Source organism: Athene noctua, chromosome 2 (genome assembly GCF_965140245.1).
Source record: "Athene noctua chromosome 2, bAthNoc1.hap1.1, whole genome shotgun sequence".
In the NCBI taxonomy this organism is placed as follows: Eukaryota; Metazoa; Chordata; class Aves; order Strigiformes; family Strigidae; genus Athene; species Athene noctua.
In genome coordinates, this window is record NC_134038.1 from 145,373,202 (window position 1) to 145,875,748 (window position 502,547).

Consider the following 502,547-nt stretch of genomic DNA (forward strand, 5'->3'; position numbering starts at 1 on the left):
GTGACAGTGCACTTAGGACTGCATACAGCCGAACCAAATGCCCGAAGGACCGTAAGATGACAAGCAGGTGCTGACCATCTGCATCTCATGTCTTTGGTGGATATTGTAAGTGTTGACAAGGGACTCTAAGCTGAAAAGGAAACTATTCATACACTTGTTAGTTATATTGTTATAATACCTATTTTTTACAAAGTTTGACTGCTTTCTAATCATTTATTCTTACAAACAGGAAGCAAAAGACTAATAGCTGTATTAATAAATGGGACACCGAGATTTGATTTATTCAAAGGAACGAGAGACCTAAGGTTTAAACCCAGCTCCCCACAGCTGTAGTAGGTTCAGCCCAGTTTTCTTTTTTAGCTGAGATCTACTCATTCTTGTTCCCTCCCCTGCACTATATCCTCCCCTTCCAATCCTGCCCCTTTTCCACACTCCCTTTCATCTGCTTGCCCAGGATTGTTGTTGTTGCTGTGTTGTAACTCACCTCTAGCACTGATGTGTAGGGAACTTGTCTTCATTTATTAATTTATCATTATCAATCATTGATAATTATAATGATATTTTAAATTAATTATATTTTGAATTATTGATTTATAATTATAAACTATAATTAATGATCATTCATTAACAAGTGGTATATCCAATGAATTTACTGACCTTCTCCTTGTCTAGGGTACATAGATCTTTCTAAACACTAGGGTCATGACAACATTTCTTATCTTAATGGATTAACAGAGGTAAGCTTTTTGGAAGACTTGACACCGAAGGAGGGATTTGAATGACCAGAGGATCAGAACTGGAAGGAAATTCCACACTTAAATGTATCAGCAGGGGAAATAAAGTATTCTTATGGATACTGGAAAAGAGTGCAAAAGTTGTATTTAGGCAAGATATCTGTGAAATATAAAGGTAGGAAGACCATATTCATTCTCTGCTGGCAATGAATGAAGGACACAGTAGAACAAATAATACGTTAATGTAATAAATAACTTTGTCACAGGCTCAGATGCACAGTTGAATTATCCCAGCTGGTTGAGATATTCTTTCTCAGCTGAGCCACAGTAACTGACTATCTGCATACTTCTCACTCATGAGAAGCATGAAGTAAAATTTGCCAGCTTAAACCTCTGCTAAAGATTTTCAGCAGGCTAAGGAGATGCATATGGTCATATAGTCAGCAGTTCTTTAAGTCATCTTAACTCAGTTGTTTGTCCAGGTCCTAAAATACACAGGTATGGGCACACCTAATTCTGCTCTTTGCTATCTTCAGAATATGGAGTTTTGCAGATTCACTGTTCTTCTGCATAACCACTTAGAAAAAAACATATTTGATCAATGCTTTATAAAATAACCAACATACTTCAGACATCCTAAGCAAATATGTGGAGTGGAAGCAAATGTAATGAGTACTAAACAAAGAGCTCCCTGATGTGTTAGGCTTGTAACTGCCCTGGAGAGGCAAAATGCCTCAGAGCTCTTCTGTTCAGTTGTCTGTGATGGTTTCACACCATCAGACTAATCCAGGGAGGAGCAAGCCCCAACATTTTCATTGGCACTAGTACATTCCACATGCTTATTTACTCTGACTGTCATCAAACTAAAGATAAATCCAGCATCAATATTTCTTTTTTGAAAGGCCTACCAGACAAGATAAATTAAATACAAGCTGCAGCATTCTTTCTGAATTCACATAATGTGGGAAATTCAAAAACTGTAATGCTGCCTCTCTTACCAAGGATTTGTAACCCATAATTACATTGATACATGTGCCATGTCAGCAACAGCAGTGAAATTCACAGTATTTTTTATGTGAAATGTACTGTTTTATTGCATTAATTCACATTTAATGTGTACACAGTAATAACCATAAAGTATGATAGCCAAAGTTATATATTTTCTTCAGAACCTTCATTTAGAGAGCTTTCAGAACAGTCCAAGGAAATTAAAATATCAGTCAGTTTACCTGCAGGATATAAAGCCAAAGCACTAAGCACTATAATTTCTTTTATAAGCAGCCCCATCCTCACATAATGTCCTACCTCTGATAAAATACAATAGTCATAATACTTGTACATATTGTTAAAACTGCTGTGCACAAACCCAAGATTTTGGAACTAGAGAAGAATGCATCACTAGAGAGAAACTGTGTTACTCATAGCAGGCTAAGGAGAGTTGTAATGAAGGTACGAAATTCAATAATTTCTTCTCAATAGCACCCATAAAGCAGTGATGTCGCACTCAGTTAGTTAACATAGCTCTTCTTGATAAAGAGTATAAGCAAATGAATAGGCACTAAATGGAGCCAAAGTCTTGAAGTCCCCTCTCTGGAAAAGAGAAATAGCAATACTAAGAGGTATGGAAGATTAAAAAGAAGCAATATGATATGTTTATCTTTCTTTTGTCTAATTCTGCTAGCTGCCAGGGCTACATTAAGCTAGCACTGATCTAACCTGAATTCAAACCCCTTTTTCGTTATTAAAAGGAAGGGGGGAAAAAAGAAGAAATGGGACCCAAGACAGTCCAAGAAATGTACCCTCATTAGAAAAAGAAGCAAAAATAGTTAGAGCTTGTCCTAACACTGGACAAAACTTTTGGTAGAGATAACAAAGTAACTCTTCCTTACAGACATAAAATGAAATTTCAGGAACATTTTTATTTGTTAGTCCTTTAAATTTAATCGCATATGTAAAAACCAAGTGAGCACTTGAATAGTTAAGTAATAACTGCACATAAGACTGATTCTAGGTGTAAGAGCAGGAAGCAGAGGTACAGAACAAATATCACTGGAATCTGAAAGATAAAAGCAACCTCTGATAGATTATGATTCATGAGTTGGATGGGTTTACTTAGCATGACAGAAGCATGACTTGATGGCAAGAAACAGGCATAATCAGAACTGGCTTTTATCAGCTTTGGCTTGCCAGAACTTAGTGCCAGTAGCTGTCACAGATCAGAAATAAGAGTTTAGACTGCAACAAAATATTCAGAAAGAAAAGTGCCTTCTTGCCTTCCAACTCCTGAACATTTAAGACTGGTGTAAAGAGAAGCTGACTTGGCAGAAGCATGAGTTGCCCCCCTGACTCTGAACAAGACCAATTCTGGTACAAGAAGAAGGTTCCACAGCAACTTCCTTTGAAGTTTTTAGATATAACTAAATATACTTAGCTGGATAAGAAAGTCACTTTCACATCACACAAGTGTTCAAATGACAGAAACTGTACCAGAATTAAGTATGCATTTAATTTGGACAAAGTTCCATGATCTGTTACTGCCATTCTCACCTTTTCACTCTATAGATTTAATATTATTATTATTATAACCAGTACTTAAAACTGCTCTAACTTGAAAGTTCTCAACAAGGTTTAAAACATTTGCTGTGCAGAAATCCATGGTACTGTGATGCCTGTGACTGAATAGGATTCCTGGCAAAATATGTAGGTGGAGATTCATGTCCACTGGTGCAAAACATTGGAAGAAAGCACTTAGTACAAGACTACAGGGCAATGACACAGATAAACTCCTGAGCAAAGCACTGAGATCTCTTCTGCTGCCAGAGAAGACTCTTGATTCTCTCCGGAGTTTGTTAGTCACCCTTGTGTTAGGCTGAGTAAATTTGTCTGTAGATGTCCTCAAGATTATATTGACAGCTATTCCTGCTTACATCTTAAGTGGCAAGAAGTTGAAGAGTATGAGTTGACATGATATGACAAATGGAAAAATCAAACACACCGCTGTGTAGTACTTATACTCATCTCCTGCTCACCCCTTGGCATTTGGGCTGTGTGAGACCAGAAGTCGGATGAATGGACAACATTTGGTTTTGCTAACATAGCTGTGTTCTTGGTGATTTATGGCTGAATTCCTTCATAAGTACACAAATTAGCAGGGAAGGTGAAAGTTATCTAGTCAGAAGATTTGTAGAGTTCTTGATTCTCAGTGGTAATTTCATTGAAAAATAAATCATGTAAGCCATAAATTTAAAACCGCTATGAAGAAGGAAAGCAGGTGGAATAAAAGACTGTTTGAAAATGACCACACAGTGCATATCTCTGCAACTACAACAAAACATAGTATCTCTTTTAGGTATATATGCAGATTTAGGACCTGATTCTGAGCTTACTTCTACTTCAGTATAAATCAGAAAAGCAGATCCATTGAACATGTCAAAGTTACACTGGGCTAAGAAAAAAAAATAATTTCCAGAGTAAAATCAATCTTAGAATTTAAATGTTGATACTTAGATAATAGATAGTACTGCCAATGTCATATAAATATTTTGTAATGTTAGAACAAATTTGTAAGTAGAACAAATAAAAATCCAGGTAGCTGCTTCCCCCCCCCCCCCAGTTTTTTTATATTGCAAATTAAATATATTTTTGGTCACATTCTTTTCTGTGAGAACTTTTTTAGATATTCAAAATTATTGTTTTGTGGAGCAGTTACCGAGGGAACAAATATATACCCATACAGAGTACCTTAATAGCCACCACATTTATGATCCTTATAGGAAGGGAAAAGGACCCAGATTTGCCACAATAACAAAATCTTTATAAATAGGAACAACATAAAATGATGAACTAGTGAAACAAAAGTTAAGGGGAGCAATCAGTGGGGTAAAGTACTTGCAGGGAGACCATTTAGAGAGTTTCTATATTAGAGATATAGAGAAAATATATGCTACCATTAAAAATATAAGTTAGGGGGAAAAAAGCACCTGACCTATGTGAAATACTCGACCAGAGAAAGCTATCAAAAGTGAAGATTGGGAGCTACATCCAGACAAACAGAATAGAAAGGAGCATAAATGATAGCAAGCTAAATGTAGAGATGCCATATGACAGGCCAGAAGGGATTTGAAGGAGTGACAGTAAGGAGAGGTAGCCTATTAATAAAACTTTTTTCAAACATACCATTACCAGAAACCCTGACAGGGAGTCAGATGGGACCAATAGGCAATCAAGGTATGAAAGGAACATTCAAGGAAGATGAGGCTATTGCAGGAAAGCTAAATTAATTTATTGCATCAGTGTTCATTACAGAAGAGAATGAGGTCCTGCTATCAGCCATTCCTTATGGGAGATAAGGCCGAGGAACTGGCTCAAATTCAAGTGTCAATAGAAAAGGCTTTAGAGCAAATTGACACACTGAACAGTAAGAAATCTCCAGGAACAGATGGTATTCACTGAAGATTTATAGCAGAACCCAAATATAAAATCGCTAAACTACTAACAGTGGTGTCTAACCTATTGCCAGAGGAACAGAAGGTGGGAAATGTGACACCAATCTTTATGAAGGACTCTGGAGAGATCTTGGATCTATAGACTGCAAGTATGGTTTCTTGTACAGGCAAAATGGTAAAACCGTAATACAGGATGAGATTAATAGACATCTGGACAAACACAATATATCGCATAATACACAGTTTCTACTGAGGGATGATATTCCTTACAAATGTATCTGAGTTTTTTAAAACTGTCAACAAGCATGTAGATTACAGTGATCCTAATGCTTCGTGTACCTGGATTTTTAAATGGCTTTTGACATGTTCCCTCATTAAAGTCTTCTACAAAATAAATTACCATGGGATTAATGGGAAGCTGTTACCATAGATTAGTAATGATTTACAGGCAGATGACAAAGAATAGCTGTAGTGGACAACTTTCTCAACCAACAGGGTCCTTAAATACCAGTAGCTGGATCTGTACTGTTCATTGTTCTCCTGTTCATCATTGCCTCTCCCTGGCAGAAGGGCTTCCTGGGATCTAAGACAGCAGAGACTTCTGGAGCTCACTGGAAAGGACAGTGAAATAAAATGGCAAATGAGTTTTAGTATCAGTAAGTGCAGGGTAATGCATTTAGAGTAAATTGGTCCTGACTGATTATAAAAAGAATGGACTCTGAATGAACTATATCCATCCTGGACAGAGATTTGAGGGTTACTGGGGTTCATTCTACAAGATCATCCTATGCCATCACTGATGGCAACTAGAGTGTTAGGACTTAGGAAAGGAACTGAGAACAAATGATAAAACACCTCAGGAAAACTTGGATGTGTAACAGGTTTAATCCTGCATGCAGCTCTGGTGACCCTGTTTTAAAAACCTTTCAGTATAACTAAACAAAGGCAATAATCTTGGCAAAAAAAAACTACAGAGGACGCTGGGTTCAAAACATGGCAGAGATCTATAAAACAAACAATTATGCCAAGAGGGTAGGTAGTGAATTGTTATTCACTCTTTTTCACAGTATTAAGAAATAGAGAACATTCAGATGGCAGCAGTTTTAAAACAAACAAAAGAAAATGCCTTTATATACCACATAATTGTGGAACTCGTTGCTTTAGAATGGAGACCAAAATTAAAATGAATCAAGAAAAGGATTAGATGAGTCCCTGGAGGAGAGGTTCATTAATGAATTTTAAACACAATTCTACATGTGCTGCCTCTGTTTCAGGAAATCCAAACAACTGACAAAAGCTGGGGTAGTATAGAAGGGAAGAAGATGCCTTCGCATGCTTTGTTCTTTAAGCACCTGTCGCTGCCTTCTGTTGGAAACCTCCATGTCACCTCGAAGGGAAGGTCTCGTATAGTTAAGAACTAATTGGCAGTAACGCACACTGTAAAGCTTTTTTGTCCTATGCTGTCAGCAGGGTGACATTAACAGTGAACTGAGATGTAACTTTAAGTCTTGGAAGTGAAACTATACTCATAGTTTTTCTCTGCAGCTTTCAAAATACAAATTTAGTATGTTCCTATCTGAAGAAAAATTTTAATTTTGTGGTTTTACTTTTACTAATTGCTCTTACTTCTGCAAAAGTGTTGAGTGAAAAGAACTCTTCTGCTCTTAAGACTGGATTTAGCAGATACAGTCTTTATTTCTACAGCTCACAAAAATGTTTAAAAGAAGTGAAAATGTTGAAGAGCATGTCACATATGTTTAAAAATGCCTAAAATAGGTTACAAGGGTAAACACACGGCAGAAGCTGTATCTGTGAGTCATATTTGCAAATTCAGATTTGATAAATGAGAAAAACTGATTAAATTTCTACCATTTGACTCAGGTATGCAGTTTTCCCTTCAGCCCAAAGTTCCTCTCTTAATTTGGCTGCTAGGAAGCTTTCTCTGCAGCACCTCCTTTGTTGAGGGCTCCTACAAAAGTTCTGCCTCTGTAAGAGAACAGAAGACATGCTCCAGCTTTTCATCTATTTGGGGTGGGGATAAGAGAATATAAAGAGAAACTTTTAATTTCTGTCAAAAACCTGAGATGTTTTGGCATAATACAGACACAAAGGCAGAACTGCAAAGACAGCAAATTCCTCTAAGTACATATCGTAGATGCAAGCAACTGGTAGAAAGCCTGTTTAAGCAGCATCTTCCTCAGACAGTTCCAGATCTTGTAGGGTTATTCTGAAAACAAAAGTTGCCTGCCACTTCAGGTAACTCATACGAAAGCTATTTACCCACTCAAGGATCAAGCTCTTAATTTCAGGTGGACACAACAGACCAGGTAAAGTAGGCTGCTTTCCCGAACTACATCTGATTTGCACAGCTGGGGTAAATTCTACCATGTGCACACAAAACCGATGGGCTCTGTAGTTAAGGGCAGCTGTGGCAGGGGGTGTGTACTGCACAGAGGAAAGAGGGGCCCGGCTGGCTGCTCTCATCTCACTTCACAATACCCTACAGAAAGTATGCTTCTACTCTAAGAAAGCCTTTTAAGTTGCCTCTGGAATCTATAGAGGGGGATAGAACCCTCCACAGGGAAGTTCATCCAATTTTCTTGGATACTGTTTAGGATGGGGTTAATTGGACTCTTAATTAATTGGTCTGTTTCTCTCTGTTGGGTATTACAGGAAGACAAGCTAAGGGGTTTACATTTGGTGTGTTTTACATGATTAGGTGAGAGAAATCCTATCCATGGTTTAAAAAAACCTCAGCATAACCTGTGTCATGGAAATTACCATGTGAGTGAAGTAGATATGGTTTGTACTTCAGACTTTGTCTTTCTCAGAAGATCCTAAATAAAGGTTAAATAGTGGTGCTTCCTGAACAATACCTGTAACTGTAATGTGAATGTTAAATATAAACTGCATGGTCTGAGTAAAACAGAGGTGAGGATGCTACAACGAGCAATTCAATTCAGCAAAGAGCCCAAAGGTAGTAATCACAGTGCACTTCAATTCTTCAGTCCAGCTGCTACGTGACAGCAACAATACTGGGTTGCATTCAGCATGTGAAGGATGCCCTTCTCTCCTTATCTCTTCCTCCTGAAAACTCGCTGGGACATGAACTATGGTATCTGGTATCTGGCTCTGCAGAAGTTATAAAGAAGCATCTGAAAGGATAGTAGAACCCTCTTATTCTGTATTCTGGCTCACGAGGAATTTTCTGAAAGCTGAAACGTGTATACCAGATAGGAAATAAACTATGACATAATCTAGGGAATTAGTAGAATTCTAACAGCTGAAAGAAATAGAGGAATTGCAGCTTGCTTTAGCTTAAGGGAGAACAAACCCAATCCCTCATGCCCCATCTTCACTAAGTTTTAGTTTTCAGTGCCAACAAACTGAAAATTAGTGTAACGAAGTCCAATTCAAAAATAAACAGTATGCAAAATATGCATAGTGGTGTCCCGTAAATATAGCATCTACTATGAGATTTACACATTGGAACTATGTACTTTGAGAAACACTTTTCATTCTTACTTGCAATTGATACCCAAGTATGTTTTCTGAATGTATTTTGGTCTCACAGAAGCATAGTGCCACGTCCTATTATGTTCCACATACAAGTAGTTAGAAGATTACATGCCAGCCACAAGCATTATACAAGTCAAAAGTGATTTACCACGAATACATGTGCCTCTTGATGAATATTTCTAAGATTATACAGCTGTTGTTTATCAAGTATCATTTATAAAGCATTACATGACAGTAAGCTATAAAGAATGCATGTGCAAGCTTGTAAAATGAAACATAATGCTTGGTAATTTAAAAAATATATTCATTGTAGATTTAATTGTTGAATAGTTATGTTGATTTATACCACACAAATGGGGACTTTATGATTCACAGTGACTTAACAGACAGTGAACTTCATTGCATCACTAAAATTGGTTTATGGGATTGAGTTGCAAAAAATGTTAAGTGTGTTCATAAGGATGAGTCCTGCATGCTCTGCACTGTTGAAACTTTGCACTACTCTTGAAACCGCTTGTTCAAAAAAGGAACAGCACTGGATTCAGTCCCACCAGCCTGACTGAGTCTAAAAGTTTATGAGATGATGAGTTACAGACTCTCTTGATAAATCAGTAACACCAGTCATGTTTCTAATATGTTGGTAATGAGACTTCAGAATATTATTTTGTAGTTAAAAGTAAAATGGATTGGTAACCAAACTTTCTTCATAAACTTTCATTTTTAGTTAAAAGAGAAATAATTGATAAGCAAAAAGTTCAATACATAGAGAGGATTAATGAAATAAGAAATTTAAATAATTTAGAAATTTAGTTAATGTGATACATTTGTGCCTTGCCTCTATTTCTGACTATGAGCTGGACTCCCCAGAGAGACACTAACTCCCATAACTCCCATGCTACATCAAAGCAAGACACTGCTAATATCAAACCTGTGTACCATGAGAGAAGTAGTCCAGTGAGCTGACAGATGTTACTCAAGCTTAATGTTCATAAAGCCCTTGAGACAATATGGCAGTATTTCTAATCCTCTTTTTTTTTTTTCAGATGGAATATTTTTATTTTTTATTATTTATAATAAGCTGTCTAAATTTATGAAGGAGTTACGGTGAAATTTTACTTCTTGACCATCTCTGACACCTCTGTGGGCAGTCCTAGCTGAGAAGCCTACGGTTATATGGGAATGGAGAATGCCTTTCCTACCTATTCTGCAAAAAACTTATTTAGTAGCTTGCCTATTTCAATGCACAGAGAACTTCAATATCAAAATTCTGTATTCTTCATAAATGCTAAACTCAGTAAATGAAAAGCAAACGTTGTTTCCTTAAAAATTTAAAGAGTGGGTCTGACAAGTGTACTGAGCCAAGAATAATCCAATAATGTTGGATCCCAGGTGAATGTATAATTGAATGCAGTTCATCAGGGTGCCTGTGTACTTTTTTTCTCATAAGGAAGCGGTAAAAGAAAACCTCTTAGTTTTCTGAATGAGTGAGCAGTAGCCTTATAAAATCTGTGTAACTGCTTGCATACACAGAGGACTAAATATACACAGCGTTCATGCATACGCTTTTGTCATGTGTTTGCACACCTGTGACTGTAGAAAGAAAATAAAGCTGTGTTATTCCAAGCTCAAAATTAATGCACAGTGTTTTCTTACTGAATACTTTATCATACAATATGAATCTAAAATACCACCAAGAGTGAAATTCTTGCAGAATACACGGGTAATTAGATCTTTCCTGCTTTGTCAGTTGGTAACCTATCTGCTTCTGACTGTTTCTTTAAGTTATAAGGAATTCTCAGTATAGAATTTATGTACATGTAGCATGTATTTTGCTCTTTCTTTTGCCTGTTTATTTTGGAAGATTGGATGTGTATTTGTGCTCAGACATTTGGAAAATGCCAATGCCCTACATTAACCCACAAACCAAATGCAACAGGAATTTCCTACAAATGTGTTAGATGATGAATACTTGGCTCTGATCTCACAGGAACACTTCAAATAGAAAAATCAGAAGTACTGGAATTCAATTATTATGATAGTTCAATTAACCTCTATTGAACAGATGTAGAAATTATACCTAATTATACATGTAGCTGACTTCAGACATGGACCTCTGCCCACTGAGGACTAATCTAAGATCACCAAATTCATTTCACTTCAGACCTTTGCTCTCAGAAATGAGTACTACAGTAAGTGATTTTGCCATTAAATATCCCTCTAGCACCATAATCTTTCTAAAAGTCTGTTCAGTGCTCAGTTTTATACTAAGAAACTTAATGTGATATCCCCAAGTGTTATCACAGAAATTCTAAAGGAAAGGTCACTGATAAAAAGGGTTTTTTAACATGGGCTTTGCTGAAGATTGCTGTAAGCCTACCTTGCTTTGGCTCCACAGACATACACCAAAATGCATTAATTTGTACCTCCAATTTTAACACATCCTTATCGTGGTGACTAGAAAATGTTTTGAATTCATTCCTTTGCACAAGGCCCAGCACAAGGCTGTATTCTGAGAACCAAAGTGGTATATATAGTATGAGATGTCTTACCTCTACAAGATGGTATTTTCTGTCTAACCATAAAGTGTATTTCTTTATGATCCAGCAAGTTCCATAACTTAAAACAGCCTTTTCTTAAAATAGAGAAAACAAAGCTTTGTAATCAGTTATGCAGCTATGAACACAAATTCAACAATTCAACATTAATGTATTCTAGAAAAAGATTACCTACATTGAATGTGCAATGTCATTTTTATTGCTCTCATATTAAGACTACAGAAGAAAAAATGAGCACAGGGTTTAAAGGCAGTGGCTCTTTCTCCCAAATATGTTTGGTTTTACCACAGTCTTCCATATATTATTTGTTCACTTACTTTTCTCATGCTAGCACTGTTGCACAGGGAGGAAAAGAATGTTTTCCATTCCTCCATGACATTTATTTCTGTTTCTATCTGTTGTTGAGATTGACTGCCCTGATCTTCCTGCTCTCTTCTTACTTATTTTCATGAATACCCTCATTTTCTTACAGCGGCTGGTTTCCAGAGGCAGTCTGTGGGCTGGTGTCCAGTGAGAATATCCCTAAATATTCACCACTGTCTTCTGAGTAAGAAAGAGATTAACTGCTTTGTGTAACTTCTTGGCTCCCTGTTGATGTGGAAAACTTTCTGTCATATACCTAGACTCCTTGTCAAGTGCTCACTCATCTAACTTTTCTTCCTAACATTCTGGTAAATCACCAACACCGGCCGGAGCATATTTCCATGGAAATTACACTGGAGATGGAAATTCTCCATTTTATTCTGGACCTGTGTATCTTGGATTTCCAGTGGTTGTAACATTTAGTTGCTGTTGACCATAGCTTTCCTATCTTGGAGGTTACTCTATTCTCTTAGATTCCTTTGGCAAATATGATGTTACTTAGATAAGCAAACCAACAAGCAAGATTGGGTGGAGAGAATGGAGAATCAGGTATTCTTCTGTGACAGTACTGGATCTACAGAGGCCTCATAGATCTGAACATAGTGTCTTCTTCCTTAGAGGTGCCAGTGTTTTACTGGTAAAGGAATCTAGTCCCATTGGTAAAATCAGTCACTTTTCATGAGACAAAGTGTTTATCCTGAGCTAGAGAAAGGAAAATCTAGCTGCAATGCCTAAATTTATACCGTTGGTGTAGAGTTATGGGTAAATTAATATTCTTCAATAGTTAATACAAAAATGAAATGTTTTTTGGTGTTTTCTGCTGTGCAGTTATCATTTTAATGAGATAGTGTTGACTAGGCCATTTGCTTTTTTATTTGTGATTACACTGAACACCTCACCCATGTTTACTGCAGGATAATAACCTAGAGGAAAGCCAAGCAATTCCTGTTTTTGAACTCTGGGAAGTATTTAATGTAATTATAGCTTCTTTTAAAACAACTAACAGCTTGGAAATATGGGAAAACTGCAGAGTGGATAACTACTTGAATACTGCTGCTATGGTTGTTTTTCCCATAATGTATCTCTTTTAAATAACAAAACTTCGTTATTGGCATGATAATCTAGTAAGACATTAAACTTCAAGCCTGTTATCAGGGAGGATATTGTCTCATATTATATATAAACTACAGTTTATGCATTACATTTTGTAATTTACAATTATTGTCTTCTATTGTCTACAAGCAATTACATTTACAGTAAGCAGGTTGTAACAACAGTACTAAGGCAGCCTTGCTTCCTATAAACTTGTGTCCTACATCTTCTCTAAAATCACCCCTGCTAGCCAGGCTTCCTCTTACACAAATCCCTCTCTTGTTGTACCTGTAGTTGCCTCTCCTTGATCTTACTGTCTCCCACCATAATATCCTCTTACTCTTTTCAGATTATTAGCTCATCTCCCGCAAAACCTCTCTGATGTATCCACCAGACCATCAGCTCCCTCCTGTGCCCCCCATCTATACTTTATGTATGCTGCCAGGTGAAGAAAAGTCTGCCAGGACTGGCTGGCAGTTGGTGGCTGGTTAGCCAAGCAGTGGGCATGTGTATTACCAAACACCAGATCCCACATGGGCTGACTTTCCTTCCCCTAAGTGGCAGCACCAGCAAGTCTCTGTCCTTCACATAGGCATGAGGTTCATAATATTTGTAATAATTTGACTTCTGACAAATGTAATTGAAGATGGTCACTGGATTAAAAAATGAGTGTGGAAGGAGGACTGGCAAAAAAGACAGAAAACTGAGCTACAAGTGACTTTCACAGTTGTAAATTAAGATGTGAAACATGAAAAGGAGAAAAGGAGGAGGAGGAGTTCTTTTTAGTTTTTGTTTGTTTGTTTGGGTTTTTTGGTTTTTTGGGGTTTTTTTTAGATGCAATGAAACCTTCAATATCCAGTGTGGTCAAGATTTGTTCCCTGAAAGACTCATATTCCCTGCCTTCCTCCCTGGAAATTTAGGATATAAACTTCTGAAATCTTCCATTTTTTTACTTTTTCTCGGCACACTGCCAATAAGAAATTCCAAAGTAATTTTCTCTGGTGTAGAATAAATCCAAATGGAGAAGACAATACTACTAAATGAAAAAGATAGCATTTCTCATTATTTTGGAGATGTAAAAATACAAGACAGTGGAGCTGCCTTAAGCTCCTACAGTCTTGAAGTGATTTAGTTGGCTGAGTGTTCAGGCAATTTTGTGGCTGCTTAGACTAAAAACACTGTGGGAAGGCAGAGAATTTGCTGGTTGCACAGTCCAGAATTTTCAAATGCAAAGGGACAAATATTCAAATAACTTGTCTCTCCTCATTATTTTGTTTAAATCGCCCTGAAAATACATACACACTCTCTCTCTCACACACAGATATGCTTTATGCAGACACATCAGTTACTATTGCAGCTGGACTTTTTGAGGACAAATGCATATCATAAAGCCATTTTTATATGTGGCACTTTTACTAGCACAGTCTCAGCAGAGGCCCAGGATTGAATAAGGATTGAATAAGCGTGAAAATTGAAGTGCCTTCGTATTCAAAATGGTGCTCACTCATCCTTGGTCAGAGTTGAACGAAGGCAAACTCAGAGAAGCATGCACTGCTGGTAGTACTGTAACTGCCTACAGACAAATACAGGATTTTTGTTCCAGATTTTTGCTGCCCAGCGGAGTCCAAACAAAAGGAAAATGTCATCATGGTGTGTCACTTTTGCTGCCACTGCAAGACTTCAAAATGTTACACTATTTCCTCATGTCTTACTGCCACACAACCATTATTCTATGTAATCTATATCATGATTGTATTGCAGAAGCTGCCATACAGTAAACCTAGCACTCTGAGGGCAACTAAAACATATTTAGGTGGGATAAAAAATAACCTTTGATAAAACAGGAGAGCAATGGAAATCTTTAATGATATATTACACACAAGAATAATAAGTAACAAATTCCTTTAAAATATTCTAAGGCCAAAGACCAGTCAGGTCAGGACCCTTCCGTGCTGTGGGCTGTAAAAGCATTTAGCAAATGACTGTTCTTTCCCCAAAGACTTAAGCAGACGAACCAGTCAGTTGGGGAAAAGAAGAAAGACATAATGCCACAAAAGGAGGCAGATTAATGGGAAATAGTAACACAACTTCCAACATAAATATTTCTTATTGAAATTACTCTTTATTATATTTGAAAGCCAGTTGTTACAATTTCATGCTTGTGTTTGGACCTTGTCACATAAACAAGTTTCAGACACGAGCATATTGAAATAAAAGAAGTAAATAAATTCTTTAACTAAAAAATAGTCTCATGTGCATAAATCATTCCAAGAAGTATTTTTCATGTTTACAAAAACCGATGACATTTTAAACAAAACTTCACTCAGATCATAAATGCCAATGACACCACCTTACAGCTGGCTATAAAGAGAGAAGGCTGGTCTTAGTATGTTTTGCATTCCTGGTGGGTTTTTTTCAGTTTAATTTAGATAGTGCCTTGATGACTATTATTTGCATTCAGCTTGTTCAGATTTGTTTTCCTGTAGAAGTGGTATTAATTTTTGTGTTAGTCAGTGGAAAGCCCAAGCAATGCCACGGTACAAAACAATACCGAGCAGTAAAAGAACACAACGGAATAATGTTCATTTAAAATGGAAATGTGAGTTGAGACAAAATCTAGCAGGGAACAAGCTGCTTGGGTTAAACCGCGAATATGCCCGGTGATGAAAGCTATCTGCAACGGAAGAGGGAGCTCTCACTGCACCGGCCCCCGCCAGCCAGGAGCGGTGGGTCGCCTCTTCCAGCTGAGGCTGTGCAGGTGGTGGGGCCCACTCCCTCCCCCTTTATTTTCGCTTCTGAATATGATGCAATGCAATTTTCATATTACTCCTTACAGAAAGCTATAGCAGAACGCTCCACAGAAATTACAGTCAGACATGAGCAATGGATGAAACTCGGTAATGCTTACCAAGTCTAGCTCTCAGAGGGATATTTTCCTGAGTTAGGAAGGTACGTTTTATCCCCATAGCAATAAGTCTGTTTCTTCCTGTATCTGCACAAAACCCAAACACACTCAGAAAATTACTACAGCATAAATAATAACAAATATCAACTGTGTTTATGACAACCAAGAATGCAGACTGAAAGCTCGATGTAAAACTCACTGAATTTAATTAGCAGACTCTGACCTCATTGGGTTGAATGAAACAGTGGCAGCGTGATTTTGCAAACCTCTTCAGAGTAGCTGTTACCCCTATACATCACCCTTTCTTTTTTAATAAGCTGTTCCATGTGACTAAGAAAGTAGTCAAAGGCTAACATAGATAAATAGTTATGTTTTATCCTCCATAGATAAACAGTTATGCCTAAGGTCTCAATTACAGACACCCTAGCGGTATTCTTGTTTGTTTGCTTACTTGTTTGTATTGTTTTGGAGATAATTATTTCCAAATAAGCATAAAAGACTGAAATACTTAAGATTCAATGCGATCTTCTGAAAAGATGGCCAGAAAGCATCTAGGTGTAAAATTGACTCCAAGTTAGGGACATTAAAGGCTTGCTGTGATGTAGGTGTTGAGTGCCATTATGAGATGCCCTAGGGTATCATTCCTAATCACTGTGTTCCTCTCCAGGAGGAGACTAGAAACCATGTGTCAGCCCATGAAACATGCTGTCACTCAGCAGTGTCCTCAGGACTACTTACAAAGCTGGAGCAGATCTTATGATGGAAGAACAACTTGCAGCAGCAATGGATCTACAGTATGTTTACCAGTCGAGCATCTGCTCAATCTTTCTTCAACCAATGTCACCGACTTACAGCACATCCAAGGGTATGTTGGAGGACAACAGAATATAGGTTCAACTGCCACTCTTGATTCTCTATTACATGAAATATTTGTTGTTAACCTGTAAGGTCCCAGGGAAGGTAGGTAAGTGCACTACGTGCATTCATACAGCAATCAACTTGTAAAAGACCGTAAAAAGTACCTGTTAAAATAAGTCACCTAAAATACCTTTATATACTGTACTCCACACCATTCACTTAGGGAGGTAGGTTATAGGAATGTCACTTCAAAAGCAATTGCAGGACTGAACATCTGCTCTAGAGGCTGAATTCAGGAAGTAGAGCCAAGGAGAAGAATGTTGAGACACTGCAAATAAGAACTTCTGTATGTGCTGGTAGGACTTAACTGTTATGCATTTTTTACATATATATATATATATATATATAAAATGTATGTATGGTAAAAAACGACACATTTATGAAAACACATTTATAAAGACACATATAACCCTATGGCTGCTTGCACTGATTATTTAATCTTTTTCTCTGGTTAGTTTTACAAGAATTCTAAAGAGCAACACAAGTTTCAGTATCATAGAAACTCCTAAAAAACAAGGGAATCCACCATCTACAAAGACTTTGAATGCTGTAGTCATTCCCGGGGCTCTGCTTTTAGATGGAGGAATACAGAGTCTGTAACTTATGGTCCAAGCCCATTGGGCACATACTATGCTGAAAACTTCAGATTTTTTAAGTCCTCCTCTGAATTCAGTCTTCCACTGTTTAGTTGCATAGTTGCACCTTTCTGTTTTTTTCTTAGTTGGACAGATTATTCTCTTTCTTTTTTTAATTATCTTGTGTTTGGCATGCTTGCATCTGACTCATATATTGGTCCATCTTTTGAAATATTGTCCCAGGTCACTGACATAAAAGTCTTTTGCATCTGGCACCTGTGCAGGTGCAAAGGTCCTTGTCAGTTTTTGATAAATGTCAAAGTTTCTCAGGAAGCATGAATCCAAAAATAATTTTACCAGAACAGGACTGGATTGGTGAGGGCCGAGTGGTATTACATGAAAAGATGACACAGGGACCTTTGTAACACAGATTTGTTGTTCTTCCCTGATCAGAACTCTAGGCATGGATTACCAATGTGATTTACACAGTACATCCTTCCATTACTTGCAGGATAGACACTAGTTCATACTTGTCTGAAGATGTCTAAAGCTTTGACTTATAACAGCCATTCAGAGTCCTCTGCCAGAACACGCGGCTTGCGGGGCCAAACTGCAACGCTATGTTTCATCAGTCTTTGTGCAGCTGCCCCCAGTATTTTAATCCCTCAGTGGCTGGGCTACCAAACCCTTTTGAGAAGCATACTTTGCTCCTGCATACTATCAGCAAAACTTATTTCTACTCATTAATTCTGGTAACATCTTTTTGGTGGTGCTTTGTAAAGCAGCAGGCAGTGTAATCCGTGTACTCTCTGAATTCCATACCTACCATCTTCAGCCTTAAGGACCTCTACAAGAATGAAATACTCCCCTTTATAATCAAATACTTGGGTTCCCTGTTGTTTCATTTGTGAACCCCCAGATAACACTGTTCTATGACTACTAGCTGTATCAATTCCTTCAAGGGAAGATCTAGCAGAAATCTTGGAGGAATTACATGTTATCATAAGTGCATGGGACAAATCCAGAAGTACAAACACGGCTTGATTTAGACATCTGTCTTTCTATAACTTACATTTTTTTTCCTTCTCTATCCAAATCGGGTTTCTCCTTATTAGCTAAGTCCACAGTACTTTAACTGGGTCTCTTTATTTATTTACCTTCATATTTGTAACAATTTTTCTGCCCTATACATTTTTTTTCTGTAATTAAGGTTCCATTTAATTGTCACTGATTATATGTCAAGGTGATATGTTTTCTTACAAACTGGCATTGCTTTCTGCAGTTTTGCATCCTAACTCCTTAGAGTCCCTTACAACCTTTTTTGCTCCCATCAAATGGTCCTACCATGTTATTCGTATTGTCCTATCAGTACACTTGCTACCTGATACTCCCTACCAATCCATGCTAGGGACTAACTCGAGGAGGAATAGTTCTTTAAATACAATGCACCTAATTATCTCTCCCAATCTTCTCATTACCACTGAAGAAAACTCTCAGGCAACAAATGGCTTAGTTGTTCTAACGCCTTCCTTCGTTGTCTTTATTGCATGCCCATGTTAAGTCATTACCAAGCTCAGTAGATGAGGTTTTACAGTATCACTTATACTGGTTGGATTTTTCATTAGCTTTATTTTTTACTTCCTTTATCAAGCATTCAGAAGTCATGGCACCCATGTGTTGCTTAGTTCAATTCCCAAGGAGATAATAGGAGACCAGCTGATACACAGAAGCCTAAAGGAGTCCCAGCTGAGTATTTGTAGCTGCAGATGCTCCTATAATCTCAGCTGACACCATCAGTTATTATTGCATGATGGTCTGATTGCACCACAGCTTTATTTTTAATCTGTAAAGGTAAAATATCATCTCTCTTACCTAGTAAGCATGGCAGAGACAAAATTCCTGCTCTAAACTCTGTTCACAGACTCTATGTTCCTTTTTACCAGTATCTTGTAGGAAAAAAAAAAATTACTAGGGATTGAGTTGTTATTATTAATACCTTGGGATTTTTATCATGTCCTTTGGTGAGTGCTGGCTGTTGCAAAAAATGGTCATTTAAGTGTGCAGAAATTCCCCCAAACTCAGTGGGATTCTGGATTTCTCTTATCTGCTGGCTGATGTTTCAAATCCTGCAGGATGTTTTTTCTTCCTTTCAGCACATGATGCTTTTCATTAAGGAAAGTAATTTTAGATTCTAAGTCTCAAGCATTTTGCAGTTTCATATGAGCTGATGTCTCCAGACCATACAATAACAGATAACTGGGAGGCTCTTTATATCAGTTTGTTTTAATAGCTGCTGATGCTGGCCCTTGTGGATCCGCACATCCTATTTTCCCTGGTACAGCTTCCTTCTGCATAGGCAATTCTTTTTCAGATTAATATCATTGCCTCCATACAGTCGACAAATGTTATCCAGCTTGGGATCTACCTGGGAGTCAGTCTCTCACCTGACCTCTTAGGTCTATGGCAAGTAACTCGTAGCTGAAACTCCTCTAGTTTTTCATTCAGTTAATTAGCAGTCTCTCCAAGTGTGTGTCTGTACATGAGGCTGGCAATTAACAGCTGCTCCTTTTAAGAAGACCCTAATTTCTGCCTTCACATTTGTAAATATATAAATACATCTGTTGTAGTCTTATCCATCATGTTATTGACCTTCACCAGCAGATTGTGAAATTCTCTGTGTCAAGTTGCTCTTCAACCTTCTCTTTATAAAGGATGATTTTCTCGGTTTTTGCAGTTTTCTCTTTACTGCTGAATTCATATTTGGTAGAGAAGTTGTCAAGGGATCTCCTGAGCAAAAGTAGGGAAATTGATTACAGACTCCCTAATGTACACAAGTACAAATTCTCCTTCCTACAATACAAACTCCACTTGCCACAGCAAGAGACTATGCAAAAGTTTTCAAACCTGCATCTAGTCACAGGACTCAGCATAGTCTTTGCTGCTGCCTCTGAAACATTACTTTAGTGCAGAGCATTTTCAAATGTTTTGAGGTTCTTGTTTTGGTGTTTTTTTTTTTTTTTTTTTTTTAAATGCCAGGTGACTTTTCTAAAAATAAATCTGAGCCGTATGCATGGAAATCGGCTAATGGTAGAAAAAATGATAAATAGAATTTGATCAGAAAATCCACTTTCAACACTCTCCCCTTGCTCTATTTTCTTTCTTCTTTACAGTATAAAGGAAGAATCTGACTGATCTTTCATGAACTGTAGGGAAAACAGGAGAATCTTGAATAGAATTTATATAAAGTATTCAATCCCCTCCTATGAAGACTTAAGAGGCATAGTCATTTCACTTGAAGATGGGAGACAGGTATGAAAGGATTATCCAGAGTTCTTTCGATGATTTCAGAAAGGCTGCCCTACTTAACAGGATAGTTAGCCTTTCTGCTGCTTGAACTGGAGGATATAAAAGCAAAAGTACCCAGTGAGCCTTAGGAAGCCAGGAATTATGAGGAGTTCCAGTGGAGAGCAGCTAAGAAATCAATAAAATGTTCCAGAAGTTCCTTCAGGCTACGAGAGGAGGGAAACTTCTGAGGGAAAAAAAAAAAGGATGTAATGTCAAACCTCTGACAAGAGCCCAATGACAGCAACATTGACTTCAGACTCGTCTGATCTCGGCACCTAACTTCTTAATGGGAGAGAGAACTAATGGAATGGGAAAACCAGGAGTGCTTTCTCTGGGAGCACTAAGGGAAAGAGTCACACATGGAGGTACTGAGCTAGGCACTGCTGCCACACACGCCCAAGTCGTACTTACCACCATAGTTGCCGCACATCCTATCAGACACAGCACAGGAGAGACCAAAGAGCCGTGCAGTGCAGAACGCCGTTCGTGGGCGATGGGGGTCACCCCGCAGCATTCCTGGTACCATCTCACTGCGGTTTGGGCTTGCAGGACCTCTGCTTCCAGATCTCCATTTCCCTTCTTAGCTCCAAGTGACCACCAGCAGAAAAGGTCTTCCAGGATTCTGTAGGACTAGTGTGCAGGGTCAGCGCCGAAGTCCAGCTGCCATGTGATTAATGGAAGGGCTGACCTCCTGACCTGCAGAAAGGCGTTTAGGGGAGTGTGACCCATGGAAGGCAGCATAGATGGTCCAGCTTTGTCAAAAGCTCTGCACCCTGGCAGCGCAATAAGCAATGTGGGAAAGGTGGCTTTAGGCACTTTAAATGAGAAAAGAGAACAGTGCTGGAGCTTTGAAAACTGATTAAGCAAGTAGAACGCAGAGCTGAGTCACTCTGTATTTGTCGCTCTGTGTGCATGTGTGCATATATAGATACATATTTTTGTAAGCGTGTGCGTGTATTTGAGTGAGGATATGAAAAAAAGAGGCATACAGTTCCAAAAGCCACTGCAATAACTACTTGCGAGCTGAAGCTGTCACATCATATGAAACAGACCCAGAAAACACGTGAAGACGCAGTCATAGATATTTTAAAACTTCTCTTCAGTGTTTCACTCACATTTGGTAGCATTTAAATCGTATATCCTTTATGATTTTTTTTTTTTTCCTGAAACCACCATTACCCTTCTGAAGCACTGTTTGATGAAAATGCAAAAATTCTTGGCTAGCAAAAGATTTAATTTTTTTATCTCCCAAAGTCATATCATTCAGCTTCATGCAGTGAAAAAACGGCTGATGTTCTTCTGAATAAAAGAAGGATTAGGAAGATTAAAACACACACCACCGGACTTGATGAAAAAAGGCTCAAGTATGATATAGCCTTCTGCACAGCTCTGCCTTGAGGATCACAGCTGAAACTGTTCTCATCTTTACTTTTGGGTAGTTCAGAGAGATGCCGGGTCCAGATCCCCCATATTGAGTTTTTCATAAAAGTTGCAGTAAAAAGGACATTGCAAATAGAATGCTGCTGAGTGAATGATCAAATTCTATTTTATTTATTTATTTTTGTTATTACAGCCAGATGTTGCCTCAGGAAGTTGAAACAAGGAGTCAGGAACTGACAGCTTAATAATTAAATTGGGAAAGTTGGCAGGCCTCCTGCTACTTCCTCTAATACGTAGCATCTATGAATGAAAGTGTGCAGTATCCCAGTGGCTCTCCTTCCAAACTGGCTCATCTATTACTGGGTAATGATTTTCCGTCGAGGCAACAGCAAAACACAGGGCCTATTACACCAGCTACATAAAGTTAAAAAGACATTATGAATAAAGCGTCCGCCATGGCTTTTACCAACATTTCCACACAAGACTGCCTAATGCTGACATGTGTTTATTACACTTAATAATGTTTACATAATTCTTCCTCGAGCTCATTACAGCTGTCAAAAATCTGAATAGAGTGTATTTTTGCCCATGTTTATCTCTGAAAGACTTCGCAGTCACTACGCCGAGATGAACGGCAGCTGAGAGGTGGCTGAAGGCCCACCAGCCGCCAGGCTGCCGGGATGGAAGGCGTGCAGCCCATCGCCCATCCCGACCTGAGCATCGTCACACCTTTCCTCCCTCTTTCAGGACTTCTCTAGCAGGAAATTTAACCTTTCAGATTGCGTGCTGCCGGGGCTGCCCGTCGGGCCCGAAGGCCTGTGAAGGCACCTGACCATCACTCCAGCCCTGGCATCGCGGCAGGAGGAGGCACGCTGGCCGCGACGGTGCGCCGAGCGGGGGCCAGCCTGCGAGTCTGCCGAGAGAAAAACTTTATCCCGCGGCTGCAGGCAGAGCGGTTACAATAAAGAGCACTTCCGTGGCGGCGGCTCCGGACTGCAGGGTGAGGGGGCGAAACCCGTCCCGCGCCCTTGCGCCCGGGCGTCAGGCAGTGAGGGACGGGGACAACGACTCCCCTGACCCGGCGGGTCCGTGCTCCTGCTCGACTTGGGAGGCGGCTGACACCCTCCAGGGAGCGTGGGGCGAGCCCAGGGAGCTGCTGTGCCCCGCTCCCTGCCCCGCCGCCCTTCAGAGGGGGGAAAAATAGCGGAGGGGACCCCTCGCCCCGCTCCCCTCGCCCCGCGCGGGCGGGAAAGTCCCCGCGCCCCCCCACCCCGCGCGCGGCAAGGGGGCGCGCGAGCCGCCGGCGGCCCCGCCAGGGGGCGGGGCGGGGCGGGGCGGGGCGGGGGTCCGGGGCTGCCGCCGCCGCTGCCGGCTGCACTGGCGGGGCGGCGGCGGCGGGAGCGGGCGGCTGCGGAGGTAAAGCGGGGCCGGGGGAGGGCTCCTCTCCTGCCGCGCCGCGCTCGCGTCCGGCGGTGGGGAGGCGGGGAGGGCAGCGGGGCGCTCTGCCGGCTGTGTCCCCCTCACAGCCCCGGCTGGCGCGGCGCCTCCCCCCGCCGCCCCCTCCGCGCGTGTCCGTGTCCGTGTCCGAGCAGGGGGGCCGCGCTGCCCTGGCTCAGCGGCGAGTGGGCTGTCAGCGCGGGGTGCCCGGTCGCCGCGGCGGGGCGCGTCCTCCCGCGGCTCCGCGGGACTCGGGCCGGCGGCGCGGTGGTGATTTTCGTATTTACCCCATTAGCGGCTGTAATTTCGTCCGGGTGCTTTATTCCTTCGCAGACAAAAGCGCACTCGAGACGTCGTCAGGGAGTGATCGGGGGACATAAAGTCCTCGCGTAGGAAGCGCTAAACTGTGCTCGGGACCCTGACAGCCGCCAGCCGGGCGAGATAACCCCCTCGGCCGCTGCCGAGCTGCCGTCTGCCGGCCCGTCTGCCGCCGCTTGCATAAACGAGGGGCTATTTTGGCGGAAAGCAAAAAAAAAATTACGTTTACAGATTTGCTTAAAACAAGCTAATGGGGCTTGGCGGCGCTTGCTGTAAAAAGTGATTCAGAGTGTAGAAGCAGAATCCCGGCGATGGTGCACTTGGCTGAATGAAATGCCTGTGCAGGGACAGCCCCGGTGTGCATTAGATTTCTTTTAGTGGGCTAGTTAGTTCATCTGCGTGCGTGTGGAATAGTTATTTACTTCGGTAGTCGGCCAGTGGCCGGGAAGGCGTGCAGGGGCGGCTCTGCTGCTCTTTTCGGAAGTGAACGCAGCCTGGCAGCTACCGCACCTTCTTGCCTGGCCGAAGGACATTGTTCGGGCTCGGTGGCAGTGAGCTCTGTGGCTGGAGCGGGGATTACTTCTGGGTGAGTGAGGCTGGCTGTGTGAGGGTCTACAGGATCCTTTCTGCTGTCTGCGAGCAGATGATACGTGTTTAACAAGTACAATGTGAAGAAGACGCAGCAGCGTGTGTGTGTTGCAGGCTCTGATGCAGGGAGGTGATATGAACGCAGTTTATGCAATTCTGATACTTTCCAGTGGTACATTGTTTGTATGTAGAGTGACAGTTTGGTCGTTTGGATCTGTGGCAGGATTCTGCTGGTTTTGATAGTTGATATTTTGCCTTCGGCTGTGATTTGCTTAATAGCGTTTTAGCAAGCTATGCATAACAAAACAGAAAGGGCTAAATCATTTGCAATAAATGCAGTCACACTTTGAAGAGAGGCAGGAAATAATAGCATGGATTTTGAAAACAAAGTATTTAATGGAGCAACCCAAAGTGTTATTGCCCAAGGTCTATGCTGGATCCAGAGGATGCCCACCAGGACAGTATAGCAACAGCCCAAAGAGAGGAAATTCACTGAGACTGCTCTTTAGCTCTTACTCTTTCGAGACCTCTCATGAGAAAGTTTAGCAAGCGTAGGTTAATTATATATGACATTGTGGTTAACTGAAGGAATTGAATACCTTGTGCAAGAGCCTGTGCCTGTGGGAGAAGCTGATTTAAGGTAAAGTGGTGTCAAGTAAATTTAGACCAATTGTGGCATTGTGGTAGAAGTTGCTATGTGGACATCACTTGTTTGCAGTTCTGGTTATGCAGTTCTGGGAAGGGCTGGAAGCAAAACTGAAAAAAACATTGCTCTTAAAATAAGAGCATCAAGAGTTGGTGTGTGTTTTGTTTTTAACCAAGAAAGGTGGTTTTGATTTAAAATATTAATTAAATTTTTCTTTATGAACCAAGCCCTGGTTAAGAGCTTGGTGTGTCAGCATCTGTCTGTGTCTGACTTAAGGATCAGAGAAGGTTGATCCTCAGCTTTTTATGTGGGTAAACTTCCAGTGAAATACTTTTTTCTAGATGAAGGGTTGCAGGATTTGTCCTTGTATAGTAGTGTAAATAAGAGTGGTTACCAGTATAGGATCTGCCTCAACCCGAGTTGTCATTATTCTGTGACTAAGCATGCTTGAGACGAGTGCAAAGGCTGGCTCCGAAGCAGAAGGTCGCACTTTGGGGTACCTAGCGTCTTTTCTGTACCTTTTTTCAGAGCTGAGGAGTCTTGCAGTCCACTTGCATTTTCAGGCTAATGCACCCCAATAGCAGTATAGTAAAACATCCCTGTTATGCTTGAAAATCAAGTTCTCTCCAGGCAGAAGGGGTGACACCACCAAGGACTGCTTCACTATCATACCTTTTGGCTTGCTGCTGAAGTAATTTTGTGTGTATCTGTAGTAAAAATGATTTATTGATACTAGTTCACTTCAGGGGTGATGGGTCTCTAGTGTTGGCAAGGTGTAGAAGGCTCAGTATTCTCATATATCCATGTTTCTGTACAACTAAATGAGTTATTCTAGAAAATTCCCAATTATGAGGTGCCCACAGGTGTGTACAGTAGGAGTTCGAGCCAGATGTGCATGAAAGGGATCATCCATTTTCACACTTCTGTCTGTATGGATATGGTGGGAGAGGTATGTAGTATCAACGAAGTCCCTGTTGACTTCTGTGGATTTACACGTGTAAAATCAGAGTTGTAAGCAGGTTCAACCAGATCTGTGTTAATAGCTGTATTTCTTGTGTGAAACACCAGTATTTTGAAGACAAAAATCTAATTTTTCACTACTTTGCACCCCAGGGTGTGATTCCCCTACAATGTGTTATCAGCAACGATTTAAATAGCGGCCACTTCTCAGTGGGATGCAATACAAAGTTTGGACAATATCATCCAACTATTGTGAGCAGTTACGGTGTGCTTTTTGTCACGGTGGAAATTTCTTCTAACTCTTCTCAGCTAACAGCTAGTTTACGCATGAAGTTTTAATATGTTCTTTCTTATTTAATAACCTGTTGTTTAGGTAGTATCTTGTAGCATTGAGCTCTTAAGTTTTCTGCGTCAGATCTGTTGTCTTTCAATATTGTCGATTCCCTCCTTGTTTATACATTAGGAGGAGACACTAGTTATTGAAATTCACTAATATAGTTTAGCTGATCTTAATTATAATAATGGAGTCTATTAGAGTGTATATGTGCAAACTATTGTTAAAGCTTAGGCAAGTCATTGGGGAAAAAAATTAATTCAGATTTTGCTTCTTTGTAGGTTGTGTTCTAATTAAATATTCAATATTATAGGAGACAATCTTTGAGTCCCAAGATACTGATGAAGTGTCAGTTAAATCATATTTCCCTCCTTCAAAGCAATGCGCAGTACTCCGTTTGCTGCAATGCTGGGAAATCTTTAAGAGTTGAAGAGTCATTTAACTTTTTATTCTCTGTAATCTATAGTTTAGTTCATATTCAAAGTGGATGTATTGGAAAACGCTGAACATGTAGAAAGTACAGACATAAAAACCCCAGAATTAGGCCCACAGGGAAAAAGCCAAACAAAATACAGGAAAGTGTAGGGAATTTGTAGAATAGACATTTACCTATAAAGAACACTTTTTTTTTTTTTTAGGAGCTACTCATGTTAGTGAAGGCACCCCCCCCCCTTCATTTTATTATTTATTTATTTACTTTGTTGAAGTAATACTTTGGAGGTTTTGGATTTATTTTCTATACCAGTCTAACTTTTCTGTACTGTTCACTTCTTTCTTACATCCTGATACAGGGAGCTTATTATTATCAGCTTTGATTACAGCCATATATTTTTTTGTAGCACTTTTTAACAAGTCTGGAGGGCAATAGAACTTACCATATCACACTTCTAATATGACTTTATTTTTCAGCAATTATGGCAAGTCTGCTGCTGAGAATTAAAGTTATTTGGATATAATTAAAATATGCCAATATTAATGAAATGATGAAATGCACATGAGCTCATTCGGTTTCCCTTTTCACTAGATTTTTTTTGGGGGGGGCTATTTTTGTTTTTAATATAGAGTGCAAGCTGTTGCTAATTAGCATGGTACTCTGGAGGTGGTCTCTATGTAAGCTAAATGGAGAGGATAGGATGAGGGGGCGCAAAAAACCCCAAACCTGGAGAAGTAGAAGTGCCAGTCTTGGAGGTGTTAAAAGGCTTTGCACATAGACTGGGTTTTGTCCTTCTTATTAGATGAGTGATGGCAAAACCTTTCCAGGTCATGTGTAAAACTTCAGACCGGAGTTGAATCCTGTGGTGATGTGTGTGTTCATGGTGGGTACAGGCAGAGGGGCCTCTCTTTCCAGAGGCACTAATTTCTCTTTTACTTTTTGTGCAGTGCTACAGCTTGTCTCCTGTTCAGTAAGCTGGCATGGGGTGTTGATAGACGGCAGTGTGGGGCTGGGAGTACATGCATTTCCAGAATTGCAGCAGGTTCACTGAAGAGGTGCCATAAACACTACCACCATGTAACAGCTCTGGTGCATTTGCCATGGCTTTTCTCTCATGGATGTGGAATATTAGACACCTGTGTCTATTACTGTTATTAAATTACTGAAGGCTTATTTACTTTGGGTATGTCTGTGATATGCAGAATTCTAATTATGGTATATAAAAATGAATATGTGTATGCATAAATATTTACATGTCTGTTTCTTAATGTTAAAACATATTTTGTGCTCTTGGGTAGGACTTCTGCAGCTGCTAAGGGGACAGGTTTTGAACTTGCACAGCATAATCTTAAGGTCCAGGGCTGCTGATTGTTTTTGGCATATTTGGTAGTCATGCTCCTGGATGTTTTAGCTCTTATCTAGGCAGATATGAAAAAGCTGTTCCCTGCGGCAGCAATATGTAGACAAGCTTTAAATAAATGATAAATAGAATCTTTATTAAACCCATTCTTGCATATGGGAAGCATCCCACAAAGTTGTGTAGAAAGCTGCCTTTCTTAAGTTTCTGAATGAAACTTGATTCACCCCTGCGAGGGCGTGCTTTGCACTGCCAGGCAAGGAAGATTGCTCTCAATAGCTCAGAACAGGTAACACATCTTCCCTTTCTCACATCTCTTTCCTGTTGTATCTGTTTTGACCCATGTCTGGATTCTCTGCAAGTGCTTTGGAATTGATGCTGCCAAGGGTATGACACGTACTGCTTATTTCATCAAAGTAATGTAATACACTCTGACTCAAAATAACAATTAGAAATTCTTTTTCTTTAAGAGAGGGTGTTTCAGCCCATGGTATTGGTACATGCAAATATTTTAGCATTAGATACTATTTGGAAATTTAATTTAGCCAAAATCTTAGAAGCAACTAATAGGAAAATCCTGGTCTTTAAAGTTTTCCATCTAGAGTTCAAAGAGAAGTCAAAGGAAGTTACAGATCATATGTCTTTTATTTTTTTCTAGGGTCAACTGCAGGAAGTTGTATAGCTCCATTCTAAACCACATTCAATTTTCTTTAAGTGTAGATATTTCTTTGTTTGATCGCTGTTCTGGAGTGATCTGTGTTTAGGTGATCTGGGATGCCGCTCACAAAAGCAGGCATTCTCCTGTCCAATCCTTTGTGCTACTCCTCCATGGTCGTCCTCAGAAGAACTTGCTTTGAGGTAAGAAAGGTAGCCGATGCTGCTCTGTATGTCAGGGGACCTCCATAGCAATGCTATATGATCAAGGTGAAGTATGTGAAAGGCTTTGTTGCATTTTCATAAATAGCTTAGAGTTTTAGCTCAGAACAACCACCTTGTTTCAGCCGTCAGTAGATGTTAATATTTTAGCTAAAATATTTCCCTTAAAATAATTTGTCAGAAAAAGAAACGGGGTACTTCTCAGATTTACTGTACTGATTTTCAAGTTTACTGCTTAAGATATGGGGTATCGCCATACTTTCTCATGCAAAGTATGGGTTGGCTGCCATGGCTCTAAAATCGAGCCTCACTTTTATTTTTAAGTTTTTTCACCAGGAATATTAGCCGCATTAGCTTCTTGTATATAGTATAGTATTGCCCAAGGGATATTTGATGTCCACCCACATCACTTGCTTTCTTCTAACCCCTTATTCTTAGGACAGAGGAATTGTAGGAGTGAAAGTATTGAGTTGCGATATTGAATCAGTCAGCAGTGTGCTCTTGCAGGGATGGAGACTAATGGCATGCAGAGCTGTGACCACCAGATTGAGGGTGGTGATTGTTGCTCTTCACAAGGCTGTTCCTGGAATGTTCCTGGCTGTTCCTGTGTCCAGTCTTTGGCCCCCAGTGCAAGAAAAGTCGGGGCGAACTAGAGAGAGCCCAGAGAAGGGCTGTTTGGGTGGGGGGGGGCTGAAGCACATGGCATACAAGGAGATGCCGAGGGTTGTGGGTTTGCCTGGCCTGGAGAATAGAAAATGAAGGTGAACTGTTGCCTTCCATTTCCTGATGGGCTGTTATGGAACAGAGAGATGCTCCTCTGGGGTGTACAGAGCAAGGACGAGATGCGGTCATCACACATTGAAATGGGGTAGTTCTGACTGGGCATAAGGAAAAAAACCCAACCAGCCAACCAATAAGCTCTGACCTGGAGTCTGTGGGGATTGTGGGATTTGCCCTTGGAGATTGAAAAACTTAAATGGACAACCTGATCTAACTTTGAAATCAGCACTGCTTTGACTGGGAATTAGAGGACATGGCCTCTAGAGGTCCTTTCCAGCCTAAATGACTCTGATTCTATAAGAAGATTTCCCACAGAGAAAATAAGTATCATAAGAGTTATATTAAATAGTCTTTTTCATTACATTCTTAGAGGGGAAGAGCTATTTGTATGTGGGATCAGAGGAGTCCTTTGTATAGTACTCATGGCCAACATAATTTAGAATAAAAATGATCTTGTAAAGAGCATGTGCAAAAGGAACAATTTTAAACTGTCTGGGCAAAGTAGTTTTGCAGCGTGCTGCTGCCATGACTTGCTGTCATGTGTTGAGAGAGCGCTGACAGTCAAGTGGTAGTCTTTGCTGGACTTGACTGTGGTTAGTGCAGGTAAGTTCTTCACAATTCCAGCAAGGTGTGTAATGCATACTAAATTTGAAATGGCTGCTATAGTTTAGTGTAATAAAAAAGTGCTGCTTTTTTTTTTTAATAGAGTAATTAATAAAGCTCTCTAAGATTGATTGTTGACATGTCCTTTGGGCCTGATATGATGAGAGTACTCTTTGCTGATGGAGTGGTTTGCTTTTGTGGCATCATGTTTGCCGATTTGTGTGTTGTAATATACAGCTTGAATATAAGATGTGGTGTTTTTCTCAAAGAGTCTTTTCATATTTTTCAGAACTAACTTTGTGCTAAGGCAAACAAAATATCAGGATTTCTTGTCTTGGGCATCTGTGTGAGGCTGTAATGACATCACCAGAAATCCCTGTAGATTTGGCCTTCAGTTTTTCCTTGAGGTAGTGATGACCAAAGAATCTGTTATGTGGATTGTAATTCTGCCAGCATTATTCAGTCAAGCAGTATCTCACTGAAATAACATGAACTTTGTATACTGATGCCTGTATGTTCAAATTGGGAAATTTGGTAGTGGAGAATAAGTTTGTGCTGTCTGTATGTCTGTGTGCATACATTCTTGCCTGTGGGAGAAGGAGAGGAATGTATCCACAGTACCCCACCTGCCCACCCCCTCAACCTAATTATGGTTTTGGGGTTTTTTGCAAATGACGTTAAATGCCTCTTACCAGTACTTGAGTTAAATGTGCTAGATGTGATTCAGGCTTAAAAGTTAAGACTCTTATTCAGCTTTCCAGAAAGACTGTTGGAGACAGAATATATATAATCAGCAGCAGTGTAAGTAGATACCATCAATCTAGGCTGCTGTATTTTATCTGTGGGCCAGATTGAGTGTGGTCTTTCTGCAGAGGTACAATGGGCTTGTATAAAAGCTTGAATGATTGCTGCCAGCGCTTTGTAGGATGCATAGACTTCAGTGACTTCTCTTTCCAGGGGCTGCCTACCTGTACAGGTCATGGGATGAGAATTGAGGAGACACGTTAAGGAGAGCAGGCTGTCAGGCAGGAGATATGTAATCTTGTACACCCAACAGGGAAGCTGCAGTTTTTGCTTTGGCCCTTACCTTCCTTGAGTTATGCTTTTGTTTTTAATAGTGTTAACAGTATATATTTAAGGTTTTTTTAGCACTGAGATACAAGCTTCTAAACTGTAAGGCTTCCAAAAGGATCTGAGAGTGACTTAGTAATCAGAAGATATTAGCAATTTTGAATGCTTTTTAGCTGCTCTGTGTGTTTAAATCATACTCAGGTTGTGTTTTCCAGCATTGTACATATAAAAAAGGGAAAGATGATTAATTTTTAAATGAAAGCTGAAATGCATGCTTTGTTATTGAGGAAGTGTAAGAAAAAGGCCAGCTATCACTAGATTCACATCAGAAATGTGGGAGCAGCTCTGCTGGTTCTAACAAGATTGTGATGCAGGAATAGCTTTGCTGATAGATCTGCTGTTTTATACAAAATCGGTCTGGGTTTTTTGGTTGGATTTTACAACCAATTTTAACAATGTTAAGTGTGTATCTTTGATTTAGAGTATTCCCTGATTTGGGAAGCCAGTAGAGAAGTGTTTTTGAAGTAATATTAGGAGTACTAAGGGCTGGACAGGCAGAGCACTTTGTTAGTTTAACTCTCATTGTTTTATAGTGCTGCTGATGTGAGAGAGAAATACGAATTGTCTTTTGTGGCTGCAGTTTCTGCACTCTGGTAGAGTCTGTCTGAGACCAGACAATTCTCTGCGGAACATGAAAAAGAGCAGTACAGAGCAATTCTTGGTTTTTTTTTTTTTTTTCTTTTTTCTCTTGGCTTCTTTCTTTCTTGTCCTGCTTTTCTTGTTGGGCAGGAGTGGTTTGACAGAAACTGTGTCTAGTTGGATCAAAAGGATTGGTAGAGGTCATGAAATCATATTATCCTTTTTTAAAAAGAGGGTAGACTTTTCTTGTGTTGATGGTTCAGCTGGAAAGGTATTTCAGCTTTTTCTTTCCCTCCAAAGTTAAGTTGAGTATACTGGGGGAAGTTAATTGTGTGTGCTCAGTGTTAGTGCGAACACAGTTGACCAGCCCTGGAATTCCATTGGGTGCTCAAAGGAAACTTTGGCATGGACACCAATTTCTTCCTTGTGCTGGAACTGAGGAGAGGGCCAGTGTTGCAACTGATAGGGGTATTCAGTGGGAAGAAGAAGAAACAAAGCGTGTCGCAAACCTGAGACGTGCATTCTGTGGCTTTAGTGAAGCAATGCTCTGATTTTGATTTCTTGTTTGTGGGTATTGGAGATGGCATTAAGGTCTTCTCTGATTTTGCTTGGAGTATCGTTGTTCTGAGCAGTATGTTTGCTTTCAAAATTTCACTCTAACTGCTCTTTCCCCTTTTTCTTCCAGGATGTCAAACTGGCTTAGGTCCATGAAGACTGCCCTGGTGTCAAGCTCCCTCTGACTTGCCTCCAGCTCTCAGGAGCAAAGGTACAGTTACGGGGGTAAGTTAAAATCCACTCACAGAATTCCCTGAAGGAAACAAAGACTTTAATTGGAGCCCTCTTCTTTGCATGGCAGTCTCTGGTACATTTGTTCCTTCAGAGTTGCTTGGTCCATGACAGCAGGCTATCGGTGATGGAGAAAGGGAAATCCAAAAGAGTGGAGTCACTTTGAAAATGTAGTGAAAAGTTAATGAATAGAGCACTTAGAGGGAATATACCGATGCAGGCTATATCAGGTAAGCACTTTAAAAGTGAAACGTGCCCCTCTGTTGGTTTGTTCTGCTTTTAAGTGATCTCTTTGAAAATCTAATTGGAATCACAGTTGAACTACCGTGATAAAATATGTTTTTGATAGATAAAGTTGAAATAATACACATTTAGCAATTGGGAGTGTTGCTGGAAATAGTAGGTGCATGTAGAAATGAACACAAATTCCCATTTCTTGTTTCATCCTAAGGGCAAAGTACCCTTGGTGCAAAGCCCAGGGGACCTATATAGTCATTAGCAGATGGAGGGGGACATTAATCTTCTACCCACAAATCTGCCCAAGCATATAAAGCAGGGAGCATCTCTGTTGTGAGGATTGCTAGAGGTTGTATTAAACATGATAGTGTAGTTTATAATCGCTGTGCCAGCCACTCTTGCTGTTCATTGCTATGTTTTCTTGGTACTGTGTCTCTGGATTTCACTTTTTCTCTTTGTGTATAATGGAATAGTGACAGTGTTTCTGCTCCTTGAGATGTTGGCAGAAGCTTCTTCCAACACTCTTAAAATCTCTCTCTTGCTGTAAGCACTAGAGTATGTTAGGATATACATTAAGTACTTTTTTGTGCATAGGGAAAATGTATGATTTTTCTGTGTCATTCAGTCTTTCTCATTTGGCAGTAAACTAGGAGACAGGCATGGTTAATGAGGTATCTCAGCAGTGCATTTTTATGGAGCATAGTTTAAGGTTAGGAGTATGTCCAGTCTCCAAACTGCCTAGTGAGCATTCTGTATTTGGAAACAAATGCCAGCTGGCAGTGGTTAAGGAGTGCATGCTTATTCTGCTCATGATAGCCAAAACATGCTCCCTGCTGTGTGCTTTTGGCAGCTTTGCACTGGCAATATGTCTCAAATGCCAGTTGCATGTCCTCCTTTCTTCCTCTTAAGTGTATCCCATAAGGCATAATTTAGCCTAAATAAAAATGTGCCTCCGTTAGACTTGGTAAGTTATGGAAAGAAAGAGGCTGCTTGTTTTAATAACGTCAAAGTCTTTCTGGAACACCTGAAGTACGTTATTTCCACTGTGGAAATAAAAAGATGATTATCCTATACTGAGTAGCAAATTGGCCTTAAATTCCTGAAGATATGATGATATTTGTGACACCAGTTCTTAGGCATACTACACTGAAAAGAGTGTGTAATTTATTCTCAGTGAGAACTCTGGGTAGAATTTCAGTCCTAAAGCAGCTACATATTAGGTTTATTTGAAGCTCTAACACTACATATCCGGTCAATGTGTTAGTTACATTGGTGGTCAAATTAATCATATTAATTTGTGGTCTGGACATATAATCATCACCTTTTATATTTCTTCCTGTTCGTTGAATTGTTTCAAGTCAATAAACATCTAAAATAAGTGTTACATTTTATTGAAAAGATACCTTATGTGTAGGCAGCCTGACTTTTACAATGAAATGTTGCAAATGTGCTTAACTGAGTTATTTGAAGCAGTTTATGCAGTATGATAGACTGGATACAAATTCTTAAGAATCTGAAGGCATGTAAATCCAAAATTTCTAAATTTCTAAATCTAAATTTCTTTGTAATTTTTATCTTTGGTAACAGTATAACAGGTTAAAAAAGCGCACTTTTTTTTTTAAAAAAAAAGCTAAATAAAACACTGAAGCTTTTTCAGTTCAGTAACTGAAACAACTGCATTTAAGGATAAATCAACCATAGGGTAAGTAACCTGTGCTTAGAACTTGACTTTAGAAATACTTACGTATTTAAGCTCTGTATTGCTTTTTCTTTGGAACAATCTGACACCTCCTTTGTTTGCAGAAGATCTTGATATTTGGCAAGATGGTAATTCTCAAACCATCTCAATGCTTTTTCTTTTCTAAACAATGGAATTCTGTTGAGATCTGATAAGTTATACAAGTTTAAAAATCAGTTTCTCTTCTCTAACCTGTGTTCATTAGGAAAAAGTTATCACCTTGCTAAAATCATGAGCTTTTCCAAAGTTGGGGTCACACAACTACTAAAGAAGGGGAGGAACAGTGCCTGTTGGAAAATGCTAGGTTTTTGGTTACTGAGCTTCTGTGTATCTGTTGAAGCCAGCCTGCAGTAGCTGATTTAAAGCTTCTGTTGCTCACTCTGCTTTCACAATAAGTAAGAACAATCTGCATTTCCCAGGCAAGAGGTGAAAAGAGGGCCTTACTGTGACCCTTTCCTCAAACCCGTAAGTTTACCGCAGCAGCCTCATACCTGTATCAAATAACTTTCTCTCTGGCAAGAAGTACTCACTTCAGTTGCTTTCAACAGCTGATCTAAAATGGTGTGAATTTCCTTCTAAGTTCTTTGTCATACTGATCATCCAGCTTATATCCTGGATATCCAAGGGCATGGGCACCTATGTTCAAGTACCTGAATACTTTCATGGTTGTCTGTGCTATAGTGAAGTTAAGAATCAAATCTTGCTGTGATCTGTGTTGAAGGATCACTGCTGTGCATTGGTTAACTTACTCATGCTCTAAAAAAACCCCCTTTAGTATGACGTGCAAAAAAGGTATTTTAGAAAGCAGGTTGCAAAATCAAACCCTCAGAACTTGTGAAACATCAGGTTTATGTTATTTTCTTCTGTGTCTGTAACTGCTGCAGGAATATCGAACTTGCAACGGTAATTTCATCATATCTAATTCAGGTGCCCAATAGTTAGAATAACTGTTACATTTAAAAAAAAAATCTGTGTGTAGCATGGTCATGTGATTTAGTGAAGGGCATGGTAGCATTTGTGTATGAGCAAAACCAGTGTTCAGAGAAGAATGATCATACAATTCGATGCTGAGTTACTATATACATATAGAAATAAACAGAACTGGCTCAACAGAATTGAAATTCCATGTCAGCTAAATATATTTGCATTTTATAAACTTAATGTGGATTCAGATCTGCAGTAAGTAAGCATGGGTAACATGATTGATTTCAGTGAAGTTTCTGCCATTTATGCTGGTGTTGAATTCTGCCTTTAGTCAAAAAAGTTTTCTAAAAGTTCTGCCAATGCAGTTTTGTCTCAGAACAGCTTCGAGTCTTGCCAGCAGTGTTATTTCTTTTGCGTTGTAGGAGCAGCTCTAGTTACATGCCAAAATATGGTCTTATTTTTAAACTGAAAAATAAATGAAGCCTATGTAGAAATGGAAACTTTGTTGAATGCCAGATCCTGACCACGTTACTCCCATTGGAACCACTAGGACCACTTTTGCAATCTGCTCTGCCTTTATAGAATTAAGAGGTATTTCACAATGTAGGAAATACTGGAAAAAATTAGTGCAAGAAAGGCAGGAAATCTGCCAATGTCCATGTCTTTTTTAAAAAAGTTATTATGACCTACTTGCCGAGATGTGTTTTATGCAGCTATCGAATTTAACCAGACTTTGGTTATGGCCAGCCAGCCTCCATTTCAAAAGTGTCACTCTACAGAGAAGAGGTAGATTGACAAATTTGTGTAACTAAATATTTTCAACATAATCATAATGTCATGATTTTGGCCTGTTTTCCTATGACAGTAAGACTGAAGAGCCTGGAGGCTCTGTCAGGCTTCTCTTCTCGTTTTCCTCAAGTTTTAAACTTTGTGCAATGTAAGCAAATTTTTTAAAGTTAGTTCCAGTAAGATAGTGGTTAAAACAGATGGAGGAGTTTGGGAAGGAGGAATACAGTGCTCAAGAAGAGATTGGTTTGCTCTAAGTGTATCTTCCTTGACACTAACCCTAGTAAAAAAGGCTCAGATGTTTTGCCTCCAGCAGTGTGCAAGCAGTCACATCTACTGAGGGCTTTGAGAAGAAGTTCTGGTGATTTTGGGCATTTGTTGACTTTCAGCTTGGTGAAAAGGGTGGAACAGGTATTTCATCTCATCTCACCGTAAAAGAAAGGCAGAAATTTGTGTTACTAATCCGGAAGACTTTCTGAGTGTATTGCATGTGGAGTTTCAACTTGGTCTTGAGCTGAAGTCTTCAAAGCAGTTACAGAGGTTAAGTATAATCAAGCTGAGCCCTGCAAGTATGATGAATGCTAAAGGAGATGGCAGTTGCCATTACAACATTTTGAAAGCATATTCAGTCACGTAGTACAGATTAGCAAGAAGTCTAATAAGACCTGAAATATTCACTAATTTTGATAGCTGAATGATTGTTACTGATGGACTAGATGGCTGTGGTCCTTCTAACCCGTGGGCTAAGGATAGCATATTGCTTAGCACAACTCTTTGTTGTGTTTGACAGTGAGTTGTTTGTAGACCAGTGCAGCTGGATGGTGTTACACTGTTGACACTCAAGATTTTTGTCACCACTTATCAATGATGATTCACTAAGAGCATTATTAGCAGTGTATCTGCTAGGGAATGCATAGGGAAAACATGTTTGAGGCTGAAGTTGATAATTCATAGGATTACAACACAGATGCTGGTCTGGTGGACTGCCCTTCCAAATCTGTTCTTTCTTGGTACTGAACTTTGGATCAGGTAGTCTGCAGAACAAAAGCTCTTATATGAGGAACTGAATTCACTTTGGACAATGCATAATCCTTTTTAGGATTATGAGCATGGTGGATTTATGTTCTGAGTGGATAGCCCCTTAGCTCAGATGGCAGATTCTGTACATAGGCCTCCTGCTTTGTACGCTTACACTGATTTTGGGATGGAGTTGTAGTACTACCTCTACTTGCAATTGCCTAATATTTGCTACTTTTTTCTCAATTTGTAAGATGGATCTTCACTTTGTACCTAAAGGGAATTAATAATTGTCTTCTGTAGGCTTTTTGGCAGGGCTCAGACAGCTCTAAGGGTCTTCGACTGTAGTAATCTCATTGGCAAAAGATGTAACTTGCCATAATTGGATTTCCTTTTTCTGAAGCCTAAAATAACCTGTATCTTTGAGTTTTAGAAAGAAGATGAAGATTAAGGGCTTTAAAAGGCAGTTGGTCACTAAGCTCCCGCTGGCTGGATTTGGTGCATAACTATTTGTATCTTTGCAAATCTGAATTTTTACTTGGTGTATATGGTGGGCGTTTAAGGAGGTGGCAAAGAAGCTACTTTCTACTACTTGGTTTTTTAATTATAAATACACTGACTTTGGTATGAGGAACATCAGACAATAAGTCTTGGTGATGGTTAAGTTAATTTGCTTTTAGAAGTTCAATAATTCATCTAAGAAGTGTCAGCAGCTGGGTCTTGTTAATGGTAAGCCTTTCATTCCTGTTAAATCAATTGTGAATAATAGGATCCTTCAGAGAAAAATGATGAAGTAAGCATTGATTTCCAAATTGGGTGTCTGATATTGGAGCATTAATAAAATCTAGAGCAAGCAGGCAGCTAGGACCTCATACACTCTGATCACCTAAGTAGTAATCAGAGAAAATCAATGATTTTTGTGTATAGTGCTAGATCTGTTAACATTTCATCTGTCACCATTCATCATTGTGTCTATAATTTCATTTTTATAATTGTTTAGATTTTGGGGGGCTTAATAGTATGCATTGAATCAAGTGTTTACTGTCAGGCTTTTGTGAAACAGAAGTGGTGTTGCCATATTGTCTACTGTTTACTAGCCGTCTGTCTTACTATTTTAGATCTTTCTATGGTGATGGTCAAAGAAACGTGTATTCAGATGAGGTTAAATCTTAGAGGAGTTCCAAGCAGACTTTCTGGAGTCCTCTGTTATTATCTGTTTCTAAGATGTGAGAAGCTGTGTTGCTCACTTGTATGTAGTCACATTCAGTCTCACAGGGGTATTACAGACATCTCCAGTAACGATGGTAAAACTGTCAAAGAGAAGCAGTTGTATTAGAGAACACTTTCAGACCAGACAGGCTTGGCTTGGCTTCCTCTGCAACATCTTCCTTGGACTGTTCCCTTATTCTGAACCTTCTGGCTCTGTGCACTTCGTTCCAGGCTGTCTTGTGTTGTTGTGGAGGGCCACGACTGTCTGGATGTGTCAGAGGAGATCGATGCTGCAATGGCCAGATTCTGGCCTTTGGTGGCTTTGATACAGAGGACAAAGACTTGGTGACAGGAGCATCAGTGAGTGATCTGAGAGGGAGCAATTGATGGTAGAATATCCCACCAAGGCATGGAGGACAAAGGCTTTTTCAGATGGGATACCTGTATGCCTTGTACTTCCAGCCTCAGACAGTGAGGTTTTGTAATGCAGCATGAAGGTTACAGATTTGCGGTTGTGGAGTTTATTTTTTTATTATTATTTTTAATTATCTTTGAAGGCTGAATTCAGTGGTTTTGTTTAGAGCAGCCAGGCACTGGCTTTTTCTGTTCAATATTGTGCTTACCAGTGATCCCATTTTGTTTAAAGCTATACTGAATTTGTATGGAAACCCAATCAAATCTGCTTCCTGTTGAAGTCAATGGGAGTTTAGGCTAAAACTGGACCAGGATTTGGCCCATAAAGCATAGCAAGAAAATTTAACAGTTGTAATAAAACTCTTAAGGCAAATAAAATGTTCTAGCAGGTGTTCATAAATGTGCTTTATGCTCATAGACTCTGTTAAATGTTAATACTAAGGTCCTGCAGAAGCTGCACATAAGGACTGTGTGAAGGAAGCAAATGTCTGTTAAATGTGCTGTGCAATATTGTAGCAAAGGTGGGTGGCAGTGCAATGCCACGCTACCTATTAGACTGAAATATGAAAGCTATTAGAGATTCTGCTGAATTTTCATTTTGTGAGGGAGTAGTTTTCAAGAGCGAACATATCATATAAAAAACCCATGTGTTGTGCAAAACTAGAAGCATCTTTGTCAGTGTATGCAGTTTTCTTGGATGTATGCAGGGCTTATTAGGGACAACTGCTAACATAATGTATTAACAAATTTAAAATAAGACAATACTTGTGAGGAAAATAAGAGCTGAAAAGCAGTTTTATTTTTCTGTATATTTCATTTTACTTGAATTAGGTTTTTTTTATGCCTTAGATGACCCCACAGGCAGAAATCCTAAAATGACCTTAAACACACCTAGAGGGTAATAGGTGTTGGCAGGGTTTTATATTTAGGTCTCTGTCTTATGCTAAGTCTTAATATTTTTTTTTTTAATCCATCACTTCACCATCAAAACACAGTAAGGTCCATTTTAGATTTCCAAGAGCTTTCTGGCTTCTAGAGGAAGCATTTGTTGGCTTTTTCAGCAGGTTTTGCAGCATGCCCTGAAAGCTGGTAGCTTGTACTGGCTTAGTTTCTTCTAGCAGTTAATTTCATTAGGATTCAGGTCAAACCCACAGGACAAAAAAATATCTGTGTGTACTGAAGTCAGTTCCTAAAATGACACCATGAATGCGACGGTCATTGTTAGAATGTGTTTTGTTGGTGTTTGATTAATTGACCGAGTTATCATCTCATCAATGCTCAGTCATTGTGTTGCAGGATAAAAGCAACTACATATTACAAAGATACTCTCTTTCCCAGTTAACTTCTTGATTTTCTGCACTAAAAGAGAATGCATTAGCTTGGAAAACACTAAGATGGCTGAGTGAAGGGAGGTCTTTCACACGACATTTAGATCTATCGAGTTACAAGCATCACAGCTGCCCTTGTAGTACCTGATGCTGTCAGAATGCCCACATAATGTCAGAAAGACTCTTCCACTATTGCCTTGGTCTTGTCCTCAAGTGTTTGTTCTCTGCAGTGGCAGTGCTGGTATTTTTATTTTTTTTTTAGCTGATGAGGGTGTCCCAGAAAAGTTGCTTCATTCTACTTTGTTATAAGAAGGATTGAAGCATGCACTTACACAGTGAATTCTCATCACTTGCTTCCTGAACAGAATCGCAAGGCTACCAGGGTAGTGGGACCTCTTAGCTTTGTCCTCTGTAGTAGTGCTGTGCTAGTGTTCTTATGAATTTTCAAGGCAAGACTGAGGATCATCATCAGGTAGCAGACTGGGAGCTCCTACATGTAGTAATCCTCTAATTCTTCGAGGACAAGGAAGCCTAGTAGAGAAGCAGGGCAGGGGAAGACTAGGAACTGTTGTTAATCAAGTGGAAAATATGTCGGTACTTCTCTTATAAGTTGTGGCACTTCTAGAATAGTGATATTCATGCAGAACTTTTAATCCCTGCAGTACATTACAAATGCATTGTGTGAAAATTAAATGTTAATTGAGACCATTATTTTATGAGTGGACTATTTATATAGTAAAGTTATTTGAAGTAATGGGCCATGAATGCATTTTGTTTATTAACTTCCTCAGTGCTCATTCTTCTATATCTTATTTTATCACAGAGCAGTAGTTTTGAAATGGAAAGCTCTCCAGTGACATTAAGACCTGCAACATACTAAGCATGTTACTTATAAATAGTGTGTTTTGTTGATTTCAAAATACACAACAGCATACGGTCCAAGCCTTTGGAAGATTGAGCTTTTGAATGACTTTCTACCTGAGGAAAAAATAAGAATACAGAAGAAAAAGGTATTTTTTTTCCCCCCCTTTGTTTAAACCTTGCTTGATTCAAGTACCTAAATGATCTTCTCCATTCTAAAGATGAGAAACTAGAGTAAGGAAAATTATTTACTTTGTCTGGAATTATGAAGGGAAGTCTGGCAGACAAGAAAATTAAATTGAGAACCCCTAAATATCAGAAGGAATATCCTTCCTTTCTTTTCTAAAATGTCTATCAGAAATGGATAGTAAAGTTTAAATTTTGTAGGATTTCCATAGGACAACGGCTCTGTGGCCCTGAGGGTGCGAATACCCACAATTTGTATAAATTCATCACCCTTTGAAGTTGATAGTACTGTATCTGTTATTAAATCTGGAAGAAAGACAGTGTCAAGCCAGCATACTTGTAATAATATTTTGGATTTCCTTTTCTAATTGTTTAATGGAATTAATATGAACATTTTAGCTATAAAGTTGGACAGCTGCAGCAGGATGTGATTTAACTGGCTCTTCTTTCAACACATTCTGACAAACTTTACAATATGCAATGTTATAAAATCCCCATTTATCTGTCATGTAGCTTCCCTGAACTTCCTTCATTTCCAGTTATTTATCCGTTGGTTTTTAACAGGCTAAGTTCAAATTGCTCCTTGGTTCTTGGTTATGGTAAAATGCAGTGCAAGGCAAAAATCCTGCATGTCGCCTTTACTCTCATCAAAGATGTTGAGACTTGTGTATGAGAGGTTGTCACCTGACAAACTGCAGCACTAAGTGATGCAGTGTGTAACTATATAAGTAACTGTTCATCTCATCATGTTTTCTTCTATGTGCTGAGAGATGGTTTTTGCAGTTCAATTTCTTGCTTGTTGTGTCCAAACTCCATTTCAAATAACTTTTATCCAAGTAAGGAAAACAAGAGGAAGTTGCTTACAGATACATGTTTTCTAGTTGGAAACGGTTTCTGTGGGTTTTTTTCTGGCCTAATATATGCTTATGAAATTTTGTAAGCATTTATTGTTCTTTGGTGTGTTATGGTACGTTTAGGTTCTGGACTTCTGAGCATTGCCAAATGAACGCAGCAGAAAGAGCCAGCTGTTTATAAGGGTAGAGCAGTGTATTTATATAGTGATTGTATGCTAATAATATAGAGAGAGTATATGACAGTTTAATGAGGTTTAAATACCATTGTGTTGACCTGGCAGTCTGTAGTGCTCATCGCAGCACGACCACTACCTTGCATGCATTGTTTTGTGCAGTTCTGGAGGCAGCAGCTAGGAGAGCTGTCACCGCTGCGAGCTCCTGGGAAAGTTGGCTGCTGTATGTGCCAGCACCACTGTGCCAAGCATTAAATTCTGCCTTTACAACTGGGACAGGTTTGTGCACTCTCATCAGTTATGAAATGGAGTATTGCCCATTTTCTTATAAGGTGCTGCTTTCTACCCTTTGGTGATTGTGTGGTGTCCAGAGTTGCTTAGCAGGCCACCAGGTTCAGAGTCTGGAGACAGGTGGCTATAGCAAGCAAAGAACTGTGATAAATGATAACTTGAAAAAAACCATGTGTGAGAGTCTTGAATGAAGTCAAGATTAAAGTAGTTTATTCTGGATGATTTTAACTAAAAGGCAGCTCATAATTTTAAAAGAGTACCTTGTAAACTCATCTTCTAAATATCAAAGCTATCAAGCACAAAACCATGATATTACACCCGGTACCAATTACTGTGGTTTCTTGATGTGCTTGTGTTTTTTGGTTTTGCATTTATTAAATATTTAGAAGTTCAACTGTAGATATTTTTAATCAAAATCAGAATTTTCTCACAAAATGGGTGATTACATCATTTGCACATTTATATTGTAGGACATTTTAACGATATAAGCATTTTTTCATTTAGACAGCAACCATAATAAATTGAAATAAAATTCAGCTTTGATTGATGTTCTATGTGTCATGTACAGGGCAAGTCCCATCTATTAAATGTGGTTTGCCAAGGCAGCAATATTAGTAGCATTTGAATGTTTTTCTTATTAAGGAGAAAAATGGTCAGCAACATCAATACCGTCTGCTCCAAAGACCATGGTAAATGGAAACTGCCTGCAGCACATTTGAATTCCTCACTGTATTTGGGATGAAGGTACGATGCAGGCAGTGAGAATTTTTTTTTTTTTTTCCTTTAAAATTAGGATAGACTATTACAGTTCTTAGGATGAAAGAGGGAGGCTGATTACAACATAATGGAGTGTACCATATTCATCTCTTTGAAATATGACCTCACTCGGCCTTTTCCATTTTACAATCGATTCTCTCATTCTCTTAATGAACCTGTGCGTTCATGAGTCTTCCTTGGAAGTATGCACATGAAGTATTGCGGTAGCAGAGAGTCATCGTCTGACAAGCAAGTGCAAGTGAAGTGTCTCCCTTGTAGTCCTGTTCAATAACATTATGGACTGTTAATGCCTTGCATCAGGTTCCATACTGTTTTGTTAAAAATTATGCAACCGTATTTTTCTCAGTTGTTCATAGTTTTTCTCAAATGGTAGCTTCATAAAACTGGTTTAACATGATCTGGCTTTATTTCTTTGCTGAACGGTGCATATGTGTAAAGAGGTGAGCTATCAGAAAAGTACTCTTAAGTCAGTGCTCTGTTATCAGGTACTGAAATGGAATAAACTGTAATATTACATTAAAGGAAGAGAAGAAGGGCTCTGAGAAGAAGAAAAATGTGTAAAGTTATGCAGAGAATTAGTGGAAGTACCATTATTTGGAAATGTGATTTTTAAAGGATCAAATACCTAGTATGTGACTTTTGTATTTATTGGCTTCTTTTGGCTATCAATGTGATTAGATATAATAAGAGAATACTCTAAATTATTATATTGTTTTATGTATACTGCAGGTCTGAAATTTTGGATGTATTTTTAATATTAATATAAAAGGTTTATATGACTATAAACTAATATGTATTTTATATAACCATAACTAATATAGAAACTATTTATAGATGGTTTAAATGCATTTATGTGTGTATGTGTGTAGTTTTATTATCAACCCATAGCTGCTAAATGCCTGTTGACTTTTTCAACTTGCTACAAAGTCACCCACTGGCTGTTACTCACAAATACAAAACAGCCTGGATGGTACCCATGATCAGACTACAAGCATATTGCTGGCTGCGTTCACCACTGGGAAATCAGGAGAGCAGCGAATGTGGGACAGACTCCCCCATACCCCAGCCTGGTTGTAGTTAGAGCTGCCAAGAAGGCTGAGCCTTACTGGTTGCGACCCAGGAGAGTCGGCAAAATCTTACTGAGAAACATTGAAACTAAACCACAAGCAGAAGAAACCAGAGAAAATTTGCAGGAGCCCGAAAACCTTTGTAATGACAGTTTCATTGAAATTCTAAGCATTTGATGTATCGCCACCAGCAATGATTTGATTAAAAAAACCCATGAAATAAAGATTGAGCTTGGAGAGAAGCAACAGTCCTGTCTGTTATGTCAAAAAGATAATTCATCATGTCAGAAAGAAGCGTTTTCCTTTCGATTAGGCCAAAGTCAGTGTCCTAAAATGTGAAAATTGCCTTGAACATCAGACCTGTTCTAGTCATGAACTGTTGCTCAGCACCAGAGAAAAGTAAAAGTAAGGTTAATTTTACAAAACATAAGATAGAAAAAAACCCTCCAGTTCTGGATCACATTAGGCCTATTTTTATTACTTTGGAAGAAAAAGCACCTTTGTAGATGTAACACACACTCTTCTTTTTAAATCATATCTTTCATTTTTGATGATTGTTTCCAAGCAATATGATCCAAGCTGTATTTGTTGCAGACACATTAGTGGTTGTTTTTTCACTTTGTCCTTCTCTCTTAACCTGCTCTGTAGGACTATGGATCTTGTTAGTTTTTAGCAGTTTCTGTAGCTTGAATTAGTGTAGCTGACTCCATGGAGGTGGAATATACTTTTTCCCTTTTTTAATGGAAAACTTACTTGGAAATGCTATATCTTTTTTTGTTTGTTTTTGTTGGTTTGTTTCATTAAAGGAACCTGTGGTGTGCTGTCAGGATGTTTCATTGTGGTTGGGAGTTCATCTGTAATATTGGGGTTTAGCTGAAAACTGACAACTGGGGGATTTGGGAGTGGGTTTTTTTTAAAAGTTAGAAAGAAAAATCATGCTAACATTGCTATTTTTGTTATCTGGGAAGTTGTGGCCAGGATGGTTGAAAATTGGATCAGTTTAATCCATCCGTTTTATTGCCAGTTCTTTTTTCTATGGTTGATGTTGCTTGCACAGGAGTGAGACTTCTACCAAGCAAAGATCTTGGTCATACAGAGTGTGGTTTTACGTGGAGGTGTCCCAAGAAGCCTGACTTGCTCACTGCGTGTAAGAGAACCTGTGGTGGTACACTGACCATTGCCTGCTTCAGCATATATACTCTGCTTGTGGTATTTCCGTAATGTTTCAGTATCTTCGTTATCTCACCATTCATGTAGCATACATACTCTTCTGTTTTGATCAAGGGCTGTGCATCTCCCATGTACGAAGTGACTGAAGCCCCATTCAGGAAGCATATGTTCAGTGTGGTGCTTAAGGGTGTGCTTCATGGTTAGCCCAAAGCCTCAGCTGATGTTGGTGGGATTGAATGCATGTTTAGTTGAGGCTTTCTGTGAAGAGGAATGGGTTCATGCTGAAATGCCTTTGAGTAATGAAAATTGAAATGGTCTTCTCAATTGTACACTCTTCAGAGGACTTGAGGTTAATTTTTTAACCTGTGTTAGTTATGAAGAAAAGTGAACTGCTTGCTTGTCTCCATCTCATGAGAACCGTATTACAATCAGTCCTCACAAAACAGGCTGTAAAGAATTGGTATCTCTGTCCTGAACAACTTCAGACCTGTGAAGTGGACAGCTTGCTGGGAGGGCAGCTGGAAAGGCTGATCCACATCCTGGTGAGCGATTTGTTATCCAGTGTTATTAAGCAGACTTACAGAGGCTTTTAGTTAAGGTTCATCTTTCAGAAGATTCATGTGTGCTTCGATAATTCACATTTTGTATTGAGTAGAAATAGGAGGAAAAAGGAACTATTGTTTTTCCTGTAGAAATATTAATGATGTTCAAGAGTCAAATGCATGAAGAATTCCTTATTCTCGATTATTTATTAATCCTATTTTTACTCACCAGTCAATTAAAAATACAGTTCTTCTGGTCTCCCGAAATGTTTAATTTGAGATTAAAAGGCTATCTTTGTTTTATTTGTTTTCTGATTTTTGAGCTCGTAAGGATCATGTATTTTCAAGTTTTTTACTTTGCAGTCACAGGGCTGAGAAACTTGCTTTATTTTTAAGTAAAGGATGTGATGGTTAAGTTGTAGCAGTACAACAAAAGCTGCAGACTATGAAATTGGCAGAGAGTTGGCAATTCACTAAATGAAGTCTGAAGAAACAATCTACAGTTGAGATGGTAGTCCAGTGAAGAAAGGAAGCTACATGCCTGCAGTCCATCTCACTTTTACATCCAGCATTTACTGTATTGATCCGCTCTAGAAAAGAAATAATGTACCATTCTTTTTCTAAAATATTCAACTCAGACTTGCTTCTTTTAAGCGTTTTATGATCTTATGGTCTACATCTTAAGTTATTGAACTGCTTTGCTTCCCAGTTTCAGTAATGCTTGTGGTTTGTTACCTACTCTGTTCTGATACTTTAAAGCTTTTGCTGATAATAAGTACTAGGAAGGTGAAATATATTGCCTCTTTGGATGTATTCAGATGCTATATTTATAGATACAGAGATCAATGCTATTTTTGCTGTAGAAAGCTGTTTCTTAAGATAGAAATGACCATCTGATACTGTGCTTCAGAAAAAAAGATTCTTATAGGAGTATTTCTGAGTCAGTGGTTCTGATGATTTTAGATGGAGACACAATAGCTGAAATAAACAAGGACAAACTGTTTTTAAATAAAGAAATTCCCCCCTCAAAAAGAGACAAAAACAAGCAGTGAGAATGGAGTCTAAATGTAGCACTTGCTGCTTTAAAATCGTGTGTGACCCATTGGAGCAATTTCTTACTGAAGGCTGACTGCAACCTAGTATACCAAAGAACTTTCTAAAATCCCAGAAATGGAAGTGCTTTCTTTATACATCTTAGGTACATTTGTGAGCTGACATTTAAATGGATACAGGTTTTGTGTGGGATGCATGTGAGCTCTTTAAAGTATTGCTGTTTGCAAGCTTCTGAGGTTAGAAGAGTGCCTTTTGGGACAAATGCTTTTTCAACAATAGGAATGAATTTCACAGGTATGTAGTATTTCAAGCTGATTGTTGTCCCTTTCTTGGATTGCCCAACTAAGGACTGAGAGGAAAGAAAATATATCAGTCAGTGGTGGTAGCAGCAGCCGGCAGACAGACTTAGTGAAATATTGTGAGAATTTGATGCTTCATATCAAAGCGTAACCTCTTACTTTCTTGGTTATATTGCTGCCTATTGAAAGGGTATGTTGGATCACAAATGTCCCTGGCCCTTTCCTTCATTCAGAGAAGAATTCTTCTAGGAAGAGGAGGTAAAGAAAAGTACACAAGATGATAGACTATAATAGATCTGTCTTGTTATGTGTGTTTCTACAGCTGGGTCCAATGAAGAAGGTACAGGTGTAACTAAAGGATGATGAACAGGTACAACTAAAACTAAACCAGACTGATATTTTGTGTTAGAAGACATTAATGGGTATAACTTTTTTTCCTAGACTTTCAAAAAGTTCTCATCCCAAACTGCTATCCTATGAGAAACATTTAAGAATATTGAATGGAGAAGCATGAGACAGACTTACTAGAACTGTTCCTTCTTCAGGAGTTGTGGTGAAGCGTAACTCAGGATTATAGTGTCTTCTAGGGTGCGTGTTGTGCTTAGAACTGCTTGGATGCTTGGCAACTTGAATGTCCTAGAAGATTAATGAGAAGATGTAGGAATGTGAGTAGTAGACTGAGTGTTATTAATGTTACTGTTCTATAGCAATCCCAAAAGATGAGTAAAGAAGTGGTAGAATTTGTGCGTGATACAAAATGAATTGAAGGAAGTCTGAGGAACTTTAGGGGGTATCTAGCAAAGCTTAGGGAATAGGCACTGTGATAGCAGACGAAATTTTGCATCTGACAAATCCAAGTAAAATCTTCTGAATACATAATTTAACCTAGTTGCATGTTGCTGAATATTAAATTAACTACATTTACTGTAGGAGAAAAGGTAGCAAGTTAGGCTTTTGTCTGGCTCTTAAAAAAAAAAAAAAAGGACAAAATTAAGAATTTATAAAACAGGATAGCAGTAATTCCTTGTTAGTAGTTACTGCTGGTTTACATCATGATGCTTCATAATAGGAATTCTTCATTTAGTTCTGCATTACTCATAAGAAAATACAGTAAAAATAGCAAGGGACTGCAGGATGGGCAGAAGCAATTTGTGACATTGGAAAAAATTCCTTGTGATGAGGTACTGAAAGACATAGAACCAGTTTAGATTACAGGATGAGCAGTCAATGTGGGGTGTGTGTATAAATAAATCACACGCTTTAACTTATAACAGGAACAAAGAACTACATTGAAAGGCAATAAATGGAAATAACCAGTTGAAACAGGTTTGGCTTTTTATTTTATACAGTACATAACTAACTTTGAGATCTTGTGGCAAACTAAATATCTCAGTCTAAATTCATAAATTCAAAAAGAAAACCTGACATTTACATGGCTGATTAGAACATACAGGTTAACAGAAGTTAGCATAAACACCCTCTCCCACCCCAATGTTTTAAGGCATAGTTATAGGAAGAAAAACCCAGCAGTTTACTATGGGTAGGTTATTCTGTACTTGTGCATTACCGTGTACCTTCCTTCTCTGCGGTACGACTTGCTGTTAGGGCTGAAGGTTACTACATTAAACAGACCACTGATCTCTTTAGTCTGACTGTCCATTTTGATTTTTTTTTTTCAAGATTCTTACATTTTTATGCATCTCCAGTGCAGCAGAAGGTATGTAATTCTTCTGTGACTACTGAAGTCTCTAGCTTCTGGTAATTTAAAAAGGAAGAAATGGCCAAAAAAAAGATGATTTTTTTTTTTTGAGTGCTTATTCATAGAAGAGGAATTATTTTGAATAAGTGTAGTCTCTGATAAGTATCTAGTAATTGAGAGTGTATTCATGGAAACGCCCCCAGGAAAAGCAGATTTTGAGTCATACTGAATAGTATGTTCAATCAAGGATTCATTACACAGTTGTCAAAAGTGTGTTCCAGGATGGAGCATGTACATGGATATATTTGTGTATTAGCTGACTATGGATTATTTTTTTCCTTCCCATGAAAACTGACACTGATTTGGATGAGCCTTAAATCCTGGACTGTGATGTAGCTTGTGTATTCTGAAACAAAGTAAACGTGTGGAAGTTTATTCAAGTCCACTAGGTGTTATGAATATATATGCTTCTCCCAGGGCAATGAGCACAAGCAGCTACTGCCCATTCATAAATATCTCATTCTTCCTATATGTAATGGGACTCTAAAGACATTCTTGTTGTTGTGGCCAGGGCTGCATTTGCAGTGAAACTGCATATATTGTGTAGTGTATAGTTATATTTATGACATTTGCTTTTGTTAGGGTTTCTTCTGGGTAATCAGCATTTCAGCCACAACTCCCTTTATTTGGAAAATGTACTGAAGAATGTGGTTTTTTTCATGAGGAAAAAGCAGTGGAGTCACAAACAAATGATTGCAGTAAAAGTCGTTTGGAAATTTGTGCAGGGTGGAAGTGGAGGTGTATGTCCTCCCTGAACATAATGTTCCCCAATATTCCTTCATAGCTTTTCACCAGGGTAGCAGTGTTGTAGTTGTTTGCATGTTGGGAGGACCTCACATTTATACAAGGTGAAACTAATTAAGGCAGGCTGGCTGTGCAGCAAACACATGTACCACTTTCATTCTGAAAATAAGTAGAAATTAGCTGATCCCTAGTTCTTCTGCTTATTCAGTGCAAGGGCTGGGTTTTCAATTCGTGTATGAAATCCAAGTCCGACTCCAGTTGTAAACTTCTGTTTCCTGTCCATGTGTTCCTGAATAAATACAGAATGTGACTTACTGTGGAGAGGATTTGACTGGACACAGACCCTGGGGCTGATGAGCTTTAGCAGCGTGCTTTGTGAACTTCCATTCTTTAGATACACTGGCTGCCTTTAACTTTTCAACATGTCGGGTGATTTTCTCTTCAGAATGTGACCATAGGTGGAGAGCTGTGGAAACTAAAGGATGCTATCGCAAGAGATTATGGTGAAAATTCTCCCGTGTGCGTGCATAACTTTTTTTAGCATTAAGGGAAACTATGTGCTCACACTGAGGATAGAATAGAGCCTTTTGTTAATATCAAAGAGCCAATCAAGGAAGATTTTTTTATAGAGAAAGCCTCCTGCTGTTTCCAAAGAAGTTGCCTTTGCAAAGCACAATGATAAATAATCTTACTTCTTCGGTCATTGTATTACCAAGGGATATTGTTTTCTACTGTTGCATTCAGTGAGACTTGTGAAATTCAGCTCTGTTTGATTAGATGGGCCAGTAACGCAGCAAAAGGCAGTGTGCTCGGCTGTTTTTTTACAGGCTCAAGCGTCAGATGCTCTAGCAGGGTAGTTTTCCAGCGTATGGTGCTCTGACCTGCATCTCCAGCTGCCAAGCAGGAAGAGTAGTGAGGGCTGAGCTTCAAGGGAGGTTACATACAGTGGGGAGGGGGGTGGTGGTGCGTATTTGACAGATCTTCCTGGTAAGTACAATAATTCCTACCTCATCTTACTGTAGGTAAAGATTAAAATTTCTTTTGCTTACTGGGCATTTACTGAAAGTGCTGTAGCAGATCTGTGAGATAGTGTTTTGTCTTTGAATTGTAGCAAGTTTTTTTTTTTTTCCCCCCCAACAAAATTATTAAAAAAGCGCTCTGGATATTTGATGCCAATAACTTTTTTATTGGCATGTATTTTAATTTTAAAGAAACTCAGGCATATTGCTGGGAATTTCTACTTTGACAACTTAATTTTTTCTCAACGATAAAAATAATGGGGGGGTAGGCATTTTGTGAGGGTGCTTTTTCCCTTTTTTTATTTTTTGAGGCAATTCAGTGAAAGACACTGACTACTTAAGATGTTTGGTGAAAGAATTGGGATATTATGTCAGAAACAAGAACTGCCTGATGAACTGGAAAGAAATAAAATTGTAGAGGTGATGCCACTGTAGGAATGTAGAGCCTGTTCCAGAGCATTTACATATGAAATTAATTTTCAGCTCATGCAGTACTCATTGGTTTTAAAAGAACTAATAAAGAACCTAGCTAAGTCTGTGTTTAAGTGCTTTACTGGTTGTGCTGTAATAAAGTGATTTTTCCTGTTAGAGTACTACAAGCCTAAAAAGTCAATCTCCTGAATACACATTCTTTGACTAGAGCACAGTGCATGTGGGAAGAAGGGGAGGAAAGTGCTTACCTGAACTTGAAATGCTAGTTGTGCCAGCTGAGCACGTTGGTGCTGGGTGAAGGTTGCAGTCCCGCCTTGCACTGTGGTACCCCTGTGCAGTCACAGGGCAATGTCTTCAGCCCATGGCTTCCAACAGAGAGAGGTAAGACAAAATGCAGTGTGGCTTTTTTAGCAGGCTGAAATGTAACAGGACCTTCTGAGGATGGGAGTCTTGCTTGGGAAAGCTTTAGAAACTCACGGAGGGGGCAGGTGAGGTCTCAGACTCACCAAAAGAGGGGAAAGTGAAAAGGGAGTAAAGAAGTTGATACTCCCCAAGCAGTTCTTGTTTTCTCTTCAAATCCATTGGCTCAGTGTAGTTTAAATCCCTTCAAGAAGGATAGCATCAGTTGTGATGGTAAAACATCATTTCACATAAGAGCATCGTTTTTATGCTGTGTGCTCTTGGGTGGTGGTTGTGAGATCTGGGAAAGGACCGAATTGCTTTAGAATCAAACGGTGACCTGAGGATGGTCTGAAAGATCATGCCTGCACACCCTGTGCTGCCTTGCTGTGGCTCCTGGATCGCGTTGCCACTGTGAAGGGCTGCTTATGCTCTCCTTGCTTTTTGCATGTGCTGTTAGGGCAGGTGATGAGAAAGTGGAAGGTGATTTGAGGCTATGGCTGACATCTGAGAAGCCCATTGATATTTTTGTGTTGCTTCTTGTTTTACTGCCATTTGGAGATGTGCTTTCACTCAGTGGAAACTTCGTGTTGCATAAAATGTACATAAAATTTTCTTTTTTGTGTTATTAATAACTTACTGAGAATGGAAAATGTTACAAAAAGTAATTTGATTTTGGCCATTTTGTTTATTTTGATGCATATTTTCAGTTGGCTTTACTTTCTTGTCCAGATAGCTGAAGCCATCAGGGTAAAATCAGGTTTGTAGGTCTTAGTAGCATGGTGGCAGTAAAATACATTTTTGTACATGAGGATTCAAAATTATTTTTAGTAACAAAGAATGCCCCAAGTTTCCTGAGAATATTAATGTTTGACACTGAAAAATCCCTTTTTTGTTGTTGCTGTTGTGAATACTAAAATTACTTATGTTACACTAACTGGGGACTTTGAATTATCATAATCTCACTACAGTTATCTGTAGTAGTTCTTTATAACTATTAACAGAAAATAATTTTTGTAATTTTCAATGGATTTTAATTAAAATTTAAGATTTCTTGAGATGGCTTGTGCTTTTCTAAATGGAAGGAATTTGTTTAATGATTTATATGATCAGAGGAGTGACTTCACGCTTTCTGAAATAAGCAGTAACACAGATAATTAAATAATACTTGTCGTGTAGGCCGGGCCATGCCAAAACACCCTGACATTTGCATGTCAATATGTGAATGCTCTTTAACTGGGAAATAATGATGAATAAAAGAAATTGAAAGGCTGTTAATATTGGAAGAAGCAAGAAAACTGAACTGAACAAGCTCCTTTAGCTTTTAGTGTTATATTTTGAAGACATAAGAATTTAATTTCATGTGTTTATGTTAAAGTAATTAAGACATCAACATCCACGGCTACTGATAGCTCTGATCCTCTTCGGATTTCAGAGTAAAATCAGAAAGAAGTATTGTTTCCTCATCCCACTTTAGGAGGAACTAAGAGACTACTCATTAGCTATACACATCCTGAATACCCTGCTCCTAAATAAAATATATATAACATTGTATAATATGGTAATAGATAATATTATATAATATATAAAAGATATTTTCCCTAGATTTGAATCTTGCTAGATCTGATTCATTTATATTAAAGGTGCTTCGTTCTACTCTTGATTTCTTGACAGTGTAAAGGTTTTAATGCGCTTTTACTGCAGTGATGTAAAGTAACCTTATTAATATGAGTTAAAAATTTGGCTTAAGGTTTTTAGGTTGTGATCTCCCTTGTGTTTAAAAGTCTTTGCATCCTGTCTTATGCTCTGTCTCTATTAAAGAACAGTTTAGCTGTGGGAAGGATGCACATCATTCATTTGCTCTGAGGCTGATATCACCGTTTCCCCTGCAAAAATGTAATCTGTGTCACTGCATATTGTGCTATTAAACGGTATTTAATTCTGTGACCTCGGTTCCCCATGCCTTCCCAATTGTCCACTAACTCATCTTCAAGCAGAGGCAATCTTTGCTGCATGGGTACTAGGAAGAATACCTGATAAAATTGAAATAGGTTTCAAAAATATGATACCGTGTATGTTTGGCTCTGCTTGTAATGCTTCTTTCAATAATTCTAATTAATGTCATGAAACTTGAGAGGTGAAAGTCAAGAATTGAAAATGAGGGAAGGAAGGGGCTGAGAAAGAAGGAAGAACAAACTTTTCTGGCGTGCACACAGTAGGAAAATGCAAGGTTGAAAATAACTCTGTTAAGTTATATCACCTTACCACACAATTGATCCCATTTATTCAGTAATTAAGTGCAAGTATGAATACCTCAGGTCTGTTTCATTTCTTGTCATAGCAAACCAACTTCCATCTTTTGTTGTTGTATAGCACTTAGATAAAAGTGGTAGTCATTTTAGAAAAATTTGAGTTATCTGGACAAGTTAAGACATCATCTTAACACATTTTTCCTTCCACCTTTGAAACTTGTGAGAGACAGATGAGACAGAGCTTTCAACAGCTAGCAAGCTGCAAGGAGGATTTGAATAAAATTAGTTACTTGAATATAGTTAAAAGAATAAGGAAAGGCCCATATACTGGATTGCTGTAAGGAAGAAAACTCTTTGCATCACATGAATCTTTTTTTGTCATCTCTAGATGGCTTGATTCTGTTTCGAGTTTTTTTCCCATTCACTGGAAATGCCTGTTATGAAACTCACTGATGATGGCACTGCAAACTTGTCTCTCTGCAGCTACTAGCTCAGTCCAAGTGGTTCCTCCCTCTTGTAATCTTTCTTCCCGCCTGCTTCTTTTGACATAAATGGAGTGCAATGGTTAAGTTTTTCTTCCATAAACCTGTTAACACTTCTAATTCCTTTTCACAACTGCCAGTTTTCCAGCTTTGTGAAGCTCTTACTGTAGGCAAATGTTGCACGTTTGGGGCTGAAACTAAGATTCAAAATAAATTTTATGTCAACATACTGCTGTTCACACATTTAGAGCACATTTTAGGCTGCAGTGTTGTTAAGGGTGAATCTACCTAACAATAAAAGGTGCAGAACAGTCTGAGGGATGGGTTTAAAGCTAATCTGACCAGTGTTGTTCACTGAAATCAGTTTTAACCTGTTTATTCCAGCTCAACATTTGGTCCTTATCTCTGGATTTCTTCATGCCTTTATACCTTTTACAGCACACTTATTAGTTAGGTTCTGACTGAGATCATTAGTAACTTGTCACAGCTCACCCTTAAGAGACATGACAAATGGCAACACTACTTATTTAGTTTATTTGGCTTGCTTGGCAGATTCTTAACCACAGGGTGTGGGATTTTATTCAGACAAATTAGTGTGCTTTGATATTGTTGTAGCTGACTTTAAGAAAGGGCTTTACTGAACAGATTTGACTTGATTAGCAACTGTTTTGAGAAATGAATATCTGGTTCCATATTTCAGTGGTTATTCTGGAACCTAATGATGATCAAACAATTCTTGAACATATTATTTCCTTAATGTGGGATCATCAGTGGCTTCAATTTTTTCTTTTTGCCCACCAAATAATCTTGTATCGAAAAGATAATAGCTGTACATACAGGCTCTCTACTTTACAAATAATTTTTGCTGCTACACACATGCCAGTCTGTTCTAGTTCTTTTAATCTGTGGGAAAGCCAGTTAGACTTCCCAGGGAAATTTTGAACACTTGGATGCCGTGGAAACTCTCCTGGTGTTCAGTTCACTGTTGTCACTGGGAGATTTTCTGTGCGTTTCTGATAGCGTTCTGTCTAGATCTGTACAACTGATTAATTAACAATTCATTAATAAGTAACAGGCACTACTGTTGATCCTGAAGGCTTATCTCAGGGGAGCGAGATAATCTATTGCTAAGACGTGGATGCTGACTCTGATCCTCTCCTTGTTTTATTCTACTGTCTTCTAGAGTTGGTCATTACTCATGGTGGGAGAGGGGATGCCTGCTGCCGGTGGTTGTGGTGGTGCCATGCTTGAATCAGATACAGCTTTCCTAGTCGGAAAACAGTGAAGAAGAATGAAAACCTAGCCCAGAGACTTTTAGGGAATTTGGGCATTTATCTCTGAACAAAGGCTTGGAGTGAGCTTGCATAAAAGTGGTCCCTGCTAGCACATGGTGTGTTGCTTGCTGGAGATGTTAGAGGTGTCCCTGTCCAGGGGACAGCTGAAGTTCTGAAAAGAATAGGAATCAATATAGTCTGAAATGAATTTGCATTCAGACTGGTGTGTTAACTATAGCTGGAATTTTCACAGTGGGTTTTGATTTACCTACTGTATATTTTCCACAGCACTGCTAAAATTCAGTCAAAGTGGTGGCTGCAGAGTTTCTCTGGGTGTCACTGTATATTCTGATTTGTACTGGCACTGACAGGTACAGAGCAGAACAACCCCACATTTGATACAATTGGCAAGCACGCCTTTTGGGCTAAATTTCCGTTTCCTTGCTATCCCTATTGTAAGCAGGGTTTGCATGTTTAATTCTTTTCACTTATTGAAAAATATATCCCTTTAGGTTTGACAGCTTCTCAAAGGATGTTTTAGATTTCCCACACTGATTGTGGGCCATATGTTAGTACTAATTATATAAATGAGACATCATAGAATTGTGACATGCTTAAATGTTCAGTGCTTTAAAGACTTACACAAGTGCATGCTAGCTTGTGTAAGTGCTGGAAGAAAAAAGAGGAACTGCAGGTTTTGAGCAGATGTTAGTGGCATGTTAGGGCTATCCATTGTCTTTATCTCTCTATAAGAAGTTGCTGACGCTTTGAAGGGTTTGTCAGACTATGTTAAGCTGCCATAGTGCAGGAAAAAAAGATTTTCCATTTTACACCTGTGGATGTGCCAGAGATTCATTATATATTTAAATCATATGAAATGTTGGATGTTGATAGCCTCATTTCACTGTTGGAAATAAACATTAAATGTGTGGCTGTAGCTGAGTGTTAACGGCACTTTTTTTGTGCACCGAGACTGTTGCTTTGAGGTGCAGTGGCTCACAGACATTTTATTATGAATTTGTATCATTATGAATTATATTATTAGAAATTAACTAAGATAGGAAAAAGTAAAGGAAAAAAGAAATAGTTGAAAGGTCAGAGCTGTAAACTGAAGGCTTAAGCACCAAGGAAGGGATTTTATAAGATACTTTTAATGTTAATGGGACAGGCATTATCTATAAAGTCAATTATATTTTGAACAAGTTTCTAGTTAAAAAAAGTCTAGTTTCTGCTAATGCTGTCATATTATTTTTTATTGTTCCAAGACTCAGTGATGCATACAACGGTAAAGATAGTGTCACAGAAAGTATATTGCACAAAAGTTTTTGTCTTCATAGTTAAAAATGAAATATGTATGCAGGCTATGCATGCAGAGCTGGTAAGCCAAAATTATGTCTGTAAGCTATTTCTGTACATTTAGCTTTAATGCTGATGCATATTTAATTGCTTGGCCTGTTTTCCCCACAGCAAGATTTCTTCCACTGAAGTCAGTGCCTGAAACCTGCAGCAGCCTGGTTTGATGTTTATACTTTGCCTGTGAAGTGCAGCATCTGCATCTGCAAGTAGCAGGTTGATGTAGTCTGAGGGAACACCAAAAAATCCACTCTGCTTTTGGAGGCATGTTTCTGTGGGGAGGGGTTCTCTGTGGGACTGTAAATGGATGAATTTACAGTTTTAGTGGCTCTGGCTGTAATTTCTATGCTGGAAACAGGGTTATACTGTATTTTTCTTTTGTGCTGACACCTTCTTCAACAAAAACTGCATTGTTTAATGTTACTTGTCTACTCAAACAAATATAGAAAGGTATTTCTTATTTAATGTATTGAATTGTTTCTTAATTGTAATTGTACTTTTGGATTTCAGTTCTAAGACCTGACCTACACCACTTTCTGTATTTCTTGTCAGAACACGTTTGGAAAATGGAATCACAAGAAGCAATTAGTAATGATCATGCTGAAGGATTACTCTGTGTAGTTAAATTTCAGATGCTTTGTCTGTGAAAGATGAGTATCATTTAATTTCAGATGGAAAAGTGCCCATGATTTGTAAGTGGAGTTTGAGTAGCTGTTTCATAGGAGATCTTTTTTTGGTTTTACATTAATTCAATGTAACAGTTTAAATGATTAGTACCAGTAAGACAGGAGAAAGCAATAGAAAAAAAGCTTTGGACTCAGGTATCAGCAGAAGGGTATGTGTGACCAGAGAAGGAATTTAGCTTCATGATACTGGCTATTCTATTAGCTTGTATTTTCTAGTCAACTAAATAAACTTTTTAATGCTGGAGATACCAAATAAGTTTTTCTTTTTTCTATGGGACTTGTGTCCTGTTGTGCTGTTTTCTGTAATTTGTGTAATACTCTAAGTTTGTACTGTTTTGTCAAAGGATTGTTTCCTTTTAAATGAAGAAATCCCTTCAGATTATACATTTTCTGCTCAGATGCAGATTAACAGTTTTATCCAGTCACAATTGTAGGGTATATTGCCAGAAGATAATTTCTTCCCTCTGTGTCTCAGTCATGCTTATTACCTTCATTTTATTATATACTTCGAGCCTGTGAAATGATTTCTTAACTGCACTTAAAGATAGTTTGTGTAGACAGCAAAATTACTGTTCCCGCCCTCAGGATCAATTTGTAACACGCTTTTATATAAATATTATGTGCTACACTTCAGTATTGTTCATAGTCCAGAAGATAACTGCTGTGATGAGTCTTACTTAAGAAGCATGGTGAAAACAGAGCCCATATGGAATTTGAAGGAAAAGGTACTTAATTAGCTGTGCTGTAATACTGCCATCCTGTCTCCAGCACGACTGCCGGTGCCCCCAAAGTCTCTTTTTGCACTAGGGAAATACTGGGTTTAGTACACCCAATTATTAAATGTGTTCTGGTTGTTTTTGTTTTTTTTTTTTTGTAGGGGTAGAGAGCAGTCATGAAACGAGGATACAATTTTAAAAAACAAAATAAGAACTTAGAAAGATTCACAAAGGAAGGAATAGGAGAAAAACCTAAGTGGAGAAGTAAAAGAGGTACTGGTGGATAGTCAGGCAGAGGAATTGAGAAAGAAGGGAGAAAAAAAATAATTCACGTTTTAAGATTGAAGGAAAGAAAAAATGAAAGGGAGAATTGTCAGAATACAGGATAAAATGAGTTGCAAACTGTCAAATCAGGCACTCAAAGCATATTGCTCTGTTAACACTGGCCTGCCCATCTTTACTTTCTTTCTCTTTTTCCACTCTTCTCCTGTCACCTATACTGGAAAAACAGTTTGCTAGAAAGACCATGAGAGGACTGAGCATTGCAGCTCAGAGGTGTCTTAACATCCTTATGCTGACTGCCTTATGTACATTTACTTAGGTTACCAAGGAGATATGCTCACATGCGTTTAGTGATTTCATTACCATCTTTCAACTTTATGCTGAGTAAAAGCATCATCGGAGCCTCAACAGAGTACTTCTTTTTTTTTTTTTTTTTTTTTACCTGCATGAAATATCTGGGTGGGAAAATAAGCTATGTCTAGAGAAACCTGATGCATGATAGCCCCATAATTGGGTTGCCACACACTGTTCTTACTTTACTTTTTTTAAAACCTTTTCACCATTCCTGCCGAATGCATGTCAGGTTCTGAAACATTAGCATGTGGAAGCTTCAGCCTTTGCCACCTGAGCTAAACTGAATTTTCTAGGCACAGGAGCCAGACTCCAGGGGGATAAATACAGTGCATCACACTGTTAAATTATGACTCAAAATAAGATAAAATAATATATTGTCAGTATTCACACGTTTGTTTATCACATCTTTGCTATAAATAAAAACATAATTTCCCAGTGCTTCATTGGAGATGTGAGCAAGATCTCCAAGGTCTCATTTGTTAATTTAAAAACTGGGGTTAGTTTTTCTTTTTATCCACATGACTTTCCCTCCAGTTACTCTGGATACAATACTGTGGATTTCAAGATACTCACACTGTATAATTCTCTATCAGATATAAGGGAGCCTAAAAGTGATCAAAAATTCACACTCCTAACTGACTTTGGAATGATAGGAAACCTGTGATACACTGGCACTGTTAAGTCCTGCTAGCCTTATAAATATCTGTGGCTTTGATTCCTATTTAATGTACAGACTCTTTATACTTCTTGGCGGTATAAATGAACCTTTAAATAGGAGCAATTGTAACCTGAACCATAGGTCTGTGTGTGAGAGGCACTCACATAGGTGGCATCTGCCAGTGCAGAGGGCTGAGCTAGGCTATGTTTTGCAGCAACCTGGAGCAAGATGCCCTGCCTGACCTGCACTGCCATCAGCGATGGCAAGTGTTGCTATGGTGTGCCTCTGCTCTCCCAATTATAATTGATTTAATTATTGCAGTTAGAGGTACTGTCTTATCCGGTTGATTCCACTTACGTTTTGCGAAGCTTGGTGTGACTTTTTTTGACTAAAATTCCCTTTTTGTTAATAGGTATTTATATATTGCTGTATTACTCAGTCAGCACATGTTCTACATTATGAAGAATAATTTGTTCAATTACATTGACTTGTTTCGGATTGGATCTGTGTATCATTCCTCCTTTTGTCTTCAGTCTGAAGACAAAATTCAATGTGATTCACTCTGTTGAATGAAATCCTTTATTTCCTTCTGTATCTGTGCATGTATGTGTGTGTGTCGGCTTTCCCCAGCCTTTACCCTAAGTGCCTGTTGGGAAACTCATTGAAGTTGATCCTGGTCCCTGTGGTTTAATGCTCTCACTGCAGCTCTGTGGGGTTACCACAAATTATGCCTTCCTCCAGGTTCCCCAGTGCCCAAGGCTAATGTGCACTCTTTTGACATCTACTGCTTAAACACAGTGAAATTTTAATACAGTAACAATTTAATATTGCTAATAAATCATTCATTCTTTAGCATTTTGGGGCTTTGGGTAGTCTGTGGTTTGCAGGGTCAGATTTTGCCACCTGTACTGACTGGGAAGAACATTGTGCTCCTTTAAAAGTCATCTTGAAGCTAATGCAGTTGCATGAGGAGCATGAGTTTACTGAAGAACAAGTCCTAGGGTTGTCATATAATACAGATTTGGCATGTTGCTCTCAGTTTCCTGAGAAGCTTGCTTTTGCTGGAGTATGGTTTGAATACTGTACAGTTGCTTTGTAATATATTTAGGACAAAGACACGTGGCAATTAAAAATAACTTCCACCCTTTGTAACTGTCCAGCAAAGAGCTTGGCTCGCCACTGTTCAGTCTTCTCCAGGCTTAAAAATGTACATTTTTGTTCTTGTAATGGTGGTTTTAATGTAAGTGGAAACATCAGTCTTGCCTTAAATCTTCAAAATTGAGTATAAACTTTATCTGTGAGTGTTCATAGAGCTTGAATCTTTGAGATGGTGCTTTGCTTTTATAAGCATGTACAAGACATAAGTAATATGTCCAGGAAGTACTTTGTCAGAACTGTCAAATGATGAGCTATGTTAAGACTTCTAAGTATTAACATGTTGTAATTGCAATCACAGTTTTAAGCTCCTTTGTTAGCTGTGTATTCTTGAGAGAATATAACATCATGCAAGTTAGTTTCCACAGGATGTGATCTGTCATATGATTACTTTTTTTTTTTTCCCCCCCCTTCAAAAAAGGTGTTTTAAAAGAATGTCTTTTTACAGACTGGCTGAGAATGCCTTTTTCTGTAAAACTGCATTCTGTGTGCTTGTGATCCTTTTTACTCCCATTTCCTTCTCTAGAAGATGGAGGACAGTAGCACCCAAAGGGATCAGTGCAAAGGAGAAGCATGAAGCTTGGACTGAATAGACAGGAAGAGTTTGTGTCCACTGGAGCAAATTCCTGCCTGGATCTTAGGCTGGCACCAATAACTTTTGCTTCTGTCCTGTGAGGAGATGCATATACACAGCCTCCTTGGGAGGTGCCTCCTTCTTGTCTGGTTATAGTCAGGAGGACAGCAACATTGTAGTTACTCCCTGTGATCACACAACAGAAGGTCGCCTGTTGAGTCTGAAGAATCAGTCATCCTATTTACCTAAGTAATCAGTGTGACATAATTTAATAGAAATTCTGTTTATAATTTAAAAAAAATCTAGAAACTCACTCAGGAAACACATCAGGAGGGCATTGTCACCTGGGGTTATGAAGTTAGATGCTAAGAAACAAGAAAGTAACAGATTTAAGGTATCAACAACTTGAATTCAGTGAGCATGAATTAGGCTATTGGTTGCTGCTGTAATAATTTGTTAAAAAGAGTGATGGACTGGGAGTCTCATCATAGCTCATTCAGATCTTCAGAACAGATTACTCTAGCAGAACCCTGTCATGTTTATGTTCAGGTTCTTCTTCCATGGAAGAGGCTTCAGCTGCTAGCTAAACTCAAATACATGGGCAAATTTTGATACCTGTGAACCTGGATTTTTTGAGCTGGATAGATAAACATTTGGGCTTCCTGACTGGTAGTAGATAATTGTAGTTTCTAGACTGACACACAAAATATACGTTGGCAGTCAAGCAGTGACTTCTGGTACTGACCAGATGCTTGGGGTTACACATGTACAGAAGTGGTGTGCTCTGCCATGCTGGTCACTCCCTTCTTTGACAGAAGGATTAATCTGTGATTAAATTATAATGGCATCAGATTAATTTTTAAGGATCCTACCATACTGAATTTTAAAATCATTTTTAGGGATATCTTAATAGCAGGATTTTCTTTTGGTAGACTTGCAGTATTGCATTGACTTATTGCTTGGTTGTTTGTATAGATTTAGAAATACGCTGCTTCCACCACACAGCAGAATTCCCATATGTAGGACTGTACCTGATTGGATGTCTTTTATTTATATATTTTCATTGATTTCTTTTTTCTGGATGGATTTAAAGATGCCAGGCATAAACGCATTGAGCTGCAAAACTGTGGACTAAGAGCTTTAGACTAAGGTGTGTGAAGACGATACTTTTTTTTTTCAGAGTTTTGCTATATCCCAGATGTGGAATTTGCAGTGAAAATGATATGGATGCAGGATCAACCTTTACTGTTGTTGCATGAGTAAAGCACTAGACTGTAAAGTCTGATTCTTGACTAAAGTCCCCTGGCATCTCAGTAATAACAATAAATAAATAATAACAGCTGTAGGATGGCGGGGAGACCAGGAATCATGTGTTGTGTGTATTTGTGTGCATGATAAAATCTGTGTATCCAAAGATTGACTTGTCTATAGAGACTCTTTTTATGGCTGGAACAAGCCTTTGATTTCTTGCAGAAGTCCATAATTAATTATTTCTTTTGAACTTGAGGGGTGGGTCTAAAAAGATGGTTACTTATCTGTGTCTTGCAGGAAAATAAGTCCACTTACAGGTACCAAAAATACAATTAACCAGTCTCAATACCACCGCTACCAAGTCTGCTTAATCAAAGCCAAAAATAGATTTGATTCACTTTAAAGATCAATATTCTAGTTTCATGGGAAGATGACGTAATGCATTGTTTTATGCTTGAACATAATTTTGGAAACCTAAATACAATTCACATGTCTAATAACAATACTAGATATTAAAAACTTTGAAAAGTTTAATGCATTGAAATATTAAATAACTGTACTGGAGAACAAATTGCTGGGTTGAGTATTTATTTTATCTATTATTGAGTACAGTAACATGGTTTATTTGAGTGGTTCTTGTAATTCTTGTGTGAACAATGAAAGGGGTGTCGAGTGAGTATGTGAGGTCAGGAATGTTTAAGTCATGAACAGTTTTTTAAAGTGTTTAGATATATAAGTATGGGGTGGATGGCATTTTTTGAAATAAAAGTTACCCAGTTGATAAGAATAAAAAAGATTAGATTGCTGTAATCTGGTTAGCCAATTCTTTGTCATAAGGAATGTGAAATGTGTTCTTGCATTTCTCATTCACGACTCTGATGTAGGAAAACTAGTGATAAATTAAAACCTGTGTGCAGTTACTTGCTGTAAATCATCTTATAAAAAGTCTTGACCAGCAGAGGGCTTCTGTCCCTGGGAAATAATCCCTCACGCCGTTATTGCCAGGAAAGAGGAACGTTAACCACACACCTTTCTGCAGGGGTTTTCCTTCTCTTGTGGTCCTGCGGACCAGCGAGCTTTGAGCAGCTGTGCAGGATCTTGTAGCCTCCTTTGCTTGCCTTCAGGTTATACGTAATGCAGTCTCGTCTCCTTAGGGCAGGGGAAAATGCAGGCCTTCTGCAGTGGCCCATTTTTAATTATGTTAAAATGCTCTTGTTGTTGAGATGTAAATGTGTGAGGACAGGGTTTCAAAGATCTTTGGAGTTCAGACTGTGGGATAAATATAGTATTGGTGGCCAGTTTACAAACCAGACCATCTCATTTTATACCAGAGCAAAGCTTTATTCTTTTCCTTCTGCTCTGGCACAGAATGGCATCTGACAAATCTCGCTCTAATTTATGTCCTTAATAGTGTGAAAGGTGTATGACAATGTGGGGACACTCAAGCAGGTTTCTGTAATGGGAAGAGCACTGATCTTACGCTCTGCTAGAAATACATTTTGAATCTGTCTTGCTGCCTCATTACTGAATATTCTTCTTGACACATAGTTTTGCATTTTACCTGGCAGGCATTAATCTTTCTTTTGGCTGGGTTTTGCATTCTTTTTATCTGCTTTATTTAGAACTCGGCCCTCTTGCTTATTCTGTAGCCATGACATCCTAAACAGCCTTAAGTCAAATATTGCCGCATACACCTCTCTTCTTAAAATACCATTAACTTTGCTTGGGGCTGTGAGCCACCCAGTCAGAACCAAGCGTTTCAGCTGGGTGACTGGCAGCATATGGAGAGACAACCTCTTTTGGACACATTTGGTTAAAAAGATAGTGTTTGTTCTGCCTTTCTGTGTTCTGCAGTGCCTTTTTTTCCTCGGCAGAATTGAAAGATAATAGGATTTTAAAGGGTGAGTAATTGACCGACGACCACTTCCAGCTGTAGCATTTTTCTTCATATTGTGTGGCCTCAGTGCTAAGGTGAGGCACAGCCTGATTCCTTATTTCCACAGCTCACTGCACTAAATCCCATGGCAGCTTGGGCATTCTGTCGGCAGCACAAGGGAAACAGAAAGATATTTAATGGGTCTGTATTGTGTTTTTTTGTTGGTTTTTTTTTTTTTTTTATTATTATTATTTGTTGTGTTTTATAATTGCATTGTTTATCTATAAGGATAGTATGCACTATCAGATGCTAAGATTAAACCAGGTAGATGCAAAATTGATTTTTATTGCTGATAGCAAAATTAAATTTGTTGAAAATCCCATATATTTTAATATATTCTTTTTGATTTTTTTTTTCCCCTCACCCAGAAAGAAACTTTTTTTTTTTCTGCAGAGTTGTCTTTTTGGTGCAAATATTCACGTTAATTGTTGATGTCTGCACTGTAGAAAGACGAAGGCTGGAGGTTTTAGATGCTCAAGAGCACAGCTGAGTGAGGGCTTTTGCAGCTGAGAGGTTTGGGAACTTGGGAGGAAGATGGCAGTAACCGTTTAAAGCTTTGGTCATCACAGGGGAGGTTGGTGAGAAAAGGAGTCAAATGCTTTTAATAACCCAGGAGGGAGTGAATGAATACTTTTCTCCTTTTATGAGGATTTATGTTTTATTAGATGGTAGTGGCTGTTTTCATTTAATCTTTTCCCCTTTTTAGCTTTTTTCCCCAAGCCTCCCTCCCTCCCTCCCTCCCTCCCTCCCTCCCTCCCTCCCTCCCTCCCTCCCTCCCTCCCTCCCTCCCTCCCCTCTACTGCCTCTTGCTTGAGCCTGAATGTCTCTAATAGTAAATGACCATTTGATGAGTCTTTCCTCACCATCCCCCCATATCTAATTTACCAGGGAGTGCTCTTGAAGTGAGTGGTACCCTTCTCCTCTTAGCAGGGTTTTAGATAGACTTGGCAGCTCACGATGCCCGTAGGCAAAGGGCATGTTTATCAAAAACGTGGGGAAACTGGGCCAGCTCAGCTTAGAGTTAGTTTAAAAGTGACTTAGTCAAAGTAGTCCTAAAACTCTGTCTGGAGATTCTCCCTGCAGCCTGGGAGGCTTGTTTAAATAGACTTCAGAGTGATATGTAATCAATGTAAAACTGCATTTATTTATAACATTTATTTGTTTATGTATTAACTTATCAATTTATGTTATCCTAAATACTGACATCTGTGTCTAAGTTTGCATCAGTTTCTATAGACAAGTGTAAGATAAGGTATAGGGCTGTGTTTTTAAATCAGAACCAAGGGTATCGGAAGTTTTTGATTAAGTCTTTTTTTACATTTGCTATGTTTGCATGAGAAAATGGTACCAAAAATGAAGCAGTTTGTTGTTTTCTGGTTATTTGGATCCTTATAGTCTTTGCTTTGGTATCAGTTTTGATGTGTTCTGTAAACAATCCTTAGTAAAGTAAGGATGTGTAAGTGTGTAGCAGTTTCAGGGCATCAAGGTTTTAGAAACTGTTCTCAGATTGCTCTGTTAGTCTGTTATAAATTTTAAAGATTATACGGGTGGTATAATCATTAGTGTTATGTAAAACATATGCATATTAAACGCAATGTGAATATATTTTGCCTTTCTGAAGCAATTTAGAATAAATAAAAGCACTTGCAACGGAACACTTGAATGTTTTGGTGGAAAAGAACCGGAAAGCACGTTATTGCAAAAAATGTGTGACCATCAAACTTTGTGCATCCTTTACCTCAGTGAGTTACTTGCTTAGTTTAAAAGGTCAGATAAATGAAAAGACAAATTAATGTTAACATGTTAGTGAACTACTTACTGACTTTAATTGTAACTGTAAAAGCAGATACCCCAAGGCAGATTTAAGCAGTAGCAACTAACATTGTTATGATAGCCTCAGGAAGCAAGTGTAACAGACAGGATGTTTTGTAATAAAACTGTAAAACAATTAAAATAGCTGCACAAAGCATGCTGCTTTTTAGCCTGTCCAGAGGAAAGGGCTGTGAAGGGAGTGTCAGCCAGGCACAGCATCACAGTTGTTATAAATTGCCATCTACTTTTGGAAGGGGCAAAAGATGGATAACAAAGTCGACAAGTAAATACATGCTACATAAATATGCATAAATCCATTACCATCTGCCACATTGTCCAATTTGACTGGGTTGTCTTTCTGTGTCTACCACATAAATCAGTTTAAAGCAGTTTCCCTCAAGCAATATTTTCTGTAATGAATGGATGAAAGATCTACATTCTTGGGTTGTGACTGTAGTTCTGGTATATAAAACAGAAAATACCATATTTGCCATTTTCTCAAAAAAAAAGAGAAAGCTGTAGTCAAAAGATTTATTTGACTGTGCAACTACTAAACTTTGCATTAGTCTTTGGAAGCCAAGCCAGGAAGTTAAATTATCGGGCTTTTTGCTTGGCTAGGAATTTTTAGTGGTTTATTTTATACACTGACTACTGCAGACAGTAAGTAAAGATTAGAAATATCAGTCTGTAAATGTACTGGTTTTGTATCCCAGCATTATGATCATTTTAAATAATACTTTTTCATAAACTTTCATTCCTTGCTTGGTAAGCAAACATGGCTCATAATGCCGCTGTTTATTCTTAGTATCATCAGTGTGATGTGTCTCAGTTTAGGTCCAAGTAATTTTATTTTCTGTTCTGTATATGTATAGCACACTTGCATTTAATCTTCTATCCAGATGTGGCCTCTGTCTCTTTAGATTCAGCTTGTATGATTTTCCTACATCCTGTTCTGGATTTCTCCTAATAGCTACGACTATAGAATCACTGTGCTCTGCTGTACATTCATCTGGGCTTCGTTTCTTTTACACAGAGGCTGCTTTACACTGTTTTGGCAATGAAAAGGGACCCCAGTGAGAATGGGACTCAAGACCCAGCTGGCTTGTCTTATTTTTTATGACTTACGGAATAGATTGCACCAGGATAGATAAAATTTGTTTGTTTATGTTTTTAACACAAAAAGAAAGTATTAAAATTCCCTTGTTTGCTTGTTTATTTATAGATTAAATCTCTAAAATAAAAATTGTGAGTCTTTTTTGTGTATGCTTATGTTCCTTTTTCTTTTTTTTTTTCCTGCTCCCTTCCCAGTTTATAGATTTGTAATTACTACTAGAAGAATTTATAGTCCTCTGATTAAGAGTATAAGACTTTATATCAAAATATTATTTCTGGTAAGAGATTTTACTCTTTAAATACTACTTTTTGGATAAAGGACAAATTTGGGTTTTCATTAACATTCCTAAAAAGAATCTGGCCTGAGTTTATATAAGAAATAATCTGATAACCCATCTTCTCTCTTCAAATATTTGCCTCCGGTAAGTCAAAGGTCAGAAATCTAAAATGTCCGTCAGGGTACTTCTGTGGAGCTTTGTAAATCACTTAAGTATTTTTAAATCTATGTAGTTAGGTGTCCTTAGTAGGTTAGAAATCTAACTTTGGTTTTCTGTTTTGTAAGAATTACAGGTTTGTAGTGTAACTTAGAAGAAAGTAACTTACAGTACGGTAATAAAATTATTGGAAAAGTAATTTATAGGTAGTACTGAAACAGTTTTTTAATGGGTAACGATTTTGTGGTGTTAGAAAAATAGCTTCTAATAAAAACACAGCTTCACCCCTTAATGTAGCAGAAATTTAATGTTAAAATTCCAAATGAATCCACTTGGAAAGAAGTGTGCAAGAGTAGGATTCATTTTTACTTCAAATTAGCTGTCTAAAAATTAGCCATCACATGTAAGCTTGTTTCCCAGCCTTTCAGCTCAGTCATGGAAGGGAAGGGGCCCTACAGAGAAGGAATTATCTCAAAAAGAGTGTCCGTTAAAGGTGGGATATGTTTTTCTTGGGAGGGCAGGCTATAAAATATTAATCTATAATATGCTAATTTTCAGGTGGGTTTTATACAGCTGGGGTGTGATTTAAAGTAAAGATTCTTTTGAAAAACCAAACCACCCCCCCACCTAACTGCCTATCTTAAGTCTCTGTATCTTCCTTATCTGACTGACTGATACATGAAATAATAGAGCAAAGGTTTGTTTGAGAAAGGCCCTTTTCTGATCTATAACTACTCTCATCAGTTTTGTGAGTTGGCTGGATTCTTTTGTGGATGTTTTATATGTGTTTAGAGGAGAGAAGATAGTTGGCAACTACGTATCAAACCCGGAAACCTATTTACAGATCTGCTCCAGACTTCCTGTACGGCTGAGGAACTGATCCTGCTAACTGGAGCTGAAAAAAGAGGAGGGGGAAAAAAAACCCAACTTGTTTTTGTGTGTAAGTTTTCAGTGCAGTATTTTTGCTACCGGTTTTCTTGTTCATAACATCTAATACTTAGCTGCCTAGCAGAATTTTAAGAAGGTGAATCTTCAGACCAGCCTCAAGTGCTTTTCTGCTGGATGCTGTATGCATGTGGAAAACAACTTTTAACCGTTAATGCACTATTAATCCTCAAGCAAGACTTGAGCAAATTTGTGCAAGGTACCAGCCTCTGAAACAGTCTTGCTCCCTGCCCTTGATAATGAAGTAAGGAGATGAAACCTTCCTTAGAAATGAGGTAATTTGTTATTATTTTCGAGCAGCAATGGCAGAAAATGGGAAGAAAACAATTGCTCTGAAAACAATTTGAATGTTGCTGCAGACAAATAAAAGACTGAGGCGGTGGCTGACCTCTCCTGACAAACAGCTGGAGCCAAAAACGGCCACGGAGTTGTCGCTTAAGGACTTAATGGAGGAGATCTTTCAAATCCAAGAAACAGTAAACAAGGTAGATGGAGCTTTTACAGAGGTTAAAATTGAGATGGCTCAAATGAAAGCCAGGCGAAATGAAATTAAAGAAAAGGTGAATCAACAGCTCCGCATGTGTGAGGATGAATTGCTTACGTTAAAAGAGACTTCTAATCAAATCAGGTTTCTGGAATGATCTTTGAAGAATCAGGAGAATAAAAGGAGGAAAATTGAATTTGAGACTGGATACCTAGAAAAGGCTTGAAGGACATCACCCAGGGGGAGGTTTTGAAAATATTGCACTGGAGCTGATAAAAGTGAATGCCGAGAAAGGCCTCTGAAGTGGAAAGGTTATGCCTCAGCTTCCTCGAGGGTGCCCAGTAGATGTCAGCCCCTTGTATCGGAAACATTGCGCTCGCCTTGTGTATAGCAGATGATAACGGTAAAGTTTCCTGCTGTTAGTTTTCAGATCACTCTCACTAGACTTTCAGCTGGACACAGGCTATCTGCCACTGATGGTTTTACAGCCTCCCTGAATGTGAGGCTTGATTTATGGTGCCCTAGTGAAATGATGGTAGGTTATTGCATGACAATACGGCAATAATGGGATGAATCACACTGACCGTCCTCAGGCTCAGGAAGGTACCTTTTCCTACCACTAATGAATGCAAAACTGTACTCACTTCTAGAATGCAGTGACCCACTTAGGAATTATTGTGTTAGGCTAGATTACCTATGTTATTTTAAGTAATGCTGGGAAAGAGTATACAGGAAGGTATTTCTCTGACAGTTCCCGGTTTTGGTACACATTCTGCCCATGTGGTGAAATACAGAGCAGACAAGGAAGAATGAGAGTCTACAGTGCCTCGCTCTTCACTGACAGAACCTTGGATCAGCACAAAAATTAAGGATACTCTTGTAGGTTCAGCTTGAATTGGGGTCAGGCAGCTAAGAGTAACATGAGTTTAGAGTTGAGCCTCAAGTGCTTAGTTTGCAGCTTAAGTAGAAAAATACAAAAAATAACAAGAAGGGCAAAGAATACCTCCTTGCAATTCTGCAGAAGGGAAACCTGTTAGAAATAACTAAGCAAGAAAATAATGAGACAAAACCCCCAAATTAAGATGAAATTAACTCAGCATCAGTGATGGTGCTTGTCTTGAACTAACCACCAGTTGCTACCCTGTTAAGGATACCTTGATGAGGAACAGAGAGTAGCTCAGTTTAATGGTAGTGTTTTGTTTGTCCTTGGAGATTTCTGAATGTATTCAAGAATCTTCAGTAGTCCTTTTCTGATTTATTTACTCTTTAATATATTCTTCATTCATTTTTTTTGGCATTTACAGCAGTAATCTTTTACTTCTGCCAGTTTCAAGTAAAGTGGGTGAATTGATTTAGAAAAAAGTAAGTAGTATTTCAGACTTTTTAGTCATAGTAATCAAAATGTTTCATTAACTTGGTTTTCATTTTTGTTTTCATCTTTGCTCTTCATGATTCATGTAGTATATATCACAGTATGTATCAGTAAGTATCACAGTAAGTATATATCACAGACTGTCCTGTATAAAATCTATAACCATATAACTTTTAGAAGTTTTTTCTTTCTTTTTTTTTTTTTTTTTCAACCTATCAATAGGAAACAAATATTGCAGACACAAATCAGAGGTTTGGTTTGACTGCGGATTTTGGGTGCTGAGATAAATCAAGCATTCCAGTTTCTTGATGCTGACTAGTTATTTGCAGCTAGGTTGGGTTCTTGGGTAAGGTAGTATTTTTGCCACTGAGAAGAGAAAGTCTTCAAGTGGTGAAAAATGCTACTGAGTAGTCAGTGGAGACAAAGGAGCAAGCTCTGAGGAGCTGATATTTCCCGTTTCTTGGGTTTTGGGATCACTATTGTATCTTCCTACAGACTAGTAAGAATAATGAGACCAGTTATTATCATTGTTGAACACAATCCTAATGAGAACATTTTTCCCACTGGATCAAACTGAAAGTGTAGCTCGGGGATTTCACAGTTGCGAGATCAGTTGTTAGCAGATGTGTCAATCTGAATAGCTGAGTGAGAGTTTACCCCTTATTTACAGAACCCCAGTCATTCAGTTTGGTAAAATAAAGGCTGTAAATGTCTTATCCCAGAGAATCTGAACTGCATTATTTAGTGGACTAATGTGTTGTGTAGCAGTATTCCCACAGAAGTTGAGTGAGACATGAGAACTTTCAGCATCATTTTACAAGAAGGTACCACTGAAGGTGAACTGTACTGAATTCAAATGGTGAGAATGAAGAAAATAGTCTTCAAATATTTGTGTAGATTGGTTTGTTCTGGGGAAGAGCTACAAAGCGTGTTGTGGATTTGGGAAATGCGCTAAAATGCTGTGGTTACAAAACCGAAGACGTCACAAAAGTCACTCTTCTAAAAGGGTCACAGGAAAGGTCAGTGCATTTCTAGGTCTGCATTTGTAGGATGGTCTTTTAATAGAGAAGTTTTCTGTTTGTATCTTTCCCTCTGCTCTTACTTGCAGGGGATGCAGTCTCTTGAGTGCCTTGAAAACTGGCTTCAATCAAAATGTTTTTCTTTGCAGTTAATTGGCTTCCAGGCTCATGTTCCATCTTATACCAGAAATAGTTTTAGGTGCATCTCTCTTAATTTACAGGTTACTGGATGGGTACCCTAGGTGAAATACTGCAAGAAACTTATATTTTTTAGACACTTCTGAAAATAAAATACTAATGTAGGATTTCTTCACCTGGATCTTGACTGTGACAGGTGAAACAAGATTGTGTGGTAGGTAGAAATTTGCCATTTTGGTTCCACTCTTAAGTTTACAGGCAAATTACTTTATATATATATATGTGTGTGTGGCTCGCTATAGATGTGTGTGAGAGTGTATATAAAGCTAAATATGGACTAAATATATATTTGTATTACATAGTTTTGGTGACAGTAGACACTAGGGTTGTGCTTAAATCCTGGGAACTCTTCTAGCTGCGGTAGCCAAGAGTTACAAGAGGCTGGGTGGTGTTACACAGCTTTCCCTTCTCTTTTTACTGGTCATTGCTGTGACAACAGAAGCTCTGTAAGGTTCAGATCTTTTCATCAACAAATAAACCATCTTTTTTTTAAAAAAAAAAAACTTTAATAAATTATATTCAGACTGTATTACTGTATCAGTAGCTCTTTGAGTTACTCATATTCTAGAGCATTTTGAAAGTTTTTCTGTAGTAGCCTTACCCTGGTACAATGGCTGGATGCACTTTTGCAATGAAAACTCCAGGTTTCATTCCATGACCCAGTTGTGCCCACAAGGTAGGCACATCATTTAACCGGGCTTTTCTTCACCTCTACATTTGTCCCCAGTGGTATGAAGAATACCCTTGATGGCGTGCATTGAGTATCTTGACACCAGTAACACAAAAGCTGAGTCCAGGAACCACTGACAGCCCCCTCGTTCTCTGTTGAAAATGTAGGAAGAGTCTGACAGCTACTTAAGAAGAGTGGCCAATTGCTGATTTGTTGTGACTGAGTTAATTTCCACCTGGTGCACAAGCAGAGGTTCTGTAGGTTGGTGAAGGAGCGGAGAGGCTATTGCAGCTGCCATGTCCCATTTGCCCCAGCTGCTGTGGTCAGGAGGGCTCCTCAAATACAGATGTAGTTCCAGTGAATGCTCTTCTTCCAAAGTCATTAACTAATCATCCCTAATTACCAACTAATGCGTCTGTATGGACAACACATCTCAAAGAAACTGGGTAAGGTGCTGTTCTTTTTTGTGTTCTTTTTATTCATAGAACTGACTTATTTTGTGTCCCAAGTCATGATGGCAGAAGCTGTTTTCTAAATTATATTTAATGTAGTGGACAGGTGTAATGGGTGCATAATCTTCAGGTCCAGTGAATCATTTATTTTTTCTCCTTCAGAGTGCTGCAAAATGACAGCTTGATAAACAGACTGATTTGTTTGTTTGATTTTGATATTATGAACTTTCAAGGAAAAGGCAGTATCTGCTTGCACTGGAGGATGTTCCTGCTTTATGTCTTATGCCAAGATATGCAGAAGTGCTTTTAAGAGTGGACAGTGTAGAAACATAGGTAAAAAGCACAGTGCCACCAGGAAGTGATTGCTATTAAATTTTTTTAAGTAGATGGTCTGTTTTTTGTTCACACGCAGATGAATTGCTGATTTTATTCAAGATGAAGGAGGTGGATTTTAAATATGACACTGTACTTTTAGAAGTCTCCTATGATGTTTTACAATATCTAACTGAACAGGAGAGCCCTGTCAAAGCACACAGGAATGTTTTTATCTTTAGGTTTTTTCCAAGCAGGCTTTATTTGTGTTTCATTTTCAAAGTGGTGCTGTAATTTTTTGGTTTTTATGAGTCCAGCTTTCCAGTATGGCACCAACACTAGGTACTTCACATTGTAGCTACAACAGCTGGGTTAATTAAATAGATATGTCACAGCACTGAAGCCAGTGCCTGCTGCCATTGCGCACAGGCAGCCAAGAGCTACAGCAAATAGAGCCTCACAGAAGTATTAGCAACGCAATAGCAATTGTAGTAGAAAACACCAAGCTATGGTATGAAAAATAGTAGGATGAAAAATGATGCTTTGTGTGCATTAATTGCAAGTAAGTATAAAAGAGGTGGAATGTGCATTCATGATATCATAAAACAGTTATTATTGATTACGATAAATCAATAAACTGCATTTCAGGTAAATGTTAGCAATTTATGGAATTTATGGAATTTATGGAATTTATGGAATTTATGGAAGGTTGTGTTCCCCTGTAGCCCTACAACATGCTCTCCCCTTTTCTCCCCGCCCCCTTGAGATGTCTTAACATGTGGTCCAAACATTTTTATAAGGAAGTTTGTTATCGCTAGTGTCTGGACCAGATTTGGAGACATGATCCTTGTGAGCTTCCTGTCTATTTACTGTCAACTATGAAAGTTATACGCCATAGCCCCTACTTCATCTCTGAAATGCTGATGAAGGATGCTGTGTGCTTAAGATCTGCTCTGCTCGTCTCAAAAGTGGCTGTATTTCAGCAACTGGCAGAATATTTCTTTTATACCTGTTGTTTGTTTTCACAAGGTTCAAGTTAGCTATAACTACTGAGGACAAAATGTTCTTCTATGGCTGGCTCATTGCAGACCCAGTGATGTAGATGTGCTGTAATTGAGACGAGATCGTCTCAATGAGTGTGATGGAAATTTTTTTCATGTAAAAGGATTTTTTTCATGTAAAAGGATCAAAGCTCTATGTACAGATGCTGGGAGGGCTACTGAGGACAGCAGCAGAAGCTGAACCTCCAGAAAGGATGGAAGGATGGATGCGGAGTAAATCCCAACACAAACTCCTCTCTGTGGTTTGAAGGCTGGTTGGCAGGTTTCCAAGGAGCAGATGGTGCCAGCAACATTTTGTTGTTTGTTTGTGAACTACTTGCAGCATTGCAGAGCAAAGGCAGTGTGGGACTGGTCAAAATGGCAGTGCTGCTGTGGCAGAAAATAGGAAGAGTCATGGCTGCTTGAGAGTGGCGACTGCTTAAATTACACCTTGAAGGGAATTCTTGACACTTGTTGTATGAACTAGTATTGACCTTTTTATTTTAGAAGGTAACAAAAGAGCCATATAAACATCATTAATTCTGCAATAAAATGTTCAGAATTCTGTAATAATAGGGAACTGCTATTCTAAGATCAAACCCTATTATGCATGATATGGGGATTTTCGAAGCATGTGGAACTGTCAAACATCAAATCTCCACATAGTTTTGCAGATTTTCTGTATAATCATATGAAAAGATAAATTATAAATCTCATAGCTGCGACTTGTTAGCTGTGGGGCTGCATGGGCTGACAAAAACCATTATCTTTTATTTTATGAAGTCATCAAATTTCTGTTTTAATTTTGTAATTTGAAAAGCAAACACTGAAATACGGACCCAGTTCTCAGTTCTGCAAGCTCCCAGACATGTGAGCAGCTATCTGCACATAATTATAGATGTTGTGTTTGTACCTTTGGGAAGATAGGGTTGCCCAGGTAGAAGACCATGGGGTACCTGGAAGCAGGGAAGTGGAAGGCAGGCTCTGGCTCATGCAGCGCTGCTCCTCACTGGCATCCATGTCCATTTACTCATTGTGCTGGAGATAGCCTGTCCTTAGGGCTTTCTTCTCTGCCTTCAGAAACCTGGGGGACAGCATTTAGGATTTCCATGCTGTGTTTGCACTGCACTGTCTGCAGCCTGCGGAGTTGAGTCGTCATCAAGACAAGGGTCCTTTCACATCCAGAAGTGTCTTCTGCTGGTGTCCTGCTCATCTTCTGTTTGGGAATGTGTGCATTTGAAGTCACTAAGGATATCCAAAGATTTTGGGTAGTTGGGTGCAAAAGGGTTCATCTAAATATATAACATGGGTGAACAGAAGATGGGTTTTGGGGGCTTTTGGTGGATTTTTTTGGGGGGGGCAGAATAGTATAAGTCATGAGAGAATTTGGACCCCAGAGACTACGGAAATATTACTCATAGTTTTAATTTTGTCAGCCATGGCTGGCTAATTCAAAATTAACTCTTTACAAAGTAACTAGGTTTCAGAAGGATTTGGAGAATATCTGGCATAATGTGGCTGTGCTGCCTTAGGTGGTCAGGTAGGGCACAGATTTGCCAAAGCTTACAAGCAAATGCCAGAGCCAGTTAAAATACATGTCCAGAATAAGTTTTTGGGAATCTCTGGAAAGTGAATGGAATATAGTAGTAAAGGGATCTGGGCAGGACAAGAGTACAGCTGACCCACTGGCCTCAGCAGATGAGCAGGCTAAGCCCCAGGCTTGATTGGTGGTGACTCTGGTCATCCCCTCACAGCACCAATGAAATGGTTGATGGCAAGGAACTAGTAGCTGAAAGTGATGACTTTTGGGGGTGTTTTTCATACTATATATGCTGGGAAGCAGAGGCTGATAAGTAAGCATTCTTTTATCAGGCTTTTGAGTGCAATGTATTGTTTCTCTGCAAGGTCACTATATCACTGGTAATTATAATGATAGCTCTCTGCTGACTCACTGTCTTGTTTTCATTTATGTATTGCTCCTTTAGTGTTGTACATGGAATGATTAAATTAGTTTGTTTAAAAAAACCCCAAGAAAACACCTGTAGTTAGCTACAGAAATACATACACTTGCCTCCATCAATTTTGAGATGCTGTGTGATTTTGTTGCTGTGAGTTTTGCTTTTTACCCAATGTTCTGTTGCCCTATCTCTTCTTCCTCCCGTTTTTTTTTTTGCCCATAGTTATTGTCATACTTAAAATTAAATTGTAAGCTCTGCAAAGGTGACTGTTTTGCAAAGCAGCCTTTACAAAATTATTCAAAATTATAATTAGTAGCTATATATAACAGGGAGGAGTAAGAATAGCAAACGGACTAATTCATGCAGAGGGATGAACATTTGAAGACTGTGAAGTGGGTTGTAGGTGTGTGGGTCTTCTCTTTTCCTACCTGTTTTACATTCAATGAAAAATCATGGTGATCTTAGAAAAAGCTGAGGCAGACTGTGCCTTCTATCCTGTGAGAAGATCCAAGTTAGAGAAACCAACCCTGAACTTCCAAGGAGTGGGGAAATCTTGAGACTCCAACTCCTGACTCTTGTGGTAACTTACAGACAAAAAAAAAATAAATTTCAGTGTAGTGAATTTTTAACATTTACCAATTATGAAAACCTTTTCCAAGAAGCTAAGGGGTCTTTGGCTTTCTCCTACCCTCACAACTGTTTTAATGAGAGATGCACTTGGAATTCTTTGACATTAAACACAGTTTGTGATTATATGAAGTTAGATAGGATGAGGAGAGACAGAAAGAGGAGAAGGTGTTTGGCATCTCTGAGCAATCAGCATTTTAATTTAAAATATTCTAACATAGTTTTTAGTACTGTTGTAGGTGCTGTAGGTTTCAGTAGACTTCAGGTTTTGTTCCACCACCCCCCCCCCCCCAGTTGAGATCTGTAACATGTAACATTTGGACATGTGATACAGCCTGAGATTATTCAGTGTGACAACACTTAACCTAACATAATTCAGTTCAGTGCACTGAGAAGTAGAGTGATAGAATATTTTTTTTCCTAGGATGGGTACCCATCCATTGTCACTCTAGTTACTGCAGATTATCTGATAGGAACATAAGAATATAGGAGTTGCCATACCAGATCAAACCAGTGGTCCATCTAAGTCACTGTCCTTTCTCTTGAGACAGGCTGGAGCTGGGCATCTCAGACAAAAGTGTAGAAAATTCTGCAATAAACTTTGCAATGTCTTTCACATTATGGTATTTTCTTTTTAATCCTGTCAATTAGACTTTGGTCTGTGTTGTGTAGCAAAAGGACTTAAATCCCCCGTGTTTCCTAAATCCCCTCTGATGTAACACTTCATTTTCATGTTATCTATCAAAACCTTATCTGAATCCTGCTGTGTTTTTGATGTCAGTGTGGTATGGTAGCAGTACATTCCACAAATTAATTGTATGTTATAAATAGGAATGTCTAGTGTATTTTGTCTTGTTTCTCAAACTTCAAACATGCCTTCTATTAGATATCTTTAAGCTAAACCGGTTCCCATCAGTTTTTCCAGTCCCTACCATGCAGGACTCTTCCAGTGCCTGTAATCATTCTAACAATTCTTCATTGTGCTTGTCACAGGAATAGATCACAGTATTTCATATCTCATAGAAAGAGCGTACAGTCATTTTGTATAGTAGCAACACTGTTTTTCTGTAATGTTTCTATAACTTGTTGGTATGAAGAATTAAGGGGAAGAGAGAGATGTTTAGAGTCAGAACTATCTTTTAAATGTTTTATTTCAGATACATGAAAATGGTGTCGGAATCATTACAGCAGTGAGAGATTGGTCCTAAAATGTATGTTGAGCACTGAGCAATAGTAAGAGCCTCTTTCACTTTAGAGGCATTTTTTGACTTTTAAACTAGTATTTCTGTAGTTTAATTTGTGCACTCCTTAAATTAAGACTTTATTTCTCCTTGTTTTTAATAAACCCAGTTAAGTTCATATGAGATTTAAAATTATGCTTAATGTATACTTAATTTAATAGTTTGGTTCTTCAGTTAGCTCAGCAACCATAATTCAAAGGGTGTTTTTCTAAACAGATAAAAATCCTTACTATTATCTTTTGATATTCTCTCCATTCAATTGTTTTCGAAGAATAAAGCTAAGTTTTTCTTTTATTCCTTTTTCCCTCCTCTTCACCCTCTTCTCATGTGTGTCATGAGCCTGCACTTTTTAAAAATTAATCAAGAACTGGCAGTCTTGAAAGCAGTCGGTGCAGTCTAACATGGCTGGTATTCATTTGCATGTACGCTGAAATGCATGCATGAGCATCTGGAGATCACAGCAGCACCCCCTGCTCTGGCTTCAGTCTGCAAATTGCTACTCGTGCCCCTTGAAGGCAGCTGTACCTGGGTGGGAGCCTTTAAACTCCTTGCACATGCTCAGCATCGGCCCTAGTGTAAGGACTAAAGTAATTAGATGAGGTGCATTAACAGTGTGTGGACTTTTAATAAGAATGTTTTGCTTGTGATGAACCACATTGGTTTCAGCTGTTGGGGGTAAATGGTTTCTTTCGTAATGTAGTGTTTGACCCATCTTACCGCAACTTTGTTCCGTTCTTTTTCTACAAAAACTGGCAGCCTCCCCTGTCCACTTTCTTAGACTTTAAAATAAATAATGAAAACTACCATAAACACAGGATTTCATATTGATTTTCTGGAGTTTAGGATAATCTGAGGTCTTCAGAGATCAGTATCCTTTACTGTGTCATACACATATGTATGCTGCTGCTATAAAAATAAATAACTGAAGCTCTTTAAGGTCTAGTTTGTGAAAAAGATGAAACATTTATAGGCCACTATATTTTGAACATTGTATTTCTGAAGCTGAATTTGATGCTTTGCGTCCCATAAAATAAAAATCATGAGATTGAAGGCAGTAATCAAAAGAAAAGGGCTCAGTGTGTCGCTCTGTTGCTAGAATACATGTGGCCGGTTGAACCGAGCTTTACTTCTAATATTCTTTTATAAATTTTTAATGATGGCTAATGAATCAAAAGGTGAGAGGCGTTGGGGATGAGTTATTTATCACCTTTTTTTTTTTTCCCTTTTGGTGCTGCGTGGTGTGCCTCGTGGATCCCTCTGGTTGGCAGGCTGTGGCTTGCAGTTGGCTCTGTTCCCCCGTCCAGCATTTTGCATCTCTTTAGCGAATACCAGGGTAGGGTTCAGGGTTAGTAATTCTGAACTTTTCACATCGGCAGATGTTACAAAGACCTGCAGGAACAAAACAATGCTCACGTTCGGTTCGTTATGAATGTCTGCGGCGCAGGCCTGTGCGGCGCGGGCAGCCTGACCCGTCCCACCAGGTGCCGCTGTAATGCAGTGATGGCTGGAGCCGGCCAGCAAACCCGGAGAGATACAGCCCCCAAACTCCTGATTAATACAAATAAAAAGGCGAAGGAAATTGCAGCCTGCGCCCTGTGACCTGACCAAGCCTTTGTAAGTCATCAAGGAAGCCTTGATGAATCAGGAGCAGTCTCCTAAATATCAGAGGGCTATATGGCTCTGCAGAATATTGTACCTACCGAGATACAGATTTCTACAGTGTGACTATATTACAACATCAATTTGAAAGGAGAGGGAAGGGAAACTTTGGAGACAAGCCGCAGAAATAAAAATGATTCAGAGGGAAGTGGCTCAGCAGCTTAGAGTCAGCTTGGCCTCTCCAAGCGTGTGATCTATGCCAGTAGGCATGTTTGCACGGCGCAGAGGAGCGTTCAGTTCTCTGCCTGCCCCAAGCACGGTGGTCTCCCATTACTCAACAGGCGCTGCTGGTGGCACCTCAGAAGTGGCATTTTGGCAGGAAAGAAATTGCGTAAGGCAGAATCATGGTGTAAATTGAAAGTGAGCTCTCCATCAGCCACCCAAATAGAATCAATTGCACTATGGAATAGGTAACCCAGATTACTTCTGCCTGTGGATCCTCCAAGTCTCAATCAGTGCAGCAGAAGGAGACTGTATGATGCCACTTAGAACAGTATGCATGTACTAAGTGTGGGAGGGAAACTGCCAATGCTGGATGTAAATGACCAAATACAGGAGAAAAGATGATGATAGTAGATGTCTTAAAAACAGGCTATTATATTGAGCTGATGAATTGCTGGGTTGTTACACTACCTTTTCAAGGAAACGGTCTCCAATAAAATGATAATAAATAAGGCAATAGCATTGGTCAGTTATTAATGGATCCCATTTAAGTATCAGGGTTTGATTCCTTGTAATTGCTTACACTTACATGTTTCAGATTCTTTCTGTTTCTGGAGAATCAGACTCCTGCTAGGTGGTACAACAGGTTTTGGGCAGGACCTCTCAACCTCACCAACGTTTGGCTCTGTATCCCACCCAGGCAGGTGTCAAGATACAGTATTCTCTTTTTCTTTCTCTTGCATAAGTCTGTTTCCTGATCTTGACAAAAATAGTACATCCAGTGCTTCATCTTTTCATTCATAACGATGTAAGGCCTCCCCAGCTTGTTATGCACATGGTTAGTAGGAGAACCAAAACTTCAGAGGTTTTGGTTCTGTGAGAACTTGGTGTCATTCACCAGCTAGATGCAAGCTATGCTGGGCTGGTTTTGGGGCATGCATGTATAATTCTTGTATTTCTTGTATCACAGGATGCTGCTACAGTTCTTGGAAGAAAAGGAGGGTGTGATACAGGGAGAACTGAACTCAGATTTCAGAAAGATCAGTTGGTGACGGAAAGGTTGAACTCATTCTTCACTGCTGTGGGCAGAAAGCACCTGAAATGTTGCTTCTGTTGAGATGGAGGAATTTGTAGCTTGTTTTTTAGGCTGATATTCTCTTCTCCAAACTCTCCAGAAATAGTGGAGCCACAGGATCTTGGAATCCTATTTCGGGGAAACTGTTAGAGTGCATACTTCTCAGGGGTATTTAGAAGGCCTTGCAGGATGTGACCTTTTATCTGATCTGAGAAGGAGAAGAAAAGTAGTTATCTTCCAAAATGAGTTACACAGACTAGCTAATGGTAGCATCTTCAGAAATCACTTGTATGCTAAATAATGCACATCAATTTATTCCATGTTAATTTTTTCTGGATTATTTCAAGTTTTAGAGAATCCTGTATATGAGGGGAAAATACTCAGTCCCAATATTATTTTTTTGCATCACTTTTAATTGGAACTGCACATGTTAATGTGTAGCCTGCACCAACATATGTGGCAAGCAATTGCACTTGAGGCTGCAAGCCTACATGTTACGTCTCTTCTGGCAATTATATTTGAAACACTGTATTTTGACAAAATTATTCACGATGTACAACCCTATCAATATAACCATAACTGCCTAAGTGTAAACAGTTTACATTCATGGCATTGGAAGGTCTAACATAGTATCAGTAATTGGATTGTTGAATGGTTGAAATAGCTCTGACTGGGATATTTGGGCCAGACCTTCTTTTGACTGACATAATACAATATTCAGATCATTGCTTTTCAAGACTTGCATTTCAGTAGTCATACTGTATCATAGAATCATACAATGGTTTGGGTTAGAAGGGACCTTAAAGATTATCTACTTCCAACCCCCCTGCCATGGGCAGGGACACCTTCCACTAGACCAGGTTGCTTAAAGCCCCATCCAACCTGGCCTTGAACATTTATAGGGAGGGAGCATCCACAGTTTCTCTGGGCAGCCTGTTCCAGTGTCTCACCACCTCTTTCGTGGTAAAGAAATGTACATGAAAAAAAGAGTACTTTTTCTGTACATGAAAAAGTGTGCAGTATACATTAATGACTTAACTCTTAATAGTAAACCTTATTGAACTTTATCCTGGAAGCTTGACAGTGGAAGCTGGCTGAAGTTAAAAGTGAGCTTTGAAGCCCAAAGCAAAATTACTTTGAACCTGAATGTATGGGATAAATCTCAACTGTTAATCAGAGTATATAGAATATTTTCAGCTATTAATTTTAATTAACATTTTAATTAATTTTTTACTTAACAACAACTGCAACACCTTTAGCCTCTACTGCTCTTCTAGCTGTGTTAAAGTATACTGAAATCAGGAATTCATGACTGCACAGGGACATCTGGAGCCAGAGACTCGGCAGACTTTTTTGAAGTCAGTCGAGTTGCTCTGATTTACACCTTCTGAAGATTTGCCCTATGAGATCAGTGCCAGTCCAGACTTATGTATTCTGGGTCAAATTTAGTGAACCTGGAAGAGTCAGAGAACTTCAGAGTGGCTATTGTTTCTTTTAAAGGTTGATTGCACCTTCCTCTCTGTATGTTGAATGCTCCCCATAGTCTGGTTAGTGGGGGGTGTGCATTACATATTTCTGGGATTAATTCAATTTTACTTTCAACTTTCATTCTTTTCCTTCTAAGAAATCAGATGGCTTTATGGTAATTCCCTGCTGCTCTCTAAATCCCTAAATCTCTTTCCTGTTTCTCACTTCTTTAAGGTATTAAGCATTACTCAGTAACATAGAAGTTAGTGTGTCTGACTCTGTGTTTAATTTCACTGTGTTAAGCATAAACAATTTTAAATTCATGTTATTTCAAAGTGAATGTATTTTGCACAATACGCTATCAGGCTCAGTGGTAAGGTTAGCTGGTATTTGTTGGCTGCCAGCTACTTTAAGTACTTCAAAATATCATAACCCAAATGTAAAATTGCATCTTACTGCAATACTGAAGAAGCCTGGCCATGGAAAATCTCTGGGTTAATGAACTTTCTGGCTGAGGATATTTGCCTTTCCAGCTGCTGAACGTAAAAATTGGAAGTGTGAGCTGCTAGTATATTGGTCCCCAACCCATAGTAAACCACCCTATAACCCAGGCTGACAAGGGAGAGCAGAGTTATATTGTCTGTAGCACACTGCTTGTACAGTATGTGCACTGTGCTTTGTGGGACCATAGGCTTGCTAAGGAGGCTCGCATAACGTTGCCTTGCAGTGCGGAGGCTTCACGCATCCATTTACCCTAGGACTGATGGTGTTGTGCTTGTTACCAAGTACCAGGCAAAAGGCAAAGTTCATGTGTTTGGAATGAAGTCTCACTTCGTAGCAGAGGGTCTGTAGTGAACATTTCTACATCATGAACGTTAGAATTAGGAGCCACTCACTGACTGGCATGCTTTGGGGAAAAGCTGAGAGTCATCACTGGATCCAGGGTCTGAGATACACTGACCTTACAAAAAGGATTATCCCCTCTGAAGAACATCTCTTATTTTTCTTCCCACTTAATCTGTGTGAAGTAAGTGAAAGATCATCACCTTAAAAAAAGCCCCAAAACAGACATATTTTCTTGGGAGACTCGTGGGAGTTTTTGTACTAGCAGGGCTCTTGAGTACATGCACAAAAGACTTTTTTAAAAATACAGATGAAGCTGACAGTGTCTGTATCTTCCGAGCTCATGAAGCTGAACTGTCTGATATGTTGTGGGATATGTTGTGGAGTTTGAACTAAGCAATCTAATAGGGTAGTTACTGGGAGGGTATATTAGTGGGAACATTAATGTGCTCTCTTTATATTGAAACCAGGTTTGACAATGTTTATGTAGCCCATGGGCTGAACGGTGATGTTAGTATGAAAGAGGCAGATTGTTTAGCTGGAAGGAGAGTTGAAACTTGTCATGTCTGCATTACTGACATGAATGTTTTATGCACTTTGTGCTTCTAGGACTGCTTCTCAGAGTGGGATTATGATAATTCCTGATCAATTGTGTCTTTGTAAGAAAATAAAACCATGCCTAAAATAGCAAAAATGCAAGGTAGCTCTTCATTGCATAAAGACCAATTAGAGGATAGTTTATTACTCACATGAGGTTTGAAAAGAAAAATGTTCCAACAAAAATGTTCTTGATCAACAAAATGTGAAAGGATTTAGCAATTTTAGTTCACTAGGATTTGGCTAATGTGATTGTCCTCATTTCAGAGCAAGGTGTAAATCCTTTGCATCAAGGTACAGACTTCAGCTTCTATTGCATGAAAATATATCTCTTGGAAACACAGTTATGTAGTTGTTTGTGAGGAGTGGAGGTTCAGAGGAGTGCAGGTCTTGGTGGGCTTGGTCTTCTTTGAGGTGTTGGCAGAGGAGGAAGATCACCCTAAGAAGCCTGGAGAAAGGGCAGCAGAGTGGTTGCTTTGAGGTTGCCTCACCCCCTGGATCATAAAACTTCACCCCCTTGATCGTAAAACCTCCAAAATGGAATGAGACATATAAATAAATGAAGGTTTGGCCACCATAGTTAGAACTGATTTGATTAACTGCCATGAAATTATTCCATTATCAGAATTTTGCAGTGTATTGTTTGTTTGTTTCTTTTCCCCAAGGCAGAAATGTGTCTTCTACTGAATTTATTTGCATTGTTTTGTTTTGAAACAGCAAAACTGATCTCAATTACGATTTTTATCTTGGCCACCAGTCATGTCAGAGCCCAGCCCAGCTCTTTAAAACAAATTCATCATTGCTTGTTATATCGATTGCTGCAAGAGTTCCATCTTGCTCTAGTTTGAGCATGTTTATTTTGCAGTATAAGGATGATACTTTGCAGAAGTATGTTTAGTTACTATAAAAAGAAATTTTCCTAGTATGTTTTACACCGAAAAGGTTCTGAATGAATCTTCCAGAAGAAATAATATGCATAGGAGTAGTAAGGAATAGGAATCCAAAAATCTAAGAGCTCCTTTTGTTCCCCACCCACTCCCCCAGTGTCACAAATCCATTTATGCACACACACATTTACACACAAATAAATGGATGAATAGATAGTGTAGATAGAACGAAAGGACCCTGCTACTTTAGATTGAAGTGCCTGTCACTGACATTAATTTAGATGTAGTATTAGGGAGCCTCTTAAAGGTCAGGTTTCCCCTGGAGCGTTAGTTTACCCTGGACGTTTTTACAGATGATGTGCTAAAGATGTAATGCATCTAATAACTACATTTGGGCTTCATCTACTTGATTCATCAAATACCTTCCTGCTCAATACTGAGTTTTCAGTGACATATGTGAAATATTAGAAGGCAGCATGTTAATACTGTGTTGATTACAACTGATTTTTTTTTTAATTTGGTGGTACTTAAAAAGGGGGTGGTGGTGGGAGTAAAGCTCATTTATTCCCTAATGTTAGTGGCTTGTGGCTTCCTGAAAATAGGGACCCCTCATTGTTTGATTAAGGGAAGATGGTTATGAATGGCAGCTGCTCTTTCCTGGGAAGGTGGCAATCAGATGCTCAGTGCTTTTACTGGGAGAACAGCATCATGACTACCCATGCAGATGGGTTTATCATGTTGCATGTAAAACATTGTATATACAACCAAATACTTCTTCCTGGGTTCGTGCAAAGTCATAGGTAGTTAAGTGCATTATTATCACAAAGACAGAGCCTAGTTCTTACCGTTATCCTGTGACCTCCTGATAATACAGATGCTTAATCCATTTTAAGGGGTCTTTTAACTTGATTGTGAGGACCATAGTGACTATGAACCAGAATAGGGCAGCCCTGAGGTTAATAAGATTGTTTGCTTTGTAAGAGTCAGTTTGTCTTTCCTACTTGATAATGAATATTTTTGTAGTGTAGCACTTTACATTGACCTGAGTGTTCTGCCCTTGTCAATAGGAACTTTGTATAAAGATCAAAAACACAAAAGATAATTTTTAGAAACAAATTTGCTTTGAAATTAGTTGGATTAGAGTGGCATGTGCCGAAGAGCTGGCAGTGGTGCAGTTTAGGAGTCCTGGGTTTGCCTCTCCACCTCTGACTTTCTGATGTTGCCCATCTGAAAAATGGGTTTTAAGGTTTAAAAACAAACAAATGTAAAAACCTCCAATAACTTTAAGATCATCATATGAAAATGAAATGCAGGTGTGAAACATTGCTATTTCACAAAGAGAAATAATTTTTTCTGTGTCACAGAGCTGTACATTTCTGCAATGCCATCTGGGGGATGAGGGTTCTGAGGCACCAGGTCAAGCACCACTTGGCTGGGTGGGGAAGGGGACCAAATTATGGGTAGTCAGTGAATGGGCTCTGCATCCTTCTTCTGAGAGACTGCAGATCTCTCACTCTGCTTGTAATTGTATTCCTGAAGGAGGGTTGTTTTGTATTCCTGAAGGAGGGTTGTTTTTTGTCTATGCAGATCCCACTGGTCATCTGGTTTTCCCTTGCACCCAGGTGAGGACAAAAGCAGTGGAATAATGGGGAAATTATGTTCTTGCACCCTGAAAAGCACCCACAGCAAATTAATTTACTTTAGCTTGGGCTGAAGACTAGGCTGTGTGTTCGTTGTCCAGACTTTGTTCTTAAACTCTGAAGAAAAGCACAGCCTCGCCTTTGTGGGTTTTTTCTTTTTCCTAGAACCGCCTTTTGTATGTATTGGCAGGAAAATAGCATTGCTCTTAAGGATCTCAAAGTCAGTTCTGCTTCTGCAGCCTTGGAGCTGCTGTTACATTAAAGAGAAAAAAAAAAGGCCTTTAAATATTGAAACAGTTTCTAAAGTAAAGAGGTTTGAATTTATGATTGATTTCGAAGTGATCTGTGTTTAAACTTTGAATGGGAATAAAATAGTGTCTTGTTCAAATATTGAACTAGTTTTAAAGTTAAATGGCTCGAACACAGAATTCTCTCATGGGAAATTGTATTCTCATTTCAGCCTCTGACTTCTCTTGCATATTTAACTATACCTCATTGTACTCACACGCCAGTGTTTGCTTAGGCTGCACTGAAAAGCTTTCTGATAGGATTTTATTAGTTGATTTTAAAAAACCCAACAACAAACTGCAAAAATACACTGAAAAAATGAAGAACAACGTGTATTTTTTCAAGGTAATGGAAATTCAGCAGAATGATGTAAGCAAAGACTTAGGATAGCTTTTTAAAGCAGAAGATCAGGGGAGGTAAAAGAATTAAAAAACATTGACACGGAGATGTGGTCACTGAAGTATGGCATGATGAGCAAGAACTATGTAATTGGAGGAGATTAGTCTCTGGAGCTTGGCCGATAAACAGATGAACAAACCGTTACCTGTTATTGCTCACCAAGCTCCCCTTAATCTTTTGGGGTGGTGGTTATTCTTTATTGACAGGCATGCTGTAGAAGTTATTATTTTGTGACTCGTGTAAGAGGCCCACAGTTGTATTTTATAGCATGTGCTGTCAACTTCTTAATGTGGCTGCATGTTTGAATGGGTTTCGTTCCCTGGATTGGCTTTCACATTTGGCCATATAATGGCTAATGAAAATCTGACATCAGGAGTAGAGAGAACTGCATTCAAGGACTAGATAAAATGCAGCATGAGTAATGTGTGTGCTGTTGTCTTGCTGACCGTAACATTAAGTTTCCCTGTGTATTTTATAGCCAAAATGGCTTTTCAGTTTCCTAACGCTTGAGGGCATAATTACTTCAATTGACTAATTGAGTTGATAGCCTCTTTTGCATACGCTCAGTGCACGTTTTCCCTTGGCGTGGGGTCATGCAGTGGATCAGTGTGACATTGATGGTACTGTTAGCTTGACTCACTTTGCTTGGAGTTTGTCATAGTTGGAGGAGAAGATGAAGCTGCAAATGACCTGCCCTTGCTGCTGTTCCTATCCCTGTTGCAGCAAGAAACTGATTTGTGATAGTTGGAGATTTCCTACAGCTAGAAATTTTCGATGGCAAATCCAGTGTGTTCTAAGTATGTATCTTTATGGCTGCAAGCAAGGGGGTTGAGGGTAAACTGTTTGTGAAGTGTTAGATAATAGTGTGAAAAACAATCTCTGCATTGATCAAAATTTCATGAACCCATAGTGGAATGTGAGTTTTTTGTTTATTTAAATTTTTTATGTTGCCATGAACTTAAGCCACTGGAGGACGACCTCCAACTTTGGGTTTGGACTGGATTGGGGAAGGGAGCATTATGGCAGGTTTTCAAAATTTGAAAGTTTGAAATATTTCTTTTAATAATGTCACTTTATAAGTCAACTAAGAAAATTCTCAAGAACTTAATGTACATTTTAAAAACAGATTTAAAAAAAATATTACCGTGGTGCAAAACCAGTAGAGAATCAGTGGAAGCTTTTCTGGAACATAATAAATCCATGCAGGCATAACTGAGAAATTATGGTAAATGTAGAAATCTGGATAACTGCCATATTCTAAAAGATAAATAAATTAGTGGAGGCTGTCTAATCAAACACTACTGTTAAGCCTCAGGAGCCACCAGTTCCACAATTTTAATAAAACAAGAGACGTGGAAGGAAGCTTACAGTGGGAGCCATGTGCTAGATAGTCAGTGCAGTCATCTGTCCCAGGAAACATCTTCATCCTCACCATCATGGGTAAACAGCCTGTTAAACTGAGCTGGCTAGGGCTTTGGGGGCCCAGTGGGAAGGGAAAGTGTTTTGTCCCATAGAAAGTCTGGTAATTATTGCTGTATGATAAGTAGAAACGTTATTGAGGCTCCATTTTCCATCTTAGAGCTGCATTTTCTCATGCTCTTGGCATTTAATACTGCTTATTGTTCTTAAGACAAAGCTTTTTATACAATCATTAAAAGAAAAAAACCCGAAGAACAAAAAATTGGTTAGCTATAATTCTTAAATGGTTGAAAACGTACTGCAGATGACTATGAAGTGTTGATCAATTGTGAATTTTTATGTATTTTCCCCTCTGTCAGATAAGGCCTTTCCTTTTGAATAAATAGCCTTTTTAAAAGAGGATCTGGTAGAAGCCATGGGAACAGGGACATTAAACCCTGTCTTTTTGCTCAGGAACTGATACAGTCTCGTAGCAAAAAAGAGGGGTATGATGACTGATGGACAGTGTTAGGTGGAGAAGTTTTGTATCTCTTCATTAATTTTTGAGATCTGCCTTTGCTACCACATAGTGTATCTCCACTAGCTCTTTGATGTTCGGGAGGCTGCCCAGGCTTCATCTTTGATGTGACTCTTGCCCTTTATCCAACTTGCATTACCACAAATTGCAGTGTACTCTAAGTAGGGCAGCTGGTTTCTCGTTCCTGAGCTTTGCGCAGCTCAAAAATGAGGTTTATGGCTTCTCATCCTGGGGCTATATGTTATGATAAGCAGGGAAGCTTTGCCGATGTGGGTTCTCTTGGATAAGTATCTCCACCTAGCTGTGAGTTACATGAGATGCCCTTGCTTGTAGGAAAGTGGTGTTTGCTCCTAAACTCAGGAAGACTGACCACATTAAAATGAAGTCAGAGAGCAACTGGCCTACAAGGAGCTTGACACTCACATTATAGTGTCATGGTTTTTCCAGCAGGTTTGCATGACAAGAGCACTTTCTCACTGGGTTGGAGAATGGTATTCACTGGAACAAAAGACCCACTCCTCCTGTTTTTGTGCTTTCTCTCTTTTTAATGGTGAAGGACCTTGGAAATATTCGCATTTGTTATGTTCTATGAACTTTGAAAGAGTCAGTAGGCCACTTAGGCAGGTTCACTCAGGTCTTCTCATCTGATGTAGCTTTTACTGAATCAGTGAAGTTACACTGATCTTTATCCATTCTAGTTTTGGCCCCAAACTGTTTGCACATGTATATGTGTATGCATGTGTACACACATGTGAACATGCACACGCAGTGTGTACATGCATTTATATATGTAAATAGAAATATATTGTGAAAGACTTAATGTCTGGAAGACTCATAAATATATGAGGCATAATGTGAAACTCCCAGAATACTGTCATTAAGGGCATTCTACAGAAAAATGAGTGCAGCAGTTTTTGAAAGTGTATTAGCTATGCTGAGCATATTCCAAAGTCCTGAGAGTGCTCCTGAGCCATGCATGGCTATGCCACATATGTCACTGGGTGTTTTTTGGATCCCTTTCCTGGCCTAGACTCAAATTTGGAGAAACAAATCCATTTGAGATAAAGACAGCGGAAAATTGTTATAATGAAGTCTCGGAAAGGAAAGCAGAGACTTAGAAATATGATGACAAAAATGATTTATAGTTTATGCAACCTTAATTTCACCTTAGTTAAGATTTTTCTTTTTTTTTTTTTTTTTTTTTGGGGGGGGGGGGGGCGGGATATATAAAATAAAGTATTGTATGGATGAGTGTAATCCAGTGAATGGTTTATGGACACACTCCTCCAGGGAGTGTTATAAGTTCACCACTGAGTGCTAGATTTTGCATTTGGATCTCTGATTTAACTGCAAGAGGTGTAAAAACTGATGCGTTGAGCCAACTCCCTACTGGTTACACATCTGAGACTCAAGTGCTTCATTTGTTACTTTTAAAGCTATAGTAAATAATTTTAAACATGAAGGGAGGGGGTTTTTGTTGATTTTTTGGAAAGCTTATTGTTTCCAATAAATAATGACAAATCTAAAGCAAAGAAAACATTGCATGACATTGGTAGAAATTGTTATATTGGCTCCACATCCGTTTGTTTGAAACAGTAGCTGTAAGAGACTTTTATATTTTGGTAACTTTACTGACTTTTATTCTCTTTCTATCTCTTTCTGGGGGTCAGCCATCACAAATGCAGAAGCTATGCAGATTTGGAGATACAGTACTTTTTGTTGGATGAGGAGGATGGGTTGAATTAATAATCTAATATGTAGGCTGCTGGCAGCACCCTTGGTGCTTCAGAAGAATCACAGCACAGCTGCGAAAGCAGAACAGATTCATAGATCTTAAGGTGTTAGTTAAGATTAGCGTTAGTTAATATTATTATTAGTTAAGATTATCGTTAGTTATTATCATTGTCACAATTATTTTACTTTTACTGTGTCCCAACGTGAGGCTGGTGCCTCATTAGAAGACCCTTAAGTCCTAGGTTCAGAAGGTTTGGGATCTAAGTGGAAAGGTTTATGCACAGGTGAGGGAAGAACATTGTGCCAGAGAAAGAGCTTTGGTGGAGAGAAGATTACGGACACAGAGTAAATTAGTTACTTCCTTTGGGTGTACATTTGTCAAAAAATGTGTGGGCAGGCTTGTGTGCATATTTGGAGGCAGTGTGGTAGGTCTTTACAGTGAGGTGGGATGCAAAGAGGACTTTTCATGTAAATTGTGGTAGTCTGAGGCTGTAAAATAACATGGGTTGAGGTGCAGTAAAATTCACAGAGGAAGAAGGTTTCTGAAGGTTGATGTCACCACTTGGGTGGAAGAAAATAAATACATACACCAATAGATATCACTGAACAATGGTATTTGTTGCCCTCTATTTATGGCTTTATCAGCCCCTAAGCTTTTCCTGTGAGTTAGATGCTGTTATCTGGAGAACCAATTCAATGAAAACATCTCACTGTCTGATAGGAGCTAGGAATAAAGACACGTGAGCGTAGGCTGGTACGGGAGTGGAAGGCAGCTTGTGCATCACCAAGTTTTATCCCCGGCTGTTGCAGGGTACTGAAGTCATACACATTTCTCAGCTTTCCCTGTGGAAGGATTTTCCTCCATCCTATTCCTGCAGGACTGTGGTTGGAGCACCTCTCCCTCCTAGATGGTTAGACACGTGCTTGGGAATTCCAGTCTCAATGTATTCACAGCCAAGTCTTAATCATTTGTTCTTATGCCAAAATTGTCTTTTAACTTGAATAGCTTCTCTGCCTTTCTGTTGCTTATCTCTTCTTCAACCCCCTGCAATTACACAGAAACTACATTCCTTCAAAATAGGTTATAAAACCTTGCATAACATTTGGGCCAGACTGATGGCTTGGTAGTTCACTAGATAGGATCCTCCCCCATTCTTAAATACAGGTATTATGTTTGCTGCTTCTGTAGTCGTTTGTAAAACCTCTGACTGAAGAGATTTATTAAAAAATAAGTTTTCCAGTAAGTTAAACTGAGAACACAGATTTTGTTTTTAAAGTCTCTCATTTTTTTCTGCATGTATATACAATTTGAACCTTAAAATACCATGTCTTGTACAGTTTGTTTCCCTTCTATGACAGTACAGAAAGGATTTTAGCCCAAGATTTATTTAATCACTTCAGTGTGCATTTTCTGCCATTTTTTTTCCTCAACCTGTGTTGTGAGAAATGACAGTTAGTGCTATGGCTTAAGATGAGAGGGAGGAATGTTCTTCAGCTGCATTGTAGAGATGGTCTTCTGGACTTGGGAGAAGGTGAGGAACTGAGGAATGGCAGAGGACATCTTTGGAGTAGAAGGCGAACATCAAGGAAATGAAAAGCCGGGAAAGTGAAGAGTAAGGTCATTATATGTTATGATTTTCTGAAATGTTTTAATTCCCCAGACTGCAAGCAATGATAGGAGAATTCCCTGTTGTCTCTCACTGACAAAAAGCCAGAATTAAAACTCTGATCATTTATACAGAAACTGAACTGCAGGTGCACTTTTGCAGGGAGGGGAAAGAAGATTTTAATGAAGTCTATAAAAAAAAAATCAACCAGAAAATTCTGTGGAGACTACACAAAAATAATATATTTTCCTGAAACAGTGTGGGATAACCATAGGTCATCTTTTCATCTAAATGCTGGTTATTCAGTTTTCCCAAGTGAAGACTGCTTTGATTCTGATGGCCATGTGTCACATGCAAAACAACTGATGAGGGTACAGTTTCCAGACTTCTTTTTTTTTTCTACAGAAAAAGTATTTTCCCCCCCTCCCAATACCCTGGAATATTGTTGAATAGAGGTATTATTGCAGTCGGTGTGTCATTTTACTGTACTTCAGTTCATTTAGTCCCAGGTGTACTACGTGTGTGTTCGGTCTAGGGGAGGGCATGGGAGCCTTGCCAAGCCCTTCAGTTATTCTTGGCTCAGAGCCTAAGCGCTACATTTTTCTAACTTATGAAATGAATTTCAACTTGTAACCTGTGGCACTTTCAAGGTCATGATTGGAAGGTGTCAGGTGTGCTTTAAGAATAGCTCAGCAAGGGAAGGACCTATTTTAAAAGTTTAATTTTTTTTTTTTTTTTTTTTTTAAATTTTTTTAAATTGCTGGCTAACAAATAGCCCAGAAAGCAAACTAGCATGAACTCTTCAACACCTCTCCAAATTCAACAAGACTGACATTTATAGCTTTATTGTAGCAGAGACATGGCATTTGGATTCAGATTGTTTGGACTGCAGAGTGTCAGTATAAATAGCTATGATTGACTTTTGTATGGAGCACATCTGGAAGCAATTTATGGCATTCCAGCTAGATTAAAGCATGTTTTAAAGGCATTTCACCAGTCTTTTTTTTTTTCTTCTTTTTTTCTCTAGCTATGGTGAATAAAGTTTCAAAGACGATTTAGCTGCTGTTTCTGTTAATGTGGACCATAGTGAAGTCAAATGAAGGGCAACTGGGGAAAATGGTGCATTTATTTGTTTTTGTTTGTTTTGTTTTGCTTCCCAGAATAGAAAAACCCTGAAGTGAGTGTAACTGGAGCTATATTCTCCTTTGGAAGGTAAGATATGGCTTACACACTGAAAGCCAGGGCACTAAACAAACTTGAGGTGCTGGAGGTACTGGCTCATGAGAACACATTCGAAGGGCTAAAATATTTGCTAACAAGGACTGAAATGATGGGGCACAAGAACCATCTAGTTGGTTTTGAAGTATATAAAAATGTATAGAAGCAAAAAGAAAATCAAGAGAAGTCATTTAGCATGACCCATCACGCGGTAATTGGGATAATATGAGGAAATTGAACACATGGAATTTGAAGCTGGATTGAAAAGAGGTTTATCTAAAAAGGGCTGTTGCACTGGGGCACAGAGATGAACTGGAGATAGTAAACAAACTTGTGGTGCAGAGTGTACCGGTTTGTTAGCAAATTTCTGTCTCTGCAGCAGACCTGCTGGCTCGCTAAAGCTTTCCTGCTTGTGGTTATGGTGAACTGGGTTAAGGTTTGAGCTGCATGGTTTCTTAAAATGCTTCTGCTGCAGGGCTGGCTGCTGTTAAGTCATATTGTTGGGAAAAGCCTACTGAGAATTAGCAAAAAGCTGAAAACTGATACTGATTACTGTCACCATGGCTGGTAATACTGGGTCTTCACGTCTTTGTGCTTCAGAGGAATTTTCCTCAGTGCAGTAGGGATGTGTGGGTGTTGCTGGTCCATTTTATTTTTTATTAACAGGATGGAACTAAGTGTTTCAGGTTTTTTGTGGTGTTTTTCTGACAGTGCACTACTTATGTCAAATGTACTGTCTAAAGATATACCTCTACTAAGGTCAGAGATGTGGCTTCAACACAAGGGGACGAAGGATGAACTTTAGCCTGTCTCGTTTGCCTGAGCTACAGAGAAAGTGCAGCGACATAGACTTGAGCCCAGGATAACCTATCTCCAAGCCAGCCAGTGCCTGTGTTGCTCCATTTTCATTGCTATCAGTACCTGAACTAGCTCAGCTAAACCTGTTTTGGAAGCATGTCTCACCTCTGATTGCTTTATAGGTAGTCCATGGGCTCTTTAGACCTTACTTTCTTGCTCTTGCTGGTGCAGGAGAAAAGTGAACTGTCTAGTTCAGTCCCTCATGCCCTTGACCAGTGGTATGAACTATGAGCTCCTTTGGTTCTGCCGTCAAAGAAGTATTTAGATGATAACATAAAATGGGGAAGCAAGAAAATAGAATCTGAAACCAATAAGAAGATTAAGCACAGTTTTAAATGAATATAGGGAAGAGTATGAGAGCATATGACTTCTTGGTAGGAGCTGTCTGGTGTGAGGATAAATCAAGAAAAGAAAAAAATTATAAAAGTCATGAAGGTGGGATATTACTTTGGCAGTCGGCCTAGTGGCAAAAGTGCTTGGTAGATAATTTTTTTTTAAATGCTGTAACTTAATTTTTTACTTCACTTCTGGCCTACCTCATGCCCAATATGAGGTTACATATATTATGACAAATTTTATTTTATTTTAATTTATTTTATTCCAGTCTTAATAAATCCCTCATTTAATTAGACCATATGAGGCTTCAACTGCCCTCTAGGAATTTTATGCAGACTGCAGGGGAAAGGTTAAACAATAGTCAGCCTTCAAAAAGTGGCAATGACAATGAGCTCCCAGAGCTTAACCCACTTGGATCTTTTCCCAGCCAGGACAGAACACAGACAAAATTCATGAAAAGGATTCCATTGCTGTATGAGGGTCTGGAGTCTGGCAGGTGCATGATGCTTGTATAATTACCCTTGCAGGACTAAGTTTAAGAGTTCATTGAAAATTTGCATATATGTAAAGGGTGTGTTTGCATGCGTAAAATAGTCATATATCGACAAAAGTGGTTGGTAGAAAAGTTTTTATTTGGAAGTACATCTTTTTAGAGCCCAGCTAGGTGCTTTTGAAGGCACTGAACAGGTGGACTTGCTTCCCTTGTTAAGCAAGAAGTTTCTGTACCATTCTGTGCATGACCTCGGCTCGCTCTATGGGACCGGAAGCCTATATTGCTTCAGATTTTGCATCTGAATAACTTGCTGTGAAATTCTGTGTTATGACACAGTGTGCATTGCGCTTCATCATCTGAGCTTTATTTGTTAGAAAAAATGACTTTCTGACTCTCTCACTTGTGAAGCTGAGCACAATGCCTTGAACCAGAGGTGCTAAACCAGTGTAGTGCTCTTCCTGAATTTTCACACAGCCTGGAGCAAGAGGTGTCCATTTTGCATCATTCAGTCCCTGTTAATGTGTGAGCTCTTGACTGGTAATTCAGGTGGTACTGTTGCTCATTGCATGAGTTTAGAAGAAACACCATCAATATTAACGGTTTTTCTAGCAATCGGAGAGAAGATGGGAATTGTGTTACCGCTGGGCGCTGCCTAAACAGAGCTAGGATGCCAACAAATACCCTCCCAGTTTCCTCAGTTTAGTCATAGCCATTGGCATAATTTGCCCAAATTTAATATTTAGATACTCATAACAACAGCTTAGTCTTGTAGGCACCTTCCTTTGTCACTCCTGGCAAATGGAAAGAGACTGGGCTATCCTTGGAAACCTATTTGGGTGTTTGATGTTTTCGCGTTTGGTATCTTGTAATACTTTTCAAAGTGCAAGAGTGGGTTCAGTTTTGTATATAGATTTGTATATACATTTAAAAAAAAAACCAAAACCCAAACCAAAAAATAGCAGTGTTTTGGTGCTGAAGCTCCACTGGCATCAATAGTACTTGCAATGACTTCAACCAACGGAGCAGAGATGCTTTCCCCCTCCTTCCAGCAGTGTTACTGCTCACCCCCCACAGCCCTTTTGAGCAGTCTGCAGGAATAACCACTGCAGCCAGTACTGTGTTCATGCATGGGCCCTGAAAGAAAACACAGAGAAAACGACTGTAATTGGTTTATACTGCCTGATTAATTTATTACTTATTTCCTGACAACTTCATTGAAATGTAATTTTCTGAGTGGTGATAATATCCACAGAGTAAAAGATGGAGGATGGACAAGTTGAGAATACTAAATCATGAGCAGTATTGTTGCAGGGAGACTTTGTTCGGCTTTTCATTAGAGATTGCATTCGTTAGTTATGCTGATTGACACAGGGGAAACTTTAATGACTGCTGTGTTAGACACTGGAAACATATTTTAACTTACTGATGTAGAGTACAGAAAATAATTGCTGGAGCTGTATTAGCAGGATTGATAGGGGCACCTTAGACTCTCCATTACTTTTGGATATGGAGAGCTCAGAGTTTGTTCTTGTTATGGATGATAGTTGACTTGGTATTTTTGTTGTTACAGGTTTAGAGTACACACTTTTTATTGTTTCTGATAGCTTTATCCTTTTAATGCTGAATTCACAGGCTACCTTGTGAGTGTGCTTGTGCTGTTATTAGCTGTCCTGTAAAATTCACAAGCTGGCTTTGCATGATTATTTAGCAGTCTCATAAAATGTATATCTGGTCATATCTTATCAGTCTCATTTAAACAGTGATACTTAAAATTGACATTCTTACACAAGTGTCTAATTTACAAATAGCAATAAATAGTCCAGGCAGCATGCCAGAGACACCTTGGAGACTTGTAACCTGATGCTGGCTGGAGCAGAGGAGGACTGTGACAATTCCATGCTTTTTTAATAATTAAAACACTGAACAGTTCTTGTACCTGATCCAAACCAGTGTTGGTAGGGTTGATCTTTAAATCAGATATTCTGTGGCCGCTGAACCAACCTACTTCTAGTGTAAACTCACCAGCAGTTTCCAGATCATTTTCTGTGTGGATTTTCTTAGTGGTAATTTTGTTGGAGATTGAGATTTCTCTGCTGAATATATATTTTTATATAATTACATAAGTCGATGGAAAGTTTTTTTTTTAGTGTGTTTTACTGAAACAGTAACATTTATAAAGTAAATGTTGTATATTCATCAAAAGAAAGTGTAACACAAATTTAGAAATATTTTAGAAGGAAAAAGTTGACAAGAAGTATGGGAGTTTGCTTAACTTAATAAGAGCTAGATTAATTTTTTTTTAATATTTCAAAGAGGCTATTTATAATGGCAGCCAAAAAGCTTTCTAAATAAATGAGGCATTAGACTTACAACAGAAAGCAATATAAATTATAACAATGATGATGATTACCCATTTCACTGACAGGCATGTGTAATGTTTTATTTGTGTTTGAACTGAAGGAGTCTGATGGTGTATTTTAGAAATAGGTAATGAAGAATTAATTGTTTCTTTATTAATATTAGTGACGTTTAATGGTAATATATCCTCTCGCTCTTAGAATGGATGTGTGGGTGACATTGTTCAGAAGTGCTTTCCAATTATTTTAACAGAAACCATATGTACAGAGGGTAGGCAAAGTGCAGGATATCAACTCTAGGTAATTGATGCTATGCAGACTTTATAGACTTTCTCATTTCGTTTTTAATTAAAGTTTCAGTGCAATAGAATCCTTTAAAGTAAATTAAAATTAATCATCAGTAGGTAAAGCTGCTCTGTGGAGAACATAAAGCCGCCAAAACTGTTTTTCATATTGTGCATATATCGATCAATCAGTCAATATTAATTGATTTATATGTAAGTGTACCATGTGAACTATTTGGGAAACTTAAAAAATGTTGAATGTGAATCCTATTAGGGCAACAGTTATTTTGTCATGGGTGTCAATCAATAAATTCTTAAGTAGATTACAGATCCAATATTATTGTACTAGTTCAACCATGCGATTACAATTCAAAAACTCTAGCTGGTTATCTTTCAAATGAAATTTTTCTGTCATTTCCTTTTTTTGTTAATGTTTCACTATTCCTTTTTACAGTGATGATGCTTGAGATCACCAGTATTAAATGGTACATGAAAATTCATGAAAAAAAATTGCCTTTCATATGCATGTATGTATTTTGATGAAACTTCTTGTATGCTATATATTTCATATTTTGTTAGGAATCTGTATTTTCCACTGAATGAGATTTCCTTTAAATGTGTTAGGGAGGCAAGTTAACTCTTTTCAGTGGTATGTAATAAAATTTTGTGAATTACCATAAAGGAAAAGTCCCAGATTTTATTTAGATTAAAATCCTACTGATGTTAGAAAATGAAATCTCGACACTGTTGAAATCATTGTAAAATATCCTGATGAGTTCAATGGCATTAGCAGTTTCACCTTCGGATTTTGTTGAAAGTAAGGGTAACATGTTAAGAATTAAGATAAGGTGATCTGGGCATTAAACTTCCTCAGAACCTTCTGCAAATCCAAACCATATTTCTTTGTGCTTTAGCTCCCTGCATTTAAAATCAGTGATAATAATTTCTTACATCATAGAAACGCTGAGGAGAGAGAGAAACTAAAAGCTGACATTTTTTTTGGGTTCTGGTGAGTTTGGAATCATGCAAGTACGTAGATGGGTTCAACAAATACCCACAGTGTTTGAATGTTGTATAAATAGCAACCTAGGAATTGTACGTGTCGTCCAGATAACTAGAAAATTCTTGGAAAACACAAAAATAACTTTGTACTTGGGAAGTTGTCACGATGTTCACTGAGTGCCATAATTTAACTGTGTCGTGAGATACAACAAATACTTGATAGGTGAAAGAACCTTTCCTATGTTTTTCACATTTGTTCTCTGTTGACAAGGAGAAAGATGAGCAGATGATAAGCTAATTTAAGCACATGCTGAACTTTAAGCATATAACTAAGCTATGTGTTTAAATACATGTTTTTCCTGATCTGAGGGCCTGCAGCTCTTACTCAATGAACAGTATCTAAAGAGATCCAACCCATGATAAGACATATGGACTTAGCAGGCAGTCCTTTTTCATAGAAGATGTAAATTTTGAAGGTAAAACAAAATTCCACCATGCAAGCCTATGGTTTTCTTGTCATATTTACAAAGTTCTCCCTCGGAATGGAAAAATACTTCCTTTTTGTTCATGCACCTGTGAGAGTCTTAGTTCAGGTTAGAGAGCCTGAGCACTGTGGGGGTTTCAGGTTTGATGGTAATGAAAAACAGATAATCCGCATGGTTTTGTGAAAACATGAAGGGCATGTAGAGGGCGTGTGAATGAGTGAGTTGGGCTGACAGTATTTTTAATGATACAAAAAGAATAAAATCCTTTACTTTCTCCAGTCAACCATTTATTGGGCACTAAGAACAATTAAATATGGGAAATAAAATCGAATGGCCTTTTAAGCAATCAATGTAAACTTCTGTACTAAAGTATTGAAGAATAAAAATATACTGTGTCATCAGTCTTTAAATACCTTGCTCATTAAAAGGTTGTGCACTGACCTCTGATCCCTAATCCTCTGGATTATTAGTATTAATTTCTTTTTCTTTTTTGTCTTTTTCATTTTTTACAGGACAGTGGGAGTCAGTTTCCACATCTATCAAATTAGAGCATGCTTTTAAGAAAACAAGTTATATGACTCTCTTAGTTTGAAAGGAGAAAGAATGTGGTTCTGTCTCTATATGTTCTTTGTGTGGTGTGTATGTATGTTTAATGGTTTTTTTAAGATTTCTTTTTTTTTTGAAGAAGGAAGATTCTCCATCCTGACTTTTTCAGTGTGTCAGGTATCTGTCCAAGCGAGCTTACAAGTCCAGGTTCAAGTCTCTCCCCACTCTCCAGGCTGCAGAAGCTCAGGGCAGGGGAGCTGGTGTGCTTCACTGGTCACAGAGGGGACTCCAGGAGCTGGAGCAGCTCCAGCAGCCGGAGGGTTTCTCTCCCACATGCATCTGCCCATTGCATGACCCAGCTACTTGGTTCCTCGGTGAACTATGGGATGATGGGTCATAGCACCGCAAGGAACAAATCTTCAGCCTTTGTGAGATCTCGATGACTTGCGAGTACGCTGCTGCTGGTGGGTGGAAAGCTTGTTTGTTTTTCAAGCTGATAACTCACAGTGCTGATTTTCATCTGGTTCTCCCCAGCCCTTTCTTTTTGTTTTGTCCCCTCTGTTAGCAACCAAATATTACTTCGGTATTTTGTAGCTCTGTTTCTGCTTGGCTGTCTTATTACAGTAGTAGTGTCAGCAGAACAAGCTTATCAGTGCATGCCTCTCGTGTTGTGGCACAGCACTGAATTGCTCCACGGTGGAGTTTTAGAGGGATGATAGTCGCCTAAAAAGCTTTCTTTGAAGTGTTGAAAGTGGTCAGCAAGTGACAAGAGGGGTATTTTGGGGTAAGGGAAATCCATTTTAGCTATACCAAAAAGGCAAAGAGGAGAGCAGGGACACTCCTTTGTGGTGAGAGTAGCATAGGTAACTCCCTCCATCGTCGAACTTCCAGGAAGATGGTGGTGATGGTTTATGGTCTTTTTAGTGACATGTGTGCAATCCAGTGGTTAGGCCCTCTGTTTCTGTGCTGTAGCCATATGTAGCCATAAGCTCTGTACTAAATTGTCCTCAGATCATTTTCTGAGGAATCAGGATTCATGCCCTTTATGCTGCCTGGATGGCTGAGTGCTGTGACACAGTGGTGGCTGTGCCTTCATTACCCTAAGCATTTTTGTGACCATCACTCGTTTCCCTTTCCATGTTTAAGTGATGGGTAAAGCATTTTTCTCTTCAGACAGTATCAGCACTGCCTGTTTTCAGCTGTAAAACCTGCACCTGCTGTGTGGGTATCTTTCTAGTGACTGCAGCAGGCTTTGCAGTGGGCTGGCTTTGAAGAGCTCTGCAATAATTGCCTGGTATTCATTGATTCCTCTGATATTTATTATGGTGGCTTTAATAAAGCTGATCTCATTTCATATTCATCAGTTCATACACAACTTTTAACTGTAATTTGTCATCGTTTAACAGGAACGTTGCCCTGAAACCATTTTGTTCAGAGAGAAATCTGAAATTTTCACCACTGTTTTACCCACAGCAGGTTTGTCAGTCATGAAAATTTTTCACTGAAATGCTAACCTTGATGTGAGGAGGCAGATTTCATCACTAGAAATCAGAATAGAAAGGAAAAGAAGTCTGTTTCTGCATCTAGAAAGAGAAGGACTAGGAGACAAACTATGGAAAGGTTCCTACAAACAGGCTTTTGAAATAGTTAGAAATCTGTATAATTCACTTTTAAAAGGTATATCCCTTATTTCTAATTTCATCATCCAAATTCTGAATTGTAGTTGAACACATTGCCTTTCTTTACTTTCTTCTGGTATTTCCATAGGTCAGTGACTTGATGGCAAGTAACATCTCAGACATTTCACAGGATAAAAAGCTAGACAGTGGTAATGCCTGTCACAACTGCCCTTTCTATCTTATTTTGCTTTTAATGGCAATAGAATTTGAAGGATTTACATTAGATTTCTAATAATTCTTTAACAATACACAAATTATTTACGTTTTATTTTTTAGACATTTTCTTAAACAGATATGAAGAACTGGAAATTTGAAACCGAGCCTTTCTGTTCCTCTCTGTTCATTTGTATGAAAATTTGTTGTGCATGTGTTGCATTACCCAGGTTTTTTTCCTGTAAGTCTTCTGGCCAATGTATATGCATATTTTAGTTGTTCCCTAAATAAAGTTATTTGAAAATTTTATCTGTAGACTGGATAAAGCTTAGTATGGCTGTGACCGGAGAGAAAACTCCCGCTGACTTCAGCTGAAGTGGGATAGCTGCCTCTCTCGTTGTCCCTCCTGCAGTGGAGTTTCAAATAGGGCTTGACACAAAGTCTTTGCCAATCTGTTTGCAGGCTGACACTGATGTGAACGTGCTTTTCATCAGACCAATAAAGGACTGTTTGTTTTAGGCACTTTCTCTCCTTTTGTGCTAGCATTGCTATAAATGGAGTTTTTCTATAAATAGTATTATTACCTGCCTGATGTGCTTTTCCCTTCTAGTTTGACAACATTTTTTTCATTGCCTTATAGTCCAGCACAACACAGAGCCCAGCAGTTTCTTTTGCGTGATGTCTATTTTTCTTCATTTTCCACTGTCTGAAGTACTCCAGTGTCTCTTCCATTGTGTCGCTTGACTTTAATTCCTTTTGAACTTGTTATTCTAGAAAGAGTATGGGACTAAAGGTGTGCTTCAAAGGGAGAGGTCCTTCAGATTTGGGAATTTCTTTTCTAAAACTGTGAGTTAAAATCTTGCTTGAAATTATTTTGGTGTCTTATCATGGCTAGAGGAAAGCCAGCTCTCTTGGCATCGAGTGCTGTGGATGCACGGGACGGTGGTCCTGCCAGCCAGGAGAGGGAGGGTGACAGCAGCTCTCCGGGGGTCCCACTTATCTCTTTTGGGACAGGGCTGGGCTTAAACACCTGCTTATCTTCAACATGATTTTACTGTGTGCTTTATTTCCTGGCAACTTCAGCACTATATTTTCCTATCATGAGAACAATGGACATAACTGAATTTTTCTCTTTGAAAGTGATGCAAGATCTGCATTAGAATAATATTAATGATGCTTGGATTTCTCAGGGTCTGTCTTATGAAGGTGGTTATATAGCAAGGAGTTTTGAGAATATCCTGAGGCACCTGTTCATGTGTTGAGAATCCTGAACACCCAAAGCATGGGTCTAGATCTGCAAAGGGCTGTGAGCAGCAAATTCCCAAACACTCTTGTTGAGGTTCGTCCGTGGCAGCATGTTTCAAACATAGTATGTCTGGACGTGGCTTGATGATGACTCCTGCCTGTCCTTGGGCAGTATTTTGAAAGCTGACATAGGAAAGTAGAGACTGCTTGGAACAGAAAACCTGCAACAGTCCCATCTTCCCGCTTTCCCAGCAGCTGAGGAAATGAGGCTGACTGGTGCTGCTGGTGCCAATGCTGCTGTTGGGTCTGGATCTGTGAAGCAATGGGCACTGCTAGGGAGGAGACTTAGCTCCCGAAATGGCTAGCAGCCACTGCCTGCACTGGTAGCAGGCACCAGAGCAGCAAGCCCAAAGCATGAGGACTTCATCCTGGCTCTCTCCTTCTTCTTTCTCCTCCCTCAACATTTCAACTCTTCCTAGGACAGGAGCAGCCCTCATCTTCGGGGTGCAGAAGTGCTAATGTGCATGTTACTGCTGTTTCAGAAAAGGAGGGAGGACAAAACAAAAAGATCATTGTCCTGTTAGTTGTCTCTTGGATTTTCCTGTTGTTCCTCCCAAAGAAATAGGGAGTTACTGAAAACTGTATTATAACTTCTGTTACCTAGGCTGGGAAGAGATCTTTTCCAAGACAGTGTGGTTGGCTTGGGGCACTTCCCTTCTCAGCCAGCCCTAAAAAAACCCATGTAGTAAGCAGCAAACTGTTTTTTAATTTTATCTTTGTTGTTGGCTTGTTGCATGTCTCACTTCTGCCTGTTGTCTCTTTGCTCAGGGATACTTTTTTCCCAAGGCTGCTCTGCTCAAGGAGACTTTCTCATCAGTCACTAGTCTGCAGAAGTTTCTCCAATCCATCACTGGTCTTCTGTGGGGTGACCCTGAGGTCTAGTCTCCTCTTGTGGGCATGTTTTACCCCTCCCAAATGAACCTTTTCTTTCTGTCTTGTTTTTGTCATAACGAGGAGTGATGCACAACTGCAGTTGTGTGTTTGATTTGCAAGCTGCCCAATCTCCTGACCAAAGAGGATACTTGCCTCAATAATGTGTGTGAAGATTTTGGTGTGCTGTGTGCCATGAGCTGTATAAAACATGTGGGCTCTCCTTGATAGTAAATATCTTCTTTCCCTTCAGCTTTGGGGTAGAGCATAGACACAGGTACATCTTGGACATACTTAAACATAGCTTAACCCCAGTTGGTGTAGCTAAGCTGTTGTACCAACTGAAAGTATTACCTCCATCTTCTGTGCTAAGGATGTCCCAGGCCAGGTTCCTGATCCTGCTTACACAGAGCTGAGTCACCATGTGTGAGTGAACAGGGCCTTTGGAGAACCTGTAGAGTTTGCACCCCAAAGGAATTACAAAATGGTGATGGGCAACTACCTTTGGTGTATATTTTCATCAGATGCAGTTTGGTATTGGTTCTGTTGCAGATTTGTCTGGGCGGTTTGTGGATGATAGTGAGATGATGTGAGAAGCAGGAGAACAGGGATGTGTTATGTTAAGGAGGATATGCCTGGAGCACATGGAGGGGTGGTAGAAAACGTGGTGATGATGAGTATACTGCGTGCACAGCGTAGGGTTATATAGTACATGCACCTGTGCTCATATTACACAGAGTAATGTACACAGGACGCTTACAGTGCACACAGCAATGTAGTCCCTGGTTTAGGTGAGGTGGGACATGATTCAGATGGCATCCAAATATGAGAGTATTTGGCCAAGTAATGGATAATGCTGGTATTGCTATTGGTGTCCACTATAAATACCTCAGTTTCCTCTTTTTCAGTCAAACTGTAGAGAAGGGCTGTTACTGAAAAATATGTTTGTTTTCTCCTAAGCAAGCTGTGTTACCCACTTTGAATGTACTGTGAAAATCCAGTTACATTTATATTTTATTGCTCTGGTGCTGCTAGTGACTATTAATCATGTTACATGTGTTTTACAAAAAGAAAATTATCCAAAAAAGCACTTTTAGAGCTGATAAATAATGTAAAAATCTGTGTTCGTAGTGAAGATAAATAGCCTTATGCTGATCAAAACGCTAAACATACACTGAAGCAAGGGCTGAGACATCCCAACTTGAACCTCACAGTGGCATGGTCCAGCATGTAATATTCTCCCATGCATGTAGTGGGTTGTGAAAATGACTTTTCCTGAAAGCCTGGCAAAGATTTACAGTTACTAGAGTGACATGAAGTAGAAACTTGTCAATTAAATATTTTAGGTGCTTTTAATTTGTCCTAATTTCTTAGAAAAGCCGGTGAAGCTGTCAAGCAAGGCAGATGTGTTAAGACCTCACTGAAAGTCCAGTAAAAACCTGATATAAACTGTAAACTAGCTTTTACATATTCAGTTGCAGGGGAGGGCTGTTCCCTGCATTAACAGTCCTGAGCTCAACTCCCCTGGCTCTTTCAGGAGTAGTAAGTCATTGCTGTGATGATGTGCCTCAGTGATTTTACTGTCTATGAAATAGAGACCATCTTCATATGAACCTCTGGGGGTTCTTTGTAATAATATTGTATTTTTTAAAAATGGCTGTACCACTCTACATAATCTCCACTAATCGGTACATAAACCCTGTTTGGCAGTTTAAACTGTATGCACAAAATATGAGATTTGGCTCTGCCTATTCCAGTAGTTAAAAGCTTTATTCTGGTGCAGACCGCTTATATAATTGCTTTTAAGTGCACTACACAGTCTTGTCTTTCTGTATGCCAGGTACGTGTTTTTTTCTTTCTGTTTTGTTGTATCTCTGAGCAAACAAAATCTTGGCTAAATTAAAGGATTCCGTTCTTAAATAAAGCTTTGTTCTGTGGAGTTTGCATAAACTTCTCTCCCTAGTCCTTTGGAGTTGATTGAATAGAAATTGTGTCCATTATTCTGGTATTTTCACCATGTAATCTTGTGTCTGGAGCCAGTTTTCATCTATTATTAATATATCCTTGATGGATGGGTTTCTTTTCTACCTACATATGGCAAAAACGTATCATTTTAAGCAACTTAGACTGTTCCCTCTTCCCCATAAACAAAAGCACTTCATTAATCTGCTTTCAGAAGCCTGAAATAAGAAGTTTTTCTTCCTGGGCACGAGTAATTACAGGTGGGCCATGGATTAAATAACCTGCTGGATCTTTTTTCCTTTGTAGGGTGGCTGAGAAGGACTTTGAGAATGAGTCTTGTCTATTCTAGTCTCTGTAGTATGGGAAGAGGCACAAAAGCCATTGGGAGGTTGGAAAAATATGTTGTTCTTTGCTGCTTGGCCATTCTTGCCCTCCATGTTGTAGCTGGCATTAGTAATGGAAGAAGGAGTCATATGATGCTGCTGTTACATGAAATGGTTTCTTTTAATTCTGGTATTTTAGATCTCTATTTTAAATAAGTAAAATACAACATTAAAACCATTGTTGCTTTGTCAAGTAGATGAGAAAGACAAATGATCTGAGGTTTTCACTGTTCTACATTCAGTAATTGTGATTATTAGATGCTTTGGTTTTTTTTTTAACCTGAAAGAACATACTTGAATTTTATGGAAACCGATTTTACTTGCTTTTCACCAGCTTTTTTCCACCCGACCTTTTAAGACTGGAAGGTGTATGGAAGGTTTTGGTTTCTGGTTTTGTGCTTTTTCTCCTCCACGTAGACACAGTTAAGAAGAGCAGCTCCCTCACACTTCATTCAACATCAGCATGTGTTGCTGTCACTTATAAACATGTATTTTTCCCAGTATGCTCCCAGCACGCTGCCCTTGCCTGCAGATCCAGCCCCTCTGGAAGATTGCTTGGTCTGACATGTCATACCCATGATATCAGACCTGAAGAGGCTGAAGGTGAAGCCACATTCCTCAAGGAGCAGGTACCACTACAGTCAATATGGATTGTCCATGGCACCCACCTCTTGCCACCCACTAGGTGAAGAGGCCATGTTCCTGACTTTGGCAATGAAGTGATACAGGTGTTATGGTCACTTCTTTATGATTAAAGAATGAAAATCTTGTGCATAGCTAGAGTATGACAGCCCATGTTTGGTTTTGAAGTTGGATCAGGATGTGGTAAACAGTGCTTTGATATCACTGAGAAAGCATCTGCTTTTCACTCTTTGGGTGTCTCACCCAGATTTCTTGTTTCCAGATATAGCGAGTGTTTTGCCCCTTGATTTATAGTTTGCTGTTAGTGTTCATAGCTGCAACTTTTGTAGCTGATGCTTTCTGTATCAAACCTTGTAATTTTCCAGAATTAAAATTCTGTTTTTATTAAAGAAATGCTGCTTTAACATGTGGTCTGGCAAGCAAATATCAATCTTCAGAAAGAAGACCAAAGTATTTTGGTGTTCTTCCCCCTCTTACCCCCCGCAAGCCAAATGTCTTTGGATTAATTCCATAAATATGTTGTGCATCTGTGAATTACCAGACTCTTAACAGTTACCTGTCTGGTACTAGATTATGCTGATCCTTCAGATTAGAGTGTATGTGTGTAAAAATAATTAATTGCTCTGCTGATTCCTTTTGTAAGTGATGACACTACAACATAGGGCTCAGTAAAATTTACTTTTTGTCCTACCTTCTCAGATGATTTACATTGCAAGGCAATTGTCATTAAGGAAGTCGATCACATAACCCAGTTTATATAAAACTCAGTCACAGCTGTTAAGGATTATGTACAGAACAAAACCTGATGTTTGTTTTCATGTGTTTAGATCTCCAAAAGCCATTAAAGAGACCTAAGCTATGTTCTGGATGCCCTTCCTGTAATTAATACATAATACAGAGAGCAGTGGAATATAAAGAACTGCTCATCTCACTATGACAAATGTTCAGTGGCAACACAATGAGCACAAAGCGATTCCCAGTCTTCGGGATGGAAGGCAGGACTGGCCTTGCAGCATGTTTTGAGTACTCATGAATAGAGAGTTTGGTAGCCAAAGCATCCAAGGAACTGCAAAGTTGAGACTATGGATGGGAGCACACCCTGCCAGCAGCTCTATCCAATTCCCAGCAAGGGGTTTCCAGGTTGGGAGTACTGAGTGATTGCAGGGGAGGACATTGGAGTTAGTAGCATAGCAGAGGAGAAGGGAAGGGAAAAAAGAAAACTAGTGCTGCAGATGTTCAGCACCACATTAGGTAGACCAATAGCATGGCATTTTATTTGCAAATTTGCTGGCAGCCAGCGCAGCTTGAGCATCGACTGCTATCTAAGCAGCAGCCATCTGCTCTTGGGGTCACTGCCTCTGTGCAGATGTGGTGCAGCAATTTGGCACCTTGCTGGTGAGGAACAGCTACAGCAAAGATTTTATGGGAACTAGAGCATTACAGAGATGGGCACTTGAAAAAAAAAAAGTGGTGTTGGTGCTTCTTGGACACTGGAGAAGCATCATCCCACCTGAATGTTGTAACCATATACAAACTGGCTACAGAGTGGTGCTGGAGGGTTTCTTCTTCCCAGCCAAAATTTATCTGTCTTGTTTGGTCCAAATCTGTCATCAGCCAGTCCTCAAGCATATGTAGTGTATGCCTGTTAGAAGTATTACCATGATTTTTTCTCTAGCTGGCTAGCTATAGTACATATATTTCATAAAGATATGGCAATACAGATTCTAATTCCTTTTATGCCAAGGGTTCAGCCATAGAAGAGAATCCATTTCTAGTGGGTCTGAATGATAAGCCTGAGAGGATGGAAAAGCACCTACCTTCTGAGCATCTATTTCTCCTTCTGCTCTATTAAGCAAAAAGAAACAGATTAGTACTTGTTTCAGGTTCGTAAGGGGGAAAATGAAGGGCTGTAGGTGGCAACTAATTAATTAGAGCTAAAACTGTTTTTCCCACAAATATTTTTAACTGATAATTAAAGTTTGAGGGTCCCAATTTATGGCACTTGGCAACTAAGACAAATGAATACACTTGTTTTTCTTCACTGAAGTATAAACTACTTTCCTTCTTGAGAAGCATCCTGTTTTCTTTAGGTTGAAGTATGTTTCGAACTTGTTTTCACCCTGAGGATTCACTTTGCCTTAATAAATTCTGTTCCTCACCAACTGCAGATGTTGAGGCTGGTGTCATAGTGGCCAGGATGTTTTCTTTCCCTCATCTATCCGTCTCCCTTTGTTGTTCAAGCTTTCTTTAAAAAAAAGAACTCATTCACTTTGCCACGTTTTCTATGGGGTATGAATGACCACTCTTGCACAATCTTGCTTTCCTACTGCTTTATGTATCTGTATTGTTATTTTTATTTTCTTACTTACTTTATGAATAGTACAGGCCTTTCCTTATGTAAGAGGACAAATTCCTGTCCCAGATGACCTCACTTCTTGTTGAACAGGAGGCTGCCTTGCCATGTCATTTCATCTGGACAGAGATGAATACGAATGAGAGCTTGCTGGAAAGCAATGCAGGAGAAATGTTTTTATCAAACAGTTGTCATTTGCCATGAGCTACCTGCACAACAACATGCGTGAGTGAAAATTAGGTTGGAGGTTTTTAACAGTATGTATGGAGGGATGGAAGTGGCAAGGATCCTTTAAGGGTCTGCTCTGCACCTTGCTGGGCAGGTAGTGTGGGTCTGTGCGGGAGCATGCTTGTACACTTGCATGTGTAAATTTGGGCCCCCATGTATGCACCCATCTGGAATGAATTGGGCTCACATTTTCATACGATCAGACAAATAAACCTGTGACTGGCAGTTAAAAGTCTTGGATGTCTGTTACCTAAGGCTAAAAACACAATCTGGCTTTCCACTTCACCTCTCTTGGAATGATGTCGGGAATGGTACAAGATGCCTTTAGTCAACTAGTCTGGTGATACACTAAATGATACTCCTTACATCCAGCAGCCTTCTTGGTTGTGACTGCAAACAGTTACAGCAACTTGTTTTATTGTTTAAAAAGCATTAAAAAAAAAGTGAGGATGTAGGTTTTCCTTGGATGAGCTGCATTAAAAATAGTATAGTGTCCTGACACTGACTCTTTGGAGTAAAGAAATGATGCTATTACAGGAGGGCCTTTTTGTGCTAGGCAGTGTGCAAACACTTCATAGAAAATACTCGTTGTGCTTGGAGAGTTTGTGGTGTCAGTAGACAAGGCATGCATTTGGAGAAAGAGCTCAGACTGAATAAACATGTGATGGCAGCCAGTACCTTGCTAGGGCCAGGGTTATTTTTTGCTTTTATTGGGGTGTTTTTTTTTTTGGTCTGTTTTGTGATGGGAGTCAGTTATATGACAAGAGAACTTAACTGAGCTCAAGAAAGAGAAAATAAAGTGAAACTTGAAGAAGCAGCTGTGAGGGCATGGCTTCTTGACACAAGGAGCAAATCCAGGGGCAACATGCCAAAAAATTCAGAGAGGACAGAGGGTAGGAGCAGAGGGAGAAGGTGTTGAGGAAGGCAGTGGGCATGGCTGGAGTGGCAGTGGTGACTGTCCTCTGGCAAAGAGAGGGAAGGAGACCTGAGTTTGGGGTGAGCTGGGCACATTGAGGTGATCTGAACATGTTGGGACCATGAGAGCCTGGGGACCACAGGGCAGAGGAGGGAAGAGGGAAAGAGGAGGTGAGGTTGAATCTTGAGTAGAAGTGGAGTGGTGATGGTCTGTTTGTTCTCACACTGTATTGGCTTCAGGTTCAGTGGGGTACTTTGCTGAAGGCAAGGTACAACTTTCTACATTTAAATAATGATTTACTGATCACTAAGGCTAGCGCTTAAACAAAACTCATCCCAGTAAGTGAAATCCATTATGAGAGTACATCTGCATTGATTGTCATGCTAGATCTTTATCCTCTCCCAAGTGTAGGATGGCACATTATCTCAGCTTTCTTCAGACGAATGGTTAATCCATAGTCTTTTGCTGCCTCAGCACACTGATTGGTGATGAACTTGAGGCAGATGGAAAGTTGAAGTCAAGTTCTATAGTAAAGAAGCATACTCTGTGGAGACTTTTAATTTTCTTAAGTGAAAAATCTTGCCAAATGTTCAATAGAAATATTCCTGGCATCTGTACTGCAAAAAGAAGCCCAAGCAGAGGAAACCAAAACACAATGGTCTGTGTTAAGCAGTAAGACAGGTAGTGTTATCACAACCATTCCACTGGACTTTTAAATGTAGGAGCTATATTTCATAATCCCATCTTTCCCTGTAAATGGATCAAAACAAAAAAAAAATTATGACCACAGAGCCTGCAAGCAGGATTCTGCTGAGCTGTGGACAGATGTCTTGTGTGTCTGTCTTCAGACAGCTTTCTGTAATTTGAGTCATCATAAGCTGTTTCATAGTGTATCGGTGCATGTACTTTTCTTGTCATGGTACTACTTCTGAACACTAAATATGATGTTCTGTAGCACCCTGAGTGTGTTTAGGATGCATTGTGATGACGTATTCTCACCACCTTAGATGAGAAGCCAAAAATTATTCTTTCTGCATTTCAGTATCGTGAAATAGTCCAGTGAGGTTTTGGATGTTTTCTTTCATTTACATTTAGTAATGTTAGCGATAAAATGGAGGAGAGCATACTGCTCCAAGAGAAGGGGTGCTGACGGTCATGGTTATTTAGCATTGTGGTCCTTAGGGTACTGCAGTGTGGGGCGGCTTCTGCTTTTAGTTTTCTCCAAAATCTTTCAGTTGTAGTCACATCTTTTTGCATCATAGTCCAATAGCAATCTGTGGAGGACAACTGGAAAGTTCTCTGTTACAAATTCAGGTAAATACCTAAATTATCCTTTGAGCCAGGATGGAATTTCAAGGGACTGTTACTGTAACTAAGAGGAGAAGTTGCCTTTGTACGCTTAGGGGATGAGTGTGTTGTCAGTATTATTACTATCCTGTAGTGAACTGAGTAGTGGCATAGAAGTGGTCTACAGAATTTGCTGAATATTAAATACATGGAAATATAAAATTAATAGATGTATGCATGTATATAGAAGTAAATCTGTCCATAATTTATGTAGTTTTTCTCAAGATCTCTTATAAAATTGTGAATATAAGGACTCAAAAAGTAGTGTTATTTCCAAGCAAATAAAATTATGTTGTACTGTTAAACTCTCAGGGATGCTCTTGAAGTTGGTTTTCTGTTTGTACAGTGTACATTGTACCTTAATGGTGCTGTTCCTTTAAAATATTTAAATGAAGTATCACTGTGAAAGCCGTTTATAATATGAAGTTGAAAAAAAAAGATTATACTTCGGGTTTGATTTTTGCATATTTTTCTTCCTCAGAAAATGAGGTGACGCTTCATTAAAATTAAGTCAGAATATCTAGACATTAGGTGTAAATACTTGCAGTATGTTTAAATAGTGTTTTAACTTACCAGGATATAACATTTTAAAGAAAGAATGAGTTGCTTTGTCTCTGCCATTATGAGTTATCGGTAAATACATTTAACACCTGTAAGATGTTACACTTGCATATAATTCACCTGACTGTTTCTTAGATTGATAAAAGATAATATTTATCTATTTTCAGCATACAAATATATAGAGAGAACTAGTGCTGACTATAGTAGAATGAAAGTATTTGGTAATATTTAGGACCTGTATATGAATAGTTTGAGGCCTGGTGTTGCTTTTGCTGTAGATGTGGGAATACAGAATAGAAACCAAGTGATGGCCTAGATTTACAAGCATTATAGGTATAATTGTAAACAAATACCACTAAAAATTGTGACCCACAAAATAGTGGCAGGTGCTCTTTTCTCCATGATTGGGGATGAGCTTCATTGTGATAGATGGGAATTGGATTCTAATGGACTGTGCTGTTGGTCTTGTCACTAGCATTTTTGTGTTTTTTATTGGTGAAATACAGATCAGCATTTTATAGTTAGAACAGTTACTCAGCGACAGCTTGACATGCATTCATTTTTAGTGCTATCAAAATGACACTTCTGCTTATGTAAACTTACATGCTTATTACTTATGTCTCCCAAGATAATTGTTCGCTTAAACAAGGCGAATGTAAACAGGAGGCTATTTTTTCAGAAAGTTGCTCCTTCAGCTTCCTGTCCATCCCAAAGGTCAAATCCTTTTTTGTGAGACCAAAAACAGCTGCTGACGCAATGGTGACAGTGAAGAATGACAATATTATGATCTATGGTACGGTTAAGAACTTGGAGTTAAAGGTTGTAACAGAGAAACATCCTTTCAGCATGTTTCTGCAAACCTTAGTAAGTGGCGAAAGAAAAATGCTTTTGAAATGGGCTCTCATTTAGAATGCTTATTTCTTCATATTTTAGTCTTTAAACACTTTTTTCTGTGGAGGTCTTTACCTGACAGCGTTCATTTATAGTGCTCGCATCTTACAACATAACTGAAGAATAAAGCTGTGCTACTACTGAATCTGAACCACTCAACAGTGTTATCTCTAGCTTTAGTCATAATATCACTGCGTGGTGGAAAGCATTATTATTATTAACATTCTTCAGCACACTGAGACTTGTAAAAGCTCATCTGAAGTGCTGATGATGGAGTAGAGGAGTGATTCCAAGCTGTAGCCTCAGATAATAGATATATTAGATATATCAGATAATACCCCCCCACCTCATCCTTCACTGTTACTGCTCGAAAGGGTTTAGAAAGCTGTTACTGCCAGCTGTGAAAGGGTTTGGGATGGAGGTCCAGGCCTCTAGAAGCGCCGTGGCCAAGGTGCAACTCTGTTAGATAAATTTTTTTGGTCTAGTGGTAGGAATGATCTCAGTGGCACCACTGTGAGGGTGGTGGCAGAAGGGGAAATAAAAGCACACGTCAGGAGCGTGTTGTGGTTTAAAATGTTAACTGTGTCCCAGCCAAACCCCAGTACATGAGTTCTGGCCAGAGGCTCTTGAAGCTGGCTGTGGCGTAGATACTTGTGCTGAACAAGGTTCAGTGTCCGTACTGCGTTCGTCCACAGCACTCAAAGCCATTTTGGGTTTGCACAAGAGAGCTCCTCTGATTTCTCTTCCAAGTAATCCTCTACAAGCCTAGTGCAAGAGATTGCATTTATTCATAGCTGCCTGTTTGTTTATTGTGGAGCTGGGGGAAATTTATTAGACATCAGGGGTATTTTTGGTTTTAGCTTTTAATTCTGGGTGTACCACAGTTGAGGACACTTCGCTGGGCAGATTTTGTTGCGCTTTAAAAAAGCTTTATTTCTCTCCAGCTTCCATACCATCAGGATTTTTGTGCTATTTCAATGATGTTTTACTCATTAGGCTATTAATTAATTATTTTTTAAAAATTTAAAAAAAGGGAAAAAGTTTATTTAATGTGTTGATTTTTGTCTTAAAAGAAGGTAATATTTCAAGGAGAATCAGATTTTCTGGAGGAGGTTGGAAGCTGGTGTTACCTCATAGTAAACTACTGTGCTTCTACTTGCAGTTGGGAAAATGTTGAGTACCATCAGTAGTTGGGGTAAAGAGGGATGGGATTCTTGCTGGAAGGCACGGTAACTGGCCCTTATGCGATGTTAATGCTCAAGGGCAAGAGAGAGTCCTGCTATGGGACGGATTTTTTTTTTTTTCCCCAACAGACAAGAGAAATATGCTATTTTGGTGTGAGAAAAAGAAGTTAGACAACTGCTTGCTTGTGGCAGGAAAAGAAATGGCAATTTCCCCTAGTTTTCCAGACTAATGACTTATTTGTAAGGGTGTTCCCTATGCCAAGCAGTTAGCTGAATTTTATAGTACTAAACTGATATATAAGAGTTAAATGCTGACAACAAGCAAACCTTTCAAAGTAGCAACCCAGCTAGTGGTACAGCTGCCTCAATGAAGTACGCCACTAAGGCTAAGGGAGCTTGAAAAGAAGAAAAGTTGGCTAATTCTCAATAGAGTGTAGCAATGGCAGGTAAAAACATTGTCAGTTAAAACATATTTTATCATGATTACCACAGAACTCATTATTGTGATTAAAGATGTACTAGCTGTGACATGCCAGCTACATGCTGGTAGCAGAAAATACCTGCTGTTTGTAGGTTATTATCAACCTCCTTTGAAGAAAATCAGTCTTTCTTTACATTTGCAATGCAATGAAACCCCAGGCATTTCTTTGCATCTTTAATTTAAGCATGGCTTTTCAAACACAGATACCCAGATGCAGCGAGCAACAAAATACCCCTCTCACCATCACACAGGTTGATGGGTTTGTCATGTTTTGTGACATCCCACTAAACAAAAAAGGAGTTTTTGCAAATACCTGTGTTAACATTTTGGGTTTGTTGTATTATCTGTTGAAATTCTAATATATATATATACACCAATAAAACAAGAAAAAAATTATAACAGTGCTTAAGAGAGTACTGCACAATATCTTGAACCATAATTGTAAATATCATTGCTAATGTTATATGGTACCATAAATAATATTAGGGCAAAACTGCTACCATGAAAAAAGTCACTAACTGTATTGAAGTCATTGGTTTTAAACTGCAATTTACCTATTATAGTGTGTGATGGGAAAAAATGACAAAAATGCAGGTAAATTGCAAGTTCAGATATAACTAAGCCCATTCCGGAAAGAGTTTATTCTGAATGTTTGAAGCAGTTATTTTAATGGAGAGATATATGTTAAACTTCAACTTTAATAAGCTCAAGTTACTTGGTCAGATAGCTACCGTGCAAATATTAAACTGACTGCTTTGTCAGTGAACTGGCGGATATGCCATTCCTTCTATCTTTATTATTTTTTAAATAATTCAGCACATGTGCACTATTAGCACTGTAATGTGAACACTCCCATGCTGAGGGTTTTATTTTGCCTGAGAAGAAAATGAGCATTGTGATTCAAAAGGTTGTTGATATCTTGCCTTTTATGACCAGCTATTGTCTTCCATTTTTGATGAACGCATCTCAGTAACTAGGTGATAGTGAGCCTAAATATTGTAGGTAGAGAAAGATATTTCATTTGCAGTTGTATATTTGTAAACTTACTAGATTCACTAACTACAGAAACTCCAAGACTGGCTAGTAATGTCTTAGGAGGTCAGTTTATGCCTATTGCTTAACATAACATTAAATCACAATTTGTATTTCTCATTCCAGTATGGCTTAATTTTGTTTAATTTTTTAAGAATTATATCCTTTTCATATCCCCATTTTTTTCCTCAACTGATGTAAATGCAGCTTTCTATCTCCATTTTTTTTCTCTATGCCTCTTGCTGTTGCAGCTTACCTTGGATGGCAGGTTATTGGTTACTGCCTACGGGAGCCTTTTCCATGAGCTAATTTAGCTGTCAGTCTGAAATTGGTAAAAAGGATGAAAGATGGATCATAGGCCTGGGGCATGCCTAGACCAATATCTAGCATATCCCTATCTGGAAGTATGCTTATTAAAACAGATTTGAAAAATATTTTTCCCAATCTTGCTCTGCCATCATTTCATCTAGCTAAGAAAAACATTTTTACAGTGACACTACTGATTCTTTGGCAGCTCTCTTTTTTCTGAAAGGGAGAAAACAGTATTTAGATACAAGATCAATAGAAAAACAAATAGACTATTATATTCCCTGGAGAAACCCCTAGAGAGAAGACAGATGCACAGAAATCTAATATTCTTGTAGGCAAAAATCATGAACATGGGGGTTCTGTTCAGCTGAAATGAACTGTGGTAAATGTGTATGAAATAAACATTTTAAAATGAGTAATAAAAAAAAGAAAGCTTTTAGGCTAGGCTTTTTGATTTGCTGTCTTGATGAGGTGCTGTGTTTGAATTTGTGACCCCTTCAAAAAGTCATTTTGCAACTACAAATAATGTTTATCTTAAAATTATATGGTTCAGGCATAGCTTCATATAGTGAGTGAAAGGAAGGTTTCTTTCCCTCTGCTCTTTTTAGATGTGCTCATCCATTCACAAAGTTCATGCAGAGAACTGTGTGTTTAATTCCCTTCATTTTTTATGAAGATAATTATATTCTTTTGCGTGACCTCGAGCCTGTGGTTGTTAGAATTAGATATGTGCTTTTGTTTCTTTTCTACAATTAATTTGTAAATAAAAATAATCAAAACATGACTATAATTTTCAATAACAAGTTAAGTGTGTCTGTCCACTTTCTGTGCTTACAAGTCAAATCATGTTCTTGTATCTACTCAATGAAAGGCACGTATGGCGCTTGAGCTATCTGTATCTGCTGTCTTAGGCTTTTTCCTGGAGCTCCTGCACTAAACATTTAACCAGGAGGATGAGGGGTATCCTCCTGCTGGAGGAGCTGCAGGATGAACCTTAAAGAAATGAGGTAAATGGCTGCTAGCACGCTTTTGGTAATTTTTTTGCATCTAATTGCAAGTCTACCTGGAAGATTACACATCAGCTTTTTGAAAAACCACCGCCTTTTCCTCTACCCTATCCTTTTTGAAAATCACATTTGTGTCAAGGTCACCACTTCTCTTTTTCTCTGAGAATGCTTTGACTGCGTTCACCCAACACTGAAAACTAGCTGTAGTCTGATAGACTTTGCATTTCATTTTAAATACACAAATACCACTAAGCTATGAAAGCAATTTAGTTTCTATTCTTAATATTTAACTCGTATCAGAAGCAGCTATGAGCTTTTTCCAGCTTGGACTCCATTTGGGATGGAATGGGTTTTCTACAAGCAAAATGCTATATTGTCATTTTCCTTGAGGAACACATTATCCAAAGTACAAGATGTAATAGGTGCATGTATCAAATGATACAGGGAGGGAAGGAGAGAGAAGTTTCAGAGAAATAAAGCAGTAGTACATGTGGTTCTTAAACTACTTTTAAGTATGTTAAATCATTCCCGTTATTGATGTCTTCCTCAGTAATAACAACAGTATTTTACCTCTACCAACAACTTTGTGTAATTTGGACATAAAATTGATTTAAAGGCAGTTGGATATGCATAGTATATAATCTTAGAAGTTGGCACATTAGCATTTTTCAGTTGTTTATTTCACTATGTATCTCACGATCCCTTGGAAGTTTGAAACTGAAATTACTTACTCATTGGGTATTTTTTACCTAAATGGAGTATGCACGTGTGCATCTCCTAAACTGTCATTGTAGAGGTCTTCTGTGAGTGTCTGTGACTCTTGATTGTGAAATTCCTTAATGGAAAAATTTTTTTGATTTTGCAGACTCTTGGGTATGTGAGTGGATTTACTGGTATGTACTCTCTCTGGATTTAGAAGGGCACAAAATAAAATTAATCTCATTGGGCAGTGTTTCTTGGAGTCTGTTCCTGTGGAGGATAAGCATGAATCTGGATACTACATGTTAGCTTATGTGATAAAAGCTAGACTGCATGCCCACAAGGGAGCACTGAGAGACAAGGGCAAGAGTAGACCCCAAATAATATGCTGCCCCATCTGCTCCCAGACCCACCCTAGGAGCCCTCAGCCTATCAGAAGCCCATCTGCACAAGCCTAGAGGAGATCAGTGGCACAAGGGCAGGTGGGAACCCAAATGATAGACTTAGAGGAATCACAGAATCATCTAGGTTGGAAAAGACCTTGAAGATCATCCAGTCCAACCATTAACCTAACACAGACAGTTCCCAACTACACCATATCCCTCAGCGCTATGTCGACCCGACTCTTAAACACCTCCAGGGATGGGGACTCCACCACCTCCCTGGGCAGCCCCTTCCAACGCCTAACAACCCCTTCTGGAAAGAAATGCTTCCTAATATCTAGTCTAACCTTCCCTGGCACAACTTGAGGCCTTTACCTCTTGTCCTGTCGCTTATTACTTGGTTAAAGAGACTCATCCCCAGCTCTCTGCACCCTCATCGCTGTAGAGGGCGATGAGGTCTCCCCTCAGCCTCCTCTTCTCCAGACTAAACACCTCCAGTTCCCTCAGCCGCTCCTCGTATGACCTGTGCTTCAGACCTTCATCAGCTTCGTTGCCCTTCTCTGGACACGCTCGAGTCATTCAATGTCCTTTTTGTAGTGAGGGGCCCAAAACTGAACACAGGAATCGAGGTGCAGCCTCACCAGTGCCAAGTACAGGGGTAAGATCCCTTCCCTGTCCCTGCTGGCCACGCTATTGCTGACACAAGCCAGGATGCCATTGGCCTTCTTGGACACCTGAGTACACTGCTGGCTCCTGTTCAGCCGGCTGTCAGTCAACACCCCCAGGTCCCTCTCTGACTGGCAGCTCTCCAGCTACTCCTCCCCAAGCCTGTAGCGCTGCTGGGGGTTGTTGTGGCCCAAGGGCAGCCCCCGGTATTTGGCCTTATTGGAACTCCTCCAGTTGGGCTCAGCCCATGGCTCCAGCCTGTCCAGGTCTCTCTGCAGAGCCTCCCTGCCCTCGAGCAGATCCACACTCCCACCCAACCTGGTGTCATCTGCAAACTGACTGAGGGTGCACTCGATCCCCTTGTCTGGATCACCAATAAAGATGTTAAACAGGAGTGGCCCCAACACTGAGCCCTGGGGGACACCACTCGTGACCGGCCACCAGCTGGATTTAACTCCATTCACCACAACTCTTTGGGCCCGGCCATCCAGCCAGTTTTTTACCCAGCAAAGCGTGTGCCCATTCAAGCCACGAGCAGCCAGTTTTGCCAGGAGAATGCTGTGGGAAACGGTGTCAAAGGCCTTACTGAAGTCAAGGTAAACAATATCCACAGCCTTTCCCTCATCCAATAACCAGGTCGCCCTGTCGTAGAAGGAGATCAGGTTTGTCAAGCAGGAAGAGACACCCTGTATGGGCACCTCCCTGGGCTTTCCCAGGAGAGCCTTAGCCTTGTGGTCTAGGTGTGACATGCATCAAGATAAGTCAATGCTGGACCTGTGGGACTGAGGGGAGCTCCTGCCTAGGGGTATGGGATGTATTAGGGAGTTCCTGGGAAGAGCATTTTGGAATTGCACAGGACTACTTATGGGATGCTTAGGGGAGGCTTTGGGAAAGTTACATGGAAAAATTGGTAATGTATTGTAGACGAAGCATCAGACTCAACAATATCAGTGTAATCCAGTTAAAACTGCTAACACGGTGATGTTTTCATATGTTGTGAAGTAAGCATTTAGTCCAGCCAAATTTCACGGGGAGGGCAACAGCTGTAGAGTCCCCTCCCAGCACGGGCTAGTACGATAGGGCTCATGGATCTTCTTCGTGTCTGAGGACATGCGTTACTAATTCCATCATTTTGAGAACCATGTAAGACATGCATCATTCCCAAAGAGCTGCATGAAGTGGAAAGTGGAAATAATGGCATCCTGGATGTGCTGCTTACTGTACAGACCAAAAGGAAGATGAAATTGTAGTGCACTTACCTGGTGTGAGAGACTACTATTTATTACGATATTTACTAATATTACTAGTGATTATATATTCACAATAATGGCATCTTGGATGTGCTGCTTCCTGTACAGACTAATTATTCAGAAGTGAACCTGTGTTACTGTTTGAGAAGAGACAGGATTTAATTTTAACATCAGAAACTGAGAAAGAATAATACCCCTTTCTTGTGTAGTTTTACATAGTTTGGCAAATGTCTTTTTTATTAGGATGGAAATATATAGGAACAGAGGTCCACTGATGTGAATGTATGGATCATGAACCTGTGGATACCAAATTTTGTTGTTGTTGTTTGAAGACAGTCCTGTCAAGGAAATCATGTAGATTCCCAGAAGAATAATTTATGTAACAGTAGGAGAGTACCTTTAAAAATACTCTTGTATGAACATATTTCATCTTTCCAGAATCAGAAATCTGGGAAAAAAACCTAATGATAAAAGGGGATGTTTTTTTTCATGTTCACAAACATTAAGGAATGGATGCCTGCAAGCTCCTCTGAATCTGATAGTAAAATTATGATCAGTTAAGAAAACTGAGGTTTATTCAGATTGAACACACCTAGGAGACATAAAAGGAAATTAAAGTATACACTAATTGGCCCCATTTTTGTAGAAACTGATCATTTGCAGTTTTATTTGGCTGCTGAAGGATGTAGACTTTCATGATAAGGTGTTTGAATTAAGTGGTATAGACCCAGCAGCAGAGCTGGGGTTAGAGCTCAAGACATCATGTCACTTCTATACTCTTATTTGCCAGTCATTCATCCCTGTAAAGAAAAAAAAAAAAAAAAGGAAGAAGAAAAAAGCCTGTTTTGTTAATAATCAATACTGTTGATATGTATGTACAAACCTGCAAGATGCTAAGTACACGTAACTGTTTCAGATTTTTACTGGGAATTGCTCAGCAGCCCCTGAGGTGATGATCTGTGTTTCTCACCACAGCTTTTTTTAGGCAGGATGTTTACATACTGTATTATACTTCCCGTTCTGTGCATTATGCCTTTGAGTTTGTTCTGAGAGAGGTACCGGCATTATGAATTTTACATGGCAGTGCTGCAAAGACAGGAATAATTTTAAGACAGAAGAAAGTAATGACAAGAAAGGTTAGAAACCTTTCTAATGGTACAGGTAATAAAGCTCTGGAGAAGACTGCTGTAGGAGATTATGAACTTTGCATCACTAGAAATATTTAAGAACATCTCTATTAGGAACAATGCTGGTGTAGTTTATCTTGTCCTGGGATGAGGTGACCTCTTGCAATCCAAACTCTCCGATCTGCACAGTCTTGTGTGTTAAGATCGCTGGTACATTGTGTGTTGCATTAGTAACCTGCAACAGCTGCCTCACCTTAGTTGTCAAGCCTGGCCATCTCACAAAAGAACACATAGAGTAAGGATCCCATCACAGCGTTTCTGGATTTTTCAGGAACTCTTCCTTGGAAAGCTCTCTTTCTATGAAGGAGTGATTTGGCAGACAGGCTCTGGCACCGTTTGTGATGGGGCTAGGTGTCCTGGGAGTCTTTGTTTCTGCACAGCCCATCAGAATCTTTCAGCCCATAATGGATGGTGCCTTTACACCACTCTGAATGCATCAGGTCTCTTTCAAGAGAGCTTTGCAGAGAAAACAGGATCTTGCGTATGCATTAACATAGGTCTGGACATATTTCATGTGCAACCATACTTGGTCAGAGATTCAGTATCTGGCACAGAAACTCCCATCTTCCTCCAGATTCAGGGTGCTGATACCTGTTGCAAGCTGGAGGGCTGTAGCACAAGGAGGGACCAGGGAAAACATGGTATAGGACAAGGTTTGTCTCACTGGAAGGTGGAGTCATCCTGAAGATTCGGCTCCACAGCTTTAGTCGGAGTTGTTAAAAGATAATTTTTTCACAAATATCTGAGAAATTTAAAGTCTTGCTAAAAATTACTGAGCACTTTTCTCAAGCATCTGTTTCTTCAGAGAGAACCAGAGTCTACATGAAATATGTTCTGCAGTGAGGACTGGGTGCAGTAGCAAATATTAACTGAATTTTTTGGGTGGACCTTACTTGCATTTTGGCAAATACTGTAATCTTTGGCTTACCAAAAATTGCTGTGTGTCAAAAAGTTAATCTTCAAATGTCTGAAAAAACAGGGACCCAACCCCTCACAAATAAATTCATGTTGTCCAGAAGGGAAGAGATGCATGAGGAGAGATGCTAACAGTCTTTTGTCTCTGTTCCATAGTGGTTTGGTTTTTTTTCCTGCTATCTTGTTTGAAAGCAGATTGTGTGCGAAGGGTATTTAGAAGTATCTAAACTGATCAAAATCATCTATGGCATAGAGGCAGAAATATCCAGGAAAACAAACAGACTGGAGATGAAATATGGATGAGATAGACATACCAGTGTTTCATGAAAGAGAGAGCTTAAAACCAAAAGCCAAGAAACACAAATATAGAGACTTAAAGTACAGATACTTTATGATTCGTGTTACTGTCTTCAATTAACTATGATATAGAATTGCACAATTTTTTTCCTTTCAAAAAAGAAATTCATCTCCTTGCTTATTTTTCCACTTGCTGCTTTCTGTTTAAGTTAATTCAGCAGTAATTGGATACACTGTGTCTAATTCTTAATAAATCAACGGAACTTTATAGTGATATTGACAGTGGCTTTGCTAGCCCCATTGTTTCTATCAAGAGTTTTATTCTGCTTCAAAACAATTTGCTGTGAACGCCCTTGTTTGTTTGCCACACTAGGCTTTGTTCTGGCTGAAAACTTTGATTTATAACTGTATGTAATTGATGGCTGTGGGGTAGGTGGACTATAGCTATTGCTCCTCCTCTTTTAATCTAGCTTTGCGTAGAAATCCATGTAGTGGAGCATTCTCAAGGGAACCAGGCTGGGAAATTTTCTGTATACCCAATGGGAGGCCATTAATCATAGTGAAGAGTCTCTTACTGGCTGCAAGCATGTTTGTGAAAGTCAGGAAAACAAAAGTGGACCACCTCAAAATGACTGATCAAGAGAATAGATGTTAAAGCCAATGTATTCATTGTGATACATAAAAAAAGAAAAACGAGGAAAAAAAAGAATAGTTTATGCATTGCTAATTACATTGAAGCACATATATTCAGATAGATTTGGCACATTTAAAGATATTTTATACACTAATAAATGAGTATAATTGCAGATGTTAGAGATCAGAATCCTAGAAGAATGAAATAAAAATTTTATGATTGCCACTGTTGATTTGAAAGAGAAACTTCAAAAGCCAACAGATATGAAATGCTCCAAATATTTGCTGAAAGTCTGTCAGAGCCGAGCCAGTTAAAGAAATGTGCTAAAAAGTGTAAAATGTTTAGTGAGATTTGATGAATATTTATCACAAAAATCCCACATTCAAAATTTTAAGCAAAAAGAATGTAATTAAATATTTAGGGAAGTTAGCAAATATTTTTTTCCTGCAGCTTGTGCATTCTGGCTGTGACCCAGTGCAGGCGAGGAAGCACCTGAGAGCACCTGTAGGCTCTCAGAGGTAGAACTCATGTGTGTACTGTGAACCCTGAAAAAACATATTTTCAGGACTGGGGCCTCAGTCCTGCTGTCTTCCCCTATCCTTCACAAAAATCCGCTGCTTAGATGCAAACCTAATGGGTTCCAGTTGTGACTGCTCAGAAGGTATTTTTACAACAAAATGATTGTGCTAGGTTTTGAGTGTAACGAAGTTGGATACGAGATGGACATACAGCAGGTATTTTTGTGATTAAAAATTTCTGTCCAGCAGGGAGAAATAAAGGAAGTGAAGAGGCTCAAATGCAGTTTTTAAACACTGACAGTCTGGACCTTTTCCCATATAAATAGCCATAAAGTATAGGAAGAAAGATGTTGTAATATGACATAACAACATTAACTTTATTTACTAGAGGGTTGTTTTTTTTTTTACTTCAGAGGCTAAATTTAATGCAGTCAAAGGTAATGCTACAGTTTGTTTTCTCATGAACCTGTGGTGCAGCAACATACTTAAATCAGTTATTTTACCCCACAAAGACTCTTCAAGTGAAGCTTCCTACCCAGTGATTTCAGCCTGCACTTCAAAAAGGTTACTGAAATTTATAAAAAGTTTCCATGAATAATGCTTAAATATGAAAATGGAAATAGCACATTCCATAAATTGTAATATGCTGTTTTGATAATCTGATAAAGGAAGATGGAAACATTTTCTCCAGAAATCGGTACCGTAAAAACTACAACTCATTCTGACAAGGTAGTTATAAAGTTAAAAATGGCATTGTAAGCAGTAACTTAATACAAAATGCAGAAGAATCAATGTTCATTCTGAAATATTATGATTTTTAAATTAATTTATACTAAATTTATGGCAGTGGGGAATAGGAGTGGGAGACTAGCTTACATTTGGGTAATTTTTTTAAGATCAAGGGATAAAATAAACTTTCATCTGATTAAAAGAAAAAAACCACCTCAGTCTGTCTTTTTTCGCTATTTATGGAAGACGATTAATTTCATCTGTATATTCTGAAATTTCCAGTATTTTTATCCCATTGTTATTCAATACTGTTATACATATTAGCATGACTTCACTTTTTTGTCTTATACTAAAATGAAACCAAAATACAGTTGTGTCCCAAGGATGTATATTCATACTGGACGTAAAGCACGTGTTAAGATGTGGTTATTTCCAGTTAAGCATATGTTTAAGCAGCTCTCGGTGGAGATGGCTTCTCTGAGCTGTAACTTACATCCTGATGTACTTTGTTAAATTACAGCCTTGTCAAACTGAGTGCTGTGTCCTATTTTAATCATGTTCCACACGTGGAAGCACTGCCTCTAATTTTAAATCCCTTTTAATTACTGCTCCTTCACTTGTTTTCTTTTTTCCTGGCATGGTGGAAGTCCAAGTGAAATGAAGTCCAAGCTTAAGTGTTCATCTCAACTATTAATCTCAGCTTTCCTTATTGTTATGTTTATGCAGAGTTTTATTAGACTCATGGGATCAAAATGTATTCCTTTAGTTTTACAAAAAATGAATAGCCTTTGTAAGTCCTTTGCATTTAAAGTAAACACAGCAAGTTTTTTAAGTGTTTTTTCCAAGAATTAAAATATGCTCTCATATTCTAAGTATAAATCATAATTTCATTATCAACAGAGAGAGGTCTAAAGCAATATATATGTATAGTTGAGTGATATGTGGCACTTGTGTGTAAAATGTATTCCCTTGCGCAGCAAACACTTCATAACAACATGAGTGAAAAGGTGTATTTAAAAAACGAAGGCTTAAGCATGTTACTTATAAGTTATATGGAATGCAGTTTTTGTAAAATATGAAGCTCACTGGATATGATCCAAACCAGCTGAACTATGTTAAAAGGCATAATAAGCAGTCATAGCTTTGCATGCAGTTATTTAATTGGCAAATAGATTTTTCTATCACTGTCACTGGCAATAGCAGCCATTTGATACCAGGGCTTGGATTAAATGTTTCATCAGTAGTGCCTATTTAAGGATCTTTATGGAACAACAAGTTAGTCCCCTGGGCAAGCCCATGTCAACTGCAATAAAGAGATCCATGCAAGTGAACGAGATGTATTTTTGCAGGATTTACAGGGAGACTAGGATTCTCTTTTCTGTCTGGATGCTTTCGAAGGCTGCTTCCCATTTTGTTTAACAACACTGTCTGCTGGTGGCAAATATTGAATACTGAGCATTGCACATCCAAAGGATTTTTATCATTTTCTTGTAAAAATGGATTTATAAGAGGTTGTCATCTTTCTGGAAACAGGTGAGTCTCTGATAAATCAAATGTCGCAGGATTTAGGTAGGTTTAATTTTCTGGTAAATATTCTGCATCTAGACTAAACACACTGATTGATACTCCAGGTAGCTGCCTTGTTTGTTTCTCTCTCATTCAGAAAACAAAATCCAAAAAGCCCTGAACACCTCCCTCCCCCTTTTAATACAGGGAAAATGTAATGTCTGTGGATTTCAAGATTGCTTGACTTCAGTTCACTATCCTGCTCCCAGGGTGCTCATAAGATCTGTGCATGTAGTTAATCCTTGCTACAATGTTTTATAATTGGTGCGTATAATATATACATTTGTCATTTTATAGCATGTTGGTTTAATTTAGAAGCATTTTTAAAGTTAATTTTAAATATGTATCTGTGTTTGCGATGGAACCTGAGCCTGTTCTTCTTGGCAACTACATTAATTTTTCCCTGGTTGATTTTAATTTCAGGCTTTTTGTTTAATATTTGTCTTCCAGAAATTCTTTACGAATAAGCAAAAATACACAACATAGCTGAAACTGATTACATCTAGTATTCATTTTCATGTCTGTGTAAGTGTGCTGGGCATAAATTTCAGTCTCAGCTGTTCACTGGCATTATTTTGATGTGAACTGATGATACTGTGTCTAACCTCTTTAGTTAGGTTACTGCTTTCTAAGGTTGAAAAGTGGAGAGTGAATGCCTCTGAGGTTGAATTAAATTAGCCATTTGCAACAGATGCAAACTGTGGTGAATAAGCATCTTTCAGGCTTGCTTGAAACAGTTCAAACTTTTGTTCACAGACCGTTCTTCAGTGCAAAGCACAACTTGCACTACCATTACTTAGAAAATTGTGTCTGGGATTCTGGTGAGAGTAAGAATAGTCCTAGTACACACACTTGGCAGTCTGTTCTCAAGTTTTTACATATATATATATATATATATATATATATATGTATGCCTGTTATAGATCTCCATATAAATTTATATGCATTTGTGTTTATAATTTTTTTGAATTTGTAGATTTCAATTTAGATATCTAAAAATTAGTAGGTTTTTTTACTTAAACACACTCTCCTAACAAGCCTTTTCATTGTGTTTTTATCTTACATAGGGAAACAAAAAACATAGCTATGTAATTTCTAAAGCTAGAGATACAAAGTCAGATTCCTACCTGTACAAGGGCCCTTTTACACAAGCAGGTAGTGCAGAAATGCTTCTAAGTAGTAGTGTAGTGGTTTACATCCACCAGAAACTCATGTCAGTGTAAAAGGGCATAAGTATAATGTTCACTTAAGAGTTGTAGCTGTGCAAATTTCTCTATGCAAAATGGGATAGGGAAGCAAGGGAGCAGGTGCATCGCTCAGCCAGCCCTTCTTCCCTCCCCTGAGCTCTTCTCCCTCTCACTCTTCTTAGTCCCAGTTACTTTCTGCATCATCCTGAAGATCTGACAGCCAGCATTAACTCAGATCTTGTTGGCTATAGGATCATACATTGAGATGATTAATGTAGGGTTGTTCTGGCTTTCATAACTTGCCTCCTATGTGGTTCTTTTCTGTGTTGGTGTAAATAAAGGGTGTTTTCATGATACAGTGTCCGAGAGATATGTCTTTCTGTCCCACTTAGGTCTGTCCTGTCGGTGGTTGCTTTAAAGAGAACATTAAGTTTTATCTAGGGAGTACAAAAGTGAAATCCTTATGTACCTGAAGTATTATCAGTATTTTTCTTTTTAAATAAGGAACTAATAGTTTCTAGTTTGAGCCCAAAGTAAACCCTCTTCTACGTTTTACAGTTACATTACAAAATGGAAAGGTCTCAACTCTACTTCATTTACATCATTTTTAAGGAATAGCATCCTGTATAACTCTAAAAAAAAAACTATTGCCCTGTCCTTGAAATCAAGACCTCAAGACTCTGTCTTCCTCAAAACTTGGAGGGAATCGTACAACTAATCAGCTATTGACTGGACAGCAGGTGGAGATTGCTTAGTTTATTGATAAATCATCAAACAAGTGGATGGAAAAAAATATGGCTAATCTATGTATTTCTGTGTACTTAAAACCTTGATTCATCTTCTGCCCTTGTGGTTTTGTGTGCTTGTTTCAAGGTGGCAATTATTTTTGTGACAATAACCATGTTTCTAGAGCCAAACCATTTCAGGATTTGATCATCTCTGAAGACTGCATGCTGTCACAGAAGAAATAATAGCATGTCATCGTCATTGTGTCTAAATAAATCCGTCCTGTTCCATTGTCCCTCACCAAGAGCACATATCCATAGCTTTCTATGTTCTACTCTGTAGACTGCTTGTGCCTTCCTCCGTGACTCAAGGAGGCATGAGATGTGCATCAATTTGCATGATAGTTCAGCTTTGTAACCTGGAGTGCAATGACTGTTAATGTGTTTGTTGGGTAGGTTTTTCTGCTTGTACAGATTAATGACCCGATTCAGAAACCGTTCTACATGCTGGACTCCTGCTGATTTCTGTTTGTGCAGAGCTGCTAGGGAAGCTAACTTTGAACATATATCCTGGCATAATTTATTCAGGGTCCAGTCCTGGTGCCTAGCCGGAGTTCAAATAATAATAAACTGGCCTTCACAGAAAATCCTTCCTTCTCTCATCTTGAGGCAGAAATTTTTCCTGCCTGCTGAAGGATGTGCACCCTGAGTGCTCTGGGCATGGGTGGAGGTCTCTGCGGGCTTCTGGTACTGCTCCAGGCTGCCAGAGAGAACATAGTTTGGAGACAAGAAGTAAATATTTGCTTCTCTCTAAGTTGTCATGTCATGAAATAGAGAGAGTAGCTGCACTATTTTGAGGAAAAATTTAGCATTTCCTCCATAAATCTGCTCTACCTTTAATTTGCACCTTTAACACACTCCAGGTTTTCTTGAAATTCAACAACTGTTCCCCCTGTTGAGGCCTCAATTTTCCATGCAGCTGGTGGTTGGCAAGGTGCCTTGTATGGACCCTTAGCTGTGAGGGGGGCAGTGGTGTGATGGGGCAGTCCTGCTTAAGGAAATGGTGGTCTTGCCTGTAGGTGAACCAAGAGTAGCTGTGCATATCTCTTTTTCAGTGTCTACAGGGCTTCAGCACCTGACTACATCCTCAGCTGTGTTACACATATATAGATCTCCGAGTTGCTTACTGCTTAGTGACTTAGCTACGAGTTTTACTGGTAGAGATCCTGGATTTCCATCTCCTAGAAAGACATAACCTTGAAAATCTGTAGAAACTTAGTTTTTTAAGAACTTAAAGATCCTATTTCTAACCAGGTTGAACTGCAGTATACTTGAACTTAAAACTTTCCAAAACACTTTTGAGGAGAAATTCTTCCTTGCAGAAAGTGGTTGTATGAAGTGTCTTGCAGATTTGGAATGCTAGAAGTAGCCAAGGTGAGGATGGATTAGTAGGTAGAGTGCAGGTGCGTGTTAAGTGCCATTTATCACATGAATACCACCCCCAGGTATGTGGGTGGGTGGATGGGTTGAGAGATGCCTACCTAAAGCTTTAACTTACTCAGTCAACACTTCATTCAGAGAATTTTCACAGTTTTCACTGTGTCTAACAGCATTACTGTGGTCATAGTTTCACACAGATTAACTATTCTTGGAACAGGTTTTTCATTGTGTTAGGTGTAGGCGCATTTCTCTGCAGAATCACTCAAGCGTGAATGCCTTTTCTTTCCGTCTAGCTGTTGCAACAAACATACCTATTGTGACTGCTGAGAGGTTCTCACTGCCTGGTAGGTAGTATTGTGACTTCTCATAGGGGGTTTCATCTTTTGGTTTCATGCACGCGTTTATGGAGAAGACTCATGTTGTAAAAATCTTTATGTGTCTTCACCATCTCTCTTTCCAGCAGCACTGGACAATTACATTCTGATTTTAAACATATATTAGTGTGACACTGTTGAGACATCAGTGGATTTAGTTGTGATGAAATCCTTAAGACCGAGTTGTCTGACTTTGTAACTTGCATTTGGCTTTTTACTGTCTCCCAAGAGTACCTATCTGCATTTTTGTCAGAGACTTCAGAGGCAATATCTTTCACATATGAGGAGTCACAGCAATAAACTTCATTAGCAAATCTTCCTATAAGCTTCAGTTTCCTTAAACTTCATGCTTAATAGTTGCTGGTAAATATTCTCTCTTTTCATCAAACTAACTTGTAAAGAACAGTGATTTTAAAGACTTCATGCTAAAACTGAACAGATCTGCTCAGCTAGCTATATTATAGATGGTAATTGACTGCAATATGAGAATAAACAGGGGAGGTATAAATCTGAAAATACTTAAAAAGTCAAGAGAAAAGTGACTGTGATTTTGAAATGAAGCTGTGTCTTTTTTGGTCATGGATGAGTGAGACCGGATTCATTTAATGCCAATAGCACAGCGTCATTGTCTTCAGCTGGGCTGAGATTTTACTGTAATGGGTGTGATTAGAGAGACCCACAGTTTCACTTTGATACCTGAAACCACCACCACCACCACCACCACAAAAAAAAAAAAAAAAAAAAAAAAAAAGTGGTTTCTTTTTCTGTTACCATGTGGACTCTACCTCTGTTTTTTTCCAAAGTTCATTTCATCCCTCACAGCTGAGCTGAAAAATCAAATACCAAATCTGATATGCTCTCATTCCATGTGGAAAAGAAAGCCTGAATTTGGAGTCAGTCCTACCTCTGAGTAAATAGAGCCTACTTTTCAAACAAACCTATGCTGATTAATAATGCATTCCTGTATTGTGCCAAAGTAAATTCTGCATAAGGGCTATGAAAAAACACATAAAGCCTGGTAATCTCCAGTGAGTTTTAATTTTGGTCAATGTGAACTTTAAATTTAGGGAGTCATGGCTATACTAAAGTGGTAAAGAAGCTACATCTGCTGCTCTCTAGGAGAACTTATGCATTTTGCACAACTTTTGTGTGTTTCTTTTGCTTTTCCAAGAAAAAAGCGAAGTGCAAAGCTTTGATTCCTCTTTGTGTGCAAAACACCTTTTGTATAAAAAGAAAAAAGTGAAGAAACATAACAATCTTTAAGCCATTAACGTGTGTTGTTTATGATACATAGTTAAAGTGCCTTTCTCCTGATATCAGCACTTTTCTTAAGACAATTACAAAGCCTGTGCAAGCAAATGGATGCAAGTCAGGGCTTGAGCATTGTTGGGAGACTAACTTGTAATGGTCTCTGTTGGGAATTTATGCTTCTGCTGAAATTTTGAGCACGGTGTTATCATTGGCTTCATGCAGTCAGGATTTCGTTTCTTTGGATTGAGGCATGCATCCATGGTGAGACTGCAGTGGAAAGAAATATGAGTTCAGACGAGTAAGATAATGTAGTGATAACATTGTGGTAGTAGTAAGAAAAATGTGTACTTCAAAGTGGACGTAATCAGTTAAAAATTAATACATTTGCAGTTCATGATTTTTCATGGTTGGTCTGAATGTAATAACCCTAATGCGTTGTAAAACGATAGTTTCTTTTAACATTGGCAGTACTGTCCTTGGTCCAAGCGAGGAATCATTTTGCAACTCTTGATAAATCAGTTTGTCAAGCTTGACCATGTTTTGTATTTATTCAGGAATTATTACAGTATAGCAAAAGGTGAAATTTTTGCTATGATGAGTAATCAGTTCATCTGTTGGCTGGTGGATCAAGCTATGCAGAGAAGCAGTTAAGACATCACTCTCCCCTTAGCTGTTTGCATTAGTTTTACATCCAGCTGCTTTGCTTCAGCTAGTGCCCAGTTCTGTTGTGCTTGACTCAGTAAATCATGGCTAATAAACAGCAATTTGTTAATGTGACGACATACGAAAATATAACAGTATATATAGGGCTATGGTTTTTACATGCTAATGAGCTCTCCGCTCCGTTCTTTATTGTATAATTCTTCCCCATTGCCTTTCTGTGATGGAAGTGCTCTGTTCACAGCTTCTGCCATGTGCAATGTCCCCATGGAGACCGTGTGCAGCGTGCACCTCTTTTTTTTTTTTTTTTAGCTAATAAGATCCTAGATGCTTATAGAAGCTTCTCTGAGACATATGGTAAAAGATACCACTGAAATGAATACTTTGCTAGATTACCTAGTATAAAAAAATAGTGATAGATGATTTCTACTTCATGGAAGAAGGGGGAGAGGTGAGGGGTCTGTTTATGATATGGTGAGCTATAACAGCATATATTTAAAGAATTTTTTTTTTTTTTTCTGTCTGGTGAGGATGCTGCCTGTCCTATTTCCATTCTTTTTCTTCCTGCCTAGAATTGCTTTCTTTTGTTAAAGAAGGCTGCTGTACCTGCGCTGTTGACTGGTGAGGTATCCAAGTGCTAAGTTTGCAGTTTCTGTGAAAGCTGTTTGGTTCTGATTATATCCAGTTCAATCTGTTCTGTAACTTGGTCTCCTTTCCTATTTACTGTTGTATGCCTTTATTTATAAATATCTTTTTTTGTACTCTTTTTTGTATGCCTGGCTCATAAAATCACAGCCAGAATTACAAGCTTTATGACTATAAAACAAGTCATGCCTACCTTGTAGACTGTGTCATCTGCTGTGATGTTATATTCTATGTATTATCAATTTTACTGTAAGAGGAAAATTAGAGCATGCATTTTCCACATGAAGAAATCAAATGTAATCTAAATGCAAACCACAGGTTTTATTGCACAGTAATATTTGATAGCAGTGCTATTACTAATCCCAGCATGACAAGAAACACAGCATAGTTATGAAGTTCACAGCACTCAGTTTTTAGTGGTCTTTTTTGGTTAGGAAAGCCACAAAGTCAGGACAGATTGTTTGCCAGTTGTAGTCTCAGACTTGCAGAAATGTTAGTGGAATACTGTATATTTTACAAATTATTTCAGGTCTGACAGGAATATGTATACTTTGTAATTTCCATGGAAACATTGTTGAGTAGTAAAAATAAAATGAGATAATTATCCATATCCAGTAAATACCTTATTATCAGTGCCTTTGTTTCTGTAGGGTACTATATGGGGAGTTTTACCTTTTTTGTATTTAGGGTTTTAACGTCCATAATCAAAGAAATAAAAAGCAAATGGCTGCGTTACAGTAGAGTGCATCCACCTCCCAGGTGGGGAGTGCACTGCCACTGGTCTCATAGGTTATACAGAACTGTTAAGAAGACAGTGAATGAGCTTCTTTCCGTGCCCCACTAAATGTGTTATGTTCTTGTAACTATGTGTGGTTTTAATCAGCTTTAGTAAAAGTGCCAGAACTGACTTTATAACACAGTGATAACTTAGGAATATTAGGCAGGTGTACTGTTTGGGGGTGTTGGATATTAACTGACGCAGACCAGAATACATTCTGCCTTCTTGAGATGTGTGAGTTTTTCTGTGACAGTTACTGAACACTGAGTAACTGTGGATACAGTCCATACAGGCTGAGCTGGACTCAGCTGTGATTAAATCAGTTGCAATTAAAAGTGCATTTAGTATATTTCACTACATTTTCCATTTCATGCCCAAAGAACATGTGCTGTGTATAGTTGTTCTTGTGATGTATATGCTCTACATAGTTAAAATTATTAAAGTAGACTTTGGCCTGGGATGTTAAAACAGATGCAGGTAGGACATGCAGTTGCAACTGCAGGGGGAATTTGGAAGCTGTTATTGCCAGAAGAGAAATTTGGCTAAAGCCTTGGGCATGATACCCATTTTCAGATGATAAATAGTATTATTTAATCCTCAACAGTAGTTAGGAACTTGTGTTATCCTGAAGTCAGAAGCATTGTCCTATCTGATACCTCTCTGGATCGATACTTATTAGAGTGAAGGATGCTACCTACCACATCATGGATGCTGCAGTTTCCATTAGACCTCTCTTTTTGAAGCAGGTGTGTCAGACACATCAGACCAGGAGAAAGGCAGTGCTGCTACACGGGCAGGTGCTTCTTGGGGCTGTTCCTTAAGTATGTACACTATAACCGTAAATGGGAGAAGAAAAAGGAAGGGAGTCTAATGGGAGAAGTGAGGAACTTGCCATCATTTGAAGTCTTTTATATGTAGGAATTGCATTAATCAGGGTTCTGGGGAAAAATACATGCCCCATATTTACGTTAGGCCAGACTGTATAATGATAGTGGCCTCTTGCTTTACTATATATAGGAAATTTGTTAGCTATCCTGAGTTTATAGTGCCTTTCTATCTAGTTAGGGTTTTCTTGCCTTTTCATTTAATCTGTTACTGTCTGGGCATCCAATCCTGTTCCTGTTAAGGGGATATTAGCAAGATACCTGGAAGGAACTGGCTTGCTTAAATGATATACACTGTAACTTAAGATAAAATAAATCAAATTCAGCAGTAATATCACTGGTACTTATGTACATGCTACTTTGATAATATCTGTTTGGTTCAGTGTTATTTACTATTGGTGATAATGGCTTGTCTGCTTTATCTCCTCTGCTCTGTCAGTAGTTTTTGCCTCTGTCCATATTCAGTTGTCTCAATTAATAATGCTTTTAGTTCATTGATTTTAGTTTCCAGCTGACTGAATTTGAGCTGGCCAACTTTTCCTTTATGCAGTTTTCCTAAATCTTCCTTGCAAATACTCATCCCTTTCTTCTTCTGAGAAGAAGCTAAGAAATTTTAATTACCTGACGACAGTGTCCAGTTAAAGGACAGAGAGATTTCTGAGAGAGTTAAGTTCTATGTGTTCCACTAAAACTCTCTTTCCTAAGGAGGTCTTTATTTTCAAGTAGGGTGTGGTTGTTGTCTTGCTCTTTTGGATGCAGTTATAGCCAGCCTTTTGGGTTTCCTGATAAAGCTAAAGTGACGGACCACACTGTGGTTTGGTTTTTGTTAGTTTGTAGTATTAGCTTTCTGTATTAAAGCAGAGAAAACTAAGACCTCGTGTGTGTGTGTGTGTGTGTGTGTGTGCGCTTTGTGCTGGATGTAAGGTAAACTGTGGATATTAGGTCTTCCCAACATGGCATTGTTTTGTTGCTGGAAACCCATGAATCTCTGAAGTACTGTGTATGAGGCTGTGAAAATGTCACTGTGGATGTTATCAGGTAGTACACCCCCATCCAGTGACCCTTTCAGTCACTTTTCAGTGGCTGAATCTTCCTGACACAGCATCCTCCTGAAAGTATTGGTTCCCCTAAATGTGGGTTGAGTTTGAAAAGTCCAGTGACCTTGCAGTTTGATTTACACACGCGCTTGTTTTTGGTGACACCTTCTAAAATATATTCCACTCATGTAGTCCTGCTGGGAGATGGTTGTGGGAGCAAATTCCTAGTTCCCAATAAAGCAGTGTACCTTGTACATATGTACCAGTTGTACTGTTATTTAATATGCTTCATTTTATCCAGAGTTACAGTCAAGGTTGTACAAGTACCTCAAAACATACTTTCAGAGCTTACGTCTTTTTTACAGATGCATGGAAGAACAGCATGTACTTTGACTTTTCTTGACTGTCTTCTCCAGCTCTGTCGTTTTCAAAGACAGTTTTTGGCTTTACTTCATTTCTTTTTCCCTTTTTAAAAATTTTTCTTTATTCTTTTTCCTTCTGTTTTTCATATTTTTTAAAAAATATTTCCCTTCTTATTTTATTCTTTTCTGTTTTTTTTTTTCTCTTCTGTTTTTCTTCTTTTCTTTTTTACCGTTCTTCATATTCTGGGCCTCCTGGGTTAAGAAGAGTAAATGAATGGAGCAGTATGTAATGTAATAATATCAATTTTTATTTCATTTAATGATTAACATTTTGAAGATAAGTTCAGCAGGCAGTGATTATAATCAACTGAGGATGTCCAGGATACAAGAGAAAGCAATGCTTGATTATAGCAGTTTACAGTTTTACAGTTAAAGATATGAAAAAACATGAATAGTCCCTTTGGGAAATGAAATATAATGGAAGTGTGGTTATTAAAAACTAGATATAATGTACACTAGTTATTACCTATTACTGTAAATCACCATGAGATGCAGGAAACATATCAGATAGATAAAACAGCCTTCTTGGAATATGTTGCCTTATTTTCAGCGGATAATTCTTTTCTTCTTAGGCATTGAATGGATTTGGGGTGTGGAATTCATTTAGGAGCATGTACCTTGCTCTTTTCTGAATGGCTATTGAAATGAAGTTGTTATCTGTACTAAACTGGAAGTCATGTTTCCCCATACCCCCAGGAAAGGTGCTTCAAGGGGCAATCACATACACAAAGTACTAATAGATATTAGTTACTTATAGTTAATGATGTTGCCAGCCTTGAGTATTTCACTTATCTTAAAATGGAAGTGCATGTTGATCTCCATTTCACAAATGGAAAAATTGAGTCAGATGGAGTTCAAATGACTTTCAGAAGTCACTAGCAAATCATTGTCAGATCTGAAGATACAATCCAGCAGCCCTCTTCCCCATGCCCTTTGTGGTTATGTACAACTCTGAAGTGCCCACCTAAATCGTTTTGGTTTAATGCCTTTATGCTCATTTCACAAATATGTGAGCAACTTTACAGCTTTCAAGGTCATTTCTCTAGCATCTGCCAGTGCCCTGTTCATCACAGAACAGCTTGATTGTGTTACTACCACCTGAATTAATAAGGGACCTTGCAGTTCTGATACCCTTTTTGTTGTCATGGGTGAAAGTGGGGCTAGGTACATGTAAGTGTAGGTGGTTATATCACAGCTATACCATCATTGTCTTCCCTTTTCCGAAGGATTTCCTGACATAATTTTTATAAATGACAACATTAAATTTTTCATATGGATTAGAGAGAGTGAGGTTGACCCAAGGAAGATATCCAGCTTCAGCCAGTGACTTCACACCAATTTGTTGGGATTCCAAGCATTGCAGTGATGCTAATAATCAGCTGTTATATCAAGACTTTTCTTTGATCTGCACAATTAATATGTATTAATTAGATTAATTAAACAGAAGATAACTAGAGATGAAGAAGGAGATCAAGAAGAAAATTGTTGGCATTTGTAGCCTTGTGTTGCGTTAGCCTTGGGTAACAGCCAAATGCCCACCCAGCTGCTTGCCTATTCCACCCTCCCATGAAATGGGAAGAAAATAGAAGGAAGGTGAGAAGATCGGTGGATCAAAAGAATGACATTTTAATCAGAAAGCTGTACATACAAGCAAAGCAAAAAGGAATTCATTCACTACTTTGCATCATCAGGCAGATATCCAGCTGCTTCCTGCAAAGCAGGGCCTCAGCACACATGGCAGTTGCTTGGGAAGACAAACACCATAACCATGAATGTCCTCCCTTCCTCCTCTGTTCCCTGAGTAGTCACTGCATCATATGGTCTGGAATATTTGGTCAGTGCAGGTTAGCTGTCCCACCTATGTCACCTCCCAGTCTCATGCCTGCTCCCAGCCTATTCACTGGGGTGGGGGATGCAGGGCAGAGTGGACACAAGGGAAGGTCTTGCTGCTGTGCAAGCCTTTCTCAGCAATGGCAAGAACATCAGTGGGTTATTAACTCTGTTTCAGCCACAGATAAAAAGGACAGCACAGAAAAGGACACAGAAAATTATCTCCATCCCAGTCATACCCAGTACAGCAACTAAACGTGTGTCCACAGCTCCAAGCAAGCAAGCAAGCAACCAACCAAAAAATCAAATGCCCAGAAAACTCCTTTTCTATGGAGCAAACAGCAGCAGACTAACAATAGCCATTCATAACACAAAAATGATGCAGACAGCACTGGGTAAACTGGACATTAACAAATTGCCCACAATGAATGGAATTCAGTCTAGGCATCTCTGGGAGTCGGGTAAGAAAATGGCAACATCAGAGCCTCTCTGAAATATCATGCGCAGTACTGGCAAAAGAACTGCGGGTGTCTGGAGAGAGATTGGGATTATGGAATACGGGTTTTTATGTCAAATGAGGATGTATTCATTTCTAGGAAGAAAAGCAAAGGTGAAATTGGTAGAGATGTTTTAATTAGGTTATGTGCCAGTAGGGTTTTTGTTTGTATTTAATGAATATCTTGATCCGTGACATGGTTATAAAAAGGCCTGTGTTTGGGCACCTAGCAAGAGCAGGCAGTGGAAAAACCCTATTACTTATTTCCAGGCACTTACTTAATTAAAATACGAAACAGGCAATATAGTCTCTGAATTTATTTTTCCCATGTAGTCTATAAGCAATAACCTGAAACTGCAGAACAAAAAAGTATGCTTGCACCTTCTTATCTTGACCTTTGAGCTGCTTCTTCTCTGTCACGGAGGTAATCCAGCCCCAACTTTAAGATGTTGAGAGCTTTGCGTCTGCCTAACCCCACCTGGGAATAGCTCCCTCAGCTAGCCCTTAAATCCTACTGGGAATAATAAGCCTTGAAGTTCCCTTAACTTGCCAGCGTTTCTTCTCAAATCCCGTTGAGGTGAGATGCAGCCTTGGGGTTCCCCTTGTGTGGTATAGTCATCTCCTTCCTCACTACTACCTAAAAAAAATTAGAGTTGTTTGCTGATCTTTCTGAAATGTTTTTCTATGGAGATGTCATGGTGCGTAACCCTCCTACTTCTGGCTCTGCAAGTCAAACAGTTTTCCCACCTGACTCCCTGAGCTGTGGTGGTCTCATTGTGCCCGGGTCTCTCATTCTTGCCCGTGCCTTACTGCTTAGCGAGGGTTACTTCCAGCCTCCAGCTGTCAGCCCTATGCGTCCCTCCATTAGCTGGCATTTTCTGGCTACGAGGGTACAAAAGGGGCTGCATGAAGAATTGCATGGTCCATAGCTGGGATTTCTCTCCCTTGAATCTTGGAAGCTGTTAGATGCAAGTAGAATATAGATAGCCCTCTTCTGAGAACTGGTCTGTAGGTATGGAAAATTTATGGTTGTGAATTGTATATACAGTTTTTTAATTTAATTTTTCTTAGGGTTCCTTTCTTGAGCTTTTAGAAGCTGCATTTGGTGTTTACAACCTTGGCTCAGACCACTTTTATAGCAGCTGTTTTGTACCAGAAAGGGTCTGCAACAACAGGAGAGCATGCTCACCCCATGGGCCAGCACTGGCCATCCCCTCCTGCCTGGGACTCCCAACCCTGGTGTTCCTGATGGGATCATGTTTTAAAAGCGGTAAAACCAGTGATGGCTGATATATGATGGTTTTAAATGTTAATTGTGTAAAATTAATGGATTCAAATAAAGCGTTTTGGTTAGTAGGTTTAAAATAAATATTAAATCAACAATTAGATTTTTAAAATAAATATTTTTCTTTACCCATAACCATGTTTGTCATAATGAAATGTAAAAGTATTTCCATCCTGTAAACAAATCAGAAAACATTTAGGCTTTCCCCAATTTGTTGCGACCTGTATTTATAATAGGAGAAAGCTGGGCTTCTTTTAAAGTCTGACTAAAGGCTGTTCTAGGCTGAAGACTGCTAGAGCGGATTTGTATAAAATCCAGTTCTCCTGTGTACAGTTAATTAAAATGCAATACAACTATAACCAGCCTGTAAAGAAACACATGGGACATTTTTGAGGAAATAACTATGGTTTAAGCTGAGGCTAAAATGATGGATTCTTTGTGTCCAAGGACATAAACTCTTGCCAAACAGCCTGTCTTTTGAGGATGTATGTATGTGCCTTCAGATACATCTTGGAAGTTTGGGTGCTGTTTCTTGGCTGTGAGCTGCAGCACCATTAGTGTAGGCAGGTGGAACAGGTTAGCAGGGCTGCTCCCCCACCCAGGTGAGCCTGATGGACTCACCTCCCAGATGGGTGGGACCTGGGGCATCCTCAGTAGGCAAGCAGTGAGCCCACTGTGGGGGAGGAAGTGTTTCACCCCAAACCTCTAGTCCACAGAAGGTGGCTTTATGTATCTGAAGGGACTTGACCCAGGTACCTGTGAGATAATTTGGAGTTATGTATCTGCTGAGCCTCATGCAGGAAAGATTTTTGGGCTTGCCTGTCATGGAACCTACAGTCTCAGGTGGGTTTTCAGAAGTCTATCCCTCACCTTTGTGGTAGGGGGGCTCTGTGGGGCCAGCAAGCCCTGCCTGTAGCACTACAGTGTGTTGTAGTTAGCTGGAGATGTGCACCAGCAGCAAATGACTACGGTTCCTTCTGTTTGTCAGGGAGGTGGCAACAACAGATCTGTTTCTCAGCAGCATTCCTCTGACTGGTTGGGTGCTTTAGGAAGGGGAGAGTGCGATTTATCATAGGAGTCTCCTGTCCACAGGGAGCCTACTGCTTGAAGGGGACAGCTGGGCAGGGGTAGAATTGCCACTGTTCCTAGGAGTGGCCCTGGGTTAGGGTGTGAGCCCTTGCTGCCCCATGGACTGCACAAGTTTGGATTGTCAGGAGTCCAGGCACAGATGTGGAAGCTCTCTACTAATGTTTGCTGCTGGCTTAAGTAGGGGTCATGCTGTGGCTTACACCCCTGGGTCAGGCAAAACCCATGCTTCCAGCTTTACTTCTAGGCTCTCCTAACCTGCACAGCAAATGCTGCCAACGAAAATCTTGAAGGTGCTGAAATTACAAGCAAAACTGTGGTGCTGATGTAGTGTCTTATATTCAGTCACTGGCATTGGTTATTGCCATCTTTCTGTGATTGCCTGTAATATCTGTATGATAACGGCTGCAAAAAAGTTGCTATAAATAGAGGAGATCATGTTAAGCAGTCACAGAAGGGTGAATATCCTGAAAAGCTGTGAGGTGCAACTAAGTGTGCCACTTTCAGAAGTTACTCCTCCTGAACTGTTGCCACAAACAGAGGAACACTCGTTGGTGTGTCTCAACATTTAACATGTATTTTTGTGTCCAAAATGTGTTTCAGTTTCCATTAATGAACATTTCTGTTCTCCCTGATAATTAAATGTATATACTTCCCTATCCTTTTGATCTTAAAATGAAGCTTGTAGTGGGGAATATGCTGGTTTTACTGTTCACTTCTGAAAAGATCAACTACTGTTCAAAAAACCTGCAGAGTTTGTGTTTTAGGGGGTTTTTTGGTGGGGTTTTTTTTGGCATTGTACCCTCTGTGCTGTATTTTACTTCTTTATTAGGAAATTTATGGGAAAAGTTGTTTTGCTGTTTGTTAGAAGTATAAAGACCTTACTTCTGTTCATTTTGTAACCTCTGACTTACAGCATGGTCACTGGAAGGATGAGGTAGTCAATGTTTAATGAAGAAGTCCTTTATTTAAATTGCTAATTAAACTTTGAAACAAAATAGGCTTTAACCAAAACAAAAATCCTTCCAAAAGTTTTGGATGAGCTTTCCACTCCCTCAGACCACCTTCTTCCTCCCTCTGGACTTTCCCTGTTGTCTCTCACCATCATCTCCTGCTCTGGTCCTCAGAAGCGTCCAGCATGTGCAACACCCCAGTGCTCAGCAGAAACCGTGGGGAAAACCTCCCATCTCCTTTCTTTCACCGAAAAATACAGAGAGCCTGAGGTGTGTACTGAAATGGAGACACACTTTTCCTCATACTGGTGTGCCTTTTTTGTTTTCCTTCTTTTTTTCTTTTTCTTTTTCTTTTTTTTTTTCATGAAGAAAGGAGGTCTATAAGAAGACTTAACAATGCCCTCACTGTTCTGTCAGAAACTGCCTGGCTACATCTTGTTTTATTTGGCCCTTGCTGAATGGCAGTTTCATTTATGTTTTGGGTGTTTGGCAGATATTTTATCTTTGTCAAACTTCACTTTTAACATTTGTTTAGATTACTTGTCACAACACTTTCCTTTTTTTTTTTTCCAAACTCTTAAGATTTCAGTCTGCTTGACGTTGCTCAGAAGTGGTTTCTAGTATTTTTGAACTTGCTTCTTACATGTCCCTTTTTGAGCCATCCCAGTTAAGCTGGTTGATTTATAGTTTCTTTTTCGCACTTTCCCTTTGCTGATAGAGCAACACTGTTATTCTGAGCCTCTGACTTCACTGATGGTGGGATAAGTGTCTCCTAAATCCTGGGAATAATAGAGAAAAAGATTATAGTGACATTTGTAAAAACCTGAATGCATACATTTTACTTCACCTCATCTAGTACATAAGACAAGACCCCGCTGCCCAATGTGTTGAGATCAGGAGCATCGTTCCCCACCATTCTGTCTGATAGGTGATGGTATTTGCTTTTTGTACCTGTGAGGAGCTCCTGCAGATGTTCCACAGTGCTTATCTGAGCCATCCATCCCTGACAGCACCAGGAGCCCTGGGCTAAGGGTTCCTTGTGATAGGTTTTGCCAGATGCTGTTAGCTCTGTGGTATCCCTTTGATATTTGTGAGGGGCAGATCACATACAAATATGAGCTGGTCCTTGGGTAAGACCTGGTTCCACGTCTTATCTGCCCATGCGATGTAATCTTTACATTGAATTTATTTGGAAGGACCTGCATTAAGAGATACCACTGAGGCTTCCCAGCTCTCCATCAGCAGCTGTTTCTGTTCATTTAGTTCCTCCTTCAGCCTGAATCTCAAGCAATGACCAGACTCTTACTGTTTCTGCTCTGCCTTTTGTCTCTATATAGATGGAACTAAATGGGAAAATGTAATTTGAAATGAGATTAGGGAAACCTGAAGTATGGTATTCACACAGTATTGTTTAAATGAAAATTTTAAAAAATTATTTCATGTAGCCATTCCTTGCTCAGGTGTTTTGTCACAACTGATTTCACAGGGATGATTTGCTTATGCTAGTCTTATTTTCAGCAATAATGTTTGGAGGATTGCCATCATCCACATCTATTTGAACTGATACTTTTTTTGAAGAACTTTTAAATTTGGAACTTACATCTCTAAGCTGCCAAAAGTAATGTGTGCTGAAATAATTTCATCTAATGCCCATGCTCTATTCATTTCCATGCTTGAGCTGACTTGCAAATGAAGATATATGGACACGGACAGTGAATAAATTAACAAAAATTGCAAGTGTTCAGCCTTCTCCAAAAATCCTGGAGAGGGGCTCTCAGACTTCAGCCAGTATGGATGGATTCCAGGTGACCCTAAAGCCAACCAGAGGTCAAACAATGGGACAGACTGCTCAAGAGCTACTGTCCCTGCTTGCCTGGAGCTTCCCCCTTAGCTGCTTACTGTGGACCAGTTAAGAGGATGGCAAGCAGACTGGTAATGGCTTGGTATTTACAGACCCTAAGTGTTTAGTTGCAGATGCAAATAGAGTTATTCCCATTTTCCCTTCATTTGGAAATCAGCACTGTGTTTGTCTGGGGAGTGAATGGAGTCCTCTTGATGGTGTTTATCTGTCAGCTGCTACTATTAATTGATGTAATTGTTTCTTTGCTAATATTTACCTAGGGTTTTAACGTGGAAGTGACTATACAGATCATTCTAGTGCAATCTTAGAAGAAAGTCAATGCTTTAATTAGAGAAATGACTTGCTACTCTTGACTAGTTATTCAAGAATTGATTTTTCTTTTCCTGCCCAGAAAAGTGTTTGCCCTGAAATCTAAGGAAGTTGTTAACTAGATGGGTGACATTCGAAGAAGTGTATGCTCGCAACTAAGATGAACAAGTAAATTTGTCAAAGAAACTAATGTTTGTCCTGAAGGAAACCTGAAATATTTGGGGTGGGGGAGGGAATTTCTGCCTTCTCCAAGCCTCTTTGTGAAGAGTCATTGCAGTGACTTACACTGTGGTGAGAAAAACAGAGCAGCAGGGTCTCTGGAAGAAAGTGACTTACACCCACTTAACTTTTCTTCTGCTATATTGCTAGTTTGCTATGCTACACTAGGTCCTATAACTACACAGGATCATCTAGGGAAAATGAGAGTTATTTAAAAGCATAGAAGAATATTATTTTAAGCAGCACACTGGTGATGTTGAAACTCGGTGCCTCTCAATTCTGCTAGGGCCAACAATTTTAAGGATTAAAACCATATGGAATATAGATATAGAAGATATCCACAATATTTGGGGTATTACTTAGCATTATTTGTATTATTCAGGCTAGCAAAAACAAACAAAAGGACCAGGAGAAAAATCTCCTATTACAGGGAATAAGCCATCCAGTAGATGATGGGAGTTGGAAAGAAATTTTATGGGAAAGTTTTTCTGTAATTGCTCTCCTAGAGATTTCTTTATCCTTTCCCTGAAGCATCTGATGCTGGCTGCTGTCAAATGAGAGGTTACTGAACTAAATGGACTATTAATCTGACCCAGCACAGCAATTCCTGTGTTCCTATGTTTACAAGCGGGCTTTGTCTGCTGAGGGTTGTCTCTCTGGAATAAGCCCTCCATTGGAGGCTAGGGAGAGGAAATTGTCCAGAAGCTTTTACACTGTTGCTATGTAATTTTGTATGTTTTGAAAAAGTATATCTTTTTTTTTTCCCCTCCCTTTTTATGTGTATGCATGTTTTAAATTATAAAATTTAGCTTCCTGCTTGATGCATTTGCTATTCAGTAATATTCAGGACCAAGTAACATAATTATTCAGAATTATGTGCTTTTAAAAATTGAGGAACAAAGTAATCTTGGTTGGCTGGTATATGGCTAAATGATGGATTCTATTCAGAAGGGTGTGAACTGGGTGCCTTTGTCACCACTTGCCAAACCCACTAACATTTCTGTTTTTTCTTTAAAAGTGGAGAATTTCTTAAAGGAGAATTTATTATTATTGTGGTTGTTATTATTGTGATATACTAGTGAACACAGCTTTCTACCTTCACTCATTTTTAATAAAGGGTTTTCTATTTTGTTTGACGCGAAGAGTTTCAGTGAATAACCTACCTCTGCAGTGAGGTATGTGAACCAAAGTTGTAATATCAATGAATTGTGTGCCTTGCGTATGTTGTATAAATCTTAAATTGGGTTTCCTTACTTTTCAAAGGCTTAAGAGTGAATGTGACAATCAAGTTATTTAATTCAGATCTTTTTAGCACGTCAGGCAATATTGCTTTGTGTAGATGACTTTCAGTTCTCCTTACTGCTTTAAAAGGTGCCTTAGAGACACGAGATACAAGTGTGCTTTGTTTCACCCAGAAAAATGTGAACTTCATATAGGGAGAATGTGTTTCATTTCCTTACCATGTGTCAACAACTGGATCCTAAACTTGTGTTTATCAGATGCAGAACTGTTTTTGGAGGATTATCACTAAATCAAATGCTAGACTGGAATTTAAATTCTCACTATAGTGTTTCTCAAATTTTTGTATTATTCTGCTTCTAGGTCATTTGGTCTTTGATGCTTAGATCTGCAGAGGCTACATTTTTGTGTTCCTCTTTGTACAAGAGAATAAATAGTTCTTTCTGTTTCAAGACCCTTATACTCTTGTAATAAAGACAATACACCTGATTAATTTTTTTTATTAAGGCCCATCATTACTGTTCAAACACATGGAGGAAAAAAATTGTCTTAGCTCACACATGGTAGAACCATAGTTTAAGCCTATTACTGTGGTTATAAAACATGTTAAAAGGTAGGAGATCCTATGGTTTTCTTTAACACATGGACTCCTGTTATTATTTTAGGACTGTATCTCCTAATTTTTAATGTATATTATTAAAAAAACACACATTTTTGTCTGGCAAAACCAGCTTCGGAGTGCTTGCATGAATATGAGACCTAGTTTGTGTTGTAAATGCATCTATTTGCACAAAGGAATGATGAGGGGGTACTTTTTCTCAATCTTCAGTATCTCTTCCAACTCTTGCTATATTAGAGCTCTACGTCATTTTTCTTGGAATAATCTTTCATGTGTCATTCAGTCAGGTATGTTGCTTGTAATACATCCTTTAATTTCTTAGTATTCCACACAATTTAGTCACTTTTAAATAATTTAAGTAGGCTGGAGTGTTTTTTTCAGACCATTGTCTTTGTGAATCTCTGACAGTGCACATGAGCTTTGCATTCATCAAAGGGATCTTCACATCTGTCATCAAATTAAGCAACAGTGACTGTACCCAACATGTTTGTTTTTCCTCCCACTTCTGCTCCCTTCCCCTCTCCCTCATAAACTTGGATATGCAGTGCAGAGCAACCATGGTTCTCCACATCTCACTGTCCTGACTACACACTAAGAGATAGAAAACTTTGCCTTAGGATCCATATGGTCAGAATATCTTCAAGAACCACATCTTGTATAAAGGAGGTGACAGCCTATACAGAATTCACTTATTTTGAGAGATTATTTCCATTAGCTGGCATCTTTACTGCATTCTCTTGCTTATGCATCATTTTGAGGACACTTAAATAGCTTTTTTCTGCTTACTTACAATTTGCTTTAGCATATGGTACTCTGTGAGACCCTGTATAATGGACAACTGTCTAAGAGCCAGTTGGCACAGACAGCTCTAGCTGGGAAGAGGATGCTGTCAGGGTAATACAGAGGGATGTGCTTGAACCAGCATGTACCTTTCAGCCATCTCAAACTGGACTTTTCTGCTTAGTGATTTTTTTGGCCTAATTATAATAACAAAAGCTGTGGGTGGATTTTGAATGGCTCTGTCTTGCTAGCTAAGGTTCCCTCCCCCCCCCTTTTTTTATCTTTTATTTTTTTTTCTTAGTTGCTCACCCAACATGTGCATCTGTTGAAGGAACTTCAGGTGCTGTTAGAAAAATGCTCTCAACTGTGACATGTCTGCTTTGACACTCCCAATTCAAAGATATACTCTACTTGGCCGCTGGTATTTGCATGGTTAAATCAGATTGTCTTATTGGCCTTGGGCACCCAGCTGGGCTTCCCGGCTCTAGCTTCTCACTCTTCTTTGCCCTTTGTGGTGCATTGGGCTGCTGGATCCTGACTTGGGACAGGCTGCTGCGGCAGAGATGGTGTCAGTACCAGGAATGGGGCTGTGCTGGCTTATACTCAGCAGCGTACCGAGCCTGACTCCTGGCATGCGGGGGAAGAGTGCTGCTGGGAGCTTTGAGAACATTACTTCTCTTATTGGCTTATATTTATTGGATTATGTGGGTTGGAGGTTGCAAAAATGGGCATCTTATTGCCGAGTCTTGCTGTTCTGCTTGTGGTGGTCCATAATTGGTTGGAGGCTTGTTAGAGGAGGCACTGCCTGACCACAGTGTCTTTCCACAGGAGTCATCTTCTTTGGCAATGTTAGCCAACTGTAGCAGCTCTTATGGGTCTCCAGATGCTGTTGAGAGCTTTACACTTAACCCATATATCACGAAGTGATTATGAAAATGCCTGTTACTTTCTTGAATTCTTTCAAAATTAATAATTTTAATATATTACTTTTCTAGTGAAGATGAATTACTTGTGATCCCAATGCATTCAGAGGCTAATTGCTGCCCTGTTAAGCGTTTGATCTGGGTCCGGGTTCAACTGGTTGCAGCTAAAATGTGCAAGCATGACAGTAATTTTGGGCAGGTCTAAATGCTACATGGTGGCATGTTACCTGTCTCCATCCCTAAGAATCTGCATGCAACTTCTTCCTGCACAGTTAGTGTGAAGTAACCTGTCCATGGAAGTGGGAAAGTTGTCTTGCGTTTAGCAGTGGAAAGTTGCTTTCAGAGAGGGTCTTGTTGGGAATGATTGCTGTGCAATTAATTCACACACTTGCTTATACTGAAAGAATACCTTTGTGTTTTATCAGAAGTCCTGTTTTGCAGCCTGGCATGTATGGCACAAGTCTCCTTGAATTTTTTCAGTGCTTAGGCCCTGTTAGGTTGCTTTTGGAAGTGAAATGTAAGGTCATGGTTCACCTTGGTCTTTCTGATAATGTAATCCATCTGTCCAGCACCTCTAGCAGAATAATTCTGGGACATAGATCTGAGTGTGTTCGGATGGGAAAAGATGCACTAGCTTTGTGGATACCATGATTGATTATTGCACCTCTGTCCTTATGACCTGACAGATAAGGTTTTGCAACATTTTCAGATGATTCAGAGGATGGCTCTGAAGGTGCTTACGTGTGCAGTGTTATCTCGGCATATTATTAGCATTTTGAGATTGCTTTATTGGCTCCCTGTTAAGCAAAATATTGACAATAAAAATGCTATTTTTGTTCTGCAATCCACTCTGTGGCTTTGTCCCCTTCTAGTTAATGGCTGCGCTTGTTCCTAATTTGGTACCCTATTGTTCTGTGACAGAGAGCTACAGAGAATAGAGGTTTTAAAATAAATGTTCATAATCTCCACCAGCCCTCTGGCATATTCTGCTGACCCTCGGGGAGTCTTACTGGGAATATATTGGAACTTGTGATATGTAGTAAGTGAAGGCTCAGGGACCTGAAGTAGACAGCAGAAATGTTGTCTTCTGGGTAAAGTAGGACTGAAGACTCTAATAACTCAGAGGAATTACAGAACCTTTCAGCAGACATACAGCTAGACTTGCCGTATATAACAAAAGATGATAAATTATGTGTGTTGTTATTTTGTGTTAGTGCAGTGTCCACACCTCTGTGATATTAAGATGATAGATGCACCTCTAGTCCAACAGGCTAATATTCAGAAATGAAGTTCACAACCAGTGCTTGAATCCCGTTTTTCCCCCGTCCCGACTGAATCACCCTCCTGACTTGACAAAGGGGTGCAGCAAGGATACAAACTCCTCTAGCTCTGAGGAAGTAGAAGTTCTAGCCTCGTAGTGCAAAAAATCGAGCTGCTAACAGATTGAACCTACTTCCTGAACATAGTGCCTTGCCTCCTATCTCTGACTGGGGGACTGGGAAGACTAGATCATCATTTCACAATCCAGGCACATCCCTAACAAAATTTTTCAGATTTCTCAGACAGCCTTCTGAATATACATTATTCATTTTTTGAGTGAATCCACATGCTTATCCTAACAATGGGTTTAGATTACTCCAGATAGCAGAATTTTTCTTTGCAGTACAGTGGACTCTTGCAGGATCCTTCTCTGGGTGGTATATATAGTGAAGGGTGCTGAATTGAGGCAGAGCCATCTATTGTGGTGCTTGTTTTCCAAATTATCCTCCTCTTTGTTTATCTCGGTGACTGTTGAAGTCTTTTTCTTTGCACAGTGTGTGAAGATCGCATGCGGCACTGATCCTTCTTCAGTGTGTTTCCAGGCAACACATATGTGCAACAGTGGGCACAAAAAGATTTGTATTTACTGGTTGTCCAAATACTGAACAAAGCATAAGTGGAAACTGAAGCTGTGGAGGTGCTTGTTCCTCAAATTGACAATGAAAACAAGTCTAATGTTGCAATTTGCAGTTGTGGCTAGACATCCAGGCTGGCTCAGCTTTACTACTAGGTTCCTTCCTTTGTGCAAGAGAAGATATCCTGTATGGGTCCTTGCAGAGGAAGGCAACCCAACTGATCTCAGGGGGCGAAATGGTGTGCAGCTTTGCTTTATTGTGATAGTTCTGCTAAGACCAAGACTTCTCAGGAAGATACCTCTAAGGCTGAACCGACAGATGAGACTTGCTTCTGTACTGGGACAGTCATCTCTAGCAATGTCTTATTCAGTGAAAGCTAACAGCAATTGTTGCAGATCTAAATGGCCCTGATCCTTTCCAATATTAGCCTACAGTGACTTTACATCACCTACATTGATGTATGGATAAAGCATAGCTATCAACACTAGCATTTTCTGCACCTGACACTCATAGAGCATTTGATGAACCTCTTACCTGTCTCCTGGCTTCACTGGTTGGGGTTTTGATACCAGCACACACTTATTCTCACCAGTAAAAGTTAGCACTGGTCTTGTGTGTATTTGCGCTCCCCTTTAATGAGTTACTGTGTCACCCTGTTTCAGTGGTTCATCTGCAGTGCTCATTGTGACCATAGAGTATTGGCCTCCCAAAAAGATGTACTTCTCTGTCAGGGAGCTGCCCTCCAAAACTGCTTCCCTCTTCAGCTTCTGAGCAGATTCTTTTAATGATTCCCAGGCCACCATCATTTACTAGGGATCTTCCATCTGTCACCAAAACAATAACATCACTTGACCCCTCTTAGTGATCTCAGAGGCCTCTTAAAGGTTATAAACAGTCAGTATAAGGCCTTTTTAGTAGTTGCAGTGATAGTAAGTGCTGTATTTGCCATTGGTCACCATGACATGTTTCCCATCAGCTAGAAGGTTAAGGATGAGCACTCTGAGAGGATGTTTGAGAGTCTTCAGATAGATTCTCCACACCCTTCTAGCTGTAGCACCACTTGGAAAGAGATTGGCATACTTTTAAACATCTGCATGTCCCATAATACTGGATGACATTACTGAGCATAGACAGCAGGATGTGGTTTTCCTTACTTACTCTGTCCCCCTTCCCCTGGCCTCCCATCTCTTTCCAAGAGCCCTTCTCATAAAAACTTGCTTTGACTGGGAATGAATGTGATGCTACCTTGAGGTGCCTTGTAGCCAGACCAATTAATTGCCAGTTAAGAAGATCTTCAATGGAAGATCTTTTTGCTGGGCAGGAACCATGTGCCATTCTGAACCAGAGATCAGCGATTCTACCTTTCCTTTATAGATACTTGAGTGCTCTGTCAGTTTAAGGTGCTACCTGCTGGTCTTGTGTAAACCTCCCCAAATCTTGGAAGCGTGTTGGTGCTGATTGCAGCTTACAGCTCTACCTTTGTTGTCTGTGGTTCTTTTTCTCTGTCTTGACTGGATGATGAGAGGGGAGCCCAAAGGATAGGTTCTCTACTCCCATCAATGATATTTCCTCTTCACTGGTTGCCATCTCACATAGAAGCAGGTAGGATCAAAACAATCTTGTTGGACATATAGGACTGTAAAGGACAATTTGGGTTGCCAAGTCCAGTGTAGTTTTTCTGAACTGTAGGGAGAAACTGCAGAAACAAAGGAAATCTGCTGAAAAAATGTAGTCTGAGAACAAGACTAAAGCAGTAGGTGTAGCACCTTGTGTGGGGAAAACTTCATATTGGAATTTCTGGTTATATGTGACTTGAGTGACCAGCCTGCTTTGTAAGAGCTGTTTTTGCTGCCTACCCTGTGCTGCTTAAATTCTGGATCATCTGGGTTGTGTTTGAGAGAAGTGATGTATTTTTCCCTTTGAGTTTGGAACAGGGGAAGGTTTGGTCTGAAAAAAACCACCACAGGCTTAGTCTGGCAAATCTCTGATCTACTAAACCTCTGTAGCCCATGGGATAGGCTCTCATTTAGGGTATTCTCAATATGGAGTTACTGGTTTACATCCTTAGAAACATTAATAAGGACTGACAGAGATGACCATGCAAGAAAGAAGTTTTGATTCCACTGAAAGAGCAATTTTAAGAATTAAGTAACAGCTTTTAAAGTTGGGGAGGGAAATAAGTGTAAAAGTTCATTTAAACTCAGGGAGCAGGAAGCTCAGTTACCCTCCTTTTGGTTTCCATAAATGAAAGAGAACTTATTTTCTTGACAGTCCATTGGGATTTTTGAATGTGACAGAATAAGGAAGGAATGCATTTCGTTACAAAGCAGAGTATCGAATATGCCAGCCCAAAATGTATTCAAAGCCCCTTGAATTCTCTGCAGAAAACTGCAAGAGGGTCCCTTACAAAGGTGATTGAAAGCCACTGCACAGGAAATCAACTTCTCATCCTGTACATAAACATGAGCCAATTCTACTATATCTGGCTCTCGGGGCAGTACACACAGTAAATTGTTAACCCCATCACCTGACCTAACCATTTATCTTTACTTCTCAGTATAGTTTTGGCAACTGCTGAGTAATGAAAGAAACATGGAATGCAGATAGCTGTAAAAAAACCCCCCAAAACCAAACCAAACCAACGAAAAAAACATCACCACCACCACCCCCCCAAAAAAACCACCAAACCACCACCCTACCCCAGACCTTAGTTACAAACAGCAGACAACAGGAGAATATGAAAAATTGCCTGATGCAGTGGGAGGATCTTAAATGTGGTTAGTATAGAACAGAATTAACATCTCTGTAGAATAACAGACTTGGGAAGCATGGATTTTTCAATCCTTCACATCTCTTCGTTATGCTAGCATTGTGCTAGCACAAATAAATTAATAACTCCCCTGAACATTTGTGGAACAAATAGCCATAGTGCCTTTCAGATTTTGAAATACAGGCTGTGTGCATTTTTAGCGTTATATGTTATACATGAAGGTTGGCTGAAATAGGTTATTCTGCTTATAGAGTATTGTTCCCATATGAGGATTCAGGCTATGTGCTCACAGCTGCTACTCTCCAACATGGACTCTCAGTTCCACTAAAATCAATAGCTGGCACAGCAGGGTACTGTTGTATGGTGTGTAAATAAATGGGTGTCATTGTGTCTCACTTTTTTTCTTTTCCCCTTTCAGATTTAGATTTGCTTTTTTTCAGGCATATATCAGTGTGTGTTTTCAATGCAGGCAATACGAAGCATAGCTGCTTAGGGAAAAAGAAGCTTCCCCTCCCTCCCTTTAATACTTCCCAATAGGATTTTCAAATAAACAACAATTGCATTAATTATATTAATTATCTCTTAACAATCTCAGGAAAAAACAAATAAAACAGAAACCCATTTTGCAAGTGTAAGCTATATGACAAAAAGGAATTCACAGTCACCCAGCAGACAGCTATCTTATATACCAATATGTGGGAAAAGTGTCATAGTAAGAGTGTCTTAATTCTGTTACAATTTATCTTCCCTCCTCCCATAAGTCTTGCACCTATAGTTGAAAATATATGACAATTGTGGTTATGGGATATAAGAGCTGCAGATCTGCTTTTCAATAAACTGACTTTGAAGTTCTGTTTCATACATTTTCTTTTTTATTCATGCATCTGGTCATATAGAGTGGTTTACTTTTTTTGGCTGCAGACTTGGCAGATACAAAATGCAGATGTTGTTCTTCTGACTTAAGCTGCTATTTTAAGCTTTTTGGCCAGCGGTTGAAAATTTTAGGCTCAGTTGTTTATTTGCTTATCATCAAAGTGGTTTTTGTCATATAATTCATATTCAAGTATTAGCTTTCTATGTTTACTTTCAGAGTTTGAGATTAACAGTATGGTCTTTTTTTTTCTTTCCTTTTCTTAAACCAGCATGATCTTTTGATTAATAATACAGTAGAATATGTTATGCTTCAGAGAGCTTTTATTTGCCACCACCCCACCTCACCCCCCCGCCCCCCAGCCCAACAGCCCAACCCTCCCATTGTGCAGTAGTGCTTTCCCTTTAAGAAAACCATATCTCTCTCCAGATGCCTGCATCTCTTTGATACAGAAGGGTACACTAAGTTCCATCTATAAACAGAATCCACTAATTAAGAGTAATTGCTTCGGAGATTGGTACAGACTATTCAGCATCAGATGCATGTTCCTCTCAGATATCCATTAGCCTCTAATAAGATAATGCAGATGTGCCAGTCTGTTTCCTGTTTCCTTCTATTGTACCTTTATTGCCGTATATGGACCAATGGGATGGGCTGAACAATAAGTGGATGTCCTTTTGCTCCCAGAGCCCTTCTCAAAGGAATGTTTGTTATTAGATTGCTTTTTCTGTTTAGTTTCACATCACTATGCTAATAAAGGAAACATAACACTCCAAAGGCTTTTTTTTTTTTTTTTTTTTTTTTTTTTACTTCTGTCACGGTAACTAGTTTATTGTTTAATTAAATCTTGTTGAATAGCCAAGAAAACAAAAATGCAACATCTCACAGTCAATGAGGACTGGTGGAAAACAGAGTGTACCCCTTTATGAAATAAAGTTTCCATGCATTTTTAAGAGTTTAAAGGCAGTGTGGTTATCGTGTTACTGTATCTGACTGATTTACACTTGAGTCGTGCTAAATCTGCTGAATTATTCAATACTACTCAATGCAACACCATCAGCTAGCATAATAGAAAGCATATGCATAATCAGGGATTTCAATACAAACTATATATTAAATACAGTAAGGGTTCTCGAAACTATTAGATCTCGACTTGTTTTGAAAACAGCATTAGAATATGTCTCAAAGCCACCTAATAAATAAGGACACCATCAATTCTGTCCCTTAGGAAAAAGATGTAATATATTGTTGAAAGGTTTTGCAAGTAAAATTTTCTCTGGAACTGTTTTTGTTGCTGGGAGAGGAGCAACTTCTCCCTCCCATCTTACTGCCCAGGATGCCTTCGCAGTCCAGAGGTTCCTGTTTTAGAAGTTAGCCTAGGATTTAAGAGAGCGGGGGATTTTTGGCATTGGCAAGAAAATGGGAAACGAACTTAAAAGAGACTTCCTCTGTGACCCTGGAAACTTTGGGGACAGCTACATTGCAGGCCACTAGTCTTGAAGCAGCAAATTCTCCAGTGTCCAGCTCTGTACAGAGTATGTCCTCACGTCAGTGTGCCTCTCCTTGTGTTCATGGTTTCGTCTCCCAATTGTCAAGGAAGAGCAACAGCACTTCACTAGAAGGTGCAGGGATGGTGGATTTCACTTAAAAGTTTGCTGGGTGCCACAGTTGTGAATATCTTAAAATGACTGTCGAAATTCAAGCATTTCTGCAGGTAGGGCAGAGCTCCCCACTGACCTTTTCAGAAGTGAGGTAAGAAAAAAAGGTGAAAATTCTGCTTTACTTGCAATGCTGACAACTTAATTCCCTGCTATGGACAGTGAGAGGGGAAGAAGAGGAATGTGGAGTCAGGGTGGTGTTGGCAGAAGGGAGGACAGAGCATAACCTTCCTACTTGGACTGCTGGCCAAGCCTCCTGCCTTGGCTTCTTGCCTGTCCAGCTGTTGATGTGCATCAGTCACCTGTAACAGCAAAAGGATTTTAGGAATTCTCAAAATCTTACGCAAGTGCAAAAATCAGAAGGGTGAATTATGTTACAATAATACCAAATATTGTTACTAAGCGTAAGCTAAATAGCAATATAATGAATGAGAAACAATTCATTTAATACATTCTAGAAGAAATGACAGATATGTGAAAAGCGAAATTGTTTATTAAAGCCTGTGCAAAATGCGTGGGAAATGAAGAGGAAAAAAAAGAAAAGTCACCGTTTGACTGTCAAAATTTGGAGCTTATATGTGAAAATCTGTGGTTTTAAACTTCTGTTCAGCTACACAGACACCAAGAAGAAATGTGGATGAGACAGGTACACCTGCTGCATTAACCGCAGCTGATAAATATTCTGTCTGCTCTGTGCTGGAGCTACTGTAGCCTCCTTCCCCTGTGGCCATCTGCTTTATCACTGAAGTCAAGTCAATAAAAGGCCTGTAAAAACCAAAAAGGAGGCATATGTTCTGTCAAAGAAGAGTCATTGGCCGCTGTTCAATGCAACGCAGCGCACAATGTGATCATCTCTTGGTGAGCTTTCAAAGAAACTTTTCTGTATGATCCTTTTCCATACTGTTCGTACTAATGGCCTTGTACTCATGAACAGTCACTAAAGCCAAGTCTAATGGAAGAGGATTTTCATCATATACTGGGTAGATCCTCTGAAGTGACTTGATAACAGCCATTTTCTGAAAATTTTGTACAGGTCAGAAATCCATGCTGTTGCCTCACATGAATGGGTATTTAACAGCTGCTAAGGTGACTCTGTGGTCAGTTTGGTTTGCTTCTTCTGGGGTTGCTCCTCAGCTGTGGTAGCTGGCTCTTCCTGTCCCATTTAGGGTAAACTTGTTAGCGTCCTCCTCAGGGGAATCCAGGTGTAGGCCAAAGGAGAGTGTGTTCAAGGTCCACAAGGCATAAAAAGGATGGGGCTTGCTTCTGGGCAAGTGTCACAGTTCAGAGGGGACGTGCTTCTTCAGCTGTGGGGCATTTACTGTAGCAAACGAGAGCAAAGAAGAGTCTCCTTCTCAAAGCTGGCACCCCTACAGTGTCTTAGTGTTTTGTGCTGTGGTGCAGGTTTATTTGAACAAAAAAGGTTTTCAGCTTAGAACTGTCTGCAGCTGATGTCCAGTGTGGGATCTTCATCAGCGAATTGAGGGGCATGAACATGTCAGTCTGGTGACACGAGTGAAGTCTTGCCTTAGAAGTTGTTTTTAATGCTATGGAACTAGCATGAATGGGGACAACTGATCTTTGGGTTTCCCATGCTGCAGCAGTTCCTATGTCATGATGTCCTCTGCTGTGCAGTGGAGGTGATGGGTCTGTAATCACTGTTAGCAGAGCTGGTGCCTTGAAGTCCCTCGGTAACCACAGAACACGAATGGTGGTTGCTTCTTTAGAAGAAGATGGAGTTGCTAGAACATAGGTGTCTGTCTACAATTTCCTTCTCAACCATCGTATAGATAGATGTTCAGCTACGTGAGCATTTATAACATCCTGCTGCTCCTGAGGGACAATACGTGGCATCAAAGAATACACTGTTTAGAATAGTATACCTTTTACACTGTCTTTCTTCTCTGCCTTTATTCGGAGAGAGAGAAGATCTGAAGAACTTTAGAGAGGAACAAGTTCTGAAGCCTTATCTGCACACCTATCTGCAAGAAATTTCCTTGGGGTGATTTTTGAGTAATGAAAGAGAAACCTGCTTTCTGATAGTATTTTCACTATATAATTGCACCTCACATGAAATTATAAGCATGCAGAACTGTAGGTTTATAATCTAGTTTTGGTACTGTTAGGTATTTCATATGGAGTTGCATACTGAGCAGTTATAATACTGCTGCGTTTTGTCATCTCCAGATCCATCACAGAACATGTTCCTCCAAGGGTGAGGAAGTGACCAAAGAGTTTCCCTGAGTGGCCTTTTTTTCCTCTACATCCTGGAGGAGTTGCTTCTTTTCTGAATACTTGTCACTTAAACATACAAATATATCTGATGTTGTGGTTCTGGGAATTTTTATAATTTATTATTATCTCTGCATTTTTCTGGCTAATAGAAATATAATTGAATGTATTAGTTCTATAAAATTAATTTTCTTTCCAGAGTTCTACATCGTTTAAAAACAAGTGACCTTGTTCTATGATTAATTTAATGCATAGATTTTTGGGGCTGGTTTTCATCAACATCCCTTTCACATTTGGTTGTTTGGTGGTTTTTTTGCAAACATTTTGAGCATAGTATTTTTGTGGAATTGCTTTAGAAAACATTAGTTCTTTGCATATTCCTTTGATACTTGGCTTTCCCTGTCTCTTTAGCTTTGTAAAGCTTTAGCTAGGTAAAAGTCACCTATGATGGCTCGTCTCATTTTGTGTGTTAATGAGTTGATGTATTTTGGCTTTTGAGGCTTCTTCAAAAGATCTGCTTGGTTTCACCAGTCTCCAGGCATGTGGTCCTCAAGTTCGGCACGGCCAACAGCTGTGCGTGAGCTCGCTGTACCCCCTCATCTCTGCATAAGTCTGTCTCCATTAGCATTAAAGGTATTTTGTGCATAATTTACACAGTTATCAAATACTTACAAGCTACATTTCTGTTATCCCCAAGCAGGCTGCACTCAGCAGAAATTGCTGTCTGAAAACATGCACAGCTGGTAACCTTTGCTGGTATTCCACACAGAGCAGAAACACTCCACTGCTCTCTGACAGGCAAACATATGCATTTGGGGTTGTTTTTTTTTTTTTTTTTCTTCTTTTTTTCCTTGCTCATTTGAATTCTTACTGACAACTAGTAGACTGAGTAGCAGTAGTGATAGTCAATGTTGTGTTGTCGCAGTTACCCTCCCCTGGCATCGATTTTGCTTTGTGACCTTGACAAGTCATTTCACCACTACCTTTATTTGCCCACCCAAAAATCTTCTTGTCTTTGGTTTCAGGCTATAATTTCAAAGAATTACAAATAAATATGCTATATAACGTTGGATGTTGTTACTGATTGCTGACTGTAGCAGATGCAAGGGCATAAGATGTTTGCTTAGGACACCAAGCCTTTAAGCAGCCCTGGACTGCCTTGCTTTTGGGTGGTTGAGTTTTGTCTGTGGCTCCTACAACATGTGTGTGGAGGAGATGGATAACTCCTCATGTAAAATGAAGCTCAGGAGCCACTGCCTTTTGCCTGGAGCGCTGCACAAATAACTGCAGGAGTCGTGTTTGCAATACGGAGCAGTTGCAGCCTTCCCAGTAGCTCTCAAGACACCGGTAGCACTAGAGTTTCACAAGCAGGTTGTTTCCAAGAAGACCAGTCATTCACTGTATGTAGACTTAAACAGCTATGGTGGGAGCAAATTTCACTGCTGAGAATAGCACAAGAAATGCCCTTTTCTCAGTCTGAGGCTTTAGGTACAGAGACCGAGAGAATTAGGATGCCTCAGTAGGCACCAGCCGTTTGGGTGAAACAGGAAAGTGTGTGTAGCTCTGGATGACTTTGAAGATGGTAGTCATGAGAGCAAGTGAGTTCTGTAGCAGAATGCAGGAGCAGTGTATCGCCATCATGTTGCTCACTCAGCTTATGAGTTAATGGATGCTTACTTATTTGATGATTGAAACAGTTCCCCCACCCCCCAAGAAAAGAAAAGAAAAAAAAAAAAAGAACGGAGAATGATCAGTGAGGTATCTTTTAAGAGATAAAAAGATAAGCTAACTATCCTTTGACCAGAAATTGCTTTCAGGATAACACAACAGTCAGGGAAATCGAGTTAATGTGTGTTCTGCTGTTAGCTTCAGTAGAGTGAGAATTTTACCCCCAGGTAACCATCAAGCTGATCTTGTAGGACACTGATAAACAAGTAATCACTTAACAAATGTAGCAAAGGGATAAACGATTTTGCTATGTGTATATATTAAAAATACGTATATTATAATCAATATATTGTTTTCTTCTTCCCACAGACTGTATCAGTATGCATCTGTAGAGCAACTGTTCTCCCAGAAAAACATTTGTGTAAGCAGCTGAACTGCTGCGCTCTGATACCCAGAGTAAGAAGACTTTCTGTCCACGGTCTGCAGAGCAAGAATGTCCTGGAAAACAGAACAGTAGGAAGCAGTGATGAAATATAGGATGGACCTGATCTAGTGAATTACCTTTTCATCATCACGCAATCCAGCTCAAGCCGTACCTGCAGGCTTGACAGCCCTCTTCATTCACAAGTTGATGTATCTGTTTGCTGGCTTGGAGTGATGCAACAGAATATTTATACACTGTGAGGTGTTAACATGACAACCAGTAGCCGCACATGTCCAGTACCAGCAGTGAATGGACATATGACTCACTATCCAGCAGCACCATATCCATTACTTTTTCCTCCAGTCATTGGTGGACTGTCGCTACCTTCCCTCCATGGACTCCAGAGTCACCCACCAACTAGTGGATGTAGCACCCCGTCACCTGCAAGTAAGTGCTTGGTATTAATAGCATTTATTGACAAGTTTTCCTCTGTCAAAGACTGATTGTGTTTGTTCTGAAATTATTTTAAGAGTAATTGCAGTTACTCATCTATGATATATTTTACTTGGGCAAAGAGCATGCATTGTTTTGAAATGAACATTTTCACTTAATCTTGTTTTTATAAAAATAAGCATGCAACTGTATGATATACCAAAACTGTGGAAATGAGGGCTGATAAAACCTGGTATGGATTTTGGCATACCCTGCATTATTGTTAGCTGCAGAATCCGATGTTGTGTTTAAAGAAAAACTGACCGTTGTGTATTCATGAACAGCAGTGATTCCTCAGTACAGTATTCTCTCAAGTTGTACAGTAATTAATACGACTTTCATTTTCTTCTGTAAGTAACTGCTTTCTTCCTGGGCAGCTTCTGAAGAGCAGCCCAGTGGACAGCTAGTAGCTGTGAGCTGCCAATGGCTGCAGAATGAGCACTTGAGTTCTATGGCTGAGTTCCACATGCAACACTCTCACGTTTTCAGCACTGTTGAGTGTATTGCGCAAGTTTTTTATTCATCACTTTATGACAAACACCCGTTTTCTGCTTGGTCTTAGTTTTATGTATGTTTAGGTGGCTCCAAACAAAGCAGTCCCAGATACTCTTTAAGTAGCATCTCATGGACAATATGTGGTCTTTGCAGTGGGTGACTGATGTATTTATCACCCATTTGAGGAAAACCAGAATGTATATAGCTTTGTGGGTCAGTTTGTTGTGAAGGTGATTGCTTAAAAACATTATTGTGATTGTTCAATGAAGGTCTTGACCAAACAGCACATTTGCAGAACAACTACACTTTCTACTAAAGGAAAAGGAGACTTGTTACAGCAGTGCCCTTAATACATCTTTCAGCCAAAAGCACACAGAGTTAGAGCTTCAAAGATGAATGGGAACCACAGTGAAGACAAAACTTCTGAAGATTAAAGTTGTGGTGTTTGTGCTGCCTAATGCTAACTCTGGCTTCATGTCTCATATATGCGTATTTGAAGACAGGGCAGCCTTGGAGTAAAGTGTTGGGGTTTTTCCCAGTTACACGAACAGTTTTCATCCAGTCACGTGTGGGAAGAGGTATAATCAGTCAGGCTTTTATTTGCACTGTTTTATTGCAGGGTGTTTATTGGAAATGAAAAATGAAACACTTTCACCAGAAGGTCTACAAGTAACTGTTCAGTTTTCTAATCCTGTCAGAAATTATCTGGGTTAATTATCAGAATACTCTACTGAATTTATCCCCCTGGTATTGCACTCACTTGTTGAAGAAAAAGTGTTACTAGTTAATGGTAAACTACTTCTGAGGCATACCTTGGTAAATATCAAATGTATATGATCGGAAATGCAGAGTTTTTCTTTTCTGCAAGTTGTTCCTGTGGAATTAAGACTGTGTTGCAGATGCATTATTAATGATTAATAAACAAGTCAGTGTTCAGCCTTTCAGAAAAGCAGTGCTAAGTATGAATTTCTGTAAAAATGCAAAATAAGTGGTTACTTTTGAATCTTTGGGTTTGTGTGTCTATGCCCTGGCCCCAGCATTTCAGGACAGTATTTCTGTTGAGGTACTTCGCAGCACTGGCTCGCCTTGACTGAGCATGACAGCCTGGCAGCTGTTGTGCATAGCTCAAGGCAGAAGTATTTGAAAATACCAGCTAAAATTGGCAAGACAGGGAGGAGGGTGACTTGAATGAGAATTTCTTTTCAGACACAGTCCCCTGCAGGATGACTCTTCTGGTTTGTACTACTGTTTTCTTATCTTTGGTGCCAACAGTCTGTCTTGTTTCGAAACCTGTAGACTTCTGATTCTGGAGCTTAAGGTTAATATCATTAGAGTTATGGAGACAAGTTCTTGGAAGCAAGCAGGTTGAGCTTTGGGTTATATTTCAGGTTTTTGTTTTTCATTGTGGATATTTTTTTGTAATTATTTTTTTTTCTTACAATGAAGCCACCCATGGGCTGAGGTCGGTATGATTGATGGCCTCTATTAAAGTTGGAACTTATACTGGGTGGTAGAAGCATATAGATCTCACTTGCAAAGACCTGAAGAAATTAAAGTTTGGCCAAGCCACTGCTCTTTACACGCTTGAAGCTATTGTACTGTTTATCTTCCAGATTCTTTCAATTTATGCAAAATCCGATAGAAATGGTTTTACATAACAAAAATGCTATAAATATCTCTTCGATCTTTTTAAAGCAATGCATTTCAACAGCTTTCATTTGAAGGTACAGTCATTTAAAACTTCACAATATTGTCCTGTTTTGTTCTGTTCTGTCTTGGTTTTAGACTTTCCATGATGGCAAGTAACTTGATATAAAGTTGTACTAAGTTACCTTAAACTACAGTTGGGGTAGGTATCTCCAGTCTTGTTAAACAGACAATGGTGTTTTAGATATATGAATTTTGCGAGCACAAGGGGCTTACAATAAGTGTTCAGGATGGAGTGATTTAGTTTCATTGATGTTAATAATGGTGTTACCTCCATGACCTGTGACTTGGCTTCTGTTTTTATACGGAGATACATAGTACAAAATACTTAATAATTAGAGGGCTGGTCACAGTTCTAAAGGGGTCAGAAAATGAAAAAATATCCCTTTTATGCATACATGAACTATGCATTAGCACCGAACAAGACCATGGTCAAGAAGATCGTTATTTTTGTAAGGCCGATTGATTTACCTACCATTGTATTACACCATACAGCACAGAGCAGTCATCTTCATGCCTGATATCAGATGGCATGCAGGTTTCCCCTGTTGCATTAATAATGAGTAATTGCTTCTATATATAAGAAAAAAAAAAAAGCAAAGACTGTTTCAGGAGGTTACTGCTTGGCTCATTTAGAATGGTAAGGGAAGGCGAAACTGGAGACATTCCCATACTTTCTGGGTCATGTGCCAGCCTGTCCCAGACCACCAGGGTTCGGTGCTCTGCTGGACTGGGAGCAGCTGTGGGAAATGGATGCTTAACAAAGGTCCTACAGAGCATGATATGTTTGCAATCACAAAATGTTAGTGAAATATTTGGGGGAGGAATAAATAAATATGGGCAAATATTGTTACATGACATTTTATTAAAGTAAAAGCTTCTTAGGTTCAGGTGAGTAGCAGTCATGCAGGCACACACAAGCCGTTCTGGTATCTGGGTGGCATTGCTCATTAGTTCTGGGAGACCCATCTTGCCATCATGAAGCCTAACATTGGTAATGCTGTTGCCAGAGACCAGTAAGGCAACTGTCACGATGTGAAAATACCAGTTTAAGAAGAGTTTGCCTTCTTTATAAAGCATCTGTTGTGGATGTAACAATCTATATATAAAAATAAAATATATATAATATATAAAATATATAATATATAAAATATATAAAATATATAATCTAGAAAAAGACTAATTATAAAAATTAGTCTTAAACCCCCCCCAACAAACTACAAAAAAAACCCCTAACCAAGTAAAGCACCACCTGAAATTTGAGAAGGAAGGTATGTAAAAGCCATGCAGATCATGAAAACAGTGAGGGAGGTACTGTCTGTATGTTATGGCTGATGGAACTGCAAGGTGCACAGCAATGTTGCAGTTTCACAGGCGAATCTTAGCGCTGGGAAGGTGAAGCCGTGCTGCTCACTGGTAGAGTATCTTTGTAAGATGTCTGTAGTGTTAGTTCACCACAATGGGTTTTACAGAATTTAACATGGGTAAAGACACTAAATAACAAAGCCAGTTGGTGTGAGCTGAAGACTGTGTCACAGGGAGGAAAAAAACCTTAATCTGAGTTTATGCTGTGATGAAAGTAATCCTTCAGTGTGTCCTAGATCAAATTAAGGTAGAGTCTGGACAATAACCACTGTGGGAGCCACTAAATAATAAAACACTTTGGTAATTATTCCCTTTCTGATTGGATTGAGCATCCTGCTTCAGGCATCCTGCTTGAATGGGGTGATGTGTGTAGCCCATGGCATTCAATGGAAGCAATGCCATATTCTACCTCTAGCCCCCCACCACATTTTGGTCCTTAGGCTGCCGGCGTGAACCTTTAGATCCTCAATATTCTGCCTTCATTTGTTGCAAGGGAGTAGCTTGGTAAGGGGGCAGGGGAGATCAGTGAGCCTGATACAAGAATGTCCTGGAATTTATATAAACTTAGTAAGAATGCTTCACCCAGATAGTTTAAAAAATAAATAAATAAATCTGAATGTGTTATTTAGAGGACTGTTGAGATGTCAAGGAGAAAAATCAGCACTAAGGTCATTTGTTGTATTTTAGCCAAGCTCTTCCATACATTTCTGTCTGGGGTGTTTTAAAAGTGCGTTGTAAAGAATAAAGAACTTTATATTCTGTTTTATGTAAATCTTTCAAGTATGAGAAAATGTATGGAAAGTAGGATCATCTGAGGAACTGGAAGAGGTAGACAAGGAACTAACGGCGGCATTACTTCTGAGTAGCGCTATGTAAATACTAATTATTATATTTAGTAGTCAGTATTGCATCTCCGCCTTTTCAGATATGCTCAGGCCACGCAGATTGTTTAAGTGTTGCTTTCTGCTGGAATTGCTTTTTTTTCCATTATTGCTGGTTATTTACCACTCGAACTCCAACTTAAAAGATTGCTTGCTTTTTTTTTTCTTTTCCTGGGAAATGGTTTTTCCACTGGTATCATTAAAAGAGTACAGTTAAATCCAGTGTTACTGGTGTAATACTGCAAGATATTTTTGCCAGCCCCACCCGTTGCAGGAATTCATTTACTTTTCCAGTTCTGTTGTTAATCATTATATTGACACAAAAAGTCCTCCCAAAAGCACTCTTTGGCAGATTGCATTAAATATGAATAGCAGATATTCATTACGATGTGTTGCCCCCAAGAGAACTCTAAACTATCTGCACTACTCATGAACAGGCAAATACACTAATTCTCCAGCTATTCAAATTATTTTCAAATAGTTTAGTGTGTGTCTAATAAAAACAAGAATGTCTCTGTTTCCCTTAATTACTTAGAAGGTCAAGGACTCCCACATCTCACTTTACTTCACAAAATGGGGAATATTTCTGTTGGAGGTTGGAGTATGGTTAATACATGATGGATTTTTTTCCTTTGGCACAGTTACCGAGGCAAGTGCTGTCTGTAATGGACTAAAAAAAACCACCAACCCCTCATCACTCTTTGGCATTCTGGAATTGTGTAAAATAATATTATAATGGTTGTATTGAATTAGGAAACAATATATGCATCAACATGCTTGATTATGTTGTTGAGCTTTTTCATGCCTTCTAATTTTAGTGTGACTGTCTTCCTTTTTTCCCAGTTCTGTCTCCCTAGGAAGGCTTGCTATGTACTCATTTACGTGTATCTGCAATTAACAGATTACTTTTAAGACTTCTAATGTACCTGTTCAGTGCATATGTTGCACGTCTTTATTGAAAAGACAGAACATGTGTTTGCATTCAGAAAGAGTGGGATAAACAGAATATGAATATCAGATTTCTTAGCTACAGCCAATGTTGCCTCATGCTGGCAAGTCTGAGGAGCAATATCCAGATGATACCTTGCAGATATCATTCATGACCTTGGAAACCACCATTTCTTTTCAGTTCTTCCTTTTTTTTATGTTGTGGGCTTTTTCCTGGTTGGGCTCTTTGTGCAGCTTGGAAGCATCAATGCTTTGATTAATAAAACTATGTTACATTAACATTTTCTGATTGTAGTTAATCTGAAACTATTAAAAAATTTAAACTTATTTTTTCATGTTAGAGCTTCTTTTTTCAGTACTGTCATTTTCTAAAAAAACAGGAGTACCTCTTGACTCAGCGCAGCTGGTGGCTCTTGCCGTAGCTCTGCACTGCAGAGGTGAATCCTTGTCATCCTGCAGATGCAGTCCGCTTTTTAGCGGGCAGCATTCTCATCTGCAAGAAATCGGTTTTGGGTGTGTACAGACAGGAATTTGCTTTCTGGGAGGAAGCCGAATTTAGAAATTTTCTACTCTGGCAGAGAGAGCATGTGGTGTAATTTTGGCATGTGCTCCATAATGGCTCTGTGCATCCCTCATAGACCTGCTGTAGTCTGAAGGAGCCTGGCATTTGGAAGTGTAACAGGAGCTGTCAAGAGAATTGCTCCTTCCCTCCTTATGGGCCCCAAAGCAAGGAAATTCCCCAACAAAATGCCTTCTTACCTAAGGTTGGAAATACATTTCTATGAAGTATTGCGAACGACGTTTTTCTTTGCTCTGGCCCAACAAAAAGAACACTCAGTAGACACTCCTGAGGTTGAGGACATCAGGAATGCAGAGCAAAGGGCTGGTTCCGGTCCCCTGCTTCTGGGTCCTACTGGATGACCCCTCTGCCTCCCCTCCTCCAGGTGATGGTGTGTTTGGTGTCGATTCATCCATTACAAATGAAATGCAGTGTATCATTCGAAAGGAAAATAATACCAGACTTTGGGTTTGGCACAATAGTGTCACCCAAAGTTTTCTCAATGTCTGATGCTTTTCCAACCCAAAGCAATAGATGCAGTCTTCCAGAATTGTTTATTGTGTGATATTTCATGGTATTAAAATGGAACATAATCTTTCATTTTGATAGGTTTACATCCAAAAGTATATGTTTAGCAGCAACAGTTTTAAGAAAACTTAATCATGTTATTTTAATTACATGGAGAGTTTCCATTCAGTCATGTTGCCATGTTCAAAGGCATGTCACCATGGGGCTTTTGTAAATACTTTTTTTTTTTAAGCTAAAAAGTGCTTTTATTTTGCTTCAGTGCTGATGTTGGTAAGACTTTCCTCCTTTATTCTTCTTGGGTTGTTATTTTGTGTTTACCATCCTTTTAGCAGTATGCGGGCATTTAGTTGGGAAGCCTTATTTAAGATTCAGATAGAGCAAACTTTTTTCAGGAGAGATCAATTTACAGTTTTCCTCAGCTAGAATATCTTCCCCTTTTGCCTATTTAGGGAATATGGGGAACAAGTTGTGTTAGGTTATGTGGACTTTTCAGCTGTATCAATGACAGCATGTTTCCCATTTAAAATGATAAATACTCACCCTATCTGATGAGCCCCGAAAGGGCAGGGAATCCTTTTTCCCTTCCTTTGTCCTTCAGTGCTTCGTTTCCTTTCTTACTGCCCAGAATAGTCCTACATCAGTAATATTCATAAATGATTTACAAAAGTAATTCCTGTGTAATAGCTTGGGACGTCAAGATTTTATGATGCTGCCAGATGTGCTATCAAACAAAATTATCTGGTTCAAAAAACTTGTGATAAATCTAGTCAGAGAAAATTCCCCAGGGCAAACTCACCCTCTACAAAAGTAACTATATCTCATAAAATTGTTAGATTCTCCTTTACCACATGTTTGAAATCAGACAAAGCAACAGTTTTATTCACGTGCAAACTTCAGTTTGGGATAAACTAACAAACAGGAAGGACTGGCCTTAAGCAACAGAAAACTCCTTTCCTTTCAAAACACCATGCACGCTCAGAGGAAATGTCAGAGTAAATATCAGAAATATTTGGAAAACCAGAACCTGCATCCCTAAGATACTCAACTGTTTTGTCTAGATAATGCATTTTTAGAAAGTAGTCATACCCTAAATATAGTGGGTCTCATCTGGGTGAGGCAGCTGAGCTCCTGATTGCTGTATCGAGCCACCCTGAAGTTGTGCACTGAGCAACATGCCCAACATCTGCCACGTACATGTGTGTGTGTTCATTCCTTCATGGTCTCTGTAGGGGAAAATGTATGGGCAGCAGGGCCCATGTTTTGTCTGGGAGTTCAGGTTTTGAAAGAGGGGAAGCACTGGAGGTGCACTGGAAGTCTCTGTATGGCTATACCTCTATGCTGGAGAAGGCAGGACCCAAGGCAGTGTGCCTTTGGCTTAGACTTGTAGGCTTGTGGTAGTCCTTTTTTCTCAGGCAAGCCTCCGAGAAAGTCCAGCTGCCTGCACAAATGAGCTTCACCAGTATAAGTAGTTTAGTTATGCCAGAGTAGCAAAATTTTGAGCATGATTTTCATCCCATAGTTCAAGGTGTTTGGAAGAGGGGCTGGAAGAAAGTCCTGGCAGGGAGCTTTTGGGGGAGAGAAATGCTGAGTTCAGGCGATGGGAGAGTTTGGTTCAGCATTTCTTGGAAGTCCAGAGCAGAGCGAGAGAGGTGGGTCTGGAGGGCTTGTGGTGTGCCATGTCTCTGAGGAATGCGCTTCTGCTTTTTGAGTAGTCCGAGACGTTCATGGGCTCGGCATGCTGCCTGCTGTTACACAACGCGCTTGCTTATAGTTCAAATCTGGATGGACGTCAGCTAATGTATGCAAACAATAGGTGTGGGCCTCCAGGTGGAGCTTGATCTTTACTATTTTTCAGTGCTGAAGGCTAGTCAAATTTGATTTAAGTTTGACGTTAGCTTTCCTGAGTTTCATATGTTTAAATCTCAGACTTGCGCTGAGGCTCATACTTGCTCTTTCAAAGACATCTGAACTGCAAGAAATAAAGTCGAAACTTTATTTTTTTTTAAAAAAAAGGACAAATGCTGTGGAAAACTCACAAAAATGCTCTCCTCATCCTTTTACCTTCCTAGGGATAGATTCAGACCCCACCTGACCACACAGCTCCTGCAAAGGCTATGGAGACTCTGTCTGCGATCACAACTGGAGATCATCCTCTTCTGTATGTGTGCAAAAATTACCTAGTTGATTCTTAGAAATTAAAGCTTTTATCTTTCAGCTAGATCAGGAAGGGCGTGTAAGAGTGGATAGTGTTCTTTCTGTATATTTAAGACTTAGATGCTTTTCAAAAGCTGGCTTTTACTAAAGATGTATTTTGATATTTGCAGTAATGTGGGAATATAATTTTTGAGATATGGGGAAAAATGTATGCTTATGCAGTTTTTGCTTCTCAAAAGTTCTTAGGTAGTTTCAAGGCTTCATAACATAACATAACATACCTAATTAGAACCTTTTACAACCTGCATTGTTTTTTTCCAGTCAATTATTAAATACCCCAAAATTAGTTTTTATGAAGAAAATGCCAAAAGTCTCTTAAATATAGCAGTAACAGCATCACTTTTCCCTCCCTGTATTTAAAAACAAAAAGAAAGAGGTTCTTTAACAATACTGAAAACTCCAGGGGAGAAAGGTGGTGTCCTGCTGCCCGCTCTGCACAGCCCTCAGCTTTTTTCACAGGTTCTGCCCAAGGGCTTGCAAAACCTCTGGGCTCTTAACAACCTCTGCAGCCGTATTTGAGGGAGAAAAAACTTGGCTCCCTTTTAAGATTGAAAGTGTCCAAGCCAAGAGCCGGAGCGCTGCCCTGTCACAGTCAGGTCACCGTCAGCGGAAAATGCAGTGCAATTTCCTGTGCATTGTGATTTTTATCTGGGTACCATGCAAGCAGTAATGTTACACTGCTGTCGAGCACAGCATCTGAGAGAGGCGATACCTAGGGGCTACAGCAGAACCAGTGGAAATCCCCATTATGTCTATCCTTATTCCCTTCTTATCCTTATCCCTTCCAGCCACTGAGCGATACTTGTTTGAGGGTAACAATCCTGTAGAGAGATGCACAGACGTTCAGTTTAGAGCCCTGAGACAAGGCCATGTTGTAAATCTGCAGTCTTCGGAAGAATTCACCTGCATACCAGCATTACCTAAAAGCTAACAGTGAAGGCATTTGTTGGGAAATAGAACTGTATCATGTAAACAAATCTGTTTATGATATATTGCTTTCACATAGCAATTCCAGGATCAAGAGTTCTGTCATTTGAGAAATTAAATCCTGCGAGAATCATTAAAAGTATAGAAATAGTGATGTCATTACAAAATTAACTAGCTATAAACCCACAGGGTGACATATCAATTCATAAAGGGAATAGCAAAACATAATGCAGGGCACATCTGCTGCTCCGATTCCTGCAGAACCATCAGCCTATTGGTATCTGCAGACCACTTGAAATTGAACATCTGTTAGAAGCACTCAAAAAAGCAGCAGGAGAAGCCGTACACCTTGCAAAACACTTTGCTGTCAGTAACATCATCGTTTCAATAGTGTATTCTTACAAAAATTGTTATAAGTCCCCTTCAGGTCCTAGATCTTCCTGGCATTGTTTCTTAAATAGCAACAGCATGAGTAATTGTAAAAATAACACAGACTTTTCTAAGGACTTTCCTAACATTTTTATTACTTTTTATTTATTATACCACTGCAACACACAAACGGCTATAGAGTTTCCAAACAAAGAAGGAGATACGATCTCTGTTCCAAGTAGCTTGGAATCAAGAAAAGGAAGACATACAAAGAGTAAGAGAAAAGGAGCTGACTTCTTGGCCAAGCGATGGAGGTGAAGGAAAACTCACATCTTAGAAATGCAAAGCTGAGTTGGGGCTTCTGAAGAAAAACGGCTGGATGCTTAGAAACAAGTCAGCCCATGGAGACTGACCTGCTTCTTGCATAGACCAACAGTAAGGTGCTGCAGCTTATTTCACAAAACTCGCGTGTGCAGTCGGTGATTGATTAAGTATCATAATTGAACTGCAATTGAACTACATCATCTTAGCTCTTAACTGAACTGGTCAGGTTGACAGTATATTTCCCCTAGCTGCATGGTCTGGCAGAGTCCAACTAATTGGCAATTTTCTTCTGTTTAACAAAAACAGAAATATAGTTAAGCCAGAAAGAGAAAGATTTCAATATTGATTAGTGGTGGTTGGTTTTCAAAAGTGATCTGACAGACATTTGGAACATATCAGCTGTCTCATGGCGCTTCAGCCAAACATCTTGGAGCACGGTTTGCCTTCCTCTGTTTTTATTACTTGCAGAAGAAGCAAACTCTGCCAGGATGTTATTGGAAGGGATGTTTGCCATTTTAATATGTAGTTACTCACACAAACTTGATGAAAACATATTGCCATATCTTTGATTTTTAAGAACAGGTAATTGTATTTGCTTGTAGTAAAAAATGTGAATCATTGCCTTAAATTATTTGGGAAGGTGAATTAAAACATACAGCACAAGTCCCAAAAAATGCTTAGTTTTATTCAGCAAGTACCAAAGTGTTAGACTGGAAATACTGCCCATCTCACTTTTTTCAATAACCAAAAAATTTTTACCTTGTGGTCCAAGACGAAGCTGGAGTGTTCCATAACCAAGGTAAAGCCTAACTGAGGCAGTCCATCAATAGTGTAAAGTGGAAAGTTTTCCACTTCCACTATGTGGAAAGTCACTAATGCGGGCAGTTTAAATGGAGTTTCTGTCAAACCTGTGTCACTGTTGTAAAGCGCCCTGCATGTGTGCTAACAGTGCTGAGAATATTGAACACTGGATAACCCAGAATTTAAAAATATAATGAAGTATACATAGGAGGAGCATTAGTACTAAAAACCAGACTGAGATATGTGCATTTTTTCTCCCTAGATGTTACTTTTGGTAATCCATTTTTTAGTCAGTTCTGGACCACTGAAACTTCTTTGGCTGCCCAGATGTCTCCACAGTTATAGTCCCAGTAAGAAAGCAGTGAAGTGATAAGAAATGCGTGTCCCTGCTTGGTAAACTTTGTCTTTTGGGGGAAAAAAACATATTTCAGAGGATCTAGACAAAGCTGTCAAAACTGGTTTCCTGAGGTCCTACTGCTGCAAGGGCTCTCTGAAGCTAATGCCTCTCCTTTTTCATCGCATGCACTGGGCACATTTTGGGGTCTAGCATGTTTCTTCTATTTGGTGGAAAAAATGTAGATTTAGGGTCAGATCTGTTGTTTGAGACTGGCAAAGAGCTATTCAGTAACATACAATCACAAAAGGAATCCAGCACTTGAAGTCCCTTTCCTTACCTGTAGCTTCAAGTTGCCGTCCACATACCCGTCACCCAGGAACTCTCCCTTTAATCTTTTTCTTTACTTTCTTGTCCGTGCAACTTGTCTGGTTGTGTCTGGTTTTATTTATTTGATTTCTGTGGTGTTTGTGTGCTTCTGTGCTTTTATCCCATACATATAATTACACAAAATGCTTCTGCTCCCTCTTTCCTTACTGGAGGAATTGTTTTGTATATATCCTCAAAGTGAAAGGGTCACATCTTCAGTGAGATGTTGTCTTTGGGGCGAGAGGGATGCAGAAGTATTTTTTTAGGAAGGTTAGACTGGTTCTTGGCAGCCAAGTAAAGGAAAGTGCAGTCGGGTTGGGGGGGGGGGGGGGGGCAGGGCTTATCCCTGGATGATGATACATAAGGCAGATGGCTCCTGGGATTTGGTGTAAAAAAAATCTAAAAATTTGGGAGCCAGTGAACAAATTCAATTTCTGAGTTTCTCAGAGATGACACCAGACAATGGGGGTTCTTTGCCTGTGTCTGCCGAGCACTGGTCATCCTGAAAAAGTAATGGAGAAGGCATTAGAGCCACGCTGCTGAGTCACATCACCTTTATCGAGTTTCCAATCACAAGGTTGATGATAAGTGTGTGTGACGATTTGAGAAAAATGTTGATCGTTGTCAATTGTCTATTGGTCCGGAAAGTTGGGAACCATTGACCTAACGTATGTCTCTAAGGTCAGGGAGACTTATTTCCAAGGATTTGTGCCCAGGATCAGACATCAGCCTGCTAGGAGGAGCATGAAGAAAGGTTGCTGTCACAACAAAGTATCACTTTTTGTTAGGATGGACTACTTTTCCCTTATCTTTCTACCCAGAATACTTATCTTGCCTGACCTGATTTCAGAATATCTTGTACTGTACAAGGCACAATGATACTTTGGCTCAAAACTATGTACTAGGATGTGTATCATAGGGTGAAACTGGCTCCAACGAGCTTCAAATCCAACAAGGGGCAAATTTTTTGTGAGTCTTTTAATCACTTCAAACAAACTTGCTCCCCAAATCGTTGGGAAACATGAACATCTCTGTAGCCAGGTATGCCTATGCAGGCAGTGAATAAAATCCTGCTGCCATGCTAGGTGGCTGTCTACATGTTATCACTGACTGTAAACCAGCCAGAATTGGGTCTGTCCATTCAAAGTTCACTGTAGGTCTTTGCAGAATGACCTTGGACTGGCTGCCTGTGCCAATGTTTTTGTGTTCAGGAGGGTGTTTGTAATAAATTATTTTCTGAAATGTTAGGCTCAGCCCATGCAGTTTTTTTCCTAATAAGATGTTATTATTTTCTGTGCAGTGTTTGTGTTGGAGCAGAAGGTCTGGGACAGCTTGGGGAAACAGGTGAAGGAGGGCAGCCAGGGCTGCTGGAAGGATTGCTGGTATTTCTGAAGGATGGAGGGAACGGACTTCACCTGTGGCATACATTTGTTATAGATTCCCTCTGCGATGAGGAAATGAGTACAGTCAGTGCTTTGTAATTAACTGTGAGTGGAAAATCTCTGGAGATGGCTAAAACAGATTTGTCCACTTAGAGAAGAAACGCCATGACTTAACAGGTGTATGGTGCCTGTAATGTGCTGCTTAGGAGTTCTTCAGGCCTGGCTGCAAACAAAATATTATCCGACTATAATAACATTCTGAACCCAAAGACCTTAACTGGTTTCATTATCAAGTGAGCGCCTGAGGGGAAATACACAGATGGAAAGGCATTCCTTTCCCTTGGTATAATGCTCCCGTGCCAGAGAATTTATGGCCAGGATGCAGTTGGCCCTAGCATGGGCGCCTGGTGGAGGAAATGCATGAAGCCATTCTGGTCTTTTTGGGGTTTTTTTGTTTTTTTTCCTTGCAACCTGCTTAAGGAGTGAATTTTCACTGCCATTGCCAGGCTTCGGGACAGCACAGCTGTATGCCGCAAGCTACAAGCTTGTGCTGGCCCCTTCTCTCTGCTGTGGTCCTTGTTCTCTCCCTGGGCAATGGTGAAGGAACAGCCCTGCTTGGAAAACACCCACTACCATGACGGGTGGATTCAGGCTCCTCTCTAGGCCAGCATGATAATTAAGTGGCATGATCTTCTTCTTAGAAATTAATTTATCCCAGGGTGTGCTGGTGGGCTGATCAGAAGTGATTTCCTAAAACTGTGTCTTTTTTTTCCCCTCTCTCTATTTCTGGTGCAGAGGCAGATCTTGGAAAGATCAGGTCTTTCCTCTGTATTCCCAACCTGTTTGCTATACTGGCTGGAGACAGCATCTACAAGGCAGAGCCTTATAGCTCAGGCAATCTGAAAGGCTACATGGGAGGGAGGCTAGAAATACTAACCCATCATTTAGCTATTTGAGGTGGCTGTACTTTTTTTCTGATTCATTAGATACTCTATGGTTTCTCAGTTACAGTTGTCAGGAGACAGGTATGAAAGCCAAGTTTTTTTGAATGTGTGACCATAGAAGCTGATGTTCCCCGGAGAGGAGTCTGGCCCGTCCATTGTGGACGACTGTTATCTTGGAGAACCTGGAAGATGAACATGTAGAGCACATTAGGGAGTTGTCTAAAATACCATTAAGTTTTTTGGAACTGAATAAATTTGCAAAGTTGGAAATTGCATGCAGGATCTATGTTATATTTTTGTGTGTTTATGTGCATGTATCTAGACTTAGTCAAGAACCCCGAAGGTATTGAAGTGAAAACTGAATAAATAATGAAGTTGTGGTTCAATTGTAAATGTTAATGTTTTTGTGAAAGACTAGAGGAGAAGTTCTTTTGTTATTCAAACTGTCTTGTTCCTTCCTTGCTTATATATCAGTTTACCCTCTTTTTGAACGTTGTATATGGTTTCACGGTGAAGAGTTCACAAATCTTAAAATGTTGCCTTCTTGTCAGTGACACTGATCATAGTGCAAAGGTCTTTTTAAAATTTCATACAGATCACATAGCTCCGTTTGTTAAAAAAAGGTCAGAAAAAAGGTCACCAGAATCTTTCATTGTTGGCAAAACTACCTATTTTTTTTCTTACTCTCAGTCATAGAAACAGCTGAACAGAACTGATTTCACTGAAGTTATTAACAACAATCAACCACCCCCTTTCCCCAACCTTCTCCCTTCTTCTAACAGACATCTGGCATGGAAAATTTAAGCTAAGTATTCCTATCAAGGCTATAAGCAACCAGTCTGCTGCAGGCAAGAGTAAGAATAAGGAGCTTCGGCAGCACTGCCGACAGCAACTTTTTAGTTTGAAGATGTTTTGTACAGGTGTAAAAACACGATGCCAAAGTACATTCCGATATTAGCATACTGTACCTTGTGTCCTGTAATTAACTGCACCTACCTGTATGTTGGCATTTCTCTGACTCTTGCCATCCTTTAGACTGTGTGTATCTGAGGATCTAATCCATCTAAGCCTTGGACACCCTGAACTGCAAATGAAGTCAGAGAGCTGCAGGCGCACAGCTCCTGGCAGGATTATGCACCCAGTGAGCTATTGCTCTCATTATGTTTCACTGCAATATATCACCAGTGTGAAACATCATCCTAATGATGCATTAGTGTAATACATCATCAGGGGAGTCCCACCAGCAATGTATTACTCCAAGTATGGTGCTACTCAGTAAGAAAATCATCTCACAGTCCTTGTGTTGTTTCAGAACAGCATCAGCAAAGGCAAAATATGCTGCCAAAGATTGATGCAGCTTCCCAATTTCATAACTGTGTTAATGGTGGGGGTGCCTTCTGTACGCTCTGACTTTGCAATTGTATTTTCAAAGAGGTGTATTTTGGTGGTCCGTCTTTGGTTGCATTTCTGTTTGGAAGGAGCAGGAATTGATTCTTTAGATTGATGGTTGGGCGGCTTGAAAAGGAAGCTGTAAATCTCCTGCCTGACTGCCTGTTATATAATTCTTGGAGATGGGGAAAGGGTTTATGAAAACTTAGTGCCAAAATTTGCAATTTTAAGGATTTTTCTAGTGTCACCCTGATACATTGTCCTGTTTCAGTCACATACACTGAGAGAAATATGTTTAAAAAACAGTCTCACAAAAATTAAACTCCTCTGTTTCCTGTATCAGCCCATTGATTTTCTTTGGTCTGCAAGATCCTGTAGCAAAACAATCTTTCCCACGGGAGTTGTCTCAAAGGCAAGATTTACTTCAAGGGGCAAGGCAATTGGATGACTTCGCTTACACTTTTGAATGACAGTGGTGATACTGCGAGGTGCTCACTATGGGATTGCATCAGTTCCAGGGACTGCCAGATAGAGAAGCGTAGTTGTCTGTGGTCCACATAACAGAATATGAGGGCTGCACTGCTCCATAGGACACATCCGTAGAGGGATTGGAGGGACTATTAGCTATAAAATAGACATTTCTGAAACATGGTTTTATACATGGCCAATGTTTTCTAGAGTGATTTTTGGATGCATCCAGTTTACAGGTGCAAGACAAGGAAACCTAAAGGGAATCTGAACATCAGTGTGCTTTTGAATCTGCATTGCGTATTTTCAACGCTGAAATGCTGCACACGAGGGGGTTTTTTTGAAAAAAATCTTCCTGGTCACAGAAAAACCTCTGCAAAACCAAGGGGCAGCTTTTCAGTAGGTTGAGCAAAGTTTGTTCTCCCATTGCTTTTGCTTCTTGTTCTCTTGTATTACCATATAACCAGACTGAGAGGCATGACTGTGGCCTTCCTGGCCCTCCTGTCAGTCACTCCTTTTTTACCTCTAAGGCTTGTGTAAGGTTTTTACCAACTGCTTCTGCCTGGGTACCTATGTCAATAAGATTAAGAAATATGGTAACATGACTATATTTGCAGGGGCACCTACTGAGCTCTCTGTTATGACAGCAAAATAGAGATTTTTTTACTGCTATAGCTTATTTCATTCATTCACAATGTTTTTACTGTCCCAATCCAAAGCATGAACATATTGGTATAACTCGAGAAGCACTTTGCTGGCGTCATTCTTCTTCTCCTGGTTAAGTGCTCTATGGGCTTTTTTAGGCAGCAAAAGCAGTACCCCAAGCCAAAAGAACTTCAGTTGTAACTTTCTTGAAGCCTTATTTGGGCAAAGTATGAATGGCCTTAAAAGACAGTAACTAATTTATTTCCTGAAGTGGTGCTGGGTTAAGATCATCATCACAAATCACACCGTCTTCAATGTTAGAGGCTCCCTCACTGCTGTAAGGAATACAAACCTGCTTTTTTAAAGTTCCTCCTTGAGACTGGTTTAGGCTTCCAGAGATCCCAGCTTGCTCTCCAGGAGGATGACAAGGCTGCTGGTGCAGCACAGCTCCTTTCTGCTAATGCAGAAGCAGCTGAAGGACCAAGCCTTTGCCTGTATGTCAGGCAGAAGAGTGAAGCCTAGTGACTCTCTTCCCAGTGACAGCCTGTCTGATAGTTGCCTTTGATTTTAAATGAAAATGAAGATCAGCCTTGTTGGCAGTGTTAAGTAAACAAAATCAAATAAAACCAAAAACTGCCCATTAAAAAAGCAGGAGTTTAAAGGCAGAGATCATTTAATGAGTTGATCTTTACAGTTTTTAAAACTTTAAGATTAACATCGCCACTTCATTTCCCTGATGCTGTTGCTACTTTGAAATCAGGTTCTCTTTCCCAGACTGCCTGAACTGAGCCCTGATAGTAAATAGTTTTCATCAGCAAAAATTAAAAAGATGATGACCGTAATCTTCTGATTTGGCTGCTGCTTAGGGTTTATTTTACCTTAGGATTGCTCAACTCGTGCCTTGGAGCCTTCTCATTACAGAAACACTGCCCTTCTCTGGGTACAGAGCATGTAATGAATCAAGCATTGCTGTAAATACTGTTTGTGAAGTGTTTCTGGCAAATTCCCTTGGCTTATTGCATAGTCATATATGGCAGATTATTGTGTTAATAGATTATTAAACTCTGCATGTGCACTTTAACCTTCTCTGAACTTTATTCTTGCCTTTTAGAAGGAATTAACTAAATCCAAATTAGTGGTGCGCCATCAATCAACAGTCGTATGGATTCTCTGACCTTACCGGTATGTCTTGTTGCATTGCATTGTGCTTTGTTCTTCCATCAGGTTGCACCATGACTCAGGCACAAACATGACACGTCAGAAATATAACGTGATGTGACACAGCCAACAAAAATATCAGTTAAGAGCTATGTGGATAGTTTCAATTCATCCAATTCATGGATTATTCGTTGTCCATTCATGTGTTGATAAAGGGTCTGGTAGTTTTCAACTTGCTGGCTGTTAAATGAAAGGGAAAAACAAAAAAAAGCACCAAGGCAAAGAAACAATAGCTAAGACCCTTGTCCTTCAGCTGGGTTCTCCTGCATTCATTGCCCAGGCTGTGCACTGCAGTTCCAGCTGGTGGTATTTGGAACCCTGTAAGTTAATTAGAAGGAGAAATTTCTGCAGCTAGCAATGTAGATATTCTGGGGAAAAAAACATTGCCCCGGGGGAGGGATGATATTTGAGCAGATTTATAGTGCTCTGAGTGTGCATATGAATGAGATGATGGCCTTCAACATGGCTTGCTGCTGTGGGGAACTGTCAGCTTTGCTCGGGTGGAAGGAGATCCATGGAGGGGAGCAGTGGAGATGAAGGGAAAATAAAGATAAGAATTACACTGGTTTTAAAATGAGATTTAAAAATTCTTAAGGTACTTAAAAGCTGGCTCCCTTTTTCCTCTGGAGGGGAAGTTAAGGAAAGAAACACCCCACATAAGCAAGCAGTGCAGATTAAAGTCTACTAAATATTTTGGGGGGGGTGGGGGGTGTCACCGTGTGTAGGGGGCTCTCTGAATGCCTAAGCCCCATCTCCCTCTTGTGTTTAAATAAAAACCACCCTGAACAGAGTCCTGGTTTATTCTGCTCTGACAAAACATGTTTCCTAGCTTTGGTGTGCATGGGAAGGTCAGCGTGGTACAGGGTAGCGACAGGGAGGGATTTGCTGAAGACCATGGCCAGGCCAAGCCAAAGGACATGCTTGTCCCACCCTGGACTACATGTTTTAATAAACTGCATCCCTTCAGCTGAAGCGTTGTTCCTCACCATGAGGGTGCTATACACAGTTGCACGGAGCAACGTGCAGCTTTGTCTAACGCCTGTGCAGGGCTGCGGTGCGGTCGCCCACCCCACTGTGTGGGCTGGAGCTGCTGCTAGCTGCCCTCCTGAGAGGGCAATGGATGGGTAGGGCAGGTTCATCAATTACCTTTCTTTGGCAGAAGGATTGCATTTTCTGCATAGATGCTGAGAGAATGTTAAGTGGGTTGGCCAGCAGTTTTAAAAATTGCCTTTGAATCCGTGTCTTTCACTTTTATCTTTCTTTCTCAACTTGAATAAATCTCTAGAGGTTGCTAATTGCAGCATGTTTTCTTTAGCACTGGAGTGGTGGGCAGCACATTTTTAACCTTGGCTTCCACAGAGGTTCGGTGTCACTTGACATGCATGTTGAAAAACAGTTGTGTGTTGCTCAACTCTGTTGTTCAGAGGCCCTTGTGTTTTTAAATATTTGTCACTGCAGCCTGCTGTCATTTACAGTGAGCCTTTATTGAGATCATTAAATGGAAAGTTTAAGATTAATTCCCTTTCAGGGCAAGAGGAGGAGGATAAATAACCAGTCCTGCTTGGTGTTCGTTCGTAATGACTCCAGCACAGTGTGAAAGAGTAAACAGTTTTGACAAAAGATGTAATTGATTGTTTGGGTTTGACTGATCACTCAAAAATGTAGCGTATCCTCATTCAGAAGATGCTCTGTAAGGTAATGAATGTGATACTGTTAGAAAACAGGGTCTCATGCCTAAGCAAGGGCAAGGCTTCATGCTGTGGCTCTGCTCATGGCCAGGCTGGCAGCTGCTGGGAGTGCTGGTGCTGCTCCAGCCCTGTGCACCATGGTGGCTGCTACCTCCCTTCCTTTGGTGCCCCTCTTATCCTCGGGGACCCAGTTCAGAGAACCAAACCAGTGGAAAGCTAGGCTACCAGGTATAAGAAAGATTAAAAGTGAAACGTTTTTTTGCCAGTTTAGATCCCTAAATTGCCATGTTGGCCCAGGTCAATGGAACACTAAGGCTGGCATGAAGAGATGGAATCTTGCAGCCATGAGCACAGGGAGAAGGAAGGCACCGTTGTTCAGTGGCAAATGGCCAGTAGATCTGCAAGCTGAATTCCAGGTTATGGTGGTAGGACATGCTAACAGTAAAGTTAACGGTGGCATGGTTATACGTAGGCTTTCTGCATTCTCCAGCTGCCACCTCTAGTTTGTTACGAATGAAGATGAGAGCTTTAACGACCACCTACTGTTTGCATCCTTGAATGCCCTGTGGGCATATTCATTCTGCTCACATCATGTCTAGATCTAACCTTGTCTTTTTATGTCCCCTTTTCTTGTGTAAGTTTTTCTCTTTCATTCCTTAATATGCTAGTTTTCATGCTGATTTTCTGTGCCTCCATGATTTCACTGTCAGAAGCATGGGTGATAAGCAGATCAGCAGTATGTTAGAGATGAAGTAACTTGTTATTCCGTATCTGTGGAAGAGTGCCGCATATCCACAAAGGTGATGTACAGCAGTAAAAGTGAGAAAATACAGGAGGAATGTATGAAAGGCCAGTGAATGAAAAGGCCTGAAAATTCAAGTATTTGCTGTTAAATTTATGTCATAGGAAGACATTTTGGGTGCATAAAATGAACAAAGGATCATATAATGCTCACATCTTTAGGATGTCTTTAGGAATGCAGGACTGTTTGAAAAGCTGAAATCAGGGCTGGCCTATTCGTATTATGGCTTTGTAATGCCAGTTGTGACTCTCTTGGGTTTAACTCATCCTTGCCTTCCTTGTCTCACAAAACCAGATGTAGGGTACCTGCAAGGGACCACAAGGAAATATCGAACAATTATCTGAGCAAGTCAATGGTACCTATTAAATATTTAGGTGATATGCTGAAAAGGCTGTCTGTCCTTTGGGATATTCTTTGGAGATACTTGAGGGACTAAATAACACTCTGTATTATTTTTTTATATGTATTTTGTTTCACAGAATATTTGTGAAATGAAGGGAGAAGTGCCACTACTGTGGTGGTTGAGGTTAGTAGGTGATCTGTCATGGGTTTGGAGCAACATAGTGAAAGGTGGCCAAGGTCAAGGTCCTTGTCATTGAATCACATGTGAAGAGCCCACTGGGTGACCAAAACCTAACTATAAGGCTGTAGCTAGGTGATAAGTACTCTCAACCCTTCCTGCCTGAGGAGTGCTGATATCTCTGCCTTGGAAGGCAAATTACGGGGGTTTAAGCAAAAGGATTGCTCAATGGTACAAATAAATTTCTGAAAAAGAAAGTTGAGGGTAGAAACTGCTCTGAGCTTCCTCACCAGTCAGTGCATGCACATGCATAGTTTTTGTCTTCATTATAGATAGGGATTGAATTCTATGGCTGAAGAGTATGTTGATGCCTTAGGCAGAGGATTGTTGAATAGCTGGGAAAGAAAAGCTTTCTTGCTTATCGGAGGGACACCATCAATGCCCTGCTGTTTGTGGCATCAGCATTTATGCCTGGTGAGCTGAATCATTTCTTAGTGCACATTGCTTTGTACTTCCAAGTGCTGCCACCTCCTCCCCTTTACTCCTGTTCTTCAGGTTCTGTATCATGCAGAGTGGTGGATAAAAAGATGTGTATTAGAGGAGAAAGGGTGAGAGTACAGTTTATTTATTTGTGTTTCCTTTTCCTTCATTGGCGAGTTCATCCACATGAGCTTTCATCACTGTGAATATCTGGGATTATTCCTCCAGATAATGCGAGGTGTTCCCAGTTCCTCCTTCTCCTCAACAAACTGAGACCTAGATCCAGGTCTTGGTTGGTTGGTTGTGTGTGTGTGTGTGTGTGTTTGTTTTGTTTTTTGTTTTCAGAATATGACAGAGTACCCAGGTCACAGATCATTGTGTTTGCTCTTTTCTGAGTCATTTCCAGCTAGTCAACCTCCTTTTGAAAAAGTGCCAGAAGTTTTGATGTGCAATAAATGCTTCACTAACATTATTTACGGTCACAAGTATCAACTTTCTACTTCAGTTTCCATATGTAAAAGATGGTTTTCTCTGTGACTAGATTGCGTAGTAATTGTACATTAAACTGGTCAGTCACAGTGACTGACCATAAATTCCTTTAAGTCACAGCTTTTCAGGTGCATCCTCTTATTCTTTGTGGGTGACCTATATTTTTTTTATTTGTACATGTATGAACTTGAAATAAGATGATACTGGAAGACTGGTTATTGTAGACTGAGCCTACTTTATCAATTGCTGTGGTTTACTCCCTGGAACTGATCTGGTCTGGTGTTGCCTTACCTAGTACTGTTCTTTCAGAAACCTTTGTCAGTGATATTGTTAGTAATACTCGTTTTATCCCCTGGTTACTGAATTTCAGTGACACTGGATTGAGGCCAAATACATATAAAATTGCCTTAGAAAGGTCTGTAATTGCAGATAGTTTCCCATCTACAATTACTTTTTGGAATAGATCAGCTAGCTTTCAATCTATTTTCTTCCACATTGATTATGTCCACCGATAATTTTTAATTGGAATGTCATGTAAAACTAATTCAAATGCCTGACAGTAGTCTAAGTGTATTATTTCCCCAATAGTGTTGCCCACTGTACTTGTAGCAATAACAAGCTTATTCGATAACTCTTCTTTTCCGTAATACTCTGTTGATTTCCATTCGTTCTGCTACCATCCCTTAATTCTTTGCTGATTGCATTTGTAACAGGTTTTATGTTATTTTGTCTGAAATCAATACCAGGTTAGCTGATCTATAAATACCTAGCTCATCCTGCTTGCCCTCTTAAAATACTGGCAGAAAATCAGCTTTTTCAGCTGGCTGTAACTTCCCCCCCAAGCCTGGGAAACAGGATGGGAATCCAGACAAACTCCTATCACGTCCTGCCACACCCTCCCAACAGCACTGTCCCTGCGGAGGCAGTTTTAGCGTGTGTCCTGGTTCATGCACACCTTGCAAGCTGGCTATGAGAAGTATATAAATCAGCAGGACAGCTATGGAAAGGAAAATGATCATATACCCCCCAAAAATCATTTTACTCTGTCTGTAGTAGCCGTATGCCTTGTGAAGTAGTGGTACCAATACACATGCTAATAATCATCCATACGTTTGTTAGTGGCATGATGTTCTCAATTTTACAAGCCAGATGGCATCTCAAAAATTGTATGTGAAGCACTAAAAGGTATAGGATTGGAGAAAGTATAGGCAACAATAGGTAAAAGTCACAGAGACTTGCCCACTGGCTTCTCAATCACTGGGCAGCTATTTGCTCTGAGGAGCTGATAGCAAAAATAGTATGTGTAGGGTAATACAGTATTGAGCACACTTGCATATGGATAAAGGTACGAGTGATTTCCATGATGGAAGAGGAATTTGGGAATAGAGATCAGAAAATCTGTGGGCTTTGATGCCAGTACATTTTTGTATTTGGCTTGAGGAAAACTAATACAGAATTTGACACATTCTTTTAAGTTGACTGGAAATTTGTCTTCCTCCTTGTTTTGAGAGCAATTCTGAACTGGCCCATAATTGTCAAAGTGAAAAAAGGAAATCCTGTCGTCTCTGCTATTATGGCTTAAAGCACTTTTTCAATTAAATTATCATTAGAGTTACATCATGAAAAGTATCAACATAATCCGTTTAAGTATATCTTATAAGGCTCTTTACTACCAAGAAAAATCTCCTGTCTTTCAGGTACCAAAGTTACAGGAATTCATCAATCATGGACTCCAGGGAAAAAATCAGCCTTGATGTAACTCAGTAGTAGGCATTCATTTATATCATGCCTCGGCGCGTATCTCTGTCTGCACTAGGATTTTATATTTGTATTATCGCAGGACTTTGTGCACCTCTTGCATCAGGCTACTTCAGCTAGCACAATAACTGCTCTGTACACCAGCATTCCCTGCTAGTTTGGCTTCTATTTGATGTCATGTTTGTACTTCACCTGGGGAGTATTTCTGCCTGGAGGAAACAATTGAGAAAAGAGATGCATTTGAAAAGCCAGGAATCAAAGGAGTGATAAAAAATATTTCTGAGCACAGTGAATAATTAGGAGTTAACTCCCTGTGTCGTAGATCAAGAGTATTTATTGCACGTTATTGGAAACTTTCTCTGAGATAATACTAATTTTCTTGAGACCTTTGATGGGCAGTCAGTCCTAGCGTATTTTGTTTGGTAGCCTCAAATACATGTGTTTTTATTTTCAGAAGACTTCGGTGTGGTGAGGGCTATAATTGCCTCCATGTTACAGCTGGGGAACTGAGAGGCTTATATTTAAAAAACATGGCTGTTCACATTGTGTTTGGAAGGCATTCCTGCTCGTGTGGGGTTTCTCACTGGGAGAGAAGTTGGGAGCTTCATGAGGGTCTGCCAGCGATGCTGAGATTTACAGTCTTGTGAAGGAATAGACTTGTAATTTTTCCTTCTTTTTTTCCCTTTCTTTTTCTTTTCTTGCTCCATCCCCCAGTCAATAAGGTATCACCCCCTGCATGAGGGGAAGCATTGCCAGGCACTGCCCAGTGACACAGGATGGTTCTCCAGCAGCTGACCCAGAATTTCCCGGTGGGTTTGGGCTGGGATTTGTTGCCATTTTCATTCTGTGCTGTTCCAGACAGCATAAACACGTCTAAGTTACAGAGATTTGAATATATGAATAGGATGCAGTTTCAGGGTATTGCTATTTATGTATTTGTTCCTGCTGTGTAAAGTTATCCATCACAAGTGAAGAGATTTTTGATAGACCTTATCTTCATGTACAGTGTAAGTACGGTACATTTTGGTTCTTCCTGTATCATTTTTCAGAGGCAAACTGCAAACGAAAGCCAAAACAAATCAAAACCTCTATGATTTCCTGATGCAAAATAACATTTCCAGTTTTAGAGAACAAATGTTTAATCAGTGTGCATCATGCAGTCATAGAAGACGAAAGCTAGCATTTTTATCTTGGAAAATATGCATTGCTGGTTGTGACCTAGAACTAGGACAATCCTGCTAGTCGTACAGGAAAAAAAAAAAAAAAAAACCAACAAATTTTCAGTTGCTGGAACATTGCGCTTTGCACTATGTGAGAGCAGGTTTTGCCTTAAAATAAGCTGTATTTTGAGTGTTTAAAACCACTAATTTGTAACTTTAAAGATTTTAAGTTTAACATCTTCCAAATGACGGCATGTAGATTATCTCCTACTTCTAAAATACATTCTTTAATGTTATCAAGAATCTACATCCCCAGTGAGGCCAGAGTTGCTGTTATGGCACGGGCTGTCCAGAAGGAACTGCAGCTCTCTATTTTAACATCTGCGTGATCTCTTGTCATCTTTTCCTTTGCTACCCCAAACTCTGTAGTGCTTTCTGTCCAGCCACCCAGCTCTTCCTCAGCAATGTCTCTTGAATTTGTGTTTTCCTTATCCTTTATAAATGATGTCAACACCCTCTTGGGAAATATGCCCTGGAGAAATACTAAGCGAGGGTGTTTGTGTAAGCAGGAGTCAGTAGATGCCAGTGAGCATCCTCGGTGTTGTGTGCATGGAGTTCTGCCGTTGCTCCCATCAAAGCTGCTGATGGAGACGAGCAGGATGCCGTCAGCGTTCAGCATGCTCCTTGTTCAAAATTCAGCGGTGTATTTATCTCTCAGAAACACCCTGGTCTTTTGTGAAATCATGTAAGCTTAATTTCTAGCCTGTCGCTGATCATTCCCTCTGTTTGATGTGAGCTAGTCTCTTGAGATGGCTGGCGTCCTGGAGTGAAGAGATGGAAGTGAGATCTGCTAAATCTGCTGTTGCTTAGAGTCTCTGCCTTTGATACTGTCTCCAGAGACTGCACTGATCTCTTTTCAGTCAACAGTCTACATCCTTGCTGGGGATTTGATGGGAGATTCCTTTAAGGCATTTTGTACTGACAAGGTTATTTTTTCTGTGCATGTGCAGTAGAATTTTGCAGCAACCTTCAAAGAAAGGGTTGGGGGTTTTTTTCATGTTGAACTGAGTTCACAGTTGCTTAAATTCTTTTAAAATTACCAAGAAATAAATTATGTGAGTTGCTTAATTAACAGAAAGTTAAGATGAAAGATGCCTGTTGTTTTTCTCTTACACCATTTTTTTCATGTATATCTATAGGTTGAAAAGTAACAGCTCGTAGAACTGCCTGGTTTTTGCTGAACACAACCCCTGGTGAGCACTGGCATTAGGCATTTGATTCGTATGTTAAAAGAAGAGCCACTGTTTGCACAGAATTGCTGTTGTTGCAGACTTGTGCCTTTGCTTATGGATGAGGTCATGGGTGTTGAAAACTCCAATAAAGCTTTTTCTTTTTTTTTTTTTTCTTTTTTTTTTTTTTTAGGAATTTTAAAATCGTACTTTGTTGCAAGCCTGGGAAAATGTTGTTTGTTTTTTTCCTCCTTTTTGCCAGAATTTTTTTTTTTCTTAAACAAGACAAGACAAATCAAAGTTGTGAGAATGTTTTATTGACTGTTTTCAGCTAGTATCCTAATGAGAAAGGCTTGCAGCATCCTGGCCACGTGTAGGTAATGTTGCTTGTCTTTTAAGGAAAATCCCAGTGGTTTTACTGGAACTAAAACTCTGGTTTGTGCCTTGTTTAAAAAATGAAAATGTTCTAGAACCAGTGAAGGTGACTACTCTGAATAACTTCCTGGATTTCTCTCATGTAAAATATTCTGTTGGAGATTTTTAAAAATAATTACACTGAAGAGGGTAATATTTTTTGTGCTGAATTTCCTTATTTTGAGAGTTGTTTCTCCATGCTGTACATATATGTACCATGTGGCCCAGTGGGACTACTGCTTCAGCTGGAGACACAAAGGGAAAACACATTAACAGAGCCTTATGTTTGCTCTGTGCTAATAAACAATGTTTCAGGGTCTGTGGCTATGGGTAACTCCATGACAAAGCCAGGTTTCCACAGGGAAGATGCTGAGAAGTTTGGGTGGGAACAGGAACTACTATAGGCCTTGTTACAAGAACTACCTCTGAACTATGGTACACAGATTTTTCCAGTCGCTGTAGCTATTAAGTATTCAAAACAGGGGATTAGGGATATCCTGGACGTGCAGACAGATCCCTCAAATGATAGTATGGCTGTCAGAAGCATGCCAATATGATCTGGAGAGAAATTACAGTCTAGGCTATTTAGATCTGCGATATGGTTTTGTTCCAGTGCTGTTACGAAGGCTGTGTTAATTGAGCAAATCTCTTTAGAAGTTGTTTGATTTCCACTGTTATGGGTAAGATCCAATAATGACTATTCTAATGTGCTAATTAAATTTATTTATTGACCTACCTTTTATTTAGAGAAGACAATCCCCCAATAAGCAGCTGTGGAATGTATTGTGGAGGCACGTGGCAAAGCATGCCCACAGTTTGGTACGCCTGCGGTAGTGGAGAAGGTGCTGTGCCTGGGGTTTTGTTTCAGCATAGCTCAGAGTAGTAATGCAGACGAGTACATTAATCTCCTTAACTATTCAGAAATGAAAGATTGGGTACAATAACTTCTTATTTATTGCTCTTCCAACATGTCTGTTCCATAAGATTCGCCATTAAAATTAAAATATAGACAGTGTAACGGCTAGTTTAAGAGAGTCTGTGGCTTTCCTGGCTGGTGCTGGAACATTTTTCACTGTCAATCCCAACACATTTCCTGCCACACCGATGTTCCCTGCCAATGGGGTGGCAGAGGGTTTACACCGCAGTGATGCCCACAGTTATTTAGAAGAACCCAAGGGTGGGACTTAGCAGCAGACGGTCAGTTAAGGTGCAGCGTGATGCCGATGAGCCACTGGCAGCTGAAAAAGGCAGCAGGCACAATTCATTCTCATTGTACAGTACTTCTGCTGAAACAAATGGGAACAGTTGTTTCTGTGCATAAATAAGTTCCTATATTTCTTTCTTTTCAGTAAACAACTGACATTTATTTTTGTGATCTTGCAGAGGGTTTCCTGAGCCCACTGCTTTGTGCAGCAGTGAAACCAGAAGTAGGTGCATAGGCATTTTAATAGCTACCCATGCCTCCAGAAGGCTTTTGTGTGTAATAAACTTTTACTAGGAGGGGGACAATAACAACTATTCATTGTGTGGCATAAGTTCATTTTCATGTTTATTACAGATTTAGCCATAATCTTTCATTACGTACTTAAGCAAAATTATCCTTAAGGTTCTTGGAAACAAATCAAGAAACTAAAGGTAGACCCTGTAGTAGACATCTCTGCCTGCACTATGCTGTAACGTAACTCTTCTGAGTATTGATTGATTTATTTCACTGCACATGAATGTGCCAAATCCTATCAAGCCACACTGCTTGAAATACCATATGAACACACAGCCCCTGCTTTTAGAGTTCAACGTTTAATCGGAGGAGACTGACAAACAGGAAGAGCGGAGGTAATGGAGAAGGGAAGCATGGGGATTAGGTTTCCCTGCCCAGGGTAACGTGTGGAATTTGTGGCAGAGCTGGAAACTAAACCCAGGTTCTGCTCTGGGGCTGCCGGCCCCACAAAGAACTTGGCTTCACCCTGTATCTTGGGTGGGATGAGACCCCGGGAGGGCTTTGGTTGGGTATGCTGTCAGCAGCAGGGCCAGCTCTGAGATCAGCCCAGGTTGCTCCCAGCTTTTTCCAGTTTGGCCTTGAACAGGAGGCAGGTTTGCAGAGCTGCTGTTGGGTGACTTGCTCTGCTGCCTGCCTGTCTTCTTCCTGAAAGCCTCTTCCCCTGTGTTCAGCCAGAGCCTCTCTTCTTGCCACCTGTTCCTTCTTTAATCCTGCAAAGAAAGGATGATAAAACATATAGATTATTTCATGGGATGCTAACAGTGGTGGCCAAAATGAAACCTGCTGTCTGGTGGCCAAAAATACCTTCACCAGGTGTTTGGAAAACAAAACATGACAGTGGATTTGAAAAAGCTCTCTTATTTTCCAGGGAAGGCTCTTCCCAATTTCCATTAGGAGTTAACAGTTGGAGGACAGATGCTTTTTCCCCCTGACAGGCCATTGTTATCTTATGTTTCCTCTGAAGTTCCATTTCTTTAAAAAACACGGTCAATTTTGTGTAATATGCTATTCACCTGTTGATGGTTGTGTTTTGCTGGCATTAAGCAGGCTAGGTATTAATGTAACTGATGTTTATATATAGCTCCAGTTTTATATACAGATCTCTCTATTGCTCTGCTTCTTCAGCTGCCATTTTATTCCAAATGGCTTTGAAATTCAATTTATCTTTAATTACAACATATGTATAAATCCAGGATTAAGGGTGAAGAGTGCCATTGTTCTCTTGTCTTTTTTTTTTTTTTAAATGTGATTTGTGGGTAGTCAGCACTGTTCAGGATTTTGCCTCTGATGTTTCCCTTCTTTTGGTGTATAATAACTTGTCTATCAGATAAAGAGCTTTAAAATTATTAATTTTTTTTAGCTGTCTGTTGAAGGTATGTGCCCGGAGGGGTCGGGTTATGCAGAGGTTGCATGTCATTCCTGCTCTTTGTGCAGTGAGGTTTTGCTCAGCCAGGAGAAAAGTTGGCATTTAACCCTCAGACCACGAGTCCCCTTGGCATTCGGGCAAGCATGCGTCAAACACGAGTGCCACGAGTGGTGCCTCCCCACCAGTTACACGCTGGCAGGGTTGCATTTATAGTCAGTCAGCACAGCAGAATTTAAAAAAAAAAAACAAACCTCACTTAACAAAGTTAACAAGGTTGCATGCAGCCTGGCCTCGTATTTGTTTCACCTGTGAAACTGTTTGCCATTTAAATTTAGCTGTGAATAATCTGGCAAGGATGTTGGGGAAAAAAAAAAAAAAAAAAAAAAAAGCGGCTGACAACCTCTCCATTACCTGAAATCAAATATTTCACCTCTCTGTCACACTCTTGCTCCAGGAACAGGAGGTGACAATCCCCAAGCCTCTCAGAGCTGAGCTGGTGGGAGCGCTGCGACAGCTGACTCAGCCCATGGGATCGATGGGAGGCTTTTCAGACCTTACCAGGGTTTGGGCTAGGTCAGTACAGCTGCGTTTGGGTTAGGTGTATTTCAGGATCCTGCATGTGAGATGGGCTTGACCCGAGGTCTTCTTTCCATGTGAATTTGTGTCTCCCGACCTCTGTCCTGAGAAAAGGTGAGGCTAGTGCTGGCTCAGACTATCTTAGCCTTACAGAAATGGCATCAGTCAGAGCCATAGGGTCTTGTGTCCCCCTCACCCCTTTTCCCCAGGCCCGAGCACGCCGGCTTTCCTGCTCCCTGCCTTTTCCTTCCTTGCTTGTCGCTGCTGTGTTCCCACTGAGAAATGCTGTCTTCTTCCTCCTGCCTTGCCCAGTATCAGCCCTACCACAGCAGAGATCTCCCTGGTCCCCCTCCCCAGGCAGTTGCATGGCCAAGGAGGGCAGAGATAGATGCTGTGCGCTCCTCAATTTCCCAATGCACTTGCTCCTTGCTGCCTCCTTCAGCATCGTTGGCGGAAACAGAAAGCCACACAAGCTTGGGCCTCCCTCAGCTGCACGTGCTGCTTGGACATGGCATCTCACCAGTGCACCCAGGGTGTCTCACCACATCCGAGGCTGGGGTAAGGAGAGAGGTCTGTGGGTGTGAGCTGCATCCAAGCTTGTACAGTGTTTTGCTTTATTTTCCCTTGCCCCCTGTGAACTCCAGTGAAAAATTTGTAGTGAGATAGCTATTGTTAAGCACCTGCTTCCTTTGCAAAATAATAAACAAACAACTTTACCCAAGAATGGGCATGGATGGAGTTGGCCAACAAGAAAATCACCACTGCAGCTAAGGCTGTGTGAACCAGGTCTTTCTCAAATGGACGAACAGGAGTCTCCTCCAAGTCTGGGTCTCCCGCATGTGCCAGTGTTTGTTTCCTTTCTGATTAGGAACGCATTGAATAAATCAGATAGTGCTATGTTTAATGTTTTCGCTGCCAGCCTGCCATTTGTTGACACAGCATTGGAATGATGAGCAGCTGCAGGTCAAATTTGTTGCTGGGCTCCCCTAAGTCTGCAGCTGCTAAAAATAAACATTTTGCGCAGGTGGAGGCTTTGGCTGGGCTTTGGGTTTGGCTTAACTTGCAAAGTTTGGGATCTTTTCTGAGGTATGTAAATCACATTAGAAATATTTGGCAAGGCAAGTCCGTGCCTGAACATAAAGGAATTCCACCTGAGGAGTTGGAGCAGCTCTGATGGATCTTTTGGCACCGCACTGGCCACCTGAACTTGACAGTGTCTTCCATATTGTTGTTTTCCAAGGTTTCGGTCATCCTGATGAAGCGTTGGCTCCTTCTAAGAAATGTTTGTCGGCGTTGTACTTGGTTGGTCTCATTGATTTGAGAGGTTATAAGTCTGTCAGGATATTCACCCTGTACTCATGGCCCTGGAGTGCCTGGCCATTGCAATGATACCAGTACCAGAAGAGCCACTCAACACAGCAAATGTTTCACTCAATAAGGGAACATAGCTGAAGGCAGAAGTTAGAGGTGGAAGGACCATCCAGGCCATCTCACAGGAACAGGAGTTTCAGGGAAAAAAGGCACTGCAGGTCAGAAGAGAATCCAAGTTAAGCTGAGAGGAGAGAACAGATGAGGCCTGTATCGTCTAACCTTACCTATATTTTAGATACAACCCTTGTAAAATAAGCACTCAAGTTCCCTGTGCTGGAAAGAAGGTCCTTTTGAAAGTTTCTGAATGGAATTGCTATTAGACAGCTAATGTTTAAGCAGGGGTTAAAGGATAATACTTGTGTGTAATATTCCCATGCAAGAGAGTCTGTCTAAATTAGGTGGATTGGATCTCACTTGCTGTTATCTGATGGGGAGATGATCCATGAGCTTGTGGAGACCAGAAACAGAAAGATGAAAAATGTTTTGCCTTGTTCCCAGTGCTCCTCACCACTGAGCAAACAACTCATCCAGAGACACCTTTGCATATTGCAGTCCTGTGTCCCTAGGGAGCTGGTCCAGGCCTCTGCACTTTCATATTTTTCAGAGAGTGTTAGAGCAGGTTTGCACCATTTCAATAAAAGTGTGCTGGGTCAATATCCAAGATAAGCCTCTCACTTACAGTGATGGCAGCCAGTGTAGATAAGGGGTGATTGAAAAAGTTCCTGAGATTTCATACACTTTTAAATAAATAAATAAAGGCATACAGAAACTTTAGCATCCTTCCAGCACTGGGAATTCAACATATTCAATAACAATTTTTTTTAAAAAAAAAAAAAGAAATCCCATTTTGTCTTGTCACTGTAAAATGAAATTAAGAAGCCATTTACCTTTAAAAAGCAGTCTTAAAGAAACTGGCTTCTAGGAACGTGGATTTGATGCATTTGTATTTGTGAAATGGGACATTCAGTGTGAGATCTAATAGCTGGTTAAGAAGAAGCAAAAAATTATTGTTATAAATACTTATTATTTTATTTCCTTCTGTTATGGCTTTGTTCAGGGAGCTTTCTCTCCTCGCTACCTGACTACACACTGAATTTCATTGTTCAGTAATCCAGTCCAGCTGTTCCAGCTGTTAAATAGTCAAGCAAATACTGGGTGTTTTTCTTAACAATTCATTTGTATTTAGTTACCTTCTTCCAGTGCAGATTAGCTACTGAATAACCAGGAGTTGGAATAAGAGCTTGTAATTTTAGATGCTTCCATATGTACTTGGCTTAACACATTATTTTTCCTCAAAGATTGTACTTACAGGTATTTTATATGAATATTTTCCTAAAGTCTTAACTTCTAGATACTTTTTAGATTTTAATACTCATCTGTAGTTTCAGCTAGTAACTAATTGACACCACTCGCTTTCTGTTTTTCTATTGTTTGGAAAGACTTTGCTAGAATAGGATAGCTTATTAATTTAGGGAACTATTGAAATACTGGTGGATTTAAATTTTGTATAGGAAGTCATGTGAATAGTGTGTTTAAAGCCTGAGGTTTGAAATTGTTTAGCTTTTTTTTTTTTTTTTAAAGTTACATTACGTGCTCTGCTGAGACTGTAAAACATTTAGTGTTTGTTTGGTTTTCTCTCTCATTGGTAGTACAAAATATTTTAATGAACAATTGTGATTTTTCTGTAACAGTTTTGAAGAAAGGTACTTTTCTACGGTACAATTATCGGAGGACTGTTCTTGTTGCGTGGTGTCTTCTTTCCACTGCTATTACAGTGTCTTTGAGTGACAATATTTCTTTGACTAGCACTAGGAGCTGCTTCACTTCAAGTCAAACCAGGCAGCCCAGAGAGCCGTATGGGACTGTGTGCCGGGAATGCTCTTTCGTAAATCCTGAGTCTGAAAACTCTGACCAGTTTTTAACCACATTGTATTTGCTACTGTGTTGTCCAGCATATATATCAATATATGCAAACCGGTCCTTCAGATGGCATAGTGGCATTAAGATGACTGCAAATTGCAGAGGGTTGATTTGCTGAAAAATTTTTGATTGAAGCAAAATTACGTGGTAATTTGAGTCATATTTAGAGAACACTTCCACTTGGAGACAGAAAAAGAACTTGTTTTTTCTGAGCTAGAAAAATTATTTTCTTCTGCAGATTAAAATTGAATGTTAAAGTCTACACCTCTTGAAGGAGGTGTTTTTCACAGATATTGGTGCCTTTCCTACTAACCCTCCAACAAGCTTGCCGTTTTCTTCTGCATTCCCTGTTACTTTGTGATTGCAGTAGTAACCTGGCATGTCATAGGCCTATGTTTAAATCAGGGATTTTTAGCAGATGTTTTCTGGAAGAGTGCTCTAGACATAAGGTATTTTCATTTATGTTTAACTCCTGCTGAAGTTGTCTTAAACTTTTACATATTCATTGGCTAAAAAGCATAGGAATTGGTATAGAGCCTAAGAAATCTGTGCTTATTGACAGAGAGATATTTGACTTACCCACAAAAATTTAAAGACAATTTATTTTTTTATTATTGTTGTTATTTTGTGTTTTCTGCTTTTTATTTCCTGTTGTTTTACACCTGGATGCTAAAAGCAGTCCTTGCACAGGGCCTTTCCTATGATGATTCTTTGTGTATGTTCCTCTTTGTCTGTGAACTACACTGTTTGAGATGAAACTTTAATATCTGGATGTAACTGTGCCCTTTGATGTTCTCTCTAACACTGTGCATTCAGAGAGATCTGTATCTGTAGTGAATGTTTTGGTTTCAGTTTTGCGGCCACTCCTGTTTAACATCTTTATTGATGATCTAGATGAGGGGATCAAGTGCACCCTCAGTCAGTTTGCAGATGACACCAGGTTGGGTGGGAGTGTTGATCTGCTCGAGGGTAGGGAGGCTCTGCAGAGAGACCTGGACAGGCTGGAGCCATGGGCTGAGCCCAACTGGAGGAGTTCCAATAAGGCCAAATGCCGGGGGCTGCCCTTGGGCCACAACAACCCCCAGCAGCGCTACAGGCTTGGGGAGGAGTGGCTGGAGAGCTGCCAGTCAGAGAGGGACCTGGGGGGGGTGATTGACAGCCGGCTGAACAGGAGCCAGCAGTGTGCCCAGGTGGCCAAGAAGGCCAATGGCATCCTGGCTTGTGTCAGCAATAGCGTGGCCAGCAGGGACAGGGAAGGGATCTCACACCTGTACTCAGCACTGGTGAGGCCGCCCCTCGATTCCTGCGTTCAGTTTTGGGCCCCTCACTACAAAAAGGACATCGAATGACTCGAGCGTGTCCAGAGAAGGGCAACGAAGCTGGTGCAGGGTCTGGAGCACAGGTCTGATGGGGAGCGGCTGAGGGAACTGGAGGTGTTTAGTCTGGAGAAGAGGAGGCTGAGGGGAGACCTCATCGCCCTCTACAGCTCCCTGAAAGGAGGTTGCAGAGAGCTGGGGATGAGCCTCTTTAACCAAGTAACAAGCAATAGGACAAGAGGGAACGGCCTCAAGTTGCACCAGGGAAGGTTAGACTAGATATTAGGAAGCATTTCTTTCCAGAAGGGGTTGTTAGGCGTTGGAAGGGGCTACCCAGGGAGGTGGTGGAGTCCCCATCCCTGGAGGTGTTTGAGAGTAGAGTTGACATATTGCTTGGGGATATGGTGTAGTTGGGAACTGTCAGTGTTAGGTTAATGGTTAGACTAGATTATCTTCAGGGTCTTTTCCAACCTAGACGATTCTGTGACTGCAGAAGACACGTCCTTACTGCGAAAAGGCAACAGGGCTGTAGTCCATTTTAATAGGGTGTGTGGCAGCAAAGTCCTACAGCGATATGGTGAAAATGCATATCATCTCCAATGATGTGGTGGACAAAGAGAGTGCTTTGACTGATCCTGTAAGACGTTGGTGTCCCCATTCTCCTTATGCTCTCCAGGAGTTAGATCAGTTTGTACCACTTCCTTACGTCTTCTCCTCTTCATCATCCTGGTCCTTGTTGCCAGCACCAGCTATTTTTACACAGCAAGTGGACTACTAGGGGGAATCCTGAATCCTGCATCTTTTGCCCAGCACACCTGATGGGTGGTGGTGTGGAAGTGGGAGGACGGCTCTCCAGGAGATCTGCCTGTGCTGCTGAGTACAGAAATTTATAAAAAATCTATTTTGGGACTTTGCTTAACAGCACTGTCTTGGCTTGCTCAATGAAAGAATTGCTTCTCATTTGCTTCCACAGTAGTTGGGGTTTAGGGAAGAATGGGCTTTAAAGAGAGTTGTCTTTTTCTCGGGGCTGCTTTGAGTCGGAGATCATCCAAAATATCCATCAGTGAGATTTACATTACTTGTATAGCAAGGCTATAGAATTATCATCAGTCTTGAGCCGTGTCTCACATCAATAGAGAAAGGAGGAAAACATTTACTTGATACAGTTCCTAGTGTAATTACCTAAATAATAGACTTCATACAGCCAGAAGAAAGAAAGAGCAAATACCTTCTGCACTGCCTGTGACAGGGTAGTGTGGAAAACATATTGGGATATGAGAGTGTAAGAAAGGCTGTGCCGGCTCAGACCGAGGGTCCGTCTGGCCCAGCAATCTGTCTTCCACCCTGACTGCAAGCAGACACCTAGGAAAGAACAGGAAAAAGAGGAATAGGTTTGTCTGTGATCTGAATTTCAGTCCTGAAAAATTACCACTGACTTTAAACGTAGGGGAGGATTTCAGATGCTCGGAGAATTCCCTGTCAGGACTGGACAGGATGGTGTGCCAGGTGGGTGCCTTCCCTGTGTTCACTATCCTCAGGATCTTTCTACAGTGGTTTGCTCAAATAGTTGCAATAGGATTTTTTTTTTTTTTTAAACCAGAAATCCCCATTGATGCTTAGCAAAATGTTTTCACAGCACTGTTGACAGTTGTGCTGGAAAAGCTAGTGTAAACTGTTCCCTGCTTTCAGAAGTCACTTTGTTCACCAGGCTGATTAAATTTGCTTGGAGCACGTTTAATTACGATGGTGTTGAAAACCATCACACAAGCCAGGCTCTTGTGTATGCTGGGGTGCCTCCATGCTAATAGCAATAGTCCAGTTAAATTAAAAGGGGAGGGCTTTGTGTGATTTCTTATTTGGTTCACTTGTTGAAGGAGGATTACTATGGCCTCAATATTTATGGGCCAATTTGTATTATTGGTGCCGACCCTGGCAGATTTCAAAGTGTTTTGATTTACTTCATAACAGGCACGTCTTGCTCATTTAAGGTAGATACATAAATGGAGGGGAGGGCTACTGAATAAATAGAACAATAATGAAAAAAAAAAAATGATTGCTTGGTAGCTTTTGTATCATAGAGAAAATATTAGAAAAGTTTCCAGTGCAGATGAGCCGTTTCCAGATGTGAATAAATATTTCTGCATTCCAGAGAAGTAGAGCTGTGGGTTGACCCCTGACTCTGTGAATGGGCTGAATCAGCACTGCAGATCCCCAAAGCTTGTGCTTTCTGAATAACGTCCAACCCAACGATACTACTGGGTAAGCTCCTGCCTTCCCTTTTGCCCAGTTTAATATTTATGAATTACCTGAAAAATTGAATAATTTAAGATACTGAAATATTTTTTTTCGGGATGAAGTCTGGAAGGCCATTTCTATCTGTGCTGTTAAATCCATTAAGGTTGTTAGAGCTGTGACAGCTGGAAAGCAGGATGTAGCTTTGCGTGTGCTTTGAAATGGCAAAGGCGTTTGGAAATTTAGACTTTTAATTTCCTCCATATTTGAAGGTGTCTGTCAGTCATGTATTTTTAAGTCAGGTGCGTATAGATGGGCACAGTGGATCGCTGTGGGCAGGAAGTGCATCTCTCTAGTGGGGCTGGCTAGAGGTAAAATTGGCAATGGGCTACAGGTCACACTTCAGATCTTTTTGGATCTGTTTGCATGCTGTATGTAAAAGAGGAGGAGGACGAGTGTACTTAGCAGGTGACAGGGTGGCTGAGGGATCCCTTCCCCAAGCCCAGTTCCCAGTCCCTGCTGGTGGCAGCTCCATCTGTGAGCCAGTCCAGGTCCCTCACCCCTTGGAGAACAGCTCCTAGTTTCACTGGCGGAAGGAGTGGAGTCAGCCTACATGGATGTCTGCAATGCATCAGGCTGGGACATAGGAAGCAGTAAGGTGAAGGTCTGAGAGGTGGAAAATGAGAAGAGCATCTCACCCTGTTCCTCAAACTGTACCCACAAGGTATTTTTTTTACAAAACGCACGACATGTTCAGAGCAAGCAACTTCCTTGTGCAGTTTAATGTTAAACTAGGGAAGTTTGCTTGATGGGAAAATGGCATGTATCTCGCTGTCACCATGGGTGACAAAGTTGGGCTTGGTTGTGATTTTCCTGTGGAACCATAACGGCTATACAAGTAGTTGTTGGACAGACTTTCCTGAAGGTAATAATGTGTATATGTAGTTGCTAATTCAATAGTGCAGGAAGTATGCGCTCAGCTTCAAGCGGTTAGTGCTGAACTGGTGTCGAAATGCAGAACGGCAGAAGAATGCCAAGTTACTGGCCAGTTACCATGCAAACAAAAACATGTTATGAAATATAAAGCTGACATCTTGTTGGAACGGAGGCAGGCTGTGTTAACAGCATTACTGGAAATTTGGAGATGTATATATAATTTCTTTGTTCATGCCTGTATTGCGTAGAAACAACCTGGAACCACGGGCATTGCAAAAGTGACTGTGAAAAGTTGACAATCCCAGGGCAAAAGCTTTGGTGCCCAAACAAGTGAGGATGCAAAAAGCTAAGTCAGAAATGGAAACTGTAGCTCTTGACCTTACAAGACAACGTGAGCTAATGTTAGAAGTAAGTGCTCTCTTGTGGGCTAGGTGTCAGGTCTGGAAAGTAGAAGTCCTGTTCCATTTTTAATGGACTTTTTGTAGGATCTTAAGTCATCCAGCCTGGAATATAGATTATTCTTTCTCCATGTACCTCACTTTCCTTTAACTTAAAATAGAGATTTCACTTCTTAGAATGTTCTGCTTGAGGCTAATGTGATCATTCTGTTTGAAATCAACCAACCAACAACAAAATGGAAGTGCAAAATGATACCATGTTCTGTGTTACTGTCCTGTTATCTGATGCAGGTTGTATACTGCCAGGAACAATAGATTTATACTTGGTAATGTCTGTTTTGCCACTAATAAAAAACATTTTATTCTGAAAAGGCAAAAAGTTACAATTGTTCCAAAGAGGTTCTGCCTCTCCGACAAACTGAGTTTTCTTCTGCACGAAATCCTGTTGTCCCCTTCTACTTTTTTTCTTTAAGGTCCCACTCACTCTGTCATTGCAAGGAAATGACCCTCTGTCTTATGCAGCTCACATTCTTGAATTCACTGCCTGACTGATTAGCCAAGGACAGGCTCAGCCAAAGTACTGGTTGTGAAGCTCTCTTGCCAGACAGCTTGCTCAAAAACACTTCAGAAGAAAGAGGAGAGGGGGAAGAAACCCACTTGCTAGTTTAAGGACAGAGCTTGTTTACTATTAAAACTTCTACAGTCAGCAAAAGCAATACCGACTGCAAAGCTGAATTTGCATTTATAGTACAAATATGAAAAATGAACTCTACCATGAGCATGTCCTTAAAGAGATTATAAATCCACTGTCTTGACTGGTATGCAGTGCAGTGTTTTGATTGTTATATCTAGATATGTTGCACTTGAAAGTATAGCGTATGGCGTGCTTGGAAAGACACCGCTATAAAGATTTTGCAGTCAAAGTAATTTTACAGTGGAAAACTCTGTAATGAGAGCAGCACCACTAGTACGCGAATGCTGTGTTGTTTTATTGGAGATCTGTAAAGTTTGGCATGTGGTGGGTTAATAATTAGATACTCTTTGTGTATAGTTCAAGTGAAGGCCACCAGCTATGACTTCACTTTGGCTGGGGTTTCCCTGTAATCCATTTAGCAAATTAAAGAGATTACTTTGATTGGTGCCATTATCTCCTATTCTCTTGCGGTTGAACCACTTAACCTGTGCTTAATTGAAAGAGATAGAGAGGGTACAGTAACAAATACAATCAAATGAAAGGGGCAATAGGATCTGTAGGCCAAACAAATGATCAGCACTAGGCTAACAATAGCAGATTAGAGGTGAGATCAATTAATTAGAAGCTATTGTAGGCGTTGGGTGGCTGCCAAGCTTTCTAATAGCCTAAGCCATCATGCCGTTCTGTTTAGGAGGATTTTAATGACTGGGAGTTGATGTGGTTATTTCAATAATTACCTATTTTAATAATTACTTCATTAGAATATAAAATGTATTATTCTGCAGGCTCTGTGGGAAAGACAGTTTTATTAACAGTGCACCTGGATCCAGGGGAGCGTATGTACAGGCATGGGTCGTGCCCTGCCAACTCCCTGGGCTGGAGCTGCCGGCGTAAAGGTCACCAACTGCCTTAGGATCTCCAACCTTATACCAAGAGGCACGGGCCACCTGCCTGGGCATATTTTCAGAAGTGCTGCCTACAGGCCTTTAGCTGATGGGGGCTTTGAGTAACAGGTTGCAAATTTTTGTGGCCTGTGGTGCTGTCGGGGTGCCCAGGTGTGTTCCCATCCCTTCTCAGCATCTGAGACTCCAGGTCATGGTGCTGGGCAGCCCTGGATCCTGTGTCATCTGGAGTAAATATAGTGGCTGGTAGGAGGCAGCAGGCAGAAACATTGTCCATCTGTTGGGAGATGAAGAGGTGTTTCTTTGGCTGGTGCAGGAGCATTAGGTGCAGGCAGTTGGAAAGCCTGGGGTGCTTTGGTCTAACCTTCATCCTGCCTTCGGGGGTAGCCTAGCTGCATGCACGCTGTGTGCGCAAGGGATCAAAGGTGTCAAAGAACTAGTGTTGATATCCTTGAGTGTTATGATTTATTAGTACTTGTTGTGCATACTTGCATAGGTCAGTTGGTATACAGCATGCTTTTCATTTGTAGTAGCAAATAAGTTTTTAAATGAACTTTCTAGGAGTCACTGAATTTGGTTTCAAAGGCACTTAAGGCTGTAAGTTTGAAAAGTCCTCAAGGGGTAAAGAAATTAATGTAAAATCTTCCAGTAAGGCTTGAGTGCTAAATACTTTTAAATATGAATATGTGATAAATATGGTAGCAGGTAGATCTACACATTGTCATGTGTGGTAATACATTTATGGGCTTTTTTTCCATATGCTGCAGAATGCAAATGTTGCCTCTGGAGGTGTGGAATCTCCCAAGGCAGTAACGTTCAGATGTGCGGAGCAGAATTTGCCTAAAATTAATGCTTAAAACACATCAGCTTTACACAAAACCGATTTTGTTCCTCTTTTTTTTGAATTGGAAAGGAAGAACGTTTTCCAAGGCATTGAAATGACGTAGGAGCAGAATTTCAACAAACTTTTTTGTGGGATTTTTCAGTCTGGCATAAATTATGGCTTTATCTGGATGGGAATTGTGCCGAGAAACTTAAATAAAAGTGCAATGTTATTATAGCTTTAATTCCTCTTGTTGATGTTTCTGCAAAATGGTAAATTGGGTTCTTGTTTTGCATATCTGTATGAATAGGGTTTGATGTGAACTGGGATGCCAGATTCCCAGGGGATTAGCATGCCAGGAAAACCTTTAATAGAATAATAGCAAGTGCTGCTCTGAATTTGGACAGAACCAAGTGGCAGATGTATGCAGAGGAGAGCATAGTCTCCAGGAAATATGAGTTCTGGTCATATCATTACCCTGTGATAATGATAATGAAGATAATTAGAGAGTGTGGTATTTTGGTAGTGATTGGTGAGGCTGCACGTTTGGGTTTGTGAGTAAGCACTGAAACGTCTGGGTGTTTTCCAAACTATACAAGCCTTTTGGAACGCTGCGTCATTAATCTCCAGATGTGTGAGAGGATATCATGGAAATAGCCATTATGTGCCATTTTCCATCTCTGATCTTGATGAGAAACACGTAAAATACACATGCTTATGATAAAGCAAAATGGTTATTTAGCGTAGCTGAATTTATTATAACCTCAGGACAGATCAGTTTTATCCAAAGAGTGGGTGAAGTCACTCTGCTTAATCTGAACTACTTGCTCCATCCTTTTAAAGGAGGAACCTAGTCAGTAAAGAACTTGATATCACTGGAGGGCCTTGGTTCGGCAGAGGCACAAGAATGGCTGACTTGATGCACAAAACAGACTTACTGAACTTAGACTACTGAAAGTAATAAGCAATTGAACACATTCTTAAATCTTTGTGGTCCTGAAGTTTTCTTCTACATTTGGCACTGGCCATACTAATTTTTGCAGTACAAGGTCACTCAGGTTAATACAGATATTTTTCATAACATCTGTGTTTCTAAGCTACTATGTCTGAAAAAACACATGCTGTATGAATGATTAATTTTGGAGAATAGGATCTAAACCCCTTAACTTGGATGAGGCAATTTCTTTTAAATGAGTAGTAGGTTGAACTGGCATCAGAGCTAAATATCCTCTTACTCCAAGGGATGCTAACCCCTCAGGGCAGGATTCAGGTCATTAACAGGTCAGTTTAGGAAAGCATATACTATTGCTGCCTCGATCAGTCCTGGCCTGAAGGTAAACATAAGACTCCATTGTTACCAGACAAGGAACCTTCACAGGCCATAACAGCAGCTTAACAATTGTAAAAATACATTTGTGAGTTTAAAAGCCTAGAGGTTTTATCAGTGATGGAGAACATAATGTTTTTGGTGGGTTTGCAAAGGAATCCATAATTCGAATCCTTTGTGTGCCATCAGAATTTTATATGCAAAGGTCTACTTACATACTTTAAGAGAAGTGTATGTATGAAGAACATGGTATGTTTAAGATTTATCAGCATGCATTTAAGATAGCTACAGTCTAAGGTTACTCACTAAAAGGACAAGTAATCTGGCCATACCAACTGTATGCCAATAAACTTGTTATACAACACTATCCCATATTCATTTATATGCCATGTGGGTTATAGGAAAGTTATTTAAGAATATTTTGGAGGGTTTTAAGTTTTATTGTACCTTTTTCTTCCAAGATCCTCCTCCTGCAAAGTGGGGAGGTATGCTTATTAAACAGCAAAACACCTTTAGAAATGACCTAAGAACTTTTCTTTTGAAAGGGTCGATGTTAAAACTTGTAAGGTTTAACTGGTGGGCGCACTGAGCCCTTGGTGGTCACTTGTGGAGCTCAAGTCAGTCATTAAACTTTCAAGGCAATGAAGAATCTAGATTCCCAAAGTTGCATAGAGCAGGGAGAAGATGGCCTCTTTCCCCAGGCTCATTGCTTTTTATGGAATACAGTGTGCGGTTGTTGAAAGGGTCTTAACTGCATTGAAAGTGGAAAGGACCCCAAGTTACCAGGCAAAAGGGAGGGGATGCCTACAGTTAACTCATTTACTATATGATGCAGCAGCTTTCCACATGGATATTACCATCCTGTTGTGTTTGCATACATATATACCATATATATCATATATATCAAAATTTAAGATGCAGTTTCCTGTAGAATGACAAAGGGTAGTCGAGGATAGTTAAGGAATCTGCATTAAGTGTTATTTGTTTGCACTATTTAGGATCTTTCTGTTACTGGACATAACCTTAGGGATTTAGAGACTGCAGGTCTAATACTAAGGTCCCTAAGGTTATCTTAGCTGGGGTGTCAGACCTTGTGTGACACCACATGCTCTCAGCGGCCCTTCCAGAAGATGTGGGTGTGCATGCACATGCACAGGGATGTTGTCTAGAATGTGATTTTAATAGTAGCATTTCTTCCTGAATTTTTTGTCCTCCCTACTGACCTCTCTAGTCAAAGGATGTACACTGGAGAGACAGAAATTGAAGATTTTTTAAAAAAAGAAAAAAAAAATCTGTTAGTAGTCTGGGTTGAAATCCTACCCCATAGACATGAGTGACAAAAATCCTATTATTTCAGCAAGGACAGGATTTCAGTCTTTGTGCTTTTTATGTTTATAAGATTAATGGAAAAGCCAAGTTCAACACTAAAAACACATGCAAGGTATAAAAACAAAATGCCGACATGCAGACTTTCAATAAAACAGGGTTTAATAAGTTACTGTCCAGTCTGGATGACAGATATTGTGTAATACTGTTTTAACGGTCAAACCTGCCTTCATCATGATTTGGAGTTAAAGCAGGAGATGGTCAAAATATTGCCAGTGTTTTTAATGTAAAAAATAAATAACAGGAAGTAAAAGAAATGTGTCAAGAGGGAGGCCTGAGACAGGGTTCAACAGCAGAGCATAATGGATTTGATTGCTCCTACTTTCCTTAGGAGGAGTTACTGCATGTAAAGTATTTGGAGATAATCTGAGCAGAAGGGCCACAGCCAAAGCCCTGTATTTCTTTTCCAAGTCTCTGATGCAGAACATTCTTAGTTCCTTCACTGCCCCTTGAATTCAAATCCTGGCTTTGTTAGTCCAAATAAAATATAAATCCAGGATATATTTCAGTCCCATCTGTATGTGCTGGGTGATGTACAACAGGTGGAATCCATTTGCTGAATAATTACTAGGAATCAAACATCGGAGAGCTTTACAAGGAAGTCATCTCTCTTCATCACAGCTCTGGTGTTAAGGCCGTGTTTGTTACTGATAATCAGCAAAATTCCGAAAGACCAGTAATGAAATAACTCAGAGCCCTCTCCCCAAAAGCCATATGTTCAAACAATGAAAGACTTGCTGTCCTTCCAGCAGAAATTAAAACAAATCCTTTGAAGATGATTGCAGTTATCCTCCTCCTCCTTTTAAACACCAGCAAGTTTTTGCAGCTTTTTCCTCTGACAGGGGGGGCAGAAAGGGAAGATAATTTCTGGAGAGGCTGAATTCTGGGTGCCTGACTTCAAACCTCCTGCCCATGCCTCTGTCCTGCCCTCTCGAACTTGGTGTCAAAGTTCCTTTTTATTAATTTCACCTGCATAGGATCAGACCAGTCTCGACCCCCAAGCCATCTGCCTCTGGAGGGACACTGGCCTTTGCAAGAGGTAACCTTTTATTCTCTTACACCTTTTAATGCCGTATGTGACTCTCACCTCCGTGTGTTGATAAGCATTGGATTAAGCCGCCTTTGCACATGGAAGTTATTCCACTTATCTTGTGCCATGCTGCTGCCTTCCCACTGGTGACTCCAGATGTTTGTCTCCCCCTAACATCCTCTTTGGTCTGCAGACACTAAATACATCTCAGGAACTGAAATTAGGCCTCCTCTGTAACAACTTTGTGCAGTAACTCAAAAAAACTTGTGGGTTTTTTTATTCTTCATTGTTGTTGAGTGCAGTTTTATTCTGTCCAGGTGAGCATGGTGAACAGGATGGCTTTGTGAGGGGCAGAGCAGCCAAGTTGGTCACTTTTCCTGGCAAGAGCTGGGAACTGCTTGTGAAGGAACACAGGCTGTGCACAGAGAAATCCTAGTAAGATGAGTGTGTAGGGTCTACCCCTCAGGGGGGATGTGGCATGAGTCCTTCCCAAGCACCCCCTACCCCCTTTACTACTTCTGTAAAATGGGGGGGAGCCATAATGCTTTAATTTCTTGTTTTACTTGGCCCTCACTCTCTATTTAATGTAAAACTTTTAGCAGCATGGTGCTAGTAATGCCGAAGATATTGATAAGTAAGGCAGTTAGAAGGTACCGGCTTCTGTCAAAATTTGTTACTTTAATCAAATTACTTCACTGGTTTATGAAATGCAGATTTCTTTTTGTTAAGGTAGGCCAATGGAAATTTCTTGTTGAATCAAGGAATTCCATAGGAATAACTGTTTCTTTTTTTTCTTGTGTTAAATACAGTAAGAATCCTATTTCTGGTTTTGATTTTTAAAATCTTTTTCAGTTCTGGGTATTTGATATTTTATCTGCCAGTGCCAGGAACCACTACAGAAAGGCTGGTATGCTCGATACTGTTTTGGTTTGATTTTGGCTGGAATCATGTACTGCCATGCAGATTTGTCATTCTGCCCCTCCAAGCTACTGTTTGGAGCATCACATAGGTTGTTAATTGCATTGCCTTTTCCTCTTCTAGGACTCCAGTTTCCATATAACTACCTTTCATCAGAGTTTAAGCAGAAGACCTGGTCTTATAGCATTTCTCAGTCCAAGTCTTGAACTGTCTGTGACTTACTAACACACAGAAGTTTTCCTTCTGACTCCAGCATGACTTCTGTTGTTTCTCAGTTGCATACTCTCTGGTGTATTTTGTGGATCATGGTAAAGGGATTTTTTTTTTTTTTTTTTAAATAAACATCCCCTTGCACATGTTAGCATCAATGTTGGATTCTTCCTTGTGAATACGTTCTATGCTTTGCAAAAAAAAAAACCAGAACCTTCTTGTGCTGTGATGTCCTGAAATTATGCTCATCAGTGATTACCTGCTGAATAAGAAGTGGATCAGTGACAAAACCTAACAGAGCTGAAGCAGTTTGCTGCAATAAGATTTTTCAGGGTGTAAAATGTTTGTGGGCACGGATTGTGTAATAACTCTACTCTATTCCTGATAAATTCTTGGAAAACCTTAAATCTGATCTTTAAGTTTGACAGATGTGGTATGTTTGTGCCATGGATTTTACCTACTGTAGCTCCATGTCCTCTGAGTACAGCTAAGAAAAACCTGTGAGATTGTTAAATGGGAGCTTCACCTGCCAGTCTGTACTGCAAGATCTCTATAGCAACCAAACATAAATCAAGAAAATGGCCCCTTTTGTAAGTTGATTAATAGGCACAACATGCTTCTTTAGAAAATCCAACTATTCTTTCAATAGACTTTGATTGAAAGTCAGCCTTTTCTACAGACACATTCACATTCACATCTAGTAGCAGCTTGTATGGCTGTCCAAGGTCTAATTTATTACCCTTTAAAGATTGGGCAAAGAAAAAATGGTTCTCGGAACAATGTTTACATTCAGAGGCATAAGCACAGTGCTACAAAAGAGCATCCTTTTGTTCTGAACCCAGAATATTAATCTTTAACCCACTACTTATTTCAACTCCCCCTGCTTTTATTTGGTTAGCCACATTCTTCCCTTGTAATTGAAATCTTAACGATTTAATACCTTATTTATTAGCAGTGGTGGGAGAACAGATCTCTCTGCTATTGTTTTTCCTAAATCTTGATGTGTATTGATACATTCCACAGCCTCTTCCGCCGGTTCTGTGAGCTGTCTCTTATCCTGAAGAGGTTTCTGATGGCAAAGGCAGGCGTTTTGGCTGTTAGTGTTTCTGACGTAAAATTCTGGTGTGTTAACCGGGGCATTCTAGTGATCTTCTAATTCGTTTAGAGCAGTTATGTGCTGGGAATATTTGTAATGGACACATCCCATTCAGACCCCTATACATGCCAAAGGAAAACATTCAAGTGCGATACAGCAGAGAAAGAATTAGACGCCAGTGTGTTTTTATGTGACGTCTGGAGTTAACTTAATAACTAAAAGGCAGATTTTCCTTCAAAGAAGAAGGAAAACTTTGTAATTCCTCCTTTCTTTCTGGCTGGGGAGGAGTACATCTGGTTCGGATATAATGCAGCAGGAATTAACCCATTTACTTTCAACTAAGTCAGCAAGCATGGGAGAAGCAGGTTTCAGGGATCAGATAAATCAAACACGTTCAGCTTGGTGTGGGCAATTGCAGCAGAAGCGGTGCAGTGGGACGTTCATGCAGAGCAGTGTCCCAGCAGCGTGGTGCATGTCCCCAAGTACAGGGGACATCATCCCCAGGCAGAGGCAGAAGGGGAGCGAAGTGGAGCACTTCAGGCACTTCAGCCCTGGCCAAAGTGGGAGGGATCAAGTGGCACCTCCTCCTTCTGAAAGCAAACTGAAGAGAGTTTTGGGAGTGAGGAGGAGGAAGAAAAAAAAAAAAAAGAAGTACTCTGATTGAAAGCTGGGAACTTTCTTCAGTAAAATCCTGAAAACACCCATTATGGTTCCCTTGAGAAAAAAGGTTTCTAAATATTCTTTGCCTCAAAAGTGTACCAATGATTCCTGTATGGATGCCAGGGGATCTGTGTATGTGCACGTATATACAGATACATATGTGTGCGCACACAACACACACATGTATGTGTGTTTGCATGCCCAAAACAAGCTCACTGCTGCCTGCTTTAGATGGAGGCCCAACACAGAATCTGAATTTTCATTTTACTTTTGTTCTAAAAGGTTTGCTAAAGTGTGCAAAGCTGTGTGTGAAGCTGTTAGCTTGTTGGTGCTTTGTTCAGTGCCACTTTTCCTTTGGGAGTTAGTGTGGGATGTTATTTGGGGGTTTCTGTGGCAAGTGGTGCCAGCAGGTGCATCCTCATCACTGTGCCAAGAAGTGCGAAAATAGTTTTTGTCCTGCTTGTTAATATGCAAAAAGATGGTATATGTTTACTTCACTGCATTAAAAGAACAGTATGCAATATATGCCCTGGATGTCCTTATATTATTAACTGCATCAGTAAGATCGTAGCAGACACTGTCAGACACCCCTCAGACTGCAGTCGGTGTAATGCTGCAACTGGCAGTCCCTTTTCCTCCCAAAAGCCTGTAAAAATAGAGGAACACTGCTCGTGTTGTGTCACCTTCAAAATGGGAACATGTGTAGTCTGCTTCAGAGTAGTAAGTGTACAGAAGATGTTTCCTGGGATGCTGAGGGAGCTTTCAGTTCAGCTCTGGTAGCCCACCTGGTGCACACTGTGGTGCAGAAGGTGTCTGGTGTGTACTTTGAAAACATCACCCCAAACCCCCCCCCCCCCCCCCCCCCGTTTTTCAGAAGTGACCACAGTCTTGAGAACCTGGTCAAGTGTGTCTGCATACTCGGGATCAGAAATCCCTTTCAAAAATTTTTGGGCTTACATGTTAAACCCACCAACTCGCTATACCTACACAGCCTCCTGTAAGAACAGATAGCGCAGACCTGTACGCATTAGGGCAACAAGCTCCTGGCATGAAACTCCATTAAATCAGCAGTTGACACATTCTGCATTTGTTTCTGCATTTTGTTTTGCCCTGTGGAGAGTGTGTTACAGCAGTCTAATTCCAACTTGACAAAAATACGGATAAACTGTGACAAGGTTTGCGTGGAAGGGAATAGGTCATGCCCTTTTCACCGGTCTTGAGCAGAGGGAAACGCTCTTGGGCATGACCGCTCCATGGGTGCCCAGGAATAGTCTGCAACCTGATACACAGGTTTTTAATCTATTAGGAACTGACATCTTGTTTTATTAGTGGTAACGACATAATTTTCCCCAGCTTTTCCAACTCCTTTCTTCTGTGCTGCTAACATTATCTTAGCGTCATCTAGGCACAGGGGCAGAGTCCCAGATTAAGAAGATGATGCGAAAAGGGAGGTTTGAAAGCAAAGCACAGCCATAAAGCATTTCTGTTTCTTTTGTACTTCTGAAGCTTCCCAGTGAAAGTAATATTTTGTACCTAATTTTTTTTTAATGTTCCAGTCTAGTCCCACATGTGGGATTAATTAGACAAGACAAATGGCTACAAGGAAACTCATCTCTTTCTGGGAGGTTGTTTTCTGATGTTGTCATCCCATTATTTCCACTTTTCAGTTGCTTGTTTGAATGACTGATGGACTCAATCGCTTCTTATGTTTGATAGGCAAATACAGCACTCCACTTTGCTAGTGTGTGAGTATGTGTGCGCCTACGATAAACATTCATTTTTAATTTACTCTGTTTACCTTGAGAGACTGCCAAGAAGTGATTCAGATATTCCAGTGCAAAGGGTTTTTCTATTGTGATGCAGGACAAAGGAGTGTTGAGCAAATGCTCTTTCTTCAAAGAAAAAAGAATATTATTTATTTGTGCAGCTACAAGAGGGCTGGTTTTCCTATGTAAACACTCGCCTGATTTTGTTTGTCACACAGTCTACTAAATCTTTTATTCCCGTGTTTAAAAAGAAAAGTTTTACTGTGTGGTGACAAAGGATTTCAGTGCATGGTTCCAGTGCTGCTGCCCTCCTTGTGGTGTTGCTCAGTGAATATTACAGGTTTCATCCATCTCCTGCTGCCAGCAGTTTGCTTTGGGGTAAACACTTTCCTAAGGGACTAATTCATGGGGGAAAAAAAAAAAAAAAAGCCTTTTGCAGCTCTGTTTGGTCCTGCGGACAGCTGCACGTTGTACTCATCGCTGTTACTTCAAAAGGCAATGCTGACCTTGGTGGCTGCCTTTCACGTTTGGGAAAAAGCTATCTGTCCAGCTAGTAACGTGGCTCAACATCGCCGGACCTGCAGTGGCACATGAGAAAAGAGATGCAGATTTAGGAACGTTTGTATAACAAAATAAGTCTGAATCCATCTGAATGGATGTGGAGAGAGCCTAGAGAGAGCTGTCATCTGCCCAGCTGTCAACAGTGGTCCTGCACCAATTTAATGTGGAGTCTCTTTGGTGGCTTAGACCCAAATTCCCTTTCTGTCTGGGGTGGGTTTTGAACTTTTTCCTTCAAAACTTTTTTCTCTTTGAAACTTGTTTTGGACTGGGTTTCTCCAGGAAGTGTGGTTATTTTGTTGTGGGCTTCTTTTGAGTGATAGGGATTTGAGGGATGTGAGATTTTGTGTTAGAAGAGCTTTTGCAGAGTGGTGCGTTAAGTCTCTGGATGTAGAGAGCCATTGTGCCACCCCCTTTTTTCAGGGGAGACTTCCAGGTGTTTTGATGTCATTGCAGTATAGTTTAGTTACCTTTTGTTGCTGATATAGGGAAGTAATCTTCATTTTCGAGAGCACAGTGGTATCACTGATGTTTGATGCCAGTGTTTATTGAAAAGACAGCAGGTTGTTTGGCTGACATTACATCTGTTGCTTGTATGGCAGAGTGACAAAGGCATTGCATCGACTGCAAGGCCACTCAAGATCTAATGAAACAACAATACTTCTTAATAAAATCTTCTTAGTAAAGACCTTCCTGATGTAGAGACTTATTATCAAACTGTGGCAGTAAAAATAACACATAAATTGAAAAACAAATTCAGCACCGCAACCTGTTCAGTTAAAGGTTCCTGGGATTGCAGCATTCATGGACCTTATTCAGAAGTTTGAATATGGCTGATGATGGTTTATGTTTCTGTGGTACGGGGCTGACTTCACAATCCAGCTTGCTTTTTCTTCTTTCTCTGTGCTTGTCATCCTAAGAGGTGATAAAACAGATTAGTGATGTTTAGTCAGACTGCAGAAAGGACATCTCAGTGTATAGGATAATAGCTTTTTGAAAAAAGATTAATTTCACCTTTATCTGGTTAAGTTCTAGAAAACCTTTAGTTGAAGGGTGCATGGAGTTTTTATGAACTGTCCCTGAGTATCTATTAAAAAATGTCATTACGATTTGTGCAGCACAATTAATGGAGAAGTTTTCTCAGAAAATTTAAAATAAGTACTGTACAGTGATTGTAAGGCCACTGCAGTTACAGTTTAACATGCAGCAAACAAACTGATGGATGGAGGGGGATGACGACATGTCATTTCATTTAGATTGATTAAAGAAAATTGCTGTATAAAGTCTTCATTCTGGTAGGCATTGGAACAGGGGCTGCTGAAGAGCTGAAGAATGCAGGTAATTTTAAAGGGGAGATTTTAAAACATATGTAAGCTGAAGACATGATAATTATGTCTCAGCCTGAGAGAATGAGACTGATCTGCAAAAATCTGGCAGTTCACTTTTTGTCTCTTTTTGTCATATGCTGTGATACTGTAAAGCTGCAGTTTGCAACTGTGATTTCGTTCAGAGACAGACTGCAATTCAGAGTCATGTTTAGTAAATATTCCTTGGAGCATTTACTTGGTAACAATTACTGTTAAACTGAGAGGGTGATACCAGACAAATATGACAAGGTGCAATTTTGATTTCTTTTCTTCATATATTCTAGGAGTAACTAAAAAGTCCATGACTAAATTAAAAACTTAAGTACTTACTGCATTTTGGTTCTGAGTTTCTCCATAGATTATTCATTCAGCCAAGTACGAGCAAATCCATAATACAGATTTCAAGTCTCTTCTGTACTCAACATCAAGTAATCCATTGCCTTTGTTATTATGGTTTCCAGTAGTTACGTTAATAATCCTTCCCCCCCCCCCTTTTAATGTGGCAGAGTACTGTAGATGCAGGTAGAAGAGAAACTTCTTTCATATAAATGCCCTATCCTGGAATATATTTTTGAAGGTTGTGTATACTTCTTGTTCATCTTTCTTTTTTATTGTGTCTATAATATCAAGAATTCTTTCTGTAATCTATGTTACTGAAACTGGCATTAAAATAGATAAGTATTTCTAGTGGTTGCATTGTTAGAGCCATGGTCATCTAAAAAAACCGTGAGGTCATATCTGTGCAGTTTTTTAATTGTTTATGTGTGACACCATTTGTTTGATGGTGGATGCAGAAAAGTTTAAAGCTTGCTATCACAAGTTTGTGAGAAAATCCCCAAAGCAGCATGTTTTCTGCTGAAATGTATCAAGCATGCTTCCTTGGGCAAGAGTAACTCCTCTGCTTGGAAGGAAAATGGTCAAGCTTTTGTTTGTACTTGAGTAGGAAATCACTTTTTGTGCCAATTTTAGGAGATACCAAGTAGAAAGCCCTTTATTTGCCGTGTTGAAAAGTAAACTGGCACAACCGCAGATAGCTCAAAGTATTTGCCATTTAAAAAGCTTGTGACAATAAATAGACCACAGTGATGAGCTGAACAAAACAGCCGTGTGTGGGCAAGGAAAAAGATGACAAAATATTAAAGCTGAGAGCTAGGCAGTGGATATTTACAGCAGGAAAGTTCGCAGCGTATCAGTATGTGCATTTGTAGACTTGCATGCACGTTTTTCTCTGCACACCTATGGTGCAAGATGGTTGCAGCATTAGCCACCTCAGAGACCTGGTATTTGGACAGCAATTCTGAAGTATGGCTTCATGGGCTCCATGCACCCATGTGTTTGTCCAGGGGAACAGAATATTAAGGCCTTAAAGCAGAATATAATACGTATGCGTGGCTTACGGGCAGTGGCTTGTCAGAGGTCTCTGCCACGAGCTGGCCTGGCCAAGCCTCTCGCCTTCATCAAGGATTTGCCCCCCTGACCCCATCCCACAGCTCTCCTCTCACCTGTGGCTCTGGTATCACCAGGGCTTGCAGAGGCCACCTCTTCCTTCTCGTCCCTCTGAAGTCCCTATCGGGAGGTGGTACAGGCTTGATGCATTGGACAGAGGTGGGAGGAACACACATAATCCTTCCTCTGATGCCACAGGGCTTGGTCAGAAAACTAAGACCGTGCCAGGGTGCGGCCACGTGCAGGAGATTCCCCATGGTCCTATAGCTGGTGGGTGGCTGGGTCTGCTCGGAGCCAGAGCTGGGCCAGAGCTTTGTATGCAGCATTACAAGTCTTGCTGCATGTGCAGCAGACACAGGTAAAAGCTGATTTCTGGTTGACTTTAAAATAGTAAAAATAATAAGAAAAATGTGCAGATAACTCGTGTCATTAGAAGTTAATTAGAGAAATGTGGGTAATATTACACCCACAACTCTGGATGCTAAGTGATACTAAAGCAGCTGTTTCACTCAGGGGACACATAGAAGAGGGCTAAGAACTGATTAGTTCAGGAGAAATAACAGTAAGTTTAGTATAAATTGCTACCAAAAATAAATTTGTTACAAATGTTTATTTTGCTTGATTGCCTTTGATATGTGCATACTTGTTAGGGAAGGGAGAAGGAGTTGTCTGCAAGGAATTAGGCAAGTGACAAGGCGAGGGAATTAGCCTCTGTTAGATCCCAGCCCTAATGGCTCCAGCTCCCTTTTGGTAGAAGCCCTCACTCCACATCTGGCTGCCAACTCAGAGTCCTGCTTTTCATTAGTGCTTTAGCCTAAGTTGCTAGAAAGAGTGAGTGCATAATATGCATCCTTTGCCCTTCCTCAGGCTGGAGCAGGGTTTAATCTAAACTCAAAAAACACTTACAGCTGCCTGAAACTCTTCCCCCCCCCCCCCCCCCCCCCTTTTCTTCAATTTTTTTCTTTGAGCAATCTGTCTTTCAAGAGGTGCGCTGTGCAAAGGGAAAACTGAAAGGTGGGCGACTAACAAGCACGCAGTGAAAGTCGTTGCAAGTAGAGACGCGACGTACGAGGCGCTGTGTTCGTGTTCCCCTGTTTTTGCAGTGCCTGGCTGGGTCTGCCCTGGGTGAGAGACAGATTTGTTGACTCTGCAGCATGGGAAAGAGCCGACAACAGATTTACTACAGAGATGACTTAGCAGCCCCCTCTAAGTGTTATGAAAAGAGTTTAAAATGTTTATATTGGCCCCTCCGAAGTACAATAAATTGTTATCCGAAACAATTGAGAATAAAGAAGGGAAAAGTCATAATTGCCTCTCAGGAAATGCAGGGGCTGTTTCGGCGCGCAGGAGCAGGAGGGCGTTGGGTTTCATTGACTTGGTCTGGCTGGAAAGCAGCCTGCCCCACAGGAAGGCCGCGCATTCCTGTCCTCTCGGTGAACCTGCCTGAAAGGAATACAGGAGTTATTGGGTAATCAAGGCTTGTCAGCACCTTGGTTATGCAGCGTGGTTCAATCCGATAATGTGAATGGAACCTGTAATAGCGCTGATGAAAAGCACGCCAGTTTGAAAGGGGCCTTGAATGATTTTTTTGTTCATTTTCTGTTTACATGTAACGTGTTATTGATGTCGTTGCCTTCTAATGTGCCTGCTTGTTTCATAGAAAAACTGGGAATTATTCATTATTTTTAAAGAAGAGGGAGAGAGAAAGAGAGAGGGAGAGGAAGGAGGAGTGAAAGAAAGAACCCTGTTACGTGAAGAAAATTGCATTCGAATGCTGCGACTGAAACATATTGATTTTCTGGCACAGACTTTTTAGATTAAAAATGCCAATACTAAATCCTTTCATGACCTATAGTTCATATGAAGTTCACGTGTCATTTACTATTATTCTGGAAAAAGCAGAATCTTTAATGAAAACATAGTTTGAAGGAATGTTCTGCCATCCCAGCATTTGCATGCGATTGTAATAAGACTTGATTAACAGCTAAACATGCCACCGAGGCAGAGGTTTAGGGTGTTTTTTGTAAATTGAAGTCCATTTATCTTTTTTAATTGCTTGCTTGTCTTTACCCTCATCTTGAGCTTTATATATCCTTTTTTTTTTTCCCTTTGTTTTTCTTTATTTTGCTCATTCTTTATGTTATGATAGGAGGCCAAAGAAACTCATTTTTCCCACCACTAAGCACAAGGATCTTGCTTCAGATTTTATGGCATTCAGGGGATCAATGAGTCAAAATGCTATTTTGATCTGCAGTACAGCAAACATTTGTCGTATAAATTCCCAGAGATGACCCTGACTTCTCCAACTGTTTTTACCTCTTCTTAATAGAGACTTTAAAGGTACTGATGTTGTGCTAGCTTCAGATGGGAAAATTTAGGGCCAAATTTCTGGCTCAGGTGATTTCAAACCTCAGGCTATTTTCTGCCACTAACAGGACTAAATTTCGCCTCAGTTTCTTTCAAGAGGACCTTCAGATTTGGGAGGGTGAGATATGGCAATAGGAAACTGCTGCGTATCTGCTGGCTTCAGCAAGACTGCTTGAGGGACGCTGTGCTGCCCTGGCATTTTGGCTCACGCGGGCCGGTCTCCCGTCTGCGTTATAACTAACGTTTGCTTCTGGGTGGGAAGGCCCCTTCACAGAGGGGCTCTTCTTTTGCATTTTATCCTGAAACCATACAACCCTGTATCGCCTGTGGCTGTAGTCACTCGAGTGAGGATGGAAGTGCATATTTATCATCATGGCTTCGGTGCAGTATAGGTCTGACTTGGGAAAGCAATCGAGCACTTCCTTATTTAAAAAGGGGCAGAGGAAATCTGTGCGATAAATGTATTTACTTTTCCACAGGTTTGTTTGCCCGCCAGGCTGGCAGGAAGTGGCTGTTGGAATTCAACCGGCCGGCAGCTTCACTGGGGAGGCGGTGGGGAGGGCTCCAGGCCCTGAGTGCTGGCAGGAGGCATCCTCCGGGAGAGTGTCCATGCTCTCTGCCTCGCCTCACCCTTCTTCAGAGGCTGGCACCATGACAGCAAGCATCCCTGCAGGGGCCTGCCAGAGAAGGGAACATCTTCCTGTTCGCTGGGGATAACCCACTTGAGCGGGGAAACCTCCTCCTTGTACAGGGAAGGGGCAGCACCCCCTGGGTGCCCTACGCGTAGGCAGGGCTGTTCAAGCATCGCAACTTCCAGCCCTGGCTTTCAAGAGGGCTTAATACCCTAAAAGCTCCTGTTTGTTTTTGTTGGTTTTTTTTTAAATACACAGCATCTTATGCATAAACAAGATCAGTACTTGCCATTGGTGAGCACTGTCTCACTAAACAGTTTGATATGGTTTTATGCAGTTGAAACTGGGAGCTCTTTCCCGGTACAACCCGCACCATACTGCCTCAGGGAGAACGTGGCTGCTGTCGCACGCCTCGCTGTGGGCAGGCTCCTCCTCTGTTTGTAATCAGCACAATGCAGGAGATCCAGGGCAGCAGTGGGGCGATGCCTGCATGGCACGAGGTATGCTTGGTAGGGCATGTCCTCTCATCTACCATGCCGGGGTGGCCACCAGGCAGCTGAGCTGGCCCAGCCCGCTCAGCATGGGCAGACCTCATCCCTGAGTACGACATGCACTTTGTCTGCCTTTGGTCAAAGCATGCCATACGACCTGCTTTTGGTTTTGTTGCTTTCGTCTCCCCCTTACGTTTGTTCTCTCAGGGAGGATCGAGAAGGAGGGAGAGCCCTGCTTGATCAGTAACAGAGCAAGGTTTTTCTTGGCATGACTCTTCAGGGGCTTCCATAACTCCAGAGCGATCAGAGGGCCTCTCTGTGCACCGCTCTCCATTTTGATACTGTACTTTGCGAAAAAGATTCCCCTTTGGAGATGTCAGATACAGGTTACTCGACACCGTGGCTCGCTGGCTGTAGTGGCGGAGGGACAGAGCACAGCCTAGGTTGTGAAGTGAGCAGGGATTCAGGTTCATCTGCAGCTTGCCTCTGAGGCTCTGTCCTGCTTCAGACAAAAATTTACAGTGACTTGGTTAGATACACACCTCTCATTTCTCCTTTGTGTTCCTACATTGCATGTGCGAGTGAACGTGAGAGAGTCACAGAGAGCAATGCAAGGCCAAAGCAGGCTACGAGAGTGTCTGTCTTTCTCAGCTGCTTGTTACAGAGCTCTGCTGGATGCATGTGGTGTAACGTTATCACAGGGATTTCAATTCTTCTCATGATATATACAAATTTTCAGTGCTTGTTTATCAAAAAGAAAGTTATTTGTTCAGCAATGGGTGTTGTACAAAATATTTACTTTCTCTTCCAAAACACACAGAACTGGGTGCATTGTTCCCTTCTTGGTGGCACTACAGCAGCTCTCCTTGGTCAGGGGCTCCAGAATAAAAACAAACAGATCATGTGAAGCATCTCTTGTCCGATAGGAATTAGGAAGAACATTTAAACCAGAGGTGAGGTTTCTTGCATTCAGCATACCCTTCACTGCTATGGCTCTTTTGATATAAAATAAAATATGGATACCTCATTGGAAAAGCAAGCTTCTGCCTTACCGTGATTCAGATGCCCTTATTTGCCTGAATGTATTTAATGATTCTGAGCCAAAGCAAAATTTATTTTGAATTTGTCATGAATAATCTGGACATTTTCTCTTGCTTATATAAAATCTTGTGAAAGGTGCTAGGACAGCAGCTGGAGATTGAAGTCTGTGTAGGTGCAGGACAGGCAGCAGCAGTGCACCTTATGTAGTGTTGGTTGGCTTGTCAGCCTCCAGCTGGACCTGCATGATTACCTTTAGAAACTGCTCAAGGAGCTACACTCAGTGTCCACCCTTAATATTTGGCCTCCGTGGGGAAAAAAAAAAAAAAAAAGGGCACTAAGGAAGTAAAGAAAGTGATGTAAATAGACTTCTAGGTAAAGCTCATAGAACAGTTGGAAAAGAGAACATCCAGTGTACATATCTGCAGAGCCGGCTAATACACCCCTTAGGAAATTAATTGAGAAATGTAAGTTAATAGTAGTTATTTTGGAACATCACGGAAAAATCAGGGGTAATAAAGATTTAATAGTAATAGGTAAGATCATCTACTCTGGTGGCAGTGAGCATTTAGTTCTTAAGTGATTTCTGTTCCAGGGAAGAAAAAAAAAGGCAATAAACCCACAAAAATATCTCAGGAATAACAGAATTTATGCAGGAAGCAACATGAGTATATAAGTATAAAGCAGCACATGTGAAGTTTGGGCGTGACATGCATCAGTTCTTCACGCAGACAGTGTGTGATGGCCCTTGGTGCCCTTTCTCGTCCACACCAGGCTGGTGGTAGGCGTCTTCAGGAATCCCAATGGTCTGAAGTGCTAGGTCCTCCCTGTAAATAAAAGAATCCCTTGCTTTAGCATGTGGTTGTTTTTAATACTTGGCAGAGCACTGATTCTGAAAAATGCTAAACTGTGTTCACAAACATTTGAGAATGCTTCTTGGTCTGAGGCCAAAAAGTTACCAATGGCCTTCAAGACAGTGCGGAGACATTGCATCTGGAAGAGACAAACAGGCTTTCCCCTTCATTGTTACTGAGCCTGAAGCTGAAAGAGCACCAGAAAGGTCTGGACATGTTACAGAAAATTTACCAAAGCTGTTAAAAATGGTTGGAGGGAATCTGAAGAGCATTCAAGAGATCCAAACAGGTTAAACAGACAGCTAGCAAGGGAGAGTGCTATTTAAAAAGATAAGTAGGATGTCACACACCAGGAAAATACAGGAAATTTTCACGATGGGAAGATAACATAACCAGTAATGATGGAATAATAATGTTTTAATAGACACTGGTTTATAAGCATAACATGTCCTCCCCCATACCTAGGGCATGTTAAACTATCTGAAGTATAGAGAGGAGGTTCTGATTTTCCTCTGTTGCTTGTTTATTCTAGGACAGTTATCATCCTCCCTAAATTTTATTTAAAGTTCACAGCAGTCTATGCAGCTAGTGCAGTTTTAGGTTAAGCATATTTTATCCATAATTGCTATATTTGGTTCTCAAGTTATTATTGCAGTTCCTTGGGGTACATTTAAATCCACCTTATTGTAATAGATTATGGAATATAGTGGCTAATGTGTCTAATGTAAAATAAATGACTATAATGATTTATGATCCAGCACTTCAGTTTTATTGAACATAAGGATCATTGTACTAAAATGGATGGTGTATTGCTGGTTTAGCATAAAATACTGAATAACATATTCAAGGAAATGAATGGATTGGCCAGTTCATAATATTCTGCCCCTTCAGCTGAGAGGTCTTTAATAAGCAAGAGTGTCATTACACTTGAAAATGTATGTGTAGGTAATCCATTATCTAGAACAATGACAGTGATCGGATGAAGCTCTTATTAAAGAAGGGCTCTCCTTACAGGGAAATACAGAGCACTTCCCTGCCTGCGGGAGGCTATGTGTGTGTCTGTATTTCTGGGTTTGTTACAGCAGTTAAAGCAGTATTTAGTGTTGCTGAATTTAACGGTATCCATGTATTTGAAAATTATTTTGAAAAGGGGTTATAAGGTGGTTTTAAAGGTGGAAAGCAATATTGCTAGGCTGTGGTTTGCATAGGGTCATACGGAAGTGAGTCTTTGCTGGTCCTTATTACTGCATGTACCTCTAAGACACATGTTTCAGATCTTCATTTTTATCTCATTTGAAAGCTAATATAAATTATGCCTTTGCATGCACCTTGCTTTTGTTTACATACAGGTTTAGTAGTGTTGTCTCCTACTAAATGTCAAGTAGATTGATGAACGTCATAAGGGGCGATACTTCTGGGAGTATTACTGTGAGCGGGTGTTCGGCTTGCCTTGGTGTCACCAGCAACGCTCGCTTTTGGACAGGCACAGCAAGCAGTGTCATGACTTAAACCCTTGACTTCCTGGGGTTTAGCCTCAACTCTTTAAATCTTTGACCTTGAAAGGGAAGAAGGTTTTATTAGTCAAGAGGGAAAATTAATAGGAATCATAACGTGTACAGAATACTTGAAATTTTATCTGATTGAAGCACTACTCTAAAAATAAGGAAACGAAGCTAAAAATAAGAAAAAAAATAAATACAAGGTAGAGATGCCATTTTAAAATACCTATTCAAAGGAAGCTGTTAAAGGCACATAGATGATTGTGCATCTAAGTATTTGCACAGGGATGACAACACATTTTCTTACAATCAAAATAGGATGGCAGGTTATAAAAGAATAGCTTCCAGCAGTTTGCTTATAATAATTTGTGGTAAAAATAACATTTGTTATATATTGGAGAAAGGAAAAAAAGCCCAAACATTTTGGGGAGGTTATCCTGGAATAACTCTGCATCCATTTTCTTAATAGTGCTTAGATAAAGCTGAAAGAAAGAAACTATTAAAAAGGCATATATGTGTTCATTATACCCTCAGTAACAGTAAATGAAGAACTCCTTTTGATATATTTACAGCTTAAAGTATTAAAATAAACATGATCAAAGTACAGTAGTTCTGTTACAGCACTTGCAGACAAATCATCTCCCCACTTAAACAAGATCTCACCAGCATTTTGAGTGGGAAGGAGTTTGATGCTATTTTGCCATCTATTACTAGCTTTTCCTGTCAGTGAGCACATCCTTTGGCAGACATGCAGGGAGACTTTTAAAACAATTCAAAATTATTTTGGCAAAAACTGAAACACCTACATTTGCAAAAACACGTATTCAAAATTTTTACTTATCCAAAAACGTTCAGGCTGGCTTTGACATGTAATTGGATACTGTTTTATAGCTGAGCCGTTTCAAGTTTCTCATTTCTTACATCTCAGTCAGTTTTATAAGTAGATCAGTCATACCAGCACACTCACAAAATCCTAAACCAGCTGCAGTTGTGCTTCTGATGGAAGCACAAATTGTATCGGTAGCTGTGGTGGGCTGCTCTCCTGGTTTGGTGTAGGAGGATTTGAAGGACCTTCTCCCTCTAGTCTTAAGGTTCTTATGGTTCTGGTGGTAACAAAGTTAGAAGTGATGATACTTTTCACTGAAGCCTTCCATCAAAGTTGCCTTGATGCCTTAAACTTAGAGATTGTAATGCGCTTGTTTTGAACAGGAATGGTTAGAGAGCATGTTGACTCTGAGCTTAAGATCTCGGTACCAGAGCAGTATGCTGACATGTGGGGATCTATTTTAATGGCCTAGGTAGGCTTGAGTAGAGGTAGCTAACTGCTTTTCAGACTAAGCATATTGGAGCAACATCCCACTATCTGCTCATGCGTAGTTGGCTGGCAGCTCAGATCCTGAGCAGGGTGACGAGGCATCCCACTTGCCAGCTTTGCAGTCTGTTACAGCTACTGTTACTGCACGGTGACATCCACTATGTGGTGACTGAGGTCACATCAGCTTGGATGCAGGACGCTGCCCAGAGCTGCTGCCATGAAGGCTGTGCCCTTACACATTCCTGGGGTGAGGCTCATGAGCATGAGCGAGGTGGCAGTGCTGGGATGTGAAACCCAACCACGAGCCATGGATTTTACCCCCTTTTCACCCCATGTTTGAGCACAGGCCTGTCCCGTGGTGAGAGTGGAGATGTGCTTTATTGTATGCCCCCATATACAATCCCGCAGCACCCTGCCCGTTGCCGGGACCCACTGTGGAGAGGAATAGCTTGGGCTCTGAAGCCAAGTTACCACTCTCCCTATTCCTGAAAGCCCTTTGAATCTTTCCTCTGCCTTGTGCATCTGGTTTTCACATCATGGTTACTTCAGCCCATAAGCTTCCACAAGAATTTTAAATAAAATATCACTGCTAACCAGCTCCACGGGGGAAAGCAGTGGCTTTGCTCACAAATGGGCATATTGTTGAGGCTGGAGAAAAAGGGGTTTCTTTCATTCACACTGGGTTACATCACTGAGCGCCAGCCAAATGACGGAGAATAGCGAGAGCTGTTATAGGAACAAGTTTATGCACTGCAAATGCAGGAAACATTATTGCTAATGGTGCGCATCTGATGTATATTCAGGCCTTGGCTGTAGCACTGTAGGAATAGGAGGTGGACCAAGTGATGCCCTGGGAGCTGTGGGCATCACACCGCAGGAAGGTGGGGGTGGCCCTCAGGCATGGTATGAAGGTCTTAGTGGGTCAAAAAGAGCCTTTGCTGCACCGCTGCAAAGGCAGGTGTGGATGTCTGGTTTTAGACGTCTCTAAAACTTACACACAAACTCGTTACTGTAAGCCACCTTTACAAGCAGTGAACAAGCATTTCCAGAGTGCTTCATCTACCTTAGGTGCCTGTCTAGGCAGGATGATGCCAAGATAGCCTTACCAATACCTGCTTGATGTAAAAAGAGCTTTGATTGACTAGTTCAGAACTAGATGTGGAGGTTAGGCCTCATAACTTCTCTCCTTTTAGCTTTCCTTGTGCTTATTTGTGTGTGTCTTACAAATCTTGGTGAATGCATACAGAATAAATTAAAAGGTCTGTAACTGCCTCTGCACATATTTATGATTTAAAAATCATAAGGAGATCCTGCCATAGGAAAATTGTGTTAAATCCCTGCTTAGTGAAGATCAGTGACAGCCTAAGCATATATATATATATATGTACACACACATACATATACACACACATATCTATAAAAAAGTATCATGCCTTTATGTATTTGTAACAAAATTTTCCTGTTAGCACGATTTGTTGGGTGCATTCTACATTTACTCTTTTGGATGAGTATAATGAAAAAAATATACATAAGGAAATTAAATAAACATTTTCTGATGCAAGAGAAATTTAAGGGCCGCAAGATTTGCCAAAGGATGAGGAACTTCTTTCTGTATCTGAACGTGGATACAGTACTTAGAATTAGAATTTCCCATAACAGAAAGACTTTTATACTGTGTAGAATCAGCATAAAATAATGAAGATAAATGTAGCGTCTTAGTTGTTTGCATTAAATATAAGATCATTTATTTAAAACTTAAGGATCCTTGTGAAACAGTGGTGTGTACAGCCAGGCTTTGTGAAATTGAGCAAGATTTATCCACAGATTTCCATGGTATTTCACAGAAACTTTCTGTTAGAAAACACGCATTTGACTATCTGTGATGATATAGAATATTCCAGAAAAACACTCAGTTTTTCTTCACATGGCTTATGGGTGTATGTGCAATGATATGTGTGAGTTATACGCTTGTTATTATTTAAACCCACGGATATATACATATGCACACCTATCTGTATGTGTACAACATATAAATGTGACGATTATTGTCTTATTTTGGGGTTGGTTTTGTTCCTCTCAATGTGTAGAAGCCATCTTTGTTTGCAACATGGAGGAGTGTGAGTGAGAGGGTGCGGGGGCCGTTCAGCGGCCTGCGTTAGAGGTGCTGTGCAGTGGGGCTGCTGCAGGGGATCGGGTGCAGCAGGGCTCCTGCCCACTTACCCCGTGCCTGCAGGAGAGGCTCTCCTGCCACCGGGCAGGTCTGACCAGAGCCTGGGGGCTGTCCTCTCTTGGCGTCTCCAATGCACATGCTCAGGTTTCTCATTTGTGCCCCTTGCCCTGGGCACCTATAACTCAGTTGCCAATGTCTTCCTAGTGAAGACGTTATTAAAGGTTATTTGTAAAACTTGGGGAGCACAGTGCCCCTTAGACATGCCGTGGTTTGTCTTTTCTGGGTGCTGCTGGTGCTGCGGGTCCATGGGCTGCTGCAGGAGCCCAACCCAGCCTCCCCTCTCCCCCAGCACTGGCCACGTGCTGCCAAAGACCTCTTTCCCTCTCTAATTTCAGTGGAAAGGTCTAACACCTGTCCCAGTGCCTTGTCCCTCTCTTGTAGCTCTCCTGCTCCAGCACGCGCTGGCTGTGGAGGGACGGACTGGCAGGGAGCCGCATGGCCGTGTTGCTAACCCAAGCTCCGCTTGCCAAAGTCAGACCCACCCTGATTTCTGCTATCTATAGAGGCACTTGCTGATACTGTAATTATTTAAGTGACAACAATATCAACAAGCTTTTGTAAGTTACACGTGGCAATTTCCCAAATCCTCCCACTCAGCATTTGCTACACTTTTTGCCTTTGCATTTGTGGAGTTCTCCTCTCAGACCAATGCATTTCCCACCATGTTCAGATGAGGCAAGTAAAACCAACGTAATGTAGCATACGTTAAAAATCCCTCACGGGTTCACAGTGCAAATGAAAGCTTCATCGCTTCTTGTTACTTCCCTTTTCTGTGTGGCCTTATTTGAGGGTAGTGGGAGGTTCACCTTGGTTTATGAATGTAAAACCCAGCCGGGTCTTTTCCAGGCTGTGGAGCCCGGTGTGTAGATGGAGTTAAACAGCTTCACATTCCTGAAGAGAACAGGAATGTTTTCACAGTGGAATCTGCTCTGTGTGAATTACAGGAGTTTATTTTTTCAGGATGAACTTCTTGGACAGTTTTTTTTTTGTCCGCTTGTTTTTTTAAAGAGGAGATGATATGTCACTAAAATATCTACTGTAGTAACTAAGGTTGGTGCTACTAAAGCTTATAGGGAAAATTCAGGTTAAAAAGTCCATCAGGTATTGAGGAGGGACAGTAAAAAACATCTTGTGGTACTTTTTCCTTCTCATTTCTGAGCGTAGGGTTAGCAATGGTAAGCCCACACAGTTGTACCATGTGCCAGTTGTTGTCAAGCATTTCCCATAGGTATTTCCTGGAGAATGCAGAGCAGAGGAGCAGGGAGTGATGCTGCTGCATGGGGCAAGTGGCAGCAGCTGCGCAGCAGTTCAGGCAGAGCAGAGAGTGTGCTGCTTTTGGGGGTTGCACAGGCATATTTTACCTTGTGTGATGCAGCTATGCATAAATAATTATGACCTTGGTTAATCATTTTTCCCTGTATTAGTGTTGCTTTTGGGTTGTCATGAAAGCGTATGTGTACTGGGGCCAAAACCTATTGAGACTGCCTGCTAGAAGAGGAGCCCAGGGTATGTCTCTGACCAAATGCTGCTGTTACTGGGGCTCTGCCAGTGAAGAGCCTTTGTATCACTGAGGTTCCCAAAATGTTTTTTCGGAACAAGGTTTATTTGGGATTTTTAAAAAGGACAAAACGCACTACATGAAGCTGAATATTAATTTTGTTGCTTTTCTGGCAAAGAGGCCAAAGAAATGGAGCGAGTTGTACTATTCCATCATGCAACATAAGCTGCATGTCACGTGTCTGTACGCAGAGGGGATTTTTATTATCTTTTCATTTGAGCTGTATGGGTAGGATTGAGATTTGCCCCCAGACAAGTTCTCCAGGCTCTCTCTGGGTCCCGGTGGGAGGTTGGTGCACTCATCCACAGGCAGAGATCACTTACAGCTCCTGAGCTTCCACACATGAACATGTTCCTGTGAGATTCCCCAGTTGCTGTGCATCCTTTAAGCCATCGGGACTGGGCTTATCTCGCAGCACCTTTTGCAGTCATTACATCAGAGGAGTTATCAGCCTCATCTCTACCACCAGGTACACACAGACGGATGCCAAAGAGCAGGTGATAGGGGGTAACCTTTTGTCCTTGATAAATAGTTCATGTAGTTGTGTTGAGGTGCCATTTGGATTGCCATGTGCTCAGAGATGCTATTAATCTGATGCATGCCACTGATGTCAGGAGAATGGGTGGTCCTTCGGAAAGACCTCAAGTCCCTTGATGAAACAGGCTGGAAACATGTTGGTGGCACCAGCTCCGGTTCATTTGGCTTGAATCACCCACGGGAGGACTTTCTCCTTTTGGACAGGGTTGCCAGACAACTGTGAGATGAGACGGATAGGACAAGACAAAGAAACAACAGCAATACATGTGAGCCAGGGACTATTCCAAACTTTTGTAAGAAGTGGTATGCCGTCCTCTGCCAGGGGTGCCAAAGGTGACAACAGTTCTGGGCCACAGAGCCAATTGCTGAGCTCATTTAGGCAATACAGGCACTTTGTAGATGTTTCATCTCCTTTTCTGCTCAGGGAGAAGTATAGGGGAGTTGCCTTGACCTTCTCCTGAAAGAAGTAAAATCTTTGAAGGAAATAAGCTTAAATAAACTTAAAAAGGAATGCAGGAAGTCTGTCTTTAGGGATTTGTGTATCACATGTGGCGTTACCCTGCGTATTTCACTGCTGTGCTGCAGCTAAGGACTTTCTATGCTATCTCTTTAACCTGACCAATATACTGCTTACACTGACAGAAAAAGTGAGTTTTATTCTATATGATCCATATGAATTTCAAGGCAATGGCAGAAAAGGTAGAGTTCTAAGCTACACCCTCTGTCTTTTATTAGTTTTGTACATCCAGGAAGTGACATAAACTATTCTAGATACACAAAAATAAAATCAATTAATTGCACAAGATGTGTGAGACAAGCTTTGATGTACAGAGGCAAGCGTAATATGAACATTTGATTTTGCTGTATTGTACAGTAAAAGATGCTGTCTTAATCAGGAACCTTAATCGAAAAGCTCATCGTGAATATTAGTTCCTATTCTAAAATAGCAAATTCTTTATGTTTCACCATAGAAGCAAATAGTCCATAGAAGCAAATTTATTTTTTTATATATATATACTGTATCTTCATTGGGTTAGGTTATTTTATATATGTAAGATTGGTAACAGATTCTTATGTAAATGCACTATCTAGAGGTTTTGATTAAAAAAAAAAAAAAACAACAAAAAAACAAAAACGAGAAGTTATGAGTGCTCAGCACTTTCCACATGTTAAAACTGGAACAATTGAAATTTTATGCAGTACAGGACTTGGAACTGTGTTGTACAATAGGAGAACGAGTGTCAGCTTAGAAGCAGACATGGAGAGGGGAGACTGAAAGATCCTGGCGTGTTTAGTCTAGCAAAGTGCAGGCTGAGCAGTGATACGGTGTGCACTAAGTACACCAGAGGGGAAGGCTGCTGGAGGCAAAAGGAATCGGTTAAACCTAGAGGACGGTGTTTGCACAAGAGCAACTGGGAATGCACAGGTCAGAAAATGAATGCAGTTTGTAGAGGAAAGGGGGAGGCTTTCCTGAGCAGCAGGGAGGCTTTCCAGTGCAGCCTCCCAAAATCAGCTGCAGGGACATACGGTATTGTCCCTTGTGTTTTTGAATGGACTTTAATAACACATTTTTCTTGTAAAGATGCTGACTGGAGTCTATAATATAGCATGTCCTCTATCGCCCTGTAAATCCATGAGTTCTTCACAGATTCAGTGGATTATGGTACACACCAAGGTGTTGGTTATTTTCTCTTAAGAGTTAAAGTTCAGGGAAAGGAGCCAAGTCATTGGCATGGCTAGTCTTTCCCCCACAAGCAGTTGTAGCCTTTTGGGAGGAAGAGGCACAGACAGCGGGGGGAGATGCCTTCTGCTTGTTGCCAATAACAAAGCAGAGTAGGTGAGGACATCTGCCTGTGGTGTGCATGTTTGTGTGCCAGTGACTGACATTTCCTATTGCTAACACGCTTCTGCTGAAAGATTATGCCCCTTCATGGCTTTGGACTGGTTTGTTCTCTGGTGGGTTACACATAACGCAGAAATTCTCATAAAGATGGTAAGAGCAAATGATGCTCCTAACCATTGGTGTGGCACAAGCGCCGTTCATGGACGTGTGACTGGTCCATTGCAGCATGCCTGTTTCCCAGTGATGTGTGGGCACATCCAGGCATGCTTTTTAGTATCCTCCTTTTCACGTCTCCATGTGATTTTTCTGAACTGAACTGAACAAAACTGCATGGCCTGAATTATGGTACTCATTACCTAAAGGTTAATGTTAGTACCATGATGATGGAAGTATTTGTTTTTTTCCCCTCTGTACCACAGACTGTTCAGGGAGAGAGGAAAAGACCTCTCAAGCCTTATTAAATCACTCATGGACCTCGTGTTAGCATGTCTCGCCAAGAGTCCCCCTGTGTATTGCAGAGTTCACGGGGCTTGTAGGTAGGAGAAGGCACCATAAAGTACTGTCCAAATGGTCTTACTCAAGCTGCAGATGCAGGGATGCATGGAAAATTAAAGAAGCATTTTGACAGATGTTGTAGCACCAGAGGTTCTCAGTTTTTAGGTATAAAAATCTCACTTTAAAAATTAAAAAGTATGTTCAGTAATATTGGTTATGGAACCAGGCCACTCACACAAATAGAAGTATGGTCTTGTTTTTACTAAAGAAGCCATCAAGGATCCTTCTGTGTTGCACTGGGCGTAATGTTCAGGCTATGAAGTAAATCCCACTTCTGGTGCATGTTTCTGTCAGAAGAGAGTGCTGCAGGGCATTTGGCTTTGTCACTGTGGGCTAAGAATTGTCTCCATTCCCTTGACCAGACAAATGATGCTGAGTTTTTAGAGGGAACTGGAGCTACTTCTTTCAGTCATTGTAGGGTGGACATCTGGAGATGGGCGACAGAGAGCAGAGACAGAAAGGAAGGAGGTGGGAAATCCTACAGAACAAAGGAGATGCAACATGCCAGGTATCACTGTGCTTGCTGTGCTGCATTTTGTTGTCAGGGCTGTGTTTACCGTGTATATGATGAGAATAAGGGAGTTAGGGGATGTTGTGATGTATTGATTTGTACTGCATATGTCACAAATACTGAATAAAAAATTTAGACCATGGCATTTCTAGCCAAATGTTTCATATGTTCCAGGTCTTTGCATAATTTCCTAAAAGGCAGGGGTAATAAATAGCTTCTTAAATGCACAATAACACTGAGGCAATCTGAATGATATAAAAATAATAAGCAAAGACATGTGGGGGTAAAACACTAACCATATTTGTTCTCAGCCATATCTGTGGAGAGTGTATGGCAATTTTCAAAGCAGGCAGACAGCTACCAACATTTTTCTTCAAAAGGGCAGAATTTGACTTTTACCCTTTATGAGGGCATTGAGTCGCCTGTCTGAGGAATCTTCATTTTGCCTGCAATCAGAAGGGGCACTGTGTGGACTAATGTTGATGTCATTTCTCAGCTGAAGCTTTTTCTATCTGAAGTATCAGGGCCCAGACATCTTTATAGCAACAGAGCAAGTGAAAATACCTAGTTAGGTTTATAACCTCTCAACTATATTCACCCTTTGGATGCCAGTTTTGGCAAATAATTTCTAGATACTACAAGAATAACATACTTTGTAAAGGTCAAACACTGAACGAGGCTTGTTTGGCATCATATGCGTGATTCCATACATTTGCATGTACAGTGACCCAAATTTAACCTTGGCCAAAGATAGTAGAGCACTGTCAGAGGCAGTACTTACACAAGGATTGCTTTTGACACTGTATTTCCTAGATCATTGCAACCTATGGGAGCCGCTAATTATCTGTGGATAGCCAGAAAGATAATACCTGTAATTTCCTTATCACCCCAGGCTATCTAGTCACAGTTGTAGTGGGTTAGAATGGGATGCCAGTATTGTGCAACCTGGGTAAACTCTACAGTGACAAATGACTTAGAGCCATTTTCAAGGTGACATTTTGATCAGGGAGCTTGTGCCAAGTGTTTTCTATTAAGCATTTCATTTCACTGCATGGTTAATCAGCAAAAGATTCTTCCAAAAATCCATTATGTCATATGTCATATGTAATATGTCAGGACTGTTTCTCCTTGCTTAAAGTGAAGGAGGGGCCATGAATGCTTGAAAAATAACAAATCTTATTTCTGCTTAAAAGTAAAAGTGCTTAAGTGTAAAAAACCAAAACAAACATAGCTTTGCTTTTGACCATGTTTAAAAGCTATCTAGTTGGGAAACCAAGAATTTAAAGGTTTACACAGCTTGACATGTTATTCATTATGCAAATGCTTTCAAAAGCAATTCCAGCCTGTGTAGTATTATGATATTTGATAAAATCAGTATTAACTATGTGTGTTTTTTGAGGCTGTAATAAGTCTGGGTCATTTTATATGACTGCAGAGACTTTTTGGAATACAGATCAAATCCCCAGCATGTTTTCCTTTCTTAGCAAACCCTTTTCTACCTCTAGAAGGCTCAAGTACTGACCACCTGCAAGCTTCTATCAGAATTGGTCTTTCTTTTTCCTTTCTGTAAATGAGAAATGAGTTTTGTATATGTTCACCAAAAATACACTTCTCTTTCGAGTCAGTGTCAGTATAGATTCAGTTTTAAATGTGCTTGAGACTTGTTCTTGACTAGTTGATTCTGACAGGGAGACACATGTATCTTGTTTATTGAAGGCAGGAGGTGGGCTGAAACTTTGGTTTCCTCTTACTGACTGTCCCAGTAAGATGTCTAAATGGTTTCCAACTTGCTAGCTTGTAGCTCAGGCTAGACTCCTTTGAAATCTTCAAAACCTGTACAGTCCATAGATTCATTTACATCCTCTCTTCTTCTGGTTTGAATGCCATTGACTACTGAACCAACAAACAGCTGGACAGATGGGCAAAGCACCCTTGTAAAATGGGGACACAAAATACTCTGTCTTTAAGCTTCACCCATCCTGCTCTGCAGTAATTGCCCTAGAGGGCAAAAGGAGTTTGTCTGTTCTGCATCGGGAGATTCCATATACCAAGTAGATACTCTGCAGTTTTCTGAGACTCTCAATTCATGGTACCAAAATGGGAATAATTTTATAATATCTTTTGGTGCCCAAAGGAAAGAAATAGACACCTGGCTCCTGAAACAACCTTACCACAAAAGTTGGCACAGAGAATCGACCCAATATCTGCTTTGGCTTTGATATCGGTGTTGTTAGCAGAACCAAAGCCAACATCACCTCCGATGTCAAAGGCAGTGCCAACACTTAAAGGCAGTGAAGTTGAACACAAAAGAGGTGTATTCTCAGTTTCAAGGCGGAAGCTCAGAAGGACTGTCACAGTCTTCCCATAAGGGCTCTGGTGATGCTCAAGCAGACATTGAGAAAGAAAACAGATAGCTTCAATGTGTCAGTGACAAAGACCTGCAAATAGACTGTGACACACTCTGCTGGTTTAAACACTATCATTTCCAAAGACTGTTTGCATTGGTACTGGCCTTGAGAGAAGAGACCTGGAGAGAACCAGGTGCTTCCCAACAGTAGTCCAACCTCACTGCTGAAAGCACATTATACTTTAAACACACTACTGGAAGTTCTCTGCTGTCATTTATATTATTCAAATCTCACTTTTCCCCCAGTGTCTCATGGCAGTCATTGCTTCTGAGATCTGTGAATTAAACCCTTGAACTTCCACAAAGTGCAGTCTTAAGTGCTGAGATTGGTCAGGTCGACTGAGCAACACAGGAACCACCCACATAGAGTGGATGTCACTGTGGTCTGACTTCCAGAGACCTATATTCATATGCTGCAGGAAACTGGTGTCTACCAGAACAAATTCCCCTATCCATCCAGTTCTTCACTTGGACAACTGAAAGCAGAAAATCAAGAAGTATGTGAATCCTTTGTATAAAGAATATGATCATAAAGATTTCTTTTGATTGTCTTTGAACTAAGAATTATTTTCTGCGTGAAAATCACCAATGAGTGATTCGAAACAGTTTTACAGCCGCCTTCCATGCTGTGTGCATTCTGTGAGACTTTGATTCTGTAGGGAGGAATTATTGCAGAGTTCGTTGCTTTCTCTTGTGGGATGGAGTTTACCCTGACATCAAATAAGTGAGTGCTATGGATGATCATCATGGTCACTCCATCCATTTACATTATATCCTTTTCCTAAGCCCTTGTCAGAAATTTCTTTCAGTGGAGACTTTGGTAGTCAGACCACACTTTTTAGCTGCTTCAGAAATATGAAGAAGAAGCTGCTGCTTCTCAGTGTTTCTTCATTCTGAAGGAACACCCCAGTTTGAAGACACTCAACTAGTGCATGGGATGTCTCCTATATGGGTTGGAAACGCTTTCCTGCAGCATCCTACCTCCCTCTGAAACCACCTTCTGTACTGTTCCCTGGAATAGTCTGTAATACAGTGCCGATGTCTTTGCTTACTGGGGACAAATACCAAGTTGAACGATATGCTCAGTTTGAAATTCAGAGCCAAATTTTCTTTCTTTTGCTTTGCAGTTGGGGAGGACAGCACTGCTCTCTTAGGGTCTCCAGTAATCGAGAATAAAGGCCAGGGGTAGAAGTCTCAGGGGCTGGTTGGTCTGGGAGCTTTTGCAAAGTAGAAATGGTAAAAAACTTTAAAAAGTCATTACAAAAGTACGTAACTTATTCTTTCTTTACCAGTAGGAAAGAGCAGACTGAGCAGGTTTATTTATGGAGGTTATTTTGTCCTGACTCTGGAAGGATCATGGGCAAAAGTGCACCGCAGCAGAGAGAGATACTTAGAGAAAGAACTGCTCTTATAATGAAAATCCTTGTTGCAGTTGTGCTTATTTGAGAGGCTTTGTAGACAGTCTGGGTGGAGCTGGTTTGAAGTAATTCAGAGGACCCCAGTTTAAGGTTGCAGCTTCTATAACGAACCTTATATAAACCCCAGTTTCATAGAAATACTGTGCAGAATTTCATTTTAGGAAAAATAAAGCAGCAAAGTTTATCAGTTAAATGTCAAATAAAAAAGGGAAGGAGGACAATGGCCAAGAGGGGAGGAAATCCAGTGGTGCTTTTTTTCCTTCTTGTGACTAACGATTTTTTACCTGCCAACAAAAGTGCCTGCAGCACATATCGTCTTGTTTTGCAGATGACCCTAAAGGGTGTGTTCATACTCTAATCGTTTGTTTCCTCCTTATAAATCAGGGCACATTTGTGTTTTCACGCTTTGATAGAGCCATTACTGTAAATTTTTTGCAAATACCCTTGCTGAGGTACTTTAATTGATGCAGGTGATAATACTGTCTGAGCCTGGCAGGGTGAATCAGAAATCTTACTGCAGTCTGGGAAAGTAAGTAGCAATTCACCTTCCTCCCTACTGGGCAGTAAGTAGGAAAACATACACTCACATCCGCCAAAGTGTTCTTTCCTTAATATCCTTGTCTCTGGTCTCAAGGATAAGATTTGTTTGTTTCCAAATCTGTTCCTGTGCTACTCATAAAACCACTGTCAGAGCAATATTTGTATGATACATTTGACAGGAACAAGTATTTGGCATACTTGATCCATCAAATCTGTGCAAGAGGCTAACATGGGAAGTGCTCTGCCCTCAAAAGCCCTGATCGCTTTAGGGCATGCCAGAAAAACGTTGACAGTATAGGCAGTTGTGTTTGAAGTTTAGGATGCCGTTTCTGTAAGAAGAGTAAGAGGCAGGTTTCTTTAAGAAGGGTAAGAGAGTTTACCTTGCCAAGAAGGTAAAATAAAAGAAAACGGGGGATTAAGGAGCTGCTCTGTGTATATGATGATGGATTATTACAGCCTTTTCTGGCTATGAACAAGACTGTTTTCCTGAGTGTGGGGGAGAGTGGGGAGTGTACAGTTTGACAGGGCAGTAAGATCACTCAATAGTAAAGAGATTCTCAGCTAGCATTGCCAGACAAGGATGAAATAAGTAGGATGACTAGATACTAATCTCTTTTTACTAGATCAGATGTCACTGAACTAATATTTTTGTAAGTCAACATAAAAATGTAAGGACATTTACTTACATTGACCAATGCTGTTTGAGGAATAGTAAGGGGAGAGGTGTATGAGGGGTGTGCCACCAGGACAAGACTCTAGGTTTGAAGAGCATGGATGGATCTATTGGTGCTGATGTCCTTCCTTAGGGGAAAATATGATGTGCTCATTAAGTTATTGCTATCTATATATTCCTTAATTGCCATATATTCAATATATAGGCTGTTATTACTGACCATTTATACAAGAGTATCTTCAAAACAGTGTCATTCAGACATGTACATTTTAAATTCAGTAAACTAGTTCTGATTTCTTTTAATAATTCCCTTTAAATGGTACACAGATTGTTGAAAACACTTTCTTTTATGATTCATGTGATTATTTTTTTTATTCCATTGTGGTTTTTTCTTTCTCTTGGAAAACTAATGCTGGTGTTACTGTTGTTGTTCGCAATTCTTCATTCTTTCCCACACGTCTGGAACTGATTTTGTTTTTAATGGAGCTGAAGTCAATGTGGCTCTTTGTTTAGCTTTATTTTTGTGCCACAGTATCGTTAGGTGTCTGAAAAATTTAGAGCTTCTGTGGCACTTCACAAACATTAACTCACTAACCATGCCCGCTTTGCAGTAATTTTAGTGTTTAGTCTTCACCTGGCACTTAACTCGGACTTTGTCCAGCTGTGCTTTGGGACCTCTTGGTGTCTGACAGACCCATGTGGTCCTGCTGCACACTCCTGTGTAACCAGCATTCTCCCTAACATCATCACCCATTATTTTGGTGTATGCTCTGTATCTGCTGCTCTCCTAGCATGCTTTCCCAATATCTTCATCTCCGTGAGCAACACTCAGAGGGCCTGTATTCCCACTCTCTGCTTCTCCACCCTTCCACCCCGCAACGTACCTCTTGGATGACACAGTTTCTAAAAATCACATTTAAAAATAGCAGTATGTTAATAAATATGTTTTATTAGGGGAAACAAATTCAGCCATGTGGAATTTGAAGCCTCGGTGCTTGCCAAACAACTGTTTTGCACTCATCCCCTTGGCACCAAAATGCTAAGATGAAGGCTGCCTTCTGCAGGTTGCTAGATGCTGTGCTGGGAGGGGGCTGGTGTTACTGGTCAGGTTTGCTGGGTCAGTCATTGCATTCTGGCCGTTTTTTGGTGACACGTGCTGCTGTGCCTCTTCCTGCATTATCCTTCTCAATCTTTTTTTCTATCGTGCTTTCCACTGTCCCCCGTTCCTTCCCTATGCTTCCCCACTCAAGCCTTTCTGTTATTTGATCATTCCTATGACACTGCCTTCGATAACCTTATTCTCTGTTTCCAGGACCTCTGCCTTCCAGTGACAGCTCCACTGGCAGTGGTGGGCAGGTCTATCTGCCTTATGTCAGTATAGCCACACTGCTGCCTTTGCAGCAGCTCTTGGCTGCATTTGGCAAGTGCCAGAAAAAACCCTTCTATTTCTGTCATAAACAGCTGGAATTACAGAGGACAAGTGGTATCTTGTAACTCTCTAGTTCTTCCTGGTCCTGTTGGACTGCAGCTGTGAGAGAGCTTCTTATCTGAATTGTTGTCTCCTTGAAATAAACCCCCTTTTGAAATTTTGCTGGTGGTTATTGCAAAAGCATGTGAGTCCTATCACAGGATGGCTGTTAGGGCACTTTGCTGTCCTTCCAGCCTTGGCCATTCTGAGCAATCCTCTGGGGTGCTAAAAAGGGCATGGTGGTGATTGCCTTCTCCATTGGCTGGAGATAGCAGTGCTTCTTTGTGTTTCTTCTGCCACCTTTTTTTCTCTGGTTGTTTCTGCAAATGCTCCTCTGATCATTTACCAACTGCACAAAAATTTATCGTATTTTCTTAATTAGTTTTTACCTATGGCTGATTGAGTGACAGTCTACATTCTTGCTGAATTTGGTGTTAATACAATTTGTTGTTCATTCCTGATACACTGCAGGGGGGTGATTGTGTTTGTTTTTCTGGCTTCTTCATGTTAATTTTAATTTGAATTAGATATTATGGATGAAAGCTAAATTTTGACTCCATATATGTTGTTTTGACCAGGTGATTCTTCTGGCTGGTTTTTGTCTTCTCAAATCTCTTAACTATGTGAAATTTTCACATGTAGCATATTGTTTGAAGACTGTTCTCAGCCATTGCCTCTCCTTGCTACGCTGGTTTTTTTCCAATGCTGACATGCCCAGCCATGGAAGGGTTCCCAGGGAATATCTCACACAGTTCTGGTGTTCAGTGCTCACAGCAAACCCATGACAATGCCCCTGGAAATGGTCAGTGGTATCTGTAGGGCCAGGAGGAACGTTTTCTTTCTCTCCACAATAATAAGCTATCCTGGATTGTCCTGTTACTCTGAAGAGCGAGTCTCTGCCACAGCATCCTTTCTGCGGTTGCCTGAGATTAACATTTGCACTCTGGTGTGCTTCATTTCTTCACTTTCTTCCATGTGTGTATATTCTAGAGTTTTCTTAATGGACCTTTTCCCCACAAACACTTGAGAAGACTGGAGGCTGAAGGGCTGTTTGGACTTTTTGAGTAATGTTGTTATGAGCTTGGTTATACTCTCCCATAGTAAAAACTGCTGTCCACTGTGTTTAAAGGCTTGGGACTGCTGGGGAGCATCTGATTTATTAATGGCCTCTTTTCAGCTTCCTCCTCATCTTAAGAAGATATAAGCAGGTAATTAGCTAGTTGCCAAGAAGACAGTGGAAATAAACTTTAAAATTCCTCCTTGTAAAATGATTTATTTAACAGTTTTATTCTGACATGTGTGTTTTATGCTTTAATCATCTGTCTGTAGCTGTGAAAGAGGCCAGGTCTCTTCATCTTATGCTGTTAGATTTTAGAGGACTGATCCTACATGGCTTTTTCTCTTTTGTTGCCACATGTGAATGTTTATGTTGGCTTTCTGGTAGACGCTTAATTGGATTGTAACTGATTTTACACTAAAGACCGATGTCCAGTTTTCTTTCAGTCCTATCTGGATTGCTCTGGTTTCTGGAAGGAATCAATATTCAGAAATATATTGAACTCTTTTGCTGTGGCTTTCCTCCAGGGGCATTACTTATATTTGATCATCAGTGCCAGTTGCTCAGGGTGATGGAGTTGTTCAGGTGCCTTGAATAACAGCTCTGTTCCTGTTATGGTTACTTTTTGCAACTGGAGTTCTGGTATCTGCAGATATCTCCACCTGAATGCTGATAAAAGACTAGCAGCTATTGTCAGGGCTCTTCCAAACTCTTTCCATTCCCTTGCATCCTTCCTGACTGTTTCCTTTGATGGTAATTCTATTTTTCCAGTTCCCAAAACTCATAATCTCAAAGTTCTCTTTGAGTCTGAGCATTCTTTAGAAGCTCATGTTAATAAGATTTGTGAAATAGCCTTAATGTATCACCCCAATAATCTTTATAGGTATTGAATTACTTATAACCTTTGTCAGGAACTTACGCTAGGTACACAACTCTCTTTAATCGTCATGTTGTCTGCAGGCTCCCTTACTTCTGCTTTATTCAAGCATTTTCCATTTGTATAGGTCTCATTTGTCTTTCAGATCACCAGAGTCTCTAAGTATCCTTCTCCTCTGCTGCAACAGACACAATAATGTTTGAAGAAAAAGATTCATGTCTGTAACTCATCACTTGCCACTTTATTTGCTGTTAGAGCAAGACCATGAATTCACCAAAAAGAAAAACCTCTTCCTTAAACCGGAGCTTGGAAAGGCACTAGTTTGAGGTGCTGAAGACTCATATTTACAATTACGCTCCCCAGGGAAAGCCAGAGGGATTTACAGTAAATATCAGGTTTTGCGTCCAGAACTGCTGACAAACCGGCCTCCTTTTGATAGATGGATTCATTATCACTTTCTAATTACAAGCAGATTTCCAGGTGTGTTCACCATGTTATAAATGAAACCTGTCCATTGTTATACAGTGGTGGCCTCCAGGTCAGCCGTCAGGGATCTATAGCTCCTCTTCTGTCATTGGACCAAATTAATCAGATGTATTTTTAACAGATAACCTTTACAAAAGTGACTGATTAATCACTTGGTAATGTGGACTGCTATCAAGTGCATCATCTCCAAATAAAGGAAGGAACTCAGCAAGACTACAATATGTCAAATGCATCAGTCTCAGTGTGTTAAAATACTTTCAGGGCCAGATGCTACTCTTCTGAAAGGATGGAAATCTGCTACATCAAACATGTATGTTTTTCTGCATCTGTGGGTCAGATTCTGCACTCAGATGAAGGCTTTCTGGTTACACAGGCTTGCTGTCAAATGGAGCCCAATGTGTACACATCTAAGGACAGAATTTGATCACTACAAAGTAATAAAATTTCTATCAGATTTTGTCATTTGATTTTTATTTTTTTTTTAGAACTGTAATCTTTAAGAGACTATTAAAAGCAGTACAGATCAGTAAAACACAGACAGTCTTTGTCTAATCTTGTAACCAAGGATAGATATAAGTGTGATTTTCCTATGTTGCAGTCACTTCTTTTGAAGATAAAACAGCCTGTCTTTTAATTTTGTATTGAAGAATATGCTTGACATCTTTCAAACTGACATTAGGTTAGTGAAAGCATACTCTTGCTTATGCTGGAAAATGAAACAAGTTCCTAATTGTCAAAAGATTAATCCTTGGCAGTCATCCAGGCCAATATTTGCTGTAGCAACTTGGTATCCATCACAGTTACAGACCAAAGGTCTCGTCATATACGTATTCCTCGCAGCAGAGACGTAGCAGGGCAGCGCAGCCTTGCTACTCTGAGCTGTTAGTCTCTGGGATATTCTATCCATTCCTCAATTAGTGCCCTTACAGGGATCACAGTCTTTGCCTGGGCTGTTTCTAAAGATTGAAATATAAAGCTCAGTAATATCCAAAAAACCCCAAGTCCCAAACTGATTTTTTTTTATGCATTGCAGTGTTTCTTGTTAGAGGTTTTAGCATCTGTTAGAATTTTGCTCCATCAGTACTAATAACAATAATACTAGTGAAACGTGAGGGTTTTTTTTTCCTGTGATAATCACCTACAGGTAGTAGGATGATACTGCTCAAATTGGCTATTTTTTTTTTTTTTTTTCCCCAAAACTAACTTGCTATTGAAGTGCAAAGCTGCTATAGAAGCCTCCTCAGCTGCTAGCATTGCTATTCCTGTCCCTGGTTTTGACTACTGTCTTTTTCCCTCTGAAATTCCTGGGAGAAGCAGAAACCGGGATGAGCCTTTGTTGTCCCACAAACCTAGCAGAAGAGTAGGTCAGTATTAGAAATACCTCATATAAATTACCAAAGCTATCGGTCCTAAGCCTTGTTCTCTTAGTGTAACTAAACCCCACTAAAACCAGCGAAATGCTAGCCCCATATCCCTCCTCCTGTGTAAGGCACCTCTGTTGTGTTTTGGGTGATTATGTATATGCAGCCTTAGAAAATTGTTCAAAGGGAGTTTTATCTCTTATTCATCACAGAAATGGTGAATCAGAAAATGGTCTCGTTCAGTTCGATATTCATTGTCACTGATGCTGTGTACACTTTGACTTTCTGTGCTGCTAGCTGGAAGCTGGAAGGAAGCTGCCTGCAGTTTTCAATTTGCATGGCAGGGAAAAAAATTGAGAAAAATTCAGTGTGCAGACTGATAATAGGGTTGGGATTTGAAAATTTGGGTGTGGCTTTGTTTTCTTTGACTGCCATTCTGCACTGCAGAGATTGACAGGATTATGGGGTGCAGGTAGAATCAAGACCTGATCCCTCACTGATGAGTCTCTGCCCATTTGGTGCTTTATAGGCCCAAGGGAGAGGAGCAAATTGAGAGAGTGTTCTGGCACGCTGCAGTCTATATTTGGATCCCTGATTTAAAGCTGACAGATGTGTAAAATTGTATGTAGCCAGAAAACTCCCTAGTGAGGACACAGCTGCATATATCGATGAGTCAAAGTTACTCCAGTTAAGGCTGGCATTTATTTATATGTGGCAAATTCCCTCCAGATCTCTGTTCCTGGTAATGTAATATCACTGAGTATAGTTTTGGGCTCGTTCCACCCGCTCTGGATCAAACCATGTGCTTTTTGGATATGAATGAAGAAGACTTGTAAATCTGAAGCGCTGCTCTTCTCAGATGCTGGGCGAATGCCATCATACCCTCATTTAGATGTGGCAGCTGTTGTCAGTTACTTAATCTCATAAATAAAATAAAGCCAAATTTCCACAAACTGAATCTGCCTCTATCACGCGGCCTCCTGCAATGCCTTAAATGAACCGCATATTTTTGTTTCTCAGGAATCTCCCTTTATAACCCACTATACTGCTTGATTATTTCCTCTGTGTTGTACAGGAAACAGTAAGTGATTAATAACCTGCCTCAGTTTTACTTTCCCCTCTTGCTGCAGCCTTGTCGTGAAATAATGTGACCCACAGATGTCTGAGCAAATCAATCCATTGCATTAATGACAGATGCTGTTGGGGCTTGCTCAGTGAAAGTGAGCTATTTCAGGGGGAGAAGCTCAGGTATTCCTGCTACTTTGATCATCTCTCTTAGTTTTGTGTAAATTTTTAGCATGCTAAAAACTCCCAACAAAGGACAACATAACCCACTCTGGAAAACAGCCTGGGGTGAGTACCAGTCCCGGAGACTCAGGAGGGAGCTGGAAAGCAGGTTTGCTGAAGAAAGGCAGAGTTAGCACTAAAAATTAGCATTCGCTGACTGTAGAGACGTCAGGAGGCACGTGAGGTGCACCATATATGTCAAGGCTTGCTTGCTTCTCTACTAAAAATGAGGTAATGGTAAATAAGGCCTCTGCACTTAACAAATGAAACCTCTCAATCACAGTTAATTATACCATGCATGTCACCTTTCACAATGTTTAACATTTTCTGGAGTGAGTGAGTGATGGAAATTAAAATCTCAAAGCTAGTTTTACTAGGATTTAGTTAGGAGTCTAGTGTACAGAGATAGCTGGCAAGAGAAATTTCCCAGTAGTAATGCTCACAGAGTGGGGAAGATTCAGACTGACAGTCATTTTCATAAAGCACAAGGGCACACTGAAACAAATTACAAGCTGATTGAATCTTTTAAAAATTGTTAATCGTTTCTGTGATCAGTCTATAATACACTCTTCAACCATCAGCTAATGCACTGGAGTCAGCTGGGCTTATGGCTGGAGAGAGCAGGCAGCCCTGGTGTGTGGCACTGAGTGCTGGCGTGTGTCACACTGGCTAATTGAGGGTGTCACCCAAGCCCTCCACCAGATCTTTGTTTTCCTGAGTGGTTTTTACTAAAGGAATGTTTGAGTAGTAGGGAAGAACAAAGATATATTTGGTAGCAGCAGACACATGAAATTGTACTGTGTAAAGAATGATTAAGTGGTGGTACTGAACACTCTTTTTTATAGTTACTCAGCAAAGGAAACAGAACACACATGTATGCAGATTACTCATAGTAGATGGTTTGACCCAAGATAGGAAGTCCTGCATTTAAATTCACTGGGTGGGGAGAGAGGTGGTTATTGAAAATTTAAATACCAACTCGAGAAACCTAGAAAATAATCTAAAGGCTCAATAATTTTTCTGTTTAGCAAAGAGTTAACCAGGGACCCAACTGCTGGAGGATTTGCAGGGATTTCTGCTGTTGGGGGGTGTGTGTGTGTGTGTACCTTTTCCACCATTACTGTTTCTGAAACTTTCCACTGCCACTCAGAATATCAGAGCATATCAGCTTGTAGTTCCTAAACATTTTGTTTTGCATCAACTTCTTAAAATAACGAGAAGAAAAAAATGTTATTTATGAAGAGGAAAGGAGAAACTGTGATGTAATTCTACAATGGATAGGAAGAATTACAGTGCTTTGCAACCCTACAGTTGTTTGCTACAGTTATACAATCCAGTTCTTAATGTAAGTAGCCAAGGTCTTGCTCTCTTTTTGTTTCCAAAAGGCTGAGGGTCTTTTTCAAAGTCGTTGGCTCAAGGGGATGGAAGATACCCCCTTTCTGTATTCCCTCCTCTCACCCTTACCTTAAGCTACACCATTATCTTGCAGTAATGAAACCTGAAAACAATGGTAAAGAGTTAACATCAAGGACTTCAGCAAAAAACACCAACAAAATGCCCCACAATCCTACTCTAAAGAGGTTTCTATAGAACATCTGAGTTAAGCATGGCAATTACAAAGGAGCTCAAGTGGTCTTTGCTTGAAATTGCAAATGTACCACATTGCATTATCACAAGAATTCTCATGCAAGAACAGTTTGCAGATGGTTTGCATTGGCATACTTTATGTAAACGCTCTAGGGAACAGATGGCATCATGGGTTCTTGTGGCAAATGTGAATTTATAGCGCTCACAACATGCTAAAGTCTTTTGCCTGTAGCTGAAAAGCAACAAAAATGAAGTGGAAACTCAGCCCTGTAAATCAGTTTGCCAGTGCCTTTGCCATTGTAACTATGGATAACATTTAGCTTACTCTTTATTGTGAAATTTGGGTTCTTTTATTTGCCATCTACTTGCAATTGGGTACAAATGAATGCAGCATGTGTATATGTTTATTTGAGTACGCATATGCAGCTTTTAAATTAATAGACTGACATTGTGTAAAGACCAGAAAGTTGAGATCTCAACCATCATTTAATCCAAAGCTTCTGAATTTCTGATCCGAAATTCAATGCAGATAATTCCAATTTTCCATGCATATATAGATTGCTCTGGGTAAATCGATCGATTTCATACAACTATTGACAAATAGTTGGAAGGGGTAAAATAACAACATAGATTAGAAGTGTGAGTTACTGACCTCGCAGTTGTTTTGTACATACATATTCAGTGGGATGAGCATCAGGGCACATTAGTGTAAAAAGTAACAGTTCCTTCTCATTTGGACACAAGTTGGAATTTGAGTATCTTCTGTAAGGAAGAGGTGTTATTTAAGAAGTCAGACCGGGGGGGGGGAGGGGAAGAAAATTTTGTAAACAAGCAAGGGATTTGTTGACTTCCTTTGGAACTATTATATTGAACTTAGAATATAATTATTATTGCAGTATATTCCCTAATTATTTAGATGCTTGTAAAAATTGATTTTATGTAAACACAGCTTGTTCTAAACCGGCCAGATCTTTGCTGTGAACATAAGTTGTTTAAAATTTATTGACCTGTCGTTCACATGTGTTACTTTACTAGCACTTAATGGTCTGTTTAGATAGTCTTGGTGTGTATGAACTCCCAGTGCGCTACTCCAAGCACCACACGTTGACAGGTAGCTGCCATGTAGATAAAATAAGGGGCCCTACTCCAAAGCATACAGGGACACACAATCATTAGTTATTTTCTAATCTAAAGCAGGGATTTCCTCGGCAGCCAGAGGAGAAGCAGCATTCTGTTTTTGCATTATCTCTGCAGCTGAGTTAGGCCTAAGTCCTGAACCAATATGCAGCAAGGCCGAAAGCAAACAAGCAGGAAATCCAGCCTTGCACAAAATGTAATTGATTTAAGGAGCCTGAGCATTGAGGGTTTCTTTTTGAATGCGTTGCGTAGACAGTGGCCAAGATTAGAAATATATTTGGTCCTTCAAACCCTCCGGAAAGATTAAAGATGGACAATTAAAAGGTAAATTAGTTGTGTAGTAGATAGAGATCACCTTAAAAAAACATTTGTGGTAAAACTTGCTGCAGTGTTTTTTCATCTTGTGTATAAAGCAAGCTGTCCAAAAATAAAAACTAAAACAACGAAAAAGCATTATTACTTACAGTGCCTATTCTCTGCTGGCTCAAATGTGATTGCCGTACTTCTTTTTCTTAATTTTTAGGGCTCCTGTGTATTTTGTGAGTTGAGATTACTTTCCTTTATTGTTAAGGTCTCACAAGAAAAGGATGCAAATTGTATGTTATAGATCAGTATAGCTCAAGTTACTAACCAAACTTTGCTATTCTGTTTCTACATATATAAGGCTAAGTATTTCCAGAGACCACTGGTTTTTCTGGTTGCTGTTTCTGATTGTGGATCAGCAGCATAGTTCTCTTAATTTGACACAGGCAGAGATTGCATCCATAAAATCTACTGCTGGAGTGTCATCTGTCCTGCCCAGCTTTGTGGTTATCAGTCTCTACGATCCATGAATACTTGGTACCTAAAAAGGAGTTTATCTTAGCTTTAAATGCCTGGTTTGAAAACGCTGTCCTAAATTTATGCTAATACTATGTCATACCATCTGAAAACTTACTCTCAGAATGCTTCTGGCCCTGGGAATTCAGCAGCATATTTTTCATAGGAAAACTATTTTATGTCAGTGTTTAAATATTTCATAGGGTTCTTAAGTAAAAAATATATGATGTTACTTTTTTTTTTTTTTTCATATATGCAGTTGCATAGTTGTTTTTCTGCCTTCATGTCAGGCCAAATTCTGCTATATTTGGCTGTCAGTAATTCAGAGTAACTATTATTTCCAGTGGATTTACATCTGTGTAACTTGACATGACATCTACAGTATGGATAAGAAAAATCAGTATCAGATTTAATTTGCTGTGGCAATAAAGATGTTTATCCATCCACTTTTCAAACTACACTGACTTCTGTATAGAATGAGCAATCCCAGTATCCCTAACTGCTAAAAACAACAACAAAAAGCCCACAACTCTTAAATCCCTCACTCCTGTGGAATGTACTTGGCTTTGAAAGCATGTGAATTTAAAACATAAATAGCTATGGAAAATGCTTAAAAAAAATTAAGACATTTTGCCCATATAATTCCGTCTGTGTTATTTTCCACTAACACAGGATGGCAAATTTTCTTACTAGCCATCCATTAAAATTGACTATTAATACTTTAAACAAGCAGGCCATTCTTTACCTGACGTATTTGAATGTAATTTATCAGCAATGGAAATGTCACATAGACCTGACAGATTTATATATCTGGAGATTAGAATCAAGTTCCCCAAAACGGTTAAAAAACATCATTTGAGAAAAGCTCTGCTCAGTCACTCCGCCTTATTCCTCTGCAAAATGTGACATTTTTGTGCTTCAGTTTTGTATTTTGCTCATAGTTTTTGCCCTAGGAGCAGCGTGATTAGCTCAGAAGGGTGTTTAAGCCAGATTGTCAACCTCCAGAGCTGTCTTATTTTGAATGGTTGTATTTAGTGCTAAAGGATTTGCCACCAGTTCTGTTCAGTAGCAGGTGGTCTCATTTTAATGTGCTGAATATGAGCAAATCCTGTTGAAGATGAGGAAGCTACAATAGTGTGGTGCCTCTGACAGGTTTAGGTCTAGAAATTTTACTGTTAAAGGTTCCCTTTACTGAAAGCTACACAGTCATTCCTCATTATGCCAGCTTTTTCCTCTCTGAATATCAGTTATATGCTGAAGTTGTCTTTCCAGTGGTTCCTACTTTTGGGTGAGACCACTGTGAAAGGATTTCTTTCCCTTAGCTTGTGTGCTCAGCTCTATGCCAGTCCATTGTGCTGTACTGTACCCCACGTTGTCCCTGGGGGATAAAGAGTAAATGCGAGGACTGGCTGGCCTTGGCTCCTTGGCTCTCTCTGCTGGTGCTGGGAGGTAGGCCTTCATGACACCTGCTAAGAAGCGTATCCTTTCCCTTCTGACATCTTGGCTAGGTGGCCAACATCTTCATCCTGAAAGAAGTCCTGTCTACATCTTGACAGAAGACATCCAGGGGAGAGTAAGGAGTGCATACTAGATGCATTAAAAAGGTTGCATTTTTGGCTAAAGTTCTCCTTTTAGCTAAATAGGGGCAAGGTTAGTGATGACTATGATGCCTAGCTAATGATTAGACAGAATTGGGTCTGAACCAAGCAGAGGGACTGTCCCAGAAGGGAATTTGTTATTGGTATGGTAAACCTGGGCATCTCGGTTGTCTCAACACTACACTTTACTCTTAGAGGAAATCTAGCAATTTTTACTAACTATGGTGGCACTTTTTCTTCTTCCTGATGAGAAACCAGCAAAAGCTTCATTGTTCTTGTGATATTACTGCACCCTTTTTAATAAACCTGATAAAGTGTAAGTGATGAGTAAGCTCAGCTCCCATTTAATGTGCCAGTGGGAACATTAAGAGACATCCTGTGGTTGCGGTTAAACTCTAAATAGGTGACCAGAATTCCCATGTGATAAACTGTCCTTTTGGTGTTCTCAGAGAATATTTTCCTAATTTTTGACTCTTTAAGAATGTCATCAAAAGAGGCATTGCATCACCGCTACCATTGTGAGCCCATTTGGGAGATACATGCAAGAAAGAAAAACGAAAAGATCTCTTTCCCCCCTTTCATCAGATACCTCTCCATATATCAATTCAAGAAGAGGATGATGTCACTGAAGATACTGACTTCTTGCATATATGCTTAAATATTAGGCAGTACAAAAATACGCAACAATTCTGTGGTTTTAGTAAGGGGTTATCATATAAGATGTGTGAGTACCCAAGGACAGGCAAGCAGGTGGGAAAACTGGAAATTTCCAAAAATTTTTGATAGGTCCTGAAGGCAGTTGGTCAGATTCCTTGTGTGGGTTCAATGAGGAGATCAAAATGTTCCATAACTGTTGCTGGCAGAGTGGAGCCAGTTCTTCTCCAAACTGGGCAGTTCCAGAGCAAGCAAAGAGCATTCACGTGAGGACTCCAGCCCTCTGCTAGCAATGCTGCTTGGAAAGACAGTGCCTGTCCCAGTTCCTGCTTTCAGCACTTCTCATGCATTTGAAGTCTTTACATGTAGTCAGGCGGGCTCTCTCTCCACTACAGTGTGATGAACGGTCCTGAAAGTCAGCAAAAACCATAGAAAGCTTTGACTTATGTGGTTCCTACCCATGTAGCTGGTTAGGGCTTGAATGCTGCAGGGGTTCAAAGGCTATCAGAAAAACAAGCAAGGTCAGGGCATGGACCAAGGTGGTGTCCTGTGAGTTGTCCATACTGACAGCACACAGGCCTCCTCTCCCCAGCAATGCCAGGTATGGATCAGGGGTCAGCTGAGCCAGGAACTATCCCCATAGGTATCTCCAAGCTAATGCTGTAATGCAGTAGAGAGATGCTTTCAATGCAAGCTGTGCCTCAGGGCTCGAAACGAGCTCTGGCCCATTGTGTTTATGAATTTAGGTAGAATCGTGAGGAGTTGCTGTGGCTGTGTGTAGACCTTCTGGAATTTATGGGGGAGAGTTTGTTGCTTAAATGTTGTTTGGATCCAGATTCCCAAAATGGTTGGAGAGTCATGTTGTGATGCATGGTGGTGGCTGCATCTTGGCTAAGGCTGAGGCTAGTAGACAAGGCAGGTATACTTTGCTAAAATGCAGGCATAAATAACCAGGTATCTTCTTGTGACTGCAACAGTGTGGAATACTGAGCAGAAAAAAAATTTTTTTTTTTCTTTCCTGTGCTGAACTGTCTATTGCCATATGGTCATTAATAGTTGAGAGCAAGGTTTGGTATCTTTACATAAGCTTTGAACATGCTGTCATGATTGTGACTTCAGATCTTGAGGTGGGGGGCCGGCAGGATGGACATGCCGCCTTTAATAATATTCATGTTTTCCTATGTATTTAGAAATACTTATGTCTATTGTTAGATTCAGATCCCACATCTATAAGCTTTTTATTAAAAAATTTCTGGAAAATTTTATCTTCCCACACAGAAGGCCTTTTTTAATGAAGATATGCTTCTGGTCCCACTGGCAGGACCTTATTAGCAGCATTCAGAAAGCCCCCCAACAGGAAAGTCGTGAGCCCTGAAGCTGTAGCTTTACATTTATAGTCATTCCCTGCTGCTCCTCCACCATTTGAAGGCCTGTAAGATCTCCCCCTGTATTGTTTTTAGGATTATGTTTGTTAAGGATAGTAAACTGAGGGATAAATCAAAGGGATTTTGTGATCATCAAGATTTACAATCATCACTGTATTACATACTTGAGTAGGGTTAAAATAACAACTCAATTTTAATTTAAAGGGAAGATGGAGGGGAGTATATAAAGAATACTATTTTTTATGTAGTTATCTAGTAAACAGCAATGTACAAGATTGTAGAGCTTGGACAACAATTAGTAAGGAATACAAAGCTTGTGTCAGAGTGTTTTCAGTACCTTTCTGTTGCCTCTTCTGCTGGTTCTGAATTCAGTTTAGTATTTCTGAATTACTCAGTTTTACCAGCCCCAAATGTAAAATAAATCATAATACTGACATACAAATTAAAAGGCTTAGTAATAGTAATTTGGAGTATTTCTTCCTTATCCTTTAGTTTCCTAGCCTTTCAATATGCCAGTCTGATCATGTTTGTAGGCTGTTCCTCTGAGTTCTTAAAGCTGAAAACTTCTCCTTAAATGAAAACTGAGTTGCTCACATGACTGCTGAAACTTGAAGAGAAAGGCTTTTTAAATCTCATTGTGAAGTCGAGAGATTTGGCAAAATTAAGATTCTTCCCATACTTAAATAATTTTCTTTAGGGATGAGAGATAAGGTGTGGAGTCTTAATAAAAACCGTTTTATTGAAAATCATCACAGCATCCACTGTGACTCAGCTTTGCAGCTGCCATCACCGATCCTCCTCTGCCGTACAGTTGCCCAGCATAGCACGCATTACAAAACTTCTCTTTATATGGTCAACAGCGCTAATACGTAGAAGGCATTAGCCACCAAAAATACCTTCTGTAATGAGGAAAGAACATGTGAGCTTGTACTTGGCTTTTGTCTGCACCTTCACTGTCCCCATGCTATAAGTGGTCCATGTAGCCAAGAGTAATTATTAGAAATGTGTTGTTTCCTCAAGTACAGTGCAGACTGAACAACTCTGCAAATGGCTGAATACAAAGCCCAGCAGCAGGCATGCGTAAGGTCGTGTTGGGATGGGATGGATGTTTGTGCATTCAAGGGGAATTTAAAAAAAATAGTTAAATAAGGCTTCTTTGAATTCTAAAGTGTGATGTTAACTCAAAAGTATTAATGTTAAACCGGTGGCCAGTGAGAGGCTTTGTGAGGGTTGTTTTGGTCTTGTATAATGGAACTGATACATTTCTAGAAAATAGGAAAATCAAAGAACACAGCGATGCTGTTCCATTAAAGGACTGTGTATGTATTATAAAGGTGCTACAAATATTCCCAGTGTGGCCTTTATCTCTTCCTAATGAGTGATGCACCCAAGCCCCAAGACTTCATAAAATCTGAGCATGGGATGTTTGGACAGCTGCAGGTCCCCGTTCTGATCATGTATTTCATGCTTTGTTGAGTCCAGATCTAGAGGCTTGGAGAAAGTGAGGCATGATCTGTTTATCTTAAAATAGTGTAAAATCACAGGCTGGCTCTGCATATCTGTGAAGGACGTCACAAAGTATTTTTGTTCTGGACCCCATATGTTCTTATACTAAAGACTCTTGCTTCCAGTGTCTAATATCCTAAAGAGGTCTATTAATTACATAAAAAGCTCTGCTTTATTAGTTAACTTTCTGTGGTTCTTGTTATCACTCTACTGTCTGTTTTCCTACTTGTCATCTTCCTGCTTTAGTTGGGTATGTGTTTGAAGTTAGTTTTGAAGGAATAAAACTGCATCTATTTACATAGCAGCTGTCAAAGCATGATATTCTGTTCTCCAGAAGCAAGCGCACACACACAAAAAGTTCATCCCCTGGTTTGCTATCTTGAAATTGCAGGGACTTGGGTTTTCTAAACCCTCCTCCTTTTTTTAAATAATGATTAAAAGGAAAAAAATTCTACCAGGAGCATAAAACCCCTAAGTTATTGTCACAGTGGTGTCACTCGTTAAAGCCTTGTAATAGGTTTGTGAGAGACCTTCAGAAGAACCATCTCTTTATCTTTCAGTGGGAACTCTGAATAGGAAAGCTGTGGCTTAATTCCTTACGGTGTTTTCTTGGCGTTAGCTCTATCTTCCCAGCTCTTATTCAGGCTGAAAGAAAGGGCTGTTTTATTTTGTTGTGTTTTTGCAAGAGAGTAAAATAAAATCTTAATTGTGTTTTTCTTTTTAATATTGGGAGCATAATAAGGTTGCTTAAGAAAAAGAAAGCCAACCAGTAAACCTGGGACGTCTCTCATTTCTTTAACAGCTACATAGTGTGTGCAGCTGAGAGCTGCCAGTTGGATCCTAGCAGGGGAGAAACCACTTTAGTTTGTTTGGTTTGTATATGGAATAACATTTTTCTTGCCTTGGAATACTTGTTTGTCATCACTCCCCCTTTGTGTTTATGTTCTGCTTGGAAATAGTCTCTGTGCTGTATATGCATTTGCCAGGATGTGCACATAAACAATGTTCCATTATGGCCCGCTCTGCATACTCCTTATTTACACCATATACATTTGGCAGTAAACACGTTGGGGAATGACAGAGAGCAAACTCTTCTAGGCCCCTTTTTTCAGTTAGTCCAGACTTTCTGCCATATGCTTGCTGAGGTCCCACTTCTATTCATGTTTTTATTAGGTAGAAAAAAAGTGTCCAGACTTCCAACAAAGCAGCTTTTGTGTTCTCTGTCAAAAAAATCTTCTCCTATGAAATGTTGATAGAAGTACCCAGAGCTCTTGTGGGGGTGCAGAGTCTGAATAGGCCAGTGGCGAAAGCACGGGAGGAGAGAGCAGGGGAGCTGGGGTACAATTTTTGCTTCTTGCCTGCTGGGAACGAGTATCGCTTAACTTTCTATTTTCTCTAGTTTTCCATTTGGCAACCAGGGTTGTACCCCTCATCCTGATGCTCATTACGAAGGCGACATTTTTAAAGTGTTAAAGGCTTTCAGAATTTTAGCTAGAAGAGGTGAGAGAAACAAAATACTGTTTAGTGTAGCATAAAATGGAGGTTTGACTTAGAATATATGCTGTTTAGTAAAACTGTAGAACCACGATAAAAAAGTTTCACAGTGGCATAAATCATTTTTAGTGACTCTGTGCTTGAAATTGGTCAGATTAGATCTTTTTCTCATTGATTTTGTATTTGGTTAATGATTCCAGCCCTGAGATCATAAAGCTATGTAAGATGTAAAAGATACGGGAAAATATCTTTAACCTCTACATTTAAACTATGTGTTTCTTTTGACATTGAAATACTGCAATGACCTGGTAATGTTTTCCAATGTTTTAATTTTTGCTGATGTACAAAAATATCACAGAAGAGCTGATTCGTAATTATTACACATGGTATTGCATAAATTTCTTCCTAATTAAAAAGCTTCTAAATTCCGAATAATCAATTTATGAAGGCATATGGTTTTGACAAATTATACATTTAATTTGTAAAGATTTATTAGAAATTTGACCTGCAGCTAGTTAATTATGGTTATAGTACTGATGCACTAATACTGGAGATTGATATAATGATATGGTTGCAAATTTATTTTGATATCACCTACTTTAGTAGCAGGACATGGGAATACACCTATATTTTGTACCATCTTGTTTATTATGCAGGAAAGCATTAGTTTAATGAAGAACACAAATACTTGTTACATTTACATTGACATTTGTATGAAAAGGTACTTTGAACAGAACATAAGCACATTGAACCTAGTCCTTCAGGTTTTATACTTTCAGAGGCTAAGTTTGCAATGTAGTCAGTGATAGTTTTAGATAAATAATGATAGCAAAATATAAACTTTGGTTAAAAAATCCCCAATAAGAAATGCAATTGATTCTTGCTAATTAATTTTCAGATTACAAAATATTTTTCAAGTACCTCCCTTTGGACTAATCTCTCATCTGCTATATTGTTACTCTTAGTTTTATGAAGTCGTCAGCTGTTATTCAAGAAGAGCTTTCAAGATATTCAGGAAGCCATATTAAATAATAAACATAATTTAAAATGGTATCTTTGTATCCCATCTAGATTTAGAAGTGGTCTAAGAGGAGCATACAAAGACAATATAGATGAACTTCTAGAGTGTGATATGTTTATAAAAGGGAGGCATGTCTTAAACATACCAAAAAATCACCTAATTTTTTTAAAGCAAGTAAGAAAAAAAAAAACCCTTTAACAGCATTCTCTCTGTTACTAGAGAAAATTAATTTGTGGTTTCTTCTGACAATTCCTGGCCTAGAAGGTTAGGAGCTGCTATTGAGCAGTGAATATCCCCCATGAAGAGATGTTGGTGGGAGGTGTGCATTACAGGACCTGCTGTGTCCATGTGTGAGGATGGTGGGTGAGGGAAGGGGAGCAGAAGACGACTTGGTTCAAGGCTTTTCTCCTCTGTACCTTCAGCTGAGAGCGTCCCTGGGTCTTCCAGTGGAAAGAAAAGGTATAGGCTTACTCTGCTTGTCTGAAATGGGGCAGTGTCAGTGGTGCGTTAGTGCCCATAGTACCATGAGTCCAGTTTTGGGGTGTAAAAATAAGGGAAAGAAGAAATGAGATAGATGGTTCTCAATACGGCCAGAAGAGAGTCAGAAATTAGTGTGTATCACATCAGTCTGATCTCGTATTTCCCCACTGGAAACATAGTAGCTCCTTTTCCCTAATAGTACACAGCTGTGGCTCACAGCAGTGAAGTGTGACGGTGTGAGGTACGCCCTGAGTGAGGACGTGTGCCCTTCCTGGTCCCCTGGGTCTGTCTCGCTCTCTCACAACCGGGGAAACTAACAGGGCTGAATGACAACATTTTAAAAAGAGAGAGCTTTAGGAGTCTTTGTTGCCCTGGATGTTGGCATTTTTAGATCCAAACTTTGCTATTCCTGATAACTAGGAGAGCAGGAATATTATTATGCTAATTGTATATATGTATTTGTGCTTATAACATATATACACATAAATGTAATGCGGTTCTAAAAAAAAAAAAAATTGCTGTAATGAAATTATTTGAGATTCTCATGTAATTACATGATGCCATTAATTAGAAAGGTCTATTAGAAAAAAACAACTAGTATCATGTGATTTGCAGGAGTTTAAGAGTATACTGTTACCAGCCTGTGCAATTTTTGATGAAAGCAACACATTCTCTGGTGATGAAAAATTATCTTATGGATTAATGAAGTACTATCTGTACCAGCTGAGGACTTTTTAATGCTTCAGTAATTATCCAGGGAGAAGTCAATGGGTGGGCAGACTTTGGGTGAAACAGACCATTGGTACTTGATAAATGCAGTCCAGATAGGATCCCCACAGACTAAGTATGAACTATTTTATGAAAAGTACATTGTACGTTTTGCATATGTCATGACAGCTGATGATATAAAAGACAATTTAGACTGATCTGAACTCCCTGCATTCATTTGGTGTTCCTTGTACCATCAGCATCCCGTGGTGAGTCAGATAGCTTTACTTTACCCTAGTAGCACTTGACTCATTTTTTCCAAACATTTTTTGCAAACCTACAGAATTATTCTGAAGCAGGAGGAGGAAAAGTTCTCTTAAATCATGCCAGATATGTTAACTGGGAAAGGGTTAATCTGCCCTCAGGAGTTGCTATGTAACTGAGTCCTGCTGGGAGAGTCAGGGTTTCCAGCCAATGAGACTCAGCCCGACAATACAATGCATCTATCTTGTGTTTCTTATGTGTTGTCAGTTATTGGAGTTTTTCTGAACTGGAATTACACTCTTGGTTCTTTCATACTCTCCTGCCAAGTCTTAAATAATTGTATTCCACACCAATGTCATAAAATAACAGTACAATAGTATGCATTTATCCCTGAAAATGTTGCTTTTGACAACTTTGACTAGTGTGTAGAAAGATCTCTCTTGCACCAAAACTAGAAAACTTTTAAAGATGACATTTCCTAAAGAACTTAGTAGCTCATGCCTTGGTTTGCTTTCAGACTTCCAGAAAGCTGCCTCCAGCCTTTCTGTTCTCACCTGTGCATGCAGCCTTCAATCCATTTGTGTGTGCAGAAAGAGTAGCTAAGTGTCTCAACCTTAAGCTCTTCCTTCCTTCCTAAGGTATTTCAAGAAGCTAGTATTCATTTTCCCTGTGTCCTGACTAGACTCACTCTTTAGCTATTCGTCCTCTTAAGGCTACTCAAGGCTTGAGGGCTGAAGCATGAATTCTTTAATTTCTTCTTTAAAAGAGCCAGGTGTGTTTTCTCAAAGTCTCACAGCTCAAGCAAAGCCTCTGTGGTTGCGCCAGTGTATTTGTATGGAAGAGGTGGCACTTCTGAGGGGGTTTTTTGTTGTTTTTTCTTTTTTCCTGAAGGAGATCCACCCACAGTCCCTTTGAAGGCTACTGATAAGATGAGGGAGAGACTAAGCTTGGCCTGTAAAAACACTACTTAGGAATCTCTGCTTCGGCTGTTTGGTTCTGATAGGAAGCAAGAGAGTGGAGTGGTATTTGTCAACATGTCGTTCAATTCTCAGTAAGTTTTACACTTCACTTAGATCTTTGTGCCTCATTTTTTCCAGTGAAGTTCTGTCTGATAATTTGTGTTGGCAAAGCTCTTAGCCTTTCTTACGTGCTTGTGAAGTCCTGCCTCTGAGTGACATAATGTTCCTGCATTGTTCAGCCAGCAGAGTAGACTTGAGTATTAGTGGTGTGCACTTATTCTCAGTAAGCCCGGTGTTTTGGGGTTTTTTTTAATAATAAATAAATTAAAAAGTTATAGACAAATTTAGGAATCCGGCAGGTGGATCTTTAGCTTTTTTAAGTCTTTAAATAAAGTCTTTAAATTAAACATGTATTCACTAACTTGTCATTTAGTTTGGTCATTAGGATCTGATTGTAGATAACATGATGCTGTACTTTTTAAGGAGAATTCCAACAAGTTTCTCAGAATGCCTCATTCTTGTTACTAAACCTCCTATGGATTGAAGTTTACTTTCCCCATCCATCAATCCCAATAATTCCATGAGGAAGTTGGGCCGCAACCCTGTCTGCTGGCGTATACTTAGGGATACTTCATGCCAAAGACAAAATGGATGCATGGATGGATGGATGGATGGATGGATGAAGTAAGGGCAAGATCTTGGAGCCATTTTTGCAAAAGAAAGAGTTTCCTTCCACACGTTCTTCTTTGCATGTCTCCCCAGAAAGATGAGTGAAGTCTGTTCTTCTGACAGGCTGTTAAGAATACATGGAAGATTAGTGTCCCATGAATGAGAAGCCTGTTTTTGAAGATGTTTGCCCAAAACTGTGGATGGGTTAAAAAGAATGTTTTTTTTCAGTGTGAAGGCAAGGTCTGTGCAGAATTGTTCAGTCAGAAGAAGGCTCAAGATATCAAAAGGAAGAATTTCTGTCTGATTTATGCAAAACGAATTTGAAAGCTTTATAGACCTGTGTTATATGCTTAGAGACCACTTTGCACATCCTCCACAACATGTGCCACAAAAGGTCCCATAAGGGCACAAAATTCATGATACTGCACAATGGCTGGGGCAATATGCGGTTTACCACCACAGTCTCTAACTGCACCCCAGCTCTGTAAGTCCTCTTTGATTAAAGCATGTGTGTCGGTCATGATTCCCTGAGCACGACCATAATAGGTCTGGACATTCAGTCACTTCTGTGGCCCATTATGGGAGTCTTGCAGAACAAGTGTATGGGAATCTGCAGATCTATTTAATCATACGGGACTAGCTTAATGAAGCAGGTTGAGACCGTGACGATTTTTATTTGTGGACTTAAATTGCAGAAGTCAAGTAGAACTTGAGGAATGCACCAAAGAACAGTTTGATAGGTGTATTGTAGCAGAGTTTGAAACTGTGGAAACATCTTGCAAGTATTTTAGACTGGACATCATTCGTGCTGCCACTGCTTGCAAGTGGAGTCCAGCCCAGCCTGATTTTTTCTGAGATCTTGTCTACATTTGAATGTTACATTGGTGTAACAATGTAGGGTGAGGAAGTGATCTTTCCTTTTTGAAAGCGTTGTACCTGCAACAGCCCAATCCTGCACAGTTACTGGAGCATAAAAGGGATATACAGAATCCCTTACCTGCTTGACGGTAGTTACACTATGATAACCTGTATGTTTGTAAAACTAACCCCCTTAGCGAAGTTTACTTTTCAGGCTACATCAATAAAGTTAGTGATAACAATGTTCATGAGAGGACATGTGCCCTCAGTGAATTCAGACAGTATTGATGGCACATATTCTACAAAAAGAACAGGGATGCCAATTTGCCAAATACATACCTCAGTTTCGTGGTAATCCTACCACATTTACAGCAAAAATTCATGCAAGCTGTTTTCCAAACTGTGCCCAAACAGAGAGTGCACAATAAAATGAAGGTGTGATTGCATGGTGAGTTAGGGCAGCGGGCAGAGTAGAGGTGTTGGCACGATGGCCATCATTACCAGGGGATTTCAGATGATGTCATCACGTTGTCATTGCTGTCATTACCTCTGCTAGTCAGGTGGCTATGCCAGCACATTTTCCAGTCACTCCTTCATTTTGCTTTTAAGATGCCCACAGATAGGATATTGGACTCTTCTTTCAGTGTTTGATGTAGGTTTGGGAACTAGGTAAGCGGGAATTGGATTATCATGAATACATGTGTCAAGCTGCTGAGCTGTGGATCTGTTGCAGTTTACATTAATGGCATAATCCAATCCCATCTGCATCAGGCTTCATGTGACAAGAGCTCTGCCCAAGTATGTGTCAGCTAGCACTGGCTTCTGGGATCCCTCTATATGGGCTGTCCCTGCAGCAGTGCAGGAGCACAAGCCCTAAAGGCTGAGTAAGTCTGTCTTAAGTTAAATACAGCTTGAGTAAGGTATAGTCTTTGTTAGGATATATGTCTGCACTGAGCTGTTGTTCCAGTTATTGCTTGGTAATGTTGGTCTTTTGTTGGAAGAAAGTCACTAGGGCTAACTTTTCACTAAGAGTTTAAGCTGCCATTAGTGAACTTCTAGAAATACCCTTGTCCCAGTTTCTATTCTGATTCTGGTTACGACTAGGGTTTTAAGTTGTCTGTGTTTGGAACTCCCATTTATTCTGCTTTTTCTAACATTATTTATTTACACATTGTGAGACACCTTTCGGGGATATCAGAACATCAGGAAACATTATCCTTTTGTTAGGTAACTTGCATTTATCTTTGCTCCCTAAGAAAAGACAGAAACAAACTCGAATAGCCTTTTGGAATCTCTATTTTATTTTTAATGGAGCTCTGCGCTCTTTTGCCTTCAGCCAACCATGAGCATATTCGGCATACAGGAAACTTCATTGTTAGAAGAACTATTCTCTGCAGTTTAATATTCAATATTTCTACTTGCTCTTCTGCTCTTTCCTACATCTTGCTTCTACTTACGTTTTATAGATCTCCCAGCCCTCATTCTCCCTGGATTATATAATGCAATGTGTCAGTGCCATGCATGGCACTCCCGTTACCTCAGCATTTCCATTATAACTCTGTTTTGAGGGATTTATAGGCTAGTAGTAAAAATCTCTTTCTTGGCTAAGCCTTGAAGCAGCAGTTTCTGGTCATTTAAAAAAGAAAACAAAATGTAACAAACTTTTTTTTCCCCCTACTTCTATTTTTTTCTGGAAGCCATTTAGCAGTGCTGTTTGCACTGCAGGATCTTCCTAAACAGCAAGTGTAGATTCAGTATGTAGCCAATTTTTAATGTAATAATGCTTTTTCTTTTTTTATCTTTCAAAAATGCATGTCATCCTCTCTTTAGGCACATGATGTCATTGCCTTTTTGCCAACGCTTCTGGAGCCTACAGCAGTTAGCCTTTGGGGCCTCAGAGAGGTGTGGTTTGGTCTACGTTTTCCTTTATTTGCAGCGTGGAGGCGTTTTACAGTGTTTTTAAAAAAAATTTAGCCTTCTTTGTCTCAAAGCCCAGTAACTCACTACCTCTTTCTGTGTCACAAAGCTAAAAATTTATCACAATCCAAAAAGACATTGGCTATACATGAATATCTAGAATATCAGGGCTATTACCAAAAACAAATTTGGAAAGCATATTAAATCTCATGCTTTAATGCTTAAGTGATTTGCTGTTAGAGAACAGGCTATTAGAGGACCTATGGATGAGTTATACTTCGCCAATCACTAGGGATTCCTATAGTTTCCTTGGAAAGATCTAGTAGCAGTCACTCTTAGAAATGGGTTGCTGAAGCAGATACACTTCCAGTTTTATCATATAGGGCAGATCTCTTCCCCTGGCTCCAGGCCAGAGGACTGTAAAACACAGTATGGATTCTAAGAATCGTGGTTCTGTACTCAAGTTTGTGGAGATGAATTATTTTTATAGCTTTTAAGTGAAACAATCAGCTTTAAAGGCATCTTCACAAATACATATCCACTGATTAAAACAGACAAGAAGCCTTTATCGGTAAGTGACTTGCAGACTGGTTGCGTGCCCATGTTCTGGGTCTGGAGCTGACTAGCTCTGCTTTTCCCATCTAAAATAAAATACTACTCTGCACTGAATAGTCCTACGCCAGTTTCTGTTATATTTCAGGCCTGGAGTAATTCTTCCTGTTACGTGCAAATTCCTGTTTCAGTCATTGCGAGCTGTGCATAGTAGCATATAGCAGTCAGAAAAAATCCCTTTTTGACTTAATTTCACTGTATTTCATGTTTTTCCATGTCATTTGTGCCATTTCATGCCAGTAATTTTACTGTTTTATTTTCTTCAGGGCAATTCTTGCTCAGGACTGATACCCATTTCCTCAGCACTACCTTGGAGTTTTAAATATTCAGCCATTCTCCTGTGACCCAGTGATTTCCTTCCCCATAATCTTTTGACATCATTCATGTGCTTGAGACACAAGGAAAACATCCTTCAACACTAAAAAATACATGTAGTGAAGGGGGATTCAGGTTTTCAGATTTGAAACCCTGTATCACCAGTTGGGGGGGGGGATAATGGAACACAAAAAAACTAGCCACAAAAAAACCCCACGCCAAGGCAGACAAGTAGTGTTTCGTATTAACATCTATTCTCAATGAAGAGGTAAAAATCAAAGCCCCTGTGTGTGCGGCAGGGTTAGTGAACTGCCAGTGATTCTCCCAGCAACTGACACAAAGGAATCTGTGAGTATCAAAGCTGAGGCAGCAAGCTTAGTGTCAGCTCTTGCCTAGGGAGTAGAAGAAAACATCACTTTGTCTCTGCTTTCACTGCTTAAACACACACATCATTCACTAGTAACCATTTACTCTGTTGTCAAAACTGTTTCAAGAGAGTGCTACATTTGATTAATAGTAAAATGCATGCAGGAAAAAAAAAAAAAAGTCTGCTTCATCTGAGGCACTTTGCTTTGGAGAATTTTTGCATGTACTTCTTAATTTTTCCATCCTATAAATATGCCTGTAGTATTCCAGGAGTACACTGCTGCTTCTAGTAAAGTAGTTTTTATTAGAGAGCCCAGCAGACTCATCCTAATTCTAGCTAATTCTCGGTGAAGCATATTACGGCATTCTCAGCCTCTTGTACTAACGAAGAAGTGACCAGCACAAACATGTGTGCACTACATGATTCATAGTGCTGCTTTCTGAATTGTCCAGTGGGTAATTGCAGTACAAAAAACAGAGAAACAGATGTAGACCCTAAACCTTGGCTGTAAATTTTTGTTTTATGATTATGGGTTTCAAATGTGCTATGTCACACTGACAAATATACAGTAACACCAAAGGAAATAGATTTCTGACTTGAACTTTTGCTTTTTATTTCACTTGTGTCTAAGAATATGTTTATCGTAAAGTTTCTCCCATCACAGTCTGAGAGAAAACAGATCAAAGCAGTGATGTAAAATCACAATTTCTTTGCATGGATAAAGTGGAAGATATTGGAGAGTTGTTGCCTACTAGCACCTTTATGGGAGCTGTGTAGGCATCTAAAATATGTGGCAATACTTGAAGTTTCATTACATTTGAATTAGAGGGCTATTAGTTATCACAATAATTATGGCTAGTTCTGATCTTAATTAGAAAATACCTCCCATTTTATGAATGTATCTTTTCCCGATACTCAGTTTAAGAAAAACTAGTATCATGCTATTTAAGAGTGAAATATGAGATATATAAATCACTGTATTGTAGAAACAATATGCAAGCAAACCATTAGACTATTTGAAGAATTTGTTAATTACATGTGATTTTAGTAATAAGTATAAGCATTAGCAAAACTATTATTCGTAATAAAACAAGATGAGCTACCTGGCTCATTTAGATACAGTGAGAAAAAGCAATCTTTTTTAATTCACACACAGTTAAGCATGAGTTCCTGACATTTACTTTCAGAAGTTGCCAGTCTACGTTTTGAGGTACAACAAACAGGTTTTATTTTTAAATATGGTATTATAAGACTGCTAATGGAATAAACATAACTGTATTTGTTTATATGATTTTGTTTATTTTAACTCACATGGGCAATATGTTTTTCTTGGCATAAGCTTCAACTGTTCCAAGAGCCTTGGTCCACACAAAATGCTGCTTTCTCCCTAAATTGGAGACAAACATTTTGTGTCATCCTTTCCAGTTATTTTTGTGGTGATACATTACGTGTTCCAAACTTCTCATGTGTCCTGTGTTGTCTGGTTAGAAAATACTGTCTTTTAATTTAGTCTTGCTACTCAAAACAAAATTGTAGCAACATAAACAGCTGAGATTTTAACAAAAAATTAGCCACTTTTCCACTTGCCTTTTTAATATAGTAAACGCTGCTTGCTGTGCTGAAATGGTTTAAACAAGCCTTCCCCAAAGGGTGGCTTTTTCGATAAATGTGCACTGCCCGTAATTTTTGGATTACAGAGTGTCAGGGGCTTCTTCAGCTATGGAGGAGTCTGGGCTGGGGGAGGACACCCCAATGGACTGAGAACGTCCTTAAAAAGACAGTGTTAAACTCCAGCATTTGTAACTCTTCTGCCTGGAGGGGAGGATGGGAAGAGAGGCAGCCTGCTGCAGGGACAGCCAGAGCTCTCTCTGGTTGGAGGGAAAGGAGGCTAAGAAAAGCTTTTGTTTTTATCTCTTCAAACGGATTCACCTCCAGATTGCAGCAGGTCTGTTTGCTGGCTGCTGGTTTTCAACATGGGTATATCAGTTTCAGGGAACAAGTGCGTGTGCTGTGTGTGGGGTTTTGTTTTGGTTTTTTTTATATAAATTCTTGAACCTGTGTGAAAAGTTTTGTTAATACAATCTGCAGGCATTGTCAGAGAGCTTTCGGTTCATCAAAGGACTTTTTGTGGAGAAGGGATCCCGCATCCATTAAAGTGGCTGCATAGGTCCCAGAGTGAGTGTCTCCCCAGCATTTCTTTACGGTTGCCAGTTGTGTGCCATGTCTGCGCACTCTGCCTGACTCCCATCTTGGGCTTTTCAAGAAGCAGGCAGCAATCGAGGGTTTCGTTTTCCAGTTTCCGAACTCAAGCTAGCTTTGGGGCGGGAAGCGGGGCTCCTCCGTGCCTCGGGAAACCTTGCTCCGGGCCAGTGCTCAGTCCACCGAGGCTGAGGCAATTTGGCTTATTCACTTAAAATGAAGGCGTGCACGTGGTCGTTGAGCTCATGTCCTTTTCAGTGGGGCAGAGGGAGTGTTTCTAGGCTGTTGTTTTTCATTTTTAAAGTGTTGGTAAGAATGAAGACTGGCAGAGGCCTCGATGGAGTCTTTGTGAGCAGGACTTTGCAGAAGGTGGTTATTTACCTAAAAATCATAGGGCTACTTGCTGGCGTGATGCAAACGGTGGGCCAGCATCGTGCTGGCTATGGCGTCCTGGCCACAGGTATCTGGGAAGGCCTTGTCACCTACCTGCCACGAGAGAGGGCTGCTGGCAGCCTGGTTTTGCAGAGATGTCAGTGGGTGTTTTGGTGGGAGCAGCCCCGTGCCTTCAAAATGGCTGTGAGGGGGTGGCCAGGGCTGCCGGCCCCAGAAAGGAGGCAGCCGCGGTCTCCCCTCCCGCCACCCTGGTGTGGGTCCCATTCCCCGTGGACCTGCTGGTGGCGTCTCTCCCCTCCCGGGGAGCTGGGGCTCATTAGCCCTCTGAAAGCTGATACAGCCCCTCCGGGGCCACGGGAGCGGCCCCGGCCCCTCTGTGCTAATCAGAGCCAGGCAGGACCCGGCGGCAGCTGGGCTGGGGAGAAGCGGGGATGTGGGGCTGCCTCCTGCCCTGGGCTGAGTGCGGGGGACAGGCCCTCCCAGGCAAATGGGATGCCAGACAAATCTGGCCCATCGGGGAGGCCTGGGAGCGCTGCGTGACTTTAGGAGCCAGGGTAAGGGATGGTGAGGAGAGGTGGAACCTGACCCCCCCACCCCAGGAGCGACGGGCTGTGAGGTCCCCGCCGGGAGCGGGGCTGGCACCGGTCGCCGTCGGTGCTGGTGGCATTGAACGGGAGTCCCTGCTGGAGTGTGCTGCTCCAGGAGTTGGGGTGAAGCCCGTGTCCTCGGCTCTGGTACAGTGGCAGATGCTTGCGCCTTGCTTGCGGCCTCTGCACGGAGGAAAGTAAGGGGGGGCGGCATATAAGTTTTAATAAATGGAGCTGGAATTAAAAAATCCTCCTTTCTCTACAACCACCAAAAAGATAGCTGTCTCAATTCCCACCCCCACTTGCCCTCCTCCTCTTCCTCCTCCTCCTCATTGTTGCTTTTTTTTTAAACTGTATTATTTTGGGTCTTTTTGCAAGTTGGCCTCCCCGTCCGCACCCACCGTTGCCGCCCGCTCAGCGCCAGCGGGGCGACTCCGGCAGGGCTGGGGCTAGCGTTTGCCTGCCCGCCTGCCTGCTTTTTTTGCAGGGCTGCTGGGAGTTGTGAAGGCGTGTGAGAATCCTGGGAGCTGGTGATGTCAGACCGCTTGGGTCATTTGAAGGTTAGCAGCCTGGGAAGGGTTCACGGAAAGTTCACTCGCATATATTAGGCAATTCAATCTTTCATTCCCTGTGACACAAGTAGTAGGAAGTGAGCTGTTCAGAGGCAGAAGGATCTATTCACGGCCGAGGGGGATCCCGAGTCCCTACCGGAGCCGTTTTATCCCGGGGAGGCGGGCGATCGGCGCGGCGTGGGACGCGGCACGCACCCGGCGAGCGCCCGAGGAGTGGGACTGACTCTAAAGAAATTTGGGGGGAAATTGATGGGAGTTAAAACTTGGAATGCGGCTCGCTTCCCCCCATCTTGCTGGATTGGCTGGGCAGCCTGGAAAATGGTAAATGATCATTTGGATCAATTACAGGCTTTTAGCTGTGTTGTCTGTCATAATTCATGATTCTGGTCTGGGAAAAAGACCAACAGCCTACGTGCCAAAAAAGGGGCAGAGTTTGATGGAGTTGGGTGTACTTTTATGTGCCATTTTCCTCCACACCTAGAGGAAAGCACTTTTGCAGGCATTCTGTGCAGGGGGAATCATGTTTGACTGTATGGATGTTCTAGCAGTGAGCCCTGCTCAGATGCTGGATTTCTACACTGCGAGTCCGTCTTCCTGCATGCTCCAGGAGAAGGCTCTCAAAGCATGCTTCAGTGGATTGGCACAAACAGAGTGGCAACACCGGCACAGTGCTCAATGTAGGTCCCAACTGTTATTTTTCCACTTTAAAGTTGTTATGATTATGATTATTACTATTTTATTATTTGCATGTATTTAAAAAAGAAATAGTTGTAATTAAGCGCAAGGGTAATGAGGGGTGGGGGGAGTTTTTTGTGCAATATGTGGTTTGCAAGCCTTTTTTTTTTTTCTTCTGGCAAGAAAGGAAAAAAAAGAGAAGCACCAGGCTGCTTTCTGTTTATCCCATCTCATGTAGCATATTGATCCTAACAATAGTTGTGGAGCCAAGCAGGAACACATAAAATTATAATATAATATGGCAAATACTTGCAAAACTCCAACCAGTGAAGGGCAAATTTACATAACATCTCTATGGTAGTTTTTTGCTTTGCCTCCTTAATCTGATTTTGTGCCACATTTGGTAATCTGGATACATGTTGTCTCGAAGTGCATTTTAGCAGAGCAGCCAAGCAATTAAAATGCTGCTTCATACAGTTCTTGCAAAGATGTGGAATTGCAGTGGGTAGGTGCCATTCCAAAAATCCAACAGTAGTTTTAAGTTTCCTAAGAAAAGGCAATATTTCTTTGTACTGACCTTGCTGCCACCTTTCTTCTTCACTTTGTTGCTCTAAGAAGTTGCTGTTTTGCTAGAAAACTACTTACTGTGAACACCCTTTGAGTTTAACCATCAATTATTTCTATACCTTATGATTCAGGCAGTGTGGCAGTGGTAACAGAAGAGGGAGAGTTAGTGGTAGGACACTTCTGAAAATGTATTATTACGTTATAGGGTCGTGATTTGTTGCTGAAATACATAGATGCTAAACAATGGCAGTATTTTAACACCACAGTCTCAAGTTTGAGAAATGACAAAAAGTGCCAGAAAGCAGCACCTTATACTCTGCATAAAAGCTTGCAGGATGCTTCACTGCTCTGACGGTGATTTAGATAAATGACTTGGCTATCTATCAAAATGTTTTTAGCATGCTCTCGGTCACTTCAGTACACCATTAACCGTATAATACCGTTTGAAATTTTTGGTTTATGGTGTGTTATAAAGTTACCTAGGAATTAGAATAGTTCTCCCTTTGATACGATTTATCTCAAACGGGTGGAGGGGGGAATTGAAAAACAAATTTTAAAATGTTTGATGAAATAGTGTGTTTTTCACTCTGCTCAAAAGTTTTCAGTCACCGTATGACGTTTGTGTGGGTTGAGTAATGAAAACAAAATTGTAAAAATCAGTGACTACCAGCCTGCGACACTGCAAATGTTTTGATGTCTTTACAATTAAAATTAGACTGTGAAGTTCAGCATGGGATGTTTATTTTCTCCGCGCTGTTTTCAAAATGCTTCAAACAATAAATGAAACAAAGCTTTTACTTCAAAATAATGTTACTAGCTATCAGTTAGGGAAAATAAAAAACCCAAAGCAGATGTTTTACTAAAAATCTGTTTTCCTTCTTCCATGGTTTAAACTTCAGTGTAACTTCAGCGGTGGTATTGCGGAAACTTGGAATTAAATAAACTTTCCTGGAGTAGGACGCATATGCTGTCGTTAAAAGCTTACATTCACAAAATATTCTTTAGATAACTTCTGTTGTAAAAATGCCCTGCTCATTTTCTTGTATGTTGTTAATACCTAGAAGCAAGATTCTTAAAAACAAAATATATGGTGTTTGTTCTTGGGCAAGTTAAACACAGGATTACCCTTATCAGAATGGAATGAGTGGTAAATATGTAATTTGCCTAGGGCCTGTGATAAGAGACAAGTGTTGATAACAGCAAAGTTTAGCTAATCAAAGAAACTCATATTAACAAGAGTAAATAAAAAATCTAGGAAAATGCATTCAGGAATCCAGTCTCGTAACTTTGTAAGCAATGGGATTAATCTTCACTACATGGGAATTTAAAATCAGGATGAAACCTGAATCATAATACGGTGGCTGTAATTTGATCTGTGAAAGTTAATGGTATAGAAATGTGAAAAAGCAATTTAGTTAGGGTCCAAATGAAGAATTCTGTTTGATTTCTAGAGCAAGTTTTGTTTTAAATTTTGAAGAAAGTGTAAGCACTTTATGTGTATGGGTACATATATGTAAACAGATTATAAAATACTAAAATTCTCTCAACATCTAAGAGTTTAATCTTCCATCTCATGAAAATAATGACAAAACCAGAATTTTTGTGGTCCAGAAAGCTTTTAATGATTTCAACGTTGCTTCAGTGCTTATAAATACAAAGATAGCAATGTTTAATTCTAACTCAAGTGTTTCTTGATTATCTATTTTTATGAAGACCTCTGTGATTTAATGGAATGTAATCATAACCAAATTTTGAAATTATTAGACATGTAATAGATAGGTTTTTTGTCTAGTTTGTTGTTTTATTTTTGGCTCTGCCATAAAAGCAGTACACCTGCAGCCATTGCTTTAGGCCTTAGAAATATTGCTTTGATGGAGACGTGATTGTAGAGTAAAAGGTAAATGGTTGTTGAGGGAATAATACATGGATAGTGCGAACTCTGAACAGGCCAGTAACAATGCCAAACAGCATCAGAGTTTCAACTGAAATGCTAACAAAATTGGCCATTGCAGGGGTTAGGGCAGAATGCTGTAGGTCTCCAACTTCAGCACATCTTCACTATGTTAATCCCGTTACGATTCACTAAGCAAGCGCACTCCTGCAGCATCACAAATTTTCTAGTCCACGAGGGTCTGCAAAGTAAAAATAGAGAGTAAGGCACAACCCAAACATGACCTTAACTTGTGTGGTATTTTTTTCCTCCCCCCTGTGGGAGGAAAAACCTGCTATGGGTTTGCAATGCAAAGGTTAGCCACTGTGTATTGAAAGATGTGTTATGAGCACACAGAAAAATACCTAATTTCATGCTCATACTTGTTTATGTTTTATGTGATATTGGTTATATTGTTGTAGGCTTAAAAAGAAATTATTTATTTGCAAGGAAAATTACGGACTCAGAAATGTGAGTAGAACCAGCTGCACTTTTTAATCATGAGCCATTCTCAGTCCTTTGCTCATAAGATAAAAATCAGATCAGTATAATCAAGTTAGACAAGAATAGTCCTAAGAGGACAAAAGAGTTAAGATTGCAAGAATGAGTAATTTATACTTTTTAAAGTAAGGTAGAATTTTCTGCTCCCTCGTAGTGCAGCAACACCAAATACTGAGAGAAAATGAGTAACTTCTGTTGAAATGTGAACAAACTAAATACTGCGGAAGTGGAAACAGGACAGGCCCTGAGAGAGGAGCTGCAAGGAATGGCAGAGATTGGCCTTGGAAAAGCCCATTAAAAGAAGTCTTCGTTCGTCTTCATTAATTAAACAGGCAAAAAAACAAGTGAGCAGGCCCAAACAAAAAAAAAAGAGTAAGTTTGTTTGGCAGTATGTAGTGTTTCAGCTAATCATGTCAAGTATAAAACTGTTGCCTACCACTTTTTGTTAGGTTTAGAAGAGTAAGAAATTTGATGAAGGCAAAAGTTATGGTTATGGCAGCAGACATAATAGGATGTCGAGGCTCATGTAGTCTACAGTTCTTATTTCAGTTTGGTGGGAAGTGTGTTTGCCCAGAGAGGATCTAGCAGGTATTAACTTTCAGAAAGTCTGTGAAGATGGGACTCCAGAAGGCATGCGTTTTCCTTCTGAATTCCAGATTATTGCAATGTTTGGGTCCGGTTCTCCTTCCCTGCAAGCACTGGAAACATCTGTCCTCAACAGAAAAAAGTTTTGTACTTTATTTTCTTTCATCTTTCTGAATTTAAAAACAAACATTTTTGAAGTGAAGGACTTGTAATCTGCATTCCCAAGTATCAAATTGCTGCAGGTGTGTTTGCTAGTGCCCAGAAGGCAAGATGTGTTTGAACCAGGTTATTTTCTTTTAAGTTCATCTATAAACTTTACAGCTGAATCACTCGGTCTGATTTGCTTAGGGATAGTCTTTGTTTAAATTTTTACACTTGTAGCTTAATGGCCTGAAATATGTGATGAGATGTGTTTGATTCTGATCCCCTTCATTCAAAACAAAAATTGCACAGGAATATTTTTCTTCCAAATTAATTGAAACGAGAACAGCTATTCTCTACGTAGAGTCTGATACAGTCAGCCTGATTCAGCTGCTGGCACGGGAGAACTAATGGACACACACCACTGTCAGAAACTCCTGCCGACAAAAATGATGAGAGGCGTTCGCTGGTCAAATTAGGGTGGGATAAACCTGGAGGAAAAGCAATGTTATCTTTGGGTGACTCCCTGCTTGCCTAATGAGTCTGTGCAGCAAAGGTGCAACTTGTCAGAACAAAGCCAGGCTGTCGCGACAGTGCCTAGGAGAGGGTTTCGGCGAAGTTAAGGAGTTGAAAGAGAGAGATAATGTTTCAAACAGCGAAGTTAGTCATCCTCACATCCAGTTAAATCCCCACTTAGTGCTGAGCCGTCTTGGTTAAACATGTGTGCATCACGCCTGCACCGCAGCCTAGCCCAGCTAAGGGGCTTTGCTCGGGGCTGTGCGGGGAGCGAGGCGCCCCAGTCGGCAGATTATGCTTCCACCTCCCCTAAACACCCCAAGTGACTGGTTTTGCTCAGGTCTAATTTATACACGGCCCTTTACGCAGCTGATGAAGTGCGGCTGTGTTACACAGCCAGCATTTCGATTTGGGAGCGGGGTTGTGAAAGGGACATTGTGCTCCGAAGGACTGCTGTCTGCTGCAGTCGGCCACGCCGTGCCCCGTCCTATTGAAGGCTCAAAAGCAGAGCACAGCTGCGATGAGTTTCCAGATCTGTTTGGCCGTGGGGACTGGTGCTGGTATGCGTGCGAGCTGGGGGGAGCATCACTCTCCCCCTTGCAGTTTCTGCCTAGGGGGCTGGCAGCAGCCTCCGACAACGAATTTACAGGGGCGGGTGGCTGGGGCCAAATTAGCTGTGGTTTCGGAGGGCTTTCCAGAGCTTTGCTGGGCTGCAGCGCACAGCCCCATGAGGAAGGATATCAGTTGATGTATAAAATGGCCAAGGAGCTTCGGTAAATAGACTTTACCCTTCAAATCCAGAGGTCCTGGCAGCGGCTGTGCGGGAGGGTGGGGTTGTACTTTTCCCCTTCCTGTACTTGGACACTTTTGATTATCCAGACTTTCTGGGACTGAGCAGGGCTGCCTAATAACAAAGCCTGCCTAATATAATTGCCTAAATAGGCCTATTGTCCTTTTCAAGTCACTGTGCTGTGAAATCTTTCAACTTTTTGCTAAAAATGTTGCATCTAACGTTTAGATGGCTTAGTGGCTGCAGCGAGGAGGAGATCCTTTTCCCTCATTTCTCATTGCAGCATGGTTGAGAAGCTGATTATATTCCTGCCCCCTATTGATGTTTACTCCTTTTAGGAAGCAAATATTTTAGCCCCTTTTGGCAGGGTAAACTGCCAAAAGTAATAGGCCTGGAAATACAAAGCTATGATTGATTTTGACCTTTGCTCATGTGCATGAAGTCTGTCCCCATGCAGTGTGACCCATGCCACTTCTTGCTGAAATCCAAGCCCTTTCAAACTAAATGGAACCATGAAAATACAAGTCACAAAATGCTCAAAACTATTCTAAAGTGACAGAATAATCATTTTTCTGTACTGCAAGCAAACGTATAGGCAGAAGGGTAGCAAAAAGGGATTTTCTATCAGGCAAACCGAGAGTGATGTCTTTCGTCTGCTGCTGCTTTTTATGAGAAACATATTCTAGGTACAAAATAAACAAACTGGTATCATGTGGGAATGATTCTTCTGTGCAGTTTTTCGGTCACAGTAATCTAAGCTGTTTCTCTTAATTGTAATCCGTAAACAACTTTCGTCCAAAACCATGGATTTTAAACTGTCTTTTTACAAATAATCTGAGATCTGGGATTTTATTAATCCATCGTTGTATGAGCAAATGTGTTCCAAAAGTTAAGAATGTCAGAAACAGTAGCCTAAAGTTAGCATCCTAAATCCACATTTCATGGCTTCATTTCCAAATATGCTGAGCATCTAGGAGCTCCCTCAGCACTTTTTAAAACAGGCCGCATATTTATGTGACCAAATACTATTTAGAACCTTCATTTAATATTAAAATTTTTTAAATGACTTTCCCACTTCCGCCACACTAATGAAAAAGTAATTCAGTGACAGAGTTTACAACATTAACAGTGGAGAGACACTTAAGAAGACAAAGTAGAACTTGGTTATAAAAATATATTCCTCTCCTATAAATTTACAAGTCAAACGAGTTTTTTTTCCCTGTATTTGGTCTGACTCTCGGATTCCTCCGATTCTGTTTGCTTCCTTGCATTAAAGTTTGCTCATCAGATATTAATCCAAGACAGTTTCAAACTTGTGGTATAGATTTTAATAGCTAGATTAACTTTATATACTCACTCATCATTAGCAGCTGCTCGGGATTGTTTTCCCAGTGGCAGCGAATTAATATGACTGTGGTCGCTGTGCATTTTGCTTGGTGGGGGAGGAGGGGGAAATCTAGCTTCCTTCAGCTCATTTCAGTAATCTGAATAGGAGCGGAGAACTTGCATCATGTGATGGGGCAGCTCACGGCAGCTCACCAGCATGGGGTCCCTGTGTGAGAACCTCCCTTGTACATGACAATCTGATAAGGATATCATGTGGTTTAGAAACACATTCCCACAATGTTCACTTCTTTGTCCCTTTATTTGGGAGTGAGTAGGAAAAAAACTTTTAACAAACTAATGTCAGCCCTTATATAACTGACCCCACTTTCTGTTAGTGTTCTGTTTGAGTCTTGCAACTTCTTCAAATACTTTTGTTAGGAGAGATGGAAATATAATCCAGCAAGTCTGTGTACAGGATCCTAGACACAGAGTATATAATATACCTTCTGTTCCCCTCGGACAAGGTGATTTTTCTTTCCCCTGCTTATACCATATATAAACTGAATATTATGAAACTATGTAAGTTAAATATACACGTGCGAGTGACACTTGTGTAGGTTTAATAGGTTAAAGCTTGAATGAGTATATATAAATTCTCAGAGTGCTCTGGATCTTCACCACTAAGGACATGATGTTAAAGTCTATCCATAGTTTGGAGGGATTTCTGTTTTATGCACTTTCAGTGACTTACATTTTACACTCTAAGTGCATCCCCTAAGAAAAAAAGCAGAGAAAATTCTTGCAGCAAAGAGATTTTTTAGCACCACTTAGTGTCTTTTAATGGTTTGGAGGATCTCTTTCTATTGAACCATAATATTTTTCTCTAGACTCACATTGTATTTTTGAGCAAGGATCTTTGAGCAATAAAATGCCAAATTAAGTATATTTTTGTCTTTTAGAGCCTTATCTAGTGAAGTATTTAATGCACTCAGGACTCCACCCTTGATTTTAGTAAGAGGTTCAGATACAGAGTGGTCATATGAGTGACCCTTTAGTGTATTTATGTACCTGTATTTTTACAAAATACCAGTAAAAAGCTCATGCCATTGTGCTGGATGTTCAGCACAATGAACATCCAACATTTCTTCTTAGGAAGAAAGAAGAATCATTCTCCTTTGAAAGATATATAGCAGAGGTGTGGAGCAATTAAACAAGTTGCCTGGTGTTGCACCAACCAGAGACGACTTAGGTTTAACTCAGATTTTCTTCAGTGACTGTTCCAATCCTAGAAAGCCATTTGTGCCCATAAGATACAAAGAGTGGCAGGAATGATTCAATTAAAAAAAAAAAAAACAAAAACAAAAACAAACCAAAACAAACCCACAAGAAAACAGTCAAGTAACACAAAAAGTCTTTTGAATCCTGTGATTTTTTTTATTTTTTTTTTTAATCTGAACACAGTTTGTGGTGAGTTCCTGAAATGGCCATTACACCACTCCAGTGGTCCTCTCTGCCACGCAGGCTGGTGGTGCAGCAGCACATCACATAGAGGTGTATTGTATCTCTTTTCCTATGAGACTTCATCGTCATCTTCCAGTCTTGTACCAGAATCATTCATCTGCCAGTTGATGACTGATACCAAGAGGATTCCTGGGTTCCTGCATAAGTGTATGTAAAGGCGTCTGAGGTGATTTAAATATTTCACTTGTTCACAGATCCCAATCTGGGATAGAGGTGTTCAGGCAGGGTGCAGCCATAGCTAGGCTCTCGGGGGTCTCGGAGCGTCCTGCTCCCAGCACTGTTGCTCAGGGACTGGCTGCGGGCAGTGATGGGGACAGGGAGCAGGCTCCTCTGCCGCTCACCTCTTTCCATCTCCCGAACGCCTCTTTCATTCCCATCTCGTACCCAAAAACCCACAATGAAGACTAGCGTTGCCTGTCTTTCCAAGACTGAACATTCACTCGCACACAAAGAAAAAGGAGTTGGAAAACTGTGTCACAGTGCCATCTGGCGATACCTGCCCAAACCTTCCCTTTGGTGAGGACTGCGGCCGCTGAGGCAGTTGATCCGCAGGCGGATCCTTTCCCTAGGACCCTGCTTCAGGCGCAGGGAGGTGCCTGTGCCTCCTGCAGAGCTGGACTCTGAGGGTTTTTGCACAACTCTCTGGGTTGCTCTAATCAAAGATCCTATCTTCTCCACAAACCTTCTCTTCCTAGCAGAGAGCACTGATCCTCCAATCTGCTCTGATCCACCAATCTGCTGTTTTGGCTTGGGGCACAAGTCAAGGGACTGGCTAAAAAAAGTCACACGTCTCAGGTTTTTCATTGTTAAGATCAGGTCCTGGTGTGTGTGTGTGTGTTTGTAAGCACTTCTTCATGCTTCTGCCTCTCAACTTTTGGTCTGAGAAGGTTTTTCTTACCCCTCACTTTCCGAGTGTTCCTTTGCATTGCAGTTCGAGTTTCCCCTTTTTATTCATTTGAGGAAGAAATTTTATTAGCTATGGATCAGGGTACATGTCAGGTCCTCCTTAAGTGGCTGGATGAAAAGTCTCAGAGATCTGTTTTTCTGAAAGATCCTTCTGTTTTCACCCCACACTTTGAACACTGAGATGTAAAATGCAGAACAAATGGCAAATCAGCTACGTCTTTTGGATATTTATGCAGTGTCTTTGATGAGGGGGCCTAACTGAAGAATACACTTTTCCCAAGTCCTTGTCCCCCAGTAAACCTTAGTCTTCATCTCTCCATTTGGAGAGCACATTCCAGCTGTGTTTTTTTAGTTTTGCATATTGTCACATGCTATGCAGGTTAGGTATGTGAACCGCTCGTCCTTCTATGCTTTGCATGTATTGCCACATTGACTTCTCTGAAACCATGCCAAGAAGGATCCATTATCTCTCCGAAGTTTTGAAATGAAGCCTCTGGCTGCCTGCAAGAAGTCAGAGCTGACTCACATCCTTCTGTGTTTTTTTTCTTATCCGAATCCTTTCCTTTCTCTGTGTTTTGGAGAGGTCCTGCAAGACTTCATGGTTGAAGTACAAGCTCTGTGTTAGGAAGCACTGCCTGTCTGGAGCTGGTTTGGAAAAATAGCTGTTCCCCTCTCCCTGAAATGGAGTCCAGTATGAACACTGCAATTGTTCACAGGGGCTGTTTTCACCTTTACCAAAATGTGAAAGTGGACCTTAGTTAAAGCATGGTACACCGACACTGCCCAATAATGCTGTGTTTGTTATGTTTTCCCTAACCTTAATTTCTGTGCAGAATAAGAAAATACTCTGACGAAAAGAGGTGAGGAAGGAATGACGCAATTAAATGAGATTAAATCAGAGTATCAGTTTCCCTGGAACACGTATTTGGCTCTTTACCAACAATCTTTTCCCCGTTTTTCAAATAAACACATATTTTCACATGATAACTCTATTTGAAATATTAATGTTTCCAGGGCTGCATTACCTTTGTTTCTTCATCAAAGTCCATTACTATGAAAAGGCGACTGCTGTTCCTTAGGCTGTTTGAGCTTCAAAAGAATTTTAGGGCCTGGTCTGTTGGAAAGCTTGGGGGTATAATTAGTGAAAATGGAAATAGATGCAAGAGAAATTTAGTTCCTGATGTTTTAATTTAGTGTAGTACTGCCATGTGTTGTTGAAGAGGATTCTTAAAGGCAAACATAATTATTTCATTATGGTCTTCAGAATGCTTTCATTGGTCTTAATGACAAGAAGCTGCATAAGAAGTCATACATTTTAATTAGACCTTCTTATATTTACATCAGATAAATAACAAATAATTGATGAAAAACAAGTCTTCTGAATGGATGATTTCACACAGAGCTCTGGTTACAGTTTAATGATAAAACATTTCTCTTATTGCTTTGCATTTTAATTCTCCAGAATTATTACTCTAGCAGAGATCTCAAAATACTGTTATTTCCATGCATTTCATTAAATTGACAATTTATATGACTCTGAAGCTAAGAGAAAAGGTGTTTTTCAACATATATCCCTTACAACCAGTTTCTAGGTTTATTAATTTAATATTTAATTTCACTGTGGCTGCCCCTTCCCTGGCAGTGCTCAAGACCAGGTTGGACAAGGCTTTGAGCAACCTGGTCTAGTGGAAGGTGTCCCGCCCACGGCAGGGGGTTGGAACTAGATGGTGTTTAAGGTCCTTCCCAATGCAAACTGTTCTATGATTTCTATGATTTTGCTTTCATTTCTTACATTGCTTTCATTCATCTTTTTTTTTCCTGGTGATAGACTCTTCAGTAAAAGCTAGTGGGAGGAGTCAGACCTTTTCCTATGTCTTCAAGTCCCGCCATTGTTAGCAACCCAAAACTCCTGTAGAGGTCAAGGAGTATGAAATTGTAGGAATTGTAGTGGAATTTTCTAAGGAAAAATTCGGTGCCTCTTCCTCACCAGCTTAGTTGAAAGTTGTATTCCTAAATCTCTTTAATTTACTTTTAAAATCTCACCAATACCCTTTTATAATTGTGTGTATGCCTGCAGGGGCATTTAAAATACCCGTATTTTTTCTTTACCCCCTTTATTGGACACTTCATAATTCCAAGAGAAATTATTTTAGAGTTTTGCTACTTGCAAGAGTCTGTCATGTTTGCAAGCTCTCCAGCCTTTCATTTTTTGTAACAAAACATATTTCACATGATTAATTCCTGAGAGTATACAGAACACTAATTGTTGTTATTGATTTTAAATTTCGCAACCATTACAAGTAACCCAGATGAGTGGCAGATAAAGAGTAATAATCCATGGAGTTCTGGAAGTGTTTCATGTTTGTCTGTAGTACTTTATGTGATCAATAGTAACTGCCCCATTGAAACTAACTGCTGTATCAAATAACAGTAAATCAAATGAATGTGCTTACAGATTATTTATTGAAAGCTTTAATTGTTCACTAGGGCCCTGCTTATCTCAGGAAACAATAGAAAGCAGTGATCAGGCAAACTGGTTTGCAAATGCCGGGGGTGCTGTGAAACAGCGGGGTCTCCCCTGTGTCTGGGTGGTGTGAGAGCTTCCCAAAATGTTCCCCTGTCCCACTGGGATTGTCCGTGCACTGGGATTGCGTATAGGGGTTCAACCCAGGGTTAACTGGTCAGAGGTGAGTTTTCTGAGAGCATCTCTTGAGTTCACAGGTTACTCTTTTTTAAATTATTATTTTTACAGATTGTCATCTTTGGATGGCAAGCATGTCATATCTGGTGGGTTAAAGTGTGGAAAAAGAACTAATAAGATTTCCAAAAATTTCCAAGAGGCCCGTGTAATGAGAGACAAAACAGGATTAGACCTTAGAAAGGAAAGTAAAGGAATGCATACTAAACTTGTTCTGTGGAAAGCTTTCCTAGATGTATTACAGTCTGAGGCAATTATATGCTGCTGTACAGTCGTCAGAATTGTGCAAATACTAAGAAATTAAAAGCAGTGATTTCTAACTAACAACCCAATGCCATTATATTTTACTAATTCCTTAAATTGGATGCTCTGCCTTGTCACAGTCACTTCATGAAGTAGTAGTGCCACAGGTTGGAGGTTTTCTGGACCCTAGAGTGAAATGGATAGTCTTACAGACAATTTCACTACTATCCACAATTTTTTTAATAGCCTCGGTATGTTGTCAGTAATACTTTGCTGTGGCTTCAGAATCCTTTTGATATCAGCGGAGGCACTAAAGCTGTCCTTCAGCAAATTTGGGAAGATAGCACTGAATGAATTTACATTTAATAACATGTCTTTCCAACCGTGAAAACTGGAAAAGCATTTGTAAAAATGAGCCTAATTTCTACAGAAAACAATGGCTGAAATCTCTCAAACATGGCAGGAGAGGTTTTTTTCCCCTAAAAAAAAAAGTATGTTTTGTGAAACGTACTTATATGCGTATGTGTAATATTCCAATAATTGTAATGTAGACATTTTAAAATTATTACAGCACAGTAGACAGAAATCTTCTGTAATTGAATCTTGCTTGAAAAAGGTAACTTCCCTTTTTCAAAGCATAAGCTTTGCCTTACATTTCTTGGGACATCAGGTATCAGGACTGAATGTTGCTTGTCCAGCTCTTTGGAAAGAGAATACTTCCTTTCTGTTGTATTCTGTATAAAGTACAGTCGACATTTTTCCCTGTTTATGAGGCTGGACTATTGCAGTCAATTGTGAGAAGCTTCTCTGGGCAAAAAAACCCCAAGTCACAGTTGACTGAAGGTAGATATTGAATAAGAAAGACCAGGTGACTAGGAAATACTCCTGGCATGTATGTGTTTGCCCACAGTACAATGTATGCCTATTTTTTCTCTTCCGAGTAGAATGGTACTGACAGGAAACATACAGGTAAAATTATGAGCATTCCACACTCCAAGGGTTTAATAGGAAAATCCACTTCAGGTGGAGAATAGAACAGAATATTGGAAAAAGTGCTCTCCAGTCATGGTACTCATCTTGGCTCCAGTCTCTTGTCACTGTCTTATTTTATTGATCTGTGGTCTTCTAGGCAGAGAGTGGAGGTGTGCTCAGAGACACAGTTGCAGTGTTACTACTGCTTGGCACTAGGACACGGAGCTCCTCCCCAGCTTTCAGCTTCTATTGCACCTACTGTGAAAGGGGCAGAGGGATGTTTGCCAGGGTAACCGCACTGGCAGAAAGTAAAATGCACCCATTAAACGCAATGTCAAGGACTCTGAATTATAAGGAGAGGAAATCTGGTAGTGTCTTAGTTTTTCGTGGTACCTTCCCCACTGCGTTATCTTTTGGCTGGCAGGTATTCAATTCAGAAATAGTGAAACTCTGCTCAGGCAAGCATTATGGCTTGATAAACTGTATGTTTTATTTTTCCTCTCAAAAGATATTGGTGATGCTCCGTTCTTAAATATTCCATAAACTTGAATTTCTTACATTAGCATCAGAAATGCTGAGGTGAGCTGCTCTTAGTAATGCATTGTCCTGGTCTGGCATGCTGAGGGGATGAAGGAGGACAGAGTTTATCCCTGTTTTGGTCTCAAATGTTGGAAATGTGTGTGTGCTGGAGGATGTCAGAAATGTTAAGTTTTGCTTAGTCTGCCCTTCTAGTTGTAGGTGAGCTCAAGCGATGAAAGCCATTTTATCCTGTTACTATGTCATGTCTAAATGGAAATAATGTATTGTTTTAATTATACCCCCCACAGTTGCAGCAGTGCAGCAATGCGGGTGCAGTTAGGCTAGTGTAAAGAAGGTCTTAACACTTACTCGGGAAGTAAGCTACGTGGATGTAAAGCATCTATATACAAGCAGAGGTACCCCAGAGGTTCACTACAGTAATGTTAGGGGCACGGGAGATGCGCCCTGGGATATCTGCTTGGTTTACGAAGCTGCCTTTGCTTCTCCCAGTCTGTGCACCACCCTGTTCTCTGCAGGAAGCTGCTGCTGCATGGCAGGAGGAAATGCATGGCTCCATTTCACAGCCCCGAGCCTTGCCAGCTTCAGCAAATGGCCCTGTTTTGCAGCGGTGTGGCTGGGAAGCTGGACACGTGGTCATCCACGCGCTCTGTCAGAGGGTTGATAACCTCTGGGAAAGGGCTGGAGGGTGACTGCCTGGGGTTTGCTGGTTCAGCAGGTTTCATCCCACAAGGAAGCTGGGATGAAACCGTACTCCATAAAGAATCGTACCTCTGGGTGGCATAATGCCAAAAAGAGGTCTGCACCGAGGGCCCGGGAGTGAGATCCCAAACAAAGAGACACAAAGCTTCACAGTTGTCCATTGCCTTGTAAAAAAGGCAAGGGGCTGTGTGACAGGGGGCTGTCAAAGAAAATAAAGAATCAGACCTCCTTTTCTAAGGAAATCAAAACTTAGAATTAGCAGAACAATAAAGGCCTTCTAAAGCGAAGGCTGGAAACAATACATTTTTAATAAAATGGGCAGTTACTCTAATTGCTGAACCCCTACTGTTCAATTTCTTTTAGTGCCCTTATTCATTAAATTCAGCATACTTATACTTATTATTTACAGATGTATGCGTTTTAACTTGTGTATAGAAACCATGCCTTGCAGAAAGCTGTGGATGGTATAATACTAATTTGTAAGTGTTTATTGCTGCCTATAATATGCAATTTTAAAAACAATTAAAAATAGCAGTGGAGCTCATCATTGGAGTCAACCCCAAACTGCCCATGAAAAATGAAATATTAGTACCATGTACCACCTTAAAGGTTATAGGCCATTTGTAGTGGATTGATAGCATACCCATTAATGAAGAAATTTACCTGTTCTTAAAGATTTTAAGATCAGCAGTCTAGTTTCTAGATATTATTCTAATGTAACCCATTTAAACATATGTGATGGAGTTCATAATTGCCCTTGTAAATGGGTATAGAAAGGAGGGTACATAAATCAATTAGTGATATCCAGCAGTGTGGCTGTAATACAAATTAATTGGGATGATAAGCACTTTAACTGCTACTATACTTACTTGAAGTAGTTTTGATCACTGAATTGGCTCTTGTTGAGTCACTCTATTAATTTTAAGATTTAAAACCACCTAAAGATCAAAACGTTCTGAATTAACGGTCCTAAAGCTTGAGAAATAAAATGACATGTAAAATATGACACAGCAAGTCACTTTTACACGTTTTTCCAAAGAGAGCACAACAGTTTTATTTTGTCCATGTGGCACTGAACAACTGTGTAATAGTATTATGTGATTAAAGATACTAAAACACTCATTTTTTTTTGCTGGATTCAAACCACAGTAAAAAGTCATGATGAATGGTGTCATAAGAACATGCTGAATATATAGAAAATAAAAAATTTATTTGGCAGACATAGTAATACCAAAAACTAATACGAACTTGGATAGGAGGTGAATTTTGAAGAATAAAATCATTCCTTTAGTATAATACTCTGAATTATTCTGTTTCGATGCTTGAAAAGATTTGAAAAGTCCTCAAAACACTGTAAAGCATTTAATAACTATAAATTGAGGCTTTATAACTTAGTAAAATATTTGGTTGTGTGTAGAGATTATAGTATTTCATTTCCCTTGCATTTTTTTTTATTGAAGATACTGGATCTGAGTTTTCTCCCATTTATGTTTACAAGTCAAGAGTCTTTCTTGGAATCAGTGAACTGACAGCACTGTGAACAGATCTGAAAAAAGAATCAGACCCCTTTTATTTTTAAGTATTTTGTCCCTCACAATGAGCCTTTTTTCTTATTTTTGATCCTGCAGGGAAACATGCCGAATTTGTGATGATACAGTTGTATCAATAAGCCACAGAAATAGGCTCCATTTTCATAAATAAAGAATAAAGAGGCCAGAGTTCTCACCCTCTCTACATTTGTGTTGCTGCTTTGCCTACACCGCTTTACCCCAGATGAGGATCTGACCTTGGGAATTCACTGATAAAGCAAACAGAGCCTGAATTGTAAAAAAAAGTTCATTTTCAAAGGAAAATCTGACTTCACACAGGTGATAGCACAATTATATACATTTTTAAAAGAAGATCCTATTTTTTAGTTTTGCAGTGTGGAATTTTCACTTGAGACTGATGCAATTTTGCATGGTAGTGGCCAGGCAGAAAATCAACGACCTGAAAAAACTACAGAGCTAGCATCTTTCGGATGTTTTTCTTCAGTTTTCCGTACGATTTATTTTTTTCATTTAACATGTTTTCTTTTTCATTTTGAAGGTAGGCTCCTAATACAAAGTGATGAGCTGCTGCCCTGTAAACTCTGCCGTGCCTGCCAAACCCTCCGGCCATCCTGTCTGTACACTTACTTTCACCCTGACTCCCTCATGGTGTCTGCCTGGCCATTTATTTAGTGAAAGACACTCCTGTTCTCAGTTACTAGCACGTCATTAAGTCTTGCTGTCCTGAGAGTAACACAGGTATAACCAGACGCAGTTCTTGTTCCTGATATAATTAATCCTGACAAGCTTTCTGCCTTCCACGTTTGCTCAGGTGTAAATGCATCTCTCTGGCTATAGGGATACATAAAGTCAAATGTAGAACTGCTTTGCTGATATCACTGTTAAGAAAAAAAAAAAAAAAAGAAAACCACTATAACAGTATAATTTTCTTTGAAAAGGTGACGTGAACACAAATCTCCTGTATTAGTTACACATACTACCCCTGGGTTTAGTGGGGCTGCTGCCTGAGATCTAGGCATTGAGAACCAGAGTAAACCTTACTCCTGTTTGAAAATATCCTCCTGAGCAAACCTTACAGAATATGAATTTGCTCTTACAGAGCAGCTGCAGCGTCCTCATTGTCCTTTACTGCTAGCTATGGTAAATATGTGTGTAGAATATGTAGTTGCCAGAAGTTCTGGCTTTACTGGGAGAAGCACCAGAGGTGGTTGCAGTCTCCACCACAGAATTCCTGTGGGATGCAGCAAAATGATGGAGAAGCTTCAGAAAAAGGTCTTGGGCTATTTTCCTTCGGAAATACACGGTCAAGGCATATTGGTGATTTCTAGATCTTATGTGCTCAATATATAAGACTAGCCTGGTAGATTCAGACTTATATCTTGGCAGGTCTGTTGCCTGCTGGGACATTCCTGTGTAATTGTATTTATGGCGGGGTAGTCTTATAGAAAGTTGGTTCTTAGCTGGCCATGGAGATCAGAAAATGAAGACAAGCTTTTCGTCATTTCCCGAGTTCCCCGCCAGCTGCAGTAGTGGTGGCTCTCAGAGGCAGAAGACACCCAGCCCCTGGCCTATCACTCAGTCATCAGGTGAGCAGGGTGCACACATAGATTTGGGGGTGCTTTGGAGCCTTCACATTAGAGGGACCAAGCACAGTCTTAATTGAGTTCCCTGGTCTGTCATGTATCCCATGTGTAACCTTACGCAAGGCACGTATGGCTATAGTGCTAGGGCTACAGCTAGGTTGTTGGCTGCTGTTGAAAATCCTATCTTGGTACTGCTTGCAGTTTTCTAGGGACTTAAGACCCAAGCAAATCAAGCTCTTAGGCTGTGCTTCTGTTTCCCATCTGTAAAGTAAGAATAGCTCTTCCATTATCTCGCTTAGGTGTTACAAAGGTAAAAATACGAATGCTCATGGAATATTCACATACCGAAGGGGCAGGGATCATGCTTGTAGATCAGACAGGTAGAAGAGAGCAGGATCTTTCAATGTTGCTAAATACTGCAGGTCCAGAAGTGCTGCCGGCTGTGCTGCATGGTGGGGACAGTGGGGCCCGGGGTGGGGAGACTCTCTCAGGGTGTCTGTGATCTGTCCAGGAATGTCACCAGGGAAGATGCACTGGCAGGTGGGGCCCCTGGAGTGCTTTAATAAATGGTGCCGTAAAGACAGGTCACTGAATTTGCATGCTTAACAAATGGATTAATTAAGAGGCCAGATTGTGGCATAATGGAAAAGTATGTTCCAGAAAAGATCCCCACCCTTCACTGGACAACTGATAGAGGTTATTTATGGGAATAATAAAAGCTGTGCTACAAACGAAGAAGTTAGCTGCTAAAGAACAGGAATTCTCTTATGAGACTGGAACAGAAGGATAACCAAAAGAGAGGTGCTGTTGTCTTCTGATTTCCTGCAAACAAATCTGGATAGCTTTGCTATGCTGGTAGTAGGATGCTGAACTTTATTTCCTGGCCCTAATCACCTGATATGAATAAAGGTTTCAAAGGACTATACTGCTCTTGTATGGCCAAGATCAGTATCCACTGACTGCTGACTTACGTTACATGACTCTGCAGGTTAACGTTACAGATTTGCAATTGAAACTTGGCAATTCTGTTGATGAAAGGCATGAAGGAATATGATGCAGCTCGCTCTCTCCAAGTTCTAAACTGGGGGTAATGCAGCAGATGAGCGTAAACACTTCTTTTCTGCCATTCCAGTTGGCAAATACAACTTTGTATACACACAGCAAAGGCATTTGCTGAATATAGAGAAGCTTTTTTTTTTGACTCATCCTTTGAAGTTAGTCTGTGTTTTAACACTGAAATGCTAAAATAGTTAAAATGAAAGCACTCCGAGGACCTGCTTTGCAAGTAATAGCTCCCCTCAAGGTTATGGAGGCCTTTCAAGGTTCATTCTTTCAAATGCCTTTAACTTGGCAGGATCATGATCATTACCATTATTTGCATTGGAGTAGTGCTTGAAGATCCTGCAGCGCCGGTTACTGTACAGCATATTCTGAGACCCTGCCCAAAATAGCATGCTGCCTAAATAAATGAGATGCGAAAGGGTGGGGGAAGAAATTACTGTCCTGATGGTATGTCTGCTTGCAGTGGAGCAATGGCCAAGTTTGTACTTGGAACTTCATTAGAGTAGGGATATCAGAGCAGAGGGTGTGCTTAACTGCTTCTTGCACTCACAAGGCGGAGGGCAAAGTTCAGCAGGACCCCTCTTCCCCCAGATGCGACGGGACAGAAGCCAGCTGTTCCTATCGCGCTCTCACTGACAAGAGTCGTAGCAGCAAAAGCACTTTGGCTTTAGAGACTTCTGCCAACTCAGCTGTGCCTATAGGGACTTGCACCTTGTCTGAGATAGCTCTTGGCAGCAGCAGCCTGTGCCCTAGGCATGGCTCTTAAAATGACTGGGTCTGGGGCACATTTTAGGTGACCTTGGGTGCAGCTTGTCCATTAGTAGTAAGAACTTGCAGATTGGGCTTCTGAGCTCCATAACCTCTACTTCTTGCTAGTTTTGTTGTCATTTTAATCATACTGTAGGAATCCTAAGCAGCACGTAGTGGAAAACCTGTGGGATACTCTTTTAGCTTTTAACATAACAGAAAAGGATCATTTTGGATTGGGCACCCTCAAGCAGAAACCAAGGCATGAAGTTTGATCTGATATCCTGTGGAAAGTGGAATGCCCCTTTTCAGACCAAAAGATTTAGATCTTTTAGAACTAAAAGATTTAGAAGATTTAGAGGGTTTTTTGTCTTTCCGCCCAAATAGTACTTTTTTTTTTTTTTTTAAGGCCCAGACAGTCTTGTAGAGATGAACTATGACTTGATTAGAATTAATGCTGGAAAAATTATAATCAAGATTTAAAATAGAATTATGTGTATTTCACATCATGTTTTTAAGGCGGATGTGTGCAGCTAGTAAGATGCAAATAATAAAAAAGAAATCATCAAATGTGGAAAACATACTTTCTTAAGTACTGAAAATCCTGATAATAATATCTCAGTCTGGAGTAATTATGGCAGATTGTTTTAATCCAGGTATGTTGTGTTCACATGTAATAAAAATCATTCCCTCCTGAACCTCACTGCATACCCAGCCCTATGAGGAAAGATTTTTGATTGTGATTCTGATGTTATAGTTTGGTAATTCATTCTACGTTGATTAACATTTGCACATGGTTTCCCCTGAGCCCTCTTCCTCAGTCCTCCTGCTCTCAGCCCACTCTACCTCCATGCCGTCAACCCCCGGGTAAAACAACGATCCAGCACAGCGAGTGCCAGTATGTGAAATAGTAGCACGACTTGTGCTTTGTGTTGTTTTCTTTGCAAGGGAGAAAATTGGAGTCTTCACACAAGGGAGGACTTTGTTTTCCTCTTTCTGTTGTCTGTGATCCCCACCTGTTGTATATATGGTAAAAATATCTGGGAATTATAACCCAGCAACAGTACGCAGCCAGAGTCATGTGTGACCGGGTCAAACACACACTCGCTGGAGGGTCATGGCCAGGTTACTAAGTCAAGGCTGGCAAGTCTCCACGATAATGTTTTCTTTCTCTCTCACTCTTTTTTTTTTTTTTTTCTTTTTCTTCTCCCCTTGTCTGTCTTCCAAACAACAGTTAAAAAAAAAATCCCTCGTAACAATGCAAACTATTTAAGCATGACAAATTCAAAGAAGTTTTTTATTAAAAAAAAATTGGATGGGGGGGGCTGAGTCAATGATATTTTGGATTTAATTTTATAGTATAGTTTTATGTGGCACATGAAAGAGAGAAATTTGTATTGAAACAATTGAGACCCACTTTCCCAGTTCCTGGCTCTTTCCTGGAAGATGATTAAAAGCAGACTTTTTTTTCCAGACGAGACATAAAAATTAAATGATCTACAGTATATAGTTATTTTTTCAAATGTTTGGAGGCTTATAAATAACTTCTACAATCAAATGCACACATACAAGCAGCAGAGAATCTGGTTCTAATTACTTGTACTTTAGTTGAACTTTGGCGTTTCCTTTGACTTTCTGCCTAATGTATGTGAGCTGTGTGCCTTGCACTCCTGCAGTGAATTCACGAAAAAAAAAAAAAAAAAAAAAAAAGGGCAAAAAATCCAGACTCTTGTTGGTGCCAACAAAAATGAGGGTTAACAGAATGTTTTGACCAAATGCAACACTTTGCTATTCACCCTAATTAGCTGAAATTGCTGCTTCCCATCAGGGACCCTGAGCTCAGTATTCAAAATTCCCTTGAGGCTATCCAGGAAATGCCATTTGCTTTACAACTTCTTATTCTTTTAAGACTCAACTGTCCAAAGTGTGCATTAACATACAAGCTTAATAATCTAAGTTTCTAGCAAAGCGCAAGGCATTTCATAGTGCTTGACTGCTTCTAGTTGGTCACAAAGTAAAATACCTCCTCCATCTGTCAACATGGTTTAGCTGGCAGTAAATTAGCTCTCACAAAGCATGCTGTGCTTTTAAAGATCTTATCTGCTGCTTTATCTAACCTTTAGAAATATTTCAGACATCTTAGGAATTGTGAAGTGACCGATTGTTTGAGAGTCCCTGTGTGCTTAAGCTGCATTCAGGTGTAGGGTGACAGCAGTAAGGCTCTGTTTTCTCAGGTGAGTAGGGACCCTGAAGTGTCGAATCCTGCAGGACAAGACAGCGGGGCAGTGAAAGAAGTTGCATTTTTCTTTTTTTCTTTTTTTTTAATTTTCCTAAAATTGTAAGACTGGTTTAAAAACGCCTCTTCTGGAAATATCAACTGTCTCCCCTTCGTCTTTTATATCTTCCACCTTTCACATGCAGACATGTGTAGAGGAAAGTGGGTTCTGCTTTTGTGCATCCACTAGCCACCAACATGATACAGAAATAATGCCTTACACCTGCTGAGCATGAACTGCTACAGATGCCTGCATTGGGTTTCTGCACTTCCATGCTGGCAGTACATGCATTTTCAAATAAAGCTAAATCTAAGGAAGAACAGTCAGTCAGAAACTGGAGTAAGAATTGAGCATGTGTAACCTGAGTTCAGGCCTTCTCCAGAAAGCTGTACATCTTGCCTGTTATCAAAAGTGAATGTCCCCAAACTGGGTTTTCTTACCAAAAAAAAAAATCAAACTCTCTAGACAGTTCTCCGCTGATGCAAGTATTATATTCAATAGATTAAGCCCTTTTAGTGGCGCATATATATATATATATATATATATATGGGTGTTTTAGGGAGGGTCTTCTGGTTTACAGTGGCTCTTTCCTTCTCGTATAGCTCTTCAAACTGTCCAGTTTGAAAAAAGTCCGGAAAAAAATTCTCTAATGGCACCTTCAGCTCTTCAGTTGCTGACTGTGTCATGTATTTATGAACTGAGCTGGTTTCTTAATCTCTTCTGGGTATCACAAGTTCCTGGTGCTTGGCCAGTGCCTGACAGATGTCTGTGGTACATATGGTTAATGGTTTGAACACTACTGTTGGATGCTGGTGCTTGTTTAGGATGAAATCATGAAAAAGGCAGAGTCTATCGGCATTATTCCTCAAAGACTATTTTCCCCAAACTGAAATCACAGAGGGATTGCAGGAGTGTAGTTGTTTTATTGAATGACACAACCTTGTTTTCCCGTGGGGAGCCTAAAAACTGCCTTTTAGATGGACTGGGAGAGTTGAATGAGCTAATACGAAACACATTATCTGCTGGTATTAGAGTTTTAAAGCTAAAATTTTACCATTCCATAGACTGATTGGAAGCCACCATAATTCATGTATGAGCATGAAATAAGGCAGGAATGTTTGAGGCCCCTCAAGGGCATTTGATGAATCTAACTTTAATTTAAAAGTACTAATAGATTATTGATTCAAGCAGGGTGGCTGTGCAGAGATCAATAGCAGAGCACTCTCTATGTCTCTTAAATACCGAAAATTATTGTTGACAAGAAATGATAATTCTTAAAGTTTTCTTGGTGCGAGTAGGTACCTGTAAATTTTTTTGTTTGCCAAAGTTCAGTGTATTTAATGCTGCAAAAGGTGAGTACAGTTCTGGACATTAATGTCACAATTTATGGAGCTATGTTATTTTACTTTTCTGTTTTTTTCACAGTCTCCTTATTGTTAGATACATAAATAAATTGTTCCCATTGGAAAGATATTTCTTTGCTTAGAATCAGAGCCTTTAACAGTTCACTCTCACATTTATTTTCTTCTCAAGAAATGTCTGTCCTTGAAGTTGATAGTAGATTAACTGAAGTAAATATGACAGAAAGGGCCCCTTCTCTCACAAGTAATCAAAAGTTGCATCGTGCTCAGTGATTCCCTCTGTGAATTCTGCAGAACATGAGTTGACAATGAATCATGAGTTTAATACAAATGTATCATATTTGTAATCTGAAAAATATCATGTACAGTAAATCTTGTCTAAGATTTTTTCATTGAGTAATATTCTTTAGGGTCTGCTGTTAGTACTCTTGAGATTCAGCTCTGCTGATAGTGCCTAATATTTCTGGATAGATCTGAGTTCACAGATCCTGTCATTTTTGTATATCTGTTGAAAAGTTAGAGGGATTTATCTGAGAAGCAGCAGACGGCTAGGTGAAACATGAAAATGTATTGCACATTACAATAAATGTGAGGAATGATGACAGCATATCACAGAAAACTAATGCAGATGTTTTGGAAAGATGTAGTTCTCATGTCTTATCTCGCATCGTAGAGCTTTCATGTCCTTTCCCTGAAAGGGATAACTGGCTTTTCAGCAGGTTCAAAACAAATGACCATCTAGAAATATTAAGGCAATAAAGGGATGTGGGGTCATAATGTGTAAGTAGCTCTTTCTCAGAGAGGTTTCCTGATGTTACAAATCCTAAGGTAGGTAAGGAAGTGTTGCTGGGTTGCGCTAGTTTTACAGATTTAAAAAAAAAAAAAAAGCCAGGTAGTTTTCACTTCAGGTCTTAAACTCAGTTGTTTGTCTCTTTATATATGTCCTGATGCATGTGGCTGTCCTGCTGTTGCAGAACTGCTCGTTGGAAGTGTTGCCTTTTGTAGAAAAAAGCAAGAGATACAAGAATTCTCCCAAGATTAGGTACTGTTTGGAAGGGTAGATGCCACAGTTTCTCTTTGAAGGCTGATACCCAGTGTGAGCACATGGATCCCATGCAATTCAATAGGTTAAAACCAGAACATGACACAAAGTTGTCCATTTTTGAGTCCGGTAAGAGGTTCAAACCCTATATCTGAAGTGAGCTGAAGCTTTTGTGATGATGAGTAGCTGGATCATGAAAAATGATCAGGTACTTTAAAATATACTTTTGAGGCTATAGCGTGTAGTCCTGTCATTGATTGCCCTACTTTAGTTCCCCATAAATTTTGCTAGGGAAGACAAATTAATGTGTATTATACAAAGAAAGATATGGGCCAGTTTGATAGTGATAATACAATAAATGATCAGTTATTTAAAGTTAATTCATAAATCATTCAATTATATTTCTTTTTTCTTTTGTAGCAGTGGAAACTCAGAGCACCAGTTCTGAAGAACTTGTTCCAAGCCCTCCTTCACCACTTCCACCCCCTCGTGTTTACAAGCCCTGTTTTGTCTGTCAAGACAAGTCATCCGGCTATCACTATGGTGTCAGTGCTTGTGAGGGATGTAAGGTGAGTGTCGTCATCTCCCTTTCCTTTTGTAGGATGACATTTCATTTTAGAGAGGGGCAAAGCAATGCAGTTCGGTGTGACTTGATGGTCTCCAAAGATGCCTGTACCTTTCTTGTTTAAATTAATTCTGATTCATGAGTAAAACCAAGTAAATTACCATCATGCCTGGAATTATTTCTGTTTATAACTTGTGCCAAAGTGTGTCTTTCAGGGACTTCTGTAAGTATTAGCTAAGATGACAATGTGATCATAAATGCTGACATAATCAAAGAATAAAGTGAAAACACTCTGGGACTCTTCACTGTCCTTCTGTAGGTCAGGTATGCTCTGAGAACTCACAGACCATTGGCTGCTCTCAGCCTTTTTCTGTGTGCTGCTACCTCTGGGTATCCAGGGGGTGGAATCTGGGAGCAGGATCTGATCTTCTGGAAGTTCTTGGCATAGTCTCTAACTAATTTGAAATCAGATTAGGAATTTGAGGATTGGCAGGTTGGTATTCGCAAAATTTAATCTGGCACACTACAGTGCTGGCCCATCTACTAGCTGCTTTTCAAGTGCTTGTGATTGTCAAAGCATGGATTGACTGTCTGTAGGATGTGGTAATACAATGGACCCTTCTAAACTTAAGAATGTCTAAAGACGAGATACAGATCAGAGAAGCAATGTCAGCTAAACCATGTGTTTATGGCAATAATTAGAGGTGTACACACAGGGACCAGCATGCACGAAAGCAAGAAGATAGTGCAAAAAATGCTAAAGGAAAGCTACCACAGGACAGATGCTCTCATAGTTAATTTTATTAGTTACGGTACCCTAGTGTAATGTTCTTTTTTAACAATTAAAGACCTATGATTTTGATCCTTAAAATGAAAATAGTTGTGTAGTGCTTAGTACAGTGAAGATACTAATGCATGCTGAAAATGGGACAGGTGCTATATCCATATAAAGTTATGAAAATAATAAAAGGTATTTTTCTGGTTTATTTTTGTGAAATAATATTTTTCAGATACTATGCAGTTAGCCATTTTTACTTCATCTTTTGAACCTGCAACTTCTTCCATGCTACTGGCCTTTTGTAGTGAGTGACATAAAATATCATTGTCCTGGGTTTGTGTCATTAGACAGAAAAGCTATAGGGTTGGAGTCTGGTTTCCCACCTATTTTATAGCTGTAGATGATGAAGTAGTGGAAGTAACTATTTAAGCTCACCTCAGTTTTAGAATTTCTGGTATTGAGGCTTCCCTTGGATATCGTGCCTGTATTTTTTTCTTTTAGATGCTACAAAACTGTCAGAATTTAAGTGTCTGTTAGGAAGAACTATGGTAAGAATGTGCTGTAACTGATTTAATTAAATAGGAAATCTCATCATACTCAGATGCGAACACACAAATGGTGGTGTCATTTGCTCACCCACACATTCCCTCTAAGCACAGACGTAATTGCAGACTGTGGCAGAAAGGTCACATGTCCCTAAGACTTCATTATTTTTGAAAAATACGCAGAAATATACTGTAGGGCTTTTATTGGCATACCACAAAGCATTTTCATAAATAATTAAAGCAAGACCACACTTGTCAAAATGTATGAATGTGTTAGCCATTATTCAACAACAACAAAAAAATCTTGTTCGCTTATTTGCTAATTTGCAAAATGGAGTAATTCAGCACTTAGCAATAGCTGCTGTTAAAAGAAAAAAAAAAAGAATAGATTAGTTATGTACAAAACCTGTCGGTCTGTGAGAAATAACGCAACTCCAAAACAGTAACTTGACTGTTTGAGACTGGTAATATTTGGGTTATTTTATGCTAGCTCTTCAGAAGGTTGGAATAGATTTTATGAATCTCTTCCACTGATTGAATCAACTTCCTTAGTGCCAAAAACTGGCAAGAAACATGATGAGACCACTGAGTCAAGCAGTGTTCCCTTTGGTGGACAGTCATGTACTCCATTTGCCATTGAAAGTTGAGCTTTCAGGTCAACAGAAGTGGCGTGCTGCATGACAGCAGACAGCAGTACATGACCACAACACCAGAGACAGCCTCAGAAAACTTTACGTTGCCAGTTTCTACTCTTTCTCTGAAGAATGTTACCCTTTTCCCTTGAGCCCTTTTGAACCATTTGGTTTATTTTTCTTTTCCTTCATCTTTGCTCTACACTTGCTTTCACACATTTTTTCATGGTCCTGTACCATAAGAAAGCTGACATCTTGTCGTTCTTATTGCTAACCATACAGGCTCCTGCCAGTACTCAAGTCTACCTTCACCCTTGGTTTCCAGTATCAGTTCTTCATGCTTCACTTTCTTCATACAAAAATTTAGATAGTTGCTTTGCAAGTTTCAGTAACCACTGAGCATTGAGCACTGCCACTGAGGAAGCCTTATGTCCTGTGGATCTCTGCCTTTTAGCTGGTTAACCCAGGTTTATTAGAGAGCCTATGTTTCACTGAAGTCTTCTGCTTGGTATGGAGCTGGAGTTTCATGCTGATTCTCTGGTGAATCAGGGAGAAATAATAAGGAAGAATTAGTGTTACAGCCTTTTGTCTACTTAGGAAACACAAATTTATTTCTCCTTTACCTGAACACACATATCCATGCAATTTGAAAGAACCCGATTTTCTTCAAGATTTAAAATTTCACTGAAGCTGACCAACATGTTCAAAAGCTGTTGGGATGGGGAGAGGCAACCTAGCTTACAGACAGCTCGGCTGCACAAAACATGTTAGCCATAAGAAGCTAGACTAAAATGTCAGCCAAATCAAGTATTAGTTCTCCTCTTTTTCCTCTTTTCCTCTGACCTTGTTGTGTTTTCTCTTTCTTCAGTCCTATTTCCACCATTTCTTTCTTGACCTGGTTTGCAATCTCTGTTCTTTGTTGTTATACCTTAAAAATTCACTCCTTTTTCCTCCTGCACTACACCTCCATCTGCTCTGAGGGCCTCTTCTCAAGTCTTTTCCCTTTCTGACTAGTTTACCTTTCCCTTCAAACTTCTGGCAGTCTTCTTTCTCAAGGGAAACACAAATTGAAAACTCTGCTCATATCGTATTTATATGGGTTGGAACTAGATGATCTTTAAGGTCCCTTCCAACTCAAACCATTCTATGATTATCTAATTAGGGTCCCATTCCTTTTGTTTTTCTGTGCTGACTTTCCCTTGGTTTTCTTCTGGTTCTCTCTCTGTTCTGTCTCTTCTGCCTTTCTCCTTTGAGCTCTAGTGAAGCTGCTGTCACAGTGATCAGCAGCAGTCTCCATCTAGTGCAAAGGAACAGCTTTCTGTCCTCCAGGTTTTGAGTTGATGACTGTCTTTGATTCAGCAGGCTTTCTTTTTCCTGGCTTTCAGGGCTCTTTACATTCTCCTGCTACTTTGCATACTGTTTATTCCTTGTCTCCTTAAACGGCTCTTTATCCATTTCCTGATGCTGTGCCTGGAGGTTCGGTTCTTTGGTTTTCTGTCTCAAAAGCATCAGTTACTGACCTGTTTTATGGCAGATCTGTGGGAGAGGTCGTTGCAATATTCTGCTCATATAGTGTGTATTCTTAATGGAGATCCTTCCAGCCAGGAGCCCTTGGACAACTGTGGATGGTGATTATGACCCTGTGATTCTCAGTTTGGGAACCACTGCACTAGAAATTTTGTCTTCCCCCAACTGTCACCAAGCCATGGATGAATTCCAAAGCTACCCCCATCTCTGACTTCTCTCCTGCAGTCTTTCCCTGGTACATCTTCTTGCTCATCTCACTGCTACCTTGGACACAGAGTTCGTGAAGACAGGACTTTCCATCCTCTCTCTGTGACATCACCAACTGTAATCTCATGGTGTGCATTTTTTTCAGACATCATGCCATGATGGCATCATTTCTGATCTGCAGTGTTGTAATTCACATGATTTGTTGTCCTTTTTCCTCCAGAATCTGTCTTCAGCTGCCTTCATTGTGAAACCATTGCTATGGTCTTCTTGCATGGTGATTAAATTGGTCCCTTCCCCTGTCCTTCCTTCCCCTTTCGCCACTCACTGTCATCCTTGGACCTTATTCTTTCAGGTACCTAGGAACAACCTCCTAACCTCCTTTAAAAAACACTTTCTCAGTATTCTAAGCACCCTTTTTTTTAAGTGATCCTTCTGTTTTATTCATTACCAGAGTCTTCAGTACTGTGCCCCACTAGAAAGACTGTTCTGTGGCTTGTTTTGATATACTAGCCTTTAAGGGGTTTTAGGGGCTGGAGTATTTCATAATATGCACTTATGAACCACAGTGAAAGTTTAGGAGCTGTCTAAAAACTTTAACCTACCTTGGTTTTTATTGGTATGTTCATGCAGAAAATTTAATTTGTGATTAGCAATTTAGAATACCTGACTTCTTGCCTTCCAAACTTAAAATTTAGGAGCTTTCAGAAGCATTCCAAGATTTTTTTCAATTTGGTCAGTTAAATTCAGCAGTCAGAATTTTTTTTGTGTGTTTTAAACCAATCTGTGTTTATATCTGGGTGCTATGCTGCAAAAGGCTGATGTGTCTCATAGCCTGTCAGTGGCTTTGTGTATGTATTAGAATCTCAAAACCAGACTGATCTTCACAGTACACTTGTATTTTGTAAGAAAAAATCCAGGACCAGTCCATCTTTTTATGTGTAAAATACAATACGTTGACAATATTCAGCTTATTTACAACTTTTCCATTTTGTAAACTGAGTGGCATTTCAGAGGTGGGTTTTAGAATCTACTCATGTATTTCATGACCTCAACTAAAGACTTCTGAATTTATTTTTTTTTTTTCCCCCGATCTTTGGGTGTTGCTACATAGCATGCAAACAAATTCCGTACAAAACAAGCAACTTGGATTTATCCAGCTGGTACAAGTGATTATAGGGCTGGCTGTCACCGAAAGCTCAGCTCTTTGGTCCTGATTTGACTCATCATTATAGCTGGGTTTGCAGAAAGGGAGACTGAGAGTAGTGGGCTGGATTCCCCATACAATGCCGTCATTGTGTGGGCGAAGAGAAGAAGCTGGTGTTCTGGCAGCTTCAGCTGTCTCTAAAAGCCTTGTCCCTTGTTCTGGGCATTCAAAACCGGCATTCCTCTGCTGGCAGTCCTGCCTGGATTCCTGGCTTGAATTCGGTGGGCAGCAAAGATGGCCAGAGCAGTTTCAGGAGAGAAGGCAGCGCAACATATAAGAGGGTAGTTTTACGGTCCAGCGCTTTTGTCTGAATGATCAAGGTGCCTCTCTGCCTATTGTTGATGCTAATGGACAAAAATGTAGACAAATCTGCTTCAACACCAAGGGATACCAAGTTGGCTTTTATCATAAAAGAAGGATGGCTTTTATCATAAAAGAAGAATAGCTTTTCTTCCATCAGAGTTTTCATATAAAATCACATCTAATGTGGGATCATTAAATTAAAAGGGTGGCCACATTTAATATCTTTTCAAAGGTCTTAAGCTATGAAAATATGTTTATTTGTTTGACACCTTACTGATTCAATTTTTTTTTTTTTTTTTTTTATTGTGGAGACTTTAAGCAGTGTGGAAAATAGGCATTGACATAAACCTTGAAACTGAGGCCTATATTCTGTAGGACTGGCTCCCCCCCCTGCCCCCCTAAATAAGACACATAGAAGAAGAAAAGGAAAAAAAAGAGAGAAAATTAAACAATTTTTGCTTTGTCCAGATTTGCTGATCCATGTGGATGTTTAGCTTGGGAGAAAAGCTGTCATTTTGTTAACAGGCTTATCTTACTTGCTTACAGATGCAGTGGGAGGCAGTCCTATCACTCAATTTGAGGCCTAGAATTAGTTGCCTGACTTTGAAGACTGGGCTCTCTCTGCACTGGAGACAGAGGAGCTCCTCTGATGGCTGATTCAGAGCACCTAAACTGGATCTACTCTGGGTCACCCCCCAGAGTATCCCGTCCCCCTGAGCCACTGGGTTAGGAGCCCAAAGCACAACTATGTTAATATCCTCCATGATTATCACCCACAGCTATGTTCCTCTGGACACTGAGAGGGTTGGGGTTCCTCTGTTGCAGGCCATGAATTCGTGATCAGCATCTGTCAACAACGGATTTACAAAATGCTACTGACAGAGAGTGGAACTGGTTTTGATTTTACTTATTTATTTGAAGTTCAATGACAAGGATATTATGCTTTGATCCGCAAGAAATGTTGACTGGCCTAAAATATTTTAGGAACTGTCATAGCAAAGTTCCTTTTATGGAACAGTGTCCTTTGGGACAAATACCTTTTTAATGATGCCTCTTACATCATCTGAGGACAGATTTGTGTTTTCTTAGGCAGTTCTGGGATTGTAGAGGGATCTTAAGCAGCAGTTCATTTTGATAACACTATTCTTGCACATGTTAGCTTCTAGCTATAATGTAATTATAATTAAGCCCTTTATTGGGAATTAAGGATCCAGACATAGAATTTTCTTAGTTACCTAACACTAAGAAATAAAAGCAAGCTTCATCAAACTAGCTTATATTCTGTATAGTTGTCTGACTGTGCTTTCCTGGCATGTTTTAATCAACTATAACTGAAACAAAAAGTAAAAGAGATGTAAAGTTGAAAATATGTGCACAGTATGATTTGTATCAGGGAAAGAAGTAATATTGTTTGCAGCAATGCAATTGTGAAAGCTTCTATTGGTTCAAAGAAAAATACAGATCAGCTTGAACGATCAAGCTGTATTTGTCTCCATTTAGGATGTATTAGTAAGTGACAGTGCCACCAGTAAAGATGCATGCTGTCGTTCTTGCAGAGCTATGAAAAATTCCTCAAATCATAGAAGATTGCTCCTAGTTTCAGCTAAATCAACAAATCATTTTTTAGAAGGTGAAAAATGTATTTTGAGATACATTTCTGCATACTATTAATATCATCTGATCTTAAACTGTAAGCACTTTGCTGTGTAGCAATGTTCGAAGCCCTTGTGCAGAGATTCCAAATTACTTTCTAAGTATGCTAACCACGCTGCTCCAGCTATTTGTGAGCACAAGGGCTAATGTCCTGTGGAAACAGGAACTGGAAACTACTCTCTTATTTTGCATAAACTGTCAAATAACAACATATAACTGTTTGTCTTAAATCTTGCCCTCTCTTCTTGTGCAAAATTCGTGATACCATCAGTGAAGGCTTTCTCAAAAAAGAACGGCAGTATCAGACTCTTAAACTATGGTGCATTGGTGACCAGCCACGTTTTGCCGCTTTGCCGTGCTGTGTACCTGGAAGATTTCTGGCTGTTCCTTTTCCACATGGCCGTCTCCTGTGGACAGTTTGGATGCCGCTGTCCCATTTCAGAGGCCAAAGGAGTTAACTAAGTTAGATGTGGATTTTCCCATCATACGTGAGCCAGCCATAGTGCCCATGACTGTTCCTAAGAGCATTTCCTAATATAGACGTAACCTTCATGCATGCTGACCTTGCGTATCTTTTCAGAGTCTTTGGCCAGTCCGTAACAGCTATATTTTTTTCATTGTTACTACTAAACTAAAATTGTTGAGTCTTACTCTTCTGGCAATGTCGGTTCCTTTCTATACCTGAGAATACACACCATAAAAAGAAGAAACTTCAAATTTACATGTGTATGTACCTGAGCCTTGGGCTTCAATCATGGTTTCTCGCACCAAGGTAGGTACTGAAGAGTCCTTGAGTTGTGTTTGTCACATTTCTATCCAACTTCCACCTGCCTATGGCTGTTACGGCTTATTAGCAGATGGCCGAGAGAGCTGAAGTTCACACAACAGCTCAGTAACGTGCACATGGCTTGCAGCAGCTTCAACAGAATTAAGTAAATTATATGTACATGTGAAAGTTCTGTCTATGCAAATCACTTCATGACGTACTGACCAGAGATGCCAGAAGCAGGTGGGCCGCGGTTCAGGGTGGTACACCTGCCTGCCAAGAAGTCCCCTGGTTTGTATGTAATGGATGTGGAGTGTGTTTTGATTTTCCTGTAAATAGATTCTAATGGATTTTACTTTTTCAATTTTCTTCACAAGAGAGGGAGAAAAACCTTTTATTTTGTTCTCATCTTGTCAATCTATTTCATGGCTCTCTTAGTTTAAGGACTTTAATTATAGATGTGGAGTACAGGCTGTCCTGTGCACTTGCAGAACGTTGCTGCAGTGTAGGAAAGAAATGCAGCTTTCTACCATGTTTAATACAACATTTTATAATATGATCTTTAAAGGTATTGTTTGCAGAGGTAATTCAGCAGACAAGGAAATATGGATATCTGAGCAAACATCTCAGAAATGAAATACTCTGAGATTTTCTATTAACAGTAGTAGCCTACCTTTTTTTTTTTTTCATACTATGCCATATTTATGTATGCTTACTGAGCAGCAGTTATAGATGTGTAAAATTACAATGAACTAGCTTTCATTTTCTGAGTCTAGAACTTTTTAAAAAGGAACTGTTTAATGAGACATTGAGGAATATACAAGCAATTGATCTGTTGAATTTAAGGTTTAGGATAGCTTGCTGGACCTCATAAGAAAGTGTACTGCCTTACTAAAAAATTCTTCCATTTCTGAGTAGCCATTCCAAAATCAGAAACTGACAAAATTAAGATTATACCCATGTTCCTGTCCATCCCTCTTTGTATCTGGATTTTGCCATAGTCTTTAAGTATGGATATGTTGTTTCTTGAGTTCTGCATGAAGGACATATGTGTTGTGTCCTTCTTCCTACTTTGTATTGTACTGATTATTTCAGTGGAACTTTCCATATACAGGAGACACCTCTAGCTGTGACATCTGTGCAGCTCAGTACTGCACTTAAAAAACCCTTCTTGTAGTGTTATGTATCTTGTAGTCATGCATCCAGCACTGTAATTGGTAGTTTTGGTATAGTGGTATAGTAACTGTTTAATTGGTATACTGCTGCAGCTGGTCTGCCAAACATTCAGAGTCCCTACTCATAAATTGTTCTTCACTTTGATAATATGCAGGAGTCCCCACAATTTCCACAGCTCAATTCAGGAGACAGCTGAGAAGTAGAAAGACATTTTTGTGTATAAAATCCCTTATGATTTCACATGGCCACAGTTAAAATTTCTCATTTAATATATTTTAGTGGGAAAAGTTACTATGCAATAAAAACTGTATCGTAATACCTATGTTTAAAAGGGAAAAGGTATATTGTTTCTGGATCCCCTATCTAGAATAACGGATACATAAATTACAAGGTGAGACGGCAGCTTCGAGTAGTGCCAAAAACCATAGATTTGGTTGGCTGTAAATGCAGTCAGTGATTTCACTCCAGCTACAGCAAACCCCAGCGACTGCTGGGGACCCTTCCAGCGCCAGAGGGGAGAGCCAGCAGCCCCCAGCCACAGCACATGAGCAGGGTCTGCTGTCGCCTGGCAGCAGCGAGACTGATCAAATGCTTACGGAGCAAGTTTGTTCCCATTTCAGAGTCTCTTTAAAAGTGACAATTTAATAGCACCCATTACTGTCAGCTGTGGCCGGTTCCCTCTCCCTCCTCCCAGGCGCTTACCAGGGAAAGCAGAGATTTATAGCCGTGGTGCAGTCTCTCCGATGGGCTACTGTTCACTCCTCCTGCAAGTGTCCCGGCTGGCTGCTCTCCAGATGAATCTTCCCAACAGGGGAGAGGTCTTCTCTGTCTCTGGGGTGCTTGGCTTTCTTTGGAGCCCTACACGCCTATGATAAGTATATGTGCAAATTATTAGGTCCTTGCTTCAGATTGTGCTGTGATCCTCACGTGCTTTTTTCTGGTCCAAAAGAGTGGCAGCGCTCCAGATCTAGGAAGATTTAAGCAGAGCATTTCAGAGAAAGCTCTGCAGCCTATCATTTTTTAAATGAATGAGCACTACCACTTCCACCCTTTCTTTTTTGGATCAGGGGATCAAGGCATTGCTGATATGCCGCTGCAAATGGTCTTAACCAGTCCACGTTTTTCCATAGTGATGCACAGCGACTGGTGTGTGTAAGGAAACAAAAAGGAAAACTTATCTATTTTTTTGAAAGGAAAGAAGAAAGGGAGTGTTACGTGAACAGGAGAGTTGCAAGCACAGCACCCAGGAGCCAAATGGATGAGCTGACTAAAAAGACCTTTTCTCTTACGCCAAGTCCATGTGATTTTTGTAAACTGAAAGAAGGATCGTCTTGTGATTATATGAGCTCTGTGCTTGAATCTGGCCATTGATTAAAGTCTGGCAGGGGAGGGAGAAAACAGGAAAACATCTTGCTAAGATTTTCCTGTGTTAGATTAATCAGCCCCAGTTCATTCACTCATCTCTGAAAGGTCATGTTTTCTTGTTGTCAAAGTTGCCCAGTCCCAGCCTTTCCCTTGCTTCCCTGTGGCTTGGCTGAATGAACAGTGGTTCCCAACACTGGGCAAGTTGGAGGCAGCATTTGTCCTGTAAGTTGTGCTGCTTTTTCAGCGTCTCAGGTCAGTGTTTGCAACAAGATGCATATCTCCAGTGAGTGTTACCTTAAGAGTCCTTATTGCTTGGAGGAACTAGTCAGTTGATCCCTCTGGCTCTGTTTGTGTGGTTGCTAATCCCTTGCACTGGCACAGACTGCATTTCAGCCTTTTGTCAGCCGGATTTTCCATGTTATTGAGACTGGTTAGATAGTGTGTACTTTGACTGTGTATGGGAGCCGTGCAGAGGGATATGGCCACCATCTCACTCCTAAAAATGGTGGGTTCGCCAAACTGGTCCAGCTCCAAGTCATCCCTCTGCTGTCGCCTTCAGTAATGAGTTTCAGCTGCAGTGTGGAAAGGTAATTTTCCTTGACTACTGCCAGTACTAGAGAGCCAGACTTGCATATTTGTGGGTGTTTACTTAAACTCTGTTTTCTAGTCTCTAGGCATCGAAGTTTCACTCAACTCTACATTTTACAAGGTTTTAGTGGGTAGTTCTGTATTAGCAGAGTTTCTTTGTTGCTGAATGCGGGGGAATGAGAGTGTAGCATAAAGTAGTAAGTACAAGACACTACTTGCCATGTTTCAAGAAACCTGATACAACATATTTGTTTAGAGATCAGTTGTCAAAACTAAGAGAAAAAAAAAAATTGTGGGGAGATAATGAACGTGGGTTGATGAGTCATTCAGATGGATGCCTGAAAAAACATACCAGGAAGCATAATGCTCAAGACATCTGGTTTATTTTGGCATGTTTATGTCCATGTTATTTCTTCTGAATATTTTTGGGTTGCTTTCTGCATTGTTTTCATATGTCACTTTATCCCTTCTCAGAAACTTCTTCTGTGATGCAGATCAGGCACATTTTAAAACTCCTCCCAGGTCAGACAAAGAGAATGGAAACACGGTCTTGAAGACGGGGGAGCCATGCTGCGGCACGGCCAGAGCCAGCAATTCACGGGCTGTCCTGGCAGGTGTGTGTTGGGCCCGCACCCACAGGCACCCACCCGGCTGGCCGGGCTTGGGCTGAGCAGGGAACAGCTGGCTGTGCACGCAAACTGTGCAAATTGCTCTGCTAGAGCAAGGGGAATTGCACTTTAACCAGCTTGCAGGCATATATAAATATTTGCGCCATAGTTTGCATTATTATTTCAGCTGAGCTGTAAACATTCAGTTGCTGATAGTGGGTTAGAAACTAGCACGTCTATAAATTTCAGATGGCGCAGAAATGCAGGGATTTTTGTATTGGCTGACAACTAACGAAAGTCCCTGTGCCTCTTCTGATAAGTAACTGGTGCCAAATATGTGTGGGAACTCAGCAAGCCTTTGTGGTGATTGAAGGCTGGAAGGGGAGGAGGAGGAGGATGCAAAGCCTGCCCGTGCAGGGATTTTCCTTGAAGCATGCACATACCTTCTTGCTCCCATGTAGGTTTGTGTTTGAGCTTGCCCTTTCCTCTTCACATGTTTCCATCTCTGCCAGCAGCTAAATGGAGAGGCTAATTTGAGAGACTACTGAAAGTAATTGCAGCCTAGTAATAGCATATAGCTAACATGAGTTTTTTCCTTGTCCTGCCTTCTGCAGGAATCTGCATGTCACTGCATGGATATGGCTTGGCGGGGATTTTTTATTTGTTTTTACTAGGAGGTCTATTACTTTGTTAGAGTAGCTGTTCCTTAGTGTCGTTCCTTTGTAGCTCTGTGCAAAAACATCCCATGTATGTCTACTAAAATTGTGACACTGTACTTGGAAGATGGTCCCCCTGCTACAACCATCTGAAAACCCAATGGATAAAAAGAAAGACCCAAATTAAGAGCGTAAACCAAAGTCAGTCATACATTTGCGGGATAGCAGTTTGGAAAGTCCTGATACTGTGTTTCCATGCAAGAGAGCAGCTACATAAATGGTTTGGAAAAGTGTCATTCTTTACGAAGAAATACTGCGCTTAATTAATTCTTGCTCCTGGGAGGTCAACCTGGGGCACTCATTATTGTCTTAATTGGTGGTATAAATCCTGAGGTACTGGAGGGGAAGAGAGGAAAAAACCGATGAGCAGTTAACAACATATAGCCTTTTGGATAAGTGCTAGCCAGTTGTATGGCTATCCTAGTGACATTTTATTGTTTTATTGGGTTATAGGTCTGGTCCTCCACAAATTAGGTTAAAGGGAATTGATTTGCATAAACAAAAACATAAGAAAATAGCAAAATGCAATAATTCATTCCTGAGTTCTCCATTAAACTGTGTGAAATAATTCAGTGTGCTGCAACTCAGAAAAGCATTTCTTTGATCTCCTGTTATTCATATTAAATTATATTCATTACTCTTCCCATCTGGAGTTTCCTAGCAGGCCAAAAATCATCCTACAGACATTACTGAAAGGAAGTTAACTGTAACTTTTTAATTATATACATTTCATCTCTCTTTTTTTTTTAATTTGGAGAAAGCAGATGGAAGTGCATACCAGCGCCTTCCTCTCTGTTTAAATTACTGAAGTGGAGAAGCAGAAAATCTCAGCCGTTCTTTCCCCTCACATACTGTTCAAGGTGATGACTGTTCTGTCTGGAGACTTTGACGTGTTTGCTAAAAAGGTCAGGAGTTCAGTGAAAATCGAAATTGTGGTGAAATCCTTGTGTAGTCTTAGGGATGCTGCAGTACCCTTGCTGGAGAAATCTGGTTGCTGCAGATCTGCAACCAATTCAACGCATCTACCCTGTTTTGTCAGTAGCTGCGTCTCTGCCAGCTGGCCAACAGAAGCGTTTCAAAATCCCCAGAAAAAAAAAAAAAAAAAAAATCAATGTTTTGATGGTTTGGAGCATGTTTTTAACATTAGGCTGAGGTTTGTGGAATCAGAAGATGTATTGGCATGTGGAGCACCATGAAAAATGGGGTTCGTTTCCAGCCTCAGCAGTGGCTAGCAGCTGATTGGATTAGTAGCCACTGAGCAATTTCTTTCAAGCTCTGTCGTCAAAATTGAGGTGGGTTTTTTTTACCCTCTGAGGCCCACGAGGACTTTTTCACCTTAGAAACTATTAGGATTTATCAAGTATGGTCTGCTCTGCCTTTGCTGGAGAAGTTTTTACAGTTGCAGATAAGTGTCCCCATTTTGGTAGCTTAGGGAGGGGTGACACCTTCCTCATCTTCCTGTCCCTGTCCTCTGGACCTTTTTCTCTTTTTAAGAAATGAGAAAACTCTGAAATGTTTCAAACTTTTCCATTTGCATAAAAAATAATGTAAAGAGAATAGGCCTTATTTTCCCCTTAGTGCGTTCCTCTTAGGTCCACAAGTCTGTATTATTGTATGCGAGATGTGGGATAACACCTGCTTATTTTTATGAAGCATTTTGAGTTCTGTCAATTTAAAACAAAACAGAACAACCCTGGGTTTAATAGCAAATTTGTTTTTCTTCAGCCATGGAAGGTTATGGCTGCTCTTCATCTGCAGAATAAATGACTGGACGAGATGAAATGTGGATGGCGAGCAGAGAGTTTCTGCTGGGAATAGCAGCGATGAACAAACCCAGAGCACTTCCCAGGGCGAGCTGGTGCCCAGCCCCTCTGCTGCCAGGCGGCTGGCATCTCTAGGTGCTCGCTATAAGCTATTGACATTTAATAACATTTATTCATTTGTTTTTGCAAAGATCTGCCTGTCCTGCCCTGACATATATCATCAGCACAATTTTCCCACTTCCTGGCAGCCAGCCTTCCTCTACTTATTGTTGTAGCTGCTTCCATTTTGTGCTGGCGGTGGTTTCCAGCCACAATGTCAGACAATTAATTTGTTTATTCTGCAAGCCATGATTTCCAAAGCGTGATAGACAGTGCAGACATCCCGGAAAAGTGCTGTGCAACTGGGAATATGCTCATTTTAGCTTCCTTTAAGATAGCTGCTTTGGCAGCTGTCATTACTTGTGGGGTCTCCTGTTCTGGCTGCAGCCATTTTACAGTGTCTTTTGTACTATACAGAATCACTTAACAGCATATGCTGGGGCTTTTAGGTCTTTTATAAGCCTTTCAATGCAACTCTAGTTGTGAGATTGTATGTTATTGAGGCCTTTCAGAGAAAATATTCCTATTTAACAACTGCAAATTGTGTGTCTCTGTCCTAACCTGATCGCTGATCCTACCAGGACTTTGTGTGGAAGGAGTTTTTTGTTCCTTGACTGCTGCCACCTGTAATAAAAATACTGCAAACCACATTCCATTCATGAATGTACCTGGGCAATTCCCTGGACACGGAGCAAAGTAGTTTTGTGCAGGTCTCTTCACTGAGAGAGACCTGAAATGTCTCTGTTGATGCTCCAAAGAGAGTAGTGACGGTGTTCTTACCTTGCTTAAGTATGTTTTACAGGGTTATCAAGGATAGAGGGTAACTTGAATTATTAAAATAAATAGATCAAAAAGAGGCTATGCATCACAAAGAGTTTTGTTTTGTATAAAAAGGCACATATTTGTACAGCTGCTATTTCAAAATAAAGCTGATGGCAGAGGTTTCAGGTATGTTGTGGGCTACGTTTTCTTTTCTCTTGTTACTGGTTTTTATCTTTCCCTTCAGAGCTCAGTAAATCAAAGTTTATAAATGACTGGTAAACTATACCATAGAATAGTCTTTCCTATTCCTTTGTTTCTTTTATGATAAAGTAGCAATACACTTCACTGAGAAGCTTATTTTGCAAATTCACCAAAGAACGTCCTCTGTATCTTCAGGAGACATAGATGGCTACTGTGTTTGGGGGTAATCAGAGCTGAACCAGATGAACCACACAGGCTGTTCAAACAGATTGAGCTCACAATAGTCCTTCTCTGCTGATTACCCTGTCCCTGGCTGGTAGTGCAGGTTTTCAATTTGTAAACCCTCTACATCTGCAAATAAGATTGTCATGCTGTATGCTGGCAAAATATTTTTAAGGCGTTGTTGGGATCAAATGATCCATCTCTTCATACAATGTGCATGACTTGAGCTCTAAATAATCTGACTTTCCTAAATCAAGTGGACAGGGAGAGGGAGTTGTGTAGATTCCCTATCAGATATGTAAGGTTCATGCTAACAGTTCTGTAAGACTTCATAAGCTTAAACACTTAACATTGTCTTAAGGGCTCATCCTTAATGAGCTCCTTTGTATTCAGATATTCAGTGGCATAATAGTATTCAAAATATTACTGAAATAGTTGACATTCTCTGTGGGCACCACTGCTCTATACTGAGCTCTTTAATTTTGACACACTCGCAGGCAAATACAACAAAAGTAAGTGGTGAGTGGGATGAGGTGGGTTCTTTTGGTATTGTGTGGAAGTTAGATTGACTAAATAGATTATTTAGTTCTAAGCAATAGACCTAGTAAACTTGAGTTTATTTGCTGCTTGATACATACGGTTTCACGTATCACTCTCTGCTTTCAGTGCGGCAGATAAGATATCAACACAATTAAAAGTGAAAAATAATCTGTCTGCTCTGCCAGTGGTGGATGCTCAGAGAACACACGCTGATACAATAGATTTCTGAATAATTTATACTCAGCATTTTTTCCTTGCACTCGGTAAATGAGGACGCCTAATGTGGCATGGTCAGAGTGATACTCTATCTGTCATCCATTAAGATAACAAGATTGGTGGGCCTGGGAGGAGCATGGCATGGTGCACAGAAAAGATGAGATTAAAAATTGAAATGTTTATCCAAAACGCTCTGTGTAAAGGATGCTGATAAAAGCAGCTCAGAAGGATGGAATTAATTCAAAAGTGTGATTTCTGCAAAGCTTTGTTTGTCTTTGCTAAAATAAAACCTCAAGATTCATGTTCCTTTCAAAAGTTGTGGATAAAAGGAATATTAGAGCAAATCACTGTTCCTGATCAGCCTTCAGTAACTCCCTCTACTTTAAATTCAGGTACTTGTAGGTGCTATTGAAAACAATTACATATGACAGTAATGCTTTATGTCTCACAGAATGTCAGGGGGTTTTTATATATATATATTCATAAGGCATTTTAAATTACAAAGGAAGAATCATTTGTGCTTGTTTCTGGCACAGAAATGTCTCATCTCCTGTCACAGGGTGTTAATTTAGACAGGATGCTAAAATATTTGCATAAAAAATTGGTCATGTAAATATTCAGCCAAACAGATTCCTTTCAAGATGAATGTATTACAGTAAGTAGTAGTTTGTTTTCCAAGAGCCAGTAGGCACTAGAAATTGATTAATTTATAAGCAGTGGTGGTTTTACTGTGTTTGAGAAAGTGTCTGAAGTTTGAGAACGTCTTAAGGTTAGGTCATGTTCAGATTTTCTTGGTTTTTGAAGAAACTGTTGGGGTTCTGAGATCAGATGGAAGTCATTGGAGAAAAAGCACTTGGAGGAAAACTCAAGCTTACTTCTGACTTTGCTATTTTTAGTTAAGCCAGATACCTGTGCTGTCTGCAACCCAGCCTTGAAATGGTTTAAATGTGCTTTTCTGTTTAGCTGGGCAGCAAGTGCCCACTTCACCCATCACCCTGTCCTGCAGAGTTTTCTCTCACTGTAGAGCTGCATGTTACCAAAGCAGGTGAGTTCCAAACCTCTGCAGAGGGGTAGACAGGACATTGTCTGACTTTTAAGCCCAATGTCAGATTTAGGAAATGCTTCTGGTCATGACCGTGCTTGCAGTGCCACCCAAAACTTGTGGCTGTACAGCACCAGGTTTATGGAGGCAGCTGGGGAAACTGAGCCCCAGTGCCCAGCAAATGCTCCTCGCCTCCTGGTGCTAACTCCTGTCACACCCCCATTGATGGCTTTGGTTTGGGGTTTGTATGCAAAGAAACAAAATTATATTTATAATCTGGGCATTTTTCTTAGTGCCTGTCTGGAGAAAAAATTAAAGATCAAATCTTTTCAGTGACATTGCTGAGGTTTTTAAATTAGCTTGCCACAAGTCTTAGTAGAAATAGTATCCCAGTGTTGTCTTTGGGAAGAAGAGTGGGAGAGTGGGCACTAATATACTGCTGAGAAACATGTCCTTAGTTTTGAGCAGGACCACATTATACCTTTTCTCACCTGAATATTTTATGTAAGAAAGTTCATTTTTCTTTCTGTTTCATGAGTAACTGCAGGAAGAAAATCAAATACAGGTGTTAAAAAATAATTTGTAAAACAGTCTAAGCTTCCACAAATAATATCCTCATCTATATCTTTCACTCTGTGTAGGACATTGCCTGGGGAGGTTAAGCTGTTGAAGAGACTGTCTTCATTTTGACCCAGAGAACTGCTTTCTCTGGGTTTGTTTTTCTTAAGCCTTTTATATTAGTAATGAGTTCACGAATGCTTCGTACTTCTTGTCTGCAGAAGTTGGATCACCTTTTTCTGTTGGGCTGTGTTGTCAACTTCATGTGGTAAGGACTGAGACAGCTGCCTGCTTTCCCTCCTGATGGGCTGTAATAGGACAAAAGTGTGCAGAACCTGCGTCTAAATATCAGAACAACTTATCAATCAGTGGGTGCCATTAGCTACCGGTTATAGTTTGGTGAAGTACAGGTATGTTTGGAGGAGGCTGTTTCCTCTTTTCCCTGTACTGAGTGACATTTTTGAAGCTCATACTTCATTTCAAGTAGGAGCTGTGTCAGTAAACCAGAAGTCTCTTGAGCATGGATGCACAGCAGCCTCTGCCTCAAAGCACGTGCAGGCAAAGAGGTTTTGGAGGCTGTTTTCTTCAAATTACTCCAGTTGTTCAGTGTGGCGAGGCAGTTGCTGCACGAGAGGGTAATTTTTGTTCATTTGGGCCATTTTGTTTCCTGCCCTGTCAGGCTGGTGGTAGGACAGTTATTCCATCAGTGGCTGTGAGTGTTAATTTACGTGCAGCACTGGATTAAGCTGGGGTGACTGCAGGGGAAGCTACCAGTCTTGGCTTTCCCTACCTCTTTCTAGCTAAGAAGTGGTGACGGAATAAGCCATATAGAGACCCTTGAACCAGCACAGCTCTCTCACTTTCTGTCTATTGAATTAAACCAAAACAGATACCATAGACTCCTCACTGTTCTAGTTAGCATCGTCAGCAATTACCATAGAGCCAGGCATCACAATTAGGGGAATATCAAAACAAGAAAGTAGTAAATGAATATTACCATAAATTTTCTTCTCATCAAGTAATCAAATGTACACACGCTTGCCATACTTGCCATTGCAGGGATTCAAGTAGTGTTAATGATCAAAAGCGTGGAATATAAAATAGCAGTGTTATTGATAACTTAAAAGGTTTTAATTGTCTTGACAAATAGCTTCAAATTCTTCTCTTTCCAGGAGCTTAAGGAAAAGAAAGAAATGAAAAGTTTTCATTTACCTCTTTGATGGTAGTATTAAGTATCTTCTAAATCAGAGAAGCTAACCTCAAGATGAGGCTTGCCTGTGCAAGAGCTGCAGAAAACTGTTGCCTGGGGTTATGTGATTAAGGAGGCATTTTTCAGCTCTGAGTGAATTCAAGGCATTTTCATAACATTAGCATCTATAGCATGTTGGGTGTGCAAGGAATTTATGACCAGCCCTTACTGCCTGTGCCTGCCTACCACTCCCTGATCATATGGTCAGAAACTCTCACAGTTAACACTGGACGATAGGGCTTTTGAACTACTCGCATATCTCAGTGAGTGCTTCTAGGACAGCCAATTTTATAGCTTACCATGATTGCATCTTTAGAAAAATGCATTGTGAGCACAGAGCTATTGTCTTAGCAAGTTTACTGCTTCCCTGTACGGTGTAAACATGTGGCTGGTTGAAAAGTTTTAACCTCTCAAGCCCTCCAACAAATATTAAATTGCTAACTGTTCTTCCATAATGCTACGATGTTGACTGAAATTTGACCTTGGTGCTTGCTGTAATGATTTTCAAAATCTGAGTGAGAAGGTTAAATAGTGCTGTCAAAATTCCAAATGTCTGTTGCAGAAATACTTTTGCTGAATATCTGCGGGCTGAGCTCTAAAATGCTTAAAGTAATCTTTTTTTTTTCCTTCATTATTATATGATATTATCTAAAGCTTGGTTTTAGTGAAGATAAAGAAATTAACTTGGTTTTTGCCTTTTTTTCCATGCCAGCTAACCTTACTGTTTGTGGCTGTTTTTTTCTTTTTTACTCACCAAAGGAAGCATCCATTCAAATGGTGTTCCTTAAGTTCAAACCAGACCTCTAGTTCTGTTTAATTTCTGTTCAAGATCATTGTAATTACTTGATTATTTTCACAGCTGTATCTGAATAAGAAAAAAATGCTGTAATTGGCAACTTTTACAAGTTCACAGCTCAATAAGCTGATGCTGGAACTCTTCCACCTGCAGGAGCCTCATTAATTGTTGTAGAAGTTCCAGCAGCTAAGAGACCTGGGTTTCAAATTATTTCTCTTTTTACGTGCAGCCTTCAAACTAAAGAATCTCTGTAGTAACAAAAATAGAGGGGACCTTTCAGCTGAGAGAGGCTGTCAGTTGTTGGATGAATGTTTGACTTCCAAGTGGATCTGTTAGGAAGGCTGTTGTTTACCCAACTCATTACTACATCCATAAACCCAGACCATTTTTATTTTAGCTTTTTAGTAAAATCTAGGACTTCATTTCCTGAATGCTGTGACTAGTTCTAGTTTTGTTTATTCTGGCCTTAGGTTGCGTTATTTAATTAGTTTTTATTTAAGAGATGAGTCTTCTATTGCAAGGGACAGTACTAAATTATAACAAGACCGAGTCTTTAAAGATGCCATAGCTTTGAATTTATTTTGTTATTTTAAAGCAATGTTAGTGCCTGTCTCTAAGGGTTATGGGAAGCTCAAAAGTTTATTTAATTTCTTTTTCTTGATTTCAGGGCTTTTTCCGCAGAAGTATCCAGAAGAACATGGTTTACACGTGTCACAGAGATAAAAACTGTGTTATCAATAAAGTTACCAGAAATCGCTGCCAGTACTGCAGACTACAGAAGTGCTTTGAAGTGGGAATGTCCAAAGAATGTAAGTTCTCTTCAGAAACAGCTTACTGTTCATCCTATCCTATATATATGTGGCAGTCCCAAGGAAAAGAATATGACACAATTCTGCATTGAAGCCAGTATTTACGTTCATATGTAGAGAAAGGAGTATCAGCTTTGTACACAACTTCAGACCTGTACTTCCCAAACTTCTGAGTCCTTTACTTTGCAGCCAAAATGCCATCAGTTAAGAACTTCTAGTGCAACATGCTGCCTCTGCGGTGTGGCCACCCTGTGTGTGTGTGAGAACGCCCAAGTTGGCAATTTCGACGGGTTTTCTAAAAGAACAAACCCACAGATACTTGCTCTAAGATTAGATTCTCTCCCATCTGCTCTAGAAATTACTTCTTGGGGCAAGGGTGTAAGGGGAACAGCACTGGCTTCTTAAACTCAGTTTCAGTCCTCTCTCTGCCCTGTAGACTGGCTCGTGGTTTTGCTGGGCTCAGTATTAGCCCAGGCTGTCATGTCACGAGGGCTTCCCGCTGGCTTTCGTGCAGCAGGCAGCAGCCTTCTTCAGCCTTACACTTTCTCCCTCACGCCAATGCAGGTGCTTGTGACAGAGGTCCTTCTTTTAGTGGTAGTGTCAGCTTGTGGCATTGTACAGAACTGACGGTACAATGGTCTTGAGTCTTCTTCTGTTCTTACTGGTTGTAGCCTCCTTGAAAGGTTAAATGAGCTGACAAATCCTCTTCTAAACCTGCAAAGCCAGTAAACCTGACTATGTGAAAGTGCTACCAAGTGCACAAAAACCCCAAATAATTTTCCTCTCCCTCCTTTCTTAGAAATTTGTCATTTAACATTTTAAAAATATTTAGGTAGAAATCCATGATTTTTCTTTTTCCAGTTTATTAATATTCCTGTCAAGCATGGAAGTTTAGGTAATAAAGCCATTCTCAATTTCCTATGGGGTAATATTTCTGAAACTTTCTCATTTTTGATTGGAGTGATTGCAGTAGGAAAAAAGTATTTGGTGTAGTGATTTGTTTGATTGTGGAGGGTTTTTACCTCTAGCAGTGATGTTCCTGATTTCGGTTGGTCAATTCCTGTAATAAACGCTACAGAGATTTGTAGAATGTGCATAAGAGAAGGGAAAAATTGCCCAACACCACTTCTTTACTTTAATTCACCCACAGGAGTTCCTTGGGGAGACTTAAGACTAGAAAAAAAAAAAGACACTGATGAGACATTTATGCCCAAACTGTGATTTAACAGTTCTCATCCTCAGCATTTCTCCCTCCTGAATTGCGTGGGACTTCTGAGTAGTTCCCTTCTCTGTACTTGGGCAGGAGCCGAAGTCACGCTGGTCCCTCCTGGTTGTATCCTGTTTCTCTTTCTCACCCTCTCCTTCCTCTCATCTTGGAGGAAGAGTGTTGAAGAGCAGAGAAAGAACCAGGTACATCTTTGGGACCACTTTGCAGTGTTTCCAACTCTTTTTTTTGGAAATCTGAAGTTGATATTGAAAACAGCATCAAGTTTCAAGCAACTGGGGGAGGACGTCTTAGGATTTCCATGAGTTCACTGTCCTTGGGTTTTCTGGTTTTCTCATGTGCCTGAAGTGCACTTATCTATACTTATGTGTAGATTTACTGGAGTGGAGACCATGATGGGAGTAAAGGAGAAGGTAGGCTAAATAGAAAGATGGACAAAGACATAAGATCGAATGAAGAGGATTTTATTGCTAGTTATTTGACCACATATATATATCTGTGCTCTTGAAGCTTTTTTCCTTCATAAAAACAGTATGATGCAGTTTGGAAGAGAAGAAAAAACACTTTTCTCACCTGAGGGCTTATTGTCCTTGAATTCTTAAGGATTTTATTGCTGACGTGAAGTAGTAATCTTATTAAATGCTACAGCGTCACATCAGAGCAGGTTTTGGAAATATCAGCAGTATTTCGAGCATGTTAACCAAAGTTACTTAGGGTAAAGTATAAAGACTTACTGCCTTTTAGGTGATGGATTGTTTTCTCCCATAGGGTAGCTGGAGCTTTGCCAGCAAGAATTAAGATTTTGCTCTGCCTATTTTCTTGGGTGAACTGAGTGAAATTGCCCTTTGGCAGTTGTCTTTATCTCAAACCACTACAGGCACTGAAAGGGGAATAGCAGGTTGGAGGGGGACAGAGGATACTGGGGAGAAGTGAGAGATGTCCTCTGGCTGCATTTCTGTAGGAGGCATTTGCAAAGGAATAGAGAAATTATTTTAAATGTCATCAGTTTGAATGCAGTGTGTCTTGACTTCTGGGTTTAAGAACTAAGTCTGAAGTTATTCTGTGTTATCCCTTCATAAATAGGAGCTTTTAATCTCTTAAGAAATTTGAAAAACTTTTTTCTTATATGACCTTCTTTCATACATATCTCTAGGTTTCAACTCCATTTCTTTAGAAGTTTATGTAAACAAAGGCACATTTGCCAGTGGGCCTTTTCTTACCAGATAGAGATTTTTCTTTTCTCCCAGCACCTTATTCACATTTTGGTTTTCTGTCTTCTTACAGTTCTGTTACCTTGTATCGTGAAAGGCAGGAACAAAGGACAGAAAAAAGTGTCAGAGAAATCTCATAGGGAAACAAACCTACAATGCTCAAACCAGTTCCAAATGGGGAAAGTAGTCGTGCTGGGCAGCTGCAAATAGGAACCGCAAGGTCTGTTCCCAGGAGCTAAGGGAAGGAGTAAATGGAGAATTTCAGTATACAGGATAATCTGTGTTTAAAGGCTACAGTTCTGTGTTTATTTGTTTTGCCTTTAAAGGGCATGCAAAAGTACTTGCATATGCGACTCCTTTTGAGTTTAATGAGCGTTGCACACAAACATCAGAGATGAGATGAGAACTGGCTGCCTAGCCAGTGTGAAAAGTATGGTTTTAAGAATGGAGGTGTTTTGGAAGAGAAGAGGGTACTGAGCATTCCTAGTATGCTTTTATCTTGTTTTAGAGAATGAAGTGAGTAGATGAAGGAATGCACCAGATTTGCATTTCTTTATAGGTTGTTTTGTTCGTGTAGGGGAAAAAAGTTATCTTCAACCCCATGTTATTCCTTAGATCTGATCAAGAGAGGTCAATAACAAGACTGCCTTCAGGGCAGGAGTGGAGCTATTTGCCGTGTGATAGTATCTGCAAGACCCGCTGAAACTGGATCCCCCACTAGTGCAGGGACTGTCTTTAGTTGTGCAGTTGCTCTTGCAAAACGTTTGTGCTCCAGATAGGCAAGACAAAGGGTGTGAGGGGAAACGACTTAGTGATGACTGTCTTATCATCCCACAACAGGGCAAAACACAGCTTGAAATAAAGCCCTGCTGTCTTTCATCGGATTCCTCTCCTTCAGAAACTGCTGAGCTTGTGTCCCTGCAACCTGAGCTGCAGCTCTCAGTGGAACAGGCAACCCCTCCACCAGCACTGCATCAGGTTTTGGGTTTGTGGTATGGCTGTCCTACCTCAGCTCATGCTCAGGAGCGTGTAGGTGCAGCTGAGGCTCTGATCCCCACTCAGAACCATTTCTATCCTTCTTACCCTTTCAGCCTGCTATTTTTTTTTTATTAACCTATAGAGACAAAAGGTGATCACACAGGATTATATTTTTTTTGCTGCTGCTGAAGTGAGAAGGCTACTAAGGCTGACAGTGGCTCATTATGTGATGGAGAGCCTTAGGAAACTAACCTTTGCCCTTCTATTACGTGATCTCTAAGCTGATGTTGAAGCACCATCCTTGGCCTGACCCCAGGTGTCAGCAAGAAGCAGACTGTTGCCTGGATGCATGGACCTTGGTCCTTGGGAGCTGGCAAGGGGTCACACGTTCGGCGCTGCCTCCTGCAATTAAGGGAGCACGCGGGAAGCTGGACAAAACTCTCAAACAATAATGGACTCTTTCAAGCAGGGTGATGGAACATACGCTTTGTAAGGTGAAGCCTGCCCTTAAAACCTAAACTGGATTTATTGCAGGGTACAAGGGGGAAGAAAATGGAGCTTCCTTCTGCCACTACTGCTCAGCAGCCCTTCCACTGCCATCCTCTTTTATAAAATTTGCAGGTTGCAAGGACTGTCACTGTGCTTAATAGTCTTCAGGGTCCCCGTCAGACACACACCCAGCCCACATACCACAGTGTGATGCAGAGGAACACTCCATACTGGCATAAACCTCATCTGCAGTGAGCTCTAATAGAGCAAAATTATGTTTATAAAGGCACGGAATTATTGTTCCAGATTGCTTCAGTGCAGTGAAGCAATGTTCAAATTTTTAAATCTGCTTACAATTAACCTCCCTGGAGGAAAGGAAGGAGGAAGGGAGGGAATGCAGGGGAATTACCATGAAGTGGAGAGAATCCAGTTTTTGTGCTCTGTATTTGTGTTTTTTTAAACTTGCACAGAAATGTCTGTTACTCTTTGTCACAGACTTCAAAGTCTTATAATATTTAAATGTTCATGCTTCTCAGAACATATGATTACGTTCTGCTGCTGAACAACAGAATGAATTGATTTACTTATTTTAATTCTGGTTTAAATTGGCAACCAGGAAGCATCAACTTGAAGAACTGTCATGTTTGTATTTTTTTATTTTATATTTGTTTCCTTTTCTTTCAGACGCCTTAGCGAAGCGCGATTCCATCTCCACTGAGTGGCTAAGCAGAGAGCTAGTCTGCTTAGTTGCATTTGAGAAGTTCATGCAGATTCTGCTGATGTAATTTTAAAGTGAATTAATTAGAATGCATGAAATCTTTGTTTAGACACTTTTACTCAGAACTAGTTGGGATTTATTCTTTTTAGTCAGCAGAAAGGGCTGGATTTAAGAATTGCTTCTGCTTTGCTACGGGCTAGATTTTTAACTAAATGCGTAAATACCACACTGTGGCTGGGGGCTTTTTCAAAAATTCCAGCATGGTTACCTCGCCTGCTGACTTGCCTTGCTTTCTTGAGAGGCATGAGCTAAATATCAGAGTGGAAATCACAAAACCCTGAATTCTGTTCTGGGACTAATTCCTCTCTCTAAACACTACAAGCTGATTAGACTAGTTTTCCTACCTTGAGAGGTAAAAAAAATGAATCTTTTAGCAGGGCCTGGGAGACATTTGTGCTTTGAAGATGAAAGATGCAAACTGTGAGAATACCAATTAAATTAAGAATTTGAGTATCATATAGTGGGGAAACAGCAAGCCTTATGGATCATGGATTTTTCGTTTTGTTCTGTAAGGTTGGGTTGGGGTTTTTTTTCAGTTGCTGGTTAGATAGGAATGCTTGTATTTATTTTTTCAGGCAGAGACACTGGGAACTTTTAAAAGTTAACGCCAAATGCTCAATATCACTGATGGGGAATCTTATTAAAATGAGAGCAAAGCCAACATGAAGGTTCTTCCTGCTACAAAAACCACAGTGCTCTAGTGTCAGTCAGCCCTCTGCCAGAGATAATGCACACTTTGTTATGTTATGCTGGGTGGCTGAAAAATATTTATATACAATGAAAATTCTCTTCTACAGAACTGAGTTCTACTTGTTGCCCATTGTTTCCTATGGTTAAACAAACATCTCTTGCTTTTTGCATCTGTTTGGTGTCTTTAGAGAAGCAGATCTGCTTTTCTTTTCTCCTTTTGGGGTCTGCGTCTTTTGTGTTTTAGCCTTTCCCCCTGATTTTGCATAGCTTTCACTTGCCAGCTTTAATGTTTAAAGAAGCAACTTAGATTGAATGTTATTATTCATAATTTACTCTATGTTCTGTGAAGATGGTTATGTAATAGCAGTAATTGCATCAACTCACCTAATGAGCTTTCCCTCCAGTGCCGTGTACAGCAGATTAATAGCCCATGAATTCATTTGCAGCTCGTTGTGTTTCAGAAAAGTATTTCAGGCAGCAATTAATAAACTGCTAAAGAAAATAACATAAAAAATGATTTTTTTTATTATGTTAACTCTCCAGCTGAACAATTTATTGGCAGCTTTCATGATGTGGCTAAGTAAATTCTCTCCTAATTCCTCAAGCAGAGCGTGATTAGTGAACCCTGCCCAACTCAAGACTGTTTGGTAATTAGTCTGATCTTTACATACTAAAATGTTAGGGAAATGCATGAATGGTGTCCTAAGGTTTTTTTTTATCTTCTGTTCGTTGCCTTTCAGGTATTACACAAATAGCTGTAACTTTAAGCCATAACACACTAGTGCTGCAATTTTTTTTCCCCCCTTTCTTGCGTAGAAAACCCATAATTGTGTAAGCTAAGAACTGAAGACCCTGGCCAATAAACAATCTTTGGCACTGTTTGTGTGCTGCTTCTTTTTGGCTCCAGCGTCCTGTACCTCCCACGTGGTGGGACTGAGCCCAGAGCAGGGACCCCGCGAGGGTCAGGGGGCACTGCTGCCCTGCGGGAAGATAAATCCGGGGTCAAATGCCACTGGGAAGGGAACATGCCAGGAGAAAGGCATAGAGAGAGAAGGAAGAGCAGGGAATCTCCTGTGACTTGGAGCGTAAGAGGGAATGAGGTGATTGAACCCAAAGGGAGAAGAGCAGCAGTGAGATGCCAGGGCTGCAGCCTCCTCCAGGAAGGGGGAGATACTGTTGGACGTGACCAGTCTTGCCAGGCTGCCCTAGAATTACTCTTTCCATCCTTTTTTTTTTTTTAATGTCTTTAACAAGTTTTTCATGTTTTACATCATTCCTTGTTCGAAAAACCCAGTTCTCTTCCCCTACCCCTTAATCCAAAAGAAGCACTAGGCCTTGGCTTGTCTTTAAAAGTTGTAAAATATCTATACATATTTTAAAACCTTTTCCCTCATTTTGGGCTCTTGAGGACTGAGTAAGCATAAAGGGAATTCCTTCAATAAGCTCATACAGAGATTGATTACATGTCCTCAGCTGGAAGTTACATTAAGACTTATTCACTAAGGTATAGCTACTGTGGTGAACTTTTCATCGCTCTCTGCTGTCTCTATGACAACACGAATCCTGGCAGAAGTTACCAGGGCTCGTGTGCTCTCTGCAGCCTTTGTCTGCATCCATCAATCCTAGTCCTTGGCGACTGTAAATATGTGCCTTTCTTACATTTTTGCTTAACAACGTGTTTTATTAAAGTTGTGACACTTGTAAAGTTGTTATGCTAATCATTTGTACTGCAGTACCTGACCATGCTCTGAAAGAATTGTACTTTAAGTAAGGAAAAAGTGTCAATTGTATATTAGCAGTCTTTCTGAACACCTCTTGATCTTGTCCTTGAAGAAATTCAGCTGAATGGCACAGAGTTCTTGTACAAATAACTTTTCTTTCATTAGAGGTGAAACTTAGAGATAACTAAAGCCAGTGAACAGTGTAATGGACAGACAGTCTGATTTCTACTTACACCTGCAGCATGCTCCAGAGACGTACATGTTACTGTTCAGTGGCTCTAGAAAAGTCTTCAAACTTGATTGAACCCTTTCTTATTTTAAGGGAGCACATTTCATCAGAGCCCATGGAGTGGCTAATGTTTGTTTTGTTGATGCTAGCAGCTCAGGTTTCTGTGGTCATCCTGCCATGTGCCACCTCCTCTAGAGGTCCGGCTCTTCTGTGAGGACAGTTAGTGGCACTGACACAGGTGGAACTTCCCATTTTTTCATTTCACACATTTGGGGCTTTTTTTAGGGATCTTTATGTGCTTTCTTCAGTTAGTTTCCCAGTAAAAGGCATTTGGGGCAGCTGTCTCTTAGAAGGCTGCTTATTAACATGGATCTGGTTGTTTTTCTGTTATTTCTCATCCCCCACTTGGTTTAGGGGCATCTGTGGGGGAGTTACAGAATTTTTCTGGATTGTACATACAAAGAGCTCTTTCTCCATGCATTCGCGTTGCCATTGCAGGTAGCCTTTGCCTTTTCTTAAGTATCCCAACTGCTTTCATGGCAGGCAAAACTCAGGGTTATCCTTTCTGTCTTGTGCTGGGCAATGCTGCTGCAAGAGCAGATGGGTAATCTGGAGGTAGCCGATCCCTGCCCAGTTCATGCGCTCTGAAGCACAGGGCTGCGGCCATGCTTGCTTGGTCATGCAGACATAACTGCTCAGACCCCAATCCCATGACCTCAAAAGCTTTGTTTCAGAGCTCCCATTCTTCCTTTGTGCACTCAGTTCATTCTTTGTATTCCTCATTTGGATCATTTTCTTTTTTGGGGCACGAGGCATCATTGATGCATCTCTTTCTCCTAATTGCCATTGTGCCATGCAAGTTGTGCTTTCTATTCTGGCACCTTATGGTTTCTCTGCTGCTTTTTTTTTTTTTTCTCCCTTTGAATGCTTTTTTTGGGGGGGGGGGGATGTTGAATCTGAAGCATGGAGAAATGTTGATGAGATAAATATCAGTCTGGGAACAAGTAAATTGCCAGTGTCCTGGGTCTTGAAGCTAAACATGGCTTATTTGGTTGTCAGGCCAACCTGAAAATGTTATCTACAGTAGCCAAGGTTCATGAGAAATGCAGTAAATTGTTCCCAAGAGTTCTGGGAAGTCTGAACTGCAGCAACCCGAAAGTTCCTGAAGAACGTGGTATCAGAGGAGATGTATATTTGGTCCTTCTCCTTAGAAGAAACACGTGTAGGAACATGTACATCTCCCTGATGGTTTACGTATCTGCAAATTTACTTCTTTATCTTCCTGGTGATCACTTTACTGGAGATGGTCTTGCGTAGGATAGGCGCCTCTGCAGAAGGCAAAGAAACAAAGCTCATGCTGGCCTCTCTGTGGAGAGCAACTCCTGGGCTGATGGTGTGGAAGACAGAAAGCAGGCACTCAGAAGCCGGAAAGCTCTCACAAAGACGGTTTAGGAAGATCTCTACATAAATAGATGAGGCCATGGATTTCCCTCTGCCACTGTCAGGCTCTTATGGCTTGCTTTCATCCACTGCATGAATTGTTATAGCAGTGGGAGTTTTTCATTGCCGTGCCTGCGATAAGCCGGCTGACACGTTGCAGCTCCTCCTGCTGGGATGCTGGCCCTAGGACTGTGCTCTAAAAATAGCCTCCGTTTTTAGTTTGACTTGGTATCACATGCTCAATTTAAAATGCATCAGAACAGTTAATCTCCAGTTCTTCAGCTCTTGCATGGAAAGTGTACAGCATTTTTTGTAGTTAGATGGCATACGAGCAATAGAAATATCAACCTTTCTATCCTAACTTAAATAACACTCTGTTGTTAATACTGATGAATGGAAAAAGAAAGTTCATAGGGCATTGGGATTTTTAATTTCCTTTGACCCAAAACAAACAGAAACAGTTCTGCCCCATCTCACTTTACTCTGGTACTTGTTCGCATGCTTGCATGTTTCTGAAAGCTCTAAAATTTTTAAATCTAGGTCTTATGAAAAGTCTGTCAATCAGACAACAGCTCTAAAAAGCGACTTGGACAAGTTGTAGCTTAAAGCCCTACAGGCAGTGCCTGCAGCTGATAGGCATTTAACCAGCTATGGGATTGTTTCTCAGTGCCATAGAAGTTGCTTATTATCAATATAGACAGATTTGGTAAGTAAATGTGATGAAATTATCTGACTTTTGGAGACATTTACCTGAATTTCAGAGTTAAATCTAAGTGGAATTCTTCCTTTCCGCTGGCAAAAAGTGCAACAGAAAGCAAACATGCTTTTAGTTGGATTACAGGCATGGTTAGTCATCTGACAGACAGTTTTAATGGAGTCAGAAAGACATGCTGGGGAAACATGCTGACCTACTTTTCTTTCTTTCATTTTTTAAACTTTTAAGCAAGTGAAATGTTAATTTTAAAACTCCCCATAAAGTTAGATTTTGCTGAAGGAACTAATTTTGTAATTAATTTATTAACACTTCTGCTTGGGGTATGATAGATGGTTTTGGCAATGGAATTTCATCAGGTTGTTTTTGTTTCTGTTAGGAAATTGGGTTACATCTGAGAAATCCATGTTCTTCCCCCTTTCCAGAACAAAGCAACCAGCTTCAAGTTAATGAATGATTTAAGTCCAATCCTCTGAGGGAGAACTTTACAAACCATTTAAAATGACAGACTAACAAAGTGTATTACATTTGTATCATTTTCAACGCATTATATTTTTAAACATTTGTCATCTTTAAACTTGTGGGAGGAGGGATTACGGGTAGATAGCATCATGCATTTTGCATTTGGGATTGTTTTTTCTCATGTTAAGTAGGTCGATGCTCCACTGTCGGTGTTTTCTTGGAGGCAGAACTCAGGGTATTTTAAGCTGGGAAACTCTAAACCACACAACTTGAGAGCCTGAGAAGAAAGCATTAAATTAAATAGGAGAATTTAGCAGTGAGGGTGGATTAAAACGTCACAAACAGAAATACTACATTGAATGATACTGGAAGATAAGGGAAGGCATTTTAAAAATGCTGTAGGCATCACTGCACCCTCCTTTTAGCAGCAGGCACACGTACTATTCATCAAATGGCTCAGGGATGCCAGGTTACTCTCTGGCACAGAGAGGTGCTTTATTTCCTTGGCAGGAACAGATAGTTTTGGTGAAAAGATCACTGGGTGGTTGAAGGAGCAGGAGAGGTCATCATTCCTTGACTCACCGGTCGATCCACAGACACTGTTTTCACCTGCTCTGTCTCCTCCTATTTCTATCATTAGGTTTCCTGCTGTCAGTCAGCCCTGGTGCAAAGGGTGCTGCTGCAAATCTTTTATTTCTTCTCATCTCTTCTGAAAAAAAGTTCTGGTTTCCTTGTTTTTATTTTAACTCCCAACTAGCTGATTACAGTTTGCATTTTGGAAATAGTAATGCAATTAAAGAGGGGTAGAAAAAATGGAAATTGGCAGGAATTGCAGGAGTTTATGGGAAGTAGTATTACATTTCAAAGAATCCATAGGTTATGTCTTCTCTTATGAAGCATAGTACTTCTACTTGCTTTCATATGGTGTGTACTTTCAGAGGATGTCCCAGTGGCAGAGTGGATTGAAATTTATTCTTTATCATTTTAAAAATGAAGTACAAGATACTTATTTTGGCTAATGCATGAGAACTTTTTCTGTATCTCAAGAAGACTGAAATTGGCATTGCACTGGTTTTAGCCTTTTTGTAACCTATAGGCATCTGTAGAGGAGGCGTCAGCCCAGGAAGACAAATCAGCAGTAAATGAACGTCCTTATGTGATGAGCTGCAGCATCTTGCGTGTTCAGCATCTCTGACTCTGCCATGGCTCTGTGAGCTACTCCTTACATACAAGGACTGTCTTTCCCCTTTTTTTTTGCCATAGCACTTCTTCTAGGTGACCCATGACACAGTTTGTTTTTATTCTGGTGGAGAGACAATGGGGAAGAGCCACTCAAAAAGTGTCACTCCTGAAATTTCATCAAGGTGGGTTTTTTCTGATACAGAAGACTCATTGATACTGGAAGATGCAGCATCAGATTTAGTGAAGCTTGAGTTGCTCTCACAATATTGGTCTGCCTCTCTTGGACAGGGAGCAAGCTGCTGGGGCTCTTGTGTTTCAAATTAGATGTCTCATAAAGATGGGTGTGAAATTCCAGAGCTCAGTGTGTCTTTGGTCTCACAGTCCACGTTATACACTGCCACGCCATCTGATTATCTCATTGAGGAGCTCAGGGATCAAACCCGTGCGGTCCAGATCCTTGTAACAAGTGGCTTGGAGAACTGTTAGTTCCTAAGAGCCTTTTGACAGCATTTTTCTACAAGCAAGATACTTCATTTGCCCCTTTCTGTCATTTGGAAGAGAACCTCAATGTATACTTCCCCCCTCCTTTGGATGCCTTTTCAGGTGAATGCTGCTACTAAATCAGAACATTCAGAAATTAGTTTTAAATTTAAAAGGAATGCAAATAATAATTAAAAAGACCAAATAAAAGCAAGAGGATAGTTATTATTACTAAAAAGAAAGCCTGTTATGTTCAACCCTCTCCCATAACACAGTGAAAAGGACACAGAGAAGAGAATAAGCAGAAATATTTTATTCCTTTAATTCTGCAGAAGGCTTAAATCCTGCTTCTTCTAAAGAGAGAGTCAAAGCCTTTTCTTGGCAACTTTTCCTGTTGTTTTCTAAGTCAGTTACAGCTATTTCACATGTTTCTTAGGAACAATTTTCCTACTAGAATTTAAGCATGGCAAGGTGTGAACATATATAAAACCATACAGACACATCAGCTGCCTCCCACAGGGTATACAGTATTAAGCCCCGTGAGTTTTGGGGTCTTCTGTCTTGGCTGGGGGGGGCGAGGTGGGGAGATAACCCTATGGTAAATGGGCCTTGAAGTAATGGAGGAGGAACATTTAAAAATATTCCCTAGAAACCAGGGTGTGGGAAGAATAAGGCAATTAAAAGGAATCACTAGATATCCTGTCGTAACAGCTTATTGTATATATTTTTAATGAGTATTTAATCTCTAATGCTGTGTGATGGATTAGAAAAGAGGGGGAGTCAGGCCTCTTTCTGTGCATACTTTTATGTTTCCCCTTCATTGAACATTTTCTCTGGGCAAATTGTTTAACTTGAGCTGGTTGGAGGTGTTCCAGCACAACAGAGCTTCACTGAAAAATAACACGGGGCTGAATCCCAAAATGCAGAGTGCTTAGCATCATGTTGTGTTCAGGTTTGCAAAATCTCAGGGTGAGTTACAGGAGGGATGGAAAGGATCCTTGTTGGTTCCTTTCCTCCTCGCTGTGCATCCCAGGCCCTGGTGGACTTGCCTGCGCTGTGTCTGCCACATGGCCTGGGGCTTTGGGGCAGTCCTGCAGGTGACTGGAGAGGTGGATCTTCACTGACTCTTTCAGGAACTGAATAAAACTCTGCTTTTGGAAAGTTTTCAGCCAGTGCTTCCCATGGGGGTTGTAGCCCAGGAACAATGTCCTGAGGACCTCATAAAAAGCCTTCTGTAAGTGCATCTTGCATCAGGCACTTGCCACAGTCTTGGAGAAGACCATCGTAGCTGGAAGGAGGTACCAAGCCTGTGTATGTTCAGGGCCACACTTTTGAAGGACATGAAAAATTTGTCATTATCATCAGTGAAATCAGATGGGGGTAGAAACCACTAGTGCTGACAGTTAATCCAGTGCTGTGTAGTCATTTGTAATGTCAACTGGGGACCACTACCCTCATTTAGTTAAGGATCAGCTGTGTGTTGAATTCAAACTCCTTGCCCAACCCTTGGCTTCCCTTTCAGACGTCATCTCACGTCTGAGTTGCATCCTTTGTTTTCATAGAGAAGTCTGGGAAAACTAGGTCAGTTTAGCCAAGTAGAAATTATTATTTTATTGAGTTAACTCTGTGATGACCTGCTGCCTGTTTGCCTTCTCAAAATGAACTCCCTTGTGTGCAGTAGGTCTTACACTGGAAGCTGCAGAGGCCTCAGTAATCACTTTGATTTCAAATCAACAATAAAAAGGCTGCTTTTTTTAGTATCTTGCTGCTTCCTGGAAACAAGTGTCTATCTGCTTTGCTCCTTGTATGATCACTACATCAGGCTGGTCTGGTGTACTCTGAAGGTGCTTAATGTGAAAAGGTTATGTGCTGACTTCACTGAGGATATTTGAAAGATCATATGGAGAAATCAGGATTTGATGCTGCTTGACCCTGTCTGGCAGAATTAAGCTCTTTAAACCAGTCCTGCACACCTTCTTTTTTGAATAATCACGTCCACTTACTCCTGCTATTTCAAAACTAAAGACCCTGACAAGAAAGGAATTTTTTTTTAAAAATGAAACAGTAGTTGGAACGTATTTTAAAGAAGTTCTTTGGCACTGCACATAAAAGATAGAATATATCAAAATAGACAGTCTGATAATTAGGTGCAGGCTTGTGGAGTGATTCATGTCATAACGTGAGTGCTGAAACAGCTGAGGTTGCTGCAGGTGTGTTAAGGGAATTCGACCCCTTAATGCCATGATGCTTCTGCTGCTACATAAAGCAGGAGTACAGATGTCTGGAGAGCCTGAATTAATAGAAGAAAAGCAGTATTTCTGTGTGTGAATTATGGATGGAGCAGTGTTTATTAAACACACAAGCAATAGCCTTTGTCTCCCAGTCACTTTTTGCTTTCAAGAGTCACGTTAAAGCCTGCTGCTATCCCAGGCACAGAGATCCTGGGTGTGAGCTGGGACTTCAACTGCTGCACGTTAAGCCGTGCTGGGGCTCAGCGCCAAGTTATGCCATGCTTGGGTGGAAAGGGGCGTCCTGCCCAAAGGAACACCTGGGAGGCAGAGGCATTTCAAGTGCCTCAGCTTGCCAGTGTAGTGTTTCGGGGTGGGCAGTGAGACACTAAAGCTGAAAGTGAATAAAGTTTACCTGTGTGAGCAGCCAGCTTCAGCAGGGATTTTACAGGTGTGCGGTGACATTGCCAGCCCGGCACTACCAGAGCCTGCTGGCTGGTTTGGCTGGGCTGTCCCAAAATCCTGCAGATGGGGGGAAAAAAAAAAAAAATAGTCCCCTGACCTCACTCCTTCCTTTCTCTGATTACAGTTTATGAGAAAAGGACAATGTAATCTTAAAAAAAAAAAAAAAAAAAGTACTCCACCCCAACAACAAATTTTCAGGTTGTTTAATCCAATTGCTCAGATTTTGGGAAGGGAAAGGAAGTCACCACCACTCTAAAATGCAGTGAGGTGCAGTAGTATTTTTTGAGCATATTTTACTATTTGATGAAACCTTTCTTTTAGTATTATGGCAAAACAGTTTTAATGACAGGCACTGTTAATTAAAGAATCTGACCCAGGTGCCTAAGAAGCCCACTGGCAGTTGCAGATGTATGCCCACCAGCTATGCTGGACTGCACATCAATGTGAGGCTTAAACAGTAAATTTTTTTGGCTGATCTTCTGGTGCTTTTAGGTTCACCTGGTTAAGTAATACAGTTCTTCCCTTCTCTTGCTCCTGGGCCACCTCTCCTGGTGAAGCAGGTCGCTGGGCAGCAGCTCCAGCTGGCCAGGAGGGGAGCCCGGACAGGGAGGTTGAGCATGGCTGGGGAGCTGCACACTGTGTATCCCCCCGACCCACCACTTCGGCGGTCAACCCTGGCACCTTGAGAGCTGGAAATAACCTCCTGATAGTAATTTTTTTTTTTTTTTTTTTTTAGTAGTAGTCGTAGTAGGAGTATCAACAAGACTTTGTCCCTAGGAAGGAATTTATGTAAGGTCATAATGGAGTGTTTTCCATGTTAGCTGCAGAGGAATAGGTAAATAGTAGCTGAGCTATGTCTTTGCTTTTATTATCTCTGGCCTAGTGGGAGGCCAGGGCTGCAAGCTGCCGAGGCTGTAACACAGGCTAACGCTGCGATTCAAGACTATGGCTCCCTTTCTTAAAATGCGCTGGGAACAACTGTTCCTCCGCCTTCATGAGCTCAATTTACAGTTGCAGGAGGCAATGTGTTCTTCGTGCTTGATGAAGTACACTGAGCACGCAAGCCTCTTCAGATGTGTTGTCAGTTGGCAGCTCTCTCGCTAGATGCACCTTTACACAATTGCACAAGGCACCAGGAGGTACAAATGTGAAATTTAGCCTTGGGGGCAAAACAAAGAAATGAAACTTAGGTATGAATGTGGTGTTATCCATCTGCAGACGCAGATATTAGACCTGATCTCCTACTACGCGACTGTAGTTTTACACTAATAGGACTCTGCTGCAATCAGTGGAGTAGCACCACTGCAAGACAAAAACAGCAGTGGTAATAAGTTGGGGTTGTTATTTTTAATTCTGGCAAATAATGTGGGATGGAGCCCTGTTTGGGGAAAGCCAAACTGCATGAAACCAACCATAATAAAAGGGAGAAATGCAGGTGACATGCCATCTTGGTATTGCTCCTGAACTTCTGCTCTTCCTTCTGGGGAGCTCTTGCCCTGGGTACTGAGCAGCCGTGTGCGAGCAGAGAAAAGGGGTCTTCCAGCTCACCTCCTTTTTTTGTAGCCTTTCCATTTGCTGTCCAGTAAAGTCACTTTTATCATCTGTAATCAGAATTTGTCCTGTAGCTGAGACTCATTCATTACATTGAATGAATGTGCTTATTATGGAAAGTTGTTTTGTTGAAGGAGTCTGTTAATGGCATTGTCAGGAAAGAGGTTGCAATTTGTCATGGTAGGTAGCTTTCCAGCTAAGTAAAAAGCAAGTCATGTTCTTTTCCTCTGTGCATGTTAGGCTGAGAAATAAAACAGCCACAGCAGGTTGAAGTGTACGAAGTGCTACAGTCAGGCCAAAGAGCAGGCAGGAATGGAGTGCAGTGCCTGGTCTTGGTTTACAGTTGTGTGCTTCCCTGGCCCTCAGTGGCCCTGGATAATGCCCAACAAATTGAATTCATGACTTTGGATAACCCCAGCTTCTCCCAGTTACAAGGCATTGTATTACCATGACTGTCTCTTAAAAGAAATTAGTGTAATATCTGTAGATTTACCTTTTTATGACCCTGGAGAGAAAGGTCAGGTTCAGGATATTTTTACCTGTAATCAGTTATCCATAAAGAGTTAGTGTACCAGGCTTCAAGATTGTAGCTCAAAAGGGCAGTTGCTTTGAGAAGGTAGCTCGAAAGGGCACTTAAATAGCTGAAATCAGATGAGACAGATTTAATGGCCTCTTAGTGATTTCTGACTGAAAGTTCAGTTTGAAATTTAGGGATTTTTTTTTTTTTTTTTACCTAGCCTATGGTAAAACAAATGCACTACAGCTTAATAGAAATTTAATTTCAGACTGAGTATTTAGAAGTGTTTTTCAACTGCATATGCACTTGGTGACTTTGGCTGTAAGGAAGAAAAAGAATAATCACATTGTGTTTGTGGTCTTGTATATTTTTTACTGATGTTTTAAGACACTGCAATTCCAGAAAAGCCGTCGTCCTGTTCCCCAGAGTATTTCAGTTTAACCAGCTGTATGCAGAACTTTATCTAGACTGCCACAGAAGTTATTAGTAAATCCACTGGGATTTTGGCAGACAGAATAGTAGATAGTAAGCACACAATACTTCATTTCCCTGAGGGTTTTTGTTTCATGGGGATTCTGCTGTAGGCTGGCACTTCACAGTGAGTTACCCACAGAAGCCCTGTGAGATTGGGAAACCTCCTTGGAAGGAGTGATTAATTCCCGAAGCTCCTTCCCGTTCCTGCACTGAGCAGGGAAAGGGATGACTGCAGAGGGTAATGCTATTACTCTACAAACGTTGCAGGTGGTATGGTAGATGTTAATAAAACTGCAGGGTTTACATTTATGGTAAAGGAATGACTGATTTCAGGCAGAATACTGAGAGATATGGGGCAGGGCATGAACAAGGAGGGAATGACAGATGTGTAGATTAATTCAACAGCATCACAGGATGCACAGGGACATTGTGGGACCTGCCTATGTAGATGTTCCATCTCGCAGATGGGAATTTCTAGCTATATTAACTAACTTGAGGTGATGCCTATGTGAAATACAGATGGAAACATATCAGTGAGTAAATTTTTGCCTTAGTTGATGGGTATGGCTAGGATATTTCCGTTGCATTTTTGGTGGTTCTTCATGGGAAATATTAGTGATTTATTCTGCCTGCAATTGTTAATGTTAACAACCTTCAGTAGCTCTTTAAGTGTCAATTTCTAAGAGTATGGGGATTATCCTATTTCACACTGGCAATTAGTTGATGATATGAAAGCACTTTGAAAATGAAAATTGTGGGGCAAATGCTATTTAAACAGTTCATCGTTAAATGTGTAATCACGTCTCTCGTCCTATTTTGATTGCAATGTGTAGGGAGATGGTAAAGGAGGCCAAGGAGTCTGCTTTCGGATCAGCGCCTGGTGTAGATACCATGCCCTTTACATACTGGCTCTGACTCAGCTGCTTCTCTTGCTGTCTCTTAGGACTGCCCACACCCTCATGCTGCAAAACACATTTTCTTCTAGTTTTGTTCCACTTGTTTGCTGTCTTTCAGTTTCTGCAGCGTCTTAATTTTTCATTTGTTCATAGGACCTGTTTGGGGGAGGCGTTCTTTTTTATTTTTGGAGTCCTGATTTTTATTCTTTGGGCAGTTGTTGCTGTGTTTGATGTGTTCTGCAGAGCTTGAACCAATCCTGAAATACTATAGTGAATATAGAGGCAGGCATTAGTGATAAATTCATACACCTGGAAACAGTTTATGAGCTTTGTGGGTTTTTTTCCTGCAGAAGTACTTTATGGAGCCTTCTGCAACATTCAAGCCTTTAGAACCAGTTTTTTCCTTCAACGGTTTTGGGTCTTGGATTGGCAGTTCTAGATAATCCAGAGTGTGATAGCTGCTGGCTTTGTTTCTGGATGTCTTAAAATAAAAAGGAGAAAAAAAAATCTTTTCTCTTAAATGATAGTAATGTGACATAATAAAAAAATTAAAAAAAAATTAAAAAATACTACGGAAGCCATACCTTTCAGCTGTATTCAAGGAGTGTTTTTCTCAGCCTATTGTTCTGCATTGGCTTTCCAGTTTTGGTCCTATGTCTGAGTTCAGGTAGTATTGTTTTTCTTCAAGAGACAAGACACTCCTTTTTTGCTCACTCCATCTACTAACATTGCAGGGATGTGACAACAGCAGGTGCCAAATTTCATGTCAAAAATAAAATTTTCAGGCTGATAGAATCCTTGAAACCACAGATCAAGTTTCAGGCCAGTTAAATAAAGCTGTAGAGCATCCATTTGTATCATTCATTCATATAATGAAACCTGTTCTTATAACTCAGTTCTTGATGTATTAACCCCGCAGTTATCCTCATACATAAATGGGAGATGTGTTGCTTTCGTCAGTTATAATAGGATATAACCGTATAAATCCCCTGTGCATGAATGGAAAAATAGAGGCCCTTAGGCTGTAAGTATCAAAGGTCTCCCCTATACTTACAATAGCCTAATAAGGTTATTTTGGAGGCATAGGTAATTACTCATGGACTCCCTATAGCTAGTGATTCATTGTTCACTACTGAAACATTTCTAAATGAATTATGTTTTAAACAAGCAAATCCTTGGCCTTCTCTTTTACGGGAGGAAAAAAAGAGAACTGGAGGGATACAAAATTCCACCATTTGCTGCATTAAAATATACTGCTTTCTAGTTAGAAGGTTCTTGGTATTTGAACCAATTTAAATGTACTATCGTGCTTCTTAGTGTTTTGGTTCCATGGATGTGTGTTTCTGAATTTCACATTTTGATGAAAATGTTATTGTTATCATTAATTTGATATTTAGAAAAGACTGTGGATACAAGAGCTCAGTGCAATGAATAAAACAGTCGGAGTTAACTGTCCCTGGGGATAGAATCAATCACTGTTGTAGAAGAGGGTGACATTTAAAAAAGAAACTCAGAAGAAAATGTCATGCTTAAAAAATTAGATTTAAATGCACTAGCTCCTGATTGATTTTTATTGCACTCACATGGATACACTGATTGATTATCAACCTTACAAATGTTTAGTACCTTTCTCACTTCTCTAATAATCAGAATAATCTAATTTTCAATGTCATTTAAGTTACCGTATTCAAGGTTATAATAGATCATATTTCTAATAAAACATAGCAATTATGTAATGAATAATACAAAGCTGCAAGGGAGAGTTCGGATTCACCTTTGTCTTAAAAAAAAAAATGCCATCAGTGGCTAGAAGAGCCAGTGTACATGAAGGCAGCTGACAGGACGATGTCCTCTGGATTTGTGGTGTATTCCCCTGTTGTAGAACTGAGGTTCCTGGAGCATTGGCCAGGGTGCGTATGCCATAGCTGAACATTATTTCTCAATAGGAAACCAGGGGCAGGCTTGAATTCTGTAATAGATGTGCTTGCTCTGTGCCTGGGGAAAAATGATAGTGTGCCAGGTGCTTATGAAATTTCTTCCATGTTTGTTTCTCTGTGCTCCCTGTTAATTTTCATATGTGTCTGTAGAGAGATACTATCTCACTCAATCTGAGATGTTTTCTTGTGGCAATTGTACCCGACAGCTGACATGGTTGATTTCTCTGAATCAGCTACAAAATATGCAGGTTTCAGTGTGTTTCAGTTTTGTACTCGAAGTCCCTGAAGACTGCGTACTTGTTATTGGCTTTGTCCATTAGAAACAAGAGTTTCGTGTTTGAAACGTGCTTTGCCTCCAATCGTTCTCCATATGTCAAAGCTCAGTTTTGGCATGGGAATTTGTTCTAAGATAGTTTCCTGTTCTTTTTAAAGACTGAGCAGTTTTGCCTAAAAGAAAACATTATTTCATCTGGAAATCACGACCTAGGAAAACCAATCTATTTATAACTACCTGGTGTTCTGCGTATTTTAGTGCTATGTTTGGCTTGCTATTGCATTGCTGTTAAAATGTGAACAGGAGTCTTACCATTCTGAATTGATGGCACGTCAGTTTGTCAAGTGTGATTGTGTTGATTTCAAGATGATTATTTTGTTCCTTTTCTCATGATGGAGGAAAGTCAACCAGGAAAATCAACATTCTTGAGGTCCCTCATCTCTGTGCCTGCTTCCACCAGCTCCTGAGCATGGGAGCCAGCGGTGATGCTGGCTTTGGCCACAGGGTCTGAGAGCCTAGTTCAGCAGCAGCCGCAGCAGTTCGAGGTTTTCCATGGTGACTTATGAAAGACATCCTCACAGTCTGCCATTTTTTAGCATGAAAGCAGTTTATTGAATGGTGATGGGGAGAAGTGTGACGCGCGGTATGTGTGGGTCATTTATCCTGATGGATCAAACTTGGCAGCGGCAATAGGTAGATGTTTTGCATATTTGACTGAAATTGTCCACAGCTGCTAACTTCTGCCAGAATTAGAAATTTTTAGCAGCTGGAATTGGAGAAGTCAGAGTGTAACGGAACTGTGCAAGACTTGTGGGTTTCCACCCTAGCAAGCAATTTGATGCTCCTGGAAGCCCTGGGCACAGTGCTGAGCATCAGCCCTACTGCCCATGTGTGGCACCATTTGCCTGCTGTGTTGGGCAGCCCAGGCTGCCTGGCGTTTGACAAGGGATAGATGGCTCCCTGAGACGCAGGAGAGCAGGCGGGACAGTGAGCCTCTTCCCAGAGAGGAGAGTTGGCAGGTCTGCGGCGGTCTTGCCTCAGCTCACCTCTCATTTCTCTCTCATCAGCGTTCGCAGACAAAAGGAGTCTTTTTTAAAACCTACCTTGAGCCCAGTGCTGTGCAATTACTGACTTGCTCAGCGTGCTTTACGGTGCTTTTGAGATTTGTTAGTTTAACGAGTAACTTCCAAAATATTTAGGGACAAGAGAAGTGTGGTTTTACAGGAATGTGAGCTAACTGGAAACACTAGTAGTTGTCGCTACAGGAACAAAACCAGTTAACTAGTATACAGAGCTCTTCAAAGGTCACGGGGATCTCCGAGAGACAAAACTGCAGTGATAGCGTTTCAAGTCCTGAATTTATAGCTGATTAATCATTATAATGTATTAAAGGTGCTGTCTAACTATCTTCTGGGCATCTGGAGAAGCACAGGTTATGCAAGTAATTGGAAAAATTGCATTGAGAGCTGCAGATTCTTCTGCCCTGGACACTTGTGCCACCTTTGACAAAGGGGAGTACAAACACTCACTATTCTGTAATTTTACCTGATTATCTAGAAACTGCCTAAATCTCTCGGGCTGGATCTCAAACTCTTCTTAGGCCAAGAGATGACTAAGCTTTGTGGACCTGAGGGGCTTGCGTTTAAGACTGGATGGTTCCCAGCATTACGACATGCTTGATATGATCCTGCTCAAGCAGGAGAATTGCTCCATGGTTGCTAAATGAGAGCATTGGGGTCCTCTGAGAGAAACTGGGTCTTTCCTATACTTAGTTTCATCTTCAGCAGACTCTGCTTTTCCTGAAAAATCCATCCTTCCTGCCTGCAGCTTTTGTGCCCTGCCCAGCGCTTCAAGTAGAAGAGGGAAAACGTGTCTGAGGCTAAGGAAAGCAGTGGCAAACCTGGGGTGAAGAGAACACACTGGATGGGACAAAATATGATGTTGCATCAGGTTAGGGGGATGAATGTTTGAGGGAAGGGTCTGGTCCTTAAAGTGAAGGCCACAGAAAGTGCCTTTGCCAGCTTGCAAACCCCACCGCGGCTGCCTGGAGGTTTCTGGGTGTGGAAGTGCAAGTCCTGGCGTGTGTGTTGAGGGGACAGGGAAGCTGTCATCGGAAGATGGATCGGAGCAGACGTGCTCAGGCGTGGGTGTGCGTCGCTCAGCCGTCCGAGCAGCGCCAAGATGGGGCTTCCTCACATATCAAGATACACCTTTTTTCATTCTCTTTACCGACACCACCACCTCATTTGTTTTCTTATCTTTTTTAACTTCTAGTATTTCTCACAGGGCAAGAGAGCTTCCATACTGTCCCCTGTCGGGAGCTCCTAAGTAATGCAGCCATCGAGTCAGAATTTAGTGCACAATAATGAAATTCATAACCTGAGTTTTCTACGGTGGCATTAACTGTGACACAGATTCATCACTGGCGTATCATCATTAAAAGGCAGTGGAATTACATCGGGGATTGATGTGATCATATGCATGTAAAGATCATGATACAAAAAGGTGTGATTTATGTAATATAAGCATAAGCTGTAATCCAAACCCCTTCCCACATGCGGTGTGACAGTTCCTGTTCCCGGAGCAATGATGGCTTTTAAATTTACTGGGTAAATGTGTGCATTTATATGTTTTTATTTAACTCTTTTAAACATAGAGTTGTCTTAATCTTTTTCTCTTTTTTTTTTTTTTTTGTGTTGAATTATAGTTGTAGTTGAATCTGCGTAATAGTTCAACGTTACTGAGATTCTTTATATTTTTAGAGCCTGGGTGTTATATGTCAGCACTTTATTGTGTTATCTTACAAGGAATATAGAAACGCTGCCATGTCTGATGCAACCTTAGCGAAGACAAATATAGGAAATATAAAAAGTATACATAAAGCAAGAAGATAAATGTCGTTCGGGTTTTATTGTTATTATAAAGGCTATCAGAATGGTAGAAAAAAAGAAGGTAACACTGAACAAAACTATTCTGTTTTCAGGATGTGTTAATTCTCCCCTTCCTACCCTTTAGTGATTTGTGCCCAAAAAGAAAGAGGACAGAACTGGGCCAATTTGGTGATATGGACTGACCAGCAGCTGTCCCTCAGGTGGCCTTTGGAGGGGAAGGGACTTCAGGTACAGCTGCAGAGGGAGCTGTGCCAGGGTGGCACGGGAGTGTGGTGTGGTTCCTGCCGGAGTTATCTCCTGGTCTTTGGGAGCTCTTGGCAACTGCCCCAAAGCCTGGCCTAAATAATGTGTTTGTCTTCCACAAGGAGTTCAAAGCTATTGAGATAAGTAGCTGCTGAGGCCACCTGTTTGGCAAATTTGTCAATCAGCTCGGAGAGCTATAAGTAAATGGGGCTTTATTACAAAGGCTTATTGCTCTTTGCGCTTGTGTAGGAGTTTACATAATTTTCTAAGGAGGTCTTTTATCTCCCGAGTACAGCAGCAATTAGGATCTACTTCTGGAGTTCAGTGGCAGTTTGGAGCACTCGAGATGTACGTGTCAGTCCTGGATGGTGTTTTGGTGCAAGAGACCATACTTGCTCTGCCCTGGGATCCAGCGAACAAATCAGGGCATTGGCTTTAAAAGAATATTTGTAAAAGGAAAAGGGGGAATCCAACCCACCCTCCTAAACCTGACTACACTGGTAGCATTGAACCTTCACAAGAAGGTACCTTTTCAGTTCACTCTTCCTGGCCAGCTGTATGACTCCAGACGCTAGAATTGATGGTGTTCGAGATGAGGCTTTAATCTGGTGGTATGCTCAGTGTTTCAGCACTGATCCAGCAAAGCACATAACTGATTTTGATGCAGGTCTGTTCACACAGTTAAAGTCAAGTTTGTACTTAAAATACCTGCTGGATCAGGGTCAGAGTTCTCTCAGTTGCAAAGTCAAACCTTTAGTGAGAAAACCAGAGCTGTTCATTGCATGGAGTATGTGCCTAATGGCCTTGTGAAGGAGCAGCAGTATTAGCTGCATCTATCCCTTGTTTTTTGTTACACATATTACATTATTTCTGTAGATGCCCCTGCCTCTGCTGCTTTCCCACGCCACTATTTTTCCATGTCACTCTTAATTTTCTCTCAGAAAGGATGCACAGAGGAAAATGAATCCAACTGTGCATCACTTGTTCTTGAACAGATACTGTAGGTGAGACTGGATTGACACCTTTTCTTCCTCCTGAAACATTCACCATTTGTCTGCTCTTCGTGATCATTCGTGGTTCACAGGCATGTAGGAAGCAACCACAGAAGATGTGGAGATGACCCTGGGGAACCCACAGGGGAAAAGAGCTGGCATGGAGGTGGCTCTGGGCATCTGCCCATTTTGCTGTGCTTCCCTCCCCACAGCACAGATAGATGTGATTTCTGGGGTGGGACAGTACAAATGAGAATCAGCAGATCTTTGGCCACCCAAAATCCCTGGCCATCCTCATGTGTGCCAAACCCACCAGCCACACCCTCAGAGTTTAGGGTCTTTAAATATCATGAGGTTTTGAACACGAGTGAATGTTAGGATTGGTTTTATTTGTCCAGTAACGTTTAGTATTTGGGGTGTTTAATATTGACACGGAGTCTTTGGGGAGAGGGATTGATTTTGCTTGGCTTTGTTGTAAAGCCTTATGCATCTGGTTATGTTTAAGATGTTAGCTTTAGCTAACAACAAGCCTCTTGATAAAATTCACAAGTACTGGCAATGCTGCGGACATAGACTCATCTCCTGGGCACGTTTTGTAAAATTAAGCTATTTTCATTAAAAGAACAAAGAGTAGCATGGTGATGGAGCAGCTGTCATATTTTATTACAAAACACAAATATGTGGGAAATCAATTACAGCACCAGTGCTGCACAATGCATATTTCCAGTAATCCCCCACGGCCGGGGGAAGGTAGAAGGCTGATTTGAGTGCAGGAGCAGATGGCAAGCAACTTTAGATAGCTTCACTGCCATTTTTACTCTTTCAAGTGTTTGTGCTTGTCCTTTGATCTTCAGATCTTGAGTTAAATGTGTTTCAGTTTCTTTCATTTACTGTTTTCACATTTAACTTTTCCTTTAAATAACTTCTGCTTGATGGAGTTCGTATTAGTATGGGGTTTGTTATCTTCCATACTGAGAAATTTGAGAAGAGACACGTTGCTGTCTTTTTTTAGTGTTGTTCACATCCAGTAAAATGTCAGCTGCATCACTGCAGACGATTTTGCCATTCAACATGCACAGCTGTAATGATACAATGAAAAAAATCCCACCTCACAAAGTTACTGAGACACTCACAGTGCATGTGAAGTTGCAGTAGACTTTCTTGGAAGGTAGATACTATGGGAGTGTGGTGGCATGTCCACAACAAACACCTCTGAAAGTTTGGTTTCATCGTTACCTATTAAATTTAATTCTTACAGTTAAGTAATTAAGCTTGCATTAGTATTCTCTGTGCATATAACATTTTAATCTCCATTTAAAATAATTTATGTTTAGAATAAAAGCATTTTGCAATGTTTTGAAGTAGAGCAGCAGAAGCAATGCGAGGTGATCTGTATAACCACATGTGATCTGTGTCTCTGGTTTTTCTATAGCTGTCAGAAATGACAGGAACAAAAAGAAGAAGGAACCTTCAAAGCAGGAGTCCACAGAAAACTATGAAATGACAGCAGAGTTGGATGATCTCACTGAGAAGATCCGAAAAGCTCACCAGGAAACCTTCCCCTCACTCTGCCAGCTGGGAAAATACACTACGGTAAGTATGGTTTGTGACACACATGTTCTGGATATGTCTGGATGATGTGAGTTTTGCATTGGAGGCTTCAGACATTTTAAATAGGTGTAGAAGTAGATGCACTCCTTGCACCTCCTTAGCCATGAAAAAAAGAACAGGTACCCTGCAAATGCAGGCTGAAGAAGAGAAGTTGCCCTTAACTGTAAGCATTGCTTAGCGGTATTGTGAGAGACTGTCTGAAGGATTAGTCCAGCCAAGAGACAAGCTTGGAGTCCATGAGTCAATTACATGTCATCATTCATTAGAAATTTGTTGGATTCCAAAGAGGTGATCTCTGCTTGTGCGTCAGCAGATTACAACTTTGCAGGTGTAGAGAGTTCTTCAATGCTGCTTGGGTTACTGGTGACCATCCCAAAGCTACCAAGGTCAAAGAAAATACGAAATGTCTAAACAAAACAGTTTCCAAAATTTGCTCATTTCCAGTTTATTCCTTTTCCAGTCTAATGAAATACCACAAAACAGCAAAAACTTCTGCTGCTTTTAGAACTGAAAAATCAGCTACCCAACAAGAAGTACAGTACTGTGGGAATTTCTCCAGAGAATGAGTCAGGGGATGAATTTTTTTCTAAGTATATATATGTTGCTAAATACAGGGAAGGTCCGTGATATTTATTGATTTCAGAGAGAAAATTCAATGTGAAGTTTGCAAATACAGTACTATAAGAGACACTAAAAAATAACTGTTGGGTAATGTCTTGTTGGTAGAGGAATGACTTTGCTGGGTCTGGTCTTGCTGTCGGTTGCAGCAGCACTGGCTGTTTCAGAGGGATGTGCAGAAGGTCCCGAAGTAGTTGAGCGTGCACTCTCGCTACCCGGACCAAGAGTTCAGGAGTGGCATGGCTGGGGCAAGGAGGCCCCTGCCTCCGCAGTCCTTGTTCTCCAGCCCCAGATGGAGATCTGGGACCAAGCGCCAGAGGCCAGGTGAAATACCTGTGTCACTGGATTGCTCCCTGTTTTGAGTAAATGCTCTGCTACTGAAACAAATGTTAGGTTTCTCAAAGGGTGATCTAGGCAAATCCCTGTGTGGCATCGATATTCACTGTTTTAGCGAGCAGGGTGCTGGTTTATGGCATACTCACCTATTTACAAAGTGCAAGGTTCAAAACTCTCAGGTCTAGGTGTAAGACTTTGTATTTAAGTGCAAGAAAGCAAACATATATGGTGTGGTGTTAGAAAAAGGCATGCTTTTCATGCTGCTGAAAGTATTTTCACAAACATTTTTCACGTTTAATTTTGAGAGCCACGTAAAATGGTTACTACTAGGGGAGGTGTGTGTCCTCTGCAAGCTTCTCTCGTCCTTGCCCTGCTCGGGTAAGATGTAGTCAATACAGTCAGCTTAGGTGTGCTGGTAAATATTGCACAGGCAGACTCCCAGGGACTAGCGCAGCATGCGGGGCTGGAAGCTCGAAAGCAGTCAGCTGGTGACATAACCAAAGGCAAAGCTGGAAATGGTGAGATCCATAGTGTGTCATTTCAAGGAAATCCCTGGGTTAATGCCCTCCACCCCTCCTCTCCACATATGTGGTTGCATCCTTATCTTGGAGCAAGTAAAATCTTCCGAACAGGCTCTCCCACTCCTGCAAACGCAAGAGTGCTTCTGAACACGTGTGGAAAAAGTCTTGCTAGTTCAAAGACAGTGAGTTTGTGCCTTGCAGAAGAGGTGGTTGTATGCATGCAGCTGGGAGGCATGGCCAGGCTGGTCTGCATGCCAGAGTTTATTGCTCACAGGCTGCCTCGCAAATGGCCTGGCTATCCCAGAATAACAATAGATCTGTACACCTCCCAACATTAATGTGTTGGTACATACTTCTGTGTAACCTCTGAGTTTGAAGAGTGCACTGCAGCTGGTGTGATGGTACTCAGTACTGGCAATTGCCAAAGATCCTGGAGGGTTGAAAGATAAACCTGGGCACCTATATGCTTGTATTATGTATTGGATGTTTAAGTGTTACTAATATTTTAGCTCTTGAAATGATACAAGTGGATGAAATTGGAGAGGGTCTTGTTGCGTGTCACACCCACCACGGATGCCTTTGTCCTTGGGTTCTTGCTGATCCTCATGGTGAGTTTATGTCCCTGTTGGAATTTCGGAGCCCTTACTGAGAGCACCTGGATCTTAGTAATGAACAGATGAATGTGGTCTGTCTGTGCGTCCCAAGTAACCGTGACCTGACCACACTCTCAGAGGCTGGGTATCAGTCATTTGTATCTCCAACGAGATTGGACAGCTTGGGGAAAGAGATTTCTTGGTTTTGTCGTTGGTCTGTTGGAAGTCCACAGCGATTAGTTGCATGTGGCTGAAGTCTCTGCTGCTTTGCCATGGTTTGGTACTATACAAGTTGCAATAACAAAATTGTACTGAAAGAGTTGTTTTTGACTTACCTTGAATCCTTGAGACCAATACAGCTTCTTTCAACAGCTCTGTCAAAACTAATAGCAGCAATGCTAAATACTGCCTTCTTGCTGCTTTCTCAGTCTGTGAAATGCGAGTCTCTGAAATGCGGAGTATTTAAATCTCTCATCTCAGTGGTCTGGCAACCACTCCAGCTTTTTAGGTAGGAATTCAGCATTAAGAGCTCATTTTTATGAACACTGTCTCTGCCCAGCTGTGGAAGGGACAGAGTACTGCTGGGGCTGGAGTAAGAGTTGTCATCATCTCCAGCTGCCCGTCAGTCCAGGAGCAGGACAGAAGCCTTTCTTCAGAGGTGGAGGATCCAGGAGGATCTGGGAGGTGGAAGCTGTTGGAGGAGTGCAGCTTCAGTGCTTGGACAGTATCACCAGCTGCTGATCAAACAGGAGGGCTCAGGCAATCATCTTGCCTTTTGAGACACTTGAAATAGAGACCAGAAGTAAAAGACAAGGAGCACTCATCCCTTTTTCTAAATGCTGAGTCCAAGGGGAGCTAGAAGCCTACGATACTCTACTTTTCTTAGTAGTAACAAGCTAGTAAGGAGAGAAGATCACCAAAAGTTCCTGCTTTTATTCTGATTCTGTAGGCTAGCAGTCATGAAGCATGGCATGCTCACGCTGCAGAGCCCACAGATTGCTTTTGTAACCTTAGAGTTTTTTATTTAATTTTTTAAGCAAGAGCTGAAAAGTGAGTGTATTGAGTCAATGTGGATTCACTTGAATTTCATGAGCTTTGCACTTGCATACCGATAGAGACAGTGGACAGAAGAAACCGTTCTGCAGGCATGGCCCCCATGTGCCTTCGGTTACATGATCATTCAGACTGATTTAAAACATGATTTTGTTTGTTGCTAAAAAGGGCAAAGAATTTTAAGAGAGTGGAGTAAAAAAGACCTTGCAGAGATACAGTAATAAAAAAATCTGTTCAGACATTTGGCTTGCATATCTGGCTCCTCTTGCTCTGGAGCACTGCAGACTGTATTTCCCAGAGGAAAAGGTTACGTGGTGATTTTTTCCCCCATTGTGTATTTTTACCTGTTCAAAAATTATTTTGGAGAAGCATTTTCAATTATGTTTTTTTATATCTGTCTGCTCTTTAAAAAGAAAAAGTGTCCCTATCTGTAATAATTACCACACTTTGCATAGTTAATAAAAGTCTATTTAAAATTATGGGAGAATAGCACTCGTATTAAATTCCCTGGGTCATTTGACTTAACAGTTGCATTTGGTGGGCAGTGGCAAGTATAGTTCTGCCTATGATGAGAATCAGCAAGCTGTTTAAACGTAATGGATTTCAAAAGTCCATCATAAATAGATCTGTTTTATTACTGTCATCCAGGTAAGAGAGAGTGCCTTAGTAATTTCTCTGGAGATGTCATACTTTATAGTATAATTGAGTGTAACTATACTGCTTGTCCCTTGAGACTGGTATTATTTGTAAGTCTACAGCTGTGTAACATCCAGCCTTGTGATAAAGGGAGGGTAAAACAGAAAATAATTTTCACTCTGCGGACCTCTGCTGCAAGTTCTCCCAGGTTGCTCTTGGCTGGCTGGAAGTGGAGAGGTTTTGCATCTTCATGGCATTTTGCCCTTTGCAAGTGCTGGGCTTAGAAATTACATGGCTAATGTTCTGTGCCATTGCAGAGGAATATATCTATCTCTCTGTATATCTGTCTATCTCCTGATGCTGGGACTGAGCGGAGACGTGCGCTGTGGTCCTTGGTGAACTCACCGGAGCTGGAGTGCATTGCTGCTTTTACTAAAGAGGCATAGCAAGTGTTCCTGATTAGGGCAGAGTGCCCCTGTGAGCCTTGTTTCCTTTGTAAAGTGGATTTTAAAGACGGTAGGGATTCTGCTACTGTATATGTTTCTGCGAGTACCTCATCCCGTATTGTTAATGTGGAGATACAGCAGCCTGTAATGAAAAAACAAAAATGATGGAAAAAATGGGATCAATTTATGTGGCAAAAATGGCTGTTTAATTGGATTTCATAGCAAGGTTGGGCTTTTCCACTGATAAAGATGCCACTAGGGTGTATTACAGTATTGTTCCACCATATGTGCACTGGTGCAAAGGCCTGAAAAACATGCAAGACTGCTCCTGGAAAAGACACCCAAAAAAACCGCTTCAGTAAAATATTCAGGAAAAGTCATAGCGTCTGCATCTTTTTCACAGCATGGTTAGAGGAGATCCCCAGGCAAATTTAATCAAGGTTTCTGTTTCTAACATGCACTTTATTAACCCCATGTTTTATTGTTCAACCTATACATTGATATTGAGTCAGTTTGGGTTTTACATATTCAGAAATACTGCTAAAAACCTAGCTATTTTCTGTGATGCTTGTGACTGCATTCATTACCGAATAAAACGTTAAAACTCTTTCCGTTTGTAGCATCTCAGAGATAATGTGTAAACCACATTAGCTTCAGTGCTGAGGAATCTGGCGCCCAGCGTAATAAAACACCCGGTTATTTTGTATTTTATTAACTGCCCCTTCTCTTCAGTTTGCATAATAGTGAGTTAGATTTACATTTGTTAAGACGGCCGTGCATTACTCTTAATAGAAGACATGTCAAACTTCCCGTTGCCGGTACTGCAGCGTGATGAAGTAACCTCATATGATACTGATGAAGATTTCGTTCACACTTGCTGGTTTCATGCAACGTCTTTTTTTCCAGATGGATACCCTATTGTAAAATGATTTCCTGCTTTAGGCTCTGCTTTGTGTAGCTCTCCGCTATGCCATCTTTCTATGAACTGGATAAACTGCCTATTAAATTTAATTACAGCCTGAATGACTGCACATCTTGATCTTATTTTTCCTCCAATGTACTGTATTTCACCAAGGTCCTTGAGGATGAAATAAAATAAATCTGAAGGATGCATACTCCAGTAGCCGAAAGAAATGTTTCAAAGGGCATTACAATGACTGTTAACCCATTAGTTTTAGACCATTTTGAAGGCAATTCTTTAGGTTTAGGATTATAAAGACATTTTCTCCTATCTTTTGTCATTTAAAAAATCAAAACAAAATAGAGGAAGTTCCCAGAATAAAAATTCAAATAATAATTATGAAGTTAATTTCTTATCCCTTGAAAAGAGAGGGAGCGAGGAAGAGCACATATGGACCTTCAAACTGTTCAGCATGCTTAGCATTTCTTTTTTACAGTAAGGGCCTAATGCAAATATTACTGGCTTGAATCTCCACCCTGTTGGAGGTGAGCATGAGTGTCAGGCTGGCAACACCCTTGGCACCCGTCAGGGCTTTCCCCTTCCTGCCTGCAAAGGCAGCCCTGGGAGGGGGTGACAGAACATCACAGCCAAGCTGAGCTCACCCTACGTCCCCTCGTTGACCCCTTCAGGCCCTGTGTCCTTTCCGTGAACCGAAGAAAACTGATAAGCTGATGGTTTCAAACGTTTCCGAGGAGGTGGACGTCCTCACCATCAGCAGTGATGGTGGCAGGGTCACTAGAGATGTTTCCTCCAAGAAAGTGCAATCTGTGTAAATTGAATGCTTTTCCATGGCTATTTATCTGCCATAGGTGGAGACTCCTCTCATTTAACTTAAATTTTAAAATTAATTTGATGTTTTAACTAACCAGCTAAGACTGAGGCAGATAATCACATTGGATTCCCTTGCAGATGGGGAGAAAGCCACCGTCTGAGGGGATTTTCCCTTACCTGCCTTAAGTACCTATTTGGAGTGGGTGGGCCTTTTTATGGAGAAGCCTCTGTCTTGGTTAGTCAACAAGCTCATATGAGACATAGGAGAGACAAACTCTACCTTTGGTTTTCTGTGGTTGCAGCTCAGCACCTTTTGCAAATTCATTACCAGCATATTTTTACGTGTAAAATTCCTCTTGCAGTGAAGAGGAGATTGCCCAGATGCTGAAGGCAGCTGCAGCGCACCCTCAACTTGGCGGCTCATGATATATTGGGGGGGGGGGGGGGGGAACGAACCATCATGCTGGCTGCATCCTAAGCAGCATTGGATCAAACGCTGACAAAAGGGGAATATGCTGCATGCTAGGGAAGGAGCAGAGGGGCCTTAGGTATTTCAGAGCTCTGTTGGTTACCCATTTCTCGTCACCCCACAGGAATCACGTGTGGGTTGGAAACAGCTGACCAGATCTCCCCATGACACCATCTTTTGTTGGACTAGCATCAAATAGATCACTGTGACTTTTGAGTCAGGTGGTTCCTGGCTGACATGTTTAACTTTTTCAAGGATTAAGGGGTCTCAACACAAATTTGCTACACATCCTTGGAAATTACAGGCTTTTCAATTAAGATACAGGAATATATGAAAACAGTTTCAGAAAGATGCAGCCTGAATGTCCTTGTAACACTTCAAACAGTATGGTATATGTTGGATGCACCGACAAATACTCATGTAGCATTCGTCAGTGCACATGGTGTTTTTCTTAACATTGTGTAAAGAAATTCTCTTTAATTCATGGGAGACTGTAGCTTGAGAAAGCTGTAAAACTCTTGCAGAGCCACAGAGCAGATAAATTAAGTAGAACTAATTTGCTAAGACCTTAAGTATGTGAAACTATGTTCCAAATATTGTGCTGCTTTTTCCATATGAGCACCTGATATTCTTGTTCCACTGTTCATTTATATTTTCTGGGGTACAACTGTAAATTGTCTCTCTCAATGCACTTATTATATAATGGCAAGGAAGAATAATGACAGTGGCATTTGGAAATGCTTAAGTTCATTTGTATTCCTTGTACAGATGGCCTCTGCAATCATAAGTAACAGAGAAATATCCAAGGAATTTTCAGGCGATTAATCCAAGTTTAAAACCAGCATCATCCCAACAGCAAGCTGCAGAAAATGCCTGGAATGTTAATAGAAAGCACTTCTGGAAGCAATACTTGGTTATTGTTTCTTTCCCTTGAAAACCATTTACTGAAAGGGATGTTGTTGATTTATGGTGCCTTCTGTCTGTCTTTCCAGAACTCCAGCGCAGACCATCGGGTTCGACTGGACCTCGGGCTTTGGGACAAATTCAGTGAACTTGCAACAAAGTGCATTATTAAAATAGTGGAATTTGCAAAGCGATTGCCAGGCTTTACAAGTTTGACCATTGCAGACCAGATAACTCTACTTAAAGCAGCCTGCCTGGATATACTGGTATGTACTTTTAATATCATTGTTATGCTACTAATGTATCTTCTATTGCTCTTTTTACTGTTATTGACAGAAAGAGGGTGTCAAATACTGCCCTGGCCTAATGGTTGCAAACTTGAACTTGCCAGGTAGTCTGGTACGGTCATGAGTGGACTCCAACATGTCTACATACATGTGTTACATGGGATGAGCATACTTTTCAAAATAAGTCCTTACAGTTTGTGGATTTCAGTAGAATTGCAAGAGGAATATGTTTTGGTGTCGTGGCACTAACTTCTTATATGTGTAACTTTGGGAAAACTTCCTTATTGTTAACACCAAAGAGAGATCTGTTTCTCTTGCCTTCCTCCTCCCTCCAAAACATAATACTCTGTATAAAGGATGCCTAGAAAGCCAGTCCACTGTATAATGTTTTAGGAATGTGCTGTACCTGTGGTCATGAGGTAATTCGAAGAACAAGATATAAATCTTCAGAGTGAGGTTTTTGCAGGTTGTAGAGGGGAAACTGATGCGCTTGGAGCCTGGAACATGCAGATGCCCCTGCTTTCACCAGTGCTGCAGGCACCCGTGGAAGTGGACACTGTGGTGGACTCTGTACAGATTTTAATGTAATTTTAAATAGGCAAGTGTTAAACCTGCAGCAGGGAACTATACAGGTGGGCCTGAAGTTTTCCTCCAGACCTTGCCTTGCCACTTGGTCAAGGCAAGCTGTCTTCCCTCCCTTTGTCTCTGGTTGTTTCTGTGACGCTGATCTTCAGAGGAGCCCTCTGGGATCTCAGCATTTCTTTATCAAGACCATAGAGTCTTCAGGCTTTTAGTGGCAAATATGCTTCTTATTATCAGTCGTAACAATAACTTTCAGTAAAACAGTTAGTATTTGCAGCGTGTTTTAAACGTATTTTAAATGTTTTCTTCTGAGCACAGACTTCAGGTCTTCACTGAGCCAAGCATGGCCAAGAAGCCCTTTGTTGGATGGCTACTGTAGATATATTATTTGGCATGACACAGGAGTTTAAACTAGGGAATCTGAAGTAATTAATCTTGGAATTTCTAAAAGCGCATTGCTTCAAACAGGATCATATTGAGGAGGACATTAACTGCTGTGACCTCTTCCTCTTGTTCTGTCAAAAGCTGTTTTGAGAATTGCTTCTAGAAGACGTTGATTAAGGAGAGAGAGGGGGAGGGATATCGTTCCATGGCCTATAAAAAAGGGAAGGTTGAGGTTGCCCTGCCATGCTCAAGAGTCACCTCTCATTGTCCTCTTCGTCCAGGTACTCATTCAGACTTGACCCTCCCATGTTACTGTGTGTGGTCCCTCCGCGGGGCAGGGCCATTCATTACCAATTGCGCGCCTGTCGTCACCAGCTCTGTCCTGATAAGACACAGTTACATTCCCCTTACACTGACAGGCATACAGTAATTGATAAACTATGGCATTGCCTCAAGTGTGTTCTGCCAGACAGGAATTGCTTTTGTAACCAGTAACAAGTGGTTAATACAGGAACTACCCAAAAATGGTGGGGAGGAGTCAGGATATAGCAAGAATCTGCACATCGAAGCTCTTTACCCCTAAAACTTCAACCCTTAAGCTGCCAGCCCTCTATTTCTTGCTGTCATGCCCTGGCTCCCTAGCTGCTGGAAAAAAGCATACCCTAATTCTTTAATTGCTCAGGTTCCCCCAAGCTCCTGGCATTCTTTGTTGGGCTGTGTAGTGGGAGCTTACCCTGGGAGCATGCAGAGCTGTTGCATGGGGTCCCCCCAGCAGCTTCGCTTGCTGCTTGTGTTGCCAGCACGGACTAGGCAATATGAAGTATTTAGGGGTAGCCTTTCTGTTAGCAGTTTTATCTGAAGTGCCTAGATAAAGGCACTTCACAGCCTTTGATCAAAGTGACTAAATAAAAGCCTAGTTGCCAGATTAAAAAAAGAATAATGATGCAGGTGGTAAATGGTGACTTTTTCAACTGCTTAATGGATAGAAAGGATTGATTCTTTAATCCAGTTCACCACTTTTACTTTGTGGCCATGTGGCAACCTTCAAGCTCTAGTTATAAACTTTATTGAGACCTGTCATTCCAGATCACCTGCTCGTTCTCTTTTTTTTTTTTTCCACGAAGCCAGAGGGTGACACATCTGAGCAAGCAGGGCATAGTGAGTGCCATAGCTAGCCATAGCAGGGAGGAGCTGAGGCTTTTCCAAAACAGGAGCAGGTAAGAAATGGTTGCCACGAAGAGTCCTAACTTTCCTGCACGACATTTACACAAGCTTTATGTGACTATTTTATGTGCTGCTAAAAAAGAAAAAGGGATAATTACACGAGCACAGTGATGCGTAGTGCGCACACTGTCTGTGAAATGCCCATATCCATTAAACCCACATCACCTGCACGTAATCGGAATTGCAGTACAGCTCTGTATCTTTATTTAAGCTAAACTTCAGTACTTGGAGCAGTGCTTTAATAGCGCATATTCTCCCCCTGCCCCCAGCAAGCTAGTTCTCCTAATTGTGAGTGTTTTGAACGTTTTATTTTGTTGCGCACTGAGGTGCAGTTGGTGGGAGCACCATTTTCCTCCCTGCTGATGAACACCCACTGCCAGTGCCCACCCGTGGGCTGCCATGTGAGCACTGCCGAGTGTGTGCTCCCGATCCTGCTGCTGTGAAGTCCCCTGGACATGTCCCTGGAGCCGTGGCACTGGGGACGATCAGTGTGGGGCTCCCTGCCCAGCCAGGTGGGGTGGCCGGGCTCCCCCTGCCAGTAGGACCCCAGCTCACTGCTGCCCACCCAGCAGCGCAATTTCTGGGCTACGGGGAGTCTTAAGCATTTATAGACCCTGCTGAGGCCTCTGCTCAGTTGGTTCCTGTGGCCGTGGATGCTTAAACCCCTTGACAGGCTGACGAAGGAAATGGTGCCAGGAGCTCAGTAAACTCCACTGAGTATGTGCCAAGGAATTGTTTTATATACAAACAAGCAAAACCTCCAGAAGGGAAATAACATCAAGCCTCACAAGGCAGCTGAAGGCGCCAATTGAGGATGGTGGAATTTATATCTCCTCTGGTGCCAAAAGTCTCAGGGATAAATATTACTAAAATTCAGTCAGTAGTCTTTGTAAAAGCGAGTGCTTCTGTCTGCTGATACACTGGCCCGGCAGCAGTCGAACATCCCCAGCCTCACTGAGCCCTGGCAAATTGAATGTGGAAAGAGTCCAGAGTCCAGCCTGTCTTAAATCCAGTGGATAAAAACCCGAGACATCCTTGAACGCTAATCCTTAATAATGTCATTTCTGCTTTCTGTTGTAAAACCCTGCACGTTAATGCTTGGAAGGCATTTGTGTGTGTGGAACAACGCTTGCTGATGGGGTATAGCAGCACCATGGAGATTTGTTCACTGTTTCAGAGTCACCTGCTTGGGTTTCTCCTCTTGGGAGACTATCCCAGCCAGCAAGGCAGCTAGCATCTAACAACAGGATTTCTTAAAAAAAACCAAACAACAGCTTGCCTTAACTAATCTGTTCAAAATGAGTAAAAGTTCTATGGTAGCAACAGTTTTGTAAATGCAACTTTCTGGATGTTTTTGGTTTTGTGTAACCCATAGGGGTTTTACTTTGCGCTTTGTAACTGGCTCTTAGGAACCCCAGATGCTTTAAGATATAAATATTCCTTAAAACAAAGGGTCCTTTAATCATGAGCAAGAACCTTATTTATGGCTGCAAGTGGCATTTAAGAGCAGAGTGACAACTAAAATACTTGGCTTGATTGCAAAATCTAAACAACATTGAGGACATTTAGGAGGATGTCTTCTAGACAGCGGTTCAGTTTAAAATGGAGAAAGAAACAGTGATTTCTTATTTTGAAGTGCTGACATTTCCCATATGTTCTTCAGTGAATATGAGCTTGAAATCAGCTTCACTTTGACACTGGAAGTTTGCCCGAGAAAGGTTTAGCAGTGGATCTGCAGTATTCATGGCGTTTCTCAGATCTTGATGAAGGACACAAATTTTTTTAAAAAAGAAACATTTCAAATGATCTGTCTCGGAGTTTAATAACAGTGTGTTGTGGGATAATGTCGAAGGAATGCACGAGAAACCTGAGACCCGATTGCTGCAGTCAAGCAAAGCGCACTGCAGAAGACACATAGTTGAGCTTCAGCTGTGCCAGTGCCCAGCAGAGCCACTGCAGGCTCCTCCAGTTGGCAGCTGGCACAGCATCATTTAGGTATGAAATCCTGAAGTCTGCCTTTTGCAAAAGCCCGTCCTACTTACAGCCTAAGCCTGGAAGTAGCTAAATTCCACAGGACTTTTATGTTTTAATTACAAATTTTGCAGGGCTCCTGGAGGTCTCTTTCTGTGCATGCCCAGAGGGGCTCTAGGCTGAGTAATCTAACCCCAAATTCTTTCCCGATGAGGATCCAGCCTGGAAGTCTTCCCTGCGTTAGCCCTGGGGGGTGGTGATCTGGTAGGTCTTTGCTGAGCACCCCTAGCACACACCCCCAAACGGAGTGGAGCTTATGGCACCGGGAGGTGAGGACAGAGAGCTTTGCAGCCGGGGAGCCAGCAGCCCGCTGTGTGGCAGGAGGCGCGCGTTCGGCCTCTGGGTTGTTCGGGATGACCACTGCGGGGCACCCCAGTCCCTCCAGGCCGCTACCCAGACTTGCCCTCGGTGGGAGGATGCGGGGTAACTGTATCTGCCAGCTCTGCCTGGGCAGCTGCAGGCAGCCTTCAGCAAACACCACGGCGTTGCCCAATTTAGCTCCAAGTCCTGCTCCGCTTAATTTGTTGGGCTGGGAATCCTGAGGGTGTGGAGGGAAGAACTCTCGTTGCTAAGGCTCATCAATTAAAATAGCATTGGAATAAAAGGGGCTGCCTTTCTCCCCAGCTGAGCTAAGGGAAAATCAGTACCACTTAAGAAGTACAGAGCCCTGTTCCTCCAAAAGTTGGATACCTGATCATCAGAGGCCGTGCACCCTTATTGGAAGGCAGCTACTGTTATGTGCAGGCTTCAGATTGGAAGAGCTGCTCTCCAGCTTCTGTTGCGTGCCCTTAAAGAAGTAAACCAAGTAGCTCTTGGGTTTCCCAATAAATATTCAAAGTTTTCAAGCCTTGCGTTTCTTGAAAACAACAAACTCTGCATGTTTCTTCTCCTTTCTGTACAATCCTTTTAATGATCTAAAAGGATAACCAGCAGCAAACTGGAGGGGAGAGAATTGCCAGTGGTTACTGGCAGCACAGAATATGGTAAACATACTGTCTCGTATTGACAGGGTGCCATGCTTTATAATGTTAATTTCTGTTAATAATCCTGAAATCCATTTTAGCTATTACATAAAACCTTTGGAGTTACTAGCAGCATTTTAGGATTGCTTATATTAGTGGTGAATTTGTGATCAGTGAAGAATTTGAGTGTCGTGCATTTGTATTTGTGCCTCTCTTGGTCATTGATTTAAGTAATTTCAAGAGTTTATTCTAATTCAGGGGTAGGGGAATGATGTGAAGCATGCCTGTCCAACCACACAGAGTCGCAGTGCTTCAATGTATACCCACAATGTGAGAGAAGATTATTGCTGAGAAAGAAAATAGTTGAAGAGCCTTTTGCAGAAATAGACCCTATTAAGTCTCTTACCAAGGAATTTAAGAAGAGAAATAAAAGCTTCCCTGTAGGTCTCTTACATGCCATGTCCTCATTCTCCTCCCTGCTTATTTGGAGCAGTGTTGCCAGGCAAAGATGAAAGTGGGAGAACCAAGCCCAGACTGGTCAGCTGCCAAGTGCTGGGGCCTCTGACTCAGAGCTTCGGCAGCTATAGGAATAATTAAAATTCTCCCAGTGCTCACTTACATTCGTGTAAATCTTTTCTGTTGAATCTTTAAAACCAAGTAGGATGGCTGTATGGGACAGAAATACAGTCAAGCCCTGAAAAAATACAGCTGTAGTCTTAGCTCAACTAATCAGCTAGACTTCTGCAAGGTTTTATTTTAGTTTAGTTTAGGGATAAGCCTTCTCCCACCTCTGATAATTTTAAACATTAAGCATTGATATATATATAACAGAAATATGTCAGTGTGATGGACGTCTCTTTTATTTGATCCTTGAGGCAGTGTTCATTAATAGCAGCTGTACAAATGAGCCCGCGTCATACAGAGTCTGTCATGGGACACATCCTGGATTTGCTTGGAGAGGCAAGAGCATTCACGCATTCGCCTGCTCTGGCCGTGCTGCCACCTCCGCTGTGACAGCGCTCTTGACGCTGCGGTTACCCCAGAGGCATTTACTAACAAAATGCAGAGCATCCTCGGTGTTTTATTCATGTGCTTTGCATTCCTCTGTGTCCAGTTAGAGGTGTGAATCCCCATCCTCCCCTCGAACGCTCTTTCATCTGGGGTCAGTGCTGGGTGGCTGTCTGCATACAAGCAAACTTGCCAAAACCAACACTGCCTGGGCTTGGGCAGGAGCGAATGACACCAGCAGCAGGAGGAAAATAGGCTTTGCCCCAGCCTCGAGGAAGGCAGGAGGCCAGCAGGCTGGTCAGGAGGTTCAGTGATAGAGCACACGGAAGGAACAACAACCATTAAAGAAGAAAAGCTGGACCAGCTCCTCAAACTTCTGGCCGGGCTACCGGCAGCCCCACGCACTACCGTATGGAGGTTCAAATTTGATAATCTGCTCGGGAGCGAGCTCCCAGCCTGGCAAGACAGGCAGCGCTCTGTGGAGACTGTAACTGCAGCTGCTGGGGAGATGGAGGGCTTTGCCGTGCTCTCTAGGGAACACTCCCACAGGGCTTGTGTTCATAGTGGTGTTTTCGTAGAATCACAGAATAGTTTGAGTTCCATGGGACCTTCAAGACTGTCTAGTTCCAACCCCCCTGCCTATCTGCTGTCCCAGAAGAAAGGAAGGCACCCCAAAGCTCAAGTTATGTTCTGCCTCTTTCACCAACTCGCAGCTGTCCACACTCACACGAGATACTGCAGAGATGCTTTGTCCTAACCAAAGACACAACCAAGAGAAGCACTGTCGTGCAAACCTGATGCCAAAATCAATGCGTGGTGAGATATCTTTGTGATCCTGCTGGATCAGATCAGCGCGCGATAGCGTTTTATAATTAGGTCATATAGCATACTAATTAGAGAGTGATTTATGTCAATATTATGGTAATGTTAGTGACTTAAGTGGTGAGAATTGCATAGAAGTTTTGATTATTTTGTAACTAGGGGAAAAATTTCTGTTCTTATATTCCTGTTCTAAAAACTACCCATAGTCAGTTGAGTATATTTATGCTGTACCAGAGAAACTTTGTGCTACTAGAACTAAACAAACTGGCGTTTGATTTCAGATTGTTTTGGCATGACTGCATACTGGCTCATTTGGTCGCATCGAGAAAGTGCAACAAACCTCTCAAGGACTGAATTCTTCAGGTTTTGTTTTCTCTTGTCCTTCCACAGATCCTTAGAATTTGCACAAGATACACACCAGAACAAGACACCATGACCTTTTCAGATGGCCTTACCCTAAACCGAACTCAGATGCACAACGCCGGATTTGGCCCACTGACTGATCTCGTGTTCACCTTTGCCAACCAGCTCCTGCCTTTGGAAATGGATGATACAGAAACAGGTCTCCTCAGTGCCATCTGCTTAATCTGTGGAGGTATTGTACAGCACAAACTTGGATGTGTTTGAAAAGGACAGATACCATAAGATCTTCATTTATGTTTTACTTGTTTTGCTTTCCTGTATGAAAACACACATATAAAAATATTCATATATGTATAAAATATTATTATATATGTTATATAAATCCCTTACCGCTAAAGGGTTTTTTTCCACGGGTCATAGTTATTGGTTTTTTATTATTTATGCTTTTTTAGATGAATTGAATCATTCTGACAAGCAACTGATACTATTATTTGCCTGATAAAGGACTATAGGATATAACCTGCTGCATTTTTTTTATAAGCGGTATATGGGTACCTGTATGTGTGACCTTTGTTAAGGCAAGATGCATGTTACGCAGCTTTTACTTATAAATATAATTGCATGCATATGCATATAGTTACATTTACATATAATTCATTGGTGATAACTTTCTTTAGAAAATAAAATATTATACTTCAAAATTAGTATAGTGGCACTGATGACATGATTGGGGGGGCTGAAGACGACTTGAAAGGGACACTATCAACTAAAATCAGGTAAAGTCACGGTTTTAAACTACAAAAAGCGAAGTCTCAGATAATTTCCAAAATCCCCTGTAAATTTCTGTTATTTTAATCGCCTAGTCTCTCTCCTCCTCTGCAAAATCTGGACTAGCAGTAGAAACACACCTTGTTTAGTTGGGCTGTTTTGTTGAAATACAAACCGGATACTACTAGAGAATGTTTAAAACCCAAGAGTCAGTCTTTGTTGACGATGGCCTTTTAGTACAAAATCATTCCGATTTTATGTGTCTCTAACCATAACCCATCAAAAGCATTGATGGGTTCTGAGACGTCATTCATAGGTGGCTGGTGCATCTTGGTTTATGGGTGACGTTTGTTGTCACTCAAGCTAGCACTGCCATCTGCTGATATCTGACGGTAACTCACTTTAGTATGAACTGGCTGTAATCTCTTCGTATCGGTGATGCATACACAATTAATTCTGAAAAACTGTTTGCAGCAAGGTGTTTTCCCCTTGGAGAGGGAGGTACAAGAGCGAGCTGGTAATTCTGGACCATTCAAATGATAAACCTTTCCAGTCACCAAGGAAAAATGAATCTCGGTTTCAGAAAGCCATGGTTTATCTTTTTCCTATGGAATTACTCACTACAGAGTGTGGGTCGTGAGTGGAGAGAAAGATGAAATTCATGGTGTTCTAAACAAGAACATGGAGGAGCTTGTGTGATTTGGAGTTTGTTTAAAAAAATAAATAAATAAATCATACAAGTGTTATGGTACTTTTCTACAGATCGCCAGGACCTCGAAGAACCAATGAAAGTGGATAAGCTTCAGGAACCATTGCTTGAAGCACTGAAAATTTACATCCGAAAGAGACGACCCAACAAGCCTCATATGTTCCCAAAGATCTTAATGAAAATCACAGATCTTCGTAGCATCAGTGCAAAAGGTACAGTGTCTCCCAATAATTCAGCAATAGTGTCAGTGTTACATTTCAGAGGAAACTAGCCTAGAGACCTGGGTTTGTATTTTTTTTAATACATCTAAGAAAGGTCCTTGTGACCTTTCTCTTCCCTTCTTCTTTGCCTCTCGTGTTAAATTGTTTCTGCTTTAAACATACATGGTGCTACATTCTTCATGCCATTTACAGTGAAAATGACGTTTTAGGGATGAGTAGATTAGCAAATCATTAGCATGAACTCTGTTAGTCATTTTAAGACAAGATAAAACCCCGAATTAAACCTTTGTTTAATGTTTACAAGGGGGTATGGGTCAATATGTACTTTGTGTCACTAATGGCTTTCAGAAAACCAAAGTCTGTTTACGGACAGCAGAAAACACTTGTGCATCCAAAATTCCCCTAAACTGTGGTCTGATGTACCGAAGATTTAGAACTGATTTGATCCAGGATTTTGGAGATTGAGCACTTCTAATCCAAACTAACCATGCTTACACGTGGATCAGTTTTGTCTTAACATTGTGTGTAGTCTTGTGTGTGATTGATTGACCATGTGAAACACAGGCAGCCTAAGCGCTATCAGGTGGATTCTCTAAAGCCCGGCTGTAGTGGAATGCTTTCCTTTCACCAGAGAGGTTGCCCACTTAGCGCTTTGTGCCCGCCGTGTGCAGCCTGCGAGGGGAGGGAGGCTGGGCGGCCCTTCTGGAAGTGGCAGTGGACAGTCAGCGCTGTGCCGGCTCGTTGGCCGCCGCTGCGCTCTGCCCTGTGCTGTGGCTCCGAAGGTGACTGTGCTCCTCTCGTTTGTGTACCCTTGTATCTCCCCAAGCCCCAGTTTGAGATGTGTCTGGCCGTTTCCTATCTGTTCACCTCCAGGCTGCTGGGGAGCTGTATCAGAGATGTGAGAGTCTGAGTAGAGTCCAAAGTGCTACAGTCCTTATTTTTTACAGAGGTTGCTGCAGCTCCACCTTCTTGCTAGGCTTACTGAACCAGAGGTTTGCTACTGCTGATAAATAAGCAAGCACATGAGCTTGTATGTACAGGTACCTATGTAGCTATAGGCTGGATTTATGCTTTTGAAAAAATTACTAATTTCATTTGATGTGGTTTTTGAGAAGACTTCAAGTAAAAAAGAAAACAGAAGCACTCAAATAAATATACCTGTTTTACTTAAAAATCTGAACAGCTACGCTTTAAACAACATATATATATATATATAAATTAAAAGATTAAGCTATAGCTAGGTTTTTAAAAGAAGTGAGCAATTTAACTGAATTGACTAGTACCAAAAGAGTAACTTAGAAAGGAAAAACACCAGAGCTGGAAACAAAAGTATCCTAAAAAGGAACCACTTGCCAGGTTATGTAAAGTTTGCTGCTCACCCTGAAGTAGAGCAAACTTCATCCAACTGCATCGACAAAATAAACTGACTACACTACTGAGCTATAAAAAATGTTTAGGGGAGCCCTTTCATTTTACTGTTCTTGATTGTGGGCAATCTATTTCCGCTTTCCTGCTTCTTTGCCAGAGTTCTTGAGCTCCTCAGGAACACAGCTCTGTCTGTGTTCAATACACAAGAAAGGATTCTTCTTCCTTTTCTGACATAAGTTTTTAACTTCAATTGTGTCATGAATGTTTTATAGTATAACTATACCATACCAAAGGATGGGTGATGTCCTGGAGGGGGGTGTGTGTGTCTTGAGTTTCATTTGAAGAGATGTACTTTAGAAGATAATGACTTGGTGGTACATGATCCCTGAAAGCAATTACCAAAGTAAGCATGAACTGAAAAGACTCAGAATGTTTCCTTATACTAGAGTTCCTTATACAACTACATTCTTCTCTAGCATTAGAAGTATTGTAACAAGAATTAAATGTTCGTTGGACTGAAGAAAGAGACCGTCTTCTGGGTTGTCTTATCCCAATATTAAATTGGGTGTTTGCAAGACCTGAAAAATTACTGTGGCTCTACACTGGAATAACCACACAAACACTTGATACTGTGACTGACCCACTCCATTACATCAGGAAGCAGATCTTTAACGTGGCTGAATTCACTTCATCATTGCTGTTCTGACTACAGATGGTTTTCAGAGAAGCTCTCAGCATAATTCTGCATTAATTTCTTTCTGATTACAGAGCTTGCCCCTAGCAGTTGTTTAAGAGACTCCTTAATCATCATTCGCTTGGACGGTTGCTCATTGACGTTGTAGACAATTTTGGAAGCTCCTTGGTGAAGGCACGAACCCACGTGCTCCCACCCACTCTGGGGTTACCACTGTGACTGACTGTGCTCTCTCCAGCACATACTCTGGAGCAGCACAGATGAGCAGAACGTGTCCAAAGTTTCTCTCCTCTGGAATGTGTCTTCAATGACCAGACTATATTCCCTTTAATTTTGCTGGCTCTTGCCTTCCTTCACTTCTAAAAAGTAGAGATTCCTATTCCATTAGACTCAGATTTTAAGATGATCGGGAACCCTATGCAAGGTGTTAGACCAGATATTCGAATGCTGGGGTTTATGGCTATAAATTATCAGATGTTGTCCTGATAAGAAAAATCTTTTTCCCATCAGCAGCAATATACGTAAAGCACATTCATGCCTTGGTGTGAAACAGTATCTCTACTGTATATCCTCACGTTAGTTGAGGTGCAATTCCAAAATATTCCTGGCTCTTTATGGTCCTTGCCACTCAGTAGCTGAACGTTTATTAACTTACTCTCAGCCCTTCATCTGTGTCCCTTGTTTACAACCAAACATCGTACTCACTGAAGCTGTATTAGTGTTACTGCTGCCTGTTGAGGGCTTTCTCAACACACCGCTTGCCTATCGCTAGCAGCAGCAGCGTAGAGCAGCTGCAGCAGCTGAGCCTCCTGCTAGACCCATTGGGCCCTTCTTCTCACTGAGAAGTTTTGCCCACCCAGCACTTAAGGCTTCCTGTGTCTGTAGTAACATACTAAATCCCTAAGCAGGTCCCGCAGAGCTTAGTGCCCAGTGGCAGGCAGGGTCTTGGCCCTTTTGAAACACAGGCTTCCAGTCCTGCCGTCCTACTACAACGCACGGCGCTACCTGGGAGCCCCGAGCTGATGAGTGAACTGCCCCTTAGCACAGCCCTCCCGCCACGCCTGCCCTGTTCAAGAAGCCTGAGCACATCTTGAGAGCACTGTGGTGGGTTTTTTTTTCCCCCCCCTAAACTAGTATTAGTTGTTGGCTCCTAGTCTGAGTAGTCAGGATTTATACAGTAATTTTGTTTAATCTTACAGGCACTTCTCGCTATAAAAATACCCACTGTTACAGTTGACAAGGCCAAACGCTGAAGAGTTTGCTTCAGTTAAGTCAGTCGGATGTAAAGAGTATCAGTGTTTCTGTGGACTTTTGTGGTTAATTAGCACAAGAGAAGATGCCTGAAACCTACAGAAGGCAGCTTCACAAAAAACATATCCTTTTGCCTGAATTCGTTCTTTTATAAAACAAGGGTTTGTTAAATTCTAATTCTAATTTCAGTTTTCTATATGGTGAAGAAACATTCAGAGTTACATCACTGCAATTCTCTTACAGGATTTGCCTTGCCTATTCAACACAGATCAGCCAGAATTTTTGTCACTCGGTAGTCTTTGCAGATCCAGTACAGACTAAAAACTGTGCTTTCCAGTTTATAAAGACATTATGTGATCACAGTTTAATTCACTTTTTCAATATAACTTAATGTCATTTTGGTTCCTTCTGTGAAAAGCAGCAGTTCATCCAATTTACCTGTACTGTAATATCAGTTGCTATGTCATAATTCTAAATTAATCTGTTAAGGAGTACTCATCTAACTCCTTTTTCTTGTAATGAACAAAGTAGGTCTCTTACATTGTTTTGTACACAAGAAGTAGAGTAGGAGACACCAAATCCATTAAAATAACATACCCTGAAATTACTACTGATGCTGCTTGTAACAAAAAGGAAATGGTATGAATCATACTAATGCAAAGGACTTTTTGTGTGGTTTTTTTTTTTAAAGGTGCAGAACGTGTCATTACATTGAAAATGGAAATTCCTGGATCCATGCCACCTCTTATTCAGGAAATGTTGGAGAACTCTGAAGGACATGAACCACTGACACCCACCTCAAACGGAAATACTGCAGAACACAGTCCTAGTATCTCGCCTAGTTCAGTGGATAACAGCAGTGTCAGTCAATCCCCTATGGTGCAATAAGACATTTTCCAGCTACTTCAGACATTCCTAATACCTTATGTACAGGGATGAAAAGCAAGAAAAACATTTTTACTGCTGCTTAGTTTCTGGACTTAATATATATATCTATATATGTATATATATATAGATACAAACTCAACAAGGACCAAGAAATTTTCATATGTATCGATATATACTCCTTGCTGTTTAAACTCTTAAAACTAGAAAATGCAAACTTTTGAAACTCTAAATCAGCCATTTCATGCAAAAAATAGTTAAGCTTCTGTTTTCTCCTCTGAACATTCAAGATTGCATGGTGACAAGACAGATCTCAAAAGTTAAATTCTGGTTGCATTTCTGATGACTTTGTACATACAACTGTATGGCTGTACTTTCCATACTGGATGTTTGGTGCTTTCCTTTTGTCTCTCATACCTAAAATGATCAAGACACCAACCCTATGAAACGGACTACTCTACACATCCAGAAAAGGAAGTTTTAAGGACCGTCTGGTTTAGTTTAATATGAAAACTTGTCTTTGATGCCCTCAATTTGCATCTCCTTCCTTGTAAAAAGTATACAGAAATTCACTGCACTAGCAGAAAAGACATCACTATCAGCATTAACTGCCAGCTCAGTTATTCAGATGTCATTTGTTCCACTGGTAATGTCACTTTAAAATTTAAAGATGTGGTTTCTTACCTGGCTGGTGACCTAGCTCCACAATTAACTACTGCGTTGCTACAGTAATGATAGCCTCCAAGGCAGAAACACTTTTTAGTGTTACCATCTTTTTGTTTACTTGTTCACAAGCCATTAGGGAAACTTCATGGGATGATAACCAGCAGACTCATTTACAGCTTTTGAAGTGGCAAGTCTAGGGTATTTCCTGAAGAATCGACTGCCAGGAATTAGCTGGGTTATCCAGCCTTCCAGGTGCTAGGGAAGTACAGCTAGGACTGCCAGAAACACAAGGAGAGAATCTGCCTTCTTGGCCTTGTTAAATCACCATGAAGCAGAGTGAAAACTGTGGTAGAATGGTTAACAGATTTAAAGTGTCAGTTTCTTAGGTTTCATTTAAAGCACTAGTGGATTTTTTTTTTTATATATTCTAGCAAGTCTGTGATGTACTTTCACTGGCTCTGTTTGTACATTGAGATTGTTTAACAATGCTTTCTATGTTCATATACTGTTTACCTTTTTCCATGGAGTCTCCTGGCAAAGAATAAAATATATTTATTTTAAAAAAACCAAATTGTGTAGAAGTCGTCCCTCTAGTCCAGATTTTACACACACACACACAGAGTAGTTTTCCATTTTTTAATGTTTAAACTTCATTTCAAAAAGCAGGTTTGCTGTTTGCAACCATGACAATTAAAATGTGCTTTAGCACAGCTGTCTAGAACATCTCTACAAGCCAGTCAGACAAATACATGACATTTCAATGAGTAAAAAAGAGCATAAAACTGTAGGTGTAAGAACAAAATGTTAAAATGCCTACACACAATAATAAAAACCATCAATTACATTATCACATAAAATAAGTCAAATGTACAAAAGTTTGCGACAGAAGGGACAAAAGGACAACACAAGATATTTGTTGGAAAACATTTTTGTGCTCTTTGGGCACTTAATTAAACATATCAAAATCATCATCTTCATCAGACTCTGCAAAATATTTAACTTCTTTTCTAGCCCGGCCCGTCCGTGGCTTTGGGGCAGTCTCGGAGGCAAAGCCTGACTGAAAGATTTCCACATCAGAATCCTGGTCAAAAGCGGCTTTCTTGGATTTCTTTAGAAAAGAAAAAACAAATCAGTTGAGATGCTACATACATTTTTCCTTTTAATATTCAGAAGTGAAGGAAGACTTCTCTAATATCTGATTTTTAAACACACCTAAACTTCCTTTATCATATTAGCAACCTATAATAAGAACACACACCTTTTATATAAAAGTCATCCCTTATGTTCTTTTTACAAGGAGAAAAGAGCATAGATGGAACTGACCTTGCTTGGTGTTGACTTGGGTGTTTTCTTCCCAGGATTGTATTCACCTTCATTTTCTGAACTGGATGCTTTCCTTTTCTTTGCCCCTCGGCCTTTTCCTAGGTGAGAGAATACGACTTAACTTTGTTTTCTTTAAATAAAACTCCAGAGTTCAGCAAACTGAAAAAAAAACCTAGTGAAATTACTCTAGTATGCCTACATGTTAAAGTTCCAATTTAGTTTACAACACAAGCTTCTTCACAATGCAATGTATTTTCTCAGTTTTAAAACTTTTATACCTCTTTCCAAGGTTACCATTCCCCCTAGTAATTCAAGCTGCCAACTCAAGACAGGGACAAACTGCATTAGATCAATAACTTCTAGACTTCTGAAGTACAAGTCCTCAGTCACCTCCTGTACTGATTACACAGCATTAATTTACCTTCACTATTTAGTAAATTTACCGTTAACTATCAACACTGGCAGATCCTTTACAGACAACTCTGATTACACGGCTTGGTGTGCTGTGTTCTGAGGACCGTTGACAACTGAGAACTGGGATACCAAAGAACGGCTTTAAAAGTAAGTAACAATTTCTGGCTAGAATTACTGCCAGAATTTGACTGTCTTGTAAAATCTCAGATCAAAGACAATAAGCAGTATCCACTAGAATTGAGGAACAAAAAAAGAGGGGGTTGGAACTATTAAATACATTCCCCACAGCAAAGGTCAGATAAAAAGTTCAAGCGTTGTTTGTCAAGAGAAGTCAGTACACCATATTTGTCACAGAAAAGACTCATGGATGAGTAATCTACTAGTGATTAATTTACTAATAAATCAATGTGGCTCTCATTTTAGAGACACTAGTTCTGCTTCCCTATAGAAGTGATTGTGAACCGGTGTTACACAGACGTGAGCATGGAGCAGCGCAACGCCAGAACTCTCACCTTTGGGTGCTGCAGTCTTCTTTGGAATGCCGAATTCTGAATCTGAGTCAGAGTTTACAGTTTCCACCTTCTTGGTCTTGGGAGCTCTTTTAGGTTTAGGGGGCACATCTAGTTTTGCTGTTAGAAGTTAGAGATACTAAATATGTTAAATTCACATATTGGTTAGAAGCATTACATTTTATTAGATACTCCAATTACAGCATAAATAGCAGATATTAAAACACGATGAGCGGTTTCTGCACTTGGAGAAAACATACTTCAGGTTTTATGCTAAAACTGCAGGGAATAAACAGGAGGGTTCTTTGAGATGTATCTGTGCATTCAGCAACTTCCAGTGGTTTTGATTAAATACTTTTACATATTTTTGAGCACAAACCAGGTTACCAGTAACTAAAGCAGCAACAGAAGTTCTCCAGGTTGTATACTTTAAACACATTTGGATACACTGCAGCGTTTACAGGTAGAGCTTGCTGCTTGGGACATTTTTGCCTTCACAGTGGTACAACTGCAGGACAACCTTCCTCGTGATTACTGCAGGAGTTTGAGAGACAGTGCATCTGACACTGTGACATTGTTTTCTGTCAATCTCGGTGAAAAGGAACTTCAGAAAAAGCAAAAAGAACAAGAAAGGAACATATCTGTGGATTTCTTAGATCATTTCAACTACTGCTACACAAGTAGTCTTGCCATCTTTAGGACAGTCATTAGTACGTTCACACAATGGGTGACAAGGGATAGAATCACAGAATCATTTAGGTTGGAAAAGACCCTTTAAGGTCATCAGATAATGTGCTCTATATGCTTCCAGACAAGACAGTCTTTTCCAGAAACCTTGGATATGCTACTGACCAACACTATCAGCCGTGAGTACCTCAGAGATGATGAGACACATGTAAAAACACTCTAGATAGAGACCAGAAATGCAGACATTTGTGAGAACTCAAGCTTTCGTTTATGGTATCACTAGGGCAATGTGCTCAGACAACAAGAGTGTCTCCACAAACTTTTTGTCTGTGATGCCTGAAACTGCTACCCACTGGAGAGTCACTGCAAAGACAGTTACGTCTTTCCAGCTTCTTGTGATAATACCTACTGGGTATTCCAAGTACCAGGTCCTAACAATACAAAAAATAAAGCATCATGGACAGGAAAAAAAAAAAAAGCATTGGCTACAGCAGCATTTCAGGTACAACTTGGGAGGGAAGCAACAGTGCTTATGGAAGTCAGGAAGCATATTTGAAACCAGCTTGAAACAAGTCTTTCTAGGTATCTCAGCTGGGAAAAACCAGCTATATTAGCATAAAGTAAAACTAAATAAACCACAAAGACCTACCAGTAAGCCTGAAAAAAGTACCCAGCAACTAAAAGCAGAAGGAATACTTTCTAAAAGCATCACCAAAAGTAAGTAGCTAGCTAGTTATCAGTAAATGAGAGCAGTGTTACCAAAGGTACATGATTTTAGGTCCCATAAGGCAACGAAGCCCTTCATACAGGAAAAAGCTTTACCAGCATAAGAAACATAGACTAGAGGGCAGGGAAGGGAAAGATTCAGATGTTTTATCAACTTGCGGGTAACAAGCTGAAATTGTGATCAAGAGAGCCTCAGTAGAAAGGATCCATTTTAGATTCAGGTGACATTCAATATCAGGAGCAGAGATTTAGATGTCCATCTACAGGAATTATGCTTTGCACTGATCCTCATGCTGTTAACATGAAATTTGCATACCAGACAGAAGCCACGTATGCTCCATTGAAAAGTACTACCCAGCACATATACTATGAGATGTAACTATCTTCAGCTGTCCCTGAGTCTTCAAGTTTGTTGTTAACTGGTATTCGAAAGGGGCAAACTTCTCACTGACAAACAAGGAATTGGGGAGGAGGAAATAACTGGAGAAAGAAAGAGAGGTATAACACAGTGCCATAAACACTGGACTTGTTCCTCCTTTGAAACAGCCTGTCATCACTGGTCAACTCCTGTGAAGTCTGCTTCCAGAACACCAAGTCCAAAGGACAGCAAACCTCTTCTTATCTGGTGGCTAAAGTAACAGTGTCCATGGCTTCCAGAACAAGCATCTCCCTCTGTGGTAACTCTAGTGGGATTCTGAACCACTACCTTAGATTATAAACCTGATGCCTGCACAAGTGGGAAGGATCTCTGACAGCAAGTAGACCACAATCAGCTCAGCCAAGCTCCCCACTAGGTATCGTGACATGAAATGGAAGTCTACCGTGGGGTCAATGTACATGGGCTTTCTAGAAGCCCATGGTTTTGGTAGAAAGTCCAGGAATGGTATCAGTCCTACAGCTGATGTAAAGGGTACATCTCACTTCTAGAATCTCAGCAGCTGGGCTGTTCAAGGCAAGTAGCTGCTTATAATCGAAGACTGCTTTTCAGATTTCCCTTAGGCTTACTATAAAGCAGTAGAACTACAGACCTCTCTAATGGTGCATGGAAAGCAAGCTCAACAGTCTCTTATCTCTGTAGTGAACTCAAATTCATCAAAGTCTGAAAAGAAGCTGAACTCAGATCTATTCCTTTATTTCTTCTCATTGAGAAGGGAATGTGGCTGTACAGATAGCAAGGCACAAAAAAATGGTTCTTCAGTTTCAGCTCTCCATCCTTACAAATCCAAGCTCTGAAATCAGAGAAAAATCAAACAACTCTGGAACAATTGTTTCAGCCACACAGCAGGCATTCCCAGTGCGAGTGGGTGGAATATTAAACCACCAGAAAATGGATTTTTAAGGGGCTGCTGATACAGGGCATAAAGATGGACTTAGAATCCAGGAGACTACTAGAAGGATACCAGATGACCAATGAACTAAGCATGCTGGGTTATCACTGCACTGTCAAACTGTGATCATGTCTAATCTAGGCAAAGGAGAAGAGATGAAAACTGGTGAAAGCAACCTATCATAGTGTCATGCACTGAGAGGGAGACTGTGTCCCTAAAGCTACTCTGAAGGCAAAAATTAAAACTTTGGCTTGAAAGAGAGCCATATTTTGTGAGTGTCAAGGTTAATTAGAAACTCAGAAACAGATCATAGCTACATTTTAAGTTTCAAGTTGGTTAATGACAACTCATCACATCCAGGCCTTCAAAAAACAGAGAGGGAGAAAGAGATTGAATGTTAAATTGCATCCATGCATAGCTACTGCATACACAGTTCTCTGTTGTATTTACTGCAGTATAGTCTTGTTTTTACTGTAGTACAGAAGTTTAACATAAAAGACGATTGTATTAGAGATCAGCTATTTCTGTAAACAATCTTCATTTATTGTATTATAGAACTTTACTAGCTGAAATAGTTTGAGAAGCATTCAGACATTTGCCGATTCAAACAGTTTACAAATGAGATTAGACACAATGTAGCAAGAAAGAGATTAGAAATAGGGAAGCAGTGGGGGAGAGGATGAAAAGATGCTGCAATTCATTGGTACCTAAGATATTTTTTTCTTATTGTTAAGCGAGTAAGTTAACTATCGTAACTGGCTGCTTTCTTGCAGATTTTCTCATGATATCTTTTTTGGGCAGAATTAATATACTATGTTCAGCTGCAAGTTGGTCAAAAGAAGTTTTAAAAAACAAAGGCCACAGTATAAAAAAAATGCTTTTGAAGGGCAAAAGATTAAGCAGAAAGGAAAAAAGGAAATTACCTAAAAGACATACAGGAAGAAAGGCAAAGATCTGAAAGCAACAAAATCCCCAGTCTATTATGTGCTAGGAACTGTATTTTTAACCTATTTAAACTACTTTTAGGTAAGAAAACACATTATTTTCACCATTAATTATGACAAATATCTAGCATAATCTTTAACACACATTTAGAAACAAGTCCAAGTCTTTCAAGTAACACTAACAACCAATAAATCAATATTCCCCAAGAGACACAGATCAAAAAAACCTTATTCCTACAAATACCCAAGCGTAATCACAGAAACAAATCCAAATAATAAACACTTCTCGGAATGGTCCTTAATTCCACAATGTAAGATCCTGCAAGATGTCTGTTCTAAAAGCCTGATTAATAATTGAAAGAATTTATACCTCTGAATTCAGAGGAGTGCCTTTCAACCTCTGTTTCAAGAAGAGAAACAACTGTGTCAAGTAGAACTTACTGTGGTAGTTTGCTGTGCCGGTTTTGGCTGGGACAGACTTAATTTTCTCCATAGTAGCTAGTATGGGCCTATGTTCTGGATTTGTGCTGAAAACAGTGTTGATAATGCTAGAATGTTGCCATTATTGCTGAGCAGAGTCACTGCCTTTTCTGCCTCTCACCCCACGCCACCAGTGAGCAGGCTGGGGGTGCACAAGAAATTGAGAGGGGACAAAGCTGGGACAGTTGACTGCAGGTGACCAAAGGGGTATCTCATACCATGTGATGTCATGCTCAGCAAAACCCGAGGGAAAAAGGAGGAGGGTGGGGATGTTCAGAGTAATTGCATTTGTCTTCCCAAGACATGATGGAGCCCCGCTCTCCTGGAGATGGCTGCCTGCTGGTGAGAAGTGGTGAATGAATTCCCTGTTTCTCTTTGCTTGTGTGCGTGGTTTCTGCTTTACCTATTAAACTGTCTTTATCTCAACCCACGAGTTTCTCCCTTTTACCCTTATGATTCTCTACCACATCCCACTGAGGGGGAGTGAGCAAGCAGCTGTGTGGTGCTTAGTTGCTGGCTGGGATTAAACCATGACACATATTTAAGACCTAAATATTTCTTGGGGATTCCTCCTTTGCACTTGCTCTCCTTCCTTTTAAAGTAAGTAAGTTAGATCCATTATAGAAGACTATCTTCAACTCAAAGGTCATCTTGTTTCACTTATTTCCTGAGAGTAAAAACCCTCCATTAAACTAATCAAAGGTTGAACACCAACTTCATACATGGAAAGTATTAAGTTGACACTATAGTAGCCCGTGGAAAGGAAGAAATTGGTATCATTAAGGAGCTGGAAGAAGTTCACACTATATGCTGAATTTCACTGAGTTCAAAATAAATGAATGCAGTTCCCACCTCGAAGACAGGAAGAGACAATGCAAAGGTAGAGGAGATTAGTTTTAAAGAAATGCATTGGCTTACAGGACAATCCTACACATACCCTTTTTAGCAGCTACTGTTTTACTTGGAATCTTCTCTGTTTGTTTCGGGGCAAAAGATGATGAGAAAACAGGAGCAGAATCCTCTTCGTCACTGTCCAATTTTGTTGTATCTACAATCACAGAGTATGTCTAGAATAAGATTCATTCACTACATAGTTTAAATCATCAATATTAATTACAGTCAAAATCAATCTTTAAAAAGTGTTGATGATAATACATCTAGGCTATGGATGTACTGTGACTTTCTTATCTATGATAGAAGCTTTGCTTCTCTAAGGATCAGAACCTCCTTCCCCTTTCTAAATCTGAACATCCTTCTCCTATAACTACTATGTGAAGTTTGTGTATACCACAAACTCCCTAATATATTCCATAATGGTTGTTATAAGATTAAATAGATCAGGGAAATCAAGCTCACCATCATCTGTCTTCTGAGAGTAAGATGGAAAAGAGAAGATGTTTCCAAAATCTTGATGTTTCTTGTCTTGAGATGTTTTTCTACTTCCAGACAGGAAAAAGAAATTCTATGAGTTGCATTAACCACATACTGAATTATGTAGGCATTATAATAGCCATTTGAAATTAAATTCCTATTTTAGTACTACAAAGTATTTCTAGCATTTTTGTATATGTTTGCAGCAGTTAAACCCCTAAAATCACCATTCAGTCATGAACTTCAGGCATTTAAAATTAACAGAATTACACTTTTTTCAATAGTTGTGCATACCAGACTGGCACAAGATGGAAAACAGAGACTCTTACAAAATGTAGTTTAACAGATGATATTACTGACAGTATACCATAATTTGATAAGTCATGTTTACCTCTGCATAGGTCAGTTGTTGAGCTCTGTATCAGGCTGTGATAACATACACTTTAATTCCTCCCCAGAAATGTATAAATTTTATTTTACATGGTACATGTAGAGTAATAACAGGTTGATGTTGCTCAGTTTTGTTCAGACACTTCTGCTTCAAAAAAATTATTAGTAATGAAATACTGCTGAGTTACAGTACTTACTCTGGAGATGGCTTTGATTTGGCTGGGGAGAAATCATATTCATCTTTTTCTAAACTGTCTGAAGGAACAAACTCATCCTCTCTGTCATTTGTAACTGGAGAGGCTTTTACTTTGAGCTCATCCAAATCATTATTATTGTTGGTATCATCATCATCATCGGCATCATCTTCTTCTTCTGAGAAGTCAAAAGTATACTTGGGCCTCTCAGCTAAAAAAAAAAAAAAAAAAAAAAAAAAAAAAATCACATATAAACACATTTCAAGATAGGTGTTTATGTTAAAACATAAATAAAACGGAAGTCCCTAAACAATCCTTGCCTCAGAATATACAAGACAAAAGGCTGGAAAGAAATTTTTTGAGCCTGGAAGAATAAAAGGATATAATTTAAAGTGTTACCAAACATCTAACACTTGTGTCTTGCTCAGACACCTTCAGCTAACAGCATTACAGAGACAGCATTGCATAAGTACTTTTAAGGAAGGAGAATCCTTCACTTTTCTTGAATCTATCATTTGAACATTCTTCCTAATACAGTGCTTGAGCAATTGATCAACAATTTTCCATTAAAACCTGGGTTTTTCTTAAACTATCAAATGTTTATGTACTTTCCAAAGTTTGTCTCTGATATTTTTGCTTTTCAATGGACTGTTCAGAGTTTGATAAATTTTTACTAGCCATTTGGGCTTTGGGGCCTTATTTGACAGTATAATTGCATTAGAGTAATTTTTCTGTTTGTAATAGTATTATCCTCTCTATTTCTTGTATAATTCACTAGTTTTGTAATTTTTATTCTAGTGTTTAGAAAAAGGGAAAAGATTTCTGAACCAAGTTAAAAAATCTTTCATATCAACTCTTTAGTTCCGGGTCTTGACATTAAGAGTTTTTTCACTAACTGCACAGTGAGGAAAATGTAACGCAAGCTACCTGTAGGGAGATCAAGTCCTAAAGGAAGGCTATGGTCAAAGGAAAACATAGGTAGTTGAAACTGTCAGTCACACTGTGCAATTCACAAAAGCTTGGGTACCTGCAGCTCTCCTAAGCAGAGAGTCTCTTGGAATAATCACGGGCTCATTCTCTTCTAAATCACTTTCAGACTTGGATTCATCATCTGACCATGGGTTTCGTTTCTTCACTTTTTTTGTGCTGGATTTTGTAGATGACGGTGTTCTTCTTACCCTAGTACCTGCCACAAGTTAAAGCATTTACTACAGTCATAGTAAAAACATTTTTATCTCTTCCAATTGTTTATGATGCTAAATTTTTATCTTTAAAAGTTCTCCTTTAAATGTTGCAAATTTTCTTCTCCTTCTTGAAGAAAAATTTAACGTGATGAACAGATTTCACATAGAACCTGAGCTGCTGTTGCCAAAACAATTTGTTTTATGACTGAAAAACATAAAAGTCTCTAATTTGAAGTTTTAGCTCCTCTGCAGTCAAACTTCCATTTTTTTAAAGGCTGCTGGGTTGTCCAGGAAAAGAACAAGCAGTTTTCCGTTATTCAGGGAACATGATCAGGAACAGTTATTGGAAAAATCCAATTAACATGGGAAGCAGAGGATACCCTATCAGGGAGTACAAATGCAGTCAGTCAACTGCAGAGCAAGCTCAGGTCAAGCTGGGCTGATTGGTTCTGGCTCAACACCAGACAGGATACATTTGAGCTGTATGTAGACAACTCAGTCAGAACTGTACTCAGTTAATCTATTCAGGTTGGATAATCCCCTGAATAATTTAAAACAGATCTTATCTCAGAAGAAGTATTTCCATAACCACTTTTTATTCCTTTTTTAAAAGTCTCTTACTTAAACCTTCTCTTTTGTCTTTAGCTTTCCTTTTTTTGCTGCCCCCTCCATTACTATGTATTTCTCAAATGGTAATAATAAATTTCTACTAACAGAGGAAAAAGGAAAGTTAACAGACATTGATTGGTCTGCCAAGCCATAACATGCATAACTTTTAAAAGTCAGAATGACTGAATATGTCAATAGGAAAATATGTTTATTTAATCAAGTTTTACAATCTCTACTATTACTCAGACTGAAGGCGAGTGCCATGCCCTCCTTCAAGGTCAGAGAGCTTGCAAACTAGAAATTTCAGTTTGCACATAATTAGTCCAATTATGTAAAAATAATCTATTTTCTACTCACAAATTCAAATACGTAGATCCCAAAAAAATGAAATGTAGAAAACTTAAATCCACCACGCCCAGAAAAGCAGCTTACATAACAGAAATTTCAGCAGAGTACTTTCAAGTACTTCTCTTTAGGGAAGAATTTCAGATGAAGTAGTGATTACCGTGGTATGTTTCCCTTCTCACTATGTGTTAAAAATATATTTAATACCCAATTAGTACACACAACTAAGGTTAACTATGACTGTGTAAGGATCTTACCAGGCTCCTTCTTCTCTCTCTTAGGTTTAGGAGTTTTAGCTGCTGCAGCTGATGTATTCAGTGAGTCATCCCCACCACCCTCAGCTGGCACACCACCAAATTCTTCATCAAATTCCATTTTTATTGCTAAAGAATCAGTTTCACCCTAAACATATATAAAAAGGTTGGGCAAAATGAAATAAATTATACCTTTATATGTCAAGATAGAACTGAAATAGTTTTGTAGAAGATAATAAATGAAAGTAGACTAGGATATTGACATTTGTCTTGTAAAGAAGAAATTGCAATAAAACCATGTGAACAATAAGTAGTCAAGAGGCTTACAAATGTAAAAAATCCAGTATTAACTTCTTCATGCATTAGGTCAGCAAAATAGTATAAATACAGCATTAATAAGGTCTAGCAGTTTGGATTTATGCTACCAGAGTGGAAAAATACAGCATTTAATAATACATAATCTTAACTATAGCAATATTTGTGATTTACCTTCTTCTTTTTCAACAATTTCCTACTGGCATCAGCTTTCATGGCAGATGTAATCTGTGGAACTATTCTTCTGCCAAATGGTGACGGCATGGTCTCTTCCAACTGAAGCTTCTTCATTTTGGGTTTACCAACTTTTCCTTTTATTGGTTTGCCAACCATGCCAGCCAAAACATCTTCTCTTTCTTGTGCTTCTACTTTCTAACAAATAAGGAGGGGGTTGAGGGCAGGGGAGAACACATGTTTTTTTAATGAGAACAAAGTAGAACATGGTGATTATTTATGATTATTCTCATTTTAACATGGAGCATAAGAGTTTCCTTAACTCTCACTTGAATTGTAACACACTTTCCAGTAATAGAAAACCAATCACTTTATCTTGGTAAATTCTTCATTACCCTGTTACAGTTAAAAACTACTTTTATTCAAAATTAAATAAATATGAACTTTTGGACACTGCTAGAAATCTTTCTTTTATTAAATTTCTATTTCTTATGTACGTGTCTGGGTACTGATGTAATTTTCAGTATTTTAGTGTTTAATTTAAGCAGCTAGTTTCTAGAGTAGTTTTTAAGGCGCATTTTCCAGTTCTTTAATCAGCTTTTTTCACAGTATGAACATATAGCTGAAATACAGACATCGGAACAGAACACTTCCAATTGCAGCTGTACCACGAACACACGGAGAAATAAAGCATCTTGTATTATCCTGTGTCACTTCAAAAGATTACATCAGCCCCTTTCAGGCAACATTCAAAGCTGAGGCTCAGCAAGTTATTCATCAATTGGACTTTACCTTTCTCCAGGGTTAGCGGTGAGGCAAAGTAAGAGCCCCTCATATAGTACTTATGGTCTACACGCTTCGTTACTTCATGTACAGCTTTGCATTTGACAATACTTATTGTCTCACAACCAATTAGATCATGTAGAACTAGTATAATTATTACTATAACAAGTTACCACTCGCATTTTTTTTTTTGGTGTCATCTGAAAACAAATTTTCTCCTGGTAATTTTTCTTTTAGCATCACCAACTTGGAAAAAACATTAAATTGTATAGATGCAAGAAACAATCCCAGAGGAACACAACTAGGAACACAAATACTCAGTAATGATTTCCCACTTATGACTATATTTGGAGGTCTATCTGCTCTTATTCCAAAACATGGTGGTTTGGGGTTTTTTGCTTAAATTTTAATACTTTTAATTAATTAATGCTTTTAATTAAATGAATTTAAATTTAATATTTTTAGAAAGATAGGTAAAATAAAACATACTTCAAGCTCTTCAACAAAGGCTGCTAAATCTTCTTTCCAGAGATCTGAAGAAGATTTCCTTTTAAGGTCATTTAGTTCTCTCTCCTAAAACATGAAAGCAGTATGTAGAGTATAAGGTACTAAGTTAGAACTAAAGTAAATACTGTTGAAACTGAACATTCAGTTAGACACATCAGTAATTATTATATCATTTTAGAACAAGCCTTCCATGGTGTACCAACCTTTGAATCTCTCTGCTTAATTAACTCTTCTACTTTCTCTTTTGTGAGCGACCACAAAGACATGTTTAAGATATAGTTAAAGTCAGGGCCAGAAGTTGAGCCAGAAGCAGAGGAAGCATCATCATTCGGGTTCTGTGGGTCCTCCTCTTCTGCTGCCTGAAGTGAAATATTCACAAGTATTAATAATCTTAGTTCTATGCATGAACTGTAACGCTCTACCAAAGCACCACCATAGAGTAGTAAGGTGTACCCTCACAGATTCAATAACTTTAACATTTTCTGGACCTTTCCAAAAGGCCTTGCTCCTGTGACCTTCTACAGTTGGATTATTCAATCATTTGATTTAAGAAAACAAATCTGAACCTAATGCTAGCTGTATGCCTTGTATGTTGGCTATAGGCATTGGTACCATCCTAGCTATCTCACGGGTTGACATATTTGCCCTTGGGATATTCATGTCTATCTGTTTCTTTAGAAATGAGCACAATCTTCTGGTTAAAACTGCTATCAAAGCCCTGAATGTATAAACTGTGGTTTGGAAGTGGATCAAAATTTCTCATAATTTTGTTCTAAAACCCAACACACTACATGGAGTTAAAATACAGTAGTAGAAAAAAAAAGCAAAGCAAACACAATGAAAAACGAATAGCGAATGCAGTGGTAATGGCACAGAAAAGGGGTGGCTGACAAAAATTTTCAGTTGCTTTTCAAAGTAGTTTCATCTTCCCATAGTAAAGCATGAAATTAAACTTGTCACATATCTCTTTTGGAAGTTAGAAAACTCTTGAGTTTTAAAAAATCAGAAATAAAGCAACTTTATTATAATAAGTTCAAAAGTCATAGCTTTATAATATTCATGTTTCATTACAGAAAACTGATTAATAAGTTGTATAGAATAATTACATTTTGCAATCATATGACAAAGTAGTAATAAGAGGAAAATCAGTTATATGTGTCGGGTAACTGATGCAGCATTTTATGTATCAGAAAGTCACTCTTTATGTATTAATCAGAAATTGAGTTGCCACTTTTGATTTGGCTATGTTAAGAAATTCAGACCTCTGTATTCTCATTTTCAGACTTGTATTATCTAGTTTTCTTCTAAGAATTGTCCATATATGATACCAATATTATGTGACAGTATTTTTGTACAAGTTCAATGTATTTTTAAAAATGGAAGTCAATACATAACCTTTTTAGAAGTGGTGTGTTATAAATTAAGTTAGACTACTAGAAAACAACTGTCTGAATAATATAATTTATAACATTAACAGCATCAAACATATCCAGAGATTTCAGATTATTACCTTTTCCTGTGCTTCTTTCCAGGCTTTTACTGGATCAGATTCATAACCTCTCTGGACCAACATCTGAATTAAATCTCTTTTTGATCTGTTCTCTACAATACACACACACACAATCAGGTTAAAAAAAAGAAAAAAGTGTCGTGAAAAGAAATGTCTTACATGCAAATACATTCTGTTATATTTAAATCATTTCCAGATTTTCCCCCAGTGTTACCAATTTTAACTTACATTTACTCACCTATGGTAATTTTTCCTTGTATCTTCTCCAGAACAAAACGAGCTTGATTGTTAAGCTTGGTAGATTCTGCGCCCAACATTCCCACAAGCCACTCCTTGCGTAAACTATAATAATGTAATCGCAAATCAAAGAACTCCTTCAAGATGTCTTGCACAGTTTCATACTTCTTTAAACATCCCATATGATCAAACAGCACCTATAGAATATATAATATACTGCTTGAGAGAGGTTGCATAACTCAAACTTTGTTAACCTTTGTGTACAAGCTTATTTCTATTGCACATATACATGCACTAAACAAAAAGCGGTATTTTGAAGACCGTGAACTCAAACCTTACTATGGAACTACACAGCACATAGCTGGAGAGATTTTATTTCTATCACAAGTTGATTTAATATGAGATTTATGGTAACACGTTCAAACAAGACGACAGCTATATAGAAAAATATGCCTAAATTCAGTTGAATGACTGATTTTATTTATTAAAGCACAAGTCCAGTAGCACCTAATGATTCACAACTATTTAACATCAGAGTTGAAAAGCATCTTTAACAATCTTTCAGTTCAACTAGGAAATCTGCCACTTTTCAGCCGAGAAAACTGCCACCCTTCCAAGTTCAAGCACAAAGTAAGAAATCAGTTTTACATCATAGGTGGAATCAATCCTGCCTGACTTGTGACATCTCCAGTTTAGACATTTATAGGTGAACTAATCACCCTAGGTGCCCTTAGCTAAAAGAAATAAACCCCTCTAGAGGGCAATTAATCTACCTAAAATACCCTATTTGGGAGTTGAGTGAAAAATTACTAGCTCGCATAACTTTTTAAGATGCTTAAACTAGAGCAGATTAATTCCTACACATATACAGAAAGCAGCCCTTACTATTTATTTTAGTAGGCAGAAAACACATGATTAAGATACAAAACATTTTGTAATCTATTAAACATTAATTTGAAGACAGATTCTGACAGTAGTTCATATGGTTGTTTAAACCTATGAGAAATATCACCTTGATTTGGTAGATTCACTTTTCAAACACTATCTACAGAATGAGTTGAGCAAGACTTTTTTCCTCTTCCAATTCTATGGTCTTTATTTTTAACCTATTTTCACATAGCTTTTGATTTATAGAAAAATAGCAACAGTAATGGTATTTCTGCTTTGTGATAACATCTGAAAGTAGTATCTGCCATTAAAAAAAAAAAATTGCTTTTTCAGTCTCCGTAAAGACAGATTGTTTGGAAATATTCTGGCAGAAATTATCTTACAATTCAAATCCCTCCTGTAATAGACAGATGTATATTTACTCACATTCTTACTCTCATCTTGCTACAAGCAAAAATACACCGTATGAGTATTTTACATCACTGTTATGTCTTCAGCAGCTTAAGGATAGTGTTTTCTATAACCTACAACCTAAACCAGGATTTATGTTGGTGGAAACACTGAATCATTTTACTCCTATTAGAATATTAATAGTCCTGCATAAAGTGCAATTTTGAAAACCTAGCTTGTCTCAAGTTCAAAACTCAAATCTAATTATAATAAGGCAGAAAGCTATTTGTATGATCTACTTTACATTAGCTATTTTTGCTTTTCAAATACAGGAATTTTCAGTCACAGGAAACTAAGCACCTCGAGCCTGTCTAATCTGGTTTGAAAGATTCGTCAAGACTAAAATGGATTTGCTGATCCATACTGACTTAATATTTGTCATCACTACAATTTTCTACTATTCAAACAATTTCAAATACACAATACATTGTTCAATACCAAGCACCAAAGTACACTACAAAAACATTTGTGTTTAAAACAAGCAACAGTAAGGATTCTGATAGTCAAACATGAAAAAGTTACCATAGAATTACAAGTAAGACTTGTTTGAAGCTTAAAGACTTTGTGCAATCCAGCAGCTTCTGCCTGTGCAAGTTTTTCTTCTGTCATCTTCACAACAAATTTCACAGTCGTATCAGTGTGGTATTCCTTATAGTCAGAAATTAATGCTGGAGTTTTTTCAGTTCCATTCAACATAGGTTCCAGAACCTGTTCTTTGTATACCTAGTAAAAATAGGGTAGCAAAAACCAGAAACACTTCTTAAAATCCCTAATTCATTAAACCAACTGAACAACATAAGATTTCAAAGCTTTGTGCATTGCATCTGATACCAATTACAATTTACAGTTACAAAATGCAGGTCAAGACTAGCACAAAAGTAAGAGGCATCTAACAAAAACAAAAAGACTACTCAAAAGAAAAAGGATTAAATATAATTCAGCAGTAGAAGCAAGTATTCTTTGCAGTATGGACAGTAGATGGCACAAGTAGAAAACCATCTTCTATAAAGGCACACCAAAGAATGAAACCACGTTCCCTTCCATGTATGTGTAAGTCACCAGAAATTGTGTTAAAAGTTTGTGTGGATGTAGAATTAAATAATTTAGTAAGGAACTTTTTCTTGGTTTTTATGTAAATGTATTTCACTGTTACTTACCTGGGTCCATGTCCTTACAGGAAGCTCTGTAATTTCTACTGTGTTCCTGTCCACCACAAATATTTCACCACTGACTACATACTGGTTTTGACCGAGTTCCTGAATGGTTCCTTTGAAGTTTTTGTAGTTTGGAAGCTGAAATTGCAAAAACCAACAAAGTGGTAATAATCTTTATCATAAAGTATCAGAAAAATATTTCTCTCTCATACACCATAAAGTTATCACTTTATATTGCACTAATCCATCAACCAGCCTCTCATGCCTGTGAAAATTTTAAGTCATAGGAAAAATACTAGAGAAAAAAGACACACATGCAAGTGACAGGAGCAAGTATCTTAACATCTACCAAGTAGATAAATGATTAAGAAGAAGCAGCTGAACCCAGTGAGGTGGTGGGGTTTTTGTTTTGTTTGTGGGTTGTCTTTTTTCCTTCTTTTTTTAAAGAAAACAGAAAGCCCAGATAAGGCATGACAGAAAGCAGATTAACACCCCAGTTTCACAATAACTTTACAGAAGTGGTGCTACCTCCCCTAACCATTTTCTCATTCTTGTGCTGTTTGGCAAAGATAGTGGAACCCATCCAGTTTAAAAAGTAACTAACAGGGTGGGGAATTTTTTTAACTGAATTGATTCCCTTATCCATCTTACCATGCAGCCACAAACACATACCAGCATACAGAAAGGAGCTAGATGGAGGCAGAACTGCCTCTTTCAACCACAGTGAAGCTTCAATTGACTGTGAGACTACACAGAAGGCCTAGGAGTCCTAAAGGAAGGGCAATGGATTTCATTAATTTTTTTTAAAAAAAGTGTATGCATTGTTCCCAAGAATTTGCAAAAGGAAATTCACTATGTCATGAAAATGGACACTACACACTCAGTGAACTGTGATCTAAATGGAGAAAAGATGTTTCTGCTTCTATGATTTGGTAAACACAGCAAAGTAGCAATATCCATCAGCTGTAAAGGTTGCATTATCTGTATTTTATGTGTTGGTTAGAGATATTCTGAGTTCACCCAGGTATTCTTCCTGTCCAAATTTTTTCAAGTATACACCACTTCTGAGACTTACTAAATTTTACATAGAGAAGCTAGTTGCAGTTCAGAAGCTGCTGATTTTCTTGAACAGTGACAGTATCTTCTCCTATCCTTACAGGTATATAAAAGAGTGCAAATCAGATAAGGCAGAAGAAACGTTAAGTTTGGCCGAAGTAGTAGTACCTTCAAAAAGGAAAGAGTGGTACAACTTTTTGCTCCACTGCCATGTCGTAACTACCCTGTAAGACTTGCAACTGTGAAGGATTACACTCAGCAGAATGAAGAGAAAGTCCTCTGAAATAATTGGAAAAATACAAATTCCAATGCTTCTGCTTCAGGGTCAACTTCCCCAGCCTCATTCCAACAGTCAAGTAAAGCTCCTAAACAAAATTACTGGGACAATCCAACTCAGATGTTCCAATACTCAAGCACGCATAGAGTGATATGATTTCATTTTGTAAGTACAAAATCAGGTTTGTTTAGCAAACATACAAAGTATCAGTATACACTATTATTTTTACCATTGGGTGGGGATCTAAGCCATCCAGCATCCGCCTGACATTGTTTACGATCTCTCTGGTATCGTAGTTTGGAAGTTTGCAAGCCCATCCAGTACCAATTCCTTCAGCTCCATTTACTAAAACCATAGGAATGATGGGAATATACCATTCAGGCTCTACACGTTGGTTGTCATCATAAAGGAATTTAAGCAAGTTGTCATCCACTGATGGAAAAAGCAGTCTTGCTAATGGGCTTTAAAAATGAAAAAGAAGAAAACAGTTTAACTAGAGTCCAGTAAGTACATAATGCTTTAACAGTCCATGGGTCCAGACGTGACCTATTTGTAGATGTTTCTCATGTCTTCCTTTCTCTTTGCCTTTCTGAAGCTGAAAATACAATGTACACACCTCCTGAGAAAAGGAAGTTCTGCCCAATGGAAAAGTGTGCTCATAACAGATGATGTTTGTTTCCTTCACAATTACACATGTGTACAGTACACTAGTAATTGGTGACATTTAACATCTACAAAAATATCATTCTTTAAAGCATTCAGAACACACAGTTCGATGTGACAATAGGTCACCCCACAATAAAGCAACACAGCACACAAATAGTTGCAAAACTTTGTTGCTTAATTGTAGATCTAGCAGTCTCTGAAAATAATATAGATGTTTTACTGGTGACTCCCTTTGTTCATCTGGAACATTGTCCTGGGTGAATATGCTTTTCAGCACCTCATGCAAAAAGGAAAATGCACAAAACTAGGTTGCTACAGAAAGAATATATACAAGAAAGGTAATAAAACCTGATACTTATGTATAATGTTTATAGTTAGGGGAAAAGAAGAAACTACAAGGAATTTTAAGGAAAATATCACACTGAAATTAGGAAATAAAAGAAGTAACATAACTTACAAAATACAGCACTTCTATGCATGGGAAAATCATGCAAAAAACTCATGTGCAAAACCAGACTTCTAGACATAAAGCGGAACTTGAGCTTCTCTCAAAACATTCCAATACTCCTCCATTCCTCTCCCACAAAAAAACCCTGTACTGTTGTGATGGGATTAGTTTCATAACGAGGCTTTTCAAAAGCATGCATTTAACTTTACATTTGTGTTTACCTTAACATGGTGAAAATATAGCGAGGGCTGGCAGCATCCTTTCCACCATGAAGCCTGGTACCAAACTGACCAATAGGTTGTAGCAGGTTAACATTGTTACTTCCAACAAAGTTCTGAGCCAAGTTGACAATAGTCATCATTAATGCTTGCTGTAAGAAAACACATATTTGTAGTAATAAGAGGAGACAGTTTTTCCTAATCAGCCAATAAAATATATTTTTAAATGCCCAAGAATTGTGTGACTAACTTGACTGCAACTTCAAAAAAGTAGTCTCTCTGAAAAAGGATGTTGTAAACCTATTACAAGAGCTGCTGGCAAAACATAATGCTTCCTATTCCACAGTCACATTGCCTCCTTGATTTAACTGTCCTTACACTCTATGCTTATGAAAACACCTGGGCTTCTCCATTTTTCCTAAAGCACTTCTCTGGAGGAATGAAAGGGGTGCAAACTGACTGCACTTACTACTGCACAAACTACTACTCATTACTTTTAAAGGGAGAGAAGAAGGGAAGGAGAGACACTGTTAAATATGACAACTCTTGCTAGTATTTCAGATAAATATAAAGAAAACAGGAGACAGAAATAATCTTTGTTCCAAACACTGTATCAGGTTTTCAAAGAACAGTATCTATTTCTTGTTTAAGACAAAAAGTGTCCTAGTACATAGTTCCTATATTCCTATGATTTGAGAATGTAAAAGTTACCTAGGGAATTAGTTACCTACGATTTCACCACAACCCACAAACTATTTGGGATATCACTGCACACAAAGACTTGAAAAGAATGGAAATACATTGTCTTATTAAGCTACATGCTGTTTTGTTAATTTTCTATAAAAGTAAATCCATGATTAGTAGATTTACAGTCAATAGGTTTGCAGTTTCAATACAGTAAACATTTACATAATATTTTACATAGGCTAAAAATCCTTACAATTTTACCATCCTTCACACTCACCTCCCCATGGTGATAAGCTGACATTTCAGCAACAGAACCAGCCAGTTGAGCAACCTTTACTTCACGTCTATCATTTCTCTTAAAGCAAGTGAATAAAACTTTGCGTTGTCCTGGTTTTAAACCTATTAAGAAGAATTTCTGATTTTCAACACATACAGAATCACATGTTTTTAAGTAATGAACTTGTTTTGCCTCCTCAAAATAAGCCTAAACATTAGGAAACAAATTCACACCATAATAATAACAAAAAAACAAATGAATCTCTGCACTTTTAAAATAATAAAAGAATTTTTTACCAAACTGAAAGTTACCAGAAAAGTGGAAACTTAAATATTTTTTCTAAGAATATCAACACAAATTCAGCTCTGTTAACTGTGCCTGTAGCTTATATGTATTTTTAAAGCACTCTGAAATCTTACATTTCTGTGAAATACTCAAAGACTCATTAAAACTCAAAAAAAGATATGTTATTTGTCTCCCTTTTAGTTCTTTTAAAGTTTTACGAAAGAAGCCAGTCTCTTTGATCTTCTGATTTATTTTTATTGTTTAAGCACACTAAGTACATCACCTGTGTGGAAGGGATTGCATCATTTTGTCTGCATGTTACCTGGAACTGATAACCAGTTTTAGATCCTGCTTATTGATCTATTCAGTGCTTTAATTCATATACATTTCTGAAATGCAGTAAAATATTGCTATGCCTTACCATTACTAACCTGGGTCAAACCTAAGAGCAAAAATTGAAAAAAGAGACACTGACTTCAATCTCCCTATCATTTAAATATGTAACATCCAATTTTCTTTACAATGGGCCTGCATCACATTTTCCTGCCAAAGATCTATTGAATGTGACAGACTTAGAGGATTTCCGTTACACAGAAGAATCAACAAGGAGTAAAAGCGGTAACTAGTAACTGTGAAGAGATAGTAAAAAATGTTCTTCCTCTTCATTTTTTTCTGAGATTTGCCACCAGACTAGCTTGTTATATATCACCTGATGATACTGAAGAACAAAAACCATTGCTAGAGTACTATCTACTGAATGGTTCACATAACCACACCCAGAATACAGAACTACAGCCAAAGTTGGCAGAAACACTGGTAGCAATTATATATATAATATGTAAAATATTAGATGTATAATAATGTACATACTATATATGCATATTGTATATGATATTTAGTGTTACAATATTGTATGTGTAACTGATAGCAATTATATACAACATGTGTAATAATATACATACATTATACTACACACACACACAAACATATAAATTAATTCCCTTCTCATTTTCTTACACTTCTGTAGACACAATCTTGGAGAACTTCAACTCAAATGCAGTTATCTACTGCAAGTTCATTCTTTATTTTTCCAGCAAAATCATTCTGCTGCTTCTGAGAAAAGCAGTCAGTAGAGTATGTTACAAGGAACAATGACCTCTTGAAACATGTAGCTCTATAGTGAATCTTCCTTCAGAGCAGTAAGCTATGAAATGCTTGCATAGAGACTATAAGTTAATCCAAGTACCCAACTATGGGAGGAAGTATGTCTGGAGAAGTTGAAACAGACACTGATATCCTTTGATTCCCTAGAGCTGTATCTGCATACCTAACTGAGCCTCATTCTGCAGCACAGCTGGAGTGCCATCCTACCAGGAAGCTACTACCCTATCCACCTGTGACCTATCCCACTTTCTCATCTAAAATACAAAAAGCTCTTGCTGCATCAATATTTTGGGATGGGTCTCTAGTGTCAAGAAGGCTGACCACTTTTGCTATAAAAGATGTACTGGAAAGTGGAAATAAATGTGCTTTCCCCCGCTCACATGAAACCTCAAGGCCCTTTTTCTGCATCTTAGTAAGCATATGCATACTGACAATAGTATGTCTGCTCATGTTGTCTGCAGACAGTTTTACAAATGAAGCTGTAGTGTAATAAACTGCTTCTTATAATGTTCATGCTATCGCAGGGGGAGAGTTAGTTAGCAAACCTGGTCGACAGAACCCTAGCAAGATTACAGGAAAAGTCAGTAACCACCAAAACACTGGCTGTGGTTTAAGACTGAAGGGAGAACATTTGCATCTTCATCCACACTCAGCTGGCAGCTTGAATTTTAATTATTACGAGCACTTAAAAGACTTGTTTTCTCTGATGGTTTGACTAGAAACAAAACACTTGTATGGACTAGGGAACAGGTCTGGTTAAGTAAAAAGGCTGCACAGACACAGCCTTAAACGTCCTCACAGAAGAAACATGGTGATTCTTTACAATATGAATGAAAACAAACAAAAATATAGAAGTTCTTATATTCTCTACTTGAATGCATTGATTTCCAATATGAATCACAGGCTTAAAAACCAACAATAAAGAGCAATGTTCCAACAAATCATAATGAATTATCAGCTTACCATCAACAAGGGAAGGAATAGATCTCTCATTGTCTGAATTTGAGAAAAGGATCAACTCCTTGTTAATGAAGTCATTGTAAGTCAAATGTTTTGTTGCTGTACCATATAAAAATTGCTGAAAAACACACATACATTATTCATTCAATACAAAAACTACATTACATTTAAATCTCAACCACCAGATTTATTACTATTATTTAGGACTCACCTCAGGAAGGCCATGTAGCCGACGCTGTCGTCTGTCCTCCATGAAGTTTGTTAACCATTCTTTTCGGTCATCAATCTTCTTCTTACTGAAGGCCTGAAAACATTAAAAGTACACTAAATTATGAGCATATATATGTTTGTGTAAATGTATGTGACTTTAGTCAGAATTTTAAGTGTACTGTGCTATCTGATCAAGTATTCAGTAATATTTATTTGGACAAGAAAATCCATATAACTAATGTTTATGTTAAAGTAGCAGTACAAGCACATGACCCTTCAGACACTGTTGCACAAGGTTTTCTGAACTGACAGATATCTCACTGCTCATAATTTAAATTTATATTACTTTCCCAAAATCTGTATACATTTAGACAAATCTTACCTTTCTTATTCCTCTCTTCACATCAGAGTTGTCCTTTGACACACAAGTTTAAAGGTATTGGGATCTCTCCCCAAATAATTTTAATGTTGGGTTAATCATTTAGTCTGAACTATAACCAGCTGTTGTGATGGTCCAATTAAACTATAGTTAATGACTCAAACACCCAAAGAACTTTGGTAAAGGAAACAGTTTCTATGGAAATGTCAGGGTTGTGCAGGTAATGGCAGGAAAGAGGGGATCTCACAGAGGTGGGACCATACTTTCCTGAGGCTGAACTTCCCTATCTTGAGTGACTCCACAAAAAGCCAACAGAGAAGCCATTTTTACAACATGTGTGCCAAGAAAAAATGTCAGACACAGTCATACCTGCAGGAAGCAAGGAGTAACTACCCAACAACACCCAAGCCCACTGATCCATTTCTAGAAGAATCTGAAGGTTCAAACTACACATGCACCAAAGCAAGGAAAATTATAGAAGCACAGACTAAGCATGATGTATAATTAGCCTATTGAGTCTAAGTGCCTGCCTGGAGGAGAGGCAAGAAATTATAAAAGGAAACAAGTCAAAGCCCTACGTGGCAGCACCCCTCCAGAACTAGACCTGTAGACCAATGCTGGAACCAGGACTAGAGAAACCTTTTTTTTCTTTCTCTCTCCCTCCTTGCCCCTCTCACTCTTTTCCTCTCTTCCTCTCCTTTTTCCTCTCATTCTGTACCCCCGCATGCAAGGCAAGGCTTGTCAGGGCATGTCTGCCACTTGTTGTAAGGTTTGCAGTTGTCGGTGTTTGGTATGAGGTTTACCACTTGCTGCAGAGGTTGCAAGGCTTACTGACAAAGTTTCATGCCAATATCTGTTGTGACCAAATAAAAATTGATTTTTGCAAACTGAAGAATCCCTGGTGTCATTTCACCTTAATCCTGACCTGGGAATCAGCAAATCAGAGTTGTCCCAAGAAACTGAGAAGTGACAGCTGTCATCAAGAAAATTAACTGAAGGTATTAGAGAAAATATCCCATCTTCCTGTCCTCTCCATGCCCTGTTTGCTCTGTCAGCCACAGAAAGACAGTAATTTGTAGCTGTTTGAGTGGTTGGCCAAAGTCCCCTTAAGAAAATTCACAACTTGACAAATTGACAGTGCATGAAAAGACAGCCAGAGTTTAGGCCAGCTGACTGAGGGCCTTAGTCTTCATGATGACAAGGCATCACTTTAAAGCAATCACTTATCACTGCAAAGAGACACAGGAATGTTCTAAAAGACTTTGTGCTGTTACAGAAATAGAGTTCCCCTCCAGTCCATTTCTTTTCCAGAAGACTAAGAGAAAACTACATAAAAACTGAGTATGTGGTTTAAGCAAAGTTTCAACTACTTTGGGAATATCTTGTGAGTTGTTGAAGTACTGCCGTCTTTTCTCGGGGAATAACACGTAGAGAGTCCATCATGTCCTGATTTCAACCACTCTCCTGCATAAGACGACAGTCATCAACACTATCTTTTTTAAAGGAATCTAACTGGAGCACTCCAAAAGATCTCAGTGAGTAGTTTCATTTCCTTGGAGACCATGGTATTACACAACAAATAGTAAACTTTAGCAACTTACTCTCTGAGAAAGGGACTAAGCGATATCACTCTGTTTTGCATAAGATTGACTTCCTCTGTGAACAAAGCTTGACAATTCGCAATGTCAGACATCTGAAGGTTTAAGATCAGGCTTTTGTAAACACATGACTAAATTCTTAGTTTTCTTCTATCTCCTTTCAGTGTGTGTATACTTTTTCTAGACCACTGAAGTGACAAATGAGCAAGGGCTTGATCAGCATAATTATTTTAATGGATTAAAAATAGAATTAATAGAAATAAAAGTTTGAATAAAAATTATTCTCGAATATATATTCTTGAATAGAACAAAACCGTTTTTTTCATTTCTCCACTTAAAATGGCTATTCAGACTTCAATTGCTAGCAAAAGAATTCTTCAGAATGCTGAAGAATTTGCTATATGAAATAATTTTTGTTTTCCTAGATTACAGGTGTCATGAGGCCTGGCAGAGCCTATAATACTGCATCATCTATGCCCAGAGGTAAATTTAGGGCTGGGTTTATAACTATCAGCAGAGAAAATGTGGGTAGGAGCGTAAGTGAAGCTTCTGTTAACAGCTTCACTACTAGTCAGTAGTTGCTTCTGGCATAACAGAGGTGACTAGCTTCACCTCAAATTGACAGAATATAATTTTGGACAACAGTGAGGATCAGCCATTAACATGTGAAATGGCTTCAGATATCAGCCTGTATATGGAGGTCTATTTACAAACATAGAGCTCAGTTTTAACCAGTGAGTTCAGGGTCTCTCCACCAATTGGTTTTCTGTACGTGCAAATATACAGATTCCTTTTCTATCTAACTCTGGGATGGCAAACCACACACATGGATTATATTTAAGCGGCAGAATATACTCTTGGGTAGAAGTAAAATGAGTGGTACAAATAAATCCTGACACATCAGGCTGGTTTTCTTCAACAGAACAGATACCTACTATACCTTTGTGTTGATAAAACCACACCATTTTACTGGATCCACAGTATAAGGAAAAGTAATTTTGTCTAAGATGGAAATCATTTTCCCATTTTTATTTTTTCTCTCCTACCCCTTTTTCCCTCTAGTATCACCTACAATTAAAATAGCAATCTGAGGCAGACAAAAGGTAAAACATTTCTTGAGAAAACAGCTTCATTCCAGACACTCCATCCTTTGTCCTTCCACAAGCTCTTCGAAACACAAGTACTTTCCCGCATACAACTACCTAAAATATTTCAAGTTCAAATATGTAGAACACATGCATGAATACACGTATGCCACCCTGATATATCTTCAATGAATAAGTAATATTTATCTGATCTTACTTGCTCAGAAATAAAATTCAGATCCCTAAGTAGATGTGAAACATCACTTGTCTGGGCTCTACTGCCTTACTCAGAATACTCTTTTGCATGTTCTGTCTTTTAAAGGAAGTCTGAATGTAACGTTTCTTGATATCCACACCAAACAAAACTGATCAAAGCTACTAAGCAGAAAGTAGAGCTGATTTTATAACATGGGTAAAGTTCTTATTCCAAAATCTAAAATCTTTTCCAGAAGCTTTCTTCTCTCCCAAAAGTATTTATTTCAGTTACTCAAAGAAAAAAAACCAACCCTGTTAGGACTTCCTCATGTGCCATTTTCAGCAAACAATGGAAGCTAAAACCTATTATATAGAAGCGCTTTTGTAAATTCTTACCAGCGTAATGGCAGCGTCATCTTCAGGACCAGCATATCGAAATAAGATCCGATGTCTTTCCATATCAGCAAAATATTCTTTTGCTTCTTTAGCAGTGCTGGTACCCAAACCTGCAGGATAAAAAGAAGTAGTTACTCAATGCTCAGAATTTAAGTTTTATTATTTTACCCCTTTTATTTTACTGGGAATATTATAAAATCATTACAGAAGATACTATCAAGAAAACAGCTACAGACAAAACTTCATAGCACTCATTTATTGTGTATTTTTAGATTCATGAGGTTCATTATTTGTTTTCAAACAAACCTTTGTAGTATTTTATCTTCCATGCTTTATGATTCTCCATATGCTTCTTCCACTCATCAAATTCAGGAATACTATAGAATGAAAGTTCTTGCTTATTTTTGCTTGCCTTTAAAAAATAAAACCCAAAAAAACCTGATCAACTTTTCTGTTGCACTGTAAGTCATACATAAAACCTTATTAATAGAACCCATACCTTTACAATAGGAGTGATGAATTCCTCAAGAAAACCATGTTTCAACAGTGATGGCCAATTGTGATGAATAAAATTGATCAACAAGCCTTTTATGTGAGATCCATCTTGATCCTGAATCAGAACATGAAAATAAACAATCTTATAAAATGTCCGATCCCCCAAAACCACAAAAACACCACACTTACTGGCCTAGCTACATCAAAACAATGTCTGTTGACAGAAAACACAGAACGGAACAGCTAGTTTTAATTTGGATTCCAAATGGGACTTGGGTATAAAATAGCCACCTGTGAATGGCACTATATCTGAGCTAATAATAAGCTCTTCCAAGCCAAGACCACAGCTGCAGCTCAAAGGTTTCTTTGCCTGTGACATGTTTTCTGAGAAGTAGACAGCTCTCCCAGACACCATGGAGCTGAATCTTTGTAGAAGAAAGCCAAGCCTGGCCCATAGTTCTCATTGGTGTTAAGATGCTCGATATTCAACCTCTCAGGGAAAAAATAACAAAACTTCACAAATATCCAAAGCATAAGATTCCTAGACTTCAAAAATCTAAACAGTAGACAGAACACTTTGTGAGCTTATCCAAAAATAGTTGCCTGCATTCTTATATCTCCCAGACTTTCTAGCATTACTCCCTCATCTACTGTTCCCTTTTTATCCTTACTTTCAATATATTGTTGAGTTATGAAAAGCACTCTTGTTTATACATGTTTTTATTACTTTAGGCACCTCTGCTACTGTGCAACAAAGTTAATTTGTTCGTTCGGAGTAACCAAAACAACACACAGATAAATTATTCCCATGAAGAAACCTCATACATTAGGGATCCCCTCTGAATACATCCATCTTGCTATAACACAGAGACAGATTATAATGCACAAAAATGTAACCTACCAAATTGCAGCAAGCCACATTTTAAGAAGCTCTGTATATTAAAACCTGTGACTTTCAGACTAACCTGATCTGTCATGATCATAATTTTTCCATATCTCAGACTTTTCAGAGATTCTGGATCTTCATAGCTTTTCTTGTACTGTAGTCCAACTATTTTGATGATGTTGTTGATTTCTGCATTTTCCATAATCTGTATAAAAAAAATTCACCTTTGCAGTCAGTGTAAAAAGTAAAAATTCATAAATACCCCAATCTTTTTTAGATGGGCTTTATAGCTACTTTTTCAATGCACCCCTACCTCAAATTCATAACCTTTTTATCCCCAACCCCCTTGCAGTCTTCACAGTTGTAAATATTTCTTCTGTACATGCAGATTCTCAAGACTGCACCACTTCCTTTCTGCTCTACAGCCAGAGTACTTTGGGTCCAAAAGGCAGGGAGAAAAGTGTATGTAACAAAAAGTCATCTCACAAAGCTGCCTTCTTTCCCCTATTTCTATGCACATCTGCAACACAACTCTTATTATAGCAAATTACAGAGGGCCGCAGAAGCAATGCAGTGGGGTAACGCTGCTGCTACTGCCTTAAACTGCAAGTCAGCGAAATCATGTGACAATGGAGAGAATATAAAATTTTAGGTTTTTTAAGTATTAATGAAAAACGTTAATGAGTCATAGCAGAATTTCCTTGCACTTATGAAGAAAAGAATTTTATCATTCCAGCACTGCGCTACTAAACTTAATATTTCCAGGCTTATCCCAGACTTTAAAGTAGCCAGTGGTACTTTATGAAATCCCAGCCACAAGATTTTCATGAAAATATAGAAATTAAAATATGAAGCAGTAACCCTAGGAATCAAAAAGGAACAGGAGACATCTATTTGTCAGCTAAAACGAGATGTCAAGAATACTCACCTGTTTGTGAGAAGCTTCTCGAACATTGAGAATTTTACCCCTGAGTGGGAATACTCCATATCTGTCTCTACCAATAACACCTAAGCCAGAGACAGCTAAAGATTTGGCAGAGTCTCCTTCTGTTAATATTAACGTGCAGTCCAAGGAATGTTTGCCACCTGCAGTCCAGGAAGAAGGAGAAGCAAGGCAAAACAATCAGAAAGCATAACTTTTAAACTCAAATAACAAAAATACAGTTGCATCAGTAATGAATATTCTTCCTTCTCTACATCAAGTAATTTAAATAGGCTGAATTTCTATTTTCAGGGATGGCCCTCCATACCACTAAAACTACACAACAAGAATAATTATCCTTGCCCTTAGCAATACACTATGGATTGCTATGGACAAGGAGCAAAATAAACAAAATGGGATGCACTGGTGGCATCCCCACACACCTGCACAAGAGACACATTGCTTCTGTACCTTTACCATTCCCCTTTTCTAGCTGCAAATTTTTTACACAAAAACGTTATGCATATCTGAGTTATATTACAGGAGTTATTCCATTCTGCACTCTCCCTTTCCTCGCAGTATGTTTTCAGAAATAACTTACTAAATAACTTTTTTTTTCTAATTGTCCATTGACTGAAGCCAGGCAGCTGTAAGAAAAATTTCACAAAAAAGCTCAAAAAATTAGAACATGTGCACTTATTACACATTCTTGGAAATTTCTCCAACAGAAGAAACAAAATTTTACTAATAATGTAATTTTGATTCTACAAGACACACTGCATTTTGGTGCCTGTGTGTCCAGTGTTCTCAAAACTGTTCTGTTTATTATAACTGCAATAGTTGAATACATGTTTAAAATAATGAGGTTCAAACAAGGAACTCGCTCTTTTCCAAGGGTCCAAATGCTCATTAAGCAGTTTTGCTATTTTACCAAGGTCAAGTGGTATGAAAGACTGCAAAAAACTTCAAGGTGGTTGAGTTTCACAAACTGTTAATAAGATAGTTTTGAATATATTGGTATTTAAAATAGGTGCTTTGATTTGCCTTTACCTGGTAGGTAAAAACAACCCTATTACACAGAACTTAACATTCAACATCTTTGGTCTTCTGCATCAGACATATGGCTTAATATAATCTAAATTAGGCAGCTATTCACACTGTATCAAAAGGTGTCAATAGCTACCATGCTATCAGCAAGGTGGAATCCAAATACCAAGAAAAATACTAGTCTACTGGTTTAGAATATATGACAGCCAATCTTTTTCCTAAATGAACTGCAGAAAACACATCTGAATATCATCCAGGTGCACTTTCTTCTGGAATGGATGCGATCATTTGCAATTCCATGAAATTAACTGCTATGTGCCAGGTATTTTCCTGAACACAGCTCTAAAGAACAAAAAGAGAAAACTATATGAACTGGTAAGTTGAAAGAATGCTTTTATGCTTCACCAGATTTAGTAATATTGCTGCTCCTTTGCAATCCCGTATTCCTATTCCTGATTATTTTCCTTTCATTTCTACCTCTTCTCCTCCAACAAGCCATAGAACTATGTATACCTCATCAAGATCTCAAGAAAGCAAGAATGACCAGGCATAGGACTCATTCTTTTCAGTGGGGGAGGAAATCTGCAGCAAGTACATCACTGTACAGATACAGCTCTCTCCCATTCCTCAGGATTAACCAGTATTGATTCAAAAATTCAGTGGCACCTGACACCCAAGAAACCTGTGGATGTTGGACCTCAGCTACAAATTCACTCCTGAAATAAAAATTAAATCTAAAATCCACAGGAAGAATTAGAGCCAGAGGGGTCTGTGGCCAGACACTACTCTCTCCCAGCTGCACTGGACTACTTCAGTCCAACAACTACTGTCACCTGCTATTAGAAACCAAAGCCAACCCTGTTGCCTCAACTAATTTGGGGTGCTTATGAGAGTGCAATTCCTATAATCCTTCCAAATACTTATTTGTCCTGAAACACAACGACATCAAATAGAACTACTGTATTTTGCTGCCAGATTACAGATAACCTCTGTGTGACACACATGAATGAAAGCAACCTCCCCAAAACTGTATCTTCATGCATCTGTTTAATCCTTTCTCCAGCTTCTGAAGAGATCTGAAATTCTTTAGAAAGGACTATTTCGTGTAACTCTTCACGATATGCTCTAGTTATGTGCACATTCACAGCAAGCATTCATACAGTGAAGAGTTGAATTTTTTGGACCTAGAAATGATCACCACCTCTCACACACAGAAAGAGAAGGTACAGTCCTTCCCTTAACCTTGAGAATCCCCAATCCTTTCTATTAAGATCCCAAAGACAGAAAGAAAGATGGATAGTTCTACAGTGTTTTGTCTGTGCATTCATTAATGAATTTCCATGGCACCAGGACAACCTTTTCCCCTTATGTTAAGAAACATTAAGCTTTCAGTCAGGTGCAGTCACTAACTAAAGTTCACTAAGACAAGTTCTCAAGAGCAGAGCAACCAATACACTCAGCCACACTAAAGGAGTCACTCTTGTGTTTTATCTTCTGCCTTCTCTTTCTCAATGAAAGCAGCTTTTTATAGAGTTCAGAGATCCTGATTATAGTATTAGCTTAATTTGTGCAACACAAACAAAAAATCCTATTGATTTTCAAGAGTGAACAGATGATCCATATAGTACCTTCAGACTTTGAAAAAAAAAAAAAAAAAGGACTAAAGAACTTTTTACTAAACTTAGTATTATTTACATTCCTCCATTTTAAAACATCTTTGCCAGTATATGAGACACTTCAGAAAATCAGGACAAGCATGAATATGACAACACACATTGTATTCAGAAACTGAAAGCCTCTCTGCCTTCCTGTAGGTCCACCCTGAATGTGCAATGCCTTCAGTGTGAGAAATCTAGTATGTTCCAGACCTTCAATAAACCAATACCTAGGTAAGCCTCCTTGGGACATGCAGACTTCCTGCTCTCATATCTGCGTAACTAGACAGCAGAGAAATACCGGGGTAACAGGGATTCAAGCCACGCACAACTTTAAGTATCAGTGTTGAGCCCAAATGAATCCCTACATGCCTTCTTAGTTGAGGAAGTTTCAGGGTAAAAGGCACTGTAATACTGTATTCAGCCCCCATTAGAGGTTCTTCCTTCCTCTCACCCTCAGTGAAAAAAAACCTGAGTAAGGAATGAATTTGAAGCCTGGTGTCCAAAGCAGAGCTAAAAAGAAAAGAACCCGATGTAGACAGTATATCCAAAATCATTCATGATGTTATTTATGAACATTAGGCTTGACATCCATAAAAACACATCATTTCTAGGCAAGAAAAATACCAGGAACATGCATGTGACTAAGGAATACAAATTCCACAAGCAAAACACTAGTTAAAGGAGACATAACTATCAACGTTTGAGGCAAAATATGACATCTGAATAACTGGAGAAGTAATAAAATACTGAGGAAACCTCAATTAAAAGAATTAATAACCTGAGCCCAAGTACTCAAAAAGAAGGGGAGGTAAATTAAACAGAATTAATCATCTCATTAAGTCATCTTTGACTTGAACACTGGAGTTTAAAAAAGTCTTTTTACCATGCTTTTACCTACTTAACCCACCCACCTACTTCATTCCAATTTCTCTCTTTGCTTAATGTAAGGATGTATTAAAAATCAACTAACACTGGATGGCACAGGATGGCAACATTTCAAGCCCTATTCACATGTGCCCCTCAAATAATTCAAGGACAGCTCGCATCCCATTGCTATCGGCACAAAGATTGCCAGCTGATCCTGACTCGTATCTGTGCTAGGAACCAAGCCAGTTTGCCCTATATTCCCAGACAGCAACCTAATAGGTTTTAAAGTCTCACGGAAAAAGTCTCTTGAACCATTCCCTCAGGCCTGCACACTACGTGATCTACTTCCTATAGCTTGTGACCCTATAAAGATTCTGATCTTTTTATGTTAGAAAGGTCAAGAAGACTAGTCACCTCCAGAATAGTATAGTGGTAACACTATTTAGCTGGAAAACATATGCAGTCTTTCAATATGGAACTCAGCTCCCACTTTTGTTCAGCATTATTAATTCTCTACCCTGGAGAGGATGGTGTTCCTAATATCAAACTCACCATCACACTTTAATTCTAGTTCTAGGAAGTTTAGAAACCTAGAAATATTTTTATTAAAAAAATACATAAGGGTGAGAAATAAAGTCAGATTGAAAATGCTGATGTCTGTAAAAAAAAAAAATCTATGAAACATCAAAGACATTAAAAATAAGTACTCTTACCAGCATCATTAGCATCATCCAGTTTCGGAATGCCCTTGATTTTGCTGTGTTTCACTGATGAACATTTTTTGTTCAACTGAGTTTGTGCCTTAAATTTGACCCAATTCAAAATACTCTCTATGATACCACAGTTAGAGGCCTGTAAGCAACAGATCAGAGTTGTGGATGAGAAAAGTTAATACAGCAGATTCTTGTATCTCAATTTTAAGTCACTAACCAAACACTGGTTCTCAAAGCCCTCTACATTTTAAAAACTGCCATATATAAAAGGTCAGGGAATTAACACATACCTTACTGTCTAGCATTTCATGTACACAAAACAGTAACACAACACTCACACAGCTGCTTTTCCACCCCTTGTATAATTGGTGGAAGGAGGAAAAAAGGACTGAGACCTAATAAGAGGTGGCCTTATGTTATGTGGTTGATGTGCTGAGACATCTTAGGTACTAAACACCTGCTTCCTGGACTTTGACAGCAAAAAGTAACTTAGGAGATATTTATGACCATTTAAAGTTTCTCTGGAAATGACTGAAAACGGCTGAAAGACAACCAAAAGCATTTAAGAATAAGGCTCTATATCAACCACTTGAGAAACAGATTTAAGAAACACACCTGCAGCAAAAATAGCATGTAGCATATTTTCTGAACACTGCTTTAGGTTTGGTTTCACATCAAAAGAAAATACAGGTGGAGAAAATACTGAGTTTTGGCTTCTCATTATCTCCCATAATACAGCACTCATTGGTTAGAGATTCTGCTGTACATTTAAAACCTCTGGAGATCAGCGTTTACTTCTGGGAATATTAGTAACACTGTAAATCAAACCTACTGATAGAAATACACTATATATAACAAAATCTGAAGAATAAATATGAGATTGTGTTATTTTTTCCTGTAAGTTCGATGAGACTGTCACCAGTAACACAGAATTAGAAGAATAAAACACTATACAAATTTTGATGGCAAGAGTATTAGCAGTGGCACCATTCTCCTTACTCCTGGAGTTCCGTTTATGCTACTGGCATAAAAAGGACTCAGTATAAGTTCAGGCTAACAGAATTCTGCTTTTCCCTCCTTCTATAAAAATGTAGTACAGGAAAAACCTCTACCACATGTTTCTACTGATACATTAGTATTAGAGTAGCAATTCTTAGCCTGTCTACAGCCAAAATTTCTAAAGTTGTCACCCAGAATAATGATCACTTTGAAAACTACAGCCACAATTTTGCATTTCCTTGATTACTGGAAGAGTAAGTAAATGTGATATGTTCCTTCCCTTTCTTTTCACCTCAGTGAAAGACAATAAAACTGATACCAAATAATAAGGCGGACAACATTCTCAACTACAGAAAAATAACGTAAGAAATTAGTCAAGGCTTATGTTTAGGTTTTAAGAGTCAAATTCATTTCATCAATATAAATACCAGAATCTCCCACAAATGAACTAATCAGGTGAAGCTCGCTTTTAAATCCAGGGCGACATGCAAACAGTTATTGTTTCCATTATTAAGGCCAAAAAATGAACAGAAATTGCTCCATCCCATTTTCATAGTATGGTAATGTCACCAGAGTACCATAATGCACTAATTAATCTTCTGCTACATAACATACATATACTCAATATAGCATTTCAATTCCTGATTCAAAGAAAAGAAGAAACATGCTTTACTTACTGCTTTAAAAAATTTCTCAGATAGCTGGCACTTGGACCCAAAACTTTTAGGCTGCAATGTCATGTTTTCCTTTGTCTGGGAATCAAATGATGGGTTTTCAATCAAGCAATTAACAAAAACCCATATATGATTCTTCACCTGTTGAAAACATAGAAACCAACTTAATCAACAAAATTACCACATTCATCTTTTTCAATATTTTTGTATAAAGTTACTTGCCTGAAATGGTTTCACTGAAACTCCAGCTTTATTCTTCTTTTTCACCACTTCTATCAGTTTCCCCACAACCTGATCCACCACATAATCAACATGCCTACCACCCTTAATGAGGGAAGAAAGAAAAAAAAAAACAACACACAGAACAAACCCATTAAATTTCCTAATAGCTTTTAGCCGTATTAACAAAGTTCCTGTAGCCATACTTAAATTTTGAAATCCATGCACAATAAACTGCAGCATAACAAAGGAGAATTTGTTTTAAAGTTTCTCTTTCACATCATACAGTCTTCATACAAGTGAGGATGATGGATGTTACAGGGAACACAAGCAGCAGACCTTTCATCCACTCTACAGCGGTGAACTTCAAATGTAGCTGCTTACAGCTTGTAACAGGGTACAAAACCTTAAGAGTATGGCAGATCTGAAAATTACTCTGTAGCACTGGGATGGTACCCGCAACAGCACGAGGCTGTCAAAAGGTATTTTTAACAGGCATATAATCGTGGACTAAAATCATCAAGCATTTGTTCCTCAAATTAAACTTTCCCCATTTGGTTCATAAAAAACTGTTCAGGGGCTCACCCTCAGATACACAGCATCCATGCCTATTCCTTCCCAAAAGTCATTTCACCTTTTCTTAGCTGTATTTACTGAACGCTCTGTATAAACACTATTAGCATTCTTTTCTAGCCTGGGGCTAGCCTGCTCCAAATTCATACCTGATGTAGCAACAAGAGATACATAACAGGGCATGCAGTTAACTTTCAGCTGGCAAACTGACCCCTTAGAAGACCACAGGGCAATAACTTGTAGCTACATAATCATGTTGCTACCTGCCTTGAAACGAGAGCAAGCTCCCTTACAGTCACTGCCCAAATGCAGAGGGAAGGAGAGAAAAAAAAAAAAGCTTATAAGCAATTTCTTGCATCATCATAGTGGAGAAAAAAAAAATATTTTGTTCCTTCAACGCACAACAGCTGAAAGCAAAACATTCATGGTGCCTATCACAATTCTTCCCTTTATACTAAAGGGACCCTGAGTACTGTTTATCCTTGCTTAAGGCCTTTGCAACTAGGTATTTCAAGTGAAGCCATTATTGCGAGAAAACTTTTGATGGAGGCAATGCATTCACCTCCCAATCCCTAGCACAATAGATCCTCAAGAAAATTATTATACTTATGTAGTGAAACTTTGGAAGTAACAAGTCAGAAAAGTTACCTTTTTTAAGCCATATAACTCATGCTTTGCAATACAGCAGGGTGATGAAAATGTTTAAATACTGGTTTTACTATTGATGAAATTCAGTCTAAATAGGGAAGCAGTAAGCATGTGAACACCTTCAGAAGGTGTCCCAAAGTTTCTTGCACCTTCTCTAGCTACAATTCTCTTTGGGCTTTAACTTTAAACCAGCTACAAAAAAAAACCCCAAAACATACTGCTAGAATACAAGTAATTTTGAGATTAATTTGCTTAGAAAATAAAGGCATTTAACAGAAGCTTTCTGGAAAAAAAAAAAAGTCTATTATAGATCTGTTACATCCTAAAAATAACTACTAATTTACAAGTGTAAAAGAAATCTAACAATTATGGGGTATATTCTACAGTGAAGTAGCAATCTGAATCAGAAGCACTAGTAAAGACTGAAACAGCACAAAAACTTATTTCATAGATAAAACAATTAGTATTTGAAGGTATGTATCCTGTAGTCTTTAATTCTATGGAACGACAACTACTGAAATTGCCTAAACCAATGGTGATAAATATATTTAAATATTTCCAAGTCCAACGTGAACACAACTTCTCTTACAGGTAAAATAGCAGGGCTTTCTTTGGAAAGATGACAAAAATATGAATGGTCCCAAAGCCCTGGATATCTGAAAGCTGTTTACAGTTTTGATTATTCAAATGCCTTCCTTTAAATTTATAGATAAGAAGGTACAGATAATAATATTATTAAATTCTAGTGGCTGTTTAGAAAGTTCATAATGTTTTGACTAAAGTTATCTTGTAACAAAGAATGGAGTGATGCAGGCATACCCTATACAATTAAAACATACCTAACTTAATGCTCAGTATTTTACAAGGAAGATCACCTTTGCTTAATATCAATTAGTGCCTTACCAAAATACAGACTAAATAATGCTTCCTCTGTTCAGAGCAATTTGCATTAGGGCAGACAAAATAAAGAAAACATGAATATGGAGACATTCATCATGAGGTAACAAAGAAAATCTCCTTCTTTAAAGCTGTTTTAAAAATAGAACTGAAGAGAAAAAAAAGTTTTGATGGGTATGAGGAAGTATAGGATACATAAAAAATGGAAAACAAACCCAAAAAAAACCAGCAATCAAAAAGACAGAGGAAAAGAAAGAACAAACAACTAGCAGAAGTTAGGATTCCATATTTTACAGCAAAGCATGCATCTGAAAAGACTGAAGAAGATGTGAAGTGGTTAAATTAATGGGAGATAGTAGCTGTGTTATCTTCATGTAGAAAGTAGAGATGAAAATTAAAAAAGAGGAAGTAAAAAAATGGCTTAAGGTGGTAAACATTATTAGTCATAACCAAACCAGTACTTGCACTTCAAAGAAACCATCTGTGGTTTCTGTCAGTCTCTAGAGTCACCTACTAAACAGCAACACAAACCACTAGTGTGTTTTCGAAGCACCATACATACAAGTATTTTTCTTATGGCATTTCTTCTTAAAAAAACCAACCAAACAAAAAAAACCCACTCCAACCCCCAAACCCACCGAAATTAAAACACAAGCTTTTATTCACATATGGATGACAATTTCAGCATAGGTAGAGTTCAAGTGAAAGCTGATCCACCAACATCCTGCCACTTTAAAGAAAAATAAATCCATTTCCAAACTGTAAAGAAAAGCTACTACAGGAAAATATCAAATTACATGTTTCAAAAATCATTCCACATTTGAATGGCAATTTTAAAATGCATTACTTTTACTCATCACGTTACTGAAAACTTATGCTTACGGGAATATATCAGTATATTTTTGTACTTACAACTTTAGCAATTTTTCTTTACAATTTCAGCACTTGAAATATTTTGCTAAAACTAACAGCTGACATATCAAAAAATAGCTACTTACCAGTAATTCTTGTTCTTAGAAGATTAGATATTATAACAGTTCCCCATTCCTGTATCCATTCTTAGTGTGTAGCAATGAGTGAGGGATGTTCAGAGCTCAAAGTTGGGAACCTTTCAACCATCTCACCAGTAGGTGGCACATTTACCCACTATAGAAGCATAACAGTCTACAACTGCCCCAGCTGTCAGTACATTTTAATACAAGACAGAAAAAGAAAAATACCCTCTAAATCTAGAGGGCTGTCAATGATTATTTTGACTACTGTATTATGAGAAAGAGCACTAAAACTGCATAACCTTCTTTTCCTAGAAGGTAACCATTAGAACTGAATCCCAGTCTTGCAAGCTTCAGGATGCAAAGACATCTAATGAAATGGTAACAATCAAAATCTTAAAAATGAAGCTTAGACTGGCTCCTATATACATTCTATTCATAAAATCATCAATAGTCAACAGCCTCAATTAATTCTGAGATAAGCTGTATTTAAATTCTATGGACAGATAAATGGTTCATATGGCAAACAAATCCAAGAGCTAATTATAAATTTGCAGTTTTCATTTAATTAGCTGTACAAATAAAATCCTGTTTTCTTGTGCATTTGTTTTCTATTATATTTATTTTATTAGAATAAATCTGAAAACATCACGCTCTGGAATGGTCCTAAATTTCTTGCTGAACTCCCAAATTTTAACAGGCTGGGATGTTCCCTCCATCCAAGTCTATCATCTGACACTGCATCTGTATCAGCTGAGCATTCTGCTAAAATGATTAGTAGTATTACAGTTAGCAGTGCTACCATATTATAAATATCATTATATTGCTATGTTAATAACTGAAGTTTCTGCTACAATTTCCACTACAGCTACTATTAGAAATTCAGAACTTGAGACAACCATATTTAATCAGTTTAAATACAAGTCTCACTAAAGGTTATCTGCACAACCACGACAGCTACAAACATTCTTTCAAAAGCTGCCTCAGAGCCTGAAGTCACCTTCAGTGGTGGTCTACTGTGGCAAATCTGTGAATAAATGGGGACCTGACCAAGGTTCAGATTTACAAGAACAAAACAAGGGAGTTGTGCCTCAACATACTGCCTGACCTTCTACATGCCACTCAAAAAAAAAACCCCGTCAACCAAAAAAAAAAAAAAAACTTGTTTGGAATTTAAAGCAAGTTTAAAAAAGGTGGAAGGGAAGTTACAACTGGGTGAAATTTATCCAGAAACAGAAATGAAAAGCTTTCAGCAAACAGCGATAAATAACCAAAAAACAGCTGAAATGAGCTCCTCACCTGTTAGCAGATAAGGGGACAGGCAGTTGACGCAGTTAGTTACTAGCCATTATGTCTCATCAGTGGGTAGTTGCACATCAATTGCTGGTGAGGTGGTTCACCGGCCCCGAACATTCCACATCCAGTCACACACATAAGGCATGGATTGGGAGAGCGGGAAAAACTAGAAATTACAACACTTACCTTTGAAGAATACACAGTACTTTTTCTATGAATTTTCTTAAAGAATATATGATAACAATGTATGTGCAACGGCATGATGGGTGAAAATTGATCCAAAAGAGTCAAAATCTTTTGAGTAAGTGTATGCAATATATTTAAGTCAGTAAGTATTCATGTTTTTCGAATACATTTTCTTAACTTGATATCAAACATAAGTTTCTCTACATTGCCAGCTTCTTCATAAAGGTATTGTATGCATCTTTAAGGTCATGCTATTTTTCTTCTTTATGTTGCATAAAGAGGCCTGAATTAAAACTTTCAGCTACAAGATACATTTGTTGTACATTTGTCCCTCGTTTAGATAAGTATCAGATAAGCATTTAATTAAAATGCACACTTAGAAAGTAAATATTCTACAGTGAATTAAACTATCCCCCTTTCCACTGAACGCTTGTTCAGCTACACTGAAATGACACTGGAAGAAGTCATACAGTAAAAATTATATACCACCAAAACACTGACTACACATCATCTACCACCAAGACTGGTATTTCCGGGCACCTGCCTAGACTAGGACCCCATTTAGAGTAACCACTGGTGCTTACAAACCACTTGCGCTACCATCAGAATTTTCTTCTGTTTAACTCTTAGAAGAGAGATACAAGCAAGGAGGTGTTTTTAAGTATTTGATTACAAACTCTTATCTTTCGGGAAGCTCAAAACACATCCTCACCACTGACTAGAACGGCTTGACTGTTGTTAGATCACTCATCCAGTACAATTTGTGAAGAGAAATGACAAAAGACTTTCTTTCACAATGGTGGATCCCAGATGCCTAAACCTGGGCCACACTGAATGGGCATAAGTGAGAGTTACACTAGTTGATTTAAGGTAATTGCCTTGGTGCCTGACCACCCCCCAGCAATCTGAGGACAAAGATTGTGTTTTAGTACGCTGAGCGTAATCCTGCCTTAACATAACTGAAGATCTCCTATGATATAAATTCACTACTACTATAGTTGCTTATAAGTAGAGAACACCTAGATCCCCTTACGTAGAAATGCAAATAGCATTAATCTCAACATTTCAGGCCAGTTTTATACATCATAAAGCAGTAGATGGAAAGCCATTTTTCAAGAACACCAAAAGCCATTTTTCCCCTCCAAAACTTTCTAACACTAGCTTTAAAGGGGTTTGTGCGCTTTTTTTACCTTAATTTCAGAATTATTTTATTACAATGTCTCAGAAAGGAAGGAACAAAATCATTCCATTCATTTTCTATTTAACCATGTATGCTCATATAAGATATTAGTATCACCAATACTGATTACTAGTGTTTTAAAAACTACTACATATTTGGAAATACTACCATTAATGTATTTTGATTGCATTCAAATTGCTCTGCCAGAACCTCTCATGCAAAAGATTATCTCACCTATTTATTTTTAGTAACCCAGATTTATTTTTTTATCATGTATCTGACTGGGCATAACCTCAGCACACATTTTGATCATTTATATTTTTTATCATTTAACTACTCACCTTTGTGGTAGCTATACTATTTACAAAGCTGATTTGCTGAAACCCTTTTTCACTTAAAGTGAGGCACACATCCCATCGTTCATTCACAACTTCATGAATAACTTTGAGCGCAACTCCAGTTTCATCCAGCTTGTCTTTTACGTAAAGATCTACGTAACTGCGAAATCCATTTACCTATGAATAATGCAAATAACAATTACTATTCTTTGCATCAAATACTCAGTACACTTAAAATATTTTAAATTGTGCTCTTACAGGTAATTTCTTCCCATTCAACATGACTTTGACTCCTTTGCATGACCCAGCCAAATCATATGCTCTTCTTGTCATGAGGGCCACAATATCCTTATCAAGTTTTTCCATTTTAAATTTAGATAGATCTGGCTGGAATGTAATGCATGTGTAGTCATCACCATCAAAATGCTTAATCTTGGGTTCAGAGGTCTTCATCATATTGTTCATCCAAGTCTTTGAAAACAAAACATTTTAGATGTTAGTTTACAATACATGTTATCCTCCTTCATTTCCATTTTCCAGCTATGCTAGGATTGCAACAGCTACACAACAAAAAGCTCACAGACTTCTTTTAGAAGTTTCCCCTGGTAAAACACTATGCATAAAATTAATTGCTTTACCAAGACCTGCACAAGCTTCAGTGACAGCAGGTTTGTGGTTTCTGTAAATACGCAGGGACGTGATTCTAATGCAAACAGAACCTTCCACAGAACCAACTAAATGAGATACAGGTGAGGTAGCTAAACAGTCCTTATTGCCCATCAGTTTAATGGTTTCCATCTACTACACACTTCTATAGAAGAGAGGCTTATTAGTCCCCATGCAGAGACTCAGTAGTCTCTGAGCACCTTTGTGGCTGTGCAGCGTACCAAAGCATGCTTCTTGACAAACTAACTTGCTCAGATTTTGCTCAGGAGTCCTGGTATTGTTCCCTGTTTAACAACATGTGTGCATTTATAAGAACAAGAAGAACACCTACTCACAGCATATATCAAAGTTCAGTTGTACTAAATTTTCACAATTTCTGAAAATACTGGAAAATGTAGCACTAAAGCATAAAACATGCAATTTTCAAAAAGTACACTCAAACCAAGATTAATTTGCTTTTTGGCAGTCAGCAGAAAATACTACATTTCTGAAGAGATGTGTAAAACCATTGAAATGCATTGGTTATGTAGTGATATGACAACATAACCAGAAATTAATTACTTGTCCAGAAAAAAAGAGAAGGAAGCCACCAACTGGGAAAGACTCCAAAACCAAGGAACTTTGGTATCTAATACTCCACCAAAGTTCTTCAAACTTTTAGGAAGGGAGCCATCTCAAAGCTATATACAGTAGATCAGATTACATTCAATCCTTCCTCTGTGTGCTAACAATGATAACAATGAGCAATGGGTTCAAATGCAGAGGAAGGGGTGTTTGCACAGAAGGCCGGCTAGGCCAATGAAATTCATGACATAAACCCTGAAAAATCTTGTTTCTTAACCCTATACAAAATTGTCTAGATAACTGTTTCTATGTTTGCACAGCTAGTTAGAAAGATTTTTTGGCAAATTATACAACAGCAATTACAAGATTTTTCAATTAAGTATATTTCTTTTCACATGCACATGAATATACTTTAGCTTTACAGAAGAAAACTGGTTTTCATTTTTAGTCACCTAACACTCCCAAGACAAGTATTTACTTAAAAAAAATTCTAATACACAGAAGTACCAATTTTACTGACTGAACTAACCTAGCCTGCAAACTCTACATATCCATTTGAAAGTTAAATGATTCATTTAATGAAATATTCATGAAATGTAGAAAACATGTTAAATTTTAAATTTATAATTACAGCAAAGGAAAAAAGTTGAAATCCTTGCTATACCTGCTTAAAGCTGTGTTTGTATTCCTTGCACGCAGTTTCCACTGTAAACTTTGTACTAAATATGTTACAAAGTTTTGCACCATAGCCATTGCGCCCACCTGAGAAAACAACATACAGTAAGTTTTTTACAGCAGAACTATATTTATGACATACAGAGAGTATGCCAATAAAATAAAATGTTCCTATAAGACAAAAGTTGGGCCACATGTCAAGAGCCATCAAAGGATGCCAGAGATGGAGTTTCACACTACCTCCAATCTGGTGCAACTGTTTTTGCGTCGAAATGAGCAGTTTGCTCCTTCCCTCAAGGCTACAATACTTCCTTTGCTCCCTTTATGCTGAACCACCAGTTGCTTGCTGAAAGGCAACTGACCTCAACACCCTGATCCAGCTGAAAACTAGATCACGATCATTCAAATCACTCTGCAACCACACATCATAATATCAGGAAAGTGTATGGGCTAGGAAGAAAACAACTCACTTTCATTCACAATCTAAATAAGGGTTACTTTACATTTAGGATAATGCCGTATTCTGATTTATTAAATTTATTTTTTCTCTTCAATTCAAGAGCATAGATGTTTAAATGCTTGCATACATTATAATCAAAATACAAAAATATGTTGTTTGTAATGTCAGTAGTCATTGTTTAGTAAAAGATGTAAACATAAAGGTTCTCTGTAAACATTGGTATGAAAACAGAACAAGTAGTATTTTTTTAAGTCATTTTACTCTAACAAAGAGCTATAGTAATGGTGACTAAGTAATCACCTGTTATGAAACAGAATAGAAAAAGTAACAAGAGAAAACATACTGAAAAGCAAACAATGGCTTAATTTAATAAAACAAAGCATGTTAAATAGCCTTGCCTGTAACTTTCTTCTCATCATCATCATAGTTGCTGGATGTTAGCAGCTGCCCAAAGATTAAAGCAGGTACGTATACTTTTTCTACTTTGTGTTCCACAACTGGTATACCCTTTCCATTATTCCATATGCTGATAATGTTTGATTCTCTGTAAAACAGTGAAGACATTAAGCCATTTAATCTTGAAAACAGACTCCTGCATACATTTTACCTGTTTAAACAACTACATAAAATACAATAAAGGACCATATTCTTACTAAGTTTATTGACAGCTCTCTGAATTTTACTTACAACAAACCACTTCTTTGTGCCTATTAGATTTCTTAGAAGAGCATAATCGCCCATACATGACAGTATTTCATATAATAAAAATAATCCCCCAAAATCTGTTTGAAGAGCTTTCATCATCAACATGACCTGCAACTGAATCCTGAAGTTTAGTGACAGAATTATACTTGTTAGAGACATAGCTTTTTAAGGTTTCATTGAAGTCCACCCAGACACAGTCAAGTAATCATCTGTTATTTCCCAGTTTATGATAAACACTGTAACTTATTTCATCCATCAACATCTGGAATCATTAATACTTACAGCTCTTGCGTAGCATTTTCATTTTGGAGTATTAGAGAGTTCAAAATAACAGATCAGGCAGATTTACACCAACCATTTCCCTCCCACTTCATGATAAAAGCAATTTGGTCTACAGAAGCTGATAGTGCACTGAAAACTTGCAGAAACATGACTTCTCAGCATATTTATCCTAAACATTAGGTGTAAAAATTGGGTGTCTAAAATATTTATTATTCAATTAAATGTTACTGAAAAGTTACTAACAAAGAAACCCAATCAACCTCTATTTAGCTACAGTACTTCTCATTAGGAAATATCTCTAAGTATCCAATTTATAAAAACAGTGGTAAAGACATATCTGCAATCTGCAGTTTCAGTGTGATATAGCTGACTAATCAGACATAACCTTATCCTAATGCTAAAGGAGTTAACATAGAAGTTCAAGAGGTGCAAATTATGTTACAAAACCTCAAGGTTGGTATTTACGATTTATAAGTAATCTGGCTGGTTATAGTTATGTACTGCCAAGCTTTCAGAATCAAACATTATGAGTGGTTTAGGAAAGCAAATCATTTTAAGTTCAGAATGGTAATACTTACTATTAACCACTTTTAATTCACCTTTTCATCTTAAAATATGAAGCTAATGGAAATAACTAGAAAAAAAATATTTTAAACATCCGATTTCATTTAGTAAAATAATTTGTACAAATCTGAACTCAACAGTACTGGCAGGGAAGGTAAATGAAAACATGTTTTTACTTACGGATCAATGGATATTTTAATACAAGTCATATTCTTGTCCCTCTGCTTATTGTCAGCAGCATTTACTATGAAATAAAGTAGCACAAATTAACACTTTGTAGGAACAATAATTAATTACTTGATCTGTAAAACTGATTGTATACATATTCCATCTCAAGTAACAATGGATCAGGTATTTCTTTATCTGATATATTTGTATATTCTGTGTCTTATTACTGAAGTCTATAAATATGTCTAAGTATCTGCAAGAAGATATTTTCAACCTTATAATTACCAACTATTTCTAGCAGTTAGACTATCTTAGAAATAAATATAGAGTGTATTTTGTGAGCCCGTTCTCATCATTGTTCTTAACATACTGAACACTTTATTCTTCTCTAGATGTACTTGTTTGGATATTACACATATTACATCACGTATGTTAAAACCTCTAGAAAATTATATACATCACCAGATCAGTTTACACAACCTTTTGCCATTGAAACCCAATCCTGAAAACATCACATCCATTAAAGAGTGTTTTGACTGCAGCAAAAGTTATCTCTAAAGAGCCTGTAAGACTTATAACTAACAGTTGTAAATTAGTTCCTCAACAGTTTACACGGTTTAGGACCAAAAGAAGGATAACTGGAAATTAACATTTGATCATGATTTAATGAAACTGCACACCAATGTGTATTAGCTACAAACAACAGAAATCAGAAATGTGACTGTGGCCATTAACCACGAAAACACATTACAATCATTTTCAGCATTTGCCTCATCACCCATGAAAGAGATCAAAATAAAATCCCAAAACACCAAAGGACAGTATCTTCACAGATTGTAAGGATGTCAGTATAAGATCAGCTATTTCAAGGTGCTTTTGCTATAATCCTAAGTGCATTTTCATTCAAAATTACACATAGCTACAATATCTAATTTTTGTAGTGTTATTAACACTGATCCCTAGCTCTCAAACCACACTCTATGGAGCACTTTTCAGTGCTACATACAGAAGCAATAAGCCATACAATACTATGATAATGATCTTCCTTTTGAATGGGACAAGGTGGAAGTGGACTCCCTCCTGTGAAAAGACCATCAATTTCATCTATGAGGCAGCACTCAAAAGAGAAGTGATGAAAGATTTGCATTCCTATGTTACTCAAATTAAGTAATGAGTAAAAAATAAAAATAAAAAATTGTTCTCTTCCACCTGTCAAAGATATATTACCTCTAAGACAGAAATGCTGTAAAGAGTTTTAGAGGTGTGGAGAAGTTCTAAATCCAATGAAGGTCATGACAAAATTTCCACTGACCTCAGTAGATCATAATTTAGTTTACAATGTAATCCCATCAATGCTTACAGCATAACTTCATAAAAACATTAGCCCAAGATTTCATGTCAATTAACACAAAATATCAGTTCAGCAGACAGCACACTATTCAGATGTTGCACATCTCTAACGCTGGTTAGTCTTTAATGTGTGCCTGTCACCAAGAGACTATCATAAACTAGAAGTCACAGTGACTCAGGGACTTATGACAGAATTTTCTAAAAATCATTTGTTTGTGCCTCAGTCACCATGCTTTTAAATAGCAGTATGATACTTATTTATTTTAAAACTGTTTGAAGTCTAGAAATCATCCCTGTAAGAAATACCATCACCACCACTATCATTCTGTACAGAAGGAGGTAGTTTTAATGATTCATAGAATGATGACCTAACACTTAGACAACTTCCAGTTTTCTTCTTTCAGAAGAATAATCCTTTTTCAAATGTTAAACTGTGGCCTTTATCAACTTTGCAGATTAAACACCTTGTAACAATACTGATTAGAAAGAATTATCTAGTTTGGACATTCAGTAACAAATATTTACACTTTCTTACAAGTTCAACTGAAAACTTCCCTCTGTAAACTGTTCTATAGTGCTGGAATACATCAAAATTTGTATGCATTGCAGTTTAGTGGGACTCTAAGTCTGTGATTTAAACTTCAATACAAATTAATGTGCTTTGAAAATACTCAGAAAAGCATGTATTCCATAATGCTAAAACAATATTATTGTAAGAATTCTTACCAAGGATTTCATCAAAGATCTTGTACAATCCAGGAACAAAGGTAACTTCTCTGCAATTCATTCCTACGTCTTCATCATAAACCCACATTAACTATATGTGAACAAAAATAAGATAAAAATTATTTACTGTCTTGGTAAACAACTCTATGATTCTCTAAGATGTATTTACTTCAAGAACTTTACTGTTCCGATCTGATTGCTGCTGTCATATGAGACAAAAACAGAAGCAGAAGTTTGGCAAAAAATACAGCTGTACCCACAAAGACTTCCATTACGAAAATCCATTTTTTTCTGCTTCGTGAGGAATTACAAGTGTAGACAGTGAAGTTTGAAGCAATTTGCAGGCACTTTTGGACCTAGAGCAAATGCCACTTATAAATATGCATATTTGTGTGCATATAGGCATGTTTGTAAACACACACATACACGCACAACTGCCTCTTTACATAGAAGTGTGTGTTTATGTTCTGACTAAATTTCAACATTTTCTGAGCATGTTTTTTCAGGTGAACCAAACACTGCTTTAACATCTCTCCTGACCCCTTCCTACACATGCTTTCATAAATATGACCACAATTTTTAGCATGATAATTCAGAATACTCAGAGAAGTAAAGATGCACCTATTTATTAACCAGAATAGTAATTTTCCTCAATAAAAAACCAAAAACTATTAAAATGGTAAATTTAGTGACATTTACCTGAGTTAACGGTTCAACTGACCCAATGTAGGTATCTGGACGGAGGAGGATGTGCTCAAGCTGAGTCTTCTTCTGATAAACTCTCTCAACAGACATCTTCTTTGAAGTGTCATTTTTATTAATGTTTTCCGAGTCTTCCTTTTTTGAAGCATTGATCTGATTATCAAATAATGTCTAAAAAAAAAAGACACCAAAAAACCTCATTCATTCAATCTGTCACTCCTGAGATATAAACAATGTGACAGATTTAAATTACAATCAAAACTTGTCACATAATTTAAATGTTAAATTTTCAGATTAAGATCAAGCTAAACTCTCAACAGAAAAAAATTCAACAGATTATATGACACTTTCTTAACAAATTGTAACGTATTCAAAATTCACATATTTACTAAGCATGATAAACCAAAATACGGAAACAACAGCATATCACAAAAGACACAAACTTCCTCAGGTTAAGTATTTATAAAATCCACTTTCTGTTTAAGCATTTAAATCCAAACCACTGAATACTGTTCTGAATAATAATAGTAAAACTACTCTTTTACATTTTCGTTTGGACCATTCAGTGAGACTTAAGAAACACTGTAATGCCTCTCCTATGGTTTCTCAATTGTTGAAATACATTCTCTATTTAACTGAAGTAATCAAACCCGATATAATCCCAGTTTAGAATACATTAAGATGAAATAAGCCAAGGACTATATAAAAAGAGAATCACATAGGCTACTAACGAAATTTAAACAGAATTCAAGCCTAATGTGGCTGGAGATGATGAAAAATGCCTCAGTTGGAAGAACAAGCAGCATTCAGAAAACTAATCCACTTTGGGGGGAGTATAGAGGGTTTTGGTGCATCTTTCAGCAAACTTTTCTTGATAAATGCCTCCTTCCCATTTAACTAAAACTACACAAAAGGAAAAGTTAAAATTTCTCAAAGCAACCAAATACAGAAGAGGTCCATTCTGAGACAGTAAGAGCATATCTACCAAGATACTGGGTATGACATTTACAGTATGCATTCTTAGCTGAAATTAGAATTATTGTTAAAATATCAAATAAACATAAAAGTCACCTGATTAGTAGACATATCAAAAAAATTCTCTCACCACCTGCTTAATACCTGAAATAGCCTCCTTCTCTTACAAGGGACTTACCAACTTTGAATCAGGTGTTACGTGACCAGTAAAAAACATCAACAGACAAATAATGAGGACAAAGCCCACTTGCCACTATTTTACTTCATTTAGCTGTTAGCAGTAAATCTCTATATGAAGTAAAACCAGACTAAACTCCAACTCTAGATTAATCAGTCACCATGTATATTTCTCAGCCAGAAGAAAGTATCATCCCTTCTCTCTCAATCTAGCCTTTGTTGCAGCCTTGAATAACACTAAAAGCAAAGGGTAAGAAAGCATGTGAGTACATAGGAACAAGGAGCAAAGGACTCACCCAAACAACTTCAGCACATTCAAAAAGGCCAAACATCAACCTATAGCATACAATTAACAAGGACAATTGCCCATGTATTACTTCAATATGTCTTCTCCAGCTTTTACTATTTAAGCTTTGATGTTTTTCTCCGCACCTCACACTCCCCCCCCAGAAACAGGCACAGGAATAAAGCTTTTCATTCTATTCAGGACAAGGTAAATTATCTTTCTCTTCCAGATTTAGAGATCACACTTTTTTATTTTATTTATGGAAATGCTACAAAACATGTACTTTGAGAACCTCTGAGACAAGCAGACTGTGTGCACCAGTGCTGACAACAGCCAGTTGTTCAGCCCTGAATAAACCCAAACAGGCCACATGAGAATCAAATATTCTCTACTGCCCAGTCCTGTAACTGACAGCATCCAGAATAAGAGGAGGAAAGAACCAGGGGACCCCACAATCCTGCACCAAGATTACACACAGCAGAGTTGGAACCACAACATTAACTGTCATGACTTTTCTTCTGGAGCACATCATATCTCCCGCCAAATGGGGAAGCTGCAAAATCACATGCATGCGTGATTAAAGTGTATTGGTATCCAAGTTAATTTAGTCTCTCACACAGCCATTTGGCCTCAAACTATGACAACCTCACCACCATCACCCTAAAAGGATTAGCTATGGATCAGCTAAACAACCAGAAAAGAAACAGGACTTTGCAAATAGATATATTAAACTGATATACGGAAGAGAAGGAATGAGAATTGTTACTAAAGCATCACTGCCAATAGTTGCAATGTAAATTTTGTTTCGTTGAAGTAGTTCTGTGAATGACATCCAGGCTTCCAATGAGTTCCACTGTATGTGTATATGAATAATATTGTTTTAATGTATCTTTCTGACCTTACTGGCTTTACTTAACGATCATCTTTGACATCATACCTCATAGGAGTCACCCTTAGCTCACAGGTTCCACAGCTCTGTTAGCACTGTTTTACTATGTTCATTCATTCTAAAGGGACCAGTGATTAGCAGGAAAAGAAAATCATACATCTGAGATAAAGTAAAAGTAAGTGGTGAAAGAGAGGAAAAGAAATGCAATTCATATAGAAAGCAAAAGAATTACAGCTGTAAAGACCACCAGAATCTTGTCCAAATTGAATTGTTCTATTTGCTCCCAGTTTGTGGGATTCAGGAATTTTTTACAGTCAGCAAAGTACATGTTGGGCAGTTATCAGATGCCAGTTTTTCAGCTGACATGTACATCAGTATCATATTCAGCTCTTCAAAATGCTTCTACTTGTATAGTACCTGAGGACTAGGGTCTAGCCAGCATCGCAACTCAGTAACATGTTAGCACAGACTAAGAACTCAAATCATTGTCTAATAAGTCTAGGCTACAGTTTTCCTATCTCCAGTAGCTCTACTTGTCCCACAACACATTGCCAAGAGTCAGTAGATTAGAAAAAGTCCATTTTATTGTGACTGAAGGTGTACCTCTAGATTGCGAAAAATTACTTCAGAATAGAATTATCATTAAGGGATTCCTACAAGCCATTGCCTTTAATACAACACTAGGAAATGCACTTCTGTTTTCCAGTGAAGAAGCTTATACTTTCCAACTTATCAGTAAGAAATGTATAGAGAATCAAAACGGTATCTTCTGTTGAGATGCTACTGCCAGATTATTGTCACGTTGACAGAGAACAGAGGTCACACGTAGTCAAACTTTGCTACCCAAAAAGAGCTAGTCCTGCAGAAGGGTCACTTCTTGGAAAAGTCTAAGTTTGCTTTAACCCAGCAGTAGTAAGGATCTTCTGTTATTCTACTCACTGTGATAGCTATGTCTATTATCTTTTACAATATACTAATTGGAACACAATAATGTATGATTTAAGAGCAAGAGGAAAAAAAACACTCAAAGGATCAGCATAACATTTTTTCTTCCTGGTCAGTGATTATTACCAAGAAAAAAAAAGTAGTCTTAAAAGAATTTTAATTCTATAGTTTTTACTAAGACATGACAAATAACTTTTCAGTATGCTCTACTTAAATGTTTATGTTTCATCGTCATAGAGCAGGACAGATATTTTTGTACAATACTCCAAGTATAATATATCTTTTGCATGCAAAAAATACTCATGTTATTTAACTTAACACACTATTGACACACAAGCATAAAAACAAAAGCCAGAAAGTATTCAACTACACAAACTAATGTTATTATGCAGGCATGCAAGCATCAGAAGTCCACAGAACTGCAGTTTCCCAGACCCAGCCTTTTGGGTTGTGCTGTACTCTGAAACAGAAGACCAACTCTGAATCCCTGTATCTCCATCTTGAATGGACATTTTAGAGTTCAAGTGATGTTTAGAACTCATTTTAAAAAAAAAAAATCTTCATTACCAAATCCATGACTTAGATCTATAGATATAAACATCCTCCATGGTCTTACAATTATGTTTTCCTTGATAAAAAAAAAAAAAATTACAGGTGCTTTTATCTGCTAAGTTTCTACCAATTAAAATGTGAGTAAATACAGCGGAAAAGCCCCCTACCTCCTTTTCTTTTTTTTTTTTTTTTTTTAAACTGAGCAAGCACTAAACTACAGTGTTGTTAAACCGACAATCTCTTCTGTATATTTTGGAATCATCTCAAGAATGCCTTTTGTATTCTGTCCTGTATAAAAGATCTTCATATTGTTAGAGCTCCAGTAACACTTCACAAAACAGCACCAGCTTTGTGTCATGAGAAAACCCCTAAAGAGAATTAACCAAGTGTCACAAAGGGCCTAAGTCTTCTGCTTCACAGTAAGTATGGTTGGGTTTTTTGTTTGTTTGTTAACAGGTTACCTAATTTTCAGGGTCTGCTTTGCAATCTTAATGTTGGCATTTTAACTTTTTTTTTTTTTGACAGTGCTTGACTTCCCCAACATTCCTGTGTCTATCACTACACTCCCTGATAAAGGGCCCCTCTCCATTTTTTCTGCAGGCCCTCTTTAAGTACTGGAAGGCTGCTACAAGGTCTCCCCGGAGCCTTTTCTTCTCCAGGCTGAACAACCCCAACTCTCTCAGCCTGTCCTCATAGGGGAGGTGCTCCAGCCCCCAGTCATCTTCATGGCCTCCTCTGGGCCCACTTGAGCAGGTCCATGTCTTTCTTCTGTTGGGGGCCCCAGAACTGGACACAGCACTGCAGGTGGAGTGTCACCAGAGCAGAGTAGAGGGGGAGAATCCCCTCCCTCGACCTGCTGGCCACACTTCTCTTGATGCAGCCCAGGACACAGCTGGCTTTCTGGGCTGTGAGCACACATTGCTGGCTCATAGTCACTTCCATCGAGCAATACCCCAAGTCCTTCTCCACAGGGCTGCTCTCTATCCCCTCATCGCCCAGCCTGTACTTGTGCTTGGGATTGCCCCAACCCATGTGCAGGACCTTGCACTTGGCCTTGTTGAACCCCATAAGGTTCACACAGTCCCAGCTCTTAAGCCTGTCCAGGTTCCTCTGGATGGAACCCCTTTAACAGACAAAAGTTTGGCAACTAGATTTTTACTGTCTACCTTCAACCTAATAACTCCTGTATTTGTTTTTGGCACCTTCTTTCTCCACATTTTGCATTTTAAAAAAAATTTCTTACAGTCTCATCCATTGAAATTTCTGTATATAACAGAGCATGCATGACATCCATATTAACTCTGAGATTTTTATTGCCTTTTTTTGATGAAAACTGGGTCATGTCATCTTCCTTTGCATTTTGAAATCATGTTGAGTCACCATGCTGAGTTTGGTTACTTATGCTGCAAACAGCTGTACTTAATACAGCTAAATCTTAACACACATTTGATCTGGACAGTTTGGCAGCCCCAGAGAAAAGCTGTTCCTATCTAAACAGATACAATAAAACGTAAAGCTACAATAAAGTAGGTTTTACCATCAGTTTCAATGTTGCCATTACTGGAATATATATCTTTGGTCTGACTCGTTAAAGTTGAAGCTTTACTTTTATTTAAGTAGCTGAATTTCACACCGTCACAAGAAGCTAAAAATCTTGAAAAATGTTAATGTCTCTCCCTCTTAAACAGACTTAATCTTGTATTGGCCAGTGCCATCTTCTCCTCCACACTGTAAAAACATCTCCAAACAACAACAAAATACAATGAAACAAAGAAACCAAAATCCTTCAGTCTGACCATTCTTTCTTCCCCATACAAGGTAGCAAAAAAGGGCTAATTGGCAGACAGGCATAACTGAACAGAGAAGAGACATTAGTATGTGAACAAGAAGTTACCTTCACTTTGGCTTTGTCTTTTCTGCCTTAACCTACTACATGAAATGATTGTTCTCCTGAAAGGCAGGTGCAGCCCTGGGACATAAGAATTTAGAAAAGCACATGCTATGTGTCCTACTTTCCCTCAAATAAAGTATAGGATAAGCAGATTTAGTGAGACAAGACAGTAAATTTTGAGTGTAATTAAGCTGTAAAACCTAGGGAGGTTAATTAAGTAATGAAATCCAGGGATGTGGTAGATTTTCTTCCACTTACAGTTCAAAACAAAACTACGTCTTCTGAGGTAGATATGCTATACCTCAACAAAAGTTATAGGTGAAATATAATTACTATTACTATAGATATTAATTACTATTAATATAGTATCAATATCTATATTAATAATTACTATAAATATAGATAAGATGCACTTGACTGTACTGTGGTGTTATATATTGGATCATTTTTGCCTTGGAAAAATAGACGATGAATACATTGTTTCCTAAACATTTTGCAATTTTCCCAAAGAAAACTGGCTGAGAATACCTCCCACCATGAAAACAAAACTGGAGGGAGTTTCAAAATAAACTGCTCTCCTGCTGTGTTTAACAAATGGGTTGGCTCTCCTGCCAAGATGAAAACACACAAAAGTAACAGTTCCATGTTACCACAGCAAATTTCCATAGACCACTGCATACAATTAGTGGCATGAACTAAATCTATCATATCCTCCACAAAGCTGATCATAGGAAGGAGTTCCCAATAAACTCACCCAGAGCTAGCCTCACTCCAGCGAGACTAACAAGTTTGTTAATTTCAAATTCCTAAATGTTTTATCTTCTGGTTTGGACAATTTGCTCTGGACTCTGAAAGCATTACATAGAGTTTTGTTATGATGATTCAGTCATAGATTTTCTTGAGGACAGTCAAATTTCTCTGTTATAGAAAAACACAGCAGTTAATTTATGCCAAAAGGGAAACATTCCTGCTTTCTTCCCTCCTCCCATTTCTCTGCTCCATATAGTGAAATCAAACCGACCTCACAATAAGCCAGTTCAAGAAGCAAACAGGGCCTTCCCTTATTTTTCATCAACTAGAAGCAATGAGTTGTCCACTGGCTCATTTTTCTGAACAAGCTTGCTAGAGAATCAGACAAGTAGTGGTGCAAAAAGAGCAGAAACATACAGCTAGGGGGATAAGGTTAACTGCTGAAAAGTGTGAGGTTTTTTTATCAATAGATTGTTTAGCTGCACCATGAAATGACATTCTTAGAATTACATCTTCCTATTAAATAGCTAAAAGCATCATCATTCTTATTTTAGGATTACTGATGCACAACATAGCAGCACATTACATTTAAATGAAAATTTAGCAATTTGCTTTCTCCACAAGACTTTTGAAAAGTGAATACCACTTTTGTGCAAATATATATGCTCACTATAAATACTTATGACAAAAAATTATGTATATTGTTTTAAATATGAATTCACTTACACTTATATTGTTACTACAGCAACAGTTCTGCCTTATTTGGATAGAATCAGGTTTGGATACAATCAGCAGTACATTCAGATCCTGATCTTTACTATTTTCTTTAAAAGCAAGTGTCTAACATCTGCCCATGCATGACGACAATTTAACTGAATTTTACTTATAAATTTTTAAGGGTCTGAAATTTTTTCGTTGTCTATCCACTGACAAGTTCTATTCCAGTACTAAATGTTGATACTATCTACCCAGTATAAAAAAGCACATCTATGGATTTTAAAAATCTATCTTTCCAGCTAAAATTCAGAAACAAGAAAAAAAAACACAGAAAAGGAATTTATTCATGTGAAAGTTTAAGACAATTTAAGACAGTTTTCCTATAGATTCTTAGAACAGTGATTCATCGAATCACTGAATGAAGTGGTTTCATCACTGAATGCCCCAAATCTGTTTGGGCCATCCCATCATCAGCCAACTCATACATAAACCCTCCACTAGCCAAGAAGTCCAAAAGTTAGAGGTACTGACATTCATGCTGCAAGAGAATACATAGAGAGAGCAAATCCAACAGGCTAGTTTTTCAATTCATGCTAACTGGCATAGTAACACTGATCAGGATTCAAGCTGCAATACACTGGAAGAAATGACTGAATCCACACATGAAGATTTTATTCTACACAACACCCAAAGCACCATCTTTTCTAGTCAGATTACTAGTCACATTACATTAGTGATAGAGGAGAGCCCAAACATCACTTAAAGGTTACTTATCCAACTACAATCTTCAACAGAAGCAACTCTCTACTGTATCACAGAACCAAAGTTTTGATTTCTCATGAATGTAACAGCTATCAGTATATTAGGACTGGTATATCTTTGTGTTACTTGCATGTCTACCATGCTCTGAAATAATAAAACACCTTGACTGTCATCATTGAGGTTTTTGTATTTCTAACATATACAGTGCATAGTAAGCATTAAAAGTCTGCTTTCTAGAATCTTCAACAGAAAAGCAACATACTTAACACAAGGTACCATGTAAATGTAAATGGAAATAAATAAGAGCTAAATAAATAAATAAAAACTGTCCCAAACATCAAACAAACTCTAAAAGTTTATGAATAATGATCACATTGCTTCCTCTCAAATATCCCAGGTTGCTCCACAATAACATATACATCCGCTTTTTATTATTAGAACTGCCTATGCTAACACAGCTACATTTTCTGGTATTCTCTGTTTTCAAAATCTATTCTTTTCTGCCACATTAAAGTAAATATGAATCCAGTGCTCTTTAAAAAAAAGTAGCTTGAGGTTTAATTGTTCAACTCCTACTATGCAACATCTACTGCTCCTATGGAGATTCTACAAATCTTGAAGTGTTTTACAAGTCTCAAATATACTACATATTCTAGTCTCAATCCTGTGGTAAACTCCATGAGAAAGGAGCAAAGGTTTGGTGTTCCAGACATTTACAGCAATTCAGAAGGAGGAAACCAAAGGCAGCAACAAGTCAAAAAAGCCTGAACACTGTTCCAAAACTCCCCCTTCCTCAGTCACTCATCCTCCCACAAGAACATTCCTACAGAAGTTATTACGAAAAGCTTTTCAGGATTGCTCACTGAAAATGCTGACAATCTTGAAGATCATCAAAACTCTACCCTTTAATTTGCAATTTAAGAATTGCATCTTGGCAGACAGAATAATTCAACCTCTCCATAAAAGGTAGCATATAAAAGACTCATAAAATAGTTTCAAATACCTTTTGAGTTTAATTTTTAAATTGTTCTGCATTTTCATCATCTTTCTGTTACTTGTTATGTATGTTTAACACTCAACTGGCAAAGAGGAAAGTCTACACGGCATATTCCAAAAGATTTAACTAGCATCAGGAAGGGCAGGTTAACATGATACAACTTCAGGTTTGCTTTCTCTCAAGTATCTAGACCACCTCCCTCCCTCTCTCCACCAGCAAACCCAGGTAAGGAACTTGCCCCCACCTCAGCTGATTCCTCATGTGCTTATATAGTCTCTTATTTAGGAGTAAGAGGAATCCTCTCCCAGGTCTGCTTAATAACAAAACAGAAGAACTGCCTCACTTCTTGCAACTGCTCTTCTCCAAGCAACTTGCCTCCGTTTTACTCCAAGATAATACTTCAAGTTTTCATGACAATACTGTAATACAACAGTGGTGGAAAAGACTTTAAGTTAGGATCACTAAATAGCGTATGATGAAAAACACTACTTCAGCCAACACAGAGCTCTCTGTTGATGCATGGAGGCAAAAGTCTGAATGACTGCATGCACTAGAACTCTGTATCAGCTGGTCTCAGATGCTGTTATTTTCCCCCAGATACCGAGCCATTCTTGTATCTTTGTATCATGGTACACAAAGACGAAGGGAATAAACACAAGACTGAAATGTTCATACACTACTACAACTACCTTCCCTAAAAAGTCAAAATACCCTAGAGCTAGCACAGATTGGACAGCTGCTTTCCAGTATCTCATAGGTAAAGATGCTCTGCTTAGGGGATGACCCCAGAATTCTAACTGCTCCCATAGAAACATTACATATCAAATTATCTGGTTACAAGAGGGAGAGGGGTGGTGTTCCTACTTTATCTTGGCTTCTTTTGATTTATAAGAAAATAACTTTTCAATGTTATCTTATAGCTCCTGTGGTTTTTGTCCTGACAAGAAAATACTGTTCCTTGCTCTCTCCTTGAAGATTCCTTCACAGATATAGAAATCTGGTGTGTGAGTTTTTGGTACCTCATTAAGGCAGACATTTGTCCAGTTTTTCATACACCTGTTCTTCTCACAACTGTTCAATGTCTTAAAGAAGGAACAGGAAGCCTCAGTCTAATCGTACACACTCATTCACTAAAAAAAGAGTAAAAGAAATCAGTACCTCCTCAAGAAACACAGCTTCCATTAAAGGAAGACTGCTTAATATCTCAATTGCAATTCTACCTCACAAATCAGGAAAAAACCCATGCAGTAGATTAAGGAATTTAATTCTCTTTTATGCCTTTTTTTCCTCTTTAAGAAATCATTTTTAATTACATCCAACAAAGGAAAATATAGATCCGATGTTTAGATCTGAGCCTTTCAAACATACTCTGTCTCAAGCAGCCTTTACACTAACTTTGTTAATGCCTTTTTTCTTACTTGGTGAAAAAACCCTCTAGACTTGCTTAGACGTGTATAGTGTAAAAACCACACAATTTAGCATTTTAACACAATAAAAAAATTAAAAGTAGCACTTTGTTTTCAGTGGCAAACTGCATTTATATGTAAATTGGAATTGCAATAACACACAGGCAGCATTTTAAAATAGCTTTATTAAATGAAACTCGATGTGTTGATAACACAGAAAAAGTTTAATGACACACACTTCAAAACATAAAAGGACTTAGTTCATAAAAACATTTGCATTCACACTGAAGTTTTAGAACTGGCAGGTCTGACCCTCACTTACCAGGGAGGAACCTTTCCCTGCTTTTCCCATCAACCTTTTGAGTACTCATTACTGAACAACCTGAAGAAAATGGAAAAAAAACATTTTGCTGAACAAAAATTACTAAGAGCTGATCTATCACGTTGCTTCTGAGGAACACTCTTCTCCTATGTTTATAAAAACAAAAAACATTTGATATGTTTAATCTTGACACCTCCATTGGTTGCTAGAACTTAAATTATACTTTAAATTTTAGTATTTATTTTCAAAGTTCTGTAAAAGTATTTTACATGCCTTGACTTAATATTCCCTTTTAATTTGGGATATCAGCATTAAGATACATTTTTCCAAAATACCTGAGTTTCACTACATGTACTTGAGAGGACACCACTAGGTCTCCAAACATACAATTTTCAAAACAGGCTTCACACAGTTATCCACATTTCAAACTACATATATTTTGCTCAGTGTGCTTTTGAAAACTTTCAAACCATTATATAGTACAGAACAGTATTTTTTTTTGTGGACGACTTGTAAGAGATTTACTATTTTAAATGAGGAAAATAACTTTTCTGTACCAGTTTTCATTTCCAAGTTCTTTCTCTATAATCTATAATATATATAAAACCCACTCCCAGGAATGGACTCACCGTCATCCATCAACTATGAATCACATACGCTGTTTTTAATTAATTTAAAAATAAACACGCATTTGAAGACTGCTTTTGTATGTAGACACACAAGACAACTTACATGCAAGGTAGAAATCTACTCGTAGAAAATCAAGTCTATGAAAATAAACTACTAAATTTAAACAATTTTTTTTCAAACCTAAACTGCCTACTTTAACTTACATGCTATTTTATTTGGAAAGGTTACTTTATCTGCCCAAATAAAGTAATTCCTTACTTATCCTTTAATACATTATGGGTAGCTTAGAAATTAAATGCATACACACACAGATCTAGACATAGAGAACATTAACAGAGGACACATGCTTGAATGTACACCATCCCCACCAAACACCTAAAGTAATCCCCCATGTATTTTCAAAAATCAATTCCCAGCCCCCCACCCTCACGATACACATTCCTTCCTACTAGACTTCATTTCAATTTAGTTCCCCACTTCTATGTACTCAGCATTCTTTCACCTAGAGTAGAACAAGTTTTCCTCCCAGCTCAGAATACATGGGGCATGTTATTAAGCTGCAAGACTGGTTCAATTGCGGTCAAAGAGGAAGCCCCGATCTTGTTCCATCACCAAGCCTCTACCTGATAGCATCTCTATCACTTCTTTGACCCTGTATTATTCAGCTCTCTAACAAGAAAAAGACTGGACCAGTAACAAAAGGACAACAGTACCTCACTGGATGGTGGTGTGGAGGGTAGAGGGTAAGAAGTAACAACCTTCTCTGAATCCCTCTTCACAACTGTTGTGTCTGACTCAACAAACTGAGCCACAAACATCTTCCTCTAGTGCTAGAATATTCTGGAGAGCTATCATATCTCTGCAATGTTCCTTCTTTCGGGGCATCCCAATCAGAAATTCAACAAGAGCAAGAGGGAATGCTGCTTCCCCTCAACTGTTGATATACTACATAGCTCAAAGACTACAAAATGCATTATGTTTAATAAAAGTAAATAGTAACATATTGGGGCACCTACTTCAGGTCTGATCTCTCTTCTACTGTTTAACAGTAAAAAAAAAAAAACCACCTCACCAGTTGTCTGGTCAACGTAATAGCAAAAGGAAAGATAGATGTTTATAAAAAGCAAGAGTGGAGCACTGAAACAAGACTTGGCAACAATGCAAGATGGTTTTTTCCTCCCCTCTACAGACACCACAATAGAGAAGAGGAAAGATAAGACATTAACTAACAGTATATGTAATGACTTTTTTCCTATTGCAACTGTGTTCTAGGCCTAGCTTCAGCCAGCGAAGAAACGGAATGCCTGATCTGGATAAAGAAATTGAAAAAACAGAAAGCTAATTCTGAGCTTTAACCTCGGTCTAGAGAGGCAACTAAAGAGGTCTAGAGAACTCAGGGGTAGGAACTCCAACCACTTACTTCTGCTTTTGAAACTAACAGAGTGGTAATAAACAGTAATAAAAAGAATAAAGAAGAAATATTTACACTTGGTTCACCTCTACAACAGTATGTTCATTTCTAAAAGGTGAAGATTTGATTAGGATTTGGTCATATTACTAGTCATATTTGCTTAACTGTTTGTACTTCAGGTAGGCAGAATCCTGTCAGCTTATAGAAATAGACTCATGATAAAGCCGTAACATACTACAATTCTTGAACACCGTCAAATCCCAACACTCCTCCTCCAAGTGCTATCCTGGCAGAAGGGAACTCCTGTCTTACTCCTGTCCAAAATCCCCTACTCCCAAATCATGGTAATGGTTGAAGCCGAGTATACAGCACTGGTGGGCAGATCCTCGGTGCAGGAGAGACACAGTTCAGATTTCAGATACAAAAAACCTACCCATAGTTAGAAATCACCTAGTGCAGGCCCATCAACAAGCATATCACTGGAAATTATCAGATATTACTCAAAAGAAAGCTTTGTTTTAATCCTCTTGAAACAAATTATTAAAAGGCAAGTCAAACTGAAAGCTATGCCTTTATTACAGTTTTGTTTAAGTGTTTTCAAGTGAAACGATAAAAGAAGGACAAGGTTGCTTTAACAGAAGGACAGGGGTGTGCTTTTTTTGTTGGGGGTTTTGTTTCATTTTGTCTTCTTTTAAGTCTACTGTCCTATCTTCTCTATTACATATATATTCTTTTTAATTTTTAAAAAAATTACATTAAAAGTTATTTTCAAGGTAAATTTTGAAACTGCTGAGAAGTGCTAATAGCTGAATTCAGATTATTCGAAAGGTTGCTATCTTTCACTTACCAATATACAGCTGCTGTATTTATTCAAACCAAGTATGAACCAGTATAAACCAAATATATACATTATTTCCATCTACTAATAATATATATTATTTCCATTCTACTCCATTCAAGGACCACGCAGATCTGATTATTTCATTATTTTAAAGAAAAATCACATTAACAGTACACATTCCCTTTAAGCTAGCATTTCCCTTTCACAAAGGGCAAGAAAATGGAAGCAGTGTTCAAAGTCTTAAATTATTATCTGGAGTCTCAGCTTTCATTTACCAGGGTCATGTAGCTCTTGGGATTGAGAAGAAAGCCTTGAAAACATGGACAGAAGTAACTGCTGAAGTATTGCTTCTTTGAAACACTCTTCCATAGCTCTGTGGGCATTACCATTGTATCAGAACCACCACACTTCACAGCATTGCTTGCACTTCACTACACTTTCACTACAAAAGGCACATTTATTAAAAAAAAAAAGTACTATTACTGTACTCTTATGAGAGTTAATTTTATGTAGTCCCTAAACACACAAAGGCTGAAGAGTTAGTACTTCTGTTCAAAGTTTTTCTAGCATAAGAAAATGCAATTATGTTTCACCAATGAAAACTCCTCTAGTTACAAATCCAGACTTTTGTAACTAACTCTTAATACAACTTCACACTTTTGTGGGTGACCCTTGGAAATCATCCACCAAAAGTCATTAATATCAATCAGTTGGTCAAAACTCCACCTTCTACCAACTATTAGAGTGGGGAGATGCAAGTTGATTCTAAAAAAATCAGCAACCAGACAAAAAAAAAGCGCTCCTCAAAAAAATAACTAGTACATTTGATAAAACAGAGATTATCTTGGTTCATTTTCAGTTATATAATGCTAAATGATTTTCCCAATAAACATTTTCAATTTATATACTCTCATGTGTCCCCATCACTGGTAATTGTGCCTACTTACCAGCTAACCCTTGCTAGTTATGTTTCTTTAAGTTCTGTTACAGGTAACTGAACATACAGATAACTTGCTGTTTGTTTCCACGAACATTTAATTCATCTTCCTTTTAAAAGTAAAAGTAGATAGATATCACCTGATGCTTGTATGTTGTGCTCATTACGAAATTCACTCTCATATTTCATGTGGGTAAATTCTCAACCACATGAAATACCCTTTTTCACAGTTGCATGTAATTCTTCCCTAGTTAGTTCAACTGATGAACAAGCATGCTGTTTAAATCACAAGCAAAGCTAAAGTTACACATACAACTGTTTTTACAAAAACCTGAGCACTGGGTATATAGGATTTGCTAGTTTGAAACACAAATTAACATGCCACTAAGTTTTTAATGTTTCCTCATCTTTAGAACTAGACCTACTTCTGCTACCCTCCAATTGTTTAACTCATGGTCTTATTAAGAAACCAATAACAATACAAAATACCTTACTCAGGAAGTAGGCATCCTAATGGTTCCAACACCAGTAAAAGGTCTAAAAAAAGTCAAGGTAGTTTCAAAACAACTTACAACCAAACAGCAAGTAGTTGCACATCCATCAGATATATGGTAAACAGATTAAAACCAGACGGCTGAAACTATTACTGTTGCTAGCTCTGTGTATCTCATCCTCCAGGCCAGCATATGATATCTACTCATGAACCACTGCCCGAACCAACGTTTTTCTCAGCCTGGCACACTAAACCAACGACTAGCCACTGCCTCGTCCATTTTGGTGCCACAACAATACTGCTCTTTTGTATGCCAGAGTTCTACAGCTGACACCGAACAGGTCTGGCTTTCAGAATTGGCTCAGAAGTCCTATCTTCAGCATTTAAAATGCATGTGATAGAAAGAAACAACATCCTACTGTCTTCTGAAAAAAATGCAACCAGTTTTAACTAAAATCTAATTATTTCCCCACAACTACTCAGAGTTGACAAAAACACTTTAATTTTTACTGGTTTTAGTAAAGGAAGTTTTGATTATTTCCAGTTGTAGGAAACTGTTGACTCACTATAATTTCATCCCCCTTACATTTAAGAACACATTAAAAATGCCTACTCAGTGATTTTCACACTTCATTCTGCAGCTTTCGACATGAGCTCAAAAACTTTCAATTACTTGACCCAACCTAGCCAGTAAAAATCTTAATTCTGAAGAGCTGTCTAAAGACCACAGTTGATAAAGATCACATAGTATTGCAGGAAGGAAAGAACATTTAGCTTCTCTACTTAGGCTGTTCCCATATCTAAACTGTCTAATTTCAAGTGGCACGCCCAGAAACTTGCTCATTTTTTATATACCTTTTCATGCTGCCAGCTTCTTAAAATGAAAGAGAATTACCAACATAAATGCAGTAATTAGAGCCACAGAAATAGCCCACCATCAAAATATGCACAATCTGTTAACCCCAATAATGCTATTCACATTCTTTTACAACAGCAGCTCAACGATGTAGAAAGACACAACAGAAGAACGTTTGCTATCATTCTCTTCAATGAGACTTATTAAAAGTTCCTAAACCCTGTAAAGCACATGCATCTGATTAAAGATGCAGCTACCTCACCATCTATCAATCAACATATACTGTCTATACTGTCTCTGCTTAAACATAAAAGAAGCTACCCTCTTTTGAACACTACACTGAGCAAGAGAAAGGCAAGGAAGTTACTGATTGGCTGAACCAAGACCCCTTCAGGTCATCTTTGCTCCTCCTTCCTCAGGTCTTACCAAAACCAGAGAGCATCCACTATTACTACAGAGGAGGAGAGCATCGCTCTGCACTGTGAGTCAGGACTGGTACTTTCAAAGGACTTTTAAAACGGCTCAAAATAATTCACCAGTTCTAGAGTCAGTTATCACCTGCACCCTCTCAAATTTGACTACTTCAGACCAATCCATGAGACGCAGTAAAAAGAAAAACCTTTTTGGTCCTGTTACAGAGTTGCAACTTTTGGAAGACAACGAAGTTTAAAGTCAAGATACAATACCAAGTAGACAGCTCCAGCCCCCTGAACGTCTCTGAAAGACTCCTCATTACCCATCCCTGAAATATAGGAATTTCAAAGTGTCTTTTCAGACAGTTGGGAAAGAAGCTGGGATCAACGCACTGCCCCTCTGGTAGCCCGCAAAGACTCTGCTCTAGCAGTAACTGCGATTTTTACAGGAGGACAGACAGCCTACATCTCACTTTAGAGGACAGTAACTTCAAAACAGCCCTACTGACCCACTCACTCTCCCCCAAGGCAGGAGGCTCCTTCCTATGTGCTCACAGACTAGCCTTTTCCCTACAGTCGCGAGCCCCCAGACGAGCCCCCCCCAGTCCCAATCCCAAACCCAGACTGTCTTCTCCCCCTACCTCCACTCCCTGCGTCCCGGACCCTCCACGCCAGCCGTCAGTTTCTTCCTCGTTTAAAAGTCAACCCGCGCTCCTTCCACACACGCACGGGACGCAAAAAGAAATAAAAAAAAAAAACAAAAACAAAAACAAAACCAAGCTAAACCCACAAACAACGAAACACAGCCCCACAACTTACCACCCAAGTCAGTCCCCCGCTGCCGCCGCCGCCGCCACCGCCGCCTCCTCCTCCAGACTTTGCCATTTTCTGCCCGTTTCTCCTCAGCCGAAGCGAGGGCGCAAGGAGGCAACGGAGAGGGCCGGCCCCGGCGCCGAGCCCCGCAGCGCGCCGCGGCGCGCCCGCCCTTCGCGCTTCGCCCCGGCCCCTCAGGCGCCGCGCGGGCCCGGGAGCCTCCGCAGCCCCTCGCCCGCCCTCACACACCCGCGCACGGAGGCACCCCGACACCGAGAGCTCCCCACCCGCCTCGGCCCGGCTTCTAGTTCATGCTGGGGAGAGCACCCGAGGAGAAGGAAAATAATCCGACAGGGTGGGCGAGGGCTCCCGCGGCCGCCCGCAGCCCCGCGAGGGCAGGAACGCGCCCGGCGGCGAAGGGCCGCGGAAGGAAGGGCGGGCAGCCAAGGAGCCGCGCCGCCCGCACAAAAGCGCCCTTCCGCCGCCCGCGCTCCAACTCGAGGCCGGGAGGCGGCGGGCGGGCCCAGCCGGGCCTGCGGCTCTTGCGAGTTTAAAGGGACTGCCGGTCCCTCTACCTCACAGCGACGGCGGCGGCGGCGGCAACAACAGCCGCCGCTATCGCCGCCGTAGCGCTGCTGCTGCTGCTGCTGCTGCTGCCGCCGCCTCCTCCTCCTCCTCCTCCCCCCACTCCTCCGCCTCCTCCTCCTCTTCCTCTTCTTCTCCTCCTCCCCCTCCCAGCCACAAAGGCCCGGAAAATAGATTAATAATAAAATCTCCCCGCTCGTCCCCTCCCCCGCCCGCGCCTTTCCTTCCCTCCCCGCGCGCGCGCGCGCACCCGCGCAGCTCCCGCCCTCCCTTCGCTCCCGTTCACACGCGCACGCGCCGCCCGCCGACACCCGGCGCTGGCCCGGCCCCCTCCTTTCCCTCCTCTTTCCGCCCCGTCCCGGTGCCCGGGGCCGCTCCTCCGCCTCCTCCCCCGCCCCGCCCCGCCCCGCCCCGCCCTGCCCTGAACCGCTATCGCCGGGACCCCGCGCTCAGACAATAAGTGCCGCTGCCCCCCTCCGGCATCCGCGCCGCAGCCGCCTCCGAACGCAGCGGGCCCGGGCGGCCCTCTCCCTCCTGCGGCCCTCTCGCTCCTCCGGCCCGCCCCCGCGCCCTGGCCCCGAGAGCACCCGCCAATCAGGCGCCGGAGGCGGGCGGGCTGCGAGCGGCGCCGGCCAATCCGAGAAGGGGAAGGAGCGGCGGCGGCCGCGCGAGACGTCACTGCGGGTGGCAACAGGGAGAGAGCCGTGTCACCGCGGGGGGGCGCTGCTGCGCGCCGCGGGGGGGGGAGCGAGGGGCGGCGTCACGGCAGCGGCAGGGCGGGGCGGCGGGGCAGGGACTGCGCCCTCCCGTTTTGGAGGCCTGCCTCCCCCCCGCTTTGTTTTCTGAGGGGGGAGCGCTCAGCGTTGGCGGGGCACGGCTGCCGCCCTCGCCCGCTCCGTAAGGCGGCTGCTGCCGCTCGCGGGCGGCGGAGAGGCGTTTGGCGACACGGTGGGCAGCTGCCCGCTCTCCCCCAGCTCCATGACTGATCCCCGCCGCCGCCACCGCTGAGCCCCGAGGCAGCCGGGGCAGGATTAACGCCCTGACGCTCCAGGCAGGAGAGTTTATAAACCACTGCCCTCTCCTGGACCGTGGTATTGGGCCCGAGGAGCTCTTCGCCGCAGAGATCTCCCAGAACTTTGTTCTGCTACTGTTATGAATGTTTTTGAACATCACCCTGTTAAGCCTCCTTCCGTCAGTGGTACGTTGCCTTAGTATAGGGTCATATAATAAAACACCCCGTTCTGTACGCAGTACACAGGCCTGTTCTAAAATCTTTGCCATTTTAAAAAAAGAGATCCTGTGGTGTCACTTAGCACCTACTAAGGGGGTGTCTAGATGAAGCCTAAAATTCATGTTATTTTAGGTATAAGCATGAAAAATATTTACCATTGAAGATACTTCCCACCAAAAGTAAAATATGTATGACCATAAATATTTGACAGCTTAAAAAAAATGTTTCATAACATGCAGCTTCTCAATTATTAATCTTCATTTTGCTGCGTGAAATGTAAAAGAGCTACCTAGTCCAGCCTGTTCCAGTCCTTGAATTATTCCCACTGTAAAGTCACAAAAGGAGGGATTAGTAGGAGCACTGCATCTGAGCTAGGAGACAAATTGGTATCTGAAGAGAATAATTTCAACTGAATAGTAATAATTTAAAGGTTCTCTGCTTTTGCAAAATGCTTACCCTAAGAAGTAAAGGGATTGGAAATGGAGCAGCTGCCTTTGAGGAGTCAGTTGTAATGTTCAATTATGCCTCAGGGGAAGGATCAGAAGAATTTCTAGTAAATATTGCTTATTTAGCATAATTTTACTCTGGCAGTTTCTAAGGAACCTATTAAACAGGGACAGTAAGTTATCTCCTCCAGCCCAGTTTTATTGCAGCCACATGTACCTCTGAGCTGTAGGCTGTGTTTTCTTCTACTTTGGGCAAGATAAGAAAGAGAGTTTCTCACAGAACAAAAATAAGGTAACACTTGCTGGGCTCTGCCTAGCGCTTGAGAGTTTTGGACTTACCAATTAGAATGGGGATTTTTTCCCATCTCTCAAATTTATATGTAGGACCTGTTAAAATGAACCACGTATAGTGAACCAGGACTGATGCAATGAATATGGGGAGGACCAGAGAAAACAGCATGAGTGCCTCTGTTCAAAGCTTTTTGCCTTGGTGGAGAAAGATTTATGTGTACAGCAGAAATAGAACAAGTTACAAACGTTGGTGTGCTACGTTGTCATTAGCTCCAGCTGTTGTAAATAGGCTGTTCTTAGTGTGGGAAGTGTGCCTTTTGCAATCATTTATCCAGAGCCAAGTAGTAGATAGAGATCTAGCTCAAAGACAACCAATTCTATATACATTAGAGAAAGACAGAGGGAGTTTCTTTCTTCTTGGCAGTTGCTGATCTTTGAATATGCATGGTCAGACATGTTCAGCATGTGTGTCATGCTGGAGTAAGTATAGGGGGAAAGGACGTTCCTCCAAGCATTTTCTTTAGTCTTCTTTGAAATTACTTGGTCCAAGTTGCTTTTCATTTAATTCTCATCATATACTATGCTACCTGCACAGCATGTTACTGGCTTATTGTTTATATTGGTTTTATCCTTAATACTTATCTGTGGATGTTGAGTGGTCACATTCCTAGCTATGTAGGATTGCGTGACGAGACTACAAGCAGCTGCCTCCATTGAGTTCAGAGGTGGAGAAGTGAAACGAGATTGTTCATCACATTTCAAGTGATCCCTGCTAAAACAAACGTAGAATTAGATTTAAGCATGAAACAAATTTAAGCACCGTAACATTTTGATAGGAGTGGGATTTCTTTGCTGGATGCCACCTGCCCCAGTCATGCACTACCAGTTTATGTCAAATACTTTACACTTACGGTGTGACACTTTAAATGAATAATCCCCTTGAGACAATATACACAAAATTCCCATTTTAATTCACTGGAGACTTACTTGTTCTCATAGTTGGAGACCATAATATAAAAAGAAGTACCTTACAGATTTTCAGAACAATTGCCTACTTAAAACAGTTTCACTACTGTTTTTAGTAAGCAAAATATTTATTGTAACCTTGCTTTGTGTTTAATTATTTTAGCAGTAAGACAGCTGTATGTATGACCTTTAAATATTTCAATACTTAGTATGTACAAACTTCCCATTTACTGCAAGTTACTTGCTGCTTCTATTCTAGTCTGCTTGCTGTTTAATATAACCTTTTCTTTCTCTGTGGCTTTTCTGGAATCAGAAAGGAATTAAAAGGGCATAAATCTTGCCTATACATGAAACTATGTCCATTTATCTACTCCAAGAACACACTCAGGTACCACCATTTACCTAAATGAGTGATCACAGATCCCAGTTTACTGCAAACTACACAGGAAAAAGTGGTCAAAAATATTTATGAAACTAAGTTGATACCCATTACAGTATAACATTCCACATTGTATATAGTTGTAATAAGGTATAAGCAAACACTGCATATTTTAATATCAAATATTTACATTTGCAAAGACGTAATTTCCATACTCTACTGCATTTTAACATTTTATCATAATTCATTAACATAATTATGAAATAACTGATCAAATTATTGAGTAGAATTTTGGTAGTACAATATGACAGTTGTACAGCCTTGTTTGTAAATGAAATTCAAGCCATGGCTCTAAGGCATTTAAGAAAAATCAACCCATTGCTGGATCGTCTAACGATATAAATTTAGCCAGGTCATGCATATTTACACAACTGTATTTCAAACAGCTTTGCTGAACCAGCAAGAGCACATGCTAGTGGTTTTCTGTGAGTGTACACTGTCAATGCACTGCCTGACACCCTCAACTGAACTGTGTCCAGGATTTACCCACCTGCCTGGTGTATCCTGAGCATGTCTGTCGGTAGCTGTTCCTGGGGTCAGACCTTTCCACACACACCCAGTCTCTTGACAAACACTAGGTCATTTCTGTCTTAATCCTTCAAGAACAACGTGTTAATTTGTGACAGTTTGGCATAGGGTTTGGACTGGTTAAACCCTGTTTACCCTTCAATTACTCATCCGTAACTAACCTGTTACTTGCTGTGCCTGTTGCCAAGGTGCGGAGAACTTTCCAGCGGGGCAGGCTGTGAGCGTGGCTGATGGGGTATTGCTGGGGAAGAGGTCCAGCAGAAGCCCGAGGGTTAGCTGTGGGGACCCCAGGGCCCTGCTCCTGGACTGCCCACTGCATGGCTGGGACCACTGTAAGGACCCATCTAACTTTCTTCTGGAGTGTGCCATTTCCCCCACTGCAGGAGAGGCAGGTTGTGTTACTGACCTTCACACTGGCTCGCTTGGCCTCTCTCCTGGACTGCACTCTCTCCTGCAGAACAGGGAAGTTCTGTCACTTGTTAATATTAAATATCTGTGACTAGAAGTGCTTTAGTATCCAAGCCGATCTAGTCTCCTCGCTGTCAATTCAGTCTTAAACTGTGACACACTTTTGCTGAGCAGCCTAAACAGAGTTGTTGCTAAGGCAGGAGCTGATCATGGAAATGAAATACATTTGTATTGAAATTTCTTGTCTAGGTGAAAGCTTCCTTGTGCAGCAACCACATACCACAAGAGAAGGTGTACAGAGAGATGAAGCAAAGGAAGTTGAGCTGGCTCTGCTGGGAGGAATTCTCAATATGAGCAAAATGAACATCCATGCTACTACCATTTGAGTACTTTAAAAGAGTTGGTGGCAGTGGAAGAGCTGCAAATGCTCGGGGGCAAAGACAACAGAAAGAAACATAGAGTAGGGAAGGCAACGTTTTTGGAGATCTGTGCTGAACACACATGACATAGAAACGGCCATCAGCAGGGTTATACTGAGCGGAGAGGCAGATTGTTGCAATCGTTTGGAGGCTTGGAATCACCAACTGCATTATGGCATTGTTAATTAGTGTGGAGAATTCAAACACCCAGCAAAGTTTTGAACATGCCATGCCATTCAGAAAGTCCCTGCATTCCTTGATCACAGTGAAACACGCTAGGCTTTCCTCATTTGGGTAGCTTTTCTGTCTCCCTTTCTTCTTGTCCTATTCCAGCTCCTCTGAAAAGGAGTGCTCTCTTTTCCAAATGAGATTATCTTTTTGGCTAAGACATGTAATTTTGTTTCTAGGAGTTTGCTCAGGACTCTTTGGGCAAGAAAATGAGAGTGGTGACTCATTTTTACCCAGCAAGGCTCTTCTTGTTCATTGAAGGTCCCCATTACCAGTGTACTTCTCCAGCCTTCCAGACAGAAATCCATGATGGATCTAGAGTGAGACTGCTTCCTAATAACAGAAAGTCATGTCTGCTCATTCCTGGGATGATGAGAAGGTGAAGGAGTAGTTACTATACAAGGCATGTGTGGACATGTTGAATCTGTGGGGAAAAGTGATGACTGATGCAGCCAACAGAGAAGCCCACTATTCTGGGAAATGTCTAAAGAGAGGTACTTCGCTCTCTTGAGCTAAAATTCAATCACTTCTGATACATTATCTCTGTTTTGATATATGGTTAGGAATTAACAGAGGGAAATAAAGGGCAAGCTTTCCTGCATAGCTTCACTTTACCACCAGTTTTGACTGGAATTGATGACGACTAGGTCAGGATGTGCATTTGCATTTCCTTTCTCAAAATTGAATTGTGTGGTTCTTGTGGTAATCCAAGAAAAGAAAAGTCTCAGGGAAGTCCCAAGAGAGGCAGATGGTACAGCCTTCACTTAGAGCCACTGAGGCAGAGCATGTCATTAAGATGTGGCCAGTGCACCCACATAGCTTATGCTGAGGTCAAAGGGAAAAAGAGAAAGAAGCCACACGTTTCAGAATATTTGGATAACTGAAGATCTGAGACAAAGATCAACAAAAAGAGTGTCCTGTGAACATCCAACTGAAAGAAGTCTGGGATAGGCAGACGTGAGGACATCAATGAACCATACATCTGAGCACAGAAAGCGGTGAAGACAAAAAGAAGGAACTACCAAAAATAAAAGTCTGGGCTAACTGTGAAGGGTCCAGTCAGACACCAAACAGCAGAACCACAGGCAGTCAGACAGCTTGAAGCTACCTATCCAACAAATTAATGAACAACCCTTTTGAGCAAATTTGTGCTGGCAGCTTGAGTTTATACTGGCTCAGTGCTTTTAATCACTAGACCATGATATTTTTTATTTGGTACTAGATGCCCTAAAATTTGAATTACTGTTTTATAGCCCACAGCATAGCGAATGTGCTTATTGTGTGCTTCTGACAATTACAGAGCAGTTTAGAAGAGAAAGTTTACACAATAATATTGTATTAGTGAATATTCTTTTCTAGCTGACTTAAGCTGTTTATCTTTCCAGTAACCTGTTTACAAAAAGTTCAATTTGCTCAAATATATTGCTTCAGATTACCTATGTCAGTAGACAATTCTTAGGCTTTTGAGAATCAATTTTTCAGAAGACTTTGAAAAAGTAGTTACAAAAATTAGATGAATACTTGAATTAAAAAAAAACAATTTTAAAAAAGGAAAGAGAGCTGTACAACTGAATGGGTAAAATGTATACAAGCCTAAGCCACCTACTTAGTCTTAAACATAAGCATAAGCTGAATTTACAACTCCCTAACAAGTACTTGTTTCAGATCAGCTATCCAACAATTTCCTAAGTGGCCTATTGTAACAGAGCTCAGCAGCAGCAGTTCCTGTTTATTTCAATAGGAGTCATGTAATTCAACAGCTTGGATGATTAGACAAGCAGTGTTTAAAACTGGTCACTGTTAGCTGCTTCATGCACTTTATTTTCATTAGATATTAACCAAACATGATCAGAAATGCATTAAAAATCTTTTGTTATCCCTTTAGATCCTTTAACATATTGGTATTTCTGGGTCTTGAATGTTTCTCTCCAAGGTTATCACGCAGCTGTCCTCTGCTATTTTTCTCAACAGAGGTGTTTCTGCTTAACATTTTATTCTTGCTGTGTTTATTAGGAGCACAGGTAAATAAAGTACCAAATGCAAGAACTAAATATGTTTTTATGTTTAGGTTACGGTTTCTTGTTCTATTTTTACCCAACTAACAATGCTTCTCTTTCTACTACCTACCTTATATTGCTCCCATTTACCTGTGTAGATTCTTCATCCTCCTTAGTGCACTCCTGTTTTTCTTAAAAGAAGTAAGAACATGTTACCTCAGTCTTTAGTTGAAGTAAAAACATGCAGATCAGTGGTTCTTATATGCATCTTGCTCATTATGCTGTAGCCACCGTTGGTAGAGGTAGCAGAAGTTGCAGTAGCAACAGCTTTCAGTATTGGCCAGGACAACGTGTTTGACTACTCAGGAGTTATTAGGCAGCACTTTGCTATGGCATGTGTATTAGAATTTGGGAATCTCAGTCTAGGTCATCTTCAGTCCAGCACGGCTTCCAAGAGCATCTCTCCTTTTCTGAGCACCTTGGAAAGCTGAATCCTGATCACAGCATTTCTTTCTTAGATTTAGGATTCCTGGCTGTCACCTGTGAGGAAGGAAAACAATCTTCTGAATTACTTTGAATCTATGTGCTTTAATACTTAGTGAATTCTTTTTAATGTCCTAGAAGAAAGTTTTTCATCTGCATGATGTGTTAAAAGTAAGTTGATTTAATCCATGTATAGCTGTGGGGTTTTTTTAACTTAAAGAATACAGAAGCAGTAGTCCTCCTTATTTTATACATTTCTTTTTGAAATCTGTGCATTTAACTTGTAGTACAGTAAAAAAAATGTTCTTCATCAATGCAGTTCTTTTAGAATATTTCTGCATTTCTTGCAAACTACAAAGCAAAGAACCTTAAAAAAAAAGGTACCATATGTTTTATCTTACTGACAGACGTAAATTTGAAAAGCCAGCATATCTAATTTTTGCAACAAATCCATTAACTGTTATACAATGATTATACCTCAGATTCTTTTAAAACTAATTTTGCAAAGAACAACTTAGTGATACGCTGTGTTCTTATATAACAGCTAGAAAGAATACATTTTCTTGTATGGTGTCTCATAGTACACTCATGCCAAAGTTGTTACTGAACTGTTGTAATAACAATTCACCTTCTCTTTAGTTGTTTTTTACTGAGCTTTCTTATTCCACATAAGCTCTTCTGCTGGAAGGTTTTATACCAGAAAGCCTTTGAAGAATAGGAGTAGCTCTTTAAATTTATCTGGAAGTAGTGTGGTTTCTTTTACCATAGCTGTTACTGCTGATCACATTCTTTTATCTCCAGGTAGAAAGTGCAATGAATTTTTCAGGTTTTCATGAAAAGGCAATACACATTATCCAGAAATTTGCAACACAGTATCAGTTTCTGTGTCATTCAACATTTTCCTTCCTCTTATGTTTCTTCAAAGTTAGAATATGCAATTTAGGTATCAAGATCTTTCCTAGGTTTTTTGGAAACTTTGACACTAAGTATCAGAGTTCCATTTACCCTTTAACGAGTTCTAATACCCAAAGACAGATACTCTTACAGGTTCTTCTACTTTGAGGTACCTTTTGGGACTTACCAGATAGAGAAGAATGAAAGCTCCTTTTTTACTTTACATCTTACCTTTTTTGTTTATTGAAAAGTCACCTGCTAGTTCCAAAGGCATACATGTAAATTCCTCAGGTTTGCTAACCTGTTTTTTTCAGTTGCTCATTATTTTCTACCATTTCTCTCAAAATATTCTGGACTCAGTTCTTGGGGACATGAGCAATGATGATGAAAGAGTACACTAGCATAAAGACTGAAAACAGAACAAAATTACTTGAAGTCACAGAATAGCTAAAGAGATCAATTACATATGTGTTGTTCTTTGTGACATTTAATTCTCAAAATAAAATATAAGTTTTCCTCAGCTTTCTAATCAGAACATCCGTTCTCCCAGATAATGAAAGCTACTAGTTATGAATTGTGCAGGATTGGAGGATTCAGAGCAAACAATCTTTTCTGATAGTTTTTGTTAAAATACAGCAAAGCAGGAACTGTGCCAACTCTCAGATTACCACAAAGACAGACCACGGTTACAGGCCATACAGGCAGGCGCAGTAACCAACCCATGGGAACCCAGCATAAGCTACAGCAGTTGAACATAACCCAAGGCACATGCTCCAGCTCTAAGTTGCTTCACCAAACCAGCAGGACTGCTTTTAGCCACAAAGCCAAACGGCTCTGCGGTGCAGCACGGCACACTCCCACAGAGTGCACACACAGAACAAAGTACTCTCACGCCTCCCTCCAGCTTCTGTTTCATGTTTAAATCTTCCCTGATAATTTATGATCAGTTATCAAACACTGCACTTCATGAGCAGGATGAGGGTTGCAGTGCCTGTCATCCCACCCTTGATCTATGCTACTCCCATGCTGTTCATGATGGGATATCCCATGACGATGTTGGTGCTCCCTCCAGGGTTGTTAATCACGCAAAGGACATGGCTTGCTTAACAGGTTCTGTAACAGAGGAGCATCAAGATGCAAATGCTATAATAGGTGAAACTACTTTTTAATTTCCCTCTAAATTAATTCACACGTTAGTGGACTGGATGCTGTGCTTTGCATTTTTACGCCTACAGGTCTTTGCAGACTATAAAAAGCAATAGTTAATCCTTAAAAATGACATTAAATAAAAATACTATTCTCCATGCAGTATTTGTTTGGGTCATCCTCTGTAGTTAAATTGAAACTTTAACAGCATTCATATCCTTACAACAGATACCTGTAGCATAGCATGCAAACAATGCATAATCCTTCATTAGGCTCTTCAAGATTCCAGTGCAATTTCTTCAGGTGTGAGGAACAGCATTCCCAAGAAGTAGAATCTACTGATTTAATTTGGTCAGGAGCCTCATTGTCCTTTTGAACTCTATGCATAAACACACAAAACCATTAGGTTCTAATGTTGGTGCTAATGTCCTTCTCTTAGAATGACTGCTACTTCACTTCCCCCTGCTGTGTGGCCCCTTACACCACCTCCCTCACCTCTCGGGCTCCCGGATGTCAGCAAGTCTCAAAAAGATGTGAGGAAAGGCCAATGTTACCTGCAGCAGGCTGCCACTGGTGGCCACTAGACTTGCTGGAGCAGGAACTATGCTGGGAACATAGGAGGATACCAGTGAGGCATGATTACTGAAGGACACAATACTGTAATGATACAAGTTGAAGATTCAGTTATCCTGTGAATGTATCACGAGTGTGAGGGTGGAGGGGACAAAAAGCAGGTAGGAACTGAAATGATACAAACTGAAGTGATACAAGGAGGTGAACAAAATCTCCCAGCAATGAAGGCTGTGGCAGATTCAGAGGACCACATTCAATGAACTCACTCAGCAGACCACGCTACTGTCATCCTCATGGCTTGCTTTCAAGGAACAGCAGCCATCATCAGCTGGGGAATGCACGGAGGGCTGTATGGGGTTGGGTATCAGCCTGCGACACACGGGGGAGCAATGAAAAGATGGAACCCAAGGATGGTGTGGAAGCCTCTATATCTTACCTGTGACTCACTTGAAAGTGAGCCTTGATCTCTTGATCTCCACTTCAGAGACTGCTTCATAGGATGAAAGGCACTACTTCAGAAAGGAAATTTGGAAGGGCTTTTAACAGTGAAGACAACAGAGAGGGTTACCTCAGAAGGTAGCTGGTACCACATATTAATCAAGGGAATCTTCCAAAAGATGGCCAAAGTATCTGATTATGCTGCACTATAGAATACGTCCATCTTATTACTAATATAATCAATCCTATGTTACAGTGCTGTTTTTCTCATTCTAATATGTGTTAAATACAAAATCCACTGATCAGTACTGCTAGTGGTGGCTCCTGCTTGACTCGCAAATAGCACCATGTGACTGGAATGCCTCTTCCATACACCTTTTTCAAGAAAATATTCCCCAGTTATGGATTTAATGTTCAATTCTTGGAGTATAAGAAGTTCTAGTTGATTTCCACTGCATTTGTTAGGACGTCAGTAAACCTCCTGTTCTTTAAAGGTGAATTATATTATTTCTTTTTCATTTTTTCCACATACCAAATCTTTCAGCCACTCTTTCACTAGCATACATATTGCCTCCACACTCCATTCACATATGGACTTTGTATTTTTCACTGAATATTTGCAAAGGGTTGAATTTCCTCACATGACCGGTAATGAGTCCTGTATGTGAAGTAAATGCAATAAAAAGTTTAAAAAAAGGTAAATGTACTCTGGCAAGTGCTTGTTTCTCTTTAACGTATGTTTCCTATAATGGGTTTTCTTTCTGTGTGCCAGAAATGCATGTATATTTTCCTGTATCTTCAGAAGTTTATTTATATATTGGGACTGGATGAACACCCATTTTTTCATATCTTTGTCATTTATTAATTCTTTTTTAGCAATAAACACATATGAATTACTGACAAGCCTTAAAAATGTGAAGCAAAACTATAAAATAATGTTGCAGAACACAGCTAGTCACAGTGCATAGTCAAGCTGCAATGTCCATTGCACTGCATGTGAAACCTGGGTTTTCACCCTTGTTAAAAAAAATAATCAAATGGATTTGTATTTTAAAAAATCCTTATCAAAGACTGACTTTGAAGTAGAGAAATAACGGATATCAGTAACAATATTGTCGGGGGCTGAGACAACTTCTTATAAAAGCAGTTTATAAATAGTTCTGACACCTGAGCAAGAACTTGCTTAAAGCACCGTTTGCCTTTGTAAGGCTCTATGGTTATAATACTGCCTTTCAAAAAATATTTATTAAAAAATGAAACAGTTAGTTTGTTAAATAAACCCCCAAATGATGTAAATTTGACATTCGTTTCTCAACATTAACCTGACCTTACTTTTTTCTATCCTTGAGTGTTAAAATTAAACCGCAGCCTCTAACACTTTTTGCTCATGCTGCTACCTCCATTGTGGAGAGTGTTTTTATAATTCCAATCTGTTATTTCAACTTTTTTTGGCCTATTTTCTTTGAAAGCATCATTGCTAACATTATGGAAATCAGTAAGTATACTTACTTAGGCAGAAAGTCCTACCCAACCAACAAAAGAAAACACCCAAATCAAAACCAGTTTGGGGCATGCTGCTTAATAAACCAAACCAGAACAGCTTCAGAGTTCTTAACGCAGTCCACAGGCACTTCCCTTTTGGCCAATAAAGTTTTACATCTTTTTGCCAGTGGTAAACTTTGTTTTTAATATACCATATATTTCCCTGATGCTTTGGCTAAAAGCAAAAACTGCTGCAGTTTAACCACATTATTTTGACTTTTGATAAAATGCAAGCACGGGCACATGTTAGGTTACCTTCCATCCTTCTCATAACAATGGTAATGCAGAGGGAAGAAGCGAGTCTCTCATTCCACTCTCTATTTTGCTGCTCTTTCCATCTGCATTCAACTCTTCCACCTATTTTACTAAGAGTTTGCTTAAACATTGCTCTTGGATGTCTTCATTTTCTTAAGTCAGCTGTCTTCCTTATAATTCTTTCACAAGGGAGTCTGTATATTGTTATCTGAAGTGCTTTTCTAAAATAAGTCCAGCATTTCCCCGTGATTGTGATAGAGGTAAGCTGCTAGCTGGCGAATTTCTGCGGGGAAAATATGTTCCCCTGGGACTTCAAGGACATGGGAGACATACACTATATTACCGAAGTTCCAAAGATATGAAATAACACATCGCATTATGTAATAAAAGGATCAAATTAGCAGAAGATACACCGAAACACTACAATCAAAATGCATAGTGAAATCATCTTTCCCCCCCATTTATAGGATCTCTAAGAGAAGGTCACAGCTAGCCAGTACTTAAGACTCAGTCCTCCAAGACTCTGTAGGCATTCAGTACCACACTGAAATCTTCTAATCTTTACAGATAGCATGCTCTTAAAACTCTTGGTTACATGTCACTAAACACACTTTTTTCAAAATCAAAGACCCAGACTATTCACTGGAACAAAGAAATGAACCTATATCAAATGGTAGGAGCCTGTTCTTAATTTTAAAATTATTTCCATAGCTTAGACTAGTAAAAATAAAATATGTCTAAAAATGAATATTCCTTAAATCTTAGACTGTTTTTCAAGAAAGCTATTCACTATTCTGAGCATTTATCTTCTACTGAAAATTTTCAGTGACCTAAATATAAATGAGCACATAGAAAAACATCTCAAACCCAGGGTCAGTCATGGAAGTCACTTTTGTCAGCACTAGCTTATGTAGTCCCATTACATTTTCTTTCCCCATTAAATTTTATTAAGTCCTGGTATTTTTGTTGGTTCTGGGTATCATCAGTTCATCAGTTTTAATTACTACTGCCTTTTTTTTTTTTTTTTTTTGTGGATGAGTTTGAGTATTTTTAATCTATCCCTTTTGTTTCCTCTTACCAAATAAAAGTAAAGAAAATAATTTTTGTTATATTTACCATACAGTTGCAATCCTCTATATAAATTAAATGCAAATTAAAATGTATGTTAAATTAGATGGAAATGTGTAGAAAAAGATAAAGCTGCAGCAACTAAAGGAGCCTAATCATAAACGAAGCTAATAGCCTAATTACAAAGCTTACCACAAAAAAACAAAGCCCAAGACTAAACATAAAAATCTGAACAAAGGAAAAAACCTGTTTTGTTATTCAAACAGGCAGGCAGTCACAATTAGACTCTTGCATATTTCACAGTATCTGTACACCTAAAATACAGGTAGTTGAGCCTGTTTGATCATGCCTTGTTACTTGGCCATTCCTAAGTGACATATTGTAGAATGCAAGATCTCAAAATTCTGCTCCTGAAATTAATAACTTCAGGGAAGAAGAAACTGTATTAACCTAGTAAAGACTTTTTTTTTTTTTCCTCTTTACTGTCCTTCTGCTTGAGTTAAATATTCAAGATTAGCATAAAGCATATAATCTTATCCCAGATAGTAGTGCTATTACTCTTTCATTCTACCCACACTGACAACACTACATGACCAACAAACAACAAACATAGTATCACTGATTGTTATTTAGAGAGGCCATAAGCTGCAAGGCGTAAAACATTGCTGGTAATGACAGTCCCCCATAAAAGAACCTTAAGAGCTAGCACAAAGTGAGCCAAATGTAAAGTAAGCCAATAACATTGAATAACTTTCAAAAAATATTCAAAGTATAGATAGAACCTAGGTCTATTCCATCAACTGTGTTTAAGAAAGGCACCTGTCTGTAATTTGCTTCTGGACCCCCCATATGATATGAAGCAATGATCCTGAAGCTCTTTCAATATTGACACATTTTTTAAGTTGTTGAATTGCTTACAGAACAGTGGCAAAATCTTAAATTTTGTCCAAAACCACAGGTTTGAACTATGGTAGAAATTAAAAATTTCTTTTAAATAGCATCTCTACTTAATAAAAGTTAAGTTTTGACAAATACTAAGTACATCAAATTCCTAACTGGTAGTATACTTCCATTTCTAGCTTAAGCAACCAAAGGTAAAGAGATGGGGAGTGTAGGCATGGAGAAGAGGACAGAAATCCTGATATCTGCCTGAAACAATCTCTACCCCCCTTGGAGTTCTTTTGTTTTGGCTTGTTTTGTTTTGAGCTGCAAGAACTCTGCAAATGGGTGTTCCCAGCTTCTGGCAGCCATATGTGCTGCCTACCATCTGTTTTCATTCCACTGTGCTATGGAGACAAACATACTTTATTTTTAGTGTTCTACATTTCCTGATGTTGCACATAATGAGGATTATATCTCACATCTAAGACGATATGTGAAAAATCTTCCATGTATAACTGATGAGTAAAGGCAACAGATTATCACACAGGATCAGATGAGAAATTTCATTACCTACTTCTCAGTGCAACCATATAATATATATATATATATATGCAAGCAAGTATAGAATTTAAACTGAAGTTTGCTTGGTTCCTTTATACCTGTTTTCTCTCTGCAGTGCCTACAAGGGGCTTCCTTCATATGTTTTAAAGACATATTTTCCCAGCAACTTCCTGGGCTGTAAGAAATTACTACTACAATTTCATGGGTTGCCACTAGTGGTTGATATCCTGCACGCAGCATTCAGAGTAAACAGGATATGAAGAAATGAACAGCTGTATGATCAACTGTAGAGAGACAACAGTGCAGGACAACAAATATTTGTGTGAAAGGAAGAATTCTGTGCACAGGCTCCCACACAGTTCTGTTGGAAACCATGCACTCCAAAATGAGTTTGTAATAGTTATTTGGATAGTATAGTATTGATGTAAAATTTGATTGAAAAGATTTCACTGTTGCATCTCAGTGCAACTTTGGAAGGCCCACATGGCATACTGGACAGCTAGTAATTCTTTAAAACACACCAGGCTAAACCAAACTCTAGAACACATTGCTGGTTTTACTTATACTGACATTAAGTCATACATTTCTAGGCAACAGTATATTTTCTTCCCCCATTTAACCTCCCACTCCTCAGACTTCTAAGAAGCTGAGTAAGCACTGATTTTTAGCTACATATGCCCCAATCAATATCTCCTACAACTCAACCAGTATCATATCATTGCCAACATAACTTAATATGCATACTTTTAGAGCACATGGCAGCACACATCTTTCCACCATATAATATTGCAAATTCAGGATATTGGAAGTTATTATTAATCAACTATTGATGAGGAATTACCTCTAGTTTCAAAAAAGTAATTAAAAATTTATTAAGAGCTGCACTGAAATAGAGATCAACAGAGAAAATGAGTGGCTTTAAAAGAGCTTATGCATGAAGAAATGCAAAATGTTCACTGTTTGTAAAGTCCTCCAAAAGACACGTGAAGGAGTTCCATTTAACTTTTTCGGATTAGTTATATTCAGTCTGAGGTTTTTACTCATTGATTCTTTCCTAAAATAATCGCTTTTATGCACTGCATGTCATCTCACAAATACAGAAGTACTTCTTGATTAATTTGATTGGTGAGGCATTTTTAATTAATTCAAACATTTTAATAATGGACTTCAACTACTCTGTTTGAGTGGATGATTTTATTAAGTTATCTCCAGCTATTACTCTTCCCCCAGAGATTCTGACCAAAATCATGAGAAAATTACTTTTATCTGCTTTTAAATTCATTCTGCCTTCTGCTTTCAAATGATCAAATACAGTTAAGCTGTTCTGCAATTCCTCAAAGTCCTCTATTTTAAGTAATACAATGTAAGAAATAGCTGAAAAAGGTACTGCTTTAAGATAGAAGTTATCAAAATTACGAAGTGGAAAAATTTTTGTTGGTGGTATCACTAAGGGGTTTTTTTGGCTTTTTTTCTACTAACATAGTATACAGATTACTCTAAATTATTTTTCTGTTGGGTTCCCGTTCAAAATCTCAGAACTAGCATTTAGCTGAAACTAAATACAGGAGGAGTTTTGAATGGAGACTGGCAAATTCACTTTGCATTAGTCAAGTGTTGATGAACACCCTTCCATACAGTTCTCTGACACTGTGTGGCATAATTTTAATGGCTACGCTCACTGCACATATGCAGTTTCCTAACAAAAATCTGAATAGTCTTATACTTGCTTAGATTTGTTGAAAGGTCAGCAAACATTTATTTCAATGTAAATTATTTTGACAATAATTTCAAATCAATACAGCAGTTGGAAGCGTCAGAAAAAGGAACAAAAGCTTTAAAAACACTGACCTTGAGAACACTGTCCCTAATTTTCACTTATTTTAAAATAAAACTATAGTTTGATTTTTGCATTATATCCTATAATAGAAAATTTCTTGTACAGTCAAGCTATAGCCTTCATCAAAGTCTCTGATAAAGGCTACCTAATCTGAACATTCATTCCATACTTTATTCACAGCACTGCTACACCTGGCATCTCCTGGGTGGCAGTTTTTATTATATTCAATGAAAATAAATTTAAACACTGCATTAATGACCAGAAAAATCGTATATATTTTTACATCAAATTTGGGAATTGTATTCAAAGCAACTCAAGACAATAGCTTAAATTTACTTCAACCTACATGCTTAACTCTTAAGAAGTGGGCAAATCTGAATTTATATCATTAAAAAGTATTTATAGTGAATAATCTATTTTTTCACAGAAAAAAATTCTGATGTTTTAAGTCTCAATTTCATATCACAGGCCATGACAATCTTAGGTACATAATGAATACTTCCTTCAAAATTAATTTATTTTCCTAGTACACCATCATATTTCCAAACGTTTCTATGTATTAAACACAAGTTTAATACTCAGATACACAACAAGATCATTTCAAGATTGCTTCAAAGTTTATCTTAATTTCAGTTTGTCTCATTATTACACAAAATCATATTTTTCTTTTAAAATGTCTAAGTCTTCTATTATTCTTTAAAATATTTTAAAATCATCACAAGCATCTGTCGTAATTGGAAAATGGAATTCAAACTGTTTTTCCAAGTAATTATAAAAAAACCCCACCAAATCAACATAAAAACTCCAAATTAATATCAAGTACAGTTGCTCTGTGCTCTTATGATCATGTTTTGCTTCCTAAAAACTGTTTCCTTTTCATCATAAAGTTTAAGAAAAGGGTATTTAATGGTTCAGTCCCTTAATTTTGGTGTTTGCTTTTAAAGAGAAGAGGTTTTCATTGTGATGTTTACCTATTCAATACATGTGCAGTTTCAGGTTGGTTAAATGGAAGGAGCAAAACAGGAAATAAGCTGCCAGCAGGATGAACAGGAACTGCCAACCAAATCTTCATGTTGTATCCATGGTAAAACATCTTCAAGGAATCCAAAGGACAACAGTTCAGGTTCTCAGAAGTCACTGAGTTTTATAATTATCTCCAAGCCATTTTCTCCACAACCTGTTAAGCTCTCTCTAAACAGTTGTGTGTGTTGCCATGCAGTTTCACCATCTCCTCCATTTAGACTCGCTTCCAACATAACTTCTGTTGCACCCGAAAAATCTGAATAGGAGCAAAGGTTTTTATCTATTGAAGGAAAAGATAAATAATTCAGTGAGCCACTGCTCCAGACGGCATATAATGCTAGAATGCATGTTAAAAAGGGTAAGTTGTAATGAATGTTTAAGGATCTCAATTGCAACTACTCAAGTTCATCTGTCAACCAGTGGCAGAAAAAAAACAGCTGCCAATTTTTAGTTATTATTTGTTTAGCACTCATGCTCAGAGGACCTAGTCAAGATTGCAGCTGCTGCACATCGAAGCATCTATCCTTCCCAGTAAAACATGCAAGTATCTTGTATCCACTGTGTTCTTGCTAAGCCAGCTCTGTTGCAGGTAGGGCTGTGTATTAATAAAACTAGATTTTGTACCAGTTTTGATTAAATGCACAGTTTTTTCTTGACCTTGCTAAGAAAGACTGAGTGGGAAAAGTCAAAATGCATTTGTATTTAATTTTTAGTATTTGCACAGTGCTTTCTCCATATAAACTATTTATTTCCAGTTACACCTTTGCTGCATGGTATAATTCATTATTTAAATTTCACACTTACCTCCTATCAGAGCAATTTCTGCTGTTGGAGAGCAAAGTCTCCACTTAATTCTTCCACTCTGAAATGTCTGACTGCTCGTTCTAACTGAAACGTTATCTATTTTTAGACCAACTGACTTGCACTCAAACTTCCAGCTGATGGAAGCAGAGGATGACCCCTCTTTTCGGGCTAAATAAACCTAAACAGAAAGAAGACATAGTCAGCATGTCAAAAAAATGAGATGACCAACACACATCTAATTAATTGTTGTAATGAGGACATAAAATCTTAAGATAATACACTTTCATTCACTATCAAGCCTCTGAATCTTTAAAACTGTACATAGTACAATTCTGTGTAAAATCTCATTCTGAATCCTTAAGTGTATTCCGCAGTTAAGTAATTGTAAAAGTTCATAGTACTTCACCAGGGAACACTCATCTATTTCAACATGCTTGGTAAAGTTTAAGCCACAAAACTATCTGAATTTATTATTTGTTTAAAAAGCAGACTTCTGTTTTTAATATAAACACACAGGCCCACAAACTTTGATTGTTTGTTTTCGTTGTTCAGTATTGCTGATGAAGAAAACTGTGTAACCAGCATTTTAGATTCTTCAGACATGGCTGCTGGCTACACACCACTTCTCCTAGGACTTGACGTGTCTTTGTTAAAACAAATCATATATGTTAGCTTTATATAAATCCTGGATTAACATTGTTTGAACCGTTAGATTTGCATAATTTAATGTAGTCCCAATGCTGTTCTAAACTTCACCTGGCTGAACAGTCAAGCTCATATGTTAACATTTATTAAAGTTACTATGAACCCTCACAAGAATTTTGTAACAATTGTCTGATGGTCCTTTCAAGTCTAGTATCTATTATCAGAAAACTAAGATAATGTACATTACACATTAGAGAGGCAAAACTGCCATGATCCTTTCAGAATCCTTAGTTAAGAAAATTTATCAAAATTCTGTCATGTCCAGGCCTGATTAATGTCATACTGAATGGACTTAGCTCTTTAGCTTTTAAACTGGAAAGAACAAACCTGAATAAAATGGTAATAAACCACAACAGTATGTTTTACTAAAGATCCCACCCTAATATAAAAATGTCATTGACAGTCTATAAAACAGAATTTTAGTGTTACTATGAACCAGGCATAAAAATGTTAATGACCATGTTTAAGAAAGCTGAAAAAACCTGAAGGTGTGAGGTGTCACACTGAAGATCACCTGTGAAAATGTAACAGTTTAATCTGCTTTCATGTGAATATAATCTTCATGTTCATGAAAGTGCTCCATGCAATTTTTTAAAAGTACCTCAGCTGGTTCTAGCAAGAGATTTCCCTTGATCAGATCTTACTGAGTTGCCATATTTCAGTATTTCAGCCAAAACACTCCATTAATTACTACTTGGTTGAGGTGCACTAAATATAGGCTTTTAGGGAGAAAAAAATAAAACATTAGCCTGTCTCATCTTCCATTATAATATCCAAGCATTTAAATCAGAAAAACAGAAGTTAAAGCTTTCTTTTGTGTCTTTTTGACTGTCCTCTAACCTTCACATCTGGCTACTCTTTTTCCAGTATTATTTGAAAAAAGTTTGAATTCAAGGGGAAGAAAAAAAAAAAAAAATAGACTCAGTCAAACAGTCAAATACTCTTCCACTGGTGCAAGTCTTCTAGAAAACAAGTTTTTAGAAACCCACGGATTTCAGATGTACAAGTTCTTTCATTCTTATTATCACCTACTGTGGTCTGCTTGTTTGAGCTCTAGATGCCAAGTTATCTCTGGTTTTACATCTGCTTTGTGTTTTGTACCTGAGTCATGTATTATAAAGTCAAGCGACATTGAACAGCAAGAAAATACACAAAGACAATGGAGATGGCTACTATCAGATTGGCCAAGATGATCATCTATGTGAATCATTTTGATAACAAAGTTTCAAAGAATACATAACTGATGCCTCTTTTCTGTTCCTCCTGGGCTAATACCTATAGTTACCTTTACTGTGGCTTTTATATTTAAATTCCTTTCCATTCACCACATAACTAAATGATAAACAAAATATTTCTGTGAAGGCTCCTTTAGCTGGTAGGTTTCTTGGTTTCTTGGACAGTTGCTGAATCAAACTCCAAATCTGTACCTTGCAGGTCTACTAGAGGCTTTACAAAAAGAACAGGCAAACCCCAAACAACCTTTCCCTCTACTGTCTCCCATAATACAAACAATCACCAACTAAAAGTAATTTTAGATTCATACACAGATTTTCTGCAGGATGCTATTCCTGTAGAACTAATATGCCTCACCCACAAGCCTGAGATATACCTGCATCTGTAGCTCTGAATTTCTCAAGGCCATCATCTCATTCTTTATCTAGAAAAACTGATGTGCTGTTGAATATGAGGGTAAAGTCTTTTCGTCTGGTCTTATAGATCAGTCCCCCCCTGTCTTAGTTGATTAGTAGAAATGAGCAGAACAGCAGACTTGTAATTGGTTTCAGTGCAAAGACAATATATTTCTTGCAAAAGTGAGGATAACTGATCACTGGAGACTTGATGATAGAACGTACTATCCGTTTTTTAGCAGATCCTAGAGAAGCAGAGAACAGTTGTCCCTCATTCGGAGTTCTTGTTACTTCTCTTTTCCTATCAGCCTACCTGTTGTAACATCCTTTATATTATTCTCCAGTTTCTTCCCTTATTCCTTCTCTTTTATGTAGAATAACCTCTCCAAGCTATTGCCCCATTGCATTCTGCAAGTCAGTTATGTATAGACCCAGCACAGGAAACCCCAGAAGACAGGCACATAGACAGCTCAATTTTTCATCAATGGGATGCAAACCATTGCCTAAGCTAGAAGAGTGTTTGGCCAGAGACCTTTTAGACTAATAAAATGACAGGGGAACAAAGCAATAACATGCTGTAGTCCCCAACAGGAATGAATACTCAGTTCCACAGTTGGTAACTGTTGCAGGAAAAGCTGTTGGCCAGTAAAGGATCCCTTCCTATCTTACAGGCACCAGTTTTCCTCCTCTTAGACTTAGAGCATATGACTCTGCTGCTGCTCACTGTCCTGACAGATGGGAAGGATTCTGGGCAGGGCATACAATAATCTGCATAACTGGTTTATGCCTTCTCGCAGATGGAACTGTAATAATTAGGGTGATAATTTCTTCCTTTGGCTGTCTATCAAAGAGATATGATACACTATAAAGCTATTCTCCAAAACAAAAAAAAAAATGTTTATTGAAGTACTGCTTTTCAATAAAACAGTATTTGTGCATTTGCCCAAAAGTTTAAGAAGGAAGCCATTTTTTAAAAATTTGGTGCTTTAGCAAGGATTTTACCTACCTGCAGAGAATTCATTCATCCTTTCTGAAAAACAAGCTAAATTTATTTCCAATTTCTTAGTCTGGCAATCTTACCTAAAGCCTAACATTAACACTTACTAACATCAGCTAAATTCAATGGGCACCAAGAGAGGTTTTGATGCCAAACATTGGCAAGGGTTTCTATTTCATTGGACTTACACTTTCACAGTAGATTTTACGCTTTTAATAATTGTTATCCTTACCATTTTCCAGTCTGTTTCAACCTTTCTCCAAATAGACTCTGCCTTCCAAACACCTGTTTCCCAACCACTTATTTTTTCATTATTATTGGAAATTCGTGTATAACTATCTTCTACTACATTGTAGATGAGGTGGAAGAGTTTAGAAGTCTTCTCTTTTTCAGAGGGGATAAAAAGTACTTCTTTTCTTTTCTGAAAAAGTAAAAAAATAGAAGCACCTTCATTCCTCAATGTATATCAGTAAGACTATGTTACTGTTAAACAGCATGCTGTGGTTTCCCAATTCAATTTGCTGCCAACTGAAAAAAATGTCATTTTTAAGAGAGGTCATGGCCAAAAGTATTTCTGATTAAACAAGTTTTAAATGTTTCCTACAACGGAACTGCACATTTTCCAGAAGCAGCAGCAATTTTATTTTAAAATTTTTCATATATTTACTTTTAGAAGTAAATTATTAACAAAATAACATAAAATTAGCAAATTTAGGTAAGAGATGAAAATGTCAGGAATATAAAATTTGTATGTTGAGTATATTTCTTGTACAATCAGTAAGCAAACGGTTACTTTGAATAGCAAATGTAATTCAGTAACTATTGTATAGAGGTGCTTGTATGTGACAGTTTACAAATCAAAAAACTTAAGGTACAGCATTACTTCATAGTTCATACATATACAGTATAACTTCACAGTATTACTTTTTTTTTTTTAAAGATTTGTCATTGTTCTTATGAGTTTCAGCAAAGCAGAAATTAAATCTTCTAAACTATGGAGAACTGAAATGAGCTTTTAGTTTCTCAAACTTAAACAATCCTATGAAACTCATTAATTTCACCTAAATGGTTCTATTTAGGACTGTCAGTCATTCCACATGACAGAATCACTACAAAACTAATGTAATGACTGATGGGGTAAGTCACACATTTGCATGCTGACTCAAGCTAAATATAGCTATAGTTCTGATAAACTGTATCTCAGCATAAAGTAAGTAAAAATAAAATCTCACTTTTGAAAATAATCAGAAACACTGATTCAGAAAATCAAACTTGTTATTTAAAAGACTGTTCCATTTACACAATGCTAATTGCTCCCAAATTGGTTTATTAACAAAAATAGTCGGTCAAAACCCACTTCCAGTCTTTAACCAATAGTAAATAATAATATAAATAAACATTTTTTTACAGTTTTCCTAACTGCTTTCAACTGCCTTAAACTTTCTAGTTCTGTCACACTGCAACTAATTAAAAAGTAAAAAAGTATTTCTTATTAACTTGTAAGATCAAAACACACTTTAGATCAAGGATTCCCAAACATTTTTAGAAACAATGGACCACCAGCAATCCTCAAAAATTACTTGTGGACCTCTACTGAACATCAAACTTGCACCTAATGTTTTTGCAAGTTTCACTAAATCTGTAGGCTACCTACCATGAAGTGCTGTGCTATTCCTCTGCAGACAATAATCAGAGAAGCTCTAGTTAGCTACCTCTAAGATGGTCACCAATGCAAAATTTAAATACCTCTGGACCAATTTCACCTCTGGCTACTCGCCAAGCCATTGAACCTGATGTCCTTCCACCGTATTCTCCAGGTTTAGGTGTTTTAGGAGAAATAAATTCAACAAGCTCCACAATTGTTCTTTCCAAGAGTTCTCTTCTTCTATTTTCTGACAAAGACTGTTGTCTCTGAAAATGCATTTAAGAAACAAAGTCAAAAATTCAGAAAAATGGTATTTGTAATTCTACTCTAGAGTGACACCAATGAGGAGAAAAAGAATTGAAAAAACAGAATAATATTTAAAGTCTAGACTGACTATTATAAACGTTAATCTTATGACTGATTTATATTTGCACATGTGGTATAACTGCATGGTTATTCAACAGCAGTGCTTTTTCTGTGAACTTGCACACATTAACTATGTAGATTTCTTTTAAAATATGGTTTGTGCTATGTTTATAACACATTTGCTTGGATAATAAAGCGTATTTTATAGCTATTTATATGTATTCTGTACCATAGCTGTTCTTGATATTATCTTGGGAAAGAGAAAGCAAGCATAGTTTTGGGGTCAAACTTTTCTTCTCTAAGGTGGAGTGATTTGGCTGGCAACAGTCTTGGTTTTGTGACTAACCCATGTGCTGGTTTTGGCTGGGACAGTTAGTTTTCTTCACAGTAGCTAGTATGGGGCTGTGTTCTGGAGTTGTGCTGAAAACAGTGCAAGGATATTGTCATTACTGCTGAGCAGTGCTTACACAGAGTCATGGCCTTTTCTGCCTCTCACCCCAACAGTGAGAAGACTGGGGGTGTGCAAGAAGTTGGGAGGGGACTCAGCCAGGACATCTCATACCATGTGATGGCCATGATCAGCAATAAAAAGCTGAGGGAAGAAGAAAGGCGGGGACATTTGGAGTTACGGCATTTTGTCTTCCCTAGTAACTGTTACGTGTGATGGAGCCCCACTTTCCTGGAGATGGCTGAACACCTGCCTGCTGGTGAGAAGTGGTGAATGAATTCCCTGTTTCATTTTGCTTGTGTGCGTGGTTTCTGCTTTACCTATTAAACTGTCTTTATCTCAACCCATGAGTTTTCTCACTTTTACCCTTATGATTCTCTCCCCCACCCCACAGAGGGGGAGTGAGCAAGCAGCTGTGTGGTGCTTAGTTGCTGGCTGGTGTTAAACCACAACAAGCCCAAATAAAAGATTAAGTTGGTCTCTGAAAAAGCTTTTCCACAGTGACTGATTCTGTCATAAACAATGACATTCATATTTTTGCAGATATCAGAAAACTGAGAAAAATGTATCCCCTGCACTTCCACGTAAATTAGTGGAAAAGATAAAGAATTACATAATACGCTTTCTTTGCCCACATAAATAAAACTATGGGCATTTTTTTAGTACATAACTTAAAAATTCATTGAGAGGCTGGCATTTTGTCTACATAATTTTCACATCAAATATACAGATACATGAAGCCTTTTTCCTTAACTGTGGATACATCCACACATGGTTGGAAAAGTTCAACACTTAGAATGCAAATGATTACACATCATCTTTTTTTCCTGCTTTGGTGATTGCTGAAGGCATGCAAACTCAGCCCACTAGGACCTGAAACTTCAGATCAGCAAGTATTCCAGTTATCTCTAAAGCAGTCCTGACCCCAGGAAGTTCTGCTATTAGAGATCAGAAAAGACAACAATGTGGAACTGGATAAAGGAAAGTAGATACAGAGAAATTACGAGAAACATCTCCATCTGAACAATTTTCAGCTGCCAGATACCAGTTCTAACACAGCAAGGGGGCAATACACCTTTGCTTGTGTTGATGGCTGACAATCCAGCAGTTGACTCCAGCAGTTCCTTGTGAAATGCCAGGCCTTCCTGAATCTAACACCTGCCCTGGCACTTTGGATACCCATATGCAGTACTACAGATTTCACTCCAGCTCACAGAAAGTTTGATATGGCTTACCCCAAGTTAACAACAAAGAGCCACAACTTTATTCGAATCACTTTGATTTAGGGAAACCCAGGGGTTGTCATCACTGAAATTAGTGATGCCACACTGACAATTGGTTGCCCTTGCTCTGCAGCTGTTTGTAACAGTATCTGAAAAAAAACCAGTGCTTCAACACAAAAAAGAGTGCTTCAGAAGACAGGCCTCTTATGAATGATACAAAAAACTAGCAAGTTCCTCAACTGTAAAGAGTATAAATATGCTAATTCTTGTCATCTCCCCCCCACCCAGTAGACTCTTGCATGTAAATGTTAGCAGCATGTAAGACGCATAATGCTCACTCTGCAGAGATCAACACTGCCTGAGGTAGAAAAACCTGTAAAGATATTTTCTACAAATAACATTGTCATCAATGGCACCCACGTACTGAAATGGATTCCAAGAACTCCATTATCAACTACCATGGCTCAAACTTCCTGCTTTTGTTTGTTCTTAAGGCATTACCCTCTACTTACAGGCTCAGGCCCCACCTTTCTTTGGTAGACAAAAGGAATAGGAAGGAAGGAAGTAGAATTGTGAACAGCAGCTTTAAAATCAGTTCTGTATCATGTGCAAGCTATGTTGTTGATGCTTCCTGAAGGATTCTGTGCTTTCAGGAGATCAATAACCTGTGATTTACGTGGACCCACTGCCGGGTAAGCAACAGATAATTTGAGGGTAGAAATTGAATTTTAAACCTTTAAACAAGGCATACTGGTTCATCTCACATCAATCACCATGAAATGGTTGCAATTCAACCTAAATTACTAGTTTTTGTTATGAGAGCTGACCTGGCTGTAGCTATTACCATTCACAATCACTGCGAAAAAACAGGGCCTGGAGCAAATGAAAAAATAATTTGCTTCCATACCCCACTATCCAATTTCCAATTAAAGTTGTGGGAAGCTCAGGTCCTCTCCCCTTTCTGTAGGGTAACACACAATGGATGGAATAGGGCAGTGCCCATACAAAGTAGGTAAAGAAAAAGTTGTAGACAGGGTGTGATATGCACTATAGAATAACATCAGATGGTTGGTAATCCAGAGGCTACACACCCATTTAGGAATGTCTGACCCAAATAAAACACAGACAGTGTTTCTGAAAAGTAAAATAGTGTACTGAATAGAATAAATTATCCTTGTCTCTTTTCCATTTAACAGTGAGTCACTCAACATACTTTGAACTGTTGTGTGGTCTCACTTGGCCACTAAAAAGACAAACATGCAGAGAAGTAATAGCCACAGATGTTGCTCTTTAGGCAGGAAAGAGCAAGAATGATCTCTCAGATTTCATTTTCACAAACAGTATAGGTGATAATGTATACTGCATACTGTGGTTCTCTTTAGTTGTAACTTAGAAGGATTGAGCTTGAAAGACACAGTATAGGAGCTCTGCATCAAAAGATACCAAGACTATCATCCCTCCTAGTGTGGAGCCAGTCTCTAGGAGATGATGGGAAAAGGGAAAGTTAGTGGAGGCCACTGCCTATGTCATTTACCTGCTGAATAGGCTGCAGTGAAGGAAACAGCATGCTAGCTGAAAGGAGACTGGCAACTGAGCAGAGTAATGAAAACCTAGTATAAGATGCCTTGGTTACTCCAAGAGTGAGCTGCCTTAACCCCTACTGACTGCAGAAGCTGCTGAATACGACAGAGATTCTCAGACAGCAACTTTTTAATGGCCCCTTGATTCTCACTGTGTTGTCACAGTATAAACTTTAGGGAAGACCCTTTGCCTAGGATGAATGTAGGAAAAAAAAAACCCTGTTCTTTTGGCAATCTGACGGCGAACTGCCTCTAAGCCTCTGAAATTCAATTCCAAATATAGCAGACAAAAGAAAAGAAGGAGTAAGGGCAGGTACTTACAGGGATTAAATTTATTATTAATGTAATAAATTAATCAAACATTTTGAACAGCTATTTGGCAAAAGGAAGTGTGCATGGGAGGACGGGAGCGTGAGTATCATTCAGCTTGCAGAAAGGGAGAGTAAGTTGTTTTTCAGAGTAAGATACCAGTAAAAAGATTGACAAATGTGTTCTAATAAAATCAGAAGTCAGCTTTAATAATACTGGAAAACAGTATGGAAAGTGTGCAGCATAGAGAAGAAAGGGCTGGGATTTTCCACATGTAGAGAAAGGAAAACAGGAGATATAAGTCCTGGAAGCACATGTATAGCCTTCTTCCCTGTACTCAATTCTGAATGATATTTTAATTTGAAACATGACCAGAATGCCTGTTCTTCCTGTTTGAAAAGTGCTCATGTCAACCCATGAGCTGCTGTCCTATAAGGTAGGTGGAAATGAGTACAAAACAGGCCGTTACACCAACATGCAGCACCATCTGTTGGAGATGGCAATGCACTTTACTGGAGTTCTCCAAACTTCAGTAAGTGAAACAGAGAACGATCCTACAGTGACATCATCGAGGTGAGGAGGAGGTCAGCCAAGCCAGCCCATGAGTCAGCTGCATGTACTTTCCTGGTTCCATCAATATTGCCAGAGTAATTTTTCAACTTATTGGTGCCTCATTTCCAATGTTCTTTCTCTACAGACAACCAGTGGAGGAGAAGAGTCTGGTTACTCATTTCGATTGACAGTAGATCAGAAGAAAGGCCCCTCAGATCAGTTTTGTAGCCAGAAAGGGTTCAATGCTTAGAGAGGATGCCATTAAATTTGTGCAACTCTGCACAAATTGCATGCATTCCTCAACTTGAATTTCTGATCCTTTACCTCCTTTTATTTTGCTACTCTGGCCAGCCTTCTCAGTGCTTCACTCCGCTATGAGACTCTAATTTTTTATTACTGATAAAACAATTTCAAGCCCTGGCCTCAAAATGCAGTCCAGCTCAATTCTTCTCTCTTAACATGTGGCTATAACCCTCAAGCCAGTAGGCCTCTAAAAAGGCATAATCTGTTTATTAATTCATCAGCTGTATACTAACACTGGAACTGAAGCTTCTATGCACAGCAAAATGGAACCTCACATGTGGTTCATAATTTTGTGGTATTCTAGTATACTAAGACAAGAAAAGTTCATCCTGTCCCAAGTATGGAGTGGAAAAAACTCAACAGAGAGGTGCAGAGTGCACTTGGGTTCTGTGGCTATGACATGCAGGTGCAAATGGCTCTACATGTTTTGAGGATGTTAGGCATAAACAGTGCATGTGGCTCTGAGCCAAAGCTCTGCTGATGGTACCAACACTTCTTCAAAGTCTTGGAAACAGCCTGTGAATCATTCCTCCTGCTTCCAAGAGCTTGTAAAAAGTCACGCAAGACAACCTAGGCCTACATTTCTTATAACTATAAATATTACTACTTCCAAGTTACAGCATTATCGATGTGAAAAACACTCAGATGCCTCAAGGAATCCACAGTTACAAAGCAGCTGTAGCTCACCCCCAACATCTGTTGATGTACAAATCTACTCCAAAGCATCGAGAAAAAAATATATACACATGGTATATATTTTACACACACACACTTGACTATGTAAGAGATAATATGATAACCCTCTTACACACCATTCTTTATCTTATTTCACATAAGTGCGGCACTGTGACTGATTCTTATGTATTCCATGTAAAATGAGCTCTGTACAGTTAGCAGCATTTTATATTCCTTAGTGCATGGACATTCCTATCAGGTTTCTGAATATATTCCTTTGTTCATGGACTTTGTGTTCTGGAAAGACACTTATGTTTCGCTTAAAGAAATTAACTTAAGCAATGCTACGTACCGTTCTATTTAGTGCGTTAATTGTTTCACGTAGTGTAGCTTCACTGACTGCTGTCCTTCTAGAGAGTACCTCTTCATGTTTGCAGCTGTATCTCCAGGTCACATCAACCACCTCAAGCACAAGTTGAAGAAAAAAATAAAGCAACCAAGAATTTCCATGAATCTCCTTGCTTCACTTAAAGAGGCTAGCTATCAAAGTATGTTTTTCTATAATAACTCTGGAAATTACATTAAGGTAAAATACATCACACACCTGCCTCAGGGCAAGTTTGTTAGTTATTAACATCATTATTCCTACCTCATCTTTGGAGAATGCAATTATGTAGGAGAGCTTCTTTCCCCACCCAGTTTCATAGAGAAGAGGTTTATCACAGACATTTTCACAGGGATCACAGTGAAGCCATCTTTTCTGAGATGAAGAATATACTTCAGTCCACACATGATCTATATAACAAAGGCCAAGAATAAACGAAGAATTATATAGATAGATCCTCTCTTCCATATTGTAACTTTTCCTGATGTATAAAATGAAGGAACAGGTAAAAACATATTTTCTGTTTATCTACATTCAGAAAAATTTCCAGAGATTTCTCTTTCTATCTTAGGATCACAGTCCCTTAGATTCCACTAAAGTTGGTATCATTCTGAAATTAATCATCTAACCTTACTTGCAGAACTATATTTCGTCTCATCAGGCAACACAGGAAATTGAATTTATATTGTTTGTGTTAGCTGAACTGCATAACTCTATATGCTGCCTGATGGGTAACATACTCTGAGAACCATAAAATATTTAGCCTCATTTTGCACAGACTGGTATTAACATTATAATATTCTAGAATACTGGTACCTGTACAGTCCCAGACATATCTAGCTTCAAATCCTACAGCTCTACAACACAGCGTAAAACAGTTAGCCCACTCGCCACAGCGTCCACATCTGGTTTCCAGAAGTTTTTCAGGGTTGTTATACCTACAGGAGAAAAACAAAACAAAACTAAAAATAATTGAAAATACATTTCACCTTTCAAAATCTTTACATCATGACTGTCTTTGTGAGGATTTGAACATATTTCGGAGACATTCAGTCCACAGAAGATAATGGAAATGACTGCTGTACTGTACAAAACAAGTGCAAGCAGAATGCTGTTTTCACTTTGACTCACATAACCCCATCACGTGCAGCACCGAAATTAATCTGTTTTTTTTCAGTCTTCAAAATGGACTTAGAATCCATCTTAAAATGTGATTTTTTTTGTATGCTGGTCCTTTTAATAGTTAGCAAAAAAAATTTAAAATTAGGTATTTGCTTTTTTGATACAGACTTGTGCAATACCCTCTTTAATTTCCCACAGAAATTAAAGTTTTCCCTGAAATAACAAAAACCTACCTACATACTATGCCAATATTAACATTTTATTTGGAAGTTGTACTTTATCAAATTAACAGTAAGATAAATAGCAAGAAGAAAATCAGACAAGTATTCAGAACAAGGTAACATAAAAAAGCAGTATATTGTTTTTAAAAATCTCTAATCTTACAGAACAATTGCTGGTTCATCAAACACTCCATCATGTTACTTAAAACAGCTTCTCCAATCTTTCAACCAACTTATCACTTGTTTGCAAAACGCACAAATGCAGAGCTGTTTCTTGAAGGAGAAAAGAAAAAGACAAAGTAAATCTTTATATGCTCACCTTGGGAATCTGTTACAGAATTGACACCGGTTGCAGTAATGGTTTTCCACTCGATGGCCACTCCACCTTAGATCATCATCAGTAGGCAACAGATAGTCACTTTTAGGCTCTGTTTGCCCACCACACCTGCTGCAAGGAAGATTATTTACCCAATGAAAAAAGTCATTCTTAAACCAGTCCAAGAGCTCCAACAATAAGAAGTCCTCTTCATTTACATGTACACCTGTAAAATTTACACAACACACAGGTCAAATGAAAAAATAGTTTAGTTGAACTTTTCAGTATCTACATAAATCACCATCTCTGGGCATTTATTATATTTTAGAAGTCTCTATTAAAAAAGCTTCATATGTTACTTAAGCACACACAAAAAAAGAAAATCTAAATTCTCAAAGACTGAAAAACATCAAACTTCATATGTAAAGAACAAAAAACTGCACTCCTGAAGACTACAGCTAGCGTGAGAATAAGAAACTGCTCAGAAAAACAAGTCAGATATAAAGTGATGCCCAGTGAAGTTTCTCATGCCCCTCATATTTTTAAAGGGCTTTGGAAAAGTGTTAATTGTTTTTCTGCTCCAGTTTCCAGCAGAGTCTAGGTGGTTTCAGAAGCGTGTGAAATATAACTTCCTGACACAGCTGGCAAGGGAGCCAAACTAGGGAAGGTGCCTTACCAGACCTGTGTTTGCAAACAGAGGAGGACTTGGGGGTGATGTGATGGTTGGAGGCCATCTTGGGCACAGCAATCACAAAATGATAGTTTTCAATTCCTGGAGGAGGAGGAAGGGTAGCAGAACAACTACCTTGGACTTCTGGAGGGCAGACTGGCCTGTTTAGGAGACTGGTTAACAGAGTCCCTTGGAAGGCAGTCTTGAAGGGCAAAGGAGTCCAGGAAGGCTGGACATTCTTCAGGAAGGAAATCTTAGAAGTGCAGGAGCAGGCCATCCCCAGGTGCTGAAAGACAAGCCAGTGGGGAAGACCACCAGTCTAGCCAAAGAGAGAACTTTGGCTGGAACTCAGGAAAAAAAGGACAGTTTATGACCTTTGGAAGAAGGGGTGGGCAACTCAATGAGAACTACAAGGATGTTGTGAGGTTATTCAGGGAGAAAATTAGAAGGGCCAAAGCCCAACTAGAATTTAAGTCTTGCTACTGCCATAAAAAACAATTTTAGTAAGTTTCTATAAATACATTAGTAACAAAAGGGAGGGCTAAGGAAAATCTCCATCCTTTATTGGACACAGGGGAAACATAGCAATAAAGAAGGAGGAAAAGGCTGAGGAACCTAATGCTTTCTTTGCCTTAGTCTTTAATAGTAAGACCAGTTGTACTCCAGGTATCTAGCCCCCTGAGCTGGAAGACAGAGAGCAAAATGAAGTCCCCATAATCCAAGGGGAAATGGTTAGCAACCTACTACACCACTTAGACACACACAAGTCTATGGGGCCAGATGTGATTCATGCAAGGGTACTGAGAGAGCTGGCAGAACTGCTCACCAAGATACTTTCCATCATTTATCAACAGTCCTAGCTAATAAGGGAGGTCCCAGTTGACTGGAGATTAGCAAATGTGACACCCATCTACAAGAAAGGCCAGGAGGATCTGAGGAACTATAGGCCTGTCAGTCTAACCATGGTGCCAAGGAAGATTATGGAACAGATCACCTTGAGTGCCATCACACAGCACATGCAGGACAACCAGATGCTCAGGCCCAGTCAGCATGGGTTTATGAAAGGCAGGTCCTGCTTGACAAACCTGATGTCCTTCTATGACAGGGCGACCGGCTTATTAGATGAGGGAAAGGCTGTGGATGTTGTTTACCTTGACTTTAGCAAGGCCTTTGACACGCCATTTCTCACAGCATTTTCCTGGCAAAACTGACTGCTTGTGGCTTGGATGGGCACACGCTTTGCTGGGTAAAAAACTGGCTGGATGGCCGGGCCCAAAGGGTGGTGGTGAACCAAGTTAAATCCAGTTGGCAGCCGGTCACAAGTGGGGTCCCCCAGGGCTCGGTTTTGGGGCCACTCCTGTTTAACATCTTTATTGATGATCTAGATGAGGGGATCAAGTGCACCCTCAGTCAGTTTGCAGATGACACCAGGTTGGGTGGGAGTGTTGATCTGCTCGAGGGCAGGGAGGCTCTGCAGAGAGACCTGGACAGGCTGGAGCCATGGGCTGAGGCCAACTGGAGGAGTTTCAATAAGGCCAAATGCTGGGGGCTGCCCTTGGGCCACAACAACCCCCAGCAGCGCTACAGGCTTGGGGAGGAGTGGCTGGAGAGCTGCCAGTCAGAGAGGGACCTGGGGGTGCTGACTGACAGCCAGCTGAACAGGAGCCAGCAGCGTGCCCAGGTGGCCAAGAAGGCCAATGGCATCCTGGCTTGTGTCAGCAATAGCGTGGCCAGCAGGGACAGGGAAGGGATCTGACCCCTGTACTGGGCACTGGTGAGGCCGCCCCTCGATTCCTGTGTTCAGTTTTGGGCCCCTCACTACAAAAATGACATTGAATGACTCGAGTGTGTCCAGAGAAGGGCAACGCAGCTGGTGCAGGGTCTGGAGCACAGGTCGTACGGGGAGCGGCTGAGGGAACTGGGGGTGTTTAGTGTGGAGAAGAGGAGGCTGAGGGGAGACCTCATCACCCTCTACAGCTCCCTGAAAGGAGGTTGTAGCAAGGTGGGTGTTGGTCTCTTCTCCCAAGTAACAAGACAAAAGGAAATGGCTTCTAGTTGCACCTTGTGCAAGGAGGTTCAGATTGGATATTAGGAAAAATTTATTCACTGAAAGGGTTTTCAAGCATTGGAACAGGCTGCCCGGGGAAGTGGTTGAATCACCATACCTGGAGGTATTTAAGAGACATGTAGACATCGCACTTAGGGACATGGTTCAGTGGTGGACTCGGCCGTGTTAGGTTAACAGGTGGACTTGATGATCTTAAAGGTCTTTTCAAACCTAAATGATTCTATAAATATTCTTTTCCTATTCTTAGCTATTATACTATTATACTAGTAATCTCAAAGAACTAGACACTGACAGCAATCTAGACAACCAGGTATATGAACAGACTTTGTATAAACACAGCTTAATTATTGTAGAACATATACATACACCATGTGAGCAAGTTGAGTTTGTTTATAAATTCAGCACACACACACCTTTGTCAGTTTACCCAAGCTAGACAGAGGATGTCTTTATTTTTCTACTCTAGCCAATTTCACCACACTAGATCAGACTCTTGTTTTCCTGCGTTCACAACAGGTGTTAGAATCTACTCACACACTGCCACTATTCCGCCACCTGCTAATAACCCCACTCTACGTAATTAATAAATTTAAAAATCCAGTCTTCCAAAAGAGATCCATCCCTTCTAATTCCTTAGGGTCTTTAAATATATATTCTACTACAATGCTGAGAGATACTCCTCCTTCTCAGATTCATAATCTATCAGATAAATCCTCCTATTTACTCCATCATCTAGGCCACACTGCAATCAGATATTAATACCTTCTTATTTTATGTACTACAGTTTGCCTGTAGTCACAGTGAAGACAGATCTGACTAATGAAGACATAAATTTAGTGCAACTTCTTTTAAGCAGCATTTTTATAAAGTTTTGTGCACTAGCTCCTTTTGAGGATGGTGAAGAAAAACTAGATAAAACATGTTTTATTTATTTAAGCTCAATTCATGCCCTGCCTCTGAAGCATTCTTTGGTACAAGACTCTGGGGGGGAGGGAAGGGAGCCCTCTATTAAACACATATTGCCAAGACTATGAAGCACATGAGAAAAGATCTGTTAATCAGAGCAAGAAAACTTGATTTTTTTATTGCCAAATTTCTATTTTAACTTATTATGTGTGAAAAATATTTGTGCTGAAACACTCAGACAAGGTGTTAGCAAATGGATGTGCTTGTATATTCAAACTTACTACTAAAAACTGAATGAGAAGATTTCAAGCACAGGCCATATTCTCTCTTCCTGGGTAACAACATAAAAAGCAGAAACTACCTATGAAAATATGACTGCTATCATATGAATATTCTTCTCTTGGATGCAAAAATCAATCCTTCATGAAAACATCACATGGAAAGAATGACAAATGTGATTTACTTGAACAAAAACCAGTTGGCTGTGACTGGCAGCTATTTTTGTCTGCACAATCCATCTTTGTAATGGAAAGTGGTAAAGGGAAACAGTAAAAAAACCCTCTGTACTTCCGATCAAATGACCATAATCTTCCTAGCCTTTATGAGCCAAAAATGCCTGTTATGGGAAGTCCTAGAAACATGTGTCTCCTAGCACTAAGCAGTTATTCTCACAGGTGACACAATGCAGCAATACAGATAAACCAAATCAGCTGAAAGGGCCAATTACCCATACATCTTATACACAGTCCATTCCCAAAGGAATGCTTCTATAAAGCTCTTTAAAAATGCTTTCAAAGTGTCACAATCCAAAACAGTGCAGTTCCATCCCTTCATTTGTACCTAAATTGAGGTCTGAAAACCATTTTGAATAGTTCAGCTTGATGGTTTGGGAAGAAGCACCTGGAAACATCACCCTCATCCTTCCTTCTCCTTTTTAATAATGTGGACAGCAGAATTAGAGCAGAGTCTAAGAGGTATACTTGTCTTTATTCTCCTTTTTAAAGGAATTTAAAGAGTTTTCATGTATTACCGCTAAGCCTCTTTTCCCTGTTGCATTGTTCTACATTGCTGAATGAGAAGGCTTTGTACCTGTTTATGTGATTTCCTACTTCCTAGTATAGCTTCATAAAAAGAGAAAAATCACTAAGAAAATCCAGTGTCAAAAAGTTCTCTAATGCCAATGGTACAATTACATGTTAGTGTCTGCTTGTATGAGACACCACAAAGTCATTTATAAAAATAATGACAAAGAGCTTGGTTTTGGTTTGCAAATCAACAGCACGGCCACCAAGTTAGGAGAATTGCTTCAAATAGAGTCTTCTATCAAACACTCAATGAAAATGATTTTTTTTTTTTGTTTAAATATGGTCTTGGAAGTGTTTTGTTTTTTTTCTCTCATACAAGTAAAATTTCACTATATTGCTGAAACAAATCCAAAACTTTTACTTGAAATCAGAAATGTCATTTTAAACTGACAAAGGCTTTGTACATTCAAAACAATTTTGCATTTATGAAGAAAATATAAATTTTAACCTATATTTCACTTCTAGCTCCAAGAAGATGGCACGTGAACAACCCTATTCATTTAAGCATGAGCAAGAAAGGTGATTCTTCATATTGGATTGTATCTTGGAAAGATAGCATGCAAAAATCTCACCAATAATATCACTTTAAAAAGAGAAGCAGCATTTTTAAATTTTATTCTGAATTTGGAATTGTAGTACATACAGGAAAACTGCACTCTGACAATTTCAAAACAATGACTATTCAAGCAAGAAGCTCCCATCTTCTTGTTGTAGCTACTTCACTCTAGGTTCAAAGAATGTAACAGTACATGCTCAGCCCATTTGTTTCTCGCAGCACTGTTTACTACTAATTCAGAAATTAAGAGTTCAAAATTTCTACATGAAAGCAGTAAAGGATGAATGACAAAAATGAAATTAAAAAAAACAGAAATTAGGAGAGAGTAGAGTGGAAAATTTGAAAATTAGGAAGAAGATAATTCTAATTTAGATACATTTGGAACCTGCAGACATGTGACCAAATCCACACACCTAAAGCACAGTAGATATATGCATCATCCAGATGTTTGAAGTAATATTTATCATTTCATACACATGATAACTTGGTAGCATTACCTTTGTCCAGTCCTGTAGCCTGTGCTAGCTTTTTCTGAGCCTTTCCTTTCAATTGCTGGAGAGGAATTGAAGCTAGTGCTTTCTGCTGAATAGAAGGATTCTCATACATCAGTACAAGATGCTCAAATTTTGTTTGAAGTGTTTTCAAGATATTTGCAGCCTGCAAAAGGATTTTCAGTCAATAGATGGTTTATGAACCTCCACCTTAAACTAAAAGAACCAAGCTGTCTTATTTTAAGTGAATCACAGTTCTGTACTCAGTTATATATTTCTTTACAGGCAAAATATTTAAAGATATCCATAAATATCACAGACACCACCCCCCAAACTGTAAAGCCAGCCTTGTAATCTTCAAGTATTCTGAATGGTGTCTTGAGTGAAAAGTGTACTGATTCAGGGAGAAAAGACAGCTCTGACAGCAAAGTTTTTTACTTGCTCCACACCCCCACTCCCATTTCTTTTGGACACCTTTCACCTCAAGTCCACAAAAAAAACCCCTGTAATTCATCCCATTTCCTGGACACGGCTGCACCAGTTCACAGAACTATTATTGAAGAAGGCTGCTTTTCTATTCCTTATTCATGAATGCTGCTTGTCTATTTCTACTTTCCTTCTCTCACAGATCAACTCTGGCCCAGATTTGGATAGCCCTGTGACCATATACTGAACAGTATTTCACTAGAAATGAAATGTAAGAACTAGGCTTCTTCAGTCACTTATCCCAAGCATTAGAAGCAACTACATATTCAAACCAATAAGGTACATGCATATCTACTAAAATAAATAGCTGAAGTTATTAATAGTGGTGTTAGCAGCTGAGCAAACTATTTACTCCCATTTAAAAGGGAGACAACACGAAGTGAAATGGGATTTTAAAATTAAGAGTCTGGCATATTTGGGGGGTGTGCAGGTAAAGAAAGCCTGGGTACTGCTAAATTACCCTTTCTCTACTGCTTTAGCCCTGTTAACTACCATCTTTGTTTCATCAAAAATCCCACACTTTCCTGAGATGCTAGCTGCAAATGTAACATAAGATATAGGTGTGAAAACTACACAGAAGATAATTGCTTTCAAAGGAGTATTTAAATTAGGAGTGATCATTTTGATGCTGGACATGACTACAAGACCAGTCCTTACTTTACGTAACTGCTGAAAGAGAACAGAACTGGTTTCACTCTTACTGCAGCTCATCAGCTGTACGTAACTAGTTAAACATCATAAACCCAATTGTGTTTTGATTCACTTTAACACAAGTTGAAAGAACAGAAGTAAGGAAGGTTAGGGGCTGCCAGTGGATTATTATAGATCTTCATGTTCTCTCACCTTCTTGAAAGCACTCAGAGATATTGTTCAGCACAGCAGAAAGTCTCTCAGATTATTTGACAATTCAGACTTTCCCACCAGCAAAAACCATCAATGTTTCAGTGATGCTTAACTGGTTTCATGGAAACCACTGTATACCAATAAAGTCTTATGCAAACATCTAGACGTGTGGTGAACCTCACTGCAAAACTAAGTATGGATACCTCTTTCCTCCTATAATAATCTCTACAGCATCCAGTAAGAGATCAGAATCCATCCACCAGAATAATACCTAGCCAGAGCTTTCCCTTCTCCAAGTCTCAAGAATACCTTACAATAAGAAACACAGAAGAGCCACAGATGAGGCAAAATAATGATGGGTTAGATCCTCAAAATACTGTCATATAAGAATGTTTCTGTGCTGTCTCAAATAATCCACTTCCTGTGTTTACTAGGACTTCCATGAATCACAGGTGTAATGCATATGCAAGAAATAAAAATAGCCGCACTACAAAAAACACTGTCTGACATGCGACAGCAACACATACAATAATACAACTACACTTCTGCAGTATACTCAGTGAAAAACAACATACCTACTGCTGTGCAAGCAAACCCGCCAAGTCATAGTCAGAATATATGTCCATATTACATGTATTAACGGACTTCCTTCCAGTCAACCCAGACCAGAGACACCAAATTCAATGGCTCAGAGTCCTATAAGTCCCTGAAGAGATCAGCTGAAATACAGCATTTCAATAACAGAGTGCCAATATTGCATTAGCAATGTCTAAATAAGTTTGGTCCCACCACCCATGTTGAATCCCAAGGAACATAGAGAAATTAACAGTTGCAGAGAAAACGGATCCACAACTCCAATGGCTAGCATAAAGCAGAGTAGAATAACTGGAAATAATAGGGATTAACCTCAAAATACATCAAGAATCAACTTGAAATATGCAACATTTTTCTCACTGAAAGACCAACATAACTTTTAAAGCTTCCAGCGCTGCAGCATCACTCTAGAAGTTCTATAAGCACTTCCAACCACCATTGCAGAAGTGGCTGAAACAGTAAAACCCAAGAAGCAAACACAAAAAAACCCCAACCTAACCAAAAATTCAAATAAACCCAGACAGTATATTTTAAAGGCAACTACTGGCGTGCTAACACAGTTAGATTAAATGGCTCAATATTCAAGTGCCTGAAAAGTTCCTTTACCAAATGGCATTATGGGTGATATGGGTCACTGAGTGCTCTCTCTCCCCAAAAGCCATTACTTCAATCTATGCTTTGCCATTTCTTTTCCACTAATCTTGAGCAGGTATTGGGAAGCAATAGTATGTCATAGTTCAGCATCCAACAATATACTGATAATATCGTTTGAGACAAACTCTGTTTAAGGATTTATGAGCTTTTGAGAGGATTCATCTTACATCAGCTTTAAGACTGAAGTGACTGACACTGGTTCTAGGGGGAAAAACTCTTTAGAAAGTTAAACCAAAGCATCCTTGAAACCTTTTATCAAAAGGCATAACTTAATTTTTCAAAGTTGGCATGAGGTGTTAAAGAGTGTTCTTCCATCAGACCAGGTAACATCAGATGAAAGGACTCCATCTCTCTCTTGACAGGGTACTTCATCTCAACCTCTTCGACAAGGGAAACACAGCTTAAATAACTATAGATTTGTCCTTGCCTGGCTAAATTCCGGTGTCTCACAACAATCACATGTGAAAAAAAGCCCTCTCAGACTACACATGGAGGTCATAATGCATAAACTGAGACACCTAGAATGATAAAACATTACAGTTGTGCTCCTGTTCTTTTGGTGGCTCTCAAATACCAAAGACAGTATATAGCTCTAGTCTTAGCTTCCCTCCCCCACTTTGTTCCCCCACCTTGTTGTTCCTTCCAATACAAATCAGCCTTTTTTTCACAACATCCCAATTCATGGGAAAAACATTTATGGACATCTTCAACAAAATCTTTTGCTAATATTCTATTTATGGCATGTTTCATGTCGAAGTTGCATGGAGACCAAAGAAAACACTCAAAAACTTCAGGGTTAGCTATCCGGTCTGACCAAATTGCTCTGGGCTTTATCCAGTCAGGTCTTGAAAACACCCACATTTGGAGACTACACAGCCTCTCTGAGCAACCTGTCCCAACTGTTAACTCCTCTTTAATCTTTATATTCAAGATTAGTACATCTACAAAGCTTTCACGTTATAATTACCATTTCAAGAGATTGCACAAGTGATGTTTCTGGTTGCTGATGGGCAGGGGCAAGAACAGAATCAGCAGGTCTTGAAGGCTGTGTGCAACTGTCTGAGTGCTGGTCACAGTTTCAGAGGATGATGGTCTATGGATTTGATTTGACTTACTCAGTCTTCTACTCCTCTCTCCAGCAATTAAGGCTCTGATTCCACGTAGCTGCTCAATCAAAGCTTCCTTAGGTAAAACCAGGTGAGTTTCTCCCTAAAATTCAGACAAATTAATTCAGCAGTTAATACAGATCTAAGTTAGTCAGCGGTTTCTATCTATTTCTAACAGCTATACTGTTTACTGGAAGTTAGCACACTAAGGCTTGGCAGGATTCAGCCTTCAGATTAGGCAGTTTACAGCAGAAGCTATTAGATCAAGAACTATCTAGAGAAAAGGGGCTCATAGCAACATGTTTTTGTTAATAACTTATTTTGCAGAGCCACACATGGACAACGCAATTAGGGTTTGTCAGAGAAAGCAGCAACAACAGAAACGAACAAGAAATACTCAGTTCTCACAGGACAGCAGTGAAATGCTAGGCAACAGAGGATACCCAAAGTTTGAGGAAGAAGCCCCTAGAATGACATCTGCCAGGAATTCTCTTCTATACCAATATCTTTTAGGTTTTATGAGTTTTCAGATGGGAAAGATCATTCTTATTTAGATCCATACCCAGCTTGATTTCTGGGTTCCTATTTCCAATTGTAACATGATTACTGGTAGCATAACAAAAGGTTAGTAATTACAACAGAAGCAAATACCAGTGTACTTAACCTAAAGAAAAAGGTTACTAAAAACATTAATATTCTGAAGCATTCATACTGTGAAAGTTTCAGTTTCTACCACTGCAGCACTTTATTAAACTGAGTAATTTGTTTATCCACAGTTACCTTAGGTGACCTATCATTGCAGACACAGTGCTTTACTTTAACATGTACAATCACCACAAAACTAAATGGAATGTATCAATCCAGCAGAAGAGTCCTAATTTTTTAATTGAAAAAGTTGGCTTACCAAGAGAGACAAAAGAAGAAACAATTTTAGTTATCACAGTTGGAGAAGCTTGGGAGCTCCAACCACAACTGACACAATAACCGTAAGACAGAACCAATGTGATCTTAAAGGTCTGACAGAAGTGCGAGTAGCACTTCACAACATGATTAAAATGACTATGTTATTACCACTTGAGTGCTTTGCTAGCTACACTGACTAGCTCTTGGCTAAAACACATCATTAAAAGTCATCTCCTAAGCACCAGCATGAGAATAACTCCACAGACCATTTCTCCCTCTGCTGTCACCATTTCTTTCAGCATACTATTTTTTTAATTAGGACAATTACACTAATTAAGTTTACCTGAAGAGAAAGCAGAGGTCTCATGCCAGCTGGACCTAAATATCATAATGTATGTATGCATGCATATAAAAGCGTGGCATCAAATAGACAAATTAAAGCAATGCTAGAGCAAGAGCTTTGCACGATTAAACAAGAGCTGGGTTTCCACCCCAGCTCTCCTGTAATTATGAAGGCTGCTTCTAGCTTAACAAGCTTTGGCTTAAATTCCACCAAGACAAGGACCATTTCAGGACACAAAACAATCTTTGAAATACATCTTTTTGACTGCAACAGAATGAAGATCCACTCAAGACTATTTTAGGATACAGTTTCATAACTGTTTTAACTACTGGTAAAGAGTCCCACCCTCCCACTACTTCAATAGCCAGTTGCCCTCCACTGCCATCGTGACAACACTAGTACTTGTGCAGCTACACTGTGAATTGGCTGAAAAGTATTTATCTTTTTTTTTTAAGGGGGGGGGGGGGGGGGGGGGGGGGGGGGGAGTGGGCAGGAGGAATTAATTTTTAATCTGATCAGCTTCCCTCATCTAACTCCCTAGGGGGCCACACAAGCCCTGCTGCTTGTTCTTACTGTCACTAGAAGAACAGGATTTTCCCCCCCGCCCCCTTCCAAATGACATTTTCAACACAGATTTAGAATATGGAAACTGTCTGATGGTGCAGTCCAATGTCCACCTAACAGTGGGCTGCAACTAAAAGAAAGGGTTTTAACCCCATTACCCACCATTTGTGCCAGCAAAGATATCCATCTGACCACTAAGCAAACCAGTAGTGTACCTGAATGGCAGAAAAACAATCTTCTCACAGACCAGGTTAGCTCTAGCTCCACCAGATTTCTGAAGTAGCCTCATCTAAATTTTCTATTGGTTAACTGCAGGTATTTGCAAACAGGGATTAAAAGAGAATAGCAACCGGCTTAAGATGTAGTGCCTTGCAACTGGGAAAGCAGGAAAAAAAATCCAATTTTAAATTTTAGTGTGCAAACTGATGAAGGCACCATAAATTAAGTTATACTCACCTCTTGAAATCCCATCTCAAATAAACATTCAACTGCTCCTCTGACAGGCAACAGCCTCGTGGAAAATGCTGGATTTCCAGTCTGAATTAACCTATATTTTTCTTCATAAAGATTCCTGAAGAAATCAAAAGCTTGAATTATGTTTGTAAATTAAGTAAACATTTAAAAATTGGGTAACTGCACTAAGCAGCATTAGTAATTCATAAGAGATTTTTTTAAAAGTTTAGCTTCATTCACACCTTAGACGCAGAACGTGAAATCTATGTGGAGCTTTGTCCTTCTGGATTTAACTTTGAGACTTACAAACTAGTTCTAAATTTTAGTATGCAACTCAAGTTCATAAATGTATATTTTGTAGTCCTAGCCAGCAGGGCTTAGTCTGCAGTGATGCTTAAAGACAACTTCATGTCCCCTTCCACCTGGTAGCATTCTTGACGCTGGATGGTTTTAGGCCACTAACAGAAGTTATGCTAAACTTCCTGGTCTGGTACATGGGTAGAACTGCTGTGGTCTCCTTGCTTCTTGAAGGACTACTCCTTTCCCCTTTCAACTCTCCTAAGCCTTCTTCTCTCACTTCTTTCTTTAAAAGGCGTCACCCACTGTTCTCTGTCACGCAGTACAGTTTTTGCAAGTGGTTGACAAACCAGATATAGACAAGGAGGGGCAGCTCATACATCTTGAGCTGCTTGAAGACAATCAAGGTCAATCATACATACTGGTGCACATATATGTCCTACAGAGCCACCTCACAAAAATTCAACTATAACTCTTGATATCAACCTGAGCCAGAAGAGAAAGGCAACAAAAAAAGCAAGTTACTATTTCAGCATTACTTGTTATATATCCACCAATTTTTAGGTGCTTAAATGCTTGCAGAATCAGGGCCGATGCAGGCTTTTATGTTTAACATAAAAAAGAAGCCATCAAAACAAACCAACCAACAATAAAGAAATATAAATCGAAGTTGCTACACTTATGTGAGAACTAATCTAATAAGAAAATTTTAAAATATTTAAATAATGACAAAGAAGCAAGATGCTTTTGAACTTTGATATTGCATAACAAAACTGAATCCAAGGCTCATCTCTGAGATGGTCAGTCTGTAAGCCCAGAAATAAACTGCTGCGGGTGTTTTGTAATAAACTGTTTCTGAACAAGCATTAGTAACCTAGCAGGAATTACTAAACTCACGGCCAGACTCTGTTTTATTACAAGACACGCTAGTCAGCGCTTGACCTGTCAGGCCGCCGCCGCTCGACCTCCGCCCGGGAGCCCACAGGCGCCTTCGGCACCACGCACGTTCGCGACCAGCGAGCCACGGCCGGGACGGCCGAGCCCCTCGCACCCCGACCCCACCGCCCGGGGCGGGTGAGGGGCACCCCCCGCCTCTGCCTCCAGGGCCGCTTGCGGGGCCAACAGCCCCACTAGCCGCCCCCCACGAGAGGGGCGGGCGCCCCGGGGGCTGAAGCGGCAGGCTCCTGACAGGCGGGGACCGACCGCGACGGCCTGTCACCCTGCGACAACGCCTGCCGCCCCAGCCGCTGGCCATCGAACCCGACCCGGCCGCGGCAGGGCGGCTGCCCAGGGCACCTCCCGCCCAGCCCCGCTCACCGGAGAACGCCGCCCGCGTAGGTGAGGAGCAGCCGCGAAGTCTCCAAGAAGATCTCCGGCCCGCTCTGGCGAAGCTCGCTCAGGGCAGGAGAGCTCGGCGAGGAAGAGGCCCAGGGCAGCCGCCATGGCGCCGCTCGCCCCAGGCGGGCAGGGCCGCCATCGCCCGGCGCTGCAGCAGGACGGCGCGGCAGCACGCATGCGCGCTCGGAACAGCGAGGCCACTGCCCTCAGACCCCGCAGCCCGCATGGGGGGGCCTTAAAGGCGCACGGCGGCTACGGGGCGAGGCGGCGGCTCCGCGGCCGTGTCCTGCCCCGGGCCACGCTCTTCCGGCGGGCAGCGGCCGTGCTGCCCCGTCTGAAGCCGGAGATGTTACAGGAGCTGCTAAACTACCTTATCCTGTCGATTCTAACGGCGTCGCAATCGGTATCCTGATCCGCCTGTGCAGTAGGGTCTCCTGGTGACACGGGGCCCTCAGGAGCTCCCCCGGGGCCCTCAGGAGCTCCCCCGGGAGGCGGGAACGTTACAGAGGGATAAAAAACCCCTTTTACACCACCCTTGTTTGCTTGCGCGCTCTGTTGGTGCCTCGCGTTCAGCTTCACCTAGGCTACCAGCATGGGAAGGCTACTGTAGCTACTTGCCCCCGCTTTGACACCTTGTTCGGCTCTACCCAAAGTCTGTCCAAATGGAGAAAAAAACCACCCTAGTTTCTGTCTGCTTTTTCTAGATGTCTGGATTGTGCTATTAGTGAAAGAACTGCAATGAAGACTCTTGGACAAAAAGGCCTGTGGGGCTTTGCTTTCTTAAGAATGCAAGATTTTAAAAGTTCCAGGTAAACGAGGTCTTTATAGTTCAGGCTGGCTTGTGATTATTAGCTGACATTATGTGCCAGCTCTGCTGTCTGCTCCCGACAGGCCAGTCACTCCATGCAACTTCTATGATTTTTTAAGAAGATGGTGCCTAGCCTTTACAAAAGCTGAGATTTAACCCAAAGTAATTCACTTTTGCTGAGGTAACAGTTATTATTCCTCCTAGCATAGTTTAGAAGTCACTCATTCAGCCCTCAAAATCATAGAATTGCTACCAAAGTAATACAATTTTAATTTAAGTAATAGACAAACAACTATGTAACCAATGAGAATGGTGTATGGATAAAAGGATAGAGTATATAAGATATGGGGGGAGCAATAAAGATGGCTATTCTGCTGCAAAAAAGTTGTCATGTCCGTCTCTACTGCAACATCCTGTTACTTGGGAGAAGAAACCAACATCCACCTTGCTACAACCTCATTTCAGGTAATTGTAAAGAGCAATAACCTCAGCCTCCTTTCCTCCAGACTAAACACCCCCAGTTCCCTCAGCCGCACCTCATATGACATGTACTCCAGACCCTGCACCAGCTTCATTGCCCTTCTCTGGACACACTCCAGCACCTCAATGTCTTTTTTGTAGTGAGGGGCCCAAAACTAAACACAGTATTGGAAGTGTGGCCTCACCAGTGCCGAGTACAGGGGTAAGATCCCTTCCTTGTCCCTGCTGGCCGTGCTATTTCTGATACAAGCCAGGATGCCATTGGCTTTCTTGGCCACCTGGGCACACTCGGCCAGGAATGTGACAGCAAAGTTGGGAGCTGGTGAAGGATGGGGATCTGGGGGGTGCAGATAGCAAAAGGGGGATTGGATGGGGATTGGGACTAGAGCAAGGGAACAAACTGTTGGCAGGAAAACTCTGCAAAGGAATTTGTTATCGTGGAATATAAAATGGACCTGAAAGAGACTACGAGATCTTGAGGAGCTCCTCATGCCTGTGTGTGCGATGGCTTTCAATTACACAGTTATGTGCTGTACACCACCAGTTTTGACAGTTTCTGCGATCCCGGCGCTGAAATGTGTTGCAGTACGCGCGCAGTATTTTCAGGAAACCGATGGGAAACGACAAGGTTTCCCTCACGACCTTACCCTCTTGCATATTGTTCCACTGAGACCGTGGGTTCGTTTGGGGGTTTGTAGGTTTTTTACTCTGCGTGTTTTAAATGCGTGGTTTGGGGGAGGAAGTGATTTCCTCGCCCTTTGCAGTTCTCAGGGCTGCTGAGGCTCCCGCGCCCCCAGCGCGCCTGCACCGGCGACCTCGAGGCCGCGCCCGGCCCCCGCCGCCTCCCGCCAGCGCCGCGGCAGCCCACGGCAGCGGGCAGCGCCGCGAGGCACGCGCAATCCACCGCCGAGTGACCGATTCACCGTCTCGGCTCCTCACCAATCGTGACATCGGAGATCGGCTACCAAGCCGTCGCCTGCCCGCCCGCCCCCCCCCCCGCCTCCTCGGGTGGTGCGGTCCCGCGCCGTCGGAACGGGCGAGGGAGGCAGAGCCAACCACCGCGGAGCGGGGGGGAGCGCGGCCGGCGGAGGTACCGCTGAGGGCTGGGACGGAGGGAGGCGGGGGCTCGCCGGCCCCTGCCGGGAGCGGGAGGGCTCCCCCGCCTCGGTGGGGCGGCGGGACAGGCTGCCCCTAGCGGAGCTGGGCGGGACGGCAATGGCGGCGCCGGGCGGGGCTGCCGCGGGAAGCTGCCGTGGTGCAGGGGAGTTCCGTGGCGTCAGGCTGTGACTCCTGGTTTAAACATTAAAAGCAGTTAATGCCCTTTAAGCTCCCGGTGACGTCCGATAGCTCTTGTTCCCGGAGAGAAATGACCCCCCGCTTGTTTTCCTCTTCGGCGCGCACAGTACGTTAATGTGGCTTCGCTTGGATCAGACAAGGCCTCCTGATTATTTTACTGCAGCTAACGGCATTTTGTTAAAAGCTGTATGTGTCTGTTAGGCACGCACTGCGTTAAAGACCTCTGCAATTATATGTATTGCCTCTTTTTATAAAATCCAGGCTAACTGGCTTAAAAAAATTAAAGTGACAAATTTGGGCCAGGATTTAAAGCAGCCTCTTTTAAAAAACCTGCCTGCATTAGTAAGCACTATATTTAGTTGTTATTTTTTAATAACGCTGCTGTGTACTTCTGCTGCCACAGGAAAGAGCAGGTCCGTGTATTTTAGCAGGAGTGCGTTAGCCCGGTGTCCCCGTATGGTGCCTGTAGAGCGCATTGTATTTTACCAAAGACTTGGCCGTGCCACGGTGCCCTTTTTGTGAGGCGAAAAGCGGGTGGCCGGTTGGAAGTCTGTGTTGTAGATGTTGACAGAGCTGTGCTGCAGCCTCTGCCCAGCCCCAGCATGCCAGGTGCATGCGATCAGACCAGCTCCTGCCATGACAGTGGCCATGACAAGGCAAGAGAGGGGCTATGGCCCTGCTTGGTGAGGCAATCTCATCCCGCCTTGAAGTATGACCTGTGCTCAGCAGCGGCCTTCCGCCATCACTTGACACGCCTGGCGATACATGGGGTCTGGCGGTGTTACCTTCAAGGAAGGTGGTGTTGTGGTCCGTCTTGCTCAGACACACTTGAGGTACCGTTCCGTGACAGTCTCAATACCCCAGGGCTGATAAAGGGTGGGTGGAGGTAGAAGGATGAGGACCCTTGTCCAAGACATATAATTGCCTTGGTGGCAGAACAAGGAATAGTTTCTTTACTCCTGTTCTGAGTTTTTTAGACCATTCTGCCAGACTTAAAGGTTGAGATGACAACATCCTTAACGTGATAATGGTAGGACATACACTTTCAGGTGAACACACACTTTCTCCCTTAGAAGAATTAAGCTGTTAATGCTCATCGTTAATACCTCCGGCCAGCTGGTGGTTAAAGCCCTGGAGGGAGTTTTGCAGCAAAACCAGAGAGTACCTCACAGTCCACAGTGGTGCAAAGTCATACTCAGCAGCAGCTTAAGCCAGAAGAGCCCACTAGAGGCATTCACAAGGTGAATGTGTTTCTATGCCCTGTCTGCCATAACACACACTGTTCCTGATTACAGACATGGAGCTACAACCCTTTCTGCAGGGTTGAAAATAGGCTTTCACGTACAAAACAAGTTATTAATTGAGTGTACTTGAAAGATTTTTCACATTGGCTGCTTTATTGTTTTGATTGTGTGGTTTTTTTTCCCTGTTACAGGAATGTGCTTGAAGTGATTGATTTCCACCATGTTCTCACAGTCCTCATGGGATCTGTTAAAGATTGCAAATCTTCATCTCAGGAGTCTGAACTTAAATCTGCAGTTACTGAATCACAGAAGAACTTTCAGCAAGTCACTGCCTGTATGTCGAAGGAAAGTAGTTGTTACAGGTATTGGCTTAGTGTCCCCTCTTGGTGTGGGGACTCAGTTTGTGTGGAAGCGCCTTCTCCAAGGAGACAGTGGGATTGCATCGCTAGATGGGGAAGAATATGCAGGTGTACCATGTAAAGTGGCTGCTTGTGTGCCAAGGGGAAACGAAGAGGGTCAGTTCAGTGAAGAAAGCTTTGTGTCAAAGTCAGAGATCAAATCCATGAGTTCTGCCACTGTGATGGCCATCGGTGCAGCAGAGCTAGCCATGAAGGACTCTGGCTGGTCTCCCCAGTCTGAACAGGATCGTTTAAGTGCTGGTGTGGCAATTGGGATGGGAATGGTTCCGCTGGAAGAGATTTCTGATACAGCTGCTTTATTTAAAACAAAGGGTTATAACAAGGTCAGCCCATTCTTTGTCCCCAAGATTTTAGTCAATATGGCAGCAGGCCAGATCAGCATTAAATACCAACTGAAAGGGCCGAATCACGCTGTGTCAACTGCTTGTACCACAGGCGCGCATGCTGTTGGAGACTCCTTTAGATTTATTGCTGCTGGTGATGCTGATGTCATGTTGGCTGGAGGGACTGAGGCTTGCATTAGTCCTTTGTCCTTGGCTGGATTTGCAAGAGCTCGGGCCCTCAGCACAAGTTTTAACTCAAGGCCTAAAATGGCGTGTCGACCGTTTGATTCACAGAGAGAAGGGTTTGTAATGGGAGAGGGTGCTGCTGTGCTGGTCTTGGAAGAGTATGAACATGCTGTACAAAGAGGTGCTAGGATCTATGCAGAAGTTTTAGGTTATGGACTGTCTGGTGATGCTTGCCACATAACAGCACCTAATCCAGAGGGAGATGGTGCATTCAGGTAAGAACTGTATGTTGATTATGATGGTTACTTCCTATGTTAATTACAGTGGGTGCATGTTTCTGTTATTGTATGCTTTTCCTAGAGAAATGCTGTTCAATCTTTAAGTAATATTCCAAAAGCCTGAAAACTTAATCTGGAAAATGAAAGAGCTTCTGGTAAGGTTTTCACCCTCGGTTTAGTGTTGGGGTTTTTTTTTAATAACAAGGTGAAGGCCAGTTCTTGCTTGAATCAGTCTTTTTGCATAGAGTTGCAAAAGTTTTATGTGAAAACATTTTGTGTTTGGTGCCTACAGCTGTTGACACCGTTAAATCTCAATGGAAATCTCTCTTTTAGATTTTTGTGGTATGATGGAACCTTTTCAGGTTCTCCTTCACACTTTGTCCATAAAGAAGAGAGACCCCACTGCAAAAGCAAGTCATGTCATTTGTTGTGGTCTTAAAGTGGAATAGCATTCCTGAATAAATGCCAATTGATGAAAGATGTAGAGTACTTGGAGGATTTGGTTTGTTAGAATAATTACAATAGATGTAATTAGTGTTAATTGTGGCTATTGTTATTTAGAAAAGACTTTGGCTTTTCATAGGATCATATGCTGGTGCTGCAACCATGTTTAAATACTAGAATCTGATGCAGCTAAGCATGTTGGTGGAGAAGCATAGCAGAAATATACTTTAGTACTGTTTAGTGAGTTGCTAAAGCTTCATCATTGGTAATCTCATCAAAACCAGTTCACAAGTAGATTATATTAATTTTATCTTTATCACTGACCTAATTAAATTGTCAGTGAAATTACATGTGTAAGTATATGTACTGTTTGTGAGCTTTGTGTAGGCTGCATACTATTGCTGACATTGAACTATTTAGTAAAGATTTAGACTGCATTATTCTGAATGTATGTGGATATCTAATAAAAAATTTCAGTATATCACTGCACAAATAGATCAAACTTCTGCATAATATCGTAAAGCTGTGTTTGCATCTTTATTGGATTAACAGATTTTTCAGGAAGTGTAATATACCAGATTTCCCTCTATGCTGTTGGACTCATATTTAATTGTTCTGCAGACTTATGTGCGAGTTGAGTAACCAGAAGTGTCTTATCTCAGATTTTCAGACTTGTTTACCCTTGAGATGATACGGCAATATATTGTAACACAATTTTTGTATATTTTATGATTGCAATAGCATATAAATTGAATTTACAGTGGGAAGTAGTTGAAAGTTAATCTTGGTATCTTCAAAATGTTGAGCCTTTCCACCCCTGAGATGAGAGAATACATTTTAATACAGTCTTCAAACCAATATTTTGTTACTGCAGTGTGCTGTATGTATTAAATCTGAAATGTATATGCTTCTCTTACTTTTCTGTAGGAATTTTATTTGCCACGTCAAAAAATTCCAGGGGAATATATTTTTTGTCATCATCTAATAACTGCTTCAGTTGGAGACTAATACATATGTTGAAATAAACCTGCAGGATAGGAGAGGCAAAGCCAGACTCTGAAATGTGGATATAAAGTGTGTCCTACGCAATTAATCTGTTATCTCCTTAAGTAAATATGCTCCTTGCAGCTGACGTATTTAACTAAATTAATGTATCTCTTTCCCTCTCAGTTGATCAGTAATCTTTTTTGCCTTAATGTGGCTTACTGTGTCCTGCCAGCATCAATGGCCTCCAACCTAAGCTAAGCTGGATGCTTCTCAGGATAGAAGGCTGTACTGGAGATATTTAAGTTTGTCCAGCAGCCTGTGGTATCTTTTTTTGAGCTTCATATTTATTTACTTATTATTCATAAATTTCAGAAGAGGAGTGGTCCTTTTTTCAGAGATAGTTCGTTAAGCTGTATGTGCAAGGACAGATGTGTGATTCATCCCCTTCCTTCTGTGGAAAATTGTGAGAAAATCACAGTATGGAGTTGTTTCCATCTTCCTGTGACTTTCATAAAAGAGCATGTTTTATAGAGATGCGCACAGTCCACAGGTCATCAGGAGTTGGAATGGAACATATGATGTCAGAGGAAAGAGTGTGACTTTCAGTCAATTTAATTTTATATGTAAGAATTTGTGCTATCTCCTTGCTACTGCAGGGGCAGGGACATCTTCTAACCTCTGGAAAGCATGCAAAATAAGCTCATGAGGAGCATGACTGCAAAATTTTTCTTTCAAATCCCAATATTTTTGCTCGGTAGAGAAATTTTTATTCCTAATTCCATAATACTGTAAATGTGAGGGGAAATAAAATGTAAAAACTAGGGAATCTTTCACTTAGAATGGGAAGGTGATTTCTTGGACCATTTTACTGAATGTTACATTAATGCATGTTACACTAGAGAAACAGAAGGAACCTAAATTTTTGTAATAATTTCAGGTAGTTATTTCTCTCTCAAATGTTTCCAGATTTTGCATTGAAAGGGTCTTTGATATGCTAATGTAGTCTGTAGACATTGTTATATCTTCATTCTTTCTTTTTGTATTTTTCCCAACTGTGGAATTTGTAGTTGCAAGTCTGATTTTATAGTGGGCCTCACCACTACAGTCTTTCTTGGGTGGCTGAATATGGATGCTAGTGTGTTTAGTTAGATGAATCCATCTCTTGTCATTTACATCTGGTAAAGTATGTCATGCAGATTTTCACATTTGATAACAATTTTAAAACAACCTGTACTTTTGCTTTTGGTTTGTCTATGTGTGTTAGTGACAAAAATACAATGGGAAATTCAGCATTCTGCCTTTTTTTTTTTTTTTTCCTTAGGTGTATGTCTGCAGCAATAAAAGATTCTGGAATCAAACCTGAAGACATAACATATGTCAATGCACATGCAACTTCTACACCTCTAGGAGATGCTGCTGAGAATCAAGCGATCAAGAGACTTTTTAAAGATCACTCATGTAATATTGCAGTTTCCTCCACAAAAGGAGCAACAGGACATCTCTTGGGGGCTGCAGGAGCTATTGAAGCAGCTTTTACTGCACTGTCCTGTTACCATGGAATTTTGCCACCTACTCTAAACTTAGAGAAAACAGAGGCAGAGTTTGATCTCAATTATGTTCCGTTAACAGCTCAGGAGTGGAAAACTGAAAAACGGCGTATAGCACTCACAAATTCATTTGGCTTTGGTGGTACTAATGCCACTTTGTGCTTTGCAAGTGTTTAACTTATGCTGTGCATGTTGTGAAAAATGGCACTGACAATGGTTTTCTGTACTGCCACCCTGTTACAGAGGCTCTCAAATAAGCAACCACCAAAAATTAAAGATTTATTCTCAACACAATTAACTAGCCCTCCACAAATTACAGGGTTTGAATGTCTGTGAGAGGAGAACAGAACAACTTCCTAGGGTTTAAGGACAAACCAAAACACTCTATCACTCACCTAGCAAGTGAGGACTCTGAACCTCGAGGAGCTGCTCAGGGCAGCGTCCTCCCTTGAGGAGTTACTGTGGGCGGCATCCTGACCCAAGGGTAGAGTCCTTGACCTCAGCGTGCTGCTCCAGGGGACCATCTCCACATGTCTCCCCCAGGGGACTCCACCGATGCCCAGGCCAAATCTGACCTGTAGTCAGTAGTGGCTCCCATTGGCCCCAACTGCCGTGAAGCCCCAAGAGCAAAGGCAGTCAGGAGCTGCTACACCTCAGCAGCCAAGAAGCCCTGTTTTCATTGGGCAGGTGCACCTGTCACACACCCTTGGTGTGTACTGTGATCTTTTCTCAGCTTTGAGAATTGCTTGTTTGATATGTAACAACTTTATTCACCCTAACATTTACATCAGTAATTCTTTTAGAAAGAGGGAACTTCTTTTACTCATTTTAATAAAAATAAATAGCTATGCTTTGTGTGGTAAAGAAGATTTTGTTCTTGACTAGAAGAGGAGACATTGATCGTTCTGTGTTTTTACTTCATTAGAATAGATTTTTCACAGGCATGTGGCACAGAAATTGCTCAGAAACTTTTATTCAAAAGGGAGATGGCTAACAACTTAGGACTCCACAGTTGTGACTTGATGACTTACTGTGTGATGGTACAAGGTTTATGACTGAGCTCCCCTTTATTACTTGTTCCATTTATGATTCTGGCTTTTTTCTCATCGTAAGTTGTTTCAAATATCGTAGACTTAGGCACATTATTCCACACAGATGACATTCAGGGGACAGTAGTATAGGAGTTAACAGGATTTCTGACAACAGTTAATATTCTTTTCAGCTTTATTCATTTCCATATACTGTGTTACCTCATTAGCCATGTCATGGAGTGGTAACAGGGAAGTATGCATACAGCATGGCCTATATATTTTCCATGTGGCACAGGGATAGAATTGATAGGTGATAACCTGTTTTGTTCTGAAATTTTGGACAAGAATAGTGAGATAGATATTCAAGTATAGTATTGAGGATTTTAAAAATAGTTACACAGAAAGGAAAAAGACTCTTGAAACCCCTGGTTGTTCTGCTAATATGGAAAACTAGAACTAGCCAAACTTGGAAAGACAAGGAATCTTTTAGCCAAAAAAAAAACCCCAAACATGTGCAAGAAATAAATCTGTGTCTTGTGTTGAGGATGAGAAAGGGGAAGAAAGCGAACAGGGAAATGAAATTATACCTAAAGCTGACATACTGATGGTGGTTTAGGTTGCCTCTTGCGAAGAACAAGTAAAGGGCTTCAGCTGTTCCCTCCAGCACCAGTCAGCATGTTGGTCAAGTAGTGCCTCAGTCCATAGCACTGATGTGAGTGAAGTTGGACATCACTATTGATTGGTTAGTTTATTAAAAGACTTTTCACCGTTTTTCTTTTTGAAAATGTGAGTCTTAGCCTTCACCCCATGTTAAGTGGAGGCAATGTAATTAAATTTAAATAAAGGACATATGAAATAGCTATACTATAAGTAAACTTCATTCTGGAAAAAGGTACTCATGGGCTGTCACGAGGCTTAGCAGTACCCTAAAATCTCACTATTTATACAAATGGTCTGAATGCTGATATGCAGCAGCATAATTTTTGCATTTGCTGCCTTTACCGAATAGGAAGTTAAAGAGAATGATAATAAAAATGCAGTTGGAGACTGATTAAGACTCTCAGAAGCTGAGCTCATACAGAACAATGCAGTCCAAAATAGATTAATGAATAATAGGCCTGAAAGTAAAATATTACCAAACAGAAAATGTAAAAGCATACAAGCTAGAGAGAGTATGGGAATTTCTGTTCAGGAAAAATACCTACAAACATCTTAGCTTGTGATAATTAATAGTAGCAGTACAATGAATGAGGATCTGGATTGCATGCAAAATAAAAAGCAGAACACAAACTTCAACATTACTCTCTGCAAATTATATGCAAAAAGGAATTGATGTTAAGAATTCCACCTCCAGGAGAGAGCTGGCAGCAGGGTTGTGAATCTGGAGGAAATCATACAGTGAGTTTCTTCTGGAGATATTTTTTTTTCAGGTAGTTGTAATCCAGGGTGGAATATGGGAAGACTAAATACTGCTGCATTATTGGGAACCTGAAGTACAGTCTAACTAAACTCACTCAACCTTGTTACATAGCTGCAGACCTGTAATTAATACTGTGACAGAGAGATACGCTTCCCTTTCCCTCCAACAACAGAGATCATGGCCCCAGGAGTGTTGGATACAGACTCCTGTGTACCAACCATGAAAAGACAGATTATATTGTCACACAGAAAAACAAAACAGAAACTGAAATGATTAAAAGATCTTTCTCCTCACATAAGCTCATTGCAATTCAATCATCTGTTGCAGGTAACCTTTAAACCATGAAAGCTTTGTGACAATAGTTATTTTAGATGTTTTGATTATGGATAATTTTAACAGGCCTAGATGCAGTAATAGATAGTGTGCCCTGTAGGGAATTAAATTTTTTTAGAAATGAAGAGAGGCAAAGATTAACCCCCATCTATTTGAATATCGTTTGTATAGATTTTATTTTTATGTACTTGTTTGGAGTCATCTCTTTTTATTACATACCCCACTGAGCCGATCAGGGACTACTTACTGCTAATTACTGTTTTATTATGGTAGCTGCAAACATGAAAGGAAAATAAATCTCTCTCTGTTGCTAAACTATTAAGTGGGCAAATTGACCAACATATTAAGCCAGAATGCTTTCCTTTAAAATGCTCCCTTCATCTTAATAATTGAGAGATGTAATGGTCCAGCGTTTGGATTTAAAAAGCTTAATATTTAGATTTGCAAGATTGGAGTTACTAGCAGTCTGATAAGAAAAGCCAGGAAATGCTGGTAGAGTGTTTGTTTTGAAGCCTACTTCTGTAGTGGTGCAACACACTCCTGAGAGCCAAATGCTCCAGGCAGCACCACAGAGTGGCCAAGGCTGGAAGGCACCTCTGGAGATCACCTAGTCCAGCCTGCCGCTCAGATTAGGGCCAGCTAGAGCAGGTTGCTTGGGGCCATGTCCGGCTGGGTTATGAGTGTCTCCAAGGATGGAGACTCCACAGCCTCTCTGGGCAACCTGTACTAGTGCTTGGTCACCTCACTGTAAGAAGATCCTTTCATTTAAATGGCATTTCCTGTATTTAATTTTGTGCCCGTTGCCTCTTATTCCTTCCACTGGACACTACTGAGAAGAGTCTGGCTCCCTCTTTTCGTTCTCCTCATCAGGTATTTATACACACTGATAAGACCCTCTGGAGCCTTCTCCAGGCTGAACAGTCCCAGCGCTCTCCTCCTCTCCTTGTATGTCAGATGCTCCAGTTCCTTCATCAACTTGTGGCCCTTCAGTGGACTTGCTCCAGTATGTCCATGTTTCTCATGTATTGGAGAGCCCAGAACTGGACCCAGCACTGCAGTTGTGTCTCACCTGTGCTGAGCAGAGGGGAAGGATCACCTCCCAAAAGCCCACGATGCTTTTGGCTGCCTTTGCTGTAAGGACAGGTGGTCCATCAGGATCACCAGGTGTTTTTCTGCCAAGTTGCTTTCCAGCTGGTTAGCCTGAGGGGGAATGGTGCATGGGGTCATCCCCATGTCAGCCTGTTTCTCCAGCCTGTCCAGGTCCCTCTGGACGGCAGTGCACCCTCCTGGTGTATCAACTGCTCCTCCCAGTTTTGTATCATCAGCCAACTTGCTGAGGACTCTATCCCATTGTCTAGGTCATCAATGAAGATGTTAAATAGTACTGGTCTCAGAAAACATCTGTGGGGTACTCCACTAGTGTCTGGTGTCCAGCTGGACTTCATGCCACTGATCACAGTCCTTTAAACCAGAAGTTCAGCCTTTGGTTTTCAATCCACTTCACTATCTACTTACCTAGACCATACCTCATCACTTGTCAATAGGGATGTTATGGGAGACCGTATCAAAAGCATTGAAACTGTGATGCTTTTTAGCAATCCAAATGATGTTAAAAGAAGCATCTGGCTGAATATACATATCCCCTCAACAAGAAACTGCAGACTCTGATTCCTGTCTGCTGCTGGTAATTGTGTCAGGTTTCCTTGTTGAAATGTGCATTGAGACTAAGAATGTGAATGTTGTCTGAGAAATCTCTTAGTCCCAGTTATTTACTCATCAATGAGGTGGAAGTCAAGTAAAAATAGATTATGTAAAATATTGTTTTGATTTGAATCAAAGATTTTTACTTAAACTGATCTTTTCAGAAATAAATACATTTGAAACAAAAATTGGAATGACAAGTTGCATGAACTCATTTAAAGGAACCTAATAAAAAGTTGTGTCATTAAAAAATGCAAGCAGCATATGTTTGCTGAAATCTTACAAAAGTCAATCCACTGCTTGGGGTTAATTACTCTCTGTCTCTAGAAACAGTTTGTTAAAATTATAAACCTTGTTTCATTTTGGACTTCAATAGCTTCTTCTGCAAGTGTAGAGAGAATATATTCCTCAGTTTCAGTTTACTCAGGTTAGTTTAGTTCAATGTGCATAAGCTTTCTTTCATAGACAGACAGCACATTTTTTACTAATTAAAGAATTTATAAAATAGTGTCTTGACAGTTCCTAAATGATTTCAAATTAACATCCTGTTAAAGCTTGAAAGAAGTCCTGAGCAAAAGGTTTTCTTTTCAGTAAATATATGATTCATAGGCTTCTAATATGATAATACAAATTAAGAATAAGTGTATACTAAATTTCAAGGCATATGGAGCATCCTTCTGAACAAAAACCTAACCAAAGGAATGATTCCAGTCACGACTGGTGTCCCCCAGGGCTCGGTTTTGGGGCCACTCCTGTTTAACATCTTTATTGATGATCTGGACGAGGGGATCAAGTGCACCCTCAGTCAGTTTGCAGATGGCCCCAAGTTGGGTGGGAGTGTTGGTCTGCTCGAGGGTAGGGAGGCTCTGCAGAGAGACCTGGACAGGCTGGAGCCATGGGCTGAGCCCAACTGGAGGAGTTCCAATAAGGCCAAATGCCAGGGGCTGCCCTTGGGCCACAACAACCCCCAGCAGCGCTACAGGCTTGGGGAGGAGTGGCTGGAGAGCTGCCAGTCAGAGAGGGACCTGGGGGGGGTGATTGTCAGCCGGCTGAACAGGAGCCAGCAGTGTGCCCAGGTGGCCAAGAAGGCCAATGGCATCCTGGCTTGTGTCAGCAATAGCGTGGCCAGCAGGGACAGGGAAGGGATCTTACCCCTGTACTCGGCACTGGTGAGGCCGCCCCTCGATTCCTGTGTTCAGTTTTGGGCCCCTCACTACAAAAATGACATTGAATGACTCGAGTGTGTCCAGAGAAGGGCAACGCAGCTGGTGCAGGGTCTGGAGCACAGGTCGTACGAGGAGCGGCTGAGGGAACTGGAGGTGTTTAGTGTGGAGAAGAGGAGGCTGAGGGGAGACCTCATCGCCCTCTACAGCTACCTGAAAGGAGGTTGCAGAGAGCTGGGGATGAGCCTCTTTTAACCTAGTAGTAAGCGATAGGACAAGAGGTAATGGCCTCAAATTGCACCAGGGAAAGTTTAGACTAATGTCAGGAAGTATTTCTTTACAGAAGGGGTTGTTAGGCGTTGGAATGGGCTGCCCAGGGAGGTGTTTAAGAGTAGGGTCAACAGCACTGAGGTATATGGTGTAGTTGGGAACTGTCAGTGCTAGGTGAATGGTTGGCCTAGATGATCTTCAAGGTCCTTCCCAACCTAGATGATTCTGTGATTCTATTTAATTGCAAGTCAGCATGTTTTCCTGCTTATCAGCTGAAGATACTTTGCCTTTCTCTAGCATGGAAGCTCTAAGTGTCCTTTGCATCGTATTTCATGATTTCTCAAGCCATGGGTGAGCCTGTAGTGAAGTATGTATTACAAAACCATGAGTGGCTGCTGATCAGCCTTGTCCTGTCACCCTTCCCACCATGCCTGACAACCAGGGTTGGTGGATGAGGCAGCCATGCTGGGGGGCCCATGCCTTGGCTGTGTCAGTGTTTGGGGTGGCCTCTTTGTGTGACCAGCTTTTTGAGTTTTGGGACCAGGTGTGGCATGGAAAAACGGTTGGTACAAAAGGCTCCAGGAGGTTCACTCCCAATTCTTTGTGACATAATTTGTCTTTCCTTTTGTGTCTTCAAGATTGCTTCTATTGTAATGAAATCAAAAGCAGACTTGAAGAACTGGTTGGATGGTGAAATATGTTTGTTGAAATAAAGAGAAAAGTCTTTGTGATAAGAGATATGAGAAGCTCTGCTGATTTTAAAATGTGGTTGGAAGTGTTCTAGGAAATGAATTTCTGAAAAGCAAAGGAGGGCAGTAATTCAGAGGTGAATGACTTTTCAGGTAGTGTGAAAAACAACTGGTATAAGTTTGCAAAAAGATTATCTTTGCTATCTATGATTTAACACAAACTTTTTTCCTTAGTGAAGCTTTATATTGATTATTGGCATCCAAAAAAAAAATTAAATATATTTATATTTGAAGCTATGTGCTAGCCTTCTATTAGAAACAAGCCAGGGCCAAATCTAAATTGGCAGAGGAGGCATTTTACTAGTTTTTGAGCACTATATGGAGGATTTCTATGTTGGACATTTTCTGAGGAAAGGTTTCCAAATACCTTTTTCTTCCACACTGTAGGATTTGGTTCTTCAGCAGTATATGCTTGTCTTATTCTGAAGTGAAAAGTAGATGTTGCTGTATCAGAGAATGGAAAGAATGTATACTGAATTGCTAAGTTTTTCATTTTAAAGCAATGAACACCCCAAACTTTGGAATGTATATAACCTTGCTTTATAAAACTGCAGATTTCAAAGAAAAGCCAAACCTTATATGTTTCAAATGCAGCTGGAAATGTGGAGTATACTGCAGAATGGAAATAATAAGTGCTTTTAAGGGTACGTAAATGTCTTAATTACACTGATTTTCTTGGAGTGTCTTTGTTCAATGACTTGTGAAAATATGCCACTTCAACTTCTTCAGTAACACTAAAAACAGACTAACATGCTGTGTGAGCCAACACAGGCAGGACTCAGGAACAAACAAAAAACCATGGATGAAATCAAAGAGTAAATTTATTCTTGTTACCTCACAACACTTCATAGCAGTGCCTGGGCAGAGGCACACAAATGGGGATGCAGGCACTGTGGAGCTCAATCCTTGCTAGGCAGAAAGAGGAGAAGAAAGAAAAGATCTCAAGCCTTTCTCCTGTATATATCAGGGATTTTCACAGTTGTAGTTTCCATTGTGCTTTGATCTTTCCCACAGCAGGACAGGAATCTCAAGGATGTTTGATAAGGTGCCTCTGAGTCTATCACAGGCCTATGTTATCTAAGCCCAGACGTTCTACCTGTCACAGAGCTTAACAACAATTAGTATGATATATGTGTTTTTCAACACCCCAGCTGCAAGTCACTTGAGTGTGTTTACAATCCTCCTCACTAATCTTACATTGTGTTCCCACACGTGCTTGCATGGTACTTGAAATACTTAGACTACATCCTTTTTCTGTCAGAGGATCTCTGTGCAACTTCTATCAAGTTACTGAGGTTCAGGTTCAAGTTCTTAAATACACACTTATAAATATTCTTATCTTCCTTTGGTTTTGATATATAAATCACATTTCACCTGAAACAAAAAGACATTTGGTCCTTAAGTACCTTTGTGAGTTTGGGCAAGTCTTCCAGGGCTTCTGCTCATCATCTGGACACAAATCTTCCTGCTTCTTACAGGGTGGGGAGAGTAATTGCCTTCAAGATTTAGATTCTATAGTAATGTTTGCTCAAACTCACTAGCTAGTTTTCACAAAATAGGAAAGTGAAGCTGGAATTAGCATTTTCCACAGCTAAGATGATAGTGAAAATGTTTCTTTCTTCTAGATATTTCTATAAAGATTATATAGGCTCTTCAATTTAATTAGCATAGATTGTTTTATCTGAGATTATATATAATTCTGTATGTATAACATTTTAGGAATATACCTTTAGTTCCCATTTTTTGAGAAGACAGGCTCCCAATTGATTTCTAAAGCTAGCATCAGTGATAGAAAATCTAGGATGAAGGCAGTTTTATAATCTAAGCAAAATGTATAATAGTTTCTGCTTGAGCAGTAGACACCACTCCAACTTTTGTAACAATGATGATTAATTTTAGCTTGGTAGAAAGCCAATTTTCTACCCAGAGTTATTGAACTGTAAAGAAATACGCCAGCATCAATTGCTTATAGTCAGTACCTCTGTGTAGGAGGCACAATAATTTTAGTATGACAGCTAATATACAGGAATACCAAACTGGCAGTATATAAGGCTATTGCAGCCCAAGGTCTCCAGCAAAATATGTTAGTAGGAGTGAAATAAAATAAAATGGTAATAAGACGGTTTGAAAAAAAGACCTATATTCATAAAGAGCCCAAGAAATGCAAAATAGGAACTATAATTGAAAAAGAGAAAAATAATTTTTAGTGAAGGGCTTGTAGTTCTCATAGAGTACTATAAAGCAGATCAGATGTTAAATAGCTGGACATCCATATGTTAGTTAATATCGTTTTGTAGTTTTCCTTTTTTGTCACTGTCAGAATCATGGTGTTAAATGTTATTGCTATAAGCAGTGATCAGTTGTTGTTTCATGCCTAATGCGCTGTTTCCTGGAGTTCAGAATGCTGTCAAGTGTGCTCTGGGCTGAAACAAGACATAAAAGTTATCCTGGGAGTTAATTCTCATGATATTTTGAGTTTGCTGGAAGAAGCAAAGAAAAAAGGCAGATGGGTTGCTGACATTAAGCTTCATATGGAATATTTGTAGACAATAAGGTCTGAAAGAGTTTCAGAAAAGAATAATTCTACCTACTATTTAATTTTTTTTAAAAGGACACATTATAATTTCTGTTTTTTCCTGAGGACTTTTTTCCAGGAATGGTTTCTGTGGCCTAGTGAGGCTTACATGCAGCTTGGTATCATCAATCTGTATTTAACGTGAAATTTTTTGAATGCTGTCTTGAATCACCTAGGAATGCTCAGGGAATTTCTTAAATTAGTGGTGGGAATTCTCTCAACTCTTGGGAAAACTGGATGTCATTTGAGTAGCAGAACCAGCAGGTTCAACCACCTCCATAATTGTTTCTATCAGGGGCCAGCCAACTCCTCTGATCTTGGTGACCGCCTAAGGCCCTTGCATGTGTGCAAGAGACCAGGTCAGTACAACTGAGGTTGCACTTTGCTTGTCCTGATTTAACAAACCTTAATCTTCACCTGGGCCAGATTGTATGAAGAGAAATCCTGCAGGTAACACTACACTGCAAACAACTTCTGGAGCCAGGCTTGTCCCAGCGCTGCCCTTTAGCCATCCCTTGCTTACACTTTAAAAAATACTTAGACACTTACATTGATTAACTCATCACAGTGATGGGTCTTGTCTCAGCTGTCTCTATTGAAATATCAACAGGCAGAAGGACTCCTCTCTTGGATGGAAAGAAAAGGCCATAGTTGTGCTGGGACTGGGAGGTGGGGAGGACACAGGGTAAATATGAAGTCCCTGCTTATTCACTCAGCTGAGGGCGTGGCAGTCACATGTGCAAGCTCCTGTTGGGGTGTGGGAGAGGGAATAAAAAAAAAATGGGTCCCACAGATTGTCTGGCATGCAAAAAAAGGTGAGAGCAAGTTTGAGCAGATGGAGGAATTGCCTGATGTGAGAGAGAAGAGGAATGAAGGGATGCATTAAAGTCTCTCACAGACGGAAAGACAGGAAGAGTGATAGGAAGAGACACACGGTATCAGGGATATCTATCAGGGATAGATCAGGCAGCCCAGAGGACCTGTAGCAGAGAAGGACTTCCAGAAACAGAAGGAGATGAACAAGTGTAATGAGAAAATTTGTTCTGAAGTTATTACCTAAATATGAAGTACATTGAAAGATGTGAAGCACATGTTTATGTGAACAAGACGATGTCTGGGAGCAGCAAGTTTGCCTGTTATAGGAGGATTTCCATGTTGATTTGGTGCATTTGAGTAGATACTGAAGAATAAAAATCATACTGCTTTCTCCTCACAATCCCAGCTTAACATTATTCTCTCCATTATATAGAAATAAGGCTTGGGAATCAGTAAGAGATTGAAAGATCTGTCAGAGCTGGAAATAGAGTTCTGGAAGTACTGCTTTCTAGCTCATGTGCAGTCCATTAGATCACACTGTCTGTCCCATTGGCTTTTCTGAGCAGAAGATCATTGCCTGTAAGTTGAAACTGGTTTATAAGGATATGCAATGTTTCTTAATTTGGGTGAAACTGAGTCTGATCTGCATCCTGTAAGTCAATAAGTCAAACTTTTTTTTTTTAATAGTTTTTTTTTTTTTTAGTTTTTATTTACGCATACCTTAATTTAATGGCTAGGTGGGGCATGTTACTGATTTTCACTCTTTATATCAGAACTTGAGGGAATTGCTTCTGTCACCCTGTTTGGAAAAGAAGGAGAATGAGAACCTTTGTCATGGCTGCAAGTTAGTTTTTGTTGGTGCTTTTTCCATATTAGTGTAGGCAAAATTACTCATAATGCATTCTCTTCTTGGCAGAGTACGTGGGGGTGAAGCTTACAGAAATAGCTCTCACTGAATTTCTTTCAGTAACACAAAGAGGGGAAATGACCTTTACTTGAAGGATTCAAATGAATTTAGAAGTTGTTAAAAAAAAAAAAAATTTAAAAGCCAGAATTGCCAAGAGAAGCAGATTCCTGAGACTGGTAGAAAATTATATGGGGAGTCTACCACTGCAACAAAGTCAAGGAGTAGTAGTTTTTCTATTCACAACTGGTTTAGAGACATTCTCTTTGTAATTCAGCAATATAAAGTGGAATGAGAGTTGAGGACATCTTTGTTCTGGGTTAGGCAGCTCGAATGTGTGTGGAAGAGTGTTCAGAATGACAATTGCTGAAGCCCTTGAAAATAACAGAACATGCTTCCCTAGAGGCAACAGTAATATCCAACAGACTAGGTGAAGTTAACTGCTGGATGCATCTGTGATTCTCTCCAATGTCATGCTTATAATGGGAGTGAATAATTTAGCCTTTATTCAATTAATTAGTCTTTGTTCCTCCTCTGACTGTCAATGAGAGTGCTGGTTGCGGTGGTTGTGTTTTGAATTTGAGTGTCTGTCTGTTGCAAAATGGACTGACACGAAAGATCTCATTCCTATGGGTTACCTTGCCTGAAATGGTCATGCTTACTGTAGACCTTAGCTGTATTTACTATTTAGATTCACAAATTTTACAGGGCCCCTAGGAAAAACTTATACCTGGTCACCATGTCACCGGGACATTCTCATTTCTGTACTGAATGATTTGTTCCTGGCCTGTTGGCGCTGTGGAATAACACTGTCAACTTCTGAAAGAGCTTAAAAAGAAAGCATTGTGGTTCAGACTATATTTGTAAGCTCAGGGTTTACTGGCTGACAGGCAGGCTCATTTGCCAGCATACTGGTCTGTGCTGGGGTGTTATGGATTCCAGTTCTACACTGGGCCAAATCAGTCTGCACCTTATGATGGATGCTGTAGGATAAGTTTGGGGAGAAGTGTGCTTTAGGATTTCTGTAAAGCAGTTCAGTGTATCTCTCACTTAAGTCCAGTAGGTCTTCGGAGGGGACCTTAAAAATCCCCTACTTAAAGAATGTGTGCTTGCTTTTCTGGCCATGCTCAGTATAACAAACTCTGGAGGCATTTCCACCTCTAGTATATGCTCTTGAAGAAATGGGCTTACCAGGGTGTTTTTGTCTGTGACACCTAGTGAACACAGGGGGCTGTATCAGAACAGTTTCTGACCACCTGTGCCATGTGGTGCCTGGAGAGCTGCTTCTACTGACACTATTTTAAAGCATTACCAGTGATTTCACTTATGAATCTTATTAAGCATTTAAAACCATCAACTGTCAATCCTATGGGAGGAAATTGAAGCAACCTGCTCGAAGCTGTTGCTTTGCAAAGCATCTGTTCCTGCCCTGAGTGTTACTGTTTGTCCACCTCTGATGAATGATAATGGGGGATCAGTGCAGAGCTATCAGAAGCCACAGAAGAGCATCTTCTGAAACTGGGCAAAACTGGTGAACCTCTACCTTCTGAGAGAAGCCACCCCTGCTCTCCAAATGTGCATCAAACTCAGTTGGGCTTGACCGGTTAGCCTTAGGGTTAAGATTAGGGTTTGACCGTCCATGTAAATAGTTTTGCATGAAGACTTCTTTTCTCCGTCTCACAAGAGAGACCCTTTTCCCTGGTGTCCCGAGATGGTTCCTCCTGAGCAGAGAAAATCGTGGGCGAAATCAGGGTGATCACACGGTGGCAGCAAAATCTCAATTATCTGAGGCACCCACAGTAAGCTCAATGATTACCCTTAGTCATAACTTTCCTTTTAAAACCACCACCCAGCCATTGCTTACAGAGGAATAGAGCAAGGAAAGGGAGAAAGACTCTAAACACACTTCATCCAGCCTTTGCTTTTCCCTTCATAAAGTTCATCAGAGTTCCTCTGTGCGAATAAAAATCAAGTTTGAACCGACGTAATAAAGCACAGAGACTTTGGAGAGGTCAGCAGCTCTAAAGCTATCATGGAGCAGCACAAGGCAAGAGAAGCATAGGCAGAGCAGTGAAGAAGGGAAGTTATTCTATGTTTCCTAAGGAGAATATCCATACACAACTGCTGAAAGGAAGGAATCATGAGATTAAAGAAAAATTGTTTTAAGGGGCTTTAGTGCCTGGAGAGGTCCCTGTTGGCTCTAGCCCTGAAGGAACCATACAGTTTGAAAACAGGAATATGTTGAGGGTAGCTCAAAATTTGCTGTGACTCAGTTTTCTTGTTTTGGACCTTATTCATAAGTTTTTTAGGACTGCTAATTTCCTACAGTAATTTGCAAATAAATCAAGGCAGTTTAAGAATCCCTCTACTTAACCAGGCATTGAATGTGACTCAGCCATTGTTTCTGCTTTTGTTCCTTTCCTCCTCTGGCTCCATCTCCTTCCACCTCTGTCCTGTGTGGAGTGGCCTACAAGGCTGAAGAAAAGGAAGAGTCTCCTGAGAACTGTTTCAAAAGAAATTCCTAAATTGCTTTCACAGGCAAATGATAATATTTATTGCATAATATTTTTTTACAGGAAATAGGAAAGAGAAGGAAAGATTAAAAAAAGAAAAAAAAGGCAGTCATCGCTCCTGCCTCATGCTTGTTTTTAATGGACCAGGTAAAATATACCACAGAAAATTCAGGAATTTGGCCCCAAAGATACTTTAGTTGTTTGAGACTGAATTCCACAATTGCTCTGACAGTGGAGAGAGATACTTTATTCCATGGATTCTTTAATGCAAGTTCCAGGCCCCGAAAGCAGCACCCTCCTGGCTGTGGGGCTCAGGGATAGCTCAGAGCTGGTGTAATAGGACTGTCCCATCCCACTGAGGGGAGAGGCTCCAGGACTGACCCCTGCCCGTAGGAGCTGCTCTTGGCTGAGGCCATAGCACTTGGCCCCGCTAGAGCTCCAGGTCTGCCATGTTGCAGCCAGGCCTGTGCCTAGCCATGGACCTGTGGTCTTGACCCAGGTCTCAAACCAGACCCCCTTAAACCACAGCCTGGATTGCCTGACCCAGAGATGCCACCTCCGAAGCGCTGCAGCTCCCCAAGGGAGGTCCTTCTCCCAGAGACCATAGATGATGGTGGTCCCCATTGATGAAGCATGTGTCACATGGAACCATACTCAAAGTGGGTGAAATATCCCCAGGCTGACTCACAGTTGTCTAAGATGGTGCCATTTGAACAGCCAGTGCCACTCAACACCTGCATGCTAGGAGTGTTAGGGAGATCAACCTAGAAAGGTTTTCATGTCCTTTCCTGACTTCCTTGGTCAAACCCTGCCTTCATTAAATTGCAGAACTACCATAGCCTTTAGTGGGAATAAGGCTGTCAGTCTGCTCAAGAGCTCCAGTACTCTCAGAAATCTGCCTGTTGCTGCAGGTGTGTTTGTACAGTGACTTGCATTTCTCAAAGAAAAAAAGAACCAGTCAGCTGAGAGAGCAAAGTATTTTTTTTTCTCCCAGATTTCTAGAGCACATAACCCAAACAACTCCCCTCTGTGCTAATACAAGAAACAACACATTCACGACACAAGCATGGCTTTTTATTGAGTCTGAACTCTAACCAACCCTTTGAACATGTATACATATGTTTATGTATATGTCAGGGCCCTGCAAGCACCTGTAGCCTGGGATTGCCTTGAGTGCCCCGAGCTGGGACCCCCACCAAACATACCCTCTGCCCACCGCCCACAAAACCATTTAAGCTGAGACCCAGCACCCAGACTTGACTTGAACTATAGAATGTGAGTATATGTGAGTCTTCGTTCCAGTCCTCAGCTCTCCCTGAGGTTTTTTGTGTACTTCCTGCATTGGTGGTAGACCCCAGCTTGTCCTCTGGCCTTTGGCTGGTGATTAATAGATGGTTACTGATCATTAAAAATGGCAGATGTAATCATGGAGACAAGAAAATTCTTGCCAAGAAGAGGCGGTCTTCACTGTACAGGTCACTTATAATAATGCAATAATTTAATGTTGTTTACAATTTCAAAAAGTCCTAGTAAATATGAGAAGAGCTGGCCTTAGCCCTAACCTGTGTTCAGTTAGTCTCTTCAGGTCTTTGATGGTTAGACCACATCTAAGGAAAGTGTTAGCAGTTGTGTCAGTTTCTGCCTTTCATTAAGAATGTAATTTATTCTGGGATAGTGCCAGAGGACCCAGAATGAGGTCAGGACTGCTGTGATAGGTGCTGAACACATATTCCTTTTTCCAAAATCTAAGCAACTGGTACTGATCAAGGAGATGAGTTAGTGATGACCCTAGCTGTGCTATTGACTCTTTTCAAAGTAATTAACTCCTCAACTCTAGGAAAAAAAAAAAAAAAAAAGAAAAAGTCACCAGGATCTTCAAATTTTCTGCCCTGAAGGGTTAGGATGAAATTTAAAATACTGGATGCTCTTCACTAAGAGCACTTTAGGATATTTGATCCTTTGGTTTTTGCTGGTACTTAGGCTCTAAAGTTATAAACAACTTGGAAATATATGTTGTATTGAGTCTCTGGGATTACGGTTATTCATCTGTAGGTTTTTCCATCATTATGAAATGCACAGGGTTTTTGTTAGAAAGTAAACAGAAGAAGAAATTGTTCATTCCCAGTATTTGTTTGAACAGAAACACACTATCTATAACAGATGGAGGGTTTCAAGGTTGTTTTAGTGATAGATTCTCTTCTCTTTGCTTATTAGTGAGCAGTTAAATAAATTTTTTGTCAGATACACAAGTCAGGAATACTTGCTGAAGGAAACAGCATTAACTTGTCTGCTCTGATTCAAGAGGCAAATAAAGAAAGTGAAGGAGATTGAGATTGAGATGCATGGCCCAGAACAAAGTACTGATTAAATAGGGATCCTAATAGTAGTATCTGAGAAATTTTTAATTCCTTTAAACTGCTCAGTGTTTATGATGGATTTTCATCTTCAATATATTTTCTTCAAATAAAATAATTTGTGCTTTGTGATAGCTAGGCTGTTACTGAGAGAAAGCACAACAGCAGGTACTGAACAAGGATTGAAAGCTGCACAGACAATTACAGAAGGATGCAAATAGAATGAGCCTTTAAAAGGTGGTTTTGAAGGAATTGTACCAGTCTATAACATTCAGCCCTCCAGGTAATATAAGAGACTACTGCAACATGACATTAATTTTCTTTCAGAAGAGTGGGTTTTTTTAAAGCTTAAAATTAATCTCTTCGCTTAATACACTTGGTTAGAGCAAACATGGGATCAGCTAAATAATGAGACAGCCAAAGAGGTCTACCCCATTTTAAAAACATATTTGTCAAAATTTATCTGTGACTCTAAGACTTCTCTACCAAGCCTAAATCAAAAATAATTCTACTAAATTCAACAGTTTATACAAACCTATACTACTATTTTCTGTATTTGTCCTTCTTCTCAGATCAAACACATTCCCTTAAAACTCCAAGACTTAGAAAGTAATGCTTCAACAGGTCCATTTCCATGTAATCCATGCAAAATTGAGGCATATATTGGTCAAGAGTGGGACCTTTGGCACCTATCCCTAAAATGTTTTTCTCTGACATTACACACTGAATGGTTAAAGAAATTGAAGTGGAATCTCTGACTCTCTGGCTCCATTCAGTTTGTCTTGGTACCAAGTTGATTTTCGAGCAGCATGTTCTGGGGTAGAACTTTGGAGGTCTTGTTTGTTTGAACACTTTGAAGACCTCTGATGGGATGTGTCAGGGAGGGAAAGAACAACATCAATTGCAATGGGGCAATAATACAATTTGTTATCTTGTGCACTGAAAATTACAATTTTAAGAGGAGCTATACAAAATAGTTGTTAATCCCCAGCAGTAACCCTGTCCTGATATGTTTACTGCCTGAACTCACTGTTTCAGAGCATGGTATATTGTCATGAAGGCGTTGCACATTCTCTCTGGTGCAACAACTCTTATTCTGTCATGCTAATGCTTTCTGCTCTTGTTATCTGATGATTTGTCCTTATTTCCCCGAGCATTTGTTCCTATAGAAATGATAGTCAAAATATTTCATATAGAAGAGATCCTAAGCTATTAGAACTATCTAATGATAGTGCTATAAATAGCATTAAGTGGATTAGAGACATATAAAGTATCTATCAGATACTAGCAAGTTACTTAGAATAACCCAACCTCAATGCCTGTGATAACTGCATTAGATCAGCAGTGTTTACAATCCTGGTCTCTGGTCATAGCCCTTGTACTTTATCATGATTGTTATCCTATTGCCATCTAATATTAATATAGCTCAACAGAAGACATGAGGAACTAGTTATTTCATTCCACCGATAGGATAGTATAGATAGGACCCAGGGGCAGGAAGAGCAGATGACAAAGTAAGAATTCCTTGGCTTGCCTTTGTCACATTTCCACTATTTTTCTGTGTGGTGTTGTTTTTATAAGCACTTATTTAATGAGATTCAGAGTTTTCACTGTCTTCTGGAAGGTGTGTTTTAACAAAGGACTTGTTGAAGGAGAATCTTTCTTGATTGACCTGTTTATAATGTGAGTCAAGCAGATAGAACACCACCAAAAGGCAGGTCAGGTATCTTGGAAAAAGCAAAGGGAGTTACTGAAGAACAATTTTACCAGAGAATAACTTGAATGATGAATTGTACTACATCTTGAGAACAAGAACTGAAATACATTGCAAAAGGCAAAGAGTGGAATTTGCTTCTGTCTAGGAAGCTTATGGAATCCTTACTCTTATGAGAAAAGTAGGCAGTATATTAATTATGTCTGCATCTCCCTGGAGGTGCCATGTTAGGCTTAAGCCAACTCAGTGGGTGCCTTAGTGGATTTTCTACACATGGCCTTCAGACATATGGTCCTTTTCAGGTCTTACCTACACGAGAAAGTGGCACTATTTCACCAGGTTTCCTAGTGCACCTATTTCTGAGGTTGACAAAAGTTGCATTTGGCAGCTGATTATTTAAGCAAGGGGCTGACAGACCTTGTGTGCCCCCAAAGCTGTGTCCCAAACATCTGGCAGGAGATATTGATTCTTGAGATCTGACTCAGCCCATGGGAAATTGTCTTCTGTGAGAACTTCTCATTTAATAGTATGGGCACAGTAATCATGGCAAGGGGATAATGATACGCAAGACATAAAGCCAAGAAACGTTTATAAAATAGATATACTCAAAAATAACATTTTAAACTTCCTCAATAATATCTTGAAATATTTTTCTCAAGCTTTAGCATTATTTGAAACTCTTGGTAGATGCAATTTATTCTTTGCTGGTTTCTTTCAAATTTCTCCTGGTTCCCAATAATTAAAACAAATGTGACATCCACCTGTGAGGAATTTGGAATTGTGTTATGACTGTAAGATCTGGCTTTTAATTCTTCGAAAGGGTAATATGAATAAAACAAAATGAGAGAACATCTTAGGCAAGGGTTCTAAAATGGATTTTTCATTGCAAATTCATGTGCATTTGTTCTAAAAGTAGCATTCTGTCCTTGGAAAGATGTACCAGAAGAGAAGGCTTTTCAACTACTGCTTTTCTTTTAAGGAAGGAAAAGTAAATAATTTTCTCTGGTATTATATGTTTTTCTTCATTGTTTTGTTTTATTAATTGTTTTTAATGTTGAACAAATATCACCATTTCAGGAAAATCCCCTCCAGTGCTTAGTTCTTGCTTGGAACTTTCCACAGTGTTTCGATTGCCTCTTATTCTTCCTCCTCTTTGGTTATTTTTATCTTGATCCAATCACCACCTATTTTACCATGGACTTACTTCCTCAAGTTTTTCTCTTTATCTCTGGTTTGAAGTAATTAACAATAACAACAACAAATAAGAACAATCACCAGAATTTTCCAAGTGTTTTTTCATTTTTTCCCAAATATTCCTATTTAATCTGGGGGGTTTCTGCTGTTGAAATACTGAAGTTATTTTGATCCATTTTGTTTGAAAGTTTTCAGGTTATGTTTTTCCTTAGAAAAATTAAACTTAGAATTTTACTTGATGTATCTGTGTTATGTTTAATCCAGGCAGACTCAGGTAGTACCAAAAAGCCAAGCAATAGAGCACTAATCCCAAACTGATACGATCTAAAGTTCAGAGGGCTTAATAGCCTTGTATCATCATCACACTTCACTGTAATGAGGTGAACAGTTTGAGCATATAAGGAGTTTTCTCACATCTCATATCTTCATAGACCATGTCACACTAGTGATGCCAATAAATGCTTTGACATAGTCACTGTGGGCTGTTTTGTATTATCACAGACCAGGGATGCTTCCCAGTGAACTTTTCCAGAAACTTGGATACCTGATAAAATGTGAGAATAAATATTCCGTGCAGAGGACTTGCAGATATGGTGGCTTGACAAAGCAAAAGGAAACATGTGTTTGTCCGAAAGTGAAAATGAAGAGGCTAAATTTTAGAATATGTATTCTGTGGAAAATGGTTTGTGTGAAGCATAATATTTGAAATATTTTTTTTCTGTTAAAAGAACCTCTTGCCTGCTAATATTAAATGCATTTTGATGGCTTAAGATCAAGATTAAAAAGGAACAAGAACAATGACCTGGGAATCAGGCTATAGGATAGGAACTATCTCATCTCCAGGTAATTCCTCCAGAAAAGGTTTGTCGATAATGGTTAGATGACAAAAAACCACACAAACCAACAGAAAAACATCGGCAACAGTTCTATGGCCATTCTCCTTTTGTATCTATCAAGGTTTCCAGAAATTTTCACTTTAGAATATGCACTAAAGACCAAAGAGATGGAACTTCACCAAACCTTCTTATTTTATTTGTGCTCTTCATAATCATTGGCAATAAAAATTGATGAGAACATTCATCTCCGATTAAACTGATGTTTTCAGTTTCTGAAAAGATGTGGATAATATACACATTGTCTACCTGTGCTGTATTTTCTTGCATTCAGATTCAGACCAGAAGTAAAAATACTGATTTACAAGAAAGGATTTTGACAGTCTTCAAGATCAAGCAGGAAAGGAGATCTTTCCTTTTAGGTGTCATGAAAAAAAAAGATGGAATATGGAAGGGCATCATGGAGATAATTTTTTCAGTTTTTAGTTGGGGAGGAAAAACCAGGCCTCAGAGTACCTCAGAACTGCTTTACAGGAGCATGCCTCCCCAAGCTAGAACTGAAATGATGGCTTAATAGAATGAAAAAGCAAGTCTTTCTTTTCCTGTTTTTTTTAATTTTTAATATCAGTGGTGCTTTGTACCACTGTGGTATGTGAGTGAAACATACATTTACTGAAGTGATTGCAAGAATGGATTGTTTCACTAGAGTCATCAATGCTTTTTATTCCATGTGGCAAAGCCCAGAACGCATTTAAACCCTCCTTTTTAGTCTGCATGCATATTAACTTCCCTTGAACTTTAGATATTCTTAGCTGTGTTACATGCATGACAATGAATCTGCATATTATGCAACAGGTTTAAATTTAGCATGGCATGTTGCGAGGCATAAATTTCCCACAGACCCATGCAGCTTTGTATCTGCCAAACTGACTAATAGCTGCCAGTTATTGCACAGAGATGTTGCTTGTTCAAAAAGAAAAAAAAAAAAATAAAAATAGTAAAAATTTTGAGTGAAATCCTAGACCCGCTGATACCAGTGGGAGTTTTGCTGCTGAGATTTTCAAAAGCTGGTGCTACCCTTCTATCAGTTTTGAACAGATAATTAGAGATTATATTTATCTCCCAAGATTTAATGTCAAATGCTTAATGTTATGGTTTTTCTGTGTGCAGTAGATCAAGTATTTTCTGCTTTTAACAGGCTTACCTGAAAAAATAATACAAAATCTGTTTTATATTAAATGTGCTCGCTTTCCATAACTTAGAAAGAAAAAGGAGAGAAGGAACAGAGAAAATCAATATAAGGCCACAGAAGCTCAAAAGCTAGGATTATAAAAACGACACAGAATCAGATGAATTGTTACCCCTATCTCCAATAATGTCTTTTCCCTTCTTACTTTTTAAACAGGTTTTATCTGATTTTTCAAACTGTGAATAAAATCTGGTGAAGTTCTCACTGCATTCAAATGTGCCACCATTACTATACTGTTACTTGTAATACTGCATTTGCTGTATTATGTACTAACTGGAACCATTGGGCTAGTTAAAAACAGTAAGTATACATTAATATTGGTGAAAGATTGTAAATTTGAATCCCTGACATTTAGTTTCTACAAAACTAAAATATTCAATAGGAAAATGTTGGTAGGCTGAAACATCAAGTCTCCACTGAGAAAATTTTTTTAATCCATTTGTCAGTCTGTCTGTCTGAAGTGCTGTAGTACACTATATAAAGGCATGTCCCTCCGCTGTAGTCTGGCCATTCTCTCTGTACAAAACAAGACAATGCTTTGTCCTGTATTCAGGTACTACATGCATCAAGGGAGTGTCGTGACTGCAGCAGTCACAGGAAATACAACTCTGTTGGAAGGTCCATTCTGTGAGGGATGCCAGCTCCACCTCCCAGAAGGCTTTATATGCAATAGAAGCATTTTAGGCTTGAGCTCCAACAAAATGTTTTGACACCTCGAGATTTGGAGGGAGGGAAGGGAGAACTTCAGTAAAAATTGGAAGTACTTCAACATCTTATTCTGCCTTGAGATGGAAACAAATGCTCATGGATCGGAATTTACTAATGGAAAAGAAGTTCCAATTTCTGATCAAGTCAGTATGTTATAATGTTCTCAAGCAAAATAATTTTATTTTGGAAATAAAACTAAAGCATAATGTCTGACCCTATGATGTACCCCATACTAATAATTCAGTTTTGGTTGATTTCTGGTTAGGTTTTATGTAGGCCAAATAAATGTAGCATTGGGTTACTACTTTCGTACATTTGGGGGCTAAACATTTGTCAAAGAATTGCAGAAAATCTGTCCACTCGCCCTTTCCGATTGGCATTCCTTATAAACAGATTATATCTGCAACTGACTCCGGATTTCACTTGCTCAATGGATGCTGTTCTGACCTTGTTGCATGACTCATCCCACTCTGTCTTGTCTTGCCTAGCAATCTCTTGTCACACTTTGCTCAAAACTCACTAGCCAGGTCTCTGTGCTTTTATGAGATATTCCTTCTGGTTCACAAATAACCATGAAAAAACACAGTTAATCAAAGATTTCTCATGGTTTGGTGCTGGCTGGATGCTTGCAGGTCCTGTTATATGTCTAGCCTTGCTGGAGTTTTCAAGATTTTGAGCTGTGAGATTTATAGTCACTTTGATAGTTGTTTGTCCTCAGTCTGCTGGCTTCTGTTGTGTTAGGGTGAAATGAGCTGCCTTCCGGCTCATCTCTGAAGAAAATACTGGATATTTCAGTTCAGCCACTCCACTGGCACACTCATACCTTTCTTGGTCAGCAAGATTAAGAACTTTTTTGATTTGGGCTGCTATATTTTACAGGCTTTTTATAGAGATATTTAGAGTTTTTAAGGATCTGGGTGAAGAATAAGCTTTTTACAGAACACGGAAATTTTCATGAAGTTGTAACAACTTTGGCCATGTATTTCTGAGTGGAGGTGAATGGTGGAGGAATAAATGTAATTTATTTTCCATTCTTCTAGAAGGTATAGTGCTTGTAGCACTGCACTTAGATTTGAAGATGCAGTTCATCTCCCAGCTCTAAACTGGAATTTGTTCCTTCTCCAAAGGTCTGCTTTGAATTGCGCGGTGCAGAACCCTGACTGGATGTCCCACAGCTCAGACTATGACCCTCACCTGCAGCATGCTCACGAGTTCCTCATCCTAATCCAGACAATTTTGGTATGAATTTTGAGTTCAGGCTGAAAACACACTTATGCAGATCCTTTAAAAAATTATGTCAGAGTTTTGGTTTTGATTCAGGCAGAACAGAAATATGTCTCTAAATCCTGAACGGTGTTGCAAGGGGAACTGGCTGCTCCTCATGCTCCTGTTTCCATGCAGAATGTAAAGATGAACTACTAACCTGGAACAGCATTATTTCTAATATAAGTTCAGCAGATATGTCTGAAGTATATTTGACAGGGGTCTTATTAACATGGAATTAAATCCATCAGTTGGTATCTGATGGGTAAATTTTGTTGTGCATGTACATATCCTAGAAATATAGAGCATGTCTGTGTGAATCTTAAATAACCAGTGATTGCAAATTTTTGGCTCATGAGCAGTGATTGGAAAATGTACTGCCTCTGTCAATTTGACTCTATTTTTGGAAAGCTGTGAAATATCAGACTTGTACATCACATCAGTGTTATCAACTTCATGCTGTGCTGTTCAGCTTTATTTCCAATAGAAATGTAGCAATGTCTTGAGAACCACTGGAGTTGGAGATTAAGTATCTGGTTTTCAGACAGTGGGGGTCTGACTGCATTTTAATATTCATTTCACTTGAGGTAGACACAACATCTTTGGCAATTTCCAGTTAGAGGAGCTCCAGACAAACAAATTTGCAGATTATGCAGGAACTGAAGCATCTCAGAATGCCATAATCCCAGGTTTTTAAGCATCTGCTTGTTCTCTGGATAACTGGTGACTAATTGTCACAATCCATTGCTTTTCAGTAACACAGAAGCCCTAAAGTGGTGCGTTCAGTGCAAAGAATTAATTGAGATCGGATAACCAAAATTTTATTCTCTGTCATTTTTGTATGCTTTGAAATAAATAACCTTATATCTCTTTGCAGCATTTGTAACTCCTACTGGCTCAAGGTAACCTTTCCTTAGATGTTAGACTTGGACCAGAGATGGAGTTTGAGCTGTTTTCTGGCTGGTAAAACTCTGTGCCCAGGCCTGATTATGCTTTGCTTGGCCTCTCAGATCTCTGAAGGGCTGGACAAGTGGGATGACACTAAATGAGAGTGATACAAAGGGAAATAAATGGACATTTGTCTAGAAGCCCTGCCTCAGATATATGTGCAGTGTGAGCAGCTCCTTGCAAATGAGTAGGAGTAGGGTTTTCCTAAAAGCAGCCTCACTCAGCATATACTGACACTTCCAGGAATGAGAATCCCCACTTGCTCTCAGTGTTTCTTCTGCTTTCCAGCCCTTGGGAAGCGAAGAAAGCAGAGGAAGAAAATGGGTTTGGGAAGCTCCTGCCCATTTTTTCCCAGAGGAAAGCATAGGGGTGTGCTGAGAGGGAGGATCTGAGAAACTTCCTTCCCTACTGTTCCCAAAAGGAAAGCTCTGGTATCTGCTTAGTGGTGGCAGTTTAAGAGGGTTTGTTCTGAAGAAGTGGAGGGCACTAGGGCAACTTTGCAGTCATGCTCCAAGCTCCACGCCAAGGGTGGTGCCAGTGTGGTTACCCACCCCCTCCTCTCCTCCAGCTGCCCCTTGGCAAGGGTGGGCACACATAAGATCAGCACATCAGACTGAAGGCTAAGGCTGAGACTTCATATACAGGACAAACACCAGCAGTGATGGACACAGAAATGGAGTGTTGCAGACAAGTTCCTTTTCTCCTGGAGTATCCCCATTTACTTCTGATGAGTGAGTAGGCTACCAAGTAAAGCAGCAGTTGTGTATGAAATCCTGGCAGATGTATATGAGTCTGCTTCCAGGAGCCCTACCACTTACACAGAGTCAGTGTGATTCAGGTGCTGCTGAAACTGGTTTATCCCACTGTATTACAAAACAGTCACACTTTCTCAGAAGGGTGATACAGATTTCTGCTTTTCCATAGATTTGCCTCAATTATTTCTTTGTGGTTAAGAACAGACATTGTATAGCATAACCTTACCTGGAGTATCATTTTCCCAGCTAAACTGCTAACTCAATATCTACTTTTGTTTGGATACAATATGGAATGACTTTTTTTAGTTTTCTTTGGCAAACTGAAATATCTGAGGGTGGATGAATCATCTTATTTGCCTGAGAAGAAATATGTTTTATTGTAGGACACTAACATCTCCTTCCTTAAGGAAAACACGGACATTCAGAAAGCTAAAGAGAAGGGAGCAATTCTGCTTTCCTCTTTCTCCTAGTGGTTAGAGACGGCTATTCAGAGCAGAGCCTTTCATGAACTTGAATCTTTCCTCTCCTGTTTTATAACTCGATTCTAAAGTATTGTGAGGAAATATTCACATCTCATCTTAGAGTGGCTCTTCTAGTTTGTATTAATCAAACTAATGTCCTTTGGGTAAAAGCAAGAATGACTTCTGCTTCCTTATAGCAGAGTCTATGGTGTGAGGATCTATCAGGTACTGGGTTTTTCTTCTGTGAGTGTGCAATATTTTACCATGGTATAATTTGGCCGCTAGAATATGAAAACCTCTTAATGTAGCATGGAAGAAAGTGGAAGGAAAATGAAATATGAATTAAGTAAGATTTTATTCTGCCATATAGAAAGTATGAGGGAAATGGAGTTCGTGAAACACACAAAAATTGTGGAAGAGATATTTGAAAGTACTTTTTGGAGCCTTCCTTCTAATTTTCTTTTTATTAGAGAGCTGCTTTGCAAATAAATCGAAGATGATGAGCATGATTTTCAGTAATGTTTTGTTTTTCACATCTTCCATCATTAATTCAGACTGCTGAGCTGCAATCTTTATGGGCTTTTAGAAGGGAATTCACAGGGTCTTGCCTTGACTGGAGGATTTATATAGTTTTGAACACTGGATTGTTTTTATGTTTCCAATTAATTAGCATGCAAATGCACTTGCATGCTCTATTAGAAAACCCACAGTAGGGTCTGCAAAATCAGTCTTGAAAATTTGGAAAATCTCTAGAATTACACTATGCATTAGAAGTGCCCTTTGCATGTACATCATAAAATAATCTTAAATTACAAGGAGATATAGTGGGGTTTTTTATCCTTTAGGAAACAAGATAGACAGTGCTCACTTAGGACAGATTCATTTCACCTCAATTTAGCTGCCTGCCAATTAGACATGTAGCTTAAGCCAGATGTCTAATTATCCTCTAAAGTCAAAGGAGAAATAGAAGGAGCTACAGATGGTTGTTATTCCTGCTCATCTCAGAAGACTGTCTTGGGATGGTATGAATCGCCCCTGGAGATGTCTGCATCTTTTCAGTGAGAACAATCTACACCACTGTGTTAGAGTGGGCCTTTTACACAGCTAAATTTAGGTGAGATACATCCTGCCTTTAATGGGCAGCTATTCAATGCTGTTTTGCTGCCTCAGTGTTCAGTATGCAGTGCTGGTCTTTATTGCCATGTTGGGTAACATCCTATTCAGACCCAGCTCTGAAGACAGAATTATTCATTTCCTCTGACCTTTTCTACAGCAATTGTCAGTATTTTATCTGTGTGCTTCACAAACATGAGTTATTCTTATAGCCATCTTGGGAGATAAGGAGATACTATTACCCTCATTTTATAGGCAACCTTTATTTTTGGCATTTCTTTGGATTTTGAATATCTGACTTTGCAACTTCAGTAACGTACCTTACAGAAGTTTCTGGGTTTTTGTTGTTGGGTTTTTCTGGTGTGGGGTTTGTTGTTTTTTTTAAATCAAACCAAGCAAGAAAAGGCTAGCCATAACAATTTGGTGGTAACACGGAATCATCAGTTTCCCACTTCCCACTCCTTTTCAGAGGGTCTTTGCTTGGCTGGGAAGACTTCATCGAATCTGCCACTTACAGATAGTAGCCTTGAAACAGATCCTTGCACTTTTCTGGGAGAAATATCCTAACTCACAGTCCAGGTTGAAGGTGCCCCTGAAAAGCTGAGTAATAGTACCTCTTATTTCTCAGTTTTATCCAGGTTGTCTGTAATTAATCAGCAAACTGTAGGGTAAAAAGTATTATTCTAGTAAGGAAAAGAGTTAAATACTGATAACAAATTTAGGAGCACATGTAATGCTGAACTTTCCTAGCTCTTGTGCCCTGAAGCACAGGTGAAGGGAATGACTCAGCTACCACCCTGAAATTGCCTTGCTTATTTAGGGGGGGATTGACTTTGCTGCAACTTTGGTCAGCCTTGTGAGGGTCAAATAAAGTTAGATAGGAATGATTTCCACATGTAGATGGTTCTTGCTCAGAAAGAATAGCATGGCAGCCACAACTGGACCTTCTCCCCTATCTGTAAGTTTTTGCAAATTCTGTATTCTCAGAAGTTACCCACTTTGCAGAGGCTTAATGTTCTGGCTTTTTCCAGAGGTCTCACAGATATAAACCTGAAGCAGATGCTGGAAGGGGAGCATGACACTTATAAAGCAGTGTCTTCAGCATGAAGATGCTGTCAGGTTTAAGGGTCATTCTGGCTAATTTAAGAAAGTTAAAACCACTTAGGTGATCACTTATGTTAATGGATACAGATAGGGGATTAAACTGTATTCCTTTTCACCATGGGCAGTCTTTTCTAACATCAGTTAGCTTTTCATTGAGATCTAACTTACTTTGAGCCCTGCTTCAAAGACTGGGAAAGAGGACTAATATTTTTTAAGCTGAAAATCAGTAGCATCTTCCTCCAAGAAGATGTAAGTCTGGTCCAAAATTTCTTGAAAATTCTCATGTTGAGGGAGATACAGTGGAGAACTTTATCCTGAGTGGCAGAAGCCATAAGCAATTGCAAAGAGGGTCTGATAGTAGGAAATACTGGGCAAATGTTATGTCAGACAGCCCCTGCAGTAGCACTGTTTGTTCACTAAGAATTCTTTCTAATGTAAAAAGTGAGTTTTCCAGTGCACACATTGGAAACTAAAATGGTGCTCATGGTACTATTTCTTCAGAATGCTTACTCAAAAAAAAAAAAAAAAAAGCTGAACTCATGACCACATTAAATAGGAGCTTTAATGCTTGCCTTACATGTTGGTTCCCAAAATTAAATTATCATTGCACTGGATTACAGTGAAAAGTTCCTGAGAGAATTCTCACTGGGGTCAGGATTTAACCTTTGGGACTGATTGTAGAGCATATACTTGAAAATGACATTCAATATACTATTCTACTTGTCATTCTAAGCAAAAAAGAAAGATTCATAGGAGACCTTCCTCTTATGGCAAGAAATGTTCTCTGTTTTGTATTTGATGCATACAGCTGTTGGCTTAATTCGAGTTATATATTTTGCAATTCAGAAATGAAAGAAGTATTTTCTTACTTCCAAGATACGAGTTTGGAATGCCTCAGACTGTGTTTGAGGGAAGGAGAAGTTACTGAAATAGCCCAGAAAACTTGCATTCATTCATTTCTGGTTTCAATTTTCCATCTGTGATTTTAAATTGTCCCCCAAATATCTGTAACCATTGATCAAAATATCTTGTGTGATGTTTCCACACCTTCTGATGCTTAGAATTTTCTCTTAATTTTAAGTGTTCTTTAACATTATGAACTATCATTATTTGGGGTCCTGTGAGTTGCAGAGGTCTGAAGAACTGCATGATAAAAAGATGCCTGTAATTCCATTCAAATATCATTAATATATTTAATCTTACTATATGAGATTGCAAAGATTATTTCTAAAAATCAAAAAGATGTAGTTATTAACCTCTATAACCTTTGACTGTCAGGAAATGGATCAAGTGTTATTAATGATACATAAGAACTCATTTAAGTCCGCTAAGTCAGATATTTTCTTCAAAAATGCACGCTGGAAATTAATCTACTGTGAGCATCATAGTTCTTTAAAAGTATAATTGTATGTGCTTGCACATGTGAAAATATTTATCTTCACAGCATCAAGCCTATATTGCTGATGGCACAGCAGTCTTGCAATTCAGAGAGAAATTGATCTTTTTCCCTGTATCATTTTTATAATGACAAGAATCCTCAGCAAGTGCTACTAAGCTTGCATTGTAAGGCTATATAAACCTGACTGCAGATTCCATCACTGAGGACATCAAAAGGAATCAGTTTTACACCTACCTTTTCTCTGAACTTAAAATTTTGATATGGATTGGTAAATGACTTGCTTTCTTCTGCATTCCTCTTTTCCTGCAATAATCCACATAACTTCTCCTTTGTGGACAGAAGATGCTCTGAGTGAGGTCAGATCAACATAATGCTCCTACCTCTGCCAGGATGCAGTGCAACATGTCCCTGGACATCTGGAAAATGTAGTGAGATTTACAGTTTGTAAAATGGGCTTTTAAAGTTAGTTACAATGAGCCAGAAAGCAAAGAGCAAGACCAGACCAGTAATCTTTCAAAAAATGCTGTATATTTAAAGACAAGAGGCCAAGACCTTCATTTTACACTCTCTTATCAGGTCTGAACAGAGTCTGTGTATAAGTGCACACTATTTTTAGAGAAAAACTGATCATTTTCACTACCCAAACTCCCTCCAGATAGTCATACTTCTAGCTGGCATAATCACAGATGATTTGTGTTGTCACTCATTTGCATGCCTGGAAGACTTAGGTAATTATCATAGGAAATCGACTGAAACAATAATCACTGTTATCCTCCTATATAAAGAGACAGAGCTCTTTTTCATATGTAATTATTTTTCTTTTCCATGATCTACTACATGCCTATTTTATGTGAACTGATAATCATGCATTAAATATGTATTAATTCTGCTGGTTTGGTTCATATAATTTTATATACATTTTAATGCACAGTATTTTAAAATATCTTTGGCCAAATTATAGTACAGATTCCTTTTTTTTTTTTTTTGAGTAAGAAATACAGGCATAATGTAATGTAGGACTGTGGCTGTTAAGTGAAATACAGAGAAATTATGTAAGGAGCTGCTGTCAAGATAAGATGGGTAGTTTCACAAGTGGCCTGTATTACTTGCTTTGTAGTAGTTAAGAGACTGAAGGTGAAGAATTAGGCAGTGCCTTGCTTAAGGATCAGCTGTCTTGAAGGACATTACTGTTTTCTGCTTTAAAAACAGAGGGAAAACTCCTGTTTTCTTTGGAAAAACACTTTCCCTCCTCTTTCATTACCAGTTTCATCCTTTTACAGAAGGAGCCTAAATGGGTACATAGTAAATTTGGTAATGCAGGTGACAGAAAAGGAATATATCACATTCAGTCTTTGAGGGCAATTGGATTTTGTCTTATTCTAAACTTGTCAAGGACATGTTTAAATGAGGAACTGCAGAGAAAGTGATGGGAGAAAGTGGTGACTTTTTGTAAGTCCTTGTAAGTTCTGTTTCTCTTTGTTATGCAACTGTGTAAACCTTTAGGATGGGTGGAACAAAAGACTCTAATTTACTTCAGTGTTTTATGTACAACTATTTAGTGCTGGGATTATCAAAATGTTGTTCCAACTGCCAGATTTTGGACAAACAGAATTCTACCAATTTGATAGGTATTCAGGCTGAATTTCTAGGAAGTTTTATTTTTTAAGGCAACGTGGTTGTAAATGATGGGAATTGACAAGGATAGGAACTGAAACTTTCAAGAAGTGCATTTGGTGAAGATTCTTGTAGATCTCCTAGTCATAAAAGAGACTAATGCTTTTTTGTTGGAAATTTTACTTGAGAAAAGCTGACTCTGTTGTCAAAAATAAGTAAGTGCAGAATTATAGACATTGTTGATTGCCAGATGAAAGACAGACATTTCTAAAGAGACTAGTTAGTGAAGAAATGGTGATGGGTCATCATATTAGAAGATAAATTGTTATGCTAGAGTCATTACTGAAGGAGAAAAAACTGTTGTTGGAAATATATAATACCAAGGAATTTTTGAAACACCAAGGCTATTTGGGGTTATTTTGGAAATGGACTTCAGAAGATAATTATAGAAGAAAGGGCAGTAGGTCATTTCAGTAGAAGACAACCAGGAGTTTCGTATAGCAGATCAATAGGAGGTCTGGTGTTTGAGGCTGGTAATAAGAAAAGAAGACTCTGGAGAATCTTGTTATGTATATTTAGACAATAATAAGTAGTTGTGTTTTGTTTTTGGGTTTTTTTGTTGTTTTTTTTTTTTTTTTACTTACATTTGCATTGTTTTAAAATAGTGACATTCTGTAGAAAGTAACACAAATAATCATTAATTCAAGTCTCAGACAGATAAGGTTTTAGCTTCGACTCAAGGTTGCTATACCACATATCCCACCAAGACAAGCCTTAGGAAATAAAAATCATCAATGTTGTCTGTTACCTTCTCCTTTATACTCTATTCATAGGTTAGTATTTGCCCTCCACAATCTGGTATCTCCAACTTTTAGGCATTATTATTATATTCACCTATGCCTATCACTGAGATACCTGCCTTCTTAACAAATACGTAGTATTTAACAGCCAGTCTGAAATGTGCACAAATGTAGTGTGATACGTGTGTTGATACTTGTGGGCCATAGGAAAATGTTGGCCATTCTCAA

At 39.7% G+C, this 502,547-nt stretch overlaps 4 protein-coding genes across 11 annotated transcripts; 2 read left to right on the plus strand and 2 right to left on the minus strand.

Annotated features, from left to right (window-relative positions):
• The first annotated feature begins 32,556 nt into the window (after positions 1-32,556).
• Positions 32,557-353,783, plus strand: RARB (retinoic acid receptor beta). Of its 4 annotated transcripts, XM_074900539.1 has the most exons (9): positions 32,557-32,653; positions 159,072-159,573; positions 285,578-285,726; positions 305,906-306,047; positions 331,545-331,705; positions 339,120-339,296; positions 346,721-346,925; positions 348,224-348,382; positions 352,396-353,783. In XM_074900539.1, the coding sequence occupies exons 2-9, from the start codon at positions 159,396-159,398 to the stop codon at positions 352,590-352,592; spliced, it is 1,368 nt and encodes a 455-aa protein (XP_074756640.1). In that variant the 5' UTR covers positions 32,557-32,653; positions 159,072-159,395; the 3' UTR covers positions 352,593-353,783. The 4 variants fall into 4 exon arrangements, with proteins under 4 accessions (XP_074756640.1, XP_074756641.1, XP_074756642.1 ...); XM_074900540.1 differs by lacking the exons at positions 32,557-32,653; positions 159,072-159,573 and adding an exon at positions 261,024-261,603; XM_074900541.1 differs by lacking the exons at positions 32,557-32,653; positions 159,072-159,573 and adding an exon at positions 261,024-261,603 and having other exon boundaries at positions 346,859-346,925.
• Positions 353,784-353,877: 94 nt separating this feature from the next.
• On the minus strand, positions 353,878-419,123 carry TOP2B (DNA topoisomerase II beta). 2 transcript variants are annotated; one of them, XM_074900545.1, is made up of 36 exons: positions 418,454-419,123; positions 401,382-401,555; positions 400,683-400,773; positions 398,619-398,682; positions 397,286-397,431; positions 396,417-396,514; positions 394,781-394,993; positions 394,526-394,699; positions 388,416-388,517; positions 388,197-388,334; positions 386,521-386,659; positions 382,242-382,399; positions 381,393-381,518; positions 380,432-380,542; positions 380,239-380,344; positions 379,933-380,042; positions 376,281-376,373; positions 376,073-376,187; positions 373,661-373,782; positions 372,700-372,848; positions 371,594-371,825; positions 370,035-370,169; positions 369,400-369,600; positions 367,541-367,736; positions 367,303-367,394; positions 365,996-366,151; positions 365,775-365,858; positions 364,503-364,700; positions 364,017-364,161; positions 362,649-362,807; positions 361,625-361,832; positions 361,023-361,102; positions 360,604-360,714; positions 355,505-355,621; positions 354,579-354,676; positions 353,878-354,363 (listed from the first exon to the last, which is right to left on the minus strand). In XM_074900545.1, exons 1-36 carry the CDS (start codon positions 418,517-418,519, stop codon positions 354,202-354,204), a joined length of 4,869 nt encoding a protein of 1,622 aa, XP_074756646.1. In that variant the 5' UTR covers positions 418,520-419,123; the 3' UTR covers positions 353,878-354,201. The 2 variants fall into 2 exon arrangements, with proteins under 2 accessions (XP_074756646.1, XP_074756645.1); XM_074900544.1 differs by having other exon boundaries at positions 361,023-361,105.
• A 14,641-nt stretch (positions 419,124-433,764) lies between these two features.
• On the minus strand, positions 433,765-463,428 carry NGLY1 (N-glycanase 1). Its single transcript, XM_074900546.1, is given in 14 exon segments — positions 433,765-436,967; positions 437,492-437,669; positions 441,054-441,242; positions 442,568-442,732; positions 448,275-448,385; positions 448,572-448,717; positions 449,124-449,245; positions 449,970-450,192; positions 455,749-455,908; positions 459,287-459,363; positions 459,366-459,528; positions 461,692-461,806; positions 463,303-463,410; positions 463,412-463,428. Coding segments are annotated over 14 exon segments (1,950 nt in total). The 3' UTR covers positions 433,765-436,791.
• A 2,174-nt stretch (positions 463,429-465,602) lies between these two features.
• Positions 465,603-474,436, plus strand: OXSM (3-oxoacyl-ACP synthase, mitochondrial). Of its 4 annotated transcripts, none has more exons than XM_074900547.1 (3): positions 465,603-465,701; positions 467,343-468,354; positions 471,110-474,436. In XM_074900547.1, the coding sequence occupies exons 2-3, from the start codon at positions 467,372-467,374 to the stop codon at positions 471,510-471,512; spliced, it is 1,386 nt and encodes a 461-aa protein (XP_074756648.1). In that variant the 5' UTR covers positions 465,603-465,701; positions 467,343-467,371; the 3' UTR covers positions 471,513-474,436. The 4 variants fall into 4 exon arrangements, with proteins under 4 accessions (XP_074756648.1, XP_074756650.1, XP_074756649.1 ...); XM_074900549.1 differs by lacking the exon at positions 465,603-465,701 and adding an exon at positions 465,915-466,013; XM_074900548.1 differs by lacking the exon at positions 465,603-465,701 and adding an exon at positions 466,618-466,740.
• The last annotated feature ends 28,111 nt before the right edge of the window (positions 474,437-502,547 follow it).

Coding starts and splice junctions, on each gene's coding strand:
- RARB (XM_074900539.1), top strand. CDS start 159,396: ATGACAACCAGTAGCCGCACATGTCCAGTACCAGCAGTGAATGGACAT. Junction 306,048..331,544: donor AGTGGGAATGTCCAAAGAAT/GTAAGTTCTCTT, acceptor GTTTTTCTATAG/CTGTCAGAAATGACAGGAAC. Junction 348,383..352,395: donor TCGTAGCATCAGTGCAAAAG/GTACAGTGTCTC, acceptor TTTTTTTTAAAG/GTGCAGAACGTGTCATTACA.
- OXSM (XM_074900547.1), top strand. CDS start 467,372: ATGTTCTCACAGTCCTCATGGGATCTGTTAAAGATTGCAAATCTTCAT. Junction 468,355..471,109: donor GAGGGAGATGGTGCATTCAG/GTAAGAACTGTA, acceptor TTTTTTCCTTAG/GTGTATGTCTGCAGCAATAA.
- TOP2B (XM_074900544.1), bottom strand. CDS start 418,519: ATGGCAAAGTCTGGAGGAGGAGGCGGCGGTGGCGGCGGCGGCGGCAGC. Junction 380,543..381,392: donor TTATGATCATGACAGATCAG/GTTAGTCTGAAA, acceptor GTTCTGATTCAG/GATCAAGATGGATCTCACAT. Junction 376,374..379,932: donor ATGACGCTGCCATTACGCTG/GTAAGAATTTAC, acceptor TAATGTTTTCAG/GCCTTCAGTAAGAAGAAGAT.